Source organism: Heloderma suspectum, chromosome 2 (assembly GCF_057233095.1).
Source record: "Heloderma suspectum isolate Gila_16-S chromosome 2, 16-S_ref, whole genome shotgun sequence".
In the NCBI taxonomy this organism is placed as follows: domain Eukaryota; kingdom Metazoa; phylum Chordata; class Lepidosauria; order Squamata; family Helodermatidae; genus Heloderma; species Heloderma suspectum.
Window position 1 is genome coordinate 278,665,474 of NC_139459.1, and position 552,170 is coordinate 279,217,643.

General features: G+C 45.0%; 17 protein-coding genes, 2 long non-coding RNA genes and 1 pseudogene across 65 annotated transcripts; 7 read left to right on the forward strand and 13 right to left on the reverse strand.

Moving 5' to 3' along the window:
• Window positions 1-1,653: 1,653 nt before the first annotated feature.
• On the reverse strand, window positions 1,654-34,679 carry IP6K1 (inositol hexakisphosphate kinase 1). Of its 2 annotated transcripts, XM_084839508.1 has the most exons (7): window positions 34,582-34,679; window positions 13,597-13,943; window positions 10,737-10,947; window positions 10,233-10,405; window positions 9,486-9,661; window positions 7,104-7,466; window positions 1,654-5,321 (listed from the first exon to the last, which is right to left on the reverse strand). In XM_084839508.1, exons 2-7 carry the CDS (start codon window positions 13,817-13,819, stop codon window positions 5,244-5,246), a joined length of 1,224 nt encoding a protein of 407 aa, XP_084695634.1. In that variant the 5' UTR covers window positions 13,820-13,943; window positions 34,582-34,679; the 3' UTR covers window positions 1,654-5,243. The 2 variants fall into 2 exon arrangements, with proteins under 2 accessions (XP_084695634.1, XP_084695633.1); XM_084839507.1 differs by lacking the exon at window positions 1,654-5,321 and having other exon boundaries at window positions 6,342-7,466.
• A 6,141-nt stretch (window positions 34,680-40,820) lies between these two features.
• Window positions 40,821-69,548, reverse strand: CDHR4 (cadherin related family member 4). The gene is made up of 18 exons (XM_084829816.1): window positions 69,180-69,548; window positions 66,958-67,117; window positions 65,788-65,879; window positions 65,445-65,540; window positions 64,925-65,028; window positions 63,803-63,936; window positions 63,466-63,649; window positions 61,811-61,958; window positions 60,201-60,303; window positions 53,234-53,449; window positions 51,629-51,774; window positions 50,197-50,341; window positions 49,297-49,511; window positions 46,570-46,709; window positions 46,163-46,204; window positions 45,260-45,344; window positions 43,825-43,858; window positions 40,821-42,134 (listed from the first exon to the last, which is right to left on the reverse strand). Exons 1-18 carry the CDS (start codon window positions 69,546-69,548, stop codon window positions 42,079-42,081), a joined length of 2,469 nt encoding a protein of 822 aa, XP_084685942.1. The 3' UTR covers window positions 40,821-42,078.
• A 20,624-nt stretch (window positions 69,549-90,172) lies between these two features.
• Window positions 90,173-98,214, forward strand: INKA1 (inka box actin regulator 1). Of its 2 annotated transcripts, none has more exons than XM_084839509.1 (2): window positions 90,173-90,401; window positions 97,256-98,214. In XM_084839509.1, exons 1-2 carry the CDS (start codon window positions 90,351-90,353, stop codon window positions 98,123-98,125), a joined length of 921 nt encoding a protein of 306 aa, XP_084695635.1. In that variant the 5' UTR covers window positions 90,173-90,350; the 3' UTR covers window positions 98,126-98,214. The 2 variants fall into 2 exon arrangements, with proteins under 2 accessions (XP_084695635.1, XP_084695636.1); XM_084839510.1 differs by having other exon boundaries at window positions 90,173-90,883; window positions 97,256-98,200.
• A 5,498-nt stretch (window positions 98,215-103,712) lies between these two features.
• On the reverse strand, window positions 103,713-172,164 carry UBA7 (ubiquitin like modifier activating enzyme 7). 9 transcript variants are annotated; one of them, XM_084839515.1, is made up of 26 exons: window positions 172,017-172,164; window positions 163,459-163,521; window positions 162,333-162,395; window positions 161,810-161,978; window positions 160,508-160,642; window positions 159,456-159,562; window positions 159,111-159,201; window positions 158,267-158,411; window positions 157,529-157,629; window positions 156,514-156,660; window positions 155,879-156,037; window positions 148,176-148,277; window positions 147,696-147,776; window positions 144,221-144,376; window positions 143,780-143,945; window positions 137,350-137,552; window positions 136,535-136,599; window positions 134,261-134,441; window positions 130,756-130,830; window positions 129,777-129,966; window positions 129,318-129,427; window positions 124,298-124,384; window positions 123,019-123,213; window positions 113,689-113,790; window positions 112,965-113,065; window positions 110,097-111,077 (listed from the first exon to the last, which is right to left on the reverse strand). In XM_084839515.1, exons 3-26 carry the CDS (start codon window positions 162,386-162,388, stop codon window positions 110,927-110,929), a joined length of 3,075 nt encoding a protein of 1,024 aa, XP_084695641.1. In that variant the 5' UTR covers window positions 162,389-162,395; window positions 163,459-163,521; window positions 172,017-172,164; the 3' UTR covers window positions 110,097-110,926. The 9 variants fall into 9 exon arrangements, with proteins under 9 accessions (XP_084695638.1, XP_084695641.1, XP_084695640.1 ...); XM_084839512.1 differs by lacking the exons at window positions 110,097-111,077; window positions 172,017-172,164 and adding an exon at window positions 103,713-103,840 and having other exon boundaries at window positions 163,459-163,656; XM_084839514.1 differs by lacking the exon at window positions 163,459-163,521 and having other exon boundaries at window positions 172,017-172,126.
• Window positions 172,165-173,571: 1,407 nt separating this feature from the next.
• TCTA (T cell leukemia translocation altered) lies at window positions 173,572-183,114 on the forward strand. Its single transcript, XM_084839534.1, has 3 exons — window positions 173,572-173,919; window positions 178,657-178,711; window positions 178,870-183,114. Exons 1-3 carry the CDS (start codon window positions 173,670-173,672, stop codon window positions 178,910-178,912), a joined length of 348 nt encoding a protein of 115 aa, XP_084695660.1. The 5' UTR covers window positions 173,572-173,669; the 3' UTR covers window positions 178,913-183,114.
• On the reverse strand, window positions 180,436-191,823 carry AMT (aminomethyltransferase). 2 transcript variants are annotated; one of them, XM_084839525.1, is made up of 9 exons: window positions 191,703-191,823; window positions 189,574-189,741; window positions 187,367-187,447; window positions 185,490-185,621; window positions 185,184-185,262; window positions 183,840-183,985; window positions 183,316-183,496; window positions 182,499-182,654; window positions 180,436-181,584 (listed from the first exon to the last, which is right to left on the reverse strand). In XM_084839525.1, exons 1-9 carry the CDS (start codon window positions 191,808-191,810, stop codon window positions 181,406-181,408), a joined length of 1,230 nt encoding a protein of 409 aa, XP_084695651.1. In that variant the 5' UTR covers window positions 191,811-191,823; the 3' UTR covers window positions 180,436-181,405. The 2 variants fall into 2 exon arrangements, with proteins under 2 accessions (XP_084695651.1, XP_084695650.1); XM_084839524.1 differs by having other exon boundaries at window positions 189,574-189,744.
• A 59-nt stretch (window positions 191,824-191,882) lies between these two features.
• Window positions 191,883-202,031, forward strand: LOC146354672 (uncharacterized). Its single transcript, XR_014788464.1, has 3 exons — window positions 191,883-192,200; window positions 193,882-193,989; window positions 200,963-202,031. It is a non-coding gene; the product is annotated as an uncharacterized LOC146354672 (long non-coding RNA).
• Window positions 193,607-204,481, reverse strand: NICN1 (nicolin 1, tubulin polyglutamylase complex subunit). Of its 6 annotated transcripts, none has more exons than XM_084839527.1 (7): window positions 204,395-204,481; window positions 203,141-203,282; window positions 202,588-202,776; window positions 198,511-198,624; window positions 196,416-196,487; window positions 196,118-196,222; window positions 193,607-195,399 (listed from the first exon to the last, which is right to left on the reverse strand). In XM_084839527.1, exons 2-7 carry the CDS (start codon window positions 203,279-203,281, stop codon window positions 195,358-195,360), a joined length of 663 nt encoding a protein of 220 aa, XP_084695653.1. In that variant the 5' UTR covers window position 203,282; window positions 204,395-204,481; the 3' UTR covers window positions 193,607-195,357. The 6 variants fall into 6 exon arrangements, with proteins under 6 accessions (XP_084695653.1, XP_084695656.1, XP_084695657.1 ...); XM_084839530.1 differs by having other exon boundaries at window positions 204,274-204,481; XM_084839531.1 differs by having other exon boundaries at window positions 204,142-204,481.
• Window positions 204,482-204,688: 207 nt separating this feature from the next.
• GMPPB (GDP-mannose pyrophosphorylase B) lies at window positions 204,689-213,094 on the forward strand. The gene is made up of 10 exons (XM_084839526.1): window positions 204,689-204,764; window positions 205,032-205,166; window positions 205,906-205,986; window positions 208,285-208,333; window positions 208,590-208,732; window positions 208,951-209,109; window positions 209,294-209,372; window positions 210,398-210,525; window positions 211,175-211,357; window positions 211,931-213,094. Exons 2-10 carry the CDS (start codon window positions 205,038-205,040, stop codon window positions 212,060-212,062), a joined length of 1,083 nt encoding a protein of 360 aa, XP_084695652.1. The 5' UTR covers window positions 204,689-204,764; window positions 205,032-205,037; the 3' UTR covers window positions 212,063-213,094.
• Window positions 212,926-335,184, reverse strand: RNF123 (ring finger protein 123). 2 transcript variants are annotated; one of them, XM_084839521.1, is made up of 39 exons: window positions 334,877-335,184; window positions 331,167-331,284; window positions 328,120-328,204; window positions 325,195-325,274; window positions 323,992-324,089; window positions 321,739-321,793; window positions 321,248-321,333; window positions 319,282-319,368; window positions 317,752-317,819; window positions 316,363-316,494; window positions 315,295-315,403; window positions 313,576-313,680; window positions 312,255-312,380; window positions 312,051-312,143; window positions 311,820-311,893; window positions 308,901-309,018; window positions 308,561-308,660; window positions 308,041-308,102; window positions 306,131-306,202; window positions 304,602-304,722; window positions 303,829-303,930; window positions 300,954-301,060; window positions 296,801-296,993; window positions 296,032-296,177; window positions 294,589-294,672; window positions 293,186-293,293; window positions 292,330-292,507; window positions 290,610-290,684; window positions 290,163-290,250; window positions 289,828-289,915; window positions 289,530-289,614; window positions 285,066-285,205; window positions 284,645-284,833; window positions 282,233-282,308; window positions 279,886-279,970; window positions 229,848-229,990; window positions 220,473-220,567; window positions 215,028-215,113; window positions 212,926-214,277 (listed from the first exon to the last, which is right to left on the reverse strand). In XM_084839521.1, exons 2-39 carry the CDS (start codon window positions 331,246-331,248, stop codon window positions 214,178-214,180), a joined length of 3,921 nt encoding a protein of 1,306 aa, XP_084695647.1. In that variant the 5' UTR covers window positions 331,249-331,284; window positions 334,877-335,184; the 3' UTR covers window positions 212,926-214,177. The 2 variants fall into 2 exon arrangements, with proteins under 2 accessions (XP_084695647.1, XP_084695648.1); XM_084839522.1 differs by lacking the exon at window positions 334,877-335,184 and adding an exon at window positions 334,186-334,275.
• On the forward strand, window positions 250,338-251,933 carry AMIGO3 (adhesion molecule with Ig like domain 3). The gene has a single exon (XM_084839523.1). The coding sequence runs from the start codon at window positions 250,338-250,340 to the stop codon at window positions 251,931-251,933; it is 1,596 nt and encodes a 531-aa protein (XP_084695649.1).
• A 13,906-nt stretch (window positions 335,185-349,090) lies between the features above and the next one.
• On the reverse strand, window positions 349,091-354,322 carry LOC146354677 (epidermal differentiation-specific protein pseudogene; annotated as a pseudogene). The gene is made up of 2 exons (XR_014787430.1): window positions 354,278-354,322; window positions 349,091-350,579 (listed from the first exon to the last, which is right to left on the reverse strand). The product of XR_014787430.1 is annotated as an epidermal differentiation-specific protein pseudogene (transcript).
• Window positions 354,323-366,088: 11,766 nt separating this feature from the next.
• LOC146354678 (NACHT, LRR and PYD domains-containing protein 3-like) lies at window positions 366,089-382,204 on the reverse strand. Of its 5 annotated transcripts, none has more exons than XM_084839542.1 (7): window positions 382,110-382,204; window positions 380,505-380,790; window positions 379,694-379,714; window positions 376,957-378,670; window positions 373,199-373,285; window positions 370,314-370,481; window positions 366,089-366,951 (listed from the first exon to the last, which is right to left on the reverse strand). In XM_084839542.1, exons 2-7 carry the CDS (start codon window positions 380,749-380,751, stop codon window positions 366,852-366,854), a joined length of 2,337 nt encoding a protein of 778 aa, XP_084695668.1. In that variant the 5' UTR covers window positions 380,752-380,790; window positions 382,110-382,204; the 3' UTR covers window positions 366,089-366,851. The 5 variants fall into 5 exon arrangements, with proteins under 5 accessions (XP_084695668.1, XP_084695666.1, XP_084695665.1 ...); XM_084839539.1 differs by lacking the exon at window positions 366,089-366,951 and adding an exon at window positions 368,406-369,867 and having other exon boundaries at window positions 382,110-382,190; XM_084839540.1 differs by lacking the exon at window positions 382,110-382,204 and having other exon boundaries at window positions 380,505-380,920.
• Window positions 382,205-388,221: 6,017 nt separating this feature from the next.
• On the reverse strand, window positions 388,222-392,385 carry BRK1 (BRICK1 subunit of SCAR/WAVE actin nucleating complex). Of its 2 annotated transcripts, XM_084839562.1 has the most exons (4): window positions 392,219-392,385; window positions 392,003-392,085; window positions 390,164-390,262; window positions 388,222-388,896 (listed from the first exon to the last, which is right to left on the reverse strand). In XM_084839562.1, exons 1-4 carry the CDS (start codon window positions 392,334-392,336, stop codon window positions 388,870-388,872), a joined length of 327 nt encoding a protein of 108 aa, XP_084695688.1. In that variant the 5' UTR covers window positions 392,337-392,385; the 3' UTR covers window positions 388,222-388,869. The 2 variants fall into 2 exon arrangements, with proteins under 2 accessions (XP_084695688.1, XP_084695689.1); XM_084839563.1 differs by lacking the exon at window positions 390,164-390,262.
• LOC146354680 (uncharacterized) lies at window positions 391,868-413,547 on the forward strand. Its single transcript, XR_014788467.1, has 8 exons — window positions 391,868-392,119; window positions 394,115-394,185; window positions 398,689-398,853; window positions 399,112-399,172; window positions 408,479-408,567; window positions 408,782-408,899; window positions 409,081-409,394; window positions 413,340-413,547. It is a non-coding gene; the product is annotated as an uncharacterized LOC146354680 (long non-coding RNA).
• On the reverse strand, window positions 394,712-451,931 carry FANCD2 (FA complementation group D2). Of its 2 annotated transcripts, XM_084839535.1 has the most exons (44): window positions 451,853-451,931; window positions 449,374-449,461; window positions 447,788-447,925; window positions 446,651-446,718; window positions 446,028-446,131; window positions 445,103-445,166; window positions 444,591-444,643; window positions 443,951-444,029; window positions 441,868-441,992; window positions 439,022-439,109; window positions 437,920-438,024; window positions 437,060-437,160; window positions 436,006-436,114; window positions 434,478-434,513; window positions 432,695-432,838; window positions 431,618-431,752; window positions 429,328-429,459; window positions 428,442-428,549; window positions 424,618-424,727; window positions 423,592-423,652; window positions 423,137-423,256; window positions 420,728-420,795; window positions 420,489-420,635; window positions 419,314-419,414; window positions 418,835-418,950; window positions 417,924-418,032; window positions 416,496-416,594; window positions 414,871-414,983; window positions 413,586-413,732; window positions 411,770-411,886; window positions 410,435-410,563; window positions 410,165-410,283; window positions 408,774-408,884; window positions 408,460-408,587; window positions 407,832-407,931; window positions 406,933-407,055; window positions 405,395-405,488; window positions 403,836-403,907; window positions 402,435-402,473; window positions 401,294-401,368; window positions 400,632-400,706; window positions 399,486-399,632; window positions 397,818-397,907; window positions 394,712-396,206 (listed from the first exon to the last, which is right to left on the reverse strand). In XM_084839535.1, exons 2-44 carry the CDS (start codon window positions 449,438-449,440, stop codon window positions 396,129-396,131), a joined length of 4,344 nt encoding a protein of 1,447 aa, XP_084695661.1. In that variant the 5' UTR covers window positions 449,441-449,461; window positions 451,853-451,931; the 3' UTR covers window positions 394,712-396,128. The 2 variants fall into 2 exon arrangements, with proteins under 2 accessions (XP_084695661.1, XP_084695662.1); XM_084839536.1 differs by lacking the exon at window positions 410,435-410,563 and having other exon boundaries at window positions 394,720-396,206; window positions 451,853-451,920.
• A 70-nt stretch (window positions 451,932-452,001) lies between these two features.
• EMC3 (ER membrane protein complex subunit 3) lies at window positions 452,002-471,999 on the forward strand. Of its 18 annotated transcripts, XR_014788466.1 has the most exons (12): window positions 452,002-452,041; window positions 452,348-452,501; window positions 452,996-453,189; window positions 455,713-455,770; window positions 457,200-457,293; window positions 459,707-459,811; window positions 463,012-463,093; window positions 463,215-463,294; window positions 464,008-464,090; window positions 465,928-466,069; window positions 466,913-466,983; window positions 471,357-471,593. XR_014788466.1 is itself a non-coding variant. In XM_084839560.1 (11 exons), exons 3-11 carry the CDS (start codon window positions 453,035-453,037, stop codon window positions 471,365-471,367), a joined length of 759 nt encoding a protein of 252 aa, XP_084695686.1. In that variant the 5' UTR covers window positions 452,002-452,246; window positions 452,348-452,501; window positions 452,996-453,034; the 3' UTR covers window positions 471,368-471,999. The 18 variants fall into 18 exon arrangements, 16 of the variants coding, with proteins under 16 accessions (XP_084695686.1, XP_084695685.1, XP_084695683.1 ...); XR_014788465.1 differs by having other exon boundaries at window positions 452,002-452,501; XM_084839560.1 differs by lacking the exon at window positions 466,913-466,983 and having other exon boundaries at window positions 452,002-452,246; window positions 465,928-466,018; window positions 471,357-471,999.
• Window positions 470,367-473,257, reverse strand: C2H3orf62 (chromosome 2 C3orf62 homolog). Its single transcript, XM_084839564.1, has 3 exons — window positions 472,708-473,257; window positions 471,409-471,491; window positions 470,367-470,697 (listed from the first exon to the last, which is right to left on the reverse strand). The coding sequence occupies exons 1-3, from the start codon at window positions 473,163-473,165 to the stop codon at window positions 470,447-470,449; spliced, it is 792 nt and encodes a 263-aa protein (XP_084695690.1). The 5' UTR covers window positions 473,166-473,257; the 3' UTR covers window positions 470,367-470,446.
• A 10,824-nt stretch (window positions 473,258-484,081) lies between these two features.
• Window positions 484,082-543,883, reverse strand: USP4 (ubiquitin specific peptidase 4). Of its 6 annotated transcripts, none has more exons than XM_084839567.1 (24): window positions 542,261-543,883; window positions 541,722-541,838; window positions 540,612-540,740; window positions 531,519-531,646; window positions 530,064-530,194; window positions 524,199-524,325; window positions 523,463-523,608; window positions 522,668-522,729; window positions 516,123-516,266; window positions 514,695-514,812; window positions 512,803-512,976; window positions 512,145-512,303; window positions 510,862-511,086; window positions 508,933-509,016; window positions 506,276-506,370; window positions 497,220-497,411; window positions 495,305-495,393; window positions 494,578-494,796; window positions 494,419-494,489; window positions 492,408-492,523; window positions 490,301-490,450; window positions 488,399-488,502; window positions 486,990-487,078; window positions 484,082-484,428 (listed from the first exon to the last, which is right to left on the reverse strand). In XM_084839567.1, exons 3-24 carry the CDS (start codon window positions 540,671-540,673, stop codon window positions 484,309-484,311), a joined length of 2,805 nt encoding a protein of 934 aa, XP_084695693.1. In that variant the 5' UTR covers window positions 540,674-540,740; window positions 541,722-541,838; window positions 542,261-543,883; the 3' UTR covers window positions 484,082-484,308. The 6 variants fall into 6 exon arrangements, with proteins under 6 accessions (XP_084695693.1, XP_084695695.1, XP_084695694.1 ...); XM_084839569.1 differs by having other exon boundaries at window positions 540,612-540,673; window positions 542,261-543,882; XM_084839568.1 differs by lacking the exon at window positions 541,722-541,838.
• A 3,885-nt stretch (window positions 543,884-547,768) lies between these two features.
• Window positions 547,769-551,560, reverse strand: GPX1 (glutathione peroxidase 1). The gene is made up of 2 exons (XM_084839575.1): window positions 551,279-551,560; window positions 547,769-548,857 (listed from the first exon to the last, which is right to left on the reverse strand). Exons 1-2 carry the CDS (start codon window positions 551,507-551,509, stop codon window positions 548,507-548,509), a joined length of 582 nt encoding a protein of 193 aa, XP_084695701.1. The 5' UTR covers window positions 551,510-551,560; the 3' UTR covers window positions 547,769-548,506.
• Window positions 551,561-552,170: the final 610 nt, after the last annotated feature.

The window sequence follows — 552,170 nt, forward strand, 5'->3', positions numbered from 1 at the left end:
AAGAACTAGAAACCTGCTCTTACATACACCTAAAATTCTCAGGAAGCTGAATAGTACAGCCAGTATCACCCACACTGTTTTCTCAAAAAATCACAGCACTAAGGGGGAAGACACATTGACAGTTGAACGAGGCAGGGGAGAATTGCCTGTCTTGAAAGGCTCTTCCTTTCAGGGGTTGGTAACCAGGAGTTTTCTGAAGTCCAGTAAAATATGAGTGCCAATACAATCTCCAAACCAGCCAGCCAGTAGGTCAAATCAGGCACTTTGATGTCAGTTGTCTATTGCTTCTATTTACACCACCAGCACAGCAGGCGTTAATGGAGCAGAAGGCCCTTAGTTCTGATATTTGCTGGGCCTACACTTCCAGCCTTTTTGTGAAACATGTCACTGAACTTCCTAGGCCCAGAGATTACTGTGAAGAAGGGAGGATACAAGTGAGAAGAGGGAGAATGTTCGGCTCTTCCATTTTAAACTTTTGCCTGTGCTGTGTTTTTGCCAGAAATTTATTATTTATGTTGATGTTCCAGATGAATGGCTGTTAACTAATTTTTCCTGCACTTGAGTTTTCCCACAGCTAGGACCCAACACTTTCTTAGGAACAGCCCTGGCCATTTTCTGCAGAAAAAGATGAGGTGTTATCTTCCATGTTGGGTCCCTTCCCATTTAGGGCTGCTGCTGGTGGCACAGTTCCTGTGGATCAGGAGAATCTCATTATTGGGAAAACTGCATGATAAAACCCAGAGCCAAGTGAATAAATTCCTTCTTTTCTGCACAAAGCACGTCTCGTTCTGGGGTTTTACCATCCGTATTCCAATTAAATGCTCTTCTGAGCATGCCTTTGCAGCTCCACAAAGTCTCTCACTATGGCAGAGAGATGTGTCAAACTTATTTATCCCACTTCTTACATCCTTTAATCAGAGTTTAGTCACATCTTTCTAAACTTCATTTTCCCATCTAATCTGAAGAGCACATTTTCCTTTAGTGCAGGCACAATATTAGAAAGGATAGTGGTCAGAGTTATTAAATTAAGGTACTTTCAAGCTTGTTTCCAGACTAGCATTTTAAAAGTTTAATCTGAATCTGTTTTGAAATAGTGATAGTTCCAATCTAATAAGAGTATATTTTGAGTTGGACATGGACAAACATTTATATTAAGCAATTAAGATTGCAGAACCATTTCTAATTAAACCCAGAGTGCTAAGGGAGGTGAGGGGAGAAGGCACCCAGTTACAACGATCTAGAACAGGGATAGGCAAGCTGGTGTCTTCCAGATGTTTTAAACGGCAACTCCCATGAACTCCAGCCAGCATAGCTAATGGCCAGGGCTAACTGGCATTGTAATCCAAAACATCTGGAGGGTACCACATTGCCTACCCCTGATCTAATACTGGGGCCTGGAAGTAATACAACATTGAAGGAAAGAACAATAGAAAATTATGTTAGAAGTGAAAGAAGTGTCTGAAACGTCTTGTTTTTCATCTCAGACAGTTCCTCAGGCAGTCACAATCTTTCCAGTCCATTTTGAACCAGTTCTGTGGGCCTAGGTGTACAGTAAACTCATTCTAGCAGACTGGGGTGTGCATGCACTTTGAACTAAGTTTTAAGCTTGGTGGAGTAGAAGATATTCATACAGCGACACGTGTCCCTCAACTAAATGTCTAGCAGTTTATTTATATACACATATGACTTTATACACAACAGGAGAGCCAGGGGTGCAGTGTATGGAATACAGATACTGTTATTTCTCATGCCCAAAAGCTTGACTTGGCCCAGTAAAGTGGCACTGAAACAGACTATGAAAAATATACAAGGAATTTGTAACGTGATGCTGCATCCCTCCCAGACAAGTCAAAAGGGACAGATAGGAACCGCTCCTGTAGGGTGCAGTTCTGCTCCCTGCTCTCACAGTAACATTTCTTCCCTTTTCAAGCAGTTCTCATAGAGACCATTCTGCACCTAGACTTTTCAAGGTATAAAAAACAATATTTTGCTCCTGAGATAAGCATGCAATAATAGTACAAATACAACCAAAGTCTGAACCTGACTTGGATTACTCTTTCCAGACTTGCCGTAAAACAAGCAAAATACATAGACCTAGAGACCCCACCTTCTCTCCCCCACTTCCCCCTACCCCCAGAAGGTCAAAAAGTAGTCCACGAAACCAACAAAACTTGCCTCTCCTTTTAAACTCAAAAGGTTATGGTCTGCAGAGACCCTTTTACAGCAAGCAATAAAGGAGGTTCCTTTGCACTGGTGTAGAGCAGCATATGCCCACAGATTGCACCTTTACATTATATACCAATAGCAGCAGAATGTGAAGTCAAGGTGCACTCCAAAGGTTCATGGCAAATTGCTGGTGTAGTTCTCAAATGAGAGATTGGCTAGCTAAAGCACCTTCCCCCAGCAGGAACTATTCTTGTCAGCCTTCTAAAACTACACCATCTAACCTAACCTGTGAGCAGCAGGCAGGCAATTGGACTCTGATCTGATTTGTGGTTTGGTCCTCTGTGGCGGGACAGGATATACATGGAAACATAGCTGCAGGCAGGTGAGTAAGGCTACAGAAACTGGAAGTGACATTCAATCTGTTCACCAGTTTTCAACAGAAGCCAGGTTATGTTTTCTTCCTTGAATTTCCTTCAGGTGCACAAATGGATATGGGAAGAGAGAATCAAATGTATACAGCAATACTTTCCCCATGAGAGGGCCCTCTTTGGAGTCATCTAGACTGAACATTATCCAAAGTGCAACTCTCCACCATTCACTGGGAAATATATGAACCAATATTTCAGAAAGATCATGCAGCAGGTCCAGGCTACAAAGGTGCTAGTAAAGAGAAGGTGGCTCCTGTTCCAGCTGAAAGGGCAAGATCAGTTATTGACAAAAAGCACAGTGCAGTAGTAACCTCTAGCTGAGGAGAGGAAGAGACACTTCCACGGCAGCAGCTGCCACCAATACAAAAGAAATAGTGTACTTATCTGGATAACTTGTTTGGCCCTTACTTGTAAGATAAGGGAACCCCTCATGTTCATACACCAATGCTAGCAGTTCCTATGTATTGCTAGAGAGAGAGCTGGCTATGTATTCCAGAAGGCTGAAAAGCTGATTCATCATCTACGTGAAGGCAACTACACAGTACGTGCAAAGTCCTGCTACAGGAGTCAACACCGTTGGACAAAAAAGTGTCAGCAAGCTGTAAAGGGCAACAAACAGGCTGTGCTGTTCCAGCAAGAACAGACTGGAAAGATTATTTACACGAGCCTCCAGAAGAGGACCTGAATGTATATAATGCATGCAAAATGGCTTTGTCCAGTTCAGCACCCCCTTTATTGAACTATGCTCAAACTCTCACCCTGGGTCCTCTATGCATTTCAATATAGGGCCGCTTACACTGTTTTCTGATGAGTGAGAAATTGCATTGAAAAGCAACAACATCCCTTTATGTTTCATTGTTCAAAGCCAACCAAATGTCATCTTGGGCTATTTTCTTTTGCAAAGTTACTCTAGGTATTTACATGACACCTGCAATATAACTTTCCAGTACTGTGGCAAGACCCCTAAATGGCAGAAGTAGTCCAATTATGTCTTCAAGGATTTTACATTAGCTAATGAGGTAGAACCAAGAGGGCAGTTGCAATTTCCATAAATGTGACCAGTGACAGCTGCCTTGATAGTTAGGAGATTGGCTGCAGTGTAACAACAAATGCTGGTTCCTCTCTTCACAAATACATTGTCCCATTCATGTAACAAAACAGAGTGGGGTGGAATACTGTAGAAAAGCCACACAGCAAGCTAGCTTTTTGGGGGGATAGATTACTTTCTCTTTGTTTCAAGGCATGAGAGGGCCAAGGGGGTGTATTCCAACATCTGATATACTCACTTCAGACTCTGAATATGCTTTTCTCTGGCCAACAAACTTCCACTATAGCCAAAATAAATAGTGCCAACTAGGAACAGCAAACTATACCATCTGCTTGGCAAGCCTTCCATAAATTCTTTACCAGTTAAGCCCCACCCCACACTTTACTGCAATAAACCCAGCATGTTCCATTTGTTTGAAAGATTTAGGTTTGAACTAATGCTTAACGGTGTCCTTCAACTGGGGGGTAGAGCTGCTGAAGGCAAATAGCCTGCTTCCTACCTTTGGATCTGTCCATGCCTCTCGTGCCTTTTAGAAGGCACTTTTACTCTGCAGAGTCGCTTTCAATCCAAAGCAAATGTCACGCTGCAAAAACTGATTTTGCTGCATGCCCAAAGGAATGGCTTAGAAAGAAATATTATGATGAAATCCATTTGAATTCATCTGCTCTGACCGTATGGGTACTTTCCTAACAGGCCTTGTAAATGCTCCTTTACACAGCTTTGCCGGTATCTCTCGTTTCTAGCTACTCCTGTACTAACAGGTTGCACACAAGCACATGTGCGTGCACAGATACACAAAAATACCCTGCGAGAGACCGTGTATGGGCATGTGACTAGTAGGGACTTGAATTAGATAACTAGTTCCATTTGTACTCTGAGCCAGGATGCAAGCAGACCTGAAGGCAAATCTCTTCAGACATGCAAGGTACTCATTCAGAGCACAGTCACAACCATGTTCCTTTGTTTAACTTGAAAGAACATGAACTTGGAAAGCTTATTGCTATTGAACAAGACTGTGCTTTGCACTTAAGCTGTCTGAAAACTAACCACATTGCTAAAGTACTGAAAAAACCATGCCCTTCAATATTTTTGGTTCCTTCTGGAGCAAACAAATTACTAGCTTCATTTTAAAAAATCTGACAACAGGAAGGAAAAAAAATACTATTTACAGGCTCAGAAACTTGCAGTTTGAAGATGTGAATGGTCCAGATATTTTTTTAAATACTTTTTAAAACAGGGTTTTAAAATGAGTGGTTTTCATTATTATTTTCTCTGTTACTGAAGTAGATGACTGAAAAATAAAAGTTCTTTTCAAGTTTCAGACCTTCAAAGCAAACTTGAAAAATGCTGTTTAACCAAAACAGGGGTTACACAAACATTGTGATACCGCAAACTCACTATAAAGACTTCAAAACCAAGGCTCAGCAGAAAGCAAGGCCTGTCCCTTAAGATATGAGAAGCTAAAGCAATGCTGGAAAAACAGCATTACTGTCTTCCTACTGTAACTTGTCTTTTGCTATAGAGGCTTCCCCTGGATAAAAGGAAGATCTAAGACTAGTGCTGAATTGGCCAAAGCATAGAGGTGGCTCCCTACCTGCCCTTCAGAACATGCAGAATGGAGTCAGCAAGCATTGCTTCTGCAGATATATACCAGCACTTGAGAGTCCCACCAGCAGATCCTTGATAAAAGAGAGCCAATAATACTTTCAAGACAGACCTATGAAGGCCATACACACCCAGAAGAGAAGCACAGATCCAGCACAGCAAACAGGAGCTTTAGGGAAAAAGCTAACCCTTAAGAGCACCTAGCGGTAGATACTTAAGACAACTATGCTCAAATAGTGTCTTGATAATCATAATCATTTCCCCATGGTGGCAAGTCCCTTCCCCACAAAGTGCATTTCCAAGAGGTCTAGTGCATTTGTCCATACTAGGCCCAGCCCGAACCAGAGGAGGTCCATGGAACAGCTCTTCAAGCTGTCATTGCCATGAAGAGCTGCAAATTAATTGGGATTACCCACAGAGTGAACTAATGCTGTCACGATTAACACTACAAACGACTGACACCTCATCCCACACAACAGAATCGCATATATGTATGCGGGCACCAAATATGGCCCAGCTGCATCTAATCATAGGAACAAGGCCAGCAAACACCAACTCCCTGAGGTGAAAACAAGCACAGATGGCAGCACATTCAACGAGAAGGCCACCATTCAAAGCTAGGCAGATGCTTCCCTCTACAATGGGGACAAGTTCTGAAAGTGAAGATGCTTACTTTTCTTATCAGCTACCTCATGCGTCTTTCATTGCTGTGGATGGGACATGAATGGAAGTGTATCATTTTGGTAGGAAGCCTGCTTGGAAGGCAGGGAAAGGGAAAACTGCAATCCAGCATCATGGTGCTTAGATGAGGTTGAAGAAGAAGCTATTGTGTTTACAAGATTGTAAAGGGCATGGGGAGAGTTGGCACCTGATAAACATCTTTAGTCCTAGAAAAAACTGCGAACTGAGTGTGCTCTTAGCACTATCCTTAGCCAATCGAACTGTCCCATCAAGTTAGAGACCAGGACAATGTCGCAGACCCCTGACAAGGCTTTTCTAGAATTTGGAGTTTCCAACAACCTCAAGAAATGGTATGGGGAGGTAGGCAAGCGTCATCAACAGGATGCAAAGCAAAACCATGAAAGCACAGCACTGATTTTCCTTTGGTCATTTATTTCCCCAGTTGGGATGATCTGAAAACGCCCAGATTGGAGAAGATAAATGAAGTATTATCTGTACCCTCTAGAAGAGTCTCTCACATCTGCTCAGGGGCAGCAACAGCAGAGTGGAGCATGTGCAAATCATGTGCCTCGATCAGCCACATAAGTAATGTTAGCTTGTATCTGAATGCCCTTTTTGAACAAAGGAAGAGAGGTTCAAACCATAGTGCCAATGGAAGGTTGACAAAGAAGAGGGACATTGGAATCCCAAAATCAACACCCCTAGAACATCACCCCTCTTCTTTCCCATGGGGATCAGTCTCCACATTCCTAACAGACAAGATCACGGGGTGGACACAACAAATGCCAAGCCCCAGATACAAAAGGCCCAATGCTGGAGTCCATGGGATGTGTCTCTCCTGCAAAGAGTCCAGGCCAGGATAGTCAAAGCCGTTTTGCCAGAATGATCCAGGGCATCATGTCCTTTGATGAGGTTAAACACACCGGAGCAACAGAATATTTTCAAAGCAGCAGAGTCTAGTTTCTCTGTAGGGTTGGTGGTCCTGTCTGTTCCTATCATCAGGGGAAAAAATTAAGGAATCTAGCTCAAGGCTACTGGTTCTCATGCCGCATCTGTCCCATTATGTTGATAAGGCTCTCTAGTCCAAACACATATCCCATATCAGGGCCATCATGTACAGTGGGATCATCCCGAAAGCCTTTGAATGTGCTGTGTGCAAAGTCAATCATACGTACATCCACTTTGGGCTGGAAGGTGACGGACTCTGTGCTGCTGGCATCTTGAAGGCTCTCTGGGAGAGAGAGATCCACTTGCTTCAGGCACATCTCTGCTCTGCACTCCATGTATGTCTCAGACCGGGTGTCCTTCCCGTCATAGATGATGAGCAAGGAGCTGGAGTAGAAACGATAAGAGGCCTGCCTCTCCAACACAGCCTTCAGGCTTTGCAGTTTGCTAAGGATGGGCTCAAAGAGGTCCTTTCGTAGCTCTGCACCATTGTGCAAATACTGGTAGAGAGCATTGCGAAATCCCTCGATGGAAAGACCTCTGCCATAGTATTTATTCCTGCACAAATAATGCCCCGTATCCAGCTGATATACCTGGAACACAGAGAGAAATCATATAATAGTTTAGAAATATAGCCAAGATTCAATACTGTAAGAATCTACAAAGAAGTACTGTTCAGCTATTATTTTCTGCAGTAGCTCAAGGAAGCCTTTGCACTGTCGAGATGCCAGTATTCATGAGACCTGGCCAAAAACACAGACGCATCACACTAGTCCTTCAAAGCACAGCGTGTGGCAAGTCATGAGATGGAAGTGCCTTGCTATGCCAATTTAAAACATTAATAAAGACTCTGTTCTCCATTAGGTTAGGAGACATTGGAGAGCCAGAATCAACTAAGCGGGACAGGACTGAAACACAGGATCCTTCAGCAAAAGAAATGTGAAGGATTGTACATAATGCTAGCATGGTTTTGGAAATGGGTGCAAGCTTCAGTATTCCCATACAGGGGCATCTTCCACCTTCTTCATAAATATGGTACAGTGCAACTGGCCTCAGTAAAGCACACAAGAACCTGCTGGGATTTTTTTAAAAAAGCAAACGAAAACTGCTTACTGGCCAGCTAAACGCCTTATTAAACAATAGTTTTCAAGACAGCCTTGTTGCCAAATAAAACAACTCACAATTTCCCACAAAACCAGTAGGAAGTGTTACAACAACCAAGATATTTCAGATGATTACCATCCAGCAGAGGGCACCAGCATGCAAGTTGTGAAAGTGTGTCTAGCTAGCAGGAGAGTGTCACTGATAGTCAAAAGCAAGAGATAGACCTACCTGAGGTAGTTCCCTGACCAAGCTACTTTTTCTGTGTTTTGAGTGCATTTCTGTGTTTTGAGTGCAATGTGTCCCTACCTGCTTGGAATGGTAGTCCACCCCCAAATAGTTTCATGACATGGGTTTAAAATATATATGTCTCTTAGAGAGAGAGAGAGAGAGAGAGAGAGAGAATGAACGAGAACATCATTATTTTCTCATGTCCAAACCTATCACACTGATTATCTTAAGACAGCTTTCCCCAACCTGGCACCTTCCAGCTGTGTAGAACTATGACTTTCAGTCCTAAAGCACCGTGGCCAATGGCCATGCCAGCTGAGAATTATGGGAGTTGTAGTTCAACACAGCAGGAGGGTGCTAGATTGGGCAATGCCTTCTTAAGAGTATGTGTGCCACCCCATGGAGCCCCATTCCCTTTATTGGAGCATGAGCACTACCAGTAGATATGCATATGTTTAGCCTAACTACAGTTCAAGAGGACTGAACTCATCTTTTCTCAGCTAGGGAAGCTCACTGTAACATTTTGGGAACTTTTGCCATAAGAAAGTTGGTAGTATTCTGCGCCAACTTCCCAGCCCCACTCATGATCCTGTGGTTATTTGGAAATAGATCCCACTGTGTTCAAGAGGGCTTATGCTTGGGTAAGTGCACATAGGCACTAATCCTAAATCACCTAATGGTAATTAATACCTATCACTATGCCTTTTTCCTTAATTGCACACCTAAACACTGTTCAGGTGTTTCAAATGTTTCTTGACTTTGGCTTTTAAATCACAGGGGATTCTGGTGCTGAAATATGGCACTTGGACAAAGAGAACAGATCCTGAAGCCTTTGGCAGTCACTGCCTGCATGCTTTCAAGCCACTCTAGGAGGACTAGAAATATGTGATTGTGTTAGAGAATGTAATATTAATGGGTTAAATCCAACATTACATGAATGGACTTCCACTCACCCAACAGAATTTCCCCATCCTTTCCTCTCCCCTGCATGTCCCCCCTCCCCCCATTCTGCCCTGGAGGATCTCCCCAACCCTATGAAGCAGATTTGTGGAGGTATGGCAGGCTGCAGGAGGGAGGGAGAATCTACCCTGTTGACAGAAGCCATTCCATCTGTGGGATACCAGATTGGATATATCTCTCAAACACACAGGAAGCAAGAGATTCTCAAGATTCTGCAGCAGTTGTCAAATTCTGTCACATGCCCCATGCACAGGAGAATACTCATCCTGTCTATAAACCATGTAACAACAGCCACATTTTGCTAGCAACTCATACGGTACCTGCATCCCACAAACTCGTACGCCTAACGTGGCCGAGGTGCTCTGTGCACACTTCTTCATCTGTCGAGCAGCTTTCTCCTCAGATGCGTCATCCCCATGCTGTCTGGTCCCCATTTTCAGGTCAAGCACACAGGGAAATTTGAAATGGTGTACCACGTTCTCCAATAAAAGGAATTCTGAGACACTGGGTCAAGGAGAATTAGTTTCTTGAAGCTCTAAATTTCTACTGCCTTGCTTGATTTCAAAAGAAACCCTAGGGCCTTTCTCTTGTTTTCTAGAGAATGCTCTGTCAAAGACCATACATTCTGACAGAAAAAGGAAGCCAGGAAAGAAACAAAACATACAAAACACACCCCTAGAGGATAAACGTTAGGGGGAAAATAAGCATTTCATCTTCAAAGAGAGAAGATGACTATTCAGAGAAGAGAGAGGCTAGTTTGGCACTATAAGCAGAAAAGAACAACCCCCCCATTCTGAAAGCATGATCCAACTTTCCTCTCCAGAATGGGCATTTGGGCTACAGAAGATGACCAGAAAGAAAAAAGTGGCTGAAGGCCATGGGGAAGCAGCACTGTCATGCTGAGTACATGCAACTTAGCCACTGAAGGACAGGAGAGGTATTTTTTGAGTTAAAGAAAAAAATGCTCTGAGCAAGGATATATTGGCAGACAAACTTGTTAATCTCCACCAAAGCCTGGTCATGAAAGGGATCACATATTACACTAAATTTTGCCCACTGGAGGATACTGTAGAGCTTTCGGTCCTTGGACTCTGAGCGCATGCGGCTCAACTGTTGCTTGTGGCAACGCAGACTCCATGGATTAAAGGTGATCTTTTCAGAACTCATGCTACTGTTTGCATCTAGCATCTGAAATGGAACATCTGAATGGAAGCTCTTGAGGCTCTTCGTGTCCTGGATGCTGTTGGCAAAATACGATATGACTCACAAATAAGAACTTGGCTGTCATAGACAGGAATTAGATTACAACAGAGATTAATGTTTGGGATGCTAAACTTAGTTGTTTTCCCTATGTAATTCTGTAGGAGAGTGGGGTGTTTTGCACCCTTCACATACTGGCTGGGTACCAAAGCCCTCTTTGCCTAAGTGTTAAGGCCCCAAGAAATACCTGGCAAGCCAATCTTTTAATGGGGATCATTTTGTCAAAAAAAGAAGCTAGAAGCTGCTTAAGGGAAACAAGCTCTGAATAGCTATGTCTGAAATGAAGAAAAAGCAACAGAAATACAAAGTACCTTTCTGAGGTGTCGGCAGCCAGCCCTGCTTTCTCCTCTTTGTGCTCACTGCCACTGCCTGACCTGTTGAGGCTCCTGCGAGAATGTTTGCGACGTGGTTGGTCCCTCTCTGGTGTATCATCCTGCTCCAAGGATTCACTCTCCACGTAGGGGTATGCTACCAGGTTAATGTAGCCATCACTGTCTCCCTCAAAACAGACAGACACCACTCCTGCCAGAAACAAGCCATAGGTGGCATTCCTCACATGAGATTTCTTAGTAGGTAATCAACAGCTACAAAACTAGCACTATTAGAAGCTGCTGCCAATGACTGGATTATGGAGAAAACTGTGAGATGGCTTGCCAGGAGGGAAAAAAAGGAAGTGTGGGGGATTTTGCAGTGTGTGTGTGTGTGTACCCATGGTGTCAAGAAGCAACTCTGCAATCTCTCCAACTTAAGTATTTCTGATAGCAGTAACAGACTTTCCACTACTTTTGGATGCGTGCTCTGATTAGCAAAAATGACAAGCTTTTCAGATACAAAAAAAGATGTATGCCTGATGGCAGGTGGGGGGAGAAAAAAGTCACAACACAACATACTTAGAGGAAGTAGTATTATTTTTGATTAAAAGACAAATTGCTTTTTAACAGTTATTTAATATTTATAATGGGCTGTGAAAACAGTTGTCCCATCAGTGTCCTAACTTGAAGATGTAGCAATTACTGCATTATTGAGGGGAAACTGGCCGGTTGCATGGGGGGGGGGGGGGGCAACGTTCTCTTTGGCACATATTCCATACTTTAATGTTACGTTTTTGAATTTTGTGTGCAACAGGCATGCAATACACATATTTGCAAGAAATACTATGCCATAGCATGTATATTCTACAACTGTGAAACCCCTACTGTTAGATGGCATTGATTTTATTATGGATCCTGACTACTTTTGAAGTGATTGATTTGCAGGGTAAGACATACTTCTAGTCCAGGGATTACTATCAAGCAAACAAAGTGACCCTTGAGAATACAAATTGGTGATCTCTGTTCTAGCTGATAAAATACCTACAGTTCCTATGACTATAACCTTATTACATAGGTAAGTGGAATGAGCTGGATGGGGTATCTTTAAAGCACTAAACCTTAAATTCCAGGTTCACAAAGGTGCTCTTTTCAGACTGTCTCAGTTTAATAATGGGAAAATACAGGATAGCATCATACATTCTGTTGACACATCAGAACAGTAGCTAAATGTACTTTGGAGACAGGACTCTGCCCAGGAAGGTACAATAAATATTTCAGTATATCTAGTAAAGGTTCATCTCTAGCTATTATCCACAGAGTCTATTCCCAGAGAATGTTTTCCATGTGTTCATAAGTCACTCTTGTCAATTTGCTGGCACAGTCATAACTTTTTGCATATCAGCCTTAATTGGAATGACTGCAGGCTGATATGCAACCCATTTTCTCCTGTGATACAGGACACCATTTTAACAGTAATGGAATTTTATTATATGCTGTACCAAAATCGGAAAAACTAGCCTGGTTTGGCCTTGTAACATTTTTCCAATGACATTATTAGAAAAATGTACATGGTCTCCTGATCCATAAAAGAATAACAAATGTATTAGAGAAGAGTCATCCTTCTCTGCTGTAACATGGAGCACATTGTTTTCTTCTGTGATATGTTGCACAGCTTCATCTATAAAGAATGCAGTGCCCGTTCATGGTGTTCCATCTTCCTTCTGTCTGAGTTTGCAAGAACATTCATTTTTCCTATCAGAGTTTTATTAGAAACTTAACATTTATTTAACATTAGAACCTGTGTAGTCTCTGCATAAAACATATAGCAGTTGGCTACTGTGCTTTCCCATATTCTATACTCCATTTTCAAGTCCTCACAACCTTTGAAAATAATGTGAACACATTATGCACTCCTCTCCCCTTCACCAACCTCATGCACTGTTTGACTATCTCAGGTCAAGAGAGATGTTGTCAGGGCCAAGTAGTTTCAGAGATTGGACTAGCTACGAAAAGCCTGAATGCAACTCCTACACTGTGTAAGAAACTCTCCACAGGCAGAAAAACCTAAGCTCCACCTGGCTACTATGACAATTCACTCACCAAGATGGAATAGCTACTTTTAAGAAAATTGAACATTTATCTCTTGCAGTAGACAGCAAAAAGGGAGATATGAAGTAAAAAACAGACACCATCTTGCACTCATATATAACTGAATAATTAAGGCCCAGTTAATACACACCAGATTCCACCATTCAGAGCAGTCGAAGCTGCAATGCCACGCAGAAAGTAACATTTTGGGATGGCAATGTGCATGAGCTCAGAACCACTTTAAAAAAAATTGCCACACTTGCATAAACTACCATCAGGAAGCTGCATGTTCTCAATTCCTCAAATATTATTTTCTCTAGGAGATTGTGGACATGGGGCTGCTCCTTGTGAAGAAATTTAGCACGTATAAGATTTACACATTTATAAATCTTACACATTTACACATTTAGTGTGTATAAGATTGCAATCCTGAGCATGGTTACTGGGAAACAAGTTCCACAGAAGTAAATAGGGTTTATCTGAAACTAAGTATGCTTAGGAATGGGCTCAGAAGTACGGCCCACCAGCAACACCATCCATGAAATCAAGTGTTAATAAGGCAGACAAACACCACAGTTGCCTCAGGATGTGAAATAATTATTCTTGTCAATGCATTCTCTGAAATACTTAAGATTTCATGTAGGCCCTGTCTATACACATATACCACACTTGTAATTCTTTTGTATATAGAAGAGTATTTCCAAGCCAACACCAGAAAGACAGTTATGCCCTGGATTTAAATGAGACTCTCCAAAGGTGTTGGGAAGCTCACCTTTGTACTCAGGTGTGAATTCCTTCATTTCTGGAGGCAGGGACTCATAGAAGCGCTGTTCTCTAGTGATGAGAGGCTTGCACACAGTGTGGTCATCGTAGCGCATCATGCTGCTGTGGCCGCCCACCTGATGGATGAAAGGTTCCAGCAGGACCCCTCGGGCTCCTGTGTGGGTTGCGTTCTTCCCATGCTTCCCCACCTCCATGGTTTGACAAACACACATTGCGTAGGGCACCAGTCACACACTTGGGGCATGGGGAGAGCTGCATGGGGTGGAAGGAGCGGTTTCTCAAGGAGCAAAATCACCACCACTCAGATATCCCAGCAAGTGAACATGTGCCAACAACCTGCAAAACAGAGGAGATGCCATAAAGCTTGACCGATAGTGGACATCTACATCAACTTCCAAATGAAGTCTAATAAGTAGTTACATACACACACATATAGTACATTCATATTGCATTCCAGAAAACTAGTTACAAATTTTGGGGTCTCTCTGTTCCCCTTTGGCTTACTACTTTTCTGAAATTTCACTTTTTTTTATCAGCAATCTCCTCTTGCTAGTCCAGAAAAAACAGGTTGCAGCTTACAAAGCATGTGCAGTACAGTCACTGCTTCCCCTTCTGCCTCAGACAGGAAGACATCAAGCCTGATCAAAAACTGCTGAGGTGCCATCATTCAACAGAATGTGTGAGGTTCTGCAGAAACTCAGCCACACATGAATCAAATAAAATACACCATCATGAAAGCAATGACGAAGAGAAAAGAAAGAAGGAAGACTGATGGGAGTCTCCACTACTGTTGGTAACATGATGGCAGAAGCAAGAAGTGTGGTTTGAACTGTAGGAGACACCACTGAAAAAGGATAAAATGAATTAGAGCACCCTTCCGTATTTTATCAATGATCTGACAAGATAATAATTTCTCATGAAGTTTGTGACAGAAACCAGGAAAGAGTGATGACCTATCTGTGATTCAGAGCAGTCTGGATCTTTTAATAAGTCCATCATTTAATTAAAGCATTAAACTGCTATACAGTGGTGAGGAATTAGTATAGCATCCCATGTCTTCCATTTGAGCAGCCTGTGCATTTGCCCCCTATAAAGCATCCTTCAATCCGTGTGGATATTGAACTCACAGATAGTTTTAGAAAGCAGTTACTTGAACAACTGAACAGAATAGCATTTTAAAATAATGCAAGATGAAGCATCACTTCCCTAAAATGTCACATCCTGGAAGATGCAACACTTGCATATTATGTGATGCTAGAAGAGAAATGCGAATTAACCATGAGGATGGGACAACTTTTGGGGGACATGGTTTGTTACTAGCAAGGAATGTATCAGCACAGAGATGGGAACTTGTAAGCTGCTAATATGCATTTCATGTGCATATTTTCTACTAGCTTCCCATTTAATTTTCTAATGTTACAGTTTCCTGCTTTTCACAAAATAGATTGAACCAACTCTGCACTAAAATTTCCCCAAGAGCTACATGCTTTATCTCCCTCTTTCATAGTAAGGACGTGCCTCCCATATCTCAACAAGAGGCCAAAATAAACGATGACTGAAGCAGACAAAAATTATTTCAGTCTGTCTAACTGCCAAACTGATAGGTAGCTACTGTAGAGCTCTAATTTGGCCAGTGATCCTGTGTTAAGCTGGTTAGACTTGGGGAAAGTCTCACAGGCTCAGGTCCTGATGATGGCTGATCTATTTATCTATGGCTTATGTTAAGCTAGTGGCCAAAGTTTGCATTCTGCAAGTATAACTAGATCTGATTGCCATGAGAAATCCCTCCCTCAGGCAGGGAATTTGTTAAAACAAGGGAAGGAGGAAGTTCCGCACATGTAATGCCTGCCCCATTTTCAGACACAGATACCTAGCTGCAAATTAAATACTCCCTTTCCCAAGACGAGACTGATTCAAGCATGCAAAGGCAAAATTCCCACAGCCCAATATTCCACCCATCTACTGGCTTGCTACATGCATGACTGCTGGCCAATGTTAGGAAGTAAGCTTTACATCCCAAGTTTAGCAAAAGAGAAGCAAGTGTCCCATTTCCACACTTCTCTATCAAAATGCTATAGACTATAGGGTGTACCAGTTTTCAGTTTTTTATTGGGGGGGGGCCTAAAACATTTGACACAGCGGTCAGTGAATATGGTAAGTGGGGCAAAGGAAAAGAGGATAGCCTGACACTAGCATTTTGTACACTTCACTGCAATCACAGGCAACTGCTCAAACACTTTTTATCAAGTCATACACATGCTTTCTAAGGAGCTTTAGGAACCTAATCTACCGGGCACTCTAACCTTTGGTATTACTTGCTAATATCAACTCACAGAGCTCAGGAGTTAAGATGCTGCTCTAATCACAACATACAATTCAATAGGTATTTTAGCCAACTGTAGTCTACAGATATCTGATTTAAAATAAAAGACAAATTAATACAAATAATTATAAGCAGTCCTTGCTACTTTGTGATCTTGACACATTTGGCCACAATAACATGCCCAATACTATATATTGTATACTTGGGATAGCCTGTTTAAAAGGGTACAAGACCTACAAGCTACCTACATGTACTTGAGAGCTGATTCTTGGATTACAACCACCACACAAAAACTACTAGACAAACTTCTGCACTGGTGAGATCTCCATGAGACTAGAGCAATTTCACATAATAGGTGACATCCACACATAATAGTTACCATCTGGCACTACTATCATACTAAAGCATGAGCCCAAATTCACCAAACTGCACCAGTCGAGGATGTATAATAGAAGCTCAGAAAGAACTCGCAAGTGGGGAGGGGGAGGATGGCGCTCTAGCTTCTTCTCTTTACTCGTGTTCTTTAATTGAGCTTGCTGCTGAACATTACTTTCAGAACAGAAAATTTCTTTTTGCATCAAATACTAATTGAATTTTGAGAGGGAAATGCTTAATGGGAAATATTACTATGCAACACAACAGTACCAGAACAATCTGATGAAGCTGCAAGAAAATGTAACAAGCTTATGGAGAAAGAAGTGTAATCCTTATGCCAATTATCGCATAAGAGAGATACATCTTCACTTATTCCATTTTATAAGGTCTGCAGAGCTGCATAGGTAATCTCTTTTCTCCCCCCACCCACCCCCAATTGTATTTTTATATCATGAACATTAAATCAACATAGACATGGACCAAAAACAAATCACATCTAGATTTACAAGAGTCCAAATTTAATAGATTCAGTACTTATTTACATATGCAGTTTGAAGTGTTTGCATCTCACATAACAGCTCATAAAGTGCATATGATTCTGAATGCTCACTGTTTGGCAACCAGGTTTTGGCTCCCAGACGATATATTGCATTAAAAACAAACATAAGAAATTCCATTAGTCCTTCAATTCTCAAATCCAGTCCCGGTGGATATGTTTATGCTTTTACAGTCCTGCAGGCCTCTTATATGAAAAACATTACTAAAAGCCTACTGGCTACTGAAAACACTAGCCTGATTAGTGTTTCAATTTTTGCAAAAACTGTCAAAAAAGCATCTCATTACACACCAACAGTGAGGAACTTTGAGCCAGTCCAAGCAGAAATTTGAGCTGGGGGATGACAACAAGGGGTCAAGGGAGCCCAGAGGAGCTCCCAAGGGAGCTCCTCTGCATCAGAGGAGCCCAGTAACTGACAGCTAAGGCAGCATTCATCATTTTATAAGTGGCATCTGCTGCACCTATATAAACCTGCCCATAATTTGTATTCATCACCTGAGACCCTGCTAGACATCCCACCACCCAGGGAGGTGAGGATGATGGATACTTGAAACAGGGCCTTTTGTGAGGCAGCACCCTCGTTGTGGAACTCCCACCCTATGGAGGCTAGTTTAGTTGTTCTGTTATTGACCTTCAGATGGCCAGTGAAGACATCATGGTTCCATTCAGCTTTTAGTGGTTAATGTTGCTCTCTGATGTTGTTGTTATTATTATTTTCATTTCTACACTGCCCAATAGCCGAAACTCTCTGGGCAGTTCACAACAATTTACAAGATAAAATACAGCATAAACATTTAAATATACACAATTTAAAAACAATTTAAACAGCTAAAAACAATTTCAATAAAATACTAGACCTGTTCAAACATCTGGCATAAATGCCCCATCATATGCCATCAAATGCTTGAGAGTAGAGGACAGTAATGAAGGTTCTTTTTTACTTCCATCTTTTATTGTAGTTTGATGTATTTTTTAAATTATTTTTATTCATTGTATTTGTACATTGTATGTTGTGGTAACGTCACACTAAAAGGTAAAGGTGTCCCCAACCAGTCGTGTCCGACTCTAGGGTGTGGTGCTCATCTCCATTTCTAAGCCGAAGAGCCAGCGCTGTCCAAAGACGCTTCCGTGGTCATGTGGCCGGCATGACTGAACACCAAGGTGCACGGAACGCTGTTACCTGTCCCGCCAAAGCGGTACCTATTTATCTACTTGCAATTTCTTGCTTTTGAACTGCTAGGTTGGAAGGAGCTGGGACTGAAGACGGGAGCTCATTCTGTCACGCGGCACTCGGGTCTCGAACTGCTGTCCTGCCGACCTTCTGGTCTGCAGTTCAGCATCTTAACCACTAAGCCACTGCGGCCCCACTAAGCCACCACGGCCCCATTGTCACACTAGGTGGGTTCAAAGCCATAACCTGTATCATGTGGCTTTGCCTATAGGCTGGCAGGTTTCCAGCGCGCGCGCACACACACACACACACTGGGTTTGGATGATCACAGGGGGAAAAAGAGGCCATTGTGGCTTCTCCTCCTGCCCCCACATGAACACCTGTTGTTTACATAATTACCCTCTTTGCAGCACAGGTTCAAACCTGGGGCATGGCATGGCAGGGGTGGCTTTGTACCCACCCTACAACCCAAAATGTGCAAAGCCATCCCTGTCACATGCTGGATTCATACAACATGCCAACCCAGGTGCGTGTGTGGCATGCGCAGGGGCAGAAGCCATGATGGCTTCTTTTCCCCCTGCGATCATCTGAACAAGCCCCTACACACCAAGTAGCTGATGCTGCTTTGTAGTGGGGGCAACATTTTCATCTTCTGAATGAGTAGGAAATACACTACTTGTTTTGGTTTGGAAAATGCAGCAAGTTCACTTTCAAATCAAATGCTTATAAGCCAGGCAGACTTTCTTAGAAACTGACAGTGTTACTGTTAGCTTTTAAAATATCAAAACACTGGTATTTGAGATTTGAAGGGAGGAGAATTTAAGGATTTCATCCATAGGCTTGAGATAACCATCTGGTGTTATTAATGTTCTTCAAAAGTGCAGAAAAGCTGTCAAAATGCTTCAACATTAAACATATCCATCGGCTATTCTTAAACCAAAATGGTTGCTGGAAAATAAATATACAGATAATGTAGAATAATATAATGTGGTCACAAACTATTATATTCTTTGCAGCTACCTTATAAGTTTTTCAGTCTCAGTAATGAACTTAGAATCTTACGCTTAAGCAAAATAGTTCCCATTTTTTAGGTTCCTAACTAAAACAATGACATAACACATGTGTTTGATCTTGGGTCTGAAGGTTAGATGGTTGTAAACTAAGAATGGAAAGATTTGTTCATTTTTTAAGGTTGCAATCCTATTCATGTTTAGACAGAAAAAAGTCCTGAACTGAAAAGCATGACTTGCTGGAGAATGCTGTGAGTTGCAGGACCTTTTCCATCTAAACATGCATAGGGATTGCACCCTAAATTGCATGTTTACAATATACGCTTTAATAGCATGAATCTGTCTCTTAATTTTTGTGCTAGTTTTAGACTAGAACAAAGTAATATCGGAAATGGCACAAGGGAGAAGCAAGTCTTATTGAAAGTAATGAACCCCCTGCATTTTAGAAATTATTTTTGACACAATAAGCTCTCTGCAGCTATGCTGTTCTGCCTGACTTGCAAGGAACATTAAAAATATCCTTTGCCTTCTAAATATTTTCAAGATTGTAAAAGCAGACCCATATCACATTTGGAATGTGAGGCTCTCTCCAGCCCCATTTAACTAACACACAAATTGATCATGGAAAGTTATAGCTCTCTCATTTCAGAAGCTTAAAACTCTCTCCCTCACATATCCCTTCCACCCAACCCTGCTATTGAAATGGCTTTAAAAAACAATATACAACTACACTCTGGGCAATCCCTTTATTTTCAGTCACCGCATGCTGTCTTCAACTGCTGCTTAAACTACAATTTAAGAGTATTTATGTGTCACAGGAGATCAAATTCTACTTTAGTGGATCATAAGGCTGTCAACAAATAATTAGTAACTGCGGACGAAGCCCATTCCTCCGTTAGACATAACTGAAGACATGAGATGTTAATGGAACACTCTAAGACCAGATAAAAGGAGGATGTGGACTAGAGACTTCCAACACAAAAAAACTGGTAAATCTGATGGGGAGGGAGAATGTCAAAGTGGGGGGGGGGGGACAGGATAAGCTGTCGACAAAAGGAGTAAGGCTGTCCACCAGGCAGTTTTCTCCACTTCTTAAAGCAAGAACATAATTTCCTTCAAGTTTCCACAGACTATGCATACCAAAGTGCTATTTTAAAAAGGACAAAATTGCAAGAGCATACATTCATAGACATGTTGGACATCCTTTATTTTAAAAATGCTCTAAAACTACATTTCCCTCAACATTTTCTTATCATAGCTGGTTTCTCCTCCTCCAGCACTTTCCCTCTGAACCCTTGAAAGTTGGCATGACTGGGACGAAACTTCATACACAGGTTCCCCTTGTAGGGAGGCACCTGATGCACAACTAAAACCCTGTGCAGCTATGGCTCTCTGTGGGGAACATGAGGATTATACCACGGCCCAGAGACACTTTGGAAGTGTGCAGAGCACAACACTGGGGGTGGGGGAGAGATGGGCGGAGGGGGACTGCAGCACAATCTGTTGCTAGGCTGATCTTGCAAACACAGATAGCCTGAGAGGAGCAGAACAGTGGCAGCTGTTTTGACCGCTCTTGTCAGGTGACTCTGTAGAAACCATGCTGGAGAGCCAGCCAACATAAGCCACAATAGAAATAAAATAAACCTCACTGCAGACCGTGGCTTACCAGGGTGGCTTATTTTAGGTAAATAAGCCACCATGGTTGGGAACACACTAAGCCATCATGGTTAACTCAGAAAAATAAACCATTGTGGTTTAATGTGTCATGTGAGCTCAGTCACTTTGCTTCTAGTTCTGCAAAACTTGGGGTTCCTCTGAACATGCCGATACTTCCCTTCTTGTTTTTCAGTAGCCCAATTTTGGCTATCTAATTGAAAGCAGAATATCACAAACTAGTTTCAAAAAGCACACTGCACACCGTGATGTGAGGTAGAATTTTTTCCGGTGCTTTATTTTTCCATGGAAAATTTTCCATTTTATAAGTTCACTAATAACAATGAATAGATGCCAATTGCAAATACAATGTTAGGCAAGCTTGGCTGTTTCAAAGTTGTAAGTAATTTTTTCAGGTAATTATCCTTGGCAAGTACATGAGAGAACGCATAAAAGTAACTGAAATATATATATGTCTCAGTGTGAAATGGAGTTAATAAGTTGTTGTTGTTGTTGTTCAGTCGTGAAACAGAAGGTGCCCCAACAACCTTTGCAGAAGAGAGGTGAACTCTGTTGAAATAGATGAGTAGTTGTTAGCATATCATGTACAGTCCTTTGGGTTGCTAAAAGTAATTTGTGTGTCAACAGTTTTCAAGTACCTTTGTTTCTTAAATTTAAACAATGTTAATGGAAGAACATACTACGAATTCAAGTTTTACAAGTATTCCAGTAAAACTGTCTACCTAATATAACATTTAAATCACATTAAGTATGCTTTATTTTCCCCCTCAAATATTCAGGTCAAATACTCGTGAGTATTGGGACCAAAAAATAACATGAGGTACTTGTTTAGCTTTGCTTACTAAATAAAAATAAAATACACATGCTACATTTGTTCACTTTTTAGGTTATCTGTAAGTTTTCCAGTGCAAACTGAAAACTTTCCCGATGCAAATGACCCTATGCAAATTAGCCAAAATCGTCCAATTCAAAATTCTCCAGAGAACCCATATCACTAGGCACAGCCCAAAGTCCTGTTACCTTGAGAAAAACACAATTGCTGCAAGATGGAACTGATTGGGAAAAGTCATATGAAAGCACTTAAGGGCACAATCCTACAGGGATATTTGGCCACCTCCAAAGTTGGAGGCGGCCAACTATCCGATGCAGGGTAGTTGGAGCATGGAGGGGATCTCCTCTGTCCTCTGGATGCCCTGCATTTGCGGCTAGACAACCGACTTCAGCTGTCTAACCGGGGAGCCTTGGAGAGGGCGGGTGGGGGAGCTCGGACAGCACATTGGAAACATAACGGCGCTTCCGCAGTCCCCTCCCCGTACTCAGGAACGCCCGTTTTCAGCCGCTCCATGCTGCTCTTCCGAGCGCAGAGCCGGGGACAAACCATGCCTCCTACGAGGCAGCAGGGGAGGGGGCGCAGAGTCTGATTTCTGGGGACTGAAAAATCCTATGGCCATCTCGACACTGTCTAGGAGACACAGGATTGCGCCCTAAAGGATACATTGCTTCACTTCATTTTCTAGTGCAGCGCTGGCCTATATTTAATAGCAAAAAGAGAATTACAGAAAGTGTGTTATGCAATACATCCACCTGTCATCCAGTGCATTATGGCTTCCTAGTAACTAGTACAACTGTTCACATAAATTTAAGATTCATATGTCCTACTGCCCGTCTTGCTTGCTTTTATTTAAAGCATATATTTAAAGATATTTTGAGATATTCATTCCCAACGTTATTTTAGAGCCCAGTTCCAGGAATATGCTTGGTACTATCAGAATACAACAGCATCAGCATATAATCACAGAAATAAGGTTAATCTTTTTAGCATGATTTTGGAAGCTTAGTTTTATGTTACAAGCTTATTTTTATGTTATGTTTCCCAATATGCTTCACATCTGCAGCCCTCAAATAGGCTACAAGCCAATTCACTTAACCATTGGGGCCACAGAACTTTACAGGAAAAGCACTCACAAATCCTGCATCTGCTGACTCCCTACTCATGGCCAATATCAAATGTGTGCATCTGTGACATGATTCAGCCTCTGTCATGCCACTATAAATTCTGTTTTTTTTAGAATTTGCCAATGCATGTTGAAAGCAGATTCCTGTACTGGGCAGCAGGTGGCCATAGGCAAGGAAACCTGTATGGGATTTTCAGATCACAACCACTTGCCAGATGGTGATGCAACAGCCCTTTGAGCTGCTTCATGGATACATTACAGTGCACAACATGTGACCAAAACATAAGCCACATGCAAGGTTTGGCAGTTTTTTCTGCTACACTAGAAAACTGCCTTATACCAGGTCAGACTTTTCCATCTAGTCCCAGCTTGTCTGCTCTTGACTGCCAACAGCTCTCCGAGGTCTGATCCTTTTAACTGGCAATACCAGGGACTGAATGTGCATGCAAAGTATGCGCCTACTATTAAGATAAGGTTTCCCACACACACACTGTGTAAAGCAGAAGCAGTGTGAATTGAGAACAATTGTTATTCAGGCTTAGGTTACACAGAATGAACACAAATTTCCTTCTGCTTGAACACTAAGGAGAAACGCCATAAAGTTCATTTACCAACAGTTCTACCAAGAGTTCCAACCCCAATTTGAGAAAGTCAGTTTTTAAAAGTATACAGTTTGTTTAAATAAAATCATAAAGCAAAAATAAACAATTACAAGCACAGTGCAAGCAAACATTAAACACAAAGGAAAATAAAACCCTGTACTTCCTGATTACAAGCCACAAAGATACTCTAAATAGTTCTCAATAACGAAGCTAATTTTTAGTGTTGTGACACAGGGCACTGTGACACAGAATAATAGACAAGTAAGAATTCAGAATTATTTTGTTTAAATGTGTATACAAATTGAAAACAGTTTCAGAAATCAGTTTCAGGAATCCAGCACAAGAGTAGAAGTCCACATCCTCCTCCTTTGACTAATTTTAAGGACACAGAGAAGATGCAGCAAAATTATGTTTCTTATTTCCTACATCACAAAGATGTGAACTTTCAGCATTTCACACACAAAGATTAAAATTAACAGAAAAGGCTAGATAGAAGTGAACAAAATAGTTGAAACTGTCAACCATTCATAAGCTATGACAAAAAAAAGAATGTCAAAAGCAGCCTTTAAAAAGTCCTGCCACTATTTTGATATCCAACAAATACCATTCAAATTGCTAATCTTGTAGTCTCTAAAGGCCCATCTCTAATGCAATCTGGAATACAGAACATGCACTTCTGTATGGTAAAAGGAAGCTCGGACTTTCTGCCTCAGGAGAGGCAGTGGAACAGCCAGCATCTCATCCTTCAGTTAGTTAAATCCAGTAGAGTCAGAACCCCAAAATGTAATCGTCTTATTGATGGGAAGAACACTATGGGCAGTATCCAATGGTAGTCCTACTTAGTTGAGGCCCATTCACTTCAGTGGGTGTACTCTGCGTCGGAGTACCATTGGATACTACTCGATTACTCCAAATTAGTTTACACAGCCATTTTTAAGCAGCTTTCTCTAACCAACCCTGACCTTACTTATACATGATGTCATGTGAACTGATCGTGCATGGATATACTCTATGCAGCAATCTGTAATCACGGCTGTGTCAAGAAGAATTGTACTTTATACATCTGCCCATTCAAGGCCAAATGTGGAAAATCTAGCAGCAGAAATTACTGTGCAATTTCCCATTTAAGTGGTACTGTACTTGCTGAATTCCATTTTTCTTGTATCAAATGAATAGCAGTTATTAACCTTTAGAGAAAGTATTTTATTTCTGGTCTACCACTATTCCCTAAAAAGTGTAGTCATGTTTTGTGGCAATCAAATTTAACAGTAACAGGAGTTTACTGCAGGCTGCTCAGATCACAAAAAGCCACCAAGCATATATTAGTTGCAAGAGATCAGAAAATAAATAGATACTGGAGTCTCCATTTTCTTATCTCAATAGAATACTGTTCAGTCCAAAGGAAGCTTGACAAATGACTGGCCCTTCTTGTATTTACGAAAGAAAACTGGTTTTAATAATAAACAAACACTATTAGTAGTTTCACATATTATAGTGCTGAACTGCATTTGTCCAAACACACACAAGCTGCAATCTGAGGCACAATTGTTAAAGGGTTAGGGAGTACATCCCATTGAACTCCATGTTATTTACCGCTATGTAGAGCCAGTGTGGTGTAGTGGGGAGTGTTGGACTGGGAGCCGGGAGATCCGGGTTCTAGTGCCCACTCAGCCATGGAGGCTCACGGGGTGACTTTGGGCCAGTCACAGACTCTCAGTCCAACCCACCTCACAGGGTTGTTGTTGTGAGGATAAAATGGAGAGGAGGAGGATTATGTACGCCGCCTTGGGTTCCTTAAGGAGGAAAAAAGGTGGGATATAAATGTAATAATAAATAGACATGCATAGGATTCAGCTGCATGACTGCAATCTTACGCATGCACACTTGGAAGGAAGCCCCACCCAAATCAATAAGGAATCGGGACTCAAGTCCTGTTGAAAAGCATACGACTACTTGATTACATTTAAGCACATTATATTTTCTGAAATAAGTTCATTCGCTAAAATCATAGCCTAATACCAGTAATGAAATAGAGGCTTCCATGCTCACCCACCCTCCCTGTGTGTGTGTGTGCGTGCACGTGCGCACATGTGTACTGACAAAATACTCAACACACTATATGACTATATCACACACAGTAGTCACTTTGTCGGAAGAGGGCTGTGCACACAGTTCAGCCACCTTCAATGTGATCATGAACTAGCTATAGTAATCAATCCACTGCTCTCAGGAAGAAAAGCAAGCGAGAGGCAGACTGGCTTGAAAAACAGTTTGTGGAATATGGAAGACTTAAGGCTGATTTCATGTGACTTATCTTCATATTTGTCAGAGACGCACATTTTCCCCTCAAACTTTCTGTTTGTATAAACTGAGCCAGTTTACAGCCAGACACATTCCACAATGATCTTTCCTGTTGGGAAGCTGTATTCAGCCTATGGAAGCAAACCTATTTGGAATGCTTTGTCACCTTAGTCATCTTTCAGATTGCCTTCCACTTCATGAAAGAGGTCAATTTACAGCCTATTTAATCAATATTTTTATTAGCAATGCAATATATGAGCATGCTAATGAACTTTATAAACATTACTAAACTAGCAGGTACTATTATTATAGAGAAGGGTCAGGGAAATTACGTAGGATGAATTGGGAAGAATTTTCCCTAGGTATGAATGGTAGTGACAGTATGTGTGCATAGCTTCCCTCTTTATTGTATGACATCTTTCATTTCTGTAACATCTTAAGCTTTCTGCCTCGTTAGCATTTTTCTGCAATCACTGGCTACCTCTTTATGGCATAATAAGTTGTAGTAGCATGGCCTGTTTTGCTCATAATGCTAACTCATGGTATATTTAACCCATGGTTTGTTGCCTACTCAGGACTTGTCTGGCAGACATTTGAACAAACCATGGTTTGTTTTCTTAAACTCTGGGGTGGTTGCTTCCCTCCTCTTTCGCCCACTCCTTCCCTGTACCCCAAAGGCCTTTGTGGCACTGTAGTACTGGCATGTAGAGCAGCTGGTGCTTTTTTTTACCACTCTTGTCCACCACCTTTGTAGCCTGCTGAAACAATCCATGAACCCACAGTCTGAAGAACTTAGAGTTCACAACCCAACAGCAAACCACGGCTTCTGCTTCTGGGTTGTTCGTAGTTAATAAACCATGGTTTATTAGCACGGCTACATTTACACATCACGACAACTCAGAATTCAACAACCCAGACCATGGGTTAGCATTATGTGTGAACCAGGCCCATAAGTATGATGTAGGAGGGCAGGGGAAGAAGTGTAGCAGTGGACATATGGTCCTTCTCTAGCCAAGGGTTTGGAGTTGATAGTATTCAGGTGTCTTGCATCTTTTATGATTTCAGTTAGTTATCCTGCATTTCACAAATACTACTGGTGTGAAATACTGATGACTAGAAGCTTGGAGACAAGAGGGCACAGTAAGCACAGAGCTACAAGGAAGAATGAATAAGCCACAGCATGCTTCAAATGTCCCATCCCAACTGCCCTACACATTGTAACTCAGCCTCTTTTTTCATGATGCATGCACTGTTCGTGCTGAGGCTTCACTGCCACAAGCTCAGTACAAGACTAGATGCCTGCAACCAAAGAACTGACTGGTTAGCTCATATTAATGTGAAATTTGTTCCCAGTACCACCTGCAAACACTTTTTGCTATTCCTTGCCCATTTAGGGTTGCCATGACACAATACTGCAATGATAAATGAAGCCATAACTGGCAGAATTCCCTTACCAGGATTTAGGCTCTAGAGCCTGCAACCACTTCTTTGAGCCACCCTCTCTATTGATCAGCCTCCCTAGTGCTCCTCTACTTCCCTTACCGTCAATAGTGTAGAACCCTTCTTGCCCTTAACTGCTGTGAGGTTTCTTCAGAGCCCCCTCTCTGACTAGCTCTGTCTTTCCTCAGTTCCCTACCTTCTCTACACTTTCCCTCAAGCTTACGTGCCCTTACTTCAGTTTCCTCTTTCTCAGCCTGTTCTCTGCTCTGTATCCTACCCTTCTTACCTCATGCTCTCTGTCCCTCAGTTTCCCTACATTCCAAAACTTCACCCTCTCTATTGTGAGGTCTTAATCCCAGCCAAACTGACAACTCACTCAGAGAAACCAGGCTGCAAATTGTTTAGTTCCCTTAACAACTAAAGTTCTATTCTACCACATCAGATTGGCCAATGAACATCAGAAGCTTCACCACGGAAAGCACAATACAGTTCTACTACAGTAAAGCTTCATACTTTAGCTTTACTGTATGGGTGGAACATTAAATATGGCTGACACACACTATTAAGATTATTTTGCATATAACTGATGATAATCAAAGACACCAGTTGTGAATATATTAACTCAGCTTTGCAGTTAGTAACTCACAGGGGCAGGTAAGCATTCTTCCCAAGTGAGTAGCTTACTAGAACTTTGAATCAAACTGTATTATGGAAGCAGGCACATGAAGACAGATAAAATAGTCTTCTTACCAGCTCATTAACAGACTTTTTAATTTGCCACTCTCCTGTTTGCCTGAGGCAAAAACTAATCTCTTCCTGCCCCCCACCCCTGGCAGGCAGATTCTCACTTGCCCGCCTCATCCTATAGTGCTATTCCTGCTGCCTCACCCAGCCTGGTGGAGTTTTTCAGCAGGGGTACTAGCAGCATAGCACTATCTCCCCTGATCTTAAAGCACCAGAGATCATGTGCATTGCTTAACGCTGCAGTATCCGATCCCTTAGCCCTCTCAAGATACGAAAACACATATGAGTACATGCACAGCTGCCACAATGCTGCTCTTCCCTTACTGGGAAAAGTGTTAGAGTAGGCCTACTGTGGCTGCAGCAGCATACTACCAATGTCGCAAAATGAGTGTGCAGGTAGATGACAGCAAGAACTTGGTGCTCTTCAACTACTTGTAATGCTGGTTAAAGCTTTATTAAAATTACTAGCAACGAAATGCCAATAATTATAATCTGAGGCACTGCTTAGACATATGCTCCATTCAAAGCATTAATACTAATGATTGCACAATATAGCCATTGAATTTGACACTCCCTTGCTTGCCAAAGACAAACAGACAAGAGGCAAATTGCAACTGCAGCCTGGCTGGTCCGTAAGTATATGGGGACATGTTCTCAGTTATTGAAAGCCAAGTTCCTGTTGCAGTTTCCAAGCTGGAAAAGTACTGTCATTTCAACCATGTGTATGGCTTTCTATCCCCCTTTGCCCTTTAAAGGTCGTGCCATATGCGATTCAAAACAAGTACTATCTATTGTAGGAGTAGGCAACCTGGTGCCCTCCAAATGAGTGACAGCCATAGAGCAAAATATTGCCCATGCTCACTGAAGCTTATGGGAGTTGTAACCCAAAACATCTGGAGTGTATCAGTTTGTCTATCCCGATCTATTGCATCTCTCCTACTGGGCTTACTGTAAGCCACCCTTACCTTGCACTTGCATCACTGATGATAGCAAATTTTAGAAGAAAAGACATACATTGTCTCTCAAATCACATCAGAGATGCAGAAAAAAAATGATACCAGCCCCAAACCTGCTCAAACCAAAACCTTCATTTCCTCTTATAAGATCAGATTCCAATTCTGGGGACCAATTCCAATTCTTAAGTTTTCATTTACAGCTTCTGAGGATTTCTGCACTCTGTGGTTCCTTCGTCTAACACACTCCCCTCATACTAATACACGTCTCTATCTTCTTTTTCCTAAACTGGCCAAGAACCAAGATTATTTCAGAGACTTCCCACCCACACCCCAGAGAATTTGGAAGCATGAGCAGAAGCTGTTCTTACGATAGTCACATTGTATGAACGAAAGGTTGTGATGCAACAGCCTTGGAGTCATTACATAGGAAAACAAGTGCGTGGAAACACCCAAATTTTGCCAAAGGGCCATGCTGGTGATTTGGCATAACATCTAACCAGAAATGAAATGTATTTCTGCTGCTCTTCAGAAATGTGAAGAGAGAGACTGAAAACGGTGTGTATTATTAACTTTTTATAAAATGCCTTAGTTACATAATGCATTGAAATATACTGTGCCAAAGTAACGCCAGAGAAGCAGTGGAAGAAAGGAAGTGCAGAAGCTCTGCAAGCTTTTGTAAGCACAGAAGGCTTTAACTTACATCGCTGCAATAATCTTCAGTAGATCTTCAAAGCTCAAACAACACTCTTTGGCATAAACTCTGCTTCTACCTTTCTGGGGTGACAACAGAAACCTTAGATTTTTCTGTAGAGGGGCTCAATCACAATGTTTTGAGAAAGCCTTATTAGAATTTTTGTTTTTCAAAAATGGCATCTTGTTGCAAATATTCATTTGGAAGAGGCGATATCAGAGTGATGTTCACCTCAATCCTGGAGTATATTTAATCAGACATAGGTCCCACTGTATTCAATGGGTTTTACTCACAGGTAAGTGTGCACAGTACTGCAACCTCACTGAACAGAAAGGGGAGGTGCAGTCCTTTGCGTCCCTTAAAAGGCAACCATTTATATCCAGGTAGTGGATTTCTGAAGCTAGCAGACACAGTACAATATTTCACTTAAATATTCTCAACAAAAGCCCCCTGTGACCAATAGCCAGTAAAGGGCATTTCAGTATTTGCCACACTCAATATTTGGTAATTATAGCAGCAGCCCAAGTATCCATTTTATTCTTATGTAAGATTTATCCTGGCTTATAGGCTCAGTCTAAAAGCAACCTACAATATTTAAAAAGTAAGCTGAAAAAAGCCCAACCCAAACATACTGAGGTAACACCATTTTTATCTTCCAAGAAACATCTCCTCAACATCTTGCATCAGTTCTAGAAAACAGCCTTCTGCAGACCTCATTGGGAAGGGGTTCAATCACTAGGACGTTGCTGCAAACACCTAAAAGAACATAAGAGCAGCCCTGCTAAATCAGACCAAACGCTAGATAAGTCCAGTATTCTGTTCTCACAGTGGCCAACCACATGGAGGACAGGAGGGCAACAGCACCTTCCTGCTCATGTTTCCCAACAATTCTTATTGACCCAGTTCACATGTCATGTCAATTCCTGGGTTGTTTAACCAAGAAATTGGTGGAGCGGCATGACAGTGAAAGACTGCATTGTCTCCCATGCACCTGTCACTTCTGCTTTCCATCAACAATAATCAGCAACCCAGAAATGCCACGTTCCAGGGTTGTCAGCATGACATCCGAACCTGGAACTCTGGGTTGTTTAAGGATTAAACAACCCATAGTTCCAGGTTTGGCTGTCACAATAACAACCCTGGATTGTTGATTACAATTGATCAAAAGTGGAAGCAACGAGCATGTGGGCGGCAGCGTGCACACTTGCTGCCCCACCAATTCCTAGGTTAAATAACCCAGGAAATGGCATGACATGCGAACCGGGTCATTGAGAAGCATACTATATAATACTGGAGGTATATATAGCCATCATGACTACGCACCCTCACTATTTGCACTTATTTAAAATATTTTTATACCAGCCTTCATCTTATTAGATTTCAGGGCGGTGTATACACCACAAAAACAAAATTCAGTAACACAGACCAAAGATAAGAGCAACAGATACAAACTCAACATGGGGTAACATTAAAATACATGGGTAAAAAAAACCTTTTTCTGGCGCCTAAAGTAGTGTAGCACTGGCATCAGGTCAAACTCTTTGGGGTGCATTCCATAACAGGCACACCACAATTGAAAAAGCCACTGATGCTCGCCTCACCGCAGATGGGAGAAGGACATGAAGAAGGGCTTCAACATGTGATCTTAAAGCAGGGGTGCAAAAAGTCCAGCCTGCCACACCGTCCTGCTTCTGCTGAGGCACTGCCTGGGATGAGAAATCAGGGGTAAGGAAGGGATTCCTTTGCTAGCACAAATAAGATAAACCCCAGGGGGTGTGCGTGCAGCCCCCTGGCACCATCCAATGTGGCGCTTGGGCACAAAGAGGTTCTGCATCTTTGTCTTAAAGTATGGGCAGGTTGATATGAGGTAGGTACTCCTTCAGGTACTTGGCCCCAGAAGCAAATAGGCAACCAGTGCAGCTCTTTTAAAATTAGTATAATATGATCAAGACGAGACCTGCCAGTCAGAATTCTGGCTGCTGTATTCTATACCAACAGGAGCTTTCAAACACTTTTAAAAAATTATTGAATTTATATTCCACCTTTCCACCACAAATGGCACTCAAAGCAACAAAAAATAAATACAGATTAAAAACAGAATTTAAATTAAAACATAACATAAAAAGAAATGAAAAACACAATGAAAAACAAGGGAAGCTCCCACTGGCTAGCCCACTGTGATATGATATAGAGGTAGCTGTAGTCAATTTAGCATGTTGAGCCCTAGCCACTTAGGTTGTTACAGATCAGAACCAACACTTGAATCATATGTGGAAAACAATACCACAGATGCGGAAGCGCTGGTATAAAATGTTCCCAGTATTCCACACCACCCAAATTAGGTCCAAACTAACTGAATCTTCTAGTGTATCACCAAAGGCAACCCCAGGCAGAGTTCATTGTGGTTATTTAGCCTTGGGTTACACAGCCTGGCTAACACTAAAAAAAAAAGGAGCACAGTCTTACCAGGTCCAGGCTGCTGAAAAGCACTCACATAGCTGAAACCTAATTTTCTTTGCAAGTTATCAGCCTAATCTAAGGACAGTAAATTAAATAAGATTTGCAGGAACATGCCACATTAAAAAGTGCTATGGAGGGAGCAATCCTACGTCCCCTAGACAGCGTCTGAGGGACATAGGATTTTTACGTTTCCTGGCTCCAAGCTCGAAGACAGGGCTCCAAGGTCGGAGCCAGGCGACCATGCTCCTCCCCCTCTCCCCCTTGTAGTCAGCATGGAGAGAACCATGCTGGCTGCCTCTTCACACTTGGTAAATGGAGAACAGAGACAGGGGAAAGGGGGTGTTCCTGGGGGGGGAGGGGAGGGGAAGAGGGCAAAGCAGCTGGCTTACACCTTTTCCTATCACTGCTCCAGCTTCCTTCCTTCCCTTCCCCAAAGCCTCTGCTAGACAGGTGAAATCCCCCATCTAACTAAAATGCAGAGAGGGAAGCGCTTCCACATAGGATACTCCTAAGCCTCTGAGTTTGGGGCACAACCCATAGGGTTCCACCCTAAGTTCAACAACATCTTAATGTAGTGGCACTTGGGCTGCAAAGGTCACCATTGCTAGTATATTTCCTTAAAAAAAAAGTATGCCCATCATGTTAACTTGGACAGAGATTCCTGACATAATTTACTGACTGCATGCATCTATGCAAATTTAACACACATAGCTCATTGTAAACATGCTGTGCTTTGGGCACCTTCTTGCTTGAATTACAATCAGGTGATCAGGCAAACGGACTCACCCTCTGTAACAAAACTGGTAGGTTAATGCTAAGATTATACACAAGGGTCGGAGAATCCGTGCAATATGGCTTTACTGAAGAGTCACCTATGCTGGGAGAATTATCAACAACCTCCGATATGCAGACGATACCACCCTAATGGCAGAAAGCGAAGAGGATCTCAAGAGCCTCTTGTTGAGGGTGAAAGAGGAGAGTGCAAAAGCTGGTTTGAAACTCAACATTAAAAAAACGAAGATCATGGCATCTGGCCCCATCACTTCCTGGCATATAGAAGGGGAAGAAATGGAAGCAGTGACAGATTTTACTTTCTTGGGCTCCAAGATCACCGCAGATGGTGACTGTAGCCATGAAATTAAAAGACGCTTGCTCCTTGGGAGGAAAGCTATGGCCAACCTAGACAGCATAGTAAGAAGCAGAGACATCACCTTGCCGACAAAGGTCCGTCTAATCAAAGCTATGGTTTTCCCAGTAGTAATGTATGGCTGTGAGAGCTGGACTATAAGGAAGGCTGAGCGCCGAAGAATTGATGCTTTCGAACTGTGGTGCTGGAGAAGACTCTTACGAGTCCCCTGGACTGCAAGGAGGTCCAATCAGTCCATCCTAAAGGAAATCAACCCTGAGTGCTCATTGGAAGGACAGATAATGAAGCTGAAGCTCCAATATTTTGGCCACCTAATGCGAAGAGAAAACTCCCTGGAAAAGACCCTGATGCTGGGAAAGACTGAAGGCAAAAGGAGAAGGGGACGGCAGAGGATGAGATGGCTAGATAGCATCACGGATGCAATGAATATGAACTTGAGCACGCTCCGGGAGAGAGCGCAGGACAGGAAGGCCTGGCGTGCTATGGTCCATGGGGTCACGAAGAGTCGGACACGACTGAACGACTGAACAACAACACCTATGCTACATAAATAAGTTCTTCTGCATAAGTGTTTTGAATGGTGGCTTCTTCTACTAGGCAAATACAAACAACAAATGTTACAGCAGCTGAGCAAATATTTAGAACACATTTTCAGCAATGGAAAGAGACGAAGCTTCCAATATGAAAAGGTAAAATGCAGTTATTACTAGTCCAATTCCAGCACAACTTGGTACTAGAATTCCTTACACACAGTTCTATGTAATAAACCAGAACCAATCTAACTCAGTTGTAAAATATTGTCTCCAGAGCCAAAGCCTTCTGCTATTCCCACAGTTCTCTGGATTGAGGCCAATGTACTTAGTAAGCATTGGAGTGCCAGGCAGCAGTCTCCTGTTGAAAACCAATACCATTTCCACATGGACACAGTCACCTTTTAGACTCAACCAGTCGCCGCTGGCTAGCATTAAGGCTTTTCCCAGACAGGGAAGGGGGATGGCAGATCATTTTCGCAAAACCCACCCTCCCATTTTCTCCTGCTCAACGCATCGCCGGTCTCCTTTAAATGGACTAGCCTCTCCAGCCCCCGCCTTCCTTTCAGCCTGATGATGCCCCGTCCATTCATCAGAAGTCCCCGTCCAAAACAAGGCGGCTGGGCGAAGTGGGCCGCGGCAGCAAGCTAACCCGGCCACCCGTCTCCGTCAGGAAAAGGAGCCCGCTGAACATGAGAGTCGAGAAATCCGCTGAGGGGACGGCTCAGGCTGCTTAGCAGGGGAACCCCCAAGACCTCCTGCCCAGTTACCCCCTACAGACACCTCGGGCAGCCTCAGAAGGCTTCCCAAGTCCACCCACAGGGCAGCCTCATCTCTCTCTCGCACTCCACTCTTCCACCTCAACCGAGCAGCCCTTGAGCAACCTGCTTCGCTTATCCCCCACCAACCCGGCCTTCCCTTCCTCTCCCCACACTCATTCAGTCACCAGGCGCCCTCCCAGAGCCAAGCCCGGAGAAGAGAGACGGCCTCCCCCACAGCGCAAATCCCCTCCCATGAAGAGAAGGAGGCCGACACTTACCGAGAGAAAGTTCCCCCTGCCCGGCCGGGGGGCGCTGCTGCTTGGTCCCCCCAGGCCGGGTTCAGCACTTCCCTCACCCGCTCCCTACGGTTCGAATCAACAACAAGATGGCGGCGCCGGGAAGGTGGGCATTCTGCCGTCATAGCAACCGTGTTGTCTGGGGTCCACCTCCTAGGAAGAGAAACCAATCGCCTGCCTATGCATTCCTAGCTTTGTATTGGTCCTTATTCTTATTGGACAGTATAACCGTCGCTCCTCCAAATTCTCCACGCCCCCTTCGGCAGGAACCCCGCCTTCAGTTTTCCGACGCACGCTGCGCAAACGTGACGCAACCAACCTGTTGTGGGGGCGATTGTTTATTGGCTAACAAGTCATGGGCCATCAACCAATCATTGGAGCCTTTCACTGCTAATCTCTACCTCCACCTTGAGGCCCTTTTTAGATCCGACTTCTGATCCTTCCATGGAAAGTGGTTCTTAGATTATCTTTCCATAATTTAGCTTCTGACCCTTGCCACTGGGATAGTTCTCATTCCATCTTTATCTCTTAACATGCACTCTGGCTGCCCTACAAAGCCTGTTCTTATCCAGGCTTTGATTCTTCTTATCCAGGCTGCCCTCCGACCTTGAAAGATTGCATCAAATTTGTTAACATCTTGGATTTTGCTTATTTTGGATCTAGCCCACACTCATCCAATGCCTTCACAAATCACCCACATCTATGCATAAACAGAAAAATGTGGTACACTTAATTTTTAGAACATTTACCTGTTTGCTCCTGCCCTTCCTTCATAGGATTGTTCTCTAACACATTTCCATTCAAGCCTGGAGTAATTTGGGATGGTGGAGACATGATCATCTGAAAAAGGCGGGGCTTCCAGACAGAGGGCTCTTAGCACTACTAATCAGAAGGCATTGTGCTGCTGTTCCATCTCTTTTTTCTCAATGGATTTTATACGGTAAGAAAATAGAAGAAGTGGTGGGTAAACCCAGGAGGGTTATGAGTGGAAGACATTGTTGGCTGAACCCCACCCCCCATAAAACTCTGTGAATGAGGCAGAGCAGTGGGCATGATAAAAGCCTTGTCTGAAAGCACCCATAGTGTCTACATGCATTTCACTTTTGCCTCTGATAAAAGGTTTTGCAGGTTTTTATATTGTTTGAAAAATCTGCAAATCCTGTTGGACTAGAGGTGAAAGAAGAGGCAAAAGAAATATATGGATCTATAATGAGAAGTAATGCCTCTCTCAAACCTCTTTCAGGTCTGTTAAAAACTCTTTTGCTCCAACACTGGAAAGTTTAATCTCTTTGACCCATAGTTCCAGGGCAACATTATCCATCTTCTCACATGTTGGCTGTTGATAGAAGAGAAGGTAAGCTTCAGTATCCTTCAATTCACCCATATCCTTTAGTTAAGTTATTTACATTACTGGCACTTCATCAGGATATAATGGCATACAACAAAATATACATGTGGCATATTTTCTTTGATCATGCAGAATGGCCCCAAGATGTGTGCTCAGCTCCAGTATCCTACATATGGGGAAAGCCAGGAAGATGCTACTTCACTTTATTATTGCTCTAGCTATTCTATCAAAGAAGGTTAAGGAGACATTATTTCTGGTCTCAGCAGTAACAAGAGAGATGGTGGAAGTGGCACTTGGGGTCACCACCAAGTTTCATCAATGCCAGAATTTGGGTCAAAGTATAATGTCCCAGTGGTCACATCAACTGCATATTCACCCAGGAAGTGTTTGTCATGTGTCTGACAAGGTGGGCTCTAGCTCACAAAAGTTTTATGCCACTACGAATATATTAGGGATTGATGGCCCCTAGCGCTACAAATCAAAAGACATGGTAAAACTGTTCCATCTGTCCCTCTTCGATGGATTTTCTGTGGAAAGAAAAAAAGACAGAAGAAGAAAAAGGCAGAAGAAGCTTTGAGGGAAAACAGGTGTGTTAGAAATGGGAAACAATGTCATTTGGACCACCCATTCGTTCATTCATTCATTTATCGTATGGCACATTCACATCGCGTAACAATAAAAACATAGAGCATAATAAATATGAAATATAAAATATAGACAGGAAGATCACAAACGTATGTCTAGGTTAAATATATAGTTTTTTGCTTCAGTTGTCACAGCCAGGAAATCAGCAAAGTCTCCATTATAGGCTCGGTTTTGACACTCTGTCACTGTGTGTTGGATAGTTTGTTTTTCAGCCCCACAATCACAATTTGATGATGTTGTTTTGCCCCATTTATAAAGGGCATCTGCACATCTACCATGACCATGAATTCTATGAATGGGGCAGGGCAATTGCACAATAAAAGCCTTGCCTGGAAGCACCCTTACAGTAACTACTCAGTCACTGAAAAGGTGCTTCCTGATAGTGACAATTCTACATGTGACTACTCAGAAGTGCCCACTGTTTTCAATGGCACTTACTCCCAGGTGAGTGCTGTAGTCTTTTAGATAAGCATAAGAATGTAAAAGAGCTCTACTGGATCAGACCAAGGGTCCATCTAGTCCAGCATTCTGTTCCCACAGTGGTCAACTATTTGTCTATGGAAAGCCTGCAAACTGGACATGAATGCAGTTGCACTCTCCATGTTCCCTAGCAACTGGTACTGTCTCTGATACTGGAGGTAATATATAGTCATCATGACTAGTAGCCATTGATAGCCTTGCCATCCATGAATTTATCTAATCCCCCTTTAAAGCTAAGTTGGTGGTCATCACCACATCTTGTAGCAAATTCTAAAATTTAACTTCGCACTGCATGGAAAAGTACTTCCTTTTGTCTGTCCTGAATTTCCCACCACTCAGCTTCATGGGATGACCCCACATGCTAGTTTCACACTTCACTGTATCCACTTTCTCCACACCATGCACAACATAATAAACCTCTATCATAGCCTCCATTACTCTTCGTTTGCTGCTCCCTCTCTGGAATGTATGTTTTCAGCTGGCAGCGAGCATTCTGTATTACTGCAATATCTTTACTCTTGTGATATTTGAAACTTCTCGTGTCAAAACTATCTCATGTACTTTCTCACAATATTTTAACCTCAGACCACCTCTGTTCCACAAGCTCTATGCACTTATCTTTAGTTAAGGATTGGTGGAGAAACCATAGTGGATTGTATTACTTGCTCAGAAACAAAACCAGGAGCCACCATCTCATGCTGGCTAGAAGTGGAAACAGTCTATAGAAACCTGACTGCAACCAGCAAACACATAACTAGAAGTGTTGTTGAGAGTGGGCACATTTTCTGTTTGTGGGGATTTCTGCACCTAGGGTGATTCCAGACGAGGCTTTTACGACGCCATTGCCCTGCCCCATTCACAGAATTTTATAGGGGAGTCCAGATGTCATCATCATCCACTCATAGCAATGCTGTGCTTCCCCACCACTCCTTCCATTAAGGAGAAAAAGACAGAATGGCTGCTCAATGCCTTCTGATTGCTAATGCTACAAGCCCTCCATCTGGAAGCATGCCTAGATTGCACATTCAGGTATGGAGGCTGCCCTGCCAGTGCCAATTCTGCCAATTGCTCTCAACTGCCATTTCAGGCAAGGAGGAACGGATCCGCACATATCCAGCAGGAGTCAGATATTAATCCCATGAAATCTGTCCCCGTTCAAAAGCTCTGCGTAACACAAAGCTTTCTAGCCAGCTGGGCATCTTGCACTTGGCAACTTAGGAAAGAGACAGCTCAAGGGAAATGGGGAGGCCAAACCAGACCAGGTGGCCTCCAGTCAGCAGTGATTTTCAGCTCTTGCTTCTTGTTCCATTGCACTGCTCTTATGTCTGTGGGAGACAAGTGTGTGGCTCTGCATAGCTAATGGAGAAACAAAGGGGACTTTCTGAAATGAACTGGAACGAAAAGTTCCTCTTCCAGCTCTTGTGTCTGTATTGCAGCCCTCAGTTCTCTTGTCATTGTGGGATAGCCAAAGACCATGCCTGTCGTTCTTATGGCTTAACTCACCTTATCTCAACCGAGAGACCTGGCAGCTGCTTAAAAGGGGAGAAAAATAGGCAAACGGGGTATCCCAAAGCTGTAGAAATGTTCCTGCAATAGGTCTGTCAACACATTAAAGTGTCCTTAGTTGATTAACTTGTATTTAACTAATTAAGGGTGCAATCCTATGCATGTTTAGACAGAAAAGAGGCCTACAACTCCCAGCATTCCCCAGCCAGCATGACCTTTTCTCTGTCTAAACATGCATAGGATTGCACCCTAAGTTTTAGTAGTTTACTGCACAACACTGAATACCCTTTCAACTCCAAATGTATCATCTTCAGTTAATACTTTGAGGGCACAATCCTCATATTTAGACAGAAAAAAGGCCTACAACTCCCATGGCTGGCTGGCACATACTGGGAGTTATAGGACATTTTTCTGTTGAAACATGCATAGGATTGCACCATAAATAATCAACGTTTTCATTTGGAGGCTCTAGCAGAGGGCACCTACACATCAAAATCTGTTCTATCGCACACCAAAAGAATTGCCAGTGGAGAGCTTGGTTTCATGGTCAGATGCATCAACATCATTCAAGAAACATCAGGATGATGTTGAGAGCCAGTGTGGTGTAGTGGCTAGAGTGATGGGCTGGGAGTCGGGAGATCCGGGTGCTAGTCCCCACTCGGCCATGGAAGCTCACTGGGTGACTTTGGGCCAGTCGCTGCCTCTCAGCCTAACCTACCTCACAGGATTGTTGTTGTGAGGATAAAATGGAGAGGAGGATTATGTATGCCGCCTTGGCTTCCTTAAGGAGGAAAAAAAGGCGGGATATAAATGTAATAAATAAATAAATATTATAAAATAATACAATATGATGCTGTCAATATCAGAGTTGCCCATCTGGGGCATTTTGTTCAGGACCTAGATGAGGGGACAGAGGTTTAGTTAAATGTTAGTGTCAAGGTGCGCTGCTGGCTCCAACTTTGGGGGGCTCTTAGGCAAAATGCCCTCAGTGGGACCCCCTTGCTAAGTGGGCCCACCTCCTCCTCACTTGTGCCACTCCTGCCCATTTGCTTGCCTTCCTCCTCTGAGCCCAATTCCACACAACCACCCAGAGGAAGAGTGCAAGGCAAGTGGAGGATACTGCTCCATCTCCTCACTCTTGCTATGGCTTGCAAGCTCAGAGAGGGCAGGGGAGCAGGCAGCAACAGCAAGAAAGAAGAGCAGCAGGGCCCGGAGGCTCTGGGGGTGGGCAGTGGGTGTTCTGTTCTGCCTCTATTTGTCAGGGTGGAAACTGAGCCGATAGAACCCCAGAGCAGTTCTGATTCTGAGGAGGAACAGCAATCCATGGGAGAGGAGCGTGCTCATCTCTCACAGGCACAGCAGCTGGCAGAGATTCCTCCTGCCGGCATTCCTGGGATAGATAGTGACCCTGGCAGTGAGAGAGTGCTGGAGGGGGGCTTGCTGGACGCTTGACGCCAGCGCAGGGAGCGACGACAGATGGAGGGTGCGGAAAGGAGGCGTAGCGCCCGTTTGGCGCACAAGCAACGGTTGCGTCCCGAGGACCCAAGGGAAAGAGGGAGGATCTCTCCCTAGCCCATAAGTTCAGGGTCTTCCTGTGATTCTCCTTCAAACGGGGACCAACTGCCTAACCTGGAGCATAGGCTACTCTGCTATCTTTCCCCAGTGCTGTTCCTTGCTTAGTCGCTGGTGATTAGCATCTGAAAGAGTCATTAAGTTGTAAAAGGATTAAAGTCTTGAAAAGAATCCTTTTGTCTGCTTCTTGAGTTGGCTATTGGAGTAGACTGTAAGAGGCCGCTAGGGTGCTTCCTGACACTATTGTGGTGTGGATGTAGCATCATTGGGTGCTGGTAAGGCCCAGGTTACAGGCTGAACACTATGGATTGGGCTTTCACCAACATCTTGGGCAAGCCAGGTTTCCCATGGAGGCAGGAACGGGACTATGACAACACCACAGAGAGCTCTGAGTGGTGCTGGGACTGGAAACCAAACAAGCTTGTCTGTCTGTTGCTCCAACAAGCAGTAGATAGTGATTGAGCCTTAAGTAGGGGGTTGGCTTCTTTTAAGCTGGCTAGCTCAACCTCAACATCGATTAAGAGCTTTGGCTATTGGGTGGTATAGAAATGAAATAAATAAATATTATGGCACTATTGTAACTGAGAGCAGGTTTTGGCTAAGCCATCACAAAAATTATACTCTGCCTATGTTTCAGAACATGCTATGAATGCTACAAAACAAACATCACAACCGTGCAACGTCCCTTTATTTTGTATGTTTGTGGTTTGGCACACCAATCCCAACACAGGAATCTGGAGTACTGGTTGATACCAAGTTTTATTATTTTCTCAATTGCTCAGACACTAGTAACCACCAACACGGAACATATAATCCAGTCACAGTAAATATAGGTGAGTTTAAAAAGCAAGCATATGTGTGCAGTGCAAGAAAAAACTGTCACAAGTTGTCATAATCCAAACTAAAAGCCAGAGTCATATGTCAGGGTTTATTATTGGCTTATGATTCTGGCTTGTCCTGGTTTGCATGTCACGGTAAGTAAACGGACGGAAGATTCACTGTTTGTTTAGCTGCTCCTGCTTGCAGCAGGAGTTGGTTGGGCAGCATACACCAGCGTTCCCCTGGAACCCTGGCTTATTTTTATATGTGAACCAGCCCTGTGCCTGCAGCATAGGTGTTCTGGCCAGCCCAATTCGTACCTATGTGTAGAAGCAGGTAGGATTACAGCCACACAGTCTAAAGCCACAACTCCAGGGCTTCTACCCCTTTTCTGCACTCAACAAATTCTTGTGAGCCCTGACCTCCATCTGCAGAATGCTGCAGCTACCTCTCGATGGAAATACTGAGAAATGAGAGGGAGGCGTGAGAAGCAGTCTGATTGTGAGCCTATTCCCACTGTGCCATTCCTTCCTTCTCCCACAGGACTGAAGCATTTCCAGGCCTGCAGTGGTGGAGAAAACTTTTCACCTGCCTAATCTCTACGCATCATGCTGATGTTAAAGGCACAGGCAGAGGGCAGGAAACTGAAACGGCAACTTGAGCTGTCAATCCTTGACAGTTATCAAATGGAAAACAACGTGCCAGAGGGGAGGCTCTTAAATACAATCTTTGTTTCCCCATGGACATACACAAGTAGATATAACTGATGGGAATGTTAAGGGTGCTCCAGACAAGTCCAGCCTCATTCACAGAATTTTATGGGGGGTTCAGACATCTTCCACTCATAACCTTTCCCACCACTTCTTCCCTCTTTTTTCTTATTGTAGAAACTCCGTTTAGGCTAGCTGCATAATGCCTTCTGAGTGGTAGCACTAGAAGCCCTCCATCTGGAAGCACCCTAAGTCTCTATCGCAACATATACGGCAGATCCAGATAATAAGAGTGTGTGTTATAGTATTGGTGGTGTACAGAAAGCCTGCTCTTCGCTTCCTTCTCCATCATGTCTGTGTGCACCTACACTGCGGTCCTTAGGGTGGAACAGGCCATGCTCACACCCAACGCCGTGCTCCAGTGCTGCTGTCAAACAGGTAATATTGGCCGGTGACTAGAGACATAAAGCAAGGAACAGCATTAGGCCACTGTCCAGTCCCACCCCACCTCTCCATCCTTTGCCCTCTCCATCTGCCCACCAAGAACCTCACTGTGCACACCCACGCTACTAGGGAGTTCCAGCTTAGGTCAGCGGCTCTTGGATTAGAGAATACAATGTGGTTACATGAAACATCTGTTGAGAAAAGCTGGATCTGTGGCTCCAGAACAGCCTTCCCCAACCTGGTGCCCTTCATATGTGTTGGACTACAACTCCCATAATCTCCAGTTCACACACAGTGGCCATGTGGGCTGGGGATGATAGGTTTTGTAGTCCAACCAATCTAGAGAGAGCTTGGGTTGGTAAGGCTGCTCTGGAGAGCCTGGCAGCTGGTTGGATAGTCAGTGATCTCAGAGCTGCTATGAACTTCAGTTACAAACATGGAGGAACATGTGGCCTGGCTTTTGGAGGGCAGGGAGCTCCTGAGGGCCCCTCCTGTGATCCGTGCCCACTGTTCCATGCAGGAGCCATTGCATCTTGAAATCATCTACACAGCATGACAACATCATTAGCCCATCCAAGTTTCTGGGGATTAGGCTCCCTCTGTGCAAGGAGGCCAGTTACATATTATGGCTCTGCCGCTTGCTGTGACCTGTCATCTCTGCAGGAGCACATTACAAGTGACAGCAAATATATATCCCAGCCTCCTGCTAATGAATGCAGCTCTAGATGAGGGATGAACATTGACAAGGCCATTCTTGCAAGAACGCAAAAGAGCTAATTTGGGAGGTGGGGGAACTGGTGCTCCATTTGTGCATGTTGCATTGGTTGATTGATCAAACTGCTATGCCATCTCCATACAGCTTGAGGCTGCTTACAAAGGAACAATTAAAAAGGTTCATGAAAATGTGGCTTCCCTGTATAACTTTTGTTAATGCATGCTCTGCAAACCAGTATTCACCAAATACTCACTCATATTTCTAGAGGGGAATAATAGCTAGGAAGACTGGAAATTGAAACAGCAACATTACTGGTAGCAACAGAATATGAAACTTATTTTACATTCATAAATCTCATCTCAAAGAGCATCTCTACACCAGCCTAAAATCCCACATTTAAAATGGGGCTTTCGGCTTCCGTTTTAAATGCAGAATCACGACTCCCTTTATACACACTTCCTTTCCCCCTCCTTTTCCCCCTTATCTAAGTCTTCCATATGTTTCATTATACAGCTGCTAGATGATGCTGTGGTCTAGCTCCTCTTATTGCAAGTTTTCCTCTTTTCATGAACTCAAGAGGAACTCAAGCGCTGTAATTTGATAGCTCATTATCTCAGATCTTTAAAAAAATGGAATAAAGGTCATTTAGTGCGGGAGATGCCCTGGAGGTTGATGATGTCATCTAAAGGACCCACAAACTTCCGTGAATAACCAGTCTCAATAGGAGGATAAAAGCTCCATGTGAAGAAGCCCAAAGTCTCCCACATCTACTAGCATAGACATTCTTGACAGCAGCATTCCCAACCTGGTCCCTCATATATTTTGGACTACAACTTCCATCAGCCCCAGATGATGAACAATGTAAGACAAGCAGCAGGTATTTTGTACTGTTGATGTTAAGGCTAGATGTTAAAATAGTGACGTGCCTTAGAACAAAAATGAAATAAAAACATTTACATAAAAAACAAAATGGAGACAGAACTTACCAGGGTCCTGAGCACGGCCATCGAAGTCATGTTGCTACAATGAAAGAGGAAGAGAAAAAGACACTCTCACATTATTACCATCCTTGGAAGAAAGGCTTGAACATGAGAGAGCTTCTGCCATTAGATGGTTTTCTAAAGGCAAGGTAGGAGGACTCAGAAGTTACTCCGTTCCAAACTCTGCCATCAGAAGGGGGTACAAAATGGAGGCAGGGGGGAAGGTCTACCATTCCTATGCACCAAGCAGGCAGTCTGTAAATAGGCACCAGACATGCAAGTCCCTATCCACAGGACTGCAGAATCAGCACAAGGCTAATTGATTCTCACAGAGGTGGGGGACCTCAGGTCAACGGACCAAATCCAGCCCTCCTGGGGTTCCCCCAATGACCACGCCCCCTTTCTCTGGCCGTGCCCCCTTTCCCTTCACTGTCAACCCTTTGGTGGTTTCCCAGCTTTTGTACATTTGTTTCCTCATTCTGAAAGGTTGAAACGGCTCTCCTCCAGGTGCCTCCTCCAAGGGAAGCTCGGAAGGTGGCAATGAGGGAGACGGCCTTCTCAGTGGTGGCCACCCACCTGTGGAACAATCTCCCTAATGAAGCCTGCTTGGTGCCAACACTGTTGTCTCTTTGGCACTGGGTTAAGCCCTTCCTCTTCTCTCAGGCGTTTGGCAGCACATGATGAGTTTTTAAATCGGTCATGTGTCTGTCTTTGGACTGTTCAAAGTTGTATTTAGTTATATGTTGTCTTTGTGTATATGGGCTGTGTTTTTTATGTAAATGGCTTTTAAAGTTGAATATTGTATTTTAATGTTTTAATTTCTGTAAACTGCCCAGAGAGCTTCGGCTATGGAGAGGTATAGAAATGTTGTTGTTGTTGTTGTTGTTGTTGTCAATGGCAGTAAGAGCTTTTAGCTAAAATATGCTGGTATTTTTGTCCCCCGCCCCTTCTGCCTTTGGCCCTGCCCACCACTGGAATGCAGCCCTGGAGAACGTTGAAACTGAATGTTTCAACTCAGGAACTCGGATGGCCTTCTCTCTGTCCCATCAGCCAGGACAGCTAGGCTGGTGAGGACGAGGGAGAGGGCCTTCTCTGTGGTGGCCCCCACTCTGTGGAACTCCCTCCCTAGGGAACTCCGCCAAGCCCCCTCTTTAATGAGCTTCCGCCACACATTAAAAACGTGGTTGTTCAGGCAGGCATTTGGGGTTGGTTAGGGTAATTTTAGAAATGTGATGTTTATAATGTTGAAGTTTATTGTTTTGAACTGTTTTTAATGTTGTACATCGCCCAGAGTGGCTGGGTGCCTAATAAATTTAATAAATGTATGTATGTATGTATGTAACTCATGGGCTGGCAGCAGTTCCCCACCCCTAGATTATCAGCACAGAGTAGCAAGTTAAGCACAATCTAATGGGGAGATTCAAATTGGGTCATGCCATACCAGACTCAGCACCTCAGCAGAACCTTTCCCTTTCTCCTTGCTTGGCTCTTCCGTTGTGATGTAATTTCTTTCCAGTCTGTTGCCCCTGTGGAATGTGAGACATGGATCAGAAGGATTTCCTTGATTAGCATCCTGCTGGGAGTCTGTCAGGCCCAACGACAGACAAAATGATGGCCAGGAAGATCTATATCTTAATAACTAATACTCTGGTCTATTACAAGGGGGACCAGGATGTGATTACAAGGGTTAGTCTGCCCACATCTGCACAACTGCAGCAGCTCGAATGAAGGCGTTGGACAACTGAATTAGGCCCGTTCTTGACAGCAGCATTCCCAACCTGGTGCCCTTATATATTTTGGACTACAATTTCCATCAGCCCCAGACAGGGTAGCAAATACTCAGGGACAATGGCAGTTGCAGTCCAAAACGTTCTGGAGGACAGCAGCTTGGGGGAGGCTGTGATACAGCGCACAGTACTACCCTCAGGAAAACTCCCTCCAGAGCTTTCCTGAGACATTGAGACAGAGAAGGCCCTCTCCCTCTTCCTCACCAGCCTAGCTGTCCTGGCTGATGGGACAGAGAGAAGGCCATCCGAGTTCCTGAGTTGAAACATTCAGAAACACTGGGCTCCTGCTCCATGCTGGACAAACAATATCCAAACAGAGGAAAGCCCCCTCTCCTGATGGCCCTGACATCAACTGGGTCCTGCTTAGGAATGTGCAGCCAATGGCTGTCGCAACCGATAGCCCATCTCCTCAGCCGACATCTTCCTGAGCTAATCTCTCTCTCTCTCTCTCTCACACACACACACCCTTTGCCCTATGAGCCAGACCCCTGGATATGATAAGAATGAAGACTTCCCCGCAATGCGCAAGGCTCCGCGCCAGGGGCCAGGGCTCTTACTTGTTCTGCAGTAGAGGCTGAGACATCGCTCCTGGTGCCTTCCTGGAATCCAAAGAACAGTAGAAGGGTGAGCTTTGAGAAGAGGCCTCCCCCAGTGCATGACTAGAGTTTTGAGGGGGTGTGGAATGAGCCACCATGTTCCTTGAGCCCGGGGTGTGTGTATTTGTCTGGGGGCATACAGTGGATTGCAACCATCCAGGTTTTTCAAGGTAGCAGGGAGGGAGAGACAGTTCCTTCTATGGGACCAGATCAGGCTCTTCCTTGTGATGGAGTGGTCATCTATGGTTGCAGCCAAGTCCCTTTTCAGATCTGCCCTGGAACGTGCCAGTGATCCTGCTGGTTCCTAAGATGGGCCAGTAGCCAGCATGGAATAAGAAATGCATGGACAGGTTTTTCAAGAAACTCACCTCCAGCAGAGCCGCCAGATCAACAAACCCAGGGCAGAAAGTAGGAGAGCGCCAGTGAGCGTAAGAACCACCACGAACCAGGGATCTGGTGCCCAGTACTCCTCAGTGCCGTACAGAATGATGGGCTCCTTGGGCACTGTCTGAAACAACAACAAAGCACTGCAAGCATTCAGAACTACATGGCTCTTTTGGACGCCGGTCCAGCCTAGCCAGGTTCCAGTGTGGAAGATCACAAAGCCCTTGAAGCAGTCGAGTCATTGGATGCTGGCTAAGCCTGAACCCTACTATGCATTTCTCTCAGTTCAGCCTTTGCCAGAATTCAGTGTCAGCCTATTCCCCCTTATTCAACCCGTAACCGGGCTCAGGCAGTGGCTCAATCAACCATGCTCAGGCAGGCAAAAACCAGCTGCTGCTCTGGGATCAGATGAAACAGAAAAGTAGAGTTGGGTCTCACACTACAGTCCGGATCATCTGATTATGTCTCCCACTGGCTGCACAGGGACATTAAACAGCACGAGACGGAACCTTGCTATACTCCACAGTAGCCTTCCCCAACCTGGTGCCCTCCAGATGTTTTGGACTTCAAGTCCCATCAGTCCCCGCCAGCATGGCCAATTATCAGGAATTCTGGGAGCTGTAGTCCAAAACATCTAGAAGGCACCAGGTTGGGGAAGGCTGTTCCACCGGATAATCCCCACAGAGCAGAGCAGCAGCCACACTGTGACACCCTTGGAAATCATGCAGTCAGATAGGAACAGAAGCACCATAAAATGGTGCCTCTAATTCTCAACCATCTCAGATGACCCAGAAAGCTTTCCTGGTGTCAACAGCTATTGGGAGGGTCAGAAGTACTAACAGGGTCACACTCCCCTATTGGCATGTAAATCCAGCTTATCAACCAAAGCACGGTAATGCAAGCCACATCACGGGGTAGCAAAATCAGCGTCCTAGAGCAGACACACGTCAGAGCCTGTGGTTGCTGAGGAAAGGGCTGTGGGAACCAGGGGCTGTAACGCAGAGGAGTCACCCAGTGTCTGTCTCTTTAAGAAATCTACAACATAGCAGCTCTGGCTCTGCAAAGCCTACCACACACTTTTCCTGCTCTACAACAGAGGAGGGCGGGGCCATCTCCCTGTTAGCTAGCCCCTTCCTTTTCAATGAGCCCAAAAGGTCATAAGTGAGTCCTCCTGTCCATAGGCAACTTTTGTGGTTGGTGAAAGAGGTTAGGCAGTCATCCCTGCCCGCCCCCCAGACAAATCATAATAAAAAGGGACGAGGCTGGCTCCCTTTCATTTTCTGTCCCCTTACCACCCCTCAGACCATCCCAGTGTGCTGTGCGTTGGAGGTGTCCCCTATGTGCTGTGAGTATTTTCCTCTAAGTCACCGGTGGGCAATGTGTGGCCTGCCAGATGTTCATAGAATCATAGAATAGTAGGGCTGGAAGGGGCCTACAAGGCCAACCCCCTGCTCAATGCAGGAATCCATGTCAGAGCATCCCTGACAGATGGCTGTCCAGCCTCATCTTGAATGCCTCCAGTGTGGGAGAGCCTACCACCTCCCTAGGGAATTGGCTCCATTGTTGTATTGCTCTAACAGTCAGGAAGTGTTTCCTGATGTTCAGCCGGAATCTGGCTTCCTGTAACTTGAGCCCATTATTCCGTGTCCTGCACTCTGGGATGATCGAGAAGAGATGCTGGCCTTCCTCTCTGTGACAGCCTTTCAAGTACTTGAAGAGCGCTATCATATCTCCCCTCAGTCTTCTCTTCTCAAGGCTAACATGCCCAGTTCTTTCCATCACTCCTCATAGGGCTTTGTTTCCAGTGTCCTGATCATCTTTGTTGCCCTCCTCTGAACCTTCTCCAGTTTGTCTGCATCCTTCTTAAAATGTGGTGCCCAGAACTGGACACAGTACTCCAGATGAGACCTAATCAGTGCTGAGTAGAGGGGAACTAGTACTTCCCGGGATTTGGAAGCTATGCTTCTATTAATGCAGCCTAAAAGAGCATTTGCCTTTTTTGCAGCCACATCACATTGTTGGCTCATATTCAGCTTGTGATCGACAACAATTCCAAGATCCTTCTCGCTTGTAGTGTTGTTGAGCCACATATCCCCCATCTTGTTGGACTGCAACTCCCATCATCCCTCACAATTGGCTATGCTGCCTGAGGCTGATGAGACTTGCAGTCCAACAACATCTGGAGAGACACACGTTGCCCACCCCTACTCTAAGTGCTTACCATAGGTTAGCAAATTTTAAAATGCTTTATTTTCAAAGTACCTGCCCGTTTTCCGTCGTCCCCTTATTATGATACTTAATAAATACACATCTTTCCATTTGGAAGGCGAGTGCTCCTTCCATCCTCCTAGGCTGCCTGAGTCACGTTACTGGTCCTTGAGCTACAGGGAGGTACAAAAAGAGAGGCCAGGCTGAGGCTTGACTATTTGGCGAAAAGGAGCTTGGGTTGGCCACCCCCTTACAGCTGAGTAAAGATGCCTGACATCCGGAGAAGCACACTCGCTCCCAACCCAGGCGGACAAGAGTGCCTGGTGGCTGCTGCTTAAGAAAAAGGTGAGGGGCATGTTGCCAGTGGCCCGCCTTAAAGGCATGGCGCTGGAATGGAGGTTTCTCCATCGTCACAGGGGCACACGGTAAAGGTGTGGAAACACCAGGGAAGCAGATTGACCAAAGGATTCGTGACGATGGCATGCCTGTATCTGTCCCCTCACCGTGGTGGTGGTGGTGGTAGTAGGCGCTGTTGTGGTCCAGGGAATCACATGAACAATGACGGTGGCCGTGGTGCTGAAGTGAGGTGTGCTACGGCTGTCTGTCACTTTCACCAGGAGCTCAAAGGTGAGGGGGTCAAAAATGCCATCACGGTTGTAGGAGAAGGTGTTATGGAAAAGACCATTACGTTCCATGCGAAAGCGCCCATTTGTGTTGCCTGGGGAAAAAGAGAAAAGGCGCACGTCTGCACTGCAAGCCTGTATCAGCTTGAGACCCATTTAACTTCTCATGGCTTCCCTCAAGGAATCCTGGGAACCGCCATTTGGGGAGGGTGCAGGGAATTATGGTAGAGATCCCTGGCCTGCTGTACCCAGCTGCAGTCCTCAGGGCTCCCTGGAGAGAAGGAATAGCTGTTACACCACCTTCAGTGCTCAGAGCCTTTCATCACATACGCAACCTGTGGTCGTCCCTTCCTGCTCTCTTTGCTCATGCTACTTCAGTCCTGACTTGAGAGTCCAGCTTTACCATCCCAGTGAGCTCCCATTTCCAGCACACACCCCTCCACCATTGCCAGCTTACCATAGCTGTAGCCCATACTGACTAAATCCACCTCTATCCACCGGCAGTGTCACTGGAAACAAAGACCACTGGTTTCAACTTCTCAGGCCAAGCTACACACTACTTTAAATGGGTAGCTGACCCTAACTCCTTTCTTTACTTTACTGCAAGCAGGCAGGGCCCCAATCTGGATCAGGACCACGGTGCACAGGTGGAGGGCTTAAACCTTCCCACCCAGCTGGTTCCCTTCTAAACTCACCCCCAACACACATGGGGGCTAAAGAAAAAAAAACTCAACTGGCCCCAAATCTGTTCCCTAGTGCACTGGCTCATCCATTCCATACCACCAACAATGGTGTAGATCAGTTCACTTGGTCCATCCTTATCCGTGCATTCCAGCTCCGTGATTCTCATCGTTGTGGCCCGTGTGGAATAAATGGAATACAGGCCAAAGGGTGGATTACACTCAGGAGGGTTGTCATTCACATTCTGCAGATAAGGAAATAGGTCATTTTTCTCAGCACACCTGTATGGAGGTTCTGGAATGGACGATTCCCAAATGCCCTCCTCCTACTTGCAATTATCACTAAAGTTCCAAAAAGCAGGATTCCTTGCAGGGACCCCTTCAGGCACTGGGCTTCTCATGTTGCCCCAAGTGCAAATAAGCCATTATAACCCCTGTGAGCACAGCATTGAACCGAACAAGAGCAAAGGATGGCATAGAGCAGGTGTTTGCAGAACACAGAACTTGATTTTGGCAGGGCAGAGGGAGGGGAGAGATCACCATCTGCAATTGGTCATTGACCAAATACTACCTGAGATTCCACCCTAAGCCAATGAATAAAGATGAGTTAACACATAGGGCTTCAAGTGCATTGATCCTTTTTATTACCCATAAAACTATCCATGGGCACCATTGGAAGCTTCCCTCCTGGAGCTAATAGCAACTTTGGGGGGCAGAGGGTGATTTTTGTCAAGACCACCACACAGGAGGAAATAGTTATCACACATCCCTGCCTGCATGCTGCGGTCTGGATCCTGTTCAGGCTCCTGCACCTGCTATTTATAGTTTTAAAAGATACATACATGCTTAAAGTCACATGGAGCTTGGCTCTTTATTGTAAGAACTGCAGCCACTTCGGAGCTTTCTCTGTCTCCCCACTCCCTCTTCTGATACAGTGAAAAATTGACTGTGCTGACTTCAGAATGGTCAGGAACCCAGAAGTCTAGCATGACCTTGTTCTGTGCCTTGAACAACAATCTGATGTGCAGAAATGCAACATGTACAGTCTTCACACCTGTGGAATTTCTGCCTTAAGGGCATGGAACATCTGTCAGGCAGAAAAGACGGCACCCTTGCCGTGAAAGCCAAAAGGCCATGTCTCCAGTTGCAGGAAATTTTAGAATCCTAATAACCTGGCCAGCCAAGAAGTAAAACACGCTACAGCCTATTGAAGAACAAACTGGAAGAAGACAGAAATGTATGAGAGGGGATTATTTGGCATTTGCACGCCTGCCCTCCTGTGTGTGCAAGCTCTACAGAGGAGTAACTCATAGGAAAAATGACCAGAATATCATTTGGCATAATAAGGCCTCACCTGGTGTTCAAACTGGGTGTGCTCTTAGCACTTTACATGCTTGCACACTGGCTGGGGCTGATGGGAGTTGTAATCCAACACATCTGGAGGGCGCCAAGTTGGTGAAGGGTGACAGATGGTGTGTTCTGTGCCCTAGTGGCATTCATCAGTCACACTTTCCTCACCCAATTCCAGGTACCTGCACATTAATGGTGACATTACACAGCGATGTCTTCTGCCTTTTGGGATCTGCATCTGCATCATTATCCAGGTCCTTTAGGATGATGGTCAAATGATACGACTTTACCGTTTCATAGTCCAGCGGCCCCAGTACATGCAGCTGCCCTGTGACACATACACACACTTGTGCCTCTGCACTTCCTGGAAACCGCATTGTTATAACAACCACTCCCAACTCCGGTATTCACAGCTGCCAAAACTGATTGGAATCCCCACTTCTGTTCTCCAAGCTCCTTGAAGTGAACATGGCAGGGTAGTTAAAGGGTGTTCACTAACCCCGCTGAAAAGACTGGGAGTCTGGGCCCCGGAGGAGAGAAGAAGAGCAACCTACTGTAAGCCCTGAGCCATTGTGCCCAGGAAACATCCTCTGGGGGGCCCTGGGCTGAGAGGTTCAGGGCACAATCAAAGCCTGGCTGCACGAGGGGGAGGAGCCACCATCCTGAGGCAAAACGAGGGTGCTTCCAGGCAGAAGGCTCCTAGCGCTACCAACTGGAAGTCATTATTATTATTTTTTATTATTGCATTTATATCCCACCTTTTTTCCTTTTCTAAGGAGCTCAAGGTGGCTTACATAATCCTCCTCCTCTCCATTTTACCCTCACATCAACCCTGTGAGGTAGGTTAGGCTGAGAGTCAGTGACTGGCCCAAAGTCACCCAGTGAGCTCCATGGCCGAGTGGGGACTAGAACCCGGATCTCCTGAGTCTCAGTCCAACGTTCTAACCACTACACCACATTGGCTCTCGTGCTGTGTAGCTCTTCTGTCTTTTTCTCCTTAACGGATTTTCTTTAGTAAGAAAAAAGATGGAAGAGTGGCGGGAAAACACGGGTGGATAAAATTTGAAGAGGACGACATCTGTACACATGCACCTACGCACCCACAACAACAACAGTGAATGAGCACTGCCAGCTCCAGGTTTTTGAGGGCTCCTGGGCAAGACACCCTCAATGGGCCCCTTTTTCAGTAAGTCTGCCTTCTCACCGCCATGGTCACCAGCTGCTATTGCTCCTTCTCCTCCTTCTCATGATTGCTACCACTTCCTTGCTTGACAGGCAGAGAGCCAGGGAGCACGTCGGCAGTGGCAACTGCTGCTCCTCTTTCTCACCATCACCATTGTCTGGGCCAGAGCGAGAGGCAGGTGAAGAAGCAGGTTGCAAGGGTGAAGAGGAGGAGCAAGCCCAAGGCCCCTGTCATTGGGCCCCTGGTGGGGTGTGGGCCCTTGGCGGATGACTGACCATGCCTACCCTTGATGCCGTCCCTGTGAATGAGGCAGGGCAAGGGCGCGATAGAAGCCTCTTCTGGAAGTACCCTTAGAGACAAAGGCCAGATGAGCTAAGAGCTGAAGGATGACCCGAGAGCAGCCTTCCCCAGCCTGGTGCCTTCCATGCTTCGGACTTAAACTCCCATCAGCCTCAGCTAACTTGGCCAGTGGTCAGGAATGCTGGCAGTTGTAGTCTAAAACATCTGGACCAGGTTGGGGAAGGCTAGTGGGAAAGGAAAGGCTGGAGGTGGAGCTATGAGATGGTACCAGCAGAGAGATCATGCAGGAGCACCCTTGCATTACCTGTGCGACGCCCAATGTAGAATGGGGAGAGAACGCCAGCATCTTCCCCCGGGATGCTGTATTCAATGTTGTTGGGAGGACGGTCTCGGTCGGTGCCATTGATGTTTCCGACGGCGTGTCCAAAGTCAGCATTCTCTGGGACGCTAAAGACCCGTTGCGAGCATTCTGGCTTGTACTCATTCACTCGGCTTACTGTCACCAGCACAGGCACGTGGGCTGCAAAGCACACAGAAAGAGGTCCGAGAAGCCGGGGTGGCTAGAGCGTCAGCAGGCACGGGCCAGCTATTGGCTAGCAACTGAGCAGCCAACCTACATCATCACAAGTCACAGGCCAGACTCAAATGGTATAAGATGGCTGCTACAGACCTGTAGGTTTAAACCCAGGTCTGAACTAATACTTACATATAAAGGGAGATGGGGGGGGAGGAGTCTGTTTTTAGGAGCAAACAGGATGTGTGGGTGAGGGGAGCTCCCCATTCCTGCTGCTTCCCTTCCTGTAGCACAGGGGTGCAGAACCTGTCAGCCAAAGGGCCCAATTCCATTTCAGAGAAGATCTTGGGGGCTACATTCCAGTGGTGGGCGGAGCTAAAGGCAAAAGGGGCAGAGCCAAAAAACTAAACATGTCAGCATATTTTAGCATAAAGCTCTTACTGCCAATAGCTAAGCCATAGGCATTTCAACCTTTTAGAATGGGGGCAAAACTGCACAAAATCCACAAAACCATCAAACAATTGGTGGCTGGGGGAAAGGATGTGGAGCCAGGGGAAAGGGGCATGGCTTCTGGGGAACCCTGGGGGACGGATTAGGACTCTTGGATTGGGACTCCAGGAGGGATGGATTGCAACCCTGGGGTTCTCCACCCCTGCTGTAGCATCTCCCTCCAGCTGGGGGAGGAGTGAAATTGGGAGAGGGGCTGCAAAGAAGTAAGCTATGTGGGCAGGAGTTCAGCATCCCCCATGCATGCACTCCTTTTGCTCAAAAAACGGGTTACCTAACCACTGGTTGGTATGTGGCTGGGGTAGACCCAGGTTGAAAGAAATGGGTAGCCACCATCACATGAGTAAATATACCTTTGGGATGGGCCAGATTCTAGCACTGTACAGCTCACAACAACCCAATAGAAGAGCTCACTGCTCTGTTCTACTGCCTTTGATCAGCCCAGTTGATGTACATATGTAATGTTTGCAATTATTAGTCATATTCACCGTACATAAATCCACTGGGAACATATTTCCACAGCATACGTATTAGCAAATTTATCAAATTTCTCTGCACATTCATGTTAGATGGATCATAAAAATCAAGCAAATCCTCGGTACAATTCCCATGTTCATATATTTTTCCATTTTATTGGGTGTTTGGCAGGGTTTGCTCTCAAATCAGTTGTTGTTTGCAGTGTGAAGTATGTGTCCCTTTGAGGGTGGTCTAATCTGGGCTTTGTGTTTGATCTCCTGTTTATTTTTTTGGCACAGATCACAGGCAGTTGTTGCTTATCCATGGCAAATTTGCTTAGTAACTGTCTCCTTTCATGTACCAGTCTGTAGGGCATGTTCTAAGGTCAAATCAGCCTCAGCCAACAACCTGCTCTTTGATTGCTTCATTTGGTATACTAAACAGTCCTTAAAAATGTTCTCTGTCAAGAGCCATCAATGCTCTGGTAATTGGTTCTGTGAAAAATAATTCAGACATTTTTTCGTTTTCTTCTTGATGCTACCGATACAATCATCTGGCAATCAGCTGTGATTATAAGGACAGGTGATTTGTAGAATTTCCATAGCCTCTTCAAATATTTTCCTTATTGCTTAACAACAGCATTTACGTTATACAATTGTCGTTCAGTCGTTAAGTCATGTCCGACTCTTCGTGACCCCATGGACCATAGCACACCAGGCCTTCCTGTCCTCCGCTCTCTCCCGGAGTGTGCTCAAGTTCATATTCATTGCATCACTGATGCTATCTAGCCATCTCATCCTTTGCCGTCCCCTTCTCCTTTTGCCTTCAATCTTTCCCAGCATCAGTGACTATTCCAGTGACTTTTCTCTTCGCATTAGGTGGCCAAAATATTGGAGCTTCAGCTTCAGTATCTGTCCTTCCAATGAGCAGTCAGGGTTGATTTCCTTTAGGATGGACTGATTTGACCTCCTTGCAGTCCAGGGGACTTGTAAGAGTCTTCTCCAGCACCACAATTCAAAGGCATCAATTCTTGGGCGCTCAGCCTTCCTTATAGTCCAGCTCTCACAGCCATACATTACTACTGGGAAAACCATAGCTTTGATTATGCGGAAATTTGTCGGCAAGGTGATGTCTCTGCTTCTTACTATGCTGTCTAGGTATGCCATAGCTTTCCTCCCAAGTAGCAAGCGTCTTTTAATTTCATGGCTACAGTCACCGTCTGCAGTGATCTTGGAGCCTAAGAAAATAAAATCTGTCACTGCTTCCATTTCTTCCCCTTCTATATGCCAGGAAGTGATGGGGCCAGATGCCATGATCTTCGTTTTTTTAATGTTGAGTTTCAAACCAGCTTTTGCACTCTCCTCTTTCACCCTCAACAAGAGGCTCTTTAGATCCTCTTCGTTTTCTGCCATAAGGGTGGTATCATCTGTGTGTCTAAGGTTGTTGATAATTCTCCCGGCAATCTTAATTCCGACCTGTGATTCGTCCAACCCGGCGTTTCTCATGATGTACTCTGCATATAAGTTAAATAAGCAGGGTGACAATATGCAGCCTTGTCGTACTCCTTTCCCAATTTTGAACCAATCAGTTGTTCCATGTCTGGTTCTTACTGTTGCTTCTTGACCCTCGTACAGGTTTCTCAGGAGACAGGTAAGGTGGTCTGGTACTCCTATCTCTTTAAGAATTTGCCAGTTTGTTGTGATCCACACAATCAAAGGCTTTAGCGTAGTCAATGAAGCAGAAATAGACGTTTTTCTGGAATTCTCTTGCTTTCTCCATGATCCAGCAAATGTTGGCGATTTGATCTCTAGTTCCTCTGCCTCTTCGAAACCCAGCTTGTACTTCCGGTTCACATACTGCTGAAGCCTAGCTTGTAGGATTTTGAGCACAACCTTGCTGGCATGTGAAATGAGTGCAATTGTATGGTAGTTTGAACACTCTTTGAACAATCATTGCCCTTCTTTGGAACTGGAATGTAAACTGACCTTTCCAGTCTTGTGGCCACTGTTGAGTGTTCCAAATTTGTTGCAATATTGAGTGCAGCACTTCAACACTATCATCTTTTAGGATTTTAAATAGCTCAGCTGGAATACTGTCATCTCCACTAGCTTTGTTGTTAGGAATGCTTCCTAAGGCCCACTAGACTTCACTCTCGAGGATGTCCAGCTCAAGTTCAGTGACCACACTATCATGGCTATCAGGGACATTCAGATCTTCCCTGTATAGTTCTTCTGTGTATTCTTTCCATCTCTTCTTAATCTCATCTGCTTCTGTGAGGTCCCTGCCTTCTTTGTTCTTTATCATGCCCGTCTTTGCACAAAATGTTCCCTTGATATCTCCGATTTTCTTGAAAAGATCTCTAGTCTTTCCCATTCTGTTGTTTTCCTCGATTTCTTTGCATTGTTCATTTAAGAAGGCCTTCTTGTCTCTCCTTGCTATTCTCTGGAACTCTGCATTCAGTTGGATATATCTTCCCCTTTCTCCTTTGCTTTTCGCTTCCCTTCTTTCCTCAGCTACTTGTAAAGCCTCATCAGACAGCCACTTTGCTTTCTTGAATTTCTTTTTCTTTGGGATGGATTGAGTTGCTGCCTCCTGAACAATGTTACGGACCTCCGTCCATAGTTCCTCAGGCACTCTGTCTATCAGATCTAATCCCTTAAATCTATTCCTCACCTCCACTGTATATTCATATGGGATATGATTTAGGTCATACCTGAATGCTTTAGTGGTTTTCCCTACGTTCTTCAATTTAAGTCGAAATTTTGCAACAAGAAGCTCATGATCTGAGCCACAGTCAGCTCCAGGTCTTGTTTTTACTGACTGTATAGAGCTTCTCCATCTTTGGCTGCAAAGGACATAATCAATCTGATTTCGATATTGACCATCTGGTGATGTCCATGTGTAGAGTCACCTCTTGTGCTGTTGGAAAAGAGTGTTTGCTATGATCAGCGTGTTCTCTTGGCAAAACTCTATTAGCCTTTGTCCTGCTTCATTTTGTACACCAAGGCCATGCTTGCCTGTTATCCCAGTTCTTTCTTGACTTCCTACTTTGGCATTCCAATCCCCTATGATGAAAAGGACATCTTTTTTTGGTGTGAGTTCTAGAAGGTGTTGTAGGTCTTCATAGAACCGATCAACCTCAGCTTCTTCGGCCTCAGTGGTTGGGGCATAGATTTGAATTACTGTGATGTTGAATGGTTTGCCTTGGATTCGTACTGAGATCATTCTGTCGTTTTTGAGATTGTACCCCAGTACTGCTTTTCCCACCCTTTTGTTGACTATGAGTGCTACTCCATTTCTTCTAAGGGATTCTTGCCCACAGTAGTAGATATAATGGTCACCTGAATTAAATTTGCCCATGCCTGTCCATTTTAGTTCGCTGATTCCCAAGATGTCGATGTTCAATCTTGCCATCTCATGTTTGACCACCTCCAGCTTTCCTTGATTCACTGATCTTACATTCCAGGTTCCTAGACAATATTGTTCTTTACAGCATCGGATTTTCTTTTCACCACCAGACACATCCACAGCTGAGTGTCCTTTCGGCTTCGGCCCAGCCTCTTCACTCTTTCTGGCGCTACTTGGAAATTCCCTCTGCTCTTCCCCAGTAGTATATTGGACACCTTCCGACCTGAGGGGCTCATCTTCCGGCGTCATATCTTTTAGCCTTCATGGATCACTGCCTTGTTGTGGCGAAGGGGCTTGCGTAACTCAGTGAAGCCATAAGCTATGCCGTGCAGGGCCACCCAAGACGGACAGGTCATGGCAGAGAGTTCTGACAAAATGTGGTCCACTGGAGAAGGAAATGGCAACCCACTCCAGTATTCTTGCCAAAAAAACCCCATGGAAAGTATGTTATACAATAGCTGATCGTTATTAGCTCCCTCGGCCACAAACCAACCGAAAGTAAGGAAATTGAAGCTCTGTTGATTTCAGCTGAGGAGATAAGAATGTGTTTAAATAACTTCCATTGAAATCAATTAAACTTAAAATTACTTCTTTTTAGTTGGTTCTTCACACTCTTGATTTTCAGTAATAAGCCATTAATGGCTTGGTATTGTTAAAACTTCTAGAACAGCCTCCCCCGACTTGGTGCCCTTCAGATATGTTGGACTGCTACTCCCATCATTCCCAGCCAATGTGGCCAATGATGAGAGTTGCAGTCAAACAGTTTGGGGAAGCCTGCTCTAGAACAGGAGTGGGCAGAAAGTAGATCTCCAGATGTTTGGGACTTCAACTCCCAGGAGCCCCTGCCAGCCTGGCCAATGGTCAGGAATGCTGGGAGTCCAAAACATCTGGAGATCTACTTTCTGCCCACCCTTGCTCTAGAAGAACCAAGCTCAGTGTTGAGCGATTGCCTCATCGGTTTGCAGCCAGCTTATCTATTGATCATTCATGAACCAATGTGCATGATCAGACAACTAAAATGTTCAATCTGACGGAGGCTTCTTCTGACATAACGTTTTCCTAATTGGAATGCTTTTGGAATGAAATTCTTGGAGGCACACGAAAAGTACAACAGAAGAGTTGGTCACTCTGTCAGTATTTGTTATGCTGTCTGTAGGGAGATGTGAAATCAACGTCCACCGCACCTTGTTGCCTCTTCAGGTCTGTGAAGAAGTGGAATGTGGATTGCAATTTAGCACAAATACATTTCCTCTCTGTCCAATCATCCTGAACAGAAGGGATTGTTTGCAGACCTAGCCATCGCTAATTGATGGCCCCTATCAAGAGAGATGGTCCTAGTCCTACCCTACAGGTGGCAAAGTTGGGTGGTGGGAAGAATTGCTACCTACTCTTAAGAACTGAACACCAGGGTAGAATCAAGGCTGTGTATATTCTGTGACCGCACTGCTGCACTGAACAAGCATGAAATCTAGGACTGGTTCAGCAACCTGGGGCTCCCCATTTTCTTTTATTTTTTAAAATTTCTGTCTTTCCTTTCTTTAGAACAAGGTTCTAGTCCTTCAGGCTGTAAAGATAGGCTTGAAAGTGTCTAGTAAAACTCTCTGAACCCAGAGCGGAGTCTGAGTAGGATTTTCAGTAGTTAGTGGGAGATAGGGCTTTGCATAGCTTTTTGCATAATATACAAAGGTAAAAGAATTCAGGTTTCTTGGTGCAGAATTGGGATTCACAAAAACCAAAAGGGAACTACTGAATTGGGGGGGGGAGGGGAGACACAAAGTCAATAGGTGCACAAGAAGTGTGTGTGTGTGTGTGTGTGTGTAAATGGATGGAGGGATTGATAGAGCCATCTTCTGCTATAAACCAAAATCCAGCTACTTATGAAACATATTTAAAACAGCCTCTTTAAAATACTGTGAATGCCTAATGTATTTTGAAGATAACCCCTTGATCAGGGCAAAAATAAACAAGGAGAAATAATCCCTAGAAATGTGGGGCCTAGAATTTCAACTATTTTGGTGCATAATTTTAGTTAAAACAAGGAGCACAGGGTACACACCACCTTGCCTATAATGTAGGTCCTATTCCCAGCATGTGGTGCCTCACACTTGCACTTCACTGGATCCTAGTACTCATTTATCCCCCAGTTCAGACAACAGCCACAGATGTGCTAGGTTTACTTTTGCCATCAGAGCTCCAGTGGCCATTTTGCGCAGCTGGGATCCTACCACTGGCAGAGATCTCCTCTCCTCTCTGAATCCTGCCTTCCCACAAAGCAAGGTGATCTTTCGAAGACTCTGCCAAGATCCCAACTGCCTGTGAGCTCTCATGTTCAGTGTTGAGGAAAGGCCAAGCCCAAACACTGCTGGTTGGACAGGGTGATACTCACTGGTTCGTGGGGGACTTCCATCGTTTATTACCAGGATGGTGGCTCGGTACTGGAATTTAAGGCTGGCCATAGTTGCAGAGTCATAGTCCAAAGTGGAGTTCACCTGGCACAGCCCAAGCACAGAAAGGTCAGAACTCTTAGACCGTTAATCCTCAGGCACTGAACCCCAATGACCCCACTGAAGTGAATGGTGTCCTGTACCAAAGAGAGATGATAACATCTGGAAAGATGACAAAGCTCAGTGGTGCAACCATGGCTGGACCTGGGGCCAAGATCTGGGGCCCCGCAGCCCAGGGGGCCCCAAATGACCACCCAGAGTGCAGCAAGTGATGGGGCAGCGGCAAACAGGCCTGGTGTCAGCACCTGGGTTGGCATGGGCATGTTGGGGTGCGCCAGGGCTGAAGATTTTTTTTTTTTTATTAAGGGTGAGGGTAGAAGGCCAGACATACACATGTGCTAATTTGTTATTTTTACTTAAATATATATATTATCTCTTTCTACAACAAAATGGTGCTTATTCTCAAGTAAACGTTTTCGCATCAAGGCATCAGAAGCAAACTCCATTTTTGTTGTGAACCGCCCACAGAGCTTTGGCTGTTGGAAGGTATAGAAATGAAATGAATAAATAGAATTTTTAAAAATATCCCTGTAGTCATGATGGCGCGATGATTTAAGTGAGTTTAAAATGTGAAACTGCACATGCTCAGAGTATTTCTTTTTTGTTTGTTTTTTTATCAGAGTTGGTGAACAAGGGTCTGGTTTTGCTCAAACGTATCAGGAATGCAGAAGTGGTTGTAGAGTATGGAACGGCAGTGGGGGCAGAGTGGGAGGAGAGAAGAGAAATATAAGTTGTGTGCTTCACAACTGAAGTAATACACATGGCTGTCTAAAGCCTGCCCACCCCCGTAAGACCATTAAGAGAGAAATCCTGTGGCCCCTAGAAAGCATATGGGGATCCATAGGATAGTTTGGATTTCTGGATCCAAGACTGGAAACAGCACTCAGTCCTCAGACCCAGGAATCGGAACTCCCCTCCCCTTCCCAGCCAACATGGAGAGAACTGTGCCAGCGGCCTCTCCAAGGTTGCAAAGGCATCCTTGGAGAGGAGGGAAAGGGGGCAGTTCTGTGGGAAGGGAGGGGACTGCGGAGGCCAGCTTACAAGCAATCCTCCAGCCTCCTTCCCTCCTGCTCTGCAGAGCCCAAGCTCTGGGGCAAAAAAGCCTGTCTAGCAAAAATGCAAAGTGAGAAGAGCCCTAAGGGTACAATCCTGTGCATGGTCGGCTGGGGAATGCTGGAAGTTGTAGGATTTTTTTCTGTCTCAACATGCATAGGATTGCGCCCTAAGTCCAGGTCTAAAATTACCTAGCTGCACACCTGGGCTCTAACGTTCATAGCTCGGCGACCCTCGCTACATGCAGGATCCCTCGGGGATCCAGTGGCTGAGTGGGAATTCAGGGCTCCCTGAGGCACAGATTGCACTGAACGCTGCGACGCTGCCTGGATGGATCGACAGGTAGGAACCCTGGCGAGCCTCAGGCTGTGGCTGCCTGCCATTTCCCCTTGTCCCTAATAGAAGAGGTGGAAGGCTGCGACCCATCCCAAGGGCTCACCTTCAGAGTTGAGCCCTCCATTCGGAAGCTATAGGGAGGACTCTGCTCGTCTACTTTGTAGCGAAGGCTACGGTTGCCACTCGCTGCGCCGGCACAAGACAGAGGCAGCAGGGCTGTCCCGTTGGAGGTCGTCTCTGGGATCTCAGTCCTGGGATGAAGCAGGAATCATAGCCACAGCGGGGGAGGGTGTGTGTGGAGGATCCAGAAGGAGACAAAAGTTCATCTGAAGGAGGAAAGGCCTTCTCCCTGCCCTCACTCACCCCACTGCTCCTCGGGAGTGCAGAGCGCTGTTGACTCTGCCATATCAAGCCTTCGCAACAGGGTCACTGGAATTCATTTGCTTTGGGTGCATAATGCCAATGGGAAGAAGACCCCATCCTTATGCTCTGATGGCCCCAAGCCATTTGCCCTCCAGGCAGCTCTGGTCCCCCCACCCCACCCCCAACCAGTTGTATAGCTCCTAGGCCCAACGAGGGGTGCTTCCAGATGGAGGGCTCCTAGCGCCAACAATCAAAAGGCAACTCCATGAATGAGGGCCAAAACAGACATTACTTTAAAGATATAGCTTCCAGCCACATCTCCCCCACATTGCATTTTTACTCTAGAGTAGGTACAGGGGGCTTGATCCGGATGAGGTCTCTAGTTGGGGGGGACGACACTTTAAACTATTTTTACTCTAGAATAGGCACAAAGGGTCTGATCTGTGTTGAGTCCCTCGCATGGGGGATGGGGGCTTTAACCCTACCCCCAATATGGGTCCAATCTGGATGGGGAGGTGCCTGCAATTTCTGTTGAAAAATAGTGATCCATAATGCAAATGGCTCATTATTTTGCAATAGATATTACAGGCATGGGCTCCCCAATCAGATCAGGTCCATAGTGAGGGGGAGGGTTAAAGCCCTCCACATCTCCCATGCTAGGGACCTAATACGGATCAGGCCCCTTGCACCTACTTTAGAGTAAAAATTGGGGTGGGGACAGCTACATCTTTAAAGTGATGTCTGTTTTAACCATATGGCAGGGTAACTGCGCAATAAAAGCCTCATCTGGAAACACTTTGAGACAGAGAGCAACTACAGCAGCCTAAAATCCCCCATTTAAAACTGGGCTTTCTGCTTCCGTTTTAAATGCAGGATCACGAGGGACTCGCTTTACATGTGCTTCCTCCACCCCCTTTCTCCCCCTTTTCCCCCTTATCCGAGCCTTCCATATGTTTCATTATACAGCCGCCAGATGGCGCTATGGTCTGGCCCCTCTTATTGTGGCTTTTCCTTTTTCACGGAGGGAACTCAAGCGGAACTTGAGCACTGTAATTAAGATAGCTCATTATTTCCGATCTTTTAAAAAGTGGGCTAAAGGTCATTTAGTGTGGGAGATGCCCTGGAAGTTGATGACATCATCTACAGGACCCACAATTTTCCATGAGTAACCAATCTCAATAGCAGGATAAAAGCTCCGTATAAAGAAGCCCTGTGAGTTTGTACCCAGGGATCCTCCTAACACCCTGAATACCGCTGTAACTACTAAACCACACACTCACACACACACACACACTGCTGTACGTACAGAAAGACCCTTGGTTGGTCCTGTGACTGTGTTTTGTTTTTTTTAGTTCAAGCTGTTGCAAGAGGCTCTGTTGTTCTGTGGAGACTTACACGAATACAGCAGGGGAGCACAGGGGTCCTTGCAGGTTGTGCTGCTTTACAGTGATGTTGACGGTGATGTTGGCGCTATCTGTGGGATGGAGCATGTTGTAAGCCTTCACCAACAGAAAGGTCTGGGCTAACCTTGGATTGCGTTCCAGATCGAGGTTGTACGTGTTCCTGACTACGCCCGTCTCTGCAGGCAGGCAAGAGAGGTTGTGATCAGTTAGCCCCTCCAGAGCCAGTGGGCTGAGATCGTTTGAAGACAGTTGTTTCTGACCACCCCAGAAGTCCCAGTTCTTTCTGAGACTGTGTGCATACCATGCGACCCCCTTGGACTTCCCCTTACCCGAATCAATGGTGAAATAGGTTGTGTCTCCGGAGACAATCTGGTAACGCACATTTTCCCCAGTGGCTCGGACTTCTATAATTGACTGGAGAGGGCCTGTGTTTTCCAAAACAGATTCTGCTACAGATGACACCCTGAATCATGGAGAAAACAGCATCTGACCCAGGAGTTTGCCAGGCACCACAGCCCACTCTGTCAGCTCTGGGTTCCAGATCACTGTAGTGGGATAATGTAGGCGCATAGGTCAGCAAGGGCAACAGAAGTCATCTTGAGATATGGGAACCTGAGTCTTGGCTGCTCAGTGCAACTCTAGCAGTATGCATGGTCTGAGAAGGATGCCTCCAGAGGCCCTCCCTGCTCCATGCCTTCTTCAGAGAGTTTGAAGTTGGGTGTGATGGTCCAGTCCCCAATATAACAGTGGTTGGTGGTGTTTCAGAGAGGAACACCCTCTGCACCACTCAGCCTGCATGTTCCAAGGTCCACAAGGCAGAACAGGCACTAAGCCTGGCCTGACACTAGACAGGGTCCTGCACAGCCCCCTTATTGTAGGCAAATCATCTCTGCTCATTTGGTTTCAACGGTGAAGTCCAGATCTCTTGACCTGTCCCTTCCCCAGGGACTGGCAGCCACTGGTGAGCAGTGGCCTGTCTGGCACACCAACTGCAGGGATGCCAGTATGAGAAGTGACACTGCTGGGGTTCCCAGTGGCCTGTTTCTTGGCTCTGCCTTGGTTCTGAGGGTTGTCAGAGCTAGGGCTTCCCGTCTCACCAGGGCATGGTGCAAGTCAGTGGAGGGTGCGTGCGTGCGTGCAGGGAATGGATGGGCTCCACATGTGCTCTGGACCGGGGAAGTCCTTTTGCCTTTGGCCTCACCCTCACGTGACCCCCGAGAGCATCTCCAAAATGGAATTCAGCCCCTGGGCTGAAAGAGGTTCGGCAGCCCTGTTGCAAGGGATTCTGCAGCCTGCCTTTCCTATGATGTAGTGCAGCCACCGGGTGGGTCAAAATGCCTTGTGCCACACCCAGCTGTTGGCAGCCTAGACTCCAGGCCTAGGCTGAACAGGGAAACTGCAGCTTAAGAGCCTTTGGGTCTCATTCTCCCCCTTTCCTTCCCCTAACTCACGTGAAGTTGACTTGGTTATGGTAAACAGGCACCACCTCGATTGACAGAGGTATGCGGCAGGTTCTCCCACCATCGTCCTTTACCACAATGTCCATGGAGAATATCTGCAGGGGAAATAACATACTATGGATCTGCCAGCAGGCCAGAGGGGCCTAGACTACAGCAGCCTCTCAGGACATTACTGGGTCCAAGAGAGACCTAAATGGGGAAGACTGAAGCTTCACAGAAGCTCCAGGAACAGGAAAGAGCAGTTCCCTGAAATGGAGAGCACTGGGAAGATGTGGCTAGAAAGGCCCAAAGGCCCAAGCACAGGTGTTTGTGGGGTCACAAGACTAGTGGCACAACAGTAGCTTCACACAAGCAAGCAGCATTTCCTCCTGCAAACTTCTGATAGGAGATCATTGGGGAGTGAGATGCCCAGGAACAGAACCCCGCTGACTGCAATGGGATGGCAAGGGTACGTGTTGGGCCTGGCGTTGGCCAAGCATATGTCTGTGCAAGGAAACAAGGCTGTACATACCTTGCCAGCTTGCTCACGACTGAAACCTGTGACAGGTGCTTGCACAATTCCACGTGAATTGATGGTGAAAGGCAGAGTGTGATTCTCAATGGTGTACTGTGTGGGGGAGAAGGTTAAGTCAGCTGAGGAAGTTCTTTCAAAAGACAACCCCATTCCCCAGTGCCTGTCTCCTCCCCATGCCTGGGACGCCATTAGAAAATGCTCCCTCCCAAATTCTCCAGCCGCCTCCCGATGGCCAGTCACAGCACTGGAAAATTCCGTTTCCCGGAGACACCCTCCACCTGTTGCCAACTACCCTTCCCTTGGGGCAATAAATCCTTCCCCTTACAACCACGGTTCTTACGATCAAGATGCCTGTGCGTGGCTTCCTCAGGACAGTGCTGTAGATAAAGCCTCCAGGAGGAAAATCTTCTGAAACTTTTACTGGGACCCGTCCTGCAGCAATCAGAGGGACAGATGCAGTGAAGCTCTAGCCCTTGAGCACCAGAGCCCTTTGCTGACCCTCACTGGGTTAAGCAGCCCCGGAGTTTGTTCCCTGGAACACAGGGGTGGGGAAACCGTGGCTCTCTACATGTTTTTGACCTAGAACTCCCATCATCCCTCACCACTGGCTAGAGCTGATGGGAGTTGTAGGCCAAAACATCTAGAGCTGATGGGAACTGCAGGCCACAAGTGGCCCACCTGTCAGGAGCGCCCTAGCTGCCTCTTAAAGTCCCCTCCAGTTGCCAAAACAAGACGCAGACAAAAGGGATTCTTTCCAAGGCTTTATTCCTTTACAACCTAATGACTCTTTCAGATGCTAATTGCCAGCGACTAAGCAAGGAACTGCAATGGGTATCTTAGCAGAGTAACCTAAGCTCCCTGTACGCAGTTGGTCCCTGTTTGGAGAAGGGCGGGAAAAGCTCTGAAACTTATGGGCTAGGAGGGGAGGCTCCCGCCCTTACCCGTGGGGCATCGGGACGCAACCGTTCCCGTAGCGCCAAGCGGGCTGAGCGCCTCCTCTTGGCACCCTCCACCTCACACCTCTCTCTGCGTCAGCACCTAGCATCTAGCAACAACTGCTCTCCCGCTCTTTCTCTGCCAGGGTCACTATCTCTCTCAGGAATGTGAACTGCGGGGGCCTCTCCCTGCAGCTGCAGGGGCCTCTGAGAGATGAGTGGGCTCCTCTCCCACGGGTTGTAGCTCTTCCTCAGAATCAGAGCTGCTTTGGGGCTCTATGGGCTCAGTTCCAACCCTGACATCACCCCGTCCCAGCAGGCTGAGTGCCTTATGGCAATTCTGTAGTCGTCATTCTAGTCGACCTGCCTATTCTTGCAAAAAGGAGGCCTTCCTGTGCCATGGGGGATCTGCTCCAGGTTGGTGGAGAACTCGCTGCCTCTCCATGCCTGGTGGCCATCTTCCACTCCTGCTCACCTCCCCCACAGTCCTGCAAACTCGCCTCACCAAGGCACTTTTATCTTAGGCCGGACATGCCAGGACCCTAACAGGATCTAGGCAATTGAGACAGGCTTACCTAGGTCACCAAGTCTGCGGCTGCATTCTAATCTGTCTGCTGCGGTGACTCGAATGAAGAGTTGAGTCTCAGTTGATTCTGCTCCGCAACGAGCAGTGTATGTCAAGGTGTACAGATTCACCTGCGTGGCATCCAGGGCAGCACTGGGACTAAGGCTCACCTGCCAGCCAAGAGAAAGAACCTCGGCATAGTTCCCTAAGCAACCATCAGAAAGTACGGCCCGCTAACCCCTTCCACACTACTACCACCAATGAACAGCCTTGGGAATGCCCATACCACAGAGAGAACGGAAGTATGGGGCAGGCTGGATGGGTTCAGCATGTCTAGACCAGCCTTCCTCAACTTGGTGCCCTCCAGATGTTCTGGACGACACCTCTCAGCAACCCTGACCATTGGCCATGCTGGCTGGAGCTGATGGAACTCCAAAACATTTGGAAGGCACCTGATTGGGGAAGGCTAGTCTAGACCCTCTGGCCTCAGGCAGTAACATTTGGGTGGACGTCCTGCAGTACACGTGAATGGGGAAAACAGTGAACTACCTAACCTACCTCACAGGGTTGTTGTGAGGATAAAATGGAGAGGAGAAGGAGGATCACGTATGCCACCTTGGGTTCCTTGGAGGAAAGGTGGTATAACAACGTAACAAATAATAAAATACTGTTTTGTATAGTCGAAAAATGAATCCCAGAAAGTTCTGGCATCCACACAAGGAGATTCCAGCTGAAAAACGTCATTTTAATGTAAAGACAGAATGAGATTTGGTAATCAGAAGCTAACTTTAAAAGACTTTAAGGGGAAAGAAACTATCAGGGAGATCTTCAACCATTTGTAGTAAATCTCAGTATTTTCCCAAAAGATATAGTATATTATACAACCAAAACTATTTCAACGCAGTGTAAAGTTCTCTGCATAAATTTTTCTGACTTTCATTGTATAGGCAACCAGTCTACCTAATTTCAATAGACGGTTTGGGTCTTACAATATATGCGGCATGAGTAATGAAAAATATAACATTTTAAGAATGATAGAGATGGTTTGATAGTGTTGCAGACCAGATTGCGCAGAACAGTTTCTCCAAAAATGAGGACTCGGGAGATTTTCTCTTATTTTATATCAAAGTTAAACAAACAAACAAACAGATCATAAGTGTCTGCTGATAAAACTAAATGAGAGAGACAGCCTAACTACTATTAACAAATGCATCACATGACTTTCAGTTTCACTTTCCTAAGGAAAACATTTAGGGTACAAGCCTATGGCTGCTAGGCAGCGGCTAGACAGCCATAAGATTTTTTGTTTTTTGGGAACCGAGCTTGGAGCCAGCACTCTGAGGTTGGTCCCCAGAAATCCAACTCCCTGCCCCCTCCCCTGCCATCTTGTAGGCGATGTGGTTTGTCCCTGGCTCCGCGCTCAGAAGAGCAGCGCAGAGCAGCCAAAAAGGGGGTGTTCCTGGGGGTGGGGCAGGGCAGGGATGGCAGAAGCACCGTTATGATGTTTCCTATGTGCTGTCTGGCCTCCCCTCCCACCGCTTTGAGGCGCCCTGGTTAGATAGCCGACATCAGCCATCTAGCTGCAAATGCAGGGCGGCCAGAGCACAGAGGATAAGATCCCTGCTGCACTTCGTCTGCCCTGCATGGGATAGTCGGCAGCCTCTGAGTTCGGAGGTGGTTGACTATCCCCGTAGGATTGTGTTTTTAACCCTTTAGAGTTTCGACTCTATTGCCACCCTCCAAGCAAACTCCTAGGGCTTCCAATGCAGGCTGCATGACAGTTAAAACAGGTTTTAAATGGTTTTACATTTGTAGTGAAGCCATCTGTGTTTCCCTTATCATCTATGTGTGTTTAAGGCCATGAAAAACGAAGTCAGTTTTGCTGGAAAAAACCTGTGTTCCATGGCACCAGACTGATGAACAATAATTATATTTTATCCTTCCAGTTCTTCTGGATAAGTTTAGCTGATATAATTTATTAAATACTCTAGTCCCACAAGAGGTTTATCCATCTTGATTGGATGGAAACTTCTATCCTGCAGTGAAGCAGAGCAATGGCATTGTCTACTCACAAGTCCTGGGCCAAAATTTCCCCTGAAATGTCTAAACAGGATGCCACAGAAAGGGAGCATCCCTGTTCTCTTGTGGGTCTCTGTAGCTAGAAATGCTTCCCTCTTGAGGTTGTTCAGAGACATTATACTGATGCTACACAAATCCACAGCCCCCTTGTACCTGGTAGGAGCCATTGGATAAGATGTTTAGAGGATTGAAAAAAGAGGTTGTGGGACTGATTCTTGGCAGAGTGGTCACATTGGGTGTAAGGCTGACGTTTGTACATCCGACGGAGAAGCTGGTAAGAGTTGTGCCTGGAGCCGTGCTGCCCTCCACCTCCACAGTGGCTGGGATGCCACTGAGCACTGCAGAGACATCAGTGAGAGTGTATTGGTACCAGCGACTATGGTAAAGCCCTTTTTGATATGAATTCCTTTTCCATAAGGGCAAACCCAGCCAGCATACATTGCCAGTTAAAGCCTTCTTAGATGGGGTTTGGACAACACGCAGGTGGTCAAAAAGCCACGGTGGCTTGTTAACCATCCCCATGTGTGCTGGTCACCTGCCGTCTGATTTTCCTAATTACCTTTTCATGATGTCCCAAACTGGTGAGGGTGGGTAGCTGAGGTGGTTAACAGACCCAGAGTCTGTTGTGGAGTAGCTAGGTGGCTTGTCAACCACTCCAGCTACTCACCCTCGCTGGGTTTGGATGTCAAGACAACCCACACCCAGCAAGGGTAAATTAGGGAAATCAGCCAGCATGCGTGGCTGCTGCAACAAGCCATGGTGGTTTGTTCCAGTCATCACAAGCAGGCAAACCGGGCCTTAGACTCCTTCCTGCCCAGGAGGATCCAATGGTCAGCCTGAGTGGGTGAAGTCTGTCCAAGGCCTGAAGGTACTTCCCCGAGAAGACTGCCAGCTGCAGTTCAGTGTTTTACCACACAGGGGCTCTACACACAGATCCAGTGACTCCTGACAGTGTAGCTGTGTCAGGGGAACTCGAGGGGTCATCCTGTTTCATTTTCAGCTTGGCACACGCAGACATAGGTTTGCATTAAATATCTGGGTTGTGCTGTGTGAGAGTTGGGTATGTCAATGTACAGTGGTGCAGCTAGGTAGTTTTGGACCCTGGTCTTATGGGGGAGGCCCTTTAGATGGCCACGGGTATTACTTCAGGTGCAAAGCACACAACTAACATTTCTGTTTCCTACACACACACACACACACACACACACACCATTCCATGCTTTACACCTGCTTCTACCTTCCTGATATGCTCAAACAACAAAACTGTTTGCCAAGCCTGATTAAAAAAAAAAATACTCTGAACATCTGCAGTTCCACATTATAAACTCGCTTGAATCATAGCACCATTGTGGATAAGGGAATAAAATAAAGTTTGCTTCTGCTGCCTTTATCACCTGCCGCTCTCTAGGTGTTCATTGGGGGAGAGGGGCTGGGCTGGGCTGCAGGGCCCCAGACTTTGGCCCCAACGTTATTTATTCTATTTACAATATTTATATACCACTCCACATCAAAAGATTTCGGAGCAGTGAATAACAAAGATAAAAGAATAAAACACCATGTTAAAACAATTAAAACATTTTAAAAGAAACAAGTTCCGATAAGGCCGAATTTAATAAACCTTGGCTGGTTTTCGGGAAGGAACGCTTCCCGGAATAACAATGTCTTCAGGAGTTGCCAGAAGAAACACAATGTTGGCACCTGCCTAACCTCCAAAGGCAGGGAGTTCCACAGGAAGGGGGGGCCCACACTGTTTTCGTGGTGGACTCCAACTGGGCCATGGGTCCATATGGAACCACCAGGAACATGCCCTCCGATGACCTCAGTGACTGGGCAGGTTGGTAGGGAAGGAGGCGCTCTCTCAGGTATCCTGGTCCCAAGTTGTTTAGGGCTTTGTACATGAGTACTAATACCTTAAACCTGGCCTGGTAGCAAATAGGCATTTTGTATTCTCTTTTGTAACAATTCCACAAACAACCATGAGAAATGTAGTTCAGAACTTTGTTAGAGCCAAGGAAAAGCTTCTCCTGATTCCTGCCAGGGCATAACTACAACTAACAAACAGACAAGGAAGTAAAACTAAACTAAAGGAAGTGCTCTGCCCTTTAGCAGCCACATCAAAATTTCTAAACTGTATAGTTCAGACTTCCCCAGCCTGGTGCCCTCCACATGTGCTGGACTACAACTCCCAGAATCCCCAGCCAGCTGTCTGGGAGATTCTGGGACTTGTAGTCCAACACATCTGGAGGGCACCAGGCTGGGGAAGGCTGGTATGGTTAGTAAACTTCCCAAAATTTCCAAATACCAACAACAGATATTCCTTATAATGAACATTTTACTACATTTGTTTTCTTTGCTGTTTTAACCTGATTGTTTTAACTATGCTGCTGCTATGTGTGTTTTATAATTTGTTTTGTGATTGTTTTTGTAATTTTTAATTTGACTGTAAGCTACCCTGAGAGCTAAAGTGATAGGGTGGGGTAGATATTTTCTTAATCAACAAGCAAATAAACAAACAAGAGAAGCTGAAGAAAAATCCCCAAGGAGAAGAAGAAGAAGAGAGAAGAAAGCAGATTAACAAGACATGGGAAAGGAAGGGAAGCATAAACACAAGCGACAGGAACAGATACTGACAGAACTGATACTAAAAATGCAGCAAAGATCATTTAATTGACACCATGCCACATCATCAACAGTGGTTTGAATTTTTGTTATTTATGTTTTGTTATTATTGTTTGCTAACTGTTATTCATTGTCAATTGGTTTTGTTACCCATTTTAAACGCATTAGATAAATATTTTTCATATATATTAGACTTCGGGTTGCAATCCACCTCTTCTCATCCATAGTAAAGATCTGGGTGCATTACAGCAGCCCCAAGTAAAAGGCTTCCTAGGGTACAAGAATATTATTTTTGCAGAGCAGTGGGTGCCTTGCAAAGCTCTGGCCATCGGCAGCCTTCACTGTGTATCGTCACAGAGCTGTAAGCACACAGGTGCCTGGATGCCCATCTGGAGGCATATGTGCTCACATACACATGCTTGGCTATAACCCATGTTTGTCTATATTAAGGACAGCCAGCTTTGTTTTCACAGCTGTTGTGGCATCAAAGCCTGTTCTTGCGCTGCAGATGGTGATCTCCCTTTCCCCTGCACTCATGACAAGTCTGTAAGTATGCAGGTCTCCTTACCTATAGCTCCAATGACTGGATCTGGGAACACAAGAAAATATATGGTTATGGTCTACCTGCCATTGGTACAATTAATAAGCAAACAATACACCCAAACCAGAAGCAAAGGTAAGTCAAGGTTCCCAGACCTTTAATGCTTACGTTTTATGCTGTCTGGGGCCTGCCAGACAGGGTTTGGGGGCCTGCCTGTGGTCTACAGGCTGCTCATTTTGCACCCCTGGCTTACACAGAAGAGGGAATTGGGGCAGATGCAGCTCATGAGGGGGTGAGGAAAGGAGGCACCCATTGAAATGCCATCTTCTACTTGCTCTCCTTTGCTTCTGGTAATACCCTAGTTATATGCCTGCCTCTATATCTGTGAGAACCCAGCCAACAGCACTAACACTGGACCAATCCCCTCAGGAAAGCAGAAAGGAAAATCACATGTTTTGTCCTATTGTCACTGAGAGAACCCAGGGAACAGGACTGGAGTAATACCTTTGAGGAACAGGACTGGAGTAATACCTTTATAGTACCTGGGGCTATCTACACTTGAAATTAAAAAAAAATCTGCTATCCCAGGATGGAGTCCTCTGGGTAAGGGAATGAAATCTGGGGAGCGGAGCTCAGGATGAATAAAACTGTTAGTTTTGCTTTTTCCCACGTGCAGATTTTTTAAATCCCAAATTCTTTCCATCTGGAATATGAAGACATTTGTGAATTCTGGAAAATGCTTATCAAAAATGAACTGAAATTAAATTCTCATGTGCACTGGCCAAATTCAGTAGGTACAGCTATTTCCACCACCGAGACGACCATGTTGTACCTGCCTGCTGTATAGCTGTTAAAGATGAAATGGCTGTCAGGAAAAAAAGAGATGGCAACCCTAATTCAGCATCACTAACATGGCTGAACAGACCGGGATTAACCCTAATTCAGCATCACTAACATGGCTGAATAGACCAGGATTAACCCTAATTCAGCATCACTAACATGGTTGAACAGACCGGGATTAACCCTAATTCAGCATCACTAACATGGTTGAACAGACCGGGATTAACACTAATTCAGCATCACTAACATGGTTGAACAGACCGGGATTAACCCTAATTCAGCATCACTAACATGGCTGAACAGACCGGGATTAACCCTAATTCAGCATCACTAACGTGGCTGAATAGACCGGGATTAACCCTAATTCAGCATCACTAACATGGTTGAACAGACTGGGATTAACCCTAATTCAGCATCACTAACACGGTTGAACAGACCGGGATTAACCCTAATTCAGCATCACTAACACGGTTGAACAGACCGGGATTAACCCTAATTCAGCATCACTAACACGGTTGAACAGACCGGGATTAACCCTAATTCAGCATCACTAACACGGTTGAACAGACCGGGATTAACCCTAATTCAGCATCACTAACATGGTTGAACAGACCGGGATTAACCCTAATTCAGCATCACTAACATGGTTGAACAGACCGGGATTAACCCTAATTCAGCATCACTAACGTGGCTGAATAGACCGGGATTAACCCTAATTCAGCATCACTAACATGGCTGAATAGAGAGGGATTCAAACACAGGCTAAGCATGCAAAGCCCTGGGCATGAATGGACAAATCTGACAGTTTTGGTTTCTCCCACATTCAGATTTTTTAAAATCTCAAGATCTTTGCTTCCCAGATTTGGGTAAAAATGTGTGTTTTGGTAAATTCTTATCAAAAATGTACTGAAACAACATTCTCACCCACTCCTAGAGGAGCCAACCCGTATTTTAATGGGTCTGGGGGCACATTGTCTTTCCAAAAGCTTTGAGTAATCTGAGGGAAACCATTCTGTCTGTAAATAATCCTGACCATGGATCTCTCAGGCCATGTGTGGTTTGGCTCTGACTGGCCAATGATTGTCCGGTGCAGCTTGTGTCTCAGCTGTGACTTGAACTCACTGGAACACCAGTTCCCCCTTCTCCTGGTTCTCATGCCCTCACAGAGGAATCTAATGGGGGGGGGGGGAATCTTCCATTGAATGGATATGAGGCAGGACCTTCACATATGACACGGGGCAGCCCACCCCGCAATGCCCACAGCTCTTACCCATAGCACAGAGAGTGAGGAGCAGCCAGAGGAGCAAGGGCCACCCTGTTCCCATGATGTAAGGGCACTGTGCCTGCAGCCAGAGCTCTCTGCCTTTGCCTCCTTACGTTGCCAGGCTGGGTTGCTAATGACACTGGGCAGGGCAGGGCAAGGCAAGGCAAGAAGCCTCGATTGTGAGGGCTGCCCGGCCCTTCTCAACACACTGGGTTGGATCCAGACTTAGTCCTGCTTAGAGTACACCTACTGAAGTCAACGGGACAAGTTATTCATGACAACTAAAGTCCTCTTGATTTCAGTGGGTAAACATGACTAAGCCTGGAGCCAACCCCTGGTGAGAAAAATATCAAAAACCTCCAAGGTGGCCATGGGTCCCCTTTTACAGAGGACAGTCCTCTATTTTAAGGCATCCTCTGTTTCAAGGGGTGTCCTGTCCAATTAAAGATAATGAGCTATAAGAACTGCTGCCTGTCGAGAGTTAGTTCCTGGTCAGCAGACTGAGCAGGCAGGCACACAGGTCATCTGGTCACAGTTCTTTCACGCTATGGTGAGATTTGCTGTCTATTTAAGTTATAATAATTATTTATAAATTTGCATTTATATGTACTAGCATATGCAAATTAGTATCCCCTGTGTCCTCTTTTTTGGTGATGCATTTCCTCTTTTTTGGCAATGTGTCAAAGTTGGTGGACTGAACCCCAGAGAACCAAACAGACTCTGCTTTCTAAACAAAACCTCCATGTTTTACTTAAGCAAAGGCCCCTCTACGGAGCTCTCTCAGGCTGTCGCCTCTCTCTCCTCAGGCCAGAAAACATGGATGCTGCCCTCACTACTTCCTGGCTCCTCCCAGGAAGCACAGCCCATCCAGGCCGAATCCAGCAGTTCTTTCATGTTGTTACAGGCGAGTCCTAAGTGTTCAGCATACATCAGGCTGCCAGTCAGATGGAACTCACCTGTGTTTTGAATTCACTTGTCTCAAGCCTCGAGTTTGAAGACATATCCAGATGACCAGTGAAACACTCCAGCTACATGTGATAGAGGTTGATTCCACATTAACTCTAGTCTCCAAAGTACCCATTCAGGGACAATTCAATACCATCCAGTGTACAAATATTGAACTGGGGTGAGGACTGTAGACTGGCTGGAGGGAGGAGGGCAACCATGTTATTCTTGCCCCTTTTAGACTGCGATCACATGCGCCCACTTGGTTGAGAGTAGAAGAACCACTGAACTCAGCCGGACATACTTCCCAGTAATCATTCATGGCACGGAGTTGTTAAAAAAACAAAACAAATTGGGGAGGGGGGAATGTATTCCAGCACTGCAGGGGGGAGAGCAAGTTTTTAAAGGACTAAATAAAATTAAAAGAAAATAAAACCCCAAGGTTCATGATTTGGATGAAGCAGTGGGAGGGAGTGTCTTTGTAGGCTGTGCCTCCCCTGAAGGCAAACTACACAAATGCTTGTAAGGCACCCCAAGGTTTGTTTGTTTATTTAGAGGCTGCAATTTAAGGAGAAGAAGAAAAAGAGGGAAGAGCTGCCTAGCCCTAGGAGCCCTCCATCTGGAAGCACCCCAAGGCTGTCCAAGTTATTATGGCACCTGTCAGAACATAAGAACATGAGGAGCCCTGCTGGATCAGACCAAGGGTCCATCTAGTCCAGCATTCTGTTCACAGAGTGGCCAACCAGGTGTCGACCAGGAACCCACAAGCAGGGCATGAGTGCAACAGCACCCTCCCACCCATGTTCCCCAGCAACTGGTGTACATAGGCATACTGCCTCTGGTATTGGAGGCAGCACATAGCCATCAAGACTAGTAGCCATTGATAGCCTTTTCCTCCAGGAATTTGTCCAACTCCCTTTTAAAGCCATCCAAATTGGTGGCTGTCACTACATCCTGTGGTAGCGAGTTCCATAGTTTACCTATGAGCTGTGTGAAGTACTTCCTTTTATCTGTCCTGAATCGCCCACCAATCAGCTTCATAGGTTGACCCCGGGTTCTAGTGTTTTGAGAGAAGGAGAAAAATGTCTCCCTATCCACATCCTCCACACCATGCATAATTTTGTAGACCTCTATTATGTCTCCCCTCACCCTCCTTTTTTCCAAGTTAAACAAGCCCAGCTGTTGTAACCTTCTCTCATAGGGGAGATGTTCCAGCCCTTTCATCTTATAGTTGCCCATTTCTGCCCTTTTTCCAGCTCTGCAATATCTTTTTTTAGGTGTGGTGACCAGAACTGTACATGAGGAGGGAGTGATGCCATCAGCCCTCAAGGAGGCAGTGATAAGACCGCTCTTAAAGAAGCCCTCCTTGGATCCTCAAGTTTTGAACAACTTTCGCCCAGTCTCAAATCAGCCATTTTTGGGCAGGGTGATTGAGCGGGTGGTGGCAGTGCAGTTGAAGGCACACTTGGAAGAAACTGATTATCTAGACGCATTTCAGTCGGGCTTCAGGCTTGGGCATGGGACAGAAGCGGCCTTGGTCGCCTTGGTAGATGATATGAGGAGGGCTCTGGATAGGGGTGAATGCTCCTTCCTTGTTCTCCTCGACCTCTCAGCGGCTTTTGATACCGTTGACCACGGTATCCTCCTGGACCGCCTGGAGGGGTTGGGCACTGCAGACACCGTATTGCGGTGGTTCCGGTCCTTCCTCTCTGGCAGGTACCAGAGGGTAGCTCTGGGAGAGGAGGTTTTGGACCCGTGGCCACTTACTTGTGGGGTGCCACAGGGTTCCATCCTCTCCCCGATGCTATTTATCATCTATGTGAAGCCGCTGGGGGCTATCATCAGGAGGTTTGGGGTGCATTGTCATCAATATGCGGATGACACGCAGCTCTACCTCTCATTCAAATCTTCACCAAGGTTGGCTGTAGAATCCCTGTCCAAATGTCTGGAGACGGTGAGTGGCTGGATGGGGAGGAACAAGCTGAAGCTGAACCCTGACAAGACCGAGGTACTTTTGGTGGGAGACAAGAGGAGGTTGGGGGATGTTGACCTGGTGTTGAATGGGGTACGGCTACCCTTGAAAGACCAGGTCCGCAGCCTGGGGGTCATTTTGGACTCCCAGCTGTCCATGGAGGCTCAGGTGTCAGCTGTGAGCCGGATAGCGCTGTATCAACTCCATCTGATACGGCGGCTGCGCCCCTTCCTTCCCAACCATCTGCTCCCATCGGTAGTACATGCCCTGGTCTCCTCTCGTTTAGACTACTGTAATGCGCTTTACGTGGGGTTACCCTTGAAGATGGTTTGGAAGCTTCAGCTGGTACAGAACGTGGCGGCTCGCCTGATTAAAGGCAGCCGCCGGCAAGATCACATCACTCCAGTGCTGAAGGAGTTGCACTGGTTACCAGTTGTTTTCCGGGCCAAATTCAAGGTGTTGGTTTTGACCTTTAAAACCCTATATGGTTCCGGCCCAGCCTATCTTAAGGAGCGCCTCCAGCAGCACCAGACAGGCCGCTTAACAAGATCAGCCTCGGATGGCCTTCTCTCTGTCCCATCAGCCAGGACAGCTAGACTGGTGGGGACGAGGGAGAGGGCCTTTTCTGTGGTGGCCCCCACTCTGTGGAACTCCCTCCCTAGGGAACTCCGTCATGCCCCCTCTTTAATGAGCTTCCGTCGTGCATGAAAAACGTGGTTGTTCAGGCAGGCATTTGGGGTGGGTTAGGGTATTTTAGAAAATGTTTTTATGGTAGAATTTTATTGTTTTAAACTGTTTTATTGTATGTTGTACATCACCCAGAGTGGCTGGGTGACCAGCCAGATGGGCGATTAATAAATTTAATAATAATAATATAGTATTCCAAGCGTGGTCGCAAATCCCATACGCACCTCTCCCTGGAAGTAAATATGCTACAATAATAAATTTAACAACTGCCAATTTGCTGCCCTTTTGAGGTGAGTGGTGAAGACACATTTGTTAATGGGGTGGCGTGGGCAGGGTGGGCAGCTTGGCCAGGCCTGCTGTGCTGCGCCCCAGATTCCGCTCTGATGCTCACGCATTCCCATACAGTGGTCACAAGGTTTATCAATACACGAGTTTGATCCATACACGAGGTGTATTAATATTCTGATAATGAAGGGGTGCCAACAAGTTTATCTACAAAGGCTTATCTTTATCTCCAACGGGTTTATCAAGGTACAGGGTTTATTAATACAAGTGCCACAAGGGCGCGCTCTTGTGTCAGCAGGTCGCCGGCGAGGCGGGCTCGCCCGTCCTGCGCTGCTGCGGAAAGGCCTCCCGCCCCGTGCTCTCACCCGGACCTCGTTCCATCAGCCGGACCAGACCCATCCCAGCGCGCCGCGGTGCTCCAGCGCCGAGGCGTGCGCGGCTCGCGGGAAGAGCCCCAGGGGCGACGTGGAACAACTCAGCCGTCGGCAGGGCCTGCCTGCGCAGCCTGCCGCCTCCTCCTAATCCATCCCACTCGCACAAGGGAATCATCCGCCAGGGGTGAATATATAGGAAGTTTTAAAGCCACTGTAACAGAGTTTTCTGCCCTGATTGTATTCTTCTCCTAAGGAGCTCGCCAGCTGAACGCTATTGGGACGTTGGGGGTTGGACTCGATGGTCTTCCAACCCTACTATTCTATGATTCTATGCAGTGCCTCCAGTTGGCTGCCAGATGGCGCTGTTCTTTCTGTGAGTCAAGGACCTGTGTGGCCCTCCAGATGTTACTGGACTCCTTATGTCCCATCAGCCTTAGCCAGCATAGTGGTCAGGTATGATGGGAATTGCAATCCAGCAACATCTCCGTCCCTGGACTAGAAGGTAGCTAGTTGTTGTTGTTCTGTCGTTAAGTCGTGTCCGACTCTTCGTGACCCCATGGACCATAGCACGCCAGGCCTTCCTGTCCTGCGCTCTCTCCCGGAGCATGCTCAAGTTCATGTTCATTGCATCGGTGATGCTATCTAGCCATCTCATCCTCTGCCGTCCCCTTCTCCTTTTGCCTTCAATCTTTCCCAGAATCAGGGTCTTTTCCAGTGATTTTTCTCTTCGCATTAGGTGGCCAAAATATTTGAGCTTCAGCTTCAGTATCTGTAAGGTAGCTAGTAGCTACCTGTTTCTCCTATAGTACACAGGGGCAGAGACCTAGATTAGTTCAGCGCTAGCAGCAGTTTCTACACCTTTATTTATTTATTGCATTTATATCCCGCCTTTTTGCTTTTCGCAAGGAACCCAAGGCGGCTTACATTATCCTCCTCCTCCTCTCCATTTTATCCTCACAACAACAACCCTGTGAGGTAGGTTGAGCTGAGAGTCTGTGACTGGCCCAAAGTCGCCAAGTGGGGACTAGAACCCGGATCTCCCAGCTCCCAGTCCAACACTCTCACCACTGCACCACACTGGATGTAAGGGCCATGCTGGCTGGGGCATGCTGGGAGTTGTAGGCCTTTTTTCTGCCTAAACTTGCATAGGATTCCTCCTTAAGAGTTCCTTTAAGGAAGTCCAGGGGATACCACCTCCCCTCTGAGGGACTGAGAGTATAGAAGGAATCTGTAGGCAGATTAGGGTGCTTCAGACAGAGCAACCAGAAGGCATCGTGCAGTTGTTCCATCTTTTTCTTCTTAACAGATTTTTTGCGGTAGGAGAAAAAGGCGGAAGAAGCGGTGGGGAGACACGGGAGGGTTACAAGTGGAAGACAATGTGGATGCCTGGACCCATCTCTCCTGCCCTTGGGAAATTCTGTGGATGTGCCAGGGAGATGGTGCTATAAAAGCCTCGTGGGGAAGCACCCTAAGAACCGGGGGTGGGGGGATTTACGGTCTGCCCTGGTTGCAGTGAAGACCTGAAGGAGGCTGCCAGGAGAGCTGAGGACAGAGAGGAGCTTTGGTGTCTGCGTATTTGGACATAAACTCTGCTTCCATTTATGGCTGAATTATCCAGTTTCTTATTGTTGCACGCACATTCAGGGTCAAGAGGGGATTATTCAGTGAGCCAGACACCAGTCCAAGGTATAATTTGATCTTGTTTTTAAGAACAACCACATTGCTTTAGCATCTTGTGACTTTTTGAGACTTTCTTATTTGTACACTGGGGTTCTTGTTGTTATTATTTTCCCCCTAGATTTTGCTCTGGAGTTTGGCGACTTCGTGGTAAATGTAATGAGAGATAGTTGCAAGCCTGTGGTGCATTTCAAAGCATCATAGCAGTAGCACATACATGCACACGTGAGTAGCTGTGGCCAGGGTCAACAGGCACCATGAAAGCTCAGTGTCTGGAATCCCAGGACCTCAGGGGAGGGAGAAATGGGAGCCCTATAAGGCAGTGGTGAAAGTTCCGAACAACCCCATTATGCAGTGAGTTCTAGAAAAAAATTTCATCCACATTTGACACTGAGTTTAGACATTAAGGGAGTTCTAGGGGAAAAAAACATGTTTTAAACCCACTCTCCATCACTCCCTGTAGAGAAGGATTCAGAGGTACCAGGGGAGGTGAGATAGCACGAATATAGAAGGACATTACAATGGAATACAATAGGAGTGGGGAAACTCCTTCAGCTGAGGGCCAGATTCAATACTGAAGAAGCTCTCAGGGGACCACATTTCAGTCGGCAAAAGGAGTAGGCCAAAAATATCCAATACCCTCCCCCCTTGCAAATTGTAGTTTAAAGCTCTTAACTGCCAGTAATTAAGCATTAAGGGAGACATTTCAGCTTTTCAGAATGGAGACAAAATTGCACAAAAGCCAGGAAACCCACCAAATGATTGGTGGCTGGGGAAAAGGAGAAGGGGGAGTGGCTTTCTGGGGAATCCTGGAGGGCCGGATTTGGTCCCCAGGCCTGAGGTTCCCCACCCCTGCTGGGATACAAGGAGGCATCTTGAGAGGACACAAAAAGAGCCCTGCTGGATCAGATCCATCTAGCCCAGAATTCTGTTCCCACAGTAGCCAATTATATACCCCAATGGGAAACCCACAGGCAGGACATGAGCACAGTGACAGCACCCTCCCGCTTATGTTCCCCAGCAATGTATATTGATTGGCATACTGTTTCAGATACTGGAGGCAATATATAGCCATTGTGGTATAATAGTTGGACTGGGACTTGGGAGGTTCAGGTTCTAGTCCCCACTCAGCCATGAAGCTCATCAGGTGACTTTGGACCAGTCACCGACTTTCAGCCTAACCTACCTCACAGGGTAGTTGTAGGGATAAAATGGAGAGGAGGAGGATCATGTAAGCTGCCTTGGGTTCCTTGCAAGGGGAAATAAGATGGGACATAAATGTAATAATAAATACAAATCATGACTAGTAGCCGTGGATAGCCTTATCTTCCACGAACAGCCTTATCCTCCATTGTAAGATGGGTGAGGAGAGGAGATTGCAATGCTGGCATCACAGTGGGCTGAAATCATAGAACCTGGTAGGGTCTGTGAATAGAAGAGGGAAGCCAGGCTTGAAATAATGAGGTGAGAGAGCAGAAGCTCACAACTGAGGGGGGCTGTTGGCAAGCTACGTAGGTGGCTATGTTGCAGATCACCGTGAAGGGTCTGTGAGCCTGTGTGTGTGTATGCGTTTTCTCCCCCAGCTTCGGTGTTCCTTAAGGATTTATTTGTCCTTCACACATGTGAAGTTGCAGCCGAAAGAGGAAGTTCTCATGGCCTTGGATGGAGGCCCCATGTGGGGGTGGGGGGTGTAGGGGAGCCTGCCGTTTGAGAGGATTTTGTACAGGAAGAGAACTGCCAAGGAGTGGGGGGTGGGAAGGCTGCGTACGTATCCGGTTCTGCAGCGACGGAAGGGCTCAGCTCACGAGATACCACAGCCTGCCCAAGGTTTGGAAGGAAGACTTGGCTTAGCAAGTTGGGAAACTCTGGAGAGAGAAAACAGACCCCCACCCCCCCCGCCCTCAGAAGTTGGAGAAATGAAGATGCCTGAATAAATGGAGATCAGAGGCTGCAAAGTTTTGGGAGGAGTCCTTCGTGTATACCTCCCTGCCATATCCCAGGAACACCTTGGGCAGCTCCTCATGTCACATGTAAAACACTTCTGCTACATGTACAGCAGTGTTTTCCCCAGCAAATATGCAATGTGTGGACAACATAGATGTGTCTTTAAACACCTATGTATGTGCATCTGGAAACCCTGCTTGGACCAGGGTTCCCAGATGTATCTACCCAGGTGTTTAAAGATGTATATATGTCACCCACATGTATGTTTTTGCTGCCGGAAACACTGATGATGTGCACATAGCAAAAGTGTTTGCCAAATAAAGTGTGGAGCTGCCTTTTGACTTAGATGGAGGAGCTTTCTTTAGTGACATACGCCTTTCTGATGTGCCTCCGTATCCATTATATCTGTATAATTTCTTTTGATGTATGTTGCTTTATGAGGGCATAGCATAGCTCCAAAAAGAGGTTTATAAATACTTTGAAATAAATACATAAATTTGGTGATTTTCTAAGGTGGTCCGCACACTCAGGAAAGAGAGAGAATTCCTGGAATCCAATCCTCACATTACTCAAGTATGTTATTTTTAGGATTACTAGGGAGAAACTGGCTGGGCCTGCTCTCGTGCCTTTTAACAGCAACCTGATGTGCAGAGATCCACTACTTCACAGCATGCAGAAAAGCATTGTCACTTGCTAATGTCTGCACATCCAGCTGCTGTTGAAGGCATAATTACTGGGGCCATTTGAGAAGCGGGCGACCCTGAATTATATTTTTCCCCAGAGGGCATGTTTGAAGTCATCTTCATTACAGCTATACAGTTCAAGAGTTTCCTTGTAAACCGTCTGACCAAAGAATTCTCATCTGAAGACACTGGCTAAGGTAACAGCTCTGTGTCCAAATACTCCAAAAGGCCTACAACTCTCAGTATGCGCCAAGCAGCATAGCTGGCTGGGTCATGCTGGGAGTTGTTGGCCTTTTTTCTGTCTAAACCTGCATAGGATTGTGCCTTAAGTCCAAAATACATGTGAGATATGGGTGAGCAGCGTGTTGCCCGTACCTTGCATGAGGCCCCCTGCGGCCATTTTTGTGGCCCTCACTGTGTTCCCCTGCTGCTGCCAAACTGCACCATCGGCAAAAATGGCTGGGATTTTGCAGGGAAACAAGATGCGCAGGGAGCACATATCTTGTTTCCAAGCAGCATCGTGCTCCTGAAAGACCCACACTGCTTGGGGGAAAAAGGCACGCACTCCCCGCACACCTTATTTCCTTGCAAATAAATGTAGCAATTTTGGCCACTGGGGTGAATAAAGCAGTGGGGGGGGGGATGTGCCCTCCAAGGGTGTCCAAAGGGGCAATGTAGCCCCCGAGCCCCGGAACGTTGCCCACCTGTGATGTAAGGTTTCTGTGAGACACACTGAGTGTTAAATGGTCAAGTAGGCACCAGAGTGATATCTGGAATCAGGATTACAGAGACTGAATTCAAGGGCTGGAAGCCTCCTGCCCATTATCCAGGCAAACAATCGCAGTGCAGAATATAAGGTTAAGCCTGTCCCAAAATAGTCCCATTAGGGAAAGCTGAACAATCCATTCTATAGTCAAAAGTGGACAGGTTCTTACCCACAATGCTGTTCACACCCTTCTCCCACGCACTCCACCTCACTCACAGATTTGTGCGGAAAAGGCCTGACTTCCTGCTATAGAAATAAATGGCCTAAGCCTGGTTGCCCTCCGTCTCTCAGTGGGTGTGTACGAGGGAGCTGCTGCAGCTTGCACCTGACAGCCTGAGCCCTCAGGAATGAGTAGGCTGAAAGGAGAAGGAAGAGCCTGCAGAATGGGTGGGGTTGCCCTCAGTGCTGCAAGGAGCCTGTTCCAGAGTCCAACTTGTGCCAGCTGGATTTGGAGACATGCTCTTTCTTTGTGATAGGCTAACCCAACACCTAACCACCACCCATCTTTGACTGCACAAAAAGTGCATTAGGCCAGGGTTGTGAATTCAAGCTCTGGAGAGGAACCAGCAGTGGAAGTGGGGGCTGATTTCAGTGCTGTCACCCACAGTGGGTTAAGGGAGCCAAGAGAGGCTAGTTTGGTGGGAACGCAGGACGGGGCCTTCCCTGTGGCAGCTCCCCACCTGTCAAACCCTCTCCTGAAGAAAGTTAGACTGGCCCCTTCTTTGCTCTGTATATTGTCACCCTGCTTATTTAATTTATATGCAGAGTACATCATGAGAAACGCCGGGCTGGATGAATCACAGGTTGGAATTAAGATTGCCGGGAGAATTATCAACAACCTCCGATATGCAGACGATACCACCCTAATGGCAGAAAGCGAAGAGGATCTAAAGAGCCTCTTGTTGAAGGTGAAAGAGGAGAGTGCAAAAGCTGGTTTGAAACTCAACATTAAAAAAACGAAGATCATGGCATCTGGCCCTATCACTTCCTGGCATATGGAAGGGGAAGAAATGGAAGCAGTAACAGATTTTATTTTCTTGGGCTCCAAGATCACCGCAGACGGTGACTGTAGCCATGAAATTAAAAGACGCTTGCTCCTTGGGAGGAAAGCTATGGCAAACCTAGACAGCACAGTAAGAAGCAGAGACATCACCTTGCCGACAAAGGTCCGTCTAATCAAAGCTATGGTTTTCCCAGTAGCAACGTATGGCTGTGAGAGCTGGACTATAAGGAAGGCTGAGCGCTGAAGAATTGATGCCTTCAAACTGTGGTGCTGGAGAAGACTCTTACGAGTCCCCTGGACTGCAAGGAGGTCAAATCAGTCAATCCTAAAGGAAATCAACCCTGACTGCTCATAGGAAGGACAGATACTGAAGCTGAAGCTCAAATATTTTGGCCACCTAATGCAAAGAGAAAACTCTCTGGAAAAGACCCTGATGCTGGGAAGGATTGAAGGCAAAAGGAGAGGGGGAAGGCAGAGGATGAGATGGCTAGATAGCATCACCAATGCAATGAATATGAATTTGAGCACACTCGGGGAGAGAGCGGAGGACAGGAAGGCCTGGTCCATGGGGTCACGAAGAGTCGGACATGACTTAATGACTGAACAACTAAAACTTGTTTGTTCCACATGGGTTTTTAGTATTTCAAATGTATTGGTCCTGCAGTCTGTTTTTAAGTTTTTCTCCTGCTCTTAAGACTGCTGTTTGTGATGTTTTAAAGTATTAACATTGTTTTAAAGTTTTAATTGTAAGCTGCCTTCGGGGGCCCTATTTGGGCTGAAAGGTCACTCATAAATTGATAAACAAACAAATGAATTAATGGTACTGCCCTGCTGGTCTTCCTTGCTCAGATCAGATGCAGTTGTATCAGGTACGCTCCTAGTGCTATCAGGCAACTACCTCTGACACCTTAGCCATGATGAAACTCACCTTAGCCATGATGAAACTGATGAAACTTTTAAGTAAAAAAGATGTGCCCTGCCTGGAAATTCCCTTGGTTTTACTGCTGAGGTTGAGGTCAGTCAAGAGAGAGACTGTGTATGTAGGAACACAAACTTAGGAGCTCTTTGTAACAGTTAATCCTCAGGCTCTCTTCTTAACAGAGCTAGTTGCCAATGTGCCTCCAATTTAGTAAACAGCTAAGTACACAAAAACAAGAGCCCTGCTGGATCAGGCCAATGGTCCATTTAACCCCAGCATCCTACTACCAGCAGTGATCAGACAGATGTCTCCAGGAAGCTCACAAGCAGGGGCTTCCGAAGGGAGAGGTCCTAGCACAAACAGAAGGTATTGTGCATCTATTCCATCTTTTTCTCCTTAGCAGATTTTTTGCAATAAGGAAGAAACGGTGGAAAAATATGGGAGGGTTACAAGTGGAAGGCAATGTCATCTGGACCTCACATAAAATTCTGTGCATCAGGCAGGATGATACCATAAAAGGCTCATCTGGGACATAAAGGCAATGCCCCCCCCCCCCCCACACACACACACATACTATTGTATGCCCTCAGCAACTGGGAATCTGAGATATACTGTCATGGCTAATATAAACCAACCGGAAGAAATTAAAGCAGGAACCTCTGTTCTCAGCCATCTTTCATAGATTAGCCATACTGATCTTGTTGTGTGCCACAAGCAAAGCACAGGAGCAAGGAAAGTAAAATGTGCCAAAGATAGGATCAGGAATGAGCTTAGTAAAACATGCCCACATGGCTCAAGCAAGCAAGCCATGCTACCTGCTATAGGAATAGTATATAGTATACACGTGTTGCCATGTTTGCTTCAAAGGATGAACAATGCTGGATGACAGCCCTGTGCTGAATTATTATAGTATTATATATCTATTATATTATTTTTCTCAGCCTTCCCCAACCTGGTGCCCTCCAGATGTGTTGGACTACAACTCCCAGCATCCCTGAGATGCTGGGAGTTGTAGTCCAACACATCTGGAGGGCACCAGGTTGGGGAAGGCTGATCTGTCTCTACATATATAGTACCAAGGAACCTTTCTCTGCCATCCAGTGTGTGGTCACTGTGTTCCTTAATCTAAACACATTACAGAATTTTTTCATTTTCTCACAGTTGGGGACATCCCCATTGCTCTCCTGACATGAGGTGAGGAAGCACTTGAGACTATTTTCCAAAGGGGCCAACTAGAAGTGGCAGGATAAACCCATTTCCCGTACAGCGGCAAACTATATTGAAGAAGGGCCCCACTTTTGACTGGGATCCTACTCTGTGGCAAACTTACAGTGCAATCCTACACGTGTCTATTTGGAAGTAAGTCCTATTGAGTTCATAATTATTAATTTCTTCCCCATAGCAAAAGACACAACACCATTAGTTGTGATGTCTTTTGTTGGACCCGCGTCTGTCAAATCTGAAGGCCTTAACAGATTTCTCAGAGGTGGACCAAAGTGGGCAAGATTTTCAGTACAATAAGCCTCCTCACAACAGGCAGGGTGTGAAGAAAATGGACCTTGCAGATGACAAAGGATCACACACACACACACACACACACACACACACACAGAACTCTTGAATGCCTTCTGATAGTATGATATGTACACATTTCTTTTAAGTAGGATTTTATGGTGATATTATTCATATATCCAACCTGTTGCCCTTCTAAATATTTGCATAATACTGGTGATGCGAAACAGCAGCTCTGTCCATGGTTTCATTCAGCGTCTAGTAACTGAGGTCAAGCTTTAATCCTATTCAAATAACCAAGTTAGGGCTGGGAAATTCCTAGCCTGAGTGGTCAAGATTATAGGAAGGGTGAATAAGTAGGTGGCTGCTACTGGATAGGTAGAGCAATCTAGGTGTACGGGAAGGAAAGACTCTGGAATCCAAGGGATTTACCCCTAGGGACCTCGATGGGAAATAAGGATGCAGTCTGGCGGCATCAGAGTGCTCGAGCTGCAGGTCTAGAGACAATGACCGAGCTTGCCTTCTGCCTCTGGCATATGACAGCAACTACGCAGCAACTGAATGCAGCTGCTGCTGGATTCTTCTGCTGGATATTTAGCTGTACATACATACGTACACACATAGCGCACCTTATGTATTCATGGTGCTTTAGAGTTCATAAGTAACAATAGGTCCCTGCCCACAAGGAGCTTAAATCTAAAACAGACAATGGGGAAGATAACAAAGTGTGGGAAGAGGGAGGAATGAGTAGCCAAGAGTCAATGTGAGCAAATGCAGTCATGCGTGCTTACGCTTGGCTACTGCTGGGAATGAAGATTAAGAGGTAAAGCCAAAGTCTTCACTAGAAAGGTGGGATCTGAGGAGAGATGTGATGGTAGTGCTTATATGTACATGTTCAGGGAGGGAGTCTCGTGGTTAGAGGGTAGCCAGGAAGAATGAGGTGGAGTCTTGTTAAAGAGCAGAAGGCCTTCAAGATGGGGATGGTGAAGTTGGAAAAGGCAAGGGCAGAGGGATTTAATAGAAAACAAGGCTAAGAGATAGTGGGAAAGACCTTTAAGGGCAAGGAGAAATCTGTGCTGGATATGAAATAGTACCAGAAACCCAAGTGAGGGGAACTGAGGTTGACTGAGTGACAGGAGAGTTTGGTTGTTTTGGCAGTGGAGTTCTGGATAGTGGTGGGAGGGCTGGGACATGACAGGGAAAGGCTAGAGAAGACACAAGGAAAGCTCCTCAGTCCTCCTGCTTTGCTTGGCATTGCTTCGCTGGGCCTCATAGCTTACCCCCACACAGGAGCTACTGTGTATACATTCTCTCTCATACGTTCTGCAGCAGAATCATCCCTCCAAGCAACATTTAAAAAAAAAAGGATGAACAATGGCATCTGCAGAGGAGAACTGGCTAGATGGGATGGCACTAATATTACTACAGCCAATACCAACGCTTTCTTGTTTTGAACCAGTGGTTTTCATATGCTGCAGCACTGGATCCAATTTCCAGTACCAAAGCTTGTTTCACTTTCAGACTGTCTGATATTTGTCAAAGGGTGCCTCCAGACAAGGTTTTTATCATGCAACTACGGATGTCTCCTTCATGGAATTTTATGGGGGGATCCAGACAACATCGACCTGATCCACATGACAAAACAACCCAGGGCTTGCTAACTGTGGGTTGGAGTGTGGGGAGAGAGATAGCATGCTGGTTTCTGACCATTCACCCACTTCCGATGCTGTGAACAATGAATTGTGAATTATAACCCAATAACAAACTTCTAGTTGGCACTGTGATATAGTGGAATAGTGCGAATACATAAGTGGAAATAGTGTTTTCTTTCATTTTCTTTAAATAATACTGCATTTTCCCAAGCTTTTCTACAGGAGGCATTTATTGTGTGCTCATGATTCCTTACTCATGGTTGTTTAGGGGTTCTTTAGACAACGTCATGATCCTCCAGTTTTGCTTCTGTTTTTTAAGAGCACTTTCCTGGTTTGTTTTTTTTAAAAGAGGGGGAAGGGCTTTTCTACATGAAGCTTTTAACCTGCCACTTTCCCAAGGCTTCTGCTTCCAAATTCTTTGTGGGATTAAGCTCAGCTTCTTTACACATGTGTGTGTGTTTTTCTGGGTTTTTTTTTTTTTTTGTTCTCTTCCTTTCTGTATATTCCATTACACAACCACTAGGTTGTGCTGAGGTATAGTGGAATTGCGGAAATGCACGAGGTTTTCATAGCACCATTCATAAAAATACCAGACTTCCCTCCGCTATAATGGTTGCAAAGCATGGTAGAGGCCCTGGAGGATGACAACATCATGTAAAGCTCCTGCTAACTGCCCGGAGTGAGGAATCAGGAATCCACAATAAAAGCCTCATGTAGAAAGGCTCCAAAACAGGGTATTATTTCTGAAAGAGAAAGAAAAGCTATTTGCGTAATTAAGGTATTCCACTATAGCACAGCGCCGTCTAGAGGTTATTTGGCAGGAAAGCGGGAAAGGAAAAGCTCTTTGTTGCGGAGCTCGGATCTCAATTATGCCTCAAAACGAAAGCAGATAGAGCAATCAACGGCCTCGTGTAGGAAAGTTCAATATTCCATTTTCCCGCTCTAAAAAAACCCGGGAAAGTGCTCTTACAAAGCAGAAGCCAAACTGGAGGGCCAGGACGGCTAAAGATCCCGTAATTAACCGGGAGTAAGGAATCCCGAGCGCACAATAAATGCCTCGTGTGGAAAAGCTGGTAGAATCGTCTCCTTTTGTGACCGACCGGGCCACCAGAGCGCTACTTTAGGGACGCGCTTGCGATTCCCCAGCCCGGAGATGGGCTAGCGCAGCTTAGCCTAGCCGTGTAACTGCGCTGTGCCCCAAGGGCTCCCGGCCCCTGAGCCGCGCGCTTGCCCTGCCGCGCCGGCACCCCCCGAGCCCCTTCCCCCCTTTCCATCTGTGGCACCTTTTGGCTCCTAATATGGGCTCTAATTAAATTACAACCGATCCAGGCAGTTCGGGTTTCAGGCAGCCACCTTGCCGCTCATTGGCAGAGGGGGCGAGGCCTGGGACGCTGATTGGGCCGTCCAGGAGAGAGGGGCGGGGCTCGGGCCGAACCAAAGGAGGCGCCCTGCGCGCTCGGGCCAGAGCGGAGGGGCAGCGGGCGCCTGGCGCAGCCAGCGAGAAACTTTCGGAGCGGCCCCTGCTCGTGTCAGAGCGTCGGGATCGCTCCCGCTCCCGCTCCCCCTCCCCGCGCCTCCCCCGCCGTCTTTTCTTCGGAGCGCCCCCTTCTTCGGCTGGCAGCTGAGCGCCCCGGCTCTGGCATGCACAGCGCCCGCCTCGACGCCTTCGTGAGCCACCTCCGCGCAGAAGTGGTAAATTCTGGGGAGGCATCGGCGCTGGGGGTTCCTCCAGCTCCGGGGCTCAGGGAGGCGCGTGCACTGAGGGTCAGCTGGCTATAGAGGCCCCCGCTAAAGCAAATTGGGGTGGGGGTGATCAAGGGCGGGGGTGCCACGAGGGAAAAGGGGACGTGCGGCGGGGGTGTTCCGTAGGCGGCGATCCAGTCCCGGCCGAGGCTGCGCCGAGAACCCGTCTGCAGAGAGGCGAAGCGATGCCTTTGATCGCACCGAACTTGTGGCTGCCGTTCTCTGGGAATAACAGCGCCCTGCGAAAGTCCTGCGCCAGATTAACCCGGGCAGCAAGACGGGGCTTGCGGCTTCTGCGCCCGAGATGAGTGAAGTGTCTGTGTGTTGTGTGCGTTCCGCCCAGGCTGGCTGAGGAGCTGTCAGCCCCGCTTTTCCTCTTTCTGGAGCCAGCCAGGCAGGGCTGTTCCGCCCCACAAACTCTGGCTGATGAGGTGGGTCGCTGTCGCCCGGCGCCGATGTCATTCGCAAGCCTGCCCCTCGAGGTGCCTCAGCCGGAGAGAATGGATCCCTGTGGCTGCGGCAGGGGTCTCAAGAGAGCACCCCGGCGCCTGAGGCGCCAGTCCCAAGCACGCTCACTACGGAGCAAGCCTTACTGAACCCAAGGCGTCATACGTCTGAGTAAACTTGCATAGGATCGGGCGGCTTTGCTGCAATCCCCTGCGCGCTTACTGGGAAGTGTGAGCCGTGCTGAAATCCGTGGGGCTTATTATTTCTGGACTTATTCTTTATTACTTATTATTTCTGCTCCTCCTAAAGATGCTCTGGAGGATCACCTGCACAAGTGACGCCTCAAAATGTTTTTCCCCTAATCCCACCAGGGGTGGTGGGTGGTATTTTAGTAACTTTACTACTAAGTTACCAAAAGTGCATTCTGCACATGCTTGGGTGCACAGCTGCTTCCCTTCCATGGCTGAACCTTGCCCTTCAAAAGCGACTCTGGGGCTGAGGAAGGGGGCGAGCCCTGCCTCAGCTTGGAACAGTTCTAGCAATGATGATGTGGATGATGTATATGTGCTGAAGGGGATAGGTGGGAAACCCCATCAGCCAAGGAAAAGCCCTGTCCAGGAGGTTTCTTCAGGGGGTGGAGCGGGAAAGACCGAACAGGATGGAGAGAGACATGGAGTCAAACTGGGATGCTGGGCTCAGGGCTGCCTCTTCCCAGACCTCACTTCTAGGTACTTGGCTGCTAAAGAATGGGCTGCTCCTGGAAGAGTAACTATAGGAGGACTGGAGGGCGGGCGGTTTCCTCCCTGCCCCCACTCCCATTCAATATCCAGTGGCTCTCAAGAGGCCCACAGTTTGTTCCTGTCATCTCTACCACACCCTATGACAGCGTATCTCTGAAACATAGCTCAGTGGTAGAGCGCATGCTTTGCATGCAGGAGCGCTCAGGTTCAGTCCCTGGCATCTCCAGGTAGGGCTAGGAAAGAATCCTGCCTGAAACCCCAGAGAGCCACTGCCAGTCAATGTAGACAGTACTGGGCTAGATGGACCAAGGCTCTGACTCGGTCTAAGGCAGCTTCTTCTGTTCCAGTAGGCTTCCAAATTGCTGTGTTGCCAGATCCCACATAGAACTGTGGAACTCCCCTGTGGATAGCAGGAAGGTTTGCGTCTGCGTTCCTCATTTCAGTAGCCTGTCCCAGTTTCATAGTGTCCTTTAACCTGAGCTGCAGTAAACATGGGTCCCAGAGCTCTCCCTGTTGGGCACCCTAAATTCAGCCTCAGCTCTCCCGTTTCACATTGGGTACTCAGTGGAGGTCTGTCTCCCACATAGGCTTGCCCTCTAGTGTTCAGTGAGGGTACTGCAGCCTGTGACCATGGCCTACCCTAGGGAGGATGCTACTCCTCTAAAGCCCTTGAGGGCTTTGGGATTTGTTTTTGTCTCTGAAAGAAGATGGGTTAGACTTCCTATACCAGCTTTCCCAAACCTGGTGCTCTCTACATGTTTTGTACTTCAACTTCCACCAGCCCCAGCCATCATGGGAGTTGTAGTCAAAAACATCTGCAGGGCACCAGGCTGGAGAAGGCTGTCCTTTACCTATCCTCATTTCTGAGTATTCTGTGTAAGAGGTGTCCACATAAACGCTAACTGAACCCTGCGATGAGAAATCTTATGGCAAGGTTAGAACAGCCTTATGGGATCCTGTGGTGATGTAAGTGTGCCAGGGCCAGCTCCAGATTTGAGGGGTCCCTCGGCTAAGTGCCCTCTGGTGGATCACTCCTTATGTTGGTGGGCTTATCCTGGTGATAGTAGTGAGGATCTATAAGCTGCCATTTTAAATTTCCCACAAGAACCTTAACATAGTGTTGCAGTGGGGCACTGTGGGAAATTAAAATGGTGGCTCACAGACCCATTCACCTGGCTCAGGGTAGGTATGAGCACCGGCGGGCCTTGCTGGGAGCCCAGCAGCTGCCCAAGGATGCTGGGTGTTGATGCTGAGCCTGGATTCTACACTGATTACATCTAGCCACCTTGGGAACCAGAAATAAAAAGTAATAAATATCGTTCCACTCTCTCTTGGGGCCCATCATACTAGGAAATGAGCTTGACTAATTGAACAACTGAAGGCCCATGGTAGTCATTGTGCAGAATTCTCCCACCAGGAAGCAGGATGTCCCTGAGATACCATGTTTAGATTGGACTCTCTGTTTTCCAAAGCTCCTGAGAATGCCAAAAGGCAGCGTGTCCATTTGGACCTTTCTAGTGGCCATGAAAATACAAAGGAGCAAATGGTTTGGTATAACAAAGTGAGAGATGGGATGTTATCCTACAGGAAGTTACACAATGGGGGAAGGAGCTGTTCAGATGTTGAACTCTTTTCTGGGTGAGAACCAGAAGGCTGACAGACGTTGTGGAAGATGAAGGTCCCCCAAAAGGCTAGTTCAGTCCCTGCTTTCTATTTATATATGATGCAAAATTCTCTCTCTCTTGACTGTCACCATGAATGGGGTCACTAAAAGGGGCCTAGCAGCTGCCTTGCCAAAACCATTGGGAGGTATGCAGCAGCATTATTTTCTTTTGAAAACAGGGCCACTGGGCATGTGTGAGAGCGCGTACACACACACACCCTGCTTCTGTTCGGTGGAAGCTTGTCGGCCATGAACGCTCTCCCAGCATGCACCACTAAAAGACATTATGTGTGGTATAGTGTGTGACGCAGGGAGGCTGTGTGTGTACTGAGGCTTTTTCTTGTGTGCCGTCTGCTTATAGTAGAGAAGCATTTTCTTCTTAAATACATTCTTGCTCAGTTGAATGACTGTCAGTGTTCTAGTTTGTGAATGAGTCCAGGGGATTGGTTTCCTGTTTGTACCTGGGCCCAGTCCAAGGTGCTGTTTGTAACCTTTGAAAACCTTCACAGCGTGAGACCCCCATACCTTAAGGATCACCCCTCCCTATATGAACCTACCCCCCAGTTAAGGCACAGCCTGTGGCAGCCAGGAGCAGGGCTTTCATGGTGATTGCTCATTAGCTGTCATACCCTCTGCCTAAATGTACATCTTTACTGGGGTTTCAGAGCAAGGCGACCTTTCTCTTTTTTTAGTGGGTGTTTGGATTATTTTGAGTCCCAGTATTGGGGGAAAAGGCGAGATATAAATAAATATAATAATAATAATAAAAATAAATATTTTATTAGTTTAGATACTTTTTTTAGGCTTGATTTTGCTCTTGGTCTATATTGTTTTATTATGGTCAGCTGGTTTGAGTTCATGGGAAAGTGCCATGTTTGTATTTTAAATAAATAAGTAAGTAAGTAAGTCAATGTGGAAACTGAAATGGCTAATGCCGAGCTTGGAAATCCTACACCTTCTGGAGCTGCTGCCACAGGAAAGGAATGTCTTACAGGATTCTGTTTAAACTTGATTCTGAGTCAATTATGATCAGCTGGCTGCTTGGCGATGGTCTAGTGATATCATCAGATCCAGGGGAGCCAGTTGGTATAAAGCTTGAGGGCACCCCAGTTGGATGTTCTAGGGCAGCTTTGCCCAACCTAGTGCCCTCCAGATGTGTTGGACTACAACTCCCATAAGCCTCAGCCAGCATGGCTATTGCATGACTGAGCATTGTGGGAATTGTAGTCCAACATATCTGGAGGGCACACCAGGTTGAGGAAAGCTGTTCTAAGCCCAGGGATCCATTTCTTGAGTTCTTCTTTGGCGTCTGGGGCCCTTATATGGGATGTTGTCTATGCTGGCAGTACATATGTGGGCTCCAGGGCATCTCAGTCTTAACTGCTCAAGTGGGCACCTTGTTCTTTCTCCCTTTCATTCACTCCTTCCCAAATTTGTCCTGCCAGGGCAATCTGACATTTAACATGGATTTAAGGGTTTTACCCTTAAAGGTGGACTAAAAAGAATGTGAAATAAATAAAATGGATGTCAGCCTTGCAAGGCTACCCAGCTGTATGTCCCTGCTGCTGTCACCACTCCTGTTACAGCCCTTACCCCCCAGTTGGTCATTCTGTTGGGCCTAGAAGAAGTAGAAGTCCCATGGTTGCTAGGCAACTGAGATGCACAGTCCCCACTCGCCTCCTAACCAGACAGGCAAGGGCAGTGGCTAAGGTTAACGGGGGAAGTTTGGTGGGAAAGAATTGGACTCACCGAGCATAGGGGTGGGTGGGATGCAGAATGGGAACCGATCGTGGTGACTGGAGCCGGTCCCGTCGAGGCTTGAAATGGATGGGCCTGATCCACGGGCCAGCAGATGAACCTCCCACATTGCATGGCATGGTCTTGGGAGCCGTCCACCATCCAGCTTGTTACACCTTGATATTTTAGATGGGGAAACCAAGACTTGGGATTTAAGTCTTGGGGGAGGGTCACTGAGTCATACGCCATCTGCTTGTGTGATATTGGGCTAGGAGAATTCCATCTCTTCAAAGCTGCTGGGCTCTGACTGTGTGCTGAAGCAGCAGTGTGTTTCCCAACCTGTGCAATGTTCAGACAGGGGATTGTTGTCTTTTAAAATCCCATCAAGGGCTGACTCACTCTTGTGGTGTAAATTGAGTTTATCTGATGCTGCGGCCCGGAAAGGAGCTTGGGTTTTTCCTTGACCAGAAGTGCTATATATGGGGTGGAGTGGGATAGGGAAGAGATGACCTACAGACTTTATTTCTTATGACTGCTGGGGTTAGCCCCAGAATTGTTACTGAAGCATAACTCAAGGCAGGCATTTGATGGTGTCCAGATTTTCAGCCAGCCACTGGGGGACTAGCGTGAACTGTGTCACCAGACCAGCTGAATGAATCACTTCTGGTCACTGTGTCCAAAAGGCTGCCTGGAGGAGCAGTGGCCTCTATGGCACATCCGTGGGCTGAACTGTAGAGGCTTTAGAAAGCCACAGGAAGTGGACCTTGAGGAACAGAGCGGAAGAAGGAATACAATACTAGGCATCCACGGTCATGCTGTTTGGACTGCTGACTAGACCTTTGCCGTTTTAGCATTGAGGAATAGCTGAGGTTAGTTTGAGGGCTTGCGAGAAATCTCTTGACTAGGATTAGCAAACTCTTTCTACAGTTATCCCCCCCCCCCACACACACACACACCCTGTGTAGTAACAGCTGATCCTTTCTTTCATGCTCCCTCCTTCCCTTTGTCCCCACCAGAGCAGAGTCCCCCAGCACACTGACCCATATTTTCTTTAGCACCTGGGAGGGGCGTGTCCCTCCTCTGGCTGTTTGCCTTTTGGCCTGATTCTGGGAACTGGGCTTGTTGCACCGCTTCCCAGCTGCACACAGGGATTTCTGACAAGAAAGGGTAGTTTGCATCATTCTGGCTTGCTCAAACGTCCTGCCCTCCCTCCTGCGCAAATGAAAAACCCGGAGAGCACAGCCAAAGTTGTGCAGGTTCTTGAAGTTCAGGCACTCTCAAGTGAACGTCACCATTGTCTATGCTGCTGCAGATTCATTCCACCCCCGTTGCAGCAGACACCCCCCCCCCATGTCAATGACTGTGCAATCTAATCTCCTGCCTTTTTCTCCCTGCATGGCTGGGGACTGCTTGTGTAATTCCTGGAGACTCACACACCCTCTGTGTCATCTTCTGCCGGGTGGGGCGGCTCGCTCACTGTAACAAGCTCCTGCTTGCATGGGCAGGGATGGGCTTGGAACGTGCAGATGTTGCCGAAAAGCTCTGCCTCGGGCTGGGGGCCTGCCGAGGCGAGACGGGGCAAGGGCTTGCGCGTGCGGCTCTGGCTCCCAATTCCACACCTAAGTCTGCAAAGTCCCATCCGTGCCCCTCGCAAATCAAGGCATCTCAGTTAAGATCCTCTGGGAGCTGCGTGGCCTGCGGCAGGTCTTGGCAGCCCTTGCATGTGCCAGAGTCCTTAGATTCTGGGACACCTGGGCAGCGTAAGCTCTGTGTGTGTGTGCAGTGTAAGGAACGGGCTGTAGAAATGGCTTGGGGAGCCAGATGAGATGTGTGGCTGATGAGTGCAGGCGGCTTTATTTTCAGCCAGCAGTTTTGCCTGAGGGGGCCAGGGTCAAATGGGGTCAGGAGCTCCTTTCTATGGAGTCAATGATCCTCTTGTTTGCTGACTTTTGCATTGTCTGGGCTCGTGATATCCACACGTGGCTGTCTCTGGATGTGTAGCGTTAGGCTGGTAGGATTAATTCTGGATAGATATATTTGGATAGATTAATTCTGAACAGATATCTTTGGTGGGAAGGCTCCAGTCTGGATGTAATTCTGTCTCATTTGCCAGTTTTCCCAGCTCGTCCTGGTCTTCTGCTGAGAACTGAACTGGGCCCCGTTGTTGGGGTGCATGTCAGAGGGATGTCTGAAAATGTCTGTCATCTCCCCCGCAGCTGTGCATGAAGGAGTCAAGCGAAGTGCTGCGGGGCCAAATGCAGTGCATGATGCGGACGCTCCACGATCTGAAGAGGGCGCATGACCGAGAGTTCCGCCTGGACCCCCAGGAGGTGAGACCACCCTGTGCCGTGCCTTCCCCAAAGCAGTGTGCCAGCCCGCGGGTGTCAGAGATTTCGGAAGCAGACTCTGCCTGTTGCTTGGAGGGGGCAGTGGAGGAGGAGGCGGCCTTCTCTCCTCCCAGCAGTGAGCGGAGCCTGGAGTTTGACTCGGGCTACTCTGAAGTGTCTGGGAGCAGCTGGCGAGACGAGGAGGGCCCCCCACCACTGCGAGCCAGTAAGCTTTCCTCAGGGGGCTTTCTGCGCCGCCGAGTGCCTGCCAGGAGGCCCCGCCCCAAGTCTGCTTCCGATGCATGCCTGGAGCGGTGGCGGGACGTTGAACCGGCAGATGCGGGCGACTGGACAGTGTCCCTTTTGTCACAGAGCCGCAACCGGCAGCCGCTGGTGCTGGGGGACAACTGCTTTGCCGACTTGGTCGAGAACTGGATGGATTTGCCCGAGGAGAGCGGAGAACGTGGCCGGCTGCAGCGCTGGCTGGCAAAACCCCACGGCTTCCTGCTGAACCTCTCTGGCAACGTGCGCCGCAGGCTGGCCGGCATCTCGCGTGCAGAACGCACCAAGCAGGACCCTGACAGCACTAAGCGCTTCTCTTGCCCTGCAGGCCTGGGTGGGCGGCCCTCGTTACCCTACTTTCACCAGTCCCACGCCAACATCAGTGAGCTTTCCACAGACTGCAGTGGCTTCGCTGCCCTCATGAACTGCCGGAGTCGGCAGCCCATCATTTGCAATGATGTGATTGGCTACATCTAGCCTCGCCTTTTTGAATGCTCTTTTTCCAAACAGATCTATATTTTTTATGGTTCTCTGTAAATAAATTTTTGTTCTATATCAAGACTGTCTGATGGTGTGTGCGTGTGTGCATAAGTGACACCGCTTGACTCAATTACCTCTTAGCCAGTGATATAATGGAGCCAGGGCTCACAGGGACACAGTACCGGTGCATTTTTATTAGCAGGGATGCGGAAGTCAAGTGCCAGTCACCTGCCACCCTGCTCAGAATTCCCTGCCCCCTCTGAGCTTAGCTGCAATTCTCAGGGTAGCTGGGAGGAAATAAATTTTCCCAGCAACAATATATTGTTCCCTGTTGTCATGCCAAGCGCTTTGTGATGGCTTGGTCTTGAATTGGCAGTTAAGACCCATTAGGTTTACAGAAGACCTCCTCCTGGTGGAGATAAAAGAAAAACTTCTAGAACTGGTTTGTTGAATTGGATCCACACAGCTGCCTGAATTTCTGGGCTCTCCTTAGGGATGTGGCTATGGGCACTGTCATGATGAGTGCCTGCACGTCAACATTTACCACTGCTTTTAGCTGTGCTCCAATTGATTCAACCCCAAGTTAAGTAAATCCATCTATTCTTGGCCATAGCTGAAGCATCATTAAGTACTTTTGTAAGAACATGAGAAAAAATGGAAAGCAAGGAAGAATGAACTTTCAGCCTAAAGTACCTTTCCAGGGACGGAGCATATGTCATGTTCTGCTTCCTTGATGTGGATTGGCCTTCCTTAACAACTAAACTAATCTTCCCCAATCTGGTGCCCTCCAGATGTTTTGGACTACAACTCCCATCATTGCTGGCTGGTACTGATGGGAGTTGAAGTCTAAAACATTTGGAGGGCACCAGGCTGGAGAAGGCTGAGCTAAACTGTAGGCCTGAGTCAGTTTGGGAAATATCAATATGGTTGCTTCCTGTTACTAGAGGACATGAAATCTGAAATACAGGAGACTTGGCCAATATCACTGCAAGTCCTGGGAATTTGATATAGATAATTGTATATCAACTGTGTTTGGTGCCCAGAGAATGTGAAAATAGAATTATTTCCATAATGGGCCCAACTAAAATGGAGTGCTTTTTGTTTTTGGTAAGTTCAGTATCATGCCACCTTGAAACAGGAAGGCATTTTTAGGTTGTAAACCACATTGGAACAGCTTGTGCTTGATTTTTAGCACAACGTTTGAGAAGTAGCCAGAAGGAGAACCCCTCTGCGCTTCCAACAATGGGATTTCAAAAGGGCTGAGACAGGAACTATAAATGATGGCAAGAATCTCTTGCATCATGGCATACATCTTCAAGGAGAGTGGGTACCATGCAGGTGGAGACATCCAGCTGGAATTTGTAGAGCTTAACACTGCTCTGGTGCCCACAGACACATGGTGAAACAAATATTCAAAGCAAAGTTCAGTCTTAGTCAATGTGGAAACTAGTGCTCTTGTAAAAAAAGAAAAATTTCTGTCTATAAATTGCTCAAAAATGTTGCTAACCAATGTTTATTAGGGTATCCATTGTGCAGTATGAAATATCCAAATAAACTGTAAATTTAACAAATTAACAGTGCAGTACTACACGTATCTACTCAGAAGCAAGTCTCACTGAGTTCAGTGGGGTTTATTCCCAGGTAAGTGGGTATAGCTTAACAATGTTTACTTAAAAGTAAGCCCCACTGTATTCATTGGGACTTGCTCCCTAGTAAGTGTTAGGATTGCAGCCATAATCAGTTATTCAAAACCAGTGTTCATGGAGGCTTTCAAATGCTGCACATGTATACACAGAATATTAATAATACCTAGATCTGATGGGCAATTTTGTTTGCTTTAGCTTTAGCAATTACATTTAATGATAAAACACAGAACAAACCCGTAGTCGCACCTAACAGTGTTGATTAATCCCATCAGCAGCTTCCAATACCTCTGAAGAATGGATAACAAGGACCATAGAAGACCAGTACGTGTCAAGGGCTCTTGGAATGATGAGTCAGATAACACGCATGTCGCACGATAACACAAATTACAGGGGGTTGGATCCAGGATCTGCCTTCTGTGGATGGAAGGGCTCCGCTCATGAAAGGTGCCCCAGCCCAATTTGGCGGGATTCCCCCCATCCTCCTCTGCACCACAGTTCACCCCATTTGTCAAGATCCCCAGGCCCTCTGTGTAGTATTTCCAGGGGGCTGGAGGGGCTGCTGTGGGGAGGACTGGGTGGGATAGGCTGCTACAGTCATCCCAGCTGCACGTGTCTGAATCCAAATCCAATATTCTCAGGCCAGACTTTCGAAATGCAATATGCTGTGGACAGGAAGGGAATATGTTAAAATTAAGGAGCATGAACAAATTATGATAAATGTAAACACATGGGAAAATATGGCCGGGTAGCTGGCCAGATGGGCGGCTAATAAATCTAATAAATAAAATATGCTTTTTAAAAGCTGCAAACACTTGACAAATTGCCTCACTGGATCAGACAAGATTGCATCTAGTCCAGCATTTTGTTACCAGCAGTAGCCAGCCAGGTGCCGCTGGAAACCTACAAGAAAGTAGAATGAGCTGGTCATCCTATAATTTATTCTCAGCACCTGGTCCTTGGAGGCTGGTCAGAACTTTCAGATTCTATTTAGGGAACTAGCTATCTACCTCTGCCTGCCTACCTGCCTGTATATCTATCCATAGATAGAATCTATCTATGGATAGATAGATTGGTAACCATAGATAGGTCTGTCCTCCATGATGTCTATCCTTTTAAAAACAAATCCTTCAAAGCCAGAGGTTCCCAAACTGATCTGCAAGCTCCATTCAGGTGATTCACTGAAAGGTAGCAGAACAGTTAGGAATATCAGTACTTGGCCCTGCCATTAATTAATTTTGGGGGGTTGATGGAGACCGAGACCATTTTGGAGAGCGAGACCATATTATGAAAATCATGGGTCCAGAGATTTGGCTAACAAAGTTCTGGTATAGGACCCATGATTTTCATAATATGGCATTACTACTACATAATTTGGCATAATACTAATGTTTCCCTAAAAATGTGCAAGTTAAAGGGGCCCTTCTCAGTTACCTGGTCTAGGGCCTATGCTTTTCTCAATACAATAACTTTCATCAACGTTGACAATGCCAATAACTTTCATCAACGTTGACAATGCCAATTTGCCAAGAGCCCCAGTGATTTTTTAGTGGTTCCCAAAAATAATAATAATTTGAGAACCACCATTATAAGCTAAAGGACAAGGCCAGAGCTTGTGACAGTGAATTCCATAAAATAATCATGTAAATAAGTTAGAGAATGTGGATGTTATGCTCCTTTATGTCAGAGAATGTGGATGTTATGCTCCTTTAATTAATGTCCCTAATTTGCATGACTTTGTTTGCAATTGTCTTGACAATTGCTTTGAGCTTTCCTCCCACTGTGAATAGCAGGCATGGCATGGGGGGGCGGGTGTCTGATCTGGACTGTGGCAGTGGGCACTCCTCCTGTGCCATGGTCCAGATCTGCCTGCCCACCACCACTACACGTTTGTTTGTTTTTTAATACCAAAATCAGCTACATAAATAATGCCAAATTACATGATGTGACAGATGTCACATGTAGTTTGGCCATTTGTGATTATTGAACCAGGATTTGTGTAGTGGGGCTTAGACAAGTGAAGTGGTCCAACACCCTGACAAACAGAAGCCCTATTTAAAACACTCTGCTGGCAGCTGCCCCAGGCTTTTCAGTCTCATCTCTACAGTCACACGACCAAGAAAGAGATGATTAAAAGTTAATTAAAGGTGACTTCTCCACTTCTGGGGATAAAGTGACCACATTCCACACATAGTGGAATAGCGGTAGCCTTATAGATCTCTAAATCCCATCAGGCTCTTTAGGCTGCATGAAGGGGTAGGATAGAACGGCTCCCTAGATTTACCATACAGACCAGATGCTTTCTCTAGTTCAGGGGCAGGCAACTCGTGGCCTTCCAGCTGTTGGTTGACTACAATTCACATCAGCCCTAGCCAGCATAGCCAATGGTGAGCGATGACGAGAGTTGCAATCCAACAACATCTGGAGGGCCATGAGTTGCCCGCCCCTGGTTTAGTTCATGTTCTTGATGGCCTTTCCTTGCTTTTCCATGACTAGGTTGCACAGTCTGCCTACAGCAAGCCAGGCTGGTTTCAAGAAAACATAAGAACACAGCAGTCGCCTTGCTGGCTTAGACCAAGGTCTATCTAGTCCTGCATTTTATTTCCCAAAGTGGCCAGCTAGGTTATCCACTGATTGAAGCAAGTGGGGCAGGAAGGTGAGAGCGTGCCCGTTATTTCTTCCCCATATTGTATTCCATGGTATACTACCTCCTGGACATGAAGGTTTCTAATAAGTGTTGGTAGACCTATCCTCTACAGGGGTGGGGAACCTGTATCCTTCAATTGGGCTTCAATTCCTATCATTCTTGGGAGGGTGCTGCTGCACTCCCGTCCCGCTTTTTTTTTTTTTAATTAATCTTTTACTGTGAATTTTTACAAAACAAAACTAAAAACATTTCAAAACCTACAAATAAGAGTGAAATAAAAATACAACAACATGTTCAAAATCCTCAGTTTCTAACATTACAATATTCAAGAAAACAAAGGGGGGGAAGGTTACACATAAACTTCAGTAAAAGCAGACCAAATATCGGCATATAAGTCCATTTGCAAGTTACGCCTATATACCACTCTTTCAAATGTTGCTACAGTTGTTAAGTCTTCAATCCATTGTGTTATAGGCAGTGAGCTTTTATCCTTCCAATATCATAGTATCGGTCTTTTAGCAACCAAAAGGGCGCAAAAAATCCATTTACGCTGACCATGTGTTACATTCCAAGAAGCAGGTAAGTAGTTTAAAATAACATTTACAACAGTAAATATTAAAGAGCTTTCCAATACAAAATGTATCCGTACAGTAACTTCCTCCCAAAAGGAGGCGGCCATTGGGCATTTCCAAAATATATGAATAAAAGAAGCATTGACTGCATGACACCTGGACAAGCCTTTACTAAAAAGACTCTGTGGCATCCAATATACCCAAAACAAGAGCTGTTTGCTGAATAAGGCGTAACCGAAGATCCATTGGAATGTCCAATACAGATGCCAAAACGGGAGTCCATTCATTAAGCAAAATAGGACATTCCAATTCCCTGTTCCATTCCTGCTAAAAAAACACTTGTGTCATATTTATTAATTGATAATAAATATTTATAAACATGAATCATAGGTCGATACAATTGATCAGCTTCAATAAGTATTTCCAATAACAAAGGAGATTCTGAGACAGTAAAAGCAGCAGGACCAAATCTAGACACCAACAAATGTTTCAACTGCAAGTACTGTCATTCCGCTGAAGCCAGCAGATCAAATTCATCTCGCAAAGCTGAAAATACCCAAAACTCATCATCAACCTCCACTAATTGATCTAAAGCAAAGATCATCTTATCTGTCCAGATCCGCCATAAAAACATTTTTTTGCCAGTTCTTAAATCTGAATTTCCCCATAGTCAGTTTAGCATGGGAAAATGGATCAAACTGTAATTCACATGACAGTATATGCCAAACTTCCCTAACTGCCAAAATTGTGGGCGGAGCTCTGTCTACCTTAATATGCCAGGAACCTAATGCCATCCATTTAAAGAGAGGCTCCAGACAAGAAGATTCCAATGTTGATCATGGAGGAAAATCTAATTTGAGTGGAAAAGACCAACATTTAGTAGAGGTCAGCAAATAGGCCTGATGGTACATAGCTAGATCCAGAAAACTGAACCCACCTCCATTAATTGGAAGTTGCATCCTTTTTAAATATATTCTTGGTGGAGAGGAACCCCAAAAGAATTGACAAGACAAAGCATTGAGTTTTTGGAAATATTTGCCAGGTATAAGTATAGGAATCCTACGTATAACATAAATAATTCGGGGTTTGGTATTAATCTTAAGTGTATTCACCTTACCCCATAAACTCAACTTTAAAGATGCCCATCTATCTATATCTCATCAAATATCATTAACGAACTTGTTTAAATTTAAGCTAATCATTTGAGATATATCTCTAGGAATAATTATTCCCAAATAAGTAATAAACTCTGGGCACTGTCAAAATTGCCAGTTGGCTAATACCCTAGAGTATATCCTATGTCCAATCAGCATTATTTCCGACTTTGACCAATTAATTGAATAACTGGACAATTCACCAAAAGTATTAATAAATTTAATCAAAGCTGGAACTGACGACTAGAGTCTCGAGATAAACAACAAAAGATCATCAGCATAAAGACTAATTCTAAATTCTAATCCAAAATGGACAAATCCATGAATACTATTATTTTGTCTAATAACACACAGCAGGGGTTCCAAACATAAATTGAATATCAACGGGGAAAGTGGGCAGCCTTGTCTGGTGCCCCACCCTAGTAAAAAAAAAAAAAAAGGCTGAAAATAAACTGTTGGTCATTACTCTCACTCTAGGAACCGACTCTAAAATTTTTACCCATTTCAAAAATTCTGTAGGAAAACCAGAATTCATCAATGTAGTAAAAATAACTTTCCAGTTAATTTTGTCAAAGGCCTTTTTTGTATCCAAGGAAATTATGGCCGCCTGATCAGTTCTTTCAGAGTTTAAAGCAACCAGATCAACAACTAATCTAAGATTATCATCTGCCTGTCTATTTTTAATAAATCCCACCTGGTCTGGTCTAGCCAAAACAGCCATGACCTGATGTAATCTATTGGCCAAGATTGCTGTTAATATTTTGATATCTACATTAATTAATGATATAGGTTGATGGTTTGCACAATAGGTATGGTCCTTGCCTAACTTAGGAATCACAGTAATGTAAGCATCATTTAATGATGAAGAAAGGGCCACATCAAAAATATGGTTATCACTCACAACCTGCTTGGAGGTTTCCTGTGGGCAGCTGGTTGGCCATTGTGTGAACAGAATGCTGGACTAGGTGGACCCTTGGTCTGATCCAACAGGGCTCATGTTCTTGATCCTTGGCCAATAACACCTGGAGGGCCACAGGTTCCCCACCCTACTCTCTGATGTTGCCCAATCCTTCAAAAAGCTGTCTTAAGGTAGTGGCCATCATCACAATTCACGGCCATTACTTCCTTCAGAGAATGATGCACTGTATGAAAATTTTTTGTCTGTCCTGCACCTAGTGCAAATCAACTTCGGGAGTAATCCTATGTGGATCGATGGTCACCTCCGAGCCTGGGGGCGACTGCCTATCCAGTGCAGGGCGGGAGGAGTGGTGAGGAGCAGATCTCCTCCCTGTTCTCGCTGCCCTGCTTTCATGGCTAGACAGCCGATTTCAGCTGTCTAGCCGGAGGACCTCGGAGCGCAGGAAGGGGCAGCTGGATGACATATAGGATGTGTTGTACAGGCACTTCCGACCTCCCTGCCCCAGCCCAGCCCCAGGAACACCCTGTTTCCCCCGCTCTGTGCTGCTCTGCGGAGCCGATCCATGCTGCCTACGAGGTGGCGTGGGAGGGGGTGGAGATCGGTTCTTCAGGAACCAACCTATCCTATAGCTGTCTAGCTGCTGACTAGCGGCCATAGGATTGCTCCCTTCATTGTGTAACTGCTCTACCCCAAGCTCTACTATCTCTGCACTGTTCATAAAACCTCAGTCATACTCAGGCCATGTTGGCTGGGGGTGATAGTTGTAGTCTAACATATCAGGAGGGTATCAGGCTGGGGAAGGCTGTTATATATGATGTGGGTAGTGCCCATAGTTATGAAATACTAGTTTTGGCTCTTTCCCCTACCCATAGGGCAGCCTTCCCCAACCAGGTGACCTCCAAATGTTTTGGACTTCAGCTCCCATCAGCCCCAGCCAGCATGGCCAATGGTCAGGAATGCTGGGAGCTGTAGTCCAACACATCTGGAGGGCACCTGGTTGGAGAAGGCTGCCCTAGGAGAATCCACTTTGAAAGCTTTTTATTAAAGTTTTGCTTACACTAATTTAGGGTGGGGTGGGAGTGGGGGGTGGCATAATGAGTCCAGTGAGAATATATGCTTTTGCAAGAAATAAAAGCCCTCTGGAGATGAACATATGTTTGTGCGTAGAGATATGTACATATCCAGAGAGATTTTTTTGTATTGTTCCTTTACTGTCATGCGCAGAATGTACCACGTTGTTCTAGTATTGTGAGGAGGGACACATCCCTCATGATAAGAAAACCACATGGTGTTGTGACACTACCCAGTAATATGGTAAACACTCCAGTTTGTGTAGGTGGTTACCGAACACACTCTGTCCTTTTGAATTGCATTTCTTTCACCAGCGTCCTACTAAGGGATAAAGGGACTTCTTTATCAGGAGCATTGTCTTTCTTAGCACAGTTATGTGAACGAGCCCTAAAACAATTGGTTTATGAGCCATCACCCAGCTCATTTTGCTCTGGAAGTTGCACCACAAGCCAATGAAAGCGCTCCAGCGATAAGCCTTCTTCGAGTTAACACATGCTTCTACCTTGAATCAGTTGATCTGAAGGTTCACAAAAACCAGCCTTCAGTGTAACTCAAGCTGAGGGGATTTTTCTCCTGCTATTTACAACGGCCAAATGCAGTTATTGGGTGCTATATACCACTACCTACACCATCACCACACTGCCCTCATGGAAGTTATTGGGCTTTACAGTCATGATCTGATGCCTGCATGAATGGGAAATCAACTCAACACCTTTACTGGGCGTTTCTCATCGGTTATCGCCCATCCTAACACTTTTAAAAACAGCAAACTCGATCAGCTTTATTTCCCAGGTGTCCTGCTCTGCAAAATTTATCTTTTGCATAAATTTAACAGATTGAGTTTAGCAGACAGAGGACTTCTGTCTCTCACTTTAAAGGAGGCTTTCCAGGCTGCAACCTTCACATCAAGCCTTCCCTAGCCGGGCTTGAAACCTCCACAATCACATGTAACTATCTGGAAAGACCTAATTAATACTCCCTGGCTAAATCTAGATTGGTAGACCCTCAAGAGGAAGTTTAGTCCTACAGTGTTATATATCTGTATCACTATATGCAGGTCATTGTCGATAAGCTATTTCATGTCAGATGAGTTTTCATGTTGTATTGTTTGTTGATGAAATAATAACAATTAAAAAGCCTTCCTGTCCTGGTGCTCTACAGATGTGTCGATGAAATAACAATAAAAAAGCCTTCCCTGTCCTGGTGCCCTCTGGATGTGTTGGACTACAACTCCTACCATCCCTGCTCAGCATGCTGGCTAGGGAGGATGGGGGTTGTATTCCTATACATGGGGAGGGCAACAGGTTGGAAAAGGTTGCCTTACATCATCCTGCCAGGTCCTTGCCATTGTGAAGGCCAGAACTGTATTGCTAGCCAACTCAGCAACATGGAAAGATGAAAATGTGCAGCCTTCCTCCAATGTGGTACCCAGTTGATATGCTGAGAAATGCACTTGCTCTTTTCCTTTGATCATGAGCTCAGTATTGATAAAGAAACCATTTAGGCTGCAATCTTGTAAACACTAACCTGGAAGTAAATCCCATTGAACTCAATAGGGATTGCTTGCGAGCAGTCTGCTTAAATATAGATTGGCCCCCTCTGTAGGAATGGGAAGGGCCTGATTTTGATGGGAAAAGGCATCTCTGACTCTGAGTGGGGAGCTCTCCCCGCACACAGGCAGCCTCCGTGCCCCTCATCTCCCATGTGCTGCTGGCCTAGGCCAGCCTTCCCCAACCAGGTGCCCTCCAGATGTGTTGGACTGCAACTCTCTTCATTCCCAGCCAGCCAGCCAGGTTGAGGAAGGCTGGCCCAGGTGAACACACCTCCATTATAGTGTGGCGATAGATCGCAGGAAGGTTAGGTACGGGTAGTGGGGTGCTCTACACTGCGCACCTGCGCATTCCTTTTGCTGTCAAAAACAGACCACTGACCGACTGCCCCTTCCTCCTTTGACATGGTTGGGGCAGATGCACGTTTTAAACACACAGATGGGCCACCATCCCACCTAGCTTGGCCCTTTGGACAACAGCCCTTCCAAGAGTCTGCTCCATGTAATATGGAGGGAATCCTGGGGATCACTTCCAATGGACAACGCTGGCCAGGAAGAGAGGCACAAAGCCTTTCCATAGCATCTGGCCCACCATTTATGACATGAAATGTTTTCCGTAGGGAACTGGAGCAGGCAAGTGAATGATAAATAGGCTCCTGTTCTAGGGCTTTGGCATTAATTGTAAAGCAAAGGGGCAGCATAATAGGGCTTCATAAGAAGGGTCCCTGAAGAGGGATGGATTTAGGCATTTAACAGAGGGCTTTCATTTATCAGTAGGCTTGGAGCCAGGCAACTCCAGTACTGTCTAACAATCCTATGAGCTGCTATGTCAGTAAATGTATTTTTGATAGGGCACAACTACTGTGTGGAGGCACAAAATCTAAGGGTTGAATCCAGATTTACACTGGATCAACTGAGCTGGCAGAAGTAGACTTCCCTGCCCCCTCTTTCCCACGGCAGCCCCCCCAGCCCCCTGAAAATGCTACACAGAGAAGCAGCAGACCTTGCTGAATGGGATGAGCTGCGGTATATGGGCAAGTGGAGGGATTCCCCAAAATTGGGCAGCGGGACCTTACATGAGTGGAGACCTTCCTGTTGCAGAAGGCTGATCCTGGATTCAACCCAAGACCTGTAACATTAGGCAACTGCATTTGCCATCATAAAAGTACCAACACAACACACTGAGCAATGGACCAGTGTTACTATCCAAAGAACAGCTATCACTAGAAACTGTGTAGCAGCATTACTTATTTACCCACAGCCCAATAGCACTGTTCTCTGGGAGGCTTACAAACCATAGAAGACCAAACCACAATAATGATCAAAGAATAATAAAAACAGCAAACCTAAATCGACATAAACATTTCGGCAGCAGGGAGTAAAAGAGCATCACTAAAAATATTATATCACCTACAGCGCAATCCTTTGTATATCTACTCAGAAGTACACCCCATTGAGCTCCATGGGTCTACTCCCAGGGAAGTGTACATAGGAGTGCAGTCCTAAAGTTGTTAAGTTGAACAAAGGTAAGGCAGAATGGGGGACAACTCATTTATGTGTCATTCTAAAATGGCATTTTGGACACCTTAGAATGATTTACAGTGGGTTGGAACCAGATTTACAGTGGATCAACTATACTAGTGGAAGTGGACTTCCCTGCCCCCTCCTTCCCATGGCAAACTCCTCTAGCCTCCTGAAAATGCTATACAGAATTAGGAGACCTTGTTGAATGGGGCGAGCTGTGGCATGGGGAAAATCTCCAAAAATTGGGCGCAGGACAGTCCCCTCCTCTTGCAGAAGGCAGATCCTGGATCCAAACCAGTGTGTCTGATATATGGCAGCAACATACTGGTATCGACAGGCCTATAAACACCTTCAGGATCTATGTGTTGGATCATTCAAACCAATCAAAAGAATAGGAAATGTCATGGGGAGGGGAGAGGGAAGCAGATCTTGATTTTCAAAAGAAGTTCTTGGCCAATGTTTTGTGTTGTGTTTTGCAATGTCCAATCTGCAGCCCCTGTGTCATTTGCAGGACAACTTCAGAGATAAACTTGAAGAGCAGAAGAACAACCTATCCAATCTGGGATCCAAAGGCAGCTTCCTAAAAGCAGGGTCACAGCTGAAATGAAAGAAGCTTCATTTCAACATCAAGTCCGTCTCATTACTCTAATGTGTTGCTAGAGGTTTACTGTAAACAGGAGATGCAATCTGTCGGAGGGCACTCTGCCATAATGCTCTGAACTTAATGTAAACCAGTAATTTCAATTAAATTAGATGTGAAAAAAGCAAGACCAGTCGCTCACTCGCCTTTATCTGATGTTATCAGTGGCGCTGCTTGAGGGAAGATTTGCAGTTATGTGCGAGAACAACCTTTTCTTTAAAATCAAACCACAAACACAGAATTGTCAGACAAGGTATTCATGCTAACAGCAGCTGCGTAGTCTTAAAAGAATATAAAAGAGCAACACACAGTACTATGGACAAATGTATATGTTTATTACAAACAGGATGCTGAAGGGTCTGGAAACCATGTCTTGTGAGGAACGGTTGAAAGAACTGGGAGTGTTTACCCCGGAGAAGAGAAGATTAAGGGGAGACATGGTAAGATTAAGGGGAGACATGGTAAGTGTCTTCAAAGCTATGAAGGGCTGTCATGCACAAGATGGAGCAGACGTGTTCTCTGTCGCTTCAGAGAGCATGAAGAATAGAACCAGTGGGTGGAAAATGCAGGGAAGCAGATTTTGGCTAAACATTAGGAGAAACTTCCTAAATGTCAGAGCAGTTTGACAGTGGAGAAGACTGTCTTGGGAGGTGATGGGCTCTGCTTTGCTGGAGGTGTCTAAGCAGAGGCTGGGTGGCCATTCATTAGGGAGGCTATAGTTGCATCCTGCATTGCAGAGCCTGCACTGTGCAGGGAATTGGACTAGATGACCTCTAAGATTTCTTCCAACTCTTATGATTCTGTGCAGTTCTTTCTGGCACTGACCTGGTTTGCATGATCACCTTGGGTTAAACAAATGACAGTGGTTTGTTTAACCCATGGTGATTGTGCAAAACAGCCTACTGTGTAGCATCACCTTCTTCATCAAAGCAAAGAGGGAATTCCTACTTTAAGTAGAATTGGGCCTGGCACATTCAATGTGGGTCTGGTTTATGGTTACTATAATGCATTCTACATATTTCTCTCTCTCTCTCTCTCTCTCTCTCTCTCTCACACACACACACACACACACACACCCCTCATTTTTCACAATTCATTGGTTGGAGCCAGACATGAACAGGTGGTAAATTACTCTCTTCGTCTTCATCTTCACAGACCATAGACAACACCAAGAGCCGGCGTTCCTCAGACACCGACTCTCCTGTAGCCAGGTGAATCTGTTCTGTCAGGCTGAGAAAGTGAAAGCAAAGGGTGACTGAGGTGCTGGATAAAGGACAGAGAAACCAGGGAGCAGGGATGGTCCTTACCACTTGCCCTGCTGGATGTTGGCCACACTACCTTCCCCACATGTAACCACCATAGAGCCACACTCGAAAATCTCTCAATCCAGGAGCTACAACCATCGCGGGGACCGACTGGCTGACATTCCCTGGGGATTCCTATTCACGAGACCATGTTGGCATATGCTAAGGAGGAGGCAAATATGCCCATCAGAAGAGCCCTGCTGGATCAGACCAAAGGGTCAGCTAGTTTAACATCTTGTTTCCCACAGTGGCCAACCAGATGTCCCTGGGAAACCCCACAAGTAAGACATAGGGGCAAGAGCCCTCTCCCACCATTGATTCCCAACAACTGGTCCCCCTAAACTGCCAGCTGTTGGTGCTGCCCCCCTTTCCCTGCTTGGTGTTCTCCTTGCTCTGTGTGCAGCCAGAAGAAGAGGCGAAAATTAATTCGGCTGCTCCAAGGAGGGATGTTAGCACTCCATGCCTCCTCCCCAGCCTCCTATCCTAGGGCTGCCCATAGCAAAGGAAGCTAAGCCCACTCTCGCTCGCTCTCCCTAAGAAACAGCAGTCACTGCTACAGTGAAACTGTCTGTCTGAACCTGCAGCCTGGTTTGAGGTGGTGGTGGGGAGCGAGTGGGCAGAGAGCAGGAGAGGTTGCCAAGACGTCTGGAAAGGCTGTGGAGTAAGGGGACTTAAGCTGCCTCTGGATGCATGTGGATGGCAGAGGCCCAGGATGGTCTGTTCGAGACTGGGACGAGCCAGGCCTGCTTGCCTGCCCCAGGAAGCAGTGGAGGAGGTGCTGACAGCAGGATGTTTACCCAGCATGGAAGGGGACAAGGCGTGGAGACTTTGCAGCTGCTGCAGCTACAGTACCCAGGCTCTACTTGTAGGGGCCCTGAAATGGGGCAGCCATGGCTCTCCCTACCCCTCACTCCTGAGCTTCCTTCTGCCATCTTCCTAAGACACAAGCAGAGCCACCAGGTCTGCTGTTCCCCAGCTCCCAGAACTGGGCAAGCAGAGGCAAAAAAGACGCAAATGTAGATTCAAACCTAACTGCAGACACAAGGAGCAAAAATGGAAGGGCTCACTGAGACTGTGCCTAACTAGGCCTAACTAGGCCTCAACCACCGGCCAGGCACCACCAGCCCTCTTCAGTCCTCATCAAATCCTATGAGACACAATAGAACACATCCTTGACAGCCTGAGCACCTTGTCAGGTCTTAAGCTTGCCTGTTTGGGACTCATTTTAAGCTGTTTTGTCTCAGCTTACTTGAATGCTCTCCAGTAAGGTTTTAAATTGTTGCAAACCACCTTGGGGGCCTTTTTTTAGGGGCAAAAGGCAGTATGATAAATATTTTCATAAATACATGGAGGAGGAGGAGGCTGAAGCAGGAGATGGGCTAGGAGAGAACAGGAATGTGAAGACAGGTACAGATTTTGAGGAAGAACCTCAAAATGGGAAGCCTTCTCTGTCAGAAGTCTGCACTGTCACTTCAGCTGTGAGGCTTCACAAGCCCCACTCTTCCCAAACCATGCTTGGGCCTTGGCAGGGTATTCAGGCTTGGGTAGACAGGCCCAGGAGCATCCCATTGCCACAGGGGCCAGAGGTAGTTTGTGACATTAGGAGGGGTAACAGGGGCTGAGCTATCAAGACTATGGCCCTGCCCCCATTTCTACTTGTGACACAGGATGCTTGCAAAATGCTGATAGTGTGGAAAGGCTACCATCACAGGGCTCTCATCTTAGCTCTGCCCCTATCATTAACTTTTCAGGAAGGGTTTAAGGAGGTGATAACCTCCAAACTCTCAGGGATATTTCTTTCTAATTCTCCTACCTGGAGGAAAGCTGTTGCTCTCTTAAATGTTCTTCCTTGAATGCAGCATAGAGAATAGTCTTCCCATAGAGTAGCATCCGTGGCACCAGGCTGTGCTCCCTCTGTAAAAAGCAGGTAGGATTCAGCATCAGACAGACAATGCTGATGAGATCTCTAAATCGGAAGATCACTGGACCAGTTACAGCTGGGATAGAAGGCATCAAGGACAGCAGGGAAAAGAGCTGCTAGACAAAAATGCAGGTGACATTAAGAGTCCAGTCCAATACAATCCATGGAGGGAAATAAAATGGAAAAGGCTAAACGGGGGTGGGAGAAAGGATATGGAATGCATTAGAGATGACAATTAGGCCAGCCAGGAAAGGAGCATCTTGAATTGATATGGGACAATCAAGGTAACAGGGATACTGAGACAGAACAGGGGCATCCCACTGAGATTGCTGTGTGTATGTGTGGAGGGGTACTTGATGCAGAATACCTTTGTGTTTCTTCACTGAGGAGGCCAGAGATAATACTGGAAGGTACAATGTGCACATTCGAGGTGCTGTGCCCATCAGCCTCTCATGGACCTCAGGGCTTGTGCCGCTTGCTCGCCTGACGTAACAGAGGAGGTCCCCTGCTGCAACAGTGGGAGCGTGCAGCGGTGGAATGGGCCATCCCAGCATATGCATTCTGGGTTCCTGCCACAATCTGTCCATGAGACCTTATATTCAGCCATCCTCTTCACCTGGATATGATCACAGAGGTCCCTCAAGGTGATCTCCTCTCCTTCAGCATCCAAACCTGGCACCTCAATTCTGTCCCAGCAGCTCCATGTCTTCTGGTGATACTGAGAATAGAGCAAATTCCAGAGGGGTAGCGGTGTTAGTCTGTTGCGGCAGACACAACTTTAATGTCTTGAGGCGCCTTACTACATTTATTACGGCATAAACTTTTGTGGGCTGCAGCCCACTTCACCAGATGTACGAGAACAGAGCAGACACACAAAGAAGGTCAATTCTAAAATAAAATTTAAAAATGCACAGCCCCATCCCAGCAGGGACGCCCCAGGAAGACGCCTGGAGCGGGGCCAGACAGGCCACAAAAAGGCCACTTCCCGTAGAGCAGAGTGGGTCAAGCCTCAGACTTGCACATTTGAAACTGTCATGCAACCCCATCCTTGCTTGAGGGGCCATGGCTCAGTGGCAGAGCACCTGCTTTGCATGCAGACAGCCCCAGATTCGATCACTGGCATCTCCAGGTAGGGCTGGAAAATCTTCTACCTGAAACCCTGGAGAGCCATCGCGGCCAGATTCAGAGTTGACAATACTGGGGGGGGGGGGGGATGGATGGTCTGACTCAGCATAAGGCAGCTTCCTGGGTTCCTAAACCTTTGTATGCTTGCTTGGAAGGAAGTCCCAGTGGGCCTCTATCCCAGGGCTGTGATCCCAAACACATTTACTAGAGCGTAAGTCCCATTGACTCCAAGATCACCGCAGACGGTGACTGTAGCCATGAAATTAAAAGACGCTTGCTCCTGGGGAGGAAAGCTATGGCACACCTAGACAGCATATTAAGAAGCAGAGACATCACCTTGCCGACAAAGGTCCGTCTAATCAAAGCTATGGTTTTCCCAGTAGTAATGTATGGCTGTGAGAGCTGGACTATAAGGAAGGCTGAGCGCCGAAGAATTGATGCCTTCGAACTGTGGTGCTGGAGAAGACTCTTACGAGTCCCCTGGACTGCAAGGAGGTCAAATCAGTCCATCCTAAAGGAAATCAACCCTGACTGCTCATTGGAAGGACAGATAATGAAGCTGAAGCTCCAATATTTTGGCCACCTAATGCGAAGAGAAAACTCCCTGGAAAAGACCCTGATGCTGGGAAAGACTGAAGGCAAAAGGAGAAGGGGACGGCAGAGGATGAGATGGCTAGATAGCATCACCGATGCAATGAATATGAACTTGAGCACGCTCCGGGAGAGAGCGCAGGACAGGAAGGCCTGGCGTGCTATGGTCCATGGGGTCACGAAGAGTCGGACACGACTGAACGACTGAACAACAACAACAAGTCCCATTGAACACTGTGGGGCTTACTTCTGAGTAAACAGGCACAGGATTGGTGGAATGGAAGTAGCAATGACCAAAGCATGTTAGCACAAGGTAAGTTGAATTACTAGACCTGCTGGGATCATTTTAGTAAAACAAGTCTCTTAATACCTTTAATAGAGAAGTAACAATTGCTCAATCACAAACACCATGTCCATTTCAGGCTCCACTGTTCATTTACCGGCCAGATTTCAAAAACAGAGGAGTTTGTTGAAAAAGGAATCTTCCAGCAAAGAACCTCAGAAACTCAAGTCTGTTCATCTTATCAGAATGAAGGTTAAGAGGTGAACTGATTGTAGTGTACCTTCACAGGGGAAAAGGTTTTAGGTACCAAAGGGCGGCCCTTTAATCTAGCCAAGGGGGACAGAAGAACAGCCAATAAAAATAAAAGATAAAACTAGATAAATTCTAATCAGGCCCAGCATTTCAAAAAGCAAGGGCAATTAACCATTGCAACACCAAAGGCCAAGGGAGTGGGTGGGTTCTCCAAAGCCAATGTGATGTGGTGGCCAGAAGCATTTTGGATTTGGATGAGGGAAAGCCAGATTCAAATCAGCCATGGAGCTCATGCTCTTTTCAGCTTAACTTCCCTTGCAGGGTTCTTGGGAGGCTAAAATACTGCTGTGTGCATCTTGGAGGAAGGGCAAAGTACACTTCTAATAAATAAACAAAAGCTGCAGGCTTCCGATGAAGACCAGTCCTCCTCCTGAAAAGATGTTTTAATATAGTCAAACACAACAGAAATCCCATGACATAATACGAACTGGAGGAAGTCAGTCCTCCTGCATTTTTCATGGGAAGTCAAATTTGGACGATCTCAACGGCCTTTTCCAATCTTGACATCTTTGAATGCAGAAATTGGCAACAGGCCTAACAGAGGGGACTCTGTAGGGCTCCCTTCTGTCCATTCATGATCCGTAGCTCTCTTGTGGACAAAGGCACATTGAGATGGTGCCTTTTGCCTGCACACAATCATCCTTTTCTTCAGAGCAAAGCCCAGAATGTTGTCAGCCTTGTGGCCCCCTGCGTTGTTGACCCTGCCTGTTTGGGCCCTGGGCAAGAAAAGAGAGGAGGACAAGAAGCGTCCAGTCCTCTAACAAGGGACCCTTTGGGGTTAGTTACTAGCTAATAGCAGGAAGTGCCCTGATCGGCAAGAACTTCACGGGATCAGGCAGCACAAAGGAATACTGTCCTCCTGGGCAAACTCACTGGCTAGCAGGGGAGAAGCTGGTCTGGACTGCAGCATTTTTGTAAGCCTCCAGAGCAAGTCTGCCTGGTTGTCAGGGAATGATGGAAACAGACACGAAAACCCCACCTTAAATCTGGGGACAGAGGCAACCGCTAGAGATGGCTGCCCCACCACAGCCCAGCTCAGAGCTCTTATTAACCTATGGAAGAAAAGGGAACACTTCTCCATGCTACCACCTGCAAGACTGTATCCTGCTGCACTGTTCTCCTAACTCGTCTCTCAGCAGGATGGAGACAGTGACTGCCTGCCCCCCCCCCCAAGAAATGTACTAAGACTACTGGGTTTTGTTTTTTCATATTAGCACAGCTTTAAGGGCACAGGCCTCTGTTCATCTCATCTCACCTACTCCAGTCATTGTAGGAAAGACATGGAAGGGGAGGAAGAAGATTGCACAGGGTTGTTCACTGCTGTCCAACAAACCCTTAAACCAGCCTTCCCCAAGCTGTTGCCCTCCAGATGTGTTGGACTACAACTCCCAGCTTCCCTCAGCCAGCCATGCTAGCTGAGGGGTGCTGGGAGTTGTAGTTCAACACATCTGGAGAGCAACAGCTTGGGGAAGGCTGCCTTAGATTATAGTTGTCTTCCACTCATAACCACCTGTGTTTTCCCACTGCTTCTTCTGCCATTTTTTTTTCCTTACCTCCAAAAATCCGTTAAGGAAAAAATGACAAAATACTGCACAATGCCCCTTCTGAGTGGTAGTGCTAGGAGCCCCTGGTCTGGAAGCACCAACAGACCTTCTGCTGAACACATGGAGGCTGGAGGATGGGGCTAGCAGGCCTGATCCCATGCCCCCATCCATGCATTCAGAGAGAAAGTCTCAACAGGGCTACCCTTTCTCCAGGAACTGGGATCTCGCCTTTCGCTTTGTTGGGATGCTGTTTCCTAGCCCACAACCCGAGAGCCAAACATTCTCCTAGCTTGATTCAAACCTATGCTGAGGTTCTGTAGACCCCATGGGAAGGAGGGGTGGATGGAGGACAATGGAAAGCAGGAGCCCAAACTCACTCATGCTTCCTGCAAGCCCAGGGGAAGTGCTTGCTTGTATCCTTAAGAATGGAAAGCAAATAACAAAAGGGACAGAATAGAAGGCAGGGGGAGGAAACAGAAGCTCAGGTCTTCAGCTCGCTGGCACTGCCAGAGAGAGATTCCCAGCAGCTCAGTAAGAATGTGCATGCAAGCCAGATCAAATCACTATAAACAGGCGAGCACCTAGCTCTTAGGATATGCTTATATTTGAAACATGAGCAGTTCCAACCATATAGCCTGCTCTCAACTACACTCGTGTGTGTGTGTGTGTGTGTGTGTGTGCGCGCGCGCGCGCACGCGCGTGCACGCGGGCACGGGGGGGGGGGAGGTTGGAGCTGGGAGCCAATGTTTTTTCTCTCTTGACCATTTGGGGCCATATGGCCCATCGCATTTGTTGGGGCAGAAGGAAGAGAGATCCCATCTTTCCCAAGTGCCATATGGCCGGCTTGGCCTTTCACACTTGGAGGGACACATTTGCACCTCTTGCTCAGCCCTTCCCCTTCACCACTCCTTAATCCTGCCCACCTCTCTGCCCATGCAGTTCCACTGCCAAAGGGCTAACAAGGGCAGTGGGGGAAGGTAGAAACTGATCAGGCTGCGTCCATAGCAAAGGAAGGCATTCCGGGGTTTTGTGCCTACTGCACCAAGATCATCCCTGCAAGGCACAGGGCTACACACTGAGGGAGAATAGGGGTGGGCCACAATGAATGCAAGGAGTGGGAAAGATTACTAGGGTTCTGCTCTAAGCAATGCCCACAGCTTGCACAAACTCTCTTGCAATGCCATCCCATTGCCTCTCTGCCTGTTTTTTCCTTCACTCATGACTGCCCTTCACAGTCCCCTGAAATCTCGATCCCCAGCCCACCCCCACCCCAAAATCTGCTCCAGCACTGAGGAGCAAAGGTCCAATGAATCTATTTGGGGTGGGGGTGGGGAATCCTTTGGCGCCAGGGTAAGACCTCCCTTTCCCAATCTCCAGCCCTTACTAACTAATGACTCCCATATGCTACTTAATCAACTCCACAAGTTCCTGGACCCAACACAGCTCTTCATTCCCATTTGCAAATCAGCCCCCTTTCCCATCTCCTGATGCTACTTCCTGCCCTTCCCTACCCTGAAGCAGCTTTCTGTTCACTCCACGAACCCCTCTCAGCCCCCCCCCCCCCGGTAATTTCACATTTGCGGCTTCAAGAATGGGTTTACTGCTGAAACGGGAAGCAGGCTGGGCTTGGTCCAAGCGGTCCTGAGCATGAAATGCAAAACTTAGGACTTATTGCCCGGTGTAGTTCGTTTGCTTGATTACTGCAGCACTATCTACAGAAGGGGTGGGCAGACTGCAGGCTTGTAGGATCTACTTTTTGTGCTTTTTAAATAGGAACATAGGAAGCTGCCTTATACTGTTCGGACCATTGGTCCATCTATCCTAGTATCACGGAGTCTGGCACCGGCTCTCCAGAGGTTCAGGCTGGAGCTTTTCCTACCCTACCTGGATATTTATTTACTTATTATTTTTATTTATTTATTGCAGTTACACCCTGCCTTTTTTCCTCTTGCAAGGAAAAGATGCCAAGGATCAAACCTTCTACATGCCAAGCATATGCTCAACCACGGAGCTATGGTCCTTCTTCAAAACAGAACCCTGAGATCCAACATCAGGAGCCAAGTGCATGACAGTGACTGCAGCGGCAGCAGTAGACACACTTAACATTCAGGAACACACTTAACATTCAGGAACACAGCACATCCGATCGCATGTTCCCTCCAAGAATCTGTTTTCAGGACTAGAAGTAATCTGGAGGGGGCAGCCTTTTTCTTCTTGCTGTTTTTAAACAACTGGATCTACTGCAGATCAGCCAGAGATCTACATTTAGTGGATCCAGATCTACGTTCTGCCCACTCCTAAACAGCACCACAGGTCTCAGCTCACTTGGTATCCTGCCTCTTCCCCTTCGTGGTTAGGAGAGCTCACTCTACAGAGATGGGTGGCCAGATTCTAAATTTCACAAAAAATCAGACATCTCCAGCCCCTCTTCATCATGGGAGCTTTGATGTTCTGGTTATAGGGACCTTCTACAGAGGCATGCTGTTCAGAAATCTGAGATAGCCTTTAAAAATACACAACATTTGGCAATAGGAGGTGGAGTGTATGTGCTAAGCAAGCCCTCGGGCAATGCAGCATGATCTGAACTGGGAGGGAGGAGGAACAGAGGCGCCAAGAGCCAAAGCCCTGGAAATCACTGGAGATGGAAGAGCTGCCCTCCCCCTCTTCCTGCCTCCCCCCCCCTGCTCCCACCAATCTGGTTCCAATCTGTGCTTCCTGTGTAGCAGGAAGCCCCAGCCTCGCACTCCATAAACTCAAGACAAAAAGGCTTCTATTCAAACAGACGCTCTTAATTTAGCTTCTTGCTCCCCCTGCTTTCCCCCACCATTCCAGCTCTGGTTTCTCTCCAGAAAAGGGAGTTTTTGCAAGGAAGCCAAGACTGGTCCGGGCCCCAACAATCTAGGACTAATGCAACGTCTTGGGGATGATACATTGGAGTTGGGACGAAGAGGCAACCTCAAAATCCCTGCGTGTGTGTGTGTGCGCGCATGCGTGCACGCATATACATACATGCATCATTCAGTACTAAAAATACAGGTCCCTCCCACAGTCATCTCAGATAAAAGAATGGCACAGTGCCTTAAGAAGGGGTTGCTAGGTTGAAGCCAGGCTGCAGAACAGTTAGCAGCACTATGGGCAAGGCAGCCTGCATAACAAGAAGGAAGGAAGGCCTTAGGAAACGGTCTGAATATGCTCAGTGCAATTCCATCTCCAAGATAAGCCAGTGTAGGCCTAGCTCGTAGGTGGGTGAGAGACTGCCTGGGAATACCATTAATGCTACTCTGAGCTGACTCAAGGAAGAATATGATGTAAATGTGATAAACAAACAACTTCTTTCATAAATGACTCCCTAGAGAAGTGGTAGAATTGTGGGACACATACAGCGAATTGCACTAGATCAATGGGATGATGCTCTCCACAACTGTCAACACACAGGCCCACTCACGGTTTCCTTGGCAAGTCACCCTAGTGCAGTTCCTCTGACAGTCAAATGGCCACTCCTGCTGTTATGATTCCCAAGCAAACGTTTATCTGACAGCTGAAGGTGCTATAACGGGGGTAGGGGGACTCTTTCTAATGTTCTGATGCCACTCTCAAGATGCCCACCAGGTATCTACTGTGTGCCTACAAGGCACAAGAGAAAAAGCATTCACAGCCTTGGATTGCCTCATTTGGCCTTTTAGCCAAGGTTCTGCTTAAGCCTGGATTCATCTTAGCCTGCTGGATGTTCACCTCTGAGGAACACTCCAGTCAAAGCCGTTCAGAGCATCCAGCGAGTATTTATTCCATAATGATGATGATGACGATGATATCCTAATATTCTAAATCTATTTTTGAAAGCCAGTGTGGTGTAACAGTCAGAGTCTTGGACTGGGACTGAGGAGACATGGGTTCTAGTCCCCACTCAGCTATGAAGTTCATTGGGTGACTTTGGGTGAGTCACTGACTTTCAGCTTAACCTACCTCAGAGGGTCGTTGTGTGAATAAAATGGAGATGAGGTGGATCATATATGCTGCCTTAGGTTCCTTGGAGCAAAAGCAGGATATAAATGTGAGAAAGAAAGACAGACTTAGATGTGTGTGGAGAGGTCTGGTATTGGCCTTAGGGATGGAGGGCAAAGAAAAGTGGTGTGGTTGGGCTGGGGCAGAAAGAGCCAGAGCTCCACCTCGGTGTGCAGCTTGGCACCAGCTGTGCATGTCAGCTGCAGGTTAAAGACCATTTCCTGTGTCTGACAGCTCACAGGCAGCCTTGTCCGTGCCTCTCTTTCTACGCTGCTGCTAGCCTGATACACACTCCAGGCACCAGCTCCTGAAACTAGATCTCCTTCCCCGTCTGTCTGCCAGAAGGGGCTCAGGAGAGGCAGGGTCAGCAGCTGAGCAGGAGCAGCCACCTTCCCTCCCCCCACAACACACACATACACCCACCGGGTCTTGGCAAGCAGCTCAGTACCCGGCCAGCACCCAGACAGGAGGGGATGGGATGGGAAGGTTCCCTCCACAGCCTGGAAGTCGCTCACATCCCTGTGCTAAAAGTGCTCAGGCAGCCATTCTGACACCAACTACTGACAACGCAACCTAGTGCGGTGGCTGGTGCCCAGCTAATGTGGCTGGACCTCCTGACTGCATGGTCCTCGTCCAGGAGCAAAGTTGTGGCTGGCCACTGTGGGAGTGGACCGCACCCCCACCTCCCCAATGCTCCGGTGCTTCGTGCTCCCCGTTTTTGTGCTGCAAGAACTGTAATGTCTGAAGGGGAATTTGGTGCAAGAAAGATGTGCGGGCTGGATGTGAAAATGTGCCTGTGCTGGTTTGCTTTCAGACATGATAGCAGCAGTGCAAGAACCAGAGGTGTGAGGCATTTGCACGTCCAGGTGGCCGCAGGTGCTGTAAGGTCCAAAGCTGCTCTTAGGCGCACGCTGAAGCATGGGACAAGAGCAAGCCATAGCTGATGGCTTGGTGTCTTCTTTTTTTTTGAAGAACTGGGTGACAGGGAGTAAAAAGTAGAGTTCGCTTTACACTGAGATGGCCCGACAGCCATGCCCACACAGAAACAATATGTACAGAACCCCTAATTCAACATGGGGTACTGGATGCATCACTCATCCTGAGGGAGATCTCCACTCCTGGATGACTCTTACTCCCTGCACTGCAGCAATCCATTGCTCCACCTTTTGTTGGAGCCTTCCCCAACCTGGTGCCCTCCAGATGTGTTGGACTACAGCTAGAGATGTCGGAGAATTCCGCCACGGACTCCAGTGAGGCCGGATTCTTAAGAATCCGGCCCCCTGGGATCCATGGCGGAATGGCCTCCCCCCCGCCACCCCATGGAATCCCCCCGGGACGGAGCGTACCTGGCGGCAGATGCGGCGGCTCCAGAAGGCGGCTCCAGCTCCGGTTGGTCTCCTGGCTGCTGCCGGGCTGCTGTGGCCACAAATGGCTGCCGTCATAGTGGCCACCATTTGTGTGGCTGCCTTTCTTCATGATAGGCTACGTAAATACTTACGTAGCCTATCACGGCAAAGAGCAGGGGCGCAAATGGCGGCCGCTGCGCCATTTGCGCCCCTGCTCTTTGCCGTAATTTTTTATATAAAATAAACTAAGTATTTACGTAGCCTATCATGGCTTGGCAGCCATGCAAATGGCATAGCGGCCGCCATTTGCAGCTGCAGCAGCCCTGCAGCAGCCGGAATTCCAGCTGCGGCTGGCCCTGGCCAGCGGCTCTGCAGAGTTGCTGCGGAGCGGAGCCGGGGAGGATTCCGGGGGGAGGGACGGAGCGCCTCCCCCCCGACCGCGGATGCCCCGGAACGGTGCCAGATAAGTGTTTCGTACATCCCTAACTACAGCTCCCAGCATGCCTCAGCCAGCATGGCTGTGGTCCAACACTTCTGGAGGGCACCATGTTGGGGAAAGCTGTTCTGGAGCCTCATTAGAGATAACCTTGATTGTAAAGAACAGCTGCCCATCTGAACACACACAGCACGCCTCTCTCTCCTGCCCACCCTTGGCCTGCAAGGGAAAGCAGCCTCTCTGAGCTCCTTCTGTCTTTGATACACAAAGAACACAGCAGGCAAAGCCAGACCACCACAGGTCTCACCTTGTACACGGCTGGAGGTGACTGTGGCTGGAAGCGAACGAGCAAGGGCTTCGAGAGCCACAGGTTGCTGCAGCAATAGCAGCTGAGATGCCTGTGTCCCCACACCAGCTTGTAAAGTTCCAGGCACACCAGGCCGGCTACAGCCGCTGTCGTCGTGGCGATGGCAGGCACCATCTTGCCCACGATCCTCTTGGCCTGTTGAAATGAATCCGGGCAGTCACCATGGAGGCAATGGGAAAGACTACTGGAAGACTATAGGAAGGGGGTGCCGTGACAGCCACATCTGGCCAGGAACAGTGGGGAAAAGAGTTGCTGGAGGAGATGGCAAAAGAGATGTCAGGCTCAGCCATCTTCATTCTCACACGGGTGATACTATAAGCCTTGTGTCCCCAACAGATCTGCGGATGCCTCCCTTGGTGCCTGCCAGGCTCCCGGCCCCTCCTGATTAAAAAAAAGTGGTGGGGGGAGGCTGGTGTGTTGGAAAACTGAGCACCAACTTCTAGTGACATCTTTATTTCCAAGAATGCCTCATTCTTAGAAAAAAAAAATGGCAGGAGCCTGCAATTCAGCACTTCATTTTGAAGCATACGCAGCTATCCAGAAAAATGAAAAAACTGGGGTAGTTGGGAGCGTTTCTGGGGACTAGTGGTCTATGTGTTTTGCCTGTATTCTGTGTGTGTGTTTAGTGAGTGCGTGTGCATGTGTGTGTCTTGCCTGTTTTCAGCGTGTCCATGTGTGTGTGGTGTGTATTAGCTGGTTGGTTGGTTTTGGTGTGGAAGGGTGTTTTGCCTGTGTACATGTGTTTCTCTGAGCCTCACCAGTTTGCCTTCTGCAAAATGGGTGCTAGAGCAGAAAACCGGGGACTCACAAAAACAGTTGTGTGTTTTGGAGCACAGACTCCACCTCTGCTTTGTACTTAGGTTCTTGGACAGATTACTCCTCTTTCAGCTTCACCAGTTTGCCTTCTGGGAAATGGGTGTTTTGTAACTGGCCATACCCATCATGGCAGCCATTTTGTGAGAGTGCCCATGACACTCTATCAAAATTCCAAATGTGCTAACTGGCCCAAAAAGGTTGGGGACACCTGCATAAGCTCCCATCCCTTTCCCTCCTCCTCGAGTCAACCTGTGAGGGAATACCATTGCTACAGACACGTATCTCCTGGAACCTGTTGGAAAGGAAGAGTGTATGCCAATATAGGCCCCCTGCTCCATTTTATTTCCTAGAGCTGGCTGGCAATGGGAGAAATTACCCTACATGCCCCATCTCTTTTCCTTACCTGGAGTTTACCAGCAGGAGGGATGCCATAGTTCTCCGCTCGCAGATTGGCTGCAGTCATGATGAAGTCCAAGTGAGAGTCATCATCCTGAGGGCCCAACAATTGCAAAATCATTCATAGCCAGTAAGGGGTGGTGACAATGGAGGAAGAGAGAAGGGATCTCAATGGGAAAGAGGCCAAAGTGACTGCAGGGCTTACAAAGGGTAGAAACAAACAACAGCTAACAGGGGGTAATAGCCAAAGCTGTGTGTATTGTGTGATTTCACATAAACATAGAAAAGACACAGAATTTGGTACTATGTGTACAACTTGGTGTTGTATCCAATAGTCCTACTTAGAGTAGACTTATTGAAATGAATGGGACTTAAGTTAGACCAACATTAGATACAACCGTTGGTGTCCTAGCTTTTATATTTTATATTTAGCTTTTATATTTAGAAAAAGCAAGTCACTATCCCCTATGGCTGTGAAAATTGATTTGAGAAAGTAAATGCAGTGCTTAGTGAAATCTCAGTAATCAGTGCATAGCTGAATAAGAGTTTTATGGTCAGATGTAATGTAGTGTTGGCCTTGACTATGGCTGAGGGATGGGTTTGGGACACAGGACTGTGGGCGCTCCGTCCCCTCCTCCTCAGGCTTTTTCCTCTCATGTGATCATTCCACTCCACACCCTTTCAATAGAGGGTTCCATGTTATTTCTGACTGATCTTAACACAACATTGGTGACTCTCCAAACCTAGTTTTTGGAGTTCTCCTGAACTAGGAGGATGAAGGAGGAAAGGGCAGGGGGAAGGGAGGAGGAGGAGGAGTACACAATCCTGTAACCTGCTACTAATCCCTAATACTAGTTAAAGGGTAAGTTTACATTACATATGCATTGGGTCTAGAAATGGGTTTCAATTTACCAGCATAGCTTCTTGCACTTCCCCATGACCAGCAGAAGCAGAATACAGGGTGTCAAATAATAAGTATGCACAAATACACATAATTTACGCAGGTCACAGGACAAGCACAGGACCTGTGTAACCAAGGTTTCCAGGCACAGAACCTGGGTAACCATGGTTTCCAAGCACAGGACCTGGGTAACCATGGTTTCCAGGCACAGAACCTGGGTAACCATGGTACAATGTGAGCTGTTCCCAGTGTATGAGGGAACATACACCAGTGTATGAGGGAACATACATGAGCTTAGTGGCAGAGCTCATGTTTTGCATACAGGAAGTCCCAGGTTCAGTCTGTGCCATCTCCAATTACAAGGATCAGACTGCAGGTGATGGAAAAGACCCCTGCCTGAGACCCCGGACAGCCACAATCAGTCAAAGCAGACAGCACTGAGTTAGCCAGATAAATAATCTGACCTGGTATAGGACAGCTTCCCATGTAGGAAAATTAGAGAAGATCCTGTCTAAAGAAATAAGATGAAAGTGACCAACACACACAGTTCCTGGCTGAAGGACTCTGCCACCTGCTAACAGCTGCCATTTTGTAGGTGTGGTTTCTTGACCCATTCACTTTGCGCTCAGAGAAGAGCACAGCCTGTGGGGTGGCTCATGCAATGCAAGGTCCAGGAACAAGGCTGTGCATAAAAGAGCAGCACGCTAGGTAGTACACAGGTACACATGTGGGGGAGACTAGGCCGCCACACCCCTCCCCAACCATTCCTGGCATGCTGGCACTTCCAGCACCTGGACACAGAGACTGCAGTTTACAGCAGCGTCAACGAGAGCCACCTCAGGATGTACACTCTTACCCACCTAGGTCCAGGTTTCCATACTGACACAGTGATGTGATAGCCAGGAATCACATGAGGCGATGAGAGGGAAGGTTTCAAGGCTGGTACAGAATGGTGAAGGGCTGATTCTTAGTAGTCAACAAGATTGTAGTATGTATGACCCCATGATTATCAAAAAACAAACCAACAAAGCAAAACGTATGGGCATCATTCAGCAGTTTTAAGCACATGCTTCAGTCTCATCTACTGAAATCCATGGCGGATAGGGCCAAACTGGATTCAGATCCATTCACACAATTAGCAATGCTGATAGGTATGTCTGAAGTTTTGAGTTATATTTTATTTGGGTTGGTATTTAGGACTTAGATACTGACACAGTTTTCTTGAGAGTATGAATTTCATTGATTGAAAAGATTTATCCTGCCCAATTTGGGATCCTAAGGGCCAAACTAGACTTGATGCCATTCATACAATTTGCAGTTGAGAGGATGATTTTTTAAAAGTAAACTGCAGGCATGTGGCCCTTGATCTGGATCAGGACCCCAGTGTGGGGGTAGTGGGGCTTTAGCCTTTCCCCCTGCTGCAGTCTGAATCAGGATTGGGGGGGATGCTTGCAATTTACTTTTAACACACCATTTATGCAACTGCTAATTGTGTGAACAGCATCAGGTCTAGTTAGGTCCTTAGGCACTTAAGTTGGGCAGGATCATGCCCATTTTTTTCCAAAAAGAAATTCATACATTTAAGAAACCTGTGACAGTACATAAATAACAACCTAAAGAAAATACAATGCAAAACTTCAGACACATCTGCCTGAAAAACATCGAAAGGTCAAAGCAACAAAACGTTTCCTACAAACAAGACTTCTATTAGGACTTTTTGACAGCAACTTTCAGCTGAAACTCCAATATATGGAAAATATTCCACCTTAACGAAAATCTGGGCCCCAATCCTGGCAGCTGATGACATATTGGGATATAATCCCCATGAGATTCCCACATTACATCTATAGACAAGTGTTCACTGTATGCAGAACTGCAGCTAACAGCAGCTGTGGAGCAGAAGTGGGCCAGTTCCCAACCCTACTCAACACATACCAAATATCATTCAGCTACTAGAGTAATTTCAGCAGAATAAAGTTAGTCTGTCTGCTCCAATATACGAGCAGACGGGAGAGGCCATAGCAGAGAGGCAGGGCACAGGCTTTGCGTACAGACAGTCCCAGTTCATTCTCCAGTTTTAACTCTGGGGGCAGCCTGGTGCCCTCCAGATGTTTTGGACCACTACTCCCATAAGCCCCAACAGGCATGTCCAATGGCCAGGGATCATGGGAGTTGTATTCCAAAACATCCGAAGGGCACCAGGTTGCCTACCCCTGGTGTAGACATTAGTCCATGCTGGCTGGAGATTATGGGAGTTGTAGTCTAACACAACTAGAGTGTGCCAGGTTGGGGAACTCTGGGCTAGATGGAGCAATTGTCTGACTCAATGCAAGGCAGCTTCATATATTCAGAAGATCATCCACCCAAGCTAAATTGAATTACACCCTAATCTACTCCTACAGATCGTTGTTACCTGGGAAAAGACAAGGCTGTATCGGTACTGAATGAACATACAATTTAGCATCCTGAGAATCTCAGCTCTACTCCCCTCCACACAGCATTTGTGAAGAGAGGCTTGGGAGTATGTGGGCAGTGATGCCTGGTGAAGTCTCAGTAGCTGGGATGGTGATGCTCATAGGGTGCGAACCAAGTCAGTTTCCCAGCAGACAAGAGGAGGACCTTCTGTGCTCCAAATAACTCTTTGCCCCATTTCATGATTAGGAGAAGCAGAAAAGATCATGCACAGTAACCAAATGCATGCGAAGTGCCTCATTTTACATAGTTTATAGCAGGGGTGCAGAATCTCTTTCAGCCTGAGGGCTGAATTCCATTCTGGGGAAGGTCTTGGGGGCCACATTCTAGTGTTAGTGAGGCCAGAGACAAAGGGCCAAGAATACAACCCCCCAGCAACGTATTTTAGTTTAAAGCTCTTAATGCCAGTAACCAAGTCTTAGGAGTGGCATTTCAACGATTTGGAATGGGGGGAAACTGCACAAAAGCCAGGAAACCACCAAATGACTGATGGTTGGAGGAAAGGGGGAGAGGCCAAGGGAAGGGAGTGTGGCCTTTGGGGAATGATGGAGGGCTAGAATGGGATCCCTGGAGGGTCAGATTTGGCCCCCTAGCATGAGGTTCTGCATCCCTGATTTATATGGTCACAACATTCAGCTTCTCTTGTCACAGAGCATGAGTTACCTGGGCACAGAATTTTTATCTTATGAGTTTGTTGTTGTTTCTAATAGCACAACATATACTAGCTAGACTATCTTCCCACCAGTGGCGGAAGTGAAAAAGACAAGATGTACAAGTCTGTAGAACAGGGATTTAAAAGAGCAATAATCCAGCCACAAGCAAAAGTGAAAACTGGCATATAATTTCATGGCAACAGCTTTGAGGGTGGGCAGGGAGATGCAGGTTCTTGGTACTTGCCCTTTCTTAATCCCATTCTCTCCCCCACAGAATGTCTTGAACAGACCAAGAGGAAGAATGCTAACTCACCATCACTTCTCCCCAGTCAGTGCACTTCAAGGGTCTCTGTGCCCACCCCACCCCCCAGCAAGGCAGACCAGTATTATTAATCTCGTATTGCAGATGGAGGGGTGCCTCTGAGAGTGGCTCCCCTTCATTGTGTTTTTAGATCTTGACAATGATGCTGGCTTTTACTTTGGTTTTTACTCTGGTTTCATCCTGTTTTAAACTGTGAAAGGTTTTATGTTTTATCATGTTGTATTTGGGGGTTTTAACTATTGTGAACAGCCCAGAGAGCTTTGGCTATGGGATGGTATAGAAATGTAGTAATAAATAAAATCTAGTGAGTTCATGGCAGAGGTGAGATTCAAAACAGGAAGTGTCCTGATTTGTAGCTCAGCCTCTTAGCCATAATACGAAAACTTTTGTATCTGATGTAACTGAACCCTGAATACAAAATATTTTGTGGCTCTTGTCTATACCTGCCCTTTACAGATACTGGAGCACTGGGGAAATCTGTCTGTGAGTCATTTCAAGACAGTACAGTTAAAATTAACTGATCCAGGATTAAGAAGCCCTGGCAGAGCTGCCAGAATGGAGGTCATGGCTGGAACAGCAGAGTCCTGCCTCCAGGAAGGGTCACTTTCTTTCTTCTTTGGAACACTGCAGGGCAGAGGGAAATACAAAGCAAGACAGAAACATACAGGCACGTTGGTACCTTATCAAAGTGAATGGGCTTCATTGGACCAGAGGTGAGGGCACCGTGTTTTTTCAGCTCTTGCCTTAGCTCTGCCAATTCCTCCCTCAGCTCAGCCAGCCTCATCTGATCTAAAAGACACAGTTGGAGAAGAGAGGGCCTAGTAGTAGTATGAGATCATCTGTGCAAAGCAGGGAGAAACACATTATCCACTTGTTTCAGGCCTTTTGTGCAATCCAATTGCATCTGTTAGTACCCACTGACAATTTGGAGACAGGCTAGCAGAGTGCTGTAGGGAGGTCCTCCTGCATCTGGTGCCCTCCAGATGTGTTGGACTGTAACTCCTAGAATTCTGGCTGGGAAATTCTGGGAGTTGTAGTCCAACACCTCTGGAGGGCACCAGGTTGGGGAAGGCTGCTCTAGGATCTGATGGGAACAGTTGGGAGATCTGACCTTCAGCAGATCTCCCAGACATCTTACCAACAATGCCCTGTGGCTTCTGCATCTCTTGGTCAGTGACAGGGATATGCACTCCTTGACGTGGCTGGAACGGTGATAGACGCAAGTCAAGGAGGATTTGGAAGGCAGCAGCTTCATCCTCGTTCACATGCAGCCCGTGCGTTTGGGCAAGGAGGCGACTGGCAGCCAAAATGAAGGCCATGTGGGTCGTCTGTAAAAAACAGAAAAGGTAGATTCAGCAAGGACAGCACCAAATCTACTCCCCTCCCCCACTGCGGCCTGATCTCCACAACCAGGAACAGGCTGTATCGACTGCCCCTCCAGAAATGCAGACTCCTTCCCATCCCTGCCAAGCCTCCTCTCCTCTCTGACACAGTCAACACAACATAACAACTTATGAAGCTGCCACCAGATCTGGAATCACATTGCCGGGAACAGTGGAATCAGGGCTCTTGCCTACCAAATGTGCTCAGTGAATTCTGGATTAGCTGCGACCTGCACTTCTAAAGAGTGGTAAGATGGGCCCAGTTTACAGTCAGCTCAGCCTTTTAACAGGGCAAACGTGAAATGAAAACTTGGAGCCGACCTCTCTCCTGTCAGTTAGGGGGTTTTGGAGCACCTTTATGCTATTTTCCACAACCAATAGCTGGAACGCAGATAAGGGGTTCCAGGCAACAATAACAAAAATAGGCACTGATTTCCATTCATTGAACTTATTGTTGCTGTTGTTGCAAATTGACATTTGTCCTTTTGTTTAACATTAAGGCTAACCAGCTGAGTAAATGCCCTGACCTCTCCTTGATGTTCCTTGCAGGGGGTATGCAACCTGGTGCCCTCCAGATGTTTTGGACTACAACTCTAATCTGCCCTCGCCAATAACAGATTGTGGGTGTTGTAGCCCAAAACATCTGGAGGGCACCAGGTTGCCTTCCCTGTTACTGAGGCTGCAATCTCTGTCCCATCCTAGGACCCCAGTTCTCAAGCTGAGCTCTCCACTCACATTTCTGCAGTCAAAATCCAGCTGGTGTGGGCATCGTTTGGGCCCTGACCAGAAAGGATGTCCAGAGCTTGTCTCCTGGGGGGACAAAGGCAGATGGGATCAGTCAGGAAGCAGCACAGGGAAAAGAAGTGCAAGGAAGGAAACTCCACTGCCCAAGGGTTGGAATCGGGCCAACAGTTTCTGAAGTCTCAAGTGCTGGGAACAGGAGGAAAAGTGTGCAGCACAAGCCAAAGGCCAAGAAAGAGCCTATATAGCTAATTTTCCAGACAGAAGCACTAGACCCTTTGTGAACACTAACATATGTATCACTCATATTCTGAAACCATATAATTCTGCTTCTGCGAGAGACTTGTGGTAAAATACATTGACCTCCCACAAAATTATTACAGCCTATCATCAGTCTGACTATTGCTGCCAGACACTGTGACTATAGTCACCAGCCTATGTGATGTGTAAGGGCCAAAGGAAATACACTAATTTGCAAAGGGATGGAGGGAGCAATGGCCTCAGTGCCAGAGGATGTGTGCTAGAACCCACAGCGGTATCACTATCAATGAGGACACAGACCAGTGATGAAAGGAAAAGGAATTTGACTCCAGCTAGAGTGCCATGGGATTTTCAGCTGGGGCCAAGGGATCATCAAAGGTCTGCTTGCACAAACACAGAGAAACAGGAAGAACTGAGAATGGATGACCCTAGTCCATCTTTTCTTGTATCAATCAATGAGTTTTATTGTTCCAGCCAAAGGTCATGACAAGTACCTATTACAACAAATCAATACAATAATACAAAGACTGTGTGATGGGTTTGGGGTTAGTCTAAATGACCTTTCAGGAGTCCCTTACAGCCCAGTGTCTCCACTTCTAAAGAGATTCAGGATCCCTTCTGACTCTGTAATTTTGACTTTGTGATTTCTGTAAGTAGAGCTATCAGTGTGGATGCCTTAAAACAATTCCTCGTAAGACCTCCCTCACAAAGGACAGTTGATAGCTGGTAACATTCTGGGGATGTGGTTCAACGGGAGTTAGGATGGCCCAAGAAGGCACAGGTGATCTTTCTTCCCCCCCCCCCCCCCGCTAGACAAGGTGAGAGGTCTGTATACGTGGCAGGGTTAGGGCCTGAACTGAGATTGAAAGGGCTGACTTGCTCTCTGCAGGAAATTCAATGGCGCTACGGGTTCCCCTTGAAATCTGATGGAGAACAGGACTCTGCTGGCCTGCTAATGCTGTGAACCCTCATCCTGATACTCAGACTATATATATGTGTAAACAGAGGTGCCTCTAGGGAATTTTAGACCCTGGATGTAATGGTGTTATTGGGGGTCCCCTTTAGATACACATGTGTATTACTTCAGTTATGAAACATACCAACAAACGTTTTCTCCACCTCCCTTCAATCATCATTCCATGCTTTAAATTTGTTTCTACATTCATTGATATGTTAGAACATCAACAAAAATGTTTTGCAACTCACACACACACCCCTTTTCAGCATATGCAGTTTTGCATTTTTAACTTACTTCGATCATAGCTCTAGATGGTCATTTGGAGCCCCTCTGGGCTGTGGGGCAGTAGACTTTGGCCCCAAGGTCCAGCCCTAGCTGCACCACTGTGTGCAAATGAAGCCTATGCTACAGAGTTTCCAGCGACCCCCCTCGAAGGAAACTAAATGAAGCACTGTCTGGAGCCCCCGAAATTTCCCACTGCTTGGAAACACTGTGTAACACTGGTGTGAGAAGTCGGGTTTTGTTTCCTGGAAGAGGAACTGTGAACCAAGGGGTGCCCGAGCAAGAACGGAAGGAGATATAGCAACACTTCTGGATCAGATGAAGCTGATGTTCCAGCAGAGGCAGTGGTTTTGTGAAGACTTTAGAAAAATGATTAAGCTTGCTATGGAAGCTTCGCACATGCAGCCAATGATGCTACCTCCTGTATCAAGAGGCAACGAGCCTGTGTACACCAGTTGCTGGGGAACATAGGCGGGCGGGTGCTGTTGCACTCATGTCCTGCTTGTGGGTTTCCCGGGGGCCGCTGGTTGGCCACTGTGTGAATGGAATGCTGGAATAGGTGGACCCTTGGCCAGATCCAGCACGGCTCTTCTAATGTTCTTATGCTGGGGTCCCCATGCGAGGAGATGAGCTGAGCGCTTTGCCTGATCAGCCACTGCGGGGGGTTTAACGCTGACCCAGAAGCCCATTTGCAAAGTACCCAGTTCAGGGACAGTGAGAACAACTATGGAGTGCATGGGCAGCGGGAGAGCTGGGGCTGCAAAGAGCTGCAGGCAGCAGCAGAGAGACAGGAGGAGGCTCTGCCTGCCCAACAGCCTGCCAGAAGAGAGGAGGGTGAGAAGCTGGACGAGGTGCAACGCAAGATGGACGCAGTGAGTGCCGTGGAGGGCACAAGCACCTTGCCCTCTGTGCCACTGGGACAGCAGGTGGCGGGAATTGCTACCCTGAGCTTTGTCTCACATAGCACCACAGTGGCAGGAAGAGGGACTGCAGCTAGTTTGATCAGAGGAATCAGGTGACCCGGAGAGCCAATAGGGGCCCTGCCCTGCAGCTGGCCTTATATAAAAACTGTCTTAGGTTCGGCTCCCAGCATTTGAGCAACTTGACATAGCCTTGCCACGCCACCAGCCTGTCCCGGAACATGCTGACAGCCTCTCGCCCTTCAAACTCTCGGCTGCTGCTTTTGGACTTGTCCCATGCCTGCCCTGGAACATGCCATTTGCCTCACACCCCGTTGGGTCCTGACCCTCCTGTGGCTTGCTGCATGGCCAAAAGCTATAAACAAGTGGTTGTCGTGCAATTAGAGAGCCAGAAGAGAAGTTTTATGACGGTGTCCTGTAAGTGGATGTGTGCTTCCACTTAGAAAGAACCCAGGGTGAGAACTAGCGAGGTTGAGGATGAGTGGACAATTCCTAAGGCAGGGGTGGGAAACATGTGGTCCATGAGTCACATGCACCTGCTGTCCCCTGGTGTGGCCCCACCACCCTACTGCTGAAATTTGGCAGCATGGCGGAAAAATAATGAGCTTGAAAGCAAGCTACGTTTGTCCTCTTTAAGCCTCTGTAGCGATCTGCTGCTGAAATCTGCAGGGGGGGGGTGGCGGTGGCACAGCAGTAATGGCACGAGTGTGGCCGGGGGAGGGGTGGAAAGTGGCTTCTGGACCCCCCGAGGTTGCCCCCCCCCCCATGTAAGGGGTAGGGACAGCAAGTCCGGAGAGTGTTATGAGGCGTGATGTTACCAGTGCGTGGAAGTCAACCCCGGCAAAGTGCAGATGGACAGTGGCAAGACCACTGCTTGGTCTGCATGCATCACATCAAGCAGCTGCCAACAAGGTCTGCTGCATTTGGTTCCAGACATCTGAATTCCCACTCTCAGAGCCAGCGTTGCATGATTGTAACAGAGAAGGGCAATGTGCGCGGAGAAAAGCAGTGGACAAAGAGCCAGGAAATGGCTGGGGGGGAAACAGGGTCTGCACCGAAGGCTGGGGCTACATCTCACGTGTTCAGGTGGGAAGTTGTGCAGCAGCTGCCGGATTTCATGGGAGAAAAGAAGCTCCCAAAGTCTCCAAGCCCAGGCCACGCAGTCTTTCCAGCTGCGTGGCTTCTCCTGAAGGCTGATTTTCACTCGCTCCAGCACCTCCAAATCCTCCACTGCTTGAGTCTCTAGGAAGCTGGGATCCCTGTGGACAACAGTGTACTTGGTCTGCGGTGGGACTTGAGAAAGAACCTTGCTGTTCTGCTTCTCTTGGGAGCAGTTTGTATCAACTTTACGTTTAAAATGTCTATGCTGCCTTTCCAAATCCCTGAGGCAGCTGACAAGTATCAATAAAACAACCCAAAATAAATGGTTTAAAACCACACCTAACCATCCAAATCTTAGAGAGCTTCATTCTCATCACACACTCCTAAACCATGTGAGATCTACATTATCAGCCTCTCCTCCAAAAGCTAACTCATGTAAATGGGCTTTACTTTTCTTACTTGGGGAGGGGGAAAACAGGAGGTAGGAGCACATCCAGGCCTCATCTGGTTGCTGGCTGGAGCAACCACAGTAAAGGCCCTGCTGTTTCTCCCTGGAGATATATCAGAATTCCAACCCAGATACATAGAGCCCAAGGGTGGGGCCTCTCCCAGGATACTGGTGGCTTCCCACCAAAACCTGAAAGTAATCAAGATGGGAAAGAAGGGGCCAAGTGCAAGGCAGAGGGCAAGAGCAAGAGGCAGACATAGGTAGAAATATCTGTATGTTAAGTGCATTCATATACGCTTAACATATATTACATGTTGCATATATTACAAGATGCATATATTACATGCATCTTTGGAAAATGTGTGCAATATTTTCAGGATGATAAAGTGAACCACAAAGGCTGAATTATCAGGAACAAACTTTACTTAGCAGTGAGGTGCTACCAAACTATATACATAACTGAAAGTAGTCAGATACCTCTTAGCAAAGTTTCCCTCCTGGCGTCACCCAGAACTCATTCCCCCCATACAACCATTTCTAAGGGCGCAATCCTATGGGGATAGGCGGCCGCCTCTGAACTCAGAGGCAACTGCCTATCCAATGCAGGGCAGGAGAAGCATGGAGGGGATCATTCCCTCCGTGCTTCTCCTGCCCTGCATTTGTGGCTAGACAGCTGATTTTGGCTGTCTAGCCACGGGAAGGCAGAGTGGGGGATGAGGCTGCCGGACGACACATAGGATGTATCGTACCGGCATTTCCGCTTTCCCCATTTTGGCTGTTCCTCTTTGGAGCATGCGCCCCACATCACTTTAGTTCCTACTCACATTACATCTCCTGAAAGTAATCAGGAAGGGAAAGAAGGGGCCAAGTGCCTTTTGGAATCAAGCAAGGTAGAGGGGCAAGAGCAAGAGGCAGACATAGGTAGAAAGATCTATACGTTAAATTATTCATACACTGTATGTGTCTTTGGAGGATGTGTATCCCATCTGTCCTCCAAGGAGCAGGTTACGTGGGGGTTATCCCACATTTTTCTCACAGACTAGGTTGGGAAGCAAGCGACTGGCCACCCAATGAATGTCAGGGTTGACCTAGGACAGGGGTTCTAACCCTTTTGGGGTCAGTGGGCACATTTAGAACTTTGACAGATTGCTGTGGCCACTTGCAGAAAACGGCTGCCATGGGGGAGGGCTCACCCATTCACAAACTGGCTGCCATTATGGGCATGTCTACTCACAAAATACCCATTTCCCAGAAGGCAACTGGCTGAGAGACTGTATAATCTGACATTTTAGCTGTTATATCACACTGGTGTACTACACCAAGCAGTGGAGTTGGAAAGAGGACACAGTCCCTGTGGACATCACTGGACACAGACCATGATCAATAATGTGTTTTGGAGGGCTGCAGATTCCCCTTTCTTCTCACTGAATGCATAACTGGTCATCTTATGCACATGGAGCTAGGACTGGAACCTGCCTCCAGGCAATTCCTGCCTCCTGTCCCAGACAGTTCTCCATCTAAGAAGAAGCCACAGTTCTCATTACAGCTCAGTGATGGATCCAAAATATCTAGCAAGCTTCTGCCCCTCCCCAATCCACCCAGAGGAATCGCCACCTTTCCCCAATCTGGTGCTCCTCCAGATGTATAGGACCACAACTCCCATCATCCCTAGCCAGCATAGCCGTGGTTAGGGAAGGCCAATCAAATTCACTCCATTCCCAACACAGCCCATTTATGGCTCTCCTGGTTGGTTTGTTTTTAACCTTCAGCTCCACCTTGGTCACGTTCCTGCCATGCACTCACTTCAGGAATTTGCTGACGCTCTCTGCGGTTGCCTTGAAAAGGCCCTCAAACTGATCCCGGGCCCACTGCAAAAGACAGGGAGGGAACTCTGTCAGTGGTTATTTGCGATCCAATCCATTATGCGTAATGCAATCCTACGTGTTTACTCAGAGGCAAGCCCTGTTGTGTTCAGTGGGGCTTCTCCCAGTGTAAATGTGCACTGGTTTGTAGCCTCAGAATACCTCTTGTTTCTAGTTGTTCCTTGGGTCTAGGAGGAGCTCAGTCTGGGCAGATGAGGCCATTCTCTAAAGCTGAGCAGCTACTTCTGCGGCCCCACCGCCCCGCTCCCAGGGTCCTGGCACGATGTAACGGGCCCAGCAGGGCAGCGTCCCCATCGGCATTCTCCCTTGGGGTGGCGGGAGCAGCAGGGGCATGAAAAGACCCAGGGGTTGCGAAATAAGGTGAAGCCTGCTGGCCCCGTTTCTGCCCCTGCCACAGAAAGAGAAGCAGCAGCTGAAGCTCTGCCGAGGGCGAAAGATTTTGGCCTGGCTTCTGGGTGAAACAGCTGGACCCCATATCCTGCCGTCAACACTGCTGACAAGCTGGCCCTAGCACAGCTGCCTGGAAAGAGTAAATGAAGCCAAGGGGCCAGGCAAGGAGCTCAGAGGAGGACCACTGGACAGCTGAGAATGAAGCAAGTTTCCCCTGGACCAGCTGGAGAGAAAGGCAGGAGGAGAGGGGCCTTTAGCAGCAGGCTCTGCCAAGCCAATCTGTGGCTGAGAGAAAAAAGGGAAGCGTGGAGGAGACCCCCACACACACGCACACGCACACCATACCTGTATTGTGTGCTGGATGGTGCTGGGGAAATGGCGCAGGGTGCAGAGAGGGAACTCCCTGTCATCCTCATCCTGAGTCTGAGCTTGGCCATATGACTCCGACAGAAAGGGCACACAGACCTGGACGTGCCCCCTGGTGCCATGGGTTCCAGAATCGAGCAGAGGCTTGAGGAACTGCACACACCTTTGGTCAACATATTTTCCTGCAGGTAAAGGAGAAAGAGCGGGCACATGCAGGGATGGGTAAGAAATTAGTTCAGTTCACATTTCAGCATGGATTTACTAAATTCGCAGTTCCCAAACATGAACCAGAGCACAGTCAAGATGCTGAAATACATACTTCCTCAAAGTTTGAGATGCAGTTCAAAGGGGGGGAAAGGTGCACATTTGAAAAAATGCTCACAAAACTGTACATTTGAAGCAGTGCATACCCCAAAACGCAAATATTTAGAATAACATACGCAAAACACTTTATTCAATGGAAAATTGTTGTTGTTGTTCAGTCGTTCAGTCGTGTCCGACTCTTCGTGACCCCATGGACCATAGCACGCCAGGCCTTCCTGTCCTGCGCTCTCTCCCGGAGTGTGCTCAAGTTCATATTCATTGCATCCGTGATGCTATCTAGCCATCTCATCCTCTGCCGTCCCCTTCTCCTTTTGCCTTCAGTCTTTCCCAGCATCAGGGTCTTTTCCAGGGAGTTTTCTCTTCGCCAAAATATTGGAGCTTCAGCTTCATTATCTGTCCTTCCAATGAGCGGTCAGGGTTGATTTCCTTTAGGATGGACTGATTTGACCTCCTTGCAGTCCAGGGGACTCGTAAGAGTCTTCTCCAGCACCACAGTTCGAAAGCATCAATTCTTCGGCGCTCAGCCTTCCTTATAGTCCAGCTCTCACAGCCATACATTACTACTGGGAAAACCATAGCTTTGATTAGATGGACCTTTGTCGGCAAGGTGATGTCTCTGCTTCTTACTATGCTGTCTAGGTTTGCCATAGCTTTCCTCCCAAGGAGCAAGCGTCTTTTAATTTCATGGCTACAGTCACCGTCTGCGGTGATCTTGGAGCCCAAGAAAGTAAAATCTGTCACTGCTTCCATTTCTTCCCCTTCTATATGCCAGGAAGTGATGGGGCCAGATGCCATGATCTTCGTTTTTTTAATGTTGAGTTTCAAACCAGCTTTTGCACTCTCCTGTTTCACCCTCAACAAGAGGCTCTTTAGATCCTCTTCGCTTTCTGCCATTAGGGTGGTATCGTCTGCATATCGGAGGTTGTTGATAATTCTCCCAGCAATCTTAATTCCAACCTCTGATTCATCCAACCCAGCGTTTCTCATGATGTACTCTGCATATAAGTTAAATAAGCAGGGTGACAATATGCAGCCTTGTCGTACTCCTTTCCCAATTTTGAACCAATCGGTTGTTCCATGTCCGGTTCTGACTGTTGCTTCTTGACCCTCGTACAGGTTTCTCAGGAGACAGGTAAGGTGGTCTGGTACTCCCATCATTTTCAGAATTTGCCACAGTTTGTTGTGATCCACACAATCAAAGGCTTTAGCGTAGTCAATGAAGCAGAAATAGATGTTTTTCTGGAATTCTCTTGCTTTCTCCATGATGCAGCAAATGTTGGCGATTTGATCTCTAGTTCCTCTGCCTCTTCTAAACCCAGCTTGCACTTCCGGTAGTTCTCGGTTCACATACTGCTGAAGCCTAGCTTGTAGGATTTTGAGCATCACCTTGCTGGCATGTGAAATGAGCGCAATTGTGCGGTAGTTTGAACACTCTTTGGCGTTGCCCTTCTTTGGAATTGGAATGTAAACTGACCTTTTCCAGTCTTGTGGCCACTGTTGAGTGTTCCAGATTTGTTGGCATATTGAATGCAGCACTTTAACAGCATCATCTTTTAGGATTTTAAATAGCTCGGCTGGTATACTGTCATCTCCGCTAGCTTTGTTGTTACTAATGCTTCCTAAGGCCCACTTGACTTCACTCTCGAGGATGTCCGGCTCAAGTTCAGTGACCGCATTATCATGGCTATCAGGGACATTCAGATCTTTCCTGTATAGTTCTTCTGTGTATTCTTGCCACCTCTTCTTAATCTCATCTGCTTCTGTTAGGTCCCTGCCTTCTTTGTCCTTGATCATGCCCGTCTTTGCACAAAATGTTCCCTTGAGATCTCCAATTTTCTTGAAGAGATCTCTAGTCTTTCCCATTCTGTTGTTTTCCTCGATTTCTTTGCATTGTTCATTTAAGAAGGCCTTCTTGTCTCTCCTTGCTATTCTCTGGAACTCTGCATTCAGTTGGCTATATCTTCCCCTTTCTCCCTTGCTTTTCGCTTCCCTTCTTTCGTGAGCTACTTGTAAAGCCTCATCAGACAGCCACTTGGCTTTCTTGCATTTCTTTTTCTTTGGGATGGATTGAGTTGCTGCCTCCTGAACAATGTTACGGACCTCCGTCCATAGTTCCTCAGGCACTCTGTCTATCAGGTCTAATCCCTGAAATCTATTCCTCACCTCCACTGTATATTCATCAGGGATATGATTTAGGTCATACCTGAACGGTTTAGTGGTTTTCCCGACGTTCTTCAATTTAAGACGAAATTTTGCAAGAAGCAGCTCATGATCTGAGCCACAGTCAGCTCCAGGTCTTGTTTTTACTGACTGTATGGAGCTTCTCCATCTTTGGCTGCAAAGGACATAATCAATCTGATTTCAATATTGACCATCTGGTGACGTCCATGTGTAGAGTCGCCTCTTGTGCTGTTGGAAAAGAGTGTTTGCTATGATCAGCATGTTCTCTTGGCAAAACTCTATTAGCTTTTGTCCTGCTTCATTTTGTACACCAAGGCCATGCCTGCCTGTTATCCCGGTGATTTCTTGACTTCCTACTTTAGCATTCCAATCCCCTATGATGAAGAGGACATCTTTTTTTGGTGTTAGTTCTAGAAGGTGTTGTAGGTCTTCATAGAACCGATCAACCTCAGCTTCTTCGGCCTCAGTGGTTGGGGCATAGACTTGAATTACTGTGATGTTGAATGGTTTGCCTTGGATTCATACTGAGATCATTCTATCGTTTTTAAGATTGTACCCCAATACTGCTTTTCCCACCCTTTTGTTGACTATGAGTGCTACTCCATTTCTTCTAAGGGATTCTTGCCCACAATAGTAGATATGATGGTCACCTGAATTAAATTCGCCCATGCCTGTCCATTTTAGTTCGCTGATTCCCAAGATGTCGATGTTCAATCTTGCCATCTCATGTTTGACCACCTCCAGCTTACCTTGATTCATTGATCTGACATTCCAGGTTCCTAAACAATATTGTTCTTTACAGCATCGGATTTTCTTTTCACCACCAGACACATCCACAGCTGAGTGTCCTTTCGGGTTTGGCCCAGCCGCTTCACTCTTTCTGGCGCTACTTGGAGATACCCTCTGCTCTTCCCCAGTAGCATATTGGACACCTTCCGACCTGAGGGGCTCATCTTCCAGCGTCATCTCTTTTAGCCTTGTGATACTTTCCATGGGGTTTTCTTGGCAAGAATACTGGAGTGGGTTGCCATTTCCTTCTCCAGTGGACCACATTTTGTCAGAACTCTCTGCCATGACCTGTCCGTCTTGGGTGGCCCTGCACGGCATAGCTTATGGCTTCACTGAGTTACGCAAGCCCCTTCGCCACAACAAGGCAGTGATCCATGAAGGGGAATGGAAAATTAGCTCACCAAAATGGAAAATTAGCTCACCAAAAATGTGTACATTTGCAAAAATGTGCACAAAAATGCATACATTTTAAAAATGCATACAGAAAATGCATATATTTTGAAAAAGAGGCACGAAAAAATGTTTGAATTTTTGTGTGGAATTTTAAAAAATCACAATTTGATCCAGAAATGGGACAGAGTGAACGTAGCAGTGGAAAATTAAAGCCTGTGTGAACTTGAGCTTGATAGATTTGCCCATTCCTAGGCATAAGGCACTACTCTACCCCTTTGTGATTTTCTACCTTCAATACTCCCACCCTGGGGATCTGATCCTTACAGCAGAAATTGCCCTGGGAGGAGGGCAAAAGACAACAGCAACAGCTATAGCAAGATTCCAAAACCCATATTTGGGCAATATCTTTATTAGGCCAATGCACATGTCACAAAATAGCATGCAAGCTTTCAAGTTCTCCAGAACTCTTCATCAGACAAGATGGTAAATAAAGCAAAAGACGGAGGGTGGGGGTGTGGAGGACAAAAGTGGCTGATGTTCAAATTAAGGAGTCTGCATTTGGTTACAATCTTACAGTGGAATGTGGGAGGAGACGGCAGACATTCAAATCAGGCTTTCTGAAACCACTTTCCCATTCCCCATTCTGGAGAATGGAAGGCTCAGTACAGACGCAGACTGGGCCACATCTTCCCAAAAGGACACAGTCTGATATCCAGTAAGCTGGCAGCGTGTGGGAAAGGGGGAATTGGGAAAGGGAGAAAGAGCGACCACTGGCCACAGTCAGTATAGCTAAAAGACACTGCCCTGTCTGCACGGACCAGTGGCTCCTTTTTCATAGGTGCCTACCTAGTCTTTTCCTCATCGGCACACACAAAAGCTAGTTTTATTTTTAAAACAGATGTACAAAGAAGGAGATGATGTGGGCTCACAACTCTCGCGCAGTATGTGTTTGGCTCTCTGCGGCTTATGCCTCAAAAGTGTATAATGGCCATTGCCTGATAACAGTAATGTTTGGTAGTTATATAGTTCTGTTTCAGAAGTATTCAAAGCACATGCAGTATTTCAATCATCCTTACAACAATCCTGTAAGGTAGGCCAGTATTATTATCTTCACTGTACAAGGGAGGAGGCAGAAGCAGAGAGATCGTGGCTTGCCTCCGGCCATCTGGGGGAGTCCATGGCTGAGTGGAGTCTTGACTGGGGGACTTCCCCACTCATGCAAATGCAGACCCATATAATGCACAGTGTTAATTAACAGGACAACACACTTATTGTGCAGAGCAGCCTTCCCCAAGCTGGTGCCCTCCACATGTTTTGGACTTCAACTCCCATCAGCCCCAGCCAACAAGGCCAATGGCCAGGAATACTGGGAACTGTCATCCAAAACATCTGGAGGGCACCAGACTGGGGAAGGCTGATGCAGAGTCCACGTAATAAGTGTGCCGTCCTGTTTATCAACCCTGTTTCTATTTTGTGGATCTTCACTTGCAAGATACATCTAAGGAAATGTACTTTGAATTCAGACTGGGAGGCCTCTGAAGTGGGAACTGCCCTGTTTATGCAGGCCAACGTGCCCCTGAAAGTAGATCTTCCTTGGCCCTCCTCTCCTCATGCACACACTTCTGCTGTTAATATATATCAGCAAAATACACAGTCCAGTCAACCATATAGACCTATGTCACATCTTCCCCCAGGAATGGATCAACTTCCCATATAAGAAGGACCAGGCAGCTGCTGGCCCACCACAGCAGTCCATCTAGCATGGAGCCAGTTAAAGGCCAGCCCCCGATGCTCCTGAGCACCTCTTCACATCTGTTCCTTTAAAAAACTAATTTTCTGTTCACAACTGCATAGGGAAAAAGCTTGTGCATCCTTTTCTGTGAATGAGTCCAATGCCAGCATGCGCGTGGGCAAAGTGTCCAGGAGTCAAAAGGCTGCGTATCTTCTGTGCCCACCTACGCAACCTCCTGTCCTGGCCATGATCGCCAGCTTCTGTGTGTCTGCCCTACACATGTACTGCCCTTCCTTGCAGCATCCCATCCTCCCTTCGGTTCCACTGGCCACTGCTCTAGCCAAGCGACCAAAAATGTCCATGTGACTGTTAAAACAACATTAGTACAAATGTTGCATACATCAACCTTATTCAGTTTGACAGCATGGTGTAGTACGGAGGCTAACACTGCAATCCTATGCACACTTACCAGGGAGTAAGCCCCACTGAACTCAGTGGGACTTACTTTTGAATAGACATGCATACGGCTGCACTGGTAGAGACCGAAAGTGCAATCCTATGCACACATACCTGGGAGTAAGCCCCACTGAATATGGTGGGACTGACCTCTGAGAACACATGCATAGGGCTGGTCTGGGAACCAGGGTCTCTGGTTTAAATCTCATCTCTGAGATGAAATCACTCCATGGCCGTAGTCAAGCCCCTCTCTCTCAGCCTCAGTCTTCCATCTGCAATATGGGGATGATGATAATTAGGAAAACAGGCTTACCTTGCAAGGTTGTCGAAAGCAAGCACTGCAGCCATGTGATGTCTGTGAAGTGCTTTGAATACATGGAAGTGCTACGTAAGTGCTAATTATTTTTCAGTTTATTCAGCAAAGATGTCTGCTTAACATAATTCATTCTGGGCACGGCAGCCTTGTTACAAAGACTTGGGTCTGCGGCTTCAGTATAGTGGGAGAAGCCCAGGCGTTCTCTCTGAAGCACTCACTGGCTTGCCAGTTGTCCAGAGCGCTGGCTACACCATCCAAGCCAAGGAAGAAGTCATCCCCATAGAAGCGCTCCGTGTCAGGCCCAACCTGATTCTGCTCAGCTGTCACATTGATATTGGGGTTCATGAGTTTTATAGCAGTTGCAGCCACTTCTGACTTCTGCTTCTATAGGGACAAAGGGGAGATTATTAGGTGGATCTGTGACAGAGAAACAAAGAAGTATTCCATTTGGGTTATTGCCCAGGGTCACTGGCGAGGGCACCAGAAGGGAGGTGAACCAGACCCTAGACTCTCCTGGACTAAGGAATGTTCTTGCTAAGATTCTGCCCTTCAGATTCCAGCCAGACTGTCCTCCCGCTGCTGCCACACCCCCTCTTCCCTCCCCACCCCCAGCCGCGTGCCTTCAGTCTTTCTCCCACCATCATCCCTGGAAGACTTACGGACACATGGCATGGTCGAAAGAGGAACTGCCTGTTGAGGTTGGATTTTTCAATGGTGTCCATGTCCGTCACAGTGATGTTCCCACCCTCACCAGCGGCCAAGCCAATCATTGCAAAATTCTTCAAGAGCTCACAGCCAATGGCACCAGCTCCCACCTGCGACAGTAATAAAATCAGTTGAAGTCCCATCACATTCTGAACGTGGCCTTGAGCCAGGTTGATCTCAGAAGCCCTATGGCAAGGGACATGAGGAGATGACCTCCCCAAGTGATATGTCGCTGGTTCTGATATAAGGCTTTGCTCCCTGTGAATGCTGTTGGACTGATTTCCATGCAGGAAGACATGGGGCTATCAGCTATTCACAGCTGGAAAATTCACACAGATTTTTCACAGATTGGCTATGACAGCCTCCAGAGATGTTGGGCTACAACTCCCATTAGACCCAGCCAGCACTGTCTGAGGATGATGGGAGTTGCAGTCTGGCACATATGGAGGATGCCCAGTTGGGGAAGGCTGAGATATAGTATTTTGATAGCCTTTTTTCTTAGAAAATCTATGTTGGTTTTCACTTCTGACATGTTCTGTGTGTGTACTATTCCTCCACATGATGGAAAAAACTTATGTTCCAAGAGGCCCAAAGGCAGATGGAGCGATGTCTGCAGTTTTCAACAGAGTGCACATTGAAATTAGAGAGGCTGGTATAAGCATTAGGAACAGCATCAGAAAATTGCTGGAGAAGCCTCAATAGTTTAATAATGCAATTCCGGGAGGCGTAGGCGGAAATCACATTATGACAAACATAATGATCTTCCTTCATGGAAAGTGAACTGCTGGCCATATTTTATATTACAGATGTTCATTAGCCAAAACATGTATAAACAAGGGGAAAATATTTGACTTCAGTATGTTTCGACTCCATCTGGCGCTCTTGACTAAGCTTCAGTTTTGCTACAAAACAAGCACTGGAAGGAAAACCCACAAGCTCATTGGATCCATGCGCCAATTCACCAAATGTGTGTAACACATAAGGAACGATACAAGGCCTTCAAACAAGAAAAAGGAGTAAAACCAGGATGTAACATCAGCCCAACCCTCTTTTATGTTATAAATCAACTATCTACCAGCTATTTTTGAAACTGTTGTGAAGTCCAGGATTACCAGTATATGACTCAGTAACACACTGCCTGTTATGTACTGGTGACCTCACCATGCTCTCACCTCCACCAAAATGAACGACTGAGAGGTTTGAACTCTAGGAAGGTTTTGCAATACATGGGATGTACGGATGAACTTATGGGGGAGCGGGGAGAGAAACAAATTCCACCACTTTCCAAGAAGAAGCACTAAATCAATCAGAACACAAAGATGAATTTCACAAGTGTAAATTATATATGGTCTAATAATGACTGTATCCTGAAACTTTAGGGAAGGCTGTGGGAAGAAAGGTACTGAGAAAGATTGTGGGAAGAAAGATACTGAGAACGTTAACCAAATTAGAGTTTATGTACGTAATGAGGGCTGTTCATATCTGTGCCAAAATTTCCAAATTCTGCACCCAAAAGATTCAACTTCTATGCTAAAAACATATTGTGCAAATCAAGAAACATCATGCAAATGTAAATCTATTTAATAAATACAAGAAATTTGCATTGTTTATTCTTACTCCCAATATTTGAGTTGAGACAGAGTGAGACATGTAAGTCAGAGAAGCTTCACCCTCTAAACATAGGAGCTTTTAACAGATCCCGCCAGCCCATTTTCAAATATACCTCAAACCATGGAACGTAGACCCCATTTTCTTTTCTTTTCTTCTCTCTTCCTTTCCTTCCTTCCTTCCTTCCTGCCTGCCTGCCTGCCTGCCTTCCTTCCTTCACTTTCCTTTCCTTCCTTGAGAGAGCTGAGTTTTTCCAGGATCTATGCCAAATTTCCCATTCATTCCATGCCAGGGGGTAGGTAACCTGGCACCCTCCAGATGTTTTGGACTGCAACTCCCATCAGCCCTAGTCAGCATGGCCAGTGGTCAGGGGTTCTGGGAATCATATCCCAAACCATCTGGAAGGTACCAGATTACCTAGCCTGTTCCATGCATTCAGGTCTGCAGAAGGTGTCGCCCCTGGAGATAACCCCTGCTGATTATAGCTATCATTATCTACGGGTAGCGGCGGGAAAACCCTAGAATCCGCCTTCAACAATTGACTATGCTAACTGGGATGAAATCCTTCAAGGTCTATAGTCTGGCACTTGTGCTACCAAATGTTATATTTACAAAGAAACTTCGGGGCAGCTGCAGAAGAGATCTTGGTCAGTTACTCATCAAACAAAAATAATTCTTCTTCTTCGGGTGCCACCTCTCAAGCTTAAGCACTCAACCCTCCCTCTACTGTAAAGCACTGGAAGAATAGGCACTAAACTTAAGTAAAAAGTCAGTCCACTCTCATGACATCAATGCCCGGATTAATAAACTATCCCTTGATCAGCAAAGCAAACAATCTAATCCAAATGTAGTTTTAGCTATCAGGCCAATGAGGGACGGTTGGGAGAGCTGCAGATACATTGTCATGAACTATGGCAGCCTTCCCTAACCTGGTGCCCTCCAGATGTGTTGGACTACAATTCCCACTATCCCCAGCCAGCATAGCCATTAAGGCTAAAATATGCAGTGACCACCACTGCAGACTAAAAGTGAGAGAACTGCGAAGCACAAAATATGCTCCAACCCCAAAGGTGACAGATTCTGCAACCAATGTGAGAGAAGGAAAATGGACAGACATTTTCTGATCCAGTGTACAAAACTTCCAAATTGAAATCAATATGAAAAGAAAAAGCATCTTAACATGGGGAAAGGGAAAGAGACAGAAGCACTCTGTTATGCTGCAGCCTACCAGTAGGGCAGCAACAGGCTACAAGGAACAGCAGAACTGGATCGCGGAAGGGGCGCCCTTTGGATTTTGTCAAATCCATCACATCCTGATTTTCTTCTCCTCATTGCCTATCACTTCCATGGTCTCACTTTGCTACCCATGGACCATATGAGACCTCCACATTGCCAAATTCAGCAGTGGCAGGAAATAAATCATCAGTTTTAGCACTATGGAGTGCTAAAAAGATCAAATTTAGCTTGAGAACAAGCTAAATCTGACCCTTTTAGCACACCATAGTGGTTCGCCCCCAGGGTTGCCCACCCCTGACCTACATCAGTGACACCCAGACTGTAAGCCACGGAATACTGGCAGGCCACAAGAAAGGTTGACCCGAGTCTTGAAAAAATCACACCGCTATGTTGGATGCACACCACATCATGTGGCAGCGAATCCCATATACTCATTGTCCCATGCTGGGTGGGGCTGATGGGAATTGTAGTCCAACCCATCTGGAGGGCGCCAGGTTGGGACAAACTGTAAGTAAGGCATTGTGTGGTAAGGACTTTGCTTTGTCTGATTCTTCGTGACCCCCACATCTAGCCTGACCTACTCACCACAAAGTACTTCTGCTTCCCGAGCCGTTCCTGGAAGTCAGCTCCAAAGACTGCAATCTGCCCGTCATAGCGGTCGCCACGCTGTTGGTGGGTAGAGATGACAGGCATTAGAGATCCAACAGGGGCATTCCAAGCAGGGGACAAACTGAGATCGATGCAATTCCCATGGGACAGGCTTGTACCTGTTCTAAGACATTCACAGTGTGGGCTCTTCATGGGTGTTCGGTCTGCCAGCAGGGAGAGAAGGAGAAAGAAGATGTGCCTCTGGCAGCCTATAGGGGTTGAAGGTGGTCGTGGTCTCCCATGGGGCAATGCAGGAGAGTAGAGCAAACACACACAGACTTAGCTTTCTCCAGGAAAGAGAGCTCAGCGTGAGGGAGTGGGTGTATACACACGGTCAGAACTCCTTCCAGGCTGGAAGCAGCATGTTCCTATCCTCTCTGTACTGGAAAAGTACTAGCTGCAGAACGTATCACGCACCGGAGCGCAGCCTTCAGCAGTCAGCTGCTCCTCTTCAGGCAGGCACTCACAGGCATCAAAGTACAGCCACTGGTCCAGCGGGGTGAACTTCCCGGAGGCAGCCTGCAGGCGGAACAAAAAAGAAAAGCTGCTCTGGCCTTCCTCTAGGGGCATCTCTACACCAGCCTAAAATCCTGCATTTAAACCACCCCTTCCCCCTCCTTTTCCCCGTATCTGAGTCTTCCATTATCTTTCATGCATCTCACTCCTCTTCTTGGCCCTTTTACTCTTTGCACGGAGGAAACTGAAGCGGAACACAACGGGGTGATTTGATAGCTCATTATCTGCATTCTATTTAAAAACGGAACAAAGGGCATTTAGTACGGGAGGGTCACAGCAGGGATGGCATCATGTAAAGAGCCCGCAAACCTCCATGAAGGAGCAATCTCAACCGCAGGATAAAAGCTCAGGGTGAAGGAGCCCTCTATCAGACTTCCCCCAATGTGGTGCCTGCCAGATATGATACACAACTCCCTCACCAGCAGGGTGGGTAGTCGTGGATGATGGGGGCTGTAGTCAGTGATGTGGGGCGGAATATTTTTCAAAACGGAAAATTTTCCAGTGCTTTATTTTTCCGTGGAAAATTTCCCATTTCATAAGTTCATTCGTAACAATGAATGGACGCCAATTGTAAATACGGTATTAGGCAAGCTGGACAGTTTCAAAGTTGTAATGAACTTTTGTCAGGCGATTATCCCTAGCAAGTACGTGAGAGAATACGTGTGTGTCGCTGAAACACATAAATGTCTCACTGTGAAATGGAACTAATGAATAGTGACGGCGAAACTGCAGGTGCCCCACCAGCCTCAGTGGAAGAGAGCTGAACTCCACTCAGATAGATGAATGGTTGTCAGCATATCATGCACAGTTCTTTGGGTTGCTAAAATCAAACAGTGCAGCCTTCCCCAACCTGGTGTCCTCCAGATGTGTTGGATTACGACTCCTAGCATCCCCAGCCAGCCTTGCTGACTGAAGGATGTTGGCAGTTGTAATCCAAAATATCTGGAGGTCACCTGGTTGGGGAAGGCTGAATTAGTGTGTCAACAGTTTTTAGTACTTTTGTTTCTTTCTTATATTTGAACAATGTAAGGGAAGTACATGCAATTGTTTACAAGCATTCGAATAAAAATGTGTACATAGTATAACATTTAAATCACATTAAATGTACTTTAATTTTTTTCCTCAAGTATTTCAGGTCAAATACCTGTGGTGTTTCGGGACAAAAAATTAATACAGGGCACTTTTTTAAAAAGCGTTGTTATTTATTTTACTTGTATTTTGTAAATATGTTAAATTAAATCACTTTCTAGTGATTTTCTGATGCAAAAAAAAAAATTCTGATACAAACTGAAAATTTTCCGATGCAAATTATCCTATGCAAATCAGCCTAATTTGCATTGAAAAACTATCTGGAAAATATTCCCTTTCAAAGTTTTCTGGAAAACCCACATCACTGGTTGTAGTTCAAACTTGCTGGAGGATACCATGTTGGGGAAAGCTGCCCTAGATGAACTACACGTTTGGGTTTGGGAAGGGGGCAGCCATTTTTACAGGGCCACAGAAGATTCACAGGAACAGCGATACCATTCAATTTATCACCTTTTTCCTCTGGCAGCACTCTTGGGCCTTAACAGCTGCATGGCAGGCCAAAATTCAACAAGTGATGCTTCCCTTCATTCCATTTCTGTATCAGGAGAAGCTGCATCTTTTGATATACTGCCTGTGTTATACAGCTATTAAAGGCACACAAGAGCCCTGCTAGTGGATGTCAGGAAGATGGTAACTCTCATCATTCTTCACAACTCATTCAAGTCTTATCGCAATGGTAGCAGCCCTCTGGGGCATCCTTTCATCCTGGAACCTGACAGAGTTCCCCATCTCTGCAGCAATGGGCAGAAAACACATTTATCCAGAACTGAAAAGTAGAATGGGAATTCCACTGCTAAGTACAGCCTCCGAGTGTTATCTTTGGTAGTTTGTGCCCCACTGTGCTTTGGATTCATCCAGGCTACTAGTTCTGATGGCTAGGTGCCACCTCCAGTATCAGGGGCAGTGAGCCTATGCTCACCAGTTGCTGGGGAACAGGGGTGGGAGGGTGCTGTTGCACTCATGCCCTGCTTGTGGGTTCCTGGTCGACAGCTGGTTGGCCACTGTGTGAAGAGAATGCTGGACTAGATGGACCCTTGGTCTGATGATCCAGCTTGGCTCTTCTTATGTTCTTATACAACATGAACTTCTGAATGCGAATTTTATTACCTGATTAATTGATCAAAACATCTGTCTGATTAATCAACTAAGGGCGCAATCCCGAGCATGTTTAGACAGAAAAAAGTTGTACAACTCCCAACATTCCCCAGCCAGTGCTGGCTGGGGAATGCTGGGAGTTGTAGGACTTCTTTCTGTCCGTGCATAGGAATGTACTTTAAAATGCCTTTAACCTCGTTAACAGCCCTAGTAAACAATAGAATAAAACACTGCTATTCATCCATTCTCGCTTTGGTTTACCACCATATTTTGCCTTGCATTTTACTCTGTGACCCAGGATGCAGCAGAGGCTCCTCATCCTCATATTCGCCGACACTTTTCTACGTTCAGCCAGGCTTGTGGAGCTGCAGGAGAGTCCGGCAATCCAGATGTCCCTCAGCATGTTCTGCCATTTTAACCCCTAGAGGATCAGCTATTCCACTCCAGAAAATAGAAGGTTAAGAACTCGCCTAAGCTGTGCTACAGGAGATCCAGCAATCAGTCACAATTTTGGGCCAGACCCTGAGCTATTTGGTTACCAAAAACACTTGGCTTTTCTACAGTCAGTGTGTGAGAGAGACAGAAAACACTCAGTAATGGCACCAGTGACCCTCCAAGATATTATCACCCCCACATTGCACATGGAGACGGAGAGCTAGGGCTTTTCTACAGGAAGCTGTAAATCTGCGTCAGTTTTCCGTTTTGTCACAGAACTGAGATCTGAGCACTACACAAGGAGCGTTTCCTTTCCTGCCTTTTGGCTACATAACCTCTAGGTGGTGCTGTGGTATAGCAGAATAACACAAACACACAAGAGGAAATCGCACTTTCTTTTGCCATCAGAAATATCCCATGTTCCCTGCTCTAAAAAAAAACTTGTGAAAAGTGCTGTTTACAAACAGAAGTGAAACTGGAGGGTCACAACATTGTCTAAAGAACCTGCAAACAATTGTGAGTAGCAAATGATGACCATACAACAAATGCCTCATGTAGAAAAGCTCTTCGGGTGCTACCAGATGAGGCTTTTATTGTGCAGTTGCCCTACCCCATTTTGTAGGGAGTCCAGATATTGTTGCCTTTCATTTGTAACCCTTCAGTGTTTTCCCGCCACTTCTGTCATTTTTCTTACACAATAATACTAATGAAGGAGGCAAAGACACTGAATTGTTGCACAATGCCTGTTGATTGATAGCACTGGGGTTCTCTTGCTAGGAGCCCTCTATCTAGAAACACCCTTAGGGCGCAATCCTATGCCTGTTTAGACAGAAAAAAGGCCTACAACTCCCAGCATGCCCCAGCCAGCATGGGGCATGCTGGGAGTTGTAGGCCTTTTTTCTGTCTAAACAGGCACAGGATTCTGCCCTTAATGTCTTGCCTAAAGACACCAGCTGATGGCAGAGGTAAGACTTGAATCAGGGACTTCCTAGTTCTCATAGTGCCCTGTAACTCAGGGGTGCCAAAACTGTGGCCCGCCCAGCTGTTCCTGGTGGCCTGCCAGATCCCCCTGCATCTGCTGCCAGAGCCCCACTTTCTGGGGTTTCCCCGCTAGTGCTACTTAGAGAATCTCTTTCTTATCTGTGATTTCTCATGGAAGATTGGGGATAAGGAAGGGATTCCCTTACTAATGCTAGCAAGGGAAACCCCAGGTTTCTCATAGCCAGCGCTAGAAAGGGAACCCCTTCCTTATCTCCAGCCAGCACTAGCACCCTTGCTTATCTCCAAGCTCCAGTGAGGAAGGGATTCGCTTGCTAGTGCTTGTGAGGGAAAGCCTGGGGTTCCTCTCGCTAGTGCTAACGGGGCAAAATCTCTTCCCTTATCTCCGATTTCCCACCAGAGATCGGAGATAAGGGCGGGGGGGTTCTCTTGCTACTACTAGCCAGGCTGGTGTGTGTGTTTGTGTGTGTTTATGTTTGTGCACACATGTGCAGCTCCCTGTGCTGCCCAGTGCCAAAAAGGTTGTGCACCCCCTGCTGTAATTACATTTAATCCTACTGAGCTGTACTGCTCAGGAAGCAAGAGGCATGCACGAGAACCAGGGGCACTAGAAGCTCAGCACCATGCAGATACAAAGGAGAGAAAACGGCCCCATCATGATGTCATTACTGCAGTCCTCTTTTCACCACAAAGGTACTAAATCAAAGTTTAAAGTCAATGGAATACTGACTTCTTCTAAATATGCTTCTGAAATAGGAAGGGGCATAGAGACAAACGGGCAGAGGATAACAAGGCCTAAACATAAGGTGGCCGGGTGCCCTACTACTTTTCAGAGGACAGTCCTCTTTCAAGGGCTGTTCAGTCCAAGTCCGGTTTAAAGATAAAGAACCATAAGAAAGGAGAGCAGGACATTGCCCATCCACAGGTAACACCTGGACAGCAGCCTGGGCAGGCACACAGCACCTGGTCAGTCTTCCCCACTATAGCGAGATGCATTGCATTGCTATTTAATTATGAAGCCACAGTTAAGTAATCTTTATTAGGACCAATCAAAATTCCACAAAAATCATGTGCAAGCGTTTGAGTTCTCCAGAACTCTTCATCAGACTACATGGTGCCTCTTGCCTTGAGAAACACATACAGGTTCCTGAGTCAGTAGAGAGAAGCTGCACATTTAGAAGCAGTAATTGCTCCTCCTCTCTCCCAAGATACATTGCTAGGTGTAATCTGATACCTGTGACACCTACCACTGACTAATTCGTTCAGTCTGCAATCTCCATTTTGAGACTGGGTCCATCTAAATTGCAGTCCTCATGGCCACTACATCTGGCCAAATTTTGGGACTTTTCGGCTACTCCCCACACCTCTTTGCTTTTTGTACCATCTAGTCTGATGAAGAGTTCTGGAGAATTCAAAAATGTGCACATTTTTGTGGAATTTTAGTTGGTTCTTACCATGGTAGTGCCCAACTGTGGATTTTTAAATTGTTTTTCTCATGGACCAGCATGGCTAACTTTGCCTCTTTATGTGTTTAATTATAGTAATTATTTCTGAATGTGCAGGGATACATATAAATTAGCATATGTACATTTTATGCAAATCTGTGCCCCCCTTTTTGGTGGTGGTTTTCCTCTTTTTTGGCAACGGATAAGTGGTCGTCCTACCTAAATAGGAGATCCCAGAGGGGAACTTTCCCTTCTGTTCTTTCTTGTTGGTTGACAGAACTGAGAAAAAGGAATAAGCTGAGAGAATTTGGCCTTCAAAAAACAGTTTCAAAGCTTAAGATGCCATCTGGCGGACATTTTATAAAACACTAGCAAAACACTGCATTCACCAGTGAACAAAAGTAAGTCTGCTTGGTAGATGAACAAAACTGGAGTTAAAGCAAAGCTATGTAGGGCTCAGAAATTACATTTCCCTGGATGAAAACGCATGATGTTGGGAAGCAGCTCAAACACTTGTAGGAGGAATATTATCTGAAATAGATGCATAAACTTTTTTTTGCACTTTTGATATAATGTCTGAAGAGGAGCTTGCACAAGGGAGGTTCGCAAGCTGTAATGTTTATCTGAAGTACGGGTGAACAACCTTTTCAGCCCCAAGGGCTGCATCCGGTGTTAACTGGGGACTGCACAGGCACACGCTTGCACACACACGCTTCACTCCCTCCACGTGCAGACCTCAGTGTACAGAGACGGGGAAGATTAAACCTCTCCTCTTTACTCACTGAGATCTAGGGATCACTGGAGGGTGTGTGTGTGAAGGTGAAAGCCTCTCCCATCCCCCAGCAATCACTACTGAGACAGTTGTTTCTCTGCCACTGCTAGCAGCAGAAAACAGCAATCTCAGAATACAGGGAACAGCAATTTTAGGGGGGAAGTGGGTGGGGTCCTGCCAACTTTGGAGGCTGCACAGTGGAGGGGCCAAGGACCACATGTGGCCCCAGGCCTACAGGTTGTCCACCCCTGATCTGAAGGTGTGTATTTCCCCTCCAGATATTACACTAGGGCAGCCTTCCCCAACCTGGTGCCCTCTAAATGTTTTGGACTACAACTCAGAGAAGTCTTGACCATTGGGCATGCTGGCTGGGGCTGATGGGAGTTGAAGTCCAAAACATCTGGGGGATAGCGAGTTGGGCAAGGCTTGAGTATAGTGTGTTTTTATTGGATTAATCTACAAGTGCGTACAAGATGGAAGTCTTGGATATGTGTCTGACAAAAGTCCCATTCACACATTATGCATGTCACGCGTCACGCAATTACTGAGGAGTGGGCCCCTGCCCCTAACGCTGAGCATGCTGCCTGACCTCCCTCACCTACAGATGTCCACAAGTTAAAATGGCCTTCTGCAAGGAAGAAGTCTATGCATGAGCTGCTGCTTGTGTGTAGACTTCTTCCCTGCAGAGGACTGCGTGAACACATGCACATGTGGTCCGGCAGAGGGCACGGGCGAGGCCAGGAATGTGTTTCTGCTCCTCAGGAGTTGCACGATGATGCCCACTTCATCTGAACAAAGCATAAAGGGGGCGAAAGCTCCAGATGTTTCTGGGAACTTACCCACACATCTCACGTATGTGTCTGACCATTCCCAAATTAGCTTGTCTTGCTTTCTATGGAGAGGTTCATAGAAGTAGCCATTGCAAAACTGGAGGCTAATTGACTTGTATCTGCACTCATTTGAAATTACCTAATTGTGAATCTAATTTTTATAAAATAATAATCATAATCAGTTGACAACAGAGCCTAACTGGCAAATACAGAACAAAACCAGCTCAATTGGTTTATAGAGGGCAGGCAACAACTTGAACAGCAACAGTGATACAAAGACAAGTGGGTCACAGGAATGGGGCACCTGCCTTTCTGAACAGAAAACCCAATCTGCCGCTTCTGGGCTCAACTGGGTCATGTCTGTGTGATTCAATTATAACTGATGGGAAGCCTGTCTTTAGGCAGCTTCAGGCTGTTTCTTACTTAGCAGCAATTGACATTTGTATAGCGTTTTCAACTGTTCAAAGAGCTTTGCGTGCATTAATCCTCACAATAACCCTGTAAGGTAGGTCACTATTGTTATTCCTCTCCACTTTGCAGATGGTGGGACTGTGGCTGAGAGAGAGCGGCTTGCCTGAGGCCACCTAGTGAATTCCTGGCAGAGGAGAGATTCAAACTGGGGACTTCCTGATTCATGGCTCAGTCTCTCAGCCACTACACCACATCAGCTGTTGCCTTTCATCAAAGGGCATGTCTGAATGGCGCCTTGCTGATGCGACAGCACGTCCTAGGCAGCAGCTTTGAAGGACAGGTGTGCCCTCCATACCGGTTGTAGTTTGGCCTAGCAAATGAAGCATCCACGGTGAATGGTATTGATATAAGGTTTGGATACTCTTGTATTTCACACTTGTAGCCCTCCTCGGAGCACAGACGCATCATGGGAAGTGTCCTCCAACTAGCTCAAACAGCTGCCCGTCCTTCCAAGGGGCTGCCACTCACCTTCAGCACCTCTTGGGCAGCTAGGCCTCCAAAGAAGGCATTGATAGGGCTCAGGTCACCAGTGCATCCATATGCAAATGTTCGTACCAGATCCTCTTGCAGTGGCTCCTGACCCAGGGGGAGGGCCTGTGCCACCTCCACCATCTTGTCTGCATCCACCTGCCAAGGAATGGTGATGGATTAGGATGGGGAAAGGGCCTGGCCAAAGATGACACAATGCAGGGCTGTTGACCCTCTTTCAGCCTCAGGGCCAAATTCCATTTTGGAGAAGGTCTCAGGGGCGCAGGCAAAATACAAGCATATTTTAGCTTAAATCTCTTACTACCAGTAACAAAGCCACTGGGGAAGCATTTCAACTTGGCTGGGGGAAAGGGCTTGGGGCCAGGGGGAGGAGGGATGGCCTTCTGGGGAATCAGACTGGGACCGCAGGAGGGCTGGATTTGGTACCTGGGCCTGAGGGCCTGCAATCCTGCCATAATGGCCACTTGCAGGAAAAGCCATGGCGTTCTAATCTCTGCAGAAAGAAGGGGCATCCTGTTCCTGTAGCATAGCTCAGGGTTGGGGACATCAGGTAGCCTGGGAGAAAGGCAGGACTTGCATGGAAGAAAGAAGATAAGAAGACTGCAGCAACCTGCCTGATCCCTGGGCCTGGGAAGTCGCCGCATCTCACTCCGGAAGACATGCAGTGCCCAGAAGGCTGTGTGGAGGGTGTGATAGCGAGTCAGTTTGTCCCTACTTGAGGTCTTGATCTCTGGATCAGCCATGGAGGCACGCAGGGACTTCTGGGAATACAGAGGGTTCAGCTGAAAGGGGCAGAAGTGCCTAATTCGAACCCTTCGCTTTAAGGCACCGTATCTCAAGAACTCCCTCCCCCTGCCAGGTGAACATGTGAAGCTGCCTGCGTCAGACCACTGGTCCATTTAACTTAGTATCGTCTACATCGGGGGTGGGGAACCTCTTTCAGCTCAAGGGCTGAATTCAATTTCAAAGAGGCTGGGGGGGGCATTCCAGTGGTGGGTGGGGCCGAAGACAAAGGGGGTGGGGCAAAAGATACCAGCATATTGTAGCTTGATGCTCTTACTTTAGGAGTGGCATTTCAGCCTTTTAGAATGGGGAAAAATACTTATCAAAAGTTGGGAAACCACCAAAGGATTGGTGATTGGGGGGAAAGGTTGGGGCCTGGGGAAGGGAGCATAGTCATTTGAGAAACCCCAAAAGGTTGGATTAGGACCCCAGGAGAGACAGATTTGGCTCCCAGACCTGAGGTTCCCCACTCCTGGTCTATACGGGTTGGTAGTGGCTTTCTGGGGTCTCAGACAGGGGTCCATCCTGTCCTACCTTAAGGTGTCATGGATGAACTTGGGACCTTCTACATGCAAAGCATGTGCACTACCAATGAGTTGTTGACCCATCCTAGCTGCCTGCATGCAGTCCTGCATGTTAGACAACCAAGCCCAACTCTTCTAGAAGACCAGAGTCTTGATCGCTCTTTCCTACTGAAGTAGTTAGTACTGGGCATCCTCCAGCTAAAATGCTCAGCCATGGCAATAAGATTGCTCAAGGGTCAGGCCACCTCTGTGAAAGAGCTTGAAAGGTAGGGCCTCGTTTTCCCTTTCCTGTGATCTCTCTAGTCCAGACAGGAGTACATACAAAGGAGTGCTGTTGAGGCATCTTGACTTGGGTGATGATCCCGCCACACTTGTATGGAGAGAAGGAAGACGTGTCTCCAACTTCCAAGCTGTAAGTTCCAACTACACAGAGAGCACAAAGATTAGGACTAGGTAAGCCCTAGTTTCTGAGCAGGCCAACAGCACCGGAGTCAGATTAAAGTTTATTCATCCATTTGCTACCAGTGCAGCTTCCACAGAAGAGACCTCCGCATTTCCTCTGGAGTTGCCTTGATCGACAAGGCACTTTAATCTCCTGCAGTCTTGCAACATACCACTGATGAAAGTGTCACAATATATCCTTTCCCCTCCAAAACTGCACCATACCACCCTTCTGTCAAATTTCTCTCTCAGAATTTTTTCCAGTCTATCTTCTTGATGCATCTCCCATATTAATCCTCCTATTCCCCTCTAGACACTTTCTGTGCGCATGCAGGAATGGCACACAGAAACTCTGTGATTCCAGATGAAGCTTTTATCAGACCATTGTCCTGCCTCATTCACAAAATTTTACCAGGGGAAAGGGAGGGCAGATAATGTCATCTTCCACTCCTATCTCTCCCAGTTTTCCTACCAAAGCTTCATCCATCTTTTTTTGTAATGCAAAAAATTCATGAAGGAGAAAAATATGGAATAGCTGCACAATGCCTTCTGACTTGTAGCGCTGGACGCCCTCCATCTGAAAAGACCCATGAAGGGAAGGCAACAGAGGGTCCATTACCTTTCACGTGGATTGGGCGGGGCTTAGAATCATTGAGTTCAGTCATCCCCTCAACCTCTGAGAATGTCACCCACTGGCCATCCATAAAGTCATGGTGTTGTCCCTGTTCATCATCACAGGCCACTGTCAATACACCAGGGTTTCCCTGTGGGAAGAGAAGAGATATGGGACAGTGAGTAGTCCTGTCTTGGGAATACCTAGGTTAGGGCTGCCTTGGAAGGAGAAAAACCAACAGGAGAAGGTTCCCCAAGACAAAGGAAAAGCAAACCAATGCATGAAGCGTAGGGAACCCTAACAGGAATATATAAGAGTACACAAAAATATGGGATTTAACAAGTATACCGGTTTATAATTTGTTTCCCAACTTCTTCAGAAAAGCATTCCTCCAACACTTCTTCAGACAAACATTTCTTTATAATTGTCTTCCTTCAGAAAGACACTTCTTTACAGTTTCCTCGTTCCAGTTCATACAGTCCTTGTTCCAATTAGTCTCGTTGGTTCAAGCGAACTCAGAGTGGACCTAGAGAATATGAGGCAACTCACTGGAGAAAACCTTCCATGAGGAGATAAATCTCTACTGATATGAATCCTCCTGAACTTTAACCTTCCATCTGAAGAGAGACTGGGCTGCCGAGACCAGAACCATTTTGTGTACTCTTATATATTCCTGATAGGGTTCACTGTGCTTCACGCATGTGTTTGCTTTTCCTTTGCCTTGGAAGGAGACCAGTTGCATCCAGGTTGTGAAGAAGGTGGACTCAGGAAGGGGGAAATGAGCAGAGCAGTAGTATGTGAGAGACAGAGTGCTGATGAAGAGACACTGTGTAATGGTGAAGCAAACTACCTGGGTGATGTGGTGAATGGCAGCAGAGACAGGTTCAGCCTCCGAAGGATCATACACCATGAAGTGTTCTCCAAAGTCACAGAAAAGCTGTCTGAAGCCAGGAGAGCAAAGCAGAAGAGGTTATACTTCTCATCCTTCTGCTATCCCATACAGTGCACTCAACCCAGTATCCCTCCCTGTCACCACGTCACTTTCGTCCTTCACCCTGCAGTGCCTCGTTCCCATGCTGGAAGCTGATATGAGCCCTCAGCTCCCCTTGCATTCCGCCCACAGTCACTGCCACACAGTCACCAGGACAACATCCCCCTCACGGCACAAGGACAGAAACCACGCAGCAGCACGTACCCAGCCAGGCCCTTTGTGTCAGCAAGGACAAAGCAAATGTTGTTGGCATGGCAGAAATCGCCGATACGCAGCTGCTCCTCCAAGGGCGAGTTGGTCAGGACCACAACCTGTAGTGAATGTTGAGGCTTACTGATGGATGGGATCAGGTGTATACTGTGTAAGTGCTATCTGCCCACATAAGGGGAGAAGAAACAGCACAACGGAGGGGACACTTTCCAAACAGATGCTCTGCATGCATTCAATGTCAGAGAAGGGTATACCCTGCAGCACACCACAGCTATCCATCCCAGCCCACCACATCCATGAGAACTTAGTGGCAAGATCTCCATCTAGTGTTTCAAGTGCAGTTTCAGAACAAAGCAGTTACTAGCTCTTGTGGATAACTCCCCACCAATTTACCACTATCAGAAACAACTGGGCATCAGTCTGCAGGGCAGGCTTGTTGCTACTGAAGGGTGAAGAACACATGCACTCCCATTGGTTTAGATTAGATCAGGGGTAGGCAACATGGTGCCATCCAGATGTTTCGGACTACAACTCCCATTTCAGATCAACATGGCCAATGGTCAGGGATTATGGGAGGGCATCATGCTGCCTACCCCTAGATCAGATCTTACATCAGGGGTACAGAACATCAGGCCCAGGGGCCAAATCCAGTCCTCCTGGAGTCCCAATCCACCTCCCTGGGGTTCCTCAGATGGCCACACACCCTTCCCTCAACTACCAACTGTTTGGTGGTTTGCCAGCTTTTGTGCAGCTTTTCCCCTATTCTGAAAGGTTGAAATGCCTCTCCTAAGAGCTCAGTTACTGGTATAAGAGCTTTAAGCTATGATATGCTGGTGTTTCGGCCCCACCCCTTTTACCTTAGGCCCCACCCACCACTGGAATGTGGCCCCCAAAAGCTTCCCCAAAATGGAATTGGGCCCTTGGGCTGAAAGAGGCTTTGCACGCCTGTCCTACATAAATGCTAGGTATGATGACTGATTTCTAGCACCAGTAGAATTACTTCCTCTCTCACTTTGGTGGCAGAAGACACACAGCTTTGTCCCTACCTGAAAAGTAGACAGGAAGCTCTCAGTCAGCTCACTGGTATTGGCTATCACAGGGACATAGTGGTTCAACTTTGCAAGGTGGCGCTGGGAGACCACAGCTCGGTTTTGCCCCACATCATCTTCTGACAGATAGAACTGCAGAGACACGGCAATGCTAAACTATTTCACTTACAGCAAGGCTAAGAATGGAAAAAAGACTTCACTGTTGTTACATGGAGGTGTTTGCCACAGTTTTGTGCTACAGTTAAAGGAGGGGTTTGACTCTTTTGCTGCCTGCTCTCCTACCAGATTCAGTTCACTGGTGAGAGGAGACTCAGGATTTGGTGAACCATCAAATATGTACTTAAAATGGAAGTATGCCTATTTCTGCATCGGCACGGTATGATCAGGGCTGCCAGCATTCTGCAGTTGCACCAAGCATGCATGGAACTGGGTACGAGGAGCAGAAATCAGCATTGAAGATGTTGAACACCAGATGTTGATGAGTTTTTAAAGACCTGATGAAATTCAGAACCTAACGTGACAGCATTTCTTGTTCTGACTGCTCTTAATAAGAGCAATGACAACTGACTCATCAGACTTCCCAAATTGTGCAACCTTATTTAAATCTCATGCACCGTAAGCCATGAAAGCAGTTGAACTACCTACAATGATGTAGTGCAATTATTAAGTGAGTTATAACCTGGGACCAGACAAGAGTTCAAATGACTTAAAACTTAACTTCGGATGTTGGGACATAAAAGGCGACTGGAGTGCAGCTACAGAATCCAGCTTTCTTGGTTCAAAAACGTGATTTATTTATTTTTAGACAACTAGTGTCCGCAGCCCAGAGTTATCACAAGAGACTACTGGGTATAGGTTTGCAGAACAAAAGTGCAGGAAGACAATGTGGGATTGGGGAAATATATGTGAACATAGTTCTGGGGCATTTTGCTTAGGCCCCAAATTCCTATTTTGGGAATTCAGAGGCAACACTACAAATATATGGGTTGGATCCAGACAGTGTCATACTTGGAGTAGACCCACTGAAATCATTGGTACTTAAGTTAGTGATGACTAATTCAAGCCCCATTGATTTCAGTGGGTCTACTCTAACATACTGGATCCAACATACATCTGCATATCTATTGATAGATAATGGAAGTGGAAGGCAGTTATGGTATGCATATGGCCTTGAGGAAGGCAACAACAACAACAGAATCAACCCCCACAGGATATGTGAATTGTGGCAATGGGGGAAGAGGGCTCCACTCTGTACCTCGTGCTCCCATGTTTGCTAGGCAAAGCCTCTAAACAGTATACCTGTGAGGAGAGATCATTCCACTCAGCATCATTCTGGTCATGGACAGTGACAGATTTCACCCCTGCAAGAATAATGTTCTTGGCAACCTCCACCCCGAGCCCCTTCATTCCAGAGACCAGCACAGCAGCTGTGGCCATCTTCTGCATGGCATCATGGCCCAGCACATAGCTAGAAAGAAGCATACCACTTTGTTAGGAACATGGCGAGAACACATGGCCTGCACAGTATCACTCCCTCACCTGCTCTCTTTGAACTCCACCTCCTCCTGTTGCTCCCTTGCCAAGCATTGGGCCCTGTCGTCCCCCCCTCTCAGCCTCTATTATACACCTTAGTCCCACCCTAGGCTGCCTTCTCCCCCCACCTCCACCCCCACCCCCACCCCAGCTCTTCTTCAAAATCATATCACTGCTTACTCCGCACCCTGGCCATAGTGCAGTGACCCTATCAGGCTGTCCAGTCAACATCCCTTTGGAGCTCAACTAGAATGCCTCCTGCCTCCATGTTGTGTATTGCAAGACTCACAGTTGGCGAGAGTACAATTCCTCATCAATCTCAGGAAAGCTCTTCGAAGCACTCATTCTGCTCCTGCTCATCAGAAACAAAAGGTGGAGGTTGGGACCAGGTTATGTGCACCTGTATGAGCTCACCTACCTAAGCATTAAGATCAGCATCTGAGGCCCTGCTCCCTGGTCTGCTGGTAAGTACTTTAGCTAGGTGGGTACCAGGGACAGCACCAGCATCTGTGGAAGTTCCTCCCTGCTAGTTTTTAAGTAAATTCTGAAGACACTTTTATTCCAGTCTGCATTTGATGATGATGATGATTTACATTTCTATACCGCCCCATAGCCAAAGCTCTCTGGTCGGTTTGCAAAGATTAAAAACTTTAAAAATACAGAATACAGAGGTTAAAAGCCATTTACATAGAAAACACACAAACTGACAATATACAGAAAGACAACATATATCTAAAAACAACTTCAAGCAATCAGCCATAACTATAAGTCAAATCCAGGATCGATGAAAACTCATCACATGCTGCCAAATGCCTGGGAGAAGAGAAAGGCCTTGACCTGGCACCAAAAAGATAACAATGTTGGCGCAAGGCAGGCCTCATCAGGGAGATCATTCCGTAATTGGGGGCCACCACCAAGAAGGCCCTCTCCCTTGTTGCTTTCTTCCAAGCTTCCCCTCAGAGTAGGCAGCTGGAGGAGGACTTTAGATGTTGAGTGAAGGTTTGTGTCGGGAGAGGCACTCTGTCAGGTATTGTGGTCCCAAGCTGTGTACGGCTTTATAGGTTAAAACCAGCACCATGAATCGGGCTTGGAAACATACAGGCAGTCAGTGCAAGTGGGCCATTTGATTATTTATTGTGCTGTGTGGTTGGAGAATTTTATTTGCTGCTGGTTCTAAATCAATGTTCTAAAATTGTTGGTTGCACTGTAATTGTTATTTGTATCTTTTAAAACCTTTTCAACTTGCCTTGTGAGAGCAGTGTGCCCTGAAAGGCAGGTTACAGGAGAGAGCCAGTGCAGTGTATTGGTTCAACTGTTGGACCTGGGACTCAGGAGATCTGGGTTCCAGTCCCCATGTGGCCATGAAGCTCACTGGGTGGATTTTGAGCCAGTCACTGACTCTCAGCCAAACCTACCTCACAGGGTTCTTGTGAGGATAAAATGGAGAGGAGGAGGAGCATGTATGCCGCCTTGGGTTCCTTGCAAGAGGGAAAAAGGTGGGATAGAAATGTAATAACAATAAATAAATATTTGAATGCATGAATTAATACATCTCTTGAGTAAATTCCTTCCTAACCCACTGATAAGAATGTGTGGGGCCAAGCACGATTAAGACAAAAATTTCCTAATACAGATCCTGGCTGGAAGCCCCTGCCTTGCTTCCAAATCTTCTAAGTTAGCTGGGGTTGGGGGACTGGCGGTGGGGAGGTAAGCACACCCTGTGAGTAGCAAGAAAGTTTCACATACCCATGTTTCACATGGCCTCAATGTAGTGGGTAAGTAGCCGGTTGTTTTTCTGTTGTATAGTCAGCCTGTGTGGCCTTGCCTCCTGAGACTCGGGGACTTCATTTTCCCGCTCAGAAGCCAGGGTGACCTTGACTCTACTAAGCCCTGATTGGACCACAGGGAACTGTTAGTCCAGTTTATGGCAAAATAAGCTTCAAGGAAAAGCATATTCTACAGTACTTTTCAGCTCAGGAACTACCTTTAACCCCAACCAGCTATATGGATCACACATTTCATTGTTTTAAAAAATTAAGCAACAAACTGTTTTACGCAAATACGAAAGGATCCAGTCTTTCCATATCACTTTTATTCGTTTTATTACATATGTCTGTCTTTCTGCTTCTTTCTCTCCAGTTCTCATTTTTTTCAGCTTATTCTTCTTTCCTCATCTTTTTTCAGTAAAAAAAATACAAAGGTAAATGGTGGTTGTCATGACCCTGGTGCTGTGACCCACCCTAAATTGGCCCACCACTGCATATTGGGTCCCCAAGGCATCAGATGAAAATCACTTGGGCTAAGCACGGAGCATGACTTAAAACAAAGGTTTGCAAATACAGAGGAGCCACCGGGGATCTGGGGTGGATGCGTGTGTGTGCACCTTGACAGTGCAATTCTGTGCACATCTACTCAGAAGCAAGTCATATTAAGTTAAATGAGTAGGTATAACAGTACAGTTTATATAATATATATATTATGTAAATAAACATAATTAAAAATAATTAAAAACAAACATAATATATATGTAAATATATATTATGTAAGTATATTTATATATTTTAAATATATTATGTAAATATATTTATAAAATAAATATATATATGTTGATATATATGTTTATGTAAATAAACATATATATTATGTAAATAAACAAAATGTAAATAAATTATATATTATGTAAATAAACAGCATATCAGAGCAGTTAAAACAATAAAATACAATTACAAATCAAAGATAAAAAATAGGACTATGCAAACTCCAATAAAAGAAAACAAGAAAAATCCAGTTATAAAACATTCAGCGATGTTGATTTGTCACCTCCCTCCGACAGATGATGGCCACTGCGCAAAATCTAGCCACTTTAATCGTGACCTAAGAATTCCAATCAGACAAGAGATACTCTTAAAGGTGCAATCCTATGCAGATAGGTGGCTGCCTCCGAACTCGGAGGCGACTGCCTATCCAATGCAAGGCAGGAGAAGCACGGAGGGGATTGTTCCCTCTGTGCCTCTCCAGCCCTGCATTTTCAGCTAGACAGTCGCTTCCAGCTGTCTAGCTGCAGGAGGGCAGAGCAGGGGAGAAGGCTGCCATACGACACATTGGATGTGTTGCACAGGCATTTCTGCCCACCCTGCCCCAGCATGCCCTCGGGAATGCCCCTTTTCGGCCACTCCGCGCTCCCCTTGCGAGTGCAGAGAGTACAGGGCTCTTCTGCGCTGCCTCCGAGGCAGCGCGGAAGTGGAGGGAGGTCAGTTCTCTGGGAACCAACCTCGTAGCGCAGGCTCTGATGTCGGTTCCCAGAAAACAAGATATCCTATGGCCACCTAGCCTCTGACTAGCGACCATATGATTGCTTCCTCCATAAATAAATAAAAATCATCAGTTCTACCAGGACTTTTTTTTGTATAATTGGGGTTATAAGAGAAGATTGGAGATCTCAAAGAAGTGGCAGTAAAGTAGGACTTGTCCTACTGTCTCTGCTTCTCCCACCTCACAGGGGCATCACTGTTCTCTATAAGGGATCTTTTTGACCCTACCATCCAAAAGCACAGATGGTAAAACATTAAACTTGCCTAACCAATGCTTTTCTGAATATACGAATTAGCCAGATAATTAGTGGGTGCAAATTCCCCTCTGTTATGCCTAAAAGCAGGATATAAAGCTGCCAGATTTAAATGATTTTGAAGTTCAATATCCTGAATTTGCTGAGAAATGCCAATTTTTGCTCTGCTGTAACCTAAGGTTAAGATAGCAGTAGGAGAGAAACCAAAGGCTAATAGTTTCATATTCAGTTATTTTTTCCACTTTGACTGGAAGGAGCCCCTTTGACTCCTTTAACTCCTTTAACTGAATATTCTCAGATGGGCGTGTGGACCCTTGGGGGTCCAAGTTTTCTGCCAGAGCTAGCTATAATGCAAGGTTAACGGAAGATACATCCATGTTGACAATCTGAAGGGCTCCTTTAATGCCCAATGACCAATCTAAAATTGAGTTCAGCTGCTAGGAGGTTTCCTCTCCTACCTCTTTATCTTAATTCTCAATCTCTCTAGGAGTGTAAAACTGTGTAATTTTTGTTTGCTTACACTGTCCATTTTGAAGAATGAACTCAAGAGAAGGCAGTATTCCCAAGTTTCTATATCCATTTCTGATAAGAGCCATATTCCAGGTTTTCCAGTATAATAACGACAGACCTTAATAGTTTGCTAGTTTCCAACATGGCAGAAATAAAAGAGGTACTCACAACCTTACATTCCCGAGACATAGTCCATCTCTTGGTTGACCAGCTGCTGTAGCCATTAACTCTGTTTTAGGTGATATGACCCTGTTATATCTAATCCAGAACAGTGATGAAAAGGTAGAAATTTGCTGAACTGATAAAACTATTAAGGGCGCAATCCTATGGCACTAGTCAGTGGCTAGACAGCCATAGGATGGGTTGGTTCCCGGGAACCGACCTCAGAGCCCGCAATCCGAGGTCGGTTCCTTGAGAACTCCTTGAGAACCTTGTAGGCAGCGCGGATTGGCCCCGTGCTCTGCAGAGCAGCAAGAATGGGGCGCTCCTGGGGGTGGGCCGGGGCAGGCAGAAGTGCCTCTCCAACACTTCCTATGTGTTGTCCGGTGTCCGCCCCCACCCCCGCTCCGACTTCCCGCAGCTAGACAGCCAAAATTGGCTGTCTAGCTGCGAATGCAGGGTAGCTGAAGCGCGTAGAAGATCCGCTCCATGCTGCTCCTGCCCTGCATTGGATAGGCGGTTGCCTCCAAGTTTGGAGGCAGCCTTCTATCCCGACAGGATTGCGCCCTCCAGCAATGTTCTGGGCTAGGCAGTCCACTGGAGTCCTCTGGGGAAAAAGGAGCAGATAAAAGGAGCCATAGCTGGCATTGTTTAAAACAAGTAAAACGAGATAAAAACCAAGTTAAAACTATTTGGCTAGAAGGAAGGTCTTGGAGCTCAAAGCACAACAACCTCTTCCGTCGAAGCAATGTGCAGTCAGCAGACGAAGACGGTGATAAAAGACAGAAAACCCAAACTGGTAAAAAATAAGTTCTTGTTAGTTCAAAAACAAGTAAAACCTCCAAATTATGATAGAGCTCTAAACATACGCTGCCAATCACGCCACCTTTCCCCCATGTTTACTCAAAGGGATAACCCCAAAGTAAGTGTGCATAGGACTGCAGCTTGAATTTAGATGTAGACCTGGAGTTCTTTCCAGTGTTAGCCTAACTTAATTCCCATTCATTTTAATGGCCTTAATAATGTAAGTTAGACTAACATTAGATACAACCCTTGGTGTTTGGAGTCCCCTCGTGTCTGCTGCATTGCAGCCTACAAGCCACATTTTACCAGCTTTGGCTGCTTCGCCACCTACAGCCTCTCCTGGACAGGGACAGCTTGGCCAAGTATTAGTAACCTCAAGACTGGATTACTGCAACACTCTCTATGTGGGGCTGTCCTTAAGGCTGGTCCAAAGGTTGGAGCTAGTGCAGAATGCAGGAGCTCAGCTGTTGTCAGGAGCTGCCAGCTACTGGGCCAGGTTTAAGGTATTAGTACTAGTGTACAACCCCTTCATGGATCACTGCCTTGTTATGGCGAAGGGGCTTGCGTAACTCAGTGAAGCCATAAGCTATGCCGTGCAGGGCCACCCAAGACGGACAGGTCATGGCAGAGAGTTCTGACAAAATGTGGTCCACTAGAGAAGGAAATGGCAACCCACTCCAGTATTCTTGCCAAGAAAACCCCATGGAACATATCACAAGGCTAAAAGAGATGACGCTGGAAGATGAGCCCCTCAGGTTGGAAGGTGTCCAATATGCTACTGGGGAAGAGCAGAGGGTATTTCCAAGTAGCGCCAGAAAGAGTGAAGCGGCTGGGCCAAACCCGAAAGGACACTCAGCTGTGGATGTGTCTGGTCGTGAAAAGAAAATCCGATGCTGTAAAGAACAATATTGTTTAGGAACCTGGAATGTCAGATCAATGAATCAAGGTAAGCTGGAGGTGGTCAAACATGAGATGGCAAGATTGAACATCGATATCTTGGGAATCAGCGAACTAAAATGGACAGGCATGGGCAAATTTAATTCAGGTGACCATCATATCTACTATTGTGGGCAAGAATCCCTTAGAAGAAATGGAGTAGCACTCATAGTCAACAAAAGGGTGGGAAAAGCAGTACTGGGGTACAATCTTAAAAACGATAGAATGATCTCAGTACGAATCCAAGGCAAACCATTCAACATCACAGTAATTCAAGTCTATGCCCCAACCACTGAGGCCGAAGAAGCTGAGGTTGATCGGTTCTATGAAGACCTACAACACCTTCTAGAACTAACACCAAAAAAAGATGTCCTCTTCATCATAGGGGATTGGAATGCTAAAGTAGGAAATCAAGAAATCACCGGGATAACAGGCAGGCATGGCCTTGGTGTACAAAATGAAGCAGGACAAAAGCTAATAGAGTTTTGCCAAGAGAACATGCTGATCATAGCAAACGCTCTTTTCCAACAGCACAAGAGGCGACTCTACACATGGACGTCACCAGATGGTCAATATCGAAATCAGATTGATTATGTCCTTTGCAGCCAAAGATGGAGAAGCTCCATACAGTCAGTAAAAACAAGACCTGGAGCTGACTGTGGCTCAGATCATGAGCTGCTTCTTGCAAAATTTCGTCTTAAATTGAAGAACGTCGGGAAAACCACTAAACCGTTCAGGTATGACCTAAATCATATCCCTGATGAATATACAGTGGAGGTGAGGAATAGATTTCAGGGATTAGACCTGATAGACAGAGTGCCTGAGGAACTATGGACGGAGGTCCGTAACATTGTTCAGGAGGCAGCAACTCAATCCATCCCAAAGAAAAAGAAATGCAAGAAAGCAAAGTGGCTGTCTGAGGAGGCTTTACAAGTAGCTGAGGAAAGAAGGGAAGCGAAAAGCAAGGGAGAAAGGGGAAGATATACCCAACTGAACGCAGAGTTCCAGAGAATAGCAAGGAGAGACAAGAAGGCCTTCTTAAATGAACAATGCAAAGAAATCGAGGAAAACAACAGAATGGGAAAGACTAGAGATCTCTTCAAGAAAATTGGAGATCTCAAGGGAACGTTTTGTGCAAAGACGGGCATGATAAAGGACAAAGAAGGCAGGGACCTCACAGAAGCAGATGAGATTAAGAAGAGGTGGCAAGAATACACAGAAGAACTATACAGGAAAGATCTGAATGTCCCTGATAGCCATGATAGTGCGGTCACTGAACTTGAGCCGGACATCCTCGAGAGTGAAGTCAAGTGGGCCTTAGGAAGCATTAGTAACAACAAAGCTAGCGGAGATGACAGTATTCCAGCCGAGCTATTTAAAATCCTAAAAGATGATGTTGTTAAAGTGCTGCATTCAATATGTCAACAAATCTGGAACACTCAACAGTGGCCACAAGACTGGAAAAGGTCAGTTTACATTCCAATTCCAAAGAAGGGCAACGCCAAAGAGTGTTCAAACTACCGCACAATTGCGCTCATTTCACATGCCAGCAAGGTGATGCTCAAAATCCTACAAGCTAGGCTTCAGCAGTATGCGAACCGAGAACTACCGGAAGTACAAGCTGGGTTTAGAAGAGGCAGAGGAACTAGAGATCAAATCACCAACATTCGCTGCATCATGGAGAAAGCAAGAGAATTCCAGAAAAACGTCTATTTCTGCTTCATTGACTACGCTAAAGCCTTTGATTGTGTGGATCACAACAAACTGTGGCAAATTCTTAAAGTGATGGGAGTACCAGACCACCTTGCCTGTCTCCTGAGAAACCTGTACGAGGGTCAAGAAGCAACAGTAAGAACCAGACATGGAACAACCGATTGGTTCCAAATTGGGAAAGGAGTACGACAAGGCTGCATATTGTCACCCTGCTTATTTAACTTATATGCAGAGTACATCATGAGAAATGCTGGGTTGGATGAATCAGAGGTCGGAATTAAGATTGCTGGGAGAATTATCAACAACCTCCGATATGCAGACAATACCACCCTAATGGCAGAAAGCGAAGAGGATCTAAAGAGCCTCTTGTTGAGGGTGAAAGAGGAGAGTGCAAAAGCTGGTTTGAAACTCAACATTAAAAAAACGAAGATCATGGCATCTGGCCCCATCACTTCCTGGCATATAGAAGGGGAAGAAATGGCAGCAGTGACAGATTTTACTTTCTTGGGCTCCAAGATCACCGCAGACGGTGACTGTAGCCATGAAATTAAAAGACGCTTGCTCCTGGGGAGGAAAGCTATGGCCAACCTAGACAGCATAGTAAGAAGCAGAGACATCACCTTGCCGACAAAGGTCCGTCTAATCAAAGCTATGGTTTTCCCAGTAGTAATGTATGGCTGTGAGAGCTGGACTATAAGGAAGGCTGAGCGCCGAAGAATTGATGCTTTCGAACTGTGGTGCTGGAGAAGACTCTTACGAGTCCCCTGGACTGCAAGGAGGTCAAATCAGTCCATCCTAAAGGAAATCAACCCTGACTGCTCATTGGAAGGACAGATAATGAAGCTGAAGCTCCAATATTTTGGCCACCTAATGCGAAGAGAAAACTCCCTGGAAAAGACCCTGATGCTGGGAAAGACTGAAGGCAAAAGGAGAAGGGGACGGCAGAGGATGAGATGGCTAGATAGCATCACGGATGCAATGAATATGAACTTGAGCACGCTCCGGGAGAGAGCGCAGGACAGGAAGGCCTGGCGTGCTATGGTCCATGGGGTCACGAAGAGTCGGACACGACTGAACAACAAAAACTAGTGTACAAAGCCCTGAATAACTTGGGACCAGGATACCAGAGAGAGCGCCTTCTCCCTTACCAACCTGCCCGGTCACCGAGGTAGGGATGGCGGAGAAATCCACCACGGACCCCAATGTGGCCAGATTCAAAGGAATCTGGCCTCCGGAGTCTGCAGTGGAATGGCACCACTCACCTCCACCTCCCTCTGGAATCCTCTGGAGCCGGATCCTCCCTGTGGCGATGCCATGGAGCCATTGCTGTGCCCTATTGCTAGGTTAAGGGCTGACTCCAGACGCAAATGGCGTCCGCTACGCCATTTGTGGCCATAAAGCTCTTAGATTAACCTAAATGCAGCCGTAAATGGCTGCATTTAGCTTAAACTAAGGGCTTTATGGCCGCAAATGGCATCCACTATGCCATTTGCGTCTGTGGTTTTTCCCACGGTAGGCTAGACGGATTGCCTCCCCCTGTGGGCGGATTCCCGCCTGGAGCAGCAGGTAGGGAATCTGCCCATCCCTACACTGAGGTTATCAGACAGCATGTTCCTGGTGGTTCCACATGGACCTATGACCCGGCTGGAGTCCACCAGGAAAAGAGCCTTCAGTGTGGTGGCCCCCTTCCAGTGGAACTCCCTGCCTGTGGAGGTCAGGCAGGCACCAACGTTGTGTTCCAGTGCCTCCTGAAGACGTCGTTATTTCGAGAGGCCTTCCTTGAGTGACCAGTTTATTAAGTTCGGAATTTGTTTCTTTGAAAACGTTTTAATTGCTTTAACATGGTGTTTTATTCTTTTATCTTTGCTGTTCACCACTTTGAAATCTTTTGATGTGGAGCAGCATATAAATATTGTCTATAAATACATAAATTTTAGTTTAGCCCAGCCTGGACTGCACAACAAGGGGGTGCCCCACCAAAAGTCCAACAGTTGTTTTCGACTACAACTCCCATCAGCAAGCTAATGGCCAGGGGTTATGGGAGTTGTAGTACAACCCATCTGGAGAGCACCGGGTTGGGGACGGCTGCCCTAGTTAGGAAATGCCAGCATCAAGCCCAGCGAAGCAGGAGCAACATCCTGCACTATGCTGCTTTCTGGGTTCCACAGAATTGTGAAACACAACTGGCCGCAGGAGGGCCCGCAGCAGCGCAACGCCCGCTGCAGGAACGCGAAGGCAAATACGTGCGTTGCAATGCTATTGCTTAGGGGGCATTAAAGCCCTTACCTGAACGTAGGGCTCCCACTGCACCACGTCACGGGTTAAGGCTGCGCTGCTGCCGAGGAGCGCCTCCTCCAGCCCATCAAAGCCTGGAAGTCCTCCGTCCTACAGGGGCTGAACGAAAGTGAAAGCGAAAAACAACGGCTTTCCGGGAATCGGGGGCGGGACCGGCCGGCGGCGGCTCGACTCGTTCGCGGCGGCTCTGCGCGAGGAGCACAGGCTTTGGGAGCGGAAGGCGTTACACGCGTTCGCGTTTTGCGCCCGGCCGCCGGACTTCCGTGGCGAGTTAGTGGCAGCAGTAGCCGCCCTCGGGGGATCGAGCGGTGCCGCGGGAGAGCCAAAACCAGCTCCTAGAAACAGAAGCAGCAGCAGCAGCGCTATTATAGGAGGCGGTAGCCTTGCTGAGTGCCGAAGAATCGATGCTTTCGAACTGTGGTGCCGGAGAAGACTCTTACGAGTCCCCTGGACTGCAAGGAGGTCGAATCAGTCCATCCTAAAGGAAATCAACCCTGAGTGCTCACTGGAAGGACAGATAATGAAGCTGAAGCTCCGATATTTTGGCCACCTAATGCGAAGAGAAAACTCCCTGGAAAAGACCCTGATGCTGAGGAAGACTGAAGGCAAAAGGAGAAGGGGACGGCAGAGGATGAGATGGCTAGACAGCATCACCGATGCAATGAATATGGACTTGAGCACGCTCCGGGAGAGAGCGCAGGACAGGAGGGCCTGGCGTGCTATGGTCCATGGGGTCACGAAGAGTCGGACACGACTGAACGACTGAACAACAAGCCTTGCTGCGGTGGGGTCGGAGCGCCCGTTAGCAGATTCTTTTATCTGAATTAAAATACGAGCGGGCGAAGGGCGGGTTTAGTCGTTTCTCATATCTTGAAAGAGTAAAGTATGCGGACGCGTGGTCAGAAGCAGTCACGGCGATGACTGTGTTAATTAAATCCGCTTTTTAAAATGGTTTCAAAACGGCGGTTCGTGGCGTGTGAGACTTCTTACGAGTAAGTCTGCTTAGGGCACAATCTTATGCCTGTTCAGACAGAAAACAGTCCTACAACTCCCGGCATTCCCCAGCCAGCCATGATAGGTGGGAATGCCGGGAGTTGTAGGACTGTTTTCTGTCTGAACAGGCATAGGATTGCGCCTTCAGATGTAGAACAAGCTCTCAAGAGTTACACGGGACTCTTCCCCATGCTGGACGTTTGAAGGGAAAAAAAACTCTTGCAGACAAAAAAAATCCTACAAACACGGGGCAGCTTCCCTCCTTCCTAAGTCAACATGATGACATCCGAATGTCGTCAGTAAACGAGAGCAAAGAAGGCTCGGGAAGGTTGTGCAAGCCGGGCCTCCTGCGCACATTTCACGGGGCGTCTGTGTGAGCTCGGTGGGGCTTCCTTACGGGACAGCTCGGCTAGGCGCGCTCCTAAACACGCGACCCAGAGAGAACGCGCCGAGGCGCCCGGCGGGGCTTCGCGACAGGACAGAAACACGCCTTGGCCCTGTCGCGAAACCGCCGGCGGGGGCGGGGCCTGCAACGCCCCTTGGGCGCCTGCGCAGTGCGGCTCGGGCGGCAGCTTTCTCGAGGCTAGTGGCGCAGCGCTTCTCCTTCGCAGGCGCCCTTGCCGTTGCGCGGGCGCCAGCGAGGGAGGGCGGATGGCGGCGGCGGCGGCGGAGGAAGCTGTAGCCGCGGCGGCGGCTGGGTCTGGGGAGTGGGAGGCCCCTACGCGAGTGCTGCGGGCTCTCACCTGGCTCGGGCAGGAGTTCATGTCGGACTGGGAGGCCCAGGACTTGCGGGCCGCCCTCTTCCAGCTGCTGCTGCTCTGGCTGCTGGTCAGCTTGCTCGGCATCCAGGTGGCCTGGCGCGTCTACGGGGACACTGTCACCGGCCTCTACTACCGGCAAGGTAGGACTCCTCCCCTGTCCGACGCTCTGTTGCTTCTGCCGCCGCCGCCTTGGACCCGCGAGACCCGCTCCGCCCGACCCTCTCCCCAGGAGGCTGCCTCTGCACGCCCCTCGCCCGGAGCAGCGGCCTCTGCGCTACTTCACTCCCCCCTCCCCTGGCCTTACACAGGCGGGTCTCCTGCCCTCAGCGCCCGCCGGCCTGTTATGTCTGCCAGGACTCAGACCCCGCCAGGGATCAGCGTCTGGGCCCCCCAGCCACATCTGGCCTCTTGAGGCGTGCCCGTGGCCAGCCTGCCAGCAAGAGAGGTGCATGGGTGGAATGTGCATGGCTGTGGCAGGGCATGGTGGTCTTCCCGTCCGCTAAAGTGGGCACCAAGTCTTGTTGCTGCAGCAACCGCCAAACACCTCGCTTGCCACTGAAGTAACACTCCACATGGGGCCAGACCTGGCTTGGGGGTGGGGGGTCCCCCTCTTCCTAAAACTAGCTGCTGCTCAATTCTGTTACTAGACTCTGTTGGTCCTGTTTAGTGGCTCTGTCCAGTCACACTGGATTGCACTGCCAGGAGGACATGGCATTATTCCTCTCTTTCCATTCCATCTATTCTCCGGTCTTTCTCAGTCCATTGTGCCTGGACTTGCCCAGTAGTTAGGTACCATCTAGATCCTAAACTGCTTAAGATCAAGCCCTTCTGATAACAAGGAATCTTTCCATCAGCAGGGAGGAACAGGGCACTCAGCTTCTGCAACAGGGTCAGCATTGTTCATCTGGGTTTTTCTCACCTGACTTCAGGGGCTCTGTTAGTTTGCAATTACAGCTCCAAAAAGACTCCCTTTCCTCTTGTAACACATGACTGATATTGCTGTGTGTATGAGCAGTGCCAATAATTACCACATTTCACATGTTTTAGAACTCCTACATCTTTCATAACAGTGTTTGTAGAGGAGTGAATGGCAAGATCTCCTGCCATTGCAGCAGGATGTCAAGAGGTAAGCCTGTAGTGGCTGAAATTCACATTCTCTGGATATCTAGTTGCCTGAATCGTTGGAAATTTGATGCTGGCACCTAGGAATTGGAGAGATTTATTCAGCCATATGTCAGGATGATGCCTAAAGATGCTGAAACGGCAGAGTGTGAGCTTTTGTGGCCATTGGATTTCTCAACATTTGTTGCTAGTTCCTAAGGACTGGAAATATTTTCTATACTGTTGCATCAGCAGTTGTCACCAGAACCATGTTGTGTTAAGAACTTGCAATCCCTAGCATCCGCAGGTACTGACTTTCCTGGACACCTGATGCTCCCTTAATCTGGGTTTTGAGATTATTGGTGGAAGAACAAAATACATTCTCCTCACCTTCTGCTTCTTCTGTGAAGTTGCTTCCCTGTAAATCAGGACTGTGTGTTCCATACAGCCTGCCCTGCACCCTGTAGCTAGCCTGCTGCCTTCAAGTGAGGTGGAGGATACTGTCCCATCACTGGTGTTGAAATAAGATTCAGTTCCCAGTCTGGTCAGCTTCTGGGCATGGCTGGCCCATAACATTCTGCTGCCAGAGCTAGAGGACAAGATGGCATGCACGTGCACACACCCCACACACCAGCCATGCCTGTAATCCTGGACAGGGATAGCTTGACCACTGTGGTACAGGCATTAGTAACCTCAAGATTGGATTACTGCAATGTGGTCTATGTGGAGCTGCCCATAAGGCTGGTCTGGAAGCTGGAGCTAGTGCAGAATTTAGCAGCTTGGCTGTTGTTGGGAGCTGCCCCTTTTTAGCATGCAACTCCTTTGCTGAGGGAACTGCACTGGCTGCCTATTCACTACTGGGCCAGGTTTAAGGTATTAGTACTAGTGTACGAAGCCCTAAACAACTTGGGACCAGAATACCTGAGAGAGCGCCTTCTCCCTTACCAACCTGCCCAGTCACTGAGGTCATCAGAGGGCATGTCCCTGGAGGTTCCACATGTACCCATGGCCCAGCTGGAGTCCAGCAAGAAAAAAAGCCTTCAGTGTGGTGGCCCCCTTCCTGTGGAATTTCCTGCCTTTGAGGGTAGGCAGGCGCCAACATTGTGTTCCTTCTGGTGCCTTCTGAAGACATTGTTATTTCCAGAGGCCTTCCTTGCATGACCAGCTGCAGTTTATTAAACTCAACCTTATTGAAATTTGTCTTTTAAAAAAATGTTTTAACTGTTTTAACCTGGTGTTTTATGCTTTTACTTTTGTTGTTCATGCTCCTTCTGATGTGGAGCAGTTTATAAATATTGTAAGTAAATAATAAATAAATAAGTCCCCAGAGGGCAGATGAGGTCCCTAAATGCAAGTCCTATTTTAGGATCTAAGGATATATAGTCCATAATTATTCCCACCTACAGGACATTCTGCTACAGTGCTGAGCAGTAAACGGAAGGGGAACCAACCTTCGTTAAGTACTTGGGCTTCAAAAACCTCCTTTCACATCTTAAGTTCTAATTTGTCATGTAATTCCTATCATTGGTGATATTATTTTCCAGCTTCTGCTACTTTCCCCCCCACTTAACCAGGGTAGGGGTGATTTTTTTTAAAGTCTTGTTGTGTTACCTGACCATATAGGAGCTCTTCTTAAATCTCTAGAAATACTGTTGTGTGTCTTATGAATTGCCATATACCATCTGATTCCACAGTTGCAGCCTGCATCATGTGAAAGAAGCCCTGAACACTTCCTTAAAATGTCATTCCCACACACAGCAGCACTCTAGCCTATTCCCAGCTCGCCCTCCATCTGTGTTGAACTGTAACTCCCATCATTCCCAGTCAGCATGGCCATTGGCCCCAGGTTGGGGAAGGCTACCCTGGGTTTTCAGTAGAATCAAAATCAAAAGGGGCTGTTTGTGCTACATACTGAAACTCATATTTACTGAGGCTGCAATGTTTTGTTGGTTTACAGCACAGGTCTATGCATGTCTACTTAGAAATAAGTCCCATTGAGTTGAATGGGCCTTACTCAGAGGTAAGTGTGGGATTGCAGCCTTATTGAGATTAATCAAGTTTTAATAAAAGAGGTCCCCTAATTAATAGGGGAAATTATTTTTAAAACGTTTACATTTCTTCTAATAAAAGTACTTACAAAAAAAGTGAGTGAACAAGGAATGCCTCTTCTAATATAATGTCTGCTGTGACACACAGAGAAAAAAGTATGCATTCTTCCTTAGGAAATCTTTTAGGTGCAAAGGTGTTTGATTAGTAGATTAAACTTGTATGATAGTTGACTAAAGGCACAATCCTATGCATGGTTAGACAGAAAAAGGCTTACAACTCCCAGCATGCCCCAGCCAACCATTCTGGCTGGGTATGCTGGGAGTTGTAGGCCTTTTTTTGTCTAAACGTGCATAAGATCGCACCCTAAGATTTCTTTAATTGAATGAACGCTGTAATATTTACATAGAGGTTTAAATCATACACTGCGGGTTGTTCAAAGTGGACAGAGGACCCTCTTTCTCGGCTTGGTTGATGTGAGACACCAGATGCTTGGCTTAAGACAAAGGCCGATTTCCCCATCAACCACTTTGAAATGTACATAGGGAGTTGAACCCATATCCCACAAGGGGTAAGGGTTTGAAACCAATTTTGCCTGGGCAGTTAATGCTGCTGGAATGTTGAAATAATAGTAGAGGAAATTTATCACATTACAAACTGTTTTGCATTTTGGTAAGAGTAAGCCCCCATTCTGTTGGGGAATGAATATTGCCTGTGTGCTTGCTTTTGCAACCCATAATAACTGCTTAGCCTGTACATCTGAAAATAAAAAATTGCAAAGACATCTTAAGTGTCCAGTGTTCTCTCCTCCAAAGGAAACATGCAGTGCAATTTCATGCATACCTACTCAACTGAATTTAATGGGACTTAACACCCAGATAAGCGTGTAAGAGCCTAGCTTTAACCTATAAAGCTGCGCTGATATTAGTACTGATTAAGAAGTGTGAGGCTGCTCTCTTCTATCCACTTCCTGGGAGTTAGCCTCACTGAACTCTTTCCCTCTCTCATAGCACTAGAAATTGGGGTTACCAAATGAAATTGATTGGCAGTAGATACAGGGCAGAGAAGATCTACTTCATGCAACACAATTCATTGATGGAATTTGTTGCCACAAGATGTGGTCAAGGCCACTTGCTTAGATCCCTTTAGAAGGTTGAACAAATGCATGGAGGATAAGTATCAATGATTATTAGACATGGTAGTTCCTTGTTATGCAGAGCTCAAATGCAGTATTCTATTGAATAGCAGTAGCTTGTGGGGTGGGGGCAACAGCAGGGACTATTTCCTTCAAGATTGCTCCTCAGAGGCATCTGGTTGGTCACTGGAGGAAACAAGATACTGAGGTAAATGGTCAGATTCAGCAGGGCTGCTCTTCTGTTCTTAGGATCTTAGAAAGGTGCATTCAGAAGATGGTAATTTTGATCTGCTGCCAAAACTTGTTGATAATAGTTGGGCCTTCTTGGTCAACAGATCTCTGAATAGGTTTTTTAATGCTCCTTTTATAAGATAATTCAGTGCACAGGGAGATAACCAAGGGCAGCTGCCCTTCCCCAGCTGGGGAGACATGGTGATACTGAGACCCTGAGTACAGGACATTCCACTCTGATCTTCCCTGATGCCACTTCAGTGAACATTTTGCAACCCGTAGGAGAAACACAAGAGGTTCTTCTTGGAGTTGAAAAGTGCCAACTTTTAAGTCTGGCTGATATTCTCCCCTCCTTCCTTTTCAGGTCCTGGGGGGCAGAATGGAGGGACACCAGATGGATCCTCCCACTTCTCAATGTGGTGAGTAGTTTCATCTCTTGGTTTTCAGCCCTTTCAGGTGATGGAATCCATACTCACTTTGGAGATTCAACGCCAGAGGAATCCAGGCTGTGCTCTCCCTGTCACCCCTGATTTACTAAAGTTTTGGGTCTGTTTGCTTTATTTTACTTTTAACTCAGGGAGAGCTCAAGCAATGATACTATGAAAACTCATCGGGAGTGATGACAGAGGTGACCATACCAGGCTCCAGGCTGCTCCAGGAGCATAGAGGATGCTGATGCCTGCCTGCCGCCCGGCTGCCCAGAGGCCTTGCTCTTTCAGTACTGAGGAAATTGCAGCCGCAGTCGCCCTTTCTCCCATCTTGTGGCCTGGCTGATGGCAAATGCTGGTGATGGGAGGACTGCTCCTCTCCATCCACTTACCAAGCACTGAGTCTCAGGATTGCGCTACTCAGGCTGGGGAAGAAGCTGCCGTGTCTCTCTCCCACCCCCCACCCCCAGCTTTTGCTGTGCCACAAATCCTTTTGCAGACTGGCTTTTAGCCTGCCTCTTTCCAGTGTCACAACACCTTGTTGGTGTGGACCCCATTCTTTCTGCAGTGGTGCTTGTATTCCCCTTGCCTTGAACCAGTCTCACCTCAGAAGGGAAGCAGACAGCCCAGCCCACCCCCATGACGGATGGAAAAATTATTTCTCCAGTTTAGCTTAAACCGTCTTTTGCTAACATCCATCCTGCTATTGGAAAACTACAGAGGCTTAGTCCAACTCATTCAGACCATTCATGGTTTCCTACCGCAGTCAACTTCGCGGTCTGTGCCAATGACTATCTTTGAACTTGCTAGTTTTATAAAACAGTTCTGCCTCCAAGCCATAATCCATGGTGCTCATGCTCTGGAGGGGTACGGTGAAGCTCTCTCTGCAACTGTGCAGTACCGGAGGTACTGATGTGACATTGAGCTCATGCCCCTTATTCTGCCACCTGCTGCCTCCTGTCCCCTGGTTCGATGTGCGTAATGTGTGGATTATAACGAATGATGGAAAAAAACCGAAAGTCTGGGTCTTATTCCAGTAGTTGTTGTATACCGGTACTTGTATTCTGTACTGCATTAGTTGGGGCCACACTACACATTGTACAAAAGATAAATCTGCCCTTTTTGTTCCTCCTTTAAAGCAGGGTGCCTTACTCATGGGCCATGTGCAGCCCTTAAGCATTGCTGGTTTCATGTTGCTAATGGTGATGGGTAAGCAGCATTGCCCAACAGGGTTGCTTGGAGCGGAGGAAGCTAAAGCCTTCCCTGCTCTGAAGCAGCTTCCCTGCCAACCCCAGTGACTGTGTCTGCCTGCATACATGTGTCTATGTATACATGCACAGGTACGGCCCCCAGCCCTCATGTCAATGTGGTTCTCGGGGCCAAAAAGGTTGTGCACACCTGCTTTAAAGCAAGGGGGAGGCTTTGAATTTGATCAGAGCACTGGCACTGGAGGCAGGGCATGTAGCTCTCCCCCATTTCTCCAATCTAAACCACTGCCCCCCTCCCCACTATTGTTAGCTCCATGGGTGGAAAATGGAGGTAGTTGTGTCCCCCTCCCCCAGCATAAAATGTCATCTGGCTCTGTGTTTGTACTGGCACAGTTTACAGAGGCTCTCACTTAATTTGTGCCTTCATTATATGATGGTGTCTTCAAGTGTTGCAGCTCCAAATATCCTACCCTGGCTGGAGGTAAGGAAAGTGCAGTTTTGCCCAAGTTGAAGCACTAGTCAGGATATTACCTGTTCTAAATTCTAGAACCACTATCAAATGCTTCTAGAGCAGGCTGTAAAGCCCCTTCTTGAAAATGGCTGAGTAATAGGTCTTCTACCTTTTTGTTCATTTTGCTGTACATGTGCATGATTAGAAAGCAGCAGCTTGTGCAAGGAGCCAAGAAGCTATCCAGCAGAACAATGGGGCAAAGTGAAACCTACCAGTACCCCAAAGCTTTTACATCCAGTGTTCTTCCTGTGACTGGAAGCATAAGGGCTAGCTGATATGGAACTATCAGTATAAAACACGAGTCAGCGGAGCTGAAACCTGTGGCTGTGCTCACTTTAATAAGCATGTCTACCCTTTCCCAGAGGTAGTAACAAAGACATATTCTCCTCTTCTGCAGGGAGTATGTCTACCCCCTTTGCATAAGAGGAGGAAGCCTGGTAAAATATACTAGCTGAGACTACAACATTTCAGCGTATGTAGATTACGGGAAGCCCTTTGCTCTGCTGGAGGGAATAAACTTGCTCTTTATGACTGCAGGGCTGGTTGTCAGTTGTAATGGTAGAGGGTCTCCTTCCTACTTCTAGCTACGCACATATCAGATTGCTGCAAGAAAAGGAACAGGAAATGGAGGATAGGAAAGAAATTAAGGGCTTTTTAATATTTGGGACAAATGTAAAGTGGGATGCAGAAGCGATCTGGAGACCTCAAGTTACTGGTACCTTTCTGCTGTTAGTACTAATCCACAGGAATAGGGGACCAGAGCATCATTCCTCAAGTCTGCTCAGTTGCCTGTCTCTCTAGTTGCTAAGGCCTCCTCTCTGCCAGCAGTCTGAAATGTCTTTCCTCTTTCTGGGGCTGGCTTGTCTTCAGGACTCGTCATTCTGCCGGAGCCATAACGGAAACACGGGGGCCCTTTCCTTTTACTAGAGAGCGGATATAAAACTGAAAGCCTGCACTGGCAGTGGCTTACTTCACTGTGTAGTAATGGGTGGGTACAAAGGGCATCTTGGTCACTAGAGCTGGACAGCTCTTCTTCCTCACCTCTACTGTGAGGGCTGTGTTCAGTTTGCTGTATTCACTCTCCACGTAGCCCATGGCAATGTTCTTCTGCAGGCAGGGAGAGGGGCAGCCACTGGTGACCTCACCTAGTGCATGGAGGAACAGGTAGATTATTTGTTAATAAGGAACACGTAACCTCTACCGAATTTCTACAAGGTGCCGGAGATTTTAACATTCCCCCTAAGGACAACACCATGAACAAGCTAGCGAGGGCATACACAGCCAGGGACTGCTCCTGTTTTCTATATGCAGTGTACCCTCTACAGTGCTACCTTCTGCAATGTTCAACTGGGTCTACCTGTTAGAATGTGGTCCAGAAGCTATAGGAGCAATATCTAAACATTGACTGGGTTTGCACGATACAATGGCTTGTTAACCACCCCCATGCGTGCTGCCTCATTTCCCTAATTACCTTCTGTTGTAGGGTTGCTGGGTAGTTTATTAATCACCCCAGTCACCCACCTTTGCTGGGTTCAGATGTCATGACAACCCATGCCTGGTGAGGATAATCAGGGAAATGAGCTGGCACAGGACTGGCATGCACAGGGGTGGGTAACAAGCCACCAGGCTTATTAACCACTCTCATGTTGTGTGAACTGGGCCAGTGACTTAGTGCAAGGAGGTAATAAATAAATACGGACAAGCCTGTTGCTTTCCAGAGCCATGCATATGCATTCCTTGCCTACAGCAAGACAAAACATCCAGTGTTCTCTGCTATGAGGATGGGACACCTGCAGTATGGGGTCAGCTATAACATCAGGATTTGAGGGGGTTACAATGTCATCCTATACTTTCAGGCCCCTGCTGAGATTCCTACTACATCAGAGGTAGGCAATCTGATGCCATCCAGCTGTTGTACAACTCCCATAATCCCTGACCATGGGCCATGCTGTCTGGGGCTTATGGGAGTCACAATCCAAAATGTCCAGAGAGCACCACTTTGCCTTCCCCTGTACTAGACAGTGATGGAAGGAGCTTTTAGAACCACCACCCCACCTACCAATGGCCTTGCCCTCTGGGCTGAGAACGGGCATGTGTTGCCGGATGGGAGGCCCTGTGGACGTCAGCCCCACACGCTTCCTTTTGGGCTTCTCTTTGATTTGGGTAAGAACAATGGATGCACCGGGGAAATCCATGGCAGCACGGCGGCGTTTCCCTGGGAAGTAACCAGAATAAAAGTATTATGCTAGTGCCAACAGAGCAGGAACTCCCCCCAGTTGTGGTTGAAATTATCTTCCGGTCATAGGCAACTACTTGTGATGTTAGGGGTGCAGAATTTGAGAGCTGAATTCCATTCTGGAGTGCTCTTGGGCGCCGCATTCCAGTAGTGGACGAGGCCAAAAATACCAGCATATTTTTTAGCTTAAAACTCTCAGTTCTAGTAACTTAAGCCTTGAGAGAGGCATTTCAACCTTTTAGAAGGGGCGGGGAGAGAGGAAACCACCAAACAGTCTGTGGTTGGAGGAACGGGCCGTGGCCTATGGGGAAACCCAGATGGTGAGATTTGGCCCCTGCGCTATGTGGTCTTTCATCCCATATTACAGCTTCTCTTCTGTTACCAATAAATATTAGCCCTATTCAGGCATTCTGTACCTGAATAGGGTAAACATGCGATGAAAGGGAGTGCTCCAGCTGTACCTCTCCTTTGTCATGTCTGTCACCCTCTACACAAAGAGGGGAAATGTCTAAAGAGGAGAGTCTCTTCTATCCCTGGAGGCTGTCCAGACAAGCCAGAATGCTGGAAAACCTCTGTGTCCCATGTCTAAGCTACTCTGAGGCATAGTAATAGATCTGGGTGGCCCTGGGGACAAACCTACCCAGAGTCCATATCAGACTGGCTTCCACAGGGGTTGTGCTCTCATCAATGTCATTCCCATAAAGGCACAGCCCTGCCTCCAAGCGCAAACTATCCCGGGCAGCAAGTCCAGCCAGCCACACAGCAGGGTCCCTAAGCAGCAGCTCAGCCAGCTCCACTGCTCGGCTTGCAGGGACAGAGATCTGGTGTGGAAGAGCATTGCAATCTGGTCAGGTTAATTCTTGCTACCCTCTTCCCACACCCAGTTTTAGTCTCCCGCTTGCCTTGCCCAATCCTGCATTCTTAAATCAATCTAATGTTACCTCTGGGCCAACGCCCTCTTCTCACTCCAGCCAGCCTGAGTCGAGGATTTCTTTTGGACCAACAGCCTGTCCTCCCAGCATGAAATAGCTTACCTGCTTCTCGGGGGACCTCCCCACAACTGGAAACCATCCTAGGACGTCAGTGCTACTGCCTGTTCTGCTTCCCCACAACCTCCCTTCTTATCCTTTTGGCAAGCTGAACTGGGAGCTGCCCATGTGGTACCTCCACTCCATCCTCGCCTGTGTAGCCACAGCGGGTCACCCTGCAGCCTTGCACTCCAAACACACCCATCACCGCACTGCTCATGAAGGGCAGCTTAGCCAGATCGTCTGACACCCCAGCCTGCAGCACCCGGGCTACGGCGGGACCTGGTAGAGGAAAGAAGGGAGGGAGGAACCAGAACAACAGAAGCTGAAAGTCCAGCACTGAACTTGAGGGGGTGTTAGCTGTGCAGGCACTCACAAGGTGTTGCAATAAGTGTTAGCTGTGCAGGCACTCACAAGGTGTTGCAATAAGTCCCAGTTAAATGAGAGGAGGGAATGAAGCATTGCAGCTGGAGGATGTGGTTCAGCCACCTGTAAAACATCAGGATTTAGCTCAGGGCTAGGCAACCTGGTGCCCAACAGACGTTATGAACTACTATACCCTTAACCCCTGACCACTGGCCATGCTGGCTGGGGATTATGGGAGTTGCAGTCCAAAATATCTAGAAGGCATCAGGTTGCCGACCCTGATTGACCCTAGACACATCTTGGGCGTCAGGGCAGCTGGGTATAGAATTCACGACCACATCTTTCTAGTTCAGACAGCTTCTAAAAAAGATCAGACAAATTCATGGAGAATAGATCTATCAACATCTGTTAGCCACACAAGCTAAATGGGACCACCATGTTCAGTGGTCACACTCCTCTGAATAGCAGATGCTTGGGCAAAGAAGGGCTATTGCCATCACGCCCCGATTTGAAATACTGAGCTGGCTGCTGGTCAAAACAATGCTGGGCTAGTTGGACTCCCTGATCCAGCAGGACTCTTATGTGTGGAGAGAAGCACAGTACAAAGTGGGCAAGTCAACTTCAAAGGCCCAAGACAAATTGCTACCATATCACTGAATGATAAGCTGGTCTTGCTGTACCCAGGTGAGCGTAGCAAAGCAAAACAGCAGACTGTATTGGGCCAGGTTCCCTACCCCTGAGTTGGCCTAACCCTGCCCTTTCCTTCAGGGCAGTTGGGTGATGGAAACAACTCTCATGTGTCCCAGGAAGACAAACAGAGAAGCAATGGATTGGGTTGGGAGATGCTATTGTATCAGAACGATTGGCACTCCACCAGTTCAGTGCATCCTCTCCCAAGGCAAATGCCTGTACATGGTATCGGCAGCCTTCTCCAACCTGGTGCCTTCCAGATGTGTTACGCTACACTTCCCATCATCCCCAGCCAGCATGGCCATTGGCAACACTGGCTGAAGATGATGGGAGCGGTAGTCTGGTGGGTGCCACGTTGAGGAAGGCTGGCATACAGCGCTTGCCAAGTTCCTGGTGGCGGCGGGGCAACCTCTGCCATACTTACCTTGCAGAGCAAGCAAAGCATTGTTGGAAACCTCCAAACCCACATCACAACCAGCTGCCTTCATTTCCTTCTCCTTGTTCTACGAGAGCAAACGAGAAAACAGCAAGGTCATGACACACACTGTGGGGGGGCCCAGCTGCTTCCTCTCATCTGGCCCACCTAAGAGGGTCCGGCATCTGCTGCATTGGAGGGAAAGACTGAGTCCCTCAGAGGAAAGGAACAACATACCACTCTGCTCTGTTTTCACAGGTGCCTCATTGTTCATAGTGCGAGTCCCTGTGGGATTGGCTGTTGGGGGACACGTACCTGCATGAGGGCAAAATCCTTGTCCATGCAGCCTGCATTAGAGACCACGTAGAGGTGCTCCTCAGAGGTGCTGGTCACAATCAAGTCATCTATGATGCCGCCTTTTTTGTTTGTGAACAGAGACAGAGTGCCCTGAAAGCAAAGCTCAGCTCAGCCCAACTCCCAACTACTAGTTTCTGAGAGCAGCTACCAAGCAACAGAAGGCAGATTTTGGCTGTCAGGCAGCCTTGAAATGCAGTAATTTAGAATAATGTGAGGATGTGTGTCTGTCCATTCATAAGCACCATAGTGCCAAGATAATGAAACCTAGACACCTGAAAGGTGGCAGGCATACTAAATGGATCCTAGGGATGTGCACCATGGGGCTATTTTGTTTTTTTAAATGCATTAATTCATTTTGATTCATTTAAATGTGTTCACATGGTTGAAGCCTGCAATGACATCTTCTGCCACTAGGGGTAGGCTTCCCTGTCCAGCGCTTAGCTTTGCAGTCCACACAGTTTGAAGTCAGGGGAGAGTAGTAGGCCAAGGGACACTTATACGCCTGCCCTAGCCCACTGCTGTGGGGCAGCCCTCCTGAGGGGAATGACGTAGACAGACCCCTCCCCCTGGAGGCTGTAGGGGTGCACCATGGCAGGGGCTGTGCTTAGGGATGTCAGCGGGCCCAGCTTCAGTCAGACAGGGCAGTCACAATGTGCCCAATTCTGACACCTGTGTACATTTTCATGAAGCCTTTGCTACATCAAACTCAGGGCTATTCCAACTTGTGTGAAGGTGGGTATTTGTGCTAAAACTTGCAGGCCCCTATTGGATACTGTCTGTGACCTCATTAGTGACAAGCAACACAGCCCCCCCCCCCCACACACACACACCATGTCTACATAGTTTTTTGCTTTAGTGGGGGGTGGTTTGCAGTGTTTGTACATGCCTCCATTTTAAGAAAACCACCGGTGCTCTTATTTTTTTAAAAAAACTGGTAAGAATAGCAAGGGTAATTGAATACCCTGCCATTTTATGAGGCTTTTATCATTTGGTTTGGGATGCTGCGTATTCAACCACTGTGTTATCCATCCTCTTTTTATCCTCTGATCAAACAGGGTCCCTGGTTTTGCAGAGTTCTACTTGCATTCAAGCAAATGGGAGTAGAACTCCCTGCAGTTTTTACCACTCAAAACAGCAAGGTCAGGGATCTAAGGGGGCAGCACACATGGGGATGTTAGGAGTGGGGCCAGTGTGCATCCCAGCCCTCAGTTTTAGAACACATTTGGGAGAACATATGAAGGATTACTACTTCCCATGATCTGGACACTATGCTTGTGTGAATGCAGCCTAGGATTACATTAGCTTTTTTAGCTGCCGCATCACACTTCTGGTTCATACTCTGTGATCCACTAAGCACCTAAGTCCTTTTCACATGTACAGCTGCCAAGCCAACTTTTCCCCATCCTATGCTTGTGTCTTTACTTTTTAATCAGCTGCCCCCTGGAAGCAAGACTTTCCCCACCCCTTCCTACCTCCCCATCCATTGTAGGGGAATACTGTATTAATGGTGCTAGATAACAGTTTGCAGGGGCATCATGCAAAGAATGAATGTGCTCAAGGAACACTTTGATAATAGAAAACCCCTAGCAAAGTGTCCGTGTACTATTTTGACTTTGGTTTCTTGCCTGCCCTTATCTAAAAGGCTCAGGGAAGTTTACAGTATAGCTTTAACTCCTCCATCCAAACCACCTTACACGGTGATAGGCTGAGCAAGCAGTGATTTGTGCAAGATCATCCAACTGAGCATGGATCTGACCCTGGGTGTCCCCAACCCAAACCCAGCATGCTGTCCAGGAGACTCCACCTGTGCATAATCCACTGGGGTTCCAACGTACCTGATTAGGCTTCAGCTCTGCAATGTCCCCAACCACAAGGCTTTCTATGAACTTTACCCGGTCTCTGCCAAACACTTTTGTCTGTAAAAGGAAGAGGGGCCTCACATCACAGGTCATGTAGGACCAAGGACAGCTGGTTCCATGTGACACCAAACAACCACTTAGTTCAGTGCAGTTAGATTGTATGTGACCAGTACTGCCAGTGAAGGGTTCAGCTAAACTAGGCTCATCTCTCAGCCAGACTGTAAGGTCAAAAAGGATATTTGTCTGTCTGTCCATCCTGCACCTTCTGCACATATGCGCTGCCTGCATATAAAGCTGCTTTTAGCAGCTGCATATACGTGCTGCTAAACACAGCACAACCATAAAATCAAAACAATAAACTACAGTAAAACAGTAGATAAACCAGTGGAGGCTGGTGGCTCTGATGTCAGTGGGGCATTAGATCCGCTCCAGATTTCAGTCAGAACTCTAAAGGAGCTATCCAAGGTGTGCACTGAAACTGCCCCACTGATGTCGGAGCCACTGCCTTCTACTGGATAAAACACATCTCCCAAAGTTGCTAAAAAGGTTCTAAAGGGCCTGGGAGAATAAAAATATCTTTGCCTGGTATTGAAATGATAACTGTCAGCACTGCACCAGGGCAGGGAAGCCGCCCTGGTAGAGCATTTCAAAGGCAGGGTGTCATGACCAGGAAGGCTCCAGCCCCAGTCATCACCTCCCTTAATTCAGAAGGCGGGGGCAACTGGAGGAGAGTCTCTGAGGATGACCTCAGTGATTGGGCAGACTGGTATCGGCAAAGATGGTCCATCAGAAGAAGAAAATGAACACTAATTCACAATGAGAACAAATATTAATGTAAACTGTCTTTCATCAATTGACCAGGGAATTTCATACTGCAAATTCCAGTGCTGGGAAAAATGTGATCTCTCACAATGCAAGCGATACTCTTAAGACATCTGAGCAACCTGAAAAGTATTAGCAGCAATTGTATATTTGTTGCATGAACCCAATACAATATCTTGTTTGCATGAACCCAATACAATATCTTGTTTGCATGAACCCAATACCTTAAATGGAGGAAAAACAACAAAGAGGATTGTGGCACTTGTCCACCAAAGCTTCAAGAATAAATTTGTTCATCTTTAAGCTGCCTTACAGTCAGTTTGTTTTTGCTGCAGCAAACTAACATGGCTATCACTCTGGAAATACCTTAAGGCAGCCGTCCCCAACCTGGTGCCCTCCAGATGTTTTCGACTTTAACTCCCACCAGCCCCAGCCAGCATGACAATGGTCAGGAATTCTGGGAGTTGTAGTCCAAAACTTCTGGAGGGCACCAGGTTGGGGAACGCTGCCTTAAGGGGAGGAATTCTTATCCTTCCAACAGTTTTCATGCAAAGCAGAGACATAGTTACAAATGGCCAACACAATGCAACTGTGCTACAGCATCTTGATAGATGGCTGTTTCTGCATAGAAGGACAGGATTCGTCAGCTTCTGCTACAAACACTTGTGTTAAGTGCTCCTGTTCAATTGGCATCCATCACCATTTCCCCAAATCCTTCCCCACTCATTCCTTTCCAAGACATGGCCATGCATATTGGAAATATGACCTAATTTTTTCATTCACTCTGCATGAACCCCCAAAGCCCCTGCACCCTGTGCTTTTCAGCCCAGACCTCTCTCACTGAGCTGTCCCTCGGATTTCCCTATAGCATTTGCTCAGGACCAATCAGGATCCTTTCTCACACAGTACAAAACAAAACTAAATAAGAAACAAAACTAAAAGACCCAAAACAAGACTATATGAATTGGCTGCATTTCAGAAATTACTCCTGGGGAACATTAACAAAATTATGTGGTAAATATTTCCCCTGCAGTCGCAATTGGCCTCAGCTCCCAGGCACATTTTCTGAGATGTGAATGCCCATTAAATGTGACAGAAAAGGCACATTGACGGTGACAGAAATGCAGGGATCCTCCCCTGACACACCCTTCTGCTACATTTGGGGGCTATGTTTCTCGGGGCACAAGAACATCCTGTCTCCATGAGACTGGACCAGAAAGTTCAGTGTTTTGTAAAAGGCAGCAAAGTCTGAAGGCAACCACTGGGGATGAGTGAGTGCCCGCAAAATGTGCTGAAGAGCAGGTGACCCCCAAGAGTCAGGCTGGGTCTTCTGTGTGACCTTCAGCTCCCTCCGCCATTACCTGCAGCATGTGAGACACATCAAAGAGTGAGCAGTGCTGACGTGTGTGCAGGTGGGACTCCAGGTGGCTGCGCGTATACTGCACCGGGAGGCTCCAGCCTGCAAAGGCCACCATCTTCCCGCCATGGTGCCGGTGGAAGTCATAGAGGGGCGTCTGCTTCAGGCTCTCCTGCTGAGGAAGACAAGGAGTGTTCCGACTGGCCATTGCTGCAGGAAGTCATCCAAAGCCCAGCAGGCTTGAGGAGGGCAAAGAGCACTCCTGGTCAGTCCCACTGAAGCCATTCCTAGCTCTGGCCATGCCCCAATTCACAACTACTTGGTTTCCACTAAGGCCATTGAACCCCTTGGTGCAGCTTTGGATTTCCCCCATAGGCGAGAGACTGGTGCTGTTACGTCGGCAGCATCCTCAGTTGTCCCAGAGAGAATATGCCTGCCCTCTTAATTCAGCCTTAAGTTGGAGCCCCTTGTGGGTGTCTTCCCCAAGGGCCCTCCAAAACTTGGAGCGGCCACTAGCCAGGTCCAACCTCCTCCTGTGGGAGCAAGGGGAAACTCCTGCCTCTCAGCAGCCTCTAACCTTTGTCACTAGCCTTGTTTGCTTAGTGCGTTACCACAAGTCCAATGTCAAGAGGAAAACACACCTGCGTGCCCTTTGGATCTGCAGGTCTGCAAGTCTCCCCTGTCCCTTTCCCACCTGCTTAAGGTCTTGTCTGCATGCTCATGGCCAAGAGATAAGCCTAATTATTTCAAGAGAAATCCTACATTGGTGCTTTAGTATTTTGCAGTTTGAAGTAGTTAGACAGAGTGACTGCGGCTAACAATGCTTATGGCGAAACCAGTCGCTGGGGAGAAATGACTGGCAGGTGGAAGAGTGGGCAATGCAGGGTGGTGCTCCCACAGGTGTCTAAGCACCCAAGGTTGCAGGGGGCCTTTTGTGGGCTTCCCTCTTGCACCCAGTCCTCATCATTCCGCTAGCCGTGGGCCCACCCCTCCCAAGGGGCCCACTTTTCACTGCCAGCAGTCATGGCCACAGTTTCCAAGCAGGAGCAGTTCAGAGGTCGGCACCAGTACTCCCCCACGCCACACGAGGCTGGGGCACTGGCAGCCACCGAACAATGCCAACCTCTGGCAACTGTCAAAGTGCACGAGGTGAATAACTTCCCTGTTTCTTCCGTACTATTCTCCCCCTTTATTCAAACATTTACCAATGGAAAATAAAGCGTGTGTCATCCCCCCAGTAATTGACTGATGGGGTCAGTAGGGGAGCTGCTATTACGGGCTGCCAGCAGACTCAAGCAGTCATCTCTCTGCTTGGGCCAGCACCTGGAAGATTTCCTCCTTCGTTGGCTTTTTGAGTCCCAGCCGGTAAGAACTTTGTTCAAGAAGGTGACAGACTCGGCACAAAAAGAACTTTGTTCAAGGAGGTGACAGACTCGGCACAATGGGCTAGACATAATTGATTAGAAAAGAAACTATAGCCCCCTCCCATCCCTCCACGCCATTGTTATGCCTCCCCCGACTCAGCTAAAAGGAAAGGGGGAGTTATGTCAAGGGAGGGGGGATTTGCAGCTTTCCCACCTCACATCTTAGAAGATTTAACTCCTTGATTTAGCTTGTTCCCAGTGTCCTTGGTATGTTTGACACAACTCCCAAGAAACTCCCACAAAACCAGGCCAAGATCAGAGCTCAATTTCTGAAGAGGCAGATGCCAGGAATTAAGCCTGCCTGGAAAAGGCAAGCCATGTCCCCAAATGCCTAAGCCCTAAACCGTACAGCCGAGCGCGGTTGCTTAGTGTGAAAGAAATGCATTCCGCACATTCTCTGGAGCGCCCTTTTTATTAATTCGGATCTCCCAAGGCCGAAAACGTACTTTTTAAAAACAGGTTCGACGGCTGAACCCCGGTAGTCACGGAGGCTTTCTAACGTACGGACTTGCGCCAACGTTTCCCAGCCCAAATTCCCCACCTGGCTCCTTCCCTCCAGCACAAAGGGACGGTCGCTTCCTCGTCTGCTGGATACCAGGAGGGGCAGAAGGAAGCCCGCAGTCCCGCTCTCCTACAGTTCGAAGTCCGCGCAAATTTCGCCCGTTTGTCCCGTGGCGCAGCCCTGCACCCCTCGGGGTCTCCAGCTCACCTGCCCAGAGGAACAGCCCCGCTGCCCGCATGCAACAGCCCCGCAGGAGGACCCCAAGCGCGGAGACGCAGCACGCCGCACAGCAGCGCCAGCACCTGCCCGCAGCATTTTCCCAGCCCCCGGGCGCCCCTGCGAGCGGGCCGGATAATACCCTACAGCCCCGCCTACCCCCTAAGCCTCGATTCCCACGAGGAGCCTGGGAAATGTAGTCCCATTCCCAGGGATCGATGAGGGGACTCGCTCGCCCTGGCCTACTACGCGAACGAGGAGGAAAGGGGAGCGGGGAACAGCTGTCCAAAGGAGAAGCTGCTAAGCTAAGCCACTCCCGTGCTGGTTTGCCGAAGGGTAGCCGTGTGGGTCTGTGGCAGCAGAAACAACGAGGAGTCCAGCGGCAGGTTAAAGACTAATGAACGTTGTTCTGGCATAAGCGTCTGTGGCCACTGTCCACTTCACCGGATGAATCGTGTTGGCTGTTGCAGATGAAACGGCACACTTCAGGTAGGATGAGGATGCCCAACTCTATGAGCACCACAGGCAAGCAAAGCAGCTCTATGTTTAAAGCAGATCCTCTCAAGTCTGTTCACTTCCACGAGATGTAGGCCACCAATTTGGATGGCTTCAGAAGGGGATTGGACAAATTCATGGAGGAAAAGGCTATCGATGGCTACTAGTCCAGATGGCTATATGCCACCTCCAGTATCAGAGGCAGTATGCCTATGTACACCAGTTGCTGGGAAACATGGGTGGGAGGGTGCTGTTGCACTCATGTCCTGCTTGTGGGTTTCCTGTGGGCAGCTGGTTGGCCACTGTGTGAACAGAAGGCTGAACTGGATGGACCCTTGGTCTGAATTAAGCCAGGTTCTTCTTCTGTTCTTAAGAGAGGTGTCTTGGCATGACAAAATAGACAAGGGTTGACATAGCCCAGGGTACAGGGGCGAGCCCTGCTTTCTCTGCTGCCAAAGTGCAGAAAAAACATAGAAGACACACACACCCCTCACAGTCTAGTGGAGCTAGGGCTCATAGGGACATAACCTCTGCACTTTTTCAAATTAGCAGGATCACAGGCATCATCCGCCATCCCTGTCAGAATTTCTTACTCCCTCTGAGCTTAGCTGCAATCCTCACAGTTGCTGGGGGAAAATGAATGTTCCCAGGAACAGTATATTGTTCCCTTCTGCAATGTAAAGTATTTTGGTGTGGCTTGGTCTTGGATGGGCCATTAAGTCCCATTAGCTCTACAAAAGACCTGCTCCTGGTGGAGATGAAAACTGCTAGAGTTGGTTTGTTGATATGCATCAACAGCTGCCTGGATTTTTGGACTCTTCTTGGGGGCATTTTGGACTCTTCTATGGGAACTGTCATGATGAGCAGCTGCACTTCTAAATTTACCACGACATCACTGCCCCCATCACCAGTAGTGCAGCTAGGTAATGTTAGACCCTGAACGTAATGGTCTTACACCCCTTCCCTCCTCCTCTTTAGAAGGCAGTGTGTATTACTTCAGTAGTGAAGCAATTAACGTTTCTCTCCCGCAGGCCCCCACCACCATTCCATGCATTACAACTCGTTCTACATTCCTGCTTATTAATCTCTGCACCTTTCCTTTTAAAATTCCCTATACTTAGCTACCACTTTTACTCAAGAATTTGACAGCAGCCTTTCCTTGCACTTCCATCCCTTTTTCTACCTGCCTATCCCCTTTCTTCCTGCTCAACATCAGAGATAGGACAATGAAGGAAACAAGACTACAGGTCTGTGTTCCTGCAGCCATCTTTTAGTTCCTGATATAGGTTCATAAGTAAATTTAACAGAGGCTTTACAAGTACATAGAAAGAAAACATACTTTGCTCTGTGTGTGTGTGCACGCATAAATGTATTGTACTAAACACATAATAAACACAATACATGAATTATCATTTATTTGTGATCCATTTATGCTAGATAAGCATCCACTAGGAAAAACTTAGATACATTAACCCTGATTCAGTACAGCAGATTGGAAGATCATTGCAGTCCTTTCCAGCTATAAATAAATAACATAAATAGTCCATAATAAATAACAGGAAGGAAACTACACAAATACAGATAACAATATAAGGTTGCTCCTGAGATCTAGTGTCCAGCATTTAAAAAAAGATGAGCGACATATCTTACCATAGCAATTCATTTTGTTCTACAGCTTGGTCCATCAGATGACTACAAACATGCACATACTGCAGGAAGAGCCCTTCACCACAAGGAAGATACATCTGTCTGGAAGCCAAGTAGCACTATTCTACTCAAACAGGTATATATTACTTAGTACGAGAACAGGGAAGGTGCTCAAATATTCTCTTTGTAACCATCATAGCAGCCTTTTCAGAGGCAGTTTCAGACTTGCTTTACCAGTGGACAGTTGAGAGAAAGTCATTTTTCAAAGGCAGCTTAACAGATTCTTGATACTGCAGAAACCTGACCTCTCCCACAAACATTTATTCACCCCAACTCTCAATAGTTGATGCCTCAGCATACTAATTCAGTGAGGGGAAACGAGTATCTACAACCATGCAAGGGTTAGCTGAGGAGATGGAAGATTAATAAGGAAATGTTTAAGAATACATAGGGGGCAGCAAATTGTGATGCAACTCAACTTTCAAAAAGGTAGCCCTCCCAGAATGTTAGTATTCAAGCTTTCTAGCATGATGCAAAGTTTGTTCCATGAAATCTCAATAGTTGTGGCTGTTAGAAGTGGCATGGTGCTCCAGGCCTCAACTGAAAACCAACACACAGTGCAGGCCAACACTATTTCTCTCTGATCACAACTTACTGTATTACAGTGACAGCCATTGCCAACTCCAGAGATGTCAGGGCTAGCCTGTACAACCAGCTAAGCTATTTACATGCCTTAAGGACAGGGGTAGGGGACCTGTGGCCCTCCAGATGCTGTTGTTCTACAACTCCATCATCCCTGATATTTGGCCATCCTGGTTGGGGCTGATGGGAAATGGTCCAGCAACATCTAGAGGACCACAGGTTCCCCATCCCTGCTTTAGGGAGAATAGGGGACTTAACAAGTTTTCATGAAGATTCCCTAAGTGCCACCTATGCATTAAAAAAGACTTATACTCTGATTGCAAGTGAGGTAGCCATAGCAGAGGAACCCATAACTGAACTTTTGTTTCTCTGGAATTCCCAAACCTGGGTTTGGAAACTAAATTCCCTCATTCTTGTTATTCTAAAGACATCTCAGGACATCCCCTTGCCAAAATGAAGGACACCCCACCCCCCCTGCCCTCACACAGTACCAGATTCTTGAAAAGGATGCTTGATTTTGCCCTCAAAAGAAACACACACCAAGGAGCAGTGTTTGGAAAAGCAGAGCAGGAGATGAAGAGCCCAAATAAGGCACCTTCAGTTCAGGGAATCCAGCCTTCCAGTGCAGAATGTAGAATTATGAGAATGTTCTCTGCATAAGACCAGGCTGGAGAGACAGAGTATAACTGAAGAACCTCCAAAAAGGCCACCTCTGAACAGAAGAAAAGGGAAGGATTGGAACACAAAGGCAACAGACTTAGTCCATCATTTCTTCCTGCCTCAAGCCAATCCTACAATGCAGGATTGCAAACCAGTGAGTTCAGCCCTTAGGAGCCTTCTCCGCTTCTAGCCCTGGCAGAACTCAAGTATAAGAAAGGAGATTGAGATCATAGGAGCCATCCACCTGAAACAAGAGACAAGAAATTATTTTTAGCAAATGTTCAACAGATTGGGAACATTGCGGGATGCATGCTCCCCCACAGATCCTATTCCCTCTCCAGTATTGGGAGAGCCAGTCTAGTCTAGTGGGTAGAGTGCTGGATTTGGATTAGGACAGTTGTGAGAAACCTGGTGCCCTCTAGATGTTGTTGGACTCCAACTCCCATAAGCCCCACCCAGTATGGCCAGTGCTCAGGAAGGATGGGAGTTGTGGTCCAACATCACTTGGAGTGATGCAGGCTCCTCACCACTGGTCTAGGGGAAGCCAGATTTAAATTCCCACTCAGCCTACAGGCTGACTTCAGCTCAGTCACGATAGTTTGGCCCAATTTGTCTCAGGTTAAAATGAGAAAACTTCATGTAAGCCATCCTAAGCAACTTGGGGGAAGGGGGATACAGGATACATGGAAATTTCACACTGGCTGGAAACTCCCTTCATCAGGGCTTTCGCGAATCACTGCATCTGGCCAGCCACTCAGTAATGAACCTTTGGTCTGATCCAGCAGGGCCCTTCTTATGTTCTGATGAAGGCCCTGTGGGCAGCAGAGTCTGGACATACAGGTGAAGGAATCTTCCAAGATGGGAGGAAACCACTTGAACCACTCTTGCTGTGTTTGGTTCCTGATTGGACCACAATGAAAGAAGCACTCCCAGAACTATCAGCAGAAAAACAGGAAACTAACATCAAAGCGTCCAATCCGTGCTGCTGGCTGGCTGGCTTCGAGCATCTCAGTTAGAACCCACATTTGCTGCACCTCAGAAGACACTTTGTCAGCATCGGGGAGTTCCTGAAAGCAAAAGATAGTTATATGCAAATCGGCAGTTTCTCCCCTGCTTTGTTGATATAACACCACATCTATTTGAAAGCCACTCCCCGCTAGGAGCCTGTTACCAATGGCTAACCAATTCGTTTTGTGGCTCTTCATTCAGGAACGTGCCCTTGCTAGAAGGCAGGCCCTGGTCTCAAGTGACAATACTTACATCATGTAGGTTCGCTGGCTGTTCCTGAGGAGATGGGTGAGAAAGCCAAGCCGGAAAGCCTTTCTGAAGACTCTAGAAGAGAAAAACAGCCCCAGAGCAAAATGCTCCTGATGTTCTACAGAAAAGAATGTGGCAAGGCGCGTACACGCACACACACACACACACACTAACCCATGTTACCATTGCCAATTCAATCTCAGAGCCTGCCTCTTGCAAACAGGCAAGAGGTGTTGATAGCACATAGTCCTGGTCACTGCACCTCAAAAAGGATATTGTAGAGTTTGAGAAGATGTAGAAATGATCAAGGGGATGGAGCAACTTCCTTATGAGGAAAGGTTACTTCTGAAACAGTTTAGCTTAGTTAGAAGGAGAGTGAGGGGAGACATGATAGAGATGTACATAATTATGTATGGAGAATTGTGTGGTGAAAGTGGTTAGCGAGACATTTTTTCTTCCTCTCAGAATACTAGAACCCAGGGTCATCTCATGAAACTGATTGGTGGGAGATTCAGGACAAAAAAAAAAAACTTCTTCACACAGTGCATTGTTAAACTATGGAATTTGCTACCAGAAGCTGAAGTGATGGCCACCAGTGTGAATGGCTTTAAAGGGGATTAGACGAATTCAAGGAGAATAAGGATATCAATGGCTACTAGTCATGATGGCTATATGTTACCACCAGCATCAGTGGCAATATGCCTATGTATGCCAGTGCTGGGGAATATGAGCAGGAGGGTGCTATTGCACTTATGTCCTACTTGTGGAGTTCCCACAGGCAGCTGGTTGGCCACTGTGTAAACAGAATGCAGGATTAGTTAGGCCTTTGGTCTGAACCAGAATGGCTCTTATGTTTATTTATTTATTTATCATTTATTTATGGTGCAATCCTATGCATGTTTAGCGAGAAAAAGGTCCTACAACTCCCAGCATTTCCCACTCAGAATGCTGGGAGCTGTATAACTTTCTCTCTCTCTAAACGTACATAGGATTGCACCGTTATTATATTTTTAGTCTCTCCAATAATAGCTGTTCTCTAGGCTAATGACAAACAGTTAAAAGAATAAAATACCATCCAGAACAGCAAAGGAGAATATATCTATATATCTATATCTATATCTATATGAACACCCATAAAATCTAAAAACTGAGTTTCTAAAATGTTCTTATAATCTCTAGAAATATGTGTCTCAAGTGTGCCCAGGAAAATGTAGAATTCTCTCTTAGGAACTATTAATACTCTTATCCCAGGCCCTCTTAGAAGTATTATTTACCAGGAGACAAGAAGGGACTATTCCCAGCGTACTCTGAGGCACATTGGCTGTATCCAGTGTTATTCCTACTTAGAGTAGACCCATTAAAATGAATGAGACTTCATTTAGACTAACACTGGATACAACCCAATACCTAGGGTTATGTTTTTCCCCCACCTGGATTTCACAAGGAAAGTTTTCTCTAGGGTCAGCTTCAGAATGGCATTTGGCAACTGAAGAGTTAATATCATAGCATAAAACTGAGTCCTAGGCACACACAGAGGCTCTGGAATTTGCAGTCATGAGCCACACCCAGGATGTGAATCCTATTGCACTGATGTTAGAATGAATCTAGGGGAAAGAGCCCAATAGTACACTTGTTCCATGCATGACAGAGATCCATGAACTGAATGGGGAGCAGGGAGAAGACATCAGCAGTTGAATCACACAGGAAAAGAATACTCAGGCCAAGCAACTAAAGAGAATGGGCATAATTGGCTCCATTGACGCTGATGGTTAGGTTTTAACTACTGAGGTGAGCTACCTCCTTCAGAGATGAGAGCTGGAGTTGGCCTAGCAACCTTGGATCAAAGGAAGAGAACTAGGTGCAGCACCTTCTCCAATTCAGCTGGGTGGCCTGGCATCCTCTTGGGAGGAAAGGAGAGCAGAGAAAAGAAAACTCAGACCAGCTGACTGTCAGACCCTGGACCTCCTCCTGAAGTAGGCTTCATCCAGCCTGTCTTTGCACAGATCAGCAAGCCATTATAAAAACCCAGGGAGGATCGGAACATCGGGAGAATCCCTATGGAAGGGAAAAGTGCTTTTAGGAAAGGTTGAGCACGCACCTTCTGACCCCCAGGGAAAAGTTGGAGCTCCTCGATGGTGAAATGCAGCCATACTGGGGATGGCTGTCGCAGGATGAGACGCAGGGCAGCCACCCGGTCCACATCACAAAGCATCTGGCAAGAGGAGAGAGACAAGGCATTACTGAAACATCAGCAGCTGCAGCAGTAAGAAACTGGTAATGAGACTAATGCACTAGATCAGCCTTTCCAAATCTGGTGCACTCCAGAAGTGGTGGAATGCAACTCCCAGCATCCCCCAGCCAGCCAAGTTATAGTCCAACACATCTGGAGGACACCAGGTTGGGGAAGGCTGTGATACTAGATGGTCACAGAAAGTGGAAGGGTACAGGGGTTACTACTCTGCAGCTATGGGATGGGGGTGCCTTGATCAGCCTGGCCTGGTACTAGGGTAGTACATTGTGATAGATTAGTGCAGCAAATACAAGATTGTTGTGGGGCAGCAGATCCCCTCTAGAGACAAGGCTCAACAGCTTTTCAAGAATCTGTTATTGATTTGCCATAGGACTATGAATTTTTCTAACAACTTCTCCAATGAAAGAACACCTCCCTTGACCATTAGAATTGCTATTCTTGACATCAGAGAGCCAGCATCACACAAATAGCAACATCCCCTACCACTTACCATTACCAAGAAGAGCTTCAGGACACAAACTATAGAGAAGAATTCCAAATGGGCTAGAAAACACTATCACTAGGTTCTAGGGATGAAGGCTAAGTCAGAATCTTACTGTGGTCTGGTATGAAGAACAATTCAATTCTCAGTGTTGTACCTTGGAGATCTAGGCAAATCTTGGCACAGCCATAGATTAACTGGGTGGCCTCAGCTTAGCGTAGTTGCCTCAGCTTAGCATAGTTAAAATGGCAATTGTAACGACCCATCTCACAGGGCTTATTGCAAAGCTGAAAGAAGGTAAAGGCTATAAAACTCCTTTACATATTAAAAAGTACTGCAAAAATGAATAAAATAATGGAAATATATTTCACCTACTATTTTGGGATTGGATAGTTGTTACATTTGTCTGGCTGTATATTGGTTAGTCTACCTTCCAACCGTATCCTGGTAGCTTGTGTGACAACTCCAGGGCCTTGAAAGTTAAGTTTAGCTCACCAGCACCTCAGACCTTTGCAGGGGCGGGGGGCCTATTAAGACAGTTCATCCCAACAGACTGATGGATCTAAATGATTTTATGATGGCTTTGGGGGATTTTCCTGTCACACAGGCTGGTGAGTCTATTGAAGGCAAGGTCAAACTCTGGAATGGGGAAGTGGCCCAGGTAGTTGACACAATTCCCCCTGAACATCCTCTCTCTAGATGTGCAGCGAAGTTAGTTCCTTGGTGGTCTGAGAAGCTGATGGCAACGTAACATGACTAGAGCAAATATGGCAGAAGACTAGCGATGAATCCAGTCAAACATAGGTAGAGGTCATATTACAGCCTACATTGCGGTGATGATGGGAGAGTAAGATTTCTTTGTTACCACCACCATTGCATCTGCTCAGCACTGGCCAGCAGAGCTGTTTAGAATAGTAAGAGGGTTTTACGTCTTAGTCCACAAGATGGAAGGAAGCATTGCTTGGTAGCCTGCTATGGCCAATTTGCTAGACCCTTTATAGATAAAGTGACTCCTCGTATCTGTCCTGACTTTGATGCTTCAGTTACAGCAGTGCCAGTAGATGTACCTTTGGCACCTGCTTGTCCATTTAGATTGGATCCATTTCCATTTGTGCAGCCAGAGGATGCGAACAGTATACTTAGGAGAGGTGAGGACAACCACATGTGTACTTGACACTTGCTCATCCTAGCTAATATGTGGGGGCCAGAGGTGGGCTGGCAGAGATGATGATGGGAGTGATACATTTCTTGTTTCAAGAAGATGCAGTTCCACCATGTTTAAGAGAGGCTGTAGTGAGACCTTTACTGGAAAAAAACCTCTCCCTTACCCCACTGTGCTGGATAATTTTTGGCCAGTCTCTGATAATCCATTTTTGGGCATGGTGCTCAGGTGTGTGGTGGCCTCTCAGCGCCACATTTTTCTAGATGGAACAGCTTATCTAGATCCATTTCAAAGCTGGCTTTAGTTTAACAGCCTTAGTTGATGACCTGCTCCAGGATCTGGACAAGGAAGTATGTCCCTGTTGGTTGTGTTGGACCGCTCACCAGTGTTCAATACCATCGACCATGATATTCATCTGGGCTGGCTCATTGGAGGCAGGACTTTGGGGCACACTGATACGGTGAATCCAGTCTTTCCTGGAGGGGTGGGACTCCTGTTCATTGCCTTGGCTGTTGGCCTATAGTGTCCTTCAGAGTTCCATCTTATCCCCACACTATTTCACATCTGTATCAAACTGCTGGGGGAGGTCATCTAGGGTTTGGCATCACCAGTATGTGGATGACACCCAGCCATCTTTCCTTTCCATGTCATTCCAGGGAGGCTGTGGGAGTCCTGAACTTTTTGCCTGGAGGCAACAATGGACTTGATGTGGGCAAACAAAGGGGAGCTTAATCTAAACAAAACAAAGACAGTACAGCTGCTCAGTAACTGGGCTTCAACCAGTGTTGGATGGGGTACCACTCGCCTTGAAAACACAGGTTTGTAGTTTGGGTTTTTTTCTGGACCAGGCCCAGGTCTTGGCTGTGGTCAGGAGTGCCTTTGCTCAGCTAAGACTGGTATGCCAATTATGACCGTTTATGGAGACTGCAGATCTGGCTGTGGTGACATATGCCTTAATTATATGATGCTTAGATTACTCTACAATGTACTCTACATAGGGCTGCTTTTGAAGAGTACCTAGAACCTACACCTGGTCCACAACGTGGTGGTCACATTGTTAACAGGGGCCACACATAAGGACTATGTGACTCCCTTGTTGAAACAACTGCACTGGCTTCGTAATTTGTGTCCAGGCAAATGGTGGTGCTGACCTTTAAAAACCTGAATGGCCTGGAAGAGGGATACTTGAAGGACCGCCTTCTCCCTTACAAACCTGCCTCTCTATTGCTATCATTTTCAGATGCCCTCCTGTGTGTCCCCAAATCCCCAGAAATATTCATAGTTGGGATTACAAAGCAGTCTTTTTCAGTGGCTGGATTTAGACTTTGGAACTCCCTTCTGAGGAAAGCGCATCTAGCCTCCTCGCTAACTGCCAGTTTGTGAAAGGCCAAAACCTTACTTTTCAGGAAGGTATTTTGGCTGTGAACTGTTGTCTTACTGTATTGGGTTTTTAAAGTGTGTCTGGGTTTTTAATACTTTTTATTGCTGCTATATTCTGTTATTTCTGGCACTGTTGCCATGTTTTATTGTTACATTTCAAGGGTAATTTTGAACTGTTAATTTATGGTTTTAGTTTTGTTGTTGGTTTTCTTGAGCTCTTCAGAGGAAAGGGGGAGGGTAGTAAATGTTTTAAATAAGTAAAAAATAGTTCAGTCAATCCTGTCTCTAAGTTTACCTATCAGTAAACCTTTACCTAAGGAGGAGTAATAAAGCTCACCAAACTTCAAGAATACAAAGTTGTAGGCTAACACTATTGAAAATGAAATTTGGCTGGGATTCCCATTATTAATATTTTGCTTTTCTGGTGAGCGCCAGGTGACTAGCAGTTTAAGTACAAAAGGGCTTTGCTATGTACCCCTAATAAGCCTCACAACAGCCTGGTCAAAACTGCCAGTAATGGTCCCAGCTGAAAGATACACTATAAGACCCTAATAGTGCAATCTATGCATGTCTATTCAGAAGTATGCCCTATTGAGTTCATTGGGACTAACTCCGAGGTAAGCGAGTATAAGATTGCAACCTAAGATTACAGAAACTCAAAATTTACTGACAAATTCCAGAGGGGTAGCCTTGTTAGTCTGCTACAGCAAGCATACACACAATCCTTGCTCATCCTTTTATGATATATTTTTAAAGATTTACTGAGTGATGTCTCTGGTGCAATAGGAAAAACAGGGATGCTGTATAGAGTATAGGTTGCCACATCACACAGGAAATAGTTTGTACTAGCAAAAAGATCTAATCAGCTATGTGCAATTCCAACAGAAGCAGAAATTCTGACCTGATGTCTGGAGAGAGAGAAGTACTCCTGGGACCCTTCCTCTGTATGTGGGTTGGGCATCAGGCAGTAATTCCGCAGGCAGGTAACCCATTTGGAAGGGCTTTCATTCCCACCATCTGCAGGGCTTCGGCGCTGTACTCGCAAAGTCAAAAAGGCTGTGTAGTAGTTCTTGAATACAATCTCCTGCAACTGAAATATGAAGTGCGCAAGTTGTCTGAAGCCATAGGAAGCAATACATAACTTTCTTCAGAGGGTGACAGGGGGTGGGGGAGGAACCTCAATTAATTCCCCCTTCTCTTGCTCAGAAATCCTTACTTTAAAGACAGGCTGCTCTTATAGTCTCTCTATTACAGACAGGAACAAAAGTAGAAAAGCTTGCCTACACCTACTAGGTGAATTAATGTCAGAGGTGAGTTTTGAAGCAAGGATTTTCTAGCTCACCTTCTTAGATTCTACACCAGCTACAGGGTTAAAACCATGACAGATTACAAAAATATGATCTGTCAGTTGTCAGCCCCCGCCCTCCAACATTTGCTCTTTTTGTCACACTTACATCAACAGCCTGCGAGTGTGGGAGTACAACATCAATCACCACAACACCAGATCGACCTAGCTCAGTCCTCATATCTCCCACCTGCAGTGTCACCGGGCTCTTGACAGTGCAGGGTGCAGGCTCATGGGCCATGGTCCCCATGCTGGAAGAGAGCAATGGACTCAGTTCAGTGGTGGCACACAATAATTACAACCACCACCCTAAATTGGAATTCAAGAAACTCCACTGTTCCGGTGACCATAACAACATATAGACTCTTATTCTATGACTGCTAGGGAGCCATATTCCTATATTAATGTACCACGTTCTGCTGCATATCAGCCTGGAAGCACAGAGGCTCTGCTTCATGTATTTGATGCTGCCACCTAAGAAAAGCTTATGCTTCAATAGACCAACTGGGCAATCCTATGCACACTTACTTAGAAGTATGCCACATTGTACTCAGTGGGGCAGACCTCCGGGTAAACAAGTGTGGGGTTGAGTCTCTTGTGGCATTAGAGAACGTTATATATATTGTAACATCACAGGTACTGATGGGGGTGGAGGCCAAAAAATTTAGCTCTAAATATATTTTGAAATTACTCTGTTCGGCTATTTCTCTCACACCCCAATACAGATTTAGCAATTATGGGTTGGATCCATACTTAGAGTAAATCCACTGACATCAATGGGACTTAGGTTAGGCACGACTAACTTAAGTGCCGTTGATTTCAATGGTTCTGCTCTAAGTATGACCAAGGCCGGGTCCAGCCCATGCTGATGATGACGTCCCCTCCACACTGGTTTCCTTACGACCAACAATACAGCCCAGCTCCTTAACTGGCAAAGCCAGAGCAGCCCCGCACAAGGGGCTGACCCACGGCAAGTGGCAGGCAACGTGAAGGCTCCGCACACACGAGCAAGCAACGGCTCGGCTCCGCCCTCCGAGTCCCCCCGGCCCTTCCGGAGCCCACCCGATTCCGTTGTGAGCTCCAGCGCATCCCTGGGGCACCGCGACTCGCCTACTCCGGGCGGCCTGACCGCAGACGCTCCTGGCCCGCGCCCGTCCCGCTTCCTCCAGCCGCGGCGCCCTCCCGCTTTCAGCCAGGACCGGGCGCGGCCTGGGAAGAGAACGACGCGGCTTCCCCTCACACCTGCCAGCGAGCGCAGTGCCACGACAAACACGGCAGCATCGCACGTCACGAGCGTTGCCACTACTACGGAGAGGCTTCCGAAGGCGGAGCCTTCGTTGCTAAGGCTCGCGTCACAACGCACCCGCTGATGACGCTTCATTCCCGGACGGAGGGGCGGGGCGGGGCTCCAGCCTGAAGCTGTCCGGTCCTCGACCCGTCACTCTACTACGGAAAGCATAGCGACGTGTCCCGCGGCGCCCTGAGATGACTCAAATCGGTCGCATTGCTGCCGTTTCCGCGTTGCTATGGCAACGCGGAAGCTTACAGTCTGATTGGCCGGAAAGTCCGACTGCGCTTGGTCGAGATTGGATGGCTGGGATGCTGGGCCACGTCAGAAGCATTGATTGGTCAAGTGGTTCGAACGGGAGCTTGACGGGGATGTCGTGGAGGCTAGCTCTCTCGGCCGCGGGCGGGGAAGAGCTCTTGGGCTGGGCCGAGAGCGGCAGCGGCAGGTGAGCGTTCCGGGCGGGGGGCTTTGCCGAGTTTGTGCTCGCAAGTGTCCCGCGGTCCAGCCTGGTGCCTTTGGCTCACCGCCCAGAGTACGGAGGGCTTGAGACGGCGGCCGGGCTCTGGGCTCCGGTCTGGCTGGCTGGGCTGGGCTGGACAGGGCGGGAAGGCAGGTCGGCTTTGGCCTGTCCCGGCTCAGCGGCCCAGGACATCATGGGGTCTCTAAGGCGGAATCCGACGGTGCATCCCCTTCTCTTCCCCCCTCCCCTCAGGCAAGGATGAAGGCGCTGATCCTGGTGGGGGGCTATGGCACACGGCTGCGGCCTCTGACCCTCAGCATCCCCAAGCCGCTAGTCGAATTCTGTAACAAGCCCATCCTGTTGCACCAGGTGGAGGCCTTGGTGAAGGTAGGATTCAATGTATTCACCCCAGGTGTGTCTGTGTGGGTGCAGGGTGGTGGTTACCTCATTACTCTGTGCCTTGAGGAGCTTCATGACAGGCTGAAAGTCAATAGATGAAGCTTTTCATCCCATTGCAGTATTTCCTTGTGGGGGAAAGGTTCACCTATTGAATTTCTGCCTGTCCAAGTTTTTAAAGACATGGAAGCTTTGGTAGGAGAAACTGGGAGTGGCGGGGACACACACACACACAGACACACACACCTGGGAATGTACAGCTTGATGTTTTACACCCTCTGCTATGTGAACACGCATTTAGTCAGTCTGTCTGTAGGTATTTTCCCTACTCTTTGCTAATGCATTGGAGATAAATTAAGCTGCCATCCTATACAGAGAAATGGACAGCATAATGGAGATGGGTGTGTATGCCTGGCGTCTTGTGCGGTAGCTGGAAAAAGTACACAAATGGGTCACAGAATGATTTCTAAGTTCAGGCAATGGTCCTTTCCCCAATTTAGGAGGGGAATATATGAATTCTAGCTGCTACCCTGGGCAAGACCTGCTACTGCATAACCACCTCCTAGAATAATGCTGATTTCAGCTGGCAGCAAAGTCAGTTTTTGTCTCCCTGCATCTGGAATAGTTACTTCTGGGTGATAGTTCTGATCTCTAACCACCTGAAACAGTTGTGAATAGACCCTTTGTTGTGGAGTTACTACTGAATGCTGAATTTCCTCCTCTCTGACAGGCAGGTGTAAACCATGTCATCCTTGCTGTCAGCTATATGTCTGAACTGCTGGAGAAGGAGATGAAAGAGCAAGAGCAAAGGGTAAGTGTTCCAAGGTGAGCAATTTCTAGGCTGCTTATATGAACCTATTCGTATGGGATGCTATAGACAGGTAGCATCTAAATGGGAGTAAACTCAGAGTCTCTGCATTTGTTAATTCTCTTTCTTAATGTGGATGAGCTTCTTAAAAAGTTAGTAGCTCTATAGCCCTTACCTAGTACCACACTGCTCCCACAGAGCATCCGAACAAGAATTTATGCTCACACTAACTGATTATTAATTTTTCCAGTGTTCATGATGTAACAATTTGACAGGTCACTTTAATCTTGGGATTTGGCTTCTGCAAGGAAAATGGTCTGTGTTAGAGTTTGCTGAGTTAAGGCACAATCCTATGCACATTTAGACAGAAAAAAATCCTACAACTCCCAGCCTCCCTCCAGGCAGCCATGCTGGCTGGGACATGCTGGGAATTGTAGGACTTTTTCTGTCTAAACATGTATAGGACTGCGCCCTTAGTTATTCTGTCTGTGCTAGCATCTTCTCTGTGTGAAACTCAAATTCACTATAGTGCAGTGTTGAGTTTTGACTAGCTTATAGTAGCAGAGCAATATGTTATCTGTACTATGATTTTAATTGAAGTGAATTGAAGCCAAACATAAACTTCTCTCTTTCGTGCAGGCATACCCTTAAGGGGTACTGTCTGCTTTCTACACTGTAAAAATTAGGGTGTGACCTTTTCTTGGCACCATTACATACTGCTTTTCTGTAGCTTCCTGTAACTGAGGGTTTTTGGAATCAGTATAACTGATTGCCATACCAGCTACAACAGTGTTGGTAAAAGTCAAGATGGAGTAAAGGATCCAACTAAAATGGTACACTTTTCCACCCCCACCCCTTTTTTGTGATTTGATATGGTTTACTGCTGGTAGATTACTTTGGCCACAATCTTTCCCATTATTTATCATGTGAGACATTTATCTGTGGCCTACAGCTATATGAGGAAGTAGTTTTTATGTGCATGGTCATACTTTAGACATCCTGATATAAAATGCTAGCACTGTCACCTTTGTTTCACTGACTTCACAATCTCTTCTGTTTGGGGCTTCAAGTGTGCCTTATGCCTATGGCTTGGACCCTAAAAGCGCAAGCCTATGGCCGCTAGACAGCAGCTAGATGACCATAGGATTTTTCAGTTTATGGGAACCAACCTCAGAGCCAGTGCTCTGAGTTCCAGAAAACTGCCTCCCCACCCCCGCCGCCTCATAAAAGGTACAGTTCATCCCCAGCTCTGTGCTCATAACAGCAGCGCTGAGTGGGGGGAAAGGGGGCGTTCCTGCAGGAGGGGAAGGGATGGTGGAAGTGTCATTGTGATGCTTCCTATGTGCCCCCCTGGCTAGACAGCTGAAATTGGTCATCTAGCCACTAAGGCAGGGCAGCCTGAATGTGGAGAAGATCCCCTCTGCACTCTGCCTGCCCTGCATTGGATAGTTGGTCACCTCCGAGTTTGGAGGCAGCTGACTATCCCCATTGGATTGCACCCTAAGGTAAGCTGACTTAAGGAAGCTCATGGATGTTTCCTATCCTTCCTTCTCTCTGCAGCTACCTGTACTCCCAAAAAGCTTCTCCAGAGGGCTGGGAGGCCCTTCTTGGGTGAGGTGCCAGGGGGCTTTCAGGTGGAGAAGGAGTGGGAGTTTTTCTTCCACGAATTTCCCTAAGTTAACTTATCTTAGGATCCAAACTATTGATTCCAACCTCTTGCTTACATTTGGGGATTGCAGTGACTGCTGAGATCCTAAATAACCCTGATTTAAAATAAGTTCTCTTGAATTCTGTGGATTTGCTTCCAAATAAGTATGCTTAGGATTAGAATGTTACAAGTGTGGATGATGTATTACAGTGATTTTCTAAGGGAACAGGGGTAGAGTTCAGTCGTCTCTTAATTTATACTGTTCATTAGCAGCTTCATTAGAACAGGTATTAGCACAAGCTTTGAACAAAGACGAGGCAGCCTACAAACTGCAGGTCTCCATAAATTAGTCATTCAATAATATTGGTATGATTGTCTTGCCCTATTTAGTGAGGGCTTTTGAAAGTGTAGTGAATGGGGATGGGGTGAGGATCTTAGGGCAATTGCAGGGGTAGGCAAGCTGGTGCCCTCCAGATATTTTGGACTACAGCTCCCATAATCCCTGACCATTGGCCATGTTGCTTGGGGCTTATGGAAGCTGTAGTCCAAAACATCTGGAGGGCATCAAGTTGTAAAGGTCACTGATGCACACACACTCATTTGATAGTGCTCTTCTTTTAATGCTATTTTCTAAATTCTGCTTTGTTTTCCAGTTGGGCATTCACATTTCCTTGTCACATGAGAAGGAACCACTGGGCACAGGTAACTGATACAGCCATTTCCTGGTCAGCGGGCTTATGGAGTTGCGGATTTAGGGGGAGTCACTGTGGGATCAGAATCTAAACTTGTGGCAGCTCTGGGTGTCCTGGCTGCACATAGCTGAGGGATTGGTTACTTATTCCTGGCAGCAGCTATAACTGATGGAACTTCCTGAGATGGGCTGAAGCATGCATATTGGTTATGGTTGCTGAAGGGCTTGTGAATAGATGAGCACTGATGACTCCCGTTTCCTCTACAGCTGGCCCCCTGGCACTAGCGCGGGAGCTGTTGACTGAGAATTCAGAACCTTTTTTTGTGCTCAACAGCGATGTGATCTGTGACTTCCCCTTCACAGACATGATGCGCTTCCACAGGCATCATGGGAAAGAGGGCACCATTGTGGTAAGTACTTGAGGTGGATCAGATGCATGCTTGTCATGCTGTATTGCTTTGGACTGCCAGAGGATCTTTTCTTGTTCCTAAGAGTATAGCAGGCTAGTTGGGGACATGGGAATCAAGAGCTCCATTGCTTCCACCAGCTCTTAGTGAAAACTGTAGCTGCATGAGCGAAGGAAAACTACCTCGCCATGACCAGGTCCAATGCTGACTTTGAATTGCAGGTGACAAAAGTGGAGGAGCCCTCCAAATATGGTGTAGTGGTGTGTGATGCAGATACTGGCCGCATACACCGCTTTGTGGAGAAACCTCAAGTGTTTGTCTCCAACAAGATCAACGCCGGCATGTACATCTTAAACCCAAGTGTGCTAGAGCGGATCCAGGTATGAGGCAGGAGGGGTGGAAGAGATCTTGCATAGGGCAGTCTGGCTGAGGTGCCTGGGGCTGTGGTTCTGGTTGGGACCTGGCTGTGAGATTAAGTATTTATTTATGATGTCCATGGGAATCGTGCATCTTTAACTCCTGCAGCAGGAATGACCAAGCAACTGAACTCTTGCCTTCTCCTAGCTGCGGCCCACCTCAATTGAGAAGGAGATCTTCCCAGTGATGGCGGAGCAAGGACAACTCTATGCCATGGAACTACAGGGTAAATACCATACTCTCTATGCCATGGAACTACAGGGTAAATACCATACTCTGGGCACATGTAGAAGGATTCAAAATTATGCTGTTACCCTAAGGGGCTCTCAAAACTAAAGGTAGTTACAAGAGGTCATATTAGAGAACAGTGCAGTAATTCAGTGAGGGCCTCTGGAAGGCAGAGCTGTAGTCAAGAAGCAAAATGAGGTTAGGATTCGAAGAACTGGGATAGCACATCATATGCAAGCTGTTAACACCATTACAGATTGATGACCCATTCTTTATTCTCTGGAACAATGTTTGAATTAGAGAATTTAACAAAATGTCACTGTGCGTATTGCTATGCGCTACTGCCAGGAGCAAAGGCAACATGTCGTTGAATACCAGTTGCTGTGGAACAACGCTGGCAGTGGGCTATTGCCATAATGTCCTCGTGGTGGGCTTCCCACAAGCATCTGGTTGACCACTGTGGGAGAACAGGATGCTGGACTAGATAGGCCTTTGGTCTGAGCCAGCAGGGCTGCTCTTATGTTCAAAGATCCAGGAGACAAAAGAAATCTGTATTTTCCACCTTTTAATGTGATAGAAGGAAAAATAATGTTTTCAGCATGTTACTTAACTTGTAGGACTCATCACCAAATGTAACTGAGAGTTGAACAGTCTTGCTGATACTGCTCCTTAAACAATTGTTAAAAGCCTCCCTTTCTACACGTCACCGTTAGATCTCCCTTGAAGGCTAAACTGAATTTGCGTACCCTGAAGCATCTCGTGTTAAGCTCTATCAGAGATGGAGCACAGTGTTACAGACTTGGGCAATTCATTTGTCTTGTATTTCCAGTGTCTTAAAGCACTGGAATGTTACAGAGAGAATGAAATCTGTCTCTTCCACATGTCTGCCAGGCCTGGAGCCCTACTGCCCATCTGCTACCAGATGCAGAACTCCTCCCACTTATAAGGCAAATGTCAGTGACCCTAGTAAAAGTTTTGTCAAAGGATGTTAGTGCCTTATTAATGCAGATTTTGTCATCACAGGGTTCTGGATGGACATTGGGCAGCCCAAAGACTTCCTGACTGGCATGTGCATGTATCTGCAATCTCTCCGGCTGAAACAGCCCGAGCGGCTGCACTCAGGACCAGGCTTCATGGGGAATGTACTAGTGGTAATTCCACCCCTGTATTTATTTGAAGTGAGGAGAACGAGTTGCCTTCAATAGGGGTCAGTCTAGAACTGATGTATGAATTGACGGAAGCAAAGAAGGGAAAGAGCACTGTGAGTGACAGTGAAGAAGGGAGAGACAAGCTCTGGCACTCGAGGAAACAGTGCTGCGCTTGACGCGTTTCGGAATGCTTCCTTCCTTAGCAGCTTATACAAGCCGTTTGAGCTTTTGCTCTGAATACACGAATGTTCTTGCTTGATACAGGCAAACGCTACAGCTGAAGTCTATTGCTCTCCACTATAGCATTTGCCAGTATCCAAAAGTAAGAACATCCATGTATTTAGAGCAAGAGATCAAATGGCTTGTATAAGCTCCTGTGGGAGGAAGCATTCCGAAACGCATCAAACGCAATAAATTCTGTTTTCTCAAGCACCAGAACTTGTCCCTCCCTTCTTCACCGATATATGAACTGGGCAAGAAAATGGCAGCTCTTGATATTATATCTACTATCTTGGGGTCTAAAGCTGTGTGGGAATGTTGTCTACCACCTAGTTTCCTTGCAGGAGGAAGCTACTTCCCAGCATGGGGAACTGGAAGTCTCTCAGGGAAGACCACAAGATTTCCTTTCATGCCTGTTTTTCTCCAATTATAGGACCCAACTGCCAAGATTGGATCAAACTGCAGTATTGGTCCCAACGTCACCATTGGGGCAGGAGTGGTGGTAGAGGATGGCGTACGGATCAAGCGTTGCACTGTTCTGAAGGGGTCGCGTGTCCGTTCCCATTCCTGGCTGGAATCCTGTATTGTTGGTTGGAGCTCCTCTGTGGGCCAGTGGGTGAGTGGCGGCTGTAGTTATCTTAGTCAAAGCCATGGCTGAGCAAGGCTGAGCTCTGACTGTGCTCTCTGGAGAATGAGCGGGAGGGTGCAGTATACATAAACACTACGGACATGGTCAGTTACCCGGTTGGGTTTTCCCTCTTTTGGACAAACTAAGGCTTCTCCCCCATGCCTGCATGTGTGCACACTCTCTCTGTGTACTCAGAGGTACTCAGAGCCAGTATCATAACGAGAAAGCTTGCCCCATAAATTCCCAGTCTAGCATGTCTTTTCAGTGCTGTTTAGTCCAGAAGTGTCAGTCTTTGCTATCTCGTGGGATGAATAGCAGTTAATTGAAAAAGTTGCTTGCAGAGGGAATAGGTTTAGGCAAGCTTTGCAGGCACTAAACTGGCACTGTCACCCTGGCTGCTCTTAGCTTGCTTTACATAGCAGCCCTAGCCTAGAAGCACAAGACCTGACTCTTGGGTAGCCATATGATTGTACTGAGGCAAGTAACCTCCTAGTCAAACTACTTTTTCCCATCTCGGCACAGAGGTCTAAAATGCAACTGTATGCTATGTTCTTCCCTCAGGTGCGGATGGAGAATGTGACAGTACTGGGCGAGGATGTCATTGTGAATGATGAGCTCTACCTCAATGGGGCCAACGTGCTGCCTCACAAATCCATTGCGGAGTCAGTACCAGAGCCACGCATCATCATGTAGCAGTTCTGGATGTCGAGTGCTGGACCAGCTAATCGGGCCATCCCTGCCTTGCCCTCTACTTGGGGTATCCCCACCCTGTGTGCCTTGGCAGCAGGGGCTTGTTGCTGAAACTTCAACTAAACTTTTCTCTGAATTAAAATACTACTTTGCCCCTGCTGCTGACCTAACCCTTTGCTGGGGTCTTAGGAGTGTAGTGAGACAAAGGGAAGCATATGGTACCTTGAACGCTCTTCCGGATCATGCCTGGGAACAGGGCAGGGTAGGAGGACCTAGGCAGCTCCAGCTTTGTCCTGCTGCACAGGCAGTGCCCTGGTGTGGAAAGTGGCCGTAATCAGCAACGGGGAAATGATCTGCTTGTGCTATAAACTCTGAGGTACTGCTGTAGTTCAGCTGCTCTAAGAGGACAGGCCTAGGTAGGCCTGGGGAGGGGAATGAACAGTGTGTCGTGCCGTTGCTGCAGGGCGGCGGTTGCTGCTGCTACGGCACATGGGGGACACAGAACGCAGCGCTCTTCTACGGAACTCTACTGCCTTACAGAAACTGACTCCCCTCCCCTCCATAAGGCCAATAATCAACAACTTGTATTATTCGAGAACTCTGGACAGGGCTCTGTCATGTAATGAAAACAAATGAAATTATATTATATTGTAATGAACAATGGGTGCCCTGTCTTTCATGTTGTCTGCCCCGTAAGAGGAGCTAAAGAAGATGGTGACAGTCCTTAAGTGGCTCACCTTTACTGCTGCCTTCCTTGAAAGTATTCCTGTAGCCCCAGTGCCAGCCATTTGCAACTTGCCTTTTATTAGCTACAGCTTAAACTCTAGAAGAGTGCTCCGTAATTGTGGAGAAGAATACACATCTCACAGCTTTAAGGAATAATAATTTAATAATATTCCATTTTATGGAAGTAACACCCCTTCCTGTTTGGGGGAGAGAGACAATCATAGATGCACATAAGTTAAATTCCTTGCTCCAAGCTCAGTGCTTGCTGCCGTCCCCAACACTTCTGGTTACAAGTTACACACAGTTAGTAAAAAAAAAAAAAAAATCCTTGTCTGCTCCTGGACAGTACAGGCAGCCTGGTCACACAGTGGAGGGCTGGTGCCAAAGCCACTTTCTGCTGGTAGAAGGTAGCAGTCAGGTTCACCCCTGCTTTAGCCCATAAAATCAGCCTAGTTAGTACTTCTCCCAATCGCTACATAATGTATGGACCAAACCCTGGCCCCTACTGTATGATCTTTTTTCCTTGGAGTAGCTTAGAAGTCTGTTCTGACATTCCTCTGGTGGTTGGGGGCTTCATCCCTGCCCATGTTAGTTACAACAGAGTGTGCCCTTTGTTGCGTCATTAAGCTCCCCACAACAAAAGCATGGCCTAGTGTTTTTGCTATGCTTACCTAGCTGTCCTTCCCTTCAAAGAGAAGGAACCAGATTCACTAAGAGCAGGTTCAAATTTTAGGTGGACAGATGGTACAGCCCTGCACCACCAGATTGCACATGGGAGAATTGCTAGACAATCTGCCACTCCCAAAGCTAACACATCGTGGTACAGGTGGATGGGGTACTGCATGGTTTGCCCACATAAATATTTGAATCCACTCTTAAGCCTCACATGCATGGTTAGCTGGCAAAGTGCTGCAGTGGCAAGAACACACTTGGCTAGTGAGCAGCTGAACTCACAGAAGAGATACTGGCGGCGGGAATAGCTTTTAGCCCATCAAGGAGAGCACCACACCAAAGAGGATATGTCCCAGCTACAGTACAAGACAGGCTTTCCTGGGGCAGATGCAGGAAAGGAGCCACAGAATCAGGCTGAGGTAGAGAACCTGAGAACGTTCAGCCCCCTTGTACATATTCCACAGAGAAAGCCCAATGCCTGTTGGTTTGGAGTCGATGACCACAACAGGAAGTGTACCAAAATTCAGGATGATTGAAGGGTACAATGTGGCCTAGGTGATGCATACAGCAGTGCTTGGCCTGCAAGAGTGTTATAAATAAAACTCAGCTCAGCTGTGCTGAACAGCCGCCGCCTATGACAGAGGTGCTCTCAGAGCAGGGAGAGCCCACCATGTGGAGAAGCTGCCTGGGCATGCGGCCCTGCCCTGCAGGGTCCAGGCACTAGGAGGTGGCTGGCTTAATATAATCCTCCACACCCGTGATAGTGGCTTTGCAGAAGAAGCAGTCCTTGTTGTTCATCAGGTGCTGGTTGATGCAGGCCCTGGGAAGACAAGAGGAGAAGCCCTTACACATCTGTTCACAGCTACAAGGCAATCTTTGGCCCTCGTACCAGTATCTACTACCTCAAAAATGCTTTGATCGCTACAAGTGAGTGCAAGTGTTTTTTGTGGCAGTACAGCATGCGTGGCTGTGTTTTCTCTTAAATGGAAAGTCCACAACTTAATGCAGATTAACTAGATTTACTGACATTTGCTTTTTTGTGCATGCCGTTATAGTGTGCAGTCACTTTTGCTTCTGGTGGTGGCAATGATAGCCAAAGAGAAACAAGGGGTACTGAGGTCTTCCCCCAGCCGCTGGGAATCCTGTTCAGCCCATCTGGCTTCTAAAATTGCGCCAGGAATTACCCATACATTTTCAAGCCTTACCTTCATGCTGTGAAGGGTTAAACACTTGCAAAAAAATAAATAAATACGGAAGTTGATTTCCAGGGTGCTAAATTCTGCATCCAATGTTAAAATTCCATGGTTGTGCAGTGCAGTTATAGAGTTTATGGCACACTCTGTGGGAGAACTAGAATCTGGATGCTTAAGCAAACATTCAGCTTAACTAGGGGGCTTGAATCTCTTCCAGTCAGGGCAACCAGTGAAAGGGGATTTCAGCTCAGATGCTTCAGGGGATTTACATGGCCAAAACCAAATCAGTTCAGCTACATGTCTGGTGCAGTCCAGCACACCTGCTATCCAGTCAGGCAAAAGTCAGGAAAACCCCACTCTTCCAGGGGGTTACTCACTTGCACGATTTGTGGGAGCATGGCTTGAATACAGCAGAGATTGGATGCGCGTAACAGATAGGGCACAGGTCCTCCTCGCTGGTGGGCTGCAACAAAAAACAAAAATTCCTCAGGATTGGAACAGCCGCTCTTTACAGTCAGTAGTGTGAAGTTCTACAGTGGACTCTTGAAACTGCTGGTGGTTTTGTATGCTCCATGTCAGGGTTCAAAGAGATTCACATAAGATCAAAACCACATGTCCCTCAATTCCATCCATTCAGCAGCTCTGAGCCTGCTACCAATGTGGTAAGCATGGTACAGTTCCATGGAAAATGGCTCCACTGTCATGGACGAGGGCTCTAGTCTCTGAGGAGGGCAACAGGAACTGGAATGGGTACCTCTGTTTCTTGGCCAGACACTACTAAACACTTAATGTCCTGTTTTCTCCCAGTTACCACAGGGTAGTCTGCTCATTAGGATGTACAAAAGCAGTCCTATCCAGGCTGGGATTACCCTTTCTTCCCAGTCTGCAAGACTGCTTTCTCAAAGGCAGCCTCCACAAAAAACCAAGAGTGATTCTTACAGTGCCTTGTGGATGTGTGAACTGAAATCTATATGTCTACTCTACAAATGTTGTCAACTGGAGCATGACCCCCCAAAGGTCGCATAGGTTGCCCTTGGAAATGTATCTCTGATACCATTTGGGGGTTCCTTGCCCAGTGATTTATACAGTAGCATGATGCACTCCTTTGGCCATTCCAGATAACATGGTGCTAGTAACCTCTTCACGAGATATCTTCTTGAACAAAACGAACATGTACACCTCTTGTCTGAAGTGTTTCATCTTACGTGCCCATTTGTTTTGGATACTATGAAAAAATGGAACAGACCCCCATTTTTTCTGGTCCTGAGAGACAGGTTTGATAGCCTGAATTTCCAGAAGATGTTGAATGGCTTGTTTGAACATAATGATGTTTTGCTAGGTTCATGGATCTGGGAGTGGTCATTAACTTGTTTCTGCGGTGATGTGAGGAACTCGAGGGCATAGCCCTGTGAGGCTGACATCAGGGCCATGCATCTGAGGTGGTCTCCAGCCACTCGTGGACAAAGTGAAGAAGTCCGCCTCCTATGGATCCCTGGAACCCAGCCTGACTGGCATAAGGAAGAGTGTTACTTCATCTCTTTAGAAGTAGTTGTTGCACCTATTGACCTCCTGCATGCTGCAGACCTCCTGGGTGGGCAGCGACGGAGTTGGCAATACGTAAAAAAGTTGTGAAGGAAGTGCCAAGCCACGCTGCAGCTCTACTGGGGCCAGCTGTATCAGTTTGTTTTGCTTTTCCTTCCCCAGTCCCATGTAAGGCTACGTCCCTTGCTATTCCATGTCAGGGTGGGGGGAGAAGCAGAGGAGAAAGAAAGAAGGGGAATTCCTTTTTAAAGCTTGTAAAACATGGTGAGTGCAGAGCTCATCAAAGACACTGTTGTACTGCCAGTAGGCAGGTCAGGTCTGGAGAACAAAGACATCCTTCTCCTTGACAGAGACACAGCAAGAAGTTGGCCTTGCTAAAAGCTGTCCTCGAATAAACCCCCAAAGAATATCCCCAAAGAATAAATACATGAGAATACTCTCCAAGAGCCCTGGGGAAATCAGAACAGTCGATGGTGACTCAATTAAATTTGGACTTGGAGACAGGACTTCAGACAGATTGACCAATGCAAGCATGTCTCCCCTCTGAGTGCCTGCGATAATGAAGCAAAGAGTTTCCCTCCAGAATTATTTTTTTATGTACTTGTTCAGCCATTTTAAATCCAAGATGGCAGATACATCCCCATTTTTCTCTGAGGGTCACATATACCTCCATGTGGCTCTGGGATGCAGCAACTAGTTCAGTGGACCTGATGTCCAGAAAGTGTTGAACGGTTAACATCCACGATATTTTGGATCTTGGCAATGCCAGAAATTTGTCCCCTGGGAATCTCTCAAAACTCCAGAGCATAATCCCAAGACTGTTTTGCTTCCAGAACTGATGCCTCTGATGCTAAGCCCTGGCCAGGTGCATCAGGGGACTCACAATGGGTATGGGGGGTGCAAGCCAGATTGGCATCCTGCCGTGGGACTTCTTGGCTCCCTGGAAAGAGCTAGAAGCTAAAGTGAATTGCCTCAAATAGGAGCTGATGAGAAGATGGCTTGTGCCACCACTTGGATTGGGTACCCTTGGAATTCTTGGCTCAGTTAACTTGCTTGGAGGGATAAAATGCCTAAGTAGGACTGACTGGACAGTGTGTTTTCTTGAATGCCATATGCAAGTTCTTTTTTGTCATTGGCCTCAATGACAATGTTGCCCAATTACTGGCCAAGTAACTTGCCCCTGAGAAAGGCTTCTTTCTCAGTCTAGTGTGGAAGCCAGGATCAACATCCAAGGTTCCCAGCCAGATGTTTCAACTAGCAATGACTGAAGGTGCCACTGCCCCTGGCATCAAACTAGGCCATATTTAAGGAGGAATCAGCTGCCAGCAAGATTTTGCAGAGGCCATCTTTCCTGGGATTGGGTTTTGTCGAAGTGGCAAGCCTGCTGGTCCACAGCACTAAAAAAAAACTAGCCCTAAAAGCTATCCCTTAGGCTTCAAATGCACCAGCTTCCTGGCACTGGAATAAATGGGAAGACATTGCTGCCTTTGGCCAGTAGGACTGCATTAGCAGTCAGGGTTGCTACAGGGGCATCTACTAAAGGAAATCGTAAGTGTTCCAAAGCTCCCTGAGGCAGAGAATATGTGCACAGGTGAATCTTAGCCCTGGCCAGGATGTCCCTATGAAAAGAATTTGGGGAAGGTGTGAAGGAACATTGAACTAATTTCTTGAGATGAGGGTTCTGCCTAGGCTAGGGTTCAGGGTCTTTGGTGGCTGGGACCTGCTGAAGAGTCCTCACTGCTTTAGCGAGTAAGGTAGAACAGTAGTCTGTGCCAAACGCCCTGCCAAGCCCAAGCTCAGTTGTCTGCTCTCCTTCCTCCTTTTTATGACAAGGAGAAGGGAACCTTTGAATCAGCTCTGTGATGTTTTGAAGGGGGCTATGGGTCTCACATCTGGGGACTTTTGGAGCATCTTCTCCCTCTTGGGATTTGGGGAGACCTGCCTCTCTCATCATTAGGTTTAAGTCTTGATGTGACAGGTAGTTGCTGGAGATTGGCCTGGAGGTGGGAACTGAATAGGAGGAAGCCCCAGGACCCCACCCCCACACATTCAAAGAGGAGCTACAACCTGTGCAGTTTCTTGTTCAGCCCTTGCCATGGGAACTGGATTGGCCGGTCTTATACTTCCTTTTCTGCCTCAAAACAACTGTAGGATCAAAACCTTATTTCAGCCTTTGGAGCAGGACTGGGAGCGGTTCTGAATCTTGGGCTGTGTGGGCTTCCTTCTAAGCTTTCTCAGCCACTTGAGGAAGGCTGGGTGAAGAGGGAAGGGTCTTCTCACGTCGAGAGGGAAGACAGATCTCTTTCAGGCTTCTATGGGGTCATTTAGTCCCTCCCCTGGTACATGAAAATCAGAGTTATCTTTGCTGTGATAATGGGGGCAGGACAGTGTGAGGCTGGTTGGGTTGTCTCCCATGCCAGCTTCTGCTTAGGGGCTGTGCTCTATGCCAAGGTATCCGAGCCCAGAGGGTGATGGACAGAGGATTGCCCCTGCCACTGAGGAGAGGAAGAGGGTTTAGGTGCAGCACAGCTGCTCAGAATAGGCTTCAGCCATCCAAAGATGGAATATTGTAGGTCTCTCTGCAGGTTTTCGTGCAAAATGCTAAGGGAACATTAGCAGTTGAGCCTATCGCCTACCACCATGGGAAGGAGAGAAGGCCTCACCTGCAGACTGAAGCCCGCTGTGTCCTTGCCCTGAGGGAGAAAAACCAACAACCTATAATTCGATTCCTTTCTTTTAAATGTAGCTCTTTTACTGGAAATTCCACAAAATCTCTGCTGTGTGTAGCTGAGGCAGGGCTGGTCTGGGTATATGGGAATGCCTGCTCCTGGATGATGTCATAAGTCAATGATGTCATAATTGAACAGAGGCCCCTGACTGTGTCCAAGAGGAGGAAATCCCATGGTGCAGACTGCTCTACTGCCACTAGGGGGAGGATGTGAGATTTTAAACAATTAGCAAAGGTAAAGGTTCCAAACTAAGCCTCATCTCTTGTGAATCTCCCCCTCGGGGCAGAGAAATGAGCTCTGCTTGTAGAGAAGACTGCAGTCTGTCAGGTGTGGAGATTCACAGACGGCGCTCAGTATGAGTTTGGGACAGATGAAGTAGTCAAGATATACTTGGCTAGGCTCCCATCTCTGCACTCACAGAGAATGCAACTGCACACATCTCAGCTTCAGGCTCTCAGCTGCAGGTTCACTTCCTACCCCAGGCCTGGCCTTGACTAAGACCATGAGTTTCTACTGAGCCATCACAGCAATCCTGCTTGCTCACCCCTCCCTCCTACTGCAGCAGCCTTCATGCAGCTCCAAACTGCAGCTGGAAGGTGAGCAGCGACATTAATAATTCAAATCCAGCCCCTGGCAGATATCATGTTCCTTGCTGGATCACTGCTTCTCCTCGGAGGTCATCCAGACATAGCAACACATGCAGGGGGCAGCCCAAGTCAATCTGACCAGCCTCTTGTGCTGCCCTTAGGTATATTTTCTGTTCATCCCCCACTCCAAAATTCTCCATTAAAAAAACCCAATTATGTATCTTCAATTATTGCAATCCACCAATCCTACCTATGTTTTATCTACTTCTTTTGTACAGTTTGTTCTGCTTCTATGATTTAGGTTTTCAAAGAACTTGTTTTTTGTTTTGGCAAGGACTGGGAGGGAGAATAAAGATATGTGATGAAAAACAGGCCTCATTTCACTGAAGGCAGCGGAATGCCATCCTACTGGGACATCCGTTTGCTCACTGGGTGCTTGTAGATCCCAGGGGGAGAAAAACACACAGAGCATGACAGGCCTTCCTTCCTCTGCAGCTCACAAGCATGGCCATAACTATGTGCTGTGCAGCACCAGAATCCCAGATCCCAGACACATTCCATGCAGCTCTACAGCGCTGAGGATTTTCTTAGCTTACTATTCATGCTGATCAGAAGGCGCAATGCTGCGCTCACCCCCAAATCATGTTTCCAAAAGTGTTATCAAGATAAAGGATTGACTGTCCTCATGGAAGGCTTAGCATTGGCCCTAAGGCATGGGGGCCCATAATTCAACCTTTGCCATAGAGCTTGGACCCGCAACCTTGTATGGCCTTACATGTCTGAGCCACACCAGCTGCTCAGAACATGTACAGAGACACAATGTTGGCAAGCAACATAAGTCACACTCCTTGTATCTGCACAGCCCTGGGAATGCTAGGTGCCATGACGAGAGCCCTGCAGTTCGTGTGGATGCAGGGTGCCGAGGGCAAGAGCCCACACACGTTCAGATCATTGGGGCACTCACCAAGGTGGAAGCGGCAGCCTGCTTAGACTCTTCACTGAGGTGGCCCAGCATTTGCTCTACCTTGGCTAGCTCTTCCCGGCTGATGTAATCAGTGTCTGCAAAGAAAAACCAAGAGCAATGATCATGGAAAGGGGATGGGGTGGGCACAGGTCCTAACATTACGACACAGGGAGGAGGAGGAGAGGGCCTGCTACATATTCCTTTCTTCAGCCCCCCTCCCACCCCAGTGACTAAACTAAAGCTGCAGTGAAGATCGTTGGCCACACGGTGCCATAGCCCAGTGTGACCTCTAATCAGTCAACCCCGTGAGGCACAAGGATGAGGCCAGCTTGAGCTCAACATTACCAAAGCACTGATGTTGTGTGCAGCACCGATACACTATGGTGGTGGGAGGGCAAGTGTAGCGTTTTCACAAGCTGCCAAATAACAGCATGCATGGAAAAGCTTAGGCAGGGGTATCTTCTCAGGGCATATTGCAGCCACAACCTTTGACAGGCTGGATCTATAGTCACTTAAGATAAATATTTTTATGTCCACAAGTTTTAAAGTAGTTAAGGTCTGAGAATTCCAGTGACTGTGCAACCAACAGCAAGGCTGGACTAAGGCTGTGATGGGGCCTGGGCCTGGCAGGCTACAGCGGACCCCCTATTTTGCCTCCAACACTCACATACAACATTGGTGTGTACACATACGCACACACGGAGACAGTCAAAGAAAGCCATTTCATGTACAAAAACATTTTATATTCTGAAAGACTGCCTTCTCCCATATGAGCCTGCTCAGTACTTAGATCTTCCAGAGAGGCCCTTCTTTCAGGATGGCTGCCTTCAGAAGCATGTTTGGTGGCGACCCAAGAAAGGGCCTCTTCAGTGGCCGCTCCCTGAATGTGGAACTCCCCCTCAAGGGAGGCTCAGTCCAGTCCCTCTCTGCTGTCCTTCCATGGCAGGCAAGACCACTTTATTCAAAAAGGCCTTTGGCCTCTAAGTGGGTCTGTTGGGTTGGGGGCTGCGTTTTCTTCTTCTGTAATTGTTATGTTTTTATTGTATTTTAATGTATTGTTTTAATCCATTTTAATGGCTTCTGTAAGCCGCCTTGAGTGCCATTTGAGTACAAATAAAATAAACGACCAATCAAATAAATAAAACATAGTGGAAATCCGTGCTTTCATGGAAACAAAAGAGCAATACTTAATCCATGGTAGAGGATTAATACAATGCAAATACAAACAAAAGCTCCTATTTATCACTTCCCCTTTTGCAGCCGATCAGTGGTGAAAAAAAGCTACAGTGGCTTCTTTTCCCCACCCTGTGCATGCCACACGCACCCAACATTTCCCTAATTACCGTTACTGCGAGTTGCTATGTTGTCGGTACAGGTGGCTTCAAATCACCCCGCACCACATGGCTTGTTGTAGGGGTTGCGGAGTGGTTTGGAAGCCAACCCCACCACACACCTCTCCGGGTTCGGACAACATGGCAACCTGCACTGCAGCGAGGGTAATTAGGGAAAGATGCATGCGCAAGCAGCACACGCAGGGCAGAGAAAAGAAGCTACAGTAGCTTCTTTTTCTCTGGTGATCATCTGAACCTGGTCGCAGACTGAGTCATTGCTTCATTCATACACACAACCAGGGTTCCCCAAGACATTTTTCTGCCTGAGGAGGACCAGCAAATGCCCTCCATTTCTCACTGGATGACCTTGGGCCAGTCACTAGCTCTCAGCCTAATCTACCTCACGAGGTTGTTGTGAGGATAAAAATGGAGAGAGCTTTAGCTCCTGGAGGAAAAGTAGAATATAAATGAAATTAAATGCAAAAAATCCAAAGAAAAACACCCACCTATCACACAGTGGACTGAATACCTTACTGCTCTTGCTATGTGTGAGTGCATCTCCTATAACCAACAAAGTCATATGGATGCTTATTTAGATATATGGACTGCTTATATTAACATATATTTTTGAAATGGAAATGTTAATCCTTCCCCACCCCCCTTGTGTGTGTTTTTCTTTTCTCTCTTTTTTCCTTTTCCCTATATCAAGGGAGATGTTAATGATTATTGTATATTGATAAGTTTCATGATACCATTTTTTTGCTTTTTTGTTTGCCTGTTGTTGATACTGTTGTGTTGCAAATAAGAGTTAAACCAACAAAACAAAGAACAAAAACAAGGATATATTAGAAAGAGATAACTGTCCTACACTCTGTTATTAACAGTTGAAAATAAGTCTTCCTAGAATGTAAAATGGCTAGCAGTGCACTGGACTGGCTTCTTATTGTGTGTGCAGCTTCACTTACAGGCATATGCATCAGATAGAATGCATCCAGTATCCCATTTGGACATTTAACTCTTAGAGACCCTGAGGAAAGAATTAAATCCTCAATACTGACACCAACTCTTATTACTAACAATTCAAAATGTCAGGAAAAAATTATCTTGCATTTCATTTGCTCCACCCACATGCTTCCATGTTCTGCATGATCAGCAATTCAAAGGAACTTGATTAACAGTGCAACTCTGTATGTGTTTACTCAGAAGTAAGTACCGCTGAGTTCAATGGATCTTGCTCCCAGTGAAGTGTGCACAGAATCTCACCCTTACAGCACAATCCTATCCATGTCTACGTAGAAAAAAATCTCACTGTGTTCAAGACTTACTCGCAGGTAAGTGTGCATACAATTGCAGCCTAAATCTGTACCCCCCCCCCCCATTTGCCAGAAGGCACAGAAAGAACTCACTGGATCAAGAAACTTGGACTGAAATGCTAAACACATTATTGGAGAGCTGGGGTGTTGCTGTTCTCCTGCTGCAATGGGGGGGAAGAGCCCTGGAGGTGGTTAAGGGGTAGCCAATTGGCATACTGAGGGCCATGACCAATACTTTAGCAGGCAGAGAGCCCACAAAGAATGAGTGAGTCACCACCATTCAAATTCCACACAAATACAGCTTTCCTGGGAAGTGATGGCAAAACTGAATGCCCAGGAAGAGACCTGGACTGGTTGTCAGTAATGGAAGGAGGCAGTCTCCAAGCCAAACAATCCTCTTAAGGTGGATTAGTTAAGGTGGAGCAGCTGAGCTGAGTGCTGAAGGAACAAACATGCATAAAAAGACCACAGTCCTCTACATGCCCACTGGGAGAATAAAATCCCTGGGCTTTCTCCCAGGTAAGAGTACTGGGGAGTAAGCCCCATTTAGCTCAATGGGAGTTACTATTGAGTAGATATGTGGAGGATTGCACTGTTACTGAAGCTTATGCAAATGTTCTCCTAGTCCCTAACTTGACAGACCCCCCCCAACTGCCCTCCCCCTCCCTCAAAGCACACATGAGCAAACTAGATACTACCAGTCTACACTGCAGGAATGCCATACACTACTCTGTCTTCCTCCCCGCAATATGGATATAACAATGGATTACTCTGCAGGACTTACATTACTCATGCTAAGCCACAGTGCCTCCCCACCCCACCCCTCCCACAATATGGATATAATTTATTTGCACTGGCAGGGTGATTTTTTTAAATGTTTACAAACTCAGTAAAAACACAATTGTTTTGGTATGAGGCAGGACTTGAGTTAGAGTATGAACCCTTGTTTTGAGTTCAATCACTGCTACACCAAAAATCTGGATTTCTTAATTGTTTCCTATGGGAAGCAATCACTGCTCCATGAGAGCAGACCCAAAAAGTAAACCAGGAAGTCCCTTCTGCAGACAAATTCTCACTCTGCACTAGGGGTAGGCAACACACAGGCTGCATGCAGCCCTAGTCACCCCCTGGTGATGGCAAAAAAAGAGGGTTTTTTTACTCTCAGAAATAGTATTCTGTAGCAGTTTGCTACTGAATTTAATCAGGAAACCACCATTTTGTTTTGCTTTTAAATTTCAGGGCATCCTGCACAGTGCAGCCCATGGGGGCACTCGGACCTCCTGCAGCTGTCCACCCCTCCTCTGCACTTAACTGTTTGTCAATCATAGCTATGACTTCAGTCATTGACTCAAGACACTGAAAAGTGGTAGCAGGCTCGATTGCATGGAATAGTGCCTGAATATTTTGTCTTGTATCTCAGGTTCTATAAGGGTCAGAGACTCACTATTTCCTTTTTATTGAAACCTGGGAATCTAGACTAGCTAATGCTCCCCGCTCCCGGTGAAAGTGGGCTGGTGGCTGCAGCCCCCTTAGTTCATCAGTTAATCTGGCCATGACCAATAGAACTGTGTCCTGAGGATGATGGCAAGGAAATGGATGTTGAGGAGGACATCCAGAGTGGCAAGGCGTTTGGTCTATCCATGAATGGGACAAAAGCTCTCAGGTGTTACGAGAGAAAAACAGGGCCTCCCATATGAGTAACTAATGAATGAAACAAGTCTCCCTCCTATGATATAACAAGAGTAATCAGAGGCAGGTTACAATATTCAAGTTTCATTAAGGGCTTCCACTGTGATCATAGAATAGTAGGGTTGGAAGGGGCCTACAAGGCCATCGAGTCCAACCTGCTGCTCAGTGCAGGAATCCAGGTCAGAGCATCCCTGACAGATGGCTGTCCAGCCTCGTCTTGAACACCTCCAGTGTGGGAGAGCCCACCACCTCCCTAGGTCATTGCTTCCATTGTCGTATTGCTCTAACAGTCAGGATATTTTTCCTGATGTTCAGCCGGAATCTGGCTTCCTGTAACTTGAGCCCATTATTCCGTGTCCTGCAATCTGGGATGTATGAGAAAATGTATGAGAAAAAACTTGTGAAGCCTGTATATGTATCTCTCTCTCCCCTAACCCTGTTCTCTCCCTCCCTAACTCTGACATACACTACCCTACTCTACTGTGTGCTGTTCTTCAGTCTGCTAGACCACTGGGATTTGCTGCAGAAAAGAACCAGCCAGAACTAGCATAATGTTTTCTTATTGGGTCCATCTGGGAAGATGGTTGGTCAGAGAAGGCTCCGGGTAACTTTCTACAATGTCGATATGCCTCAGCCTATGAAACAACCTCTAGAAGCCAATGTAATAATTGCTGTGCCAACAAATGAGTGCCTATGACAGAGCATATCAGTTGCTAGGCCAGCTCAGTACCATCAAATGGTGGGGCTGCTGGCAGATATACAAGGATAGATTTTGGGAATCAGGCTGTTAGAAAGCGGGTACTCTCTGATGGGCAGGGTAGGAACTTTCCCTCCACAGTACAGAAATAGGACGGGAACACAAGCACTTTGCTGCAAGGCAAGGGAATTCACAGCCAGGCAATGGGGCTGAATTATAGGAGAAGACAGATAGATGGGAGGTCTCAGCAAGGTCCATTCTGGGAAACAATTAAGAGTGCCTCTTTAAGAGATGACATGCAGTGCATTATGGAAAACAGAAGAGAATCTGTCTGTGGTGTTCTCTGCAGTCTGCTGTCTTCCTTTTAGCACACGTTTTCACACTATCAGCAGGAAAAGAAACCTGCAGCTACCAGGTAGGAGAGCCCCACTTATAGTGACTTCAGGGAGAAGGAAAGGACAGCAGATACCAACTTCTGTAGACTCTCACACAGCAGCAAATCACCCCAAGAACTGTATAGTCTTCAAAGGCCATTCCATTCAATGCACCCCTTAGGGTTTAGCATTCCTAATTAACAGTAAGGCCAGAGCACCCGAGTGTCCTGCAACAGTTGGGACATTGCTGCAATATGAGACTTTCTTTAAAGCCATTCTAATATTATTATTCACTTTTCTGACAGTGAAGCTTCATCAACAGACTTTCCAAGTATAACTTCTATTTCCCCCACAAGTGGAATAGACGGTTCGGAAGCTGCAGCTCGTACAGAACACAGCGGCTCGCCTGATTAAAGGCAGCCGCCAGCGAGATCACATCACTCCAGTGCTGAAGGAGTTGCACTGGTTACCAGTTGTTTTCCGGGCCAAATTCAAGGTGTTGGTTTTGACCTTTAAAACCCTATATGGTTCCGGCCCAGCCTATCTTAAGGAGCGCCTCCAGCAACACCAGACAGGCCGCTTAACAAGATCAGCCTCAGATGGCCTTCTCTCTGTCCCATCAGCCAGGACAGCTAGACTGGTGGGGATGAAGGAGAGGGCCTTCTCTGTGGTGGCCCCCACTCTGTGGAACTCCCTCCCTAGGGAACTCCGTCATGCCCCCTCTTTAATGAGCTTCCGTCGTGCATTAAAAACGTGGTTGTTCAGGCAGGCATTTGGGGTGGGTTAGGGTATTTAAAAAAAAAAATTATGGTAAAATTTTATTGTTTTAAATTGTTTTATGGTGGATTGTACATCACCCAGAGTGGCTGGGTGACCAGTCAGATGGGCGATTAATAAATTTAATAAATAAATAAATAAATAAAAGTGCCCAACAGCGAGCATACAACAACCTGAGCGGAACAACTGCATTTACCCCATTCCATTTCCTGGGAATGTAGCTTTCCTGGGCTCAGTGGATATTCACAAGGGAGCCATCACCAGGGAGAAAGCAGAGATCATACAATATTATAAAGATGTGGTTTATAATATTGGATAAATGGCCTCATGCAGATACCTCAGCATTGTAAACACCCTGGAAGGTTTTTTCCTTGTATACATTCAACTGGAGAGTAAAATCTGGAAAGGCCCCAGGCCTCAGGCAGCAGGGCCTTCAGCCAGTCTTTCATAGCTGAAGAAAGTAAGATAAATTGACAGGGTGACCACAGTTTAACAAAGCTTACGGGGAAGAGGCAAGGCTTTGCTGCTTACTAAAAAGACTCCTCCTTAGTTCTCAATGGCCCAGTTCACACATCACAACCCAGGGTTGTTTTTTTAAACCCTGGGCAGTTGTGAATGAGTGAGGACAAGGAAGCACGCTGCCTCCTGCCAACCATGCTCCACCCCTGGGTTCCTGAGCACTGAGTGCAAACCGGGAACTCTGAGTTGTTAGGGAGAGACAACCCAGACTTGAAACCCAGCATCCCTGGGTTATTTAGCTTCTCCCAATTGCAGCAGGAGAGACTGAACAGTGGGAGCCAGCATGCTCACTCATTCTCGCTTGTTCACAACAATCCAAGATTTAAGAAGCAAAACCAAACCTGGGTTGTTGTGACGTGGTAACTGGGCCAATCACTTTAGTAGCTCCCCACCACCACCACCACGCCAATTGAGCAATGCCTTGTTTCATCATCATCTCAAGATCTCCATGGAACTGACAGTTTCTAGGGGCTGTGTAAATAAAGCCTGCATTATTCCTTCGGGACAGGTGTTTCCTCTGTCCTGACGCTCCAATTGCTTTCCCGCATCTCTGCAAACTTCAAGGGCAGGGCAGAGCCAAGGACAAGAACCTCTCTCTCTCTCTCTCTCTCTCGATAGGCAAACACACTTATTTCCAAGACTGTCCTCTATAACAAGAAACAACCCTTTTTTGCATGAAGAAATGTTGCTTTTGTTGTCCTCTCATCATCAAATGTGTTGCAGGTAATGGCTTCAGTTCAATTATTTAACTGGAAGCTTTGGGAAAGTAGCCATATTAAATTGGGATCATGCTGAAACAGTGGAATCTTTCATAATAAAGCCAGACTCCCACCACCCCCACCACCCAAGCAAAATCCCAAAACCATCCCCTACTTCAGCTACTCTGAACCCTCTGCTCCCAGTCTCTGCATCATCTTCAGAGGCTTTTCAACCACAATTTCAGATATTCAAGGGAAGCATAATCTGCAGGAGGGATATGAGGATCCCCACTCCCAGGAGGAATGCAAAGGGCTCAGGATGCACAAAAGAAGAGCTGCACCGTCTTTCCATTTAGACTAGCTTTAAGGGGTCGGGTAAAACGGCATAGCCAGCTTGGTTTAATTTTATATTTTAGCATATACTTTTTCTGTAGGATTTATTTTTGCTGGCATCCTGTCCCAAGTCCTCAGAATGGGCTGTGTAACAAAGTTAAATGAAAATAAAACAAGACAAAATGCAAACTTTTGCTCCCTTGGAAAAACATGCAGTGGGGAGGGCACAAAAACTGGAGGATTGTTCCCATACCCCTGTCTGGATATCCTACATGGCTGTGCCATGTGTGACCAGGTCCACACTGCAACACAAGCAGTGCCAAGTGCTATATTCCTGCACCAGAGAACTTCAGCTATTGGGCCATACAGAAATGTAATAAATAAAAGAAATATTTTTTTTGTTAATTAGTTAAAAGCATTTTTACCTCACTTTTCAGCTGGAAGTATGCCCAGAGGGGCTTATGTATGATCAATGTCCCTGCCTGTAGGTTTACAATCAAAAAGTCACAACACAAAAGGAAAAAGGTATGGGGAGGGAAGAGGAAAAAAGCAACTCAGGCACCAATTCTAAAAGTTAAACACCAGTTCTTATAATGACCAGCTGGAATGGAAACAGTTCAGAGAGAAGAAGTTTGATTGAGCTGGTCTTTCAGTAAAGCCGATGAAATGGCCGCACTGCCTATCTATCCCTCTGCTGCAGCCTGATGGAATGGCTGCTGCTCAATGACAGCTGAGGGAGGGAAGGTCTGAAAGGTAGAAGGTTTGACCAGCTTCAGCACAGTCTACCAATATTGCTGACATATGAACAAAGGAAGCTACCTTATACTGACTCAGACTCTTGGTCCAGTATTGACAGCTATGACTGGCAGCAACTCTCCATAGTCTCAGATAGAGATTTTCCCCATGACCTCATCAGTTTAACAAGAGATGCCAGGAACTGAACCTGGGGCTTCAAGGATGCAAAGCATGTGCTCTACCATGGAGATATGGCCTACCCCACAAGTCTGCATAGCTCTCCTAACCTGCTCCAGTATAAACTGCATCTGTTCTAATCTAAAAACAGTCAATCTCACACCTCAAAGGCCTAACCTGTGATGGTATCTTATCTGGTTTTATTGTATTCTTATTCTGTGGTTTTATTTTTCTCATGTGCCTTTCCTGTAAAGGTAGCTTTGAATATGTCTTATAAGAGGGGCTAACAAGCTTATGTATAAATAAATATACATTAAAACTGTTCTTTAGTTTGAATCGTTGGCTGATCCTTCTCAGAAGATAGGAAACTTGTTGCAGTTAGGTCCTGGGTTGTTGTTTGGGAGTAAGGGTACAAGGAGAGGAAAACAAAGTCCCTGCATATAGCTTCAGAAGGCAAACGCGTTTGTTGTCCTCAGGGACAAAGGCATCTTTGGAGGGCAGGGAGGGGCAACTAGGGCACCACCACCACCACCCCAACAAGATAACAACAAGAAGACAGTTCACTGACTATTTACAGGTTCTACAGCAGAGATAACAGCAGCCACCTTGCCACCTTTTCTACAGAGGATACCTAGGAATTACACAACTGTCAAACTGGCAAGAGACAAATAGCCATGCAGGGGCAAGCCACCCATGGCATATGTAAGCACAACAAATCAAGGAGATACTTACAACTCTGCAGGGAGAAATGTTTCTTGTCAGCAGAAGGCGATGCCATTCCCAGTACTAAAGGCTCCGTGTGACCCAACAAGTACTGAATAGAACGGAGCTGGAAACAGGGATCAGCCAGCAGCACAGCTGTTGCCCGTTCAGCCCTGGAAAGACAGACAGACAGACAAACAGACAGACACTCTTTTGAATATGCCTTGCCTGGAATGGCAGCACATTCCATGGCTCCCAGCAATTCCTGTGTGCAATAAGGATGTTTTGTCACAGCTAGGAGAAAAGACGTTCTTCTCAGGCCTTTAAGGCAATGAGGCCATCCCCGGCTCCTCCCACTGCTCACTGGTGCACTAGTACAGCAAAGAAAGGTGTGGGCACATGACCTGGTTTGCAAGTCACAGCAGCAAAATGTGGGTAAATCAATCCACGATTTGCAGGGATGTGCAGAGCATGTAAGTCGTTTCCAGTTTGAACAAACACACTGTTCGTAAGTTGTTAGCATGACATCCAAACCCAGACACCCTGGGTTGTTTATGGGTTAAACAACCCAGAGTTAACCCATGGTTTGCTGTAGGGTTAACTCTGGGTTAATTAATCATTTGCCACAGTGACATGTGAATGGCTATGGCAATGGCAAAAGAAAGGGGGAAGAGTTAGCAGGTTAGAGATTCCCCAATAGGCTTTATGGAGCCCATATGCTGCCTGTTGAGAAACAAGGGTCAAGGGGCGAGTCTAATTTTTAAGGACACCTGGAACCCCCTCTTCAGCAGAACTGGAGTTCTCAAAGTTTAGTACATTTGAAAGGCCCATCCATCCTAACATAATTTTAGCTATTTCCTAGGAGAAGGATGCCCCATAAAACTGGGGACAACTCAATTCTGCAAGCTATTTCTTTAGAATCCAATTATATGTGTAAAGACACACACACAGAAGCCTAATAAGCAGAAACAATTCTGGCTCATTTGCGTCTCACACAATCAGAGAAAAAATATTCTCCAAAAGGTACAGCATTCTGGCAAATTAAACAGGCCTTGAACAGCAGACATTTTATTCTTCATTTGATTGATATTTGACTCAAGAGTGAAAGGCAACTGCTTAGCAACTGGATCGGTTTGACAGACTGCATTTGTTATACAAGCTCATGCCAGTGTATTCTGAACCACAGACTGTAAAAATAAGAGCGGATGCAGGGTGAACAGTCAGCAGAAAACCAGCAAGGAAGAGGAAAAGGTCTCTCCATACATTGTTGTGCATTTCAGCTCAATGACCAAAAAGTGGAGCCTCCTTGTATTCTGAGTACTTATTTCAGCAGTTTATTATCTCTGTAAGGGAGTTTATTATGACAACGAGCCAGTATTTAGGCCCAAAGTAGAGGTGATGGCAGCAGACCCACAGTTTGTGGGTGAGTATTAAAGTACATCATGGGTGGGAAGAGTGAGCTGAACTCCCAACTCTCCCCCACCAATTCCCCATCTCCAAACACCTCTTTTAGCCATTTCATCCCAGTACGGCTCTGGGATTAGTAATCCCTGCTGGGAGAAAAACAGCTTTAAAATGGTGTTAAGTGCAATAGCAATGTTACACTCCCCCTCCTCCTGTTGCACCTTAAAATCCCCGGGGACACCCCGTGCGCACGCACACACACACACCTGATGCTTTATAGGAATCAGTGCAACCCAGGATGGGTCCCCTGCCACTGTCATGTCTGGATATACCCTTAGACAATATGTAAATAAAGCATCAATTGCTAAGTAAAATGAGAATATACCAGTCCAAGTGGTTTACTTTGATAAAAGCGCACGTGCATGATATATAGATTCAAGCATCATTGCCACCATTTTGATGAGTGGGCAGTATGGCCCATGTGTCACAGGAGTGCCTCTCACACGGTCCTTGACAACTGGCCACCTACTGTTGCCTGGGATACCCTCCTTCACCTGCACTCAGCCTGCTTCACAGTCCAAGGCCAAACAGGGATGGGGTGGGGGGAGAGAGAGTGCTCTGCTAGGCCAGTGGCAGCCCCTCTTAGGGAAGATTTTCTATGTCTCTCTCCCCAAGGTGAACTGAAATAAGCTGTTACAACAGAGGAGTCTTGGTCAGGGTCACCCTAGAAACAGAGAAGAGCTGCAGCAGAGGCAGATGAAGCAGAGGTGACACAGAGCTTTTATCCTGCAATTGAGAATGCTCCTTCACAGAAGTCTGCAGCCTCTTTATAGGACACCATGAACCTCCAAGGCATCTCCTGCACTAAATGCCCTTTGTTCCATTTTTAAATAGATCGCAGATAATGAGCTATCAAATTACCCCACTGTGTTCCGCTTCAGTTTCCTCCGTGAAAAGAGGAAAAGTGGCAAGAAGAGGAGCGAGATCAATGCAACATAATGGAAGACTCAGATATGGGGAGAAGAAGGGGGAAGGGTACCGCAGGGCTCAGTCCTGGGCCCAGTGCTCTTCAACATTTGCATTGATTACTTGGAGGAGGAGGTGCAGGGAATGCTGATCAAATTTGCAAATGACACAAAATTGGGCGGGATAGCTAATACGTTGGAAGACAGAAACAAAATTCAAAGTGATCTGGATAGATTGGAGAGCTGGGCAGAAAACAACAGAATGACATTTAATAGGGATAAATGCCACGTTCTGCACCTAGGAAAAAGAAACCAAATGCACAGTTACAAGATGGGGGATACGTGGCTCAACAACACTACAAGCGAGAAGGATCTTGGAATTGTTGTTGATCACAAGCTGAATGAGAGCCAACAATGTGATGTGGCTGCAAAAAAGGCAAATGCTCTTTTAGGCTGCATTAATAGAAGCATAGCTTCCAAATCCCGGGAAGTACTAGTTCCCCTCTACTCAGCACTGGTTAGGCCTCATCTGGAGTACTGTGTCCAGTTCCGGGCACCACACTTTAAGAAGGATGCAGACAAACTGGAGAGGGTTCAGAGGAGGGCAACAAAGATGATCAGGGGACTGGAAACAAAGCCCTATGAAGAGAGATGCAAAGAACTGGGCCTGTTTAGCCTTGAGAAGAGAAGACTGAGGGGAGACATGATAGCACTCTTCAAGTACTTGAAAGGCTGTCACAGAGAGGAAGGCCAGGATCTCTTCTCGATCATCCCAGAGTGCAGGACACGGAATAATGGGCTCAAGTTACAGGAAGCCAGATTCCAGCTGAACATCAGGAGAAACTTCCTAACTGTTAGAGCAATACGACAATGGAGCCAATTCCCTAGGGAGGTGGTGGGCTCTCCCACACTGGAGGAATTCAAGACGAGGCTGGACAGCCATCTGTCGGGGATGCTCTGACTTGGATTCCTGCATTGAGCAGGGGGTTGGACTCAATGGCCTTGTAGGCCCCTTCCAACCCTACTATTCTATGATTCTGTGAAGGGGAGGGGAGAAAGGAAGCAGGTGAAAAAGGGAGTCGTTGTGATCCTGCATTTAAAATGGAAGCAGAAAGTTCCATTTTAAATGCAGGATTTTAGGGTGGTGTAGAGATGCCCTAGATCAGGCTCACTTTTGGCAGGGGGAGTGACACAGTTGTAACTGCTCTGAGCTGCAGTAACACCAAGGGTGGGGAGAGTGAAGGGCCTGGACAGAGAGCAAGAGTTAGGGGAGGGGGCGTTAGCCCTGGATAACTAGGGCTGTCCCTCTGCTTTGCACCGCCCACCCCTCCCATCTGCAGAGTGACCTGCCTCATGACCAAGAGACACCGTTATTTATTTATAGACAAAAAGGTGAGAGGAAAGAGAGAGGACTGTTCTGAAGGGGCAAAATGATTGAAAGTGAACTTTAAATGGCTTCAAGCTACACCATAGGGATTAAAAAGAACAAAAAACCCTTTCTCCCTGACTCATCCTCATACAGGCTACACACAGCACTAAAAATGGGTGGGAAAGACAGGGGCCAATTTTAGGAATGGAAAGCTGTACAAACACTGCAAAGGAAGTCAACAACTTATCCATCAAATAAATAAATGAAGTGAAAACATACATAAAACGTAACATATAAAACAAAAAAGCCAACAGGGATGCACTCTCTAACACCCTTCAACATGTTTACTAATGGCCCACCAGCCCTTTTAGATCAGTCACCAGATTCTGCAGTATCTTTACATGGCTCAGGTTCAATAAATGACTTTTATCTGCTGACCTAGTCCTACTAACACCTGCAAGAGACATGAAAATATCAGAAAGCCAGTGCAAGAAGCTGAGGTTGTTCATAATGGGGGAGAACCTAAAAATCATGGCTGCTTATGATTTACAGAGGAACAGACGTTGAACACACCCTAAATTATGTGGCACTCAGCCCTCATAGTTAATATATCAAAAAATTCAAGATCAGCTATTAAAGCCATTCAACTATTCAGCGTTAAGGCTATTTAAGAATAGGTATTCAAAACTTGTGCTACTTCCTCCTACCCTTTCCATTCAAAGAAGTTGACATGTGGTAAGGAAGGGCAGCCTTAACAGGAACACAGTAATTGGGATAACCCCCCTCCCCACAGAATGCTTATACCTTTAAGTTTCACAGGTACATGGGAACATTTACAACAGGAGGAACTTTTCCATTTGCTTTTACCATACCCTGAACCACCAACCCGAAAAGCTAAATTTTTCATGTTTCCTAAAAGAAAACAAACCTTACTTCATCACAAAGCATTACAAGAGATGTCTCATCACTACAGGGCTGCATGCTCCCACAACCAGCAACGTAAGCAGTCAAAATAAGACAAGCAGCCTAGTTGGACACAGAACTGAACAGAGGAATTTTATTTTAGCAACAGGCTACTCTACTGAACAGCCCTCCACAAAATTATTAGAATAGCTGACAACCAAACAAAAGTGAAATGTAGAAAAAAAATGGAATCTCGAAAAGGGACTGTGTGACTACAGTCACAAGGAACAGTGGCCCTCTTCATGTATGCCTCTATGTGTACACAAAACACATGGTGGGCACAGTGCTACATAGCACTGCCTCTGTCTCCAAAGTTGCTGTGCCCCTGATATCTGCACATGGGGTGTGATGTCTGCAAAGGGGTGTCTGTGCAAGCTCTGCTGTATGTGTGTAGGTGTTACATCTGATCAGGATCCTCTAACTGTGCAGGGGTCTCAAGCATACGGACCACCTACTCACATACAACTGTAAGCCCTCCTTTTCAGATGCCCTAATCAAGGTGGGGATGTTGGAGATGTGACAACATTAAGAGCAGAGCCAGAAAGGTACAGTCCTGTCTTGCGTCCCTCACCCCACCCCACCCCCGCCATGTCTAGAGTACACATGGAGGCACATACCAAGTGACCTAGGTTAATTCAACATTTTGAGTATGGACTTTGCAGACAGGCTGCCAGGGGAGAGAATAAGATGAAGAAAAACTGTGTGCTCCTACATCCAAAAGTAGTAGAAGTGCAAAGCAAGATAGTTCTATAAACTTTCAGATGGTGGGTAGATTCTCAATGAAAAATTATGAGGAAAGATTCACAAACAATATGCAACTTGCACAGAAATAGAAAAACATGAATGTAGAGGACTTGGGTTTCACCAGAGGGATCCAGTCCCATCAAAAGTATATACATATTATATTTGATCTCCTGACTAAGCTGGATGTCCTAAGTCTGACCTAAAAGCTAGCACAAGCCTGTTTCAAAAGGCTTGCAAAATGCTGGTTGAAGTTTCCAGCTTCAGGCACACAGGATCTTATTGCCTATATAATCAAAGTTTACTCTAGCTGGAGGTTGTTGTTCAGTCGTTAAGTCATGTCCGACTCTTCATGACCCCATGGACCATAGCACGCCAGGCCTTCCTGTGCTCCGCTCTCTCCCGGAGTGTGCTCAAGTCCATATTCACTGCATCGGTGATGCTATCTAGCTATCTCATCCTCTGCCATCCCCTTCTTCTTTTGCCTTCAATCTTTCCCAGCATCAGGGTCTTTTCCAAGGAGTTTTCTCTTTGCATTAGGTGGCCAAAATATTTGAGCTTCAGCTTCAGTATCTGTCCTTCCACTGAGCACTCAGGGTTGATTTCCTTTAGGATTGACTGATTTGACCTCCTTGCAGTCCAGGGGACTTGTAAGAGTCTTCTCCAACACCACAGTTCGAAAGCATCAATTCTTCGGTGCTCAGCCTTCCTTATAGTCCAGCTCTCACAGCCATATGTTGCTACTGGGAAAACCATAGCTTTGATTATACAAACCTTTGTCGGCAAGGTGATGTCTCTGCTTCTTACTATGCTATCTAGGTGTGCCATAGCTTTCCTCCCAAGGAGCAAGTGTCTTTTAATTTCATGGCTACAGTCATCGTCTGCAGTGATCTTGGAGCCCAAGAAAGTAAAATCTGTCACTGCTTCCATTTCTTCCCCTTCTATATGCTAGGAAGTGATGGGGCCAGATGCCATGATCTTAGTTTTGTTAATGTTGAGTTTCAAACCAGCTTTTGCACTCTCCACTTTCACCCTCCACAAGAGGCTCTTTAGATCCTCTTTGCTTTCTGCCATTAGGGTGGTATCGTCTGCGTATCTGAGGTTGTTGATAATCCTCCCGGCAATCTTACTGTTTCCTAAATAGAATAGTCTAGCAAAAAGCTTTTCTTAGATCATGCACTGATCAAAAGGTATGTCTGAAGAAAGACAGCATGAAACTGGACTATTCTTCTAAAACTATTATTTCACCTAGTTAGAGAGCTGAGCACTACATCCTCGAATATTCTGACCAAACAAAAAGCATTGTTCAGGCTTCTTGCTCAAGACAAAAAATGCTTCTTAATAGTAATTTGCTAATTATTGTTCTTTGAGTTTTATGTTTTGTGCACGTTCTTGTTTGTAATTTTAGTATGTAACCTGAAAGCTGACCTGTGTGCTCCAAACCAGGATACAGACTGGTGCCACAAACCTGAAAAGTATTCATTAGCTAGCTCTGCAGTATATCATTTTAAACGAGGCTCACCAAAACTTAACTGAACCTCCAGGCTGATCTATGTCTATGTGAAGGAAATAAGAAGATCTGTGCTGAATAAGACCACAGGCCTGCCTAATCCAGCATTCTGTTCACACATCGGCCAACCAGATGCCTCTGGGAAGGCCACAAGCAGGGCTATATCACAGAAGGGAAATTCCAGGGGATGCAGGTCAGGAAGCCTCAAGACCCAAGGCCATGAGAACATGCCACCTTTCCAACATCATTCTAGAAGAAGTTTCTCCTTGTCAACATTTCTCATGTTAATGAAATATTCTCACCTGTCACATTATTGAAGGTTGACCATGGGACACTTGGATATAATGGTAGAACTGAAGGAAAGGGCTGGGCAAAATGGTCAAAGCTATCAGTGCACATCCCACAACTGGGATCAAAGGGACAGACAGAAGCTCTTGCATCAGCCCCCTACAGCAACCTTCCCCAACTTGGTGCTCTCCAGAAGTGTTGACTACAACTCCCATCATTGCCAGCTGGGGCTGATGGGGGTTGTAGTCCCACACGCCTGGAGGGCACCAGGTTGGGGAAGGCTGTTCTAGAGGCAAGCTAGTACATTTCAGGCAGCAAGACGGAGGTGGCGCTGATGGTTCCTGCTATCATAGAAAATAGCAATTTCAGTTCTTGTAACAAGCCATGTGCCTGCCTACTGGGAAACAGCCCACACATCCTATGCTTTGCTTTATGGCTGTGCAGAGTTGCCAGTAGGGATGACTGCTGTGTGGCACCCCTTTCCTCCAGGTAAAAACAAGGCGATGTCAACATTCCGCAATAGTCTTCTTAAGTACTTTGTCAAAGGCAAAATGATCAAGTACGCGAAGTGGTACAGCAAACACTGTAGGGAGGAGGGGGCTGAGCTGTCTCCTGAGCAATATTAGACACCCTCCTTACAAAGTAAGGAAAGCGCCACCCATATTTGAGAGGAGAAGTACCACGCGACCACGGTGCTGCCAAAAGACCGCTCTCCTGAAGGCAAAGGAAAGTCTCCCAACAATATCAGGGAGAGCAACATGACTGCTTTAAACTGTTATAAGTGCCGGGCATATCACATCTTCTTGTCCTTTTATCCATCCAGCAACATAGACATGGCAGTAGCCTCCTGCTTCAACCACACAGTGCCACTTATGGCTGCCATGACATAGCAGATGAAGACAAACATGTAACAGCTGACAACTATGTCCCAAGGATGAGGGAATGATACAGAGGGATCAGTCATCTCCAAAGGAGGTTGTAACGTACAAGTGACGTCTGGGATGATATCTGTAGAAAGAGGGTGTGCTTAGCTGCTCAAAGCCTCAAATATATAGAGCCTCACAGGTGTTCAGGACTTGTATTCCTTACAGGGGAATCTGCAAAAAGAAACTGGCTCTGTGAAGGACTATCTGTGATACTTCTACCATTGTGTAAAGTTATGCATATGAAACAATACACACGTGCAGAAACAGACATACATAGACCTCAAATAATTGCAGAAGTGAGCTAACAGTAGCTCTCTTGGTTCATATTTTGTTGAATTTCAGCCTTTCTGTTGAGGAATCTTATATCATTCCAGAAACCATTTGATGCTTTAATGGGCCCACTGTATTTTGCTAATAGGTTTTGTGTTGTTTTCTCCATTTGCTGTGACTGAAAAGCTCAGTATAGCTTGAAAAATTGTAGGTGGAAAGTCCAATTTAGGCAAGTTTGGCCTAATGGAATTACAACCCGCAGATCTCTTCCTGTTGGCTGAAACTAATTGAAATTAATTGAATTACTCTTCCTGCTCAGTTTCACACATAGCAGAGGCTTAGTTCTCACTACGGTGGTAAACACGGTTTTGGAAGTCTCACTTCAGAGTACCTTTGAGGGCTCATATATGCTTCCCTGCACATGGAAAGTGAACAGGTCATGGAGTGTCAGGGGTGCCTCTGCGCATAGGCAGTGGCAGAGTAGCTCAGGTTACGAAGAGGAACCACAAAACATGGGGGAGGAACTTTCCCAGACTCTTTCAGACAGGGAGAGACAGACTCTTCAGGTTTCAAAAGTCCAGCTAGAGAGGACCTCTCTTCACACACCCCTGTGAGAGATAGCGAACAGGGAGAGGTGGGGCTTGGAGAGCCTGAGATTCTTAAACACCAGGCGCAGACGCAGAGCCAAAAGAGAGATGGCGGGGCGGAGCTTAAGCCTCCCAGCGGGAACAACTACACATAGAGACCTCATGAGATAGAGGGAGATTCCCCCCTTAAGTTAGGAAAGCATGCCCACCTTTTCTCAAACGGTGGGCAACTTTCAACCTTTGTAGCTTCCCCTCTGAACTCCCTGAAGGCATTTCTTTTGCAGACTGTGAGTTACTGACAATGTGCATCTGTATGACCCATTGAAGTAAAAGGATTAAAGAGCAGTGGATAGAAGCCTCTTGTCTGTGTTTTGATTTGGCTATTTGAAGTTCAGCAGGGACAAAAGGGAACCCTGACATGGAGAAGGCTAGCCCTTCTTCCTGACATGCTACTTTTCCATGTGCATAATTTTTTTCCCTAGGGACGAGCAGTCAATTGTGTAAATCCGCACTTGTTTTCTGACGTGGCGTAGCCCAGAGTTAATTTTTTCATCTCAGCAGCAGGTTTTAGCCCAATGACATTCATGCCCACTTTATTATGTTTCGTGGGAAATGGCAGGTTCACAGACGTAGCCAGGTCAGACCTCAATTATTGCTGAATATATAGATTACAGATGGAACAGGTCGTCTTGCAAGTTTTGTTGCTCTGTGTCATTCATTTTTTGAAGACGCATGTTTGACACTGGCCCTCAGCAATGGTTTCATTTCCCTATAAAATATACTTCAAGATCAAAGAGGAGAAAGTCATTCATTTACCGCTTGCTTTAAGGCAAATTTCACACAGGGGATACTCTGTGTTCTATTCTGGAGTTACAATTTAAAGAAGACATTGACAAATGGGAAAAGGAGGAACAATGAGAACACTGAAAGATCTTGAAGACAATTCAATGTGAGGAAAATTGGAAGGCAATTGCTATGTTTTGCAAGAAGAGAATTGATACTGCAGATATTTGAAAGGTTCTCACAAAGAAGAACACTGGTTTGCCACATTTACTGAGGGCTGAACAAGAAGAACTTTAAATTATAGGAAGGCTGTTGTTTGAATTAAACATTTGGGAATCTGTCCTAACCCTGCTTAGTTAAGTTATAAGTCTCTGTCATTTGACATTTTCATAGACCATCTGTCACTGATACTCTGTGTATAAGGCAGTAGTCTTCACCCTTTTTAGACCCAGGACACTTTACTCTCAACTTAAAGAACGCCCCCCTTTAAAAAAAAAACATACACAGCCGGGGTGCACAACCTTTCTAGTCCCAAGGGCAAAGGCATAAACATGCACATACAGACACTCCTAATACAGGTAACTCCTTCCCAGCTGCTAGCAACAACAGGGAAAGAGTAATCTGCAAGAGTAATCTGGAGCAGTATCTGCTTCAGTGATCCTCATCCAGATTACTCTTTCCTCACTGTTAGCAATTGACAATACTGATGGTGGCAGAAGTGGTGATGGCAGCAGCGGCAGCAGCCACATCTACAACAGCACAATCAGTGGGAAATAGGTGGTGGGGGGGGAGAATTTGGTGGGAGGTTCAGGGCACCCATGAGCCACAGTTTGTACACTCCAATATACAGTCTGTCAGACTTTCCTTCCCTTAAAAAAAACCATTAAAAGGGGGAAATAGAAGGGCTGCCACTAATGCAACCCCCCTACTTATGTCAGACTCAGTTGAGGCTCATGAGTTGAAGACCAATAGTAGAAGGTGTACTGCTTGAACCAGATGATCAGTGGGACTCAGCCCAGCTCCGTGAAGGTAGGATCTAGGGCAGGCTTGGAGATCCCCTGGCCCACACAGAGTTCTTCATCTGGCCCTCCAGCTTCTTCTCCAGGTACTTCCCGCTCTCACAGCAGCGGAAAGCTCTTCTCTTACCAGAGTTAAGAGCTTTTCCCTATCAGGAAATACCCACTGGGAGCATTCACACGGAGGGTATGTTCACAAGAAAATGTTACCACAGAACATATCAAGAAAATCTATGAGGGTGGTCTTTTTCCAGCATACATTGTTGCGTAACTCTTGTTTCTCCCAGATTTCTCTTTATTACAACCTGAATTCTCTAGATCATGGCAGCAACAAATCAGAACACACAAAAATACAACATCCATATTAAATCATGCAAGAAAATAAAATATCCAAATGAAGAACATTTACATTACTATCTCCTTGGCATGACTCATTCCAATCTAGGAGTTTCACATTTGGGTGGTGGTGATCAAGGGATTTAGTATTTTTGTACAGAAAATTCCAGATGTAAGAACTAAACAGCAGAGGCCCAAAGAGCCAGCTGGTGCCTTGATTTTCAAACAAGTATGCAGACCAGCTGTCCTCACAATACATTTTTTTTAAATGAAAAGGCAATTATAACTGCACATAACCTGCACTGATTACTGGATCCTATGAAAATGAGGCAGTCACTGCTAGAGTTCACTGAGGGTGTGAAAAGCTGGTTATTAAATGGCAATTCCATATACTAACAAGCATAGTGCTGTCATAAGACTTTGATTCGCTGAGATGAGAGCAGAGCTATGACTAACTAATATGCTAATAGCCTGACATTGGAAATAATAAAACACACTTGGCAATTAACAGAAGATATACAGTATTTATTTGGATTTAGTCAGTTTACTGTGCAGTTGCCACACCAGCTTTCGGAAAGACAATTCTAGGCTTGGGCACATCACTTAAAGCAAACTGTGCCAATTCCCAATACATACAGTAAGGTACACAAAGCTACTTACTACTGATTTCTGTTTGTGAGCCGGTATTGGCTAGACCAGGAAAGCAGGCAGGAAATATGGTAAGGCATATAAACACAAGCCCTCAAAATCCTAATTCACCTCTCAATGTTTATTTTTCATGCGTAGGAGTGTGGGTGGTGAAATTATTCCTCTTTCCAAAAAAAAGAAAAGGGGGGGGAGAGGCAAACCCAGCTTTCCCCTTTCCCTTCAAGCTGGAACAAGGCATGGCCCTGCATCTTTTCATTTACCAGAGACCTTAGTTGTTTTTAGTGAAAATATCTAGAGCAACTTAGAACTTTGAAAACAGGGGTGGGAAACTTTGGAAGGTTGGGTTGCATCCCCCCCACACACGCAGGTATCAAAACTGGGGGAGGGGATAAAAAAAACCCAAACCCAAAATGACATCTGTAGCTTTTGGCACTCTGTACGAAAAATACAGAGTGCCAAAAGCTACAGAAAAATACTCTGGGTGAATGACTGGCTATGAAGGTGGTGCCGACGAGAGAGATTTGGATTCTGGGACCACGGGCTATACTTCCTGGAAGATGGGCTGTTGGCTAGGGATGGGTTGCACCTCACAAAGGCTGGAAAGAATGTGTTTGGCCACAGCATGAAGAACTTCATCAGGAGGGCTTTAAACTGAATCCTACGGGGAAGGGAGATGTAATGTTGGGGGTAACAATGGACATAGGCGCATGCACTGCAATGGAGAGAACAGCTCTGATAGCGCCCAATAATAGTCTTCAGACACATGTAGGAAGAAAGCCAGACTATGAAGCACATGGTCTTCGATGTCTATATACTAATGCCCAGAGTATGGGAAACAAACAGAACGAACTTGAACTCTTAATACAAGAGGGAAATTATGACCTGATAGGTATAACTGAGACTTGGTGGGATGACTCTCATGACTGGAATACAGCAATTGAAGGATATAACTTGTTCAAAAAGAACAGGAGGAACAGAAAGGGAGGTGGGGTTGCACTGTATGTGAAAAATACATATCTCTGCACAGAAATACAGGAGGAGGAGCTTGGTAGCCCCATCGAGAGCATCTGGATTGAAATAAATGGAGCAAAGAATAAAAGGAACCTGGTGGTCGGAGTCTACTACCGGCCACCGAATCAAGGAGAAGACAAGGATGAAAGTTTTGAAAAGCAAATAGCCAATGTTTTAAGGAAGCATGATGTAGTAGTAATGGGGGACTTCAATTTCCCCGATATTTGTTGGGAGACAAATTCTGCAAAACATGGCCCCTCCAGGAAATTCCTGACTTGTGTGGCGGATAACTTCCTCCTACAGAAAGTAGAGGAAGGAACTAGAGGATCGGCTATCCTTGACTTGATCCTAACCAACAGAGATGACTTAGTGGATCAAGTAGCAGTTACAGGAACTCTGGGGGAAAGCGACCATGTTGTACTTGAGTTCTTGGTTCTAAGGGAAACAAAAGCCGAGTGTAGTCAAATGCGTACCCTGGATTTTAGGAAAGCTGATTTTCATAAACTCAGAACAATGATCAGTAAGGTCCCATGGCAAGCGATGCTAGCGAGAAAAGGAGTCCAAGATGGGTGGGAGCTTTTAAAAAAGGAAATTCTCAAGGCACAATCACAAGCAATTCCAACAAGAAGAAAAGGTGGAAGACAACAGAAGAAGCCAATGTGGCTTCACAAAAAGCTTAGGGATGACCTGAAAACAAAAAAGGACACATATAGGAAGTGGCGAGAAGGCCAAGTAACAAAGGAAGAGTACAGGCAGAAAGCACAGAATTGCAGGGATGGCGTCAGGAAGGCTAAAGCTGAGAATGAGCTGAGGTTAGCAAGGGATGTTAAAAACAACAAAAAGGCTTTCTTCAGCTACGTGCATAGCAAAAGGCAGAGGAAAGAAATGGTGGTTCAGCTATTAAATAAGGATGGAAAAATGATAACAGATGACAAAGAAAAGGCAGAGGTGCTCAATTCCTACTTTGGCTCAGTCTTCTCCCAAAAGAGGGTCTATGACCCCCTTGGCAAAGGCGAAGTACAGGCTGAAGGGGCAGGATTGCAGCTTGAGATCGACAGGCATATGGTCAAGGAACACCTAATTACTTTGAATGAGTTCAAATCTCCAGGGCCAGATGAACTGCATCCTAGAGTCATAAAGGAACTGGCAGAAGAACTCTCAGAACCGCTGTCTATTCTCTTTGAGAAATCATGGAGGACGGGGGAAGTGCCAGATGACTGGAGGAGGGCTAACGTTGTCCCTATCTTCAAAAAGGGTAAAAAGGAGGAACCTGGGAACTACAGACCAGTCAGTCTGACATCAATCCCTGGGAAAATTCTGGAGCAGATCATAAAGCAATCCATCTGGAAGCACCTTGACAACAATGCCGTGATTACTCGAAGCCAACATGGATTTGTCAAAAACAAGTCCTGCCAGACAAATCTGATCTCATTTTTTGATCAAGTAACCTCCCTTGTAGACCGTGGGAATGCTGTAGACATCATATACCTCAACTTCAGCAAAGCTTTCGACAAAGTGCCCCATGATATCCTGATGAGCAAACTAGCTCGAAGTGGGCTAGATGAAACAATGATCCGGTCGATCCACAGTTGGCTACAGAATCGGACTCAAAGAGTGCTTATCAATGGGACCTTCTCAAGCTGGGGAGAGGTAACGAGTGGGGTACCGCAGGGCTCAGTCCTGGGCCCAGTGCTCTTCAACATTTGCATTAATGACTTGGAGGAGGAGGTGCAGGGAATGCTGATCAAATTTGCAGATGACACAAAATTGGGTGGGATAGCTAATACGTTGGAAGACAGAAACAAAATTCAAAGTGATCTGGACAGACTGGAGCGCTGAGCAGAAAACAACAGAATGGCATTTAATAGGGACAAATGCCAAGTTCTACACCTAGGAAAAAGAAACCAAATGCACAGTTACAAGATGGGGGATACGTGGCTCAACCACACTACGAGCGAGAAGGATCTTGGAATTGTTGTCGATCACAAGCTGAATATGAGCCAACAATGTGATGTGGCTGCAAAAAAGGCAAATGCTATTTTGGGCTGCATTCATAGAAGCATCGCTTCCAAATCCCGGGAAGTACTAGTTCCCCTCTACTCAGCACTGGTTAGGCCTCATCTAGAGTACTGTGTCCAGTTCCGGGCACCACACTTTAAGAAGGATGCAGACAAACTGGAGAGGGTTCAGAGGAGGGCAACAAAGATGATCAGGGGACTGGAAACAAAGCCCTATGAAGAGAGACTGAAAGAACTGGGCCTGTTTAGCCTTGAGAAGAGAAGACTGAGGGGAGATATGGTAGCACTCTTCAAGTACTTGAAAGGTTGTCACAGAGAAGAAGGCCAGGATCTCTTCTTGCTCATCCCAGAGTGCAGGACACGGAATAATGGGCTCACGTTACAGGAAGCCAGATTCCGGCTGAACATCAGGAAAAACTTCCTGAGTGTCAGAGCAATACGACAATGGAACCAATTACCTGGGGAGGTGGTGGGCTCTCCCACACTGGAGGCCTTCAAGACGAGGCTGGACAGCCATTTGTCAGGGATGCTCTGACTTGGATTCCTGCATTGAGCAGGGGGTTCGACTCGATGGCCTTGTAGGCCCCTTCCAACCCTACTATTCTATGATTCTATGCAGCAGCTACAGACACCATTTTGTTTGCAAGTTTTTTGTTTTTGTTTTGTTTTTTAAACACGATTTTTGGTACCCCCCAAATTTCAAAGGGTAACAGGGGCCACACTGGGGAGCTGCATGGGTGGCATGTTGCCCACCCCTCTTTTAAAACATGGTCTCAGTTTCACCAAGGCAGGACCATTCCTGCATTACAGCTAAGATGGAAATTGCAAAAATCCATGTTTCAAGATTTCATTGCAGTTCTTTAAACCTGATGAATTAAGCAAGCGGGCATTCAACTTCCAAGTAGGACATTTTTCTTCTCCCCTTAATGCCACAGGCAAACTGTCACTGAAGCTTATCTAATATGACAATGCACTGAAGGGACAATTTTGTGCAAGGAAACATGTTTGAAAAATAAGTGGTTATTCTCCCAACAATTACACCTGCCATCTGACAGGAAGGACCAGCAGCAACCATTTCAGCAGGCTGCAACAGAGGGAGATGAGATGGGAAGCAGGACTATTCTACCAGCCATGCCAAAAGACCAGTTGCTTTTTTTCTTTTGAAAATCCGGAGCCGCCCCTTCTCCAGGGTGGCAAAGGATTTCATGGCCTCTATGACAACTCTGGGACTGTCCCAATATGTCATCGACCCAACACATGTAGCAGGGCATACTCTAGACTTCTTTTTTTTCATCTGGCCAGGGAGATGATGATCTGAAGGTGGGGGACTTTGAATCAGTCCCTTTATCAGGGTCAGATCATCACCTGCTGAGAAATAGCCTTACGGGAGCTTTTCACCTCTGCTAGGGTGGGGGACCTATTAAGATGGACTGCCCCAGGAGGGTAACGGATCCAGATGGCTTCCACAGCCATCAGGGCAGGGCAGGGGTGTTCCAGCTGGGTGTTCCAGCTGATATGGCTGACTCTGTCAAAACCCTGGTTGCTCTGTGGAGTGCAGAAATGACCTGGGCGGTTAACAGGATTGCTCCTAAGTGCCCTCTCTGGAGTAGAGCTCGTATGGCTCCGTGGTATACTCCAGAGATAAGAGTCATGAAGCAAAATAGGAGACAGCTTGAGTACAGACAGATGCAACTGAATACTGGTGTTTGCCTATTGTCAGATACATTCAGGGGGAGTGAGGGTGGCAAAGAAACCGTATCTCTCTGCCTCTACTGAATCCTCCATGTGCCACCCAGCGGAGCTTTTCAGGGTTTTCCGGGGCTTGTTACATGCTGGTTCTAAGGACACAGTGGATCCATCAGAGGCCCACTGCTAAATGTTTGAAAGGCAATTCCAAGATAAAATCTCTTGGATCTGCTGGGACTCCAGTGTTATCAGGGGAGGTATCCAGAGCACACCCCTAACCTGTTTTCTTGAATGAGTTTCAGTTGGTACAGCTCGAGAGACTACAGAAATTCTAAGGAGCAGTAATGTATACTGGAACACAGGGCTCCACAAAAGGGTAGGAGTTGTCTAAATGCCCACGTTATTCAAGTGGATCATCTCTCTGGAAGAGATGGAGGAATAAGGGAGAGGGAGAGGAGGCAGAGCTACTCAGCAAGAAGGAGCCATATTGTATTTTAGATTGTACATTTAAAAGCAGTTTTGCATAAGGAAGCATCTGGCAAATATCCCTCCCAGACCATCTTCTCTGCAGCTGGAAAACAGAGGGTTAAGTGCCCATCACATCCAGCAGCTGCAGCAGCCAAATTAGTCATTTGCTGCCCTAATGGAAACCAATTACTCAGCTTTGATTTTCACTTCCCTCAAATAAAGTAGCATGGATCTCACTGGAAATTACACTCTAGCCGCTGCTCTTCCTGCCCCAGCAATTATTCTACAGACATGTCTGGTCAACTTTCACACCTGCTTAAGCAGTGCAGGGGGCAAAGGGTAAGTCAATAGCATGCAGTCTTTCTCTCCGTTTTTGCCCATCCTGCAGAGCAAGAATAGCTTTCTACAGAGTGAGAATTACTAGGTGAACCCAGGCAGCTCTATGTCCCTTTGTTTTATCATATTGACCAGAGATTGCTTGTTGCATTTTGACCTTTCTCCAGCCCAACAGTCTCACCGGACTACTGACTTTGCAAATACATTCTCCAGTTCATAAGAAACAAATTGAAGCCACAATACTGGATCAGCCACAGACAGACATGGGGAGAGGTGGGCAGGGCATACCAATACAAAAAGTTGAAAAGTCTCCAGAAATTTCATAGATACAAACGGAAACAAAGAGAGGCAAATCATGAAGCAAGTGTCCGAACAACTAGATGCGGCTATGCAGCAGAGATTGATAAAGGACAATGGTTATAGTTGGCTTGATCCACCTTTCAAAAACTCTCCATCTGCCAATGAGAATTCTCTCCTTCCCACCTTCAGCAAATCCTCCCCCCTCTCGCCCCCCCTCTAATGCGCGCGCGCGCACACACACACACACACACACACACACACGCTTCTTGGACAGGGATAACACTACAGATAACACCTTAGGAAGATCATCCACACAACAAGCCAATAATCACTGCACCAACCTATGTGAGAATAGAATAAGGGGAAAGATGCATGCACAGCAAGAGTGGGGTTGGGGCTTCCTGCCTCAACATCTCAGTTCTAGAACACTCCAAGCAAGGGTCTGTGCAGGCACAGAACCCATACATGTGATGCACAGACCATGAAGAAGAAAGGACAAAATTTAAGTGGGAAGGGAGAGGCAACTTTCCTGAATGCTGGCATCATTCCCTTAGTCATGTTTCTCAAGAACATTAACCAGTTTTTTCATGCAGAAAAATAGAAAAAATGGAGCAGGAGCATTGCAATGGCTGCTGGACAGGTCTATCTGCTCCACCATGGCAGGGCAACTAATTATGCATGACTCTATTAAGAAAAAGCTGGCAGCAATCTAATTCAAGAATCATACACCTTATGTATGATTCTGCTGTTGGGAATTTTGCAGTGGTATGAGGTCTTGTTCTTCCTCATTACAGAAACACATTGCTAGGATAATGATGTTGCACGCTACTCCTATCACTGTACTAATATGGTAAAGCTAAGGTAGCAATGAAGGGTTAGGACTGGCGGACTGGATCATGAATGTGGTCATAATGCAGCATAGCAACAAAAAGGATGTCACTGCCTCTAGCCATGAGCCATCCCTCAGCACACTACTTCCTGGTGAGGACCCCAGTGGGGAGTTTGAGACAAGTGCCAAGGGAGTGACTGATTAACTTCAAAAGGATGAAAGGCCCAAACATACATGCCACAGTGAAAAGAGAAGCCTGAAGTGCTAGATAGCAAAGAAATCTCAACTTGCTTTGCTTGTGGGCTTTGTGGGAGAGGGGCACCATCTGTAGAGGTAGGAACCATTTGGCATCTGGTCCTGAGTTATGCACAGAATGTGTAATCATGCCTGCCTCAGTTTTCTCCATCTGCAAATGAAGATAATTGAAATTCCAGAGGTGCAACACTGTACCAACAAGTCACCAGACAAAAATCCATAAAACCTACATTAGCTTTTGCAATTATCTTTGTGATTTTCAAGTAGTCACTGTGCTGTCTTTTTGCTTCAGCATCCCCTCCTGCATTGTACTATGTATGTGTATTTATACATTATGCTGCGGTTTGGGTACCTAACTACAAGCTTTCAAGCAGTCCACATTATGGAAGTCTGTGAAGGTTTGTGTTCACTGAAACTGACATAACTACAAACAATTAACAAAAAGACCTTAACAGATTTAATCACAGAAGCTTCCATGAATTATTATCGTGAAGGTCACAAAGAAACTGTGATTATACCACAGACATAACGTGCAAACAAGTTCTAAGTAGACAAAAATGACTAACACTTGGGGGAAAGGAATGTATCCCACTCTGTGAAATACTCGGAATAATAGGGTCACAATTTTGGTTGTGTCCTCTTTGACTGCTGTGAGGCCATGCTCCCCCACAACCCCAAACACAGCCAAGATCCAAGAATGACTGAACTGAGAAGCCTTATAGACACTCAGAGGCACCTCGAAAAGCAGAGGAGCCTGGGCTGCTTAACAGGATCATGACCATCCTTCTTTAACCAAGCCTGCTTCCTCATCTCTCCTCGTAATCGTGCTGCTAGCACAAGCTGCTGCAATTCTTGTGTGCCACTCGGATGGCCAGTCAGTCTCAGAATAGCTGTCCAGGATTGTTCTGCCCTCACATGGTATAGCAAAGAAACTACATGCCATTCAAAAAAAGAAGAAAAACAATCTTCATTACTTCTCTTCTCTCCTCCCCTTTCTATCACCACTCCCTCTTAACACAAACCAATGGAATTGCTCCTTGGTCCACAAGGCTTACCCTTCAGTGTTCACGGGCAGCTTGCAAATAGGAGCAGAAGAGGGGGAAAGTGTTTGCATACACTGAGCTCAGCTGAAAGATGATACAAGCGGCAGGAAGGACTGATGCTGCTCAATATAACCAAGGAAGAAAGGCTTCAGGGTAAGAGCTGCTTTTTCTGACATTTCCATTTGGGATTACAGAGGTGAAGGAATGTGCTCCTACCTGAGCCTCCATTATGATGGATCTGTACAGGAGTTGCCTAACCACAGGATGAGGATCCACTAATGGAAACTTTGGGCTCTAAGGATGCTTGGATCAGTAAAGCAGAAAATGGATCTGACTTCTCCATGTACCCAACTTACTGAAATGGCAGCCACAAATGGATGCATGGTTAGGGTATTTGTGGGGGAGAGGCAAGTCCAATAAATATGTTCAAGGTTTCTGAAGCAGAGTTCAAGAGGATCTGTATAGGCACACCTTGTCTTTGAAATTATTGGGGGCAACAACTGTACACAGACTCCTGCCACTTTGTAGAACTCCAAAAAAGCGGCATGCTGAGCAGCAGTCACATGCCGGGATTCAGCTGCAGCGTATTGCCTGGGCAGCACCGGCTTATTTTGAGCAAGGCATACTACCTTTTCAGAAGCAAGACTTGAACTCTCTGCAGGCACTGCCTTGACCTTAGCAATTCATTCTGCTGCTCTCCATTCATGCTACAGTGTTCTGTGGCAGGGTTATGCTCAAGTGTGAATATTACTTTGGCAGCTTGGTTCCATGCTGCTGGCAATACAGGGTGAACTCCATTGTTACATGATGAATGTGCTGACATTGGCTACATTTATTTGGAAACTCCTCGGAAACCTGCTTGTATTCTTTGAACTGTGTGTTCAAGTTAGCACCTTAAACAATTTCTCCACTCTCGTGAGATGCCCCGAGGTTTGCATTTGTACTGCTGATCTCTTGAGTTGTGCCAAGAAGAATCTACAGCAGGTCCCTGTCACACTGCCTCCCACAGCCACCACCTTGGATCTCAGCCACAATGCCATTGTTCGGCTGGACGATCATTGGCTGACTGCCTTACCACGCCTCCAGACCCTTAGGATCAGCCACAATAAGATCAGCAACATCACCCGACACGTATTCTACAACGCCACTTCCCTGGTACACCTGGACATTTCCTCCAACTGCCTGCACACTGTGGAAGAGTACTACTTTGAAGGCCTTGTGAACTTGAAAGAGCTCTTGCTGTACAATAACAAAATTGTACAAGTAGATGCAAATGCTTTTGTCCGGCTAACCAGTTTGCAAAAGGTCTATCTAAGTTGGAACAGGCTAACTAAATTTCCATTTGAATCCGTTCAAAGACTTGAATATCCTTACCTGAGGACCCTAGATCTTTCTGCCAACAACCTAAGCAGCATTCCTGTTCAAGTAATATCAGCCTTGCCTGTGTATATTCAAAATGGCTTATATCTTCACAACAATCCTGTGAGATGTGACTGCTCTCTCCATCGGATGCTCCAGGAATGGAAGCATCGTGGTTTCAGTTCCGTACAGGATTTCAAAGAAGAACACACTTGCAAAGCCTATGCCAATGTTCCTCTCTCTTTGATCAACACCTTCAAGTACAACAAGTATTTTGAAGATTGTTCCTGGACCCAAAGCAGTCTTGACATTCCAAAGGTGTCCTGCAAAGTGGGAGGATCCTTAATAATGCACTGCAACATAAGCCTCCAGGACAACAATACCACTACCTATACGTGGATCTCTCCCCACCATGAATTATTCAGGTATCCTGAGCACAGTGATCAGACACATCAACCTTTCAAAAATGGAAGCTTAAAGATCACAAAAGCCAACAAACTTTTGCATTCTGGTGTTTATGTGTGTATAGCGATCCGAGAGCTCCAAAATATCAGCCAGACACATGAATTCAATGTCACAGTTCAGTACCCCAAATCAATTGAGCCTTTCAATACTGGCCTCACAACCCTCTTAGGGTGTGTGGTAAGCTTGGTACTAGTCCTTATATATTTGTACCTCTCGCCATGTCGCTGCTCCAAGTGCTGCAAGAAGCCTGTAAGTCCTCCCCAAGACTGCAGCGCCCAATCATCTATCCTCAGTACCACCCCACCGGCCACAGATGGGCCAAATCGCAAGATCAGCGCAAACAAGCATGTTGTTTTCTTGGAGCCCATCAAGGAGGCCCAGAATGGCAAGGTCAAGCTGGCTGTCAGCGAGGACTTTCCCAACGCTAAAAAAACCAAGCTCCTGCAGCTTAAGTTGGACACTGAATCAATCAGTTCAGTCTTTTCTGACCGTCCCATCATATCCTATGAGGCACGAGTCCAGTCACCGGCAGATGCATAGCAAGCAATCCCCAGAGAGAATGTGGGGAGGGGGGGAGCTGGAGTGGGGGCTGAAGGAAAATCCATTTCTTTCATGGTAGGGTGAGAAGAAAAATATTTATGAGGCATTTCCTCACCAAAATGTACGAAGGTTATTTTTTTTAATGACTCTTGGATGGAGGATTATGGTTCACTCTTATTTTCCATCATCTCCCCCAGAATAGTGATGTCTTTTCTTCCAGTAATTCCAGTCCAACTGTCCCAGAATCCACCTATTATGCACAAGAGAAGCAACCATATTTTATCAAAGAAGAAACTGAATTCTCTTTACACATCCCAGATGACTGCAGCTTGCTTGGTAGAAGAGACAATGCAATGTTGTAGCAGAGGGTACCCTTAGAAAACTGCTATGGAATACAAGCTTGTGTTATGGCTTTGATCTTCAGAGAATAAACATTTGCTATGTAACAAGCCTATGTTTTCATTTCAGGAGAAGAAAGAGTGCCCTGTCCTTGCTACACAAGCAGAGGGGGCCTTTCTTACTTTTTACCTGCTTTAGCCAGCTACTGCTTCTAATAGGGATTTGGAAAATAAATCCCTGAGCCCACTCTTTCCCAACTTCCAGGCTGCATGGAACAAGTCACAGCATGGTTAAAAACTGAAGCATTAGGGAGGCCACAACCCCTGCTCCAGATGACCTCTTCATACTCTTGGATATAAGCGGTCAGCCACGTAAGTGTCAGGAACTATAAGAGTTGATCTTGTGCTTGAACCAGCTTAACAAACTTCTTTATTCCATTGGATGCACTAAACATGCTAGCTGCCCCTTAAAAGCTCCCTGGGTTTCTCTTTTGGTGAGCAACCCTTTTTCAGGTTGCATTCCCTAATGGCAATCAGGCAGTGTCATAGCTAAGATCAATTTTTACTAACTCAGGAAACCCAGTATTTTTAGATCGAGAGCAAAACAAAAACAAAAACTATGCCAGAAAAATATCCTTGGGTTTGACTTGAGAAAGGCAAATTACTCCCCTTAATGTCACTACAACAGAAGGAAATTTGGGGTCCAAAATGATGGGTATTCAGACAGGGTTAAAAAGGATGCTATTCTGGACACAGTGCTGATGATCTTTTGTTTGGGCTTTTAATGTACAATTAACCTATGGCTGTTTCATTTATTTAGCTACATAAGACATAAGCGCAGTCCCTGGTTTGTGTAGGTCTTGACATGGGAAAAAGTGTGTGTGTGTACGTGTGTGCGTGCATGCGTGTGTTTGCTCCCTCTAAACATAGCAATTCAAAGCTAGAATTTCCTTGTCATTCCTCCCACTGCCCCCCCCCCCAAACAACTGTAAATCATTAAGTCCAGGAATGTATTAGATTATTCATGCACTTAGTGTAATACCAATGACCCAACAATGAACTGGTCAGCGTTTACCATGTAACACAAGTCTTAAACGAACAATCTCCCTGACTTCTTTCTCCTTGAGAAGGACAGGTTTGCTTGGGAGAACCAAGCAGATAGCTATTTTGGTAGTACTCTAATCCATGTAATGAGAAATTGTAACCTGGGGCTAGATGTCCTTTCAAGTTACATTTAAATAAAATGCCTATTTTTAAAAAATGTTGTTTGCAAGTGTCTTTGTCTCATAACATTGTGGGACAGAGCTGGCTTCTACCTTCTCTATGACCAGGTAAAACTTCACACACGAAGTGCCAGATCATCCAACATTAATCTGCCCAATTCAAACGGAGCACAAATCTATACCAATCTAAACAAAGGCAGCCTAGCACATTAAATGATACAGTTGTCTCTGTTAGTAAATCTAAGTTATAACACAATTTAAATTTGAGAGGGTAGGTATGATTGGAAGGTGTAAGGAAATGAATGGAACACAGAGACTAGTGTAAAAGCAATTGTGAGTCTGTGGGAAGAAACTTGTCATTATTTTTTATATGTATAAAAATGCTTCATTGTTTGTAAGCACAATATAAATATGCAATGGTGGTGGCGATTGTAAGAAATATTTGGACATTAAATGGTCCACAGACCACCATATACCAACACAGACTGCAGTAAGATAACATGGCAGTAAGCATTGCATTCTTATCAAGGTGGGAGGTGATGGATAGCTTAGCACTTTGATACAGTGCAATTATTTTGATTAGTTGTGTATACCATGAATATACAATTATATGAAATGATAGCGTCAAGGCAACTTCCTGGATTCTTCAGAATTCAGGTCCAAAGTTAGAGGTAGTCCTTGGTCAGCAGCAACCCATTCTCCTAGAGAGCCACTTGGACAAAGGAGTGAGGGCTTGTGGCCTAATGCTACAATCCCTACCCTCAAAAGTGGCCTGCGAGCAAGTTCTGTTGCCATACATACCACTTTCCCCTCATCTCTTTCACCTCTACACTGGTAGCTGGGGATTCAGATGGGGCAAGATTTGGCCCACAGGCCTCCAGTTGCTAATCCAGTTGTGTGTCCTCCCTGCCCACCCCCAGGCACCATTAATTTTATTATGTTTTTGCATTTTAGTCCACTTTATCTCTAATGGATCAGAATGGGTAACATTTAGTAATCACATCCTTAATTCTCTTTTCTTTTTCTTTTAAACACCCGCTAATGAATCTCCCATTTATGCCTGGCCACAAAAGCTTGCCTGAATAAAAGTAACGTGCATTATGTCTGGAAGGTACCTAGCCTTGCACTGTACATCCAACAGGTTGCTCTCAGCTGACTTCACAGATTGCAAGGGTAATGGTGGAGATGAATGTGCACCAGGTCCTGCACTCAAGGACATGGACAGACACACACGCATGCAATCAATCAATCCTGACCCTTGTTCTGCAGCCACTGAGAATGCATGAGAATAGCACATCTCTTGCTGCTTTCCTACCTTTTTGAGCATAAACATAAGACTGGAACTGAAAGGATGAGCTCAGTGGCAGACATGGAAGTTCATCTCCCACTCAAGTGATGCAGAGCCAATGTTCAAAGGTGCAGTGCATGCCCACTTCGTTCAGTTTCCTGCTAGAGATGGTGGGCACTTGCATTCCCTTCAGGAAAGAAAGCAAAACATTCCACTTCTTGGACAAGCACAGTACAAAGCATTTCCAGGGTTTCTTTGGATCTGGCTCTACAGTTTCTAAGGCCATATCCACTAACTCTACAGATCAGAAGAACCCTAAGCAAGGGATCTGATTTACAGGAAAAGGAGAAGAGACAATAAAATTCTGTTTGTTTAGATTTTATTATGCACACCTTGTGGGTGCAGTTTGATGTGGAATCTGATGTTGGATTTGATTTCCTAAGATTTATAGCCTTCTTTTATGAAAATAAGCAGGCAAAGCCTGCTGATGGATCAGAATCCAAGGAGGAGGAGTGATCTTGAGCAGAAATTCCAAAATGGACAACTCCTACTATATCTCCATCTATTATGCCAGCCCATGAGTCATTGCCAAAATAAATTCTGCAAATCATTCATTTTAATTTTGAGAACTCACACTTCTTCTGTATAATAAATAGCTTCCCTGATTAAAAATCACAAATAAGCATCCAGAGGCTGAAAAAAGCAATCTAGGAAGATATGGCCTGCTGAAGCTCCATGTAGCTTTGTTCTATATGTGTGGCCCTACTGTGTGTTAACTCTTCCCAGACAGGGCTTCCAGCTTATTATGCCCACATGTTCTGCCTAGCCCACCCAATTACTCAAACAACTGGCAGGATTGTGGACAAGACACTAGACCAAAGCCTCTATTTCAGTCTTGACTTACTGAATCCTTGAAGGCCACAGCAATGCTGGGCTGTTCTCATCTGGCTTTGAGCCACATGCTCGACAGAGTCAGCACAACACTGTCAAAGCTCCAGTTCAGCTGTGACTGGAACTCTAAGGCACATGCTAAGCATGTAACCAACAGGACAAGGTCAGGTCATCTCAGCAGAATATGTCCTACTCAACCCCCAACTCCCAAGCAACCTTAATTTCATATCTGTCATTTTCCACAGTTAGCACTGCGTTGCTTTGTTGCCAAAGTCTATTTCATTAATTGAGTGTGTTAATGGGACTCTTTCATGTGTGTGTAAATGGGCGTGGTGTGCAAGGCATGGGGGAAATTAAATGATTGTACGACTTGCAGCTTTTATTCCTGTATTTGACTTGCTAAATACATTCTAGCAAGGTTGCGGTGACCTCCACAACGCTGAACTACTGAAACCATCAGCACAGATCCTTCTGCCAAAATGAGTAGATCCTTGGTACCCACAGGCTTGTACCCAGATCAAAGCTGCACTCCCCAGAAAAGAAACAGATTGTCGACACAAACCTCAGTAGGTAGCTGGGAATCCTTATTATACTGCTTTTAGGGGAAATTGGAATTACAAAGGAATATTCTTCCCCTCAGTCATCTTTTGAAAGGGACTATGGGGCTGAAACTAAAAAAGGGAGAAAAAGGGAGAAAGGAGGTCAGTTCCTACTCCAGAATTGCCAGGAATCTGAGATTCCATTAAAAAGATTTATTTCTGCAATGGTGAGAAAGAACCAATAAAGGGTTAAGAGAGCTAAGAGAGCAGGAGATGCATGGCTTAATATTTTCATTTGCTCACTGTGCACACATACTGACCCAGCATTTCACCTCCCAAAGATACTCTTCCAGAATCCAGAAAAAACAAGCTACATTTGGCCTTAACCCCTGCTCCCCATGGCCAGTAGTTACGTCTTATCTCATTAAAGGCTAGCTATATCTCAGCCCAACAGGCCCGCTTAAAGAATGCACAGAGAACTTGGTTAAAGGTGCTAACACACCAACATGAACACTACAGAGCAAACGATGCAACGAAATAGCGCTGTGCTGCCAAGGACTGTCACAAGCTCATACCTTTGACGGCCTCAAAATATTGCTCATTAAGGCTTGAAAACCACATGGAAGATTATTAATATTGACAAGTATCATCTGAGATGATCAGGATAACAGCTAAGTAAAATAATCACTAATTTAGTCCATTAGCATCCTTTGCTCACTTCTTCTGAAGCACACATAAGTAGCCACTGATATCCTCATATTCAAAATGTGGAGATCTACTAATGACAGTTAGCTCGTTAGTTTGACTGTATTCTTATGCTGGGGCCCTTCAAACTAGGGTCAAAGCAGCATACAGGGAAATGGCAGAGTAGCTAGGCCAAGATTTCTAGAATGTGAGCTGTGGACCTTCCTATATAGTCTGTGGCCAGAGTCAGCCCGAGTCTGGGAAGAACGGCACACAGGGCAGCAGTCAGAGCTGACATCATTCTGTACCACAGCCCAGTTCTTTGTCAAGAAAATGCTAATAAGTCACTCAATGCAAATATAGGCCTCCTTTCCTATGTATGCACATTTTGTATACTATTTAGCTCCTTAACAACATCCAGCCTGAAAAAAGAATGTGTAAATGAACAGGTGTAAATGTATGGTAGTTAGATATAAAAACAATATGAACAAAACAGCAGCATTTTTCAAAATCCCTTTTATCTGATTTTGGCTACTATAGCTAATATGTGGTTGGGAATTGGTTCTATCTGTTCTAATCCAATGATGAATCATAAAATTACTGCTACATGCCCCAAACCTTTCGGATGCAATGGGATGGGCCAGAAATGTAAAAAACGGTCTTTTACCTAGCAGGAGAAGCTTCTGGGACAGATTTTCTGCTTCTGCCTAACAAATCAGAATAGACATACTGAGGAGCTTCAGGGAAGAAATCTTACTGCAGGCTCCTATACATGTCTTCTCAGAAGAAAGCCTTTCTAAATTCAATGGGGCTTAGTCCTGGGTAAGTGGGTATAGGATTGCAGTTTTAGTTATTGCGAATCCCACAAGGAGAAAAAGCAGGGGAGGACTTGTACTCATATTACTCTCCCGTGGTTGCTCAGAGATATTCTCAAATTGCAAAAGGAAAAGGCTACAGTTCTTGTACACAGACATGCTCCTTGGCAAAGCAAGGAGGAAAAGAAGAAGAACGGGGGGGGGGGGGGAGAATGGGAAAGTCTAGCACTGACCTGTTCAGTTCAGTAAGTTAGAAAGAAAAACCTGCACAGGATTCCTCAAAAAGCAAATACTGATACCGAGTGGAAATCATCATGATATATGCAAGAAAATGAAAACTAGTTATACGGCAGGCATTACAAACACCCAGTCAATGTAAATGAACAACCTGTGTATATAGTACAGGAAAGCTATTTATTATTAATTTATATACCCTTTTACCTGCTAAAAAGCCATCAAGGCCATGTATAGCAATTCAAAACAATAATACCACAACACAATAAAAACAGTAAGAAACATTAAAAACAGTAAAACTACATATTTTAAAAGGCCAGATTAAAAAGATGCATCTTCATACCTTCTCTAAAGGGAAAGAAAGTGGGGGCCAATCATAGTACTTGAGGGAGCACATTCCATAGTTTGGGGAAAACACAGGGCCTCTCCTACAGATCCTAATACCTGGGCAGGTTCACAGCAAGACAGGCAGTCCCTTAGAAACCAGCCAAGGCCCTAAGCCATTCAGGTCTTTAAAGGTAAAAAGCAACAACCTGAATTGTGCTTGGAAAGCAACTGGGAACCGCACAGGTCTTTCAAGACAGGTGTAATATTGTCCCTATACCATGCACCAGTTAGCAGCCCAGCTGCCATATTTTGTACCAAATGAACCTTCTGGACACTCTTCAGGGGTAGCCCACATAGATGGCAATCTTACAATTATACAATAATTTTTACTGTTCTACAGTGGGCCACACGTAAGAACATAAGCCTTCTGTCTGATCCAGCATGGTTCTTATCTAGCCCAGCATTCTGTTGTGATCAACCATATACCTCTTGAAGCCTCCAACAGGACATAAGCACAATAGCACCCCCCTGCTCATGTTCCCTAGCAACTGGTATCCAGAAGCACACTGCCTCTGATACAGGAAGCAATGTATAGCCATTTTGACCAAGAGCCATTAATGGCCTTATCCTCTATGATTTTGTCTAATTCCATTTCAAGCTGTCCAAGGTGGTGACCATTACTACATCTTGTGGTAGCGAATATCATAGTTGTGTGAGGAAATACTTCCTTTTATCTGACTTGAATCTTCTACCAATCAGCTTCATTGGATAACCACAGGTTCTAGTATTAACAGAGAGGAAGATAAACCTTTCCCCAATCCACTTTCTCCACACCATGCATCACTGTATATATCTCTATCACATCCCCCTTTACTCACCTTCTTTCTAAGCTAAAGAGCCCCGAACATTGTATGTAATCTTTCTTTATAGGGGAGCTGCTCCAGCCGCTTGATCATTTTGGTTGCCTGTTTCTCCCCCTTTTCCAGCTCTACATTATCCTGATGATATTACATAACTGATGATATGTTCGTTTTGGAAAGTCTTCACCATGAGCACAGCCATGAATTTTGACTTACCTATACAATGCAGCCAAGTCAGTCTGCTCCCTGAAATTGCCCCTTCTCCTAACTACAGACAGGGTTCTCCTTCAATCATGACATCATCCTGGTTGAACCCCCCATCAATTGGAGTCATTTCTGGAGGCCCTGCTCTGCTTTCTGCCACCAACAGATGTGTACCTGCAGGGATGCAGGACAGGATCTTTTCAGTAGTGGCATCCTGATTGTTGGAATTTAATCTCCCTTCCCAAAGAGATTAGACCAGTCCCTTCTTTGATGTCTTTCAGATGGGTGGTAAAAACATTCTTGTCCTGCCAGGCTTTTACTGCATTTTAATCTTCCCAAGTGTAGATCCATTTGATCGGTTTTTATTCTGGATTTCTAATGCTCTCCAGTTTTAATTGTAATGACAATTTAATTGTTCTGAACTCCCTTGGGTGCACTTTTAAGGGCTGGAAGGTAGTTTATATAATCCAGGAAATATAAATACAATCCAGGAAAAAGGATATACTCAGATTGTGCCTGACCCCAGAAATCTTCAATTTCATAATGCAAAGTAGTCAACATAGTAACCTAAGCAACTAAGAATAGAGAAGGTAAGTAAGAGGACATGACAGAGGGACGTCCAAAGGCTTTCTGGTGTTATCCAAGCTCCTAATTCAGACAGCAGAGGAGGACAGCAGAAGGGCCATATTTCAGTGGCGGGGCACACGTCATGCATGCCAAAGGCCCCAGGTTCAAACCCTGCTATCTCCAAGTAGAGCTGGGAAAGACTCCTATCTGAAACCCTGGAGAGTTGCTGCCAGTCATTGTAGACAATACTGTGCTAGATGGACCAATGGTTGGAGCAAGTATAAAGCCATACCACCTTATGGATAAGGCAACTTCCTATGTTCCTACAGAAAGAAGGTAGGCTGTACCACCTTATATCCACTAAGAAGGACATTTACAGGTAAGTTAAAATGGCTGTTCTTCCACATAGTGGCCTTAGAGCAGTCTATCTACCAGGATATAGAACAGCAGCTCCATCTCAGGTGGGCTACGCTCTCTCTGCATCCATTAAGGCAGTATCTTCAGATCACAGTGTCAATCTTATCACGCCTCATGAACATGGGAATTAATGTCCACATGTCCTGTTTACACATGTCTTCCACAGGAGAACAATTCCAGAAAGCTGTCAAGGGGACAACTGTTCCTTTCAAGGAATGCCCTGTGGGAGTTCCTTGCCCAGAAATTTTAGACTAGCACGATGCACTCCTTCAGTCATCTAGACAATGCTGACCTCACCCTTTTGGCCAAACCAAACACCTTGGCTAACTGGGAGAAAGAGTAAAGCCATTGATAAGCCATGACTAGAGGTAGTGTGGAGAGAGATTATTCTCACCACCGAATCATTTCTCCTGGCATTATGTACACAGAATGAAAAACAGTGTCTTGTGCTTGCCTCAGCAATGTGCTACCTTCCTATTCCCACCAATTCCCAAGAGGGAGTGCAAAAATGCATACGCACCAACGAACATATTAGAGTCTCAAAAAAGGAGAAAACATTTTCAAGTGTTTGCAAGATAGATCACAATTTGTGATCTAATTATGAGATGAACAAAGAATGATAGGACTGCATATTTCTGCTTTGTAATGTCAGAACCTTGTCCCTCTGGAACCTATCAAACTTCAGAACATAATTCTGAGCCACTCTCTCTCAGATCCGGGTATCTGATGTTACTTGACTGACAAAATGAATCAAATAACTCCCAATGGGAATGCAAGTGAAGGCTGGGTTGACATGGGACATCTGAGCACCCTTGCAACTTGTGAAAGAAGAGATGGCCTGTCTCAGTAAGGATCGCTGAGGTGAGAGGATGGCTTGATCCCCTATTTGGTTTTCCAGCTCTTGGCAGACTTTGACAGGCTAGACTGTATGGAGGGACAAACAGACGGTACTGTTCTGGCAGTAGGCCATAGTTCCTTGTATCCTGGAAATGATGGACAGTGAATCCATCCCTGCTACGAACTGACTTGGTTCAGATAACACAACAGCCCATTGTGGGTTAATTAACCCTTGGGGACCATGGCGGATACTGTCCACCAATATTCAACCCCCAGCCAGAGGTTGTCATGGCTTGTCCTGTCGTGCTAACCTGGCTGGGAAGGGTTCTTTGCAGGTTAAACAACCCTCACATAAACCACACTCTGTTCTAGGATTATGCAAGGGTTGTTTAATCCCCAAATAATCCTGCGCAGCTATGTTCGCATGACCCGACAAGCCACGGCAACCTCCAACCAGGGTTTGCATAGTCATAATGGTGGATAGCACACACCATGGCGCCCCCCAAGGGTTAATTAACCCGCCATGGGCTATCATGTCATCTGAACCAGGTCAATACGTAGCACAGATGGGTACACCATCCCCCACTTTCAGGGTCCAAGGAACTATGGCCTATTGCCAGAACAGGCCAGTCCATTTGTCCCTCCATGTAATCTAGCCTATTGAAGTCTGCCAATAGGTTGCAGCGCCCCAAGAGTTTAACCATGATGGGTTGCCTTGTTGTCCAAATTGGCCCACTGTGTGAGGGAGAGGACTGACATGCAGTGAAGACCACTCTGAATAGGCCCCAGACATTCTGAGCTGAAGGATGGTGGAAGACCTCCACACAAAGCAGGATGATATAATCCCAGCAAGGTCCATCTCCCAACACTGTAGGGGAACGAGGAGGTCTGACTTGCAGGCCAAAGCCCAATATCCCTTGTCAACCCTGCCCTACCTAGGAGGAAGCATAAGGGTTTCCAGGCCTCCCTCATTGTTTGAACTGATATTTCAAAACCCCAGTCTTGTTTGTTCTACAGCTACTCAGAGTGTCTGCCCCAAAAGCACAGTGCCATGAGATCCGACCTTTAAAGACAATAAGCAAGGGAGAAAAACTGTTTCAAAGTAACAAAAAACCAAAACAAGACACTATTTGATTGCAACTTCCAGAATCATTAAAAAAAATGGATAATGAGGTCTCCAAAAGACCATATTTCATTCCCATCTGCTTTATTCTTACTCCTGTCTAAAACACACAGCAGTGCTTGTTTTCCATCTAAAAGACAGACAAAGCAAATATACATAAAGCATAAATGTGCCTATGCTCATATTCCACCATCTGTGCAATGTCTAAAAGCCACCCATTTCAACTGCATGCCTTTGGTGCCTTCTGAAGGGGAAATGAACACAAACAAACTCAGTGTAGAAATCTGCATAAGTTCTAACAGAGCCATGTCAGTGCAGAGAGGTGCATAAACCTGTTGTATAAACAAAAACACACATGTGTATCAAGGTACAGATACACCACACTGACTCAATAAAACAAGGGGAAAGAAGTACCAAGGCAAGTTTTCCAAGCCTGGTTCTGAAACCATCAGATTGATTTTACAACATTGCTGCTGAACTTTCGCAGCTCTGAGCTGCTAGGAAATATCTTTAAGAGAGAAGCCCCACTGAACTCTGATTTGCTCTGTGAAGAGATGAAAGCACAAAACAGCAAGCCCTTGTAACAATGAGCACCGAGACGTGTTTTATCCCTAATAGTTTAACGATCTACACTTTAAAAAACAAACTTTGTTTTATCTTATTTGAATTACATTAACAGTAGAATGCTCTTAGAGCACCCCACATTTAATTAGATCCCTCCAAAATGATGTTTGGGGTATCGGGGGCTTATAGGCCTTTTGTTGACAATGTGACAAACACAATGAAGGGAAATCAGATTTCCATGAAGTGGTTATGTTTGGCCACCCCTCTCAGAACTCTGCTATGGTGCGTTAGTCCCTCTGAAAGTGCAATTTTCCAGATATCGGTGAACCAGCCCTGCATCGTGCAGCCAGCATCTCTTTTCCAATGTTGTACTATTTCTAGACGCGCTGCTATCTACAAAAACAGGACTACCTCACAGTGTGGCAAATTGCCTCTTGCATTATCCATTAAAGACAGCAGTGCTAAGAGGGGTTCTGGCACAATGATGCAACCAACAATATTTGAAATCACCCCAAATACTTCAGACCAGAAGTGTTGAACCTGGAGACAGTCCCACCACATATGAACCAGTGTCCCAAAACTCCTGCATCCCCTCCAGCAAAATGGAGACAGGGAAGGATTCATCCAATCATGTCTGGTTGGAGTGCAGTGCCATCTGTATATTGTTTTAATTGTCAACTCTTTCATATTGGTAGCAATAGTTTTAAAAGGCAGTTTGGTCCAAAGTTTATTTCAGCTGTCATTGTTTATTTGGCACTGTAGATCAGTTTCCCAGACTGTCTTTAAACTTTGCTTGTCACTCATCGTTGCTCCCAAAAGTATGTTATAAAAGTTAGATAAGAGTCCTTTTATGTTCTCTATGGTTTGAAGGCACAAAAATTCAAAGTTTGTTAATGAGCTGGCTAATGCCATGTTTTCCACCTTGTGAGCAAATACTTTTATCTGGAATTTCAGCGTCCACCCAGCTCGTGTTCCAACTAATAGATCATTCAGTTTTGCAGTTGAAATGGGCTGCCCTTTGTCTACAAGATCCTTCAGTCTATAATGTCTTCTAACTTCCCATTCCCTGTATTGTCCATATTTGTCCTGCTGACAAAATGCCAGATGATCCAACAACGGGAGAAGACAAGAGGGAAATGGAGCGAGCTGTGTCACCCATCACTTCCAAACTGAAAAGCTGGGTGAATGGGTTGGTTATGTCCGTAACATTGTTCAGGAGGCAGCAACGAAATCCATCCCAAAGAAAAAGAAATGCAAGAAGCAAAGTGGCTGTCTGATGAGGCTTTACAAGTAGCTGAGGAAAGAAGGGAAGCGAAAAGCAAAGGTGAAAGGGGAAGATATATCAAATTGAATGCAGAGTTCCAGAGAATAGCAAGGAGAGACAAGAAGGCCTTCTTAAATGAACAATGCAAAGAAATCGAGGAAAATAATAGAATGGGAAAGACTAGAGATCTCTTCAAGAAAATCGGAGATCTCAAGGGAACGTTTTGTGCAAAGACGGGAATGATAAAGGACAAAGAAGGCAGGGACCTCACAGAAGCAGGTGAGATTAAGAAGAGGTGGAAAGAATACACAGAAGAACTATACAGGAAAGATCTTAATGTCGCTGATAGCCATGATAGTGCGATCACTGAACTTGAGCCGGACATCCTAGAGAGTGAAGTCAAGTGGGCCTTAGGAAGCATTACTAACAACAAAGCTAGCAGAGATGACAGTATTCCAGCTGGGCTATTTAAAATCCTAAAAGATGATGCTGTTAAAGTGCTGCACTCAATATGCCAACACATTTGGAACACTCAACAGTGGCCACAAGACTGGAAAAGGTCAGTTTACATTCCAATTCCAAAGAAGGGCAACGCCAAAGAGTGTTCAAACTACCGTACAATTGCACTCATTTCACATGCCAGCAAGGTGATGCTCAAAATCCTACAAGCTAGGTTTCAGCAGCATGTGAACTGAGAACTACCAGAAGTACAAGCGGGGTTTTGAAGAGGCAGCGGAACTAGAGATCAAATTGCCATCTTTCGCTGGATCAGAGAGAAAGCAAGAGAATTCCAGAAAAATGTCTATTTCTGCCTCATTGACTACGCTAAAGCCTTTGATTGTGTGGATCACAACAAACTGTAGCAAATTCTTAAAGAGGTGGGAGTACCAGACCACCTTACCTGTCTCCTGAGAAACCTGTACGAGGGTCAAGAAGCAACAGTAAGAACCGGACATGGAACAACCGATTGCTTCAAAATTGGGAAAGGAGTACGACAAGGCTGCATATTGTCTCCCTGCTTATTTAATTTATATGCAGAGTACATCATGAGAAACGCCGGGTTGGATGAATCACAGGTCGGAATTAAGATTGCCAGGAGAATTATCAACAGCCTCAGATACGCAGATGATACCACCCTAATGGCAGAAAGCGAAGAGGATCTAAAGAGCCTCTTGTTGAGGGTGAAAGTAGGGAGTGCAAAAGCTGGTTTGAAAGTCAACATTAAAAAAACGAAGATCATGGCATCTGGCCCCATCACTTCCTGGCATACAGAAAGGGAAGAAATGGAAGCAGTGACAGATTTTACTTTCTTGGGCTCCAAGATCACCGCAGATGGTGACTGTAGCCATGAAATTAAAAGACGCTTGCTCCTTGGGAGGAAAGCTATGGCACACCTAGCCAGCATAGTAAGAAGCAGAGACATCACCTTGCCGACAAAGGTCCGTCTAATCAAAGCTATGGTTTTCCCAGTAGTAATGTATGGCTGTGAGAGCTGGACTATAAGGAAGGCTGAGCGCCGAAGAATTGATGCTTTCGAACTGTGGTGCTGGAGAAGACTCTTACGAGTCCCCTGGACTACAAGGAGGTCAAATCAGTCCATCCTAAAGGAAATCAACCCTGACTGCTCATTGGAAGGACAGATGCTGAAGCTGAAGCTCAAATATTTTGGCCACCTAATGTGAAGAGAAAACTCTCTGGAAAAGACCCTGATGCTGGGAAAGATTGAAGGCAAAAGGAGAAGGGGATGGCAGAGGATGAGATGGCTAGATAGCATCACCGATGCAATGAATATGAACTTGAGCACACTCCGGGAGAGAGCGCAGGACAGGAAGGCCTGGCGTGCTATGGTCCATGGGGTCACGAAGAGTCGGACACGACTTAACGACTGAACAACAACAACAACCAGTTAGTGGATCTCGGTGTTTAAGAAAAAAAAGCAAAATAGATCCAGCAAGCCTGAAGTCTGCTCTCCTCTGGCTAATACCTCTCTTTCTCCACAGGAGGGCACATTTGTCCTATCATTAACCACAGTAGTGAATGTGTAAACTCACCCCGTGGTAGGACTAGCATCTATCACCTTCTGCCCTATATCCTTATGGTAGGGACAGTGCACAAATCAAACAGATCTGTCACCCAGTTTTCCATAGTTCAGTTCACGTTCTCCCCTTAGGCTGTCTCCAATGAATACTCAAATTCACAAGTGAAAGCAATAAACAGGGGTCTGGAGAAAACTTGCATGACATGGAGTGGAACAGTCATGCTGTTGCTATATCTCCATCAGTCCTGGCAGATTGAAGGAACTGTTTGGCATCAATAACGTCAGCTGTTTTGCAATAACCCCAGCAGCCTCATTACCAGCAGCTGCACTTAAGAGGCAAACTTTCATAGGCAAAGAAGCTTATTTTAAAAAATACTTCTTGGTTTTTTTTAACTGGGATTGCATTAGTAAAGAAAGACAGCTTCTCTGATGAACAGGACTTTGAAAGTTTAATGACCATCCCTTAGGAATGCATCATGCCTTCTCTTAGCAAACACAACAGCAATCAAGAACCCACACCACTGCCAAGTCCGGGGTTTCTAAACTGCCTGTACATCAAGTTAATGGGTCAGCATAAGACCACTTACATTTTATCAAGAGAAAGCAAGAAGAAGCCGAGTCATTCCAGCCCTCCCTAATCAGCAGGAAAGTAGGTAGTTTGTAGAAAGGTTATTCCTACAGAATGAAAGCTGATGGTTTCCTCTTCTGCAATTGCTCCACATTTAGCAAGTCACAACATAAGAGGAAATAACCTTACTTTAGGCAAGGACATAAATCAGTCTTACAGAGCATGGGAATTGGACACTACATCTTATGGGGAGGCTGCCATTTCTAATCTTAGCTACGCTGTGAGCCATGAGCTCTACAGTCCAACTGGGAGCTACCAGCATTCCTAGTAATTTCTCATGAAACTCCGCAAGAGCTGTTGCTGTTGTCTGCTTAGCGTGGCCCTACATCAGAAGGTTTGTGCTCCCTTGAGTCTTTCTCCGGGCACAGTGCTTTGGCAAGGATTCTCTGCTGTTTGACGCAGTTATCACTGGGAGTCAGTGGTGGGCGGTCATAGCCTGCTAGCTGAATGGTGGCATAGTTTTCACTCCAATCAGATAGTCTGTCTCTCACATAGCAAAGATGTAAAATTGGAGTGGGAATGGGAGCAAGTACAAAACCAGTGCATAAAATAATAGAAGAGTCCTGCTGAATCAGACCAAAGGCATATTTAACCCAGCATCCTGTTTCCACAGTGTTTCCTCAAGCAAGACTTGAGGGCAGTCCACAAGCAAGACTTTATTGACTGATTGATGTATACTATTTGTATATTGCTTATCTAATGAGCATGAACATTGCAAACGGGACATTTACATTTCCTTCAGAAAGTAAAGGTTAAACCATCCAACATCAGGATATTCACAGAAATAGCAGAATTTAGATGCTTAAATCATGCAAACCATGCAGCTATTAATTTACAATCAATCTCAGTTTCAATAACTAAAATACTAAAGTTCATTAGATAGCCATCTAGACTCACTACATATGGGCATTACAAACATAGTAGGTTCTATCAATGAACCACCTAATTCGAGTTTTAGCAACAACCCGATGTAAAACTAGTCTGCTTCCAGCATTGAGGAATACACCGTCTCTGTGCATGGGCTGTTCTCATAAAAATGAGGGTGCCCTTTTTCTGCACTGGGGTGATCTTGTGATCACAGAAGCATTATATCTCTCCTGGTGCTGGTGGTTAATGTTTTGTAAACCCCTTTGCAGATGTAAAGCTTTCTCAAAACACTAATTAGTTATAATGTCATTACACCAATCTGGTAAAACCCTTCATCTACATTTGCATTTGGTAGTTCCCCTTCTGCTCTCAACTGGTAAGATTAGTACCACTTTCTAGAAGTGTCAGGTACACAGCTCAGCTAAAGAGCAACTTGGTAGTGCTGGACTGACCTTGCGGAAATGAGTGCCATAGCAGCTCCGGTCACCATTTTGTTTTTATTTTTATTCCCCCCCTTTTGGTATTCACAGGGGTGTGTGGCTCATGAGGGGGCTTCCGTGGGACATAAATAGCCCCCGGATCTCCCAAAGTTACCCACCCCTACTTTAGTTACTGTTTTTGAAAACAATCAGTATAAAAGTTTGAATTTGAAATCCTTCAACAAATCAATCACATTCGAAGAAATGAACAGGTAGGCAAGTATCCACCCCTCGTTCAACTTTTCTTTCTCACTCATGGCTTGGTTTACTTTTTGCATCCAGCTAGTCAAGTGAGGCCATTTCTCTCTAATATCTCCTCACTGGAAAGGGAAGCCAAGAAGGAGGAGGCTGGGAAGGGAGTGGCACAGCCCAGGGCAGCTGGCAAGCAAGAAGGAGATCTGGGCTTCCGTAGATTCTACTCGCACCACAGCAGCTCATGCTACAGTCACTCCTTTCATCTCCAGCGGCTCCATACCCACTGTAGAGTAAGCAGTAGGGCACATGCAAACAGCCCATCAGAGAGGGGGACATAATGTAGTCGATGCATGACATCACGACACATATGTGATGCCATAATACCCAAGAAGCAGTTGGTTGACGCACACACACAGCAATTCATATATACACAATGAGATCTCAAAATAATGGGGAACTTTCTTCTGAGATTGGACCAAGGCATTTGGAACTTGACAAGCAAATTACTATTTCTGTTGGGGTAAGTTCGCACATCACTAGTTTAAAGGTCCTTTGACAGTTTTAAGGCTAGAAAGAAGCTGAAGATCCCCCATCACAAACCTCTACACTGATGCAGACTATTTTTTCTGACTTTTGCCTGAAACAGGCATTAATCTTCAGTTCCTCCAGGTTGTATGACCTTCTTGGTTCTTCAGCGCTGGTTCCTAGTATCTTAGCAAGATAAAACAAAGAAGTTTCACACTGACTCCAGACACAGCAAGGCTTTGGGTAATACAAGCTTCCGGGGATGTGAGTTTCATAACCCAGTAGCTACCACACAGAACACCTCCCTTGATGTTCTGACTTGGTATTCAGATGCTAGCTCCAGAAAAGCATTCCAGAACATCTCAAGGGTCCCATCAGAACATAAAGGAGGAAGTTGTCCTTCAGATGTTCCATCCACAAAACTGTAACCCTAAGCATGCAGGAGTCATTGCTGCTTGCAAACAGTAATCTTTGTATGGGTCTGTTACCAGGAAATGATCAAGCATCACACACATTATTTGTCAAAAAATGCTAACAATATCCATTGAAGATACACTGTAGATGGAGTTTATGAACCCTTCTTCTTTAACTAGTGACATTTGCATAGAAGGTCTAAACATTGGTTCAGGATATGGTTTTTGTATTTATTTATTATATTTATTAGATGCCTTTCCCTAAAAAAGACTCAAGGCATCTTACAGCAACATACAAAAAATTAAACTTTTTTAAAAAAATTAAAACAATTTAAAGCAGCTAAGAACAATTAAAATGCCAAGACCCAATAAAACAAATAAATTAAGAAACTCCATCATATGCTGCTAGATGCCTCGGAGTAGAGGAAAGTCTTAACCGTTGCGGGGTTGGACTCAATGGTCTTATAGGCGCCTTCCAATCCTACTATTGTGTGATTAACCTGGCAATGAAAAGATGGCAATGTTTTGTCATAGTTCTGTATTATATTATATTATATTGTATTGTATTATATTATATTATATTATATTATATTATATTATATTATAGATTAATTCAGGGGTCTCCTATTCACACTTTTGAACAAAAAACAATGGATTTGCCAGTTTAGAATTTATTTCACTGTGCAAAAATGATGTAACTTTTGTGTTGTGTACATGCAGTTCTGCCACGCTAAAGTAAAAATATTACGATTACTTCCTCTACAAGAGCCAAATGTTCTACAAAGTATGAGAGATCATCATAGTTGGCTTCATTTGGCATGAATCCAGGCTTATTCCTCGCTTTCCAAACATCAGGAAGCAGCTCATCTCCTCCCTCCCACCCATAATAAAGCTCTTCTCTTTGTATAATTTACAATTCTACCCATTACTGAACGCTCCTAATTAAATTGGGAAAGCCTAATCAGTACTGCCATCTGTCCAATGACAACGCTTTTTCACAACCTCAGATGTATGAAGTGAATTGGGAGCCATATTGTGCTCATTTCAGGATCTATGACACTGCTTCTGCAGCTTTGCAGTCATGCTGGGGTTGGGGTAGGGGGGAGATCCCCTGACAACAGCAGGGTCCAATTAAGACAAGAATTCAATAGCAGGGGACTGACTGCAGCCCTAGTAATCTGCAAATCCCTAGTATGCTCTCTTGCATCCCTGCCACAGACACAACCATCTTTTTTCAAGAGGACAAATCTGCCAGCAATTTGCCAGTGGGACAGCACAACTGCCAAGTGCAGCTCATGATGGACAGAACTGGGAATATGGAGAGTGCCAGTTTCCATAACCACTATCTGAGACTCAACGGAGGACCCATGGGACTTCCTTGAATGTCAGCAGAAGCAGATTAAAATGATGTAGTTACAGCAGAGTTAAAAATGCCATTCTTTTGCAAATCACGTGATCTAAAGCCATTCAAGTTACCCCCGAAATAGTGGGTAGGAATAGGGAAGGGCCATCTTATTTACTTGACTCAAAGCTCTACCCTTGTCTTTGTTAAGACTAGTACGATGGGCATTTGCAAAGAAAGGTCCACAAACTGGGGAAACATTAAGGGCCACCTGAATTCCAGGAGCCCAATCCCAAGTGCCAATCTGTGATCATGAAAAGTCTTCATAGAGCACAGGCAGCCATGCAACAATCCCATTCTTACCCTATGTTGGGTACCTTTCCACTGTCATTACACAAATGCTTGCAAAGCATTTCCAGCATTATTACTCCTACTACCATCTCTCTCTCTCTCTCTCTCCCTCTCTCTCTGAATCTATAACATTAGGAACTTTTTTCCTAAAAAGTTCAAGGCAACTAACACAAGGGGGAAGAAATACAAATACAGTAACACCCCACTCCATCCCCCCCAAATCACCACCTTTTCTTTGGTGGCAGGTAAAGAGTTCCTGATCAATGATTTACAGGACAAATATTGTAATGGAAGCTGCATTTAGGAAACACTTGCCTTGCTAAGTTTACCCAGGTTCCAGAGAACCATGCAACTTGTTAGAATCATAGAATCAGAGAATAGTAGGGTTGGAAGGGGCTTACAAGGCCATCGAGTCCAACCCCCTGCTCAATGCAGGAATCCAAGTCAGAGCATCCCTGACAGATGGCTGTCCAGCCTCGTCTTGAATGCCTCCAGTGTGGGAGAGCCCACCACCTCCCTAGGTAGTAGGTTCCATTATCATATTGCTCTAACAGTCAGGAAGTTTCTCCTGATGTTCAGCCAGAGTCTGGCTTCCTGTAACTTCAGCCCCTGATACCATGCCCTGCACTCTGGGATGATCGAGACGAGATCCTGGCCTTCCTCTCTGTGACAACCTTTCAAGTACTTGAAGAGTGCTATCATATCTCCCCTCAGTCTTCTCTTCTCAAGGCTAAACAGGCCCAGTTCTTTCAGTCTCTCTTCATAGGGCTTTGTTTCCAGTCCCCTGATCATCTTTGTTGTCCTCCTCTGAACCCTCTCCAGTTTGTCTGCATCCTTCTTAAAGTGTGGTGCCCAGAACTGGACACAGTACTCCAGATGAGGCCTAACCAGTGCTGAGTAGAGGGGAACTAGTACTTCCCGGGATTTGGAAGCTATGCTTCTATTAATGCAGCCCAAAATGGCATTGGCCTTTTTGCAGCCACATCACATTGTTGGCTCATATTCAGCTTGTGATCGACAACAATTCCAAGATCCTTCTCACTTGTAGTGTTGTTGAGCCAAATATCCCCCATCTTGTAACTATGCATGTAGTTTCTTTTTCCTAGGTGCAGAACTCGGCATTTGTCCCTATTAAATGCCATTCTGTTGTTTTCTGCCCAGCGCTCCAATCTATCAAGATCACTTTGAATTTTGTCTTCCAAAGCATTAGCTATCCTGCCCAATTTTGTGTCATCTGCAAATTTGATCAGCATTCCCTGCACCTCCTCCTCCAAGTCATTAATAAAAATGTTGAAGAGCACTGGGCCCAGGACTGAGTCCTGCAGTACCCCACTCGTTACCTCTCCCCAGTTTCAGAAGGTCCCATTGATAAGCACCCTTTGAGTCCGATTCTGTAGCCAACTGTGGATCCACCGGATCATTGTTTCATCTAGCCCACTTTGAGCTAGTTTGCTCATCAGGATATCATGGGGCACTTTGTTGAAAGCTTTGCTGAAGTCGAGGTATATATGTTCTGTACACCAAGGGGCTTTGAGCTTGTGCTTCTCTTCATTGGTAGCCCTCTATATTACATGAAAAACTGCTGTTGAAGCCAGGAGGAGTTTCAAAAGCAACATGTGTTCTGGTCTGTTGTCCAAAGTGGGGGAAAGTCAAAATTCCTACCAGACAATCATGCTCTGGCCTTGGACCATGTCTAAATTAGCTCTTTGGAACCCAGCTTGGATTATATAGAAATATATAATTTCTAACCAGAGTTCCATAAATCAACTCACTGCTCATGGGTGGAAGTTCCTTTTTCCCCACTCTGGTGAGCATCCTTGGCTCTGCCCCACACATCCAGCACAAAGGACCCTCTTCCCAATGGGCTTTTGCAGGAGACAGCAGCAGCAGCAAGGTGGTACTGGTGCCTCTGGTCACAGTCCAGCATAGGAGAGAGAGAGAGATGAAGCAGTCCTCCTTTCCTTCATGGAGAACTTGGGGGAAGAAAGTTACAGTGCCTTCTCTCCCTTTTTGATAGGCTATTAAAGGAGGCTGGCAAGTGAGAGAAACCTCACTGAGGAGTTAGCGCAGCCACATATTTTGGCTGGGTTTGGGGATCCCTGTTTGGAATTCCATCATGGAAAATCCCCACTTCCCAGTTCTGTACTGCTGACTCTGGACACTACTAAGGCCATTCTATGAAGTTATCATGGGCTGGAAACCAGAGATTAATTTAGAAGCTTATTAACAGGACAGCATGTAATTGCAGCCAAGTCCACTGTCACCACCCGAGCCTTCCAGCTTCCTCATTAACAAAAGACCTGCTCGATCTCTAAATATCTCCTAAGCTGCACACTGTTTGGTGAGCCAATGATTGCTCAATCTGTGGCCCAGTGCACCTTCCTGCACTCCATCCATCAGGCTTGAAAAGATGAACTCCAGAGATGATTTTTCAAATTTGTGTTATAGAAACAGGGACACCATTATTGGAATACTGCATCCCATTCTGGCACACATGTGTCACGGTGGAAATTGAGCCCATAGAGCCCCAGAGCAGTTCTGATTCTGAGAAGGAACAGCAATCTGTGGGAGAGGAGCTCGCTCATCTCTCACAAGCACAGCAGCTGGCAGAGATTCCTCCTGCCAGCATTCCTGGGAGAGATAGTGACCCTGGCAGTGAGAGAGCGCTGGAGGGGGGCTTGCTGGACACTTGGCGCAGATGCAGGGAGCGATGACAGATGGAGGGCACCGAAAGGAGGCGCTCCGCTCGTTTGGCGCTAAAACAATGGTCGCGTCCCGAGGACCCAAGGGAAAGAGGGAGGATCCCTCCATAGCCCATAAGTTCAGAGTCTTCCCGTGGTTCTCCTTCAAACGGGGACCAACTGCCTTACCTGGAGCTTAGGCTACTCTGCTATCTATCCCCAGTGCAGTTCCTTGCTTAGTCGCTAGTGATTAGTATCTGTAAGAGTCATAAACTAATAAAGGAATAAAGCCTTGGAAAGAATCCTCGTCATCTGTGTCCTGAGTTGGCTATTGGAGGGGACTGCAAGAGGCAGTTAGGGCGCTCCTGACAACATGCCTCCAACACAGATTCTGAAATAATGCTCAATGAAATGACAAAACTCAAGTTTCCTTGGGGGAAGCCAATGCCATGAATGTTAAACTGGCTTCAAACCAGTTTCAGTTTGTCATATACATGTATCCCAAGTCTTTTAAGATCAGAATGTATGGTATGGCTCAACCCAATATCCTGAAACTACTTAAACTGATTTCTTAATGCAGATTAGACTCAATGTTCATAGTGCTTCCTTCTGTTTTTGCACTGTATCAACAACTGGAGTTGCTGATGCCAGCCAGCTTTATTCCATCCCAATGAAAGCAGCTTTACTCACTGTAGAGAAATAACTAGCTGGCACTATGCCTGGCATTGCAGAAGGACAACTGCTGCCGTTTCATAGATAAACATCATGGTATTTCTGCCTCCTTCACTCACACTTCTATGTTCAAATCAAATGGGAGTGAAATGCTTGTGACAGTAATGGGATTTCTCTAACCACACGTACCATTACTGCATTGCAAATACTGACCTATTCTGAAGCTTTCTACATTGGATATCTACAATAAGTAAAGTTAATAGATACTCATGTGAGTGATAAATTGAGGTGATACAAGTTAATGATAAGAAGGTTATCCCACAGATCTTCCAAAGACTCCCAATCCCCGGGCTCTGCCAATTGCCCTAAGCCACAATTTTCTGCAAACCCTTTCTTCTCCTTTCGTAGAACTTACAGCTATTGCTCTGTATTGCTAGGAAATAGCATTGTCACAAAGTTGCATTTTTAGGAAGGATCAAGCCAAGACCAAATAGATTTCCATCCAAGTTAGATCAGATTTGAAATGTAGAAGATTTCATGTATAGCTTTCTCCATCAAGTCAAAAGGGGAAGCCAAGGACCATGACTAATGCTTTCTCCACAGCCTTCCAGCAGAACCAAACCTGAATTCTCATTGCTGAGAGCCAAGCAGCATGAAGTAGCTAGAGAGCACGGAGCTGGTAATTAGACCCACTCCCATCTGCCTTTCATTCCCCAGAAACAATTTAGAAGTCAGGTGATACAATACTGGTCCAGGGAGGCCTATATAATGAGCTCAAGACAGACCACTGAAAGAAGGGACATAATTCACTATAATTAACAATCAAGTCTCTGTTGGTGGTTATTAAGCAATGTGCTATTTTTCCCTTGAAAAAGCAACCCACTATATCCCGAGGCTGTTGATTTATCCCTGTAAAATGCATTTTGTCCTATAATTTGCAGCATACCTCATTGCAATGGATTATCATAAGCCTATTCACACCAACAAAAGATACAATATAACATTTCACAATAGGCAATATATCATTACTGAAAACACTTCTGATGAAGACCAACATGGGCCAGAGAGAGGAGACAGCTAGTCTTCCCCACAGAACTGGAAGCAATTGGCTGAGGAAAACAGAGACAGCAGGGAGGTCTGTGGCAACTGCACCTGGCTGTCAATATATAAACTGGACAGTTGAGGACCTAGCATAGGAAGTGGAAGGGGTGCAGAAGTTTTGTCTGGACAGTAGGCAGACCAGAAGTTGTAGAAAAATACATGGGTATGGTACATCTAGCACCCTCCACCCCCATTAAGGCCCCTTCACCTGATACATAGGTAAATAGGGATTGGGTTCAAGTCCCCACTCAGCCATGAAGCTCCCTGGGTGACTTTGGGCCTGTCACTGATTCTCAGCCTAACATACCTCATTGGTAGGTTAGGCTGAGAATCTGTGATGGGCCCAAAGTTGTAAGGATGTTGTGAGGATAAAACAGAGAGGAGGAGAACCATGTACACTGCCTTGGTCTCCTTGGAAGAAAAAGCAGGATATAAATGTAAAATAACGAATGACCAAGATCTTGTTTCCCCACTTTTGGGGATGGGATGGCCCTCTATAGCCTTGCTAGGGCTTTCCACATCCAGATTAAAGATAAAAATAATTTGGGAAATATGTGTAGGGTAGCCAGATGCAAAAGCTACACCTGCTGAAATTCCTTGTTCTACCCAACTATTAAAGGTGCAACAGCCCAGACTTCTTTTGCCTCTGGTTACCCTAAATGTGTGTGCTTAAAACAAAAATGTAGCTGTAATAGAGGAAAAGCCATGGAACTCTTGGCAGGCCTACGCTTACAGCTGCATGGCTCTGACCACAGGAGGGAGGATATAATTAGGTTGACTTGTGCCTATCTGGAAGGCCTTGGTGGGGGTGGAGGGGATCAGAAATAGCCTGGCTACAGAGCTAAAGTATCTAGCCAAATGGGGCTCAGCTGTCTGCAAAGCAAGGACCACATTGTGAAAAACAAGACAAGCTAAATGAGAAATGTAAATGTGAAATTAAGGTTTCTTATGGACTGCACTTTGCTGAGAAGCGTAACAGTGGAACACCAGGCAAGCTAAATGAATAAGGTTGGCATACTGGTCAATTGACCATGTATTGCCATTTCTCAAATATTCCAAGAAGCCATGATGCTGATGTTTGATAACTACTTAGCACAAGAGCATTTAGAACCTTTTTTTTGTTTTTGTAATAGTTGATGTGCTTTTGTTTTATATCCATTTTAATTTTTTTTTTTTAAGATTTCAACAGTAAGTTAACTGGCGTTCCAGGATAAAAGCCAAAGAGAAGAACTATTCAGTAAATAATTCAGATTTATAGAAAGCTTACCTAATGTTATTAAAAATAGATATAATTAATTACAATGATGTAAAAACTTAATATGCAGAGTACATCATGAGAAACACCGGGTTGGATGAATCACAGGTCAGAATTAAGATTGCCGGGAGAATTATCAACAACCTCCGATATGCAGACAATACCACCCTAATAGCAGAAAGCGAAGAGGATCTCAAGAGCCTCTTGTTGAGGGTGAAAGAGGAGAGTGCAAAAGCTGGTTTGAAAGTCAACATTAAAAAAACGAAGATCATGGCATCTGGCCCCATCACTTCCTGGCATATAGAAGGGGAAGAAATGGAAGCAGTGACAGATTTTACTTTCTTGGGCTCCAAGATCACCGCAGACGGTGACTGTAGCCATGAAATTAAAAGACGCTTGCTCCTTGGGAGGAAAGCTATGGCAAACCTAGGCAGCATAGTAAGAAGCAGAGACATCACCTTGCCGACAAAGGTCCGTCTAATCAAAGCTATGGTTTTCCCAGTAGTAATGTATGGCTGTGAGAGCTGGACTATAAGGAAGGCTGAGCGCCGAAGAATTGATGCTTTCGAACTGTGGTGCTGGAGAAGACTCTTACGTGTCCCCTGGACTGCAAGGAGGTCAAATCAGTCCATCCTAAAGGAAATCCACCCTGAGTGCTCCTTGGAAGGACAGATACTGAAGCTGAAGCTCAAATATTTTGGCCACCTAATGCGAAGAGAAAACTCTCTGGAAAAGATCCTGATGCTGGGAAAGACTGAAGGCAAAAGGAGAAGGGGACGACAGAGGATGAGATGGCTAGATAGCATCACCGATGCAATGAATATGAACTTGAGCACACTCCGGGAGAGAGCGCAGGACAGGAAGGCCTGGCGTGCTATGGTCCATGGGGTCACGAAGAGTCGGACACGACTTAACGACTGAACAACAACAAAAACTTAATGTCACTGTTTCATAGTAACAGTTAATGTGTTTGTGTAATTAACATAAGCATCAACCCAGTTGATGATCACATTCTCTTTCTGTTGTTTTTCTAACAAAGTCTGACTGATCGAATTGACCAAATATTTTTGACTAGCCAAAGGCCTAACTCTAGATCTGAATGTTATTGAGGTATATTTTACTTGGAAGCTATGCATGTATTCCTCCAGGATCTGGATGGCAAGTTGCATTTTTTTTAAATAGGGGAGCGAGTGCACCTCTCTTTTCTCAGCCTCCTAATAACACATACCTCAATACTATCCAAGCTCCATTTAGTATGTTTGACATTCCAGTTTCATCCTCATGCTGGACAGATCTGGAACATGAAATATGACCTTTCTTAAAAGAAGCACAAGGGGGGGTGTTTGTGGGGGTGTTCACATTCTTTTTTACTACTACTATATGATTCACAGTAGACATCCAAAAGAATGGAATTAAACTGAAAATGGCAAATTGCTCAACTTAACTTTATTTGCCAGAGAAGCTTTTGACCCTATTTGCACAATCATATCTTGGCTTAATAAGCTGAGATACAAACGCGCTGTGCCCACACATGTAGCCCCTTCCTTTCCCACGTACCACAATTAATTCCAGACATTTTCAATTACGCAGCTTCCTGTTACGTCCAAACCTGAAAATTAAGATTATCTACGTTTGGAACATGCCAGTATCTGAAATCAACTTCAAACTGTAGTTGAAAAACCTGGCTCGTTCTGAACCTGATGATAACCATAGTTTCCTGGTTTGGAAACTGGAGTTAACTGAAGACTTCCTGAGCTATTGCAGCGCACCAAGAAGGAAGGAGGGAAGTGGCAGCACAAGGGCAGAATGTGCAGGCAAAAGGCTCACGCATATCTCTGCTTAGTAAGCCAATCCGATCTGCACCTTTGAGAGATCAGATACTTGGAACAGACACATTCCAAGTCCTGAACAGAAGAGGTCAGTTTGAACGCTGCAGAAAAGTAAAAATAAAGCAAAAACCCCTTTCTTCCCAGATTTAAGACTTCAGAAAGTAACAGTATCTTCCTTGTTCTGTAAAAAACAGCTTTACAGGATAGAACGGTTCACTGACTTCAACAGAAATGTACCTTGCCTTTTTAGATTTTTTTTTTCTGACATAAGGAAATCTACCCAACCCCCAAAGTAATCAGCCCTCCTGACTCCTTACCAGCAGCTAGGTAACCTTCTCTATGTTCGAAAGTATAGAAATCAAAATGGTAGCTACTAAGGATACCCCATTTACAATAGATAGGCTATTTGTTAAAAAAAAAAACAGAAAAGAAAAACAGTGACCATTCTCTCTGAAAGTTCTGAGAGCTGTGGTATGGACCTGTCTATCAGCTCTGTGACTTTGAGCACCATGACAAGGGCAATGAAGTGAAAAGAGAAAGCCACCAGCCACACTGCAGAGGGTCTGGAGATATACGTCAGCAGCCACCTTCCCTCAGGACTTTATTTTTCCTTGCAATAGGCTACTGCAGCTAGACATGTTGACTGCTTAACACCACCAAACATCACATGCCTTTACAATTTTGTTCATCTAACTGATCTACTGCTAGCACTGCTCAGATTAGGAATGTAACTAGAGAGACACTTAGCATTTACAGAAGTATTATTGCTACAGCCCGATGAAACTGGTGCCTTTGCAGAAGGGTAAAAAAGTGGGCCTGTTCTGTCTTTGGGCAAGACCCGTCCTGGATGGAAACCCCAAAGCTTGTTCTCTTCAGAAAGAGAAGAACTAGGAGATGAAAAAAGTCCAGAGACAGATTTCTCTTTAAATTTCTCATAGAAATAGAATGGAACCTAAGACCATCTCTTTAGGCAGAATCAGCCGTGCAGCCACACTGCACATCAAGCCACTGAGCAGAATGCAGAGTAACCCATCGGAGCCAGACAACAGTGGGCTACACAGCAAACAGCAGGAGCACACAAGGTAGCCCACACCAGAAATCCTAGACAATTCAAGGGCAGGTTTAAATTGACAGGATGTCAACCCATTTATACTTGGGTTGTCAGAGTAGAAAAATATCTGGAAACCAACCTACAGCACAGAAATTCCTAAGGGAAGCCATTAAGTCCTGCAACAGACTGCGCGTACGAAACAGTGGACAAAGTCAAAGACTGCATGAGTACTCAGCACACAATTCCACAGGGCCACTCATTTCAGTCAGACAGAAGAGTATTTGGATGGCCAAACTAGAATGCCAGGAGTGATTTCTCCATTCCATGGAGTGGAAGCAGAGTGCACTTACCCTTGGAAGTCAGTATCAACAAGGAGCCGGACCAGAATTCCAGTCACAGCCACAAGGATTGGATAGTGGTCTACGCTCTCCAGTCCTGGAGAAGAAAGCAGAGACCCAGTGTCACAATCAGCAGTAAGAAAATCTAGGGTGCCAACTTCTCCTAAGCTGCCCTTTTTACCCCCTAAGAGAGCCCTAGGTGAGCAAAAATTAGCACAGGAATCTCACCACAGGGACAAGGAAGTGATTAATGTTTGTGTTAACCCACCTAAGGATTTGTATTACCTCATCCAACAACTTCATCAGATCTTTACTAGAGCACCATAGGCTCAAATTAATCCTCCCCCACCCCCGTGCAAAAAAAAAAGGAATGTGCCCTGCCACAACAGAAAACATTAGACAAACACTAGAGAGAGCACCAGTATCTTGTATTACCATGGTACCTGAAAGAATTATGCAAAAATTCTGCATGGTGCTCAGTCTTTCAGTTCTGCCACAGTATTCCTTCACCTTCCAACCAGCATATATCCTACCACCCCCCACTTGTCCAAACACACAGAGCTTCTCTGCAACATGACCTTCAGAAGGACACTGGAAGCAAGCCATCAAAATTCCAAGTGAGGGTTCTGATTTTCTCCTCCTTCTAGGTAAGTATTAAGACAGCAGATGCTTTGAAATGTGGAAACAACTAAGCTCACATAATCTGAGGGTGCCACAAGTCAGTATGCTCCATGTCTCCATTACAGCACAGGTACCTGAGTTGGGAGTATGGGTGCATATCTGAAAACAAACCTCAAATGTTGGATGTTCTCAAACATGTAAAATTAGGAGGAATACATTTCCTTCAGAGAAAACTTCCTTCAGGACAACATATCCTTAGAACTCTACCTATTCTAGAATGTTCTTTCTATTGCACTAGCTATGTCCTACAGGTGTCATACTTTCTATAGAGAGGTGAATGAATCCCTCAAAGAATGGCAAAGAGAGCTTCGGCTATTGGGCGGTATAGAAATGAAATGAATAAATAAATAAGATGAGTGAGTCTTTTTAAGCTCTCTCCATTCACAACCTGCATTTTCAAGGTGAAAGGCCGAGTCCTTGTTCCACAGGAAGGAAAACAAGGACACACCGACTCAGCAATACTGCTTATTTCCAATTGCTGATCAGGATGTCACAAATCTGCTGCAGCATGCCCTATTATCCTGCTGTGCAGGATGTGCCACAGCAGTTATTTGATAATGCTGCATGGAGAAAAAGGGCCCTTGCTCTGCAGAGAGAGAGAGAGAGAGAGAGTGTGTGTGTGTGTGTGAGAGAGAGAGAGAGAGAGAGAGAGAGAGAGCGAGTTGATAAAACATGCTGTCCTTTCCCTGTTATGAGACACCAGGATAACCAGCCAAAACGATGGGCTCAAGATAATGGAGCTTTAGTGTAAGTGGAACACACTCAGCAATTTCACATTCAAATGCAGCTTCTGCCCATTCACCGGTATCTCTGTCAACCTTTACTGCATAAGCAGGGCATCTTGCTTCCTTATATAAATTAATTCACATTTTAACAAGCGCTGCATGAGAATAGATCCTTTGGTCTTGAGTGGGCCAGGCAACATGGTCATCACTTAATTACTCTGAGTCAGTGCCAAGAGACCCCATATCCCATGGCCGCAGATTTTATGTACTGTATAAGCATCAAAGGGCAAGACCGCATGGGGCTTTTTGGGGGGATTGGATGCTCTCCTTCATTCTCATGCTCACACTGTTGGTCTCCTGCCTATTTGAAGAGTGGGGACACACACACACACACAACTGAGATAGTGTAAGTTGGACTCACTGTACAATCTAAGGTAAAAGGTTGTCACAGGATTGTCCCCACAAGTATTTCCTACCTTCTTTTCCAAAGGACTAGCACTGGGAGAAGCTCCTGTGCAGACACCAGAAATGCCCAGGACCTTTACAAGCATTCCTGAGAGTTTGTAAGAAAGCAAAGAGAAATATCTCCAAGGAACAATGGGAAGATTAAGCATTGTCAACTCTGACAGCGACTCACATGACTCTCTAGGGCAGCCTTCCCCAACCTAGTACCTCCCAGATATTTTGTAGTACAACACTTGTCAATCCCAGCCAGCATGGCCAATCGTCAAGGATGATGGGAGTTGTGGTCTTAAACATCTGGAGGGCACCAGGTTGGGGAAGGAAACTCTAGAGCCTTGGGTAGAGTCCTTTTCCATCACCTGCCACCTGATTTTTAATTAGAAACACCAGGGATTGAACCTGGGACCTTCTGCATGCAAAGCAGGGGCTCTGCCATGAAGCTATGGCTCCTCCTCAAAGGGGAACTGCAAGGGGAGGGGGAGGCAGCTCACCTGGCAGGCGAAGATTGACCACTCTGTCAAACAGGTTTCGCTCAGCTGTCACGCGATTTAGCACCTGGTTTAACAGCTGCGGGGAGAGATAAGATGGAAGAATGCTTCAAGGAGAGGAGTATGTTCTCTCTGTACACTTGCAGATGCACACATAGCTTCCTACTCCTTGTACTCAGAGTCTGCACAGTAGGGCTTACATGACCAAAATCCCCCACTTATTGGGCACAGTGTTATGACAAGGGGTACTGGGATCCAGAAGAGGGCATGGATGGGCACTTAGAAGATTGTTCTTTCCCTTGTGGCCTGGAACATTCCACTTTTCAGCCCCAAAATAGCACAGAAAGCTTTAAAGGGCACATCTTGAGAGCAAATGGTGAGGCAGTGGCTAGATACATTGTAATGCTGTGCGTGGCCTGCGCGTGGCATGGAGATAGCCATCAGCAGGGCTGCTCAGAAAATTTGCGAGAGGGCTCCTGCTGAGCCAGCGACAGCAGACCTAAGCTGCCAGCAATAAACTGGCTGAAAATGTTGATCAGATTGCATCAGCTCACATCCCAAGCTGTGGACACTTCCACTGCTCCCAGAAGGGAAAGCAGTTCTTAATTAGCTGGCTTGACGGGCTCCTCAGATAGCAGATGGCAGAACCCTGCAGGATCTTTTCCTAACAAGCCAAATTCCAGTGTGCCTATACTGGAACCTCAGCACAAAGCCACCTGCAAGCATGTGCAGAGGTATTTGCTTTAAGGGTGTAGGGTAAGATGAGGAAATAGACAAGAATGACTCATCATTCCAGAGTGGAATCTGATGCTTCACACAGAACGTGGCAGAACTCTGAATGTGGCACCTAGAAAATATTTAGCACATTGACACAGGAGAGGGAAGCAAGGGCTGCACTGCTTTAAGAACCAATTCAATACAACATTTCAGAGAGCTTATTCCAAAAACCAGGTTTACTTTTTGAGGTCATCCTCTTTTGTTACTGCATAGTAACAACTGGTTGTGTGAATACATTTGCTGTACACTCCAATCACTTGATTTGCATACAGCTGCTCATGGGTCTTCAGATGTGTGGTAAAACTGTTTATATGACCAGTCATCTCATGCCAATTCAAACTGGGTTTCCAGAAGCATCTTCTACAGGAGCCCTGTGTTTTCAGAGTGGCTTGTCATGACGTGCAAACCCAGCACGATAGCTTGTGCATGGCTTGTCAGAAAGGGCTGCAGAGCTGTCTGGCAAGAGCGGCGAAAAACTCAGTTGCTCCTTGCGATCTCGCTAACAATATCCTATCTCTATTACATATTTAAATAGCACTAGCGAATGTACTCCTCAACTTTGTCGCCTCCCTAGACAGCAACACCGTTTTTTGGGAGCAAATTTAACATATTTTTTTTCACCTTCAGGGAGATTTACGCATATTCAACATTATTTTTTTCACCTTTGGGGAGATCTGTGCACTTTATTTTTTTTTTTTTTAACTTTCAGGGAGATTTGCAAATATCTGCACAAAAATGCTTTAGCAAATCTGCGCCAACCTCCCCGAAGGCGAAAAAAATTACATTAAATATGCACAAAACTTCCTGAAGGTAAAAAAAACCCCTACAAAATAAACTCTACTCCACTAATGAGCAGATTTGTGCTCATTACCGGCTCATTACTAGGCTGCTGAGGTTGTGCTGCAAAGGCCTATGGGATACATGCCAGGAGCGGGTGGGAGGACTAAGGGGAAACAAGCCACAGCAAACTACAGAGTGCCTGATCATCTGTTGGGAGTAATGTGGATTCGTGAGTGAACAACCAACCCACTGTGGTTTATTTTCAGGGTGGCTTACCGTGATGTGGGAACCGGCCCAACATGTGACTATGTAGTGATACCTGACAGAAAGGGTGATTTACTGATTCATTCTGGCTTGGAAGCTTTCAGTAAACTGTAGGAGGCAACAAGGCATCTGAAAGAAGGAAGCAGGAACCAGAAGCCTGGAGAACAGGATGGTTAGGCCTATGATCAGAGAGTGGGGGATGTGGTACAGATTGGTTTATCCTTCACTAGTTTCATGAATTCATGAGCTTCTTTTCTCTAGTGTTTTCTTCCAGAGCGAAATTAAGTCTTACCAGGAAAGAAAAAGAGCAGTGAACTAGAGACCTTTATCTTGCTGTGCACACATTGAACAACCATTCCCAGAGAAAGGGAGCAGTGATGGATGGCGGGGAGGAGAACAAGCCTACAGTTCTACATACATCAGTCCCCAGACTTGCTGGTGACCTACTAAACAATATTTTAGAAGAAATATAGCTCACACTGGAATCTGTGAATGGTGCAAATCCGCCAAATGTCAGGACCCCTGTCATCAGCTAAGCAACCTTTGTCCCTGCTACAAACCCATCCTAATGCTTTCCTGCAGAGAAATTAGTACCTGTGCAAGTCTCCTGAGTAATAGCTCCGATGAAGGGCGACTCCAGTCCAGGAAGATCTCAGGAGCCAGAGTGACAGTCATTTCCAAAACTCTGAGCAGGCTCACTGACAGATCAAAACATGTTGCACACACCTTCAACTGGCGGCTGTCTACAAAGTTTCTTTCCAGGCGCTCTGCAGCTTGTTGGATCTGCCCAGACAAAAGGATGAAGCTCAACACAGGAAAGGGAAGCAGCAGCTTCATCCCAAGCCTCTCCCTTCTTTTTTCAGCTCACACACACACGTTCGCAATCCCAGCATTCCCCAAGGACCTGTGTTTCAAACACTATTGACACATAGCAAGGGAACACATACCCTTCAGTATGTCATCAGGGAGACGTCTGCCCCTTCCAATCAGGTTTATGCTGGACCCAAATTCTTACCTCCTGAATCATGCCGATGAACTCTGAGAAGGCCCAGTTCAGTTGGTTAAGGACACTGTTGAGGAAACTGGGTGCCATTTCACGGTCACTGCGCAGCAGTTCTGCCATGTGTCGCTGCAGCAGGGTGGAGGGACAAGGCTCTGGAATAAAAGAGTAGCAGCTTCTAAAGAGGCCACATTGCTAGAAGGTGCTGGATAGCTGCAGCCTGGGCACAGCCTGCTTTACTGCAACCATGTGAGAATGGGAAACCATTTAAACACCCTTCGTTCTCTACAGATTATGACCCTTTCACTCCATGTAGCACCATTTTGTCTCTTAAAACCACAAGGAATTATTTAAGCCTCCTCCCACAGAGGTCCTCTTTACAATAAGTAGAGATGACAGGTGCCCTCCAAGGCCAGCTCTCTGATGGACTATTCTGAGCCTGTCCCATTTCCAAGGCCTGAAGCACTTTGCCATAACGCCGGCATGAATTAGCTGGGATGTGGTCATGCACATTTGCTGTCTCCCTCCAAATAAGAAGCTGTTCCCTACAGCACAGCTTCAGTCAAGCATCCCTCCTACTCATCTCCATAAGGCCCTAGGTCAGCTCAGCACTAATCTCTCCTGAAAGCAGCATCACAACAGCTCCCCAGCAGGGAATCAGCACCAAGGCAGCCATCCCCACTCCAGCATGACACTTATCACACTTATCTGCCCGGTTCCAACCAGGAAGGACTGTGGGTGAGAAATCTACAGGAGAGGAAGGGGTAAAAGCTCAACTCCTTTCCTACGCCTGCCAGCCAGCTCATGGACCTCAAGGCAAAGCTTGCAAGAACTGTGCATTGGAAGACAGGCCATGGTGCTTGTAAAGGCACCTTCAGAAATAACTGGGAACAGGGGGGAGATTATCTCTGGGCTCTCACCAAGAAGTCCTCTTCACCACAGTCTAAAGAAGCGACATTTATTTTCCCACTGCTAATGCTCCCACTGGAAGCAGGCAAGGCATTAGGGCTCTTGTAGTCATTGGTATCAAACATCACAAATATTGGAGCACTGCTTGCTTGCAAGGGGGAGCAACTACAAGGCTCACAATTGTGAACTTTAAGAGTTCTCCCAACCAACCCATAACAGCAGTACTGGCACCCAGGCCAAAAGAACTCCGAGCTGCTTTTCATGCCAGGAAGGATATATGTGAGGGAGTGCTGTGTGTGCACTTTGCAAGCAGGTCTGCTGCATATTCTCCTCACCTAGGAGCCAGCCACAGCATGGTCCATCAATTAAAATTACTACAGAGGGCCCTGAACAGGAAACAGCCAAAGGGGCTGTTCACACAGCACACTAATCCACTCTCAGTGTTTGAGTGTAGGTTATCTTGAACTGTGGGTTGTTTGTTGAACACTGGGTTATGATGTTGTCTGAACTCAGTCAGGGTGGCTTATTAACCATGCAGTGTGGCGTATTTTTCCCTGAACAAGCCACCTTGAGAACTCATGGTTTGTTGTTGGGTTGTTCAGGGTGATTAACAAGCCATACTGCATGGGTAACAAGCCACCCTGCGGAAACTGCGCTGCATTCAGACAACACAATAACCCACCCCACGAAAAACATGCTGCATTCAGAAAACACGTTAACCCACTGTTCAACAAACAACCCACAGTTCAAAACAACCCACACTCAATCACTGAGCGTGGGTTAGTGTATTATATGAACATCCCCTTTAACTGTCCCTTAATGAGCTGAGGTTGGAGATCAGAAGATGATATCCAACCACTGAAATCTCAAGAAAATATCTTATTGACAGAATGCTTCAGGCAACCAAGATAGTGCCTCAGGCATAAAAGGTAAGGAATCCTAGCAGGCAGATGGGTAGGCAGGTTTATAACTTAAGAAATTCCACAAGGTAAGAGTCAGAGAACTCCTGATCCTTCTGCCTTTGTCTGTGCCCCACTCCCTCCCTGCAGTATAACAAAGGCTTGGGAGGAGGGGGGCTCAGCCCCCCTTGGGCAATGTCCCAAGGACAGCTAGTAGACAAGCTCCTTTTGATTAACTTGGGTTTAATTATTAATTCATATACAACTCAAAATAGTAGACACCAGGATCACTAGCCAGAGGATCCTGTGCTCTGCCTTAGACCTTTCGGAGCCAGCTGCAGCAATAATTGGTAGACATGGCAGACACCTAGCAAAGTGAAACACCACCACACTGTCCATAAGGTGTCCCAAGGTCACTGTACAGCTGTACACATGCACACCACAGGGATGGGGCTTCATGACAGCCTTGGCAAAGCCAACCAATTCACGAGGCTGCTTGTCTAAGTCAGGACTGGGGGAAACTTTGTAGGGAGGGGAGGGGAGGGGAGGGGAGGGGAGGGGAGGGGAGGGGAGGGGAGGGGAGGGGAGGGGAGGGGAGAAGATGCATCTGCTAACCTTTTCTGCTGTCTTGTTCTGTCCCATCTTTACTGAAGGAAATGTTTAAGAAAAGGTAGGGATAGAGAAGAACAAAGAGGAAAAGGACAGTTGACGCTACAGGCACAGGGAGAAACTGGAATAGAGAACACATGGACAGCAACAACATATTTGCTGTGCACTCCTCATGTGCTATCCAACTAAAGGCAGATACATATATATATATCCTCCCACTCTGAGGCACACTTGGCAGGTCATCATCACAAACATTTGGGTGCCTCTTAGGTGCCCCTAAATCCACTCCCCTTTATCTTCCTTCCCCACAGTTTCCGAAGGCTGAGCCCCACTAACAGTAGGAAAGACAGAATAGGACTTGCCTGCAGACCAAGGGTGGGAGGGGAAGAGGTTCTGCCAGAGGGCTAAAGAACTATTTCACTACCATACAAAGGAAAGACAACAGGAAACTTACTCTGGAAACTAGCAACAGAGAGATCTCCTGGGCCCAAGAAATAAAGAAACAAACAGATAAACATTAAATACAGATGCAATTGTTCTTAGAAGGGTCGACCAGGTGTTACTCCTGCCACCTTCTGCTAGGCTGCAGGATTAGCCATTTTGCCCCTCCATTACATGATCTCTCTGACAAGTCGTGGGGCCAACTGCTAACTTGCCATCTACTCAGCAACATAGAGGACAGGAGCTTATACAAAAGAGGCCATTACTCTTTTCACTAACTCAAAAGCATTTGCCCAGCGCACATGTGTGTGTGTGTGCGCGCGCGCGCGCACATGCGCGCATGCACGTGCACATGCGCGCATGCACGTGCACATGCACGCGCGCATCTCCAGAGTTTTTCTGTCAATACCAGCAAAGTCAGCAGTCCTGGATTCAGAGATCTGAGGAACTTAACTAGTGATTCCTGGGAGCATAGAACAAGATTTCTGAGGTTCCCCTATTCTCTCAATGACCTAGAACGGCCCTTGCTATCACCTCTCTGGCCAGCTCCAGAGAAGAGGCCAAAGCTCCCTCTACAGTTTGTAACTGCAGCCTCTCAGGAGACTCCTGGAGTGCCATGCAGGATAAAGAGATTTTGAGGACTGTGGAAATGCTCGGAATCCAGCCTGGTTTCTAAAGCATGCCTACTGTAGCGAGTGGCAGAATGCCCCAGAACAACATGGAAGAGAAAAGAAAGGAACTATTGCACATATTGGCAACTTGCTGCTGAAGACATGCCAGATGCACACAGAGCAGAGGCTGGCATCTCACAAGAGCCAGAGCCTGCAGGACTCACCAGTAAAGTTCCCCAAAAAGGAATCTGATATCCTTACACAGTTGGAAACACAGTGGTGGCACCCACCCCTTGGAATACTCTCCCCTGTGTGGTTTGACAGACAGAAAAGGTAGCAAGCTTTAAAAGCCTCTTGAAAACTTATTTGTTCACACAGACTTTCCTTGACCTGTAAAGGATTATGTTACCACCCTTCTTTATTGTTATTTTGTTGTAATGTTTTAATTCTTTTTACCTTGTTTGTATATTGCTATATTGCATTTTTAATGTGAACCACTTAGGGATTTTAGTATATTAAGTGGTATAGAAATATTATAAATAAAAAATTTAAAAGGTCAGTTTTACTTTTAACATCATAATTCCCTACCTTTGAGGATCTTTACCCATGCTTGCTCTGGCCATATGCTTCTAAAACTTCTGTCTCCCCATAAACGTTGGGATTCTTTTGGTTATCTTTTATGTGGGTATCCAGTGACCTACTGAAAACAACTGAGGTGATGGCAATTCTATTGAGCGTGAGCTCAAAGTAGGAGGAGGAGTCAAAAGGTTAAGAAGTAACTTTGCACCTCCAGTTTGCCACACTCAGTCAGTTCAGGACAGAGAACAACATAAGCATACTGCTTGGTATCAAGTATCCTCTAGCTGCCAGGCGTGCTGGATCTCAGCACTGTTCCCTCTGATACTAGAGCCAATCATTGATCAGATTAGGGGAAGTTCAATTCCTGAGTTGCATGTACCCACAAGGCATAACGGCAACGCGAACCTCTCCACTCTGAATCCCACACTCACTCTGTAAACTGGGGAGGTTGGCATCCTCTGGCTTGGTTTTCAGCAGATGAGGAAGCCGTGTGTACCTGTATCCAAATCCACAGCCCTAGAGGAGGGGGTGAGAAAAAGAGAAACTTGATGTTTATGAGACCTCACATTAATGCCCACAGGAACATGGAGGTGCTCTCACCAGAAGCAGGTAACAAGGATTCAGGCAGTAAAGTCAAGCGAGAATTCATGCAGATGGCATCCACTGGTTTTAAAGCCAAACTGGAATTTCCAAGCAAAATGGGAAGGCAGGGAGATAATCTGTCCTTACTCGCCACAGCCGTACAAGAATCCAGTTGGTCTGGGCCCAGGGTCTTTGCTCATAGGGAGCCAGCAGGTTCTTCATCATGGATACTCGCCTACCAGGATAAAACAAACAGGTCAGCCACCATGAGAGGGGAAGATGCTAAGATTGAATAGGAGAGGGGAGTCCAAAGCAGGATGTTTACTTTACTTGAGATGGAAGAATCAGAAGTGCAATGTGAAGAGACGGGGGGACACAGTTTCCCTATGCACACCAAAGGAAATTATGCAGGGAAGAAAAGGGGGGTCAGCTTCTTCCAGGACAAATATTATTATTCAGGGAAGAAAGAACCTAGAGCTTACTGATCTTCTGGAATCCTCTCTACAGCACGGAGTGAGTGAGGATAGCAAACATAGCTGGCCAACGCCTGCATTAGAGAGTCTCTGATGTCTGAATATGGAAATGAGAGAGAAAGAGAGCCTTAATGTATCAGCAGATATAACAGTAACATTGATTTCCAGAAAAATACAGATTGTGATGCAGATGTTTACTACACTTATAGGAGGCAGACAAGTAGCCAAGATAAAGAGACAAAACAAGACAGCTGTCACACCCTGAAATTATCATTTCCATCTGCACCAAGCTGCAGTATTTGACAAATTAGAAGCAAGAGCCCTTTACCATTCCAGAAGTGTCAACTGGAAACCAGCAAAAAATCAACAAGCATGAGATTAATCTGTTCTTTCTAACACACACACACGCACGCACGCACAGTAAAACATCAATTTGGAGGACAGGAGCAGCCTTACCAGTGCCCACAATCCTTGAGTCAGCAAAGTGCTTGGCTAAAATGGCAGCAAGGTGTGTCAATGTCTCTTCGTAGCCTGAAAAGAAATTCCAAATATTAAGATCACAAACCTACTGAAAAATTCCACAGCTACAGAATTCACCAACAGCAACAGAACAGAGTTCTAGAATTAGCTTTCACATTCTTACAAAGAAATCCTACAGTCCCTCTATATGTGGGCTAATGCCAGCATATCATAGCCATGATCTAGGCACTCCTAGCACCCAAGCTGACAGTACAACAGCTATAGAAATAGAAGGTAACATAGCAATACTGAACTGTGTTATAGAGGAACAAATAGCAGCTTTGGGGAGGGCAGGAAATTCAGAATGGGAAAATTGCAGAGGGAGAAGAGTTCTCCCAGCACTGCTACTCTGATCCAAACTTCACCACTACCCAGAGCATTGGCCTTGAAAAACACTTGGGAGATCCAGTCATGGATCTCCCAATGTCATGTCTAGTTTGGCCCCCAAAGTGAGAAAGTGTAGCTCTCTGTAGCTGGCACTCTACAAATGTACTGAAATACAGCACCTTGCTTCCAAAGAGCTTGCAGCTCAAAGGAACACTCTGGCAGAGAAGTTTGAACACAAATATTCAAACTGGAACAAACTGATGAAATCTAAAACAGCTCAGCCAAGCCAACTTTCATAATTACATCTCCAGGGCCAGACTGCAGAAGAAGTTTCACACCTGCTCTGTTGTGGGGATGATACTTTTCTCACCCATCGCATCCTCCTTGGAAGGGGGAAAGCGGATTCTACATAAATTTCCAAAACAACATAACTGCAAGCTGAGAGCACAAAACACAGCACCATCAACCACAAGGGATAGTGAAAAATACACCCATTGGAGCTAGAGGAGGCAAAAAAGGAGGTGTGTAGGAAGACTTATTTTGCCTGAGTGACTTTAGCAGTCCTTAATAGTGAAGAATAATGCAATAGTTAAGTAATCAGAGCCATGAAGCTGCACAGCAAAACTGGAAACAAACAAGAGAGAGACATAATATCCTCCAGACTAAGATATGCTGACACTTTGCAACTGCATGGGATCAAGGGACCTGTGCCTCATCTTTGGCTTTCAGAGACATTCACAAAACAGCAGCTGATGGGAGCTGTTGAAGCCAGCTGCCAGCCTGCCTTACTGATCTAGAATTGAGCTTTTAGGCTTATGTGATAAACACAGCAGCACAAAGAATAATATATTTTATTATATATTTTGAGAGAGTCTGCACAGCAGTTTCTTGTGATGTCTCTCGGTGGAATGTACCTCTGAGATGTTGATGATTGTGCTGTAAGTCATTGCATAGTAAACATTTGATTGTAATAGATATCTAGCTATGCTGGTCAGTGTTTGCACCTAACTTCTAACATAAATTTATCCTATCCCAGCTTCCAGTCACTGGATGAACAGAAGAGAAGCTACATAAGGTACTCTGTCCCCCAAACACACAAGCTTTTGACAATGTGTCCTGCACACTTTCAAAACATATCACTACAACCATAAAAGGTTAACCTTTTCCCCTTTTTATAAAGTGGAAGCCAAGATTGTTCACAATCCAAATTCTGCACCAGGTGACAAGATTCTGTGTTGACTTCTCATCTTTTTCTCTTGTGAATTGAGTTCTACATTCACAGTTACAGAAGGCCCTGCTTAAAGACCCTCTCCAGTTCCCTCTTCCTCACCTGGAAGCTCCTCCATGCTGTTCACGGGACTGAAGTAGTTCTTGAGAGCACTGTAGCTGTTCATGGCCACACTCAGATAAAATTCGGGCATAAATGCAAGGAGCGAGCCAATCCGGTCCCCATGTTCAATAGTGCGGATGCACACCCGTAGCAGCCAGTATATGTCTTGCATCTTCTCCTGTAAAGGGGCAATTCCTGGTCAGTTCGTATCTCAAGTGGCAGAAAAGGATATGCATAAGCAAAGGAATGGAGTAGCTTTGTGATTTACAACTTGTCTGATAGCCACAGGTGACTAGGAATTCTACACAGGCTAGTGAGTGGGCAGGTGGAAGAGGAACTGAACACCCTTCCTCCATAACCAGCATGGAAATGCAAGGGGAGGGGGGATGGAGTGAACTGTGCCCTCCTCGGCCAGTCTGCCTGGTTGGAGTCACTTTTTATTTTTATTTTGCTGGCCTGCCGGGGGGGGGGGGGGGGGGGGCTCTGCAGTCAGCATGGAATCCAGGCTACTAACCTATGAGGAGGCTAGCAAATGTTTTCAGCAGACTAATAGGTTTTGTAAACTTATTTACAAGGATGGATTAAATACTAATGTGGGCGTAAAAGAAAAGGGTACAAGGATGTTGCCCGATATCAAACTTCGTGCAAAACCTAAAGAAAAATGCAGATAAATGTAGTGCTAAAATACAGGATTCTTCTGTAATGAAGATGAACTTTACTAAGATATATTAACAAAACAGAACATACAAGAGACAGTAAGCAACAGTATGGCTCCATTCAACATTGATTAGGCCAGAGCTGGAATATTTTAAGCAAGGCACCGCACTGACATTATGCATATTACTTTCCCTCTCACCTTTGAATAAATAGTAACATTAATCCAAGCAAGCCGGCGACTCAGGTGATTAAGCTTCTCAGAGAAAACTTTCTGACTCTTCACCAATTCTTCATGGATATCTCTTCTCTGAGTTGGGAACAGAAAGGCATGAGGAGCAATGATGCATAATTTTTCTGTTTCCAGAAATATGTACACAGCAGCCCCTGTAACGTCATAAAAGCCTCACTACAATCATTCATAGGGTTTTTTGTTACTACTGAGAACAAACCAAGCACTGCTAACTGCCATAGTTTGCCTCCCAAGACAGTAATCTTCACACCAAGATCAGGAAGGACCAGGAATACTATAGAACCCCACATAAAATTTGGCTAGCTACAATATACACAACTTTTTACAGAACAACCCACAAATGCAGAAATTGAGAATTTGTTCTAGCAACACACTGGAGGCCAACTTGTTTTAAAAACTGACCACATGTCTACTTGCCGCAGCAGCGTAGCATTAGAAACAAGCACTTAGGCAGGATGGTGACTCGTCTTCTGAGAAAGTAAAAATCATGTTTTCATGGAAAGGGAGCCATGATCTTCCATAAGTTTGTGGCTGCCATGTTAACACTACTCACAGGAGAAGACCACTTGTGTGAGCAGTTTTTAGCACACTGGCCTCTGTGGTATCACCGAGACCCAACAGACTTCGGTTCACAGGTTTTGCACAGCAGGAACTGAAAAGGGCCTATAATTAACTATAATTTTAAAAGGAAGTACATTTTTATAATTACAGGTAAGAAATAGCTTGGCTCAGTTCTTCAAGATCTTCTGCAATTTGCAAGCTGTTATTTTAGCAGCATGGAGTTCTCCATAATAGCACTTAAATAAGAAATAGATAATGAAGAAACCAAAAAAGGAGGCACAACTGAGTTTTTTTCATCACTGTAGAAACACTTCATGAAACAATCATCCTATTCTACCCAAATGAAGAATAAGCCATCATTATTTCTTTGTCTGAGCCAGTGTTCAGGAAATCAGAATTAGAGTGCTAATCAGCACCTGAATGCTTCCCAAGGAGAAGAAAAGCATGCGGGCAATATGGTCCTATTTTAAAGGGGATCGAATATAACAATCCCCATGTCACACATGTAATGCTTCTCAAGGAGGAGAACAGTACCTAAATGATTCTCAGGGAGAAGAACAGCATGTGGGCAATACAAGCCTACTTTAAAGGAGGTTGAATATAATAATCCCCATGTCACGTGTGTAATATGTGTATTTCAGGATTGCCCCATAAAATAATTCTAGATTTCTCTCTTGGAACCCTAATAACTCTGAAAAATGGCTACAATCACTCCTCCCATGGAAGCAACAAGAACATGAAACATTTCCAAAGAACAAGCTGGAAAGACAACTCTGAAAAGAACTTCTTACCCTCTTTGGGCATCGGCTAATCTTTTCCTCGGTGTCTTTCAGTGCCATAGCATACTCATTCACATCATCGGAAACACCTACCATCTGAAACACAACTAAGTGTCAGTGACACTGGCGAGAGCTTTTCTAAATAGGTTATAGCACATACTGGGTTATTTGCCAGAATTAACATGACTATTGCAGCATCAACATGTTGCAGGGCCTAACACTATAATGAGTCTCTCCCACCAATATTTGTATCCGTAGTAGATGTTGCAGAATCTAACAGCCTGAAGGCAGAACTACACATGAAGGTGACAGACTCAGGGCTCTGAGACTTGGTTTGCACATAATGCCAATTCAAGGGTTGTTTAACTCATGAATTGGCAGGGCTGCACTGGAGCAAGTGAGCAAGCTGCTTCTGCTTTGCGTCTGCTTTTGTCAACAGCCCCATTCCTGGGTTGTTTGTTGCGACATGTGAACCTGGAACTCTGGGTTGTTGAAGGACAAACAACCCAGAGTTGGAACCCAACAACAAACAATGGATTCAGTGTTGTTTGTTCCTCAACAACCCAGAGTTCTGGGTTGGTATGCTGCATCAAACAACCTAGGTACGAGGGAGTTCCTGGGTAGTTTATTAATTATTTGTTTTCTATGCACCTTAATATATTAAAAACCCAAAGCAGTTGTTGACAAAAGCAGATGCAAAGTGGAAGTGGCAAGCTGGTGGGAAGCAGTGCACTGCATGGCCCCAACAACCCATGGTTTAAACAATCCAGGGGCTGTCATTTCGTATGAACCGGGCCCAAATGTGGGCCAGTGCCAAACAGCAGTAAAGCAGCAGGATAGAGGGCCATGTAGGAAGCTGCCTTGAGCCAGATTATTAGTCTATCTATTCCAATATTCTCATCACAGAGTGGTAGTGGCTCTCCAGGGTTTCAGGCAGGATTCTTTCCTAGCCCTACTTGGAGATGCTGGTGATTGAACCTCGGATCTTTTGCACGGAAAGCATGTGCTCTACCACTGAGCTACAGCCCCAGCAGAGAAGAGGCAACGCTTCCTCTGCCTGCCACTTTCCCACCTGCAACCCTTCTTCCCCCAACCCATTCCCACCCGCCTCTCCAACGCCCCCAGGCTAATTTCCAATCTTAAAAGCCTAGCTTAGGCGGGGGGAGAACCATAGACTCGACACCCCCTATCCCACCTTCTGCTTCTCAGCTGGAAATAAATGCACATCTGTTGTTTGACTACAATAGCTGAGGTCCACTACCAACAACAGGTATTGTTCTACCCGAAGGCGCAGAGCAAGCAAGCAAGCAACCATCATGATTTGGTGCAGTGGCCCTGCCAAGTCCTCCCCCTCCCTCTCCCAGGGGGTCCTGGCATCTTTGTTAGCACAAGTTCTAACCCCAGTTGTGAGAATGAGACAGGACTGGAAACTCCCCTGAAATGAATCCTGCTCACCTTACCAAGCTGCTGATGCACGCTGAGGTTGTACATCATGGCTATTCCATCCAAGATTTCCAAAAGAGAGTTCTCAGTTATTGGCTGTTCCGGCTCTTCTGCAGGTTTCCCCAATAAAAGGCCCTCATTTCCATGGCTGCCTTCAACTGTGATAAAAACAGAAGGGAGTTTCTGAGCAACCCACTGCTGACAGTGTGAATCTTTCACTATGAAGACAATGGACCTAGGCTGTTCTGAATATTAATTTCAATATTTGCTTCTTTATTTTAATTATGAAATTCAGTCATGTTGCCTGTTCCAAACCATACTTGAATGAAAAGCCACCTCAGGTCAGCAGACTTCTAGATGTATCTGGTTTTGGTTCCAGCCACATGTTTTCTCCCCTGTTCCCTTTGAACCTACATTTCCACTGCCTTGCCTCCCTCTCCTGCAGGTTTATTTATTAGGATAATTAAATCTCACTTATTTACTATCCTGTACTAGCTACTCCCAGATCATCTGCATTAGCCACAGGAAGCATGTAGAGTGAACTCCAATCATGGTGCCTTACAACAAGTCCAGGCACAGGCTAGAATGAAGTAGAAATCTTTCCCTTCAACCAGAAGACTGAACACCAGAGTAAAATCAGGTAATGTTTGTGACACATTACTGGCTCAGCTCCACTATATTATTTCTCACTGTCTGGGGTGTTGTTGAGTTTTGTTTTGCTACATACTTGCAGCCTCTTTCAAGCTAACCCTAGCCAGAATGCAGTAAAAATACTACTCACTGTCTTCCTCTGTCCGTTGTTCCATGTTCAGTGCACGGACTTTAACCTTTTCCAGGGCACCCAGTGAGCGCCTTGGGGTCATAAGGCTGACAGCTGCAGTACTGAGGAATCGGTTAGCTCGCCCCAAAGTGGGTGAACTGAGCCAGCTTGGCCTGGCTAAGGCACCCCCGATTGCCAGAGCAGCAGCTGGACGCTGAGAGAGAGAGAGAAAGACAGTTTCAGACATATGCAGTAGTATTTGTTCAGCTATGACAGTTCTTCCTCTAAAGAAAAAATGAAGCTGGTCTGAACCATGCACAAATCTTCTCTGTCCTGGCTAATTCAAGCAGTGAACCATAGATATGCACATTCATAGAATACATTTCTGAAACATTCCCATCTCACATGTCATAATCTACAAAAGATACGGTGGATCTCATGCAAGCAAACATAGCTGGGGCAGAAATTCAGAGAAACTTCTACGAGGGAGTCCAAGTTGTATCCTCACTAGTAAATTCCCATACGGTAATTTTGTATTAGATTGAAATTATATACAACCAGGTTTTTACAAACCACACTGAGAAGTGGGTTGTTCAGCTAATGTGGAATTGGTCCTTGTAGGCTCCAAACAGCAGGTAGCGTGGTCGTGGTGGAATTAGCTCTGGACCAGAAGCAATGCTATATAGTTCCAAATTTAAGAGACACAATTAGCTGCACAACTCTGCTGCATGAGAGAGTGGAGACACAGACACTCCACTCACACAGTGACTTTCCCTGTAAACTTGCAGAAAAGCAACAGCCAAGTTTCTTAGGGCTAGTGCAGGGTATTCTTGCATATTTTTAAGAGTGGTGAACCCTTGGCCACCTATGATCTTGCCCTCAAGAGTCCCAAGGAGCTTGTGCCTTAGCTTGTGGATTCTCATAGAATTTCAGAGTTGGAAGGGACCTTGGAAGTCATTTAGTTCAACCCCCTGCTCAATGCAGAATGCAACTATAGCAACCCTGAGGGAATGGCCATCCAGCCTCTGCTTAAATATCTCCAGGGAATGAGAGCCCACCACCTCATGAGGAAGTCTGCTTCACTGTTGGGCAGCTTGTACTGATAGGAAGCATCTCCTAGGTTTAGTCAAAATCTGCTTCCCTGCAATTTCAGCTCATTGGTTCTAGCCCTGCCCTCAGAAGCAACTGAGAACAGGTATGCTCCATCTTCTGCGTGACAACCCTTCAGATATTTGAAGAAAGCTATCATGTCTCCCTTTAATCTTCTCTTCTCCAGGCCTGAAGAGGGAAACAAGGCAAGCAGCAAAGCGATCTTAGCCCAAGATGTGAAGATAAAAAACATGACCAAAGACAAGCAAAACCGAACAACCCCTGCCCACCTCCCGCACTATTTTCTCCTTACACAGGGTTATTTATGAGTCTGGAATTCTTTTAATGGAAGGCTGGAATTCCCTATCACATTAGGCTTTCCAGCGAGATATGGTAACAAACCTCAAGATTAACAAAAGGACAGAACTCACCCCCCCCACGCCCCCTTACAGGAAGAAAATGCAGTAGTAGTTGGTCTTGCAATTTCCACTGCACTTTTCCTGGTCTATAGAAGAGCAAGCTTGAGCCTCAACAGCAACCCCAAGAACTTTCTCCACTCTGTGCTACGTGCTGCTAGTCACTGCTGCTCTTTCAGCTTCCAGGAACTCTAAAGGCAATGCTCTACAAATGTGGTCACTATGGTAGCTGCCCCATCTGCCCTCTTCCCAAACAGACAGCATAAAGATCTCTTCCTCAAGCTTTCTGCAAATTGCAGGCAGTGGTTAGAGTGATGTGTGTAGTAGTTAGAATGTTGGACTGGGACTCGGGAGATCTGGGTTCTAGTCCCCACTCGGGGACAGAAGCTCACTGGGGCCCCATCTATATGGCACTGCTTTCACTCCCCACCCTGTCGCAACTGCACAGCATTGCAGCTTCGAATTAGCTTCTGGTGGCATACACTCGCAATTTACTGCGCACTTCCCTAACAGACTCTGCCGTGCCCTTTTTTTTGCCATTATACTTTAATGCTCGTGTGCACAGTCCCGTGAGCATGGGGGTGAGACACTGCAGTGGCTGTTTTGTATTTTATGGGTTCTATGTTGTGTCTTTCCATCCCTCGTTAGGTAAAAAGTGCGTGTTCTGTGTCCCTTCATTTCCACGCCATCTGTTTGTCAGTTCCCCAGCCTGAGACTCTCGCAATGGTTCGTGTGAGTGGTATGTGCCTACCCACTGCTCCGAAATGGAGGCTGGAGCGAAGTTGGTCCTCCCCCAAGACCCCCCAAGCCCTTGGGCACTGAGACCAAAACAACCATTGTGAAGATACAAAGCTGCAAAAATGTGCAAAACTGTGATTAAATAAATGAAAACGCCTCTCTGTGCCTCTGTAACTGCACAGCTGCGAAGGGAAGTGGGGAGTAAAGGGGTGTCACAGAGTGACGCAAGCACTACACATGCCTGCAACACGCCCACTGCAAAATGCGAAGTCAGTTTGGGGAAGGGACAGATGGCTTGCAACCGCAGGGAAACCCACAGCAAACCAAAAAAATCGCAGCAAGACACCTCCTCGGAAATCCGCATTTTCCAGGAGAAAACCACAGATGGCTGCCAAGTGGCAACTACGTCATCTGTCCCAAGGGACTTCACCTCACAGCCGCCCCGGAAGGCTCGTGTAGATGGGGCCTGGGTGACTTTGGGCCAGTCACTGACTCTCAGCCTAACCTACCTCACAGGGTTGCTGTGAAGATAACATTGAGAGGAGGACCATGTAAGCTGCCCTGGGTTCCTTGCAAGAGGAAAAAGGCAGGATATGGATGTAATAAACAAAACAAAACTTGGAGGGGGACAGATCTTTCACTTTACACTAGGCATTTGCAGAAACTAGAAGCAGTGGGAGAGACTTGCACGGCTTCTGCAAAAGCTCTGCATGAAGTGAGATAAAACCCATCCCCTGCCACAGTCTGCAGGCAAGAGCAACGGGACTCAGGATACAGGTCTTTTCTATCATTTTGCATCATGCTCTGGAGAAGGCGGGAAAGGATGGGAGTTGCTTTCTCCTTCCACAGCACCTGGTGTGATGAAGTGCTCTTCTCTCACTTGACACCAGCCACTGGGCAAAGGAGGTGGCAACAAGAGGGCCTCCCACTGTTTCTTTCCTTTTCCGAAACATGGAACACTTCATGCAAGGCTTTTGGAGAAGGCAGAAGCAGTGTCACTCGCTGCTCCTGCAAATCCCAGTGTGAAATGACAACAGATCCTGCCCCTTCTTTGTGCATGGAAGAAGATCCAGGACTAGGGTGGTGGCGAGCACAAATAATAGTTCACTGCTAAGCCAAGCCAAAATGTGGGGACCTTCATATGGAGGAAAATGGCATGTTCCCTCCATCTATTCTTTATGAAAACTTCTAAACACAAGGAAACTGCAGAGCCATCACTACTATGACCAGCGAAGTGCCCGCAAGCCCAGCTCCTGACTCAGTCACCAACAGCAACAAGCCTCCAGCCAACATTCTTTGCATTCCAAGACTAAGAGTGCAGCGCTTCTGACTCATGGGGAATGCAGAGTTGCTGGGGCTTTAGGTTATCACCAGATCTGGCTACGCAGAGAACTCCCCATCCGCTGGCAAGATTCCATGCCTGCACTGAGTTCAGGAGGGCTAAAATTAAGCATAAACTTTCTAGGGAAATAAAAGGGTATTTCGTGCAAAGTGAACCACATAGTAGGCTCCAGGTGGATCTCTCTGGGAAGAGCATTCCATAAGTGGGGTGCCATGGCTGAGAAGGCCACCTCCCTGGTAGCCATGTGCCTCACCTCAGGTGACTTTGCTTTCAGAACTGTCTCCTGATGTAGATACCTCTGCAGATGCACTCTCAACGCCCAAACATTCGGCTGGCTTCTGATGCATGCCTTGCTATGGTACCATCAGACTACATTCAGCACCCAATTTGCCAAGGCTCTTGGCAAGGCTTCTTAGCTATAACACATGAAAAGTCTCTCTCTTCACTTGCTCTTCCCACCTTTCAAAACAATTTTTACTCCCAGAAATACACAAGCACAGTCCTCCTCCTTCCCTATCAAGAAGTTTCCTTTATGGAGAGCTACTTTAGTTAAATTTTGACCCATTTCATGTAGAGTTGCTAGGCTCACCTGCGCTGTTGACACGGCTGACTCTTCATCTTCATCGAGATCATCCATTGTCACTGCCTGAAGGTCTGCAGGGTCAATCAGAATATTTGCCTTTGAAGCCAGGTCATCTGTGTCGATAAAAGCAGCAATGACATCGCTAGCTTAAACATATTCCATCTCCCATTTGCTTTGCTTGCAGTACTGCTAGCAGAAGTACAGAGAATAACATAATCAGAAGTATCATTAATGCTACTTCATCATCACCAAGGCTGCAATCCTATGCACATTTACTTGGGAATAATTCCCACTGAATTCAATACAATTTACATAGGATTGCACTGTAAGTCATCAAACTCCAATCTCATGGCTAATACAGGAGGAAGCAGGAGTGAAAAAATGTGTCCTAGAAACAGAACATGCTCCATTTTATCAGAATGGGTGAGATATACTTAAAAAAAATAAAGCTCATTGTGGGGAATCTTTGCCCTGAATCTCCACTATATGGAGCTTAAATGTGGATTGGGATACTTTTGCTCCAGCATTCCAAGTAAGAATACACTAGGCACAGCAACTGGTATTGTTTGTCGAACTCCAGCAAGGACAGCTTTCATCCATGTAATCAGCACCCAAAGGCCTACCCTGTTTTTTTCCTTCCCTATTTTAACTCTCTCACTGCCATCCCATCACACTTCTGAACAAAACAAACAAAACAAACTGTCCTACGAATGTAACTCTTTTGCTGTTCCAAACACCAACTCTTTGGTATAGTAGTAACCTTATTGGGATTGAGGTGCTTTCACTGCTCCTAATGGCAAATCTCTTCTTCTGGGTATATTTGGATATATAAGATTATGCATTTGGTGGGGTTTAAATTAAATGTTGACATTGTTCCTAGGTCATGCTGCATGTTGATTTCATCTTAGAAAGATCAGAAAGTCAGCAACCAGTCCTCTGCAGCCTCTTAAGTGCTAGAACACCATTATAAAGGCTGACTTGTTCAGCTGTAACTTTAAGATTAAAATCACGGCCTAGAAAGCCTATTCTACTTAAAGTGTGACGAATTCCAGCCCATATTCCAGCCAATAGATAGCTTGGCAGCACAACCAGACCTAGGACTATAGTTAAGTACACCCAAACAAGCCAGAATTTGTAAGCCAACAAGAAAAATCACGGCCTAGAAAGCCTATTCTACTTAAAGTGTGACGAATTCCAGCCCATATCACTGACTAAAGCCATTTCTTGGCTTTTACCGGAACACGGCTGTGCAGGAATACATCCTGCTTCCCATTCAGTACTTTTAGTGTCAAGCCAGAAGTATGAAGTCATCTACGGGTGGGACTACATATTTTTTGTAGTCCTGAGGGCTTTCTTTTATCAGGGAAAGCAGCTTCTAAAAGTTTTCCCTTTCTTGTTCATTTTGCCTTTGATGCTGCTCCAAAATTCAGGCCTCCAGACCCTGGAGGAATGGACAAATCCTTCCCACTAGAGGCAAAAAAGTGGGCAAGGAATCCTAGATTCTCCTCCTGGATGAACAAAAGCAAGATTTATTAAAGGGTCATATGTAATCTCTCAAATGTTCTCAGATTACACATTCACTTATCTGTACCCAGCACATGGCCAAACAGCCCCAGTGCCCTAAAGCCTGACTCTGCTGAGCTGATCAGCACCTGAGAGAGGGAGAAAGCAAGTACTCATTAGAATCTCACAGACCAAGAGGCATCAGCTGCCACTTTATCTTCAAGTCCCGGGAGAGCAGTTCTTGTTTTTAGCCTCAGAGGCCATACACATGTCCTTGCAGAGAACTGGGCTTTTAAATTAGTTGGAATGGATTTGTAAGTAAATTATCAAGTCAAAAAAATTACCACACTTCTATCATGGCAGCTATTTAATATTCAAGTTAAAATACATAATCTACAAGAAAGGTCATAAGCAAAGAAAACTAAACGTCTGAAGGCCACTTCAGATGCTTAGTCAGCATCTGCCAGTTACAGCCATTAATGACATTCCAAACTCTAATTCCTTGTAATTAACAAAATGAAAATATAATGGGACCTTTCATCACATTAGTGGTGAGCACTTCAAAGGCTGCTAATTTCTAGGCCTAAGTTCTATCAAGAGGCAAAACCAGAACTCATACACATGGATAGCTCCACAAAGCTACTAAGCTAACTCTGTGACATTCTCCTCCCACTCACTCAACAATTAGCCATGCTGTATACTGAAGGCTCTTATGACAGGATTTCCAAGCTATTTGCTTTCACATGAAGTAATGGCCATGTTTAGACATAGTTTTAAACCAGGAAACCTGGCTTAATAAAGCAGGATGCGAATGAGCACATCATTCACTCCCACTTTGTGCAAGTGGGTAACCCAGGGGCGGAAAACCTTTTTCAGCCTAAGGGCCAAATTCCAATCTGGGAAAGGTTTTGGAGGCTGCATTCAAACAGTGGGTGGGGCTAAGAGAGCAGGGCCACAATTTATCTATTTTAAATCCAAAAAACAAGGGAGAAAAAATTAGAGAATGATACAGAGGCTTGGTGGACCAGATCAGGCCTGTGGGCTGAAGATTCCCCATCCGTGGGATAAACAAACTAGGAATAGATAGCTTGGCAGCACAACCAGACCTAGGACTATAGTTAAGTACACCCAAACAAGCCAGAATTTGTAAGCCAACAAGAAACCCTGGTTTAAAGCTGTCTTACGGTCCTGGCTTATTTGGGTGCACTTAATCCTGGGTTCAGACATAACACCACTTGCATGAAAGGAGGGTGACGCAGGAGCAAATGGTGTGCACACTGCTCACCCATAGCAAGGTTTATTAAGCCAGGATTCCTAGCTTGGAGTGACATCCAAACATGGCCCATGGGACGCAACTAATGTCAGAACAAGCACTTGCCTTTAAGAGTCTTCTTAAGATGAGATAGGAGTCCCCCAAGTCGCTGGAGGTCAAAGTAATCCACCTTCCCATTGTAGAAGAGTTGAGGGGGGACATATGCATCTGGTGGAAAGATAAGCAGACATGTATTTAGGAAGATGGTCAAAGAACAAGCCTCCACTAACTGCAAGTAATTGGGATGGCTGTTTCATATCCTCCTATCCCATCTCCTTGTCTATTCTCCTTCAGATATAAGGAGGACGGGAGATCTACCATGTGTGTCGCAAGACAGATGAGCACCGAAAATGTGTATTAAGGTGGCTTTCTTCTCTGACACTATTGTGTCTGTACAGCACTGCAGGCTAGGTCCATTATTGGGGGAGGGGCTTCATTGTGGGAGGGGAAGATGTCAGCTCCTTTAAAGTTGGCAATACTCAGAAAACATTTTTTTTTAAGTTGTCTTGATCGGATGACTCCTCCAAATATCACCCAGTCTCTAATTTTGTATTTTTGGGTAAAGCAACACAGCATTCAGTTTCACACAACTCCAGAATTCCTGGATGATACATCCCTCTTCAAAGCTCAATCACATACCAAGATAGATATTCAAGGATTGGATCCAGATCTGGTCATACTTAGAGTAGACCCACTGAACTCAATGGGACATGAGTTAGTCATGGCTATCTTAAGCCCCATTGATTTCAGTGGGTCTGCTCTAAGTATGACTGCATCTAGATCCAACCTCATGTCTGTCCATCTTTGGAAATTATTTTTCTAACATGAAGACACCTTACCTTCACTGCTCAGTGCTGAAGCGTTCTTCACCTTGTGCTCATCCCAGTAATGTCTCAAGGCTGAGATGAGCCGATGCAAGAAGCATACCATATACTCTGGTGGACACAGCACGGTCAGATTCTAAGGGCAAAAAAGTATGATAGTCTTCTGCTGTTAACAGAGCGGTTGCAAGAGCCCTGCTAAGCTCCTCCACTCCCTCAGACACAGTGTTCCCCAGGCAGCACAGAACATTTCTAGTGACTGACAGAGTCAATATCCACTATGGATTCTCACCCATTTCCCAACAAGAAATAGCAGGCAGGCATCTGCTCTTCAAAGCACAGTAGCACTGTACTGCAAGGAAAGAGATGCCAGGCCAACCGGGTACCCTCAAGGCATGTCAGCGAGCATCAGCAAGCACACTTCCCACACTATCAGAAAAGACTGGCTTCTAAACAACAGAACATCACAGGTCAGGAAAGAACCAAGAGTACGTATCGTTGAGCTGACACATTCACTTAGAGAGTCACTGGGAGACTTTTAAGCCATGGCTGTACGTGCTCTGCTGTGAAAGAATCAAAATGATGTGCCAAAAACAGCTGAATTCTGTAACCTTCAACAGAGTATGCAAAGTATGCAAGAAATGGAATACATGATGTATTCCATTTCTGCTAGTATGGGGAGGAGCAAGAGGTTATACAGGATGATGAAGCCCTGCCTTCTGACCGCTGGAAATCTTGCTCAGACACACTATCACCCAAGTTACTATAGCTTCTGCAATTTCACCTGGTTTTGCATTGGGCAGTTTGATTTCTACAAAAAAGGATCTTGGGGACCCACACTTCCAAAACCAAGACTTATTTGTCATCAGTGTAAGGCCTAACTACATTCCCCATATGCTCAGCAGCTCCTCCATTGCAGGTACCTTAAGCAATCTCTTTATTCTCTGTTAAAAGTATTGGGAAATTCCCATCATCATTTCCCTGCCTCCAGTGTCCTAGGAAGGCAGTCAACTGGGATCAGAGGAGCAGGGACAGAAAGAAAACCAGACTGTGCCAGGCAGAACTGACAGTGTGTCAGAGAACAAAACAAACAGAATGTAATGACAGGAGTGATGCATCTTCCTACTGTATGAGTCCAAGCCCTTAAATTAACAAGTCCTGTGTCGTGCCTTGTTACAGGAATAGTTCACCATGGAGTTAGCCTACTTCAGAAGTAGGTTACTAAGCTCCATTGACATCTTGGTGAACAATCAATGTGTGGAAATTGCCCAAACAGATGGGGCACCAGGCACACTAATCTGCAACAGAAGAAAAAGGTTGCACAGGACACATGTTAGGGTGGAATCTACCAGCACAGAATTTAAGTTGTTAACCCATTAATCCAGGCACAAATTATGTATCTTGGCTACAAAAAAGTTTGGAGCTACATCTTCTGACATATGTAATACCAAGTTCTTTATCCACCAATACAAAGAGGGCATCTTCAGTTTCTCCAGCAGGAAGTGCAACACAAGGTCAACAGCATCGTAACACTAGTCTTAACTTACTCCTCGATTACTGGCATTTTCCTGAAGAAATTTGCGGAACTTATTTAGAAAGATGTATCTGGAAGCTCCTCCCTGAAAGAAGCAACAACCAGTGTTTAAAGTCAGCAGAGTTCCATCAAGGTGAAAGGATATCCCAGAACTACAGAATTTCTTGGTTTTGCTCCTTTAATATGCAATCTGCCCTTACAGATAAGGCCCTTAAAGACAAGTTCGTGCATGCATTTTCATAACTTGCTAGTTGTTAAGTCAAACTGAGAGCATTTTATTTGCTGGTGTTTTGTTTTGCTGTTTTAAATGTTGATGGTTTTAAAATAATTTGGACTGATTTTAATTGGAAGTTTTGGGATACTGTGCTTTAGACTAATTTTATTGTTGATTTTGCTGTGAGCTGGCCTGAGGGTGGAGTAGCTATGTCAGCAGGATATAAATCAAACAAATAAAGCCCTCAACAGCGTCAACATCAACATCCATCACCTCAAACATATTTCCTATTCCATCGAGGCAGTTCACACTACAAGCTACGAGTCATTTAAATGGGAGACTGTGTGATGTACTGCATGTGCATGAATTAGAACAACTTACACAGCACACTGCCCTTGCACGAACTCTTCCCAGGTAAGTCACCCCAGATGAATGCCTTGCTAGCCTCCATCACTAGATCTTTTGGCAGCTCTGTCATTTCTTGAATGTACACAACATCATAAACACACGATCCCTAACCAAGAAGCCCATGCAGCATATGTTCAGTTGCACACCGCATCATTTGGATGCCAATCCAAGGCAGATTTTTATACATCATTTACCCATGCTTTAATTTTGAGTCCTATTTAGCAACATTCATTCCACTCTTATTCTCAGCAGTATCAATTCCCAGAGGGTTTATGAGATGCTAGCATGACTGATTCAATACGGCATTAGGTAGGAGTTACTGGCTCTAGCTTGTCTATCCCATCAGGTTCACAGGTTCAGTGTTTTATTCAATGGATATAATTAACTGCTAACAGCGAACTACAAAACATCCTTCCCTAATGTGATGCCCTCTAGATGTTTTAGATTGCAACTCCTATCATTCCTGACCATTGGCCATGCTGGTTGGGGCTGATGGGAGCTATAGTCCAAAACATCTGGAGGCCACCACATTTGGGAAGGCTGCTTTAGAGCAGGGGCGAGCAGCTTGTGGCCCTCCAGATGTTTTGGCCTACAGTTCCCATGAGCCCTAGGCAGCATAGCCAAACATGAGGGATAAGGAGGTTGTAGGCCAAAACAATGGGAGGGCCACAAGTTGTCCACCCTTGCCTTTGAGCAAACAAGGGACCTAGATACTAAACCAAGAGCTTATCTCAGTGATGATCAAGGAGCCAGTGGGATGTATTTCTCAAAATTAATTAATATGCTAGGTTTGTTTGACAAGTCAAATGCAGGTTCCAGCAATAAAGCCTGCCGGTATCTAGTGTACAGTATTTTGAGTCTTGCTATATTAAATATCAGGCTATCAGCAATGAACTTGGCATTGCATGACCATACAGTGGCTTTGGCTTAAGAAAAGATGCAGACACAGCACTTTGAGGAAAATAGAGCCAGTGTGGTGTAGTGGCAAGAGTGTTGGACTGGGAGCTGGGAGATCCGGGTTCTAGTCCCCACTCGGCCATGGAAGCTCACTGGGTGACTTTGGGCCAGTCACACACTCTCAGCCCAACCCACCTCACAGGATTGTTGTTGTGAGGATAAAATGGAGAGGAGGAGGATAATGTAAGCCGCCTTGGGTTCCTTGCAAGAGGAAAAAAGGCGGGGTATAAATGCAATAAATAAATAAATAAATAAATAAATGTATGTATGTCAACAGCATAAAGCAAGCTAATATTCAGAGTTAAATGCATACATTCTGTACAAGCTATTTCAGTTGCGCTTACCCCTCCGTGATCTTTATTGTTTAACAGCAACTTCAGTATCTGCACTTGGAGCTCCTCCACCACTAAGAATGAACAACACAGCCATTATACACATTGTGTCAGGCAGCAACCACAGTGCTACAGAGAAACAGACAATGATGATATTCAAGCTCTGCACAGAAGCTCTCAGGAGGAAGCCAGCCTTCCCAGGTTATTACATGCCCCACTTGGATGAGCTATTCCAAGAGACAGTCCCACCAGTTTGCTCAGGACAGTCTTCAGAATGACAAGAGGTACAAACATTATCAGTGGAAAGCTCAGCGCTGTCTCTAAGGAGGATGACTGAGTTCATCAGTTTTGTATTTGGGAGTGGGGGTGCCAATGGCATCAGAAGATGGCACTGCCCAGTTAGTGACATGGACTTTTTCCGCCATACTGTGGAGAACATCAAGCCCCAGTCCATAAACACAGACCAATATGGCTTCAGGCCACCCTCTACAATACCCATGAGATTTTGGATTTCATAACCCCCCTGCCATACCTTCAATGCGTTTCTTGAGCCGCTGGCAGCCTCTTTCATATGCTCGTCTCCTCAGTCTCTCCTCAGCACTTTCTTCCTTCACCTCTCTACTCTCTTTGCCCTGAGTTTAAAGATGAGGGTCAACAGATTAGCAGAAACCCAAAAGGATGGACAAGCAGGTCTGGGAAACACTCATAAATGTCAGTGTAACTGATAGGAGAATGCAACCTTCAAAAGGTGCCAAATGAATGCATATTTGCATCACTTACTCTGTGCAGAATACACCTTGACAAGGCAAACACTGCAGCAGATATGCTATGATATTCCTTAATCTACCAGCAGCAGGTACCATGTTCCTCACCTCTTTGCTGAAGCGGTTTGGCCACCAGGTGGTAGGAATCAGCTCCTGTAAACCAGCCTCCTCCACACGCAGGGGACTCTTGATGTAAAAAAACACAACTGAACGGAGCACATCAAATCTGCAATGAGTTAAGGGAGTCAACAGATGTATATATCTGTGGGACTTGAGTAAGAAAGAGCAGCCCTGCAATAAGAATAACTCCACACATAGGACCATGTGAAAATTTATATTTCCTGAAAACAGCTCAACTCCAGAAAGCGCTTGGAAGCTGCAATGATTGCAACATGCTGCAAAAAGGATATTTGGGGGACCCGAAACAGGAGGTAAAGAACTGTGAAAGGAATGTTAGTAAATGTTTGCTGATTTTCAGCAGTATCTAGTTAAAGGGAGCAATGAAGCAGCTATCCACCCCACTTCCCCCTGTGCATGTTGAGACCAGCTTGTATGTTCTCAAACCTGCTACTGAGTTTGTGCTTGTTTAGTACAAAGTGACTTGAGTGAGACTTAAGTTACACCCTTCCAAGTGGTGTGTTAATTACAAAAGTCACATATGGGATTAATGGAATTAACTGTCCAAACAGAGATGCCCTTTTAACTACTGACATTTAACAGGGCATTTATATCAGGTATGTAGAACATGTACAGCGCTGGAAGAGAGAGAAAAAAGAGCAAGACAGCCCTCTGGGCTCACGGGCTGTTTCCTGAAAGATGATTAATCAGCCTGCTCTCAGGGAACGCTGGGGTGAGGTTTTGGATGTAAGGGGAAGGACCATAGTTCAGTAGTAGAGCACACACTTTGCATGCAGAAGATTCCAGGTTCAACCCCTGGCATCTCCAGTTAAAAGGAACTGGTGATATGAAAGACCTCTGCCTAAGAAATGCTGCCAGTCAGAGTAGACAGTACTTGACTAGATGAACAAATAGCCTCACCTGATAAAAGACAGCATTCCTGTGTAATGTATAGATAGCTTTAAACATAAAATGTATGCAAAAAGGGGTTTCTCCATCAGAAGCTGTTAACTTCCTGTTCAAAAGTGGAGTTAAACTGTACAGGCATGCCCTAACAGAGAGACTGTCTACATTTTCTAATCTTCATCCCATTGATCCAGACGTCCACACAATGTTTTCAATAAAAGGAAGGGCCTAATCTGGTTAGAGGCATTCTTCAGTTTGCCTGTGCCAGTGACTGAACATCAGAGCTGTAACCATATAGTAACTGGTTAAACAACAGAAAGGAGGAGTAAATCAGTCCTCACAATAGAGGGAAGTAAGAAATATGATCCCCCAAAGATCTGAACTGGGACTGATCCTATTTAACATTCGTAAATGATCTGGACTCAGGGGTGAGGTAAAATGGCTAAGTGTGCAGATTAGTCTAAATTATTCAGGATGGTAAAAAGCCAAGTAGATAGTAAAGTGCTCCAAAAGAGTATCTCTAAAGTGAGTGAATAAGCAGCAAAATGGAGAAATAGGTTCAATTTAAGTAAGTGTGCAAAGTGATGCACTCTGGGATATATAAGCCCCAACTTTATGGATATGCTGCTGACATCTGAGCTGGTGGTCACTAATCAGGAGAGAGATCTCAAGGTTATGATGAATAACTCAATGAAAATGTTGATCCAGTGTGCAGCGACAATGAAAAGGGAAAATTCTTTGCTAAGGATTATTAGGAAAGGGATTAGAAATAAATCTGTAGGAATTGTAATGCCATTATACAAATCTATGATGTGGTCAAGCTTGAGATACTATGTGCAGTTCTGGAAAAGTTGCAGAAAAAGGTCAACCTTTTTCAACCTGGACTAGATCGGGGGACGTGACAGAAGTCTATAAAATTATGCACAGTGTGAAGAAAGTGGATAGAGAGAAGTTTTTCTCCCTCTCTCATAATACCAAGACTCAGGGTTACCCAATGAGACTAACTGGCAGGGGATTCAGGACAAAGGAAGTCTTTGTTCACACCACAGATAACCTAGGAAATTCACGGCCACAAGATACAGTGATGGCCACCAGGTTAAATGGCTTTAAAAAGAGGATTAGACAAATCCATGGAATCTATGGCTGGTCATGATGGCTATATGCTACCTCCAGGTTCAGAGGCAGCATGCCTCTGAATATCAGCTGCTGGGAACGACAGCAGAGAGGGCTATCATGTCCTGCTTGTGGACTTCTCAGGGCCATCTGACTTATCACTGTAGGAAACAGGATCCTGGTCTAGATGGACTGTTGATATGATCCAGCAGGGCTGCTCTTATGAATAGGCTAATGTTATATTATGTGAGTTAGAACTCCATAATCAAGGCACAGATCTTTCATGTAGGTAACTACTCCCAGTCAGCACTCTTAAGAGTTCTATTGTTCTGAGGTGGTTAAACAGTTCAACACATGAGAGGGGGGCTGTGGCAAAAGTCGAACTAAAAATCTTTCTAATATGTATTATCAGTTACTCCTGGAAATGCTGGGATAAGAAGCGGGGTAGATATTTGCCAAGACCCCCCCATATCCATGACAGGAGACTGATGTTCCCCTAACAGTGGAGGGAATGCAAAGTGAGAAGGGCAATAATGAGCAAAATGTGACCTTCTCATGGACCTCACAAAGAGGCTGCAGCCATTTATCATGGCTCCAAACCTAGCCCCACCAATATTTGCACAGCTAACTTCAGAGAGGAACATCTGAAGTGCACTTGCAGTAAGGAGAGAAATCAAGGTTCCACTGAGAAAGGGCGACAACCAGTGCCCTGGAAATTAGTTTCCAGATAACCTCTGTTCACCCAGAAGGGCCCACTTCCTGGTACAGTGTGTTTATTCTGCAGTGACTACACACTTGAAGCTCCTGGCAGTCGAAGTGAGTGTGCATCATCAAAAGACTGGGTAAGTATGAAAAATATGGGGGGGGGGGGAGTTCGTACAAAAAGGATACAGGACATTGTGGAGCAGGTATTTCCTGGATTTCTCATGCTTCAGGACAGCAATAGTGAGACGGAGGTAGTGTATCTGAAGAGAGAAGAGATGAAAAGGACCATCAAGATAAGCTGACACCAAGAGTTCTCAAGACACCATATTTAAAATGCCTTACAACATTTGTGAAACTATAGCCAGAGTAGCTTCCCTCAGTGAATTTCCATTGGTGTGTCAACAAAGGAAAACTTACCTGTAAGCCTAGATCAGGAACAATTGGAGAGAAGCGGTAAGCTCTGAGCAGGGACATCAGCAGTTGCTTGAGGCATTCATGCACTTCATAATCCTGAGGAAGAAAGAAATGCTGTCTAGGAGATACTGCTGCCAGTTAGCCCCAGTGGAGGAAGCCCAACATTATAAGCGAGGGTGGCATACCGTGAGAGTCAAGACAGCTCACCTCCATGAGAAGCCACATGAGATCCAGTAACTGCTGAACAAGAGGGTGTGCTTCCACAGCCCCTCCCCCTTCCAGGATGCTGAGTAGGAAGTTCATAAGCACATCTTCGACCAAGTAGACCTTGCACTGCAGAAAAGAAATTTTCAGATCAGCAGACCTACAGAGAAGTTTTATCAACATGCTGCAGCAGAGTCAACCAGGACCATTTGTAATATGAGAACAACAGTACCTACACCGCAGCTCTGAGGGTGTCCACAGCAGCCACTTTTCCTGGGATTGTCTTGGGAAGTGCAAATGCAGTCTTGACCCCCCATGCCCCAATAGTGTCCCTCATTAACGCTCCATTTTTTGATGTGTTTGTCTCTGAGAAAGCACCTCATTAGAGAGACACTTGCTTCCCCTGCAATGTTCCTCAGAATGTTTATTTTGTGAAGGATGCTGCTCCTGTCCTTGCTGGGAGATCTACTCACAAAAATGGATGAAACCTGCTGCAGAACATGTCAGACTGCAGCCCACCCTCATAAATGTATCTGCTGATAACTGGACAGAAGGGGGATGGCTCCCTCACAAGTTGGTGGGCAGGCAGGCAAAGCTGCAACTTGCCAAATGAATGGAGGATGGAGACCTTCCCCACCAGCAGGCACTTACCCACAAGTTAATCCTGTACTCTTTTTTGTTTGTATGTCATGAACTGCACACACACAAAGAGCAGCTGAAAGCAAATTACAACAAGGGAGGGTAACCTCAAATAGCTTGCTTCTTCTTGACCCAGACAGAAACTGGTTGGCACCAGTGTTCAAATTACTGGGGAGAAAGGGGAGGGGTAATCCAAAAGCCCAGTCTCATGACACACACAACCCAATTTTAACTGAATCATGCCATCCCCCCCATCCCCGCCTTCTAAAAAACAAGAAGTATGAGGGCTACACAAAAGATAAGGAGGCCCGCCTCCTATTTTCCACCTGTAATTCAAGCACTGGTTGGAAGGGTCACAGCTTAGTGACAGAGCACATGCTTTGCATGCAAAAGGCCTGGGGTTCAATCTGTAGCATGTTGGGAAAATGCCCTCTCTGAAATCCTGGACATTGACTGCCAGTCAGTGCAGAGCAGATAGTACTGAGCTAGATGGGGCAAAGGTCTGTCTCAGTAGAAGGCAGCTTGCTCCATTCTATGTGCCCCAGAGGACTCACTGTGGAAAGCTGTAAATTCACTGCCAAAAGACCCATTTATGCCCTCCTGCAACCAGGAAAATAATGATCCACTGCTGAAGGGGAAAGATCCAGAAATTAAAGCAAGCAAGATAAAAATTGAGGAAGCTCACCATGAGGGGGGCAAAGTGGTTAAAAATGTGTGCCAAGGTGATGAGCACTGTTGGTTCCCCCTGGAGTTGCCAGGTGGAAGAGTCTCTCTCTACCAGCTTCCCTTCCTGAAATACAAAACTCAGGATTGCACACATTTTTAAAGAGATCCTAATTTTTCAAGAGTACTATTTCTTAAACACAGACCTCACTGTTTATACCAGCCTTCCCCAACCTGGTGCATTCCAGATTTGTTGGACTACAAGTCCATAATCCCCCAGCTATGGTGGCTGGGAGATTATGGGAGTTACAGTCCAACACACTTGGAGAGTACCAGGTTGGGGAAGGCTGGCTTATACCTTGCATTTTACAAGATGGAAATGCACACTGACAACTAGAATGATGTCCCTCATTATGACAGGTGGGATGTGGGTGTATAGGAGGGCTCACCTACTGCAAGAATCCCTGAAGTGATGTGCCTCTGTGTGTGGGCTGCACATCACACTAGCCAGTGGGGTCCCTTTCTGTGAATGTCAGGGCACCCAGCATCCAAGATGGAGAAGGCAGGTTTTTGCCCTCATCACAAAAGTTTCCCCAAGCACAGTATTTTTTTCCCCATAGGAGTGAATGGCAACTAATTACTTATATGGGAGAAGGTAAGGGTGACATTTGGCGACACCAATGAGGTGCGGAGTGAATTGATTCTCTGCCCCTGCTGACCCCAGCCATTAAGAAGCCTGCTCCTCTCAGCACAGTCCCATCCTGGATTCAGCTTCTTATCAGAGGACTGTGGTGGAACTGGATTTTCTTAGGCTTCAGACAAAAATTCTCATAGGAGCGCTTTTGGTTTGAATTGTGTGTGACGGGTGTATGTGTGTGTGTGTGTGTGTGTGTGAGTGAAATTCAAGCCCCCCCACAATAGCTGGCCATTTTTCTGAGTTTTTGGGAGGAGGGGGCATGAAATTTGTCACCAGTGAGGGCACCATTCAGGGGGTAGCTCACTGTTAGCAGTAGCCACAGATGTCTTTTTTTGGCCACTACTATTAGCTGCCATTTTCTGTGGCCACCACCATTCCCACCATCCCCACCATGGCCCCCAACAATGCTACATCTAGGGCAGCGGGGAGACAAAATGGCTGCTGGGCCACAGAAAGAAGAGCTCTGCTGTTGTTGCTGCTAATGCCTGTGGTGGCAGAGGGGAGAAAAACACTTGCCACCACGCTGCTAACACTGAGCCCTCCTCCTGAACCTGTTGATGAATTTCTTGCCCCATTAAAAGACTCGGGAGAAATAGCCCTCCAATTCTGGGACCATTGGAGTTCATGCTCTAATTTAGGCGGCAATCCACTGAACTCAATAGGCCTACTTCTGAGTAGACATGTATAGAACTGCGCTGTTAAATATTCATTTCTAGAGCTGTACATACCAGAGCCCTCTTCCCCAGCAAATTTGACACGGCACTACATTTTTTCTGCAAGTGGAAGCCTTTTTATTTGCCCAGAATTTTAGACCAATTCATTTTATATTCTGCTGGAATTTTATTGTTACGTTGTTTTTGATGTGTTTTATTCATATGTATTTTATTATTTCAATCTTTGTAAACAGATCTGAGAGCTTTGCTGAAAAGCAGCTAATAAATGTACTAAATAAAATAAAATACTCCTAAATGAATAAATCCAATGTACAGTCAGTTCTGGACAGGAGAAGATTAAATAAATTTAACATCGAAAATGTGATCTTACCGAAACTTCTATTCCAATATTAATAACATTTTTCAAGTATGCCAACAGCTTGTGAGCTTTCACCAGATCTGTAGTTGGTTTGTCCTGTAAGGGCCGATATCCTTCCACTGGATATGTATGGAATTATTAAGAAACAATATATATCAGAATGCAATTACTCCTTCGAGGAACTACTTCCACAACCCCCCTAGGCCTTCCTCTTCTGCCAAATCTTGCTTTCATCCAGCCCTCCAACCTTCCAGAAAGCCTGTCACTTTTACTGTTATTTCATATGCCTCCAGCTCCTGCACCACAGTTACACAGCAGTATGTACCAAGCACAGCATGCACTGTAAAGGAACTGCCAAAGAAAAAGCATTCAGGGACTGTGCTTGATGGTCACACCAGCAGAATCTCTTTTTCTCAATTACCGATCTTTGCCTTAACAATCTTTTAAGAAGGCTGGATCTGCTGCTGTGCATTGGTGTTCAAATCTTATCCTAAGAGTACAATGTGCTTGAAATATCAACAAGAATGAATAGCAAACATTCATTCAGGATGGCAAGAAGAGCTTCAACCACAAAGGCTTCAACTCCTGTTCTTTCCCAAAGAGTAATGCAAAATACATAACGGCCGTAAACCTACCCAAAAGGTTAGTTGGGCAACATGACCCTGAAACATGGTTATGAGGCCATTATTCCCCTCTCAAAACACTACACCACACCACATTGAGACTAAATCTGAGATCCAGTGTCACACAGTGGCTAACAGCATGAGCTAAGAACTCAAGATCCCTGTCCAAAACTCAGCTCAGCTCCACTCTAAACTCACAAGATGGCCTTACATGAGCCACTGTTTCTCAGCCTATGATAACATTGCCAGCCCACCTTATGGGGTTGTTGCTAGGACTCCAGAGATAAAGTATGTGAAGCATGTAACATTTACAAAGCACTTTTCCTAGGTATTATGTCAAGGAGAGTCAGCGGATCACCAGAAAAGTACAGCATGGGTCTGGCCCTGGGAAAAGAATGGTACATTTTAGATGCTGATATTTCAGTCTTTCCACAGTTTGGCTGAAATGACCATTAAAGGATATCGGAGTGGGCGACTGCCAAAATTAAAAGCAACGGATTCCTTGAATGACAGGCTGATGGCAGGGAAGTAGGCCATGCCAGAGCCTCGCGAGATGTTATCAAAAGCTGTCCCTAGAGAAACACCATTCCTGAAGAAGAAAAAGAGAAAGAAATCCCTAAATGGTTTATATACTTTGTCAGAGCATTCCAGGAAACAAGATGTATGTATCTGACACAGCACAAAGGCAGAAGCAGTCCTATCTTGGTGGCTTCTCCTCTGCATTATCTCAATGAAAATGAAAGCAGATTCTGAATCCCAAGTGCAGAATTCACCCACTGCTATGTCCCAGAATCTTTATTTTCATCTCAAAAACATGTCCTGTGAGACACCTAGGAAAATATTAATTGGTATTGCTGGAACTTTGTTCAAAGTTCTGTTCAGCCTAAGAACGCCACCCAGGGACTCAAGCCTGCCTTATTCTCAGCAGGAGCATGTATGCCCGAACATCAAACAGTTCCATGAAGTTTGCCAATTAAATTTATCAGTTTCCACAACCCCTATCACAGTAAGCAATTACTTGAGATCACTGTTTAATTTTCACTGTTTTCTCCCCATCTTAACAGTTGGGGATTTCACATTGGAAAGAGCCATCATTCTTGTTAACTGTTGTGCAAGTTCAAATGCTACAGAAACACTTTTCTGGTGTCAGACAGTTTAGCACAGAAATGACAAGTTTTGTTGAACTTTTATCCTCACTTTGATCAATGAAAATTAATGTACAGAATGACCTATTACCTTGCATGGAGCAGGCCCTATCAGGGCATGAAGAAAGTAAAATAGCAATTTTTGCAATAAAATAGCTGACTCTTTTGCCTTTGAAAAAATAAATTTTTAAGAACCAATTCTTTTGAAATAATCTCTAAATATGAAGAGTTGATACGCAGAGCTGAAGGGAAGCTATAGGAGTTCTGCATTGCTCTAGATGCCATAGGAGTCCAGATAATTGCAACAAATACATCCTGCTTCACAAATACAGCTTCCTATGTGGCACTACAGCTCCATGCTGACATGATCTGAACAGCCACCTATGTCGGTTACTACTTGTGTGGATCTCGCTTAATTGTCTGTTCATAATCCATCTTTCTTGTGCTGTACCTAGGGAATGTTGCTATCAGCATACAAACTCCCATTCAGAAGTGATCCATTTCAGCTCCATATAACAATTCAGAAGCAGTGAGACAAAGCACCTTATTGACTCCAACTTTAGCAGAGGATTATTGTGGGTGGAGCAAAGATTTACCCCTTGGTGGAGCTTGGTTTAAGCCCTTAACAAAATACTTGAGAGATGAGATAGCAGAATACAATAGATTAGCAACTTCTAGGAGAACTCTATAAGGATGCTTACAGGCAGAAAGAAATGCTTCCCTCATCCAGGTCTATCAAACAGCTGACAATATCTCCTGCTGCCCAAGACTGCAGAAAAGAAGAAAAGAAAAAGGTATCAAATGGGATATGTAACCAGTTTTGCTAGGATATTGTCAATAGCACAGAGATTGCTTCCAGGTCAGTCAAGCAAGACTGTGGGTCAAAAACCTCAAAGAGTATAGTGCTATTCTACAAACCCCACCCCAGAGGCCAATCCACTTTCCTCTCTACTATGCGAGCAGGAACATCTGAGGTGTGACATGTGTATTTTATTTATTACATTTCTATACCACCCAATAGCCAAAGATCTCTAGGCGGTTCACGAAACAAGACTTAAATCCATAAAATACAATATGCGAGCACCCATAAAGTAGGGTGGCAACTGGCATGGTTATATGGCTGTGTGTGTACGGGGGTGTGCGTACAAGCAGTATGGTGCAGCCAGTACTGGGTTTAGGTGTCTTAGGAATGTTCACAGTGCATACAGACAATGGAAAATAAAGTTGGTCCCTGGGATACTCATGCAAGTACGTAATCAGTAAGAAGTGTTGTCTTTACACACATGTAAGGAGTGCAGAATGTAGATATATGTGTGATGCAAGTGTGTACATACATGCTCATGAACACGCTGAGGTGACTAAAAGGGGGCCCACTAACATAGCTTTGCCTGGTGTGCCCAGCCAAAGTCAAAGCTGATGCACCTTCCTGAACTAATATCTTTCAAACATAACTGAACTACTCAAGTTCATTGGTTCATTTATTTATTTTTAATTGGAGATAAGACACATAGAGCACAAGCTGTACAGCTGCAACATAATATATATATTTATATATAAATTAAACTGATTACTACAGCATTAACGGAAAAACTGATATCAAGCAACAACAGTTAGTGAAAGAAAAACAGTTTTATAGAGCAGGACTAAAAATACAATATGTAACCCAAGACTAGATGAAGGCTCCTGAGCCCAGCCATGCCCAATTCATACAAAACAGATTTCAGTATACATGACCTGGAATAAAGGATATAACACTACATGGGGCCAGTTATTTGCAGTCATGAGAAACACATGTATAGCTCTTACTCCAGTCAGGAGTTTACTGAGGCAAATTTGCTAGTGAACTCTTAGCAACTTCACATTCTAGAAATCTTCTCAATCCTTTTTGTTTAAATATGGTGAAGGCATATAAGCCTATTTTCAGCCACCAACATGATCTTTAGAAGACTTTTATCAGACCATAACGTTGAAAGGTCATAGCGTGTTTGGTTTGCGTGCAGAAGGTCCCAGGTTCAATCCCCACCATCTCCAGGTAAAGCTGAGAAACACCCCTGCCTGAAACCCTGGAGAGATGCTACAAGTCAGTGTCAGCAATACTGTGCTAGATTGACCAGTGATCTGACCTCAGTGTAAGGCAGCTTCCTATGTCCCTGACTCTTAAACCAAGCCAAGTAACTTTTGCAAAGATGCTTAGACTGTACATAATAAAATAATTAAGGGCAGACACTTACTTTACCATAGTTGGTTGTGGTCACATTCCATTTCCGCACTCGATTCCCATCATAGGCATATGAATCTGGAGTGTCTCCAACTCCCTCCTATATAAAATGAGAGCCAAGAACACATCTTAACAAAGATACTTCAACAACATTTAGGATTTTGCATTCTCAAGCCATGCCTTTTCAGCTGATCTTCCTCATAATATTTCTCTACGGGGAGAGTTTTAAATAAGATTTAGGCTGTGACTTAATGGGCCAGTTCACACGATCACCGAGGCCTTGTTTAATCTTTGGCATGTGCGGGGCACAATTTGCCTAATTACCTGCCTAGGCGCAGCTTGTCCTGTTGTCTGAACCCAGGCAGCATGGCTTGTTGGGAGAGAAACAACCCCCAAACAACCCAACAACACACCATGGGTTAGTAAGTCCCTACAGTTTACCAACAAGGAATCTCTACAGCACAAGAGTCAAATCAAAACTGGAGTATTCCAGTTGAAATTTGTGCTTTTCAACTGTTTCTTCACAGTGCTTCTTCCCTTCCTCCATAATCTACTATCAGGATCACGTCAACAAGCATAGAGAAACAGACCTGGTTCACATGACAATCCACCACGCGTTATCACCCATGGCGCTTTGTCGTGATATCTGAACCCAGTGCGGATCCGTAAGGTGGTGTATTTTTCATGAACAAGCCACCCAGAGAACCCATGGTTTGTTATTGGGATGTTCAGGGTGGCTTGTCATGATGTCGAAACCCGGCAGAGTGGGTTCTGCACATCTTGTTTGAAAGGGCTATAGTCGAGCTTGGCAAGAGCAGCAAAAAATCTGACCATGAAAAACATGACCGCTCCTCACAGTGCCCTCTGCCCTTCGTCCTCCAGCTTGGCGCTTCATTTGACCAGCTTTATCCCCTTGTGAACCGAGACAGCGCAGCTATGCATGACTGACTTAACTCTAGATAACCGTGCATGCCCCCAATTCAGGACAATGGCAATTCAGGAGGGGGGATTTAAGCTTTCCCCCCTCCTGTTTTCATTCTGAAATCCCTCCCCCAACTTCCAGGGAATGGTTAAAAAACAGAAAAGTTATCCTTTCAGGGCAGGGGATTCAGCATAAGAACAGGAGGGGGGAAAGCCTAAATCTCCTCCCTCCCAAATCACCACCACGGTCCTGAATTGGGCACACATGCACTTACTCAGAGGTAGCTCAATCACGTATGCATGCATAGCTGTGCTAGGAAAAGGAACAGGCTGTGAGGAACAGCCAAGGAGGCTTAACACTTTTTAAGTGTTAAAGAAAGAAAATAAATAAAACCCTCAGTCACCTCATCCTAAAAAGTAAGGCAAGCCCCCTCCAATCTGAAGATATGGCATATATATGTCAATGCAGGTGCAAGGAAGGGGGCATGGGGAATTTCATCACAGCAGGAGTACATAGGACTTGTGCCACAAAGGCCCCTGGGATGCGTGCAGGGAGCAGGCAGGAGGATGAAGGGGAAAACAAACCACCACAAGCCTCAGAGAGGCTGATCATCTGTCGGCATCATCATGGACTAGACATCAAATAACCAACCCATGGAGGTTTGTTCTCAAGGTGGTTTATTGTGACATGCAAACCAGCCCATAGTCTGAAGCACAGACCTCAGGGATGGGAGAAACACCCACATGGGGCAACACAACATACCAAATATCAATACATGCTTGTAATATTAGCTATACACAACATTAACTTGGTCCAGTTCTGTATCCAACACAAGCACAGCACATGTTCTGAAAGGGAATTACAGGCTCCCTATTCTAGCCTTTGGTAAAAATCTGCAAATATGGCCCCTGCGGTGTGCACATCTGCATAAGAATATAAAGTCTATAAGGAAATTCTTTACACAGGAAAAATACAACTTGCCCAGGCTAGCATGATGAGATACATGGGAACTCAGGTCTGGAAAGTAGCCCAGCACTATGCAACGCTGTTACATTACCTCTTGATTGAACCGACAATTAAGAGTGCACCAGCCAATCTGCATGAGGCCTTGGGATGAAATCAGCACCTCATAGATCCATTTTCCTAAAAGATAAGACAGCGCAAAAGTGTCAGATGACAAAGTCTCCATCAAATGCTGTAGACTGAAAATGCTCATCAAATAATAAAGGAAGCTTGAATGGCCCAAAAGGTATACCACCCAGAAGAGTTCAAAAGGGTGAATCCATTCTTCCTATTCCAACACTCCCCATTTATTGATTGACGTTATTTATAGGCCACCCTATAACAAAAAGTTATCTGGGCAGCAACAATGCAGTGCCAGACATTTTCTGCAGAATACAAAAAATACAACTATGGCCCAAAAATTAAAGTCAGGGATTTAAGTTTCATTGTTAATAAATTGTCATCGCAAGTTTTTACCACTTGCTACAGATGTTTTTCCTGCTTGGGCCAATATCATGGTTGGTCCATCATTTTTCTGATCCTTACCTTTATACACACAGGTAGTGGCCCTGATAGAGCCAAAGTTACTATGTCCAATCACCTGATTTGAGACACAAAGAAAGAAGATTGTCACACACCTTGAATAAAGGCTTTCCCTCTCAAGGTTTCATTATGTTTTATATGCATTTGTGTGTGTGTGTGGGGGGGGAGATAAGTCAGTTAAAGAATCAGGTCACTTCCAAGCATTCTAGTCTCACAGAACTTCACCAATGATTTGCTCCCACCTAGTATTTTACACCAGGACTGGGAACAGAAATAAATCAGGAGGTCTGGAAGTACACTGGACATTGGAGCAACAAAAAGAGCATGTCCACGTAATGGCTTCTTGCTTCCACTTCTCCCAGGACAAACACCTAGTGCCAAGATATCAGGAAGCTGGCACTGGAGTTGGCACAACTGTGCTGGCCCCACAGTCACCCCTATGAGCCATGTGGATAAGCTGGGGACCAGATAACTGCCTGAACTGTGCCAACTGCAGGAACCAGATAGGCTGCATGAGCGTGTCCCCAATGATCCACCAGAAACAGCAAGGCCAAGAGAGAGAGTGCCAGAAGTAATGATAAAGGAGTTCAAGACAGAAGTGATTACAGATGGGACAACACACTGCTCAGCACATAACGCCTATGACAACTGACAGCACCACCCACAGTGCAAAAGACACTTAGTAAATACAGAAGGATGCCATCCTCTGTTTTCAATGCAACCATGGACATTTGATTGCCAAGCAGTGTATAACAACAGCTGCTGGTTAAGTTCAGTGCAAAGGTGGTTCTGTTCTTCCTTCCTTGGCTGAGAATTGGAACCTAGTGAGTGAGATGTAGCGGCAAGAAAAACACTCAGAGTGAACTTCTACTTCCCAACGCAAACATTTTATCAGCAGCACATATGAGAGGCAGAAACTTATTCTCCAAGGGGGCTGAGACAGAGCAGAAAAAGGAGGACAGCAATAACTAGAAGCAGATCTTTAAAAACAACTTAAAAGGAGGACAACAAAGAATATGCAGTGAATGTAAAATTGACCAGGACATTCCAATGACATTAAGCTGAATTTTGAGATAGAACAGGTGGGCAGCAAATGGCATAATACAAGAGTGAGTTTCACAATGCAAACTACAGACAAGGAAGAGTTCCTCGATTAAAGACACTGGTGGACTTATCAGAAAAAATGCTATAACAGTAACAAACAGGAGGTGGGTTATAATGAAGGCTAGACAGAGTTTTACAGTTATCAGGAGGTGAGTCTTACTCAGCATCTCTAGATAAAACCCATCTTCTACGAACACTAAGGGCCAGTGCAGGTGTAACACTAGTCCTGTCTTAACAATAGTTAATAGGAGGGTAAGGGGAGACATGATAGAGGTGTGCAAAATTATGCATGGTGTGGAGAATGTGGATAGGGAGACATTTTTTTCCCTCTCTCAAAATACTAGAATCCGGGGTCATCCCATGAAGCTGATTGGTGGGAGATTCAGGACAGATAAAAGGAAGGAGTTCTTCACACAGCACATAGTTAAACTATGGAATTCGCTACCACAGGATGTAGTAATGGCCATCAATTTGGATGGCTTTACAAGGGGGTTGGACAGATTCCTGCAGAAGGCTATCAGAAGCAGTGAGCCTATGTACAGCAGTTGCTGGGGAACACGGGTGGGAGGGTGCTGTTGGTTCCTGGTCAACAGTTGGATGGCCACTGTGTGAACAGAATGCTGGACTAGATGGACCCTTGGTATGATCCAGCAGGGCTCTTCTTATGTTCTAATAAATCAGGAGCAAGCCTCTTGAACATGCAGTCCCTCCCCACATCTTCTCCCCACTTCCCTGAATAGCAAATTTCCCCATGAGTCAGTTAAATAGCTTGTTGTCACCAATGTTAACCGTAGTTCTCGTTCCCCTTAAATTAGGATCTGAAGCCCATTTCAAACTGCCATTTCAGATCCTTAATAAAGGGAAGCCCTAGTTAACTTTAATCATGGTTCACATCAGTGCTGATAAATTGTGGAAGGGGAATTTGCTCCAAGAAGAGGAGGGGATGGAGGAAGGAAATTCACATTCCCAAGGCTGGCTCACAGTTTATTAGCCATGATTAATAGGGAACCTCTGCAACAGCCCCAAAAGTAAAAGGGGAGTGGAGATATATGGAGAGAAACAAAGCAGCAAGAGAACACCAGCACAGGGTCTAAACAGCTTTTTAAGTCCCCAAGGACTAGTACATTCACAGGGGTTTCCCCTCACACTCACCCCAAGTAGGTCATCATCCACCAGCAGGAGCCCCTCAAAACCACTAGTATGATCCAAAACCACAGTAGAAGGACCAAGTCTGCCCTCTACTCCCTGATCTGAAATGAAAGTTTCAGGAATGACAAAAAGAAAGGTTTGCAAAACAACAGTGTAAAGCAGGGGTGGGGAACTGTTCTGCCCCAGGGACCAGATTGTTCTCCAGCTCACCCAGCAGAAGATTCAAGGGGCAGACCCTCCCCAAAGCCCCAGCCCATGGCATCATAACAGAGATTCTCTGTGCACAGAAAGGCACAGATGATGCCTCTCTCTGTATGGAGAAACTGCTTTCCTACTTATTGGATGGGAGAGTGGTATGTGGGGGAATTCCTGCTGTTATCTCTCAGTCATTGATAACAGTGGCGATTCCTCTTCCTGGTAGCATCTAGGGAGTGGGGCTTGGGAGGGAGAGGGGCCTAGGGGAGTTAGATGGGGCCGTGGGCTGTATGGGGAACTTCCCGGAGCTGGATTAGGCCCAAAGGCTGGAGGTTCCCTGGTTTAAGGGATACAGTGATGAAGACTAGACAATATTGTTGCAATTTTATAGCAAAGAGAGAGAAACAAAAGTTTCCAACATGAGTCAAGATAATACAAGGTTCAGAAAAAAGGAATATAGAAGAACACTAAATGTAAGTTTTCCAGAGAAACAATGAAAGCTGTAGCTGTGGTTACCCTGGTCTCACATGGAAATCCCACAAGATATCTAAAAAATATGTTCCTTAAAAAAATGAGTACCTTAAAAGAACACTGCAGCCTATGAAGGAGTGCACATTAAAGGTTACAGCTTTAAACACTTACTAGAGTGCAAGCCCAATTGAGCACAGTGGAGCTTACTTCTGAGTAAATAGGTACCAGACTGTGCTGCACAAAGGACGCAACTACACACTTGATATCAGATGTCAAAAGAAAAGGCAATCTACAGTTTTTCTAAAACAAAATATTTCCCAAAGTTGTCCCTAATTTATTTATTCAGTTCAAAGGGACTGCCCTTTTGTTTCCCCCTGGAAATGTCACTACTAAAAGTATGCATTTATCTATTGCAGATTAGCACATCAGTTCTCTTCATTGGTTCAAGAGAGGATCTAGGCTCAAGTGGAAAGTTTTTATAAGATCCTATTCTGCCTCGCTATCACAATTTCAAAATGAACAAATACTGTGTACACCTACCTTGACCATCTTCTGAGCCAGCATTCTCTGCCAGCAATCGTTCTACGTGTTCTTGTAGGTTTTGAAATGACAAGTGCTTTCTAGGAATAAAGTGAAGTTTCCTTTATTTATTTATTATTAAATTTATTAATCGCCCATCTGGCTGGTCACCCAGCCACTCTGGGCGATGTACAACATACAATAAAACAGTTTAAAACAATAAAATTCTACCATAAAAACATTTTCTAAAATACCCTAACCCACCCCAAATGCCTGCCTGAACAACCACGTTTTTCATGCACGACGGAAGCTCATTAAAGAGGGGGCATGACGGAGTTCCCTAGGGAGGGAGTTCCACAGAGTGGGGGCCACCACAGAAAAGGCCCTCTCCCTCGTCCCCACCAGTCTAGCTGTCCTGGTTGACGGGACAGAGAGAAGGCCATCCGAGGCTGATCTTGTTAAGCAGACTGTCTGGTGCTGCTGGAGGCGCTCCTTTAGATAGGCTGGGCCGGAACCATATAGGGTTTTAAGGTCAAAACCAACACCTTGAATTTGGCCCGGAAAACAACTGGTAACCAGTGCAACTCCTTCAGCACTGGAGTGATGTGATCTCGCCGGCGGCTGCCTTTAATCAGGCGAGCCGCCGCGTTCTGTACCAGCTGCAGTTTCCGAACCATCTTCAAGGGTAACCCCACGTAGAGCTCATTACAGTAGTCTAAACGAGAGGAGACCGGGGCATGTACTACCGATGGGAGCAGATGGTTGGGAAGGAAGGGGCACAGCCGCTGTATCAGATGGAGTTGATACAGCGCTGTCTGGCTCACAGCTGACACCTGAGCCTCCATGGACAGCTGGGAGTCCAAAATGACCCCCAGGCTGCGGACCTGGTCTTTCAAGGGTAGCCGTACCCCGTTCAACACCAGGTCAACATCCCCTAGCCTCCTCTTGTCTCCCACCAAAAGTACCTCAGAGCTTTCATATGATTCTCTTGCACAAATTGTAAATCAAAGTTTCTTGACTACTTCAACATTGTCCTTCATAGACTACCCATTTAATAAAGCCACTCATCTACAAGAGAGACTGGGGAGACAGCTGCACGAAAGTGTCAGAAACCAAAATATTAAGATGAATAAATACAGCTTCTGAAGAGAAACTAACCACACTAATTCTAAGACACTGCTGCTCATCAGATGAACCTTATATTTTATCACTTGCTGTAGTATAACTAGGATGCTTCAGAAGAGAAGAACTAGTTCTTCCACCTGCATCCCAAACAAAATTTTTCAAACATGAATTACATAATTATTTGGCAACTCTTTCCTTTTTATCTGAATCTTGCATACAGAATGTCAACTACCCAAGTTCCAGTTTCCACGATTCTTTCTGGCTTTTCATTGAACAGATGTAATAAGACAGCCCCACACAACTTGCGACCCACAAAGCTGAATGAAACCCACCAGCCATGTACCGTGGCTTTCTCTCTACTGAACACTATTCTGTTTTTGCAGTCCCAGGCAGGCAGCAAAAAAGAGAAGGTTTATTGAGGCTATGGTGGGCCACAACTCATGGCCAGCAAGCTGCATTGGGCTTGGTGGATCACAACTTGTATAAGCCTGTGGTAAGGCCTATATCCAATAGAAGCTGAGAATTAAGCTAAGTGCCTTCTTTTCAAGCCCAGTCATCTCTATGATCTTAAGGAACAAATCAAAGAAACTAGACGCAGAAGGTTTTGAAATCCAAAAGGGAAAAAAAAACATAAAATGGGATACTCCAAGAATACACTGCCTGGGAAAGCTGTGGCAAAGCAAAAAGACACCACACCATTCCTCTTCTTCCTCCTGGTAACCTCAGCTCATCAGAAGTAGAAAAAGGGATGGAAGTTATTTTTAGCAGCACTGACAACTCAGTTGTGAGTTCAGAAGCTAAGTATATATTACGAGGAATTTGACCCTAGCAGATCTTTAAATACAAACATACAACAAGCATTCATCCAGAGAGACATTCACATGAGGTGTCTCAAACAGCACTGGTATCATCCTGAACCTGCTTCCAGGGGAAAAAAATGAAAGGATTTTTACATAGTATTAAGACTCACTATTCTGTGCTATGGAAATCTCGTAGACTTTAATGTGTAACAGAAAATGAAAGTAAAGGACTTTACTTAAGGCTTTGTTTTGTGATTTCCTAGTGAGTTCACCAGGACTATACTCAACTCATAATGGAAAGGTGTAAAGCAATTAAAAAAATCAGACAGAAGAAAGAGGAAGACCTAATTAAAGAAAATGAAAGACCATTTATCACTCTGTAAGATAAACGACACTGATTTTCAAAATATGAACATAACTTCTTGCCACACTCATTTAAATTCATTATGACAATTTGCCAGATTATTATAATCACTTATAAAATGCCTACAATTTCCTAAGTGCTGTAAGTGTATTAAAAGAAGTTCAGATTACATCATTATTGGCCATTTCTACATGATATATAGTAAATTTATAGAAATTATGTATTAAGTAATTGCTGTGCTTTCCAGTATTGGAGGCAGTATGCCTATGTGCACCACTTGCTGGGGAACATGGGCAGGAGGGTGCTGATGCACTCATGTCCTGCTTGTGGATTACCGGTCAACAGCTGATTGGCCACTGTATGAACAGAATGCTGGACTAGATGGACCCTTGGTCTGATCCAGCAGGGTTCTTATGTTTCTCTGCCTCTCTCTCACACACATGTTCAAAATCAAGGCATGCAAGTCCTATTGTCTGAAAAGCCACACAAACATTATACCATAGAAACACTTCTGCAGTACAATGAGTGTTTTATTTCCTCTCATGTCAGCATTATGATTTAACCGTGATCCCAAGTACGTTGATTAAGGGATATTCATCAGCAGTATCAATGCAGATACAGCTTTCCTTGCCCTTTGATGAAAGAAGAGCCTGGTACCTGAATGCAGCAGTAGGCTGAGTTCCATCAGCACTGGGGAAGATACGATGTAGATAATCATTCAGGAGCCTGCTGTTCACTATCCCTAGGGCAAACAGAATGGCCAGCAATAAACAATCAGGTACCTGCCAAGATGCCAATTTCACTCCCACACACAAGGCAATGCAGTATACATGGGGTGCTCAGGTGATCCTGACACTGACCAGAGCTACACCTGCATAGCTTCAGTAAGGTTGCTGCATCATGCACCTTCAGACCATACCCTGGTCTATATAGGTCTACAGAGTTAGTACTATATCATAGTACTTGAACAGAAGAAATATGGAGTTTAAGAAAACCGTTTTAATAAGGTCATGTCACAATAAATAATTTCCAACCCACTCCTAAGCATGAATTCTGATGGACTTGCAGTGTCCACATGCCAAAGAGGATAGGGCTCTTGCAGCTTTAGTAGTTGTGTAGAAGAGGGAATTTCAGCACGTACAGCTTGCATGACAAGCTGCTCCTGCTGAAATTCCCTCTTCTACACAGCTATTCAAGATGCAGGAACCCTTTCTTCTTTTGCATCTGGCCACCCTAACTGGACTTGCTCCCAGGGTGGAAAGGATTGCACCTCTTGTCTCCAAGGATCTATCACCACCCTTTCCCCCTACCCCCCATGCAGTATATCCTAGCATTAGGATATGCAGCACAGATAATATTGTATGCCTCTCATCATGAGTGCTGTCCTTAGCTAAGGCTCCACTTCCAGATTCCTTCATGGAAAAATTATTAAATTCATTCGGGAGGAGATACAGCAAAGCACTGACTGGAGGATTCAAAGAGCACATTAATGTACATCCTGTCCCCCAGGGTTGCTGTGCTGCTATTTGAGTGTTTACACATTCTCTTAAGTTACTTGGCAGGAGGAGCTACAGCATGTTGCTTGAAATGGCAGATCAGTTTAGTCTGTCCTTGTTATCTCTCTTTGTCGCTCTGCTACTCTTTGCACATGCATTCTGCAAACGTGCAAGAGCACCATGGGGACAATGACAGAGAAGGGGCAAGCTAAATTAAAAATAAACTAAAAGAGCTGCACAGAAATGTTTCTCATAACATACCCCAGAGCACCATATACATTATTCTCTTTTTATCAGCTAGAACTTAATATCCAACCTGCATGCATGGGCTTCACCACTGCCCGTTTTTACTACCATACTAAGCAACAGTTTTATTCAAAAGCCCCTCTAATCTGAGATTAGAAAAACCTCAATCTGTGGTAAAACATGCATCCACAAATGAGTGTGCTTCATATTTCTTTATGCCAATAATCTTTCTAAGTTAAAATATCTGTTGATCACAACAGAATGTGGATTCACATAAACATATTTCCACCACAAGGTGAATTCTGCAATTACTTTGTAGTGGAGGGCCACATGCCTCCCGGTCCTGTGAATGATTCAATACATACTACAAGCCAAAGCTTCAGACCCAATTTCCGAGGCCTGCTGAACTTATTCTGGCTTGCAATTTGAATGCTAACTATGCCACACACAAGACCAGGACACAAGTGTATCTCAATCACAAGGAAAACCTAAGAACAAAATGTCACATTGCAGTGGAGAAAGGTCATGTTACTCTACCCTTACTCTGTGTATTTTTTTTCCTGTACAGGATCCATTCTTTAGTGAAATGAACTCCACAACAGCTTTCCATAAGACACTCAACCCTCATCTCTTTGGATTTCATCAACCCTTCTACCTTTAACTTCAATTGAAGTCCTGCCTACAAACATCTGCAGCTGTGCCTAGTGAAGGCTCACTTAGCCAAAGCCACAGGCTTTTCTGCATCTGTGTGAATTAAAAACTGGCAGGCATAACAAGACAGATACATACCCCTTCTCCAATCTGACACATTTCTGAGGCAGTTTCTCATCAGTGCCTTCCCCTACCCCTCACAGGGTAAACTGGCTTAAGTCAGATGGTATTCAAACCTGTTTCAGCTAGGTTTGCCAATACCTGACCTTAAATGGTGTTTCAGACATTTAAGATGCAATCCTATACACACTTACCTAAGAGTAAGTCCGAGTGAATTCAGTGGGTCATGCTTCTGAATAGACATGCATAGGAGTGCCCCATTAATAGCTCTGTGGCAGGGACAAGTATGCAGCACTGTGATAGGTGAAGCATTCAGCTGCTGAAGCTCTTTGTGCAATGCAGCTCTTATTCACACCAACTGAGCTATTGTGTAGATGTTCAGCCACTAAGGGCACAATCCTATTCAGATAGGTGGCCGCCTCTGAACTCAGAGGTGACCACCTATCAAAAGCAGAGCAGGAGAAGCATAGAGGGGATCGTTCCCTCCACGCTTCTCCTGCGCTGCATTTTTGGCTAGGCAGCCAATTGCGGCTGTCTAGCCGCAGGAGGGCAGAGCAGGGGAGGAGGCTGCTGTACGACACACTGGATGTGTTGTACAGGCATTTCCGCCCTCCCCGCCCCGGAACACCCTCCGGGAATGCCGCTTTTTCGCCGCTCCCCACTCCTCTTGTGAGCGTGGAGCACGAGGCTGTTCCACGAGGTCAGTTCTCTGATAACTGACCTCAGAGCCCAGTTCCTGGAAAACCAGATATCCTATGGCCATCTAGCCACTCTCTAGCGGCCATAGGATTGCTCTCTAAGAGAACCAATGAACCTAATACCCATCAGGCAAGGTTTCATTCATACTACCTGCAAGTATGTCATGCAAGCTACACCTGATGAAATTCCCTCTTCTACACAACTATTAAAGGTGCAGGAGCCCTGCCTTCTTTTGCATCTGGCCACCCTACTTGCACGTAGTATTTATTTTACTAAAGACTTACATGTTAAACTGACCTTCCAAATACATGTCAATTAACAGATGTACTTTGTAATTGGCCTTTATGGCTGGGCTAAAACAAAAAGGTATCTGCCAACTAAGTGGTAAATTCAGTCAGGTGGCAACTTTATTTGTGCAGTTAGGGTGCTGCAACAACATTCAATACTTTTTCTAACAGGCACTCCCCCCACAATTCACAATATTGGTCCTACCTGCAACCTTGGACTTTTCAGGCTCTGTGCTTAATCTATAATTCTTCCGAGAAAATGATGTGCTGGAACCTCTTGATGTCATAATTCAGGTCCGTGTGAATGGCCACTAACTTAAAAGCTGGAAAAAAGAGGGTGGAGGGAAAATGGACTTACTGGAAATGAAAACATTTGCAAGAAAGAAAGGATGCAAAAGTTTTACTGCTCCTCACAAAACTGGAATAGCAAGATAAACATATAAATACTATTGTATTTCCCCAGCTTTTAGGCAATACATGTATGTCTTTGTATAAACTTTTTGGCATGAAAGTCTTTGCTTCAAAGAACCTGCTGTAAAACAGCCAGGAAAATGACAAGCACAAAAAAACAAGGCGTCTTACTGTCTCCAGACTGTATTAGAGAGCAAATGGACTTAAATGCAATTTACATTAATGAGAAGACTAAGTAGTTATCTTGACATATCTACCCCATAACTTAAAATTAATTCCTGAAGCACAACCTAGAAGGAACTAGGAAAAATTGCAGAAGTTCCTAACAGAACTAAAAAACTGGCAAAACAAGAGCAGAAAAATCATTAAAGACTAACGATCTATAGAAAAACAATGGTTTAAGCCTGTTCAAAGTCATGTTTTTAAAACAAGGGAAAGCAGAAAGGGGCTATTCCAAGTATAAGCAACTGAGACAGAGAGAGAAAGAGGGAGTGCACCCTAAACAGAATACAGAACTCCAGAGAGTAGTAAGTATCTATTGACAAATGCATTTCTATAAAACAAAGTATACACAAATACATGTGTATACCAAGAGTGCAAAAACGTCAATACATAAGTATCCAAACAACCTACAAGTGAACAATGATTTGTTGGGGTGGGGCTTATGTCAATAGATATTAATGACTCTCGAGAGTTTAAAGTAATGGTTTTAACAGCAGCTAGAAGTTTTCTATATGAACAGAGAATAATGCTCAGAATAAAAGAATGTGAAAACACAAAGCCTCAAAATGGAAATACAATTTATAATGAAGATACACAAACACTATAAAAGCACTGTGACAGCAGCATCCCCCCAGGTTCTCTACTAATCAGACATATAACCCTTGCATCCCCGTTATGGACTTCCTCATGACATGTAATCAACTTTTTTTAGTCTGCATTTCAACTTTGTCTGTTTTCTACACAACCTGTTTCATATACTACAAAACTGAAGCAGATATCGAGGAGCTTCGTGTATTCTATGTCCCCATTGTCACCGCTATATCCATAAACAAAGCCTATATACATTGTGCATTATGGGACTAATACAATATCCTGCCAATGTCAGTCCCATAATGCAGAGCAAGTATATCACAAATTCCCAAATACCTCTTAGCTGGATCACCATGTCTATCTGTCATACTTCCACATTAGCAAAAGGAAACATATTCTACCTCCAAGTAATATGAAAACATCACCATACAATTCAGTGTTGTCCTTTACACTACAACACAAAAAGTAACCTTGGCAACATCGGCCAATACTGCCAATGTGTATTCACAGGTTAGGTGAAGCATAGTCTAGAAAACTACAGTAAGCCTAGCAGTATTGCTTTGAATTATACTGTAATGCAAGGTGTTATTATAGTGGACCATACCCTCCATGCGTAAATTTTGTTGAAAATGGTTTAATTTAGTGAGGATTTATCTCATAAACCCAAAAGCTACAGCTATGCCTACATTATGGATGTTGAAAAAAAATACAGCAACCTCACAAATAAGATTCCAAACATTTTTAGTCAGCTTGCCCACACAATCCTATTTGTTTGTGGCCTCAAAGTTAAAATGAACTAACTTCCGTAAACCTTCCATGCTTGATCACTGAAGCAATTAATACTCATCCCAGACAACCAGGTAAGTAGCTATTTTCAAGATTGCATTACAGGGTTTTCTAATTTTCTCTAGGCTAAGAGTTCTGACAGTAAAAGCATATGTGGAAGCATTCCCCTGTGTGATTATTGTTCCCCTGGAAATAACAGAAAGTGGTAGACATCTTTATGAGGAACAGACCTACAAAAGCAGTGATGGTCCTAGTTACCGGGGACCTGTGAAGACAGCCACAAACTAAGATGGCTTTGAAAGAGGATTAGACAAATTAGTGGAGGATAAGGATGTTAAGGGCTACCACTAGTCATGATGGCCATATGCTAGCTCTAGGATCAAAGGCACCATGCCTCTGAATGCCAATTGCTAGGGGACAGAAGCAGGGGAGGGCTCTTACCCTCATGTCCTGCTTGTAAGCTTCCCAGAGGCATTTGGGAGGGCATAGTGTGTAAAGTCTTTGGTCTGATCCAGGAGGGCTCTTCTTATGTAAGTAGACTTACTTCCAAGGAGGTGTGCATAGGATTGCAGCTTCAGCCCATCATGAGTTATATGAAAAGGCAATTTGAAGGGGATACGGGAATATCTGTAAGCTATTAATTTGTACAAATCTTAATTCCATAATTATACTGATTGCTGGATTTACTATGTGACAATACGCCAGCCATGCATTAGCAAAAGGAATATAAACAGGAGAAAGGAAACATGCAGATGTCAGTTTGGGTTCCAAGCAACAAATTTAGCTGAAAACCCACAAGACTATCTCCTCCCCTGGATCTATGTTTTCTGAGGAGAGTCCTTGTTATATTTAGGCTTAGGCACATGGGGCTAGGAGCCAGAGTCCCAGCTGTAGTCAGAAACAGTGATACACCTCTGCACAACACCATGTTGCAATAACTCTGGCCTCCAAGTGTTGTGAAAGGTTGTGAGCTCCTTCCACACCCAGCTTGGGATGATGATATCCTTCTGGTATTCCACTGGTGACAGGAAACATTTCAATCACCAGCCCTGCGCTGAAACATCTGCTACAGCCCTTGGACCTCTGTCTGGCTTCACCGCCATCTCTTCTACTACTGGATACTGGGAGATATTGTAGGGAGCGTCTTTGACAGACAGCCTGATCCTAGGCACACTTACTCGCGAGAAAGTCCCATTGAAAGAAACAGCGCTTACTTCAGAGTAAGGTACCCGAGGATCAGGCTATAACGCCTGAGCACATTTAGTCCTGCTGAATTCAGTGGTGTTTGCGTCCGACGAGCGCTTAAGATCGCACTGCAAATCTCTTCCGCGTGATCGTGGTCGGCAGGCTATACCTGAGCAGCTTTGCTCGGTCCACACACCTTTGGCGACTGCGGCGGTTGTGGGAGTTGCGATCACATCGCTTTCCCACGAGCAACAGGGCTCCAGGGTGGTGTCAACACCGTGTAGAAGAGCGGCGAACACGCAACGGGGGAGAGTGGGGCTGTCGGGCAGAAAAGACCCGGGAATCGTCTGGGTGATTTGCAACGAGCAGCAGCGGCGCCGCCCCCTGAAAACGGCTTCGCGGCAAACTCACGCCAAGGGCAGCGACCGGTGCCGCTGCGGCAGCGGTTTTCGGGCTGCCCACTGCCACCTTCTCCAGCACGCGGGTGGGGTGGGGACGGCCTGCGCCGCCCGGGTGGGGCTGACAAGGCGACCTGCGGCTCTCAGGAGAAGGGTTTAAGGGGGGCACAAGCACACGGAGGGGTAGGAAGGCGGCGGCGCAGCCTGGGCCTAGTCACGGCCCCCGAGCCAGGCCTCCACCTGCAGCCGCCCCTCAGCCAGCCCGCTCGGCCAGGTGGCTCCCCGCCGCGCGCAGAGCCCCGGGGAAGAGTCCGCTACTCACCGCCGCCGCCTGCCTCGCTCGCCCAGCTCCGCCGGCAGCGGCTCCTCACAACATCCGCCCTGCTACGGAGCGCCGGCAGGGACACGCCGAGCCGAGCGGCGGGGACAGCCGCAGCGGCAGGCTCGGGCGGGCGGAGCACTCGTCGCTTGTGCCGGCACCGCCCCCGAGAGCCGGCCTGAGCTTCCCCCGCTAGCCGCTTCGGCATGCCGCCCCCAACCAGTGAGCCTCCCGTCCGTCGGTCCCCACGCACCCCTCCCGTTTCTGATGTCCTCACATCGTTTCTGGTATCCCCCGCCACACACACACACACACACACACACACGCCGGGGGTGACACCCTTCAGCCGCTCCTCGAGACTCCGCCTTGGCCCCACAACGTCTCCCTGTCGTACCTCGTCACCTCTCGAGGGGGACACACACCACTCCTCCCACACGCTGTTGGCGGGAGGGGGAACCCAAAGGGCTTTATTACTGCAAATGGGACGCACATGCTAGCCCAGCCTTCCGCAACCCGGTGCCCTCCAGAAGTCTTGGACTTCGACTCCCATCAGCCCCAGTCACCATGGCCAATGGCAGGAATGCTGGGAGCTGTAGTCCAGCACCAGCAGAAGGGCACCAGATTAGCGAAGGCTGCTGTAGCTTGACAGTCCCTCCCTGGCCTTGGTGATCCTTTGGCAAGTGCCTCAAGCTGGGGGGGGCTTCCTAGCATGCCCCTTTAAAAGGCGCTCAGGGAACAGGGCTGGGAAAGAAAGAGAGCTGCTGCTTGTCAGAGTAGATACTATTGGGCTAGACCAGCCTTCCCCAACCTGGTGTGCTCCAGATATTTTGGACTTCAACTCCCATCAGCCCCAGCCAGCATAGCCAATGGTCGGGAATTCCAGGCCTTATAGTCCAAAACATTTGGAAGGCACCAGGTAGAATCATAGAATAGTAGGGTTGGAAGGGGCCTACCAGGCCATCAAGTCCAGCCCCCTGCTCAATGCAGGAATCCAAGTCAGAGCATCCCTGACAGATGGCTGTCCAGCCTCGTCTTGAATGCCTCCAGTGTGGGAGAGCCCACCACCTCCCTAGGGAATTGGTTCCATTGTCGTATTGCTCTAACAGTCAGGAAGGTAGAGGAAGGCTGGGCTAAACAGACAGACTGATTGCCAGTATCATCCAGCTTCATTTGTTCACACCGATCAGATGCCGTCATAGTACCTTTCCCACCACCACCCCCTCCATATTTTACATCCCATAATGGCTCTCTGGTTGCTCATTCCTGTCTCTCAATAGTGATCCCAATTCCCAACATACACACACCCATACACCCCATGTCACCAAAAAAAAAAACCCCAAACGTAACAGTGTTAACCATAAAATGGGATGGTCCATGACCTGTAAAGCCTAATTTGAATGTCTGCAGACCCCTCCTCTCCCACTTCAAGGCTTTCTACATGAGAATGTGTGCTCGTGATTCTTTACTCACCGTAGTTTGTGGGTGGTTTATACGATGTTGTCATCCACCAGGGCCTCTCCTGTTCTTTGGAACCATTCTAGCATGCGCTCTTTTAAATCGAGGAAAGTCTGGTATATCCAAGAACAGTGGAATGAAACTCCAGTGTAGTTGAGCAATTCTGCTATACCACACCACCTAGAGGTTATGTAATGGAATACATAGAAAGGCACAGAAGGAAAACCCCAGGAAAAAGCATGTCTAGAGATCAGATTTTATCCCGCAAAGAATCTGGAAGCAGAAGTCTTGGTAAAGTGGTGGGTTAAAAGCTTCATGTTGAAAAGCCCTTCATCTTGGGACTCTGAACAAGCAGACACTATGACTTCACCATTGTCAGTTTTTTTCCCTCCCATTCCCCCCCGCCACCTCAACCTGTTTTTTTGTAACATCTTGCCTGATTAAGGGATCTTGAAAGCTTGCATTTTTGTGTTCTTTTGGTTTGTTTATTTTATTTATTTACAATATTTATATACTGCTCCACATCAAAAGATTTCAGAGCAATGATAAAAGAATAAAACACCATATTAAAATAATTGAAACATTTTAAAAGAAACAAATTCTGAACTTAATAAACTGGTCACTCAAGGAAGGCCTCTCAAAATAACAATGGATTTAGGAGGTGCCGAAAGCAACACAACATTGGAGTCTGCCTGACCTCCATGGGCAGGGAGTTCCACTGGAAGAGGGCCACCACACTGAAGGATCTTTTCCTGGTGGACTCCAGCCAAGCCATGGGTCCATGTGGAATCACCAGGGACATGCCCTCTGATGATCTCAGGGACTGGGTAGGTTGGTAAAGAAGAAGGTTCTCTCTCAGGTATCTTGATCCCAAGTTGTTTAGGGCTTTGTACACTAATACTCCCCTTCATGGATCACTGCCTTGTTGTGGCGAAGGGGCTTGCGTAACTCAGTGAAGTCATAAGCTATGCCGTGCAGGGCCACCCAAGACGGACAGGTCATGGCAGAGAGTTCTGACAAAATGTGGTCCACTGGAGAAGGAAATGGCAACCCACTCCAGTATTCTTGCCAAGAAAACCCCATGGAACGTATCACAAGGCTAAAAGATATGACGCTGGAAGATGAGCCCCTCAGGTCGGAAGGTGTCCAATATACTACTGGGGAAGAGCAGAGGGTATTTCCAAGTAGCGCCAGAAAGAGTGAAGCGGCTGGGCCAAAGCCGAAAGGACACTCCACTGTGGATGTGTCTGGTCGTGAAAAGAAAATCCGATGCTGTAAAGAACAATATTGTTTAGGAACCTGGAATGTTAGATCAATGAATCAAGGTAAGCTGGAGGTGGTCAAACATGAGATGGCAAGATTGAACATCGACATCTTGGGAATCAGCGAACTAAAATGGACAGGAATGGGCGAATTTAATTCAGGTGACCATCATATCTACTATTGTGGCCAAGAATCCCTTAGAAGAAATGGAGTAGCACTCATAGTCAACAAAAGGGTGGGAAAAGCAGTACTGGGGTACAATCTTAAAAATGATAGAATGATCTCAGTACGAATCCAAGGTAAACCAACATCACAGTAATTCAAGTCTATGCCCCAACCACTGATGCCGAAGAAGCTGAGGTTGATCGGTTCTATGAAGACCTCCAACACCTTCTAGAACTAACACCAAAAAAAGATGTCCTTTTCATCATAGGGGACTGGAATGCTAAAGTAGGAAATCAAGAAATCACCGGGATAACAGGCAGGTATGGCCTTGGTGTACAAAATGAAGCAGGACAAAAGCTAATAGAGTTTTGCCAAGAGAACACACTGATCATAGCAAACACTCTTTTCCAACAGCACAAGAGGCGACTCTACACATGGACATCACCAGATGGTCAATATCAAAATCAGATTGATTATGTACTTTGTGGCCAAAGATGGAGAAGCTCTATACAGTCAGTAAAAACAAGACCTGGAGCTGACTGGCTCCGATCATGAGCTGCTTCTTGCAAAATTTCACCTTAAATTGAAGAATGTAGGGAAAACCACTAAACCGTTCAGGTATGATCTAAATCATATCCCTGATGAATATACAGTGGAGGTGAGGAATAGATTTCAGGGATTAGACCTGATAGACAGAGTGCCTGAGGAACTATGGACGGAGGTCCGTAACATTGTTCAGGAGGCAGCAACGAAATCCATCCCAAAGAAAAAGAAATGCAAGAAAGCCAAGTGGCTGTCTGATGAGGCTTTACAAGTAGCTGAGGAAAGAAGAGAAGCAAAAAGCAAGGGAGAAAGGGGAAGATATATCCAACTGAATGCAGAGTTCCAGAGAATAGCAAGGAGAGACAAGAAGGCCTTCTTAAATGAACAATGCAAGGAAATCGAGGAAAACAACAGAATGGGAAAGACTAGAGATCTCTTCAAGAAAATTGGAGATCTCAAGGGAACGTTTTGTGCAAAGACAGGCATGATAAAGGACAAAGAAGGCAGGGACCTCACAGAAGCAGATGAGATTAAGAAGAGGTGGAAAGAATACACAGAAGAACTATACAGGAAAGATCTTAATGTCCTTGATAGCCATGATAGTAATGTCCTTGATAGCCATGATAGTGCGGTCACTGAACTTGAGCCGGACATCCTCGAGAGTGAAGTCAAGTGGGCCTTAGGAAGCATTAGGAACAACAAAGCTAGCGGAGATGACAGTATTCCAGCTGAGCTATTTAAAATCCTAAAAGATGATGCTGTTAAAGTGCTGCATTCAATATGCCAACAAATTTGGAACACTCAGCAATGGCCGCAAGACTGGAAAAGGTCAGTTTACATTCCAATTCCAAAGAAGGGCAACGCCAAAGAGTGTTCAAACTACCGCACAATTGCGCTCATTTCACATGCCAGCAAGGTGATGCTCAAAATCCTACAAGCTAGGCTTCAGCAGTATGCGAACCGAGAACTACCGGAAGTACAAGCTGGGTTTCGAAGAGGCAGAGGAACTAGAGATCAAATCGCCAACATTCGCTGCATCATGGAGAAAGCAAGAGAATTCCAGAAAAACGTCTATTTCTGCTTCGTTGACTACACTAAAGCCTTTGATTGTGTGGATCACAACAAACTGTGGCAAATTCTTAAAGTGATGAGAGTACCAGACCACCTTACCTGTCTCCTGAGAAACCTGTACGAGGATCAAGAAGCAACAGTAAGAACCAGACATGGAACAACCGAGTGGTTCAAAATTGGGAAAGGAGTACGACAAGACTGCATATTGTCACCCTGCTTATTTAACTTATATGCAGAGTACATCATGAGAAATGCCGGGTTGGATGAATCAGAGGTCGGAATTAAGATTGCTGGGAGAATTATCAACAACCTCCGATATGCAAACGATACCACCCTAATGGCAGAAAGTGAAGAGGATCTAAAGAGCCTCTTGTTGAGGGTGAAAGAGGAGAGTGCAAAAGCTGGTTTGAAACTCAACATTAAAAAAACGAAGATCATGGCATCTGGCCCTATCACTTCCTGGCATATAGAAGGGGAAGAATTGGAAGCAGTGACAGATTTTACTTTCTTGGGCTCCAAGATCACTGCAGACGGTGACTGTAGCCATGAAATTAAAAGACGCTTGCTCCTTGGGAGGAAAGCTATGGCAATCCTAGACAGCATAGTAAGAAGCAGAGACATCACCTTCCCAACAAAGGTCCGTCTAATCAAAGCTATGGTTTTCCCAGTAGTAATGTATGGCTGTGAGAGCTGGACTATAAGGAAGGCTGAGCGCCGAAGAATTAATGCTTTCGAACTGTGGTGCTGGAGAAGACTCTTATGAGTCCCCTGGACTGCAAGGAGGTCAAATCAGTCCATCCTAAAGGAAATCAACCCTGAGTGCTCATTGGAAGGACAGATACTGAAGCTGAAGCTCAAATATTTTGGCCACCTAATGCGAAGAGAAAACTCTCTGGAAAAGACCCTGATGCTGGGAAAGACTGAAGGCAAAAGGAGAAGGGGACGGCAGAGGATGAGATGGCTAGATAGCATCACCGATGCAATGAATATGAACCTGAGCACACTCCGGGAGAGTGCACAGGACAGGAAGGCCTGGCATGCTATGGTCCATGGGGTCACGAAGAGTCGGACACGACTGAATGACTGAACAACAACAACACTAATACTAATGCCTTAAACCTGGCTTGGTAGCAAATAGGCAGCCAGTGCAGTTCCCCCAGAAAAGGAGTTACATGCTGAAAAGGGGTAGCTCCTGACAACAGCCAAGCTGCTGCATTCTGTACTAGCTCCAGCTTCTGGACCAGCCTTAAAGGCAGCCCCACATAGAATGCATTGCAGTACTAATGCCTGTACCACCGTGGCCAAGCTATCCCCGTCCAGGAGAGGTCATAGCTGGAGAACCATCTGAAGCTGGTAAAAGGTACTCAGAGTTGGTTGGCTTAATAAAAGTGTTACACTAATATGGATTTTGGAATAATACCCCATGTTCCCTTTTCTCCTAGTGACATCCCTGTAGCCTCCTTGTGGATGCCACTTAAAGATGCCCTAGCACTGAAAACACACAACCCCTCCTTGCCAATCCTCCTCAAGTCCTAGTAGTGACCCTCAGAAATCCTTCCCCAGACTCTTAGAACAGCTACTGCAACTGCCAGACCTGGATTTCCTTTGTATGACCATTTGAAGTGTTTTTATCCTACCTTCCAATTCAAAGCATTTACAAAGCGGCTTATAACAACAGATGAAACAAGAAGGGAAAATAGAATAATAAAAACAGTATTGCAAACATACATAAACCACACAGATAAAAAGAGCAACAGCAACACTAAATAAAACAACAACATCACTGTTCACTAAAACTCCAGGGAAATAAAACCGTTTTAGCCTTTGTAATTTAAAGGGTTGTTTTTATGTTATTATTTTTGTGGATCTTGGGCAGTTTGATTTCTTTCTGAAGATTAAGTAGAATAAATGTTTATGAAATAAATTATAACCTAACACCTAAAACTCCATAGGGAAGGCACCAGGTTTTTAACCTCAGGGAGTGGTGCAAACTCAAAAGGCCCTATACTGGTTGCTACCCACTTAGCCTCTGAAGGGACAGGAATTTGGAAAAGGACCTCTGAATCTCAATGCTTCCCTACCAGAGGGCCGGCCCAAGACATTTTTCTGTCTGATGCAGAGCAATTAGACCCCCACCCCAACTTAAGATGCATAGTACACAAGACCAGCCAAGTTATTTTGGCACTTGTGGCAAAAAAAATCCCTGCCTGGAAGAACAAGTACAACAATAATTAATTAACTGACCATTTGCTGCCCTTTCATGACCCCCGAAATCAGCTGCCTGAGGAAGCCACTTCACTTTGCCTAATGGCAGGACTGGCCCTGTGAATGTAATTAATTAAGTAGCAGGTGAAACATTGACACAGTTGGATCCATTTTGTAACATTAGCACAAGCAGCACATACAGAATCATTTTTTTCTGTCAGCCATAAGCCAAAAGCAACACATACACTTTCAGTTTGCTAAGGACCTGTAATACCTGAGCTGGGAATTTGTGCCATGGTAAAAAGACCATGGTGTAGTGGAGGCAGGGCTTGAAGGGACAAAGCCCCGGCACTTTTTCATTAGCGGGGACTCTGATGTCATCTGCCACCCCCTTTAGAATTCCCTGTTCCCTCTGAGCTTAGCTGTGATCCTCACTGTAGCAAAGGGGGGGGGGATGAATTTTCCAAGCAACAATATATTGTTCCACGTTGGAATGCAAAGTATTTGAGATGACTTGGTCTGGAATGGGCAGTTTAAGACCTATTCACTTTACCAAAGAAGTGCTCCTGGTGGTGCAAGGGGGCTGTTTAAATGAGAAGGGATCTATCCATGAGGGCTGGGTGGAGAGGGTGAAGCTTCCATTTGTTGTTTATTCGGTCAGTCGCTTCCGACTCTTTGTGACTTCATGGACCAGCCCACACCAGAACTTCCTGTCGGCCGTCGCCACCCCCAGCTCCCCCAAGGTCGAGTCCATCACCTCCAGAATATCATCCATCCATCTTGCCCTTGGTTGGCCCCTCTTCCTTTTGCCTTCCACTTTCCCTAGCATCAGCATCTTCTCCAGGGTGCCCTGTCTTCTCATTATGTGGCCACAGTACTTCAGTTTTGCCTTTAAGATCATTCCCTCAAGGGAGCAGTCTGGCTTTATTTCCTGGAGTATGGACTGGTTTGATCTTCTTGCAGTCCAAGGCACTCTCAGAATTTTCCTCCAGCACCACAGTTCAAAAGCATCTATCTTCCTTTGCTCAGCCTTTCTTATGGTCCAGCTCTCGCAGCCATAGGTTACTACAGGGAATACCATTGCTTTAACTATGCGGACCTTTGTTGTCAGTGTGATGTCTCTGCTCTTAACTATTTATCAAGATTTGTCATTGCTGTCCTCCCAAGAAGTAAACATCTTCTGATTTCCTGGCTGCAGTCAGCGTCTGCAGTAATCTTTGCGCCTAGAAATACAAAGTCTGTCGCTGCCTCCACATTTTCTCCAGAGTATCATATTTTGAAAACCTAAGATACTTGTGAGTGAGTGAGTGAGTGAGTGAAAAAGATTCTAACACCCCTGCATTTTTCTCAGACATCCAGTTGAAATACCACTGTCTTACTCTCAGCTGCACTGTTTTTGGATCCCGGTTGAAGGTTATACATCTCACAAGGTTGTACAATCTTAGAAGGGGGCGTGGCTGTGACTGGCACGAAGGGACCCTGCACTTTTGAATTTGCCACTACACTACTGCCTTACTCCCACCAACTAGTACTTTCTGTGTTCAAAACAAAGATGGATCATGATCTAGGCTGACAACTGAGATGTATTGGCCTTGTATGCTAGCTCTGTTTGTGGAAAAGGATAAAAAGAACACTAACAATGCAATTCTATACATTCCTACTCAGAAATAAGCTCCATTGAGTTCAATGGGATTGGAGATGCTGCCAGATGGATGCTCCTGGCACTGCCCATTCAAGTACATTGTGCAGCTGTTACATCTTTTTGTATTTAATGGATTTCTGGAAGAAAGAATAAAGACTGAAGAAGTGGTGAGAAAACACAAGGGGGTTACAAGTAGAAGACAATGTCATCTAGACCCTCCCCCCTCAATAAAATTCAGTAAATGAAGGACAATTGTATAATAAAAGCCTAGTCTGAAAGCAGTCTTACTCCCAAGCGGTAAATGTGTATAGGACTGCAGCCTAAATTAGAAGATCTTTGAGATATTTTTTTATCTCCCAAAGACTGAGGAGCAACTATTCGCCATGCCAATTTGTCCCATGAACTTGAGAGGATTAGCTACCTGAACCACTAAGGGCACAATCCTATCGAGATAGGCAACTACCTATCCTAAGCAGGGCAGGAGAAGCACGGAGGGGATCGTGCCCTCTGCACCTCCCCTGCCCTGATTTTTTGGCTAGACAGCCGATTGCAGCTGTCTAGCCGCAGGAGCACGGAGCGGGGAAGGAGGCTGCTGTACATGTCGTACACACAGCTATGCTCTCCCCGCCCCAGAACACCCCCAGCCATGCCCCTTTTCAGCCCCTCCGCACTCCTCTTGCGAGCCTGGAGGAAGAGGCTGTTCCGTGCTGTCTCTGAGGTCGGTTCCTGGAAAATGGCATATCCTATGGCTGTCTAGTCACTGTCTAGCGGTCATAGGATTGCTCCCTCCCTGTCATTCAAATACTATTTTCAAAGTTTAGGCAATTGTATATGTTCAATTTGGGATGCTCAGCTTTGCAGGTATTTTAATAAGAGGATTGATTATTTAGCTATTTTTTCAGGGAATAATAAATTTGTGCCTGTTTTTGACTAAAATTGGACTGGTGTGCCATGTCTCAGCAAGACTTTTGTAGTGAAATCCTGAATAAGTTATTGGACAACCACTATCTTTATTGACATTAGATATTTCCTTTCTGGTGGCAATACCCCTTTCCTTTTGCAGTACTGATGTCTAATTACACCACATTAGCATTGAAAACCTCAATTTCCCAACCTACTTTCCCTGACATTTTCTCGCTGATCCCCAACAATTATTTTTGGCACTGATGGGGCTTCTATATTGTTACGCACGTGCACCCCACCTCTGAACGGTGAGAAGTTTCAGGGGCTCCACTGCTTATCCAAGGTTCAGTTTCCTTAGAATGAGGTAACTGGGGACTTACAGTGTTTGTATGATAAATGGTTTCTTTACACATACATTCAAACTGAGCATAAGATGAGGATTCACAGCATTGACTCTACAACAGATTCCTGCTCCTCATCAGACTTCTAGGGGAACCCATAATACTGTAGGATTTCCTGCAGAGAACAAAGCTGGCTCTTTGCCTCCTTTTCAGACCCAGTTCCAGCACAAACTGGCTTCCTGATACACACACATCCTCCCTTTCTCTACTGGGGGGAAAGAAAGATGATTCATATCCACCATCACCTCTGTCAGGAGCGCAGAACCTCAGAACCAGAGGCCAAATCAGACTCCCAACCTAAGGTTACCTAGAAGGCCATACCCCCTTCCCTGACTCCACCCCTTTCCCCCTAACCACCGATCCTTTGGTGGTTTCCCAGCCTTTGTGCAGTTTTTTCACCATTCTAAGAGGTCGAAATGCCTCTCCTGAGAGCTCAGTTATGGGCAGGAAGAGCTTTAAGCTACCATGTGCTGATGTTTTGGCCCCGACCCTTTGCTTTTCTCCCCTTTGCCTTCGCCCCGCCCACCACTGGAACGCAGCCCCTGAAAGCTTCTCCGAAATGGACTTCGGCCCTCGGGAGGAAAGAGGCTCTGGCCCCCTGGCCGAGGCCTTCTTGGGCCATCCCACCTCCCACGGAAACACATCACCAGAACGTTCCCGGCTGTCAACTGGCCCTGGAGAGGGATGGCCCCGGGGCAGCCACACGGACAGCACTGCGTACAGAAGTGGTAGAGTCAAGAAATGCACAGGGAAGGGATCCTGACTGTCCTTGCAGTCAGAGGCCCTGGGTTGTGAGGGACCCCGCCAGGCCATTCAGACCAATCTCAAAGCCCATCCCAAACCCATGACCCGGTATCTGCAGGCACCCACAGCCATGGCACCCCCCACAGGGGTGCCCTGAAACTCCCAGCAGAACCAAGCTGATGGCAAGGCCTTCTCTCTCTTGAGTGTGGGTGTTGTTCCCTGCTCAGCCAGTGGGGGAAGACTTTCCCGAAGATCTCGAAAGCTCTGTTTAGCAGAGAGGCAACCAGTTGTTTTTAACAGCGTTTTATCTGGTGTAGCCCAAGGCATTTTGCTGCCTGAGGCAGAGCCGCAAACAATACCCTCCCCAAGTGAAGGTGCATAGTACCCAAAGCCAGTCAAAGGTTCTTGTGTTTTTTTTAATTCCTGAGGCAGATAATCCCCAAAAGTGCCCCTCCCCATCCCTGGCAGTAAAAATACAATGATGCTTACAATAATAATTTTAAAAAATGTGCTGCCCTTTCATGATTCCCTGAATCAGCTGCCTGAGGCAGTTACCTGCCCTGATATCTGCAAAGAGGATGTTCTAGTCTGTCAGTGCTTGGCCTTTGTGATCCTTTTCTAGTCAGGCTATCGCCTTAGGGCTCCTCAGACTTGTTTTAGTGACAGAATTTCCTGTTTTTGTCTTTACCAGAGTACTTTTTCACTAGCTGCTAATCTGCCACTTTGTACACAGCTTCTTCTAAGTCTCAGGCCTAATTTGAGATGGAATTTTCCTACCTACTTTAGTACTACTTCCATAATTCTGCTTTCTTCATACTGCTTTCCTACTAGAGTTCAGGGCTGGTTTAGTATGAAAGTGTTTCTAACTTTTGTAACCTCAGTATTCTTTCCCTAGTATACTAGGGAGACCACTCTGACTTGGTCTTTTCTAGGACTCAGGCCTGTTGTGGTGCCAAAATCATCCTTTCTGCTCCTCCTCCTCCTCCTCCTCACTACTGCTTCCATAGATGGTGCACCGCCCTGCATTTGGCTGCTAGGGTTCAGGCTTGGCTTGATGCCAGAATTTCCCTTGCAGTGGGGATTGTGGGGTGGGTACGAAGCCACCCCTGCCATGCCATGGACTGGGTTCAGACAACACAACAACCCACGCTGCATCTCAGGTAATTATGTAAAACACAATCATGTGACTGGCACATGTAGGGGCGGGGAAAGAACCAACTATGGGTTCTTTCACCCCTGTAATCATCCAAACCCAGCCACTGTCTCCAGTTTCCAGTAATCTGAAGGAGCCTGAAGGAGCAGTTCCTAATGGAACAGGCAGTGTAACAGCTCCTTCAGGCATGAGTCCTAAAGTAAGTTCGCACTCCCTAGGAGCATACAAGTTTACACCATCATGTTCCCAGTTCCCCCCAAATTAAACAAAAACAAAACTGGAAGTTACAGCTTGTAGAGGATAAACAAGATTGTTGACTAAGTGGCCTATAGTACTTTGGTTCATATCCTAAGCATACTTGTCTGAAAGTAAAACTATTTTAACACTATTTTGGTATGGCATGATTGTGCTACCTCCACAGTTGCTTACATGCTGGTTCAGGTACATGTAAAGTCTTCTGCCCAAGTGGGTGCCTCTGACATTGTGTAAGTTGCACACCTCCTAAGGGGGTAAGTGTTGCCTATGTGGTTACTTATGATAATGTGAGAGACATCCACGTGGGCAGAAAACTTTACACACACCAGGACTGACATGGGAGAAACTGCAGAGACAGCCACAACTATGCCACTATATGTATAAAGGGGGCCAATGTATCTCTGAAATAACTGGGATTCACTTCTGATTAAATGTGGTTAGAACTAGCCAACTTGAGTAATCCATCTTCAGAGCAGATCATGGCTCATTCTTTTCAAGGGATGGCCACCTTTTGAGCCCTAAATTCTAGACCATTGTCAAGAACAAATGCATGCATTATTTTGCTCAACATCATAAAATTGTCTATGGAGTTTCAGCAGAAGATTCTATTGGAATTCTCAGCTGAGTGACTCTAGCTCTTGGCTGTGGAGCCTTGTGTATTCTTTATTTATTGTTAACATTTATATCCTACTGTATTTACGAAAAAGTCATCAAGCCCCTTTGGCTTTTATTCTTATACGATGAGACACACACACACCCCCCTTACTGTGACCATGCTGTGTGCATCACTGGTACATCTAATAGCAGAGTAATCTCAAAGCTTAATAGGAAGTACAGAGAACAGGGTTGTGACATGTGAGTTGTCTTGTGGCATCTCTCCAGATCACTCCTTTTTATTCTCTCTAATTTTCCTTGAGAAGCAAGTTGGCAATGTATTAGTTTTTGACACTCCACAGGCCCATTTCTATGGGGCAAAACATCATCATCAAATTGTGATTATGGGGCTAAAAAACAAACTATCCAACATATAGTGACAGAGTGTCAAAACTGAGCCTACAGTGGAGACTTTGCTGATTTCCTGGCTGTGACAACAGAAGTAAAAAACTATATCTGTAACCTAGACATACATTTGTAATATTCCTGTCTATATTTTATATTTTACATTTCATATTTATTATGCTCTGTTTTTATTGTAATGCAATGTAAATGTGCCATACGATAAATAATGTCACAACACACAACCCACCCCCTGCCCAATAAGTGATGATCCCAATAAATAGGTAAATGAGTGGATTATATTTATGGAGGAACATCACACACTTTTTGCTACATGGAAATGTAGCAAATGTTCATTTGTACAACATTTCCATGTTGTAACGATGTAAATTGTGAGTCCCTTATCATCAATATAGCACCATCATTGTAGAAAGTGATGTGCATAGGGGCTACCCGGCAAGTTTTTGAAAAATCTTTAAAATTGCCCATGTAGAATTGACATTCTCAGAGGTCATTGGAGATCTATGGGCAACATCCTTTGGGGGAGGTATGCTAACATTGTTATACATTAAGAAGATTTTAGTTAATACTATCTCAGCCAAGGAGAGAATGAAATGTGTTAGTGGAAATCTGCTCTTTCTTTTATCCATCACACCCTGTTCTGGAAAAAAAGATGTAAGGTCTTCGATGATCTTACCTCCAAGGTGACAAAAAGAACATTAGCATGAATATCAGGCATACTGTCTAAGGGTGCCATCCTATGCATGTTTAGACAGAAAAAACTCCTACAATTCTCAACATTCCCCAGCCAGCATGGGTAGCTGGGGAATGCTAGGAGTTGTAGGACTTTTTTTCTGTCTAAACATCCAGAGGATTGCACCCTAATTTAATTAATAACAACTATAGAATCACAAATTTAAAGGTACAACAAACCTATATATTTGGAGAGAGGCACTAAAAGATAATTACTCCCTGGTATTATTGTCAGAATGTGGCCTCCTGAATCATGGGTAGAATGTAAAAAAACACAGTTATTCTTGGGGGAAATTCCAACATGTCCTACTTTGAGTAGATCCAATGAAATGAGGACTTAAATTAGTCATGATGAACATAAGTTCCATTCATTTACCCTTGGTATTATTATTGTCTTCTAGACTCATAGTAACTTCTTTCTCTTGAATATTGGAATGAACAGAGCAAGCAGGCTTGGATCAGAAACACACTGGATGTAAAAGTCTGAGCCATCTATACTTCATAACTTCTTGATGGTGCCCTTTCAGCTTTTGTGGGTTAGCGTATATGGCAGGAAGGAGCCCTGTCTCACCCCATTCCCTCCTTGGCTGATTCTGGCATTCAAGCATTCGCTGTGCCATTTCCAAAGAGTATAATTGTACATGTACAAGTCTATTGAGGTACTTTTCAATCCATTTTATTAAGAAGAACATCGAGATAGCAACTGGAGCAAAAAGAGTGATACAAAATTGACAGAAGTATGTTCCCCGAGTGCTTAAATATATCATCATCTCAGCAGGGCCTCCACTGGTATGTCCATAGTGTGGTAGGACCTTTTACTAGACATAATTTGTACAGTTCAAGATGTAAAATTATTGCACATTCAAAGAAGAGTACATGTACTTCCCAATCCCCAGACACATCTGGATAAATGTAGCTTTAGAGATATTAGTATAGTTACAGTTTTGGATGCTCAGTTCCAAAAGAAGGTGAGATGTTGGTTAGCATGGCCATTTTGACTTTGGTGATTACTGGGTCTGTGTTTTATTTTTTTCCTCAATTGGTTTCACAATATATTTAGTGCTTACATTACGTCCTGACACACTACGATACTCTCCAATCTCTGTCTTTGCTTTCCCATTCTTGGTAATGATCAGCTCCACAGGAACTGATGCAGTGACCAGCTTCATGATCACCTGGATGATCAGTTCTGAATGTGGTGGGATCTTGGCAGGCATGGTCACCTCAACTTTGTCTACAGTAACAGTAGAGTCTAAACTTCCTTTCTCTACTGTGAGGTTAGTGCTTGGATCTATGCTTAAATTGAATCTCTTATCTATTTGAAAGTTAAGGACCTTGAATTGAAGGCTATGGCTAGTGGTTGCCTCATAGACTCTGCTATTGCTGCTGGTGAATGTCTGCTCAAAATCTGTGGTATTGATACCATTTATCTCATCAATCACTACTTCTCTCTCGCTCTCCACTTTCTTGTGGTCCCATAAGATCTTGGCAGTGATAAGAGGCTTGCCACCTTTAAGGGGATACACATGAGAACACTTATCATGGAAGTGAAACTCTGGTCCATAATTAGGAAGTTTAGTCCCTTCTCGTGCTATATAGAACCAACCGCTCCGATCTGCATTGTCATAGAGGATCCAGGCACCTTTCTGGACAATATGGGAAGATGCCTTGTTATTGAAATATCCATAGGTCAGGTTGGTCTCCTCTGTTATCACTTTGCTTTCCCCTTCATAGTGAGCATGTTCATAAAGTGTGATCTGAGGATGTTCCAAGTCTTCACTCACTAGCTGGAGAGAGGAAATCTGATTGTTTAAGTTGACATGCTTATGTTCACCTTCCTCATATGCATACCATGGACCTTCATAGTTTGGATCACGGAAGACCAGCCATGGTTGCCCAATCACCTTCAAGGAGGAAATGCAATCCGCAAAGTCCACACTGCGTAGGTCAGGAATGTCTGAAGTAAATTCTTTTCTGAGTCCCTTAAAGTCTTCATATTCATAAACAATAATTTTATTCATCTTGGATGGTTTGGAGAGAGAAAACCTAGGCTCGGCTTTTAGGTGAGTCTTGTGGATCTTTGGAAGGAGGAGGAATAAGGACAGCAGCTTTTTTTCTGCAGAAATTCACTCTGCCATTAAAAGAAAAGAAACTACACTGGAACAAAAGCACATGTAACAGCATTAATGCATTGGACAAATAAAAAGGGCTTTGTGCCAGTGTGAAAGTAAATTCCCAGCTTCAAGTCCCTCTGGTACTAAAACACTGGCATCCTAACCATGTTTACTCAGAAGTAGGTAGTGTGGCCAGCAGTCCAAGAAGAAAAAACCCTGTTCTGGCCAGTGTTTTGCTTTTGAGCCAATTGCCAGAAAACAAGGGATAAGGCTATATTTCATCCCTCCACCTCTCTCTCTCTCTTTAAAACCTGTACACCTAGGTGAATACAGGCCCAGCATCACCAAGCAGCATCCTCAGGCACCCCAGCAGGGCCCAGTGCTGACTCCTGCCCTGTGACCCCCTTTTCATTTTTTTCAGTGCTTGGTGCTGAGCAACCAGGAACCAAACACAGTGCCCCAGAACAGCACTACCTTGGAGGTATCATGAGAAATTAAAAGGGCAGCTTTTCGGACCATCAGAGGAGCACTGTTACCACCTCTGGTAAACCTGCTGGGGAGAGGGGCACAGGTGAAGGAGGGGCTTCCTAGTGGGTACCATGCCAAGGAAGTTAGCCCTGGGTGAATCAATAGGGTTTCTTTGGGGCTCCATCCCCAGGCCTACTAAACCCTGCTTGGCTTCTGGTTTTACCCCCGAACCCACTCTGGGGTCTTGCCCCATGCCAAGCCCAGTATCGAATTTTGTTAATCTCAGGAGCTGGCAACCCTAGAGTAAATCCAGCTGAGTACAAATATGGGAACTACTTTCTAATAGCTATCCTTAGAGTTTCAGCCAACTTTTTGGGTAAGGCTGCAATGCTTTACACACTTACCTGGGAGTAAGCCTCATTGAACCAGCAAGGGTGGGTGGCTGGGGTGGTTAACAAATCACCCAGCAACCATAAGAACATAAGAAGAGCCATGCTGGTTCAGACCAAGGGGCCATCTAGTCCAGCTAACCAGCTGTTGACCAGGAACCCACAAGCAGGACATGAGTACAACAGCACCTTCCTGCCCATGTTCCCCAGCAACTGGTTTACATAGGCATACTTCCTCTGATACTGGAGGTAGCAGGACTATCAGGACTAGTAGGCAATGATAACCTTCTCCTCCAGGAATTTGTCTACCCCCCCCCCTTTTAAAGCCATCCAAATTGGTGGATATCACCACATCTTGTGTTGGTGAATTCTGTAGTTTAACTATGCGCTGTGTGAAGAAATACTCCCTTTTATCTGTCCTGAATCTCCCACCAATCAGCTTCATGGGATGACCCCAGGTTCTTGTATTATGAGAGAGGGAGAAAAATTTCTCCCTATCCACATTCTCCACACCGTGCATAATTTTGTACACCTCTATCATGTCTCCCCTTACCCTCCTTTTTTCCAAGCTAAACAATCCCAGCTGTTGTAACCTTCCATCATAGGGGAGTTGCTCCAGCCCCTTGATCATTTTAGTTGCCCTTTTCTGCACCTTTTCCAGCTCTTGGTTCCAAAGCATGGGTTCTGGGTGGTTTTGTTAAGCCACCCAGAGTTCTGATGTCATGACAACTTGTGCCCAGTGAGGGTATTTAGGGAAATCAGTTGGCATGCAAGGGGCATGCTCAGGAGGGCTTAACAAGCTACTCTGGCTTATTAAAAAGCACCCTCATGTCATATGAACTGGGTCAATGGGGCTTACTTTTGAGTAGATATGTATAGAATCACAAAGTATGGCTGCAATTCTATACACATTTACTAGGGAGGAAACTCCACTGAACATAGTGGGACTTACATCTGAGTAAACATGCATAGGACTGCACTGTAAGGCCCTCCAGTTGTTTAACCAGCAGCTTTTTATTCAGTTTAGCAGTGGTGATTTATTTATTTGCTACATTTATATTTGACGTTTTCCTCCAAGGAGCCCAAGGCAGCATTCATGATCCTCCCACTCTCCATTTTATCCTCACAACAACCCTGTGAGGTAGCTCAGGCTAAGAGTCAGTGACTGGCCCAAGGTCACCCAGTGAGCTTCATGGCTGAGTGGGGACTAGAACCCAGGTCTCCTCAGTCCCAATCCAAGACTCTAACCACTACATTTCTATACACTGTCAATTATTGCTGCTAACAAGTTTCACCGGATTCCTCAAAGTAGGCTGAGACCACCACACTCGCCTCTCACTCAAGATTTTAGATAATAAAACAAAAATTTTGGACTCCTTTCAGAAGAGTGAATGGTTATGTAAGGATATCGGTTACACTGATTTTAATAAATAATCTTATTTGACTGTTCTAGATCATGAGTAAACAAAGATGCCTGTGGAATTAAGATAGGGAAATGCCCCCTTTAAAGCAACTTGAGTTGGGGGAAATAGTAAGGGGTGTAGAGCCAGCTGAAGAAATTTTGCTGCCTGAGTCCCCCCACCCCCAAGTCAACATGCAGAGTACCCAGAGCCAGCAAAGCTATTTTGGTACATGAGGCAAGAAATCTCACAAGCACCTCTCCCCCTTCCTGGCAGTAAGAATACAATAACAACAAATTAAACAACTAACAGTTTCCTGCTTTTTAATAATATCTAACATCTGCCACATGAGGCAGCTGCCTCACTCTGCCTAATGATAGGGTCAGCCCTGTTCTGGAGAATAGGTCACCTATATTATGGACTCCTTCCCTTCCCAGGAGCCAAAACATATGAAGAGCAGGGAATAGAGGATCTCTCTGTAGAAAAAAAAATTGGAGGGTTGAAATAACCCACACCTCCCCTCCCAAAATGCATGGGAGCGGGGCTGATAACAGATCACAGTGTAGAGGAGCCTTCCCCTACCAATGGCCATGCTGACTGGGAATTATGGCCATTGCAGTCCAACACATCTGGAGGGCACCAGGGTGGGGAAGGCTGGGGTACAAGATGAGCCCTCAGCTCAGCTGGCCAGGGCTGGGAGCTAGACTGAAGGGGAAGGCCTGCTTCCCTTCAGCTTGGGGTAGAGAAGTGGCCTTAGGAAATGGATGTGCATCCTCACTTCCCAATGCCAAGGAACCCAGTCCCCACCCCCAAAGTTCTCTTAAGCTGGAAAGAGAACTGCTGCCTCACAGCTTAAAAGGCTGAAGCAAAGGAATTGTCCTTTTGGAGGATGTGGGTATGTTGCATTGGGGCCCAGGTCTTGCACTCCAGTAGGAATCAACCAGTGGCGGCTGGCGCTCATTGGGGCTGGTGGTGCGGGGGGCAGGGCAGATACTCAATATTCTACTGAGATGGTTGGAGGAGGGCAGGAGAAAGTCATGCGCGGCAATCAGCGACTGCATGCCGTGCACTGGAGGAAAGGTACTTGGTTGTGGGGGGATTTCTCTGCCACAAGTGGGCAGAGGAGGAGCAGAGGGTTGCTGCCCCGTTCACCCCAAATATAGAGCCACCTGTGGAATCAACACACACATACGTACGCAATTTTTAAAAAGTTGGGTTACAAGTTGCTAAGGCGGACATAGGCTCAGTGAAAGCTATTTCTTCAATGTGTGGAAAATAATAGCACCTTTACTCACAATAGATCTGTCTGCCTCAGCTTGTCATATTTTGTCCTTTACACTCTGCCTGTTTCTGTTCTTACTGTAGGCAACTGAACGTCTTCGATTTTTGCAACCAAAGGAAATACATCAGCTGTGCCTCACATTTTCCCTTATAAAACAACCTAGAGCTCTACAAGCATTTGTGTGTAAGGAGCTTGTACCCACCTTGTTAAGTGAACGGTGCAAACATCCAGCCTTTCTCAGCTGCCTGGAGTTCCTAGGACTATTACTAGCTTTATATAAGGTGAAAATTGAATAAATATGAAACCAATTAGAATGGTATGCGGATTGGAGCTGTTTATAATCATTGCAGCCAAGCTGAAGAAGCAAATGGAGGAAAGAATTTCAGCCCACTCCAACCCATATGCTGTCCAGAGACCTTCTTTAAGCCAAAATCAGACCCTGATTTATGGATTTAGTTTTCTCTGTAATGTGTATCAGATTTTGAAAAACAACATGTGTGCAAGTCCTTTTGTTTTCAGACAGAGATTAATCCATTCAAAATCTTCTCTCTGGGAAAGCCTATTGTCCATCTGTTGCTGTCACCTTTTATCCCATCAGTACAGTTGTGAGAACACCGATGATGATCCTCATGGGATATTTGAAAGCACATGACTCCTCTCTTTTACTATCATCAATGAGACTTGAAAATGCGTAGATTGTAATAACCAAAGTGTTGAGCATTTCTACAGGATGTAGAAGTGGCCCAGTCGCTAGTCATGGGGTCTCTAATGTGGTGCCTCTGGACACCTCTCTTGGCACCTGCTAGGCTCTCTACCATTCCTGATTTCTATTTTATTTAAGTTTTTAAATAAAAAAAATTACTGGAAGATGGGCATACTGCAAAACAAAGGGCTGCTCTCCAGTGCTATAATTTGGGGTATCAAAGAGTGGCTTTATGTTTTGGAGCTCAGACCCTGCCTCCGTCTTCTACTTAGGTTCTTGGGCAAGTTCCTTTTCTAAGTAGGTTATAGGATTGTAGCCTTAGAGCATTTCTACATGAGACTTTTACTGCACGTTCATGACTGATCACTCACGGAAGTTTGCAGGTCCTTTACATGATGTTGTCAGCCTCCAGCGTGTCTCCTGCGCTTTTTGGCCTTTATCCCATTTTTTTAAAAATCGGGGAAAATGTGGTAATAAATTTTAATCCGCTTTAACGGCCCTGTGAAATTGCACAGTTCCACTACACCAGAGCACCATCTAGTGACTGTATAATGAGATATGTCGGACTTGCAGACAAAGGAAGTCCTGGGCCGTGTTTCCACATCAATAGAAGGAGAAGCTAATGGAGGAGTACCGGATTTTTTTTTAAGGAATCGGCTTTGGTGTGCACAGGGTTCCATGAGCAAATTCTCTGGACCAGTAAAAAGTGCTTCACAGAACATACTTCCTGGTGGGGGTGGGGGTTGGAGTGAATGCCATCTGACTGGCAGGGGCTGCTCAACCAATAAGAGAGGCTTCCCCCCTCTCCCCTCCCTTTCTCCTTTCGCCTGAAAGTCCAGAGGCACCTGCATTTCAGGAGCAAGCTTCATTGAGCACAATGGGAGTTACTTCCAAGTAGACACACATATGCTTGTGCTGGGAAAGGGTGGGGGGAGAACACAAAGAAGGAAACCAGCCCACATTTTAACCCAGAGGACCTCATTGACCACAGTGGGAATTACTTCTGATGAGACAGTAATGGGTTTGTTGTGGGAAAGAGCAGTAAACACAAAGACAGAAACCGTCCCCGTTGGAACCTGCAGGATATCTGTGAAGTACTTTCTTCCCAAGGCAATGAACCAGAGCCTCAAGATCACGCTTAATCGCATTTAAGGAATTGGGCTTTGAATTCAGCTTTAAAATGTGCCATTTCAATTGAGGGAGAATCTCTGTAAGTTCTGATGTGAGCATTCAAAGGCAAACCTCATTCAGCACAATGGGAGTTACTTCTGAGGAGACAGTAATGGGTTTATTGTGGGTAAAAGGCGGAAACCAGCCCCATTTTACCACACAGGATCTCTATAAGGAAGCTGTGAAGCTAATTACATGTAAGGCAATGAATTGGAGCCTCAAGATTGAGCTTAATCGTGCTTAAGGAATTGGGCTTTAAAATGTTCAGTCAATTGAGGGGCTTCTCTGTTATTTCTGCAGGCACTGAGAGGGCAAGCCTCACTCAGCATGATGGGAGGAAACACCACTTGACTGAGGTCAGGGTGAAAGGCACACCCCTGGGCAGGGCTAGCATACCCAAGCTAAATGCAGGGGGGTTGGGGCACACAGCAACTACACCGGGGAGAACCCAATTTAAGGAAAAAAATTGGACTTTAAGCAGTCTCAGGAAATCTGGTTTTTCCCTGATAAGCTCCAGGGTGGCTGCTGGATGGCCATGACATTATGTATCCCTAACGATCTCAACACGCAGCTGGTTCATAGTAAATAGCTGGTGGAAACACCCTCCTGGAAGAAAAGCCTCTGTCAGCCCGTAAGGACCCAAGCTTAATCCTGCAAATAATCTGGGAGCAGAAGCCCTGGTAAATTGTGGGGTAAAAAAGCCTGGTGTGGAGAAGCCCTTAGTCTCATCAGTTTGCCTTCTGGAAAATGAGTGTTTTGTGACTGGCCATGCCCATCATGACAGCTATTTTATGAATAGGCAAGCCCCAACCATGGTAGCCAACTTGTGATAGCACCCACAACAGACTCTAAATTCCAAACGCACCTAATGACTCAAAAAAGTTGGGGACCCCTGCTCTAATATGTATCCAGAGGGTTTGCTTCACCTAGATAAACCGGCAGAAAATGCTGTAGAGGAGGACTCATGGTGAACATCAGCACCAATGACATGGGGAAATGCAGTCATGAGGTTCTGGAAGCAAAATTTAGGTTACTAAGTATGTAGGAAGTTGAAATCCAGGACCTCCAAGGTAGCTTTATCTGTAATGTTCCCAATTCCACATGCAGGACAAGTTACACAAGTGAAGCTGGGGTGGCTTAATGTGTAGATGAGATGGGAAGAGACACTCAACAAATAACCCGTGGTTCAACAACAACCCACACTCAACCACTGAGTGTCGGTTAGCATGTTGTCTGAATGGCCCCATAGCCTGGATAAATGCATGTTCTGGTGATAACGAAGGGATAAAATTTATAGATGACATAAATGACTGTCCCCTTAGAACAGTTGGTCATGGAACCAACCAGCTCTGGACTTAATCCTCAGTGGCACCCAGGACCTGGTGCAAGATGTCAGTGTTGATGGACTGATTCGAAACAGTGACCACAGTGCTATCAAATACAGTTTATATGCAAGTGGACAATTGCTAAAGAAGTTCAACACAGTCACATTTGACTTCATAGAATCATAGGGTTGGAAGGGGCCTACAAGACAATTGAGTCCAGTCCCCTGCTCAGTGCAGGAAGCCTGATTCCCAGGCAGTCTCCCATCCAAGTACTAACCAGGGCTGAACCTGGTTAGCTTCTGAGATCAGATGAGATCAGGCACATCCAGCCCATTGCTCGTATCTTCAAAAGAGGAAACTTCTAAAAATGAGGGGAATGGTAAGAAGGAAGTTGAAAGGAAAAATCAGGAGGGTCAAATCTCCCCAAAATGCCTGGGGGCTATTCAAAATCACAATAATAAAATCTCAGCTAGAATGTATACTGCAGATCAGGGTAGGAACCGTCAAATCCAAGAGGATGCCAATTTGGTTAATGAGCAGAGTCAGGGAAGCTATTAGAGGCAAGAAGGCTTCCTTCAGAAAATGGAAATCTTGCCCAAATGAGAACATAGAAAGAACACAAATTTGGCAAAAGAAATGGAAGCAGACAATAAGGGATTCCCAGTAATGCAGTTAGGTAATTTTAGACTCTGGATGTACTGCTCTTACAGCAGACCCTCTTGTTAGATAGTAATGTGCATTACTTCTCTTACTTCAAAATGTAGTAAGCCAGCCCTAGCTCCACTTGGGGGCCCTCCTGTTCATTCTGCTGAATGGGGTTGTGGGCATCTGGCCCATAGTCCGGCCCCGATAGCACCACCCTTTGATCCAGTTTATTCTTTCTATCTGCTCATAGCTTTTGGCTTAGTTTTGTTGGGTGTGTGTGTGTATATATTAAAAACAAGAAAAGGAAAATGATGTATCTCACTCAGCAGATCGTTCTGCCTAGTCATACAATTCTAACTGCCAAAAATGTTTTGATAATATGTGAGGTCAATATGTTCCCAGGCAGGTATCAAGTGTTTCAAGCCCATGTGGAGTCTCTGAATCATGGACACATTTTCTCAGTTTTGCAAATGTTGTTGCCATTTAAATGTCTTTGTTTATTAGATTAATAAAAGCCTTCTGATATTAGTGTTGGTTTCTCAGTTTAAAAAAATTCCTGCCATTTTGGTTTGATTTTGAAACAAATTGTTTTTAAAACTTGTGAATACAATTTAGCATTGGCAATTGTCATTTTGGTACTTTTGAGTACTTGTTACACTATGAATACACAATTGCTACGCATATGGATAAGGCAGAGGAAGTACTTACAGCAATTTGTCTATAACTCTGCCAGAAGGATAGTTAAATATTAAGTCACATCACTGCTTTTTTTTTACCACTCTTGACAATTCGCATTTAAGGCATGCTAGACTGATTCTTTTTTCTTGCATGTCTTCCTTACAATTTAAAAAAAAAAGTTTTATTTATCAGGACATTTTTATCCTGCCTTTCTATGATAAAATCAAACTCAAGACAGCTCAGTTCTCCTCAAGCTCATTCACTACACAGGATGAGACAAACATCGCAGAATTCATCAGCTGTGCAGAATAGTTCATTCTCATATACCTAATGTTACACTTGTGACCCCGCTCCCCCGAAGGCCTTAACTACAGCCCCCATGGGGTTAGCCTTGTCTTTTCCTGCCTCTGCTAGGAAAGAGTGATCTGTAGCAGGATCTCTGCAATATACAGTCAGGGCCAGAAATATTGGAACAAGGATAACTGTTTTGGCAGTTGGCCTCTGTACACCACCACATTGAAGTTGAAAGGAAACACACACAGATGGGAGCGAAGTCAGGACTTTCAGTTGTAATTCAAGGGGTTTGACAAAAGTGGGGCACTAACCATTCAGGAAGGACAGCCAGTGGCATACACACACACCCATCATTGGTGGCTCATAAGTAACGGAACAAACCAACATCATTTCAAACTTAAGGATCGCCTTTAATACCTGGATGAAAATCCTTTGCAGTCAATGACTGCCCATGGACATGACTAAATGCTGAGTTTCTTCCCTCAAGATGCTTTGCCAGGCCTTGACTGTAGCTGCTTTCAGCTGCTGCTTGTTTGTGAGTCTTTCTGCCTTCAATCTTTTCTTCAGTAAGTGAAAAGCATGCTCTAGTGGGTTGAGATCAGGTGACTGACTTGGCCATTGAAGAACATCCCACTTCTTTGCCTTCAGAAACTCTTGGGTAGCTTCTGCTGTATGTTTTGGATCATTATCCATCTGCAATATGAAGCAGCATCCTATCAGTTTGGCAGCATTCGGCTGAATCTCAGCAGAAAGTATAGCCCTATACACTTCAGAATTCATCCTGCTGCTTTTCTCAGTAGTCAGGTCATCAATAAACACCAGTGACCCGGTTCCATTGGCAGCCATACATGCTCATACCATAACACTTCCTCCACCATGTTTGACAGATGATGTGTTATGTTTTGGATCTTGAGCTGTTCCTTCCCTTCTCCATACTTTTCTCTTCCCATCATTCTGGTACAAGTTGATCTTGGTTTCATCAGTCCAAAGAATCTTATGCCAGAACCAGGCAGGCTTTTTTAGGTGCTTGCTAGCAAAGGCTAATCTGGCCTTTCAGTTCTTGAGTGTTACCAGTGGTTTGCACCTTGTTGTGAAGCCTCTGTATTTACATTCATGAAGCCGTCTCTTGACTGTAGATGTTGACAGTGATATGCCTACCTCCTCAAGAGCATTCTTGACCTGGCTAGATATTGTGAAAGAGTTCCTCTTCACCATGAGCAGAATTCTGCGGTCATCCACTTAGTTGTCTTCCGTGGTCTTCCAGGCCTTTTGCTGTTGCTGAGCTTGCCAGTTAATTCCTTCTTTTTCAGGATGTTCCAAACTGTTGTATTGGCCACTCCCACTGTTTTTGCTATCTCTCTGATGGGTTTATGTTGTTTCCTGAGCCTAATGATGGCCTCCTTCACTTGCATGGACACCTCTTTGGACCTCATGTTGGGGGTTCCAGTGAGCAGCTACCAAATGCAAATGTAACACTCAGAACCACCTCCAGGCCTTTTATCTGCTTGATTGGTCATGGGGTACTCAGGAAACAGGCCACACCTGGCCATGCAGCTGCTTGTCGGCCATTCGTTCCACTACTTATGAGCCACCACCGATGGGGGGTGGGGGTTGTATGCCACTGGCTGTCCTTCATGAATGGTTAGTGCCCCACTTTTGTCAAACCCCTTGAATTATAGTTGAAAGTCCTGGCTTCGCTCCCATCTGGGTGTGTTTCCTTTCAACTTCAATGTGGTGGTGTACAGAGGCCAACTGCCAAAACAGTTATCCTTGTTCCAGTATTTCTGGCCCTGACTGTATGTGTGTGTGTGCACATGTGGCCCTTGAAGCCAATAAGGTTCTGCACCCCTGCCCTAAAGCAAATCACATCTTCATTACAGTATCTGAGTGACTTAAGTAGTATTAATTTGTGTGATTTTGTGAGAGGTTACTTTTTTTTCTTCTTCTTTCAAATCTCTCACACAAAATTTACATGTTTGTAAGTTTGTCTGTGAGTGCTTCTTCTCCTCTTGAACTGCTTCATCTGCCTGGATGGGAGAGATATAATTGTAAAATTAAGAGGAGGCTTATAGGCTGTGCATGGGAAACCTGCTACTTTAATCTGGGAGGAAGCCTCACTAAACACTCCCCTCCCCACTTACAATTGCAGCGGAGAAAAATACAGCAAGACTGACATATGCAGGCATGATCGCCTCGATAATAGCAGCAGCCAGAGTACCAAACTGCCTTCTGCTACTACAAACTTCTGCTACAAACTGCTCACCTATTTGTGTAACTATAAACACTATTTTGAGATAGTAAGAAGGTGACAGAGAAGTCAACAAGGGGACTAAAGAAGGAAAGAATGGAAGAAACATATAGCCTAGGAAATTTGGTTTGGATGAAGTAGGGATAGAGGGAAGGGAATTTGGAGCAGGACCAACTTAGAGGAGTAAAAAAGGCAAAATGGTTCTGAGGCAAGGCAGCAGACAGCGGGTATCCCTACATGAGGCTTTTATCATGCGCTTGTGATTTGTCGTTCGTGGAAGTTCACGAGTCCTTTACATGACGTCATCAACCTCCAGGGCCTCTCCCATGCTTTATAACCTTTATCCCATTTTTTTTTAAAGATTGGGGAAAGTCTAGCATTTTTTCTAGAAATGTAGTAAAGGCTGTGTACACTTCCGCAATTCTGCTATACCACAACATAGTCTAGTGGCTGTGTAATGGAACATATCAAACTTGCAGAGAAAGGAAATCCCCCCCCTCCAAAAAAAAGTATGTGTAAAGGAGCTGCTCTTAATCCCACAAAGAATCCAGAAGCAGAAGCCTAGGTAAAGGTGCAGGATAAAACCCTGGTGTAGAGAAGCCCAGTGACAAGGGGACTGATGAATGGAGTTGTACAAGAGAGGACTAATGGGGGAAGCAGGGGCTAAGGGAACAGAAGATGGAGAGAAGCCAACTGGAGACTGGGAGGCAAAGCTGAGACTTGCTCACACACTCTAGCCCATTTTTATGGGTATGTTTCCATATAATTCCTACAGTTAGTGGGCATCTTATTACTACAGGCACAAGGTCCAGATTGTTAAAATGCTCCCTTCTGAGTAACAGCAGCCATCCAGCCATTGTTTTGCCAGAAGTCTTGAACTTAGCCACAACCATGATCTATTTTGAGTTTGGAACACTGTGTTTTGTACTCTGCAGGAATGGCCCACAAGATATTTCAGCCTAACGGTTGATAAAGGGGACCACAGTGTTTATTAAACATGGGTTTTCCAGCATCCCATTTAAGCTAAACCTCCGGATACTGTTTGTGGGATTCAGGGCACATTCACCACTGCCATTTACAAAGTACCTACCTACCACCACCACACCCATTATGAAATGCATCATGAGCACCACCTGGTGGAGTTGGATATTTGCAGCCTTTCCTATCTGACATCATACTACGTAAGGAAGCAATGAGCAAGAAGCTTGTGTTCAGGCCATGTGGTTAGCATCCTTTTCATTTTTAAACAGTTCTGGGTATTAATAAATATTATAAATTTTATAATAAATGTAATTTAATAAATATTAAATAATAAATATTTGGGAGAGCATTTCATATTTAGTCATAATGATTATGATGCCAGTTGCTGGGGAGCACGAGCTGGACAGTGTTATTGCATTCATGTGGGCTTCCCATAGGTATCTGATCTGGCTGGCTACTGTAGGAACTAAATGCTGGACTAGATAGGCCTTTGGTTTGATCCAGCACAGGTTTTCTTATTTTCTTATGAGATCTACAGGGCTTTCACAGCCCAGACACCGCACCTTGGTTTCCACAGCTTCCTTTTCCTATGACATCACTGGAATACCCACCACTCCAAGCTGGGTGACTGGGCCCATTTCAGGATCTCAATCCTGTCTTGATTGGAGACCTAATCAGCATCAAAGCTTACTTTGATTTTTTGCAGAATAATCCTATGCACATCTCCTGGGAAGTAAGTCCCATGGAGTTCAATAGGACTTACTCCCATGGGAGTGTGCATAGGATTGTACCTGTAGTCATCTAAGGAACCAAACGCTGGCTTTTCCATCTCAACACTTTCATTTCTGTCAGGAATGAATCTGAGTGTGTGGAGATGTCTGGCAGCTCAGAATCAGAATGGGAATAGCAAATACAGAGGGAGGCACCCTCCCTAGTGAGCCCAGATATGGCAGGTGGCCCAGCCTGAATGGCTCCCCCATTTCTCCACCATGAGAACTCAGGTTTCGGAGGATGAGGAGAGCGAGGGGTGTGACTTGAGGGATGCTAGGGTCTGTCGCAGAGCGAAGCCGGAAAAATTAGGGGCAGGGCTCAGACGTTCTGCCAGGTTGGCCACTGGTGGAAGCCAATGTAGGAGGGAGCCACCCTGAGGGGCATCCTGGCAAAGCTAGTTTGACTGAGAGGATCATACCCAGACTGCTAGCAACTTCTTTTCCACTTCTGTCTCGCTAGTCCTTAACTAATAAAGTAGTGTTAGCCTGAATCCTTGTTTCCTAGAGGATGTAGGAACATGACACCTTCTACCTCTGAAACAACCAAAGTCCTCTAATGCTAGAGATATGATTGAAGCTACAAGATAGGCCAGTGATTCAAGAATAGATGTGAATGCATCAGAACTAAGGACAAATTGTAGGTTAAGGCCAAAATCTAGAGTTGAGCTGTGAACCAATAGAAGATTTCTGTAAGAACCTCAGTCACACCATAGGTCCGTCTTGCCCACTACTATTCTACTCTGACTTGCAGCAGTTCTTCAAGGTTTCAGGCAGATCTTTAGCTTGGCGACCTGAGATCCTTTACAGATGCTAGGGATTGGACGTGGTACTTTATATACTACTGTTGAGCAAATGGGTACCTCCTATGTAAGATGGCCTCTAGAGAGTTTCTAATTCATTTTCCAGAACTACCATGAAGGTATTACTGCTATCTCTATGGTTGGACACCAGAAATAACATTCCTAAGGCCACAACTTCAACAGAAAACAAGGTCTCGCATGTTTTGTTTGCCAAGTAGTCATATGATAAAGCCGTCATCTCAAGCTGTTTCTGTGTCATGCCACAGTCCCCTGAGCACAGTTTTGCAACATTCCATAAACATGCTTGGTCAGTTTGTTCTATATTGGATATTTGCTTTTAATTGCTGCCCTGACCTAACAGTTTCTGGAAACCAGAGTCCCAAGAAAAACACATCACATCTGCTTCTGTTTAAAAACGATTTTATTAGTTTTTAATAGAGAACTGATTTTTAAAAGTTTATTTTGAAATCCAGTGATTGCTAGTATCACATTTTTTCTTTCTTTTTATTATTTATTGGAAGATTGATATTTTTAACAATAAAAGACCCCCCTTTCCCAATTATACAGTTGATAGTACAAGACATATAACAGTAAGTTTTCCTTTCCCTTGTCCCCCACCCCTTCCTTTCAGGTTCCTAAAATGGTCCTATACCAGTTGGGGTTGAGACACCCTGTTGGGTAATCAAGTCAGGTTCAAACAGACAAATATCACCACAGACTCAGAAGTAAACTGATATGCAGTAAGTGCTTTATTTAAGAAAATTACAAAAGAAAATTAGCTTGGTGATTAAATGAGAATAATTTGGAAGCTTCTTTGTGATTACATTGTCAGCACTGAAAAGGAATATAATATGAATTTAAGATTAACTAAAAGGATTAGAAGATTGCAAAATTGGCATTACAAATGCAGTGAACCAGATAGCAGATTGTGCTCCTAGCACTGTTTGTTTGGATAATTTGACTCCTCCGCAACTTTCTCTTGCACTCTACTTATGTTTTAAAGCTAAACTAAAACATGCTAAATTTTCTAACATCTCCTTGACTTGCTCCTGCACACTACTTTAATGTAAAAAGCTAAGCTAAATCATTGCTAAATTCTTCTAGGCATGTGAAGGATTAAACTTGGCACCCATGTGGCTAAATGTAGATGCTAACGCAAGAAAACAAAGTCTAAAAGTGAAAATTAATAACACAATCCTATGCATGGTTAGACAGAAAAATGTCCTACAATTCCCAGCATGCCCCAGCCAGCATGGCTGGCTGGAGGGATGCTGGGAGTTGTAGGACTTCTTTCTGTCTAAACTTGCATAAGCTTGTGCCCTCGGTGATTTAAATATGAAGTTTCCAGGACTGAAGGGTTTAATTTTGTGTGTATCAATGATAAAAGTGTGGCATCAGTTCTAAGACCTTAAATCTAAACTTTATATTCCTGTTCCAGAACCTAAAACTTAATTACACCAAAAAGATTAATTGCATTTGGAGCTAAATGGGTTAACCAAATTTAGTTCTAAAATAACTAAGTTTGGAAATAATTCCCAGACCCATCCTCAGAAATGAGGCTAAGTCGTGTCTTCAGGAACTTTTCTAACTCTAGAAAACAAAGAGTTAAAATTATCTGAGAACGTAAGTGTTGAAAAGGTCCACAGTTACCTAAATCCTTTGGATCAGAGGCAAAAGCGAGCAGGAGGGCGAAGCAAAGTGAAAAAAGTTCTTGCTACCTAAACTTTTATACACTTGCTCTGGTCATAGGTGGGGGCCTCTGTTAAGGTTAACAGCCTGCTTTCCACCATAAGATCGGGTCAGGCTGTCACATCGGGTGTAGCCGCCTGGAATTCCTCCGCCCTTTGCCCAAGGCCAGACGCAGCCCCTGCTAACTAGAAAGTGCCAACAGCTGGAGGTGGTGGGGAGTTCCAGCCTCTTGGAGGCCAGGGCGGTCCACCCAGGGACTGAGCAAGTGAATGGCTGAGGCAAAATCTGCCCTGGGTTGCCAGGACTGGGCTTTAAAAGTGGGCTGAGGTCAAGGCATGGGGTCTCCCTTCATCCTGGTGATCCTGGATGTGCAGATGGCTTGTTGCTATCCAGGGAGATCCATACCTAGGTATGCAAGGATAGGCCAGGTAGATTTATTTTGCTTGGGTGTGCATTCATGAAGCTCTCTGTATATAGTTAAGTGATTTAGCTTTGTACCCTCTGTGTAACTTGATATTTCCATTCTTCCCTTTCCCTCTACCCCTTTATTTTGATCTTAACAAACCTTTATCTAACCTTTAGTTGGTGTGATCTCTCTGCATAATCTCAGTGGCTCTTGGCTTAAGAGGGTGGCTACTGGGTATTTTGGGGGACTGAAAGGCCAGGTTTGGCCAGTCCTGTTTTTGGGAAGGGGGTCCTAGAATTGATCAGCATCTGAGCATGCATCTAAGTTAGTTTTTTTTTTTTTCAATTCCTGATCAGTAGCTGCCAGGCCTTAAATCAAAACACAGCTTGCTAGTGACCTTGGAATGCATCCATACAGTACAAAGCTATTTCTTTTAATGCTGACTTTTAATTAATTGTCACAGCCTTCATTTCAGGCATGCTAGATGCTATCATCCTAGCCATTATAAGATCACAAGTCTGGGGTCTTCTTGCTCATGGGTCAGGCATCCTCTCAAACAGAAATCTGGGGTCTTTTACAGGACCTTCTGGTAGGTTTCCCCACAACCCTCAGTCAGACTATGCAACCATCTCCAGACTGAGCCAATGATTTGTCATTTGAGGTGGTTTGAAGCAGCTCGAAGCAGCCCTTCACTCTCCAGTTGGCAATATTGTTTAACCCATTCAATGCTGGGTTAACACAGGCTACTGATGTGTGTTAAGTTTTGTGTTGTACATATTAAATCATTTACAATTATCACTTTTACATTTGCTAATTTGCCTATTATGGTATTATATTAAAAGAGAGAGGGAGGGAGGAAGAGAACCCCAAAAGAATGAGGGAAAAGAAAGGGGAAATGTCAATCTTCTTAATTGGGAAGCAGTTCCAACAATTACAATTGGTATCTCTGCATTTGTGGCCTTGAAACTGTGTATCTTCTTTTTAACAAGTCCATCAGATTAAGGAGCATATTGCCTTTTGGTACTAGGGCTGCTTTTGCTCCAGAGTAGACAGGAGAGAATTTGTCATCACATCCACAACAAAAAACCACGTCCTGACTTAGTTAACTTTTTCTCTTGCTGTTCCAGGCATTTTCTTCCTCTGTTACTGAAACAATTTGTTCCCAAACTAGAAGAAAAGGAAAGATAACCAAGAGATATAAGTGAGTTACTGGAGTTGAAGCTGCAGTTGTGATAGGTGGGCTGCTATGCCAGCTTTAGTCTTTCTATCCTTTATGGCAGTGAGCAGCATCGAGAGGAATGATTACATGATTTAATGGTATCAGTTCAAGCTAATAAAGTGAAGTCAGTGTTTCCAAAAAAGGAAATGTAAGGACAGGTGTGTGTCTTATAGGCCTAAGGAGTTTGGAACTAGCTGCTTCAGGGAATGTTCTAAAAGTGCCTTAATGTAGGAAACAACATGCAGGTAGATCATCATTTGAGATAATCATTCATATATTTTGCAGCACAATGTACTCTTGTTAATCACATGCAATGATCTACGTACAAGTTGCATAATGTTTCTAGCATGGAAGTAACTTCCATGTAGGAAATTATTTGGTATGAGACAGCCTTTAGAAAATGCAAACAGAATTAGGGCAGGAGCCATGAGGAGACGTCTGCACAAACTCATCTCTCGGTGTAGACACACCACAAATAGCTATATACAGCACAAATAGAAGGCTACACCACATCTTGCCCTTTCACCTACTGCCTCTTTGGACCATTTTGTAAAGGTATAAAGAGAACCAAAGTTTAAATGGCAAAAATCACACACCATGCTGCCAGTTAATGGTGCACAGGAATGTAAATGTCTTGGACTCCACACAAAAAACAGGGACATGGACCAGTCTTTCTCAACTGCATAAACTTCTCTGGTGTGGCTACTGCAGGAAAGCCTGACCATATATGCCCCATTCTCAGCTGATGGTGATGTGTGTGCATTTTGTCATTTTACCCCAGGAATTTGGGTACCAAAGTTTAAAGGTGTGAATCTGTGAAGATTAGAGAGAGCGCCTTCTTTATCAATCTGCCTGGTCATCGAGATCATCAGAGGACATGTTCCTAGTGGTTCCACATGGAAAGGCAAACTGGATGTGCCTGATCTCGTCTGATCTCAGAAGCTAAGCGAGGTCAGCCCTGGTTAGTACTTGGATGGGAGACTGCCTGGGAATCAGGCTTCCTGCACTGAGCAGGGGGTTGGACTCGATGGCCTTGTAGGCCCCTTCCAACCCTATGGTTCTATGATTCTATGACCCATGGCCCAGCTGGAGTCCACCAGGAAAAGAGCTGTCAGTGTGGTAGCCCCCCTCCTGTGGAACTCCCTGCCTTTGGAGGTCAGGCAGGTGCCAACATTGTGTTGCTTTCAGTGCCTCCTTGAAGACATTGTTATTCTAGGAAGTGTTCCTTGAGTGACCAGCCACAGTTTATTAAATTCAGAATGTGTTTCTTTTAAAACATGTTAATTTTTATGTGGTGTTTTATTCTTTTATCTTTGATGTGGAGTGGTATATATATAAATATTGTAAGTAAGTAAATCAAGATTATTGGTTCGCTTTCTGTTTTTTTTAATGTTTTCATATTATAGTATGGTACGACTGCTTTTTTGCATGTTCAAGCTATTTGGTTAAATTACATAACATAAACAATAGTCCATACCAAAAGGAGGAAGCATTTATGTATTAGACATTTACAAAATTAATAGCAGGACACCAAGGGGCACATAAAATGAGATTGTGCAATTATGTGTCGGGGTCAGCATTGCTCATATTGGCTTGATCCTTGTCCTAACCATCTATGCCTGCACGTGTGTAAATGATTTTTCACAAAGACACCTTCCTGCCCACATGTGTTCTTCTCTATTGGGGTCAGGTTCATATGACTTTTCCATTTCTTGAGAAAGAGGAAGTAAAACATTTTATTCCAGCCAAATTCCCCATCTTTTCTTTCTGAGTTAACTTTGAGTTGGCTTCATCTACATTGAACATGTGCAACTGATTCCATCCTGACTCTTAGTTTCCCTCCCTGTGTCTTGGAGCTGAGTCTATGGTTTTGTAAAACAGTTTTGTAAAACAGGGCTTTTTCCTACTTGCTCAATAGGCTTCACATGTCATATAGTAACTCCATCTTTTTGTCTCTCACCTTCAATGGTGTTGTAGAGGTGTAGTTTAGCAGCAAAAAGCATAACCTATGCACTACAGGTCACTGGTTCAAGTTCAGCTTAGCCACAAAATCCCTGAATGACTTTAGATAGGTCAATGTCTCTCAGCTTCAGCCCTGCTCACCCTGCAACATATGAAATATGGGGATAATAATATTTCCCTACTTTTCAGGGATCCTTAGCAACCTTGCAAGGTAGGCACATATTATTGCTTCTGTATTTCAGAAGTTTGCAGGTGAGGAGCCGAAGCTTAAGGTAATTTCTGGCTAATATGAGATATGAACCATGGAGTTCATGGCTTATACATTAATCTCTTTGCCACCTGTAAAATGTCAATGAATTTTGATGAACTGAGGATAATGTTTTAAACAATATTATGACAATGCCGGAACGTACAAGCAGAGAGAATACAGCTTGTTGGAGGCAGCAGTGTAACAGAAGGGTGGGGGAAGAAGAGTTACCCATGTGCTAGGGCTTAACATGTCTCTTGAAACACACTCTCACCTCACACTTGGCTCAGTCTCTGCTTTCTAAGTATTCCTAATAAGGAATTCCACTACTACATTGTGGCAGAGGTTCCTCCGTGTTCCTCCTTGGCTGGCTCATCTCCCTCTCCCCAAATCTTTCTGGCCCGTACTCTTACTGTCCTTGTTAGTGAGTGTGATGCCTGAATAAATGCACATATTGTTATGTTGGTATCTGCTTATAAGGAGGGATCTGGAAACCAAGTCCTTTGAGGAACAGTTGAAAGAGCTGGGCATGTTTAGTCTGGAAAACAGAAGGTTATGGGGAGGTCTGATAGTTGTCTTTAAATGTCTCGCAGAAGGTGGAGCAGACTTGTTCTCTGCTGCTTTAGAAGGCAGGACTAGAACCAAAGAAGGGAAACTGCAACAAAGCAGATTTTAGCATGATATTAGGGAAAACTGCCCAATGGTAAGAGCCGTACAGCAGTCACACAGACTGCCTTAGGAGGCAGTCTTGTCTTTGCTGGAGATGCTTAAGCAGAGTGGGATGGTTCTCTGTCTGGAAGGCTTCAACTGCATCCTGCATTGTAGGTCTAGTGTTCAGCAGGACTATGTGACCTCCAAGGTCATCTGCGACTCTAAAATTCTGTGATTGTTAAACATCTTCTGATGACAAGTTGAAAGGCTGGGTTTGCTCTGAGAAACCAGCGTTTAACTATTTGCCTTGTCTCTTAGGCAATAAATCAAAGAACCCCACCCACTCAGTCACTTCACTCCCTTGGTCTCAGGAGCTATTACAGCAGAATGACACGATCCCTTTCCTTTACGGCAAAGTAAACTCTCTCCCCCACTCTTATCAACACTCACTGTATGATAGACAGGTTGGTGCAAGTCTCTGTGAGGTGTTGGATGAAGGGCACAGATGCCTCCGTGAAGGAATTATCTTGAAGGCTTAGACTGTAGAGTGTCTGGATGGTGCTCAGAGTAGTACAAAGTTCTTGGGCGCAAGCATCTGTGAGGTAATTTTCAGCAAGACTGTCAATGAGAAAAAAGATGGTATCATCACAGACAGATCACGTACTAGTTCTAAGCACTACTGTCTTTCCTTCAATGCTTTGGTGGGAGCAGAATCAAAAGTACTGTACAGATGGAAGCAAACTACCACACCTACCCCCAGCCTAACCAATTATACCTTCATCACCCTTGGGTGATATTTGAGGTGTAACAGGGTCACATTGGCTTGTTCTATGGTCCATTTGACACTGGCAATTTAGACAGTTCCCCAAATGTTACCAAGCAGACAAACCAACACCAGCCCCACCCCTTTGGTGTACTGAAGTGACAATGGTGGGGTGTTGGTACTACACCCACTAATCTCTTTAAAAACACCATTTAATTTATGGTCTCTTCAAAGCCAAGCAGCCACTGAAAGATACCTGTCATGGCCTGTGCCACAGGTGGACTGAGAGGTACTTTTGATACTGGGTGATGGGAAAGGGGGCGCACATCAAAGGCTGGGGCCAGAGCAAAAAGGGAGGAATTTAATTTTGTATTTTTGATTTTATTTTTCCTAGAATTATTTTTGCCATTTCCTTTTGCTGTTAATTTAATGCCTATGCTGGAGCTGAAACTACACACAGCCTAGGGGTCTTGTTTCCCATTTAGTGACAGTAATGGAGGGCCCTGATATTTATCCTAACCCTGCTCTTGGGGCTTCCACTGAAATGGTTCTTCTGGTTGGGCTGAACCGCCCACCGCCCCCGCCATGCAGGAAGCCATTTTCCTATCCTTTTGCTCCGCCGCTGGGTGTGGTGGGGGAAAGGGCAGTGCCGCCACTCTCCTGGCTGCTCCTTGCCCTGCCATCCCAGAATTCCACCCTTGTTCACTCGCAGCTACTGCTGCAGCTGCCACAGCAGGGCTGGGCTGCTTCCTCCACCATGCCTGAGGGACCCACCATGCCTGAGAGACCCACCATGCCTGAGGGCCACCACTGTCACTGCAACAGCTGCGACCTGCTTCCAGAGAGGGAGGGAAAGAGGATGCTCTCCTGGCTCCCCTCTCCTTCCCTCTCCATCCAGGATTCCAGCCTTGCTCCCCTGCAGTGGCTGCAGCAGCAACAGGCCACAGTAGCGCTGGGCCACTCCCTCCACCACAGCTGAAGAACCCAGTCATGATATGCTGCCACCAGTCACTGTGGCTGCTGCTATCTGCTTCCCAAGAGGGAGGGAAGGAAGGGCCCATCTCCTCCCTCCACTATGTGACTATATTGGGAGAGGAGAGGAGAGGAGGAGGAGGAATGGAGAAGCAGCAGTGCCTGCTTACCTGGTAGGTGCCACAAGTGAAGCGGGGGGGGGGGGCGGATTTTGTAGCATTTCAGTGGTGGCGGATGGAGGGCTGAAGGAAAGGCCTTTAGTGGCCACATACAGTTTGCAAGTTGCACGTTGCCAACCCCCAATCTATCCCAATATTTGGCAAGCCCCATCCTCATAGAGATCACTAGGCTGTCCCGCTTTCTGTCACAGGCTAGGACTAAGTTCAGTGTTAAAAGCATGATGAATGAAAGTGCTGGGAACACCTTTCACCAGGAACGTCAGGTTAAAAAGCTTAAGTGAGGCCCTTTTCAAGTATAGTAAAGGGGTCCATCTCAACTACACTGTTGTGACTTGGGAGCTTGTACCAAGACCGATGCAGAGATACCACATAGCCAAAATTCCCGACGGAGGAAAGAACCACCACTTCCCCATAAGATGACACTATACTGCCAATCTTGTGCCCTCCAGATGTTTGGACTTCAATTCCCATCAGCCCCAGCCAGCTTGGCCAGTTGTCAGGAACGCTGGGAGTTATCATCCAAAGCATCTGGAGGGCACCCTGAAATTTAAGCTAGTGATTCTAACTAGCCAAGCAAGCAGCTTGAAGAGTCACCACAAGGAATACTTAAGTCTCCTCATTGCTCTATGAGCATCTCTACACCAGCCTAAAATCCCACGTTTAAAACAGGGCTTTCTGCTTCCATTTTAAATGCAGGCTCACGACAGACTCCCTTTACATGTGCTTCCTTTCCCCCCTCTCTCTCCTTCCCCCCCATCTGAGTCTATGTTTCATTATACAGCTGCTAGATGGCACTGTGGTCTATCCCCTCTTATTGTGGGTTTTTCTCTTTTCACAAGGGAACTCAAGTGCTGTAACTTGATAGCTCATTATCTCCGATCCTTTAAAAATTGGAATAAAGGTCATTTGGTGCAGGAGGCACCCTGGAGGTTGATAACATCATCTAAAGGACCCTCAAACTTCCGTGAGTAACCAATCTCAATAGTAGGATAAAAACTCTGTGTGAAGAAGCCTTTTGAGTCACCCAGAAGGTATATTGGGAAACTCTTGAGTAAGACTGCAGAGATTCAAGCCAGAGCACTCCACTCCCTCACTTCGGGACAGGCTTGCACAAGGATATAAGGTGCCAGCTGAGGCAACTTGTCTACTGCCTTGGAGCTGTCCTTGGTCCTGCTCATCCTGTTCCCAGCCCTGCCTCTGTCTTTGCTACCTCCTTCTGTGCATCCTGCTCTTAACACAGATGTAGCAAGTTGTTTCCGCTAACCAGTGCCTGTTAGTTTTCCCCTTGCTTCAAGCTTAGGTTACACCCAGAGTCCCACTCTAGAACAGGATACAGTTCCCAAATAATTTGAACATCAAGACTGCAAAGATGGCATATGGACCCAACATTTAATATGTGTCTCCGCTCCCTTATTACTCACTTCAGAGTAGTCACATTACAACCCAGTTCCTTCAGAGTGGCACAGAGAACATGCACTCCTGAGTTTCCAAGTTTGTTACTTCCAAATCTGCAGAGGAGAAGAAAAAAAATCCAGACTCTGAGGTTGTTCTTTCAGAATCAGAGAGGAGAATAAGAAGGTGCAATCTCAAGACTGGGATCACGACATGAAATGAAGAAACCTAACCGCTCACACAGAATTCAGAAAATCTCAGCTTCTCTTCGGAAAAGAGTAAGCTTCTAGTTAATACTGAAATGCTTGAAAACAAGTGGTTATTAAATGATAAAAGGTATCAGAAATTGGCTTTATAAGGGGTGCTACGGGCAGGGATAAGGAACCAAAACTCTGTTACTTTTCCAATCGTCACTTTACACCTATTGCTCCCATGTGCATTCCTTCTCTTCTTCTACCACAGTCCCTGACAACACCCCCTTCCAAATTCTGCAAAAACTAAAAAGTTGTAGCTGTAATATATTGTGGAATTTATTATACCCACAAAAATTTTGACTGACCACACTAAGGTTTCTAAATAGAAGTTTTGAGTTCTGTGAAAATCTAGATCTGCTGAACAGAAATCTCTTGCTTCAGAGTCAACTGATTCTAAGATTTACCGATCAGAACAAGATCTTTGTGGAATAGATAGGCACACATGTACTTAGCACAAAAATAATACACTTTCAGTGAAATCCTATGCATGTCTACACAGCAGTAAGTCCTGTTGAGGTCAATGGGACTTACTCCCAGGTAAATGTGTACAGGATTGCATCCTTATCTCAAACTTCACCTTGAGGAAGAGGACAGTGATCTGGAATACACTAAATGATTAGCTAGAGGGGCCACTTGACTTTGCCGGTGTAGGGGTTTCCTAGCAGGAGGTATTTTGCTTTCCTGTGCATACCATTCTGCACAGGAAGACAAGAAGATTGGACAGGATTTTGAGCCAAAGCTATTGCTGGTAAGGCATTTCTATTCAGCTAGATTGTGCCTGGTAAATGTCGACAGGCCTATTCTGCACTTTTCCTTATTTCAGAAGTAACACCAGCCCTCTTTAGCTCTCTGTGTGTGCCCATGCCTGCCTGCCAGCCAAGCTTTATAATGAGCTGGTACAGCATAGCCTCCACCCCTATCACCAGTCTGGTCTGAATGGAGGAAGAATTGATTAAGACAGAACTCCACCAGCTATTTTGTAGCATGGCAGAACATGGCCTTCCTCCTTTTCACCACACTTCCCTTTACAGAGACAGGGTGTTGTTTTTGCTGGCCCACCTCTGATCAGGGCTAAGTGTAGGCATGGCAGAGCATTGCCCTTCTCCTCCTCCTCTGTCTCTCACTGTTTTGCTCCATCCACATTTGCCTTCTATGGGGGTACAGGACTTGCCACCATCCATTTCAAGTCTTGGCAAAATGCAGCTGGGGCTTTGAACTGGCAGGCCATGGATCATCTTCCTTCTCCTCACTCAGCTACACAACCTGTCTCTCTCAAACAGTAGATCTTCCCCAGATCCATTTGGAGAGGCTAACCTAAAGAGCCATTTGAGGATATAGTCTGGCACCTGCTTGCCAGAAATTCATTAGACTTAAGTTTCACATATTGTGTATAGTCAGTAGACTTGAAGGCATGTTTATTTTGCATGTGGCTATTTTGGTTCCAGTGTGCTACTGTAACAGGATTTTTTTTTAAGGCAAAAGTAAAGGTCGTCTTTTCTTCTAACAGTAACCAATGTTAAACTGTAAATTCTCAGATTAATACCTTATAAAAAGCACCAATCTTGAGGTTTTGGTAATATGCTAATTTATGTGAATTAAGTATGCTGTATCAAAATTAAAGTTGAAATCCACAGAATTATACTGAGGTTTCTCCTCTAGCAAACATTAGCTAGGGAACCAAGTGTTCTGCATTCATGGGCATGAGAACCCAGAAGACTACGCCCAGAATTCCTACATTCCTAATCCATTAGTTATTGCTAGACAGGCCAGCAATTCCTTCTGCCTCTTCTCATTTCAACTACATGGATTTTATATGATTTCAGAAAAGGTTAAGAGTTGAATGTAAGACTAGTTCATCACTACAACATATCCAGCCTCAATCTCTCTCCCCTCTTTCCACTGGAGACAAAGGTGCATTTAGACAGGAAATTCTGCATTTTAGCACCTAACCTGAAGTCACCCATTAGGTAAGGTTTGTTGTGACATGAGAGAACCCAACTGGGTTATTGGAGAGCATGGACTTTTTCCTTATCAGCTATGCCAATAAACAGGGGACTAGCATGGCCTCCATTCAGGGCATTTGGGGGGGACATTAGATGTACTCATTAAAGTCACTGATCACCTTGAACCACAAAGCTGTTTTGCCCATGATCTAAAGAGGTTACATCAATTTTTAAAAAGAAAAAGAAATCTATTTCTTAATGCTTTGTCATGCTAAAATTCTACAGACGTTCCAGGGTGAAATGCGTTTAATAGATCAGCTCCCATGAGCTTGTGAGATTTTCTGTTCAATGCGGTCTGCTTCACATTTTATGTAAATACATACCACATACCAGATCACATATACACAGTGTATGCCATTATGTTTTGAAGCACCTACATGCATCTCTTCCACTAGGAGCCCTGCAGATCAAACACTGGCTCCTTGCACCACAGGGGCCTCTGGTCAGAGAGAACTAGACAAGGTTCCAATTACGAAATTCACACAAGAGCCCATAATCCCAAAAAGGACCAATCCAGTGCCACTGGCTGATCTGCTGCCTTTTCTTAGCTGGATGACTTCTCACTGGTGTAAGTGGCCACCAGTTCCTCCCACTGCAACACCAAAATACTAGCCTTCAGCTAGCTAGCTAGCCTGCTGCCCAAGGCTGGGCTTGAACACAAGGCAAGGCTGCAGGGCAGCTAGGCAGCGACAGATGCTGTGGCCCAGATGGGAAGCCAGAGCTAAGGCTGCAGTTCTTATAGTTGAGGGTTCTGTCCAGATACACCAAAGCAGTGAACCAAAAAGGGGACATGTACAGAAGGACATGTACAGCAAAAGGCCTGGAAGACCATGGAAGACAACTAAAGCGGATGACCGCAGAATTCTGCTCATGGTGAAGAGGAACCCTCTTCACCATGAAGGTCAAGAATGCTCTTGCGGAGGTAGGCATGTCATTGTCAACATCTACAGTCAAGAGACGGATTTATGAATGTAAATACAGAGGCTTCACAACAAGGTGCAAGCCACTGGTAACGCTCAAGAACCAAAAGGCCAGATTAGCCTTTGCCAGCAAACACCTAAAAAAACCTGCCCAGTTCTGGCATAAGAGTCTTTGGACTAATGAGACCAAGATTAACTTGTACCAGAATGATGGGAAGAGAAAAGTATGGAGAAGGGAAGGAACAGCTCAAGATCCAAAGCATATCACATCATCTGTCAAACATGGTGGAAGCAGTGTTATGGCATGGGCATGTATGGCTGCCAATGGAACCGGGTCACTGGTGTAGTTCCAAGGCCTACACTGGGAGAGTAGGCCTTGGAACTATAGATCAGGCAGTAGCACAGAACTGGATTTTCTGGATCACATGCCTCCCAAGATCAGGAGGATTCTGGTCTGTCATGTCTACAGCCCTCCAGTAAACAATCCTGGTAATATAGGAACTAGGATATCAATGTCCAACCTGCAGGCTCTTGGTTTGAATCCCGAAATGCCAAACCACTATACATAGCATTTACTATTCCTAGAAAACAACAGGATGGGGTTACTTACTCTAAATTTGCACAGTTTTTTATTCCTGGCCCTAAAGCCTTGATGTGATGAGATTTTAACCTGCAAAACGTTAGATCGATGGAGTGATCCTTGGTTGTACTATGCTGCAAGCAGAATGCCAGAATCCTGCAGTCCAACACCGAGAGTGTCTTGAAAGAAAGATCAATAGCCTGGAAACGATGCATCACATGCTTTGCAAATTCTGCTTCCTGGCTCTCAAACAGACAGTGGAAAAACTTCAGCAGGGAATAGCCACCCCGAGGAGGGTCCTCAGCAGCTACTTCTACTGCTTTCTGAAGTAAGAGGGGCTTCACAAGGTCAGATGTCTTGCACTGCAGCGTTTGCTCAAGGAACGTACGCACATCTTCACTGCTCAGACCAAATATGAAGCACACAGTTAATGCCAAATGCTCATTGCCCGGCTTCTCACACTCAACTAGGAGTCTCTTCAGGTCCTCCGTATTGTTAGCCGGCTCTCCTGTTGGCTCCTGCTGCAGAAAATACCACATGGCAGCAAAAAATTCCTGAAAGCAGAGATGGAGAAAACTGTAGAGGTAGTGTTGGCTAATCCCCTTCCGGAATGCTCTTCTGTCTAGAAATAGGTCTTTAAGAGGAGAAACATCCAAATTATGTTCCTTGAGATCCTGCTCCTCAAAGAAGATTTTCTGTTCCAGCATGCCAGCTCGTGCCAAGGAACAGAGCGTTCTGAATTCATTCAGAGGGAATGTTTTCCATTTCTTGGACTCCTCCTCAAGGAGTTTGTGCGAAAACTGCATAAAGACTTTTGTAGTGGTGTCCATGGTGCCCACAATCTCATCTTTAGTTTCCAATTCTTTTTCAATTAAAGAACAGATGATCCAGCACACCATGGGGATGAAGCAGATGGTGGACACTGCGGTGGTATTTTCAATGAATCTCAGTGCTATGTTGGCTTTCTGCTCATCTTCAAAAAACTTGAAAAAATATTCATGGCGACCTTTTTTGGAGAATCCAAGGATCTCAGTGAATCTGGGAAATTTCAGGTATTCCTGTAGCCTCTCTGCAGAGCCAGGTCTTGTGGTGATTAACAGACAGGACTTTGGTAAGAGTTTCTTCCTCAGCAGGCTGCTGAGAATACTTCCCATGGACACCTTAGAATAAGGATCATCACACAAATTATCCCTTCCAGGCTCTGAAAAACAATGAAGCTCATCAAAGCCATCTATGATGAAAAGCAGCTTTTCAGGGTGGGCTAAGATTTCTTTCACCGGGGCATGCTTGTCTCCATACCATTCTGCAATAAGGTCAGCCAGGCTATTGGCTTCTTCAGCAAGGCCCAGTTCTCTGCAACGAATGCAGAACACATAGTCAAACACATCTGAATAGAGCTGCCCAACAGCCCAACCCAGCATGATCTTCTGGACGGTCATTGTTTTACCAATCCCTGCAGGTCCTTGCAATACCACTGTTCTTGGGGTTCTTCCTGATCCATCACGTTCAAAAAGGCTTTCGATGTCAGTTGAATAATGAGCACTGTTGGTTTCCAGGATCTCCATGTGCAGCCTGCCGGTAGCAGCTAGTTCATGCTCCCTCTGCTTCTGAGGCTGATGCTTTCTGACAATAAGCAACTCTACATAGCGTTCATTCAAAGGGGTGTTCTCACCCAACCAACAGTTTTTGTCCTCTATCACCTCGTATTCTTCCTTCACATTCTCTGCATACTTCTTTTTATAATCTAGTACAGTGCCATACAACAAAGAGAAAGGTCCATCACCTACAAGGGTACAGTTTGTAACATGCCTTCCTAATGAGAGGGATTCTCCCTCTCCCAGTGTCTCTGTCTAGGAACCACTGGTCCCTCTCACCTAAAGAGATGTTTCTTTTTCTCAAGACTGTCAAGGCCTGTGTTTGCAAATATGCAAACTACTAAATTCAAATATCCTGAAGCAGAAACTATGTTTGCTTGTCTGGTTTCTGAACTGTTAAGATAGATAGGGAGAAGACTAAACTGGCATTTGTCTCTACCACTTGTTGGCCATACTTTATCTTTTGATCTTAAATGTGATGTGTGTACACCTGCTCAGAGCCCACATCATTCATCAGCAATGCTAGAAGAATAACCCACATCCTGTTCTCTCTCTCATCAAGTCTTTCTATTACCATCCCTTCCCTGGTACGGCAGAGCAGTACTAAACTAGGAAGTCATGCAAATATTTACATCTCCCACTGCCAACGCTTACCTAATTTTGGGACTGTCCACAGTTATGCTTCTCAGTCCTGTGGTTTTCCAGTTTGGTTTTCTCCTTCAAACATGGGGTTGTATATAACAGTATCCTTCCATCAACAGAATGGACACTGCTGGAAAAACAAATTTCCCCTTCCCTGTGCACCCCCCCAGATCTGCTCCACAGGTTTGGGAAAACTTTGGAATAGATTTGAGCAATAGATGGGGGGGGGGTGCAGCAGGCAAGAGAGGAGGGAAACTCCCATTGTGTGAATGCAAGTTCGCTTAGATAATGTTGGATGAAGCCCATCTTCTACATATTATTGAGCCACTAGACTCTTCTCAAGGACAGGAAGGCCTGGCGTGCTATGGTCCATGGGGTCACGAAGAGTCGGACACGACTGAATGACTGAACAACAACAACAGACTCTTCTCAACTCCTTTGGCTGCTTTTCAAAGATAAAGACAAGGGACCCACTTATCTTGAGTTCTAGAGTAGCCATTACAATGGCTTATGATGAAGTGTTTACATACCTTGAACTTGCTTCCCAACCGCTGAAACAGAAACAAAATAATTGGTGAGGCATTCTTGTATTGTGAATGGCAGGTTTGTAACTCTAGAGGTCCTGCTGTATAGGACATAATAGTAAGGTTGATCTTACTTCCCAAACCCTTTACTGTAAATTTGAGTTCCTGTCAGCTTTGAAACAGCAAAAACTTTACATCGACGTGGAATCAAATTCCATCCCATATCATCTGGTTTGTCAGGCAGGTGTGATTAAATGCATCTAATTTATTCAGGCTTACAGCTCTGATCTGAAACTAGTTTTACTGGAAGGCGAGAAAAGAGAGGGAAAAGCCAGCTGAATGATAAAGTATTGCCGAAGCAGTGGGATAAGTGCAGGCAGGGCTCAAGAACCAGGGAAGCCCTTTTGAGGGTTGGAGAGGGAGGGATGTGCTGGTTGCATGGGCATTCAGCCCATGTTCAGTATGAAGGTGGTGCTCAGCTGAAGGTACATGTGGCTGCAGACACATGGCAGTGATGGTAGTGGATGAAGCAGAAATGGGGAAAGGCATTGATGGTGAAAAGGAGTGAAAGCAGTGGGTGTGGGGGTCAACAGAACTGGGCTATCCTTTAAGTCAGGGATAGGGAACGTGTGGCCTTCCAGATGTTGTTGGACTACAACTCCCATCATCCTTCACCACCGGCCATGTTGGCTAGGGCTGATGGGAGTTGCAGTCCAGAAATATCTGGAGGGCTACATGTTCCCTAAATGATTACTACCAACATTGAACTATAGTTAATTATATAGCATATGATGTCTACATATGGGCAAATCCATACCTTTCCTGAGCTCAGAAGCATTGTGCTTGAGACCCATGTCTTCAAAGATAGTCACCATCAGGGCAGCAGCCTTGTCCTCATAGAACTCTACTAGAAGCTCCGCCAGCAGCTCCTGTGTTGCCTCCTCTAGCCATCTGATAGGAATATTATTACCTATGGGAGCTTCTGCTCTACGCAGCTTGAACTTAAATTTCTTTAATTCCTCTTCGCCAAGGCCTTCTAAGGCAGTTAGCAGCAAGTCTTGCATCACTGCTTCTCCTGACTCGATTGTTAGGTCACAGCCAGGCTGCAAACAGAGAACCATGCTAAGTGCCAGAAGAAAAGATGTAGACATCAGCATTGGGAGGGGGAAGGAACAGAAGGGTGCCAAATCACAGGCATTGACCACAATCCTATTGTTCAGGGGTGAGCAATTGGTGTTCTTCCAGGTACTTTAGTCTACAACTCCCAACAGCCCTAGCCAGCATAGCCAATGGTGAGGGACGATGGAAGGTGCAAGCTGAAACATCTGGAGGGTCACAAGTTGCCCACCCTCTGCTATAGCTTCTTCTCAGCTTCCAGGAGATGTTAAGTGATGCTTCATGGACATTCACAACCGCCAATCAGAAGAGGGGGAAAGGCCTAAGAGATTAGTACATTGCAGTCAAGAGATTCTAGAACAGCCATGCTACATCTGGAGAATACCATGTTTGGGGGAAGGCTGGTTTAGGAGATTATTGCAGGATAGTATCAGGTACATTTTGTAGGTCTGAGGATGGGTCCATGGTGATAATTATGTTCTGTGGGATCACCTCTTATTAAAGAGGTGATCATTATGTTCTGTGGGAGCATGAAGTGAAGAAAACAGTATGGGAAGTTGTTAACTGTCCTCTCCAAAGCCCTTAACATACAGCCTACCTTGTTATCCTTTAGGCTCCAGATTTAAGAGCATTTTGTTTTGACAAGCTTTTAACATTAGGTTAATTTTTAACTTTTACTGTTCCCAATGCTATTTAGGGTGTAATCCTATGCATGTTTAGACAGAAAAAAATCATACAACTCCCAGCATGCCCCAGCCAGCCGTGTCTAGTCAATGATGGGGTGGTGGTGGTTAGAAATGGATTTCTTGATTTTAATCTATTGTTATTCATCAATTGCTCTATTTTCCTCCACTATTAGTTGTTAGCAGCCTTGAAAGTTTATAAGCAAAAAGGTGGGAGGTTATATAATTAACTGGGTCAGAAAGAAAACACCCATCCCACAAATAAAAAACAAGTTTGGCTTTCTTTTCTTTTGAGCCATCTATAGTAGAGGCACACCCATGGCTCAAAAGAAAAGAAAGCCAACCTTTGCGTTTTTGTTCCAAAGCCCTGCTCATTATTTATTAATTATGCCACCTTGCCACAAATGTCACCAAATGGTTAAAAGGAAAAAACAAAGAGACGTGTCTTAATTTCTTTCCAAAAAGCCCGAGAGTATTTTTAATTATTGCAAAGCCTGCTGGCTAGGGGATTATGGGAGTTGTAGTCCAACACATCTGGAGTGCACCAGATTGGGGGAGGCTGCAGTGGAGCCTCATTTATTCAAATGGCTTTGCAGATATTTTAAGGGCGCAACCCTACGCACGTTTAGACTAGCTCAGCATTGTGGACACCGGTCGGCAGCAGCTCTCTCCAGGGCTTCAGACATCGGCTAGCCCCTCCCCTGCTCCCTCCCGAGAGGCCCGAGCGCGCCTACTTCCCCAAACGTCTTCCCGCCAAAACGCGCCCTTCTCTTCTGCCCCAGCAGCAAGGCGCCTCTCCCCGCGGCCCTCATGAAACACCGCGCGGAGGTCTCTCCCCAGGTCCGCGCAGTCCAGGCAGCTCCCCGGGTTAGCGAAGCAATGATCAGAGGCGACCCCCTCCTTCAGGCCCTTCTTTAACTCAACGGAGATTCCGCGAAACGGATGCGCGGCCATCAGTCGCTACAGAACTGCAGCCCCCAAGTGCCCGCGCTGGCGCTTGGCGAGCCTGAACGGGCGGCTCGGGGGGGGGGGGCGGAGGTAAAGGCGGGCATCACCTTTCCGGAGCCAGTCGAGCGTAAGAAAGTCTCGCCGGTCAAGTAGGAAAGGAAAGTGAAAGTCGCCTGACAGGAGGAACGGGGGCGGGGGGGATGCCTCGTTCGGGCTTTGGCTCGGGAGTGTAGCCGGGCCCTCCTCCCCCAGCGGCATTGCCAGCGCCCACGGCAGTACACAGGCGTGTGGAAAAGATCCGCGCTTCCTTGGATTCACGCTTCAAGGAAGGCTGCACTTCAGCTGCCTTTAATGTTAAGCCGAGTCAGTCAACCTACAAGTGGGTAAAAATAAATGCAAAATGCTGATCTCTTCGGTGTGTCTACCCACACCCCTGTTTAGTTCTGCAAAAGCTGTCGCTGAGGGCACAGCTTGCACAGGGGAATCTCATGGTGGGCTCTGCCCTCTTTGCCCTTAACAAGGAATCACTCGCATACGACAAGACTGTAAGCTTACGCTCTGTGGCTCCTTATATCATTGATTTATTTCTGATATTTATGTACCGCTAAATATAATAAAATCCAAGTGGTTCTGTGGGGGTGGGGTGGGAATAGCCGTGCTGGCCTATGAGGAAACCTGCCCCCCCCCCCCGCCTCCAGCATCTTCAGCTGGGCAATACCTTTTATCAGGACCAAATTCCACAAAAAATGTGAAAGCTTTTGAGTTCTTCAGAACTCTTCATCAGGCTAGGTGGTACAAAAAGCAGATTACGGGGGGAAGAAACAGAAAAGTCAAACATTTGGCCAGATGTGGCCACAAGATTTGCAGTTTAGATAGATCCAGTCTCAAAATGGACATGTGCCATCTGAATTAGCTGGTGATACTTGTTGCAGGTATCAGATTACACCTAGCAGCGCATGTTTCTATTAGAAAACCATTGTGCCTATTATGAAATATAATCTGAAGTTGATTTAGTGTTTGCAATTAAAGTATACTTTAATTAAGGAGGTTGAGATCAGTTTCTAGGGTTCCTTATGCATGATTACAAGAGCCGCTGCTTCTTCCTTATTGAAAACCCTGTCATGGCGTTAAATGTCCTGTAAATCCCATACATTCAATGTAAATTCATTGGGACTGACTCTCAGGTAAGTGCATATAGGATTGCAGCCTAAGTGTACTCTTTGCTAAAGTTGTGTATACTGCATGTGTAAACTATGCTTCTTTGCCTAATTTATTTGGGTTTCCACATAATTTGTAATATTTTGGCAAAGTGAGAAGTGGAACAGAGCAACAAAAGAAAAGGGTAACTTTGCGTTGGTTTTTTCGCACGGACTTGTGTTTTTTAAAAGATGAAAACTGCAATCCTCTGAGAGCCATATTTTATGCCAGAATCCACAATCTGGTATGCAGATGACTAAAAACAAAAACCCTTGACTTGCTTTCCATACCCTTTAATTTTGCAATCTGTTATAACCTTGACTCATTTCCAGCTCTGGTAGTCTCTTCTCTCCCACTCAGATTATCATCAGCCTTTGGACTGTGTAGGAGCTCCCTTCCCATCTTTTCTCTGAAACTATAGATGGGGCATAACATTATTGATCTAAATTTGCAAAAGCTGGTTTGAAACTCAACATTAAAAAAACTAAGATCATGGCATCCGGCCCCATCACTTCCTGGCATATAGAAGGGGAAGAAATGGAAGCAGTGACAGATTTTACTTTCTTGGGCTCCAAGATCACCGCAGACGGTGACTGTAGCCATGAAATTAAAAGACGCTTGCTCCTGGGGAGGAAAGCTATGGCAAACCTAGACAGCATAGTAAGAAGCAGAGACATCACCTTGCCGACAAAGGTCCGTCTAATCAAAGCTATGGTTTTCCCAGTAGTAATGTATGGCTGTGAGAGCTGGACTATAAGGAAGGCTGAGCGCCGAAGAATTGATGCTTTCGAACTGTGGTGCTGGAGAAGACTCTTACGAGTGCCCTGGACTGCAAGGAGGTCAAATCAGTCCATCCTAAAGGAAATCAACCCTGAGTGCTCATTGGAAGGACAGATACTGAAGCTGAAGCTGAAATATTTTGGCCACCTAATGCGAAGAGAAAACTCTCTGGAAAAGACCCTGATGCTGGGAAAGACTGAAGGCAAAAGGAGAAGGGGACGGCAGAGGATGAGATGGCTAGATAGCATCACGGATGCAATGAATATGAACTTGAGCACGCTCCGGGAGACAGCGCAGGACAGGAAGGCCTGGCGTACTATGGTCCATGGGGTCACGAAGAGTCGGACACGACTGAACGACTGAACAACAACAAGCATTAGAATTATTTTACAAATGAGCAGTGGGTGGAATGAATGCTGGAACTCTGTGTATAGGAGAATAACTTAAGAGTGCATGAAATACACACTCATTTGACGGAAGTTTGTTGGTTTTGTTTCTGTACTGAATCTCATGTATTTACATTAATTATGGCTTGCCCCCCTCATCCTTTTCTTTGTACAAACTTTCCCTTTATTTCTATCCCTTTCTATGAGGTGTTTCTCATTAGTTTTGGTGAATTATGGTGGGTGGGACAGGGAGTTGCTTAGACTGTGTATATTCATACAAGTTGGAAGTAATACCAATTTGCAAATTGAAAAAATGCAGCTGGCTGTATTAAGGACAGCTGCAGGGCTGGCTGGAAGCTACTCTTCTTGTTACCATTCATGCTGTCAGAGGACAATTAGTGTCATGCCTGTAGCAAATAGCTAGATATTTTAAGTCTTTACTCAGCTTGAACTCCATAGGAGGTCTTCCATGAATCTTCTTTGATTTTTCACAAAAAGAATGCTAAAATACTATCTTAACAGAAACCTAGAAGCTGTGCTTCACTATGAATAAGCAAAGAATGAGATTCAACTTAAGTCTGTTTGCTGTCATCTTTCTGCAGCCATATATTCACCACCAGCTGCTAAGCATCCTCCCTCTAGACCAGGTATGGGGCCAATTTCATGTGGCCCTCAGTCTAATTTCAAAAGTCCCATCAGTTCAGATCTCTGGCAAGGGTGACCTGGGGCCGCCTCACCCACCTCCAGCATGTGGCCCCTGACAAATTACCCCCCAGGGAATATGGTCCTTGACAGGAAAAAAGTTCCCTATCCCTGCTGTAGACCTTCAGCCTGTAACACTGCTGTGAATTTTTACATTCACATCAAATAATAAAAAACTGGAAGAACATTGTCCCTCTCACCCCAAAGTCTGAACTTGCCTCTTCCTTGCTGTACATTTAGCAGTGGAACCAAGAAAGCAAATTTTCTTGTACTGCCTAGTTAGTGGAAGTACAAATAAACCAGGCATGGGCAACTTGTGGCCCTCCAGCTGTTTTGGCCTACAACTCCCATCAGCCATAGCCAGCAGAGCCAAGGGTCAGGGATGATGGAAGTTTTAGGTCAAAACACCTGAAGGACCACCAGTTGTCGCTGAAATACATATGTCTCAGAGTGAAATGGAACTAGTAGTGACAAGAGAAACTGAAGGTGCCCCAACAACCATAGTTGAAGACAGCTGAACTCTGTTAAAATAGATGAGTGGCTGTCAGCATACCATGCACATTTCTTGGGGTTGTTAAAATTAGTGTGTCAACAGTTTTCTGTACCTTTGTTTCCCACCCTTAAATTTAAACAGTGTAAAGGAAGTACATGACTAGAACGTACGGTGGAAATTGCAGGGAAACAGAGTTCAGCTAAACATTAAGAGAAACTTCCTAACAGTGAGATCTGTTCAGCACTATAAAAGATTGCTTAGGGAGGTGGTGGATTCTTCTTCATTGGAGGTATTTAAGTAGAGGCTGGATGGCTGTCAGGGATGCTGTAGCTCCACCCTGCGGTGCAGAGCCTGCATTGAGCAGGGGGCTAGACTAGATGATCTCTCACATCCCTTCCAACTATATCATTCTATGATTCTGCATATTATCTTTAAATTTACAAGTATTCCAATTAAAATGTATATGTAATTGAGCATTTAAATCACATTAACTGTGCTTTAATTTTTCCTCTCAAATATTTCAGGCCAGATACCTGTTAGGATAAAAAAATTAAAATGCAGTACTTTTTTAGTTTTGATGTTTACTAAATACAAACAAAATAAACATGCTAAATTAGATCTCTCTAGGGCAGGGCTGGGCAACTTCTGGCGATCCAGATGTTCTGGCCTGTGGTTCTCATCAGCTCTAGCCAGTGTAGCCAATGATGAGGGATGCTGGGACTTGTAGGTCAAAACTTGTGGAGGACCGCACATTGCCCGCTCTGCTCTGGGGCATCAGAACATTTTGCAATTCAAACTGATAATTTTTCTATGCAATTGACCCTATGGAAATTAACCTAATGTGAATTGAAACATTTTCCAATTCAAAACTTTCCAGAAAACTCACAGCACAGCACAGAATCTGCTTCCTTTCTACTCAAGAGTAGTCCTACTGTGTTCAACAAGAATTACTCCTGTACAAGTATGTATAGGATTGCAGCCTTAATTTTCACAAGTTTCCTTTAAGCTAAAATAGAGTAAAAGTTAGCTCAACAGGATTGGTGATAAGGTAGTTAGAGACATTTTGCTCATATTCATTGACTATCCTTCACAACATAGTTTCATTTGTGTCAGATAAGTTATTAGAACACCTAATCTCATGAGCCTTTTGCCAGTTGAAAAATTGCACAAACACTGAAAGCTTAACAACACAATCCTATACTTGTTTACTCAGAATTACGTCCTGTTCAATTCAATGGAGCTTACTTTCAGGTAAGTGGGTATAGGATTGCAGTCTACACAAACATTCTAGAGCTCTCTCTTTGACTTACTCTAGTCCTCTCATTTGAGGCTACCAGCTCAGCAAGTTTCCTTGATTAACTAAGCTCGAAGTAATCATTCTTCATTGTACAGCTCACGGTCAAATAATTCCCAAATTTAGGGTGCAATCCTATCTAGATAGGTGTCTGCCTCCAAACTTGGAGGTGACCGTCTGTCCAAAGCAAGGCAGGAGATGCACAGGGGGGATCATTCCTTCTGCGCCTCTCCTGCCCTGCTTTTTCTGCTAGACAGCTGACTTTGGCTGTCTAGCTGTGGGGGGGGGGGGGAGCGGGAGAGGAGGCTGCTGTACATTGTACACGCAGATCCACTCTCCCCGCCCTGGAACACCCTGAGCCCTGCCCCTTTTCAGCCGCTCCGCACTCCTCTTCCAAGCGCAGAGGATGGGGCTTCTCCGTGCTGCCTCTGAGGCAGCATGGACATGGGAGGAGGTCAGTTTTCCAGGAACCAACCTTGGAGCGCAGGCTCTGAGGTCGGTTCCCGGAAAACAGCATATCCTATGGCCGTCTAGCAGCCATAGGAATGCTCCCTTAAGCTCTGATGGTGGTGGTAGGCTGGCACTGCTACATAACCTGCAGAGTGTGTGTATGAGATTAATCATGTGGTGGTGGGGTGGGGGGAGTCCCCCACCTTGCATATCCATAGTATCAAGGAGACATGTTCTTATATCAAAACCATATATTTCCTGCTCCAGCTTTATTTAATCACTGGTGCATGGCAAGGCAGGTGTTCTCCAGAAGCCCACAAAACTCTCAGGTGCTGTGAGAAAAAGAATATTAGAACAGTCATAAGATGTGAACGTATTGGGGAGCTACAGAGGTCAACCAAGGCTCTGTCGTACACTCACATCATTCTGTGGCAATCTCTCTTGCACACATATACTCCAAACTCTAGCTGCAGGCTGTCCAGACATGTGAAGCAGAGGTGGTTTTATTGTTGAAACACAAATGGAAAAGACACCCCAAGTTACACCAGAGAATACAAAATACTTAGAAAACTGAGCCACTCCCTCCCTTGGCACATGATCTTCTCCCCCACCCCTCCTCCCGCCATACATACTGCACATTTATCCATCGGGCAACTGCAGCAAAATGGGTTACTTGATACCTTACAGCAACACAAGCTAGCTGCAGGATGCTTACTATGTATATTGAAACTGCTACTAAAGCGGCCCATTATGGACAGTCCCAACATCCTGATTTGTTTAGTTCCTTAAAAAAATAAAAATGAAATTGTGTTCCCAGAAACTAAGATTTGGTTCCGTACAGATCCTGTTGCTGCAAAGCAAGAGGGCTTTGCAAGTACATGGGGGAAAAAGGGCATGAATATACTTGTATAAAACCACACAATTAAACATGCTCATGTACAATTTAGCAGTTTCAGCTGGAATCACCCACACAAAGTCACAGGCTCCAAATGGGGGACGCAGCTTCCCAAAGGGCAGAAACAAGCATAACTCTCATCCATATTAAGAAATGAAGAATTTGATGTCTGATCATCAGCTTTGTAAACAGCTGCACATTCTTTTCCAGGCTGGCTCCCTGCCAGCCTCCGGCACACCTATGTCAGCGTTTCACCTTTTGTTACCTGCCAAGAGAAAGAAGAGAGCTTGCTTACCTTGGAACACAGTTTCTGGGGAAGGGGACGAGGAGACCTAATGTCTAAGAACATGCAAGGAATTGTATGGGTTACTTTGGGAAAACACCAGATACAGCAAGGGCTGTGTCTGGATTTGTGGTAAGGCTTCACAGGGGACTGGGAAAGATAGACCTTTCCCAAGGACACTTTTTCTGGTCCTGGCTTTCTGCTACTGTATCCACTGGGAAGCAAGAAATACTGATGTTCTAAGAAACATGGGCAAAACTTGGTCCATGACAGTTTCCAAGGAAAGGAATATGGGAACAGGAAAGACCTGACCACAGAGAACCTGTTTGGAGGGTGCTGCTGGACAGACCTTCTTATAAGAATCCAAACCTTCAGTAATTCTTGTGCATTTGCTTAAGGCTGCGATCCTATGCACACTTTCCAGGGAGTAAGTCCCATACTTCTGAGTAGACGTGTAGGGCTGCACTGTAAGCTACTCACTCAGAGGCGGTAACTGCTGCTCTAGGTAGGCGCATTCTGTTTTTGCTTTTTATCCTACTTCATGCATGCCTGGGGTGAGGAACAGCATCCTTTCCTGTTCCATTCTGTTGCTGGCCAAAACAGAATGTTGGCAGTGAGTGTGTGCATTTGCTGCCAACAGCCTCTTCTTCCACATAGGGTATATCAGCCATGCACAATAATGTCTTGTGGGTGAAATGTGGCAAGGCTAGGCAAGAGCTACACTCACAGTTAATTTAATACCCCATCCCAACAGCTTTTCAATCGGGGTGGGCAACTTGTGGCCCTCCAGATGTTTTTGCCTACAATCCCATCATCCATCAACACCGGCTAGCATTGATGCAAGTTGCAGGACAAAAATCTGGTGGGCCACAAGTTGCCCACTGCTACTTTAAACCATCACAGAGGCTGCTAAGAAAGGCACAACCCAATGCACCTAAAAATTACCAGAAAACACTAACAATGCATTCTGCTACTGTATCCACTGGGAAGCAAGAAACACTGATGTTCTAAGAAACATGGGCAAAACTTGGTCCGTGACAGTTTCCATGGGCCATTTGTGAAGAGTGTTTGGAAGCTTCAGCTACTGAAGAATGTGGATCCCAGGGTCCTATGAAGGGAACACAGAAATGCTCCCACTATCATGGGTTACACTAGTGCTCCCACATCTGAATGGACTGACTCATCTTTCAAGGACAATTTCAGGTAGTGGTTTCAAATCTCCACTGATAAAACTATGAGCTGTACATACCTTACAGAAGGGGTGGCCAGACTCGAGGCTTACGAGATTAACTTTGTTTTTCACTAGAACCCCGACGCTTACCAACCAGGGCCAGGTGCAAAACAGTGGCTGGGGAAGATGGACATAAGATTTGCAGAACAAGGTGCCTCAGAGCGCATACGCAGCCCAGGAATTTGTTTTCAGTCCCAGAACTGGAGCTTGCATACAAATCCACTACTGTTTTCTCCCAAGCCTTTTTGTCCAATTTGGGGGGGGGGGGAAGCTTTTTGTTGTAGATATTTGTAAACCTTTGGGAGTCAGAAACGCTTGCTGGTGTACCGCAAATCAGCTGGAGATTTACAAGGAGGTCCCAACCTACCTTCTGCCCACCACTGCCTTAGGATTTGCCTCCTTCCCTTATCCCAGTACTATCATTGAATTCATCCTCTCGGTGAGACCATCTTTATCCCAGAACGTGACAGACAGGTATGTGAGAAGGGCATTCTCAACAGCTCCTCCTGCCCCCCACCCCCATAATTAAACTCCTTTTCCTCACAGTCTAAGCTTCAGCATCTTCTGGAACAGCTGTAAGATGTGATCTTTGGGTGTTGTCTGTCAGGTGCTAGGGTTAAACCAGCAGAGTGGTGGGAACAATTTGATCTGATTTCTATTTTTTGAAGTGTATAATGGGTGGACTATATATCTGAACACACATAATAGTAACTGGCCCTAAGAGGATGTAAATATAAGCCAGTCATTGTCCCAATTGTAGCTAGAGAATCAGGGTGTTAGGATTAGGAACATACTCTTTCTGCAATCCAAAATGCTTCAGAACCCTAATACAAAGTGCTCAGTACAGGATCTAGAGCTATCCTTTGTGTGGCAGCACAGCCGAAGTCCAATATATTCCACAACATTCTGACACAGTTTCTCTTCCTCAGCTTACTGGGAAAATGCTCACCTAGCTAATTTGTGAAAATCTACAATGGTGAAAATTGAAAGTAATTGAAGACATAAGCAGTATAAGGCGAAAGGAGACATAAAGATGAACACATCCTCCTTGATGGTAAGGGCATTTGAGTCAAGGTATTTGTTCTATGAATGTGCCCATCTTCTAAAGAAATGGCAAACCAACGTGGGAGACTTGGGGACAAATCCAACATAAGTTCTACTTGGAGTAGACCCATCAAAATGAATTGTTAGTCATGACTAACTTCAATCACATTAATTTCAGTGGGTATACTCTAAGTAGGACTTAGATGGATTTTACACTTGCTATTCTTCAGGAAAAGGGTATGTAGTGTTAGCGCAGGAGAAGTATCGATATGTTATACAGCGTGCACACATCGAGAAAGATCAAAGTGTCTTCTGGTGCCTTAAAACCTAACATACTGTAGTGCACGCTTTTCTGGGCCAGAGCCCAATTTGCCCAATGAATCAGGCTCCGGCCAACGAAAACCTGTGTCACAACATCTGTATTAATTTTAAAGCATACCTTTCCCCTGACATGCTAGCTTTCCATGTACAGACAGCTTTAAAAAAACTTATACACGTGTGTGTGTGTTGGGGAAGGAGCTATTCAAGCACACAATAGCCCCGTGGAGCCTGACGTGATGCAGCTCAAGCGCTGTCATTTGATCCTGCTCAATCTAAAGGTGCGGCGAGGGGGCATTAAGCCCAGCCCCCGTGAGTCAAGGAGTCCACAAAAGAAAAAGGTGGCCCGCGTGCGTCAGTAGCACCCCGCGGAGCAAGGCTGGGGGGCCGCGCTGCCGACAAGCGGAGTGGGGAAGGGAAGGGAAGGGTGTGTGGGGGTCGTGGGGTCCCCCTAGCAGCCTCTCTCACGGGACGCAGACAAGGGAGAAGCCTCACCCGGGCCTCGATGTACTCGATCCGCCTCTCCAGCGCCGTCAGCTTCTCATTGAGCGTGGCCAGGCGGGAGCGGCAGGACATATCTGCAAGGGGCGTGGGGAGAAGAAGGAGAAAGAGGTGAGGGGGCGGGAGGGTCCCCGGCCAGCCCCCCCCCCGGTGGATATCGACCCCCCGCCCTCAGAGGAAAGAGGCCAGGGCGGCGCCGGCAGCCCGTACCGAAGGAGTTGAGGAAGTCGGCGATCTTCTTGATGGAGCTGGTGATCACTTCGATGTACTCGCGGTTGGCCCAGTCCTGATGGATCTCGCGCTGCACCGGGTCCTCTTGCACCGACATGACCGCCAGCTGGGAGCAGCCCCCAACCCGTAAAGCGCCGCGCCTGCGCACACCGCCCTGCCAGCCTCCCAGGGTGGCCCCTTCGCTCGCAGGCCGAGCACCGCGCCTGCGCTCCCCTTTTCGGCCCCCCCCCCCGAGCCTGCGCGGCACTGCTGCGTTATGGCGTCGGCACCGCTATTGGCTGCCGAGGCTCGCTTGAGGGACGGAGACGCGTTAGGTGCGGCTCGTGGCGCTGACGTCGTGCGACGGGAGGGGGTGCCTGCCTCTCCCGTCTTGCAGTCGGCGCTGCTTAGCGCGCAGGGGCGGCGATAATCGATTTAGGGCGCGACCCTATGGGTGTTTAGGCAGAAGTCCTACAACTCCCAGCATGCCCCAGCTAGCCATGCTGGCTGGGGGATGCTGGGAGTTGTAGGACTTTTTTTTCCTGTCTAAACATCCATAAGATTGTGCCTTTAAATTTTTTTTTTTTAAAAATGCTTTAATTCCAAACGAACTACAGATGGCTTTAAAAGAGCCAGTGTTTATTGAGTACAGCTTTCCCTAATCTGCTGCTCTCCAGATGGGTTGAAACTACAGTTCCCATCATTGTAGTCCAAGACAGCTGGACGACACCAAGTTTGGGAAGGCTGATCAAGGCTGATTCAGAAGGGTAGCTGATGGAGTATTAATCAGTTGCCTCTAAAACAAGTCTATCATAAAGACAACTGATTATGGTGTAACAGTAGTGGACAAGAGTCCTCTTCATCAGATTTATGAACTTACACGCACAGGTATAGTGGGGAATGGTAAACAGTGGGGTCAAATTGCCATGCCATGCAAAAATTGTGCCTATGTTTATTTACAGTATTTTTATCCCAGTCCTCAGCCCAAGAAAGATACCTGATGCAGCTTTCCATCAATCCAATGAAGACAACAGTCCCTGCCCGCAGGCTTATAAAACACAAGGAAAACGGATGTGGAGGGAAGAGGAAAAACTTAAGTAGGCTGTCAGCAGGGCTGGTGAAATGGCCCTGCTTCCCCACCTCTCATCTCTAGTGGGGTGGGGAGTCCAAAGGGAGCAGGCCCCGATGTTCCCTTTGCCTGCTTCTGCCTCCCTCCTTCTTTCCCACAGAGCAAGTTGTGTGTAAAGTTTAAATGTATACAAGATAAGCACAGTGATAATTTATAATAGCAGTACTTTGTGAAACAGAACAAAGCAGATAATTGTGTTAACATCTATAAGTGAAGAGGAAACCATTGTCTATATTCAAGCCTAAGTAAATAGAATGAAATGTCTTGGTAAGTTCTAATGCAGCAAGTTCACACTGTAGTTTGTTGCAGGTCTGGTTCCTATGTTTGTATTTCTGTTATGTGGCCTCTTGATGAGTAGCTCTTTTAGATTAAGGGGCTGTGGATGCCTATAAACAAAGACAGGTCTATCACCCAAAGCCTGTAAGAGGGAAATATTGTCCCAGAGGAATGCAATTTTTATGCTTATTCTTATGCTTTTTAAACTTATACTTTTTAAAAATCTCAACTCAGTTTCAAATATATTCATGCTGCTTAACTTGATCATTTAAGAAAAGGGCTGAGGACATTTCCTAATATTGTTTAATACTTGGGCTATAATATTTTTTCATGTTGTGGCTGTCCAAATATTCTTCTTTTCCATAGCTCTGAAGTTATATATGCAAATGCTAGTACAACTGCTGGACCAGTTGCATGCCATTTTTACACTGTGGAGTTGATTCTTCTTTGGGCTTAAATAAAGCTTATGACACACATATCCTTTCCCTCAGAGCTACTGTGAGATAGGAAACTTCCATCCACCTGCCACGAAGCACTAAAAGCTGAAGCAATTAAGGTTTAGGTAAGAGCCAAAGGGACTTTCAGGGTAGGATTGCCTGGGAGGGGAGTAGGCTTGCCCATATGTAAAATTACTACCTTGTCATAGACTAATACAAATCCCAGTGAGACCTCTGCAATATGGAAAGAGTTAAAAGTGAGAGATAACACCCCCCCCCCCAATTAATGGAACTTTGTGCGTGTTCATATCCTACCCACCTTTTTTCAAGCTCTGGAAAGCTACTTGCATGTGGCATAAAATAGAGCTCATGGCAGCATTTGCAAGACTGGAGAAATGAAATGAAGAATGCTTGTTTCTGTGAATTAACTGATGGTGGGTGTGCTAATGAATAGGGAGGTAAATCCCAATGGGTTGGGAGAGAGAAATGCTGGTAAGTTTTTCAAAGGTATGTTTTCTATCTTACCTCTCATATTTGCAGTCACTGCAGTGGTATTAAAGGTGTGACATGGCAAAGAGGTGCTACTGTGGAATGCAATTTGCACATACAGGCACACAACCTCAAAGCATTAAAAAAGAATAAAGGCAGCCAGGCAATTTAAGACAGAGTACATTTTTTCAATGTGTGTAGACATGATGATGCTATGCAACTCAACCAATACGACAATGCAAAGTTTTAATGCTTATAGGCTGCATGCCACATCAGTCTTGAATGTGCAGGGGGTGGGTGGGAGAGGAATAGAAATAAAAACCGAAGATGCAATAAATTTCCAGATATGCCATTAGTGACTCCATAGAACTGTATAGATTTGACAATGCACATAGCAATGGTAGACTTTCCCACTTTATTTAATATATTTGTGACTAAAACCCCAAAGATATGAATATATATTCCTTACATCTAGCACAAACCCCACAAACTACAACACTCTATTTGTGCAAACTAGCACTGGAATCTTGTAATGAACAGAAGTAGGTAATAGAAATGAACATTTTAGCTCATGTTCCCAAATAAATGGTTTACAGAAGAATATTTTAAAGCAGGACATTTCATCCTAAAAGTGCATACATACAAAAGCCACAATCCAAGTCAGAGTTGGGCACACTTCAGCCCATTAATTTCAAGAGTCTGCTTTTAAACACACAAGTCTGCTTTGGATTGTGGTCAAAAATAAAAGTGCCATTGATTGAAATATAAAGGGACCTGTGTTAGGGGTGGAAATTAGGACTTGGTTTTATTCTGAGAGCCATTGTTCCAATCCTACCAAAATGGGATACAGACAAACAAAACTTTATTTAACAGTCCCAAAGTACACTTGTTCAGAACTTTCAACACCACTTTAACTTGATGCTTGTTTTTAAGCTTTAAATTCATCCCAGTTCAGCAAACATTACACTTAATTGGTGCTTGCTTGGGATCTCAAGTTAAGTATGAGCAGCAGTTTCTCAACTGTCATGTTGGGGTGTTTTCTGCTGCCAACAGAAGGCCAACGTAACACCATCTCCCAGTAAAGACCAGAGCCATAGGAATTCTTAAATGTGGCTGGGCTTCACACAAAATATATTCTGTTAATTAAAGATAATTAAAGGGCAAAAAGCTTCTGGCAACCCTGTACCCTAAATCTCTTAAAAACAACTTCTTATTGTCCCAAGTTTTTTTAAAGTTTTGTTTTTAGATATCATGGGGTAGTGGAGAAAGGTTAGGTGTGGATAGGGAGCAAGACATATGATGTAGGAAAAGGAAGATGGATTCGGAGGCAAGGGGTGGGGGAAAGTGCTTAATGTTTTGTTTTTCAAGATGAAAACTGCTCTAGAGATGAAGAGTTGAATATTTAAAGACAATCAAATCACACTCTCTAAAGTTCAGGCTATAATTCACCCTCCTTAAGCACTGCCTGGACACAACTTACAAACTCATCAGAGCACAAAGGTTTCAACACATATGGTCTCATCAACTTTGTTTCATCTTACAAGTTCCATGAAGAGTTAATCCAGCAATATAATCCATTCTAATCAGAGCTGTCTTCATCACTGTCTTTAGGATCCATCCTACCTTCACTCTCTGAATCTTCCTCCTCCTTTTCCTCCTGGGGTAAGAAGATATATATTTCAAGCAATTAAGATTAGGGGAAATAGAGCATATACACCAGTTTGCACAATCAAAATAAGTCACTGTGGTTTAACTATGGGTGATTGGAGGGTTGCTTCCCCCTTCAGCAAGGCATGCTGCCCAGGTTTGGAAAACACGACAAACCACGTGTGGGGATGATTATGGAAATTGTGCCCAGCAGACACCACAATTTAAAAAAGTCACCATGGCTTATTTTGATTGTGCAAACCAGGTCAATTGATTCATCAGCTTTTCTAAAATATTGCCATACAAACTGGCTGGGCCATGCTGTTGACTTGAATTTAAATTGTAGCTGGAAAAGCATTTTAGCACTCATTAAAATTATGGGAAAAAACAGGGTTATAAAATAGTGTCTGCAGTAAAGATGATAGTGAACGTATGTTAGGTTGGGATAGGTTCAACTGCTTGATATGTCCATGTCAAAGCCATGCCTCTTAAAAAAAATAACAGTAGGGCTAAGGGCACCTACACCTGTGGGGATTGCACTACTCTTCCATCCGTCTCAAGAAAACTGACTTTCTGTGGTAGGAAAAAAGTCAGAAGCAGCACCAGGAAACATGGGAGGATTACAAATGGATGACATTTAATTTTTGTGAACCGCCCAGAGAGCTTCTGCTATTGGGCGGTATAGAAATGAAATAAATAAATGTAGAACCTCTGTAAAATGTGAGTGAACGAGGCATTGCAATGCCACACGAAACACCTAGTGTGGAAGCAGCCTTGGATAAGGAACTTTCCAGCGAGTCCCTAAGTGTTGGGATTCAAGCAGTGAAAGGAGTTGTTCCTGGTTAGCAGGAACATTTTAAAGCCTGTCTGAAGAAGTTGCTGTATTGACAGTTAAGGCAGCTCCTTAGCAACTGCTAGTACACACTGCTAGATTCTGCTTTTTTAGGAGTCACAACTGAAGGCCTCCCTTACTGTGAAGGGTTTGCCCAAATCTGCAAAACTGCTCATCTTGGCAGAAAGTTCACGTGATTTTTGCACAGGGCAAATCAGACGCACAAAGAAGAGAGGCAAGAAGCAGCAGTGGTCTAAGTAGTCACTGCTTCTCTCTCCCTGTCCACCTGTTTGCTGGATCCTTTTCCAAATCAAAGTGAATTAATAAGCAGTGCCAACAGCCAAAAGTCCCAAACACAGAGCAAGACTGTATGGGAGATTTTGCTAGGCAACAGGATCAATTACTCTTTAAGACAATTACTATACCTGGGATTCTTAAAACAGATGGGGTGAAAGAGCTGGAATTTGGTCACACATTCATATCTTTGTTAGTTCTTCCCACCCAACAGAGAAAGGTGGAATTGTTGCCTTTCCAAGAAAGGAATCGCCTGCCTGTGTCCATATGTTAGCTGACCCCCACCTAGATGCTGCGTTTCATTTTGTGAAAAAGGTGTTAGTGTGAGTACAGCAGCAGCACTTTGATTCTAGGCTGCAGTGCTCAGGTTACAACTGCAGTAAAGACATCTTACAGTTTTGCATTCGCTGATCATCCTGCCCTCACCCAAGTGCAGGGTACAACAGATGCTTTAAAAACACCACCACAGCAGGTACTCTGCTTTTAGAGAAATACCTCTACAGGATCCTCTCTTTGGAGCAGGGAAACCTCCTCCTCCTCCTCCATCTCACTTGCTTGGGATGCCTGTGAGAGGATCTCTTCTCCCTAGAATGGACACAATAAACCTCAGAAATGGAACTCGGGAGTCCCCATGATACATATGCACAATGGTGTGAGGAGCTGTTCAGTGATCCCACTTACAAAGACCTTCAGCACAAGTTGCTCTGCATTTCAGCCTGACAAAGGGCTGGATGCACCTGATCTCGTAAGTTAAGCAAGGGCAGCCCTGGTTAGTGCTTGGATGGGAGACTGCCTGGGAATCAGGCTTCTTGCACTGAGCAGGAGGTTGGACTCGATGGTCCTGTAGGCCCCTTCCAGCCCTATGATTCTATGAAACACAAGGGACAATTTACGCCAGTGCTGGAGCTAATAATTTCCCTCCCATTGCTTGCACTTTTATAAAAAAGCCCCCCTCCCACTGCCTCTCTTCTGCCCTGATGGAATTGCACTGGGAGTGCTTAGGATATGTCAGAGTACTCTGAATCAGGAGGTGGGATTGCCCTGTTAAAGCCCTATACAATGTAGGATTAGGATACTTGAAAGACTGCCTTTTCATATGAACCCATCCATGTATTAAGATTTTCTGCAGAGGCTACCCTGTCAGCATCTAATATGTGCTTGACTAGGATGCAGGAGAGGGCCCTTTTGGTGGCTGCATCTAGGCTCTGGAACTCCCTACCTACTATCTCTCTCCCCCTCCTATGACCTTATGCTGCTCTTTGAAGACCTTCCTTTTTAGACAGGCATTCGTTAATTTTTGCTCTCCTGGCATATAAATCTCTGATTTTAAAGCTATTTTACCTGCTGTCTCTGCCTTCTTTTTTAGCTGTTACTACTTATTACTGTAGGACAGGAAGGCCTGGCGTGCTGTGGTCCATGGGGTCACGAAGAGTCGGACACGACTGAACAACAACAACAACTTATTACTGATTTGTCTCTTGTTGCATTTTAATGCTCTGTTGTGAGCTGTCCTGAACATTCTATTGGAAAGGTAGGATTTAAATATTTTTAAATAAACAAATAAGATTTGGGCTGAATTCTACTGCAGTCAGAGATACTATGGGTGAATTGCTCACTAGTTAATATGATGTAATTCCACTGAAGGGACTATTCAAGTTATCAGTAAACTGTTAGTACTGGCTTTCAGAAGAAAGTAATTTCCTGGAGCACAGAAGCATTTACAGTGTCTCCATGGAAATAATTTGAAAGTTATTCCATTGGTTAATAGCAACCTTTCTTTTTACTATAGAGAGAACGAAGAAAAATGCTATGACATCCTCTGCAGTCTGGATGAAACAGGAGGAGCCCAGGTCAGTACAACATACTGGTCATCTTGTGCAAACAATTTTAACTTTGGCACTTCTTCACTGCACAGAGCTTGCTTGTGATACTCCTTCAGCTTTTTAAAATGGCATCTGAGTAAAGCTGCAATCTTACGCATATTTAAATATTATTTATATGGGAATAGCTCTCACTGAATTCAGCAAGGCCTAATTCTGAGTCAATCTACATGGGTTGGGCTGCTAGTTTTCCAGTCCTTAACGTCCATTAAGATTATACCAAGCTCAGTCAATAAGCCATTTATGAGACACAAAGCAGTGCCTTCCATGGGCATATGCTCACCTGCAGGTCTCTATTTTTGAGGATGCCCACCCAGAAAGCCTCCTGGCAGTGATTGAGAGCCAGCATTGCTTTCACGCGGTATACAAATAGCTCAAGGGACTTCTTTAGTAGAGGCACATGGCTCGTGAGTCCTGTGTCTTGGCGAATCTACATGTGGAAGAAAAGCATACGATGAAGTTACCATTGACCCTTCTCTGTAGCCTTTACAGTACGTAATCAGTATTGTTCAGTATAAGGGGTACTGGATCTGAATATAGGAAATCTGGGTTCAAATCCTGTTTTACGAATGCACTGAGTGGCCTTCAGAAAGTTTTTGTGTCTCAGCCTCTGCTCTGCAGTCTACATGATGGGAATACTGATGTACTTGAGAATGGTTGTTCTGATAACTGAACAGTATAAGGATCATAACATGTACACTTAAAGTGCTATTGGAATTGTAACTGGTGGCAAACTTTGTCATTCCTCGGAGGGAGGCCTTCTCCCTCGCCTGCCCTGTTGACAACTCCAGAAGCAAAAGAAGAATGTTGAGGAACAACCTGTAGCAACAGGACTTAGCAGCAGGCCATCAAGGGGGTGGGGGCAAGGGTGGGTTCTGGATATTGCCATGCCATGACACCTACAGCCTTAAGTTGATCAGAGTTGAATAAATAATAATACTCATAATTAAAAAACAGCAGCAGCAGCAAAACACAGGTGACAACAGTTTAGCCTTACAACGTGTTATGCTGGCCTCTGAGACTGTTAGTCTGGCCCCCATTATTACGCATGGACAGGAACTGATATAGTACGAATGACTGGAGGACAATTTGGATGTTTCCAGCCCATAATTGTAACCCTAGCTCACTACAAATAAACTCTGAAATAGGAAGGGGAAAATAACTCGATAGGGAAAGAGGCCCAGTTTGCACGTAACAAGAAGCCACCATGGATGAATTTCCGCGTGGGGCTTCTTGCGGTGGCATGGCTGGCATTCTGAATATTCAAACCACGGCGGAGGGGTGGGCTTGTCACATGGCTTGTTGTTATGTGTGAACCTGGCAAGGGTGGGTTGTTGGGGTGATTGACAAACCAGGGCATTGAAACCAATGCAGATTAACCAGATTCAATGAATTCAAAAGACAACACCCTGTTTGTAGCTTTCTTTACCTTGGAATGGCCACACATGTGATGAAGTTGTCTGGTGCTCAGCTGCAAGGTTCTCAGCAAGCTCTGCACATCCTCCTGCAAACCCAAAGAAGATAATTTACAAGTCTGTTCAAATCTGCCACCTATTGGGTGACTGTAACTCAGGGTTCTATTTTTTTACTCAGTAAGTTATACTGAAACAGTTAGCATCCTGCTTCACGTATTTTGTTGTTGTTGTTGTTCAGTCGTGTCCGACTCTTCGTGACCCCACTAAACCCAGGCATGCCACTAAGTGCACACTAAAGGAGGAGTTGCAGTCCATCTTGACTCTCTGACAAGTGTATATGTAATACACATATATTTGCCATATGCTGACCTTAAAACGTCTTACATGTACACCTAAAAAAAGGAACGTGGGAAGTAGCCCTTGAATGGGGTACTGTCCAATCATGGCCCCATGCTCTGGGTCTTGGCAGATTAGGAAGAAAGTGCCGCTAAGACAAATATTTGTTCCATGCTCGCACTGTTCAGTTCTTGGATCTACTCCGTTTTACCTAATGTTTTCTCCCCATTTCTGCTGTGGCTTCATGCACACGGAGCCATTGTACTCCATGCTCAGAAGGGCAGCCATGTCAGTCCATTCCCACAGCAATGAAAAGACAGCCCTGTCCCTGGTTTCTTACCCTGTGCTTTTTAAAGCTGCAGTCCAGGAGGGGCATGCCAAGCTTCAGGAATGTTTCCACGAACAGACGACCATACTGCCAAGGAAAAAGGTGGAAAATGTGGCCATTTCTGACAAAAATCAGTATGTGGTCTATGAAGAAGCCCTGAGGCATGATTCAAAGAGGTCAAGCACACGCAATGCGTTAGTTCAAATTTCACACAATCAAATAAACACTTCCTTAGAGAAGAGTTTATATCTGTTATTTTCCCCTTAATTTTGATTAATCCAGCTCTGTCAGAATAGAAATAAGCATTCAGAGGATATTTGTTGATGTAAAACAAATTTAAATCAGTTTCATACCATTTTAACTACCATTGACCCTCCAAACAATATTGGAAACTGTAGTTTCATGAGGATGCTGAGAATTCTGTTCAAGATCTCTGGCCTTACTCTTGGAACCAACAGATCTAATTAAAAGATCTGTCTGCCACGAACTTTATCTCCAGTAGCTCGAATACTTGGGCAGAAAGGAGACCGCTTGGGTGGGTTAAGCCACTTGACAGTAATTTCAGGCATTGACATGATGCTTCCTCATATATACACCAGGATCACATAACGAGAGCCTCTCACTGAATGATGTGCCATGCTCTCTGCCTTGCCATTATAGCTACTGACAACCAGTGCAGAGTCAGACTGAAGCCATGGAGTGGAAACTGGTGGAAATCCTAGATTGGCTGGGGTGTTTTGGCACTGAAAGAGAGTATCTTTGGGGAAGCCAAATGTTTGAACTGCCTCTAGCTTTTGACAGCAGCAGTTTAACCTGGAACAGCTCTGGCACGATATATAAATAAATAAAACCCACAGCAATCAACAACAGCAAGGGCAACAACAACTAGGGAAGCATGAGCCTCTCAGCACAGCACAGTGGCTGCCGTTGTAAGGCTATGATTTCCAGCTCTGTCCTGGGGAATGCTGTGGTGAACAGGTCCCCCAGAAATTACATAGACGTGGACAAGCTGTGAATGGGTTACACAGTGTGGGATCATCACACACACAGCTGCTGACTACTGTGAAGAGGCTGGTGTAACGGCAGTAAAAACAAATCTCTACTCCAAGAATGTTCTGAATTTCCTGTCTTGTATAATGCAACCTTCACTCACCTTCAGGCAAGCACTGAGCACAGGCCTACTGTCAAATACCTGTTGAAAGAGAGAGGGAGCAGAAGTCCAGTGCATGAATGATGAGAAATTAGAACGGCTAGTTAAAGTAACTCTCCTCCTGAGAAGCTGGTACTATGCTCCCTTCCCAGTCATTACATTGGTACTGTTTAACTTCTTGGGCTGGAAGCTAATAGTGTTATCACAAGTTTTATGCTACCCAGTTATCTTCCTTTGTGGGACACATAGATGGCACAAAGCCCCACTTTCTTCTCCCATATAGGCCAGCCACAATATTCTTTCTTTACTTGAACTGGTGTCAGCGTGTTAAAAGAAAGGCACCCGTGCCAGATCAATTGTATGCAGGATAGGATGTAGGTGGATGCCATCCTCCAAAAATTACCTTGACGGTCATTTGCAATGTCAGATATCACTTCTCAGTACGAGTTGGGCTGCTTTTGGGAAACTGTCACAGCCGTGAAGGCAATTAACTGATCTGGACATACTATATACCAAACTGAAGGTACAAGCTGTGCTACTGAACATTTAATAGCAGTGGAAGTCTATTTTAGACAGGTGAAGTGCTATAAAAACTCAAGTGACAAAACATCAGAAAAACATGCATTATTTTATCACAAGACATGTACATGAAAATTATACTACAACAAAGGAATCTGAAATGCCATGCTAAAGTCCAGTTCTGTGGCTACAAACCACATTTTTCTTTATGTCCATTAGACAATGATTAGGAAAGAACTGGTTTGTATCAAAATGCAAGTAGAGGAGATTTATATGGGCAGGGAATAGGGATGGGAGTCTTAAGAAGAGACTAGAAGCTAAGGTATGCAAAGGGATCCCACCCTGCCAGACTACCAGAAACCCACCCAGGTTCCCTTAATTTTCAGACTTTTCCCAGTTCCTCTGCAATTATGAAACCTAGACACTTGCTTATAAAAGTTGTTGAGGTTTCTCCTCAAGCAAATTAAAGGCCATGTGCTGAACTGCATAGCTACTGCAGCCATTTTTCAGAAAATGTCTCTCAAAAGTGAAAGGGTTGGGTTTGTTGGCCTTAGAGAAAGGACATATACTATCAAGCATCTAGAATAGTGTAAAACAAGACAAATCAGAATATCAGATTTGCCCTTTCCTATTAAAACAAGATGTAATGCAACAGAATGTAATAGAAAATGTAATAGAAAAATGATGCAGTTCAATGTAATAGAAAAAAGATGAATTCAGAATAGAAAGAAACTTTCAACACATTACACTAAGCCCCTGAGGCAGCTTACAAGTGTCAAAAGCCAGCATAGTTAACTCTATGGCATCCACTGTGTAAGAATTATTGCAAATATTAGCCTGTCATGATTTCATAAAAAAGAAGAGATTAATATGATGGCTGCTCACTTTGACTAGGTTAACAAGGATGTGGAAATCCCGCACAGCCACGTTCCAGTGTAGCAACATCTCTAGCTGGACCTGTAGAGCCAATAGAAAACCCTTAGTTGGGCATCATTCTGCTGTTTTCAGAGATAGGGCCTGTTCACACATAACAGTGGCAAACCATGGGCTATTGTGCTACTACCATTTTGAATATGCAACCTCCAATTGGAGCTTATTTCGATCACTATGACCCAGTTTGCACATCATGGTGGCAAATCGTGGGTTAATTAATCTACAATTTGCTGTGGTGCATGCTGGGCACGTTCTGCAGCCTTTTTGAATATTCAACCCCCGGTTGCTACGTGATGTCCAAACCTGGACACTATAGGTTAATTGTGGGTTAAACTACTAAAATTATGAAAACTATGTAAATATTGTCATGCTTAGAGCAGATGGACTGAAATTAATGGGACTTAATTTAGTCCCATTGATTTCAATGGGTCTGCAGTAAGCATGACAAAATCTGGTTCCAACACAGTATTTATGTACATTTGTGGAATCTGAATGTTTGATTCTGAAGCCTATTGGAGCTTGATTCTGAAGCTTACTTGATTCTGGAGGTTACTGGAGAATTCATGACAGCAAATGCTTTCACTTTGATCCCATTAAAGTCAACAACAGCACAGCTTCCAGTGCTCTTAACAGCCAATTCACAGTTCATCTTTTAAACCCAGATACAAAAAGTACCCGAGTTTAAATGGCAACATACACATACACTGACTTGGTTTGTACACATCATCAAAAGCTATGGTTTAGCACTTGTTACATGAATGAGCTTAAGTGAGCTTTGGCTTATGGGCATCCCCCTTCCCTCTCCTCCACTGTTGTGGCTATGAGGAGATTGGAAACTTTTGCTTCAATTAACGACAGTTTGACATTAGAGTTTAGATGCAAGCTGTTGTTTAGTCTTGACTGTGGTTTACTGAAACAAGCCAGCCTCAGAAACCAAGGTTTGAAATTTGCTTGTTTCACTAAACCGTACCTAAGAATAACCAGTTTGTCTTGGTTCAGAATAACACTAAACTGTGGTTAGTTAAAAATGGAAATGAAAGCTTCTGCTCTCCTTACAGCCATGCCGAAGGAAGAGAGAGGAGCGGGGAGTGAGCTTGCTCAAAGCTTGTCCAGGCTCATTCATGTAACACTAATTCATAGGATAGTGATACTTTTGAATGAGGCCATGGTCAATTATGAGTGACACATTTGCACGACTGGGGTTTCCCTACAATAAACACACAGTTGATGTCTTGATCTTTTCCCAATAGCCATTTTCATGTTATTGTATTTAAATGCAAGGTATGTACATGCGTGCCCTTTCCAATTGATGATGCTACATGTGTACCTTACCCTTCAAAATCAGGTAGCTTTGGTACTTATTTTTCTAAAATTTGTGAATCAGCTCCAAATTTCAGGACTGGAGCATGTGATGAGAGTGGACACACTATCTCCAAGCTGTGACATTTTCATGCTTTTTCTCAGCATGCAGATTTCATGCCAGAAACCTTAGATATATTCTGCCAACTTACCTGGCTGGAATCTGATGGTCTCCCAGCAGAAATGCTTCTCACCGAGCTCTCTAGCTGAGCCATCATCACTCGAAAGAACATGGGAAAAGTTTGCCTGGTGAAAAAGAGAGGGGTAAAAGAAAAGCAAAATTCACCCTATTGTGGGTTAATGCTCAGCATTTTGTGGCATTATTCCTCTCTGAAGCATTTATGTATCCTTTATATGTAATGGCTGCCCTCCCAAGATGAGTTATTTCTGGAGAATGGTTCAATGGAAAAGATCTCAAAGTGGCTATTGTAAAAAATAAATAAATCCAAAGGTAACTTTAAAGACACAATCGAGCTGTGTGGTATTATGATGAGGACAATAAGCTAAGAGTGAAAATCATGGAGGAAAACCTGTATTTGCTGCAACTGACCACTGTGAGGCTAGGAGCGCAACCCTATGCATATTTAGATAGAAAAAAGTCCTACAAATGCCAGCATTCCCCAGCCAGCCATGCTGCCTGTTGTAGGACTTCTTTTCTGTCTAAACATGCATAGGATTGCACCCTAACTGTCTTTTTTGCAATGGTGTGTTAAGAGTCAGCGATGGAAATCTTGTCAAGAACAGCCTAAATTTTCCAGTATTCCTACACTTTCATGTCTTCAGTTTACAGTAAAATATTTAGGACAAGGACTGGGTTTATAAGCCATTGATAGACTTATAAACCTAGTTAAGATGTACATTGGCAGTCATATCTGTTAATGCAAGAACTAGGACATATTGGTCAAGGATCTCAAGAGCCTGGTATATGCACCTAAGGCACTTCTGTGTATGAACAGCGGGGTCGCCCATTTTCCCTTCTGACCCCAGCCCCTTGGTCACATCAAATGCCATTCCAGAGGATCCACTGACCTTCAGCAGTAGCTTTTGGAATGGGGATGTGAAAAGCTATGACAGGACTGAGGCTCACGGAAACCCCCAGTGCACTTTGGATCTCAGCCATAGTGTTAATTTGGAATTAAAACTGCTTTCAGCCCATTTGGAGACATGTTGAACTAACTACTACCAAGTTTCTCGGAGCCACAGTGACTCATCAGTATATGGTTAGGTTAAGAGTTCAAGTCTTATGAGAATAAAGCCATACTGCAAGTATTCTATATCAAATCTGGTGTGTGTTTGTTTTTTCCCCAGTAATTACAATGGCCAACTTCACAGCCCTAAAGTGTTCAATATATGAAGGCACAATGTATGAAGGCAATATATGTAAGCACAGATACCAAAGGTGTCCTTGGGAGGTATGTCCTGTGGTCAGGACTTCAATGCCCTAAAAAGTACCCTGTCCTTCTGCCGATACCTTAATCCTCCAAACCCATGGGTCCTTCCTTGCCGCTTCAGGAAATATTTTGAATTCTGCAAGGATGCAAACAATGCATCCTTAATTTTTTTGAAAGCTACTTATGTAATTTAACACTGGAATACAAAGTGGGCTTCTTCCGTACAGAATGTGACTTGGGGGAAGGCAAAGTAAAGTATACCCCTAACTGTAAATAGCTCCACTAATAGATTTCATTACCTGGTCAATGTAGGGTAAGTGGAAGAGTATCCATCTTTAGAAGAACGAATCAGCTCTGGAATCCCAATGCTGGAAATGTCTTCTATAGCTTTCAACACATTATCTGCGTGCTCCATATAGATGCTGTGTGGAACAATTGTTCACAAAAATTATAGAGTTCCATATGGCATTAGAAAGCCTATTTTAAGACTTTTCTCTATATTAGATTTGGCTTGATATATTGGGAAAGCATAGAAGGTAATGTTTTCCCCTTACTCCATCAACGTTCATAATTATATACGTCGCTCAATTACAATCTCAGCTGAATTACAAACCATGATTCCATTAAATACTTCTCCTTTCCCTGGTGGTGTATAAATAGTTCCTCACTGAGCTCCTATATTTCCCATAGTGTTTGTTCAGGATGAAGTGTGAGAAAAGAGGACAAAATGACACCACAGGATACACTGGATTGGAGCTATGGTAGTACACTGGCTTCAGGAACTCAAATGTACTTTCGAAGCTCACATTCCAGCTAGAAAAAGGAATATTCCTTTAACAAATATTGGGATGAGAAAGAAGGGCCATTCATCCATTTAACTTGTAAAGAGCTGGAGACTACACAGTATTGGCTGCTGGTAACAGAGAAAGAAGTTAAAAAGAAACATAATATGAGACTATCAAAAAATGAGGCATCCATCACATTTCCCATGCTGTTAGGGATGCAGAGTAAGGAAATAGGATAGCAGAATGATGCTGCAGAATAGAGGAGTTCCAGGTTTTAAACAATCTCAGTGGCTGGCAATGAGCAATTTTCAATGCGCATACCTTCAAATGAAATGAATTAGCAGCTGTATAGTGGCCTTTTTGTGGCAGTGGAGATGACTTTGAAAAGAAGGAAGGCACAAGCCCATCCTTACCAGAAGAGGGTGTGGAGAGCATCATTAAACTGGGTGCCCTTCTGACGACCTCCATTGGGCTGCACCCAAGATTGGCAGAGGAAATGTTTTGTGATGGAAGCTGTGAAAGAAGGAAGGAACGAAGGCATGCTTTTTTTTCATTATTCAGGGCACACAACTGTCCAGTATGTGTTGTTTTCAATGTCTGAATAGATTACATGTTCCAAGCGCAATGTGATTTTGTGCCAACTTTAAATACACATTTCTTGCATTCTGCTGGGGGCCCAAAATGCACTAGGTACTGGGCCCACAGCAGCTGCAGACCCATAATCCTATAATTACTTGTCAAGGGTCGAAGTCAGGTTGTGACCCATATTTTGGGAAAACTTGAGCCTTGCCTATTTTCAGAGAACATCCAGTCAGGCTGCAATGCTATACATGTTTAGAAAGAAAAAAGTTCTACAACTCCCAGCATTCCCCAGCCCCCATAAATTAAATCTTCTGACATTCTGTTTCTTGAAAGCATAGTTTGCCTTCTTCAATATGTTTGCTGATAGCGATGCTACATAGCTCTCAAAACTGCAAAGGATTTCTACAAATTAAAGCTATGCAATACAACAACAAAAAAAGCAATGTCTGTACACATTACCAATTTCATTGTTTTTCAGGTTGACCACAGATTTTTCAGCAATGACAAGCAGAAGCTGCGTAAGACTCAACGCACAGTAAATAGTGGGAACACTGTGCTGGAAGTTCAGTAAGTACTGGAAACTCTGACTGTAGGGTACATGGGAAAGAAAAGGCAGTTGTCTGTGTGAAAATAGCATTGCTGGTATTTTGGCAGGCATAACAGACATAAAGTTCAGTTTCTCCTACCCAGTCCCATAGTCTGTTTATGAATCTCTCCTTTTACTTTTATCCCCTTTTGGAAAAGTGTCCGAGTATCTTCTTTTTTTATCTTACCTGAGCAGTTCCTCAAGAGGGAGCTCTCTCTCCCCTGGCTTCAGCCTGTGCGCAAGAACACAGAGACCTGATTTCAGCAAGCTATGGTTTTCGTGTTGAGAAAATCCACTCCTGAGAAAAGAAAAGGCAAGAATCACCTTTTGCTATAATGCCTAGTTAGCATGGGAAAGACAAAGATGAGAATTCTGCAAGTTTGTATGTCTTTCGTGCAAAGAATGCTAGCTAAAACTCATCTTGGGTCTCATCTCTAAAGGACCATAAGCTCTGGTTGCACAGGTGGCTAGCCCACGTTTGCTTACTTTTACAGATTAAGGCCAGGGTCCCCAGCATGGTGCCTGGAGGCACCAATGTACCTGTGGACACTTCCCATGGCACCCTCCAGCCTCCCCGCCCCGCATGATTTTTTTTGTTTTTAAGATGACGACGACAATGATGATTTTGTAACTGGGGGGCTGGTGTGTTGCAAAGCAATGTGCTGGGCTCAAGCACCACCTTCATTTCCAAGAATGACTCTGGGCCCCATGTGGACCCCAGAAAATAAAAAGTGTGGATGTCTGGAGCTCAGCACTTCATCTGGAAGCATGCCCAGCCTCCCAGAAAAAGGAAAAAGGTGGTCTGAAGGTAAGGGGGAGCATCCTTGAAGGCTAGGGGGTGGGACACCATCTTGGGAGGCTAGAGGGGATGGCAGGGAGTGAAGGATCTTTTGCCTGTGCTGTGTGTGTGTCTTTTGCCTGAGTTGGGGGGAGGAGGCTTGGTGTGGTGTGTTTTAGCTGGCTTGCTTGCTTTGGTGTGGTGTGGTGTGTGTTTTGCACATGTTTGTGGTTTTGTGTGTGTGTTCTTTCTCTGAGTATCATCAGTTTGCCTTCTGTGAAATAGATATTTCGGGGGTAAATATGTGATTTGGCATTTGGGGCCCAGATACCACCTCTGCTCAGGCCAAGTTTCTTGATCTGAGCCTCATCAGTTTGTCTCCTAGAAAATGGGTGTTGGAGCAGAAAACTGTGGTTTCAGAGGAGTGGTTTTGTGTTTTGGAGCTCAGACCACACCTTTGCCTTATACTTAGGTTCTTGGGCATATTACTTTTCTTTTAGCATCACCAGTTTGTCTTTGGGAAATGGGTGTTTTGTGAATGGGCAACCGCACCCCTATGGCAGCCATTTTGTTAGAGCACCCACAGCACTCTCTCAAAATTCCAAATGTGCCCACTAACCCAGAAAGGTTGGGGACCCTAAAGCACAAAGGACTTGTGATATGGCTCTATGACAAAGACCCATTAGAGCAGTCTATTGCTGAGCATATGCCATAGGTGATTTGCTTAAAGGAAAAATGAGAGCCTATTATAAGAGTGTTGCTTTACCCTCACCCATATATTTGTAATTCCACACACTTACCAAGCAAACAGACGGTGACAGACTTGCAGTAACCGCTGGTAACAGGATGACATTAGCTGGTGTTCCTGAATGTTGACCCCTGGCCCATCGACCACACCATGGTTCTCTGCAGTCAGTGCCTTAAGAGAAAAACAAGCTATTAAGTAAAAAGCGGCTATGTGTTACATCATGGCCCAGCTACTTCACAGAACACTAATGATGAAAACAAACACCTGACATTTATAAAGGGCACATCGCATGCTGATGTAGAGAAACAATTTGCTTTCTCACCTGGAAGTAGTTGTGCATATTTTCCATGTGATTGCACAGTGGCTTTAAGAGGTCAACAGCATACTCAATCACTTCTTGAGATGTTCTTTGACAAAGATGTGAGAATCCAACATTTCTGTTTCCTTTTCCCTGTAGGAAATCCAAGGGTTTCCCCCCAAACTGCTTAATAGTTCAAAGTTATTTTTATGCAGCAGCCACACTTTAGCATAGGTGAAAGGCGTTCTAATGGTGGATGTTCAGCAAACATAAAATGTTTAAAATATAGACTGGATACAGGATAGGGCCGATGCCAAGGAAAAGCTGCGCACATCATTGGGTCACTTTCTGAAGAGCACAAACTTGGAAAAATATGGTGTGGGCTCCCTCCCCTTCTTGCATGCTCTGATTAGCCACCTGAATTTCTAGTTTGATCAAATCATAGTTTGCCAATTCAGATGTAATGGCAAACCATGGTTTCTTAAACCAGGAAAGCTGTAGAGAGAATCAGAGTGCACAAGGGAAGGAGGAATGGGTAGGAGAGCGTGCATAAGGTTTGGCGTTACAGGTTAACTGAACGGTGTTAGGCTTTTTTATGGAGCGTTCCTGAGTCGTTACTTCAAAGCAGAAATGGTGAGCACACAGCTTGTGTACTGCTGTCATCCCTGAAATTCCTGGGTTAAACAACCCAGAAATTGCCACTGTGATGTGTAAATAGTCATCCACTCAGTAGTGTGGGGCAATTATAAACATCACATTCCCAGAATACCAAAATGATGCTACTAACTCCATCCTTCCTACCAAAAAGGTTTTACAAAAGTTGCTGCACTGGCAAGATTATGTAGCAGAGCCCTCATTATCCATAATATCTCATTCACTTTAATCTGCTTTTTATTTATAATTACTTAGTGCCCCGAATGTCTCCCAATGTCAGCAGAATGCTATGGAAAAAAGCTCCCATGTATTCAAACCATCAAATATGCAGACAATTCAGATGTCACCAGGCCCCTCCAATTTACTGAAGGTCTTTGTTTTTCCTAAGATAACTGAGCCACAAACAACTTAAAAACATTCCAAAGACAAAGGAAATCAGAGTTACAGAGGGTGAAGGGTATGAAGGAGTTGTGCATCATAGAAAAGGAACAAGATAATTCACTAGAGTCATCCTGTGCTTTCCAGTGACCTCAGTCTCACACTACCCATGGATTCAAGCTGGCTATGGGCTTGAAAGTCCTTACAAATCTGTGCACCGCTAGAATCCCCTGCTTCTTCCTTTTACGGACTCTTTGTTTAGATGAATTCCTTCTTTTCATCTCTCTACTTAGAGACACAGTGCCTTGTTCCTTCTTTTGTACATACCTTTAAGAAAGGGGCTCTCTTTGCAGGGGCTGGTATCAACATACATTCCAGCTTTCGGCACAGATCTTCCAAAAGGAACAGGAGCTCAGCTGGCCCCATCTGCACTATCTCACGGGTCTAATATTTTAAAGGAAGAACATAAAAGTCAAATGCTAATCTCTGTAAGAGGAAGTATTAAAAGATCTTCGTACATTTAGACATGGCGACTAAGGTGCTGCTCCAGGGGATAGCGGGATAGAATGAGACTGCTGTTGTGTATTATTTCAACAGGCCCAGCTGACTACATGGAGGGTAGGCAGGTATACTGACGTTACAGTACAGCAGCAACTAGGTCATACTGCGACACACACTATTAGTCTTGTTGCAAATGCAGATGAGTTCTTTCATCAGCAGCTTGTTCCCAATAAGCCAAACAGTCTTCAAAAGAGGCCAGCCAGCCAACAGAGCTCAGGATCCTGCATAAAGCTTGTAGATCAACATAATCATCACCCAGAATCGAGGCTAAGTTTGAAACAGGGAACTGGGTGCATAGAAAGGATATTCAGAGATATCCACTTGAGAATTGTAGACATACCAGCAGGCTATCTTCAACACTGAGGGGAACCCTACAAGGCATGCCCAAGGCTGGGACCTCCCCACTCTACTGATACTGATGGTTAGAGGCTCCATGCCTAATCCTATGAGTCAGGGCAGTTTCCTTCCTTCATTTCCTAAGATTCACTGGCCACAGTCAAAGTTCTGATTTCAACTTGGGGAGCTTAGACTTAAAGATGGGGGGTGGGGGCAGTTTAGCCACTTGATGCAACTTTTGCATGTTGAAAAGCAAGGTGGGTTGTCATCCCAGCCTACAAGTGAGGGTACATGCCTATTATGTGAGCCCAGTGGAGAAGAAGCAGAGGAGCAAGACTGATCCGTCATTCCAGTAACACCGGAGGATAACCCAGGCCCCAGCATCATGACTAGGCCTGAGCCACAGGCCAAGCCCAGCAGATGAGAGGCTCAGGAGCCTGAGATCCATGCACCTGCAACCTTCCCCCCTGGAAGTGACCCCCTCCACACCAGGGTCTCGCATCCCCAGATCACCCAATCAACACACCTGGAGGGACTTGTAAGAGAGGAGGAGGGGAAGGAGTGGTGTTATGCTTCAAGCCAAAAGACTGTTCTTCAAGGTCTTCCATCCCTCATGGAAGGTGTGGAGCCTGGGAGGGAGGCTCTGCCCTGGGAGCATAGAGTACTGTTCCATCTACACTAGGACTTTATCAGAGCACTTGGAGCTTGCAGTCTACCATTGTGTCCCCTGCAGTATTTGTCAAGACCAAGACAGGGCAGGAACCAGAAGACACTTAGCTCAGATCCAAGAGCCAGCAATGGGAAATAGAGGGAACAGCAGCATCCTCCAGGAGGATTTCCCCAGAATTTTGAAATAACAGTGATGGCAAAGGAGGTGATTCTGGGTCTGCATCTCCTTTATTAGGTAACTTTGCCTAAGGGGCCAGGTCAATACAGAAAAACAGAAGCTCTTTATAGTAGCAGCACTTGCCACTGTCCTCCCGTCTCTTTTTAATTCTAGGTGCTGCACAGCTGACAACTAGCAAGCAATCAATGGGTAATGGATGTAAATACATCCCTACTGGTGTGCATTAGCTCATGGAGTGCCTCCTACATCAAAGAATAGCCTCCTGTTATTGCTTAAGTCTCCAACGGTTAACCCAGCTGTTGCCTAGAATTAGTTATTTCTCTTATACGCATTAAAAATAAACAAATCCTTCACCATCCTCATCCAACCGTCTTCACGTGGTTCTTTAAATCTGCTTGCCTTTGTGTGCATCTCTGTGTCCAGAACAGATTTGGTCAGCAGCCCACTGTGAAGGATGCTAAAAACCTCGAAGTCTAATTCACGGAAATATGCACTGTAACTCTGCAGCTGTATCAAAGGGGCTCCTGGTTCTTTTTCTGGGGAGTCCTGAAAAAGGAAAACATTGGTTAATACAAGAACATAAAGTCATCTCTGCACAAAGAAGGATGATAAAAGCGGCTTTTGGCATTAAACGCAGTGCTTCCAGTTAAATGGAAAAGTAATGCTATATTTGGCTGGCAATGTTCCATGATGACACCTGATAGAGGAAATGCACAGGCGGTATACGCAGATACAACTTGTGCAAGTTCCCCTTTGAACGTTGTAGAAGCACTGCCACATGGATGTGGAAGTGACTGCACAGTCAGATGGTGATGTTTCTTCAGTGATGACTGAAGGTGTTCTAATAAAATGGACTGCGTGAAAAAGCAAGTGGTTTGATGGGATTTCTGGTTCTCAGATTTTCACCAAGAGTAACCTTTTTCTTTTTGTATCAGGATCTAAATTCCACGCCATCATTTCCAGTTTACTGAAGTTAACCTTATAACCTGAAACTTGGCTATATAGATTCAACAAAGATTTAAGTTCTTTATATGACTCCTGTGGATGAGGCAATGTTAAGATAATGTCGTCAACATACAAGCTTATTTTAGACAATAACAGTCGAAACTGTATTCCATGAGTTCCATATTCTCTCTTATTGCAATAGCCAATAGCTCGCTTGCAAGGGCAAACAACAGCGGAGACAGGGAACAGCCGTCTGATTCCCCTGTACAAAATTTAAGTGTTCCAGAAAGCCGACTATTTACTGAAACATGTGCTCTTGGATTACAGTATATTATCTGTATCTATTCCCTAAATCACCCATTTAAATTTTATAAAATCTAACATTGAGAATAGGTTCCCCATTCAACCTTATCAAATGCATTCTCAGTGTCCGGTTAAAAAAAGCACATTAGAATCAATGACTATATTTATGATAATAAATCTCTTGATGTGATAAGAGAGTTTATGAGATTTAATAAAACCATTCTGATTAGGGTTAACACATAGATAATGATGCCATTCAATACTGCTGTTCCTTGTCTCAGCATACGCTTCTAGCTTATCGGATTTTCATGAAAGGATGCCCACCATGAGGGAGCAGCACAGAGCTCAAGCATCTAGAAAGAGACCCACAGCACCCAAGCTTCTGTTTTTAGTTTCATTTTGTGTACTTCTCAAAAGAATGCAGGACACATAGAACCTTTTCTGGCTGGCTGGTATCTGCTTCAGGCTGATTGGCTTCTGTGTTCTCATTCAGCTGTGAATTGTCTGCAGAGCTATTTTTGCTGCTATCTGATTTTTGGGGTTTTTGTCCTAAAAAAGAAGAAAGGGTTTCACAAACAGAGGCTAAGCCAGCTTTACAGTTGGTTACAGTGTGTGTATATATATAGGGGGATACATTCTTTTGTCTTCGAAGTTTCTGTAAAGTATTACACAAATCCTATACTGGACTTAAATTAGAGCATTCCATGTTCTCTTCACAATGAAGGAATACAAATTCAACTTGTTTAACCTTCAGAAGTTTGCAATTCTCTTCTTTACTTGACTTTAGGAGTGGCTATAAGATACACCTTTTTCACTTAGCCTTTGGGCTGGCTGGCTAGCATTTTTAGCTTCCCCGAAGGTCACTGTTTTGTTTGTAGTTTTATACTGCGATTCTTATATTGTTTTATTTGTCTTTCTGTAAGCCTCCTTCAGATACGCAAAGATGATATAGAAAGATTTTGAATATTATTAACTTCTCTGGGCATTTAAAAAAATCTGCTATAATGATTAATTATTATTCTTAAGAGCCAGAGTGGTATCATGGACAGGGGCCTAGACCAGGGAAATATTGGTTAAAATTCCCACTCAGTGATGAAGCTTACTAGCTGACTTGGGCCTAACTCTCACCCTAGCCTACTTTACAAGGCTGTTGAGAGGATAAAAATGGATACGCAGACCGGAAGGTCGGCAGGACAGCAGTTCGAGACCCGAATGCTGCGTGACGGAGTGAGCTCCCGTTTTCAGTCCCAGCTCCTGCCAACCTAGCAGTTTGAAAGCAAGAAATTGCAAGTAGATAAATAGGTGCTGCTTTGGCGGGAAAGGTAACAGCGTTCTGTGCACCTCGGTGTTCAGTCATGCCGGCCACATGACCAAGGAAGCGTCTTCGGACAGCGCTGGCTGTTCGGCTTAGAAATAGAGATGAGCATCACACCCTAGAGTTGGACACGACTGGTTGGGGACACCTTTATCTTTTACCCTTCCTCCAAGAAACAAATGCAATGAACAATGCCACTTAATTATTTCACTTGGGAAAATGGTCACTGCCGTTTTCAAAGAATCCAGGGGACTTTAGAGAAAGCTGACAAGAACAATTAGAAGAGGTGCATACAGAGGAACTTGGGAGAAAAGGGACATGATAAATATACAATGATATAAGTGGCACAGAGAAGACAGGAAGCTACTAGTCTCTGCTTAATCACAACAAAAAGAGATCAATTGTAAGGGGAAAGATTAAAAATCAAGGGAAGAAAAGACTTTTCACACATGACGATACTTAGGATAAAGCTGGTTTATTTGGGGAGGGGCCGTAGCTCAGAGGTACAGCACATGAAAAAGGTCCTAGGTGAACTTCTGGCATCTCCAATTAAAAAAATCTCAGGTAGCAGGGGTGGGAAAGACCTCTGCCTAAGAAAGACACTGCCAGTCAGAGCAGACAGAACAAGGCTAGACGGACCAATGATCTGACTTACCATCTTCACATGTTTACTTAAACTAGCTTAAGTCCATTGACTTTGATACATCTTCACTGTAAAAACATCAGTTTAATTAATTGCACGTTACCTTTGCCCTTCTTTTTTGTGGCACCATTATTGATAATAGGTACTACTTCCAAGGTTTCAGAATCAAAATTAGCAAGAGGAGGAACATACCCAGGACTTGCTGAAAAACAGAAGCAATTCAGCTGATAAGAATAAGGCAAACTTCACATATCATCAAGTTCCTACACAAATTGCAATTCCATGTGGAAATTAATGTAGTGATCATGTGTGATCATCATGCACATGCAGGAAACCAGAGCCAGCCACAGCTCTCCAGCACATCTACTTGCAGCATGTTAGACATGTGCAGGATCACCACATGTTCTGACATACACATATTTAACATGGTAATTCCTATGTGTGCTATGGTCCATGGGGTCACGAAGAGTCAGACACGACTTAACGACTGAACAACAACAATTCCTATGTGTACTTTCCATATAGACATTTTGTAATGTGTGAAGCATCCCTAAGGAAACCGTTACAGCAGCTAAAGATATGCCTTTTGAAAAAATGATTCAACAGGCCCTACTTATCTCCTACTAAATTTTTCATTTCAGAGCTTTAGGGCACGATCCGATGCATGTTTAGGCAGAAAAAAGTCCCACAACTCCCGGCATTCCCCAGCCAGCATGCTGAGGAATGCTGGGAGTTGTGGGAGTTTTTTCTGTCTAAACATGCATAGGATTGTGCCCTCAAGGTCTCTAGGCTCCATAGAATCTCAAACAGCCTGGTCCTCCACACACTACAGTAACACTATGCCTGTGGGTACGCTGCACTAGAAACGGATTCCATCAGCTTTATGATAGTCTGAGCTGCTCATGAAAGCAATGTCTTTATATTACTGGAACTATATGGCAACAGAGGGTCTATATAGCAATCTGGAGCCTGATATTGAAGTTAAAGTCAGAATCACTGTCTATGGTGATTCTTAGCAGTTCTAAGACCAAATCAAGAGTTCCTCCTCTTCTTTAGGTAAAGGAGGCTTCTGTTGGTACGGAGTCCAATTCCTGGATTGGAACTATCAGTCCACAGAGCTTCCGTCTTGCCAGGATTTAGCTTCAGTTTATTGGCCCTCACCCAGCCAGATCAGGTGCAAGGTGAGCCAATCTGTGCCGTTCTTCCATTAGACTGAGAAATACAGTTTGGACCCATGTACAGCTAGCCAAGCCCCTATTGGTTCCTCGTCACATGGTTCTGGCTGGATTGAAGAGCTACAGTTCTGGCTCTGGTCACCAGATGTGGGCACTGCAGCATAACAGAGACTGGGCTAGTAATGTCCTCAGCCTGAGAGCTGTCTTAGTGGCATAGGGAGTAAGGCGCCTGGGCTCTGCTCCCTCCTGGTACGAGTCCCCAGGTACCTTATATCTAAAGAGAAACTTCTTGCAGATACTGGATATGATCTCTCCCCACACCCCCATTTAAACCTGTATATTTTGTGCATGCTTACCTGCTAAGCACTTCTCCAGTAGACCCTGTAACTCTGTAATATTCTGTAACCGAACCAAAACTCTTCCTTTTATCTCAGGCTCTTTTTCTCGGCAGAAAGCATTCACAACCTTGAGAGGCAAAATGCATTTGTAAGACCTAGACAGGGACTTCTCCTTCATTAACAATGTCTGCTAATCCAGGACGGCTGCTAAGGCCTGTCTCCAAATCTTCTGATCTATCTTCTGATACTTCCAGAGCAGGCTGGAGAGACTTCTCAATACACTTTACTATAAGCCTTCGCTCAATCCTAAATGTGGCCCCTGTTAAAAATTAGTTGCCAACCTGCATCATAAGATCACAGGTAAGTGCATCTGCAAATCTTGTCCCCCAGCTTAAGAATCTGCAGCCTTAATGTTGCAGACATGTTTTTTTCTAAATTGTTGCATAAATATGCTGCATGGGATTAGCGCTCTGCCCCAGTGATCTTGGAACAGGAGGTTCAAGTATTTTAAAAAGCAATGTTGTCTACTAATAGAAAGCAAAAACCAAGCAATCACCCCCATCCCACCCAAAAGATAACAATCCTGGAGGTTCGTTTTGTATGTTACTTTTCCTGATTCAAACATTAATATATGTACTGGAAAAAGGTGTGTGTGATACCAAAAGTCTCTGTATATGTACAGACCACCTGCTTCCACTCCCCACCCCTGCAAACACAGAGAATAAGCTATTGCAGGAAAATACTGTGTTTAGCTACCCTGAGCTTCCTCTTGTGGGAAAGCTTCTCATTGTAAGGGGAAACATCCCATCATGCTTTAGGAGAGATGGTACTTCCCATATCACAGATGGACATTTGGCCTATTAGCCAAGCACTGAGTGGGTGGGAAATGGCAGCATGATGGGAAATTCCTCATTAGTAGCATTGCTTACCTCACGGAACCAGTTAAGTGCATGAAATAAGAGTGAACAAAGGAATTCGCGCTCTTGCTTTGACAAGGAGTCTAACTTTCCTCCCACCTCCAAGTCGGTCAGATATAAAGGACATCCTGTAATAGAATATGGTAAAAGAAAAGAGTTCTTAATTAAGCCCATTCACATATGTTCAGCATGAAGACACACACACCTCACCTCTAGAATCTAAGTCTGTTTGCATACAGTAACTAGCATCCTTTCCTTCCCAAGGAAACAAAGTTGAGGTCAGATTGCCTGGGAGATAAATGGCCAGTGGTCGCTGGTAATGTATTAAAGAGTACATTTCAGTCTGTTACAGGAGACTGGATGGTGTAACTTAAGAGCCAACAATTTAGATCAGCAATTTAGATCAATGAATACCCTGCTCACAATCCTGATCTGCTTCAACATCCCAGCTGCAACATCCTTTAAATGGATCAAACAGGCAGATCCTGTACCTAATAGGGCATCAATATCCTCCAAACTCCCATCATTCAGCTCTGACATGCAGAGCCTCAGCAGCCGGAAGAATGGTGACAAGCACACTGGAGACACTAGCCTGGCGAGAGAGGAAGAGAAATGTGTATAGGCACTGAAAGGATTATCGCCAGTATTTAATTCTAATAGAGGAAAAGACTATGGGAAAAGACTGTAACTCAGTGGTAGAGCACCTCCTTTGCATGCAGAGGGCCCCAGGTTCAATCCCTGCCATGACCAGGTAGGGATGGGAAAGACTCCTGTCTGAATCCTTGGGGAGTTGCTGCAAACCCAGTGCAAGCAATATTGAGCTAGATGGACCAATGGTTTCACTCAGTATATAGCAGCTTCCTATATTCCTAAGTGTTCTTCCTAACATGTAAAATTTGACCAATTCTGAAAATTTGCTTACATTTTCTTCGCCTTGCCCCATATATTTGGAATCTTTGTTCCCATATTCAAGGGTCAGAAAAGGGGGGAGAGGCTTGTGGGGGGGTGATGTGGCAGGAGTGAGAAGGGTGTAAGACCAGAGCCATATTGGATGGCTCTGGCTCAGGGTAGGTGAGAGAAAGGCGGTGTTTTTTCTTCTCCCCCCGCCCCCTCTCATCTTTTGTTTTTCAGGCCCAGGTGAAGGTGGGGCTTCTTGGGTGGGGGCTTGGAACACCCCCTTCCCTGCAACAAAAGAGGGGTGGGTCTATGCTTTCATGTAATGGGAGGGGGTTCTTATTGGAAGGAGGGAGATTAATTGTGTGGGTGAATGAGAGGGAAGGAGGTGGGTTGGAAGATCCTGTTTACTATGGCGGGGGGAGGCTTGGTTTAATGTAGTGGGAAGGGGTGATAATATTGGGGTGCTCATTGAAGGGAAGCTGATGTGGGACATAACTGGAAAGTTGAGAGAGGAAGAAGGAGGGAAAGAAGGAAATGCCCCCTGAAAGTTGTTCCAGTCCCAAGGGAAACAAACAGCCAAACATATTTTCACCCAATCATTTTCAGACTACTAGCGCCCATGGTGACACGGGCTTTACACTAGAAAAATAAGAATTAAAGTCGGATGTCCATGATTCCATAGCAGTTATAGGATTTTGCATTAGAAGGCCCATTCTATCATGGCTTAGCAGATTCCCTCTTCATCTCAATAAGAATAGAGACCACTGACCTTTTGTCCTTGCTTTTAGCTGCCATTTCATCCACACTCTTGCTCAGATAACTCTGGGACAGTACAGGCAACAAGTTAAGAGCAATTGTTCCCTCACTTTCATCATCTTCCAAGCTGTACAGGGCCTTCACTGGAAACAGGAGAGCACTGCAGAGGAACCAAATGTCAAGTCAAGGGCAACACAATAATAACAACTGTAATTATTCTTACTAAAGACAGTGGTGCTTTTTTGGAAATACCTGTCCTCTGTATGGTCTGTCACAAAATCTCTCTCAAAGTCCTTCACCACACTGTCCCCGATCCATTTCTAAAAAAGAAGAAAAACAGTTCCACAGAACTCAAATAATAAGTAAAAAAAAAAATTGGATAGGGACAAAGAGAACATTATTCAGAGGCACTCTCTCTCTGCAGATCTGTAGCTAGATAGTTTACTTTAGTTCATACTGTTTAGTAAGAAAAGCTATATATCAAAAATCCAGTAAAATATCAGTCTTTTAAAACTGAAGCTAGGTCCTCCAGTACGCAACTGATGGCCTGCCATCATATAGCCACTTGTCTGGAATTAAGCTCCATTCAAGGGATCTTACATCAGGGGAGACGGGTACAGGACTGCATATAATTCTGAGAGCAACCATGAAATAGAACAAAGAGGGCAATAGGAACAATTTTCCAAGTACCATGTAGAAAGCAGAAGTGGGGCGTCAGGCCTCAAAATAATTCACACAGGACAGAAATAAAGAGTGTGAAGAAGAAACAGCAAGGCAAAACACACAGCCCAATTTTGCTGTTGTCCGTGTTCTTTAATAGTTTTAGGGCACAATCCTATGCATGTTTAGACAGAAAAAAGTCCTACAACTCCCAGCATACCCCAGCCAGCCTGGAGGGATGCTGGGAACTGTAGGACTTTTTTCTGTCTAGACAAGCATAGGATTGCACCCTTAGAGAGTAAACAGTCATGGTGGGAGAAATGCAAACAGACTGTGTGTGTGAGTTCTTTACGAACAAGTGGTCAGCATGCAGGCAGAGTATTCAAATTACATACTACAGAAAACCACAAGATGATCTCAGAGTAAAATCCAAAACAAGAATTAAACATTCTCCTAACTTTGTCTTGACATTCTTTTGGGGAAATCTGCACCACCTTATCTGCGTGTGGACACTTTTCTCTAGGGACTTGCAGAGACTATGGGGACCTAATTAGGGTTCTTGAGGTCCACTCACTGCAGGGATATCAAGATGCAGAAACTATCTTCAACTCTCTTACTACACAAGAGGCCAATTTCATCCAGGACACCGCAGGCACTTTATAGAAACCCAGAAACATGTATAAATTGTTGTTGTTGTTCAGTCGTTCAGTCGTGTCCGACTCTTCGTGACCCCATGGACCATAGCACGCCAGGCCTTCCTGTCCTGCGCTCTCTCCCGGAGCGTGCTCAACTTCATATTCATTGCATCCGTGATGCTATCTAGCCATCTCATCCTCTGCCGTCCCCTTCTCCTTTGGCCTTCAGTCTTTCCCAGCATCAGGGTCTTTTCCAGGGAGTTTTCTCTTCGCATTAGGTGGCCAAAATATTGGAGCTTCAGCTTCATTATCTGTCCTTCCAATGAGCACTCAGGGTTGATTTCCTTTAGGATGGACTGATTTGACCTCCTTGCAGTCCAGGGGACTCGTAAGAGTCTTCTCCAGCACCACAGTTCGAAAGCATCAATTCTTCGGCGCTCAGCCTTCCTTATAGTCCAGCTCTCACAGCCATACATTACTACTGGGAAAACCATAGCTTTGATTAGACGGACCTTTGTCGGCAAGGTGATGTCTCTGCTTCTTACTATGCTGTCTAGGTTGGCCATAGCTTTCCTCCCCAGGAGCAAGCGTCTTTTAATTTCATGGCTACAGTCACCGTCTGCGGTGATCTTGGAGCCCAAGAAAGTAAAATCTGTCACTGCTTCCATTTCTTCCCCTTCTATATGCCAGGAAGTGATGGGGCCAGATGCCATGAGGAAATGTACCATGACAGATCCCAGCAGCCACTTGAACTAAATATTTTAAATAGCTCTATCTATGGCCTATGACTCTACAGAGGGCAGTCTACATTTAGTTTGATGTTCTATATTCAGTACAGAATAAGGGAAGACGCGTAGGGAAAGGCAGATCCAGCAATGCAGATTGTACAACTCACGCTCCTCCTGTACCAGTTCTGGTCAGTTCTGTGAAGTGAGGTAGTCCACCAAGTGGAGCTTAAAAATATTGCAAGCAACTTTTCCTCTCGCAGGGCCTCAAAACACACACTGCTGCTTGGAGGAGTTGATCTGAACTAGGGCAACACAGTGGGCAGGGAGGGGGTAAGTACTTCATTCTTGCTTCTCTGCTCTCAATTGCTCCCTCCTGAAGTGGCCTTTCTTCAAAAAACAGTACTGGGACTCAAATAAAGCCATTTATATGTAACATGTAGTTAACTACTCACACCGCAGAAATTTCGTTCTGTTTGTTAAACAAGATTTAAATGCATCTAAATGAATTGAGAATTTGTTGCAACTATAAAGAAACACCAAACAGTTTAGGATGGCAACGTCTAAGCTAATACCACCCCAGCTATGATTATGCACTATTAATAACTGAATGAATCCAGACCAATAGCTCTGTATCCTACCAGGATCTGCAAATCCATATTTCCTTTCTGAATCAAGCTGGCAAGTTCATCGTAGTACAGAGCCAAAGCCTGGGGAACCTGCCCACAGCAGGAGCACACCAACTCCAGCAAAGATATAATCTGCAGAAAAAGAAGAAGCAGAGCAATTAGTTGGGAGAATGATCAAAATAGAATCTGCAATGTAGTAGCAAGAGCATGAAAAGGCTCTCTAAATACTCTGTCTCTAGTTCTAGCAATTCCTGGTGTTATAAGAGAAAAGGGAGGAAAACTAAGGGGATATACAAATCCTTCCCATCTCTAAATGCAACTAAAATTTTCCATGTTGCCTGAACATCTTCTCAAGCTCTGAATTGATGAAACCCTCTCACTCAGCTCTCTTGTGATTTTTGAAGGGACACATCCCTTTTCCCAGAATATGTATCCCCAGGGTGTCCTGCAAGCATCCATATACTTGCCTGTCTGCGTTGCTCCTTGCTCAGCTCTGCCCGCTCCAATAGCTGCCCATTTTCTTTACTCCTGAAATTAGTTTTGATATTAATTAATGCTGTCTGACACAGCAGAGTGTTCTCATAGATGGTTTCTTGTTCTGAGCCAGAAAATTATCCAAGGACCAATGCTGTTTTGAGGATCCTAAAAAACTAATGTACAGAATGTAAATTCATTACATTCACCCTTACAACTCACTGATCGTCATTACCCAGTTCACCCTCATACTAATATAGCCATTACAGTTCTATGAGAATGCTCCTGGCTATAGTAGGATAAGAAGATGGCTTCTAAAGCCAGAGGGATAGCATAATTATCTGCAAATCTTCTAAAGGCTCCCCCCCCCCTTTTAAAGCCAAAATACATGCTATTGTTTGATGAACAGAAGTCAAGAGAGAGACTTGGACCTCTTCCTAACAGCATCATAATTTGTTATTTATAGTTTGTACTGAGTTTTTGACCATACAACACGTTATCACACAGATTTCAACATAACAAAAACACTCTATATGTTCCAGTTCCTCCTCAATTTGCAGGACGCATTTTGATGCGGTCCCCTTAACACACCCAAGAATGCAGAATTCCACCTCCATCATTCACAAGGCACCAATAAATCATAGATAGAGTGCACTGTAGATCATACTAAAGTGCATCTATGTCATTTTGGCAGAAATTTGCGCAGAGGTGGGCCCATTATCTGGCTCGCACTGTGTATATCTATTGCTTGCGCTCCCCTGGAGAGGTAACACAGCCACAGATCCTGCTGCCCACTTCTTCTAAGACCTATTACTGGCACGAACCTTAATGAAACCCTGCTGGAATGCAGTAGGAAGCACACACTAACAATATATTTGGAAATGGAAATAGATTTTTGAAAGTGGCTTTATTCTCTTGGTTTTTTTATGTGGTGCAGTTATCAAGAGACAACATTTCTGTCTCTTTGAGTTTAGAACAGAGTAAAATGATAATCTGCATATCCTTCTCCACTTGCTCACCTCTTTGCTGCCATGCTGCCCACCATAGTAACTGCACCAATAATCCCAATGCGCTTGTACTTGGGAATAGTGCTGGACAGTTGCTTTCTAATAACCATGTGCATGTCATCCTGCAGGGAAAGAGAGTGTTAGAAAAAGTGACACCTCATCCAGAAATGCACATGATAAATCTCATGTGATCGAATTACAGGTGAACCCTAAAGGAGAGAATACAGAAATGTCAATGCATGCAAGAATGATAGAATCATAGAATAGTAGGGTTGGAAGGGGCCTATAAGACCTTCAAGTCCAACCCCCTGCTCAATGCAGGAATCCAAGTCACAGCATCCCTGACAGATGTCTGTCCAGCCTCATCTTGAATGCCTCCAGTGTGGGAGAGCCCACTACCTCCCCAGGTAATTGGCTCCATTGTCATATTGCTCTAACAGTCAGGAAGATTTCCCTGATGTTCAGCCGGAATCTGGCTTCCTGTAACTTGAGCCCATTATTCCGTGTCCTGCACTCTGGGATGATCGAGAAGAGATCCTGGCCCTCCTCTCTGTGACAACCTTTCAAGTACTTGAAGAGCACTATCATATCTCCCCTCAGTCTTCTCTTCTCAAGGCTAAACACACCCAGTTCTTTCAGTCTCTCTTCATAGGGCTTTGTTTCCAGTCCCCTGATCATCTTTGCTGCCCTCCTCTGAATCCTCTCCAGCTGGTCTGCATCCTTCTTAAAGTGTGGTACCCAGAACTGGACACAGTACTCTAGATGAGGCCTAACCAGTGCTGAGTAGAGGGGAACTAGTACTTCCCTGGATTTGGAAGCTATGCTTCTATTAATGCAGCCCAAAAGAGCATTTGCCTTTTTTGCAGCCACATCACATTGTTGGCTCATATGCAGCTTGTGATCGACAACAATTCCTCCTCGCTTGTAGTATTGTTGGGCCACGTATCCCCCATCTTGTAACTGTGCATTTGGTTTCTTTTTCCTAGGTGCAGAACTTGGCATTCATCCCTATTAAATGTCATTCTGTTGTTTTCTGCCCAGCGCTCCAGTCTATCCAGATCACTTTGAATTTTGTTTCTGTCTTCCAAAGTATTAGCTATCCCGCCCAATTTTGTGATCGGCAAATTTGATCAGCATTCCCTGCACCTCCTCCTCCAAGTTATTCATAAAAATGTTGAAGAGCACTGGGCTCAGGACTGAGGCCTGCGGTACCCTGCTCGTTACCTCTCCCCAGTTTGAGAAGATCCCATTGATAAGCACTCTTTGAGTCCAATTCCGTAGCCAACTGTGAATCCACCGGATCATTGTTTCATCTAGCTCACATTGAACTAGTTTGCTCATCAGGATATCATGGGGCACTTTGTCGAAAGCTTTGCTGAAGTCGAGGTATATGATGTCCACAGCATTCCCACATTCCACAAGGGAGGTTACTTGATCAAAAAATGAGATCGTCTGGCAGGATTTGTTCTTGACATATCTGTGTTGGCTTCGAGTAATCACTGCATTGTTTTCAAGGTGCTTACAGATGGATTGCTTTATCATCTGCTCCAGAATTTTCCCAGGGATTGATGTCAGACTGACTGGATCGTAGTTCCCAGGTTCCTCCTTTTTACCCTTTTTGAAGATAGGAACAACATTAGCCCTCCTCCAGTCATCTGGCACTTCACCTGTCCTCCATGATTGCTCAAAGATAATAGACAGTGGTTCTGAGAGTTCATCTGTTCGTTCCTTTATTACTCTAGGGTGCAGTTCATCTGGCCCTGGAGATTTGAACTCATTCAAAGTAATTAGGTGTTCCTTAACCATATGCCTATCGATCTCAAGCTGTAATCCTGCCCCTTCAGCCTGTATTTTGCCAGGGGGGTTATAGACCCTCTTTTGGGAGAAGACTGAGCCAAAGTAGGAATTGAGCACTTCTGCCTTTTCTTCGTCATCTGTTATCATTTTGCCATCCTTATTTAATAGCTTAACCACCATTTCTTTCCTCTGTCTTTAACTATGCACGTATCTGAATAAAGCCTTTCTGTTGCTTTTAGCATCCCTTGCTAACCTCAGCCTTCCTGATGCCATCCCTGCAATTCTGTGCTACCTGCCTGTACTCTTCCTTTGTTGCTTGTCCTTCCTTCCACTTCCTATATGTGTGTTTTTTTGTTTTCAGGTCATCTCTAAGCTTTTTGTGAAGCTACATTGGCTTCTTCTGTTGTCTTCCACCTTTGTTTCTTGTTGGAATTGTTTGTAATTGTGCCTTGAGAATTTCCTTTTTAAAAAACTCCCACCCATCTTGGACTCCTTTTCTTGTTAGAGTCGCTTGCCATGGGACCTTACTTATCACTGTTCCAAGTTTATTAAAATTGGCTTTCCTAAAATCCAGGGTATGCGTTTGGCTACACTTGGCTTTTGCTTCCTTTAGAACCAAGAACTCAAGTATAACATGGTCACTTTCCCCCAGAGTTCCTGTAACTGCTACTTTATCCACTAAGTCATCTCTGTTGGTTAGGGTTAAGTCAAGGATAACCGATCTTCTAGTTGCTTCCTCTACTTTCTGTAGGGTTATCTGCAACACAAGCCAGGAATTTCTTGGAGGGGCCATGTTCTGCAGTATTTCTCTCCCAATAAATATTGGGGAAATTGAAGTCCCCCATTACTACTACATCATGCTTCCTTGACACATTGGCTATTTGCTTTTCAAAAGTTTCATCCTTGTCTTCTCCTTGATTGGGTGGCTGGTAGTAGACTCCGACCACCATGTTCCTTTTATTCTTTGCTCCATTTATTTTAACCCAGATGCTCAATAATAATAATCCCCACTACTGTTCTGCAAACCTCTCAAGGCCTGTTTGAGGGATATGTTCTAGTGCCAAATCTTCCTTGGAGTGCAGTAAAATAATACATCATTGTTTTGGGAACACAGAACAAATATCTTGCTATATCTCACAAAACAAGTAAGAGATGCATGCCTCTCAAGCTTGGATGGAGTGGAACATTTGTCACTTACCATGAAGGTTTGTTCTTGTTTGGTGTGAAGGAGACATCCAAGAGTGGGTTATTGCCTAGGAAAGGCAGGGATCACATACTAAAAAAAACATGCATTAGATTGACTACCCCCTGGTTCCAACCCCACTTCCGTCCTGTGGCCGAGCTTAAGACAGATGAACTGAGGACAGTGTTAGGGTAGTCTTGTAAAGGAAACTGCAGGAAAGGAGAAAGAGAGCTCTGTCTTGGATGAAAGGCAGGGAAGAACTGGCAGTCAGGCCATAAGGCAGCCAGCCTAATGGAAGGGTTTCTAGCATGTGGTACCTGCCTTTCCTGGATGATAGCAAAGCCATTATTGAATTCCTCCTCACACCAAACTGAGAAAGATCATTTCCAAAGTTGAGGTATCGGGAATGAAACTAGACCAGGTCCACAAAAAAGATAAAGTATGAAGATGGACAGCTGAATTGTAAAATAAAAATGACCTGGGAGGCAGTGCTTAGATATAAATATGTATTGTGTCCCAAGAATTCCCAAACAGCAAAAGGTTATGGAAGGAAGACCACCCTTTTGGCTACGTCAGGCAATCTAGTACCCAGTTATGTATGTTATACTGCTGAGAATTGGGTGAATGTCAACGTTCACATGTGAATCCGAGACAAATTTTGTGAATCTCCCAAAACTCAGAGAAACATTGACAGTCACATAAATGTGATTGTTGTCATTCAGTGGGCTACGTCTGAAAAGTGGAGAAAATATTATCTGTCTAGATTAAACAGGAATTGGCAACATTCATCAAATTGTGTACAGGACTGACCCCTATGGTCTCCAGCTTTCAGTGACTAGACTACATTTCCACTCACCTGAATGTGGCTGCTGTTGTGCCCATGGCTAAACGCCAGCATGCTAAGAATGTGGAATAGCTTCCGGATTTGCTGTGGACTTAGGTTATCCATATAGTCTAAAATGCTCTGAAAGGAAAGATGATCAAATCAGGCAAAATACTCCATACCTTCATGATATATTCTGATAGCAGAATTTGCAAGTACAACAGATGAAAAACTGGAACATCTAGACTGGCTTCTTCCGTATCCAGGGTGAACTGAAGATGGACCACTGGCCAATTTGCAGCAGGCCACCTTTTGCCTGCTGGTTGCTGAGATGCTTCCAAGAGAATGCTGGCCTGGGTGGACCTTGGTCTGATCCAGCAAGGCAGTTCCTATGATCTCGTGCAAGAGTGCATCCTCGGGATTACTCAACACACAGGCTAGGTATGCTTTAACTGATATGCACTCTCCCTTTGTAAGGTAAACACACGTTAGTGGGCCATAGCAATTCTAATAAAACGTAGGCTCTCATTGTTCATAGAAACTTACATCTACAATTCGACCCACTATATACCACCATTCTGCCCTCTTCTGACCTCTGTCCTGTTCTTCACAGGGAGATCCTCAAATTTCTAGAATCAGAGAGCTAAAGGGGTTCTAAAGATCATTCCAGACTTAACGAAGACTGAAGTCATTCCACTCCTGCACTAAACCATGTGCCTAGTTGCTCTTGGGTTACCACAAACTAAGCAGAACTGAGGATATCTTGAGAATCTAAATTCCTGTTTTTAAAGATGAGTTCTTTGTACCTCCTCTTCTCACAAAAATGCTCCATGCTTTTTTGACACTGTTGGACTTTGAGAGGTTAATCGTTAAGGAGTTGGTCTCAGAGTCAAAGCTCTGAGCTTTGGACCATCCTTACTTTCAGAAAGACAGCATATGGAACAACTGATGCAGTATGAAGAGACACCAGGTCAATGAACATATCCAGAGAGACATCCACTTCAGTATCGTTGCCTCCACATGCATGGGTAACCAAGGCACCCACAATCTCCTGCAGGGAACAGATACAGGAAAGGAAAAACATAACTATTGTGACAGAGGCCTCTAGCTTTGGAGAGAATGGCACTGGCCTGGTAGCCTAGGAGCTGGTGACACTCCATTGAAAGCCCTTATATGCTTGTTTGGTTTTTCAGCTATTGGTTAATGCTCACTATTGCCACCACATTAGCTGGCTTCTAAAGAATGACAAGAAACTTTTTTGTGTTTCCCTAAACAACTAAGGTGTGATAGGTAGGTGCTACTGGCAAAACGGTCTTTTCAGTGATGGCGTCCTGATTATGGAATGCCCTCCCCAGAGAGGCTCATCTAATGCCTTCCTTATATCTTCTAAGTGCCAGGTAATTTTTAAAAATTTTTCCCAGGCCTTTTAGGTTTGTACATTTTTAAGTCACTGAATTGTAGATCAGCTTTTAGTGATACTTCGTATATTTTTATATTGTTTTACTTGCTGCATTGACATGTTAATATTGTATTTTATTGTTTTATTGATTGTTATTGTATTTTAACATTTTATTGTTGTAAGCCATCCAAAGAACAATGTTACTGGGCAACCTACAAATTTTAATTTAGTTAAATTAAAATTTGTATGTTGGTTTTAATGTTTTATATATTTTATATTGTTTTATTGTGTGCTCCTTGGTTTTAATTTTTGTGGACCGCCCAGAAAGCTTTGGCTATTGGGAGGTATAGAAAGGAAATGAATGAATGAATGAATGAATGAATAAATACAAATACTCTAAGTAAGTAAGTAAAGAAATACAAAACGGTATGCAAAACACGCATAAACCAGAGCAAAATGCAGAACAGAGGCATGCTTTTCAAGGTGGGTAGTAGGCATCTTGACGGAAGAGAGTGGCAGACAACACAGGGTTTGGGGGAGGATATGCTAACCTTCTCTTCCCTCTCTCTCCGAATCACTGCAACACAGGCTGCTTGATGCCCACCTCTCATTCTGCAGATTTACACAGGTGAAGTCCAGTGGGGCAAACCTATCTGGGTCTCCTGTCTTAGGATAATTATTAGTTTTTAGTCCAGAGTGGATTAAAAATTGTGTCCAAAAAAACATATTTTTAAACTGCTAACTTTTTTTTAATTAAAAAATTATTTTACATTTGGCAGCACATGATGAGTTTTAATCAGTCCTGGATGTGTCTTTAGTTATGACTGACAGTTCAAAGTTGTTTTTAGTTATATGTTGTTTGTGTATATTGGCTGTGTGCTTTTATATAAATGGTTTTTAAACTTTATATATTGTATTTAATGTTTTAACTTCTGTAAACCACCCAGAGAGCTTTGGCTATGGGGCGGTTTAGAAATGTAAATAATAATAATAATAATAATAATAATAATACATTAAGTGTAACTGAAAAAACTGGTTTAAAATGAAATCTGAATGTAGTATGAACATGTTAAATTTTACAGTTATTTCTTAAAATGGAATTCAAACTTTGATTAAAAACAAAACTTTGGAAAAGTATCTAACTTCCCAGGTCCAAGTGTTGTAAGTACACTAAATAGGTCATGCATTTATTAGCATTAAATTATGAATACTTATGACTGTCAGACAGTATATGTATATTTGCTTCCCATCTCCCAGAGAAGCACTGTTTTGGCCAGGAATTACCAGCCTTGTTTCTGGAAAATCCCTGCCACTTAGCCCACAGCCCAGCAGACCTAATTCTGTACTTCTGTGGGAATTATCCTCAAGTACTTGCTGAGTTCCTTTGCATGAGCAGAGAGTACAAAATTAAAATATATTAATTTCAAAATTGCCCTCCAAGCAGATATAATTCTGTAGTGTAAAAGGCTTCATGTTAGCTACACGACTAGAAGTTATAGATTAGGCTTCTAGCAACCAAGCTTTATTTACATACAAACGAATCTATGAGCTCACATAAATACAACATACTTTTCTTCAGAAAAGGCATGAACAACAACAAAATAGGAAAATTGATTTAAATTGGTCTTTCCCCCCTTGATTCATTATAACAATCCATACCACTTCTACCCCCACTACATTAGAACCAGAAGCAGACAGTGCCCACAGAGAATTGTTACCTTTGAGGTATTGAATGCGTGTACCCACACCCCCCTCTCCCCCCCCCTCTCTCACCCACCAAGCAGAGACTAGAACTGGTGTGTCACTATACCTGTTGGCAATAAGAGTCAAAGGCTGTGAATGCTTGCTTGTACAGACAGCTGCCAAAAGAGACAACACTAGGATCTGCCGAGTGTACAAAGCTCTCAGCCAGTGACAGGATGGCTGGAAAGATGTCTCTCATAACCTGCATGAGACAGAATTAAAAAAGGGGGCTTCAGATACATAACTCAACTGCCTTGCCAAGTTTCCATCTGTCTCCATGATCAAGTATTCTACAGTTCACTGCCCAGATAAGATCAGCATTGATTAGAGAAGGCAATTTGACATATAGATGAGCTAACAAAATACTAGAGCAATTCATACAGACATGCAGACATATACAAACTTGTATTTCCAAAATTAATTAAGGGTGCAATCCTACGGCCTCTAGTCAGCGGCTAGATGGCCACAGGATAGGTCAGTTTCTGGGAACCAACCTTGGAGCCCACATTCTGAGGTCAGTTCCTGGAGAACCGACCCCCACCCCCTCCAGTGCAGCCTCGTAGGCAGCATGGAAAGGCCTCGCACTCGGAAAAGCAGCCCAGAGCGGCGAAAATGGGGTGTTCCCGGGGGCAGGGCGGGGCAGTCAGAAATCTGGTACAACACATCCTATGTGTCGTCTGGCTGCCACTTCCCACACTCCAAGGTCCTACGGCTAGACAGCTGAAATCAGCTGTCTAGCTGCAAAAGCCAGGTGGGGGGAGCAAGGAGGAGATCCGCTCCTCACCACTCCTCCCGCCCTGCACTGGATAGGTGGTCGCCCCTGAGGTGGGAGGCGACCATCGATCTTGATAGGATTGCTCCCTAAGTCTATTATATGGGGAAATGACTACAAAAGCAATGAGGCTAGAGAAACTTCCCATGTTTAAGGGGACAGAGGCCAAGGCTGTCTAGTTCTATTAAGGGAAAGTTGTTGTCCAGATGTTTAGGAGATCTGCCTAAGAGCACCTCTCCTGCTGCTAGTTCCAAGAAGCACATTGCAGAAATTCAGGGAGCATGACTTTCTGGAAGCCAGCAATGTTCTGAATCCTAGGGCCAGGTTACACATACAAGCCTCGTTATTTTTTTCAGGAGAGCCAGCACTCACCAGTGAGTGGTATCGGAATGCATTCCGTAGCAACTGCTCTCGCATATACCCTGCCCGAATCTTGCTCTTCAGCACTCTCTCAATTTGCTTCTTGCTCTTGTTGTTTGTGGCATAGATTATTAGCAGCACTATCAGATCCAGAACCTTTTTGGAAATAAAACAACTAAGCAGATTATGCAAAGGTTAACACCAAGCAAGGAGGATCAGGGCAAGCAAAGGATCTAAAGAAATTCAAATGAATAGGTTAGCACATGACAGAACCCATGGTGTTTTGCACAGTATTCTGAAAAACATCTCTTTCAATTTGCCTTTAAAGCAGCAAGTTCCTAGTGCTCATGATTTAGACGAAAGATGAACAGTACACAGCCAGTAGTTACTATAGGCTATAAAGCTTTCAGTGGTGAGGGTAGGAATTCATTCCTAGAGCCTATCTTCCTATCCCTAAGGACGGGGGTCCCCAACCCCTGGGCTGCGGACCGGGACCGGTCCGTGGCCTGTTAGGAACCGGGCCGCAGTAGGGGTGTGGGAACCCCCCTTACCTTGGGTCCGTGTGGGGGGGAGGTGACCTGGCCCTCCCACCCCCCGGAATCCTTGCCGGCCCTGGCCGGTTCCGCTCTGCAGCGAGTCCATGGAGCTGCTGGCCAGCTCCGGCCGCTGGTGGACTTCCAGCTGCTGGGACGCAAATGGCGTCCGCATAGTGGACACCATTTGCGTCCCTGTTCTTCAAGTAATAAGGCTACATAAATCTTTACGTTGCCTATTACTGCAAAGAACAGGGACACAAATGGCGTCCGCTATGCGGACGCCATTTGCATCTCAGCGGCCGGAAGTCCGCCAGCAGCTCTGCCAACTTGCCGTGGAACGGAGCCGGCAAGGATTCGGGGGGGGGGGGGGGGGGACGACACACATGACAGATCGCCCCCCCGCCCCGCGGACCCAAGGTAAGGGGGTGTTCCCACACCGCTACTGCGGCCCGGTCCCATCCCCCCCGGTCTGTGGAAAAATTGTCTTCCATGAGACCGGTCCCTGGTCCCAAAAAGGTTGGGGACCGCTGCCTAAGGATGTCTTCCACAGCAAAATTTCTTAGAAAAAACTTACTTCTGCAAATAACTCCTGTTTTGGCAATTGTAAGAAGTATGAAAAGCAAAACATCTACACCAGCGTGCATACTTTGAAGAGAGTGCCTAACAGAGACTGACAAGTCTCTAACATAGAATCCTAGACCCTTGGCCACAGAGCAGAAGGAATACAACAGCCATTGCAACCACAGGCACCCCAAAAATATGGGCAGGGATCCCATGATTCAGTGCAGGCGTGGGGAACCTGTTTTGGCCCGGGGCCAAATTCCAATTTGGGAGGGGTCTCAGGGGATGCATTTCAGTAGTACGAGGGGCAAAGGGGCATGGGGCCAGTGAAAGAGGAGGAACCCCCGGGAGCCGCATCTAGCCCATGGACTAGAGGTTCCTCATCCCTGATTTAGGGGAAGGATGACCAGGTTGTGGTCTCCCTCCTGCCTCACTTCTAGTGATTCTGAGTGAAAAGATGGAATTTTTGCAAGGACCGAGGTACAAGGTTAACTCTGGTCTATGAGAAAAGTGGGGCAGATAAAGGGCAGTTTCAACACATCCTCTTAGTTCACATGTGGCGACTCCTCATTATTCCAAACTGTTGCATTGAAGTGTTCAAAGAGGGTGCCATGAAAGAACACCCCCTTCCAGTTACATGCCTAAGAAGATGGTTCTAAGTGGAGAATAGCTACTTTAGAATCTGCATAGGATATTACCTTATGGTCAGAGGCAGAAGAAACATTCTCAATAGCCTGGAAAAGGAGGGAATGCAAAAGAAACAGTTGCCAATACTGTGCAAGTATGTACCTTAACTGCCCAACACAGAAGACACAAACAGCACAACATGTCTCTCCAGCAGAACGTCTACTGATTGCCAGGTTGACATGAAATCCTGTACAAATCTGACCTAGATGGAATAGTTCTTAATGAACACTTATTGGAACTTAAGAACTCCCCTACCACAGACTCTACTACCTTGGAACAGTAGCTGTGCTTGTGGATATATGGAGTGAGGACAGGGAGGAGAAGCACATTTGAGCACCTTTGCTATATGAGGCAGAATGCTTCTGAACCTTATCAGGACACACCACATCCTTCATGAGTGTGAAAGGCTTGCAGAGGGTGGACTCCCATTAAGTAGAACTGCTTACTCTAATTCATGCTCTGCCAGGCACCCAAACAGGTGAGCTTGGGGTGGGGGTGGGTGGGGGGAGGTTGTCGGAAAGAGACTTTCACCACATTTCAAGCATATCAGCATCTTTTCTGGATTGCCTCACACAGTATTTTAGCAGCAACATCTCCTGTCCTCCCTGCCCCGGGTATATTGTTATTACTTTTTATAACAAGATTGCTGCAATCTTCTTTTGGCTATTTAGGGCTGTAAAGGCATCTGCTCTCAGTCATTCTGCATTCCAGGGTTTCAGGAGTTATTTTCCCGAAGCTGTTATTTCTGTGCTGTTTATTGTTCGAATTGTATTTTATTCTTTTAAATTTTTGCATTGTATTTTATATTTTTAACTGCTCATATTGCACTTCAGTCTGTTTGTAACCCATCCAGAGAACTTTTGTTCCTGGGTGGATTTAAAATATCATAAATAAATCATAAATAAATAAGCTGCAGCCAGGTTGAAACTCAGGCATCAGATGAGGAGACAGATAAAGAAGCCTCCTTGACAAAGCAATCCTCTGCATGTCTACTCAGAGGTGAGTCCCACTGAGTTCAGTGGGGCTTACTCCCATGTAAATGGGCACAGGATGGCAGCCTAAGATACTGTATTGAGAAAAGGAGCCCAGAAAGGCTTCACAGCACAGTGAGGATATTACACTATCTAGGGATGATATTGAGCAGGAGCACTGTTCCATGGTTACCTGGTTCAAGGCTGTCCCTCCCCAGTAGCGTGTGCCTGACAGATGTTTTAGCAGCAGGGCATTAGGCTACTAATGCATGTTCCTGTTCATCTTCACTCTGCATGTTCTTTGGTGCATATGGCTCTGTCTAGTTTTTTCTACCCTGTTGTGCCCACACCATCGCTTTTTCTAACTAGGAATTTTTCCCACGCACATGTTAACTCTACTTTCAGCCACAAAACCATTCCCTACATATTCTGTCTTTCACATACAATTTTATCACAAGATTCTGACAGGATATTTGGATAAAGTCTAAAGTACAAGATGGTTTTACAAAACTGCATGTAAAAGGATAACATGGCAAAAAGGAGATACACAGGGAAAACACAGTCTGACCTTAATCCAGCCTTCTAAAATGGTCTTCTGGAATTTAATAGCTGACTTTATAACTTCAAAAAGGAGCTTGACACAGTCCTGGTTAATGCTAATTTGGCTTGCAGACAGACTGAAAAGAAGCACAAGAGGGAAGAGCTCCTCCAACATCTTAACAACAGTAACGAAAATGGTTACAGTAGACAGCAGTTGATTCAAAATGAACTTCAATGGCTAAATTACCACCCACAAAGGAATGCACTGGAAGGGATAAAGTACAGCAACATTAGAAGGGAAAGATGAACTGGGGACCTACTAAAATGAAGGCAGAGATGACAGTTGCAGAGGCACTAGTATCACCCAAGGCAGAGGAAATGCAAAGAAGCATGGAAAGAATAACTGGAGGAGATAGAACAGCTGCACTAGGCATGTATGGGAACATATCTGGATTGTCCAATTGCACACCTAGGCCGTATGTTCCCGCATTGTGTCAATCATCCCCATTATGTGAAGAGCTGTCATATGTCCATCAGACAGCTGCAGCTGCTAGTGTTGGGAAGACCCTCCACATGATGGTGAGAAGCCATGTGGAAAGCCTCTCTTCTACACATCTGCTATATGGGACCCCCTCCACACACTCAGTGGTGGCTGTAACGTGTACACCAGCCCCCAAATTCACAAGGCTCAAGCTCTTATGGCCCTTAAGAGGAAGATGGCCCTGTGACGGATATACTGTCATATGCTCCCAAAGGATAAGATAGAAAGGTTAATGGGAGTGGGAGCCACAAACGCAACCAGAGAAGATGAGCATAAGCAAATACAGAGCTGTGATGGTGGTGCTGGTTTGGCTGGAATGGAGAGAATTAAATAGTGCACAGGATCAAAAGGAGAGGAAATGTTGGAGTGCCTTCTATGCCAGCAAAGTGACCCAAAGATAGAAAAACAACAACAGTGGCTGATGCAGTATTAAGTTTCTTCATAATGTGTTCCTCTAGCTGTTGGCTAAGTGCTCATGTATTGGCACAGCAAGTCTTAGGATGGGGCTGAATGTCAGTTGATACAGGTATTACATACAAACCTTGTCTGAGGCTGACTTCTGAGCTTGCTTTGAGAAGCCTGAATCCGTGGTAGTGAAACACACGTGTCCAGGTCCAGCTTCTTACGAAGGTCAGAAATAACCTGCAGAACAGCAGTGCATATGTTTCTGCAGCAATCACTCACTCTCTCTCTCTCTCTCTCTCACACACACACACACACACACGTGCGATCATGTATTTCAAGATGGTGATTATGGAGGAAAAAAAGTGTGAAGAGGTAGAAGTGAAAGAAAAAGCCTATAAGGACTACTACAACACAGACATTTTAGTTATTTTATAACTAATAAAATTTTCTACATACAAGCTTAACTCTTTTTCAGACTGGCAATAGGATATTTTTTTGTATCCTAAATTTGTAATTTAGATAGTTTAAAAAGGCACTCCTAATCCTATTTCCGTTGATGGAAATGAGAACTAAATGAACCAGGGGGAAAAGGGAGAAGTATGTTTTTTCCAGGGCTCTTTAAGAGAAATGTTTGGCCTGAAACTTTTGTTTGCAATAAGTAAAATATCATCTCTTTCCGCTCTACCAGTCATCCTTCAGTTTCCTACTGGAATATGCAAATCAGAATCAGATCATGCTTCTTTAACGATCATATGGCATTTCCTCTTTAGCCAGAATGACACTCTTATCTGCCTAAGTAAGAGGAAAGAGGATTTAAAGCTACCAGAAAACTTGACTATGTCAGTGGTTTCAGAACTGAAAATATGCTGGTCCATCTGTTTGCTCATACGCAGAAAGAAAGCAAATGTTTGAGTGCTTATCCCAGCATGGCCATTTTTGCATTCCCAAAGCATACCCATGAGTCAGTCTCTTAGGCTTTAAGGGTAGGTGTCTTACCTCTATCGCATCAGTGGCCTTGATAGAACGGAGAATAAATTTAACTACTACAGGCAAATCTTCCACTTTCACAGCAGCCACTGTGATCATGACAGATTGGCGTACCTAGTGGAGAGGAAAAAATTGTTCAGCTTTAGGAATGAGAAGAACCATAGGATTTATTTACATTTATTGATGCTTCTTGCATGCCCCATCCCTAGGGCTCTTGATAGATTGTAGTGGAAAATTCACATGAGCTAAAAAAATAAAAAAAGCTCTCTCTTTCTGTGCTTGTGTATGTGTGTATCTATCTCCAAAACTTTAGAACAAGGGTGGGCAACTCCCGTGGGCCTGGGGACCACTTCCCCCCAGAATCCATTAGGGCCACACCCCTCCCCTCTGCTGACATTGCCGCTACCATGCCACCAATACTGCCGCCAAAAATTTGGTGATGCAGCAGCAGCAAAAAAGCAGTGATCTTCCTTCAAAGCGAGGCACACAGGGAGTGTGCGCTTTGCTGGGAAGCAAAATTACACTTCTGGGATGCTTCCAGAGTGAGATCCCACTTCCCAGCAAGGTGCACTTTCCCTGTGCACCTAGTTTTAACAGAAAATTCCTGGGTTTTTTGTTGCCACTGTGGCAGCCAATTCAACAGTGTGTGTGGGGGGGGGCGCAGCAAGGGTCACAAAAATGCCCCCCCATGCAACCCGCAGGCCATGTTTTGCCCACTCCTGCTTTAGATCTGAGAACAGCCACCAAAACCAATCCTACTTTGTAGAGGATGCTCAAGCCTTCCAGAAAATGCTCAGGAGCAGCTGAGTCTCCAGAGGAAAGGAACACAATAGCTATGGGCCAGTCACCACAACTACCTTCCAATGTGCCTCTGCTGTCCAGGTTTAGCGTACAGATGGAATGATTAAGCAAAAGTTCTCAGCTGATCCAAGAATGTGATCTTTTCAGCCTGGACAAGCTTAATTCCTATTATTTCTTCTAACCCTCCTGTGCTTCCTCTCCGGCTTATGCATATTTATGTGCCAATAGTACTTAGTCTCACTTGTATCTGACTTTAAGCTGCACTTAGACCTTGTTTGTGAGCCCATCCATTTAATACAGGACTTCCTACCTCAGACAGAAGTCCCAGATCAAGATTCAAACTGGAAAGGGCATCCAGGATTGGAACAGTTAGCTCAGTCTTCTCTTTTAACAAGGAACTAAAATGCAGGAAAAACAAATATGCTTTACATTAAGATCTCGCAACACTCCCAAACTACAGTCATTAACTACAGTCCAATCAGTATCAATTTGCATGAAGAAACTTTGACAGACTGTTAGAGAACAGTTTTCCTGATTGCTTTTTTTTTTTGCTGCAATAGGCACAAAGTGAACAATTTATAGTCAACAACTGCTCTATAATACCACTTAACAGCTTTTGTTATTTACAACAAATAGCAACATCTCCAAGTGTTCAAAGCACTTTACATAGATTATCTCACTAATCCTTATAATTCCACTATAAAATGGGCCCTGCCAAGGAAGGTCTCAGTTCAAAACACAGACAGCAGCAAAATTCAAACAATGCAGAAAGATTTAATAAAATAAACACAGTTGATCCCAACACATATCAAGCTAGATGTTCTTCTTCAGGAGAATAGAAGCCAATTCCAATATTATAGCATCCAAATGGAAATTAATGTATAACATTTGCACATCAGCACTGCACACTTCAGGCAGAAGCTACACTAGTGATACATAACCTTCTAAACTTTGGACCTACCTTGTGAAGCACCAGCATGCTTGGTGTGTGTGCACGCCTGCGCGTGCATATGAGCGAGAGAGAGAGAGAGAACCACAAACATACACATGGTTCAGACAATCGCAGCAGGGGAAGAAACCATTGTGGCTGCTTCCCCTGCTCCCATGCGTGCGCGACCGCCATTTGCATTATTCCCCGCGTCGTGGGTTGTAGGGTGGGTAAGACCCCGCCCCCGTGCCAGGCTCAGACGACACGCCAACCCACGCTGCAGAAGGATGCATAATGGCTTCTCCCCCCCCCCCCCCCCCCGCGATCGTTTGAACGTGGCCACTGTATGTATACATACACACCCAACTCTATCTATCCAGCCAGCTAGCTTACGAAAGATTATTAAATATACAATAAAACAATAAAGAAAAATTACTATGAGCTTGTGTTGAAGTGTACAGTATAGTAGCAATAATGTTATTGGTTAGCTATAAGCCATAACAAAAACAGAGGGAACCTTCAGAGCTGAGCAACAAATTTAGTTCTGTTTCCTGGCTGCCAACACAAGGCAACATAATTTTCATTATCAAACAACAGAAAACATACAAATTGTGTTGAAGTTACATTAGCTTGTTGCCCGGAAGAAAAACGATTAGCTCAAATTCATCAGGATCAGTTGAACTTCTTCAATAAAGCCTTTGTTTGACTGTTGTGGCCATCTGGTATTATTATCATCATATTACAAGAAATAAAGTTGGAGAGGGGGGTCGAGGTGCAGAGGTAGTGGTTTGAACAAGGACATCATCTGAGTGTGGCTGAACTGAGGTTTGAACCAGAGGTTATAGCAACTAAAGTATACCTCATGTTCTTACCCACTATGCTACATCACCTATAATTAACTTTTTCTCCTCCAAAGCACATTGAAATTTAAGATGCATTTCGGGCTTTAATTTTTTCTTTCCTTTTTTGGTAAGCAGACAAAACAGGAGGCAAAATAATAGCTGTGATGAAATACAAGGTAAAACCCAACAGAAGCTAGGATAAAGAGGCTAATAAGAGTGAAGGAATAAGAGAGCAAATGTATTGGGCGAAAGAAGGGAACAAACGGGAGAGGAGGAGCCTGACTGTGACAAAGCTTTTGTCACATGATCCCTGACTTCCCAGGGCAATAGGCTGAGTTAACCTATTGTGGTTGCCTCACCACACCAAACAGGGAACGCAGTTTTCTGCAGAACCTGCAAGCATAGGCAGTCAATGCATCACATCAGCCCCATTACTGTAAAACAAGCGGCGAAGAGCTGACAGACTCAGCCTCAAGGACAGAAATGCAACCACCAGTTATTGCGCTGGCTCTAGAGAGAGGAAAATATAGTTTGTAGAACCCAAGGCTCTTTAGACACTCAGACCACATGTGCACTTTTAAATCATGAACTGAGTAACAAAGAAGTCTCTGACGAGGGTGGATGCAGTCTCTAGGATGCCAAGACAAAACAGACTGAAATTTGAACAGAGAAATCTTGATTTAAAAAGAAACAAGCAGTATAGCCTTACCATATAATATACCTAAAGCATAAAACCAAATAGAATAGTTCAACCCTTTGCTCATTGCTGAATTCTTGCAACTACAGCATCCCTGGCAAGTGGCTGTCAGACTCTGCTTAAATACCTCCACGGAGGGAGAGACCTTCACCTCCTGAGGCAAACAGTTCCACTGACAAACAGCTCTTACCATAGGAAGTTTCCCCTAATGTTGAGCAGGAAATCTGTGTTCTTGAGATTTCCACCCAGGGTCCAAGTCCTGCCCTTGGTGTAATAGAGAACAAGTCTGCTCCACCTTCTACATTAGGGAAGGGCAGAAGGTAGAGCTTCAGGAGTCTGGGACTTCAACTCCCAGAAGTCCCTACCAGCATGGCCAATGGTCAGGAATGCTGGGAGTTGAAGTCCAAAACATCTGGAGATTTACTTTCTGCCCACCCTTACATGACAGCCCTTCATATACTTGAAGACAGCTATTATGTCCCACCTGCACCCAGCTCTTTCAAATGTTCCTCATCATTGATGTGGTCCATGCCACTTGGTTTCCAGACACTTCACCATTCTGATCACCCTTCTTTGGACACACTATAGTTCATCTCTGTTCACTATGCCAGAGCAGCTAGAGCACCAATATGAGCTAACAGAAAATTATGCGGAGAGGAAAAGACAGAACATAGCAGCATAAGACTTACCCAAGCTCTCTGGCAATTTCACTATGCTGGGAGTCTTCCAGGATTTCTGGCAAGCTTATGATAATGTCATGTTGGATTGGTGGAGGAGAAACACAAATCATCTGCATGATTGTCGATACAAGATCCTGCAGATGAGAGCAGCATTAGAATACCCAGGAGGACAGGAAAAGCAGGTTTCCCTAACACTGACAGCTTAAACACAGCATTCACAGAGAAGCCAGGAGTTGTATATAACGTATGCATATAAAATGGAACTTAAGCCACTGTCTTATTTATTAGAAATACATATATTGTATATAGTATTTTAGCATAGAAACATTTGAAATCCTTATCTCATTTGTCCCCACAAAGTGTCACTTTACAGATGGGGAACTGAGCCTGAGAGGGAGTGACTTGGCCTGAGTACATCAGTGAAACCATACCAAAGCTGGATTGTAACATCTATCTACTGAACCTTATCATAAGTACATCTTATCTACTGTAGCCTTGGTTAAACAAATGAGTCTCCTCTTCCTCATCTAATAAGTATACAGCAACTCTAATATACTAATTACTGCTATCATATAGTATAAGGATCACATAGTAGGCCTATGCAGGCATTTGCCTGCAACACGAATAGAACTCAGTTGGGGAGGAGAGATGGATGCATACAAGTCTCCTCCCGCCCCAACATCCCTGCACACCTGGCTGACACTGAGATCTTTGCATGTTTAATTCTGAATAGGGTTTTTAAGCACGTTTGACAGAACACGCTTAGTTTTTTTTTTTAAAAAATTGTAATAAACAATCAGTAAACAGGTAAATACACCAGACACCAATAACTTTAACTTGCTTCATTTCATTGTTGGTCCTATATTGAATGATGCAACAGGGGGGACATGTTGACCTTGCAGTATATGATAGCCAGGAACTACTTCATTGAGTAAAAATGTCCAGTAGTTTTCTCATCAGAGCCCTGGGAGGCTAGATGTGGGGAAGCAGAACCACATGGCTGTACCTTGAGGCCATGTTCAGGAACACTGGCAGAAACATGTATGAGTGTGACTGATGTCTGCAACTAAGCCTGAATCTTTCTGTAACAGGATAACTCAATTTACATGGATTCACCATTACAAGTGCATTGTACTTCAACTGATGGGAAGAATTAAGCATCATATGCTATATCAGGCGTGCACAACCTTTTCAACCCCAAAGGCCACATTGGGTGTCTGTTGGGGTGGCAGGGGCTGTACAAGTGTGTACATGCACGTACGAGGTCCCACACACATCCCACCTGGAACAGATCTTGGTCTTGCAGCAACAGGAAAAAACACTCTACGAATGGGCTCTATGGTTCCTGCCATAGAAGCCTCAGTCCTAAAGGATCCCCAGAACAACCTAGGAATTTGGCAGAAGCCTTCAAGTACTGCATCCTAGGATGCTACAGGGACACTCTAGGAATGAGGCTTCTGTGGTAGGAACCATAGAGCCTATTCCTAAAGCACTTTTCCCACTCCCCCCCCCCCTTTCTTGGTGGTGGCAGATGCTGGGGGCCGAAGGGCTACCAGACAAAGTCTGAAAGGCTGCGTGCAGCCCGCTGGTCATAGTTTTTGTACCCCTATGCGAAATCAAACATAAAAGGGTACTGCTGACTCCTCAGTAAGTAGCACAAGCCATGCTGGAAAAGACCAAAGGCATATCTAGTCCAGCACTCAGCATAGTGGCCAACCAGATACCCATGGGAAGCCAAAAGCAGGACATGATTGCAATAGCACCCTCCTGCTCACGTTTGCGGGCAACTGGAATACAGAAGCATACTGTCTCCAATATTGGAGGTAACACATAGCCATCATGACTAGTATCCGTTGATAGCCATATCCCCTATGCATTTGTCCAATCCCCTTTTAAAGCCCTCCAAATTGGTGGCCATCACTACATCGTGTTGTAAACATAGCTTGATTTCTCCATAAGGAAAATAGTACCACACCACAAGTTATATGCTGTAGGAACTAGCACCTACCTAGTATATTGCTAGTGCTCACTGAACATTAAATAATATCTGAGAAGAAACAAACTACTGATTGATTGCCTTGGTAGTACTTGCCTTGCTGTCAACTACCCTGTCAAGCCATTTTAACTGATTGACAATGAGCCGGGGCAAATTGAGTCCATCGCTGCCCACACTGAAAGATCAGAAGGACAAAAAGTGGGAGGAAAAGGTCAAGCATAGCCATATTTCTTTTTTTATTAATGACAAAAACTCTGAAGGAAGCCAAAGCAGGATGTAGCCATGCACTCTGCTCATTCCTCTGTAAATGCACCCCAAAATCTGATTGAAGAACCATTTCTTTAACCATTTCTGTTGGAAATAAAGATGCTCTGTCATACTATGAATGAGCCAATTTAGGAGGTGCAATAAGACTGTGAAACACCATGCAACAAACCTAGTCTTGGCATCAACCATGAAGTAGGTAACAGCTCACCATGGTCCATTTATTTATTATGCCATCTAAGACGTGCCTTGCACAGCAGACAAGAACATACAGCAGAATCTTGAGCATCAAACCTCCATATTTATAAAGGCTCAGAACCTTGGACAAAGTATTTATACTACTCGACAGGTTTTTTCCCCCTTCATGTATGCCAATGAGACCCAGTTTGGGGGATTTAAAGAAGTAATTAAGAAGAAACAGGTAAAAATGCACAATAGTCAATGTTTACAGTTAAAGTAGCAGAGCACTAACCTTTCATGAAAAAATTCAGGGAGTTTTTCAAACAAGAGTCTTATTACAGCGGGCTTCCAAAAAGAAAAAGATAGAAGTGTTTTGAGAAAATTCTATTTGCCTTGAGGTAGCACATTGCATATACAATGTTACAGATCCAAAACCCATCACCCCCATAACAGAGGGATTCTCCTCTACAAAGAACTTCAGGAAAGCTTCCCCGGTATGCTAAATTATGGTACACAAAGATCAGTCTCTCGCTTCATATTGGGCTTTGGAAAAGAAGCAGCAACAAGAAGGATTTGTGCTCCTTTTTTCTTTTCTGAAGCCCAGTGCAAAGTGAGGCAAAACCCCATCCCTCACCCGAGTTCTCTGCATATCCAAAGCACTCAGGGGTGGTAGAAGGCGATTAAAAATAACAGAATTTATAAGCTGTCGAAAATTGGGTACCTCTGCTCTACCTCTTTTCCACATCTGTGAAAACCAGACTGACAAGAGAACGTTGGAAGGACTGCATGGTAAAGTAATCCTACCTGTAATATCTCAATTCCAAGGAGCAGCTTAATGAGGCTTTCACAATATGAATGGATGACATTACTGCAATGAGAGAGACATGAACACTTTAAGTAAAGGAATGGACACAAATACCACAAATACATCTATAACAATAAAAGAGGATGTCTGTCAGTCAGCCCCATAGTACCAAGACTGTGAAACCTTGACACCTGAAACTTGGCATGCATACTAAGGGGACGCTAGGGGTGTGCATCTCAGAGTTATTTGGTTTTTAAACACATTAGTTAATTTAATTTAAATGTGTCAGTGTCTGAAGCCCACAATACCACCTTTAGTCACTAGGTGGCAGACTTCCCTAACCAGCACATAGCTTTGCAGTCAATACAGTTTGAAGCCACGGAGGAATAGTCCCAGGGATAGAGTTATATAGCTGAACCCTCCCCACTGCTGTGGGAGTCCCCCCCTAGAGGAGACTGGAAGAGACAGCTCCCTCCCTCTGGGGACTATAGGGGTGCACTGCGGCAGGGGCCATGCCTAGGGGCGCCAGTGGATGTGGCTTCACTGGGATGGGCACAATGTGTTCAACTCTGACAGCTGCGTACATTTGCTTGAAGTCTTCACTATATCAAATTAAGGGCTACTCTGACCTGTGGAAAGCCAGGTCATTTCACTAGTAATAAATAAATAAACAGTTTCAGTCCAAGTCCCTATCTTTTGTTTATTTGTTTAGGGCTTGGCCTCTAACAGGCGCATCTGTTCACAATGGAATTAAGTTTATTCCCCTCCCCACCCCTGCCAAAATTAAACTTTAGAAAACTCCAATTTCAGAAGCAGATTGCACTGTACAGGAGTGGTTATTTTCTACACTGCCATGGAAAGTAAATGCAGTTATGAAACATTCTGATGATGGTTTGCAGGGACAAAAGAAAAATTTTAATTGACCTCGTGTCCGGACTTTGTACAGGTATGCATGGAAGAAGACAATTCCTGAAATGATCTCTGTTTTCAATGTGGGATTCCAAACCACTGATTAACTCCTCAATGATCTAACAGGAAAAAACAGAAAGAATGAAGACCAGGCAATAACCCTGACACTGTTTAGGGTGCACTGACATGCAAAAGCCTACTTTCTGCACGACGCCTGTTCTTCTTGACCTTTACAGGGGATATATGAGAACTGTAATTCGTGAATTGTTACGCTTCCCTGTAAAACCCACACATTCCTTCCAAAACTGCCAGCAGTTCATCTTAAGCAGGAAGAACTCTGTATTGATTTTGAGGGTCTCTCTCTTTTCCACTTACGTTCTATTTTGATTGCAGCTCATATATCTAAAATGTTAGGGGACTCACTTGAAATGAATGATGCGAGAAGTGGATTCAAAAAGACATCTGAACATGGAAATGGGGTGCCCTGGTGAACTTGAAGTTGAAAGTTTAACATTTTCCATCTACAGAGTACATTTGAGCAATGAAGTGCGAGTTGTTGTTCTCCTCCTAGCTGTGGGGGTTAGAATCACTATAAACCTATTGAATTGCAGAGACATCATGAGACAGAAATATCATACCTGTGGAAAAGTGGGGTGCTTTTTCAAGGCTTGATTCAACTTCTTCTGGAAAATTGCTCCATCCACAGCTATAGAAAAGCATCAAGAGAGCCAAACATTGTCATTCTCAAATCACAATATTCTGAATGTTCCACCTTCCCCCCTTTTATCTGCTGCATGGCAGGCAGAAATCCAGCTGGCAAAGCTTTCCCCAGCCTAGAGGTGCATTGATAGTAGAGTTGCAATGTAAGAAGGTGATAGTAAATAAATACATTTCTGGGAGGAGTCTTGTATCTTTTATAGCTGTGCAAGTAGCAGAAAATCAGCAAGTGAAGCTTTTCCTATTACTGCATTAACATGTTGAGAAGAACTTCATCCACGGAATTTCTGTTTGCCATGCAGCTACTAAAGGCACAGGAACCCAGCTAGAAAAAGGTGGCAATCCTATGTGATAGAAAAGCTGCGCCTGTTGAATGTCTCTCTGTCCTAAAACTGTTAAAGGCACAAAATCTCTATCAGTAAAATGTGGTGACCCGACAACACTCCTGCAGCAGTTACAATTGTCAAGAGCATAAACTGTATATAATGTCCAGTCAATAAATAACTTAATCTGTTACTTCTGTTCACATTCCTTCTGGATGAAATAAAAGGACAAAAGAGGATATGGAACTTTTAAAAACTTTGTGCATGCTCACACACACACGCTCCATCCTAGACAAACATAAATGAATGGTCAGTCTTAGGCAGAAGGGAGCAAAATAGTTACTTCTCCATTAGGCAATCTGTTCTTTCTGCTTCTCTGTCACTACTTACAAATACAGCTTACACTTTTCATTAGCAAAATCAGAAAGGGAATAAAGCAGGCCTGCATAACTTGTGACCCACTAAGCTGAATGGAGCCCACCAGTAGAATACTCTCCCTCCTTGCACAAACATCAGCAGCACACGTACACACACAAAATCTTGCTGGTTGGAACACACAATACCACAATCTTCAGTTAAGCTTAAATAATCAAGAATAGAGCACTTCTTCAGAATTGCTGACAGATGCAACCAGCATTAATGAGATATGAACACATTAATTTGCACTTAAATTTCCTTTTAGTATAACTGTTAGATATATCATCTGCTAAGAAAGCATATCACAAAAATCTATACCTATTTCATTCTGGTTTTCTCCAGCTTTCAATGTAATCCCCGCTGTCTTTAGGAGTTGCCCAAAAACACTGTTGCTGCCTACAACTTCATCTTGGAGAATGGAATTTTTCTTACTAGAGACCCGAGACTTCTTTGTTTCTAAGATGGAAAAGTTACTAGCATAAGAAAAATGAATATCATAGGTGTGACTGATGATTCTTAATATAATTAACTAAACTGAAAATTAACTTTTATGTCAACAAATTCTCTCAACACTTGAGGTCCCTGAGGAAATGAAACCAATGGACTATAATCTCCGAGAGTGGTCACTAGCCAATATTGTAACAGAAGGAGGGTAAAAAGTGCAACCCACAAAGCGTATGAGTGATTTGTGGATTGCAGTCCAAATCCTAAAATGATTGGACATGATCCATACACCAAAGAGACTGAAACTGAAATCAATGGAGCTCAAAAGTGCTTAATTTTTTGGCCAAATTGTGTCATTACTACACTAAACTATATAATTATTTTGGGATCTCCCAAATATGACTGTACCCTGAAACCTTCACATTAAAATTGTGGAATACTATATACAACATGGTACCCAATCAAAATTCCCCCGATCCTTCAGAATAGATTTGGAGGGCACGTGGGGGGACTGCAGCAGGGAGGAGAGGATGTGAACGTCCTGTTCCGCCCACGGTATCCAACCCACTGATGGAATGACCATCTTGGAACCAACCCAAGGTCAGGAACAATCATCAGCTCCAAGCTCAGGAGGAGGACTGGAGCTCATTTCTGTCACACTGTGCTCCTGAGGTGCTAAGAGTGCCTCCAAAGTACTGCGCAGCACGGAAGAGCCCCCACCATCTTCCACTAGCTGGAGAAGGGAGCATGGGTCATCTCCAGAAACATGGCAGAAATGTGAGAAGCTTCAAATACTTTAGAAGTGCAGTGAGACACAATCCTCAGCCCTCCCCTCAAGTATGGAGTTTGGGAGGGGGAGAGGTGATTGTTGCCACAGTCACAATGCATTTCTGAGGCCCTCTGAGGTACAGTGTGAATACTGGGCCAAACCCTACTCCCTTTCCAGTTCCAAGCCTGAAAGGAGAGGTGGGCCTTTTCCTTGTCGCATTGAACTTCTGTAGCACAATACAACAGCAGGGATGATCCCCAGCCCCAAGCTCAGGAGAACTGGCACTTGTCAGAAGATGGAACATTCACCATGATAAGCACTAAGCACATGTATGGACTCTGCATAAAATACAGGACGATAAATTCAGCCCCCTCCCTCCACTTATGGATGTAAGTAATTGACCCCCTCAAAAAAGGATTACCACACTTGAGGGACAATATCTGAAATTTATAACGTAGAGACATTACTTCTATGGAAATTTTCTCTGTGAACCCACAGCTAGTTTCATGTATTCAATGCTCATAACTATGGATTAAAAAGGTATTTTAGTGCTGAGGAAACACACAGAGAGCAACTCTCTGCTTGCCCTTGTTGTTGCACCAGGCATTACTAAAAACAATGATACGTTCTCTGCCTGGTGTGCTTGACCAAAGGAATTCCAGATGACAGAAAAGATTTTTTGTTGACATACTTGGTAATTCTTCTATCAGATTTTCCCTGCAGGCACCAGTTTTGGTCAATTTCCGTTTTGAAATCATGGCAACAGGCGTTGATGTATCCTATTACAGGAATATTGAAAAAAATATTAGAGGCTGGCTGAAGGGGAGATGTTTTTATTTTAAGATTTTGCAAATAATTTGGCAACAGAAAGGACACAACCATGCTTCAAAAATAAGAGTCTGGACTATTTGAAAGATGTATTATTCACAAAAATTAATATATATGAATGGCAAAATGGGCCACTACAATAATTTACCACAGCAAAACATATTAGTAATGGATAACAAGTAGTAGATCACCAGCTTATATGCCTATTTTAGGCATATGAGTAACCTGAATTCATTTTCACAAACACAATGAATGTAAGATCACAATTAGTGGAAACAAGTGGGGCCCTGCAACAAAATGCTGCAGTGTAGAATACTTCTGTTCAGGGTTCCAGCCATTCCATTCCCCCTCCCCGTTTTCCTATTTTTTTCTCTCATCAGTCTGTGAGCGTTCTATGTCCACTGAACATGCTCAATCTCCATTGAAATGTTTTGGGGGGAAGGGGCCTCTATTTTGGGTTTGGGGGTGCGGTGGATCCCCAGGCCCAGTTACATTAAAATCTTGCATGTTTCTACTGATTTCTATGGGCAGCTCTCCCTTCTATCCCTGGGGGAAGAAAAAGCTTATCAGCATGAACTAGGAAATGACCTATCCAGACCAGGAGTTGGGCTACACTACCCTTTTTATATCTATGTCTCTCTTCCTCCATTTCAAGCCACTCCATTCCATTCTCCCTCCCATTCAGTTGTCAGGTTTTTTTCCACTCAGTCACTCAATTAACATTCCATGCCACTGAGTTTTTATAGGGCTGTTTTGGATACCCCACCCCCTTTTTCCTAAAGGTTTTTGGGTTATTGACAAACCTCAGGGTTACCCTAAGTCTGCTGACAAGTAAGACTTACTATTAACATGTGTAAATAGACATGTTTTGCCAGAACTCCTGAAATGCTAGACTGATGCCATAATCAAGTAATGTGAGTGAAACATTTTTCAGAAATTCTATCGTCTCTCCCACCTGCCCCCCAATGTATAATTGCCCATTCCTGCCCACTTTGACCACTGGTAGCTTCTCAAATAAGAAAGCAAAAGAAGAGGCAAAGCCTCTAAATCGTATGAAAAGTGTATCTTTATCCAACAGCAATAGTCCTTGTAAAACAACACAAAGCCCAACACGTTTTGCTTGATGACGTTAGGTTGCAATCCTCAGTACACTTACTTGGCCATACACCCCACTGGATGCAGTTGGCTTTGTTTTCAAATAAAACATGCACAGAACATCTCTTACTGCAGAATACTGGTCTTCAGTTAGTGGGTTGGGATCTGCAGGTCACATCCTGACCGGGGGTGGGGGTGGGGTAGCATGTTGCATCACTACTTTTTTGTTTTAAGACACAAAAAGACAGAAAGACCAGCTGCAAAGGAAGATGATGCACTTTTGACCTTTAAGAATTATGCAGAAGGAGCAAAGACAGAAGCTGCAGTTTATGACCCAAAGAGAAAAGCTGTATCAGGAGAAATCCCTTCTTCTGCACAATTATTAAAATATACAAGAGCCCTGTTCTCTTTTGTCTGTGATCATCCTAGACTCTAGGACCAATTCCTCCTCTGTAAAACGCTTATGGTCCAGTTAGCTTTTAGTTCAGCTGGCTATTTTTGTTTGTTTTTATCAGCCTTTCTTCTGCTGGTTGCTGAATCTCTTTTCTTTATTTCATTTATATCCCACCTTTTTTCCTCTTGCAAGGAACCCAAGGCGGCTTACATTATCCTCCTCTCCATTTTAGCCTCACAACAGCAACCCTGTGAGGTGGGTTGGGCTGAGAGTCTGTGACTGGCCCAAAGTCACCCAGTGAGCTTCTATGGCCAAGTGGGGACTAGAACCTGGTTCTCCCAGCTCCTAGGCCTGTCACGTAAGCCACCTTGAGCGCTGGAAAAGGGAGCTGATAAATTATTTTAACAAGTCAGATAAATAATGTATCAAAATTTGAGTGGACCTCATGTTGGAGGTGGGTCCTGGGGTCCCAGAAGGTTGAAGGGGTCATGTCTTAGAAGAGCAACCTATCTACATCGTAACCCAATATCGTTCCAATTGGGGCTTGGAACGGGCAAGCAAGTATAGCTGTGGGAGGCAATCTAGTGCCCTCCAGAACTTTGGTACTACAACACCCCAAAGCCCCAGCCAGCATGGCCAATGGTCAGAGATTATGGGAGTTGCAGCTAAAAAGAACTGGAGGGCACCAGGTTGCCGAGTCTTGAAGTATAGGATTGTTAAACTGGAACCCTGCCCGAGTCCTGCTTGACAGGCGAGGCTCCCAGGACAGCCGTTACAGGTAAATTAACCCCCCCCCCTTCCGCCGCTACCAGCAAGGGCAGCCGTGCACCGCCCAGCTCAGCTCAGCTCTTACCGTCCGGGCGCCCAGACCAGCCCTGGCGCGCGCCTCCGCTCAAATTATCCCGCCAAGCACCAACACACGGGGCCGCGCTGCGATGACCTCACCGAGCACGTGACACCGCTACCGCCGGGCGCTTGGCGAACGCGTCACTCGTTGCTCCCGGAGCAGTGAAGGGGGGCCAGGGCGGTGAGGTAAGAAGAGGTGAGGGGGCTTCGTGCTTCTTCAAGAGCGAAGCCTCGCTCTTCATTCTCTCCCTCCTCGAGAGGAGGAAGAATGGGGTGGCTCTGACTGCTGGGCTGCAGCTGAAGTGGGGGTGTAAAACGTCTCTCTTCCTGTGGCTAATTTTGGAGAAGAGAGGTGCTGGGCTCAAGCCTCTGTGGCCTGGAAGCCCTTCGCCTAATTCCGGGTGCGTGAAGCTCGGCTGTGATCGCTCATGGTTAGGGGAAGGCAGTCTCCACAAGCTTAGCGAGCTTGTCTGTATTATTTAATCCGTCCCATTTAAAATAGGTTCTGGGGCTGAGCTCTCGTTCAGATCAAGCCCTCCGTACTTCTAAAGGTACTTCAAGATCTCTCCGTCCTTCCTCGCCCCCACTCTCCCTGTTTCTGGCTGTACCAAGCACTCCGTGAGTGGTATCTTCTCCAGCCTTGGTCTTCCCTGGAGGTGAGTGCGAAGTAATGTTCAAAGCTTGTATGGCCCCCAGTGTCTTGCCTTTTTGCATTGATAGCTGTGGCTGTCTTTTTTTAAAAGAACAAGGGACACTTGAGTGTAGGAAGTGTGTGCTGTTTTGGAGTTAGAAAGGAATGAGAAAGGTCACTGTTTTGGAGAACTTTGGCACTAGTCTGGAATAGGGAACATCTTTTAAAACAGCCTTCCTCAACCTAGCGCCCTTTAGATGTTTTGGACAGTTCCCATCAGCCCCAGCCAGCATGACAATGGTCAGGAATGCTGGGAGTTGTAGTAGTAGTTGTACTCCAAAACAACTGGAGGGCACCAAGTTGGTGAAGGCTGTTTTAAAATAAAGAGAGCTCGACTGGCAACACAACAGCTGGTCCAACATTTTTGGTAAGTTGAGGGAAATTAGAAATCTCTTATTTTCTTGGCTATAAGACTCATCAGTTGTTGCATCATACTTTGTGTTCTCCTGGATATTACAGATCGAAGCTGATACGCATGACCAGAATTGTATTTGAACAATGAGTGAACCAGAGCTGTTGCTGGATTCCAATATTCGACTATGGGTGGTGCTTCCCATAGTATTCATAACCTTCTTTGTGGGGATGATTCGCCACTATGTATCTATCCTGCTCCAGAGTGACAAAAAGCTCACTCAGGAGCAAGTGTCTGACAGGTAAGAGATGCTTCCAACTGCATATTTGGCTATTGTCTCGTTTAGTAGTCATCATTAAAAGCTTTAGAGGTTGATGACAGTATGGCTGTATTCCCTGCCCCCTCAAATGTTTTTAATTGTTGTCATTACTGGACTGCAAGAGATAAGCTGTATTATGCTTCATACTGGGTCTTGGTGTGTGCATGCATTTCTGTGTGGGCATGTGGGAGTGCTCATGGACCTGGTTTTGCTCCTGGATGCCTAGGTAGTGACCATGGCTTCTTTTGACTTGTTTAGGCTAGGGCACCGGCTGTGTCCATTCCTCAGAAGATCAGAGGTAGTCCTAGTGATATATGCCTTAGTTACATTCAGACTGGATTGCACTAATGCACTCTACATGGGTGGCTGCTGAAGAATCTCCAGAAACTTCTGCTGGTCCAGAAAATAGCTGCAAGGGTTTTGGTGGGCACTCATTCTTCCAAATGTATAACACCTATTTTTCAACAGGTGCACTGGCTCCCGATTTGTTTGCAGACACAATTCAAGATAGTGGTTATTACCTTGAAAGTCCTACATGACTTGGGCCCAGGCTATCTTAAGAACCACTGCTTCACTTCCCACCATTGCTTCACTTCCCATTTAAACTTGCCCACTGCTTAAGCTCTTAGGAGAGTTTATCCATAAAATAGGTACATGACAATGCTTGTATTTATGTCCCATAAACCTATTTATATCCCATACACTATGAGTTTGCACACATAACCAATAAGTTTGCAAGTTTATTTTGGAGTTATTAATGTGTGGTGTTAATATTAGCTCAATGAGAGATATAAATGATTTTCAGAGACAATAGCTTGCATTATTTAACCACTTGCATATATATGATGTTATAGGATTTCATATTTCATTGTGAACATGAACACTTAATGGGCTTTTTATCCATGTATTCAGCTTAATTTTCTCATCTAATTATATTGGAACCTTACAATCATAACTGGAAATGTTCTCTCAGCTTAGAGAGCATTTGTTTATAACTGAAAAATATAAACATTTACATTCATTTATTTCAAAACAGGAGTAGATGTGGGGAGGATCCGTATTGGGAAATGTTTAGGCATAATCACTGCATATCCATGGCAAGTTTGATACTTTTAACCCAATGTGCACACTTTGCTCAAAACCTCTGGTTTAACCACTATACTGTATGTCCATCTTTGTTTTTTATTAGCTCACGGTGTATAGTTTTATACTTGATTTTGTTGTAAACCACCCTAAGCTTTGTTTTCCATTGTAAGGGTGGAGTATAAATATTACTGATGTAGAGATTACACCACAGAGGAGAGGGTAGAAGTATTTTAGTAGCCTCCATGTACTAGCAAAGAAGGACACACAGCACAGACTAGAAAAAATAGAACTTGACCTTTTGGCCACTAGAAAAGTCCACAGCATTATCATCCTTTGTTCCAAAATTAATGGCAAGATGTTATTTGTAATACTAAGATTTCTAAATGGTATAATAGAATTTTGACTTCTATGTTTAGGCTTGTTGATGTTTTCAAACTTTTGTTCTGCAAATGTTTACTAATCTTTCTTCAGATTGTTACTGATCACATAGATGATAGCAAGGGAACCTGGATTATGGAAGGGAATAATAAAGCAGTTATTAAAGGCTGCAAAGCTGATCTGGACAAGTATATCTAGGTTTAAAACCATAGCAGATTCTGGCATGTCATGTGATTGCTCAGTACTTTATGGTTTTCCAAGATGGGGATAATTTCCATGTAGGAAAATACAAGTATGATGGCAAAGAATAAAATCTGTTGCCCCAGTCAGTTTGAAATCTAGCATGAGGGGAGGAATCAGTTCCAGAGAGAGCAATCCTATGGCCACTAGATACTGTCTTGAAGGCCATAGGATATACTCATTTCCAGGAACCGACCTCGGAGCCCGTGCTTCGAGGTTGGTTCCCAGAAAACCAACTGGCCCCCTCGTCCATGCTGCCTCGGAGGCAGTGCAGAGAAGCCCCATTCTCTGTGCCTGCAAGAGGAGCGTGGACCGACTGAAAAGGGCTGGGGCTGGGGGGGCATTCCAAGGTGGGGAGAGCGGAGCTGTGTGTATGACACATCCAATGTGTCGTATGGCAGCTTCCTCCCCTGCTCCGCTGTCCCACATCTAGACAGCCGAAAATGGCTGTCTAGCGAAAGATAGCAAGGCAGGAGAGGCGCAGAGCGAATGATCCTCCCCATGCCTCTCCTGCCTTGCTTTGGATAGGCGGTCGCCTCCAGAGGTGGCCACCTATCTAGTTAGGATTGTTCCCTAAATCAGCAACTGCTGATCCTGAAATCTTGCACAGCGCATGTCCTTAAACTCTGTAATCTCATATTACTCTGAAAAAGAAAAGCTATATAAATGTTGATAACTTGTTAGAAGGCTGTCTCTTATAGTTTGTATCAATGTAACATGTAGTGCTTGTCCGGGAGTATGCCTTCCACCTTATTCTATTCTTCTATCTCACATGCCCAGTAATGGTTTTCTTTCTTCCAGCCAAGTTCTGATTCGAAGTAGAGTTCTCAGAGAAAATGGAAAGTACATTCCAAAGCAGGTACGCTTCCATGCATGTGAGAATACCTGCATGTGACATTAGTTTTTGTTGCGTGTGTGTGTGTGTTTTTTTAAATTAACGAGTATATGAAAGGTAAACTTCGATTTTTCCAAGTCTTGGAACATCAGTCTTCATAAGGACCTTGAATACACATTGTCAACACATTTGCGCAGCAGAACCGAGCATTTCTATTAATATGAACATGAAGCAATGCATTGCCAAGGCAATGGGATGGTCCGACGTGATGCCTGCTGGTAGGAAATGTGACCTTTTAGGTACCTATTTCCATTTTTGATGAAAGTGCCCAATGATGCAAAAGTTGGGGACATGTAGTAAATTGAGTTATTTATTTATTTTATTGCATTTATATCCCGCCTTTTTTCCTCCAAGGAGCCCAAGGCGGCGTACGTAATCCTCCTGCTCTTCATTTTTTATCCTCACAACAACCACCCTGTGAGGTAGGCTGGGCTGAGAGTCTGTGACTGGCCCAAAGTCACCCAGTGAGCTTCCGTGTCCGAGTGGGGACTAGAACCCGGATCTCCTGACTCCCAGTCCAACACTCTTGCCACTACGCCACACTGGCTATTAGTGGTTAGTGGTTACAACAGGAGCAGGCAATGTTGCAGTACTAGATACCTTTCTTGACACCCAGTGAGGTGCCCTACTTTTCTTATTTCTTCTTTTTTTAAATGACATTTTTTATTGGCAGCTGGGATTGCTTCAGAGCAAAGTGAGAACCTCTAGCTGCTCCCATCTTCTTTTCTCATAGATGCTTCTGGGCCACATACGGGGCTCAGAGGCATTCTTAGGAAATGAAGATGGTACATGGCTGCAGAGTGATACTTTCATCTGCAGTGCACCCATTGTGGCGTGGTGCCCAGGGCAGTTTCTCAGATTTCCAAAGTGCATTATGGACCCAAAAAGATGGCCTACCCCTGGGTTACAATGTCACCAAATCAATTTACTACCATGTTGCAAAAATTCATAGCTCTTAATGGGAGCATCATATGGCTTTCAATATCTTTTTTTTCTTTGCCATTTTTCATTATTGCTGGTATACTGAAACAAGAAATTAACTACTTATATTGCTATTGATCTTATGGTAAATCTGTAACACTGTCTGTAAATATGTTTTGCTACATCCGTATAGACATCCTGTGTGTCTAAGCTATGTCATCTGCATCTAGGGAAAATAAAATTATGTGATGAGGCCGAGCAGTTTTAATACTATTGATTCAGGACTAAATATATACCACCATTGTTGTTTTCTTTGAAATCTGTAAGCACTTAGGAATGCAAGGAGGTTCATCTGAAGTGCACATTTCAGTCACCTGTTACACCAGCTCTTTTACAGAGAAGTAAACTGTATTTAACTTGGAAGCCCCATGTCCACTTCTCTTCATCATTAGAACTTGACTTTTTCTTTTAGTCCTTTCTGACGCGGAAATATTACTTCAATAATCCTGATGATGGTTTCTTTAAGAAAACTAAAAGGAAGGTAGTACCACCTTCCCCAATGACAGGTATGTAAGAAGCCTTCCCAAGAAGGCCTTACTCTTTTATGATGATTTATGTTATCTTCTAAAACATGAGCAATAATAGGAACAGCTACTTTGGTTCTGAGCTTAGGAACAACCACCAGTCTTGAAGACTAGGTAGCATGTTCAGAATATAAAACAAGCAAGATCTTCTCCATATCATAATAAAACTTTACTTCTGCTTCATTACTGTTCTTGAAAACTTCAAGATCAGTCTGGAAGTGTGTTATGATTTTACTTTCTGGTAGGTTTGTGAAAAGTGACACTGGTTTCCATATATATGTATGTATGTATGTATGTATATGTATCAATCATGTCCCTGCTCAAAAACCACATATAGTACTAGAGCCTTGAAAGTTTGAAATACAGTATTGCTGGAAGTTTCCTCTGGTAGTTGTTGTTAAACGACAGAGATTGCTGAGTCAATTGCCCATTTACTCATGTAATTTGGAGTAATTATAATGTATGATCACTAAGAGTTTTGATCCTGCTGAAGGCTATGGCTGAGTTCTTACGACACGACAACCCACCCTGTGAAATAAGCCACACCGTGTGGGTTGTCATCCGAACAACCCACAGTGTGCCAGACAGATAATCGGACTCACGGTGGGCTGTTCTCCTCCTCGTTACCCCTGTCCTCTTGCTGGCCCTGGCAGGTATCCTAGGGGACTTGGTGGCAGAACCAGTCTTGTCTGTCACCAAGGCTGCCTCTCCATGGGAACTGTGACCCTGGTTGCAGTTCCCAGCTTTAAAAAAAAATTCTTCCCCATATTTGCACAAATTGAGGCCGATTTTTTCCCCAGCCCCAGTAATGTTTGCAAATGTTCCCATTTTAAAAAAAAATATATTTTTGTTGTTGGATTTTTGGAGTTGTGCAAGTGTGGCAACTCCAACTGTCCAAAATAGATACGCTTGCCTTGTCTAGTACCTTGCATGTTTATGTGTCAAACATGCAAGGTAACTGACAAGTAGGGACTGCGTATAGGCTGATTTTACAGCCCTTTACAGTTGACAGGTGGGAAAAGGGGGTGCAGATCACCCCCTTTGTCATAGAGACTCTTTTTCACAGAGATCTATAGAAACACACACACACACACACACACATTTTCCCTTCTGTTTGCAGTAACCACAGCAGCCTTTGACAGCTGTCAAACGTAGCTGCGACTAAGGCAAAAGGGTGCAAAAAAGGGGGTGGTTTGTACTTCTCTGTGAAGGACACATGCTGGGTACTCAGGCAAGTGGGGATTCTTAGCAGGGCACCTCCAAAGGTCGGGGCAAGACTTAAAACCCTGGGGATCACCCTGCTAAGGGGGTGATCTGCACCCCCTTTCCCCAGCTGTCACCTGTAAAAGGCTGTAAAATCAGCCTATATACAGTCCCCTCTTGTCAGTTACCTTCAATGTTTGACACCTGAAACATGCAAGATACTAGACAAGGCAAGCCTAACTTTTGGACTGTTGGAGTTGCACACTTGTGCATCTCCAGAAATCCAACAACAACAAAAATATGAGGACATCTACACACATTACAGGGGCTGGAAAAAAATTCTTTTCGGCCCCATTTTGCACAAATGTTGGGCCTGAAAAAATAATGTAAAAGGGATTAGTGAGCAAGTGACAGCCCCTCCAAAGTGGTGCTTGGGCACTGTTGGAGGGGCTGTCACTCACGGGTGAGATTGCTTGGCAAGAGCAGCAGGGATTTCTGACGCTCTTGCCAAGCAGCTTGCTCACCAATGCCTACAACCCGCGATGGGTTGGCAGTGCCAGGTTCAGATGACACGCCAACCCTTTGTGGGTTGAACAACCCCTAGAACAAGCCATGGGTTGTTAGGGTGGCTTGTTGCCCATGCACAAGCCACCCTGCAGGAATCAGTCTGGGTTCACATGACAACCCACCATGGCTCATCACCCATGATGGGTTGTGTTGTGCAAACGCAGTCAATGTTGAGATGATTGCAAACCATTGCAAACTAAAGCAGCAGGGCTGTGTTCCTAGTTCACAAGTGAGCATGGTGCTGAGAACAAGCTGCACTAGCAGCTGCATTTTCAAATTCTGGCTTTAAGAATGAAGAATTTGCTGGATCTTTCATGTCCTTAAAATGAGGCAGAGCTGAGAGGAAAACCTGGGATCTGTTGAGAATGAACTAACCTTGCACCATGGTGTCCATGGATATTTACTATATAGTTGAGAACAGCAGAGCTGAGATAAGCCTAAAGGCCACAGCCATTTTCCAATAGCAAAATTAAATACTGAAAGGAAGACTAAACAGGGTGGTCTCTTCATTCATGCCAAAGAGGTTTTCTTGGTTGTGTCCACATTAAGACACCAAGACTTTCAAAAATCCAAGGGATCACAGAGTGCATATCATGTGTTCACCTGAACTTTGTGTGTCTTGCAGATCCTACTATGCTGACAGATATGATGAAAGGGAATGTAACAAATGTGCTGCCTATGATTCTAATTGGTGGCTGGATCAACATGACCTTCTCAGGCTTTGTCACAAGTGAGTTTCAGTTTAAAAATCTAAACCTGGGTTGTCTGGAGACCTTGAATCTCATTAGCATACTGCTCACCTTCCCAGAGAACTTGCCTTTCTGCTTGGTCATTATGTGAAGTTTGAGAAATAGTGGCCTTGAGCAAGTCACTGTTTGCTAGCTTCAGTTTCCTGTCTGTGAAAAGGAAATAGTAACTTACCTCACACTGAGGCCATTGTGTAAGCTTGGAACTTGGACTCAATAGAGACAGGAGTGGCTGTCTTGCTTCTGAAAGTAATTGCCCCTCTTTAGGTTGTGTTACGCTATTAATTTTGCTATGCTTGTTCACAACCAGTGGTCACTATTTAGGAGTAGGTCACTTCCATGTTGATTGGATCTTGTCTTTATTTGTACTCTTCATAGTAATGTGACACACCTGCTGCCGTCTCATGTATTATAGTATCTTTGGCCTTTTTTTTTTTTAGAATAGATTATTCACTCTGTACTCAGGGTATATTTACTTACCCAGTAGGGTGACTAATTCATGCATCTGATGAAGTGGGCTCTAACCTATGAAAGATTACGCTATGATATACTTTATTCTCTAAGACGCCACTAGGTTCTTTGCTTGCTGCAACAGATTAACAGTGCAGTGTTGAGGAACAAACAGTTTCTGGTTTATTTAGCTGCTAAGGGGAGGAGCCAAGAGGGAGAGAGTAGGCTGTGTGCACCAGCATGCAACTTGTTCACAATAAATCAAACTTTGTTAGAATCCTGGTTTACTGTTCAATGTGGAAGTGGCCAGTATATCAGTTTTTGCAATTTTTCTCTAATTGCTATTAACATCTATCATTAATTGCCATTAACTACAATGGATAATCTTTGTCCAGTGAGACACATTTGATCATTCCACAACTTCTTTTCCAGCAGGTTTGTAATTCATATAGCATTTGTTTTGTTTCACATCCAATAACGTAGGTTTCATATTAGGTTATCAGCCTGTTAGGGCCAGGGCCAGGCTGGTTTCTTCAGGCCTTCAGTTACACAAGAATACATGAAATGCCTTACTGGATCAAATAAAGGCCAGCACTCTCTTACACAATGGCTGCCCAGGTAGAGTCAAGCTAGCAGACTGGCACTAGTATTTTCTTTTTGGATTTCTTGTGGTTGGTGTATAAAGGATGACAAACATTAGAGGAGAAAACCTGATATTATATTTTCACTCCTTGATGTCACAGTGACATCATAAGAGTCCTGCACATGTTTTTCTTGAACTTTTGCTTGCTTGGTCCAAGCTCGGATGAGTCTAAATCCTAATGCAGGGGTTTACCAAGGAGGCTTTTATTGTGTACCAAACAAGGGATCTAATCCAGACTCTTAGTCTTTAAGGACAACCTTCTGCCATAGGAACATAGGAAGCTGCCTTATACTGAGTCAGACCATGGGCCCATCTTGCCCGGTATTGTCTACACTGACTGGCAGCGGCTCTCCAGGGTTTCAGGCAGGATTCTTTCCTAGCCCTACCTGGAGATACCGGGGATTGAACCTGGGACCTTCTGCATGTCAAGCATGTGTTCTACCACTGAGCCGTGGACTCTCCCCATCACCCTTGCCCTTCTCATCCAGTGCCAGTGCTCCTATTCCCTGTAGGCAGAAAGTAAAGAATTTAACAATCCTATCTTGAATTGAATACTGAATTGTTCCCCATGCAGCATGCTGTAGTATTTGCTTTGTATAGGCACATTGCAATGTGGGGTTACTTCTTCCCATTCAGAGAAAGGAAAGTCATGGTATGCAGATGGTTACAATAATGTTTGTCTCGCAGTGAGTGAGAACCACACTTAAAATAGTAAATGTGTTCACTGACGTTGGCTGGAGGTCAAACATCAAGTTGTACCATCTGCTTTATTGCAGCAGCAGATGCTTCTAAAATCCTGAACCCAGTCAGTGTTTTCATTAGCTGAGTGTTCGTGTACCCTGTAACAGCAGTGGCCTATGCACTTCCATTGGAGATTGTCCTGTTATCTTGGATAAACTGAAACCAGATGAAGCTTCATTTTTTGTCTTTTTAGGTGATTTCAAAACACTTCTAAAATGGCTGAAGTAAAGGAGAAAGATTCAAATTCTGTAATTGTTGCTTTACTGCTCCTTAGGACATACACGGAAGCTGCCTTATATCAAGTCAAACCATTGGTCCATCTAGCTCAGTATTGTCTTCACTGACTGGCAGCAGCTCTCCAGGATTTGAGATAGAAGTCTTTCCCAGCTCTACCTGGATATGCCAGGGATTAAATCTGGGATTTTTTACATGTAAAATATACTGAGCTATCGCCCTTCTTTCCTATGGTTGATGATCTGTTCATCTGGCGAGCACTCTGTCAAAGAGAGAACATCTCATGCAAGAGACATGAAATGACTGTTGCTTCTGAGGAAGTGTCTAAAAACATCCAACATAGCACATTTCTGAGCTGCTTCAAAAAAAAAAAAAGGGTTTCTCAGCACCTTTTGGGAGTTTGCCTTACTCTGTTGTACCTCTAACCATCTGGTCCTTCCTTTGTCACACCTCAGTGTCTCCCACCTATATCCAAAACTACTTTGCCACAGATACTCACCTCTGCCTTGCTCGGACCATGTGACACTGCACATCCAATCCCATCCCCTTCTGCATCCAGTCCTCCCCTGCTGCTTAGGCCCAGAGCAACCACCCAGAAGAATGCCTCCTCCAGCCCAATTTTCTGCAAAGCTGTTGGGTTGGATCTAGCATCTGTTTTCTGCAAGAGGAAGGAAGCTTCTCACACAAGGGCTCCACTCACACACGGTTCCTCTGACTCATTTTGGGGGTCCCCTTCCCCACACCATAGCTCACCCCATCCAGAAGGTCTCCTAATTCTGTGTAGCAGAGGGGCTGCCATGGGAAAGAGCAGGTGGGGAAGTCCACTCCCAGCAGTGCAGTTATTCCCGCATAAATCTGGATCCAGCCCCTTGTCTGAACTCATTAGTCCTAGTCATCAACTGGAAGAAAGCCTAAGTGTGTGTGTTCACATTTGTCCCTTGCTTATCCTGTCCTCTCCCTTTCCCACCTGCCTTCTTTCTTTTCTTAACTATAGACATTTCAGTTCAGTACTCTCCATGTGGAAAAGATCTGTGTTCATTTATGTTCCTTTGTTGAGCACTGTGTAAATTAGTTCTATATAATAATTGTTCTGTGGCCTATATTTTTTTCTTGCAGCAAAAGTCCCCTTTCCTTTGACACTGCGTTTTAAACCAATGCTACAGCAGGGTATTGAGTTGCTTACTTTGGATGCATCCTGGTAAGAGTCCTTTGTTGTTAGACTTTGTTTAGAATGAAATCTAGAACTGAGAAAGCTACTGCACAGTCATTAATTTGGCATCCGTGTATTTAAATGACACCTAATATCTTTGGTTTGTTAGGGTAAGCTCTGCTTCTTGGTATTTTCTAAATGTGTTTGGACTTCGAAGCATTTATACCCTCATCCTTGGCCAAGATAATGGTAAGATATTGCTGTTTATTTGTTTGCTGCATAAATGGGGCAGTGGAGACGTCAAACCACACCTAATGACTGCTCTTCCACAAAAGTGTTTGGAGTTATTTTGTTTTGAGTGAGTTATACCATTAGCAGAAACTCTGTTGGTTCAAGTGGATGTTTACCTATGGCTCACTTCAGCGGCCTTAATTCTAATCGTTAGGTGGCAAGAGTTAGGCATGATCCCAACATACTGTTATTGGGACAAATAAGTAAAATGCCATAGGTTTTCTCTCCTAGGAAGCCCTTTCTTTCTGGTAGTGGTATCTATTTAAGACAATAATAGTATTTCTTATGAGTCCTGACTCAGTTACCAATATTACTATCTATCTAATGCAAATTATAATGTACTTCAGTGGTAACAAGGCAAAAGGCTTGTTGTATGTTAAGGCTAAAGAAAATGGAGCCTACTGACTGATGGACTCCTGCTTTTTCCTTCTGCCTAATTTGCAGAATGCTGGTGGGATACTTTGCTACCTACCTGCTGGGCACAGCACTGTATTGGTCTCCTTCTGGAACACCTCTCCTGTCAGTGGTCTTAGTACTGTTTTTGTATAGCAGCCAGTAGCCATGCTGGCTGGGGATGATGGCTCTTGTAGTCCAACACATCTGGAGGGCACCAGGGTTGGGGAAGGCTTTTGTATAGAGTAACATGAACCACTCTTCTTTCATATTTGCAGCTGCAGATCAGTCCAGAGTAATGCAGGAGCAGATGACAGGGGCAGCTATGGCCATGCCTGCAGATACTAATAAAGCATTTAAGGTATGAGGCTTCTCTTCCAACTGCAGAAATGAGCTCCTCAGGTTTCATGTAGTATTGTTTCAATTCGTAAAATGTGCAGGGAAAATACTTCAAAAGCAAAAATACCTGAAAAATGTGTTCATCTTAAATTCATGGGTTGGGAAGGTATGCTAAAAAATTCTTTAGCCTATACTAGTGAGATTGAAAACACTGTTCTAATATAATATTTTTAAACTGTTCTGGGGTTCTTTGGAAGTTTATTGGGGAGTTGTCAATGAGAAGATGTGTGAAGGTGGACAAGCTACTGATGTGCACAGCTGCAAGGAGTGGGTGGGTTCTATGGCATAGTCAGTTAATGCAAGGCAGCAGTGAGGCTCAACAAGCTTGGCCAGTGCCCTGCAGACTCCAGATGGAGGTTTATATGATTGAATTGAGAAGGGGAGGAATCCCCCATATATTGGAAACTAGCATGCCAGTGAGAAGGCTAGACTAGAACCTTTTTTTAATAGAGTAACATTCAATCATGTGAGCCCCCTCTCTAGACAGCTATGGTATATAGCCCAGATACAAGTTGATCACCTTAGTGAGAGTAGGCTTTTATGTGCCCTTTTAATGTGTCCCATCATCTTCAGCATTGTGCTGTGGTTCTTTGAGAGACAAGTAGATAAGGGTTTCCCAGAGGCAGAAAGTTTGGAAACCAGTGCATTAGAATGGGTGGGCCCATGGCCTAACTTCCTCTGGCCCTCTGCAAGCGATCAGTTCAAGCCTCTGGCCAGAGCGATCTGTTTCTCCTCCCGACAGGCCACTGGGCAGGGAGGGAGAGGGGGGCGGGGAGAAAGAGATGGGGGCTGTTGGGAAAAAGAGAAATGGGGTGGCCCCACACACCACTGGCATGCAGTCCCCCAACTAATTATCTCCAAGGGAATGTAGCCCTCAAGAGAAGGTTCCCCAGCCCTGCATTCAAACAGATTGCATGCTAGATGTCTGTATTCTGTTACATCATAAAACTAGCTGGAAAAAATATGAGGAATTCTGTCATAGGTGATAGCAGCGCTACTGATCTTATGAAACAGCTTGTTTGACTGTAACCCCTCTGAAGAAGATGCTTGTATTGTGGACAAAGTGGAAATATGTGGAACGAAGAATTAGTATGTTCTACAGAACTAGTCACTTCAGTGTTTTTTTTCTAGAAGTGACCAGCTCAGTAAAACATACAAATGCACAAATCCCTAGGCATCTTCTTTGGAGAGTTTGTTTCAAACTCTGTAAGTAGCTTTGTACATTCTGATCTGTGCTTCTGTGAACAGCTGTGTAGTAAAAGAAAATGGCTGTAGTTAAAAAACTGGGGTGGGCAACTCGTGGTCCTCCCGATGTGTTGGCCTACAACTCCCATCAATCCTCACCATTGGATATGCTGGCTAGGGTTGATGAGAGTTGTAGGCCAAAACATCGGGAGGGCCACAAGTTGCCCTCCCCTCTTACAGAATGTTAAGTACTAGCACCTGTGGGCATGTTCACCAGGAAGACCCAGTGGTCTCAGGCAGTTGTTGCCCATTAGGACCTCTTCCCCCAGCCACAAACACTCCTGCTCAGATTATTCCCAACAGCCTGATTGCTTCCTCATGCCAGCCCTTGCTGGAAGTTAATCACTCTTTTGCATTGAAACTAGCCAAACTGAAAATACATAATCTCATTCACAAATTTCACAGTGTTGTGGTGCAAAATTCAGTCTAAACCGTCATGAATAAATTAAGTCAGAACATTGAGCCAGGCCTCTCAAGACAGGGTTCCAAGAGGGAACGTAGGTAGTTGGTACACTTCTGCTGGCCCTGTCAGTGCTCTTTCTTTGTCTTTGCAGACAGAATGGGAGGCTCTAGAACTGACTGACCATCAGTGGGCACTCGAGGACGCTGAAGAGGAACTCATGGCTAAAGACCTCCGCTTTGAAGGCATGTTTAAGGAAGAGCTGCAGACGTCCATGTTCTGACATTCTTCATATGGTTGGCATTAAATCATTTATGTTTAATACCTACAGTGTATCCTTATGGATGGCCAGAATAAACATGATCAGAATTTCTGTGAGTTACATAGCTGGAGGTAAAAGTCTGGCTTCTGAGGTCTCATCTGATGTCTTTTGAGTCATGTTGGAGCTCTGGTGTGACAGCTGCTGATAGGTCAGAGTAAACTACTAAACATATAACCATTAACCAGACTTACTGGGAGAAGCTTGTGTAAGCTCAGGACAATTTGAAATTGACAGTGAGTTCTTGATGATTTTTAAAAATCAACCAACTGCTACTCTAAATATCTTAAGCCTTGTCCAAGGTCTCTTAATATTTCTCAAAATATTGGTATAGGATTCTGCCCTGAAGCCTCTTCCATTGCCACGGTTCAGCCTTGCCACATGTGAAGTGGCAGGTCTTTAAAGACTTCAGTTAAGGTTGAGGGAGCTTCCAGAGATTGTTCTCCCTGCTTGTTGTCATCCTGTGGTCCAGACACTGAAGTACTCTCCTCTGTCCACTAGAAGGCAGGATCCTTTGAGAAGACTGAGGTGGCCAAGGGCTGTACTAGGAGGCACCTCTTCTTCTCTAGCCCGTCTTTCTCCTGCCTCATCTGTAACTGGTCACAGGTTTGGGGTCTGGTCTGCTTGGCCAGTAATTGAACTCTGGTTTGATATCAAAAACAGTTGGTACACTTCAACATTGCCTAACATCAGCCCCTAGATCCATTTGTAGTTGGATTTCTTTCACTTAAGAATTTGATTGGAATGTTAGTAAGACATGAGCTGGAACCAGGGGAAATCCCTTTTTTATTAAGAGATTGTTCTTGTCTATGGAAAACAGGCTTGAAGACTTAACCTTATTGCTACCTTAAGGAACAAGCACCTAAAGTCTCAGTATGCATATGACCCAAGGTACTTTGTGATTTGTGTTCCATTGCTTTTTGGAGACTTGTATGTATAATCAAAAGATAATACACATTCCTAAAATTCATAATGCTAGAACTAGGTTGACTGAATAAAATGTTATTGTTTATTTATCAGCCAAACGCAGAGAGTGACTGTAGGTCAGTTGTCACCATACTGTAATAGTAGCGTAGCACAATAGATAAAATGTTATTAAAGCTGTATTCTTTCTTGTTAACTATCTCAAGTTGGTCAGAATGCAAACATTTGAAATACTAACTTTTCAGAGTAAAATTTGATGTGCTCGATATGTGACAGGCTCTGCTTTTATGCATAAGGACAATGAAGGGGAGCAGTTTACTACCCTTGTATCTTTAAGAAACAAGATGCTGTATATAGCAATTAAACTGAACTCTAGTCCAGCTCTTGTGGCTACGATTGTGGCACTCCCCAGCAGAGATGGGAAACCTTTTTCACCACAAGGTCTGCATTGCTCCAGAGGAAACCTAGCGAAGGCTGCCTAAATCAAACTGAGCAGAGCCACTCCCTCTCTGTCTCTAACTCTCACACACACAGCCACACGGGAAACAGCTTGGGTCAAGAAGGAAGCTGAGCCATGGAACTCTGCAGCACTCTTTTCTCTGCTCCTCACCTGTTTCCCAATGTGCTAAGCAGCCTGGGTTGGGGGCAAAGAAGATGGGATAGATGAATGCTTTTCGGTTCACTGGAAGAGGGGCTGCTTGTTTGGGAATCACCATTTCAGGATTCCCCAAACACCTTGAGGTGGCAGCTTCTGACAATCGGGCTGAGCCTTCAGGAAAAGGGAAGGGCTTTGGCTGGATAGGGAGGCCTCCCAGGCTGGAACCCACCTACTGGCCAAATGTTCCCCACCATTGCCTTAAGGCAATTCTTATCCCATACTGGCTGGGGCTGACAGGAGTTGAAATCCAAAACATCTGGAAGGTCCAGGGTGGGGAAAGCTGCCTAAGGGAGCTGCATCTAGCCAGGTCACTAAGACCAGATAAATCTCCCTTGCTGCAACAGGGCAGCTGTAGTTCGGATTAGTGATGCAAGCTTAATTCACTCTCTTTAATGTATTAAATATATTGTTTAGTAGTAAACTTCAAGATGTTCACATTTTATTTGCTACTTCTATGTCAGGCACCTCACTTCCATCCATTGCTATGCTTGTGTGGAAAGTGGGGTTACACAACAAAATATTTTCTAAGCAACACCATAATTTAATTTGCATCAAGATGCTAAGATTGCTTCCACCGTAATTACAGTAAAAGAAACAGCCCACAGAAGGTTGAAAAGCAACAGCAGAGGTACTTCCATCACCCCTTGCTTGGGGTAGTGGGAGATGGGTACAGACACTTATCTGCTCCATGTTTATGCAAACTCTTGGGCTGCATTTCAGTAGTGATGTTCTGTCTTTTGTCTGTGCTATATATGAAGCAGTAGTTACTGTTCTGGATTATAAATTTGCTATTGGTGTGCATGTAGGCATTTTTTGTTTTATGTCAGATGATGCTTTTTAAGGAGCAGGAGGAAGAAAATAGCAGCTCTAGTTATTTTGGATTCACTGAATAGTTCTATTAACTTCAATTCTAAACTTACATTTCATTGTATCTCATGCTATCCCTGCAAGCTATTTTATCTTATAGCTTACAAGGACAGCATGAGCTTTACAAATACAAGCCAATTTTGCCTTAATGTAGATCTCGAGTGGGGAACCTTTTTCCTATGAATGGCCTTTGACCCATAGGCAATGTGGGGGCCATTGCCAATGGTGGACAGTCTGCAGCATTGCGTAATGCTCTCTGTGCCACTCGATCCCTCTGTGTACACCATTCCACATGAAATTAGGCTGGGGATTGCAGATTTCCCACCCCAGAGGTAGATTACAGGACTTGTACCATCTTTCCTCTTAACTAGTATTAATGACAACCTTTGAACATGCTCTAGTTGGAATGGAGAATTGAAGATGTCGTTTCAATAGGAACAGTGGTTAAGTGAAACATATTCTGGCTTTTTTGTAGTATTCTGTTGCAAACCTAGGCTAAGAATCCTTTTCTGCATCTCTGAAAACATTGTAGGAACACCCATTTTGACCCTCTTGCCATAGTTTATCCATTTACTGGGGGACCTCCCATCAAAGTCACTGACTGGGTTCACACAACACGATAAGCAACAACCCAACAACAAACCATACATTCTCTTCATGGGTTGTTTGTGGTTAACAAACCATGATTTGTTAGCACGGCTGGATTCAGACAACATAACCCATGTTTCAGCAACAACCCACACTCAACCCACGTTTCAGCAACAACCCATACTCAACCCCTGAGGGTGGGTTATGTTGTCTGAACCCAGCCACTTCCTGCTGGCGCCTCCTTGTAGGGGACCCACCACCACCAAAATCTTAAGCACTAAACATTTGTAAAGGTAAAGAGATTTACAACATTTCCTTCCGTTGCCAATAACAGCAGTTGTAAATCAAGGAGACAACCAAAAGTCAAGCATTTCATCCATTCCTAATTAACTTAGATTTGGCTTTTTTAAAGTACACTTCTAGGATGGAAGATGGATTTATACAGCTCTTATTCTCCCACCTCCTGAAGATCTTATTTGTGTCCGAGGTAAAAGTATGCATATTTCTGGCTTTCCTCACATAAAACCTTTTGAGCACAGTCTTCAGTTGTCATAACCTGGGATTGTGGGGACACAAGATCTTTGGTTCTAAAATACCTCTGACTGGGCCTACAACCCATCAGTTTTTATTGATATCAGCAGTTTATATATTGACCAGATTAGCACAATTGCTGTGGCTTGTAATGGCTTATTTAAGCTGTGGCACCTGCAGACACCATCCTGAAAAACCAACCCTTGCATAATTTTAAAACAGGCCGTAGGTTCCACAAAGGTTGTTTAATCCTCACACAACCCATCTCCACCACCTTTGGACAACATGACAAGATGTGGTTGCAGCTTTGATATTCAAAATAGCCACTGGCATACACCATCTTAAATATGCCACAGTGGACAGTTTGATCATGCAAACAGCCTCCTCAGCTTCTTCCATGGAATCTACCCCATAGTACATAGGTATTTTCCTGCTCTAATAAGAGAGCAAAATATCCAGTGTTCGACAAATGTTTTGTGAGAAACCATGACTTAAGTAATTGTTTGTATCCTATCGTATATGCCTCCCCTCATTATTGAAAAGCTGTATCTTGAAAGATAAAGGGACAATATCTGATTGGTAGTATTTTTTTCTGATCCTGGCCTAGATAAAGTTCACTGTTCGTTGGCCTATGAGAAAGTACTATCACTCCACACAATATTGTGAATCACTTGTTTTAATAATGCATCTTGCAACTGACAGGATTGTTTGCCAAAGTGTCCATGGTTCAGAAGTGTTATTATCAAATCTTAAAATGAAGATAGCTCACACCTTGCACCAGCCTATCTAGTGCAGCTGGTGCAAGGTGGAGCTGTTCAGTCTGTATTCCTCTTCCATATCCAGCAGTGTTTCAATAATTGCCTCATCCTCTGCACTGTACTCCAGGACCTTTCTGAAACTGCCCCTCGCATCTGGATCCAGGGCTGAGGACTCGTCTAGAGGAAACAGTTCACTTGAGGTCCTAGAGATTTGCTGTGGTTCATTCACAAAATCTGATTTTCTTTGCAGCCTTTCTGCTGGCCAAACACCTAAGTTGTCTTCAGTGTAAAAACAAAAATACAACATCAGTCCTTCCCTCACGTATCTGCATAGGCTGATGAAGTTGACAGAGTGATTTTCAAGATAAACAAACCACTCAAGTCAGAAAATGCAGTCAAAATTACTTCTTGTTAATATGGCAAGGCTGCTGCATTTTATTTGCCAACAGGTTAAGTACATGCAAGTATTAGCTAGTTACTACCTCATCACAAATGTGGATGGAAGTTATTCTGAATAACTGCAGGTTTGTCAAGAGCTGATGGATTGAAGGCAAGCACCTGGCAAAAGGTTAATGGAACTGGGGGATTCTAAATAAGGGGTGTTGATTTGGCCACTGTGGCCTATAGCATCCCTTCCCAATCATATGCAACTGTCTCCCAGGTGTTAAGGCTATACATCTCAAGGAGGTGCATGGTTGGTTCTTTGTGATCTTCAGACCATGGCCTTCTGATTAACTTATTTGCCATGGTGCACATTGCAGTAATGCACTCATTCTAGCAGCTATTAGTTAACATACACATTAAAATAATACTGATTGAACAAGCAGCATATGCCCCATGCAGCAGGCAAATAATAAAGATACTTCACCCTAAACTCTATCAAACATATGCAGGCTCCCACTGTTTCCATAGGCATGTAACACTACTGCCTTTCACAGATCCAGTTTAAGAAGAGAGCCAGATCTATGGAGCAAGGCAGACATCGCTTACCACTGACAGCAAGATCTTTTGGACTGTGTGGAGAGACATCGCTGGCACTTGTTTCTGACTTCGTGGACCTTTCATCAGTTTTGCTAAACGCCACAAAAACACTTTGACTGAACAATACAATTTCCGTTGTACAAGAAACATTTTCAGCAAAATATGTTCTATGATGTACTATAATTTATCCCAGTAAACAAACAGAAGAAACTGTGGTTTTCTGGTTCATGGTAGCAGTGGTTTAGAACACTGGTGTGGCTATTCCTATTATGTTAAGTAGTAAGTGTTCTTGCACCTGTATGACTAGCAACGTGCAAAGCAATCTACAGATGTTCATAGCTACTGGGCTATGTGGGATCTTCAGCAAGGGATCTGTAACATCTCTGCTTTACAGTTCTTTAGGGGAGATTAGTGGGGAAACAAAAATATCCAAGATTGTTACATCACAAGGACTTGTGCAGTCTGCATATTTAAGATTGTATCATGAGATCTGTGGTCTAATGCAAAAACAAACACCTGATGACAGGGTGTTCTTCTGTTTTTAGACATGGTGGTGATAACATACAAGAAATTATAACTAATAAAAGTTTGTAGCCAAGCCAGAAAATTGCAAGTAGCATCCCCTCCCCCAGTTACAAAAAATGTAGCAGTCCCAGACTAAGGCTACAATCTTAACACACACTTACCTGAGAGTAAGTCACATTGAACTCAGTGGAACTTACTTCCAAGTAGATATTTATAGGATTGTGCTGCAGGTCTTGCTATAATTTCTGCCGAACACTATGCAAGGCTGGCCCTGCAAGTTGCTTGAAAGTACAGGGACTCATTTCTGAGAAAGAGAGAGAAAATACTGCCTTCCTCATAGCCACAGCCAAGCTTCGAAGGTAACATTCCTAACCTGTGCCTGTATCAAAGAGCTTCCTGTAGAGTGCTAATCCTGCCTATCTCACAGGAGTGACCTGATCATTTTTAGGGAGGCCAGAAGAGGGGATAGTCACATGGTAGTTGTTACAGTAGCAAGTTGCAGACATTTACAAGCAGAGGCAAAATGGAGGTGGGAGGTATAAAGCTGAGTTTCCATCCCAGCCAAGGGTTATTCTGCCATTCAGCAGAGAGCATATTTTGAACACCACTAATGGGTACCACATCCTTAATTTATTATATTTCCCCCCACTGGGGCACCTCAGATGCCAGCCTGTGTATCAGCCCTTTTGAGCAGCAGGAACCCAGATCAATAGCCATCAAAACGGCCATTCAGGTGCTATTCATGAAAACACAAAAATTAAGCCTGCGACAGGCAAAGCATACCTTAGATGTCCTTTTCTCCATCTCTCGCTTTCTTCCAGGCTGAAAAAAAACTGCCTGTCAGCTACAAAGATTGGAGGATGCAGCCATGTATTTTCCTTGCTTGTCAATGGTTCCCGCTTTGTACATGGAATGTTGGAAGCTATAGTCACTGGAATGAGATTTGGCGTGAAAAGGGGATTCTCTTTTTCAGGAGCAGAGACGGGTAAAGACGGCTGAGGGCAACACACAGTGGGAGGAATGGGTTCTCCTTTGTGATTAAAGAGATCTACATTGGGGGGTGTAGATGGCTGTGTTATCAGCAAGTCAGAGTTCTGGTCAGTCGTAGAATCTGAGGAGTGCGGGAAAGGAATGGAGAGATCTTCCATTGCTCTGTCAATAGCTGCAGTTAGCTCCTTACGGCATCTGCTTAGCTTTTCAGACATCTCACCTGAAAAAGAGAAGTACCTCATTGATTCCATAAGAAAAGTTACGGTTGGAGGCAATGCCAAGCTAGCTAAAGGCAATGCCAAGCTGCCAGTCCCTCCTGAGGCAGTGTAGTCAGCCAATCCTAGGGTTTTTCATTCATCTCCAAGTATACAATGCCTCCAGAGCATAGACGTCACTGAATGTTAATTTAGCATTTAAAAACACACACAGAGATGCCCCCAGACACAAGGGTCAACCCAGATTAAAGCTGGATCAACAGCACAGGCAGAAGTGGACTTCCCCACCCCCTCCTTCTCATGGCAGTCTCCAGCCTCCCAAAAATGCTACTGAGAGAGTCAGGAGAACCTGCTGAGTGGGACAGAGGGATCTTTTGCTCATGGAAGGCAGATTGGGAATACAACCCACTCTGATTTTTCAAATACTTGCACAGCCAAGCCATAATGGCGCACACAGCTCCTGAACTGAATTTTAAATGAATGTGGTTTTCATCCGGGCTGCCAAAATGCCATTATAGTTTGACATTTATGTAGTATGAAATTATTCTTGTCAGTGAAGCCAGAATGGATATTCCTTAACAAGGAAGACATGTGCTCACATCCCCACTCAGCCATTAAATTTGTTAGGTGTTATTATCTCTCAGTCTATTCTGCCTACATTGTTGTTGTGAGGATAAAATGGGAAAAGACCCCTGTATAGCAGCCTCAGCTCCTTTAAGGAAGAGTTGGATAAGAATAGAACAGCTATACTACATAATAATTAAAAAAATAGGCTTTGAAATGGTGTTATTTTATTTATTATTACATTTATATCCTGCCTTTTTTCCACTTGGAAGGAACCCCAGGCAGCTTATATCATGATCATCCTCTCCATTTTATTCTCACAACAACCCTGTAAAGGTGGTTAGGCTTGACCCGCTTTGCATGTGCAAAACAAGCCACCGTGGCTTGTTGTGAGCCTAGATGCATGCCAGGCACTATTCACATAATCACTGCCTGGCTGCAGCTTATTATATCATCTAAATCTCGGCACCATGGCTTGTTGGAGAGTTAAAGAATCTTCAAATAACAAGCCATGCCACCAGATTTGGACAACATGATAAGCCGTGGCTGGGTAGTGTTGCAAATCACTTATTTAAGCCACGGTGGCTTGTTTTGATCATGTGAACTGGCCCAAAGTGAACTTCATGGCCAAACAGAGACTAGAACCTGGATCTCCTGAGCCCCAGCCCAACACTCTAACCACTACACCACACTGGCTCTTAATTGTTACTATATTATTGTTTAACACTTATAACATGCCTAAAATTTTCTAAGTGCTGTAAAATCTTCTAAGTACTGATCTGCAGTTTTTCTTAATCAATTTCTATGTCATAAAACTGTAAGTCTCATTTAAATTTTACTAGACTTTTCCAATATATGCAGCCATACCTGAGGGTTGTCTTGCCGTAGCAAGCCCCAGCCACAGTGACTCATGCTGCTGAACTCCATTTTTTTACTCTGCGTAGAGCAGCCGTCCCCCATCTAGATGTGCTGGGCTACAGTTTCCATCATCTCCAGCCAGATTACACCAGATTGAGGAGAGCTGCTCTAGAGCAACTCCCCCCCCACCCGCCGCCCCACTTCTATACTTGCAGCCAGTAAAGTAAGTTTTTACTGTACTGTAAGTAAGTTAGAATCTCTCACTTCATCTATTGATAAGGTATAAAAATTCACTCTTCTATCACTGCACGCACCGTGCTTATGACTATATTACTGAATGGTTACCCAGTGTTAGGAGGTAATTAACCCAGATTAAGTGATGCTCTTGTAAACCAAACATGGAACCCTCCTGAGCAGTTCACCTGTTTACTGAAGCGCCCCAAAAGCAAGATGGGTAAAAGATAAAAGAATAATTGCCCAAACACTTTTGCTTAGCATGGAAATCATCAGCTGGACCGGAAGGCTCCTAGTTAAGAGCTTGCTGCCCTCTCCTCTCTGTCGAAGGTTTCAACTGTCACGGAACCTTTGGCTCTGCTAGAACTTTCTCCCAGGTTTGTACTCAGGGTCTTTTACCCAAGAGCATCAGGAAGAGTCAAATGCTCTTCAAAAGTACCTCTGCATAAAAGACTATTAACTATCCTCCGCCGACGCAGCCATGTCAAATCTGATATTTCCCTCCCAGCATGTGGCACCTGGTGAGTATCACATAGAGACAACCCTTTCTCTCAACTCTGGCTCTTCCTTGGTACATCTGCATAGCTTTATCCACTGTAACCCTTTCTATTAGGATTCATGCAGCATTGCCTCGAGTTCTTTTTCAGTTTCTCCACTTTTCAACATGAGGAAGGAAAATTCAGATGCCCACCTTTTAGCCCACTGCCCTTCTGATAGTGACTTTACAGCCATCTTCTCCATCTTTGTAGCTCCAGTCTTTCCATGCCACTAGCACAGAGAAGTTCACACAGAGATCTAGATGCATGTTAGAAGCCAAAACTTACATAGTCGGCAGATCACCTCCTTTGTGGTGCTTGTATGGGACACATCCCTTCTCCGTCAATTTGACGAACTTACCTACGTAGACATATATGGGGTAAAAGAACATCTATTCCTCTAGAACAGGGGTAGGCAACATGGTGTCTATGTGCCTGATCTCGGAAGCTAAGCAGGGCCAGCCCTTGGAGACTGCCTGGGAATCAGGCTTCCTGCATCGAGCAGGGGGTTGGACTTGGTGGTCTTGTAGGCCCCTTCCAACCCTATGATTCTATAGGCACCAGTGACCCCCACCCACCTACCCATACCTTCCTTGGTGACTGCCAAGGTACGCCATCCCTCCCACTTAAAAAAAAGAAGTTACTTCCAGCAGCTGGGATCGCTTCAAAGTGAAGTGAGAGTGTGCAGCTGGTGCAATCTTCATTTCCTATGAATGCCTCTGTGGCACGTGTGGGGCTCAGAGACATTCTGAGAAAATGAAGGTGGAGGGCAGCTGCAGACTGATGTTTTCCCCTTCAGTGTACCCAGCCACTAAGCAAAAAGGAAAAAAGAGGAACTCCCTGTCACTTCTGTCTGCTAAGGTGGGGTGGGGGGTAAAGAGCAAAATATAACGTGCTGGTTCTTACCTTTAAAGCCCGACATGGTCTAGGTCCAAGGTACCTTAGGGAGCAGCACCTTTTCCCCTACGTCCCAGTCTGCCACCTAAGGCCCTCTGGGGGCTCTCTGCTGCAAGCTGCCTAATGTGAGACTGGCAGCCACATGCAGGAGGACCTTTTCCTTTGCTGCCCCTCAGCTGTGGAACGACCTGCTGGCTGAAATGCACCTGCTGACCTCGTTGGAGGTTTTGAAGCGGGCATTAAAGACGCAGTTATTCCGGCAGGCCTTCCCTTTTTAGAACTCTTGTTCCTTTTGCTGACTCTTGTGTATCGTTTTTAAGCTGTGTTGTTTTAAGCTGTGTTGTTTTATTGTTGCTTTTGTTGTTGTTAAATTGGTTTTAGTTCAAAGTTGTTTTTTAGTTATATGTTGTTTGTATATATTGTCCGTATGCTTTTATGTAAATACCTTTTAAACTTTGTATATTGTATTTTAGTATTTTAACTTTTGTAAACTGCCCAGAGAGCTTCAGCTATGGGGAAGTATAGAAATGAAATAACAGTAATAATAACAATAAAAAAGAGCAGCAGTAGGAAAGGCAGTGGTAAGCCAGCTGGGGGATCAGGGAAGCCAGTGGGAGAGGAACAGGAAGCCAGCATGAGCTGGGGCATTGTGTGCTTGTATGTTGGAATGGCAGTATGTGCATGAGAGGGATGGATTTTAAAGGGATCCTGAAAAATAGCAAGTGTGTTTTTTCATGTGCTTTCACTGAGACGGGAGGTGAAGGGTGTGTGTGCGTGTGGGGGGGGGGGTGAGTGAGGCAGGGAAAAGGAAATAGTGGCTATGGATGGTGAGCTGAGCTGTGTGAGAGAGTGTATGGGTGGTGATCCAGAATGAAGAGAAAAAGAAATAGAGGTGAATGAGTTGCGGGGAGGGGGGGAGGAATTGAGATTCTGTGAAATTGGTTTCTGTTGATGCTGAAAATTGGGTTCAAATGAGTTTAGTGTGTTGAGGTTCAGACCCCACCTCTGCCTTGGACTCAGTCTTTGGGGCAGGTAACTTGTCCCTTGTAACTAGCCACTCTTCTCATGGCAGTTCTTCTGTGGTGGTGCCCAGAACAGTATCAATTTGCCAGATGTGCCCACAGGCCCAAAAGGATTGCCCACCCCTGCTCTAGAACACCCTGGATAATGGTATCTGGTGTAAATCAAGGTCTATGTTACCGTACACTTCTTCCCATGTCTCATTCTTTCCCCATTGCATAAGCTATTACTCACTTGCATTTCTTAATACATGTAAATTACAACAAAAAGATTTATACTACCATTCTCATTACCTTTTTATAGTGTTTTTTATTATTATTTAGCCATGGTTTCAAAACCCTGCTACAGTAAGTAATTCATAGCCACTTTGTATAATGGGATTCAGAGGCCGAGAGATTTTAACCAAAGCCACATAGCAAATTCGTGGCTAAACAAGGATTTAGAAATTCGTTGGGGCCCATGTTATCCAAACAGTCCTTACACTATACGATTTTTGATGGTAGCTGGAAAACCATATTTCCTGTATTTGTCAGCACTCTGAAGGATCAGATGATAAGAGCTGGTACATATACTTCTGGTACATATATGAAGTGGGAATACAACTTAAGCAAAACAAGATGTAGGAATTCACATCCCAGAGGATCCAGTCCCCATTTTCCTTATATTCTTGGAGTAGAGCTGCAAGCGGGGTGGGGGAGGCTGATGTCGACCATAGATTATATAATGGTTTAGCTTTCTTCCCGATGCACTGGTCCAAGCAGTTCTCTTTTAGCTCTCTGGAGAGAGTTCCATCTTTTCTGTTTCTGGGCTAGCAAGTGCTTTACCTTCTCTCACTTTTGTTTGTTTGTTTGTGCGTGCGTGCATGTTCACCTCCATACTCTGCTTTGCGTTGCTCTAGCCAGGTGTTTATCTTTAATGTTTACTCTTCCTATTTTCTTGTTTTTATTTATTCCTACCTCATAGGGTCATCCTGAGACACATATTTCATGCTGTTTTGACAAATGGGGTGTGGATATGTGAGAGTAATTGTGGCAGCTGGAAGTAGGGTGACATGGACTCGAGTTATAAGACTCCTCTGTCTCTCATTCATAAATGCTATTTTCAAAAATAATTTTCGATGGTGGTTCTCTGTAGAGTTGGCAGGCAAGCAGCAGACCCTAGGACAAACCAAGGCCCCCCGGGGTTGCCCACTGGTCATATGCTTGTCAATTTAGGGCAGGCCTACATGGCTCGTGAGCAACCAAGCCAAGTGTAGCTCACCTGGTGCTTGGCAAACCCACGTTTTTACAGTTCAGACATTTTATCAAGTCTCCGGTGGCTAAACTGGCTTGGTGATTAAAAATTGTGCAAGCAATGCCTACAGAGGGTGGTGAGGAACCTGTGGCCCTCCAGGGACTGGACTACAGCTCCCATCATGCTGGTTAGGGCTGATAGACGTTGGAGTCCAACAAGATCTAGAAGGCCACAGGTCCCCATACTTGATCTTGAGGAATGAGAGAAAGCAAGGAGTTCTGCTTCTCACTGTATCCAATTGTTCCCAGGTGTGAACATGTGTTCCAGAAGATGTAAATGGCCACCAATTTGGATGGCTTTAAAAGGAGATTATACACATTCCTGGAGAAGGCTATCAATGGCTGCTAGTCCTGATGGCTATATGCTACCTCCAGCATCAGAGGCAGCATGCCTATGCACACCACTTGTTGGGGAACATGAATGGGAGGGTGCTATCGCACTTATGTCCTTCTTGGGGGTTTCCCACAGGCAGCTGGTTGGCCACTGTGTGAACAGAATGCTGGACTAGATGGACCTTTGGTCTGATCCAGCACGGCTCTTATGTGCCTCTACTTCCTCCCTGCTGCAGTGTGTGTGTGTGTGTGTGTGTGTGTGTGTGTGGTGGGGAGATGAGCATAATTAAACCAGAGGAGGAGAAAGGAGGCAAAGCTGAATTGCATCTTTTGCCTGCAGGAGCAACATTCTTTGAAGCAGGATAGGAGGGAAAGAGTTAAACAAAAGGAGAAAAGATGCAGAGGGAATGTTTCTCTCTTCCTTTAGTCAGGAAGGAGGAACTACAGGCATGGGGGGGAGTAATGCTTTTGTCTCTTTTTCAGGCTGTGTGGATGCAAGAGCAGAGCAACGACTTCACTTGCCTATAATAGAGTTCCCTGATCTCCAAGAGAAACTAGGAAGATGAGAATGTAAAGGGGGTGGGGGGACTTGCCTGCTCAAAGCAGCTTTCTAACAAACGTAGTGACAGAGCAGGCTTGTAGCAAACTTCCGAAATTGTGGCAAAACTACACTGAATTGCTTATACCTTGGTAACTGTGAGTTGACTGTGAAGCATGAGGCTTGGTAATGCTACAAAGACAGAAGATACGGGAGAATGTATAATATGCATGGAACTCAGTTATAGGTAGTAGGGAAACTGTCTCCAGTAGTGCTCCAGGCACCTGACTCAGAAAAAAGATTCAAGAAGCATCTTTGAATGTGACCATGAGAAATGACAGCTTTCATGTGTCTCAAAGGATGAGCAAACTACAAAATGCAGTGAGCCAGCTCTGTTAGTTGGATTCATTTCCAATGTTTACTTTTAATGAAGGTGTGACTTATGTGCAGAGCTTTTAGATATGACCCTTTTCAAATGATTAAGTCCTGCATCATGCTGATGAAGCTGTTCCTTCAAATATGGATGAGTCCTATGCACAAGAATAACGTTTTCATAAGTGGAAACCTGAAACTATGTGATACAGCTTAATAATGAGCAAATGGAAAGAAAATTAGTCCTAGGGATTTCGAAAGGGAGAGACTCTTATATTCAATGGCATTAATGGATACAGAAAATATGGGTATTGTGTCATGTACCATTTAAGAACTACTGATGATGAGAAATGGTAGTAATGGCTAAGCAACTGAAATTTAAACCCTTCACTTTATGGTCTTAAATTACATGCGACTGCAGTACACACACATATAGGTCTTATACAACAGACTGGTATGTAACAAGGCAGAAGCATATTTGGAAGTAGTACATGCTAATATGACGAGTATTAAGAACAGTAAAAGGTGCTTAAACCTGGCAAGGTAGATTTGGGTCTCATCTGTACTGATCACTCATACAGGACCAAGATTGATGGAGTTTTCAAGACTGAACACCATGACAAGTCTTTGACAGGAGCCCCCAGTGAACATTTTATCATCTTCTAGGGTTAGGGTGACTTAGATGCAAAGGAGGACAAGGCTTCCATACATTTAACATTAATTATGAAGATTTGAGTTTCAGCAGGTATAGCTTCACATCCCACTACGAATTGCTCCTACTGAACTTCCCTCTTCCACACAAAAACAAGAGGCCTTCTCTCCTTTACATCTGGTCAACTATCAGGTTTGGTCTTCACCGACATTGAATTCAAACACTGAATGCCCAAGTAGTCTGCCACAGAAAGTATTAATTACTGGTGCAGCATAATTAACACACTGGGCTGGCTTGCATGTCATAAGGCATGAGAAAATAAGCTACAATTGGGTTGTTTGATCACTACTCCCAACAGATGATCAGGCACTCCGCAGCTTGCCATGGCTCCCCCCCCCATCCTTCCACCCACTCCCAGCATGTACCCCATAGGCCTTTGTGGCACAACCTCAAGCAACCTACTCCACTAATGGGAACAAATGTGCTAATTAACGGAGTAGAGGTTTTTTTTTGTAGAATTATTTTTTTCACCTTCAGGGAGATTTGTGCATATTTAACTTTTTTTCCAGCTTCAGGGAGATTTGTGGAAATTCGCTAAAACGCAGAAGTTTCAGGGAAATTTGCACAAATTTCCCTGAAAGTTAAAAAAACCCCAGTTAATTTTGCGCAAGCCTTCCCAAAGGTGTGTGTGGGGAAAATGTTTTACTGTCTAGAGAGGCAACAAAGTGAATTGACAAGTGGCATCTCTTATTGATATATCAGAGGAGGGATAGATGGTGAGGGAGGTGGCATTAGCGAGATCGTGAGGAGTGTCTGGGTCTTCTGCCGCTCTTGCCATGTGGCTCTGTACCTCTTTCTGACAAATGATGCACGAGCCACTCCACTGGGTTTGCATGTCATGACAAGCCACTCTGAAAACAAGTCACCTTGAACCCAACAACAAGCCATGGGTTCGCAGGGCCTTGACAAACCACGCTAAGGAAACCATGCCAGGTTCAGGCGTCACAGGTCACCCTGAAACAAACAAGGGTGACAACCCACCATGTCAATAAGACCACTGTAGGCAATAGGCATCAAAGTAAAATATTTTAATTAATTAACACAGACAAATAGACAAGCTTTGGGTTCTCCTACCTTTTAGTCACAACTCTCAAGGCTCCTGCTGTTCCTCGCAGCCCTGTTCCCTTGAGAAACACATCAGCACTGCTTTCTGTACTTTCAATTAATGTCTTCTGTTCTATCAGTAGATACTAGCAAGAACCATCTATTTCATGTGTCTCTCCCTGATGGGATGGCAAAGCTAGCTCTGAGTTTTAAGAGGCACTTCTTCTCCAAGAATAGTCTGGCTGGCTAAGCCTTTGCTTTTTACCAGAAGCTGGGGATAGGCTGGCCACCTTCTTTAGGAAGTGAAGTAATGAAGGTTGGGGCTTCTGCCCTTCATTACCTGAAGCCTGCTGCAAGAGAGAAACTTCCAAGAAGCAGAGAGTGTAATACAGTAAGATGTGGCTGGTGTGATCATGTGAACACTATGGACTTGGTGAGCTAATAAATCCACCAAAATTGCAGGCCACCACGATTTCCCCATACAGTCTCCTTTGCAAAAATAAGAATACCCTGCTGGAACATTGCCAACATTTGATGGAGGCAACCTTTTAACAAATGGGGGTACAGTTTGAGAATATCATCCAAATCCCCATTCACCGCGTGCAAACAGCAGAAAGCTCACACTTAGTGCAATCCACTCCTTTTTATTTATTATCCTTTATACAGCAAAGCCAGCCACTTACAAAGTGCTAGTCTAAAAACAGATTTTGACACTATACAGAATGTACACACCAGCTAGGATCCAGCCTGGTTAGAGGCAAATCCAGGTTCCTAACACCATCTTTACAGCATTTAGAAGAAATTTAGTTCAGGAGCTCAAAATCACCCATACATAAATGTGTGCTCTGGCCATACTAAGAACAGTGAAAATAGTCCTGCCTCAGTATGGAGCAGAAATACATATGGTTACATTAAATTGCTCTATGCTTTTAAATATTGGTTTTCTTAACTGTCCAAATGTTATATTCCCAAAGAAAGCATAACCCAGAGAAACAGGAGAAAAGTAGAACAAAAAACAAAATTGCAGTGTTACAGATTGAACTTAGCTTTTAAATAATTCTAAACCTTACCCACCCACCATCCCCACTGTGCAAAAAAACAAACAAAAAACAGCTGAGGCAAAACCTCAAACCAATTAAAACATCCAGAAGCATCAGCAACTGAACCAAACAACTCAAATTTCAGTGCTTTAGAAGGACTATTTAGAAGGTCTAAGAATCACTGGAAGATTGTCAGTGAGCAGAATGCAGCTGACAGCAATGAAGACACCTCTGCTAAAAGCTACAGAGAACAGTTACTTTTAATTAATTCTGTTAAAATAGCATCAGCTAGCCGGTTACTTACACTTACCTGCAGTTGTGCAGAGCAAGGAGATCAGCATAGAACTTCTCTGGGAAAATAATGTTTCCCAGTCTGGTGAAGGGAATCCTTGGGAACGTTTAGAGCACAAAAGTGAAACCACCTTACATAGGTACCAAGATGGTTTCAAAGCCACAATGTTTGATGGCAAGTGTTTCAAGGTGTATGTGAAATTTCCATGGTATTATGGAAAGCTCCCTCCACCAAGAAGTCATCTGTCATACTGTGTGGATGCGTGTAATTATATTCCCAGCCCACAGGAGCTTAGAGAAGTGGATGTGGGTAGAATAAGGAGAGCAGGAATATTTCCTCTTTCCCACCCTTAACAAATGGGGAAAATGCCTAAAAGGGATGTATGAGGGTAGCAGGAGGAAATTTATTACACCAGAAAATGGGAATGAAATGGCTAGAAAGAGAAATAGTGGGTTGGACAACATCCAAAAGGAGACAAGCCACTGAAAGTCGATTTCTGTGTAGTTTCAGGAGTGCAAGGGCTCTGAGCCTTTCGTGGTGCTGCTAAAACATTACACAGAAACAGAAGAAGGTGGCTGGGCCTCCAAGACTACCAGGTAATATTGTTTTAACTCCCTAATGAGACACATGAATAAAGAACATGCCTTCCCATTGCAAAGTACCTAAGTTAAAATCTGAAGTGGACCAAAAAGACTGGGGCTGTTGAAGAAATGCAGAGCATACAAAAACTCCCACAGGATTGATGTGAAGAATGAGCCTCATGAAATACTGTTGCAGACTGGCTGTGTTTCTTTCCTAAATAATTGCTTTATCAGCACAGAGTGTGAAGAAGTGGGGGGCCTGAGATGCAGTTTACAGATTAGGCAGCAGACTCCTGCATGGGGCACAGTGGACTAGGGCAAACACTTCAAGCACACCCCAGCTCACCATGCCTTGTCAGCAATGGACAGACAGCGGTGTGGTGGCAACATGTGGGAGGCAAGATTGAAGCTCATGCCAGATGTGCACTTCCGCCGCACTCCAGACACCTCACATCTCATGCATCTTCTACAATGCATCATAGTTCAAACCACACATTATTCTTCAGCTCTAGCCTATTTTATGGCCCACTTATTGCATTTCCTCTTGCAATCCAACACAAGCATCGCTTTCTTAACATGCATTGCTCTAGTCATATAGCATAATTCCTGGTTCCACACAGTTTCTGCCAGAATACAAGGTCAGATTTAGAGAACACTTTATTGAATTGCTAAGATATAATTTGATTAAAAGCTCTTTGGCAATAATATCTCCAAGTGTTGTCATCTTATTGCTTCCCCTGTGCTATCCATTGTTACTTCTCACTGAGCCCTCCTGTACTGGACTTCTCATTTTGAGTCTTACAGATGTAACAGTTCACTTCTCAGATGCACTTTCAGATTAACAATTTGGCTGTTTGAACATAGGCTCAGTTAGTATCCATGCCATCACATTCTTCCGATTTCAACTCAATGCTTGTGCAAGGAGGTGGGTTTCCCTTGAGCTTGCCATCTCTGCGTTGATAGAACAGTACATATGCTGCTTTTGTCTGCAACACAAGGACAGAGAGATACAATAAAAAATAAAAGCCTGATAATGGGATAAAGTTGTCTCCAAGCCAGTCTACTTCCAGGCCCAATTCTAAGTGCTTGTTTTGACCTTTAAAGCCCTTAACACCTTTAAAGCCCTTACCTGGAAGCTCACCTTCTCCCACATATATCTGCTGAAGCCCTGAGATGCTCTTCAGAGGCCCTGCTGAGGATGCCCCCACCAAGGGAAGTGCGGTAGGCGCTACTAGGGAGAAGTCCTTGGTGGTAGCACCCCGGTGGTGGAATGCTCTCCCTAGAAAGGCTCACTGGATGTCTCCTTTCTGGTCATTCTGGTGCCAGGTGAAGACACTTTCATTCTCTCAAATCTTTTAAATGTTAGGAACACAGGAAGCTGCCTTATACTTAGTCAGACCACTGGCCCATCTAGCCCAGTATTGTCAACACTGACTGGCAGCGGCTCTCCAGGGTTTCAGGCAGGATTCTTTCCTCGCCCTACCTGGAGAAGCCGGGGATCGAACCTGGGACCTCCTGCATGCAAAGCATGTGCTCTATCACACTGAGCTATGGCCCCTTTACAGCCATGCTGTAAAACTGTTTCTCTCTGCCAACAATGTATGCTGCAATTTATTTATTTTTAATTGTATTTTATTATCTTATGCTTGCGAACTACTCAGGGCAGCCTATATAAATGCTGTAAATCAGTAAACGTTTCTCAGGCACCCCAATATCAGTGCTTGCTTGCTTTAATCAATTAATTAATTAATTTCATTTCTATACTGCCCAATAGCCGAAGCTCTCTGGGCGGTTCACAAAAATTAAAACCAAAGAGCACACAGTAAAACAATACAAAACCACAGTAAACAATTCAACCAGAATAAAACTTAGCAGCAGTGCAGGGATTTAAAATACAGATTTCAAACAGCAAAGCTAAAAGTCTAAAGAGCTAAAATGCCTGGAAAAATATTATTTATTTATTTATTTCATTTCTATACCGCCCAATAGCCGAAGCTCTCTGGGCGGTTCACAAAAATTAAATCCAAACAACACACAATAAAACAATTTAAAATATACAGAACATTAAAACCACAATATAACAATACAACCACAATAAAACCTAGCAGCAGTGCAGGAGTTTAAAATACAGATTTAAAACAGCAAAGATAAAAATTTAGAAAGCTAAAATGCTAAAATGCCTGGGAAAATAAAAAGGTCTTCACCTGGCGCCGAAAGGAGTACAATGTAGGCGCCAGGTGAACCTCACTAGGGAGCTCATTCCAGAGCCGGGGTGCCACAGCAGAAAAAGCCCTCCTCCTAGTAGCCACCCGCCTCACTTCCATTGGCAGGGGCTCACGGAGAAGGGCCGCTGATGATGATCTTAAGGTCTGGGCAGGCACATATGGGAGGAGGCGATCCTTCAGGTAACCTGGCCCCAAGCCGTTAAGGGCTTTGAATGTTAACACCAGCACTTTGAATTGGGCCCGGAAATGGACTGGCAGCCAGTGCAGCTGGAAAAGTACTGGCGTAATATGAGCTCGCAGGCCAGTCCCTGTTAACAATCTTGCTGCCCTATTTTGGACCAGCTGAAGTTTCCGGACCATTTTCAAAGGCAGCCCCACATATAATGCATTGCAGTAATCCAGACGAGAAGTTATCAGAGCATGGATAACTGTAGCTAGGCTATCTCTGTCCAGATAAGGGCGTAGTTGGTATACCAGCCTAAGCTGATAAAAAGTGACAGTGCCACTGAGTTCACCTGTGCCTCAAGTGACAGTTCTGGATCCAAGAGCACCCCCAAACTACGAACCTGATCCTTTAGGGGGAGTGCAACCCCCTCCAGAACCTAGCCGGGCAGATGAACCACCCACTAACAGTACCTCCGTCTTGTCTGGATTGAGTTTCAGTTTATTGGCCCTCATCCAGTCCATTACCGTGCCCAGGCACTGATTCAGAACAGTCACTGCCTCACCTGGTTTTGATGTAAAAGAGAGGTAGAGCTGGGTGTCTGCTCTGTAATGGCTTTATAGACTTGGAGGGTCCTAAGCCTGCAACATTTGAAATATGTAAAGCCTGTCTTTCTGTAAAAATGTGCCCGAAGTGGGTAAAAAGCCAATTTAAAAGTAGCAAAAGAGAGATATCCAATTTGCAGACATCAAGTCAATAAGAAAATCAACTACAAGATGGACTGCATTTTGGACAATAATTTAGGACTACTCAGTTCCACTGTTCGAAATAGATTAGCTTTAATTTCTAAGGATTCTACGGAAATAGATAAGCCAGCATACATTCCTGAAAGTGATGTATGCACAAGGTGCAAAGAAAGTATGACCAAGCTTAACAGAGTTGTAGCCAGCTCCATCTTCCTCATGGATTTACAGGTGAATCTTTAGAAAGCAGACTGCAAGTCCATTCTCTCCTCTCCATTCTGCTGATTTAATAAGCTGCATATATTAAGTTAGAGGATACCTTATGGCAGCCTTCCCCAACCTGGTGCCCTCTGGATGTGTTGGGCTGCAACTCCCATCATTCTTTAAGGTAAATTTGATTAATTTCACATACATACCACTATTTGCTCTTCAGATGCTGGAGATACACTGCTATCATCAAAATAATACCATTTGCCATTGACTTTATTCTTAGCATATGCAGTATCTGCCAAGGAAGCAGGGGGGTGGGAGAGGGGAGAGAAAGAGAAAGTGGGCTTGCTTTAGAGGTATGACATGAGATATACAAGTATTGATAGTCTCCAATACCATTTAAAAAGAGCTTAAAGGAACACCTTCCTTTTTACTACAATTAGCAATCCATCACTAAATACAGGAAAGTTCACTTTACATTTTGAGGCCAATGTCAGCCAGGCCCATAAAACCATAAGGAGCATGGAGATCCATTAACAATATGAGTTGAAAAAAATGTTCTGCCTTGGGTATTAACACATGTGCTTCTATCCATGTCAATAAGTGGTTAATCTTAAAATAGTTCAATTGCAGATTCTCACGATCTCTCTCATCTATGGCTCAATCGCAGTGTCTTATGACTAGTATGGAAATCTTTTTGGTGCAGTAGGAGCAACTTCCCTGTTAGTACTACAGTGGTGCTAGCCTTTAATGAGCCGTGCATTAAAAATGTGGTTGTTCAGGCAGGCATTTGGGGTGGGTTAGGGTATTTTAGAAAATGTTTTTATTGTAGAATTTTATTGTTTTAAACTGTTTTATTATATGCTTTGTACATCGCCCAGAGTGGCTGGGTGACCAGCCAGATGGGCGATTAATAAATTTAATAATAATAAAAAAATAGCCTTAATCCTGCAACAGAACCGCAACTGGAGCAGTACCATCATAACAAAGGCACAGCAGGCTGCACAGTGGGGGAGCGGGGAGAAGGAGAGCCTTGCTTCAGTAGCCTCACAGTAGGGGAAAGGCTACTGGTTTGTTTAGGGAAGCATGCACTCCAGTAACAGAGGAGAAAGTGGTCAAAACAGAGGAAGCTCAGCCCCAACTTGTCTTTAAGAGCCTGCCACCCAATGGATGGAGCAAAAGCAGGCCAGAGTTCTGGACTACTGGATGACAACAAGGAGGGAGAAGAAACGAATAGCTTTTGGTCTTCAGGAACACAGTCCTATTATGCCCCAACTACTGGGCCACTATACTTTGTCAGCAGCAGTCTCACTGGCTAAACCACAGCTCTGTAGTAGGCTATAAAGACCGAAACCTGGATCACCACTGCTCCTCCTTTGTGAAATCACAGTTTTAATGCATAGGGTATTTTGCCAAGTGCAGCTCTATCCACCGGGGCATCTTATCTGGAGGAGGAAGAGTAACTGCTTTTCACTACCGAATCCATAATTTAGTTTTCCTGTTCAAGCACTCCTTCAGGCTATGCCAAGCAAAGAACCAAAAACAGAAGCCTGCAATGTCACACAATTTGAAATGTTACAAAATGTACATTGAAATACAGCCCAAAAACACTCACAGTGGCCCACTCCCATGGCTCCATAGTGATTGGAAACTGCAATGAGGTCATATACATATGGGCTTGCTTCTGGGTCACAAACAAACTCAGACATGTTCAAATCCCTAGAGGAAAGAGTCACAAAGTAAAGGTCAATCCATCAGTGCGTAACAATGGTGCATGGTGACACTGAGCCCTCAAACAAAGAAAAGGGCTTCCATGAGTCCACAGAGAGTGCAGTATGTTCCCAACATCTCTGCTTCAGTACCAGCCATCCTTTTTATTCAGCTGCTAACTCCCCGCAAGGGAGCCAGAAAGGTTTTCCCCCTACATAATGATCTTAAAATGTCCCTGGGGATGCATTTGCACAGACTATCTTCCTGAACAAGTATTTCCACAATACAGTTGCCACTTCTACAACTGTAGTGGGCAATTTTTCAGTTTCTACAATCACAGGAAACTTCCACCAGCAGCAACAACCATATCTGTAGAAAGACTGGTTCATATGGGATCCTCTCTGTACAAACGCATTCCCAGATGCATTGCTATGTGAGACAAAACTGACTGTGTGACCTTGTCTTAAGTAACTCTCTGGAGATATGCAGGTTTGTAGTCCTACCAGAAGGGGGAGGAGGGTGAAGAAAACACAGCTCTGGATCTTTTTTAATTGGTGGGACTATTACATCACCAGCTGAAGTAGCCCCCACAGAGGTCCCTTCCCTCTGGCTGTGTGGATGGCAATGAACTTAGTTTTTCCTTTTTTTGTGGCAGGGAGGACAGGGCATATTGAGAGGGCAGCAGAGAAAGCACACCCGCTGACTGCTGCCAGCTGCTGTGCCCAGAAAAGGAGGGGAAAGCAATTGGGTGGTAAAACCATGCAACACTGATTCAACCTTCAGCTTGCCATCCCTAGCTGCCCCGAAGCACCTGCTCTGCCCCACCTCCCTCTAATTAGCCTTGAAGGGGAGGAAAAGACAGAGAACTTCTCAGGGCTAATGCCAGAAGGGCCAACAGCAGGAATGGTGGGTGCCGTGGTGGTGCACCTGACTGCTTGCTGGCCAGCCCGTTCACTCCCTGATCATGCAGTCCAGGTTGGTGGGCAGCATTGACCACAAGAAGCTCACCCTGCCTGCCAGGTCTGTAAGGCAAGCTGGCACCCACTTTCCACAACCCTGCTCATGTCAAAGTTAAGAACTGACTGTGTGCTGCTGCTGTTGTTCTCCAAAGCTTCCGCAACCTGGGAAAGATGGAGCATCGGGACACTGAAGTGGGCCTCCTCCTTTGTGCTGTGGGCATCCTTGGCTGGCATTGCGAGCCTGGGAGGAGGCAGCAGCAGTGGTGCTCTCCCTGATACGGTACCTGGAATCCAATCGCTACTCTCTTGGCAAAGCCTTTCCTGGTGCGTAGCTGGGGCAGGCTGTCAGCCCCCAACAGCACACAAAGGAAGCCCCCATTCCACCCCAGGCATTCTCCTGGATAAAAAGGGTGAAATGGGGCAATGCTCTCTTAGGGGAGGATTGAGCTCTACCACCTGCCTTGACTGGGGCTTCTCCTCTCTCAAGGGAATGATTTTCCAAGGCATGAAACACAGTCCTGCTCAACTTTACTCCAAAATAAGTCATGCATTGTTCAATGGGATTTATTTCCAAGTAAATATTCAGATTGATTCTATGGGGGGAGTGGGCTGTGCAAGGATTGGTTCTATGGGGAGAGTGGGCTGTGCAAGACCTGCAGAGCATGTGGGTGGCTATTTTGCATATTCAACACCCGGCCATGGCTTGTTGTGCAAACTTGGGGACCATTATGTGAAGGTTTAAATCTAGCCTACGATTCAAGATTCCAGTTCCAACTTGGGCCTCCAACCAATAAGCCCAAATCAGAGGGGTGCTTTGCTCTGCCCACTAATGTGACTGGAAATCCTACCTGATAGGGAATTCAACCACAGTGTCAAGTTTATCCCTCCAGTATCTGTTGTATGAGAAGCGTTTTAAATGCACTACCAAAATACGTGGCAGTGACCACAGGTCAAATTTCTTAGTGGCTTGCTGATGTTTCTTGCAATTAGGACAGTACCTGAAAGAATACAAACAGAAATGTAACCAACCAAAAAGAAATATTGGGAAAATCCTTCCTCCCTTCCTGTTCTTTGAAAATATTGTAAGCATATGTGTATGTATAATCTCTCTGTGAGGGACAGAAAGCACAAAGCTACATGGTACTGGGGAGACACACAAGCCATGTCCTGAATAAGAACTATGCTATCAGAGCATCTATACTCCTCTGACCTGTGAATGTAAATATGAACAGCCTGACAGCTAGCTATGCCAAAGTTTGTCTTTGGGGTGAATTGGGTTGAAGAAATGTTTTGGTAGGGCAATCCAACTCCCATGGAAAACAGAATTAACCTGACTATAGAGAATGGTTTTGGTGTGGAACATAATCCATGGCTACCAGTCATGATAGCGAAGTATTACCTCCAGTATCAGAGGCAGTATGCCTGTCAATACTAGCTGCTGGGGAACATGAGTGGGAACATGATGTTGCACTCATGTCTTGCTGGTGGGCTTCCCACAGGCAGCTGGTTGGCCACTGTGTTAACAGAATGCTGGACTAAACAGGCCTTTGGTCTAATCCAGCACAGCTCTCACATTCTTAGTTGTTTCCTAATCAATAAGACCTCTATATCGCACACCTGCCTGGCAGAAATAAGTATGACCAAGAGCACAATTTTCCAGATAAGCTCTCAAGGAGGGAGAGCCTTCACAGGTTCAGAAGGAGAGTGCATGAGAACTGTCACGACCAAGGAAAGATCTCAAGTGGACAGATGGAGGACAAATAAAGGGACGTGCTCCTAATAAAAGTGATGTGAAAGAACAAGAACATTTAGATTATCTATCCAAAATGTTATCATGCATAGCAATGTATCTCTTAAGAATATTGGGTCTTGAGCCCTTGACTAGACCATCTTGGAGAAAGGTTAAGACAGCCTTCCCCATCTGGTGTCCTCCAGATGTGGTGGATTGCTGGCAGAGAGGATGATGGGAGTTGTAGTCCAATCTGTCTGGAGGGCACCTGGTTGGGGAAGGCTGGGTTTAAGATGTCCAGAACAGAGGTGGAAGTGGACTAAAGCCTTTTTCTCCTGCATTATATATGGAGGACTTTCTATGCCATCTCGGAAGCAGATCTGCAGGAAGCCATAAAGGTGTTAATTACTTTCCCTGCAATCTCTTCTAACAGTTGTCGCCATTCAATTTCCAGGCATAACAGAGGGACTGAACTGGACTGGGTGATAGATTGGGCTTCCAGAGAAGACCCAATCAGACCAGAAGGAGCAAGGGTCCAGAATTTGAGTTCCATTAGGCCTGAGAATCTCTGTTGGGCTAGAAAGGGCTACTACACCTGGAAGGCATAAGACCCTCCCTAGAAGTGGGGAGGGGGAAAGGCATACACAGGAAGCCTAGTGGCCACTGTGCCAAAATGGAGTTTATTACTTTCACTCCCTGCCCTTGGAATCTAAAGAAGTGGGGCATTTGGCATTCCCCTTGTTCACAAAGATTGACAATTGGGAAGGCGGGTGAAAAGTTATCTAATAAGTGTGAAGCTCATTCTCCCTAATCAACTAGTTTGTAGTTCAGGCACACTGTCTGTACATTGAGGGAGCCTTGAACACACTCTGTAGAGAGTGGTAAGAGGTTGCCCTCTGCTCAGGACAGAACAAGAGTGGTTGCTGCCTGGTGCCCCCTTGCCAATTGATTGATGTGGGTCTTGACATTCACATTGTTTGTTCAGTCTAGCATATGATGAAGATTAAGTTTGCAGGCAAGACCCTGCAACGCTAATCTGGCAGCTCTCGGTTGCAACCTAATTCTGTGAGACCACTTCAAGAGACCTCAAAAGTGGCCCTGTGAATTTGCCCTTCAAACTACATTTTCTTCATGCCCTACTGAGCAAAGTACAGAGATAATATTCAAGCACTAGTTATTAAATACAGTCTAGACGAGTAATTACTACCAGAACACAGCAAACCTACCAGGGATCATGTTCACCAAGTGTTTCCATAGTCATGAAGAGTTCTATGCAATCTCTAAGAGCTACAGTAGTTTTCTTCTTCTGTGGCTGAAACATACTGCTGTGTTTTTCAAATGCCTATTTAAAACAAATGTAAATATGTTCTTTTCTTCAGTGTAAAATGCATGTTAAAGGCTTCTAAAAATCAGTATGTCACATAGGAGGACCATTTGGTATAAATAGTTTACATCTTTAGCTGAAATTTGGTTCTCTGCCCTCCTCCTCTCTAGTTTGGCAGCAATTTCCTGCACTTTGCTCACAAAAGCTACTAAACCATCTTTTGTGGTAATCATAGCCTAAAAGCAAATATAAATCTCTTCAGTACATCATCTAAAGCCTAAAGGTTTAAGGTGGTTTCAAATAGTTAATGAACATTCAAAATAATAAACTGCACTTGCGATAAAATATGATTCAAATGAATGATAGGTGCAATGAAGTGCTAAAGAGTATAATACTAGAGGTCAAGTGGTGATGAAAATATACATTAAAAGATTATTGGCTGAAGAGGCAAGAAAGAAATTAAAATACAAATAAAATGCAAATAAGATAGTTCAGGGCTCCTGGAAAAATCTCTGGGATAAGTAAAATTTCTCTCTAATCATGTGTGTAAACAGAGCAATTTAATAAGCTCTGCAGACATATGTGATTCTCCATACTCTGAAAAAATTGGATTACCCTGAAAAAGCAGCTCTTTGAATAGCTGCAACTTGAAGGATAACATTGGCCCATTTCAGATGTAACCTTAAAGCATGGTTTAGTACTGCATGAGATGGAGACGAGAGCTCTGAGCTTGTGCACTCCCCCTTACCTGCTCCTCCTTGTACCTGTGAGTAGGAGATTGGAAGCATCTGCATTCTGTTTTAAACTAACCAGAATTTAATAATTAATAGGTACTAGCACTTCAACAGCCCTACCATCTAGGTGAGTAGAATATATGTTTTAGAACTAACAGGAATAAATGTTTGCAGAATCAATGCAATCTGTACATATTCAGAAAAGGAATTGGACAGAGAGTACCTATGGAATACCTATGTACATTAGGGCAGCAATTATCCAGTATTGTCAGAATGAACCTTCTAAGTGCAAGGGGAACACCCCCCCCGCAATATCTCCAAAGCAGGAAACATCTTCAAAGCACCAAAAGGTTTTACTGCCAGCTCTCATTTTCCTGATTTTGGGCAGGCATACAAAAGGAAAAGGAAGGATAGGACAGACGTTGCCCGAACGTGAACATATGAAACTACCTTACAGTGAGTCAGACTACTGGCCCATCTAGCCCAATATTGTTTACTCTGATTGGCAGTGGTTCTCTCTCAGGCAAGTCTTCCCAGACTCTGCAACTTAAAAACCTTTTAATTGGAAATGCTAGGGACTGATCCAGGGGCTTCTTAAAGCAAAACATGTGCTCTACTACTGAACTATGGGGCCCTTCCCATGTGCAACTGATCTGCCTTAAATCCCCATAACCAAAGGCAAGGAGAAACCAAGCACTTCAGTAAAGGTGCTTGGTAAATACAGCAAAGGACGATTTGATACATCGTCTTCCTATATGGATGCTACTTTCTTGGAGGAAAAAAGGTGTATACCACATGCACTTCTTCTTAATGTATGACAAATGCAATTTGGTATTTCCTCATGTGAATTTGACATACATGTTCATCACAAGCTATTGTGTACACATTGCCTTCTATAAAGAGTGATATCTGTAGGGAAAAAAATCATGTCAGAAGCAGCCTGAAGAGTACATGCATGAAGGCATTCTAGTAAGCATACTGATTCTACAAACCACCTTCTCCAATTCCTATTTCAGTTCAACCACCCTCGATATTCTATGCCAATATTTACTTGTTCAGTGCCATTATAAAAGTATACAGTCAGAAGAAATCACATCATTCTGTATCACACTGGCATGAGTAGGAGCCAGGCTAACACAGACTATTCTTCCTTAAAAGGGGGACAAAAAAACGAATCACCTGTGCCTCATGTTCATCAAAAAGCAGCTTCCGGGTATCAGAATCCCAGTCAATAGCAACAGTCGCATGGGCTGGAAAAAAAAGGAAAAAAAGAATAGCAGCTTGTAAATCTGCCAAAGATTAAATGTGTCTGGAATAAGATTTAGAGGTGATACCTACAACTCAACTTGAGGATTTTCCCCTCTGTGGTAAGGGAATTTATTTCTGATGTCCCATAGGAATTCACAAGACTGAAGCTGAAGAGACGCTTTCTGTGGCGCAGACTCTCTTTCCCCAGCTCATCCTGGATGCAGTCTTCCGACTGGCAGGCATCTGTTTCTGACATTTTCTCCTTGCTTTCTTCCTCTCCATTCTGATGTTCCATCTCTTCAACCTCACCTGGAATATATTTCAAATAATGTTTCCCACGTCCTCTGTTCCACATAATTAGCCCCTGTTAGCATTTGCAACACCCTATGCCTGAAAAACTGATGAGCAACTGATTAGAAACTGCAGCTTTGGGAGACATGTGGTTATATCATAAAAGAACCAGGGAGAGAAGTCTGTGTGTGAAATGGAGACCACAGAGTTTTAAGTTGCAACATTTCATATATATGACATATTATATGAAGAACATTCTAAAAGAACAAAAGGTTATATGGGACGGAGGACTGGTGTCTGATCTTTTAGACAGCATCATCTCCTTCAAAATATCCCTTGATGATTTTAAACAGTTATACTTCGCTGCATATCGGGACCATAATCTAAAGCTCTGCAAGGCTTAATCAAAGCCCCATGGAGTACCACACCAGAATGGACAACCAGAATTTACCTGGGGCTCTACAAAAAAGCAAACATACTGAACCCAGTTTTTGGTCTAAATAATATCCATCTTAGGAGAGTTTACCTTCAGTCACGCTGCTGGAGCCATTGCAAGTTTCACTGTCTGGACATTCATCAGAATATTCTTCCTTCAAAGGAAGTTTTACATAGCGGCTGAAACAAATTGTTTTTTGATTAAGCACTGACACCAGCGGTACATTATTAGTGAGTCAGGCAAAATAGCAAAACACAATTATTGTAAAATCCCATAATGTTCACTCACTATCCATTCTGAACAGTGGTACAAGTTTTACTGTTTTTATTCATAGGTCAGTAATGGTTTAAAGTCATTCGCAATAATGGATGAGTTCATATGACATGACAACCCATCCTGGCGAACAAGCCACGTGGTGCGGGTTGTTCGCAGAACAACCCACAGACTAACCCACATGCATGGAATAAAAGCACCCTTAAATCCCACATTTTCTTGAAAATTGAGAAGGTGCATATAGCCAAAAACAAGCAAACTGAGACAAGAGAATTGAAAGTTTGAGTCACTACATATCTGTATAGCTTTATATTGGATTACTATTAATGTTATTCTCATGAGAGCAACAAAACATATATTCTAGTATAATTAACATTCTCTCTCACACACACACTGTGTAACATCAAGACAGACAAAAAGAAGTACTTCAGTTCCGTAAGTTAATTATGCACTGGTGAATGTTAACGACTGCAAGCTTAGATGGCTTTTTAAAAAAGACAAATTCATGGAGGACAAATCTATCAGCGAAAGCAAAATGTAACCGACGGCATGGTCTGAAGGCACATGAGGCAGCCACCTTGCTGAAGCTAAGCAGATTTGGGTCTGATCAGTGCTTGGAGGGAGAACTACCTGGGAACCATATGTAGCCACCTTGAGTTCCATGATGGAAGAAAGGTGGGATATAAATGTAATAAATAAATAAATAAATACACCTGCATACCAGAAGCAGTACACAGGGGAAGACATCACTTTCTTGTGCTGCTTCCAGAGCCATTCGGCTGGGTGCTGTTAGTAGAAGAATGCTGGCCTTTGACCCAGCAAGGCTATTTTTAGGTTCTCCTTTACTGTTTTGGGTTTATAAAACCTCCCCTTGAAGAGGAAGATTTTGGACTAGACATATAGTTCACAGGTAACACACAGATTATACAGGTCTAATCACTATGACTACCTCTTCAGAGACTCTGACTGGGTTCCCACAACATGACAACCCATGTTCAAGGTTGAGTACAGGTTGAATGTGGGTTGTTGTTGAACCGTGGGTTTTTGTGTTGTGTGAACCCAGTCGTGCTAACAAACCATGGTTTGTTAACCACGAACAAACCGCACTTCACAACCCAAAACAAATCATGGGTTCTCTTCATGGGTTGTTCATAGTTAACAAACCATGGTGTGTTAGTGTGGCTAGATTCACACAACACAACCACCCACGGTTCAACAACAACCCACACTTAACCTTGAGTGTGGGTTGTCATGTTGTGTGAACCCAGCCAGTGACCTGGTTCAAACAATCAAACTGTTTTGAGTGTGCGTGAGCAAGCAAGCAAGCAAGCAAGCTGGCTCTCACCTGCTACCTCCTTGCTAAACAACCCAGGAATGCCCTGTTGAACCTGGAACTCTGGGTTGTTAAGGGAGAAACAACCCAGAGTTTTAACCAATGATTTGTTGTTGGGTTAAAACTCTGGATTGTTTCTTTCTAAACAACTCAGAGTTCCAAGTTTGCACATCACAGCGAGCAACCCAGGAATGGGGTGTTCCTGGGTTGTTTAACAAAGCAGAAGCCTGCAAGTGGTCAGGAGCCAGCACGCTCGCTTGCAAACAACTCATGATTAACAAACCGTAGGTTATTTGACTATCTGAACCAAATCAATGCTACTGCAGAGTAATTGGACAGGAGTATGACTGCACTTACAAATGAGTAAATTGCTATGCCTTAGATGGGACCTGTACTTACCCAATCCGCTCCAATATAACACTATACAAGTACTCTAGGGTGAGCTTGTGTTTGGGTATAGCTATGAGTAGCGGTTGGCCGTACAAAACAGTCCCTGGAGTGGCACTGGATTGTCTTGCTTTCTTTTCTCTGAAGTAAACTGAAAGAGTGACGCATTCAGCACCATCCTCAGCTGGCTTACAAACTTCGTATCTGCAGGAGAGAGAGAAAGTAAGCAATTTAAATCCTTTACAGAGCTGGCAAGAGCATCATGCCAGTCTTAAGCACACTTCACACATTCTACGAAGCTAATGTTCTCAAATATTTTGACATCACTGTTCTTACACTAGCAGTTGACATTGACCTCGTGCCTGAGCATGAGGTTTGCCTCCTCCTTTGCTAACCAGGTGTCATGAAGCACATTTAAAACGGGCTGGGGAATCTGCCTGCAGGTTTACAATCTAAAAAGATCTAGCTGTGCTCATACAGTCAGTCCTGTGGTGACTAGATGAAGTGCTTAGTGAAATAAGCATGTTACCATACTCTATGTATTATCCTTTTATGGAAACACATTTGCACTATTGCTCCTGTGTAAATCCCAAGCCAATTCCATGGGAATATAAAGGCCTTCAAAAGCTCATGAGAAAGATTAATCTTTTAAAGGAGCAAGAACAGGGGAAAGAGATGTTAAATTAAGACAGTAACGCGCTCGGAGGGGGTTCACAAACACCTGTTAAGAGTTCAACAAACCCTAAAGAATTAGAGCCATGAAGAGATTTATCTAGCCAGACCTCTGTCGTGCTTTTGGGATTTTTCTAAGACTTCACACATTCATGCTAGCATAAAACATTCTTCTTTATTTATTTAGTGTAAACTTGACGCAGATAGCCAAGTTCTTTGTGGACTAGGTTTGATAAAATATTTAGCACTGGAACAGTAATTTGTTCTCGCACCAGCAAGAATGCTTGAGCAGAGAAGAACCAGTTGTTTTGAGTGCATAAAGATCTGGGGGTGGGGGGTGAGAAGAAGGCAGAGAAGGAAAGAAACCCAGAGAAGAGTACAGGAGCCATGGGGACAAGGAAAAGACATGCAAGACTCATCTGGAGCAGAAAGGGAAGAAACTGAGTATCATTCACTCAGCCACAGCTTCAAAGGGGACAGAATGAGCTTTCTCTTCCCATTTCTTCCCTCAATGCCTCCCCTTGCAAATTGTGAATAGTGTGAAAGCCATCTACTACCACATCCCACATATAAGCAATAACCCTAAACAAGAGTGATGTCTTGTAGCTATCTTTCACCACTTCTCTGAGTAGCAGAGCATGAGCATTGTATCTACTAAGGCTTCTATACTTAAAGCCTTTCACCCCTCACAGTGAAAGAACACTTGCATGCAATTAAGTGCACAGTCTGTATGTGTAAATAGGGAGGTATTCCTTTTGCTGTACCTCTACATTTTGGTGTCGGGGTATTGAGCCAGATTATTCTAGTCCTATTAATACTGTATCAGTAAACAACTGCACATCTAAATACATTCATGTTACAATTCCCTCCTAATGTTAATGTCCCCCCAACACCGCCAAATAGAATACTGTTCATATGACAAGCTGGTTAAATGGAGTGCAAGAACTGTTAAACCAGAAAAGGAGAGGAATTCAAAATTCAAGAGCTGTCATGCAACTAATTTTCCCCATCTGTTTAAACTAAAGAAGTTTCAATTTATGCAGTACTCTGCCCAAAGTTCTTTGTTCTTTATGTTCTTTGATATCACAGTCAACAGCTTTAATCTGAAATTAGTACAGTGTAAGAGTTGTTCTGAGGTATCACACATTCCTAAATGGGAAATACACTGAGTAAACACTTTCGTGCAGACTTCCAAGAATGAACTACACGTTCCTTGCAATGTAATAAAACCCTGACTACTTCATTGAGGAAAAGCACCTTTGGGGAAGGGCACTACGCTGTGGAGAAGGGGCAGGAAAGAGAGGGTGCTTAACCTGAAAAATATAAAACTGGAGCCCCATTTGAGAGGTGGAGAGCACTGAAGTAGAAAAGCAGTGAGGGGGGCATGCCCTCCCCCACACTGCTTTTCTCATGAAGCCCCCACCCACCGCACCCAAACTGCTTTTCGTAGAAACACCCGCTGTCAGAGTTTTATTACATACATTTTTAATACCACATAGTTCAACTTTCCAATAAGCAGGCTAAGTAATGGACAACATCTAGGCAGTGGCGGGGCATGTGTGAAAAGACACTGTCCTCTTGCATAGCTTGGGTGGGAATAATTATGGGCAAGAATGTTGCTACTTCATTCTCTATGGCACCCTTTCCCAATCTGGTCCCCCCCAGATGTATTTGGACTACAGCTCCCAGCATTCGTGACCATTGGCCATGATGGTTGGGGCTGATAGGAGTTGAAGTCCAAATCATCTGTAGGGCATCAGGTTAGGGAAGGCTGGTCTATGGATGGCAAATGAAGGGTGTCCAGGATCTAAATTACAAGCTGTAGCCAAATTACAATCTCTTTCAGAAGTCTAGATTAAGCTCTGCCTCATTTTCCTGACTGTCTTCCTTACTTCAGCAATATTAATTTAAATTAAGCTTCAACTACGTTAGATATGGTAAATAACATTTCCTACTACAGAAGTGACGGCGGTTGCTGCACACTACAACCTTCCCAGGGCTACCTCTAAAGCAAAGGGCAGAATGTTTCTGCTTCAAGATGTGCAATCTAAGGAAACAACATTCTTGGGGTCATATTCTATCCTAGTTTACAGCTGTACTTCCCCAATAACATAATCAAATGAAGGCTATTTCTAGAGATGAAACAAAGAAGTGTTGGGATAAATCCTATGTTCCAGAAACTAGGTCCAGAATGTCCATAGCCATTCCTTCTTCTATCAGTTCCAAGTACTTCTGGAGAAAACATGGTGCAAAGAAAGAAACAAGGTAAAGTGGCTGACATCAGAATACATGGCATTCGATGCTGAAGTTTCATACATTTCTGTACACTAAAGGTGACCTGCAAACCATTTTGGCAAAGTTTCATCAATTTAGTATATATGCTGAATGCCTCCATCATCCAGGCTAAGAGAACAGAGGCACTCAAGCATATTCATTAAATTTCTCAGGCCTCATGTCCTAAGACCAAATGGGGGAGTCGGGGGTAAAAACAAAACCAAGAAAATGTTTGCATTGCTGTTTGATAAGAGTCACTTACCTGACCCCTTGTAGGCTGGCTCCATGCTCCAGCAGGATCCTGGGTGATGTGACATCACCATCATGGTGCATGCTGGGGCGTTACATCGGAGCAGGAGCCTAGTGGGGGCTGGACATCATGGGACCTAAGGGAAAAAGATAGTAAGTGTCTGGGCTGTGTGCTGAATGCCCCTTTTAGTTTAGCCTGAGGGAATTCAGCACAAGCAACCCATGTTGATGCAAATTTGTCAGATTGATTTGCAGATCACCTTTATTACAATCTGTCAACTGAACTTTCAGCAGGAGAAGCATCTTTCCTTAGAACTCCTGATTCCAGACAGCAGCACTGCTACAACGTTCTTGTAAATGTCTGAACTCAAACTGTACATCCTTCTGGCACTCAAGAAGCCCTCCTATGGACCTCGCCAGTTCCACACTAACCAATCCTCCAACAACAACTAAGTTACATAAGAGAGCTAGAGAGGAATTCAATAGGGAGATTAGTATTGGTGATTTCAATAGTGTTTTGCTAGCTGCAAGATACAGGGGGAAAGTTATTTCCAGCATTTTCAACTTAGTATCAAGGTGTCATAATCCAAACTTTCACAATTTAAGAAGGATCCTCCCCTCCCCACCCCCCTTCAACATGGTAGAAGAAACTAAAGCTCCTAACAGATAAGATGCAGGAGATCAGCGAATGGCTCCCCTAACGTTCCCCCACACACACTTAAAAGGAACTGCGGGGGTGGGAGGAGGATCACTATAGGGGCGCTGGGGGAGAGGAACTTTCACCCTTGCCATTTTCCAAATCTAAATCACCCACATCCTGAAGCTATAAGCACCCCCAGCAGTCTAATTAGATGATCAACACTGCAGTATCAGGTCTCATTACCAACTATCTCACGTTTAACGTGGTTAGGCTAGGCTTGTAACTAGCCACTCATTTGGACATTTGTAGCACATAAGAACCTCTTCCAGGTGACACTAATTTATAAAAGGGTAACTTTTATAAATTAGGCCAGCGTAGCTATCTCTCTCTCTCTGGCTACAAGTTACTAATTTACGTATGTGTAGATAACTTAGGGAGCAATCCTATGGCTTCCAGACAGCGGCTAGACAGCGATAGGATATCTGGTTTTCCGGGAACCGACTTCCCCGAGGCAGTGCAGAACACCCCTGTCCTCCGCGCTCGCAAGAGAAGTGCGGAGTGGCCGAAAAGGGGTGTTCCGGGCAGAAATGCCGGTACGACACATCCAATGTGTCGTATAGCAGCCTTCTTCCCTGCTCAGCCCTCCCACGGCTAGACAGCCGCAACTGGCTGTCTAGCCGAAAATGCAGGGCAGGAGAAGCGTGGCGGGAACGATCCCCTCCATGCTTCTCCTGTCCTGCTTTGGATAGATGGTCACCTCCAAGTTCAGAGGCAGCCGTCTATCTGAATAGGATTGAGCCCTTCGACTACTAAAACTCTGTTGGAGTTAGTAATTTTGTGGATTTATTTGCCTTAGACCATGCTCACATGAACATCTACTTCAGAACTTAACAAAACAGAAGTACTGATTTTAGTGCAAGATGAGTTAAAGTGAGGAGCAAACAGGAATCCAGACTCCTCTCTAAAGAGGAGTATATATTCTAAACAGCTTGTTCATGTGAATATTAATAAAGCAAGGTCTGCTCCACCTCCTCCACTACAAAGGGAAAAATGGGCTCTTTCTCTAGAAAGGGGAGTGGAGGAACACATCCTCACACTGAATGTCCTGCTTATGAAAAGGCATGGGAATGTATTCCTATGCGTAAAGAGTACATGAACATTAACATAGTAGCGCAGGCCCTCATAAATGTGGTTTGCAAAGGTATTTTTCACCATGAAATTTGTCCATATGAACGAAGATTTCATACAGCTCTTTAGAACAGAATCAATTGGGTGGTATAGAAATGTAATAAATAAATAAATAAGAATCCCTAACACTTGATTTATTGATATAATATTACCACTGCAACCAAGTATCTGGCTTTATAGAAAAAAGGGGCCACTGATTCAATTGTGAGAACTTCACAGTGCTGCGTGTGCTGCTCTTGGTTGCCTGTTCGTAAGTCAGACAGCCAAATGCACAAAAAACAAGGAATACTGTAGTAGTACCAGTGCAGGGATCATCAATGTGGCACTCCCCAACACATCCGCCATATCTGTTTTGACCTTCACCATTCATTTCCAGATTCTCCTCTTCCAGTCCATTTGCCGTTGCTGCTAGTTCCCTGCCAGTTCCACTTCCTTCCCTCATTTCCTCCTTCTTCGCTTTGCCAGCTAGGCTTCCTCCCCTCCCCAACCGCCCTGCTAAAAAATGGTTTCAGGGAGGACGAAGATCAGCAAGGATTCTTGGGGCAACAGGGTCCTTGGTGGTTGGTGGGGTTCCCCCCCCCCACTCAAGCCATTTTTCAGCAAAGGATCCTTTTCCCTGCCTCTATTAAAATCAGTGGAGTGAGATTACTCCACAGACTTTAACAGAGGTGGGGAAAAGGTTCCCCTGCCAAAAAATGGATGGATTGGGAGGGGGGAAGTCCCCCCTGCCAGAACTCTTGGAGCAACAGGGTCCTTGGTGGGGTGTCCCCTCTCAAACTGTTTTTTGGTAGGGCACCCATTTCCACACCTCTATTAAAGGCAATGGAGCAACAGCGCTCTATAGAGTATAATAGGAGGTGGGAACAAATGTCCCATACCAAAAAATGGCGGGGTGGGGGGGACGGAGAAAAGAGAGAATCCAGGAAAAGGGGGGGGCAAGAAGAGAGAGAATCCCGGAACATAAATGACAAATGAGCCCGCAGGCCTGAAAAAAAATGACAAATGTGCTTGTGGGGTTGCCTATCCTTGTGCTAGTATTTATTTTAGTGCAGCCAAAGCTCAAGTATGTTACCACCAAAAGCAATAAAAATGTTTTTATACTTCTGTCTTACCATGGCTCTGGCTTTCTGCTTGAGGATGTAGGTTCAGATTTGTTATTAGACCTTTCATATCCTTGCATTTTTGATAAAGCTTAGAAGTGATGACATTCAAATAGTGTAAGGGAAATCTAGAAGTCTATTAGGCCACCCACATTATGGAGTATGAGAATCTTGGAATATATGTGAAAGGACCACATATAGGAATATGCATTTAAAAAGTGGTAAGGCGGAGTAAAGAAAATATTTGCAAGCAAGGTACAAGACTGCAGATTGTTCCTGCTTAGATATTTTCTCTATAATTATATGGGTTTTCAATTTGGATGCAATGTTTTCCCATTGTATTCCCCAAATAATTACTCCATGGAAGAAAGTGTCCCTTTGAAGTTGCTCCTCAATTTGCTTATTTTTAAACAGCATGTTTTTTTAATAGCATTCACAGTTGTGGAGCAACTTGAACTTGGACATATAGTCTGCTACACAGACTGAAAGCCAATAATCTGGGTGGAGCTTTCTAATTCTCCATATTGTCTCTCCGTGAACATCAGCCAGGGACCCAAGGGCTGCCAGGAGGCTGCACCTCCAGCCTCCCAGGAAGAACATCATGACAAGGAGGAAAACAACCTGGCCCCAAATCAGTCAGCAATGTTTTTGCTTTCTTTCCCTCCTCCCTCCCAATCCCTTTTCCTTTAGATTGTAAGCCTGAGGGCAAGGACTGTCTTAATATTAGCCTTCGTAAACCACTCTGGGAGCCTTTTTCGGCTGAACAGTGGGGTAAAAATGCTCTAAATAAATAAATAAAATAAACCAAAGTCCCTTCATATTATCCTGTGTAATATAACTTATTCCTCCTCCTTTAGTATTCCTAAAGGGACTTCACATTTGAAAAAGCAACCAAATTTGTACATAATTTGGATTTCTGATGCAGTAAGTTGGCGCTTCTGGCTACGAACAATCTAAACTACTTGGGTGGTATCCGAGACATCCATTTAATATAGTTTGCAAATAAGTTTTGATATTGGGGTGTGGGAGAGGAATCAAACAGCCATATAAGTTTACTTGCTCAAGAATAATAGTTAAGGCAGATACAGACACACCACTAGATGTTTTAGTAACTAAGACAGAAAATTCAAATAGGTCCCTGCAGTTGTAAAACATGTAATAACTGACAATTTTCTGCCTTTTAATGGTACTCCAATCTCTGCCTCATGAAGTGACCCTGTCCACTACCAAATGGTATGGCTGGACTATGCTTAGCTGATGAATCTAGAACACACACATTTTTAGGAACCATGGAAACAATTCATATCTGAAATAATGGGTACCATTCTGCTCTTTCAGAATACAAAACCAGCAGAACTGGTTATGCTCTTAGTATAGCAGTTGGTTTTAATATTGTTGCAGTTTGAATATTTATGTTACATGTTGCTTTGAAATCTGTTTGAACAGCTGCATAAACGATTTAAAACAAATACCATAGAAATATTCTGTGCTGCACTGCACCCAGATGTCAAGATATATTCTGGCACTGAATACTAATAAGAGCCATTCCTTTCTTGAAGGAGCTGTATCACACTTCATTTTCAAACATAAATGTGATTCTATAGGAACACAGGAAACTGGCTTATAGCAAGTCAGATCGCTGGTCCATCTAGCTCAGTATTGTTTATATTTACTGGCAGCAGCTCTCCGGAGTTTCAGAAAGGAGTCTTTCCCACCTCTACCTAAAGGCACCAAGAATTGAACCTGGACCTTTTCTGGCCAACAAGCCACTATAACATTGTTCTAAATCTATCTAATAAACTCTTCATATCTATGCCCAAGACTCTCATTTCACAATCCAACTAAGGTTTAACTAATTTGAAGTTTACTACTGAAGAAATGCAGAACAATCATCCATTAATAAACATCTGATGAAGTTAGAGGGCCAGCTATAGGAAACTTGTATGAAACAAAGGTCAGGTAAATCTAGACATATCTATGACATTCTAGTATTTGTACCCTCATGCAATTATTAGAAAGTTAGTTAAAACGTTATTCTTTTTAAGTTCACATTTGTACTCATAGTTCCAATACCACGTACACAATACAATCTCCAAATGTTATACTAATACATTGTTGTATATCTTTCTCTGGACACAAAATCTGAGAAATTTTCAAGTCTGTGCACTGAAGCCCCATTCAAAGTTCCAGAATTCATTTTTACACTTAGCGGTTGCAAATTTGTTTTATGCAGGTGGTCTCTCTTAAACATTTCATAATACTCACACAGACACATGGCTATCATTACAGTAAAAAAAGGTTGTGCCTGTTAAGAAGTCTAAATACACTGCCTAAAATGTGGCAACAAACATGTTCCAAACTAACCAAGTCCATCACCACAGAAGTAGTTTCACTAGCACATTTCCAGACGACAAGGTAAGTACAAAGTAGTGTTCACATAGAGTTTATCCCCAAACATTACAATTATATAGACCTTTACAGGACTATGCAGGTGACAGATATTCAGCAACCTATGCCTACACACACACTGGATATTGGGGGAAAGGGGGATGGGAGAAGTGAGTGTGCTTACAGCTAATATTTTAACTAGGATGAAAGATAAAGATTTAGCTTCCAAATGTCACAAGTTCTCCATGCCTAATTTCCCAACATGACTGAAACTATTTGCTGGAACCTATTGGTGTTAGCATAGTTAGACAATTTTAAATATCTCCCAGGGCATAGGACCCCACAAAAATGGCAACAAATATACACTCCAAAGGTCACAGACAGCATGCAGTGTGGGGAACATTTTATCTCATCAGAACAGTATGCACCACAATGTCAGAACTCTTGTATCATCCTTATAGGTTTTGGGAACCATGTAATCTTTTATAAAGCTAAACATTAGTGTAATATAGCCCATTTTTCTAATTTCTATCCTTCCCAGAGAGATGGTTACTCACACAAAGATGTTGTCCTTTGGCATAATATGACTTAAGCCTTCATCCATTTGGAAAATTTTGTGGAATCGGTGATTATAAACATCTGTCACCACCATCTAAAACAGCAAATAGTTGGGGATGGAAGTTAGAACAGCATAATGATGATCAAAATATGATACACCTAAGTCACCTACAGTTCAATAAAGTGAAAAATAATTTCTGAGGCATTTTCAGTACTCTGCAATGTTGAGGGAGTTCTCTGCCAGTGGCTTAGGAGACATGTTTAAAAGACCAATTAAGCAGAACAGCCACTGTTCCAGTACTCAGAGAAAGAACCTGTATCCTGGATCCTAGTTATAAAGAACAGTTAGCCTCCTCCTGTTTGCCATGAGAACAGATACCAAAACTGAAGGAATATAACTGGTTGCTTTAAGAGCTTGCCCAGGGACAAATCTCCTTAAGGCTTTAAAGGGGAGGAGTAGATATTTAAGAAACAGATACTAGAAAGCAGGGGTGCCAAAATCCCTATGCCTAGTAGCCACTCACACCAAAACCTTTGGCCCTGTAATTAACACCTGAGGAGCTGAAACAGGGAAGAAGCAGGTTTCTGCTTCTTCCAAGGGTAATGCTTGTCACAGGATGTGGTCACTGCCTCCTTTTACCTCCCTTAATTCCTAATCTATTCTTTTCCCAGCTTTTCCACCATTTTCAGCATAGCTTGGCTTGCAGAGCTCAAGCTGAGATTGAGATGGGCTAGCAGATGCAGCAGGGAGTAGGTGGGGACAAAGCAAACAACAGGATTCCATCCTCCCACTGTAGTTTCACTCCTAGAAAATCTCAGCAGCTCCTGAGTTTTACAAGACATTTTTCACCCCAGTTACTACCGCCACCTCCCAAAGAGTCCATTAAAAGATGAATAGTAGTTATTTTTCTTCTCCCTTAAAAATGATAAAATTGCAAATAGGTGTGCCACAGAAGACAAAACAAAATTCTGGTACGAAAGAGGTGCTTCTTTGCTGGTCCTAGACCAGCAAAGACATAGAGGATAAAATGTTAAGGCAATGGCTTTTACTGCACCAACTTCAGCTGATGTAGAAGACAAGCGTTCAAGTTAAAAGAAATCATCATACATGATAAAATCTCAGCAATACACAGAACATGTGCTACAATCTTATTAGCAACAAATTAGTGCCCTTTCCATTAAATATTTAACGTTCAATTAATTTGCTGATCATTGATCCAAGGTCTCAAGTCAACTAACTGTTCACGCCTAACTTCTGGGAACACCTTTCAAAATTAGAGCCACACATCTTTGCTTTAGGGCAAGCAGAACAAGGACAAAGTCAGAGAGGTCATGCTGACAAGCTGTTCTTGTTGGGAGAGTTCATGTTATGTTGGACTGTTTGGTTTCATCTACATTTCAGCATGGACAAATATTTTAACATGCAGTAACTGGAATCTGATCCCTCACATCCTACCCTAAGCAGAAACGTTTACAACCTTTTAAAAGTTGTGCTCAGAATCATTAGCCTTGCTGAACAGACAGGCTGTTAAAACTTTGTTCCATATGGCTTTTTAGTATTTGGAGAGAGCAAACCCATGGTTCCTGAGAGAGCATCCCAGGTCCCATACGATTGCTTGGAAAAACCCTTCTGAGGTTGGAAACAGCGCTCTGACCTCAGAAGGGGGAGTCAGAGATCCGACCCCCCTCCCCCAACCCCGCACAGCTGGCATGGAAAGAACCACTCCAGCTGTCCTCCAAGGTCGGAAAAGCAACCTTGGAGGAGGAGGGAAGGGGGCGTTCTGTTGGGCGGGAACGGGAGGAGACCAGAGAGGCCGGGTTACGAGATATCCTGAGCCTTCTCCAGCTTCTTTCCCTCCCTCTTGAAAGTGCCTTCACTAGACAGGCTGAAAAGTCTGTCTAGGGGGAAAAAGCAAAGATTGGAGGATAGGGAGGCAAAGATTGTCTCCAATGCTCCTCCCACAATGCTGGCTTCAGCCCAGAAGGGCATAGGAATCTCGGAAGCCTCCAGATTCAGATGCTTCCAAGCAGTGAGGGCTCAATCAATAGGGCACAATCAAAATGTATTAAAGCCACACTCTGTTTTTAAGATTCTATCCTGCTCTTAATTCTGCTGTTAATTATGTTTTTAAAAAATTGCTTCATGTATGTTTTAAAATTGTATGTTGCCTTGGAGACCCTATTTCGCCCAAAAAGTGACTCAGAAAAGTATACATTAAATTACATTAATTAATTAAATATGAACAACAGGATTAAGAAAGATCTTTAGTAATTCCAACAATCTGTAGCTTCTTTCCAGTCAACAATGTATGTGTCTGATGTAGAAATAAATGAGATATTAACCAAATTGTTAAATGCTTACACTTAACCTACTTTTATCTTTATAAAGCAGAAAATAAGCAACCTTATCATTCTGTGTGATGAAGAGTTCTGCCAAAGCTTTCATACTCCTTTCTGAGCAGAAGTTGATTCATTAAAAAAAAATCAATGTACCTATTATCTAGAGAAATCTTTTTTCCCCTAAGAAAGCTATACAATATCAAGTCAACTTCTTAAAATGTTCCTTAAAGGGTTTTTAAAAACATGAATTCAGACACTGTCCAACCTAATAACATTTCTGTACAAAATTTTGTCAGCCATCATTATTTATCCTTACGTTTTCTGCAGGGATCCCAGAGAGTTTTGAGAGTGCATCACACAGGTCAGATACACCCCCCATCATTGGCACCACTACCCGGTACTAGAAATAAACAGAACATTAAAGTTTCACTAGGCAAAATAAACCCAGCCAAGGAACACAACGATTTGCACCAGTAATCAGTTCTGATACTGAAAGGGCAGAGAATTCCACCAAGTGGGTTTTTCCGTTCAGTTAGTTCCTCATTTTGATGTAATAACTCTGCATAAATAAAGGCCTAGAGAAATAGGACATGGCACTCTCATGAACAAATTAAACACAGCAAATCCCAATTTATAATTTTCTGGCTCCTCTGATAACAAAGAAACATACTAGCCACATGAAAAAAAGAGGATCTGGCCAGGTCCCACATGCTTTAACTACATCAATGCTGGATTATTACAATGCACTTTAAGTGAGGCTGCCTTTAAAAAGCATTTGTTAACTTCAGTGATACAAAATGGTTCAGCTTGAGTTTTGACCAGGGCCAGTTATTCAGATTATGTGATTCCATTACTGCATAAGTTTCACTGGCTCCCAGTCCATTTCCAATTTCGATTTGAAGTGCTGGTCATTACCTTTATAGCTCTAAACAGCTTAGGATCAAGATACTTAAAAGTCAGTCTCCCACACAGTCCTGCGTAACCACTCAGGTGATCAGGGGAGGAATTTGCTGTGTCCCACCACTGTTAAGAGGTTCAGTTGGTAGATACATAGGAGAGGGCCCAGATTTGTCATTTCTTGCCCCAGAACACAAAGTTGATTATCTCCATGATGGCATTTAAATGCCAGGTAAAGATGATTCTATTCTGGTGGCCTTATGGGTTTGCTTGATTTCTGAGTCCTGCATTCCTATGTAAACTACCTATTTCTATTAGATGTTACTACTGTAATTTTACATTATGTTGATTGTAAGCTGCTTTGGGGATCTGCTATATGCAATGAAATGGTAGGAAATAAATATTTTAAATAATTCTAAAATTAATCATTGCTCTGATGGTATCTTCACATTGATGCAAGGTTAAAAAACTAAATATATTTTGAAGATTTATACCCTGCATTTCAATCAAATGATTCTCAAAGTAATTTATTTATTTTATTTATTACATTTATAACCATACACATTTTTTGATTGGAGAACTGCACCGCAGATTTGGGAAACTGCAAATATAGGTAAGACTTTGTTTCAGTTTGCATATTGGTTCATGAAGTGCAAACTAGATGGGTTTGCATTAAAATGAGAACAGAACAAATTTCTCTCCAATCCCTACCCAGCAGATCTTGCCCATCTTCTCCAGTCACAAGGCCTGTGTCTCTTTTCCCTTTCACAAAAATATTCCAAGTTCCACAAAAACTGCCCCACAAATTTTGAAACTGAAGAGTGTGTACAAATGCATGCATGCACATAATGTATACACCCAAAAATCATTCTTTAGGGTGCAATCTTTTGCATGTTTGCTGGGGAATGCTTGGACTTTTTTTTGCTAAATGTGCATAGGATTGCACCCTTAAATTACAAAACACTTAATCCCATCGCTAGCCACTTTTCAATATCATTAACTACCTGCAAATTTTCATTGTTCTATTTCAAAACATGCAGGAACCCAACTGCATAAGGATTTATCTGTCATAAAATGCAGTAGAGACAAGTAGGGCTAGATAAAGTAGAGAGAGACTGGCCAGTGTATTCCCTAAAATGAGTCTGTGGACCTAGGCAGGGAAAGACTACTCCTCACCACCTTGATTTGGACTGAATTTTTAAAAAAAATCATCCCAGTGATTTGCCTGCATATTTCCCATTACTTTTAAAGGAAAAAGATCGTGCAGATCGTGTGACTGGTTTGGTGACCAGTTTCCCCTGAAGCAGATTGTATTATTGGCAAAGTGGACCCAAACATCTCTACTTACTTGAGTAGGTTTGTGTTGAGGATCTGCAAAGACCAAGAACACGTCCATGGGTCGATCTTTCTTCAAGGGCAGTGGAAGGCTTAAGTAGCAAAAGGGATCAAAAGTCACTGAAATTTTAGAACATTTGGGGCAGACCAATGTGGATTTGAAAAGACCATGAAAAATATCTACAATGATTGAGTCATTACGCAATTGATGGTTCTCCCAAGCTTCTTTTGCTACCACCTACAAAAGGAAAACAGATTACAGAGAAGCAGAAACACACTATAATGTTAAGCACTTGAACTAAGTAGTAAGTTCTGCAGGCAGCCAAATGCTGACTGGAGAATTCTGGGAGCTGTAGGACTTTTTTCTGTCTAAACATGCATAGGATTGCACCCTAAGCCACCCAAAGCAGGACAGCTACCAACAACTGAAGCACATTTAGCAAAAACTCTGGAGAGGGCCTTCTCAGTGATGACCTTTCTATTTAGACAGGACTTTGGCCCAAAAGTTGACTTGCAAATATGTTGTAACTGGTTGTTATTAATGCTTCACCTGTCTTGGGTTTGTTTTTTTTACTTTGTATTTTATTTCTGTTTATTGTATTTGTATTATTGCTATTTCTACCATTTGGCAGAAAGGTGGGATACAATTACACTAATGAATCTATATGGGGTATACCATTTATTTATTCCTTTACTGGGAACCTTGAGAACAAAAGACTTCAAGATAATAGGAAGAGGCCTCTATGGGCCTATTCGGACAGAAACCAGTTATCATTATGTGCGCAAGCCATGGCAAACTTCAGGCTTGCTTTTAAACTAAGCTGAATTCCTCATTATATCCAAACTTGGGGAAATCCAGGCAGATTAAACTATTTAGTTCAAACAAGCCAGGATCAAACTGTGGTTTACGATCCTGTATTGTTAGTTCAAACTACCAAGAGCTCTCCAAGTTAGGACATAACAAGGAACTCTGGTTAGTTTAGCACTCAAAGCACATGCTTCCAAGGAGAGGGAGAGAGGAGTGTGCGAGTCTGAGGCTTGCCTTGACTTGTGATTGTAATGCTAAACCATGGTTTAACAACATTATGTCCAAACCAGCCCTATGACCTCAATCTTAGTAAGTGAGGGACTGGGTGGAACATGGTGTCAAGAAGAACAGTAATGGACTAAGTTACTAAGAGGAAAAACAGATATATCCTCAGTAAGAGGATAGCTAAAAAGGACTGTTCTCCTTTCTTTTGTTACCCTTTTACACTACAATTTAACTCCAAGCAAAAGATTGCATTTAGATTGTACCGAATCAGGCCTGCCATTAGCATCCTTCAACTCCAAGTAGGGTTTCTTCTTTACTCTGTTTAGATCTTCATGTAAACCATCTAGAAGAAAGGCCAGGAGCTCTTGGGAATCCTGTTGCTGGTACCCTGAAAACTGAGGAGCAAAGCGGCCAACCTGGGTCTAAAATTTAAAATGGAAAGAGGAAAACACAGTTAGGAAAGCAGCATGTAAACTGTGTGCAGTTAAAGCAGTAATTGTAGCCTCAGTTCTGCAGAATTCAACGCAGGAGGTTATATTCTACTTGGTTTCTACCAACAGCACTAACATTAAGACACCGAATGAAGTATTAATGTACTAGCACAGCTTTCCCCAACTTGGTGACCTCCAGATGTTTTGGACGACAACTTCCAGCATTCCTGATTATTGGCCATGCTGACTGGGGCTGATGGGAGTTGAAATCCAAAAGAACTAGAGGTTACCAGGTTGGGGAAGACTGCACTGGCATTTGGGATTCCTTATAATGCTTGGAATTATTTTATGTTCAACCTAAGCTTTTTAGCTAGACAGTTTAAAATAAGGAAAGTGTTTCCCTAAGGATTAACATTAAAACTTCACACAATAAGCGTGACACCAAGAATGTTATTTTCTCTTGTGCTGTGCCAACAAAAAGTCTACTTACTTTGAACATGCGGGGGGCCACATGAGAATGCCTTCCAGACCACATCTGTTTGATGAGCTCTGCATATGCTTCTGCAATTTCTCCTCTCATTCCCAGAGGATTTTCCTGATTTATTTCGGCTTCATACTCATCTTCCAAAAAATAGTCAGTCAGTGGAGGGGTGTTACTCAAACACTATAAGGACATTCAGAGACAAGAGCTACATAAGAAAATCGTGCCAAAACCAACTTTCACCCCAGTGCCAACTCCAGGCTTCAACACAGAGACACATTCAATTTAGTTAAAATTAATGAATGCTTAAAAAAAATAATCTGGAAGTGCATACCCCCTAGGGTCACCTTAGTAAAGGTATGAGGGAGCCTGCATGGAGTCTCCTTGGATTCATCCAGGGGGTGGACTTGCACTCTGTTCACAGATTGGAAGGATAAATGCTCACCTCCTATAATGCAATGGATTGAAGACCTTACAATACTTCCAATATTTGAACGGGTAGCATATAGAAGCCACCTTCAAATGGGTACTTATCTGGATAGCTGGTGCACTTTTGTTGAAGCTTATGTATAATTGCTAGAAAGTTGTATTTCCATATATATGTATGTGTGTGTGTATGTGTGTGTGTGTGTATATGCATTTCATGTGTATTCATTGCTATGGATATATATATAAATCCATGTATGTATACTAAAAAAAAAAAGGATTTTTTTTTTAATTGGAGGCTGAGTCGTGTGCAGGAGGATCCCAGCTGTTATATCTTATGATAGATAAAGGTGATATGGGCAGTGTGTGAAGCTGGGGGCTCGACCAGCACTAGGGGAAATCACTCCTCCTAGTGTCACCTGAGTCCTTTCCTCTGTGCTGAGAAAGAGTGATACAGATCTCTGTGCTCTCTCAGCAGAGAAAGGCAAAATGGGTGTAGCGGTGACATCAGTGGATGTGGGCACACCCACTGATGTCACCTTTGCCCACAGAGGGTGGTGGGTGGCAATTCAGTCCTACACCTTAAGGAAGTTTCCCACCCCTACCTTAATATGCATGCCAAGTTTCAGGTATCTAGGTGTCATGGTTTGGGTGCTATAGCGCTGACAGACAGTGCTCTTCTATTAATATAAATGCATTTCTCCTCTCCTTTTCAGGGCACATTGCCTTCGCAAGGCAACTTACAGAAAAATATTTTAAACACATGAAACATCAAAAAATGATACTATAAAATACAATTTCAAGTTTAAAAAAACAGTAACCATTAAACTTTCCTAGCACAGCAAATTAATTAATCACAGACCAGAACAAACAAAAATGTAAAAAGCAATTCAAATGTAAAAGCCCAGCCCACAATAATTTAAATTTTTCCACCACAGCAAGTTAGTTGAATAGGAACTGGAATAAAAATATTTTCAAAATTCTTTTAAAACCCAGCAACAATAAGGCCGTACATGCCTCTATGGAGAGGAAATTCCGAAGATGGGGTCACCACTGAAAAGGCCCTGCCCCTGATACCCACCAACCTAATCACTCTTACCAGTAGGTCTGAGAGCGAGGCCTCCCCTCTAGTTTGGGGGGACAGGGCAATTGCTCAGTGGCAGACCACAAGCTATGCATGCAGAAGGTCCCAAATTCAATCCACAGCATGTCCATGTAGGGCTGGGAAAGACTCATCTGAAACCCTGAAGATCTTCTGCCAACTAGTACAGACCATACTGAGCTAGATGGACCAGTGGTCCAACTCAGTATAAGGTGACTTTCTATGTTCCTCCTCCAACAGTTATGCTTATGCATCTTTTCAAGCTGTATGGGAACCCAACCGAGTTGTACATGCTAAGATAGGGAAGTATAAAACGCAAGCAGTAGAGAGTCTCCCACCCTCAGTTTTCAAGCAGACTCCACCAGCTCTTTACCTGTAATGCCGAGTTCATGAAGCATGTATTTCCTAAGTTACTGAGCCCACAGAGGCCAGGCTGTGACTGTGGAAGGCTCTCCCTGTTGTTGTAGGAGTTGCAAGAGTAGCTAGAGCCTCTGAAAAAGAAGTGGCACACCACAGCAGGATAAGACATTGTGAGCACTTACGCTCTGAAAATATTTACAACTAAACAAAAAGCTAGCTTAGGACAAAGCAAACTTTCCAATTCAATGTTTAGCGCAGATATTTCTTGCATTTGAGACACTTTTCAAAGGCAGTCCCATGTTGAGCACAGTACAACAGTCAAATCTGGGTGTTATTGGGGGATTATCAATTGTGGCTAGGTCATTCTTTCTCTAGGAGCAGCTGCGGCTGGCAAACACGCTTAAGCTGAACAACATGCTCCATACGAATGTTCTTCTCATATTCAAAAGTTCCGTGTGCACAAAAATTTGTACTGTCAGAAAAGGGCTCATGTGAGCCTCCACCTGCAACTAAAAGTGGTATAAACTGAGAAACAGGTTTAACCCCATATCTGCTATTTGTGAGAATTAGAGGCAATATCCAATGTTGCATCACCTGATTTCCATCTCGTTCAACTTTCCCTTCCCATCCCAGCCTAATTTGATCGAGAGTCTCCCAGCCCTCTGGAGCAGATTGGGGGGGGGGGGCACAGGGGAATGAGGAATCTTTTCCACTGATGGATGTCATTCTATTGGTAGATAGACACTATTGGATACAACTCTAGGCCTCAATATCTCATTTAGCTATTTTAGTTTCTGGATATCAGCAGTTATATTGTAATTACAATGCCTTTAACAAGTAAAAGGGAGTATTTATTATATTTTCTTTTACTTTTCTGCTCTCTCTTTTATTATTCAGTACTACATTTTAACTATTGATCATTCTTACAATACCTGAGGGATATCACCATTGCCACTTTATAGCTGTGGAATTTGAAGTCAACAGACACTTATCCAAAGATAGCATTGGTGGGGTTTGACCCCAGTTTAAGTCCAATACTAACTAATGAACCAGATCAGCCCACAGGCACATTAGAGAGTTCACTATATCTGTCCAACCCCTATGTATGCTGGTCTTGGGGAACTATACTATGCTGCAATGTTGTCTCATCAGCTGTTGCATGACAAAGGGCTATTATGATAGAAAGGGCAGAATGGGTATGTCTTAACAGAATAAGTGGCGAAGGAATGTTAGAAGTTCCATGACACTGAAGCTAGAACAGTTCAACATTCTGTGCGTGCATGTATCTACCTAAACAGACAAGAGATATATAGCTAGCTTGCAAACAGTGGAGCTGTGACTCCCCCCAGGGCAGAACCTTATTTAATAAAGGAGAGAATGTATAAAGGTATTCAGAGAGAGGAAGTTACATAAAATACAGTAGACACATTCTTGCTCTTACCCTTTGCCAAGGCTGGCGAAGTTCAAACCATAGGAGTTATTGCTATCACCATTTGTAATGGCTGAAGAGGCAACTACTGAGGAGCAAGAGCTTGCTGATGATTTTGAAGAGGTAGCTAGATTTCCGCTAGTTGCAGTGCTTGATCTGGGAGAAAGAAGAAGTACTAATAATACTATCTGGGTTGGTTTATTTTTTAGAAGTCGTGAGATTCTGGAACTCACCTTTTAGTAGAGTTCACTATGTTAACCTGTTAAGTATTTTTGCGTTTCCAATACAGTAGGACAGAAGGAATGACTGAGATATCAGACTGAAGAGGAATATTGTTTATGAGACAGGGTGAGTACTAGTTTTCTAGTTCTACTCACTGGGCCAGTTGGCATGGTCAAAATAAGCCACAGTGGCTTATTTAAATCGCGGCACACGTGGAGCATAATTTCTATAATCATCGCCCAGGTACGGCTTCTTGTGTTGTCCAAAGCCAGGCAGCATGGCTTGCTGAAAGGTTAAACAACCCTCCAATAATCCTACAAGAGCCCATGGGTTACTGAAGGGTTGTTTCCCCCTCCAACAAGCCATGCCACGCAGGTTCAGACGACATGACAAGCTGCGCCCAGGCGGTGATTATGGAAATCATGTCCGGCACATCCCGTGATTCAAATAAGCTAGTGTCTTGATTGTGCAAACCAGGTAATTCTGTATGAAGTTTTCCTATTGTCAAATCACCAATCAGAACTTCTGCAATGTTTGATAAACAGTCAGGACCCCAGGACCCAGTTTTTAGTATGATGGAGCACACCACATGACTCCCCAAAGTTCAAATCTCAACCCTGATTAAGAGTTCTCTGAATTATTACTGGGAAAGACCCATGCTTTAGAATGTTTGATGCAGTCAGTCATGGGAGATAATACTGAGCTATATAGACTACTGATATTACCTCGTACAAGGCAGCTTGTCAGATCCATATTTGCATACAGTTACTTAAGCCTACTTTTCTCCCTACAGAACAGAAGGCATCCTATAAAATTTCCCTTCTTAGGACTAAAACTAATCTACTGGATCACTTTTTTTAAAAAGACAGCATAAGCAATATAATAGGTACACCTTGGCATAATCCACCACTGATCTGTAACTACAGTTTAACTACTTTGAGCAGTAGTCACCTCTTGGGGGCCAAGAAGATCCATGCTTTTCAATAATGATTCCTTGTAGAGCTTGTAAACACACTTCTGGAGGGCAAGTTCATTATTTTTGCTTAGCTCTCTCTACTTAAAACGGAGGGTGCATTTTTCCAAACAAGCCCTAGTACCAACAATATCTTCAGAGTGAGTAGTACACAAATGATTCCCAGCAAAAGTATATCTTGCAATTTGTCAGAACCCCCCTTCCTTGGTTATAAAAAATATTTCTGTGCAGTAGATGTAGGAGAATTTCACATGCTCGGAGGAAACTGTTTATGCCAGCTCAATATTGTGGACATTAGGCCAGATGAGAAAAAAAGCACAGTATATTGAACCTTAATGTGTTCTAGGCCAGAAAGGACCACACAGACGTGAATTTCTAGCTGTCACACATCACCTTGAACAATGCAGAGACCCAATCGGCTTCTGTTACATGGTATATCACCTGCCAGACTGCAGAAGGAATTCATGTGAGGATTTAGGGTTTTGTGTCATTAGTACACTGACACCAAACTCTTTCCATCTGATTCCAGGGAGACTCTGGGGCAGAGATCCCCAACCTTTTTGGATCTGTGGGCACATTTGGGAATTTGCTGGGCACTGCTACAAAATGCCTAATCAGTGGATTGGCACTTTGGCATCTACCTGTCACTTCTTATGGACCTTAGGCTGTGTCTTATTCAGCAAAAACGTTTGTTTCATGTCTAGTAGACACTACAACATTTCTTTGTCTCATTCAGCTAATTGCTGGCAGTGCAATGCAGCTAATGCTTCTTTTAAACAACTGTTTTGGGAATGTACAGAAAGTTGTTTCTTTTAGGGAGGAGGTTATTACACAAATTTTGTACTGGAACAGTCTTTAATATTCACTGATGTACCTGCTCTTTTAAATTATTTACCTGCTTCATGGAAATTAGTGAATGGTCGGCATAAATAACTCTGCACACTTTTGACAGCTAAAAGACTGATATTACAACAATGGAAGGATAAACACCCACCTCCTATAATGCAATGGATTGAGGATCTTACAGTGCTTTCAATATTTGAATGGGTGGTATATAGATACCTCCTTCAAATGGATACTTATTTGAATATTTGGTCCACTTTTGTTGAAACCCATGTATAATTGCTAGTATGCATTTCATAGAAATCCATGTATTAATATTTTTAAAATGGGGACAAAATAATACAACGTTTTTGAACTGCCCATGAGCACCATGTTGGGGACCCATTCGTGGGCACCATTGGAAGTGCCCACGGGGATCATGGCACCCGCAGGTGCCACACTCAGGGTTCTGCACAAATGTCTGAGATCACTGAGCTATATATGGGCTATTATTTATTTATTCATTCATTCATTCATTCATTCCATTTCTATACCACCCAATAGCCAAAGCTCTCTGGGTGGTTCACAGATATGAAAACCAACAAGCACACAGTAAAACAATGTAAACTATAAAACATTAAAACCACAATATAACAATATAACAATAAAACCAGAATAAAACCAGAATAAAACCAGAATAAAACCTAGCAGCAATGCAAAGATTTAAAATACAGATGTAAAACAGCAAAGCTAAAAGTTTAGAAAGCTAAAATGCTAAAATGCCTGGAAAATAAAAAGGTCTTCACTGGTGCCAGAAGGAATACAATGTAGGTGCCAGGCAAACCTCACTAGGGAGCTCATTCCACAGCTGGGGTGCACAGCAGAAGAGGCCCTCCTCCTAGTAGCCACCCGCCTCACTTCCTTTGGCAGGGGCTCACGGAGGAGGGCCACTGAGGATGATCTTAAGGTCCAGGCAGGCACATATGGAAGGAGGCTAACAAACTGAAGCTTAATGCAGACAAGACAGAGGTAGTTCTGGTCAGCAAAAATGGAAATCATGGAATAGGGTTTCTGCCTGTCTTGGGTGGGGGGTTGCACTTCCCCTGAAAAAACAGGTTCACATTTTAGGGGTGCTGCTTGACCCAAACTTTCCTACTTGATGTTCAGGTGGCAACTGTAGGGATGGAGTACTTTTGCCCAACGTAGGCTGTTGAACAACTGCACTCATTCCTAGAGCAGGCAGTGACATACACCTTAGTTGCCTCTCATTTTGGACTACTATAATATACCCTACAGGGGGCTGACTTTGAAAAGCATCCAGAAACTGCAGCTTGTGTAAAGTGCTGCAGTGAAAGTTCTGATCCGGGCTAGTCTTGTGGAGCATGTTACTTTATTGTTACTCCAGTTGCATTGGCTAGTGATCAATTTTCTGGCTTTATTCAAGGTGTTGGTTATTACCTTTAAAACCCTAAATGGATTGGGACCAGGATATCTAAAGAGCCATCTCCACCTGTATGATATTGCTCATCTTTAAGATCAATGGGAAGAGGGCTCTTCTGCATGTATATTTGAAATAGGGTTGGCAAGGATGCATGAGAGAGCCTTCTCCATGGTGATGTTGCCCAGCTGTGGAACGCATTGCCCTGAGACATCTAGCTAGCTCTCTATTATCTTTTCACAACCCCCTTAAGACATTTTTATTTCAGCAAGCTTGGATTCTTGCACTGAGCAGGGGGTTGGACTCGATGGTCGTGTAGGCCCCTTCCAACCCTACTATTCTATGATTCTGTGATTCAAGCATTCCATTTATCAAGCTATTTGGGTGTTTCTGCCACCCTATCTGTTTAATTCTTTTGTAGTATAAGATAGAGGTCCTGTTAGTAGGTGGCTCATCTGCCCATTTGAGTGGTGTTCAACCTGTCCTGGAAGGGGTTGAATTCCCCATTGAAGATCAGGTGAGCAGCTTGAGGGTGCTCCTGGATCCATCACTGTCACTTTAGGCCCCGGTGCCCTCGATGGCTAGGAGCATCTTTTATCAGCTTAGGTTGATATACCAGCTGCAACCCTATCTGGAGAGAGATAGCTTGGCAAGAGTTATCCATGCTCTGGTAACCTCCTGGTTAGATTATTGCAACGCATTGTATGTGGGGCTACCTTTGAAGACAGTGTGGAAATTCCGATTAGTTCAAAACAGGGCTGCTAGGTTACTATCTGGGTCCAGCCAATAGGATCATGTGATGCCAGTGCTTTGTCAACTGCACTGGCTTCCAGTCAGTTTCTGAGTCCAATTCAAGGTGTTGGTGTTGACCTTCAAAGCCTTAAATATGGCTTGGTATGACAGTGTCCCACTTCTCCTTCCGTATGGCTTTGTGTGAGAGTATCCCACTTCTCCTTCCAGATGACTTTTAGGTCATCTTTGGAGGCCTTTCTCCAGATGCCCCGCCAAAGGAAGCTGGGCAGGGGGAGAGAGGGCCTGCTCAGTTGTGGCACCCCACTTATGGAATGCCCTCCCCAGAAATGTTCGCCTGGCACATCATTATCTTTTCGGTGCCAGGCAAAGACCTTCCTTTTCTCCTAGGCATTTGAGAGACATCATTCTAGATTTTTATGGCTGTTTTATCTATTCCTGTGCTGTTTGTATTGTATTGCATTGTTTTAAATATTTGTATTGTATTTTGAACTGTTTCAATGGCATTTTAGCTTTTACCTGTTTGTAATCCACCCAGAGAATGTTGGTTATTGGGCAGATTAAAAATATAGTTAACAAATAATTAAATCAAAGACAGCATCTACTTAAGAAAACAATTGAGAAAATAAGACATGATTAAAAATGAACAAAGAATCTAGACCAGTTCTGGGCAATACATTTTATTCAGATTATCTTGTCAGCCGCTCACAATTAATGGCAAGGCAATGTGTCATTATTTTAGGAAGATGCTGAAAATGAAAGTCAACAAGTAATAATTTTCTACAAGGGAAGTACTATAAAATTGGAAAATCAATGTGAAGTTGAAGGACAGTAAGGGACAAATGGCATCACATGAACGGATTTCTCAGATAGTCACTTTTTGTTTTCAAATCACTCTAGAAGACCCATCACAAGCATTACAACGATCCCGTTCTCATGTCACGGCAGCAAATCCTAGGATTTAACCCAGGATTTGCAGGGATATGCACTGCCTGTGAGCCGCTTCTACTTTCTGTAAACAACCTCTGAGCATCGGCTGTGAGCGTTGCATGCAAGCCTGGACCACTGTGTTGTTTAGGGGCTAAACTACCCAATGGTTAACTCATGGTTTGTTGTGGGGTTAATCGCTGGGTTGTTTAGCCCCTAAACATCCCATCAATTCAGGTTCGCACATCACGCTCAACAATGTATGAACGAGCTGACTGGAGGATGCTGATTAAAAGCAGAAGTGGTGGGTATGCTGTAGGCAGCATGCCCACTCTCTCCTGCTCAACCCCCACAGCCCATGGGTTGTTTAAGCCATGGGCTGTCATTACATGAGAACTGCCTAATTGCCTGTTAGCTGCAATTCCATTAGAAGAAATTTTTTACTCCATATTAGAGGCACAGAATTTCACGAACACAGTTGGTTGCACAGTGGCTAAATGCTATTAGGGGAGCCACTGCCAGTTCTGTCCTGTCTCTCACTCAACCCAGTTTATACAACACAATTAGCTATGCCTGTGGCAACACAGCACCACTACCGCACGCTGTTTCACAGCAGAAGGTCTCAACACCACCTCTGGAATATTCTGCTTGTAGAAAGTGCCTCTGCCCAGCTTTCAGGGATGTAAACAGTAGCATCAGCTCCCAGTGCCCTTCCATCTCAGTCCCCTGCAGCACAGTCAACACTATTTACTAGGGTCCCTTGACTCTCTGTGTACATTTCGGGTGGGGGGGTATGCTTCTGCCAGCCCCCTTACACACAATTCTGGATCCATCCATTAAAAGGAACATATAACTCAGACTCATATATTTGCCCCAACATTTTGCAGTTCTGTGAATGGCATTACTCCACTAAGTTTTAACACATAGACACATTGTTTTAGTAAGTGACTTTGCAATAAGCTCAATTAAGAATGAAGTAGTGCTTAGAACAGACAGTTCTCTACTTTAAAAGCATTTCACCTCTTAAGAAAAAAACAATTCTTCCCATACAGTAAAAATAAGACTCATTTATTTAAACTATATGAATGGGAATATAGCTGGAAAGCACCCTTCTGGTACTAGTTTTTCAAGTCAATGAGTTGCTACTTCAATTTAAAAACTGCCTCAAATCGGACTTATTTAAGTATTTCTCTATCCTGCCCTTCACTTGAATGCTCTCAAAGTGGCTAATAATTTAAAACACAACAAAACATCATAAAAACAGAGCAGAGGAAGGGGGTAAAAAAGCTGGTGTCATGCCAGGTTAAACAGTAGCATCAGCTCCCTGTGCCAATTCAGACATTATAAAACCATGGTTTGGTGGTCAGGTTTTGGGATGTCTAAACTGAACCAGAGAGGAGGCAGTGTGAAGGGATAAATGCTTACTTTGTCTGAGAAGATTGTCTGGGCCATGAACCGTCTTCATTCTTCAATTCTATTAATACTATCTGGAAAGGAAACAAAAAAAATAAACTAAGCAGAGGAAGTGTTACCTATTAAATCTGTGCTTTTTTTGGCACCTTTTATAAAAATACAAGTAAACAAATGCTGCCTGGAATCTTTTGTCCAAGGCCCAAACTTGGGCCTTGGACAACCTCCACTCCCATAAGCAAACATCTCAGGGACATATAGGAGCCACTGATAGGCCTCTAGCCCAGCAGCACTTGCAAGAAGTTACCATTTAAGAAACCAGCACCTGCACATAAGTCACACAATTTTTGCGATCGCAACATGTCTTTTTCAGTCCACTACAATTGTACTAATCACACAGTGGCATGAACAGCCCCCATGTGCAGGTACCAGTTCTCACAAAAGGCACTTCTATATGAGTGCTGCTGGGATGTGAACTCAGCAGCGCTTGCATGTGGGCTGGGGGTCGTCCACACTTGGCCCAGTACTTTAGGAACTGGTTCAAGTTTCATAACATTTTGTATGATCACATAATGGTTGGATCCAGATTTAGTCATACTTACAGGTAGACCCACTGAAATCAATTGGGGGGGCCCTTAAGTTAGACATGACTACACCGAGTCTATTTATTTCAATGGGTCTACTCCAAGTATGACTAAATCTGGATCCAACCCAGCCTTTTTAAAAACTGCAACCTGATTCAACATCCACAGGGTGAGTAATACAGTATATAAAGTTTCAGAAAACTGTCAAAGTATGCAAACTTCTTACCTGTCCCTGATAGAGCCCCGCATCTTGTATAGTGCTGTCAAGTTTGCTTAGTTGCTCGTATGTATTACTCATGTATCTGCTCCACAGCCTAATTTCCTTTCCATCAGGAATACTGAACTGCTTTCGCATTTCTTTTTCAATGGTAGCTGATAAGAAAAGACAAAATTTTTACATGCTGTATTTCTGGGTGGTGGTGGTGGTGGTGGTAAAAGGTTATTCTAAGTGCAAAAAAATGGCTTATTTGCCAGTGGAAAATATACCAGAAGGGGCATGACTGAACTTATGCACAGTGGTTTCCCCTAAATTTAATATCTGACCTACAGCTGTAGGTAAATATAGTCTCACTTTAATCCAAACATGTCATTTTTCAAAATGCAACTAGAGTGATCTGGAGCTGAAAGCAGCAAATATTCATACTACTGAAAGAGTCTGCAGTGAGGGTTGTTTATACAAAAAGAGCTGCATCTGAAGCTGAGTAACTGCCAGTTCTAAAGGTCAATGATAACTAATGGAATGAAAGAGCAATCATCTATGAATATCAGAAAAGCAGCAGCATTTACCATTTCACAGGAAGAAACATTTTCAGTCTTTCCTTTCAGTGGACTGTGGAAAGAAAACTAGAAGGGACTTCCCCAAAATGGCAAAATATACCTTGCCCCATTTAGTTCTCTAACAAATGATTGCAGGAGACTAGTTGTTTTAAGATGTCTTACAATATTAGCAAACAACTACTCACCAACTGTGTCTGCTTTGCTGAAATAAGAGCTCACAAGATTAGCAGGATCACTGTTCTGACATAGTTTCAGCTCCAAAAGATAAACCTCTACTTTACAGTGCTTCACAAATAGACCATACTCCACAACCTATGAAGAAAAGGCTTCTTGTAAAACCAGAAAGGAAACATTTTGCTAAAGCTTCCACAGTCTAAATGGAAGGGCTCCTGCCCCAAAGTATTCACATTTTAACTTGGTAGATAACAGGGATGGTGGTCTAGAGAGTTTTGCACTAAGTAACATAAATCCTTGGCCGTAACACTAGTTTTGCAACTGGCTATGTGGCTTAACATAATCCAATTATAACCCAATCCTATGGATGTTCATTTGGAAAAAAGATCTACTGAGTTTGACTGCAGTCTTGTCTCTATTCTATTTATTTAAAAAAAGGAAAATTCAGCTACACAGGATACAGTTAATTATTGTTATCAGTCAGAACATTTTGTACATTCAGAACAATGGAAAATATACAAAGAGTAATGGGCAGCACCAGGTTTAATATGAACACCTTTCCAGGAGCTGCCCCCCACCCCACCCAAAAACTGCTCTGGAAAGTTGGGGGACACTCTGGTGCAGAATTGGAACATCTGATGTCTTAACAAGTTGAAAGTACATTTTGATCTGGGAGCCCAATAATATTTTTTAAATCCTATGACAAAACAGAATTCCCTCTAGCTTTCACACACAATTCCTGACTATAACCACTAGTATAGTGGTGCTTATATAGGACATTATCTTCTAACAAGCCATGGAGGTATTTATATTCTGACATCCCAAATTTAAACACTTAAAATAATTTTATTCTGTTTATCTGTAACCTAAACAAAAACATACTACACATTTAGTCTCCTTTGTACCTTGCAAGTATAAGTGAGTACTTGGTTTTAACATTTTTATAAATGTTCTATATTAATGTATTTTTGTAACATATTTTAGAGATATTTTTAAATATGCTAAGTGGTATAAACATCTATTAAACAAATAAATAAGAAGTGCCACATGACATTCAGTCCATTTATAGACAAATACTGTTTTATTACTTGGTTATTAGTGCTACCTCCCACATTTTTCACGGATCTAAATATACTATAATGTCACAGGAAAGGTAACTGCTCAAAACTAAAGGATTACTATTTGCAAGTAACAACATCCTTTTCATCTCCTTGCCTTACAACCCTGGAATCCAGTTATGCAGTGAAGTACCATGAAGGCTAGCTGCACCAAACAGCTACTCTGTTTCCCATTTGCTCATGATTGCATTACTCTTCCTATTTTACATTTACATCCCCTTTAAGAAATACATGAAAGAAACACGCTGTAGTAGAAATATGGAAATGTTTAAGCCTTTTTCTTATTTTGAGAATGGAGGCATTTCTACATATTTAAGATTCTCTCAGACTGCATTAGCAGGTATCATACTTCATCTCAGTTACCTATTTGATTCAAAATATAGCATACAACGGAACTTGCTATAACAATTGTTTGGCGTTCTGCCATGTTTCTGGAGAACGTGTGCATATTACACAAAGACACACACTCTTACAGGCCACGTTCAGATGATCATGGGGAGGGGGGGAGAACCCATCGTGGCTTCTCCCTCTCACCCCTGTGCATGGCGTGTGCATGCCTGTTGTTTACATGATTACCCACACTGCAAGGCAGGTTGGCATGTCGTGCAAACCCAGAACATGTGGGGGGTGGCTTCGTACCCACCCTACAACCCAAGACGTGCACAGTAGGGGATGTAGGGTGGGTACAAAGTCACTCCCTCTGTGTGCCAGTTCGCATGACACACCAACGTGCGCTGTAATGCAGATAGTTATGTAAAAAATGGGTGCACAGGCAGGGGGAGATGCCACGGTGGCTTCTTTTCCCCCTGTGATCATCTGAACATGTCCACAGAGTTCCACTGGAAAGAAAAGATCTGTGGTAGAAGAAATAGTTAGGACAAACAAGTACAAGTGTAGCGTGTCACTGATTCCAATGCCACTTCCTTTCAAGCAAGCATACTTAAGATTATAGACTTCATAAGGCAAAGTTGGTATCAGAAGACAGGAACTTCTGATGTCATTTAATGTCCCTGCATCATGTATTTAATGTAAACTGCATTATATCATATATAAATTAACTTGAAAGGAAAAAATACTTTCCTTGTTATATACATTTCTATATGACTCAAACTGACGACACAGGATTGTCAAGGAAATGACTCCTATTAACAAGTGTTAAGTCTTGTAGTGCTAGCTCTAGAACAGATTACCACCAATGCAGCTTGTGTCACTGGGCTAGTTCATACGATCACCACAGCCCACCATGGCTTATTTAAGCCACAGTAAGTTGCGGTGCGTGCCAGCAGCCCTTTTTAATATGCAAGCCACAGCAGGTGGTTTATTGTGACATCCAAATCTGGTGCAGGGTGGGTTGTTGGCATGGTTAACAAACCACGAACAACCCTAAAACATGCCAACAACCCACCCTGCCCAGGTTTGGACATTATGGTACATCATGGCCCTCCAGCCCGCCACAGCTTGAATAATTCTCAATGGCCACCAGCACACACCACAACCCACCATGGCTTAAATAAGCAAGAGGGATGCACTGACTATGCAAACCAGGTCAAATCTGCCAGGAGTTTGTGCTTTATTAGATTATATTAACCCTGCAACTCAAAACTCCTTATCACTGACATTTACCTCTCGAAATACTGACATTTTCTTTTAACAATATTATTTAATGCTTCATTTGCATGTGAAAGAAAAAAATCAAAATAAGGCTAAGATCTTATAAGCCCACCCAACCAGGAAAATGGCAAGGGGGCACTTGTCTCTGCCCTGTGATCTTAGATGTCTTACCCACTGACTATAAAATCGGAAAATTAAAAAAGGTTATAACCTTTTTCCACCAAAGGAGTTTTCCTCTGACCATTCAAATGTGTAATGAAAACAAACTCCTCCCCAATTCACACTTCCCTGCTAGATTAAAAAGTTGTTTTATTGTTCTTACCACCCATCCACCAGAATTCATTATGCATTTGAATGGCCAGAGGAAAATGCCTTTGAAAGAATTAATTTTCTACAAGGTCTTGTAGGAGTATCCTTGGCTGAGTTACCAATTTATTATAACTTTTTTATTTGAGGCCAGAATTGGACCACATTTGCAGACATAAAATAAATGTCTGCAAATTGACATGCAAATTGCCTGCAAATTGACATGCAAATTGCCCTTTTGATAAAATGAACCCTGCAAAATTTCAGGTAAGTATAAGGGGCTTTATGCAAGCAGTCATTCAAGTTTTCAAAAAATGCCCTCCCTGTTCTGTGGTTTAATGGGCAATTTGCATGAACATTACACGCAGAGACACAGGTCTACACCTTTACCAGGCACAGTCCGCAGTTCACTGTGGAAGCTGGAGCACAGCATTTACTCCAACTTCAGAGCTGAGATACTGCATGAAAAGAAAGGCAGGCAGCATTGAGTGTGCATGCCAGATGCTTGTACGCCTTAGGTCGGTGACTTGGCACATCCAAGCCCACCTAGACCATCCTGGCATGAGGCAGGAAAAGCAAACTGAAACACCCTTGCCAGACACAGTCCCCAGATTAGTGCAGGGGCACTGTGCTGGAGCAGCAAAGTGCTCCAAGGTTATAGCTGAGATACTGGACTGAAAGAGCAGCAAAAGGAGCAGTGGCGGGAGGAGGCAGCATTGAGTGTGAATGCCAGATGTGCATATGCCTTAGGTCCATGACTTGGCACACTCAGTGACACAATCACCAACCTCAGCTATACCACTCTGGCACATGGCAGAGAGGCACTGAGAAAACCAACAACTGAAACACTTTTGCTAGGCACAGTCACCCAATCAGAGCTGAGGCACTGTACTGGGGCACCAAGCGTTCCATGGTCAGAGTTGAGATATTTACCCAAAGAAACACAGATGAAAATTAAGACAAAACAGAAGGGGGAGATAAGGGGCTGGGTGCAGCAACGGTGTGAGTGGGGGAACTTGCTTGGGATGTTCAGGGTGTGGAATCCCATCTGTGGAAGGTAATTTTGAGTAACACCAGCTTCACACACACACACACACACACACACACACCATTCCACATTGTGATGCAACTGATCATTTGGCAGCAGAAGAAAGCTATAGTATTTAGATTTTTATTTAATATTTTGTATGTATATATTATATTAACATATAGAGGTTGGTGTAAAGCAGCACAACAGTAAAACAACAAGGAGGCTCTGGATCCACTGTGGATTCAAGAAACTGTTTCAGCTTCGGCCCTCATCAGTAGCTGTGCTGTTAAATGGTAGGGAGTAGTATAATGCTTATGAATTGTCCTCCAGATTAAGGTCATTGGGACTAAGAGACTCAGTCTATAGATCCAGAAATTCTCCTTTCTGTCAAGCATGTCATTATGTTTTTTTTTTGGTCTATCGGTCCCAATGGCCTTAATCTGGAGGACAATTCGTATGCATTATACCACTCATACCTGTTTTTTTCTCTTAAGGAACTTTACTCTCCAGGCATTCCAAACTGCCACTCCTAATACCCATTTAACAGCACAGTTACTGATGAGGGCAGAAGCTGAAACATTTAGCTTAAATGTATTTTTTGAATACTCGGTTGCTAGTCTTTCTATCTTTCTTATATTATATTAATATGTATATTCCCAACCTGAAAAATTTCCTATGGACACCCATGGCTCCCCCGATGTGCACTCTGCCATACTTTATCCCAACTACTGAACCCTCTTTAGCGCTAGGAAGCTAAATTGCAAGGCATCAGCCCTCCCACTTCCTTCAAATTTCCCTCTAATTTAGTAGAATGGTGTCAGGGATGAGTGAAAGTCATTGCGCTGGAGCGGAACCTTGTTAAATTCTAAAAATGGAAATGTATTTAAAATTATGGGTACTTGATTGAGAGTTTGACCATTTCACCCTTTTAAACACCTTTACTCCAAAAGATTTCAGTATTAAGGCTTTTATTAAAGAAAATCACCAAACTCATCAGTTTTAAACAGTTCATCCGATTTTAAGACTAATACGCAATGACACTTCAGATCTACACAGCTACATCTTTTGTTTTAAAAGCAAAAGTATATTTGGCGGTTCCTTGTACGTGATCAGGTATTTTTCAAACTGAGAGCAGTAGCTTATACCAGTCAAGTCTAAGAAACACTCTGCTCTATACTTTTCTCTCTCCCTCCATCACCATTCCCCCACCACCCATCTTCTCTCACACATAGCACATTATACTCTTAGGACCACATTTTTTCTATGCTCCTGTAGGAAAAATAATGCAAACTGTTGTATGCGAAATTAGTGCATACACAAGTGTATGGAAGTAAATATAAAAAATGTGGCCCTTACCATATGGACTTCATCCTGTGATCTAGTTTAATTAGCAGAGAATAGGGCAACCAGAGAGAAACTTTCCCTTCTATTCGACATTAGCTAAACAAAGGAATGTTCTGTACATCATTCTGACATTTCAGGAGATCGCAGCACATCAAAATAATGAGAATAAATGATTTTACCCATTTCCAGTTCTTCTGAAAATGGGGTACATTGCACCTGATACAATATACCCCATTCTCCTATGCACTGGTTAAAATGACACCTAGATAGTACTTATATAGTGCACTTCCTCTTGAATCTGAAGAGAAAATGCACAGGGCTTCTCTGTGGGTGTGAGGAGTGGCTTTAAGGAAACAAGACTACAGCTGCAATCCTGGGAGTAGGTCCCACTGGATTCAGTGGAATTTATTTCTGAATAAACATGCATACAATGCACTGTAAGTCATACAAGGATCATTAACGCTTACTTTTCTCACAATTGGCTGCTCCCCCTCTATACAACCATACCAGTTTATTAATTTATTCCAGGCTTCAGTAGGAACCAACACATAATCCAACTCATCGATGAGGTGCTCTTTCAAGGTCTGAGCTTCTGAATCTAAAAAGGGAAGGAAACATAGTAACATACAGGAAGATGAGCCAATCTATGTGAAATCCTGAATAAAACTCAACACACATACATGGAGCCATCCTTCAAAACTCAGATGCTTTGGAAGATCTCCACAGGCAATTCAAGTAGTCATATTAAAGTGAGTCTTTACTCAGAGAGACTATTATTGTGCCAACTAATTTCTGGCACTCCCTTCCACAATAAATAAATGTTTTGAATGCTGTTCAAATAAATCGGCAAACTAGACAGCATTTAAAATTTGCTAAAGGAACAAGGCAGAACTGGAAGACACTTTATGTACACTACTGTGATCTGAAGATTTCAATGCATTTACACCAGGGATGTAAACGTACTAGAATTCCTTATGGTGGTAAACAGACCTTAGTGATTTCCTAGTGAGAGCAAAGCACCCATACTATTTTTTGCTGAGAAATCCAAAATGGCTGCACTTTTCCACAATATGTATCACTTTAAACCTGTTAAGGGGCTGTTCAAGTATTTCCACCAGAGTGAGAGGGGGTCTCAGGATTGTGTGCTTTCTCCCTTCTCCTGTTGCCACAAGGAAGTTCCTTGAAGTGAGAGGAGTACAGCACAGGAACATGAAATCCCAAGGGCCAGTATCTCTGGAATGTCAAGAGAACAACATATGAAGATGTCTTTAGATTTTAAGTTATCACCTTACCAAGGTCAACTTGTTTCACAAACCTGAGCTTTGTTCTGAGCCAAGGAAACTGACATGGAATTGCAGCTCAGAGGGGTAAGGGAAAAACTTATTCAAACATCTAAAGAACATAGCTGAGCACATGATGTGTAATGATTTTAAGTTCCATGACCCTCCATATAACAAGCTAATATTGTTTTCTGACCAACTAATCAAATGAAGCAGATGTACTGGTTAGCTCTCTTTATATTTCTGTTTATAAAAACACAAACTATTTTCAGCCCTAGCCATAACTTCAGTAGAGTGAAAGAATGGGAAGTAAGAAAAACTACAGGAAGGGTGTGAGAAGCCACAGATGAGAAACTAATTCAAGGGTGGAACCTCTCAGCTAGGATTACAGTAGCTGCTGCAGTGACAATTATGCAAGAGACCAATCATGGCTTTTCATAGCAAATAATTTATTATAGGGGAGATCCAATCCTTGTTATAGAGTTAAGAAAACACATCGGGAAGAAATTGCAACTGGCCTCAGAACATACTCCAGAAGTAGTACATGACGTTTGGCTTCCTCCCAGTTTTTGAGACCTTTCCAAAACCATGATTCCAGGTTCTACTCCACAACCTAATCCCCCTTCTTCCTGAAACCTTTACCTGCGAAAAGCCCCGAGTTATCAATCGGTCCCGGAAAGAGGTTGGGCTCTCCAACGTTGTAGAGGTCCCAGCTGTCAAAGCCCACATATTTCTTCCACTGTTTGAACCACCGACTGTCAATCAGATACCTACAATAAGACGAAAGATGCGTCAAAACAAAGAAACAGGCCGAGAAGAGAGGAACCAAACTGCAGGAGCAGACGGAGCAGAAGGGTGACTCAGCACCAGCGCCGAACGGCCCCGAGACGTCCTCCTAAGACCGGCACCGGACGCCCCAGTTGGCCCGCGCGCCCCAACCCCCCTCACCTCGTACGCGGCCGCACCCAAAGCCCAGCAGCCCGACCGCGGAGAGGACACGCGCGGCCCGCCCTGGCGCCGAGAGGCGGAACGAGCCGCCGCGGCCTCCGCCGCGCCCGCTGGCCCACAACCGCCGCCGCCGCCGCCAGCCCCGCTCCCGCCTCACCAGGACTCCCCCGGCCGCAGAGCCGCCCCCAACAGCGGCATAAGCTCGGCCCGCTGCGTCCCGGCGTCCGGCCTCAGGCCAGCAGCGGCTCCGCCGCCCTCCAGCCCGACTTCGGCGGCCGCCATGATGCCAGTGCGCGCTGCCGGCTGGCCGTCCCCGACTACGGATATCCTCCCTCGCCCAGCCGCACGCCCGGGACGCCACTGCGCAAGTGCGAGGTCGCTTCCGCCGCTGCGTGGCTGAGGACGTCAAGCGGCGGGCGGCCAGGCTGTGCGCGGGAGAGACGCGCCTCCGCTCGGGGGGGGCGGGCGCCGCGCCGGAGATCTCCGTGCTCTGGGCTGTATCCAGTTGGTCCGACATAGACTGGGCGTATTTCGTTGGAATACTGAGCTTAAGTTACATACACTGAAATGTTTTTTGTATTCGATTTTGTATTGATACGTTTGCTTTGCTTTTCAGTGTTGTCTCATGATGTGTCTCTTGGGACGCTTTGGGTAGGCTTACTGTAGAAAATCGGCATATAAATGTTAGTAATAATAATAATAATAATAATAGACCATTGACATGAATGAGACTTAAGTCAGACTAACGTGGGCTACAACGTTCTTGCTCAAACTCGATTGCAATTCCCAGGTGTAAATAGATCCTTGATTCATTCATTCGAGACATTTTTATTTATTTATTTGTAACATTTACATTCTGTCTTTTCCTCCAAGGAAGCAAGGGTGCATGCATGATCCATTTTATCCTCACAACAGCCCTGTGAGGTAAGCTAGGCTGAAAGTCAGGGACTGGCCCATGTTCACCCTATGAGCTTCATGGCCAAGTGGGAACCTGAACTCGGTTCTTCCTAGTCCAGCACTCTACTACAGCACACTGGCCAATGAGGCTGGCCCTATCATTAGGCAGAGTGAGATGGCTGTCTCAGGCAGCGGATATTGAGAGGATGAGCTGTGCCCCAAAGGCAGCAGTGTTTGCTTGCTGTCGGCCTGGCTGTCTCGTCTAGTTGCTGGCCTTCAATATGTTATGGACATCACTGTTAGGATAGACCTGTGATCAAGCACGCAGGCATCCTGGGCCATGCCCTCCAGCAGGTAGCCCACCACTGCTCTGCTCAGTGGATGCAGGCTGGTGCCACCATGGCATTGCAGCACTGGTTTCAGTGGGCAGCAACCAGGAGCTGGGCGGAGTAGCGAGCAAGTGGTGGCAAGGTGTTGGAAGACAGAGTTGTGTGCGCCAGGCAGCATGCCCTGGCCCCCTCAGGTGTTGTGGAGGATGCTGTCCTATGGCCAGTTTTGAAGTAAGAGTCAACTGCCAGTCTGGTCTGCTGCTATAGGTGGAAGCATCTATTTTGCTGCCTCAAGGCTGGCCCTGGGAAAAGTCCTGTGGATCACACTACTTCTAGTCTAGGGGTGGGGAATGTGTGGCCCTCCAGATGTTGTTGGACTACATGTCCCATCTCCATCCATTGGCTATGCCAGCTGGGGCTGGTGGAGCTGGAGTTCAGGAACATCTGGAGGGCCACACATTCCCCACGTCTGCTCTGACATAGCATCCTGAAAGCCCCTGAGCAGGGCATGGAGACAATGGCATTGTCTCCCCTCCCCAGCAACTGGGATTAAGTGGCATATTGTCTCTGTATACGGAAGCTCCATTTAGTTACCATGGCTGATAGCCATCAATAGTCCTTAATAGATTTGAAGTAGGCTGGATGTGAAGCCATTGAGGGAGCAATCCTATGGCCCCTAGACAGCATCTAGGATACTTCAGATTCCTGGATCTGGGGTCGGAGACAGTGCTCCGATCTTGGAATCCGTGTTCCACTCCCCTCCATCACTGCCACCCAACAGCCAGCACGGAAGAACTGTACCGGCTGCCTCTCCAAGGTTGTGAACTCAACCTTGGAGAGGAGGTAAAGGGGGTGTTCTGGTGGGTGGGAAGGGGAGGAGGCTGGAGAGGCCAGGATACAAGCTATCCAGAGGCCTCTCCAGCCTCCTTCCCTCCGTCTAGCGAAAGCCCATCTAGTGAAAGAGCAGATCGGGGGGAGCAGCAGAGGTGATGATTGCCTCCATTGCTCCCCCTGCTCTGCCCTGGATGCTCATAAGCCTCTGAGTTTGGAGGCAGAAGTCATAGGATTGGGCCCTGAGATGAGTTAAATCAGGAGTGTTGAATTGCTTTCAGCCCGAGGGCCAAATTCCACCAAAAATACCAGCATATTTTAGCTTAAGCTCTCACTGCCAGTAATGAAGCCTTGGGAGAGGCATTTCAACCTTTTAGAATGGGGGAGGAACTGCAAAAAAGCTGGGGAACCACCCAACGGGGGAAAGGGGGTGGGGCCGGGCTCTCTGGGGAACCTCAGAGGGCTGAATTGAGACCCCAGGCGGGCCAGAGTTGGCCCTCGGTTCTGCACCCCACTATTAAATTTTAGCACATGCTGCAGCATAAGGATTAGCTGTTCTGTGACAGTGAAGCAGCTTCATCTGTCAGGTTTTAGCTTTTTAGCTATTATCCTGACACAGCACTTTCTTCTCCTTAAAACCAGATTACCCCTGCAGAGCCTTTAAAGGGGACATGGCCTGTATTGTTTGAAAAATAACAGTGAACATCCAGACATTTCATTTTGCAGTTCATGCCAAGCAAAATTCTAATTTTATTTATAAATTATAAATACATATATATATATATATATATATATATATATGTTGGGCCCGAAGGGCAATCTGGGGATTCTGCTCATGTACCAGTCACCCCGCTGCACAACAGTCTCCCTGGCCAAGGTGCTTGAGGTGGTCTCTGATGTGCGTGTGCAGACCCCTAACTTGTTGGTGTTTGGGGACTTCAGTGTACATTCAGAGGCCATCCTCGTGGGGGCGCCTCGGGACTTCATGGACACCATGATTTCCTGGGAGCTGTACCCTATTCCAACTGGGCCCACCCATGTAGCCGGTCCTGCGTTAGACCTTGTGTTTGTTTCCGGAGAGGTGGGGCGTGCTCTGGAAATCAGGGGTATATCCACCACCCCCTTGTCATGGTCAGATCACTACCTAGTGGGGTTGGGGTTGACCCATTAAGATGGTCCGCCCCAGGTGTCTTATGGCACCAAATGGATTTCTGACTGCGCTTGGGGATTCTTTGGAGTACGCAGACAGCCGCTTGGTCGAGACCCTGGTGGGTGGCTGGAATGCTGCAATCGCTGGGGCATTAGACCGGGTGGCTCCGAAACGCCTTCTCCCCCAGAATAGAGCTCAGGCTGCACCATGGTTCACCCCACGGTTGCGAGCTCTGAAGAGGGAGGTGAGATGGCTAGAGCGCCAGTGGCGGAAATCTCACTCCGAAGATTATCAGACATGGGTTAGAGCTGTAGCTTCAGCCTATCATGTGGTGATAAGAGTAGCAAAAAAGGATTTTTATGCTTTCTCCATCGCGTCCTCAGAGTGCTGTCCCAGGAGACTGTTCCAAGTGGTCTGGAACCTGGTCGGTCCAGTTGTTCCGGAACCAATGGAGCATTCTAGGGCCTCCTGTGATGAGTTTGCAAAACACTTTGCGGATAAAATCGACTCGATCAGGAGTGCTATTCCGTGCACTGTGGATACAGTTAATGAACAAGGGGCAGCCAGTGGCAGACCAGTTGTGTGTGAGCATTTCCAGCTTCTTTCTTCCGAGAAAGTGGGCAAGGTGCTTTCATCTTTAAGGCCAACCACCTGCTTACTCGATCCTTCCATCTTGGCTCATTATGAGCTGCAGGGAGAGGGAGGGAATCAAGGCAGTGGTGAATGCCTCCCTTGAGGAGGGAGTGATGCCATCAGCCCTCAGGGAGGTAGTGATAAGACCACAGTTAAAGAAGCCCTCCTTGGATCCCCAAGACTTGAACAACTTTGCCCGGTCTCAAATCTGTCATTTTTGGGCAAGGTGATTGAGCGAGTAGTGGCGTTGCAGTTGCAGGCACACTTGGAAGAAGCAGATTATCTGGATCCATTTCAATCGGGCTTGAGGCCTGGGCATGGGACAGAAACGGCTTTGGTCGCCCTGGTGGATGATATGGGGAGGGCTCTGGATAGGGGCAAATGTTCCTTCCTTGTTCTCTATCTTTCAGCAGCTTTTGATACCGTCAACCACGGTATCCTCCTGGACTGCCTGGAGGGGTTGGGCATATTGGACACCATATTACAGTGGTTCCGTTCCTCTCTGGCAGGTACCAGAGGGTAGCTCTGGGGGAGGAGACTTCAGACCCTTGGCTGCTCACTTGCGGGGTGCCACAGGGTTGTATTCTCTCCCCGATCTTATTTAACATCTATGTGAAGCCACTGGGGGCTATCATCAGGAAGTTTGGGGTGCAGTGTCACCAATATGCGGATGACATGCAACTCTACCTCTCATTTAAATCCTCGCCAAGGTTGGCTGTAGAAACCCTGTCCAAGTGCTGGAGTCGGTGAGTGAGTGGATGGAAAGGACTCTGCTGAAACAGAACCCCAACAAAACTGAAGTAGATTTGGTGGGAGACAAGGGGAGGTTGGGGGATGTTGACCTGTAGGGTGCAGCTGCCCCTGAAGGACCAGGTCTGCAGTCTGGGGATCATTTTAGACTCCCAGCTGTCCATGGAGGCTCAGGTGTCAGCCGTGAGCCAGGTGGTGCTGTACCAACTCCATCTGATACGGTGGCTGCACCCCTACTCCCTAACCATCTGCTCCCCTCAGTAGTTCATGCCCTGCTCTCCTCTCATCTAGACTACTGTAATTCACTCCATGTAGGGTCACCCTTGAATACGGTTTGGAAGTTGCAGCTGGCGCAGAACACGGCAGCCCGCCTGATTAAAGGCAGCTGTCAGCAAGACCACATCACTCCAGTGCTGAAGGAGTTACACCAGTTACCAGTTGTTTTCCGGGCCCAATTCAAGGTGTTGGTATTAGCCTTTAAAACCCTATATGGTTCCGGCCTAGTCTATCTTAAGGAGCACCTCCAGTAACACCAGGAGGTGCTCAATGAGATCAGCCTCAGAAGGCCTTCTCTCTGTCCCATCAGCCAGGATAGCTAGGCTGGTGAGGACTAGGGAGAGGGCCTTTTATGTGGGGGCCCCCACTCTGTGGAATTCCCTCCCTAGTGAGCTCCACCATGCCCCCTCTTTGATGAGCTTCCACCGGGCTTTGAAAACCTGGCTGTTCAGGCGGGCATTTGGGGTGGGTTAGGTTTTTTTAGAGCAATGTTGTTTTGTTCAGTTGGTTATGTAAATGTGTTGTATTTTGTGTTGTTATTCGTATTGTACGCCTCCTAGAGTGGCCAAGTAGCCAGTCAGATGGGCGGCTGATAAATCTAATAAATAAGTTTCAAAGACAAAATAACTTGTGACTAAGCAATAAACATTACTACTTTACAGCTAGGCTAGAATAGGTTATACACCTCATTGACAGCAATTTCTGTCCTGGATATGTTAAGGTTTCACCATGTCCTGATTTAAACACAGCAGAATTTGCCTATAGTAATTTTAATAATTATCGCCACATTTTTCTTGAGTGAAAAGTCCTCTTTGTGGTTGGTACCAAAGTCTATGAATTTGTGCCAAGTATTGTAAAAATGATCTATAGTAAGTTGCTTCAGTTGGGCTTGAACTTGTTTAGTGAGTTATTCCATGAGGGCCAATTTCCATAGCCTCTTCATCCAATTCTTGAGTGAAAATTCTTGTTCAGATTTCCAATTGGCTGCAGTTTTCAGCCTCACTCTTAAATTAAAATATGTCTGAAAAACCTGTGGACCACAGTCAGCCCCAAACTTTTTCTGACCAATTCTGTTTAACCCTCAGTTAATCCTGCTGCTGCTTTATCACCCTTACTTCACCTTTGCCTTTGTATTTTTACAGCCCAGCCCTAACAACACTTGCTCAGACATCCTGTCGATTTTAATGGAACTTACCTCACAAGTTAATGTGGTTAGGACTTCAGCCCTATAACTGTACATTCTGACATCTTACTTTATTTCCTTCTGAATGCCAGGCCTTCCCCTCCCAGCCACTATAATGTATCAGCCAAGTTCAGTACTGGGACATTTGTTACAAGAAAGCAGCCAAAATTAATCATAAAAACCTTCAACAGCAACAACAAAATTAGGTAAAAACAGACTGCAGTCTTTAAAAAGGTTGTAACAATTGGCGGTGATATCTCTGGCTTCAGTTGATTAAAATGTGTCCAGAACAGTGTTATGAAATGTTTATGAACATGTCCAGAAGTTTGTTTTTTAAACTCTACATACAAACAAGGCTGAGAGAAAATGGAGCTATGTGGTTGCTCAGTGAGAACATAGACCTGGATGTGATTTAACAAATAGCAAGCTAAGCAAATATTTCAGAACATAAGAAGAGCCATGCTGAATCAGACCAAAGGCCTATTCTAGTCCAGTATTCTTTGGGCGGGTTCGCACGTCACTTTAAGCCATGGTGGTTTATAAACTACTCCCAGTAGCTTATAAGCTACTGTATCTCCCACACAATCAGACAAATCAGCTACTGTGCATAGCTTATTTTCCCAGTCCTCACCCCTCCTCTCTCTACAGTCCTCCCACTCTGCCTGGATGGTATCCCAGCTTCCTTTGCACTGTATACCACTCCTTGCTGACCCTCGCACCACAGCGACATCAAGTTCCTCTCTCCAGTTGGCCAGCTGCATGCGAGGGGGCGGTTTTGTCTGGTACGGGGGCATCTGATATGAGGAGGGCTCTGGATAGGGGCGAATGCTCCTTCCTTGTTCTCGACCTTTCAGCAGCTTTTGATACTGTTGACCACGGTATCCTCCTGGACTGCCTGGAGGGGCTGGGCATTGGAGACACCATATTACGGTGGTTCTGGTCCTTCCTCTCCAACAGGTACCAGAGGGTAGCACTGGGAGAGGAGGTTTCGGACCCGTAGCCGCTCACCGAGCGTAGATAGCAGACTTGGTGGATGCGCGACGCCAATGCAGAGAGCGGCGCCAGATGGAGGGCGCGGAAAGGAGGCGTAGTGCCCGGTTGGTGCGCAAACAACGGCTGCGCCCAGAGGATCCAAGGGAAAAGGGGAGGGACTCTCCCTAGTCCTTAAGTTCAGGGGTCTGCCAGTAATTCCCTTTCCAACCGCGACCAACTGTTCCAACTTAGGGCATAGGTACTGTGCTGCTCAGATCTAGTTGCAAACGGTATAGTTGTTAAGTTGTAAAAGAAGAATAAAGCTTTGAAAGGAATCCCTTTGTCTGTGTCTGGACTTGGCTACTGGATTAGACTGAGAGAGGCCTCCAAGGAGCCCTTGACAATATGAGGAGGGTTCTGGATAGGGGCGAATGCTCCTTCCTTGTTCTCCTCGACCTTTCAGCAGCTTTTGATACTGTTCACCATGGTATCCTCCTGGACTGCCTGGAGGGGCTGGGCATTGGAGACACCATCATATTACGGTGGTTCTGGTCCTTCCTCTCCAGCAGGTACCAGAGGGTAGCACTGGGAGAGGAGGTTTTGGACCTGTAGCCGCTCACTTGTGGGGTGCCACAGGGTTCCATCCTCTCTCTGATGCTATTTAACATCTATGTGAAGCTGCTGGGAGCTATCATCAGGAGGTTTGGGGTGCGGTGTCATCAATATGCAGATGACACACAGCTCTACCTCTCGTTCAAATCTTCACCAGGGATGGCCGTAGAGTCCCTGTCCAAATGTCTGGAGACGGTGAGTGGCTGGATGGGGAGGAATAAGCTGAAGCCTGACAAGGCCGAGGTACTTTTGGTGGGAGACAAGAGGAGGCTGGGGGATGTTGTCCTGGTGTCGAATGGGGTATGGCTACCCTTGAAAGACCAGGTCCACAGCCTGGGGTCATTTTGGACTCCCAGCTGTCCATGGAGGCTCAGGTGTTAGCTGTGAGCCGGACAGTGCTGTATCAACTCCATCTGATACGGCAGCTGCGCCCCTTCCTTCCCGACCATCTGCTCCCATCGGTAGTACATGCCCTAATCTCCTCTCCTTTAGACTACTGTAATGGGCTCTACGTGGGGTTACCCCTGAAGACGATTTGGAAGCTGCAGCTGGTACATAACGTGGCAGCTCGCCTGATTAAAGACAGCTGCCGGCGAGATCACATCACTCCAGTGCTGAAGGAGCTGCACTGGTTACCAGTTTTCCGGGCCAAATTCAAGGTGTTGGTTTTGACCTTTAAAACCCTATATGGTTCCGACCCAGCCTATCTCAAGGAGCACCTCCAGCAACACCAGATAGGCCGCTCAACAAGATCAGCTTCGGATGGCCTTCTCTCTGTCCCATCAGCCAGGACAGCTAGGCTGGTGAGGACGAAGGAGAGGGCCTTCTCTGTGGTGGCCCCCACTCTGTGGAACTCCCTCCCTAGGGAACTCCACCATGCCCCCTCTTTAATGAGCTTCTGCCACGCATTAAAAACGTGGTTGTTCAGGGAGGCATTTGGGGTTGGTTAGGGTAATTTTAGAAATGTTATGTTTTTAATGTTGAATTTTATTGTTTTGAACTGTTTTTAATGTTGTACATCGCCCAGAGTGGCTGGGTGACCAGCCAGATGGGTGATTAATAAATTCAATTAATTAATTACTTAATTAAATAAATAAATAAAATCTTCTGTCACAGCCTAGTCGCCACTGATTTCACCCCAGCATTGATCTTACCTGCTTCCCAGCACTCCCCCTGCCTCTCCTCGTACTGCTGCAGTGGTCTGTAGCGTGGCCATCTGTAAAAACCATAATCTTCTCTCAGCACCCAGATACTCTGGTTATGGATTTCATGCCATGCTGCTCCTAGGTGGATAAGAGCAGGCCAGGCTGTTTTTATTTTAAGCAGTTGGTGAGTCGCCCAAAGGAGCAAAACCCCTGTTTCCACCGAAAAGGGGTGGCGTCTATAAATCCTTGGATGTTTGCAGGGTCTGGACAAACCTTCATACACAACTTCCCCTACTAGGGAGGCATCCAATGCACCATCAAAAGCCTGTGTGATTACACATAGAGCAGCAAAAATCCCATGTGCACCAAAAAAAAAGGGGGTGCTGTCTATAAACCTTTGGATGTTTGCAGGATCAGGAGAAAACTTCATACGCAACTTCCCTTAGTAGGGAGGCACCCGATACACCATCAAAAGCCTGTGACCCTTTCCCCCACCCCATTCCTTTTATTTCCCACACTGGCAGTAGCACATTTTTGACACAGACTTATTTTCCCACTGTACACTATGTTGCAGTAGCGCTATTTTGCACTAGCGCTGTTTCACTCATTCACTACTTTGCAGTTGTGCACTTTGGATACAGGGCAATTAGTGCTATATAATGCTGCTCTTTATTTTTACTTTGCACTATGTCGCAGTAGCGCTGTTTCCCAGTAGCACTCTTTCAGTGTTTTGGGAGCAGTGTAGAGCTTCTCTCGTTGGTTATCTGTATGTGGCTGCTAGGCAGATCTCAGAAACAGAGATCTGCTGGCTAGAGCAGAGCAGCAGTTTTGATCACTCTTGCCAAGCAGCTCTATAGGCAGTCTTTAAACCACTGTGGAACGCCAGACAACACAATAAGCCACGATGGTGTAATGCATCCTAAAAACTGGCACAAACCAACTCTTACAATGAATATGAATAATTCAATAGCTGAACAAGACATCATCTTACTTCTCATTTGCACCATCCACCTGCCTCCATCTTTTTCATGTTCATCAAGATGTGAAAGTTTTGTATAAAATTTCTCCACCCCCCCCCACTGTAAAGCACAAAAAGGCACCAATCCTAAACACACTTACTGAGGGAGCTGGTGTATTGCTGTGGCCTGGCCCTGTTCTTCTTTCCTGCCCTGGAATTGTGGGAGTGGGATAGGATGGTGCTCTAACTGCCTCTGGCTGCTGGTATAGTTTGGAGAACTGCCAAGAACAAGTTTAAGCATCAGGAGTTTTAAGGGTGATGCAGTAATGAGGCCCCCCCCCTAAACAAAGCTCAGTTTAGGGTAGGTAAATCAGCTTTATGTGTGTTTTTAAATAAAAGGTACAAAACAATGGGAGCATATTTTCAAGAGGAGGACAAGGGTCTAGGCCATACACATCTCCACAGCCTTACTTCCTAAAGGTACATTATATCTAAATGGTGTGAGGAAAAAGGATAACATAATAATGATAATGATGATGATGATGATAATAATAATAATAGCTTGTATAATCAAAAATTAAGTTTCAAACAGCTATGTATCTTTAGATTACAAATTAACTTTAAATTTAAATGTAGATTGTAAGCTTCTAGGGGCAGAGACCTGCCTTTTTGCTTATGATTCTCTTTAAATACCACATACATTGTAAAAGAACAAAGTCTGTGCATCTTCTGGAAGCAGCTGAAGACATGTTTTATTCAAACTGTCTCTTGGTGATCAGCAACATGGAAAGATAAAGGAGATTGATTAGCATATTGTTACCAGCCCTGAGCCTTTGGGATGAAGTAGACTATACATCCAATCAATTAATTAAATAAATAACACATCAGGCATGGACAACAATGATGTATTTTTTTTTTTTTACCTCAGATGAAATAGTAACCCTATCATATGGATAGAATAAAGCCTCATGGCCATGGGGCTTACTCTCAAGTATGGGGGTTACTCTCAAATAAGCGCAAAGCAAATATATGGAAGAAATGTCTGTGTGTGAGTATGGAGAGGGAAAACAAGAGAAAAGCTGCTTTACTTTAAAAATTTGTTTAAAGACGGTCAGGGTTGCTTTGAATGTGCATTTTAAGCCCTCACCCTCTGCAGAAACAGGCAAGAAGAAATGCAGCAGGCTGCAGCCTTCCCCAACTGGGCGCCCTCCAGATTTGCTGGACGACAACTCCCATTAGCTCCAGGCAGCATATTGGCTATGCTGGCTGGGAGGGGGATGATAGGATTTGCAGTTCAACACATCTGGAAGGCACAAAGTTGGGAAAGGCTGGGCGAGAGACATGATGGAGAAGTTCTGTGGCCCCTGCCCAGAGTGCAGAGGCAGGTTAGGTGGCTACTGCGTCAGGGCTCCCAATATCCACATACATGTCTTCTCAGAAGTAAGCATATAGATTTCAGTGGGATTTATTCCCAGGTATTTCTTATCATTTTAATTTAATTTTTAAAATTTTCATTTATTTCTCACTCATATAGACTTCCTCTTTCTTCTCTTTGCCCTCCCCACGCCCTGACCCCACACCCCACTGCGTTTTTGGCTGCCACTGCCACCGCTACCACCCAACAGGCTGACTGAGTGGACCTATCTGAGTCTGGTGTTGGCCAGTGAGTTCTTGTTGAGAACTGTTGAGATGCCGTCGCTCTACGACTGGCTGGGCTTGCTGGGGGCACGGGATTGACAATCAGGATCAGCGTCTCCAGCAAGCAACGTAGCCTCCTGTCCTTCCGTGAGACCGGATGGCGATGGCGCAGTCTCAGGCGCGGCAGGCAGCTCCTCCATCTCTCCCGAGGTGGGCTGCAAGAGAGGGCAAATTAACCCTTTGCCAGGCGAGGCTGCCTTGCCCAGGCGGGCTCTCTGGATGGGGGAGGGGGGAATTAGCTGCTCTTCCTGTCTCATCCCATGCCTGGCGCTCCTCCAGCCACCCACCCTGCCCCACAAGTAAACAATGGCTGCAGTGCCCTCGCCCCCCCCCCCCCCGCTCCTGCTGCTGTCATGGCCAGCAGCAGCAGCCTGACGAGGGCAGTGCTGGGCACGCAGACACAGAGCGGGTACGGGCGGAGAAGCTGAGGAGAATAGGGGGGGCCAAGAGGAGGCTGCAGAGCTCCCTCAGGCTCCCTCTCTTGCCCCCTTTGTGTGGCAGCTCTGCATGTTAGATGAGAGGCAGCCGCCAGCCCCCTGCATTCCCTTCCTCTGCTCCCTCCTCCTCCCCTAGCAGACTGGGCTGGGGGCTGGCTTCAATAAAAGCGCAGGAGCGAAGCCCCAGGGCGACCTGCCACCACTACACCCCAGCTCATGACTCCAAGATCCACTCAGGGTTCACCTGGCTTGGTACCCATTCCTTGTGAGCTGTTCCTAGCATCCTCCCTCTCCTCTTCTGGTGCTGAACCCACATTTATAAGACCAGAACTTATCTCTTCTGCTTACGCTAACTTGTAAGCCCACATAGAGTTCCACCCCTGTAAAGCTCCCATTACTGCCTTCAAACCACTTCCAGTTCTACTGTCTGCCTGGGACACCCAAAGCTGCCACCCCCCTTTAGGAATGCAGTGGCAATATCAGGGCTGCTAACATTTTGCAGGGGCCCTGAAATCTCAAGGAGCCATGCCTTGCAGTGGGAGAATGCGGCATGATGGCTATGAGTTGCTGACTTTAAGCACAGTGGCATATTCCTCCTGTAGGCAAGGTAAGAGTCAAAGGTGTTGTGCTAGTTTTTCACAGAACCTTTTCATGCCCCCAACACTTAGCTAGCTTCCTTTTTTGCCTCTATTCTGTAAGTCTCCTTGCCTTTCTGTTATTTCCTGGGCCAGGTTTATTATTTTCTTTGGGTGACTCAGGAGTCATAAGAACAGTCCTGCTGGATCAAACCAAGGGTCCATCTAGTCCCAGCATTCTGTTCACACAGTGGCCAATCAGCCACCTGTAGGAAAACCACAAATAGGACATAATTGCAATAGCACACTCCCAGTCAGGTTTCCCAGAAACTGGTATACATAGGCATACTGCCTCTGATACTGGTGGTAATATAACTTTCAGGACTAGTTGCCATTGATAGCTTTCACCTCCATGAATTTGCCTAATCCCCTTTTAAAGCTTTGGGTTCCTTAAGGAGGAAAAATGGCGGGATAGAAATGTAATAAATAAATAAAGCCATTCACATTGGTGGCCATCACTAGATCTTAAGGTAGTGAACTCCATAGTCTAACTATGCGCTGTGTAAATACGTCCCTCTATCTGTCAGTCTCCCACCAATCAGCTTCATGGGATGATCCCAGCTTCTGGTGTTATGAGAGGGAGAAAAACCTCTCCCTATCCACTTCTGCAAACTTTGCGCACCTCAATGTATCCCCTTACTTCCCTTTTTTCTAAGCCAAACAGTCCCAGACCCAGTAACCTTTCCTCATGAAGGCTCAAGGAGAGACTGTGTCCAAGTGCTCTCCCTTCCAAATTGTTCTTGAGCTGCACTTGTGCTGGGCCCCTAAATGATGGCCCAGTCAGCCATTGTTGTTCCCATCATCACCTGTATCTACCAGGTGTGATGGGACTGAACGCAACAATGTGGTAACTCCATTGCATGACCCAAAGGCTGATCAGTGCTTGGGTAGCCTGTGCCCATTGTTTGTAACCGTGACTAACTAGGAAGGTAAGGGCCTTGTGTCCCTGAAATAAGGTAAATATGCTCACTCGGATTTATGCCTTTCTGCTGACATATCCATTCTGCCCCCGCCCCACCTTATGCAACTGAAATTCAGTTGCCCTATCAAGTGTAGGCTTCCCAAAGGCCACCTCGCCATTTCCATAGCACCCTCCTTATCTGACAAACCATAACTCCCCACCTCAGACTTCTCTTGCTCTGCCATTGCTGATACACCAGCACCAACCCTATCTGGACAGACAACCCTGCCATGATTATCAGCACCCTGGTAAACAGCTGGATCACTGCAATGCATTGTATGCAGGGCTGCCTTTGAAAATGGCCTGGAAACTTCAAGTGCTTCAAAACAGGGCAAAAGGTTGTTAACAGGGGCTGACAATACGATCATACACCTGTGCTTCCTCATCTGCATGGAGTTCCACTTTCCACACCTAATTCAAAGTGCTGGTCTTTTAAAGCCCTAAAAGGCTTGGAGAGTCACCCATACTCCTCCCATACTTTCCTGCCTGATCGTTAAGTTCTTTAGAGGCTCTTCTCAGTGTTACAGTCAGCTACTAGTGAGATGGCTTTTTCAGCAAAGGTGCCCAGAGTTATGGAAAACCCTGTCCAGAGGGGTTTAGTCTTTTTGGAACCAGATAAAAACTTTTGTATTTTCCCAGGCCTTTGAATGTTAAAACCTGTTCATAGAGCTTTAAGATCGGTTATGCTTTTGGAGGGTCCATGAAGTCAGAAAGAGTCGGAAGCGACTGAACGAATAAACAAATGCTTTTGGAGCCGCTGTGTTGTTTTATCTGCTACTAGTTTTATATTTAGGTTTTAATTTTATATGTAATGGTTTCTTTGATTGTAAGCTACCCAGAGAACTTATTGTAGCATATAAATACCATAATCAAATGTGCCCTATCTAATCCTCTTTGGAAATTGATAAATTCTTTGCAACAGAAAATTCCTTGTGAATCCATAGTTCAGCTTTTCTCAAGTTAAAAGTACAGGCTTTGGCTCTGGAGGTATCATAACTCAACCTCCACATTTCAGGATGAATTTGCTGATCCAGAAGCTCTAAGTAGGGAAGACTTTGTTTTGTTTTATATTTTCTTCCTCCTCAACCGACATGCCTCTCAAAGTATTCTTATTCATCTCCCCTTCTCCTTTCACACTTAACCTGTAACCTGTCTCCCCACACTACCAGTTTCTTTCATTCCTCTCTCCTACTGAAGGAAATGGGTGGGCGGCACCCCCAGCGCAGTTTGAAAAACACTGAATATGTACTCGCTAAAAATGTGAGAAGGAGCCAACACAACCATGCCCTAAAGACAACTGACAGGCATCCTTTCAATGAGGAACAGGACAAGGACATCAGTTCTTACCTATACACAACCATTATATGCAGGAATATACCCTGGAGTGACCACAGTCTTTTCAGTGATTTATATCTAGCAAGATTCACTCAAAACTGGAAGTTTACCAGCTTCCTGTTTACTTAATGGTTAAACACTTACAATGTTCTCAGACTTGAGTCATAGCAATAATAGACCTACAAAATAAACGTAGGTAACTAATAGCACATTGGGCCCAATTAGAAGGACCCTTAGTGCCACGGTAACAAGTGTCAAGTTACAAATGTAGCTTTTGTTCTCCCAATCTTGCTGTGGGTTAAGCAATCACTTTCATAAGAGATCCTGGCTTTCCACATCCAAATGTAACTATCCATTACACCATACTGGTTTTCCAAAAATATACAGCCTTATTACAAAAGCCACCAGTTTTAAGAATATTGTGCCTTTAAAGTATACCCTGGTCTACATCAGTTCTATGGTTATGTAAGTCTGCCCCTCAGCACAGACTGAGAATACATGAGCTGCTCTAATGTCTTTGGAGATGTGGAAACAAATGTAATGAACAAATCCTATTTTACTAACAGGAAATAGTGGTGTACTATCCAGACTGCACTGCTAATTTTGTGAAATATCTACCACAGGAAGCAATCCTATGGCTGCTAGACAGCCATAGGATATCTTGTTTTCTGGGAACTGACCTCCCCCCCAACTTCCACGTTGCCTTGGAGGCAGCGCAGAACAGCCCCGTCCTCCGCACTAGCAAGAGGAGTGCAGAGCAGCCAAAAGGGCATTCCAGGACAGGTGGAAATGCCAGGACAACACATCCAATGTGTCGTACAGCAGCCTCCTCCCCCACGCCGTCCTCCCACGGTTAGACAGCCGCAATCGGCTGTCTAGCCAAAAATGCAGGGTAGGAGAAGCACAGAGGGAATTATCCGCTCCATGCTTCTCCTGCCCTGCATTGGATAGGCGGCCACCTATCTGGATAGGATTGCACCATTAAGGTATTCAACACTCACTGTGGGGACATTTTATGCAGCACTAAGTTGTCCCAAAGTAGAATACTCAAGAGAACAGGAATGAACTGTTAATTCTGGTTGCGATTCAAATAGGTAGTTGGTATCCAAACCTACCCAGCTTTATAGTAACATACAAACATATTATTTCAATCATTTTATTCATGTATAGTAGCTTTTACATCAAAGCTCTGACCCCAAACTGTTTTCCCTGGTGTAATTTACTACAACTTCATACAAATTTTTACACGTGCATCAAGTGCTTTTCAAGTGTTTAGAAGAAGCACCATCATGAATAAAATTTTGATGGAGAATAGAAATTTACTGTCAGAGTAAACAGTTGATGAACCAGTGAAAAAGAGGCAATGGAGACAAAGGACGAGAAGTCTGGCAGGTTGGGGCCTCACACAGCATGATTTTTAGCAATGCATGTTATAGACCCACATTGTATATCCACTGAACTGGAATGTTTGAAGTATACACACTCCTTGTGTACACCATATAAACATATACAAGGAACCATAACTGGCCCCAGCTTATTCGCATATATTTATGCAGTGTACGTGAAGTTAAGATTGATGACTATGTGCTTTAGGTATAATGGTTTTAGCAGGCATACAATGGAAAGAACTACAGTTTCAGTTTACATCACAGCATCCAAGCAGACTCCTGTATTCCAGGGAAGCTTTCTTGCTGTAGTACATAAACAACTTTCCTCTGCACAATCAGGTTAGCCCAGTTTAAACTGGGACATATATGCAATTTACTCTAGCACAGAAAGCGTTGCACTTATCATGTTAAGGGTAACATCATGTATGAAAGAAGTCTAGCTCAAGCAGAGAGGTAAAGATAAGTTTCAGCAAGACTTAAATCTGGTTGATTTTAAGGGGCTTGTTTAAGCAACATCTCAATATCATCCTGGATCTTGATAGTTTCAAATCGCCTGCTGTAACGCTTGAAAGGCACTCCATCACGACCGATGAGGAACTTTTCGAAGTTCCATGCGATGTCATAGCGGCACACAGGAGACCAGATGATGAACTGTGGGTTGGTCATCAGAGACACATGGTCGTCATGTGGGTAAGGCAATGCCTCTTTTAGGAATTTGAAGAGCGGGTGAGCATTTGCCCCATTGACCTCACACTTTTCAAACACCGTGAAGTTGGGCTCGTACCCATTGCCTGGGCGGACATACTTTAGTGAATTCAGGATCTCTTCATTGGTGGCATTCTCCTGAAAAGGGGGAGAGAAGATATATGCTCAAGTACAGTCACCATAGCAGCAGCCAACAGGCTACCAATTTCTGTTTACGTAGCATTTGCCCTTTGCTTAACAAACCCTTTGTTGTGTCAATAGTAGCTTTGCTGAAATAGTCAAAGAATATTTTCTTGCAGAAACTGAACTAGCATATAACTCAGATGCTACTTGTTATGGTAGTTATCTAGCTCAGCTATAGGGAAAGTATGTCTCTATCAATTCTATAAGCTGTCATGTTGCATTAGCTGCAACTACTATGACTTGAAACTTTCTCTTCCTCATAGAAAGTAATATATATAGAACAAAATAATTTCCCCTCCAATATGTCAACTGATGTTACTAGCTACCCCCTAACATATTGCTCAACTGGTGGTAAGCATTTTAGGGAAATGCTGCTGATGCATCATGCCAAACAGCACTAGAAGGGCGTCAAAGGGGATGGGAAAAGGAATAACAAAAGCAAGTATTTTTTTGGTTATTTTTCTAATTTAAGTCCTTAGAAGTTATGGATTCTCATACACCACACTTGTCAGGGGACTCTGATGTTACCCTACAGTTACTTCAGTTCTCTAAACAGAACTTTGTGCTTTAGTTCTGAAATCAAAGTTGCAATACACAAAGTGCATTCTGTCCACCATCCCAGCTTGTCTATCCGCAGCTTCTTAACCCACTCAAATACATACGTTAAAAAAATCTTAGATCAAGTTTTTACATGGACAAGGTTCTGGCATACCTTTTCCCTGCAGTAAACCCTCCCTGTACACTGCCTGTAGGGTGTGGCTGGGAAATTTAGTACCAAGAAGCCCTTATCGATTCTGGTCAAGCAGGTATTTGCAGAGGCAGGTAGCAACAAACAGCATACATTCATCCAAAGGAGCTCCAGAACATCAGGGACCAAGTCCAGATATTTATGAGTTTAACCTCCACTTTGCACAAATTTGACTTCTGGGATCTTTTGGGTTCAAGCCATTATCCAGTGAAAGCCTGAGAACTCATTTAGACACCCCACCCCCAATAGGGTCTTCCATAATGTTTGTGCCAGTGAATGACGACAGAGTACAGGTGTTTTAGTCCCACAGATATGAGAAATAAAGCCATCCCTTTTATTGTACCAGCCATTTGAAAACATCACAGGTTTCCAAGCCTTACAAAGTTTGCCCTCTCCCAATCCACATGCTCCAAACCAAACTACAGCTTTTAAAATGGAAATGCCCAGTTCTCAAGTTTGACTGTTTGTCACCCGGTGAGTTCAAAGAACAGGAGGAAAAGCTGGTCTCAGCAGCCAACACCTTTGTTCCTACAGATCATCAGGCATGCAAGACCAAGTCCAGATAGAAGTTTATTCTTCTCTTTTAACCTCCACATCCATGTCTCACAAAATCAAAAATACCTTCCCCTGTTCCATATTACCCATGCTGGCAGTGGATTATAGGTGTTGTAATCCAACACATCTTGAGGGCATCAGATTGATGGCTGAAGTATTTGACGGTCAGACACCTGGCTATGGTAGACCCACTACTGGAAAGGAAGAAAAGGCTGAGATTTGCAAGCCCTTTTCCAGGGGCAGGAGAGAGGAGCACTTGAGCAGCGATCAAAAATGGGCAAGGTTGCAAAGCCCTAGCCACATGCCTACAGCATAACTTGCAGAGGAGTCTCTGCAGAAAAGAAGGCGGACCCAGCTTCACTTCCTCCCCTCAGTCCACAGTCCCCTGACAAGTTGCAGATGTGAGAAGTAGGGCAATGGTGCATGAGGGCTTCCTCAGGGCCAAGGTTTCTCTCAGAGCGAGTGCCCAAAGGAGCTCCCGAAGGCGCTCCACGAGGGGTGTTTGCCTTTTCCAGGTCAGGGCTCCACTGTCTTCAACAGAAGGCAAAAAGGCAACAGTGACCCTTCCCCCGCCACAGCACTCCCATATGCCGAAGGACACGCTTTGTCAAGCCAAGGCAACCTTGCCGGGAAGAGCGGCGCCAACCCAGTCTCAGGTTTCAGCACTCGGAGGGCGCGGCCCTTGCAACAGATTCGGTCCGGGCGGATGGGAACAAAGCTACGAGCGGAGCTTAGTCCGTGCTCAGCTCCGGCCTCGCCCCTGTTTTTCCGTAAGGGAGCTTCATGCCGGCTCCATCATTAGCCCCTTGCCGACGGAAAAAGGAGTTCTGCTAGACATAAGCGAAGTGCATTCGCCCCCTCCGCCGCCCCAACGAGCCTAGGGTTGGGGAGCGCCGCCCCAGCTGAGCCCCGCTCGGCAAGCCAGCCCTGGCGCCGGCTTCGCCCCAGGCAGGGCGCCTTCGTGCGGGTGCGCGGGCAGCGCCACCAACCCGCGAAACAAATTAACCGAAGGCGGGAGGCTCCTCGCCCGTCGCGCGCTGCCTCGCCTGCCGCTAAGCGACAGCGGGGGGTACCTGGTGACCGAACTGGTTGCACGGGAAGGCGAGCACGGTGAACCCCTGAGGCCCGAAGCGCCGCTGGAGCTCATGGAACTGGGCGAAGTCCCGGCTCGTCGTGCCTCAAAGCGAAGCCACGTTGGAAACCAGCAACACGCGTCCCGCCAGCGAGCCCAGGTCCACAGGCTCCGCCGCCCCGAGTGGTCGCGCCACCATCCCCGCCAAACCAGCCACCGACTTCCCAGCCATTGCAGCAGCAGCAGCAGCAGAGGCACGCCAGCCGCTCCACGCCAAGTGCGCAAGCAAGGGCCTCCTCGCCCTCCTTTTAAAAACTCAGCCGCTCCGCCCGCCAATCAAGACCGTGAACTGGCGGAGCGGGGGCTCCGCCCAGCGTCCTTGCCCTTGATTGGCGTGGAGGAAGCCGCCGTAGCCCGCCCCGCCGGCTCCTGCTGAGAGAAATCCAGGCCTGCGCGCGGCGCAGTGACCGTTAATCCGAAGGCCTTTGATCCTCCCTACGAGTCGCCCGTCTTCAGTGGGGCGATTCGTAATCTTGCTGCCGGCGGTCTTTGCTGGGTGCATTGGTTTAATTAACGGAAGCGCTGCATGAAGGGTGAAAGCGCACTTTACCTTAAGCACAGCCGCAATGGCTTGCTAGCCAGTGTTAGTACTGCTTAGAGCGGGCACGCTGAAATGAATTGGGCTTATGTTTGTCATGGCTAACGTGAGGACAATCCTGCTGGATCAGACCAAGGGTCCATGTAGTCCAGCATTCTGTTCACACAGCTACCCACAAGTAGGTCATGAGTGCAAGAGTACCCTCCCTGTGGTGTCCCCTGGCAACTGCCACTTAGGGTCCTATTCTTTTCAATGGGTCTAGAAATAGGATTCATATGGCAGGGGAAGAAATGGA

What these genes read in the sequence shown, in the direction of transcription:
- IP6K1 (XM_084839507.1), bottom strand. Translation starts at nt 13,819, where the DNA reads ATGTGTGTTTGTCAAACCATGGAGGTGGGGAAGCATGGGAAGAACGCA. An exon ending in ATTCACACCTGAGTACAAAG is followed by an intron (nt 10,948 to 13,596) that starts GTGAGCTTCCCA and finishes TGTTTCTGGCAG; the next exon opens with GAGTGGTGTCTGTCTGTTTT. An exon ending in GCTGCCGACACCTCAGAAAG is followed by an intron (nt 10,406 to 10,736) that starts GTACTTTGTATT and finishes TTTTGCCAACAG; the next exon opens with CATCCAGGACACGAAGAGCC.
- CDHR4 (XM_084829816.1), bottom strand. Translation starts at nt 69,548, where the DNA reads ATGGGGATGGTTAACAAGCCACCGTGGCTTTTTGACCACCTGCGTGTT. An exon ending in CACGCACAGGCATCTTGATC is followed by an intron (nt 65,541 to 65,787) that starts GTAAGAACCGTG and finishes TCCCCCACACAG; the next exon opens with TACACCATTGAGAATCACAC. An exon ending in TGCTCCCCTGCTGTATTCGT is followed by an intron (nt 61,959 to 63,465) that starts GTAAGTCTCCAC and finishes GCTTCATCCCAG; the next exon opens with GACTGAGATCCCAGAGACGA.
- INKA1 (XM_084839509.1), top strand. Translation starts at nt 90,351, where the DNA reads ATGCACAGCGCCCGCCTCGACGCCTTCGTGAGCCACCTCCGCGCAGAA. An exon ending in GCCACCTCCGCGCAGAAGTG is followed by an intron (nt 90,402 to 97,255) that starts GTAAATTCTGGG and finishes TCTCCCCCGCAG; the next exon opens with CTGTGCATGAAGGAGTCAAG.
- UBA7 (XM_084839511.1), bottom strand. Translation starts at nt 163,583, where the DNA reads ATGCATTCAAATATTTATTTATTGTTATTACATTTCTATCCCACCTTT. An exon ending in GAAGCCACAGGGCATTGTTG is followed by an intron (nt 129,428 to 129,776) that starts GTAAGATGTCTG and finishes TGTGTCTTTTAG; the next exon opens with ATCAGATGAGGCTGGCTGAG. An exon ending in AGCCCATTCACTTTGATAAG is followed by an intron (nt 124,385 to 129,317) that starts GTACCAACGTGC and finishes TTGGGCCCTCAG; the next exon opens with GATGATGACTCTCACTTGGA.
- TCTA (XM_084839534.1), top strand. Translation starts at nt 173,670, where the DNA reads ATGGCGGCGGCGGCGGCGGAGGAAGCTGTAGCCGCGGCGGCGGCTGGG. An exon ending in CGGCCTCTACTACCGGCAAG is followed by an intron (nt 173,920 to 178,656) that starts GTAGGACTCCTC and finishes CTTCCTTTTCAG; the next exon opens with GTCCTGGGGGGCAGAATGGA. An exon ending in TCCTCCCACTTCTCAATGTG is followed by an intron (nt 178,712 to 178,869) that starts GTGAGTAGTTTC and finishes CTTTTAACTCAG; the next exon opens with GGAGAGCTCAAGCAATGATA.
- AMT (XM_084839524.1), bottom strand. Translation starts at nt 191,810, where the DNA reads ATGCTGCGGGCAGGTGCTGGCGCTGCTGTGCGGCGTGCTGCGTCTCCG. An exon ending in GGGGCTGTTCCTCTGGGCAG is followed by an intron (nt 189,745 to 191,702) that starts GTGAGCTGGAGA and finishes TGTCTTCCTCAG; the next exon opens with CAGGAGAGCCTGAAGCAGAC. An exon ending in TGCTTTGCTTGCTCTGCAAG is followed by an intron (nt 183,986 to 185,183) that starts GTAAGTATGGCA and finishes TTCCTCTACCAG; the next exon opens with GTCCCGCCGTAGCCCGGGTG.
- NICN1 (XM_084839527.1), bottom strand. Translation starts at nt 203,281, where the DNA reads ATGGGGACCATGGCCCATGAGCCTGCACCCTGCACTGTCAAGAGCCCG. An exon ending in TTTTCCCTGGGGGTCAGAAG is followed by an intron (nt 196,488 to 198,510) that starts GTGCGTGCTCAA and finishes TTTCTCTTCTAG; the next exon opens with AGTCTTCAGAAAGGCTTTCC. An exon ending in CACGGATTGGACGCTTTGAT is followed by an intron (nt 195,400 to 196,117) that starts GTTAGTTTCCTG and finishes CTCTTGTTTCAG; the next exon opens with GTGGATGGCTCCTATGATCT.
- GMPPB (XM_084839526.1), top strand. Translation starts at nt 205,038, where the DNA reads ATGAAGGCGCTGATCCTGGTGGGGGGCTATGGCACACGGCTGCGGCCT. An exon ending in GGAAAGAGGGCACCATTGTG is followed by an intron (nt 208,733 to 208,950) that starts GTAAGTACTTGA and finishes TTTGAATTGCAG; the next exon opens with GTGACAAAAGTGGAGGAGCC. An exon ending in TCATGGGGAATGTACTAGTG is followed by an intron (nt 210,526 to 211,174) that starts GTAATTCCACCC and finishes CTCCAATTATAG; the next exon opens with GACCCAACTGCCAAGATTGG.
- AMIGO3 (XM_084839523.1), top strand. Translation starts at nt 250,338, where the DNA reads ATGCTGCTGGCAATACAGGGTGAACTCCATTGTTACATGATGAATGTG.
- RNF123 (XM_084839521.1), bottom strand. Translation starts at nt 331,248, where the DNA reads ATGACATCAAGAGGTTCCAGCACATCATTTTCTCGGAAGAATTATAGA. An exon ending in TGCATCAGCAGCTTGGTAAG is followed by an intron (nt 294,673 to 296,031) that starts GTGAGCAGGATT and finishes GTTGTGTTTCAG; the next exon opens with ATGGTAGGTGTTTCCGATGA. An exon ending in CTCAAGGATTGTGGGCACTG is followed by an intron (nt 290,251 to 290,609) that starts GTAAGGCTGCTC and finishes TTCCATATTCAG; the next exon opens with ACATCAGAGACTCTCTAATG.
- LOC146354678 (XM_084839538.1), bottom strand. Translation starts at nt 380,844, where the DNA reads ATGCTGATGTCTACATCTTTTCTTCTGGCACTTAGCATGGTTCTCTGT. An exon ending in GGTTGGGAAGCAAGTTCAAG is followed by an intron (nt 378,671 to 379,693) that starts GTATGTAAACAC and finishes GCACTGTACTAG; the next exon opens with ATTATAAAAAGAAGTATGCA. An exon ending in TGTAATGTGACTACTCTGAA is followed by an intron (nt 370,482 to 373,198) that starts GTGAGTAATAAG and finishes TCTCATTGACAG; the next exon opens with TCTTGCTGAAAATTACCTCA.
- BRK1 (XM_084839562.1), bottom strand. Translation starts at nt 392,336, where the DNA reads ATGTCGGTGCAAGAGGACCCGGTGCAGCGCGAGATCCATCAGGACTGG. An exon ending in CGACTTCCTCAACTCCTTCG is followed by an intron (nt 392,086 to 392,218) that starts GTACGGGCTGCC and finishes CGCCCCTTGCAG; the next exon opens with ATATGTCCTGCCGCTCCCGC. An exon ending in CTGGCCACCCCTTCTGTAAG is followed by an intron (nt 388,897 to 390,163) that starts GTATGTACAGCT and finishes TTCTCTTGGCAG; the next exon opens with GTAACAAAAGGTGAAACGCT.
- FANCD2 (XM_084839535.1), bottom strand. Translation starts at nt 449,440, where the DNA reads ATGATTTCAAAACGGAAATTGACCAAAACTGGTGCCTGCAGGGAAAAT. An exon ending in CCTGAATTTTTTCATGAAAG is followed by an intron (nt 444,030 to 444,590) that starts GTTAGTGCTCTG and finishes CTGATCTTTCAG; the next exon opens with TGTGGGCAGCGATGGACTCA. An exon ending in GCAAGGAGCAACGCAGACAG is followed by an intron (nt 423,257 to 423,591) that starts GCAAGTATATGG and finishes CTTTTTCTGCAG; the next exon opens with ATTATATCTTTGCTGGAGTT.
- EMC3 (XM_084839551.1), top strand. Translation starts at nt 453,035, where the DNA reads ATGAGTGAACCAGAGCTGTTGCTGGATTCCAATATTCGACTATGGGTG. An exon ending in GAAAGTACATTCCAAAGCAG is followed by an intron (nt 455,771 to 457,199) that starts GTACGCTTCCAT and finishes TTTTTCTTTTAG; the next exon opens with TCCTTTCTGACGCGGAAATA. An exon ending in CTTCTCAGGCTTTGTCACAA is followed by an intron (nt 459,812 to 463,011) that starts GTGAGTTTCAGT and finishes TTTTTCTTGCAG; the next exon opens with CAAAAGTCCCCTTTCCTTTG.
- C2H3orf62 (XM_084839564.1), bottom strand. Translation starts at nt 473,165, where the DNA reads ATGGAATCAATGAGGTACTTCTCTTTTTCAGGTGAGATGTCTGAAAAG. An exon ending in TGGAGAAAAGGACATCTAAG is followed by an intron (nt 471,492 to 472,707) that starts GTATGCTTTGCC and finishes TGTGGCGTTTAG; the next exon opens with CAAAACTGATGAAAGGTCCA. An exon ending in AAAAGATCTTGCTGTCAGTG is followed by an intron (nt 470,698 to 471,408) that starts GTAAGCGATGTC and finishes TTTACACTGAAG; the next exon opens with ACAACTTAGGTGTTTGGCCA.
- USP4 (XM_084839565.1), bottom strand. Translation starts at nt 532,106, where the DNA reads ATGGCGGCCGCCGAAGTCGGGCTGGAGGGCGGCGGAGCCGCTGCTGGC. An exon ending in CTGGGATCCCTGCAGAAAAC is followed by an intron (nt 506,371 to 508,932) that starts GTAAGGATAAAT and finishes TTGCTGTTTTAG; the next exon opens with ATGGTGGTGACAGATGTTTA. An exon ending in GTTATATTGGAGCGGATTGG is followed by an intron (nt 495,394 to 497,219) that starts GTAAGTACAGGT and finishes AATTTGTTTCAG; the next exon opens with CCGCTATGTAAAACTTCCTT.